At 43.4% G+C, this 576,716-nt stretch overlaps 1 protein-coding gene and 1 pseudogene across 2 annotated transcripts; one reads left to right on the top strand and one right to left on the bottom strand.

Annotated features, from left to right (window-relative positions):
- Positions 1–123,338: 123,338 nt before the first annotated feature.
- FRMD4A (FERM domain containing 4A) lies at positions 123,339–487,319 on the bottom strand. Of its 2 annotated transcripts, none has more exons than XM_070432133.1 (23): positions 487,198–487,319; positions 346,221–346,286; positions 295,492–295,586; positions 281,691–281,783; positions 269,570–269,654; positions 251,823–251,879; positions 250,787–250,809; positions 238,800–238,883; positions 233,516–233,581; positions 233,238–233,295; positions 228,983–229,069; positions 204,059–204,135; positions 198,984–199,122; positions 192,426–192,567; positions 157,485–157,618; positions 153,645–153,767; positions 151,576–151,804; positions 150,128–150,184; positions 147,500–147,740; positions 146,563–146,730; positions 143,935–144,803; positions 141,721–141,817; positions 123,339–126,673 (listed from the first exon to the last, which is right to left on the bottom strand). In XM_070432133.1, exons 1-23 carry the CDS (start codon positions 487,261–487,263, stop codon positions 126,571–126,573), a joined length of 3,159 nt encoding a protein of 1,052 aa, XP_070288234.1. In that variant the 5' UTR covers positions 487,264–487,319; the 3' UTR covers positions 123,339–126,570. The 2 variants fall into 2 exon arrangements, with proteins under 2 accessions (XP_070288234.1, XP_070288242.1); XM_070432141.1 differs by lacking the exon at positions 487,198–487,319 and adding an exon at positions 374,000–374,096.
- Positions 174,239–174,474, top strand: LOC139021681 (actin-related protein 2/3 complex subunit 4 pseudogene; annotated as a pseudogene).
- Positions 487,320–576,716: the final 89,397 nt, after the last annotated feature.

Below are 576,716 nucleotides of genomic sequence, written 5' to 3'. Positions count from 1 at the left end.
ACAATATGTACATTCTGTGGATTTTTGAGCCAGTATCCTATAGATAGAATGTAGACTATTTCTTTCCTTTCACCACAATAAGCATCACTGCAATGAATATCCTTATAAATATGTCACTTGTATAAATATAATACAGACATATGTATTATAATAAATTCACAGAGGTAGAATGCTGGGTCTTTTCAAATTGCCCTTCAACAAGATCATGCTGATTTATTTCCTGTTCCAACATTTTCCCTATAAGATTTTGAGCTGAGAAGCAAAAATGGTATCTCATTGGGTTTAATTTGCATATTTTAAAATTATAAATGTGACCGCATCTCTTTATAGTGTAAAAAGCCATTTTGATTTTTTCTTTAAGCTTTCTGTCATTTGTCCATTTCTATGACTTTTTTTGAACCATGAGCAATTATTTTTATAATAAAACTAGAGGCCCGGTGCACAAAAATTTGTGCACTCGGGGGGAGGAGGGAAGGGGTCCCCCAGACTGGCCTGTGCCCTCTCGCAGTCTGGGACCCCTCGGGAGATAACGACCTGCTGGCTTAGGCCTGCTCCCGGGTGGCAGAAGGCAGGCCCAATCCCTAAGTGCAGCCCCTGGTCAGGCTCAGAGCAGGGCAGATTGGGGAGTTGGGGTGCCGCCCTGTCATGCACAGAGCAGGGTGGATCAGGAGGTTGCGATGCCACCCTCAGTCACGCTCAGGGTAGGGCCAATTGGGGGGTTGGGGCACCGCCCCCTGTCACACTCAAGGCAGGGTCGATGGGGAGGTTGCGGCGCCACCCCCTGTCATGCACAGAGCAGGGCGGATCAGGGAGTTGGGCGCTGCCCCCTGTCACTCACAGAGCAGGGTCCATCAGGGGGGTTGGGGCTCCGTACCCTGTCACACACAGAGCAGGGTCAATCAGGCAGTTGGGGAGCTCCCCTCTGTCATGCACAGAGCAGGGCCGATCAGGGGGTTGAGGAGCTCCCCCTTGTCACTCACAGAGTAGGGCCTATAGGGGAGTTGGGGGACCGCCCCCTATCACATACAGAGCAGGGCGGATCAGGGGGTTAGGACGCTGCACCCTGTCACACTCAGGGCAGGGCCAATGGGGAGGTTATGGCTCTACCCTGTCACACACAGAGCAAGGCCCATGGAGCGGGGTTGGGGCACCACCCTCTATCACCCACAGAGCAGGGCCGATCAGGAGGTTGGGGCGCCACCACTGTCACACTCGGGGCAGGGCCGATGGAGAGGTTATGGCTCTACCCTGTCACACACAGAGCAGAGCCGATCAGGGGGTTGGTGTGCTGCACCCTGTCAAACACAGAGCCGCAAGGCAATCAGGGGATTGGGGATCTCCCCCCTATCAGGCACAGAGCAGGGCCCTTGGGGGTGGGGGGTTGGGGCACCACACCCTGTCACACACAGAGCAGGGCCAATCAGGGGGTTGGGTTGCCTTCCCCTGTCACGAACAGAGCAGGGTAGATAGGAGGTTGTGGCCCCGCCCTCTGTCACACACAAAGCTGCAGGGAAATCAGGGGGTTTGGGCGCTGTCCCCTGTCATGCTGATCCTGGTGCACGGGTAGGGGCTCTCTGGTTTGCCCTGAAGGGTGTCCTGGATCAGGGTTGGGGTCCCCACTGGGGTGCCTGGCCAGTCTGGGTGAGGGGCTGAGGGCTGTTTTCCGGCTGGAGAGTGACTAAAGCTTCCAACCGCTCTTTGTTTTCTTTTCTTTTTTTTTTAATTCTGGGCCAGCTTTAGCTCTGAGGCCTCGCTGCTGAAAACATCGATACAATGTTGCGGTCTGAGCCAGGCTGAAAGGAAGCTGGTTTCTGGGGTTTTTTTAGCTTCTTATTTGCAACATAGTACATAGTTGCTTAGAGTTGCAGCTGAGAGGCCAGCAAGTGAGGCGGGGAATGTTGGAGTCCTCCTTCACTGCAGCAAGCAAGCCTCAGGTTCGCTTCCAGTTGCCTGGCTGCCGGCTGCCATCTTGGCTGACAGTTAATTTGCATATACTCACTGATTAGCCAATGAAAAGGGTAGCAATCATACGCTAATTAACATGTTTCTCTTTTATTAGTGTAGATAGCCAATGAGGATTGTTTTTAATGCAGGGACTGAAGAGCCTTCACTCAGGTTTGTAAGAAGCTTGTGATGCCTTCAAAAAACCTTTGTGCATTGTAGCAATATCAATTTCCTGATTTTTATATTATGCTATAATTATGTAATATATTACCACTGGGGGAAACAGGGTGAAGGTGCCCAGGTGTCTATGTATTATTTTTGTATACTTCCAGTGAGTCTGTACTTATCCATATATATAAATCCCTAATATGTAAATAGATTGAACAGCAGAACAACAGAACAACCAGTTGCTATGACATGCACTGACCATCAGGGGGCACGTGCAGAACATGGTGGGCAATGGTAACAGGTGGCAGAGCATGGAACCACATGGCGGGTGTCAGCTGTGGCAAGAAGGTGGATCAGGTGAGCAGAGGCATCAGACCAAGGCTGGGTGCATGTCGCTGTCATCAGGGCAAGCCTCTGGTGGTTACTGAAAATTCTTTTCTCCAGCATGCCACAGTCCTGCCCAGTGTTCGCACCAGCTGCCAGCACTAGCCCCACTTGCACCCACTGCCAGCACTTGGTACTGATCCTGATCGCTTTGTTATGTCAGTGGGTGCAAATGGCAGCTGCCAGCCCCGATAGCCCCTGAGGGCTTTTCCACCTCCCCCTGCTCCTGAGCGGTGATTGGGACAGCAGCCGCTGCTCACACCTGCTGCTGGCACCAGACCCAATCTCTCCGTGCTGTCAGCGGGTACAAGGGGGGCCAGTGCCATCAGCCAGTGGGAGCAGTGGTGGTGGGAGCTGGGCTGCCAGCTGATAGGGGACCCAAGGACCGTGGCAGGAGGGGCCAGTCAGGGGTGTGGAGGATGGGCCGAGAACCACCTTTGTGCCCACTGCAGCCTCAAGGTCCGCATTTCTTTTCAAGGTGCACAAATTCATGCACTGGGCCCTAGTTTATAAGTAAAAAGTAAGTAAAAAAAAAGAAAAGAAAAACACTAACTAAAATGTTCTGTAAGTTTTATAGTTGTCGGGGCTGTGCACTGATCTCTCTGTTGGTGCACAGAGAGGGATGGCTTTCCGTGTCTTGGGGACAAGGCTCCCATGATCCTTGAGCTATGATGGTTCTTAGGCCTGTCAACTGACAAGTCCCACTTGTGAGATAACCACTGGGTTAGTAGATCTAGATACATCTGAAGACTTGAAACAGGGGCACATCTTTGGGGACTGGCTCTGGCTTCTTACTCTATTACTGTCACATTTTAACTCAGTGAGCACACAGAAGTCATGGGACTGATATTAGTGCTATCCACTATTTCTTTTCTTTCTTTCATTAGAGAATTTTTCTAAGAGTTTACTTGAGCCAAAACTAACAACAATACTAGGAAAGCAAGATGTTAAATGCTCCCTCCTGTATTCTACTGAATTGCAGTGTTCCATGTCCATTCATTTACATTATACCAATGATAATGCAAGGAGAGAACTCTCTCAAGGGGCCCTTTGCAAGGTAGACAAGCCCGTCCTTTCTTTCTGTTGCCATCCCCTGAACATCTTCTATCTGAACTCTGTTGCTCAAGCCATACACGATTCTCTGGAGGCCACCTTAAAAACCTTGGCACACAGCTCCCTGCATCTGGATCTGCTTCCTTTCTCTTCCAGTCTTTTTGTCTAAAGAGCTCTTAGTCTTCAAAAAAGTGTAAGCATCATCTCCTATCTCCACTAGCAAGCCTTTCTGGATCCCACACTTTCACAGCTTTCAACCCTACTCCAACAGGCAAATTTAACCGAGTCTTTTTCTGGGCATCCTACCGCAACCTCCATTAGAAAAAGCTCCATTAGCACATTTATCTCAGTATATTGTCATTATTAGCTTAAACATGGCTATTCCTTCTGGACTGAAGAACCTTTGAGAGCAGAGGTTTTTGTGATGTTCATTTTGGTATCTCAGTGCCTAAGAGCAATGACATGCTGTGAGTAATCAATAATATTTAGTGAAATAAGGACTCGGGCCAGTGACCTGCCTGCCTCCTGTGCAGTTCAGGGAATGGCAGCCCAGGTTCTTGGGTAATTCACTTCAGCCCAGAGACAGGTGTTTTGCAGAGCCTGGAGGGCTCTGGCTGCTGTCCTCAAGCTCTTGTCTCTGCTGAGGTTCCCGGTTGTGTGAATCCCTGTGTCTCAGTTTCCTTGTCTTCAATTGTGGACAATAAAAGCATCTCCTCAGGATGCTTTAGGAAGGATTACAGGAGATAACACATCAAAAGCTCTTAGCGAGTGTCTGGTAAAAGATAAACTGTAGAATGACTGAAAGAAATGACTTGAGGTTGCCTGCTCATTTATTGAGCATCTACTGTATGTCAGGATCTGCAGAGAAGCAATCGCAACACACTGGCGTGGTCTTCACACGGGTGGCAGGGAATCAGGGAAGGTTTCCTGAAAGCTGAGTATTGTTAGGGAGCAGCGCGGAAAGGCGGTGTTCTGGACAGTCAGCAGGCTCCTCTTGAAGCTGTGTGGGAGTGTGCACAGCTGGGTGAGGTGGGCCAACCACAGGAATCCAAGTTGAAGTCCAGTCCTGATTAGTTATTAGGCGCGTGACTTTGGCCAAGTGACTGAATCTCTCTGAACTCCCCCAAATGTAAAAAAGTTTGTTAAGAATACCCGCCTGCCAGGGTTCTAGAGACCATGTGGTCCTGTAGGCGAGGTGCGCTCTAGGTAGAAACTACAAAACTGCAGGGTGAGTCACTATGGAACTGCGGGGTCTCAGCTCCACTGAGGGAGTCTGGGTTTCCTCTGTGAGCATGCGCAGGGCACCCGACTGGCCCATCGGGCACTGCAACAGGCGCCCTGGGGGCTGGCAGGACCCTGGCCCCAAGTTGGGGCGCCCAGGGAAGTGGAGGCGCCTGTGTCGGAGAAGGCAATGGTGTGGTGAGGGTAGCAGCTTTGTATGCTGGGTGGATGGATAGTTGGAGGCACTTACATCCTCCAGCAGGAGGAGGAGGGGGGGGGGAGGGGGAGGGAGAGGGAAAGAGGGAGGGGGAGGGGAAGGAGGAGGAGGAGGGGGAGGGAAGGAGGTGGAGGGGTAGGAGGAGGAGGAGGAGGGGAAGGAGGGGGAGGAGTTGGACGCTCTGCAGGGCATGGCCTCTGCTGTCCTGGTGAGAAGCCTGGTGAGGCTCATTTCTTGAGCCTCTGGCAGCCCCTATCAGGTCTTTGTAGCCCCGTCCCCTAGCCCGTGTCCCAGAGGATCAGCGGCCTTTCCTGGGAGAGAAGCACTCTTCCCAAGTTCTGGGCCTGGGGGCAGGGGGTCCTCCCTCTCAGGGAGTGAGGAAGCAGGAAGATTGTCGGTGCACAGAGAGGAATGGCTTTCGGTGTCCTGGGGACAAGGCTCCCGATGCCCGTGGTGAGCCTTCTTCGGGAGGCGTTGAAATGTCTACCTGGGAGCTTACCACCAACGACTGACGCCCAGTCTCATTCCCATCCGCTGGCAGTGGCGGAGGGGACAAGGTGCTCTGGGCTGTCTCTGTCCTGGAGGAGGCGGTGCCAGAGTGTCCGCCGACAAAAGCCTCTCATTCCTATTTTGGAGGGAGGAGTCCAAACAGGTAAGCCTGGTAGAGGTTTCCGGGCCCAGGCAGAACTGAAGGCATCTTGTGATTTATCCTTTACTAGAGGCCCGGTGCAGAGATTCATGAACTTGGGATGGGGCAAGGGGGGCCCTCAGCTTGGCCTGCGCCCAACTGACAGCTTAGGAAGAAGCCCTGAGTGGTGCTCCCCCTGTGGGAGGGCACTGACCAAGAGGGGGCAACTCCTGCATTGAGCATCTGCCCCCTGGTGGTCAGGGCACATCATAGCGACGGGTCTTTCAGTCGATTTGCATATTAGATTTTTATTATATAGGATAGTATTTACAAATGCAGTAGTCATTGCTGTGTGTGGGGGGTGGATACGGGTGGGGGGAGGTGAGTGGGAGTAGGAATAAGAGATCAGAGTTTTTAAAAAGAAAGACAAACTTGGCACTTAGCCTCTTAGAGGCAGATTCAAGAATTCAGAAATGTGTACTTTAAGCTGTGTTTAAGTAGGGGGTCACCAAATTGTCTGCTTTTCTTCATTTCTGCTGCCTTCGTCTCCACTAACACTTGGTGAAAGGGTAGCTTATTGATCAGGTACGTGGTTGCAAAATAACACTAATGCAGCAGTCCCAGGACCTCCTGGCTTGGGCCCCCAGAGCATGCTCAGGTGAGATTGCTTATTTTTGGGAAAGCCTTAACACAGCTTGTGATGCAGCTCATGAGTTCAGTGGAAATACAACACAGCAGGATCAATTCTTTTTTTTTTTTTTTGGACCCTGACAGTATAGATTGAAGAGTGAAAGAGTAGGACATAAGCAATTTCAGTTAGTTTTATTTCTAGCTGGGAAGTTTCTAAATACTCCATAAAAAAGAAGTTGATGTAACTTGGGTACCCATTGGTACCAACTCCTTGACCTGTTTTTTTCATGGTGTCATTATTTGGAGCTGTATGTCCGCTGATTAAGACAGGCATGAATTTGCCTTAGACAATTAACAGTCTCTTGACATGAAGGTGATAAACCTTGGAGAACATACTGAGTTGAATATATCGGCCAAAGAAGAGTTCACGGAGGAGAAGGGTTTTGACGTAGGCAACAGGTTGTTGCTCCAAAAGAATGAGGAAGACTGCCCTGAGTTGTGGGAATCCTTTCCTCTGGATCTTGTCGGATGGAGTGGGTGCTTTTGACCGAGCAGGTGTGGCTTCTGGGACTCACAGGATTACTTCTGCATCCAGAGCCTCCAAAAGGAAACATACTCTCTGTTGTGTGGCTTCCAAAGCCTCTTCCTGGTTTCTTCTCACCACCAGCTGTGCTCTCTGCATAGGCTTTGTTCAGGTTGAGGTGTCCCTAGGAAATAATTAATTGATCTTCTTTTCCAACCAGGAAGAAGATTCCCTTCTTAACATATGCAAGGAGATTGTGGAACGATGGTCAGAAACTCAGAAAGTTGTCACCAAAGTGAAAAAAGAAGGTAGTTCTGATGTCTAGCTTGCATTGTGTTTTCCAGTAACCCAGTGGTTCTCAACCTTCCTAATGCTGCAACCCATTAATACAGTTCCATGTTGTGGTGACCCCCAATTTCACTGTTACAAATTGAACATAATTAAAGCATGGTGATTAATAACAAAAGCAATATGTAATTATATATGTGTTTTCCGATGGTCTTAGGCATCCCCTTGAAAGGGTCGTTCGACCCCCAAAGGGGTCGCGACCCACAGGTTGAGAACCGCTGCAATAACCTTTACTATTCAGCTGTCACGGAGAGAGTTTTAGTTTTCTCCTTTAAATACTCATTTTCCCTAAGATAATTTAGTCTGTCAAACACCCAACAGCTTTAACTTTTTAAGTGAATATTGGTTTCCTTTTCTCTTTTCTACTTTTTCACTTCAGCTAACCACAATAATCTTCATTGTGGTTTATGCTTTTTTTTCTTTTTAATCCTCTTTCCACTGCCCCTTGTAGATTTGCACTGCAGGGATAGGATCATCTATATTTTCCCACTTTTTGGCTTGATAAACTCTTTTCCATTTTTATTTTTATGTTTTAATTAAATCTTTATTGTTGAAAGTATTACATATGCTCCCCTTTTTTCCCCCATTGGCCATCTGGATCCGGGCTTTTGTTTGCTGGGAGCTTTTTGACTAGTGCTTCTATTTCATCAGTTCTTATTGGCTTATTCAAGTTTTCTAATTCTTTCTGATTCAGTTTTGGGAGATTGTATTTTTCTAGGAACTTGTCCATTTCATCCACATTGTCTAGCTTGTTGGCATATAGCTGTTTATAGTGTTTTCTTACAAGCCTTTGTATTTTTGTGGTGTCCATTGTGATATCATCTCTTTTGCTTCTGTTTATTTATTTGAGTCCTCTCTTTGTTTCCTGATGAGTCTGGCTAATGGGTCATCAATCTTGTTTATCTTTACAAAGAACCAGCTCATGGTTTCACTGTGGTTTTTGTTTGTTTTTTGTGTTTGTTTTGTTGTTTTTTCCTCTGTATCATCTTTCTGCTCTATTCTTTATTATTTCCTTCATTCTACTTACTCTGGGCTTTTCTTTTTCCAGTTCTTTTAAGTAGTGAGGTTAAATAGTTTATTATTAATTTTTGTTGTTTTTTGAGACAAGCCTGTAGTGCTATGAACTTCCCTTACAGGACTGCTTTTGCTGTGTCCCAAAGATTTGGGATTGTTGTGTGTTCATTTTCATTTGTTTCCAGGAAGTTTTTATTTCTTTCTTGATCTCATTGGTAAGCCAATCATTGTTTAATAACATGCTATTTGGTCTCCATGTGTTTGAATGCTTTGGGGTTTTTTTTACTGTAGTTGATTTCTAATTTCATTCCATTGTCATCTGAGAAGATGCTTGATATGATTTCAATCTTCTTGAACTAGAAACTTGTTTGTGTCCTAACATGTGGTCTGTCTTTGAGAATGTTCTATGTGCACTTGAGAAGAATGTATTTATATTCTGTAGCTATTGGGTAAAATGTTCTATAAATGTCAGTTATATCCATCTAACCCAGTGTGCCACTTAGAGTCACTATTTCTTTGTTAATTTTTTGTCTGGGAGATCTATTAGGTGAAGTCAGTGGGGTGTTAAAATCCCCTACTATGACTATATTGTTATTGATGTCTCCAATTAAAGTCCTCTAGAATTTTTTTTATATATATATTTAGGTGCTCCTGTGTTGGTTGCATGTATGTTTACCATGATTATACACTCTTGTTGGATCAATCCCTTTAGTATGATGTAGTGACCTTTGTTGTCTCTTGTGATGGCCTTCATTTTGAAGTCTATTTAGTCAGATAAGAGTATTGCCAACCCAGCTTTTTTTTTTTTGTATTCCATTTGCATGGAATATTTTTTTCCATTCCTTCACTGTCACTCTATGTGATTCTTTTGCTCTGAAATGAGTCTCTTGTAAACAGCATATAATTGGGTCATATTTCTTTATATCTATTTAGCTACCATATGTCTTTTTATTGGAACATTTAATGCAGTTACATTTAATGTTATTATTGATAGGTACTTATTTATTGCCACTTTAATTCTGTATGCCTGTTTCTCTCTTTCTTCTTATTATAACAGTCCCTTTAACATTTCCTTGCAGTGCTGGTTTGGTGGTGACAAACTCCTTTTATCTTTTTGTCTGGGAAACTCTTTATTTCACTGTCTATTTTGAATGATAGTTTTGCTGAATATAGTAATCTTGGTTTCATATCCTTGTTTTTCATTACCTTGTGTACTTTGCCATTCCCTTCTAGCCTGTAGAATTTCTGATGAAAAATCAGCTGACAGCCTTATGGGAGCTCATTTGAAGGTAACAAATTGCTTTACTCTTGCTGCCTTTAAGATTCTCTCCTGGACTTTAATTTTTGGCAATGTGTCTGGGCCTGTAATGATGATGAACCTGTTTGGGTTCTTCTTGTTTGGGAGTCTGTACCTCCTGGCCTTCTTTGACTTTTTCTTTACCAGGTTAGGGAAGTTTTCTGCCATTATTTCTTCAAACATATTCTGAATCCCTTGCTCTCTTTCTTCTACTTCTGGCACACCTATTATATGAATAATGTTACATTTCATGTTGTCCTGTAGCCCCCTTAAGCTGACCTCCTGTTTTTTAATTGTTTTTTTCATTTTGGTTCTCAGATTGAGTGATTTTTTTTTTATCCTGTCTTCTAATTCACTGATCTGATCCTTGGCTTCCCATATTTTTCTGTATATTTATTCCCTTGTGTTATTACTGCTATATCATTCTTCATAGCTACTATATGTTTTCTAATGCTTATGAGCATCTTTGCCATCATTATTAAGAACTCTATGGCTCATAAATTTCTTTTCTGCATTTCAGTTAGCTCTTTTTATAGAGAATTCTCTTGTTCTTTCATTTGGGAGTTGTTTTGTTTTTTGTCTCCATTTTGGCTTCCTATTGGGTTTGTGACTACATATTAGGTAAATCCATTACCCTTCCCAATCTCTAATGTAGGACAGTGTCAAAAGCTATTTCTGACTAATTAGAGCAGGCAAAGACTCAAAGCCTTCAGAGACCCACTTCTGCCTAGACTGATTGTATTCATTTGCAAGTAGCCTCAAGGTTCTCACCCACAGGTGGGGATGAGAGGTTTTCAACAGACTGGGGCAGAAGCAATTGCCTGGAGGCTAATTGTTATTCTCAGTCTCTTAATGGGCCTGAGAATCTCCACAGTGTGGAGGAAGGGGCTTTCTAATAGAGTGAGACAACTGCCTTCCCCCCCAGGCAAAATCCACTTGGATAGCAAAGGTCTGCCTAAGATGTTTTTAGGAGTGTGATGGAATGACTCAGCACAGGAAATCAATATGTATGCCTTCCAAGCTCTAACCCCAGAGCCCCCAACCATGGCTTCTTCTCACACAGTTCCAGTCCACTCTGCACCCACACACCAGCACCACCAGCAGGATCCCCACAATAAAAGCAGCCTTGAGGTGGCTCCCGACAACCAGCCAGAACATCAGAGAGACAAATTCCAATCCCAGGCAGCAAGGGCATCCGATTGGGTCCCAGAGGGCCTGTTGTGTCCCCAGGGGTACCTCCCCTTGGGGCCACCACAGCTCCACTGACCAGGCAGCAGAAGGGGGGCTAGGAAAATCTTTTTCCCTCCGTGGCCAGAACAGGGGACCAGCCAGGCCACTCACAAGTGAAAATTTTCAGGAGTTGTCATTGGCAGGCCCAAGATGTCCTGGGGCCACCTGTCCTCACAGCCTTCCTCCCTCCAGGGAGGACATAACAAAAACATTTTTGCAACCCAGGATCTAAAACCTAAATGAGGTGAGTACTCATGGATAATCTCATCTAATATAATAAAAGACTAATATGCAAATTGAACCAACAGCAGAACGACTGGTCCCTATGACAAATACTGAACACCAGGGGACAGACACTCAATGCAGGAGCTGCCCCCTGGTGGTCACTGCGCTCCCACAGGGTGAGCACTGCTCAGCCAGAAGCCGGACTCACATCTGGCCAGCACAACTGTGGTGGCAAGAGCCTCTCTCACCTCCCCAGCAGCAGTAAGGAGCAGCAAGCAGGTGAGTGGTAAGGAGTGAGGGGTCCCAGACTGCAAGAAGGATGTCTGACCATCAGCTTGGGGAGAGGGCCTAAGCCAGCAGTCTGATATCCCCCGAGGGGTCCCAGATTGCAAGAGGGCACCAGCCAGGCTGAGGGCCCCCACCCAAGTGCACAAATTTTGTGCACCAGGCCTCTAATCTTTTCATATCTCTCTATCTCTCTTTTCTATCTCACTTTCCTTTTCTCTGTCATTGAATTTTTTTGGGGGAGACATTGGTTCATAAAATCATATGGATTTTAAAATTAAAAAAAATACATTAAATTAAAAAAAAAAGACTGAGCCCACCTAAAGTGAAAGATTCTCCTTGCTGGCCTCATGAAGTAGGCAGCCATGTGTCTAAGCCCACATGGCCAAGAACTTTGAACGACCTTGCTATACACCAAATGCTTGTGTCCTTCCCTGCCCAAATTCATGTAAATCCTCAGGCCCAATCCTATATAATAAAAGCGTCATATGCAAATTGTCCTCTCAGGAGTTCCACCGGAGTTTCACTGGGAGTTCCACCGCTTGCTATGATGTGCACTGAACACCAGAGGGCAGCACGGAACATGGCAGCTTCTGTGATGCTGTGCTGGCAGTGAACAGCAGTGGAGGTGCTACCAGCCCCTATGGGCCCCAATGAGAGTGGAACCATGGCAGGATGGTGGAGCAGGTGAGTGGGCAGTGCCAGGCTGAGGCAAGTGCTAGTGGGGGCCCAATCGCCCCGCAGACAGCAACCAGCTCTTGCTGGTGCTGCCAATCCCACACGTGTTTTGCGATCTGTCATTGTCGATCGTGAATTTGGTTGTTTTTGTTGACATTCTGAAGCGAAAAGAAAATGGTGGTGTCACATGGAAGTAACAATGGTGATTAAATATGACCATAATAGTGATCTGGGTAGATATAATTATCCACGTGTAACCGAAGTAGCTGTCATATTCAAAAAGGAAAATGGAGGACCTCCTTTTGAAAGGGACTTGCTCATTCATTGTAAACCAGATCCTAATACTCCGAATGCCACTAAAATGAAACAAATCAGTATCCTGTTTCCTACATTAGATGTAATGATGTATCCCTTTCTTTTCCCACATGGTGAAAAAGACTGGGGAATAGATATTACATTAAGACTCATAGACGACAGTGTAATTGACAAAAATACTAGATTCAACAGATGATGCCAAAAGGAAAATTTTCCCATCAAATTTCTTAAAAGTATTACTCCTTTGGGAGTTCCGTGTCATAAATTAGAATTGAAAGTAGGTGCAATCATCATGCTACTGAGAAATCGTAGTAGTAAATGGGGTCTTTGTATTGGTACTAGATTTATTATCAAAAGATTGCAACCTAACATAATTGAAGGTGAACCATTAACAGAATCTGCGGAGGAGAGGTTGTTCTGATTCCAAGAATTGACTTGTCTCCATCTGACACTGGCCTCAGTGTTAGAATAATTTTATCAGTCATTGTTTTGGTCACTTGTTTTTATATCATGTTTTTGTTTTTTTATGTCATGTTTTTGTTGTTTTTATAACATTTCTTTGTTATTATATCATGTTGTTATTTTTTATTAATCAATTTATATATTATTTTCATATACATTTTACTAATTTTCTTTTGTCTCTTACACTTCTATTATAAAGGGCAAATAGCAATATTAAAATATTTATTCTAATTAATTTCCTTTCAATGTGCAAAGAATCCATGCACCGGGCCACTAGTGATGTTATAAATATCCAAATGGCCCTTGGCAGAACAAAGGTTCCCCACCCCTGAAACAAAGGAGCTCGCTATCTTGTGTTCTTGGCTGTCTTGGGACTTGTGAGAATCTGGGCTTGTGGGGCCCTTTTGTTCCATGTGGACTCCACACACACTGGACCAATGGACTGTGACTAACCTGTCACTGAATGGGACCCAGCTCCAACATGGAAAGGAAACTCTGGACAATGGCTTTGCTTGCCGCTCCACTGCAACCCCAGCTGTTCTCCTATGACTGGACTAGGGGAACTGGGACTTTGGAAACCCAGGGGTGTAATTCCACAGAAATAAACCTTTCTGCCATATCTCATCCTCCCCTGGGGGCCTCAAGAAATGCTTCTTCCAGCAGCACCCCAAGAACTCCACTTCCACTGATAACAATTTGTTATAGAGCAAGAGAAACAAACACACTAATAAGGGATGTCTACTTTTAAAACCCTGCTATCTACATAATTCCCGAGAGAGATTCTGTTTCTCATTTGGAATTTCGCAAGACATGATTACCCCCTTTTTAGAAACCATTCTTGCAGTGAAAAAGAAAAAGAAAATTCTAAGAACAGGAAAAGAAGAAACACAAATATCACAATTTATAGATTACTGGTACATGTCTATTCATACAGAAAATCCAAAAGAAACTGCAGATAAAACATTGACATAAGAAAAAAAGAGTTTAGCAAGGTACTGAATTCTAGCTCAAAATGCAACATAATTTTATTTCTAAAGCTGGCAAGAAAAAGAATATGGAATTTTAAAATGATATTTATACTAGGATCAAGAGTATTAAATGATTGAGAATAAATCTAAAAAACAAAGGCAACATCTCTATGGGAAATACTTTAAACATTGAGAGTTAACCAAACAGACTATTAAATAGTTTGGAAAACAGTTTTATAAATGTCTCTTCTCCACAATTTATTTATAGATACAATTCCAGTCAAAATCTTTGTGGTGTATTTGTAGTGCTTGACAAGGTGTTTATAAAAGATTTTTGGAGTCCTTCCTGCTTTCTTTCCTTCCCAAACACCCAGTTCTATGGCCTGGGGACAAAATCAGGGAGGTGTGTTGGCCCAGAGTGAGGTGTTGGAGCCTAGATGGAATGAGGAAGGTCTAAGTCTGGGAGAGGCCCCCTGCAAAGTGCTGGAGCTCAAGTCAGAGCATTCCTGAAAGGAGAACGATACAGGATGAGAAATCAAAGACTGAACAAGTTCAGGAGGCATCCAAACAGGGGCAGAAGGACAGCCCGCTTGAGTTTTCAGAGCCTGATGGGGGAAATCATCTGCAGAAAAGGTGGCACAGGGATCTGGGAAAGGATGGGTTGCAGAAGGCATACAATTGGAAGGGACTGCAGTGAAGACAACCCAATGTGGGGTGTTACAATCCAAATTTGTGATGAGGACATGTGCATAGGGGCAGGGACCACAGAGACTGGTTGCAAACAAGAAGATTGAACTATTAATCAAAGATACTGACAATGGGAGGCAGCTTACTGTCAGAATGGAAGTTAAAAATTAAAAGGGAACAACTGGAATGAACCATGTTGGATTAGATTGGAAGTATTGGTAAGTACTCTTGCTTTTCAATATATTTTGATCGAGAATTGGAGATTAATGTATGCATGTATATATGTGTATATATGTACACACATGATTCTCCACTGCTCACTGAGAGCTATGAGCAATGACAACCCCCATAGCAATATGCACACCTACCACAATTCATGCCCAGATCTTGGTTTCTAAACATCACTGGCCCCTGAAAGGAATCAGGGCTTTTATGAAAAATGGCTGATTCTAAGACTGGGGAAGAAACTACAGGATGAGCTTGGAACATCTTGTTGTCCAGAGAGGAAGGAGGTGCCGAAACAATAATGGGGACAGGTCAAAATACATGAACTCACCTTGAAATGGTACCGCTGGCCAAATCAGGAAATTAAGCACCAAAATCATAAGCTTTCCCTTCTCCCTCACTTGTTTGTTTGGCGTTAAGCATTTATCAATGCAGAAGGAATGAAATAATAAGAATATCATTTGGCAAACAACATAATAATTGATTCATGCAAGGATAATCAATGGATACTAAATCTAGAATATGTAATTTTGAGGAGTAACAAAATATTTACAGGCACTAAGAGTACCTCCACATAAGGTATTTGTGACATACAAAAGTACATAGTACCTTTATGGTGGACTAATGTGGCAGACACTTTGTAACCACATGACCACAGTCAACACTGGCAGCAATGGAGCCGAGCATGTGCCTGCAGATTTGCTGCATGGGAAGAAGTCAGCATCCCTGACATTCCTGCCCACATGGCATAATGTGAAGCTACTTGAAGAAACGTCAGACAGACATAAGTGGAAAGTCTACAAATAACTTGCCTATAATCTTCAAACTGTAAATGTCATGAAAAGCAAAGGAAGCTTAAAGAACTGTCCCAGATTAAAAAAGACTAAAGAAACAGGACAATTGCCGAAACCGGTTTGGCTCAGTGGATAGAGCGTCGGCCTGCGGACTGAAGGGTCCCGGGTTCGATTCCGGTCAAGGGCATGTACCTGGGTTGCAGGCACATCCCCAGTAGGAGATGTACAGGAGGCAGCTGATCGATGTTTCTCTCTCATCGATGTTTCTAACTCTCTATCTCTCTCCCTTCCTCTCTGTAAAAAATCAATAAAATATATTTAAAAAAAAAAAAAGAAACAAGACAATGAACATAACACATCATCTTGGATTTACTTGGACTATAAAGGATATTATTGAGACAATAGCAAATATCTGAATTAAATATTAAATATTAATACTAATACTGACCCAAGATTAAATATTAATACTGACCCAATTTTAATTCCCTGATTTTCATAATTATACTACAATTATGTAAGATCATTCCTTTTTCTTAGGAAATGCACACTAAAGTATTTATGAGTATAGCTGTATCATGTCTGCAACTTACAAATGGTTCATATATCCAACAAACCTACATTTACATTTATTTAGGCAATAGACAAGAAGAGAGAAAGGATAAAGTAAATGTAGTAAAATGTTAACCTTCAGGGAATGGTTTCCAGGAATTCTTTGTACTATTCTTGTAACTCTTCTATAAGACTGAAACTTCCAATACAGAATATTTCTAAAAGAAAAATTCTAAAAATTACTTTAACAAATTATAACCCATTAAATGAAATAAACCGTGAGTTCATATTGATAATGAATAAATCAGAAGTTTAATGAAGAAGAGATATTTACGCTGACGCTAAAAACTTCCCTGTAAAGCAGTAATTGTGAAGTTAAAAAAGAAACATTACAGAGGAGAAACCCAGCAGATACTGCCTTCACTGATCAACATTAACATTACCAAGAATGGCAAATCAAAACCGTAGGTCACATCACAGGATGCAATGAGAAGAGTATAGGACTACTTCTGTGATGCTCTTGTTAAAAATACTGGTCTAAATGTTATCATAAGGGAACATAAAAAAAATCCATATCTTAAATTGAAGGGCAGTTTACATACATTAGTAGAACTTCCTCTTCAAAAAATTCAAGGTCATGAAAGTCAAGGAAAGACTAAGGACCTGTTCCAGACTGAAGGAGAAGAATAGACACCACAGCTCAGTGTAAACTGTGGATCTGAACAGGGTCTTTATGCTCTAACAGATACTACAGAGAAGTGGTAAAAATTGAAAAGGATAAGAGGATAAAATTATGAAATGTATTAGGGTGAATTTTCTGATTGTGAAGGTGGTATGAGAGACAAATGGAATATACTAAAGGAATGAGGCATGGTGGCAGTGTCAACATTTACTCTCAAATGATTCAGGGCAAAAAAGTTCTTTGTACTAAAACCTGGAACTTTTTGTAATTTTAAAACTCTTTCTAAAAAATCAATCAATAAGTGGAAAAGTAGAAAAGCCTTAGGAAAAATTTATTTCCCCCACGAGGAAAGAGTTTTGAATCAGTGTTTAAAATTACATAAGTCCAATGGCACTATAACAATTTTAATACAGCCAATTATAAGCCATAGCAGCAGATAGCAAAATTATGTCTGTCTAAATCTTTAGGACCAAATACTGTAATAAAATTGGAATATGAAAAAAAATCTATCAACTAGCATCACTAAAGTATGAATGACAAGTTATTTGGATGTTGTTTAAACAGTTACTATTTGGGCAATTTGAGTATGTATAACTCAATAGTGCTGGCTTTCATTTAAAAATTGTGCTTAAAACTTACTTAGATGCCCCTAAATTACCCCAGTTTAAAATGCTATATAAATTCTCATCAAACATATGATAAAAAATTTTTTTCTTAATAAAAAGTTCACATCACATGTCTAATGGAAAACTAAATGTTATGTAAACAGCCCAGTAAATAATATTTTATTATTTATGTTTCAGATCATGTAATTTTTCAGCAAAAACTCTTTATATTCTTCTTGCATTTTCAAAAGTAGATCTTGACATGAACTTGACTGACTGATCCTACAGGACAAGCTCTATAGGATTCAGCTTCAAATTTAGAAGCATCTGGAAAGAAAAAGAATTGTATTCTTTAAACTACAGCTAAGTATAAGTGTTAAGAAGAATAAAGACATCTATATCTGGATACAATACACAACACAAGAATACTAGGAAACATAATTATTAATTCAGTGGTTGCACACTATATTAATTGGCATCATGGCTAAGTATTAGAGCTTCTGGTTTTCCCCATCCTTCATTCATTTATTCAACACCATGCACTAAGGTAGTATGACAAGCACTGGAGTTAGAAGATGAAGATGACACAGCCCACCCCTGAACAATCAACTATTGTAATAAAAGAGAAACATGCAAATTGACCATACCTTTGCTATGCCACAAGCCACACCCACCAGCCAATCAGAGTGACTATATGCAAATTAACCCAACCAATATGGCGGCCAGCAGCCATGGAGCTGGAGCCAGCAGGAGGCTTGGTTGCCCCGGCGATGGAGCGAGCCAAGCTTCCCACCTGCCCTGGCTGGCTCTGAGCTCAACTCAAGGCAATAAAGTTTCAATTAGAGAAGATAAATAAACCCCAGATAACTGCTTCCAGCCAGTCTCCACTGGGAGCTTTGGTGGCTAGGGGCCATGGGCAGCCTGCAAACAGCCATCAGCCCCTCACACAGGCTGGCCATGCACCCCAGGGGTGACCCCCACCCTGAAAGGGCTGTGGCCAGCCTGAAAATGGCCCTCAGCCCCTCACCCAGGCTGGCCAGGCACCCCAGTGGGGACCCCCCACCCTGAAGGGGCTGTGGCCAACCTGAAAACAGCCATCAGTGCCTCAGCCATGCTGGCCACACTCTCATGGGGTGAGGGTCCTGGCAGGGGGGATTGGCAAACCTACAAACAGCCATCAGCCACTCACCCAGACTGGCCAGGAACCCCCACCCTGAAGGGACTGTGGCCAGCCTGCAAACAGCCATCAGCTCCTCACCCAGGCTGGCCAGGCACCCTAGCAGGACCCCCCCTCCCTGAAGGAGGTGTGGCCAGCCTGAAAACAGCCCTTAGCCCCTCAAGCAGGCTGGCAAGACACTCTAGTGGGACCCCCACTCTGATTTGGGACCTACTTCAGGGCAAACCAGCCAGCCCCAACCATGCACCAGGCCTCTATCCTATATAATAAAAGGGTAATATGCAAATTGACCCTAACAGCAGAATGACTGGGAATGACTGATCACTATGACATACACTGACCACAAGGGGGCAGATGCTCAATGCAGGACCTGCCCTCTGGTGGTCAGTGCGCTCCCAAAAGGGGAGCTCTGCTCAGCCACAAGCCAGGCTGATGGCTGCCAGTACGGCAGTGGTGGTGGGAGCCTCTCCCATCTCCTCAGCAGTGCTAAGGATGTCCGACTGAAGCTTAGGCCTGCTCCCCGCTGGCAAGTGGACATTCCCCAAAGGCTCACAGGCTGCCAGAGGGATGTCTGACTGCCATCTTAGGCCCAATCCCCTGGGATGCGGGCCTAAGCCAGCAGGTGGTCATCACTGGAGGGGTCCCAGACTGCGAAAGGGCACAGGCCAGGCTGAGGGACCACCCCCCCAAGTGCACAAATTTTTGTGCACCAGGCCTCTAGTATCCTATCTAATAATAGACAAACATGGTAATTGACTGTACCTTCACTATGTCTCCCATTGGCTAATCAGCACAATATGCAAATTAACCACCAACAAAGATGGAGGCTAATTTGCATATATTGGCGCCAAGCGATGGAGCTGGCCCCAGGCAGGAGCAGCGAGTGATGGCCAGCATAGTGAGTGAAGAGCGAAGCCCTCCGCACCAGCCCCTCCCCTGGGGTCCGAGGGGCAAGCAAAGAGCTAAGCCTGCTGTGCTGGCCCCGTTCCCAGGGCCTGAGTGGTGAGCAAAGAGCAAAGAGCGAAGCCTGTCACTCCAGCCCCTCCCGGCGAAGAGCCAAGACCTGGGGTCTGGGTGCCAGAGGGAATATGGTGCCAGCAGCCAGGGTAAGGGGCCCCTGAGGGGCCTCAGACTGCAAGAGGGCACAGGCCAGGCTGAGGGACCCACCTGAGTGCACAAATTTTTGTGCACTGGGCCTCTATTATATATATAAATGCTAATACTCAAAGTGTCCCCTCAGGACTTCCACCAGGAGACTGGGAGTTCGATCACTCACTATGACTTGCGCTGACCACCAGGGACTGGTGCAGAAGGAAGTAAGGCCAAGCAGAGAGCCAGAAGGCCCCAATTGGCCTTGATCATCAGCCAGGCCTAGGGACCCTACCTATGCATGAATTTCACTCACCGGGCCTCTAGTTTACTATAAACTGAAAAAACACAACACACGAACAGGCAATTTCCACTCAGAGTCATAGATACCACCAACCAATATAAAACAAGGCTCTATTAGAGCACACAGAGCAGACATCCCAGTTTTGTGTCAATATTCTCTGATACCAGCCTGAAGGGAAAACCAGACTGGGAAGTCAGTAAATAGAGAAATCAATTAGAAATATCCTCTATATAGATGCTGAATTTAATTAACATAACATGTTCTATATATAAATATTCTTTACTTACAAGTAAAGTATTCCTTTCAAGAAGGATTCATATCATTTTATCTAAAAACACTTGCCTGCTTGGGTCTTGCTTACGTACAACCTTTGGTTATGTGGCCATAGCTAAATGAGATGGGTTCTGAAAGCTTTCATGGGAAAAACGAGGTCACATTTACTGCTACATTTGTCAAGGAGAGTAAGATAAATGATTAGACTAAGTGGGCCCCTTAGAAAAACCCTAAATCAGAGTTAGTACACAATCAGATTTGACTTTCTGACATAATCTGGTTTGCATCTGTATCTCGATTGCAGAGCTGCACAGATACTGATCACCGTATGTTGAGGGACAACAGAATAATTTGGGAGCCAAGTAGATTGACAGTCATATCATGGGTCAGCCCTTGCTAACTATGGAATCATGGGACAATTCATCCACCTCCTTGAACCACAGTTGCCTCATAAATAAAAAGTATGCTACAATAGCACAGCTACTTTGCCAAGCTACTGTGATGACTATATAAAACAGGCTAATTACATAGTATAGGGTATAGCCCACAGTAGAACACTCTAGAAATGTTTCTTTTCTCTGCTGTTAACGTATAATTTTGAAAAATCATACCTGTTTAAAGAGTCTTCATCAGGTATATCAATCACTGTTTAAACAAAAGTAAAATACATTTTAAAACAATAAAAATACATACCTTTCAAAGTACCAGTTTAATGTTTTGTTAGAAAGTGCAATTTCGGGACCACACCTGAAGACTATACTAGAGTGAACATTAATCATATTACTGGTAGCCCATTAATACATTAGGAACATTTACTTTCCTTTTTAAACATATCAAATGAAAAAATAAAAAGTTTGGGATCTATCAAAATTTGATACTTACCTGCGAACTGCTATGTACAATGTACATAATCTAACCAAACCCCATCAGCCTGACAGAAAACTGTATTGTTAGTGGAAGCAGAATCATAGACTAATCATGTCAAACTTAAATATCATGAGTTTTCTGGCTTCCTCCATAATAGAAGTTAGAAGAGAGTCTACTTATTTTCCCTAATACAATACAAACTCTACACTCCTTCAATGAAGACTAGCCAGTTTAGGAGGAAACACTCTATCATAAGGAAGCTTGGTTGTAGGCGCTACACTTTGCAGCACAGCAACACATAGGAGGCAGATTCTTTCTGGCCCTGTATCCAATAGGAAGATAAGTAGGAAAGACTTTTTTATTCCAGTTGTATAAAGTAGAACCTCTTGAGACTGTCTCCTTCCATTGCTAGAGTATCTGTTCCCATGTCATAGAACAGCATGGCACAGGTAGTAAGTGCTCTGTAGGAGTGTGTGAGGTCATTTTTCTCAACTCTACCCATTAGGTGGCAAATGCCTATAGAAATCATTCTCTTTCAGCTTGTATAAGATGTGTCACCAGACACTATGCTGATGAGCAGCAACAAAATACAACTCAGGTCAAAGACCATCTTGGATATCTACATCCAATTACCTTGGAATGTTCACTTGTTAAACATTCATAAATATACTCACTATAGGTTTCCAACTATACAACCTTCAGAAAAAGACAATTCTAGGGAGACAATAAAAAAGGTGAGTGGTTTCTAGGGGTTAGGGAGAAGGGATGGATGAAAAAGCAGAGCACAAAGGATTTTTAGGGCAGTGAGAATATTCTCTATGATAGTGTAATGGTGGGTGTGTGCCATAATAGCTTTGTCAAAACCCATAGGGTGTACACCACCAAGAGTGAACCTTAATGTAAGCTATGGACTTTGGTTGATAATCGTGTCATTGTATGTCCCCCACCATTGAAATAAATACATCTCTCATTTTCTAGATATCAAAAATGAGAGAAAGAGTGGGTTTAGGATTGTGTGGTTTACGGACACTTTCCACTCAATTTTAATGTGCACCTACAACTCCTCTAAAAAATAAAGCTTATTAATTTTTCCTTTATTTTTCATTTAAATTCTTTATTCGTTAAAGTTTTACATATGTCTCATTCCCCCCCCCCCCCCCCCGCATTGACCTCTCCCGGCCACTCCCACCTTCCAGCACATACCCTCACCTCCCTAGTTTCTGTGTCCATTGCTTATGCTTATATGCATGCATATAAGTACTTTGGTTGATCTCTTATCCCACCCTTAAAATGTATTGATTGTATCTTCTATTAGCATATAACGCTAGTAGCCCGGTGCATGAAATTTGTGCACATTAAAAGGGAATTTATTGCCCTAACTGGATTGGCTCAGTGGATAGAGCATCGGCCTGCAGACTCAAGGGTCCCGGGTTCAATTCTGGTCAAGGGCATGTACCTTGGTTGCGGGCACATCCCCAATGGGGAGTGTGCAGGAGGCAGCTATTGATGTTTCTCTCTCATCGATGTTTCTAACTCTCTATCCCTCTCCCTTCCTCTCTGTAAAAAATCAATAAAATATATTTTTTTAAAAAATGGGAATTAATTAGCAGAGATATTTTAACATTGCTATTTGCCCTTTCTCTGTAATAGAAATCTGAGAGATGAAAGGAAATTGGTAAAATGTATATGAAAATAATATATAAATTTATTAATAAATAAACAGTAACAAAAGGATATAACAACAACAGAGGCATGATATAAAAATGACAAAAACATGATATGAAAACAACAGTGATGCAAACAATGACTGATAAAGTGATTAAACTTATTCTAATATCTCCCTGTATACCACATTAGGAGTGAAAACACTTTCAGAGTGCTTGACTAATTTCCCTTGTGATGAAGTACTTAGAACTTTAACTGTAGCATCACATGCTCTTCAAACCCGAGAGAAAGCAACATATAACTGAGCATGTGCAAAAACGGGTTCAGGTAGGAACATGCCTACTCTGTCTAGAGTTTGTCATTGTGATTTATTAACAGTCATCACAAGTGCTGGCATCACGGGAAACCATTGTCGAATCAATTTAAATGGGAGGCCAGTGTCAGATGGGGACAAATTAATTCTTGGAATCAGAACAGCCTTTCCCTCTGCAGATCCTATTAATACTTCAGCTTCGATAATGTTAGGTCATAATCTTTTGATAATAAATCTGGTACCATTACAAAGACCCCATTTCCTATTGAGATTTCTCAATAGCATGATGACTGCACCCACTTTCAATTTTAATTTATGACACAGCATTCCAGAAGGAGTAATACTATTCAGAAATTCGATGGGGAAATTTTCCTTTGTTTCTTTGTTATGGGATGGGGCCACCACATTAGTAACAAAGAAACAGAATTCAAACTTTATTGTGGGGAGCCGATACAGTGTTTTGGACAGGTTCAAGCCTTGGACTGATGAGAGGGCACAGTCCTCTCATTGCCACGTGCAAGTCCCAGCTTGGAGGGCAGGGCCCTCCCAGCACAATTATAGCCAACAGCTGTAGTTGTAAGCTTGAACCTATGGTCCGAACACGTGGCCCCACGTGCCTGAGTGATGTGGGCTTGATAGAGTTCAGGTGCATGTAATTGAGTAGGATTGAAACCCAGGAGAATGTTTGTAAACATCTTGGTCATGCCCTTACTTTGCCTCGTAGCATCTGCTATAAAATAAAGGCATGGCTGTGGGCGTGGTTGCTGTCTCTCAGAGAAGCAGCGTCCCACCGAGACCCAGCTTTCATTCTCTTGTCTGTCTTTTCTAAGCCTTTCAGCCGCCCCACTCAGGTTCACCCCGTGCTGGTGCGGCACACTTTAGAAAGATCTGCCTTCACACTCCCAGGGCAGGTTCCTGCCTCAAACTCCACCCTTTCAGGAAACAGCACCGGGAAACAGCTTGGGGGAGGGTACAGCCATTGCCAAGACAAACCTTGTAGGACTGACTTCCTTCCGCTTGGTCATGGCTGTTCATCTGTATGTGATGAACACCACCCATGGTTTTTATATAAGTAGATATTAATGCTATTTTCAAGACATAGTCACCATGGTAATTAACATAAGGATCGAAGTATGAGATGATAGATATTATCCCCACAATTGAGTGAAGCCATGTGAAAAGACATAAATAAAGCAAATACTTAAATGTATACTAAGGCAAGAAAACAACTGATAAAGGTGATTAAATATCTTGAGTTATAATTATAAATAGGGATTTAGTGGAATATAAATCAGAACTGAATCATCCATATAATTAAAAGGCACTTTCTTCTAATTTTAAATCAGAAATTATTTTTCTGATTTTATCTAAAACTGATCTTAAAGCATAAATTGGATAAAAAGGAGAACTTATAATTGCCAGTCTGTTGAGACTCAGTGCCAAAGTTTTTATGGCATGCTAGTAATTTATGTATATACTGGAGACAAGATGCACGAAATTCATTCCCCTGGCTGCCAGCACCAGTGTCCCTCTGGCACCTGAAACCTAGGCTTCCCTCACAGCCCTGGCTTCATTCAGAAGGTCATCTGGAAGGATGTCTGGTTGGACGTCTGGTCTAATTAGCATAGTATGCTTTTATTATTATACATATTTGTGAAATACCAGGAGCCACAAAAGTAAACAGCATTGCAAGCAACTATGAATGATGCAAGTGAAACAAATACCATATAATATTATCACATTACTTGCTCTTAAGATAAATTTTTAGGTCAAGGCCAAAAATTCAATCAGGGCTATACCTGCTGTGCAGAAAATTTTCATGCAGCAGGCCTAAGAAAGTCCTTAGAAAGTCCTGCTTACCGGTAAATGCTACCCTTCAGTTCGATCCTGAAAATCTAAATCTGGGGAGGCTTTCCACCTTTCCCTAACTGAGAAGAGTGGCTCCCTGTGCCTACATGCTTTGTACAACCAATGGGGTTCATGCTGAACACTTGCATTCCTTCTGGGAATCTAGAACTTTGGTACATGCGATGGGGAAGATGCCTATGTGACTACTGTGCCGTAAAAACCTTGGCACTGGGTCTCACCAGACTGGTGGATGACACATTTCATGTATGTTGTCAGAATTTGACACTAGAATAATTAAGCACCTCCTGCTAACGGCACAGGGTGAGGACTCTTGGAAGGTTCTGCCTGATGTCCTCCACACTTTGTCACACACACCTTTTCTCTCTGTTGATTTTGCTTTAGTTTTTTCACTGTAAAAATCTTAGGTATGACTACAACTATATGCCGAGTACTGTAAAGTTTTCTAGTAAATAAGCAAACCTAGGGGTGGGTTTAGGAACCTCTAACCAAATTGCCTTATATGAAATTATTTTTGGATTAGTGTGTTATACATGATTACAATACGGAAGTTGATTTCGCATAATACCTGTCATTGATTTTGTTTCAGTCCATGCTTGTTTTCGAGTTTCCTCCTGATCTGTAACTATTGGAACAAAGACATGAAAGGGATAAATGAAACAATGATATCAGAAAAAATGTGAAACAAGCAACATTACTATTTAGCCACAATAGGAAATACAGAATTCTAATGATTGACAACATGTTCTATAGTATCAAAGTTCCAATAAAAAAATGAAGACATCACACTGACAATTTTCTCTAACTAAACAGGGTTTAATTCCCTTTTACAAGAGTTATGAATCAATCAAATAACTGGGCTAACTGCAAAAAAACTGTAGTTATCATATACTAGAGGCCTGGTGCATGAAATTCATGCATCGGGGGTGGGGCGTGGAAAAGGGTCCCCTCAGTCTAGCCTGCACCCTCTCCGATCTGGGACCCCACGAGGGATGTCCAACTGCTGGTTTAGGATCTGGCCCAAACCAGCAGTCAGACATTTATTTTCACAATCCAGGACCACTGGCTCCTAACTGCTCACCTGCCTGCCTGCCTGCTTGCCTGCCTCATCACCCCTAACTGGCTCCTTTGCCAGCCTGATCATCCATCCCTAACCGCCTCTGCCTGCCAACCTGATTGTCCCTAACTTCTCCCCCCCCACACCCTGTTGGCCTGGTCGCCACCAACTGCCCTCCCCCCGCCAACCTGGCTGCCCCCAACTGCCACCCCTGCCAGCCTGGTCCCCCCAAATTTCCCCCCTGCCAGCCTGGTCACCTCTCACTACTCCTCTCTGCCAGCCTGGTCACCCCTAATAGCCCCCCCTGCCGACCTTGTCGGTCCCAACTGCCCCCGCCAGCCTGGTTGCCCCTCACTGCCCCACACTGCTGGCCTGGTCACCCCTCATTGCCCCCCTCTGCCGGCCTGGTTGCCCCATGCAGCCTGCTGCTCAGTTGTTTGGTCATCCCTCACTAACCCCCATGCCGACCTTGTCACCCCACTCAGCCTGTTTGGTTGTCCATTCAGTTGTTTAGGATGTGATGGCCCCTGGCTCTTTATATATATACTAGAGGCCCGGTGCACAAAAATTTGTGCACTCGGGGGGCAGGGGGAGGGGGGTCCCCCGGCCATGCCTGTGCCCTCTCGCAGTCTGGGACCCCTCAGGAGATAACGACCTGCTGGCTTAGGCCTGCTCCCGGGGGGCAGAGGGCAGGCCCAATCCCTAAGTGCAGCCCCTGGTCAGGCTCAGAGCAGGGCCAATTGGGAAGTTGGGGCACCGCCCCATCATGCACAGAGCAGGGCGGATAGGGAGGTTGCGATGCCACCCTCAGTCACTCTCAGGGTAGGGCCGATTGGGAGTTGGGGCACCGCCCCCTGTCACACTCAAGGCAGGGTCGATGGGGAGGTTGCGGCGCCACCCCCTGTCAAGCACAAAGCAGGGCCGATCAGGGGGTTGGGGCGCTGCCCCCTGTCACACACAGAGCAGGGCTGATCAGGGGGTTGGGGCGCTGCCCCCTGTCACTCACAGAGCAGGGCCCATCAGGGGGGTTGGGGCTCCGTACTCTGTCACACACAGAGCAGGGTCGATCAGGGGGTTGAGGAGCTCCCCGCTGTCACTCACAGAGTAGGGCCGATAGGGGAGTTGGGGCACCACCATCTGTCACACACAGAGCAGGGCGGATCAGAGGGTTGCGGCGCTGCACCCTGTCACACTCAGGGCAGGGCCAATGGGGGAGGTTATGGCTCTACCCTGTCACACACAGAGCAAGGCTCGTGGAGGGGGATTGGGTCGCCACCCTCTATCACCCACAGAGCAGGGCCAATCAGGGGGTTGGGGTGCCACCACTGTCACACTCGGGGCAGGGCTGATGGAGAGGTTATGGCTCTACCCTGTCACACACAGAGCAGGGCCCGTTGCGGGGGGGGGGGGGGGAGGTTGGGGCACCACACCCTGTCACACACAGAGCAGGGCTGATCAGGGGGTTGGTGTGCCGCACCCTGTCAAACACAGAGTTGCAGGGCGATCAGGGGATTGGGGAGCTCCCCCCTATCAGGCACAGAGCAGGGCTGATCAGGGGGTTGGGGCGCCTTCCCCTGTCATGAACAGAGCAGGGTGGATAGGGAGGTTGTGGCCCCGCCCCCTGTCACACACAGAGCCGCAGGGCTATCAGGGGGTTGTGGCCCCGCCCCCTGTCACACACAGAGCCACAGGGAGATCAGGGGTTTTGGGCGCTGCCCCCTGTCACGCTGATCCCGGTGCCGGGAGCCTCGCTGCTCCGCTGATCCCGGTGCCGGGAGGCATATTACCCTTTTACTATATAGGATAGAGGCCTGGTGCATGGGTGGGGGCCGGCTGGTTTGCCCTGAAGGGTGTCCTGGATCAGAGTGGGGGTCCCCACTGGGGTGTCTGGCCAGTCTGGGTGAGGGGCTGAGGGCTGTTTTCCGGCTGGCGAGTGACTAAAGCTCCCAACCGCTCCTTGTTTTCTTTTTTTTTTTTTTATTCTGGGCCAGCTTTAGCTCTGAGGCCTCGCTGCTGAAAACATCAATACAATGTTGCTAAAGCCCGGCTGAATGAAAGCTGGTTTCTGGTGTTTTGTTTATCTTCTTATTTGCAACATAGTACATAGTTTCTTAGAGTTGTAGCTCAGAGGCCGGCTAGTGAGGCGGGGAACGTTGGAGTCTGCAGCAAGCAAGCCTCATGTTCGCTTCCAGCTGCCTGGCTGCCGGCCGCCATCTTGGCTGACAGTTAATTTGCATATTCTCACTGATTAGCCAATGAAAAGGGTAGCGGTCATACGCTAATTACCATGTTTCTCTTTTATTAGTGTAGATAGATACTAAACAAGTCTTCTAATGATTACAGAGTTCTTTTTATTTATTCCTAATTGTTTTCAAATTTCTTATTAAATTAAAATCATGGCTCACCTATTGAAGGTAGTTGTTGATAGGATAAGTCAGTAAGTAAAAGAAAGTGTATCCAAAATGTGGGGATATCCATAGATATTTCATTAAACTCAACCTGTATTGCTCTTTTCTGCTCATTGGATAAAGTCCTATTCTTCATGTCTAATCTAAATGCCAGTTAACTACCTGGAAACCTATAAATCACCTTAGAATTCTCTATCCACACTAATGCTCTACATGCAAACATCACAGGAATCTTATGAATTAGACCTTTCTACTGTCTCTGCTTTACTTTGCTACTGTCAACTGCCCTTGTCAAACATGGGCTCTTAACAGATGGCCCTCATTGGGGGAGTGGTGTGTGGTGGCAGGAGGGGGGACCACTAACTATTATTGTTCCCTCTAAAATTAATGTTATTTTTAAGAAAAACAAATGAGAGAGAAATAGACCTACAAAACACCAACACTTTAAATAGAATAAATTGAGCTTCCTGACTCATTTCAGTACAGATGAATGAAAACTTCATAATGGATTAATGACAGTCCAAGGAGGCAAAATGCTTCTTTGTATCCCAGACTCTTTGTGTGATTTCCTTCTATCTATCCGCTACATGAGAGATCAGCAAACTAAGACCCACAGGCCAAAAACAAGCTGCCATCTCGTTTTTCAAATAAAGTCTCACTGGAACACAGTTGTACCTGTTCACTTTCAGATTCTCTAGGACTGCTCTCATACTACAATGGCAGACTTGAGTATATATGACAAACCACATGGACTAAAATCAGGTCCTTTGCAGAGAAAACTTGCTGATGCTTGCTTCATACCAAAACCACAGAGCCCTTATAAGATCTAATCTTGTTCCTCTTCTGGTCAAAACTACAATGAATCCCTGCAGTAAATATTCCTGGATCCCTACCTTAGTCTTCATTCTTGCTCGACAACCACAACTCTATTTGGACATTTACTGTCCTGATACATAAAGAAGGTGGTACCTCCCTCACTCCAAACACAACGGATTATACTAAACTCCTCAGAGTCACTAGTTTACCATTAACTAATTTAGGAAGGAGCATGATATTAACCCAAGACTAAAAATGTTAGTGGAAGTCACATGCAAGCCTCCCAGGTTTCTTCCTTTTTCAAAGAAACACATAGGCCCAGCAAGTATGGTTCAGTAGGTTCAGGCCGTTGTCCCAATCACCAAGAGGTCACTGGTTATATTCCAGGTCAGGGAAGATGCCAGGGTGGCAGGCCTGATCCCCAGGAGGGAGCCTGAATGAGGCAGCTCATGGATGTGATAGTTCTCTCTCATTGATGTTTCAATCTCTCTCTCCCTTTTCTTTCCTCTCCCTGTAAAGTCAATGAAAACATATTTTTTAAAAAATTTAAGTAAACACATAATTCAACATCACTAACTAGGAAAATGCAAATGAAATCCATAAGGAAGTACATCACTCCTCTCAGAATGGCTGTCATCATCATAATAAAAGGCAAATATGCAAATGGTTGTCACGCCATGACTCCATAATGACCAATCAGCAGGGACCTGAAGCTGCATGGCACCGAGCTGCCCTGGTGCTGGGCCACCCTCGTGCCAGGCTGGGAGACCTGAGACTGCGCCCCCTTCCCCAGAGGGCTTTGACAGGGGACCTGAGGCTGTGTCCTCCACCCCAACAGGGCTTGATGGGGGACCTGAGGCTGCGTCCCCCACCCTGACAGGACTTGATGTGGAACCTGAGGCCATGCCCCCTGCACAGTGAGGCTTGACATGGGTGGGACTGGCCAGGTCTGGGTCTAACCAATGAGGGTGGGGCCAGCCAAGTCTCAGTCTGGCATGCTTTCTAGGCACACGTGGGTGGGAGGGGACATGACTCTGGGTCCCATGGTGTGCCCCAGACTCTGACAGGAGAGATATTTTTATATATATTTTACTAATTTTCTTTCATCTCTGACAATTCTATTATAGAGAAAGGACAAATAGCAATATTAAAATATTTCCTCTAATTAATGCCTTTTTAATGTGCATGAATTTTGTGCACTGGGCCACTAGTAAAAATATAACTAACAAGTGTTGGCAAGGATGTGGAGAAAAGAGGAAGCCTCATGCACTATTCATTTGATTGTACTAGTAAATGGGTACAGTCACTGTGGGACATTCCTCAAAAAATTAGAAATAGAATGGCCATTCCACTTCTGGGTTTTTATCCAACAGAAACATGAACAAGAATTTGAAAAGATATCTGCACCCCTATGTTTACTACAGCATTATTTACAATAGTGAAGATATGTAGAAGTCCTTCAATGGAAAAGTAAAGAATGAAGATGTAAAATGTATAAACACACACACACACACACACACACACACACACACACACACTGAAAAATTACTCGACATAAAGTCAACAAATTCTTGCCATTTATGGAACCATGGATTGACCAAGAGGGTCTTATACTAAGTAAAATTAGACAGAGAAAATTAAATACCATGTGATTTTATTTAGAGATGCCATCTAAAAAACAAAACAGAACAGACCACAAAGCTACAAAGAACAAATTGACGGTTGCCAGAGCATAGTTAGCTGAAGAGATAGGTGAAATAAAAGAATATGAATGAGAAGTACAAACTTCCCATTATAAAACATATAAGCCATAAGACGTAGTTGGCATTAAAGGGAATGTGTCAATATCTTAAAAACTTTGCTTGGTGATAGATACTTACTAGGCATATCATTGTGAACATATCATAAGGTATATAAATGTCAAAACCCCTGTGAAAATAATATAATGTGTGCCAACTCTACTTTAACAAAATATTATAAAAGGAAAAATAAACATCTAAGGAAAAGCAGTCCTTTTGGCCTTCACATGTTGGCATGTGAGAATAGGATGTGTTGGAGCAATTGCTAATTATTGACCAAGAAGCAGACATACCATAAGCACTGAGAATCTCACAGCTGAATAAGGTATAACAACTGGAATCCTGATATCATCAACAAATTACCTGCTTCCTATTATTTTGGTCTCTGATAATTGGGGCACCTAGTGTCTGAAACTAAAAGCATTTTGGATGATAAATTTCCCAAGACCCAGAAGATAAGATCTAGTCCTTTCTGTAGTACTAAAGACTTTCATAAGCCTGCCTTAGCTAGGCCCTCACCTCATTCCCCACCATTCCCATAGCACACATTTTGCACCTTTGAAACTCTACTGCTCATAATTCCCACAAAGTTCATGTGTACATCTTAGCCCTTGCCCTGCTGTTCCTGTGACCAAACATGTAATCTTGATAGATGTTCCCACTGCCAAATATCACCCTTCTGTCCTTTTACCTGGAAAACTTCTTTGTGGTCTGCATGCTTATTTTAAAACCCATCCGCATTTTTATTTTTAAACTTCATAAAAATTGATTAAAGATAGAGAAACAGATACAGAGAGAAAAACACTGTTATATTGTTTCACTTATTTAAGAATCCATTGTGTGAATCTGACCAGGCATCAAATCCACATCTTTGGCATATCAGGGACAATGCTTAAAGCAACTGAGATACCTGGCCAAAGATTCACCCACATTTTTAAAACACTGTTTCTCATCATGGACATAAAGTGTCTGCCACATACTAAACATCAATAATATGAATAAACTAGAGGCCCAGTCCATGAAAATTCATGCACTGGGCGGGGGGGGGGGGGGGTCTCTCAGACTGGCCTGCCCCCTCTCACAGTCTGGGAGCCCTCAGGGGTGGGAGGCAACCTGGCAATCAGGGGAAGGCAACGCCCCATCACATCTCTGCTGCTGCCACTGCTGGCAGTGCAAGCCTCAGCCGGCCCTGGTTACCTGAGCCTCGGTGCTGCTGGGTGGCTGGGCAGCTGCCATCCAAGGTTTGCCTGTGCCTTGGGATGGCCCTGGGCAGCTGGGGGTCTGAGAGGACTTGGGAACTCTGAAGACAGGTGCCCCTGAGGGGCTCAGGGGACTGGGCGCCGCCATCTTGTGGCTGTGGGTACACCATCTTTGAGGGTGTGGCAGCCAATTAGCATATTTCCACCTTATTGGCTGTGGCTGCTTTCATCTTTGAGGGTGTGGCAGTCAATTAGCATATTCCCTCCTATTGGCTGTGGGTGCCACCATCTTTGCAACAGCATGAGGGTCAATTAGCATATTCTCTCTTTATTAGATAAGACAGGGATAATTATAAGATGCTAATGAGCTCTGACACCTAGTGAGCACTAAATAAAGTATCCTAATATATAAAAGTCCAAGGTTGTAATGACAGATCACTACTGAATGCTGACCAACCCAGAAGTCCTTTAGTCAGCGCTGGGTTGCTGTGGTGACCCAGCATTGACTGCCACACTACAGCCTGGCAACCCAGCACTGACTGCCCAAGGAACTGAGACCCAAAGAGAGATGTAGGGTCTGATCCGCAGCCTCAGTGGCAGCTGTTGATCAGTACTTGCTTTTCTCTTTCTCTCCCTCTTTCTAGGCTTTGCCAGCAGCCAGGACTTTCTTTCTCTCCCAGCCTCTGCAAGGGCTGCTATTCAACCCCACCTCTCTGATCAAGCCCAGAGATTGATTCGGAGATGCTGGCTAGCATAGAAACTAACCAATCAGAACCAAATGTGGGTGCTGTGAAGAACCAATGGCTGCCTAAGAGGCAGAGCTTCTCATGCTGACTGGCATAGACACTGACCAATCAGAACCAAATCTGGGTGCAGTGGGGAGCCAGTGGCTGCCTAGGAGGTGGAGCTTTTGAGGCTGATTTGCATTGAAACCAACCAATCAAAACCAAATCTGGGTGCCGTGGGGGCCAATGGCTGCCTAGCAAGCGGAGCTTTTGATGCTGACTGGCATAGAAACCAACTACTCAGTACCAAATTGGCCAGCAGTGAAGGGCAGTTGGAGGCGAGATCAGGCCTGCATGGGAGGGCAATTGGGGGCAAGATCAGGCCGGCAGGGGAAGGCAGTTGGAGGCAACCAGGCCGGGAGAGAAGGGCTGTTAGGGGTGATCAGGCTAGCAGGCACAGGCAGTTAGGGCAATCAGGCAGGCAGGCTGGTGAGCAGTTAGGAGCCAGCAGTCCCAGATTGCAAGAGGGATGTCCGACTGCCAGTTTAGGCCTGATCCCGGCAGTCAAACATCCCCCAAGGGTCCCTAATTGGAGAGGGTGCAGGCTGGGCTGAGGAAACACCCACCTCCATCCACAAATTTCGTGATGGGACTTCTAGTAGTAAATAATAGAAATGACAATGATACTAACAAGCTCTTACAGGGCAACGACTGTTTTTAAAATGTTTCAATTCTGCAACATGAGAATAACACTTAATACCTGAAAGACACCTGAAAGTTAAACAGCAGACCATTCAGATGAAAAATGAATAACTGAATTTTGACATTTTCTTTGAAAATTCTGTTTAGCATGACAGAGAAATAAACCAGGGACACCTCTCCCATATTATGAACATCTTTAAGGTCAAAACACTATTTCATCTTTGTGTTTCCTTTCACTTGCAAAAGCAAACTACACAAGTCCTTTGATAAAGGTCTACTAAGTCCAAGGTGTCCTCATACAGTCCAGATTATACAATGAACTTGGTGCCACATCTGGCATTTTTGTTGTTGCGAAACATTTTTGTACATTTATTATAATTTAATGAGTCCCAGGTTGAACTATTTGAATATTTCTTATCATTATCTTTTGACCAATGGCAATAGAGCATCTTGTTCTAAAGAAATCCAACTGTCCTGATAATTATCAAATTAATGAAGCTAACATATCTCCTTTTGTTTTGACTTCTGAGGAATGAAGTTGATAATAGAGAGACCTTTGTGGTATAATATAAAAAATACTGGTACGCTATGCTTCTCAACAGGCATTGCCTTTCTGTCTTCAGTACTATGGGTAGATATCTTTAAAAAAACAATCTCATTGGGATACTTGCACACTGGCTAAGTGTTGTAGCTCTTATCATTTGCCATTTCTTTGTGCTACCAAGAAAGGTTTGTTGAGATCCTAGTTTATTCACTTTTTCAGTGAGACAAATCACTATGTAATAACAAGTATTCATTTACTAAATGTAATCCATTCCCAGTTAAAACTAAAGATCCATTATAGAATAAGTCCAATTTGTTATTGTGAATATAGAGGAAACATACACCATCCTAACTTAAAATATTTTTTCTCTTTTACATAAAGATCTCATGTGGGATTTTAGAGGTCAGGACTAAATAAAGGAACTTCTTTTCAAAGGAAATTGCCCTAGATTTTAAATAACCTACAATTAACTTTGTTAATCATACTAAATACTATGCTATTAAGAGATTAAGAAAAACTATACATGAAACTTCCACATTGTTTGGTATTTTTTCCCTGCTCTTTCATTATCAAAACTTCCCTACTCTTGCTTTATCTATGGTAGACCACCAAGGGAAATTCACTATCAGAAATCTCACCAGCAGTGTGACTTTCAGATTTTTGGGGTCCTTTTTCTTCAGAAGTTAGTTGTTGTTGCTTGCTGTGTACAAAAAAAAAGGGTGATAAATAATATTACTCTCTTAATATTAACAAAAAAATAGTTTATAAATACTGTAAATTCTTAGAATATTTCAGATATAAGCACTAATATTAAAACTTTATTTATACCATCTACTTTAAATTTGTGAGTTATACAACTGTTTTGTGAAGTATGTAATTTTTAAAAAAATTATAACAAGTCATGATTTGAGGACAGTATATGCAGTGAATTAATTCGAGTTGGTTTCACATTATCACAAATGTCCTGAACTCACACATCCTAGTTCTATAACCCACAGCTATTTCTTCTCAAACAAGTCACTTTTCTGTGGCTCAAGGTCCTCCTCTACAAAAGAAGAATCTTTCCACCTTATTTCAGAAGTTTGTTAGGAGGATTAAACGAGATTATATAGCAAAAGTACATGTTCAGAAAAACAGTACAACAAAGAAAAAAAAATAAACTTTATTTGTTGAAACTATTTTGGAATCCCAAATAAATTCCAATGTGAAATTTTCATGGTTTCTAACATTCGAATGTTTCAATTTTCATAAAATGTTATTAATTTTGGTTTATTACCTGTAATTACATTGTGGTTTATAATTCAGGGCATATGAGCTATTATGTAACTGGCAACTAAACGCATGTACAAATATATTACCTCATGCAGTCAGATAGCACCATGCTCCCTATTTTTTGTATTGAATCATGCCAACTTCAGAAAACTCATAGAAGCCAGGACCTGGCCTAGACTCCTACTACTCCTTCTCTACCTACTCGCACTGTGAATCAGCAAATCTTTATGAGAATGATGCTTAATCTCCCTGTCTACCCCAATTGGCTTGGAAGATGCAATCCTACTGGTCACCCATGGATACTGATGAGTCATGGATGGGCCCTTAGCAATTTTAAGAACCAATAACTTACTTTTGGTTCAGAGCTTTCTTTTGACTGGCTTCCATTAGAGGCATAATTTAAATTTTGAAACCTGAGGTAAAGTTTCATTGTTATGGCAAAGAGATCACTTGAGTGGACAACCTCAATTATGAAACCTCAGGCAAGCTGGTGCTCACTATTCTGGAAAGGCCTTATGCGACCTTCCACTCCCTAAACAAAGATGCTCCACAAGATAGAGAGTGGCCTTGGAGTACAGATCTGGTAACACAGGAGAATGGAGTGTCTGGTCTTCTGCAACCTTATTTGAATCTCTCTGGCAGCTTAGCACGGTTCCCACTGATACTCGCTTCTTCTATCTGAAGCTCTTCCTGTTTCACTGTCCCCAGCTTCAATAAATGTACTCTCCAAATAAAATTTTAGAAAGAACAAACTATTGTACCTTTTCCTCTGATCGTCTTTTGCAGCTCTGGTTTCTAATAATTCCACCATTTCATCATTGTTTGCAAGTTTAGCAAGTTCAAGTGGTGTGAGGTCACTCTGTAAAGCATCAAAAACAATTTATAATTTAAGATTATATATATCCAAATTGAATATTAAAAATTACGAACAATACTCTGAAGTTACACATATAATATAGAAAGTAAATCAAAAGTAGCCACTTTTTCCCTGGCCAGAGTTACACAATGGCTGGAGTATCAGCCTGCACATGGAAGGGTTTGGAGTTAGAGTCCCATTCAAAGGCAAGTCCCTGGGTTGCAGGTTGGATCCCCAGACCCAGAGGGGTCCCATGGTGGGGAGGGGGGCATCCATTCCATGTGTCTCTCTCACATAGATTTTTTTCTCTCTCTCACTCTCCCCCTCCCCCTCCCATCTTTTTTCTCTCTCTAAAATCAATGGGGAAAACTATCCTCTGGTGAGAATTACAAAAAGAGGATCCCCTTTCTTTTCATCCCTGTGCAGTCACTGGCTGTTCTTCCCTTTAAAATGCCCTCTACTGCCTCTTCAACAGATTAACTGCAGCATCCTTTTCCAAATCTCACTTTCAACATTTACAGTACGGGTTCCCAGAATCTGTGTTCCTATCATGGTATCCTGTTGTTATTTTGTTGCCTGTGGACTGGGGCTTCCTCTTCCCTCTTGCACTCACCCAGCTCCCCTTGCTGGGGACTAGGCCTCCTCCTCCCACCCATCCCCAGCAGCACCATTTCCTAAGCTCCTGCCAGCACAGCAGCCAGGCCCCAGCATCACTTCACTCCCCCAGGCCTTCAGCCTTAGTGGGCTCTGAGCCCATCTCCCACTCCCAGGCACTAACAGGAAGTTCTTCCTTCTGGGGTGGAAGGGAGACAGAGCTTTGCCCCTTACCGTGGACACTACATTTCCCCAACCCCCTGACTGGGCTTTGGAATTGTTTCCATGGTGACAGGGCCTGATATATTATATTCAGTATATGTATGTGAGAAAGAAAGAGTTTGTGCCCAGCTGGTGTGGCTCAGTGTTTGAGTGTAGACCCATGAACCTAGAGGACATGGTTGATGAGAGGTCAGGGCACATGCTGGATTTATGGGCTCAATCTTCAGTAGGGGATGTATAGGAGGCAGCCAATGGATGATTCTCATCATTGATGCTTCTCCCTCTTCCTCTTTCAATACAAACATTTTTTAATGCTTGTAACTAAATTAAAAACATGTGTTTATTATATTTTATAAATAATACTTGAGCTATACCTTGTTTCTCACTTCAGTATTTGCCTTGCGCGCAAGCAGCCTTTGCACGATAGCTTTATTGTGACCAAGGACAGCATAGTGCAGAGCAGTGTTGCCATTGTTGTCCATTATATTTGGATCGGGACCATAATCTAGCAGCACATTTGCACATTCCATATTCTGGTATTGTAGGGCCTGTAAGTATTATGCCAAGAAATAGATTATAAATTCTAGGAATTCAAAGGAAACATCCCACAAGTTTCACCAATGACTTTCAACTAAATGAAATGAATTCATTTGTATTCTAAGTAATTAAATCAAACCCAACTCATAGTTGGCAAGTACATACATGAATCAGAGCTGTCTTTTTCTCACTGTCACAGAGGTTCAACAGGCATGGTCTCTCTATTAGGAATTTCACCATCCTTGGATGGCCATAGGCACAGGCCACATGGAGAGCTGTCCTATGAGTCAGAGGACTAGTTAAGAAATTAGAGGACACTATCTCAAAACATAGCTTATCCATGTAATTGTAAACATTTATCCCTATGACTTCAAACAAATACTTTGTTTTCTTCGAGAAAGAGTACAATATTTATTAGTTCTTGTTACTCACCACATTAATGAAGGAGCAGCCTATTTGAATAGAGAGAGAATGACCTGGGAATTCAGCTCAACTTGGTTCTGATCCTATTTTAACTGCCACTTATTAGCTATCACTTGGCATCAATTTCCACATCAACAAAATGGAGATAAAAATAGTAATTATCTCCCAGGACACCACTGTTTTCCTAAATGAGAATCTATGCAAAGTGTTTACTATAGCCCCTAGCACACACACACAAAAGCTCAATAATTGTTAGATAATATTAGTATCATTATTACTACCACTTTATAAAGACATTTCAATTAAATAAAATATCACTATTCTTGCAGACCTGTTTAAGGATGAGAAAGAACATAGTATTTCAATGATTCTAAAATGCTTATCTTCTCACACTTCAACATCTCTGACAGTAGAATACAATTTTTAATTCAGAATGTGTTACAACTATTATTTGCAGCATTTAAAAAATTTTAGTTATACATAAAATACTGGCATCATTCCATCCATGGTGCCTTACATTAAGTGAAATAATGGTGAGTACAACAGAACTCTTGCAGTTCTAACCAATGGTTGGCATTTAAATAAATTTTAGTTCTTAAAACCTAATGGGAGAAAGAGGACTAAAAAAAAAGGATTTTTTAAAAGTAATTCTTATTTTGATTTTCAAGAAAACTTAAGCCAAAAGAAAGTCAGGTTTCAAATGAATAAGAAGACTCATTTTGTACAATATTTAGATTTATAAATTATATGGAGATCAGATGTTCCCAATGATCAATATTATTTAATACCATTACACATTTACAAAAGGGCAGGTAAAGGTTATCTTTTATAATGTCCTACCTTCAGAAGTCCTTTTGTTTGAAAGCAGGAAGAAAAAACTTCAACTCTGATTGGTTCTACTTCTTCAATTTTCAATTTCCCATTTTGCTCATATTTGGCAACATGAAGATTTTAAGGATGAAAAACGGGTCTGGGAGATAGATTGAAAGGGTCCTGGAATATGTCTGCTACATAATAGATATTTGGGATATATTTCATGTATGAATATATTGGAAAAATGGATAAACATAGTTGGAGAATTCAATATTTTCAAAGAAAACTCTTATAAGTTAAAATGATATTTCTGGAATAGGAATAATCATTTATATTTTCCATTTTTAAAAGAAATAAGCCAGTTATAGAAAGACAAATATCACATTATCTCACTTATGTGTGGACTCTAATGAACAAAATAAACTAATGATCAAAATATGTCTGTAGGTATGAATGCATGGAACAAAGTAACCGATCTCAGGCTGGGATGGGGGAACAGGAAGAGATTAACCAAAGAACATATGCACATGTATGCAAACCCATGGAAACAGAAAATAGTATGGGAAAGGCCTGTGGTGGGGTGGAGGCTGGGTTGAGGGAAGACAAAAATGGAACACATGGGACACATCTGTCATACTGTCAAAAACAAGACAAAAGAAAATTATTTAACTTAAAAAATATGTTTTTAATTGACTATAGAGAGGAAGGGAAAGGGGAGAATGAGAGAGAGAAACAGTGATGTGAGAGAGAGGCACTGATTGGTTCCCTCCTATAGGTACCCCGACCAGGGACCCCTACCAGGGATCGAACCAACAACCTAGATATGTGTCCTGAGCTGGAATGACCCTGTGCCCTTTCAGTGTACAGGAAGGATACCAGACAATACTCCAACCAACTGAGCAACACTGTCCAGGGCACTATTTTTGATTTTCATAAGTACAAAACTGAAATGATGAATCTATAATCATTTACATATTATGTGTAGTAAATCTATATAAAGTAAAACACATATGTGTGTAACTATATATATGCATACACTCTACAGGTACAGATAAAAAGCATACCAAGTGCCCATCAGTAGATGAGTAGATGAAGATGTAGTACATTTGCACCGTGGAATACTACACTGCTGTAAAAAGGAAGGGGAGCCTGTCCAAGGAGGAGCAGCTGTGTGAGCAGCCCGCTTCCCCATCCGAATAGCAGCAACCACGCGAGCAGTACGACCTGTCCGAGGAGCAGCAGCCGCACGAGAAGTCTTCCTAAGTCTGAGGAGAGACAGACTTGTGCAGCCCGCCCCCATCCGAGAAGCAGCAGCTGCGCATAGCACGCACCCTGCACTAGTCTGAGGAGCAGCAGCTGCACAAGCATCTTGCCCTCACCAAGCAGCAACAGCGCACAAGCACCCTGCCCAACCCGAGGAACAGCTGCTGTGTGAGCAGCATGCCCCCATCTGAGGAGCATCAGTTCTGCGAGAGGCCCGGCCCCATTCGAGGAGCAGAGGCAGCCCACCCCGGTCTGAGGAGCAGCAACCACACGAGCAGATCACCCACATCCAAGGAGTGGCAGATCTACGCAGCACACACCGGTCTGAGGAGCAGAGTCACAACAGCCTGCACCTGTCAAATGAGCAGTAGCTGGTCCTAGGAGCAGTAGCCCCACAAGCAGCCCACCACATCAGAGGAACAACAGCAGCCTGCATCCAGCCTCCATTCAAGGATCAGCAGCCATGTGAGCAGTTCGCCCCAGTTTAAGGAGTAGCAACTGCATGTGTAGCACACCCCCATCCAAGGAACAGCAGCCTCGTGATCAGCACATCCTATGTCTGAAGAACAGCATCTGTGAGTGAAGCCTCCCCCCACCAACCAGAGGAGCCACCACAGAGGTGAAGAGCACCCACCACAGGAGCTCCTGCCAACTGAGGAGCAGCTGCTACAACAACTGCCAGAGGAGCAACCAAAGCCCGAGGAGCCACTGCCACCCAAGGAGCAGCCCCTGAATGACTCAACATCTAGATATGTCAGTAGTATCAAACATGGGTAGACAAAAAAAAAAAAAAAAAGGAAAGAAAAGGAGGACTCACCAGAAAGGTAGCTAAGTGAAACCGAGGCATGCAGCATGACAGAAAAAGAATTCAGATTAAGGGTCCTAGAGTGCATAAACAGGATGGAGGAAAAATCAACAACTTATGCAAGAAGCAAGAAGAAACAGATGAAAAAATCAATAAATTATGTAAGAACCAAGAAGAAATGAAGAGTGATATAGCTGCAATAAAAAACACCATGGAAAGTTTCAACAGTAGACTAGGAGAAGTGGAGGACCGAATTAGCGAATTAGAAGACAGGGAAACAAAACACCCAAACTGAACTGCAATTGGAGAAAAGAATTAAAAGACAGGAAGAGAGCCTAAGGGAGCTATGGGACAACATGAAAAGAAGCAACATATGAATAATAGGGGTGCTAGAACAACAGAAAGAGGAACAAGGCTTAGAAAAATTATTGGAAGAAATAATATCAGAAAGTTCCCTGAGGTGGGGAAGGAAAAAGTCACACAAACACAGAGAGTCCAAAACAAGGTGAACCCGAAAAGACCCACAACAAGACACATCATAATTACCATGACAAATGTTCAGGACAAAGGGAATCTTAAAGGCAGCAAGAGACGGAAAGTTACATACAAGAGATCTCCCATTAGATTATCAAATGATTTCTCAACAGAAACACAACAGGCCAGAAAAGAATGGACGGAAATTTACAAAGTGATGCAAAGCAAAGGACTGAATCCAAGAATACTCTATCCAGCAAGGCTATCATTCAAAACTGAAGGGGAAATAAGAACCTTCACAGACAAAAAAAAAAGGCTAAGGGAGTTTATCACCACCAAGCCATCAATGCAAGAAATGCTAAAGGGACTGGGGTAAAAAGAAGAAATAAAAAGCTCAGAAAGAAAACAGCCACAAAAAATGGAAATGGCTACAAACAAGTACCTTTCAATAATAACTTTAAACGTAAATGGACTAAATGCTCCAATCAAAAGACATCGAGTGGCTGAATGGATAAACAAACATGACCCATATATTTGCTGTCTACAAGAGACCCACCTCAGAAGAAGGGACTCACACAGACTGAAAGTGAAAGGATGGAAAAATATGCTTCAGGCAAATGGAAATGAAAATAAAGCTGAGGTAGCAATACTTATATCAGACAAAATAGACCTCAAAGTGAAGGCCATAACAAGAGATAAGGAAGGCCACTTCATAATACTAAAGGGATCAATACAACAAGGAGATATAACCCTGATAAACATATATGCACCCAATGCAGGAGCACCCACATACATAAAAAAAAAAACCCTCCTGGAAGATATCAAGGGAGAGGTCGACAACAATACAATCATAGTAGGGGACTTGAATACACCACTGACATCACTGGATAAATCCTCTAGACAAAAAATAGGCAAAGATAAAGCATCCTAAATGACTCACTAGATCAGATGGATTTAATTGACATCTTCAGAACATTTCACCCCAAAGACACAAAATATACGTTCTTCTCAAGTGCTCATGGGATATTTCAAAAATAGACCACATATTGGTCACAAACAAAGTCTCCCCAAATTCAAGAAGATTTAAATCATACCAAGCATCTTCTCAGACCACAAAGGCATAATATTAGAAATAAACTACAATAAAAACAACTCAAAATACTCAAACACTTGGAAGCTGAATAGCATGTTATTAAATATTGATTGGGTTACAAATGACATCAAAGAAGAAATCAAAAACATCCTGGAAACTAATGATAATGAAAACACAACAATCCAAAACCCATGGGACACAATGAAAGTAGTCCTTTTAGGGAAGTTTATAGCTCTACAGGCCTATCTCAACAAACAAGAAAAAATGGTAGTAAATCATATAACTCTATGACTCAAAGAATTAGAAAGAGAGCAACCCCAGAGTGAGCAGAAGGAAGGAGATAATAAAGATTAGAGCAGAGATAAATGACATAGAGACCAAAAAATCAATACAGAAAATCAATGAAACCAAGAGCCTGTTCTTTGAAAGGATAAACAAGATTGATGAACCTCTAGCCAGGCTCACCAAGAAGCAAAGAGAGAGGACTCAAATAAACAAAATCAGAAATGATAGAGGCGAAATAACAACAGACCCCACAGAAATACAAATGATTGTTAAAAAATACTATGAACAACTCTAATCCAACAAACTAGACAACCTGGAGGAAATGGACATATTCCTAGAAAAATACAACATTCCAAAACTTAATTAGGAAGAATCTAAAAATCTCAATTGGCCAATAACTATGGAAGAAATTGAAGCAGTCATCAAAAAGCTTCCAGCAAACAAAAGCCCAGGACCAGACAGCTTCACAGGGGAGTTTTACCAATCATTCAACGAAGAACTAAAACCTATCCTCCTCAGACTACTACAAAAAATTCAAGAGGAAGGAATACTTCCAAGCTCATTCTATGAATCCAGCATCACCCTAATACCAAAACCAGGTAAAGACAACACAATGAAAGAGAATTACTGGCCAATATCCCTCATGAACATGGATGCCAAAATCCTCAACAAAATCTTAGCAAATCGGATCCAGCAGTACATCAGAAAGATCATACACCATGACCAAGTAGGATTTATCCCAGGGATGCAAGGATGGTACAATATCCACAAATCAATAAACGTGATACATCACATAAACAAATTGAAAGAAAAAAACCACATAGTCATATCAATTGATGCAGAAAAAGCATTTGACAAAATCCAACACCCGTTTTTTATAAAAACTCTCAGCAAGTGGGAATAGAAGAATTATACCTCAACATAATAAAAGCCATATATGACAAACCCACAGCCAACATTATACTTAATGGACAAAAACTAACACCATTTCACCTAAGAACAGGAACAAGACAGGGATGCCCCCTCTCACCACTCCTGTTCGACATAGTACTGGAAGTATTAGCCATTGCAATTAGACAAGAAGCAGAAATAAAAGGTATCCAAATTGGAAAAGAAGAAGTAAAACTCTCCTTATTTGCAGATGACATGATATTATACATAAAAACCCTAAAGACTCCATCAAAAAACTATTAGACTTATTAAATGAATTAGGCAATATAGCAGGATACAAAATTAACGACAAGAAATCTATGGCATTTCTATACACCAATAGTGAACTTGCAGAAAGAGAGACTAAAAAAACAATCCCATTTACCATCGCACCAAAAAAATTAAGCTACCTAGGAATAAACTTAAGTAAGGAGGTAAAAGACCTCTACTCAGGATGTTGAAAAAAAAAATAGAGGAAGGCAAAAACAGATGGAAGAACATACCATGTTCTTGGATTGGTAGAATCAACACCATTAAAATGTCCATACTACCCAAAGCAATGTATAAATTCAACACACTTCCCATTAAAAAACTAACAGCATATTTCACAGACCTAGGACGAAGTCTCCAAAAATTCATCTGGAATAAAAAAGACCCCGAATAGCTGCAGCGATCCTGAGAAAGAACAAAGTAGGTGGGATCTCAATACCAGATATCAAGCTGTATTACAAACCCACTGTTCTCAAAACTGCCTGGTACTGGCACAAGAACAGACATATAGATCAATGGAATAGAATAGAGAGCCCAGAAATCGGTCCGAACTAATATGCTCAATTAATATTTGACAAAGGAGGCGAGAATGTACAATGGAATCAAGATAGTCTCTTCAATAAATGGTGTTTGGAAAATGGGGCCGATACATGCAAGAAAATAAAACTAGACCACCAACTTACACCATACACTAAAATAAACTCAAAATGGATAAAGGACTTAAATATACAATGGGAAACCATAAAAATACTAGAAGAATCCAAAGGCAACAAAGTCTCAGAGATATGCGGAAGCAATTTCTTCACTGATACAGAACCTAGGGCATTGGAGACTAAAGAGAAAATAAACAAATGAGACTAAATCAAAATAAAAAGCTTCTGCACAGCAAAAGAAACCATCAACAAAACAACAAGAATGCCCACTGTGTGGGAAAACATATTTGCCAATGTTATCACCGATAAGGGTTTAATCTTCAACATTTATAGGGAACTCATACAACTTAACAAAAGGAAGATAAACAATCCAATAAAAAAAAATGGGCAAAGGACCTAAATAGACACCTTTCAAAAGAGGACATTCAGAAAGCCAAGAGACATATGTAAACATGCTCAAAGTCACTAATCACCCGAGAGATGCAAATCAAAACAACAATGAGGTACCATCTTACACCTGTCAGAATGGCTATCATCAACAAATCAACAAACGACAAGTGCTGGAGAGGATGTGGAGAAAAAGGAACACTCATGCACTGCTGGTGGGAATGCAGACTGGTGCAGCCACTATGGAAGACAGTATGGAGTTTCCTCAAAAAACTAAAAATGGAACTCCCATTTGACCCTGTGATCCCACTTCTAGGAATATATCCCAAGAAACCAGAAACACCAATCAGAAAGGATATGTGCACCCATATGTTCATACCAGCACAATTCACCATAGCTAAGATCTGGAAACAGCCTAAGTGCCCATCAGTAGATGAATGGATTAGAAAACTGTGGTACATCTACACGATGGAATACTATGCTGCTGTTAAAAAGAAGGAACTCTTACCATTTGCAACAGCATGGATAGATCTGGAGAGCATTATGCTAAGTGAAATAAGCCAGTCAATGAAGGAAAAACACCACATGATCTCACTCACTCATGGATAATAAAGACCATTATAAACTTATGAACAAAAATAGATACAGAGGCAGAGCTGCCTCGAACAGACTTTCCAACTACAGTGGGAATGCCGGGGAGGGTTGGGGGCAGGAGGAGGGGGTGTAAGAGATCAACTGAAGGACTTGTATGCATGCATATAAGCATAACCAATGGACATAAGACACTGGGGTAGGGGAGGCCAGGGGATTGTCAAGGGCTGGGGAAAAAAGGAGACATATGTAATACTCTTTGTAATACTTTAAGCAATAAAACAATTAAAAATTAAAATTAAAACATTAAAAAAAATAAATAATAAAAAGGAAGGAACTCTCATCCCCTTTGTGGAAAGCATGGATGGACCTGGAGATTATTATGCTGAGAAAATAAGCCAGTCAGAGAAAGACAAATACCATATGATTTCACATACATGTGGAATCTCACTAACAAAATAAACTAAAAAACAGAATAGGATGAGACCATAGATACATGGAACAGACTGACAGATCTGAGAGGGAGGGAGAGAATTGGGGGAATCTAAGAGATTATCCAAAGAACATATATGTATATTTGTATAGTCCATGGACCCAGACAACTATGATGTGAAGGCTGAAGGGGGCTGGGTGTAAAGGCACTAAGAGTAGGGAGAGGAATGTGGGACATCTGTAACAGTGTCAACAATAATAATAAACTGGATAAATCCAGTTTACTTATACTTATGCTTCTGAAGATACCAACAATCAAAAAATTTTCAAAAGTAAGCCCAAAAAACAGGAGGTTAGCAATCAATTTTATCTGTGAAAGAGTCATATTACTGCTCTTCCCCAGGATTATTTCATTCAGAATAACATTTACTAGAATTTTTGTACAAGTTCATTGCAGAAATCAGATTTTTTAAAGAAATGCTCATTTTGAGAAACCAAGATGGCAGCATAGGTAAACATCGGAAATTGCTGCCTCCCACAACCACTTCAAAAATACAATTAAAAGACAAAACTTACATCATCCAGAACCACAGGAAGGCTGGCTGAGTGGAAATTCTACAACTAGAAGGAAAGAGAAAAGCACACTGAGCCTCATAGGAGGTTTGGAAATAAAGTGCAGAGGTACGGAGGAGCACTCGGAAAGGGCTGGTGGCTGAGGACACAGCACACGTCTAAAGGGCTGGCAACTGAGGACACAGTTGTCTTTTTCAATCGGAAGGGAGTCTCAAGCTCCCGACTGCTCTGAACTCTATTTCCAGGTGAGTCTCTGGGGACCCAGACTCACATGGGGAGAAACCGGACTGTCTGGCATCGGTCAGAACCCAAAGGAAGCTTTCTCTCAGAGGTACTTGCAGAGATTACCAGACACTGAGATGCAGGGCTTCTTAGGGTAGGACTGAGGAGCATCCATAGCTGCTGGCTCGGCCCTGTTAATTCCCTGAGACCCCGCCCCACCCAAGCTGCAAGCAGAGGCTTTTGCATATGAAAGGCATGGCCCTTTGCAATCTGAAAATTACCTAAAAAACTGCAACTGGGTCAGAGAGACACAGAACTTCCAGAAGAAGGCCCAAGGACCCACAGCAGCTTGCATTGCTTCACAGCTGGGCCTCATCTGGGCACCTCCAAACCCCAAACAAAGAAGAGGAATCTGCAGATCTCTACATAGTTCCTGCTGGTTAGCCTCAGGCAGAGGTTAAATTAGCACCTCTTTAGAGATCCAAGAGCCAGTATACCCAGTAGTCAGACTGGGATCATCCAGATTACAAATCCTCAGATTCATAAGGGACACACTCAGGGGACAGACTCAGTGAGCACCAAAGCCTCACTGAAGCAAGTCTTGCCCCATAAGGGTGTCTCCAGCACAGAAGTTCTCCCACTGTAGAAACAGCTGATTCTCACAGCCAATTGGCCTTGAGGTCAATTCCTCCCAGTGATACCTACAACAATCAAGGCTTAACTACAACAAGACTGTGCACAAAGCCCACAAAGGGGTGCACGAAGAGTATCCACCTCAGGTAATTGGGGAGGCTGAGCCACTGGGCCCTATAGGACACCTAGCACAGAAAGCCACTCTATCAACACAGAAAAGCATAAAAAATTCAGAGACAAAGAAACAGATCACAAAAAACAGAAATGGAGGAAAGCAAACTACTGGATATAGAGTTCAAAACCACAGTTATTAGGTTTTTCAAGAATTTTCTAGAAACCGCCAATAAATTTAGTGAGACCCTCCAGGATATGAGAAAGGACCAACTAGAAATTAAGCATACACTGACTGAAATAAAGAATATTATACAGAGGTCCAACAGCAGACAAGAGGATCCCAAGAATAAAGTCAAAGATTTGAAATACAAAGAAGCAAAAAATACCCAACCAAAAAAGCAAAAAGAAAAAATAATCCAAAAATATCAAGAGAGTGTAAGGAGCCTCTAGGACAACTTCAAGTGTACCAACATCCAAATTATAGGGGTGCCAGAAGGAGAGAGAGAGCAAGGTATTGAAAACCTATTTGAAGAAATAATGACAGAAAACTTCCCCTACCTGGTGAAAGAAATAGACTTACAGGTCCAAGAAGCGCAGAGGACCCCAAACAAAAGGAATCCAAAGAGGACCACACCAAGACACATCATAATTAAAATGCCAAGGGCAAAAGACAAAGAGAGAATCTTAAAAGCAGCAAGAGAAAAACAGTCAGTTACCTACAAGGGAGTACTCATAAGACTGTCAGCTGATTTCTCAACAGAAACTATGCAGGCCAGAAGGGAGTGGCAAGAAATATTCAAAGTGATGAATACCAAGAACCTACAACCAATATCTGTTTACCCAGCAAAGCTATCATTCAGAATTGAAGGTCAGATAAAGAGCTTCACAGATAAGGAAAAGCTAAAGGAGTTCATCACCACCAAACCAGTATTATATGAAATGCTGAAAGGTATCCTTTAAGAAGAGGAAGAAGAAGAAAAAGGTAAAGATAAAAATTATGAACAACAAATACACATCTGTCAACAAGTGAATCTAAAAATCAAGTGAATAAATAATCTAATGAACAGAATAAACTGGTTAATAGAATCGGGGGCATAGAGAGGGAATGGACTGACTATTCTCAGAGGGAAAGGGGTGTGGGGGGTGCGGGAAGAGACTGGACAAAAATCATACACGTATGGATGAGGGCAGTGGGGGGTGTGAGGGCAAAGGGTGGGGTGGGAACCGGGTGGAGGGGAGCTATGGGGGGGGAGAGGAAAAACTATAATAATCTGAACAATAAAGATTTAATTTAAAAATATATATATTACATACAAAAAAATAAATGCTCATTTTTAATAGGAATATTCAGAAATAAATTTATCACATTTTGTACCTATTTTTGGCTAACACAAGATCATAGCCTGTTTGTATATATGTATAGCAAAACTGACCTTTTTCTTTTTAATATATTGCTATTTTAAGAAGTGCTGAATGAAACAAACTATGCAATTTGTCTAATTATTTTATAAGGATATTTAAGTATAAATAGAATTGATGGGTATAGGGAATATGTGTATATTTTTAAATGTGGTACTCAGCACCAAATTGCCTATGGCAAAAGTCAAAAGCAACTTAAACTTTAAGCAGTAGTATAAAGATAATCACTGGTCTTGTGGATGGAAGATATTATTTTACTCTTTTAACTTAAATTCCTTTTCTTACCAGGGGCACTAAATATTTTTCCTGTGTCCACTGGTCACTTATACATATGCAAAAAGTACTTAACCCACTTTCAAGTTATAGTTTTTTCTTGTTGACTTCAAAAACTTCTCTGTAAAATGAAGACATTTTTTTCTCTGATACACATACATTGAAAATATTTCACTAGTACTTTTCCTTTTACCCACCTAATATTATCTGACAGAGGGTTTGAATTTTTTATATTTCTCAATCAACCTCCAGAAATCTTGCTTTTGAAGTGTTTGTAATCATAAAAAAAGTAAAAGTATAAGTAGGGACTTGTGTTTTCTTCTGGTACTTTTCTCATTTTGTATATTTAAAATTTTTAATCTGGAACTTATTTGGAAAAGATCAAAATCTAGCTAGTTTTCTCCAAATACTCAACAGATACTTCTTCACCATTTGTCACTGACCTTTTCCTACAAACATGAAATGTCACCAGCATTAAGTTCTAAAGTCTTACATATATTTGTGTGTTTGGGCATTTTCCATTCTGTTCCAATCATTTATCCATCTTTTCAGGTATTAGTAAAGAAATACTTTTTGTTTATAGAAATATATAGCACATGTTGATATCTAAAAGGGTAAACCTGTGTCTACTATAGAAAAAATTAATCTCATTATAATGATAAAATATGTAATTAAAAAAATTAAACCATATTAATTTGGTTGTAAAATTGACACACTTAGACAGGGAGAGCACACATTGTCAGAAATTGAATCTTCCTAATCAGGACCAAGGCCATCTTCCCACTTCAAATTCCTTCTGAGGTCCCGCAATAAAGAACATAGGTGAGCCCTGATGTAGCTCGGTAGGTGAGTGTCGACCTAGGAACCAGGAGGTCATGGTTTGATTCAGGACAGGGCACAGGTCTGGGTTGTGGGCTCAATCCCCAGTGTGGGGCATGCAGGAGGCAGCTGATGAATGATTCTCAACATTGATGTTTCTATCTCTCCTTTCCTCTCTAAAATCAATAAAAGTAGTTTTTAATAAAGAACATAGGTGCACACTGATATAAGTAGTTACTGGATTTTATCCAAAGAAATTTTAGCCTAGAAATTGATCTCCCATAGGAATTATTTCTCCCGTTATGAGACTTTCTACAGTATGCAACATTATGGTATAAAAATGTGTACATCAAATATAAAATGCTGTATATACTTATTTTCATTTCAATTATTGATATGTAGTTAAATCACTTAAAAGATGTCAGTAAAGTGTTCTGTAAGAAAATAATGAGTGGGACTTTATGTTTTTGTTTTTGTTGCTCATAACGTTAGTTTGGGTGCTAGAACCCAGGTCAGGTGTCCACCAGGGAGGTGCTGCGGGGACCCAGGACAGAAGTCAGCCCAGCGCTCTGGCTGAAAGAAAGGTGTGCTCCACCTGCCGAGACCTGGAGGGGGCACCTCTCCCAGACCCACCTCCTCCTCCCAGTGGTCCCTGGGCCACCAGCCTCCCAGTCCCTATTACCTTCCCTTCTCATCTCTTTCATTCACGTCACTGAAGTTGAAAAAGAAGATTAGCATCATTTTCCACAGGCTGTCCTTGCTGGCTGCTCTGTGGATCACATTCATTTCTTTTTCTCCAAAGTTTGGCTTTCTGGCTCCCATGCAACTGCTCCCTCGGCTGGAAGGGGAGTCCATGGCCAGGCTGGTAGGGGAGGCCTTGGCCCCACTGGTAGGGGAGACCATGGTCCCACGTGTAGGGGAATCCATGGCCGAACTGGTAGGGGAGACCATGGCCCCACGTGTAGGGGAATCCATGCCCGAACTGGTAGGGGAGACCATGGCCCCACATGTAGGGGAATCCATGGCCGAACTGGTAGGGGAGACCATGGCCCCACGTGTAGGGGAATCCATGGCGGAACTGGTAGGGGAGACCATGGCCCCATGTGTAGGGGAATCCATGGCTGGGCTGGTAGGGGAGTCCATGGTCCCCATGCTGAGAGTCTTCCAGAAAAAAATATTCTTCAAGGTGGAGAGTCCAGGCTTTAGAGAAGCCTCACTTTCCTTCCGCTTATCGTGCCTCCTGAGCCCAAAACTAGCTCTCTAGACAACCGCCTCACGCCACAGCATTCAAGCAGGGCAGTTTGGCAGTTTGGCAGTTTGGAATCTCCCAGCTCAGAATCATAGGAACAAAGCAACAACCTTTGACATAACTGCCCATGTGCACAGAGCCTTGTGATCAAGGGCAGCCAGAGCCCATGCCCAAGGCCCAAGCCTCTCAAGTCCCAGGAACTGCCTGTGGGCAGGTGTGGGTTCTATTCAAACATCCCTGGGAGTTGGCTAAGTGTTTCCAGACGCTTACAAAGGTTACTCACCCCCGTTAAAAAGCAGCCTTTGCCTAAGACAAGGGTGATGTGGAACTTCAGAAGGCTCAAGGTCTGGTCCCCCAAAAAACTCTCCTTAAAAACTCTAAATCTCCTGTGCCCTAGTTTATGTCTGTTCCACATCCCCCTGGGCCCGAGCCAACCTCCAGGGATGGTAGGGGATGCAAGAACAGAAGGATATTTTCATGGTTTCAGAGATTGTGGCAATATGTGTCTGCAAGTACAAATTTGTAGAAACCAGTGCCTGTTCTCCAGATGAAATAAAACCTCTTTCTACATGCCTCTTAAACTCCCCTTTGGCCCACTTCTTACACTTATGTTTTATTTCCCTCAAATAAATGTTTAATCTATCCAAGATTTATTTTGGAGTATGATGTTAACATTTAAGAACTTTTTCCTAAAAAAGGACTATTCACCTGTCACAAACCACCTTTTCTCGCCTAGTTTAAAATGTCACTTTACTGTGCATTAAATTCTCAGGTTATGTTTTTGGTTTTGAAGTTTTCTGTTCTCATTCATTGAATGGTCTGCTCCTTTTTGCATCAGTAATAACTCTGTAATAAACACAGTTACAAATAACTAGAGAGGAGCAAAGGGAAGGCCGAATTTTATAGAGATGTCTTTTAGCAGCTTTGCCAGAAAACTGCAATTTCACACTCCCCAGGGATATTCCCCGCAGATGGCAGGGGGAAGGGACTGGACAGGGGAAGAGTACTAGTGACTGCATGCCCAGGCAAGTCTAAGTGAAATAGGGAAAGTACTTGACTGTCAGTAACACCTGGGAACAGGTCATGGGCTAGAGTAGGCATGGCCACCACAAGTGGAGAAGATTTGAGAGACTTACTTCCTAAACAAAGGAGTTCTTTCTCTTGTTAGGCCCACTCTCCTGGCCGGCGGGACTCTCATGCTCCTGACACACAATGGACTACTGGACTGCAAGTAGCCTGATGTTGTGCAGGACCCAGCTCCACCGTGGAAAGGAAACTCTGGACACTGGCTCTGCTTCACACTCTGCCGAGTCCCCAGCTGCACATTTTCTAGGCCTGGATGGAGGGAAATGGGATTTTGCAAACCCAGGGATGAGACTCCTGTGTGAGTCTCAGAAATTTCTTTTTCTTCAGATATTGTAAGGACCCAACTCCAAGCACCCAGTGGGGAAGGGGATACCCACTTCCACTGGTGGATTTCCCTCTTCCACTGATAACAGTGTATGGTTACTTTAGGTCTCTGAGTTTGTAAGGCCTGCCATGCACCTGCCATGAGCTTGTCAGCTTTAATATGTGGTCACTTTTTGTTCACACTTGACCTGCTAAATATTTGTTTATTGTCTACTTTCTCCCAACTAGAATGTACCATCCACGAGAAAAGTAATTATTTTCTTCACTATTTATTTTCATTGCTCTTAGAAGAGTGGGTGCTTAATAATTTCTCATTAAATAAATGCCTGAACTATGTAATTACCTAACTTATATATGTCTAATTTATATCTTTATGTCTCCACCTCCTCTCCACATAGAAATACTTGTATAGGGGAAGGGGAGGAAGTTACTGCAACACTATTTACCAATCGTAACTGATTTTTACTTCTGCATTTTCAAATCTCCCACATTCTCTCAGGAGACTTTCCTCCCCAAGGCCCCTGGGGTTATTCCAGTCAGTCCTTGGCTGTTAAAAATAAGAGGGACCAGAAAGACCCTGTGCATATGCATTATTCCTTTCATCACTGATTATTTGTAATACATTTCTAGAAGTGTAATCTCTGGGTCAAAGGGTAATTACATATGTAAATCAAATAGCTATTACCTAAAACCATACCCACCCCCAACCCCCAGGGCTTATACTAATACCATTTTGGATTTCCACCAGCAATGTGTGGGTTGTCTTATCACTTTCTTGATGGTATCATTTGCAGCAAACACTTTTAATATTTAATTTACATATTATTTATTTCTTTTGCTTGTGCAGTTGGAGCCAAACCTAGAATATTTTGCCTAACCCAACTTCACAAAATTTATATCTATGTTCCCCTTTCATTCTAATTCTTTTGGCCAGAATGCTTTCAGAACAACATTAACTTCTGAATAAGAAACATTTTTATTTTATTTTAAACAGTTGTTATTAATGATCATCCATTAAGCAAAGCAATAATGAGTAATTTTTATTATTTCATCTTTTTGTGAAAAACAATTGAAATGGTATCAAGTATTTATATTGACAATTTTATTTTTTTTAAATTTTTATTTTTTGCTAAAAGTATTACAAAGGGTATTACATATGTGTCCTTCCCCCCCCCCCCTGCCCTTGACAATCCCCTGCCCTTCCTTACCCCCCGCCCCCCCCGGTGTCTTATGTCCATTAGTTATGCTTATATGCATGCATACAAGTCCTTCGGTTGATCTCTTACTCCCCTCTCTCCTGCCCCCCAACCCTCCCTGGTCTTCCCACTGCAGTTTGACAATCAGTTTGAGGCAGCTCTGCCTCTGTATCTATTATTGTTCAAAAGTTTGTAATGGTCTTTATTATTCATGAATGAGTGAGATCATGTGGTATTTTTCCTTCATTGACTGGCTTGTTTCACTTAGCATAATGCTCTCCAGCATTCTGAACTCTGAATCCAGACAATTTTATTTTGTTAATTACTATACTTATGCATATTGTTGCTAGCCACTTACTGTGTTTTTTTTACAACAGCTTTGGTCGGTGTGGACAGTCAGTGTTTAGAAAAGACAGAAAAATGAATGAATGTAGAACTATGGATATTATGCTAGTTCATAGGAAAACCAGCTTCAAACTTAAGTTCCTCTAAATAAATAGTTCATGACTCCTTCTCTGACATCATCATATATTATGTATGACTAAGGGTAAACACTAGCTACTAAATGCAGTGACAATCAGCAAAATGTAGAATCTGTTATTCATTAGATCAAAGTAAAATATTCTGATTTACTGATTCAAGTAAATATAAAGGTTTTTTCACCTCATATAATTTCTTTCCAATCAAAGTAGATAGTTGTACTTTGAACTATTTTATTTGCTTACAGCTGTGAATAACCTAACATAAGGCACATTTACTAAAGGCTACCAAAATGTTAAATCCAACATATGACATAATCTTGTATGTAGAAAATCCTGTGGAACACACACACACACACACACACACACACACATACTACAAGTAATAAGAGTTCAACAAAATTATAGGATATAAGATCAAAATACAAAAATCAATTTTATTCCCATATGTTAATAATAATCAAATATGAAATTTAAAAAATAGTTTTAATCATGTGAGAGATGCAAATCAAAATGACAATGAAGTATCTCCTCACAGCTACCAGAATGGCTATCATCAACAAATCAATAAACAACTAGTGCTGGCAAAGATGTGGAGAAAAAGAAACCCTTGGACACTCTTGGTGGAAATATAGACTGATGCAACCACTGTAAAAAACAGTATGGAGTTTCCTCGAAATAGTAAAAATGGAGCTCCCATTTGACCCAATGATCCCAATTCTAGGAATATATTCAAAGAAATCAGAAACACCAATCAGAAAGGATATATGTGGCGATTCCAAGATGGTGGCTGGCAGGATGTATGTGAGGGAGAGAGTGTGAGTGAGTGAGGGAACGAAAGGGGAGTGTGTGGATGTGTGGTGTTTGTGTGTGTCTAAGTGAGGGACAGCTAGATCTTGCAGGACCTTCAGGAGATGGCAGACTGGGCTCGCATAGCTGGGCAGCCTCTGCTACTGCTGTAATCTCTCCTGGAGTGCTGGCTCTCCCACAGAGGCCATGCCATATTGAAAGGGAGAGCGGCTGTGACTAGGAGCCCAGCCTCAGCTCCACCCAGGGTGCTCTCAGACACCATCCAGAATCCTACAGCTACTCCAGCCAGGAACCTGCTGCCTCGGTTGCCGACCCACAAACCCCAGGACTCCAGCCTCCCCAACTTAGAGCTCCTGTGAAAACACTCCTCTCCCCACAGTAAGACGCCTTAGCCATGGGCACCACAACTGAACACAGGCACGCGAACAGCCAAGCCTTACCCAGCAGCCCCAGGCCCAGTGACCACGTGTACAAATAGCCAAGCCTTAAGCATCAGCCCCAGGGACCACAACTGTTCCAGCAGCCGCGGGACCAGCTGCTGCCTGTGACCACCAGAGGAGCAACCACTATCCACAATAGCACCAGAAGCAGCCACCCCACAACTGCCCCCTCAGGAACAGGGCTCAAGGAACAGCTGCCCCATACCACATGAGAAGCAGCAGTTCTGCAACCATGTGAGGAGCAGACACCACCCATGACCACCTGAGGAGCAGCAGCCATTGCCCACAATCACACAACCCATCACCAAGCCCACCACTGCAGCCACAGGCACCACACGACTCCACACCTAGATTGTTTGGTGAGAGCAGCAATGGGGAGACAGAAGAACAACCCCCTAAGGAAAGTAAATGAGGAATCTCCAGAAAAGGAACTAAATGAAATGGAGGCATGCAATATGACAGAAAAAGAATTCAGAATAAGGGTCATACAGTTCATAAACTGGATGGATGAGAAAATCAACAATGTATATAAGAATCAGGAGGAAATAAAGAGTGATATAGCTACAATAAAAAACACTATGGAAGCTTTCAACAGTAGACTAGGAGAATCGGAAGACCAAATTAGTGAATTAGAAGACAGGGAAGCAAAACACACCCAATTTGAATTTCAATTGGAGAAAAATTCAAAAAATAGGAGGAGAGCCTGGCAGAGCTTTTGTACAACATGAAACAAAGCAACATTTGTATAATAGTGGTGCCAGAAAGACAAGAAGAGGAGCAAGGATTATAAAACCTATTTGAAAAAATATCAGGAAACTTACCCAATTTGGGAAAGAAAAAAGTCACACTAGCACAGAGTCCCAACAAGATGAATACCAAAAGACGCACACCAAAACACATCATCATTACAATGGCAAAATTTAACAACAAAAATCTCAGAGAGACAGAATTTTACCTACAAGGGATCTTCCATTAGATTATCGAATGATTTCTCAACAGAAATACATCAGGCCAGAAAGGAATGGAATGAAATATACAAAGTGATGCAAAGCAAGTGACTGAATCCATGAACACTCTATCCAGAAAGTCTATCATTTAAAATTGAAGGGAAAATTAGGAGTGTCACAGACAAAAAAGGCTAAGGGAGTTTATCACTACCAAGCCAGCAATGCAAAAAACACTAAAGGGACTGTTGTAAATAGAAGAAAGAAAGGCACAAAAAAATAAAAATGGCTATGAACAAGTACTTATCAATAATAACTTTAAACATAAATGGCCTAAATGCTCCAATCAAAAGACATCGAGTGGCTGAATGTATAAGAAAACATGACCCATTTATAGGTTGTCTACAAGAGACCCACCTCAGAACAAGTGAAGGGATGGTAGAATATCTTTCAGGCAAATGGAAATGGAAAAAAAAGCTGGGGTAGCAATACTTACATCTAACAAAATAGACCTCAAAGTAAAGGCCATAACAAGAGATAAGGAAGGCCACTTCATAATACTAAAGGGATCAATAAAACAAGAGGATATAACTCTGGTAAACATATATGCACCCAATGCAGGAGCACCCAAATACATAAAAGAAAAACTTCTGGAAGTTATCAAGGGAGAAATCAAAGCAATAGTATCATAGTAGTGGACTTTAGTACCGCACTGACATCACTAGATAAGTCCTCTAGACAAAAAAATCAGCAAAGAAACAGCAATCCTAAATGACTCACTAGATCAGATGGACGTAATTTACATCTCCAGAACATTTCACCCCAAAGTGCATCTCAAGTGCACATGGGACATAGAGTACATATTGGGTCATAGGCAAAGTCTCTCCAAATTCAAGAAGATTGAAATCATACCAAGCATCTTCTTAGACCACAGTGGCATAATATTAGAAATCAACTACAAAAAAAAAAATAACAGGTGTGGAGAGACAAGATGGCGGCAGAATAGGCAGACGCATCCCAAGGCTTGTCCGGGAGCAAATAGAATGAGCAGCTGAAACAAATAACATCCACCCCAAATTGGAGAAGTATATTCAGTTTGCAGCCGGGAAGGGTAGAGTTCCCCTGGAAAGGTTAAAAACTAGGGATCTGGGCAGGAAAGTTTGCCAGATCTCTGAGCCCAGAGGGTCAGAGGGAAACCACACAGCACCCAGCTGCATCCCTTGGGACAGGCACAGCCTCTGACTGGGGAAAGGAAATCCACAGGACTGTTGGCGCTGGGGGATTTGAGATCTGGGTTCCATAATTAAGGAAGACTGAGCCGAAAAAGGCAGCCTGAAGCGCTGACCAGACCATGCAGTGCCGGTAAGAGAGAAGCTTACAGAGACTCAGTCTTCCCCGTTTCTGCTGCCGGCATTTGTTTGTTTGTTTTCACTGAACCCTGTTCATAGAACATTTTGGATACATACACTCACCCGTGCTGAGGAGTGGGAGAAGGTGTGGACGAATGGAATCTGGGGAGAGGCTGGGGAGAGAAGGGGGTCCAGGAGAGGTGGCAGCAAGTTGAGTGCTGAATCACGCCTGAGTCCTTGACGTGGACAGCCATTTTCTCCTGAGGATATAAGTCCTCCCTCCAGTCCCCAGCCAAGGAATACAGCCACACCCAGATTCCACCCTGAATGGTACGAAGGATAAAACAAATCTGACTAGTCCCTGGGAGTTAACAGGGTCTGGCCTATAGAGGGGCCTTCAGTCCCAGCAATACCAACAACAACAAAAAATCACAGACATTCCAGAGAACTGGGATCTTAAGCCAGCCAAAGAAATGACATTTCAATTTTTCATTTTTATATTATTATTATTATTTTATTAACTCTTTTTTTTTAATTTTTTCTTTGTTTTCCTTTTTTTTGTTTGTTGCTCTTTTTTGCTTTTTCCTTTGTTTGTTTTTGTTTGTTGCTTATTTTCTACTTCTTTTCACATTATTTTTTCATCATTCAATTTTATTTTATTTTTACTTGTTATTTTCTATTTTTATACCATTTTTAAAAATCAATTTTTTTGTAAATATATTATTTTGTTCCCCTTCTGTCTCTTCTTATCCACTCATCCCTTTTCTACTTCCTCTATACTGAAGAGAGGTCCTCCCCATATTTATCCAATTCTTAACCTTATTTCCTGTATATCAGCTCAGCCTCTACAGATTCTGCCCCCACCCTCTTTACTGGGTGTTTGGTGTTTGTATTTGTTTCGTTTATCTATTGGTTCTGTGGTGTTTTCTCTCTCTCTCTCTCTCTCTCTCTCTCTATATATATATATATATATATATATATATATATATTCCTTTTTCTTTTCTCTCCTATCTTTTTTTTTTCTCTCTTAGATATCATTTGTGCTCTCTTGTCTCTCCCCTAATTCTCTTTTCTCAGGTGGTCACTTATATTGGGGTTATCGGTGTCATGAGTACATTCATGCTTTGTTCCCCTTGGGTCATGTCTTATTAAGGTGAATTTTATCCTGTCTGGCTAAAGTACTAGAGAGCAAACCACATAACCAGACACTTGGAGAGAAAACTTCATTAACGAACGGATCAATTACACCCTAGACCCAGCTACAGAGGCAGGAAGAAGGCGCCAACAAGGGTGCAAAAGAGGTGTGTGTGTGTGTGTGTGTTTGTGTGTGAATGAGGCACAGTTAGACCCTGAAGGACCTTTGGGGGCAGGCTAACCAAGCTAGCCTAACTAGGCAGCCTCTGCTACCATTGCAAACAGTACCAGGAGGCCAGCTCTTCTTCAGAGGCCTCGCCTTCTCAAAGGGGAGAGCTGATGTAACTGAGAATGCAGCCTCACCTCCACCCAGGGTGCCCTCAGGTAATACCTGGGACTCTACTGCCACCCCTGCCAGGGACCTGATATCTCGGCTCTGGTCCCACGGTCTCCAGCCACCCTGGGCGCAAACTCCTGTGAGTTCTGAAGCATGCTCCCCTCTGAGCAGCCCAACACTTTAGTCCAGGGCACTACAACCATGTGAGCAGCAGACACATGAGCAGCACTATCCTGTCCAAGGAGCATCAGCCCCGTGAGCAGCTTGCCCCAGGCCTAAGAGCAGCAGCCTCATATGGCCTGCCCCAGTCCAAAGAGCAGCAGCTGTGTGAGCGGCCTGCTCCCCAGTTCAAAGAGCAGCAGCCTCCCGAGCAGTCTGCCTATGTCTGAAGAGCATCAGCCCTACACAGCCCGCCCCCATACAAGGAGCAGCAGCTGTGCACAGCCCGCATCCTGCACCAGTCCAAGGAGCAGCAGATGCGCAAGCTGTGTGAGCAGCCCGTCCCCATTCGAGGAGCAGCAGCAGCCCACCCCGGTCTGAGGAGCAGCAGCCACATGAGCAGACCGCCCACGTCCAAGGAGCGGAAGCCCTGAGCAGCATGCACCAGTCCGAGGAGCAGAGCCACACACAGCCTGCACCTGTCCAACGAGCAGCAGCTGGGTGAGTGGCCGGTCCCCATCCAAGGAGGAGCAGCCACGCATGTAGCTCACTCCCGTCCAAAGAGCAGCAGCTGTGCAAGCAGGCCACCCCCATCTGAGGAGCAGCAGACTTGCAATCAACCTGTCCAAGTCCAAGAATCAGTAGCCCCACAAGCAGCCCACCACATCAGAGGAACAACAGCAGCCTGCATCCAGCCCCTATTCAAGGAACAGCAGCCACGTGAGCAGTTTGCCCCAGTTCAAGGAGTAGCAGCTGTGTGTGTAGCCTGCCCCCATCCAAGGAACAGCAGCCTTGTGATCAGCACATCTTCTGTCTGAGGAACAGCAGCTATGTGAAAAGCCTCCCCCCACCAGGCAGAGGAGCCACCACTGCTGTAAACAGCACCCACCAGAGGAGTTGCTGCCAACTGAGGAGCAGCTGCTACCACAAATGCCCGAGGAACAACCACAGCCCGAGGAGGCACTGCCACCCAAGGAGCATCCCTAAATGACTCAACATCTAGATCTGTCGGTGAGATCAAACATGGGTAGACAAAGAAACCCCCAAAGGAAAGAAAAGGAGGACTCACCAGAAAAGCAGCCAAGTGAAACAGAAGCATGCAATATGTCAGAAAAAGAATTCAGATTAAGGGTCCTACAGTGCATAAACAGGATGGAGAAAAAATCAACAACTTATGCAAGAATCAAGAAGAGATGGATGAAAAAAATCAATAACTTATGTAAGAATCAAGAAGAAATTAAGAGTGATATAGCTGCAATAAAAAACACCATTGAAAGTTTCAACAATAGACTAGGAGCAGCAGAGGACCGATTTAGCAAATTAGAAGACAGGGAAGCAAAACACACCCAAACTGAACAGCAACTGGAGAAAAAAATTAAAAGACAGGAGGAGAGCCTAAGGGAGCTATGGGACAACATGAAACAAAGCAACATATGAATAATAGGGGTGCCAGAAAAACAGGAAGCGGAACAAGGGTTAGAAAACCTATTTGAAGAAATAATGTCAGAAAACTTCCCTGAGGCGAGGAAGAGAAAGTCACACAAACACAGAGAGTCCCAAACAAGGTGAAACCAAAAAGACCCACACCAAGACACATCATAATTACCATGGCAAATGTTCAGAACAAAGAGAGAATCTTAAAGGCTGCAAGAGAGAAACGCAAAGTTATATACAAAGGGATCTCCCATTAGATTATCAAGTGATTTCTCAACAAAAACACATCAGACCAGAAAAGAATGGATGGAAATTTACAAAGTGATGCAAAGCAAAGGACTGAATCCAAGAATACTCTATCCAGCAAGGCTATCATTCAAAATTGAAGGGGAAATAAGAAGCTTCACAGACAAAAAAAGGCTAAGGGAGTTTACCACCACCAAGCCATCAATGCAAGAAATGCTAAAGGGACTGGGGTAAAAAGAAGAAATAAAAAGCTCAGAAAGAAAACAGCCACAAAAAAATAGAAATGGCTACAAACAAGTACCTTTCAATAATAACTTTAAACGTAAATGGACTAAATGCTCCAATCAAAAGACATCGAGTGGCTGAATGGATAAACAAACATGACCCATATGTTTGCTGTCTATAAGAGACCCACCTCCGAAGAAGGGACTCACACAGACTGAAAGTGAAGGGATGGAAAAATATCTTTCAGGCGAATGGAAATGAAAAAAAACTGGGTAGCAATACTTATATCAGGCAAAATAGACCTCAAAGTGAAGGCCATAACAAGAGATAAGGAAGGCCACTTCATAATACTAAAGGGATTGATACAACAAGAGGATATAACCCTGATAAACATATATGCATCCAATGCAGGAGCACCCAAATACATAAAAAAAAAATTCCTAGAAGATATCAAAGGAGAGATTGACAAAAATGCAATCATAGTAGGGGACTTTAATACACCACTGACATCACTGGTAAATCCTCTAGACAAAAAATTAGCAAAGAAACAGCAATCCTAAATGACTCACTAGATCAGATGGACTTAATTGACATCTTCAGAACATTTCACCTCAAAGCCATGGAATATACCTTCTTCTCAAGTGCACATGGGACATTTTAAAAAATAGACCACATATTGGGTCACAAGCAAAGTCTCCCCAAATTGAAGAAGATTGAAATCATACCAAACATCTTCTCAGACCACAATGGCATAATATTAGAAATAATATTATGAGTCTGTTTTATTCAGCGAGATTATTTAAATAGAAGGAAACAACAGCTTAATTTTAAGTGAAGGAAATTGTTAGTAATTTTAAAAATAACTTCTACTGAAAAGCTCTCTGGTTCTCCTTGTTTCAAGAACCCAGACCAGAATGTGGATTTATTGGTTCTTATCAGGCAGGTAAGTGTTTTGTGTGTGTTTCTTGAATGCTCATTTATCTCCCTAATCTCTTAAGAGTGCATGATTATCACCTTGCCTCACTTATGAACCCTGCTGATGGTAGGAGCTGTTCCTCAAGCTTGCTTGTTCCAAGGATAGCTTGGTGAGGTTGTTGGAGAAGGGAGAGGAGAAAACATAGGTGTTGCTTGGATAAAAAGCGTGACCTGTTTTAGGTGTAGGAGTTGCAGTGTTAGTGGAGAATAAGGATTAGTTAGTATGATTGCAATTTGTGAGATGTTTTGTAGAAAGCACTGAACTTTTAAAAGGCAGAGTAAGAATGTAAATGGGAAGGTCTTTAGGTGGCTGGTGTGTGTTTATTTCAGTTCACTGACGTCCTTGTGGGGAGAAGAGCTTTGCTAAACCCTTTCTTGGAAACAACTGTGATCCTTTGGGAATTTGAATGTGATTGGAAGGAGGAATCTACACAAGTGACATTCCTTCTAGAAAAGTAGCTCCCACCAGTGCTGCCAGCCCTTGGGTGAGTGTGAGCATAGGAAGGTGGGTGTTTGTAAGTAGCCAAGCAGATTAAAGACTTACCTGAGTGTGGGCTTCCCAGTGCTCTCTGCACCCTTGACAACTTTAATCGAGTGAGTAAGCATTCTCACTAAGGCTTATAACTGTCCTCGGTTCCAGACTTGGGCTAGTTACCTATTTAATCTTCAAGTTTGTTTGTAATTTAAATAAGTGGAATGCTGAACTTTGTAAAATGAGTTGAATATGCAAGTGAATAGCTTAAAAGACTATTAGGCACATGGTAGGCTCTAGTCTGGTGGGTGTGTGAACATACTACTGATACTCCGGTCTTCCACCCGCTAGAAAAGGCCCCACTAGAATTAGGCAAACTTGAATATGCATAGCCTTCTACTGCTCCAGCCTGAGAACTCGTGTTCAGGGAGAAAAGAAGGCTGTTGGTCTAAATATTGCTTTGAAAAGAGCAGGAGACATAGGATGCTGTAAAGGACTGGTGTAGGTTAAGGTCAGGGACAACTTTAGCAGTTTTTGCTGTAGTATATGTGGTAAAAGCATCTGGTTAGCTTTACTCATGACAAAATATTGTCTTTGAAAGGCAGTGCCTATACTAGTATATGTTTACTGTTAGGGTTTGGTCAGTGAGGGGGACTACGAAATAATTCACAACTAAAAGAAGACATGTAGAGAAGTTCATTTTGCTTACCATTGTACTGCCAGTCAATACAAGGCAGGGAACAAAAAGCTGCTTCCACCTTTAAAGAGTAATGGCTTCTGTTGCTAGGTGACATGGAAAAGAGGATGATTTGGGGCTGAAGTTGAGAAGATAGACACCAAGGGCTGTCTTGAAAAGCTATAGTTTGCTTCCTTTCCAGGAGACAGTCCAGCAGATTACCTAGGGAAATGTCTTATCAGTATTTTCCCAAGCCTGTAAAATAGGCTTAAAGCAAAAATTGTGAAGAGTTCAAAAGAGGCTTGTTTGAAGGTGAGGGGGAAGGGAAGTTTCTGTCAACTAGGGACTCTTTGGTGAGAATTATCCCTGAGTTGTGAAAACAGCAAAGAGGAGGTGGATGCAAGAATGTAACCTTGATGCTGACTGGTCTGACTTAGTGGTTGAGTGTCTACCTATGAACCAGGTTCAATTCCCAGTCAAGCCACATGCCTGGATTTCCAGCTCAATCCCCAGTATGGGGCCTGCAGGAAGTAACAGATCAATGATTCTCTGTTATCATTGACTAGGGACCCAGTGCACATATTCATGTACCTTGAAAGGAACTGTGGGCTGCAAGGCTGTGGTGGGCATGGGGGCGGGTCCAGGCCCCTCCCACTGCTGCTACCCCCCCCCCATCCCCTTTCTTCCTGCAGCCCTGCTCCGGCCTCTGCCTCTGCCCCCGCCTCTGCTCCCACACCCTGACAGCACTGGCCCTGCTTCACCAACTGCAGGTGCAGAGCACCCTCTGAGGCTGACAGCCCAGAGCGACTGGGGCTAGTGCCTGCAACAGGTGAGAGCAGTGGCTGCTGCCCTGATTGCTCCTCAGGAGCAGGGGGATGTAAAGAAGCCCTCAGGGATGATCCAGGCCTGTGCAATTGGGACTGGCTGTGGGTGCAAATGGGGCTCCCGCAGACGATGCCCGCCATGTTCCGCGCTCTGCTGACACCTGCCGCCAATGCCTGCCATGCTCTGTGCATGCCTCCTGGTGGTCAGCACACATCATAGCGACAGGTTGTTCAGTTGTTCTGTTCAATCTCTTTGCATGGTAGAGTTTTATATATATAGATGTTTCTATCTCTCCCTTTCCCTTCCTCTCTGAAATCAATAAAAAATATATTTTTAAAAAAGTGCAGTATTCAGTATAGTCCACATTTTATATAATAGGAGTTTTATTTTTAAATTAATTTTTTACATTTTTAAAATCCATGACTTTTTAATTCATAGGTGGATGCTCAACCACTGAACCACACTGGTGGGGCTAACTAGGTAGCTTTTAAAAATCATTTTCCCCATGTACTCTAGGTTAACTGAATAATCATTCTGGGGAGTAGAATCTAGCAATTGTATTTTTAAAAACTCCTCTTGTGCTCTAGCCAAATTTGCTCAGTAGAAAGAGTGTCGTCCTTGGCTCAATTCTGGTCAAGGTCATGAACCTCAGTTGCTGGCTCAATCCCTGGCCCTGGCTGAGGTACATGGGGGAGGCAACCAATCAATTTGTCTTTCTCACATAGATATTTCTCTCTGTGTGTCTCTCCCCTTCCCTTCCATTCTCTCTAAAAACCAATGGAAAAAATATCCTTTGGTGAGGATTAACCAAAAACAACATCATAATAAAAACCTTCTCTACTGATAACCATGGTTGAAATCATGTATCAAAGATATTCACATCTTTCAAATAGAGTCTAAAATTTTTCTCCCTAGTCTTGTGCCTTAGATTAAATCCTAAATATCTCAGTTTCCATTTCTATAGTGAATGAACTTTTTTATATTTTTCCCCACCCAGTATAAGGGAATCCTATTGATATATATGCCCATATATATAGCTATAAATTAATCAGCTAATTTTTCTATATTTAATTTTTTTGGTCATGTTGAACTCTTACTGTATTTAATGACTAATTTTTTGGATGTTTTATGAAGATGATTATTTGATTTTATTTATTTTTTGAAAAGAACATTTATTGCATAAATTACAGAGGTTGGAAAAGTTATTCCTAGGAGAAATGTGTTTAGGAAACAAGTTATGGAGGAGAAGGAAGGGCCCTTGGAACTTGGGAGGGAGGAAGCTAATGGTAAAGTGCCTGGGAAGGAGGAGGGGCAGGGGGAGGGCACTGGGTCCTCCATCCTCAGGTTTTAAGGGTGGAGATTTTAGAGGAGGTCCCAGAAGATCTCAATAGAATACTCAGTAGCTTTCCAGTGTGTCCTTTCAGGGTGTGGTCTCCACTGATTGATTGGCTGGCACCAGGGCAGGGGGTCCTGACATCAGCTGCAGCTGTTTTTGCTGGGCCTGAAGCTGAAATACAACTGAGGCCTAGATGTTATCTCTAGAGAGGAAAGGTCAGGGGTCCAAACCTCGTGACCAGCACTATGCTAGGGGAGGAAACGCTACCCTGGGGGCAAGGTCCCACCCTACAATTGAGTGTCCATTGCTAGGCACCTGGGGCTTTCCATCCTGGTGACCTTCTGTGCCTGGCCCATCATTCTTGCTGTACTCGTGTCTAACTGCCTACAACATCCTCCCTCCCCCTCAAGGATCTTGGCTCTGAAATCTTTCATAGAAAAGGGGCGCATGGTCTCTTCTGTAGCTGCTTCTTACTGAAAGAGGGCAATGTTTTTCTTCAGAGCCAAGAGAGCCTTGCTTTCTGTCCCAGGGACAATGAGGCCTGGGCATGGAAGGAGGTTGTGCTCTTGTCTGGTATTCCCTGAGTGCACATTGGACTTGTCACCTGATGGAGACAAACTGTGTTAAAAAAATCTTAATATTATTGGGGCAAAAGCTAGGATAACAATAATTATGACAAATGGTCCACTGGAAAGAAAAGCGTTTTAGTACTCACTGATCCAAGTCAAAGGATGGGAGAAAATGAAACATTAGTTGGAGAATTGTAGCTAAATAATTAAGAAAACTATATAAATTCAGGATTTAGTTCAATTCCTAGGTAAAAACAACTTTTAAACAATTAAATTGGAGTCTAATGCTCACAACTGTGTATTATAGAGTCCATTGAAACATAACTTTTGCCCCTAAAATCACCCTCATTTTTATTAAAGAGCAAAATTAAGACCAATTTATTTACTGTGTTAAATCTAGTTTCAATTTGGCCTGGTTATTTGCCTTATTCTGCGTAGAATCAAAAGGTAGTTGCCCTAACTAGTTTGGCTTAGTGGATAGAGCATTCACCTGCAGACTGAAGGGTCCCAGGTTCAATTCCACAATAGGGGGCGTGTAGAAGGCAGCCAATCAATGATTCTCTCTCATCATTGATGTTTCTATCTCTCTCTCTCTCCCTCTCCCTTCCTCTCTGAAATCAATAAAAAATATAGTTTTTTAAAAAGGTGGTTAATGTCTCTCTTATAGCTGGGTTTTTCTGAACATAAAAATAATTAACTTAGTTGGTCATTTACTGAGCACCATGTGCCAGTTTGTGTTGTAAGCTCAGGAAATGAAGCTAGAGCAAGATGGACACTCAACTTTGAAGCCCCAGTGTTGAGTGGAGGCAGGTTATTTATTTCTAAAGGGATATATTAAAGCCAGCTAGCCAGCTAGACAACATTAAATATGTGATGGTCACACCCATCACTGAACTCACCAGAGAGAAAAAGGGCATTTTTCCTACTGCCATTTACTTAATAAACTTATTGAAAACCTAAAAAAAAATACAAAAACAAAGAAAAGAAACCCCTACTCCCTTCTTAGAACTTGTCTCAAAAAATGCCCTGTGGTTTGGCACTGTAATCACAGTGGACCTTTTGGTCTGACACTGACCTGTCCAATAAGCATTAATACCCTGATAGTATGGCAAACTAACACCCTTATTATTTTTTCAGAGCATCAAACCAATTAACAGTCTCATCTCAATTGACTCCCTTGGCAGAAAGAAACCTAATGCTGTGAGAAGTGAGATGACTGGAGAATTAAGAACGTGTGGAAAGAGACAGATGTCAGAGGCACTGGACCGTTTACTAAAATGTGAATATCAACACCATCGAATGCCCACTTCCTAAAAACCCGGATTAGAATGTCCTGAAGTTGGAAATGGGAGCTGTTCCACATCAAATCAGGTATAGCAATTCTTAGCATTTTTGTTTACATATGCCTTTGAGAACATAATGATAATGATGAACTCAGCCCAGGAAAAGTGTACATATTACTTACACACAAAATCCTGTTCTATAAGAACCACTATTTATAATACCCAAGCTGGAACCCTATTAGTCACAGTGTCCATACACTGTGTAATCCTGATCACTTGCCTGCCAGAGAGTGTTTCTTCTAGCTGACCTAGTTTCATTCTATAGCGTAAGCCTCTGTCCAGTGTTTCTGACCTATTTGCTTCAGAAAAGACTACTACAGAACTTCTTGTAAAAATTTTTCATATATGCAAAAGGGCTATGAAATTTTGTGATGAAAATTCCTGAAGTTGAAACTTTTCTAATCTTTCCCTACAGATGGTGGCATAGAGTGCTAGTTACTTTCCAATACCCAGTTCTCCCTTCTGTGTTAGTTATTCAGCAATAAGATTACATTTTTTGAGCCTCTCTTAGAGCTACATATGGCCATGTGACTAGTCTTTAAGCCAGTAATATGTAAGCACTGTGCTATGAGGATATTCTTTTAAAAATATTCCTTATTTTGGCCTGCTGTGTGGAATGAGGTCAAAAGATCTGAAAATCAATAGCCATCCTGAGCCATGAGTTTGAAATGTTATAGGCAATATTGTGTGTTGACCTTCTACTAGAAATAAATTTCATGAGAATAGACACCTTGTCTACCTTGGTCAAAGCAACATCACCAGCACCTAAAAGCCTGTGTGGCATGTGGGAAGGGCTCAGGTATTACATGGGTGTTTAATGAATGATTTTACACCAGACCATGTTAAACACTGATTATAAAGTCCTCCCAGGGGATATTAGCTTTCTTTTGTTCTCCCAGATTTGCTACTGTTATAGAAGGAGAAATTTTGACTAACAGTTTCATAAATGTTCACACTTTTTGCAATTACTGTACATGTCATTTTTTTCCTCTACTCTTCCCCAACAGTTGTTGCTATTTCTTTTAATTATTTGGGAGAAATAATTAACCTCCTCTTCTACTTTTATGATGGCTGGAAGCTAATTCCAGCATGTCATAAATGCAAGAATTTCATCAAAAGGTTGATGGAACTTGGGGACTCAGCAAGGGCTGAATCACATATGTTATTGCCTGTTGGAAATGGCTAAGGGCATTTCCCCAAAACTGAAAAGGATGCATAAATGATTGCTTGCTTCCAGACAGCTGAGGGCATTTCATTCTACATCTTATTGCCTCCTGCTGGCCAAACACCTGAACAGCCATAGGCAGGTTTTCCTCCAATCTGACAATTGATTCTTTAAACCAAACCTCGCCTTTAATGTGTATATCTACCTAGCCTCAGGACAATTTGTAAATTGCAAGGGGTCCTGAGACAAGGAGAACTTAGTTCCTTTATCAAAGTCTTCTATGGCTCCCCAAAATGCCTTCCAAAATTATGTTTCATCTCTGGACTCTTTAATAATTTACATGCAGCACCTTCTCCAGATTCCTGAACCCTTCTAGATGCTGGATTAAGACCCATGGCATGTGACCTACCTATTTATTGTAAAGCTCCTTTGTTTTTGTTTAAATTTCTTTTCAATTTACCAATTGATAAAATATATTATTTATTTTTAAAAATATATTGTTATTGATTTCATAGAGGGAGAGAGAGAGAAACAGCAATAATGAGAGATAATTATTGATCGGCTGCCTCCTGCACAACCTCCACGGGGATGGAGCCTGCAATCCTGGCATGTGCCCTGACCGGGAATCCAACTGTGGCCTCCTGGTTCATAGGTCAAAGCTCAAACACTGAGCCACACTAGCCAGGCTGTAGTTTAGTCTTGATTGCAAATAGCACTTCAATGGGAAGGATTTACCAAAGCTTATCAGCTGCAAGGATTGGCTGTGACCACTGACCACCGACCTCCAACCACCTCGGAGGATCGGCTGTGCAGACACACACTGCATAGAGCAGGACCTACTTCAGCAGGGCTCAGGTACCTGCTGAGTCTGCCTTTGAGAGTGTCACTTATGGAGGTGGTTGCATGGTGGTGCTTCAACATGGTCTGAAGCTGTCCACTGGATGTGCTGCCTCTGGGGCCTCCCTGGAGGTATAGGGTAAGGTCAGCCACTGCCTTTGTTCTGTCCGGGGCCACTAGGCATAAACTACAAAGCAGTAGATGACTGCTTCTTGTGCTGGACTTATAGATGCCCAGGCAAGGCCAAGTTTGGCAACCAGGGCTGGCTGCTGTTTTTGCCAGGCCTGGGGCCACTCAGCAAGCCATTTAAGCTAGGGGCTTGCTGAGGCCAGATGCTGCTCGTTTGAGAAATTTAAGGAAACTGTGAAGCATAAGCCAAGACAGGCTTTTCCTCTGATAAAGGCACTGGACACAGCTTGGGTAGGCCCCCAAAGTAGATGTGGCAGAGTCTCAGGGAACTACCAGGCTGGGGCAAACAGTGTGAGCCAAGTTTATGGAGTCTCTGGCTCTGTGGGGAAGGGCTGATCAAAGGATCAGTGGCTTCTGCCAGCACCTCTGTCCACAAGAAAACTGCCCCCTAACTCTCACCCTGATTCGAAACACTTCAGTTCCTCCCCATACATCTCTGGTGCCTTTCAAGCTGCTGTCACTGTGTTAGAGCTCAGAGGGAGTGAGTCTGAGTAATTCCATGTGTGGGCCCTTTAAAAGGAACTACTTGGGACTCCAGCAACCTCAGCCTCCCTCATCCTCAATTCTCACTGGTTTTTACAGTCACAAGTTAAGGGGCTTCTCTTCTTGGAACTAGAACCTCTCAATCTTTAGGTGTGAACCCCACAGCCAAGGTATACCTTCTCATTTTTATCCACTACACAGGGGTGTGGAACAAGACCATCCATGCCTTCACCCCTCCTACCATTCTTCATATGGCTTCTTTTTGTTGTTGTTAATCCTTATCCAAGGACATTTTTCCATTGACTTTTAGAAAGAGTGGAAGGGACGGGAAGAGACACAGAGAGAGAGACACACATCAATGTGTCTTCTGATGTGCCCCATCCAGGGAGGCCAGGGATCAAGCCTGCAACCGAGGCATGTGCCTTTGACCAGAATTGAACTGAGACCCTTTAACCCACAGGTGGATGATCTATCCCCTGAGCCAAACTAGGTCTGTAGCTTCTTCTTTAATTTCATAGTTGTAGGTCTTCCATTCAGCTCAATTTCAGGTGGTTCTGAATGATGGTTATTCTGTAGTATAATTGTAATTTTTATATCTAACTTGGGTCATTTTAATACTCTCTTGTAGTTTAGCCTTCCAGTGGGGAAGATAGGTCTTAAAAAGAAGCAGAAAGTGAATTGCCAAGAAGAGCACATAAAGGGCAGAATAGGAGACTAGGATCTTTTCAGGGATGGTTGTCAGAGGAGGCTTATGTGGAAATGACAGCTGGGTCAAAACAGCCATGGGACAGAAGAGAGAGGGTGGAGCACATGTGCAGGTGGAGGGGACAGCAAATGCAAAGTCTTTAATGTGGGAAAGAACATACATATATATGTATAAATTTAATTCATTATTGTTCAAAGTATTACATATAGAATTATATATGTCTCCTTTTTCCTCCCATTGACCTCTCCCCAGCCACCCCCACTCCCCAGCACATGCTCTCACCTCCCTAGTGACTGTCCATTGGTAATGCTTATATGCATGCATACAAGTCCTTTGGTTGATCTCTTACCCACCTTGTCCCCATTCATTATTTAATAACATGCTATTTAGCATCCAAGTGTTTGAATTTTTTTGATTGCTTTTATTGTAGTTGATTTCTAATATTATGCCATTGTGGTCTGAGAAGATGCTTGATATGATTTCAATCTTCTTGAATTTGGAGAGACTTTGCCTGTGTCTCAATATGTGGTCTATCTTTGAAAATGTCCCATGTGCACTTGAGAAGAATGTATATTCTGTAGCTTTGGGGTAAAATGTTCTGAAGATGTTGATTAAGTCTATCTTATCTAGTGAGTCATTTAGGATTGCTATTTCTTTGCTAACTTTTTGTCTAGAGGGTTTATCCAGTGATGTCAATGGGGTATTAAAGTCCCCTACTATGATTTTCTTGCTGTTGATCTCTCCCTTGATATCTTCGAGAAGTTTTTTTTCTGTATTTGGGTTCTCCTGCATTGGGTGCATATATGTTTACCAGAGTTATATCCTCTTGTTGTATCAATCCCTTTAGTATTGTGAAGTGTCCTTCCTTATCATTTGTTATGGCCTTCACTTTGAGGTCTATTTTGTCAGATATAAGTATTGTTACCCCAGAATTTTTTTCATTTCCATTAGCCTGAAAAATATTTTTCTATCCCTTCACTTTCAGTTTGTGTGAGTCCCTTGTTCTTAGGTGGGTCTAAGCATATGTACGAGTCATGTTTCCTTATCCATTTTGTCACTCTATGTATTTTGATTGAAGCATTTAGTCCTTTTACATTTAAGGTTATTTTTGATAGTTAACTTGTTTGTAGCCATTTTTATTCTTTATGCCTGTATTCCTTCTTCCCTTTCTATTTCTTCTTTTTATAACAGTCCATTTATAAAAAGTCCATTTATAACAGTCCATTTCTTGCATTGTTGGTTTGGCACTGATAAACTCACTGAGCTTTTTTTTGTCTGCAAAGTTCCTGCTTTCTCCTTCAAATTTGAATGATAACCTTGCTGGATAGTGTATTCTTGGATTCATTCCCTTGCTTTGCATCACTTAGTATACCTCCTTCCATTCCCTTCTGGCCTGATGCATTTCTGTTGAGAAATCATTTGATAATCTCATGGGAAAAGCTTTGTAGGTTACTCCCGGTCTCTCTTGCAGCCTTTAAGATTCTTTTTTTTTGTTTGTTTTTGGTCATTAACATTTGCCATTGTAATTACAATGGGTCTTGGTGTGGGTCTTTTGGGGTTTATATTGTTTGGGACTCTGTGCTTGTGTGACATTTTTATCCCCAAATCAGAGAAGTTTTCTATCATTATTTCTTCAAATAGGTTTTCTAATCCTTGTTCCTCTTCTTGTCCGTCTGTCACCCCTCTTACACATGCTACTTCATTTCATGTTGCTCCAAAGCTCCCTTAGGCTCTCCTGCTTTCTAATTTTTTTCTCCAATTACTGTTCAGATTGGGTGTCTTTTTCTGCCCTATCTTCCAACTCACTAATTCGGTCCTCTGCTTCTTCTAGTCTACTGTTGAAACATTCCATTGATTTTTTATTGTACCTATATCATTCTTGATTTCTTCTTGATTCTTACGTAGGTTGTTGATTCTCTTATCCATCAGTTTATGAACTGTATGACCCTACTCTGAATTATTTTTCTGGCATTTTGCACGCCTCTGTTTCATTTAATTCCTTTTCTGGAAATTCCTCCTTCCTTTCCTTAGGGAGTTGTTTGTCCCCCATTATTGCTGTCTCTTTATGGCCCTGGGGATCCTGCTTCAGTTTGAGAGGCTGAAGATACTATCAGGGCAATGGTCTGGAAATCATTGTTCCAGAGATTGGGTATGCCTTAAGTCTCACACTGTTATTGTCTCTGCTCTGAGTTGTATCCCCTTCTCCTACAGATCTGATCCCTCATTTGTCTGCTTCATATGCTTGTGGTGGTGGGAGCGCATGCACAGTTCCTTTGGTGTGCGACTCTCTGGGAGTACCCAGAACTCTGTGGCATGCACTTCGTTGTGTGGCCCCAGCACCTATGGCAGGGTGGCACCCTAGATCCCTCTGGCAGTGCACTTTCAGAACAGTCCTGTGGCCCATGGATGGGCACACCAGCTTGCTCCAGGTCACTCTGGAAGCGTTCTGCTTTGTCCTGGGTCTGGGGAAAAGCAAGTGCAGATTGCTCTGGGTTGCACAGTCAGAGCTCCCCTATGGCCTGAGTGGGGTGCACAGCAAGACCCTGGGCTCGGGGTGGAGTGGGCATGGGTTTCGCTAGGTCACACAGTCCTTGCTTTCTTGTAGCCTGGAGTGAGACATGCACTGGGTTGCTCCAGTTCACCCCTCCTTAGTGTGGAGTAGTGGCGGATTGCCCTAGGTCACTCAATCCATACGCTCTTGTCGCCGGGGTGACCCAGAGTGGATATTCTCCAATTTAGTTGCTTTTCTGGTCTGGCCCTAGGAGGAGGTACATGACACTGCTGCCTATTCAGCCGCCATTTTCTCCCCCCTTCCATTCATTAACTCTTTAAGGGTGTTGCCTGTTCTTATTTGATAACATGAAAATATGTTGTTGAGCCTTTTGAATGTTAAATTATTTTAACCTTTAGCTTTTAAACTTTTGGTTCACAAGTTGAGAACTTATAGCAAGAGAGGTGATAGTGGACATCAAAGGATCATAAAGGATAAAAGGTAGCAGTTAGATTAAATGGGTGCAATTCAGTGGTCAAAAGTAATGTCATTGAGACCTGGAGTGGGAAGTGGTTGCAGGAGCCTGGGACAGGGTTTGGTCATAGTGTCTACGAGGGGACAGGTGGAAAACCAGGCCTCTGGCCATAGAATGGGTGGTACAATCACTCCTGGAGTTTTCTTTTTCTGCAACCATAGCTTTTTGGCGGCCAGAAGAAATCAGCCAGCTTTGCGCCAGGAAAGCATTAAATGTTGTGATTTGGGGTTTGGTTTGACTTAGTTTCGTGTTGGTTTCAGAGAGAAATTATTTTTTTGACTAGGCCTCCTGGACGTATTTCCCCAGCTCTGGATGCTCACGCCTCAAGTGAGAGGAGCTCTGCCCTTTGGGGTCCCCACATTCCTACCTGGAACTCCAAAACAGTAGGACCTTGGAAACAAGGGGTTACTAGGGATTCCAGGTGTGGTCTGGACAAGGTATGAGGAGGGTGGGGGCCCAGACCTGCTATGGAGAGTTACCTCAGTACCCACTCCAAAGCTGCCAGCTTTTTTTCCACCAAGAAGGCCACCAGCAGCCTTCCCAAGGACAGGAAGACAGCCAGCAGTACAGAGATGTGAGTGGCAGGAGGCCTGGTGTCCTTGTATTCCATTGAGTGGGACAGGGAGAGCCCCAGACAGGTTCCATGGGTGTAACTGTGGTTCAGGAGGTCTTCAGGGCTATCTGGCAGGCCAGGCCCCTTCAACCCTGACTGTATGACTCTGCTTCCTTTAGTTAAAGTCAGGGTAGATAGGCCTGAACTAAGGAAATAAAGCCTAAAGAGAAAAATAAATCTATTGCTCCTGACAGGGTGTGCAAAAAGCCCACTTTCCCAGCGTCAGAGCTGCTGCACTACTGGATCTACCTCTTGAGGTCAAGCCTCCCATGATCCCTGGGAGCAATCTACACTAATAAAAGAGAAACATGGTAATTAGCGTACAACCGCTACCCTTTTCATTGGCTAATCAGGGCGATATGCAAATTAACTGCCAACTAAGATGGTGGTTAACTGCCAACAAAGATGGCGGTTAATTTGCATATGTAGGCACAATGCAGGGAGGCGAAAGGGAAACAGGAAGAAGCCCCTTGCTACTGACAGTGACCAGAAACCCAAGGGGGAGCTAAGAGCCGGGGGGCAGGGCAAAGGCGGCCCTGGGGGCCGCCTTTGCCCTGCCCCCCAGCCATGATCAGAGAATCAGGTGCCTTTGCTGCCCTGGCCAGTGATAGCAGGAAGTAGGGGTGGAGCCAGCTATGGGAGCTGGGCACGGGAAGTAGGGGTCCCTTGCCTGAACCTAAAACGGAGCCCGTGATCACAGGGCCGCTGCCGCTGCGGGTCCCCGCTGCCCAGGCCAGACGCTGCCACCTTTGCCCTGCCACCAGTGGGTGATCCAAGAAGCCTGGGGGGTGGGGCAGGGAAGTGGACACAGACAGCGATGCAGAAGCCAAATGCAGGGGCAGGGAAACGGCTGCTGCCAGCTTCCCAGCTTCCTTGCCCTGCACCCAGCTTCTGCGATCAGTGACCCCAGAAGCCCAGTGCAAAGGCGATCACAGAAGCCGGATGCAAGGGCAGGGAAGCAGCCGCCCCCAGAGTATCAGGCCGAGGCTTCCCAGCCCCCCACACAGCTTCTGAGATTGGAGACTGCAGAAGCTGGGTGCGCTAGCTTCCCGCCCGGCACCCGGCTTCTGCAATCTGTGACCTCAGAAACTGGGTGCGCCAGCTTCCCAGCCATAGCTTCCCAGCCCCGCACCCGGCTTCTGCAATCCATGACCTCAGAAGCTGGGTGTGGGTCAGGGAAGCGTCCGCCGCCAGCATCCTGGGCCACGGCTTCCCAGCCCCGCACCCGGCTTCTGAGATCGGAGACTGCAGAAGCTGGGTGCACCAGCTTCGCGGCCCCGAATCCGACTTCTGCGATCTGTGACCGCAGAAGCTGGGTGCAGGTCAGGGAAGAGCCAGCCGCCAGCATCCCTGGCCAGGGCTTCCCTGCCCAGCTCAGCTTCTGAGATCAGAGTCTGCGATCTGTGATCCATGACCGCAGAATCTGGGTGCGCCAGCTCCCTAGCCATGGCTTCCCTGCCCCGCACCCGGCTTCTGGGATGGGTGACCACAGAGGCCCAGTGCAGGGGCGATCACAGAAGCCAGGTGCGTGGGCAGGGAAGCAGCCTCAGCCAGCTTCTCTGGCTGGGGCTTCCCTGCCCCACACCCGGCTTCTGCAATTGGTGATGCCTATTTTTGCATGACACTTAACTGACTACCCTCCCTTGAAGCACAGAAGAAGAAGAAGCCCCCAGAAGAAGAAGCCGCCCACCTTTGGCCCTGGCGCCAGCCCAGGAGATGGACAAGCTACTGGCCAGAGGTCCCAGGCTGCAGCCACCCAGAGAAACTACCAGCCCTGTGGTCCAGGGCACCAATGCCTGTGGCCAGGGAAATAGGTTCCCTCTTCTCCTACTGTAGTCATTACTTCAATATTCCCCTTCTGAATTTCTCTCCTATGCTGCAACCCAATTCCACTTTTTATCGGAAGGATACAGAACAGAGAGAGCAGTGTTAAAAGCTTACATTTTTAAGCTGGTAAGGTTGGTACTTAAACATATAAATGGAAAACTAGAGTCCTTAAGGTAACAAAGGCTACAAAGGACAGGGACAGCGCATGACCTATTATATCCAGGAATCCATATGGGGACTGAAAACTTTACAATGATGACAATTACTGAAGATATGAATCAACTATGGTCAGTGTTGTGCTGTAAAATGTTTAATAACTGAGGGACCCCCCCTCGAGTGCACAAATTTTGTGCACCAGGCTACTAGTAATTTATACTAAACGACGAAGTTAAATAAAAAGGTAATTTTTGCCTTGACATTGGTTGTCTTTGCCCATTTCTACTTGCTCTCAAAGTCAAGTGCTACATTATACAAAGTCCATTGAGGGAATTTGCATTAACATTCACAGAAAAAAAAATCAAACCCACATCTAATCCAAGGTATTGTTTAGGATTCATTCCAAGCAACTTCATCTAATATGTCTTGCACAGAATCATGGGATGGAAAGTTTTTATTCCTGGTTCTCTCTTAAGTTTTGGAAGCATATTAATTTTTCTTTGTAACACAATATATACTTAGTGAAATTTTATTTAGTTAGAAATAAATATATTTACTTGAAGGGTAGAAAATTAATAGTGCTGGCTGGCATTTAATTATTTTATCATTTTAACCAATAATAACTTGTGCAAAACTGTCATTATAGAAACTTCTCTAGATTTTGTTTGGAGAGAAATTTTTATTTCATACACAATAGTTAGAATAAAATGGGATTGAAATGCGTTAACATGTTTAGGTACTTTAACTTCACTTTAATAGACAAAAGCTCTGCCCTAGTCAGTTTGGCTCAGTGGATAGAGCATCAGCCTTCGGACTGAAAGGCCCCGGTTTGATTTTGGTCAAAGGCTCATGCCCAGGTTGTGGGCTCGATCCCCAGTAGGGGTAGTGCAGGAGGCAGCTAATCAGTTATTCTCTCTTATCATTGTTGTTTCTATCTCTCTCCCTCTCCCTTCCTCTTTTAAATCAAAAGTATATTTTAAAAAAATAGAAGAAGGCTCTGCCTCCTCAAAGAGAGTCCTTGATGTCCCCCAACCTGCCTATCCAGTTTTTACTCCCACCCAGAAACTCAGCTACCTCCAGTTAGGGTCTTTTATACCTACTTACACATACCATGTTAATGCCTTTATTCCCCTCCCCCCAAACCTGGCATACCCTTCTCCTCAGTCTATGAATTTCAAACATCTTTCAAGGTTTTTTTCTGAAGTCTCATAGCCTCCAGTAAGCTTATATTTCCTTAGAATTTGCATTGCACTTGGTTTGTTTAATTTTATTCAACACTGCAATTCTATAATTACAGTTTTATAACTTAAATCATACTGGGTTATAGTGCGTACTTCACTCAAATCCTTCCTTGCTTTTAGTCCTCAATGCTACACCCACCCTCAAACCTCCTCAGCCCTTTACTTAATCACTAACATTGAAGCAGGTTTAGTACATTCTTTAAAAAGAAACATATATTTTTATTGATTTCAGACAGGAAGGGAGAGGGAAAGAGAGATAGAAGTACAAATGATGAGAATCATTGATGGGCTGCCTCCAGCATGCCCCACACTGAGGATCGTGCCTACAACTTGGGCATGTGCCCTGACCAGGAATGGAACCGTGTTCTTCTGGTTCATAGGTTGACACTCAACCACTGAACCACCCTGCCCAAGACAGTATATTCTCTTTGAGTGGTTTCTTTGGCTAATATCGCCAAAACCTCTATAAGGAAGAATTCCTCTACTTTCAGTGATGTCAGAAATGAGTAGGGTGCCTTGGGATTTGATACTCGCCAAGTAACATTATTTTTTAAAGTAAGTTTTGCTTCTGGGAAATATTTGGTTTTAAAATCAAATCTGTTCTACTAAGATAGATCAAGCTGACTAAAACCATGCCTACCTTGTACAATTTAACTGGGTCACATTCACATAAACTAGTTTTCCTACAGCATGCTTGCCACCCATGCTTCTCTTCTTTTGTATCTAAATTTAGCCCTGTCTTTCTTTTGCCTGCTTCCTCAAGTATATTGTTTGCTATATTACCATTTTCTGTCACATATTAAATTGCTTGTCAACTACTTTTTAAAAAAGTATTCTTATTACATTCATTTCCCCCAAATTGTCTTCATTTAATTATATTAGGCACCAAGCTATTTCCTTGAAGACTGTTTGTGAGAGCTTTCCTTTTTTTCCCTAAAAGCTCCTCAATAAAGTAATGCTTTATATTTATACTTTTAGTGTGTGTGTTTTTCCAAAGGAAAGCAAACCAATTATTTTAATTGACAACAAAAGGGTCATCCTGGTTCCAATGAATGAATTTTTGTTGTTGCTGTTAATCCTCACCCAAGGATATTTTTCCATTGATTTTTAGAGTGGAAGGGAGTGGGAGAGACAGAGAGAAACATTGATGTGAGAGAGACACATTGATTGGTTGCCTCTCACACATGCCCTGACCAGGGCCAGGGATCTAGCCTGCAACTAAGGTACTTGACCGTGACCAGAATGGAACCTGGAACTTTCAATTTGTGGGCCAAAGCTCTATCCAGTAAGCCAAAAATGGCTAGGGCATGAATGGATTTGTTTAAAAGGTGTGCTTCATTTATAGGTCTGTAGCCCGGTTTTGATCTTGAGAAACATCTTATCACAACTGAAAGTCAATATCTAAAAGAAGTCAACAGCTAAATGGCAACCTCTAAAAGAAACAGTCAGACCAATCCTGGGCTCATGACTGTTGGTTGCTTCATATTTGGCTTCACTAAATTCAAGACATTGCCCCACAGAATTCCTTTCTCTTCATTCTCAGGGAAGCACTGGCAATTAAGGAATGATTGCACTTTATGATTTAGGCCCCTTGGAAGGGATAAAGCCTGGTGGTAAGCCCGAGAACAGAAACTTTCCAAGGAAGCTTTAAATGGAAAGGAAAGCTAGCATCCTATCAGTTCCCAACAATCCCCTTTGCCCACATATGAAGCATCCTCCCACCTACCTTAAGGGAGTTCTTTGAGGACCCCACCCAGCCAGGCTGCTTAGTGTTCAGAACATGACTGACATGGTTTCTGCCAGACAGAGCAACACAGGTCCCTGCAGACAGGTCAGGCCTGTGGAGTCTTGTACATTGAATCAGGGCCTGCAAACAGGCCAGGTGCTCTCAGGTTTGCCACATCCCCACACATTCCAGTCGCCTTTCACTTGGGCCAGTTTCTACTTCTATGTTACTTTAGACTAAAACTTCTGTTTTCCTGAAAAGAAACAGGTAAATGAAAATAAAAATAATGTAAAGAGAAGATAGAACCAAGATGGCAGCATAGGTAAACACCTATACTTGCTGCCTCTCACAACCACATCAAAATTACAACTAAAAGGCAGAACAACTACCACCCAGAACTGCAGGAAAGCTGGCTGAGTAGAAGTTCCGCAACTAGAGAGGTGAAGAAAGCGCATTGAGACTAGTAAGAGGTGCAGAGGTGCGGAAAGTGCTGGCACCTGGATGTGCTGCTCTTAATCAGGAGGGAGATACAAGCTCCCACTTGCTCTGAACTTCAGTTCCGGGCAAGACTCTGGGGACCCAGATACATATGGGGAGAAACTGGACTGTCTGGCATACGGACAGGAACGTAAGGGCAGCTTTCTCTCAGAGGTGCTCACAGTGATCATTGTTCCTGCACAGGGGCGTGGGATGCAGAGACCCGGGGACCTCTCCAGTTCAGGGCTGACTGGCAGCCATTGATGTTTGTTCTGTGCCCTGTGCCCTGTGCCCTGGTGATTCCCAGAGACCTCGCCCCACCCAATTTATAACCCCACCCAAGCTGTGCACATTGGCTATTGCATATGGATGGCCTGCCTTTCTCTGCTTAAAACCTGTCAAAGTACAGCTGGGTCAGAGAGCCCCAGAGCTTCCAAAAGAAGGCTTGAGGCACAGCAGCAGCAGCCTGCCTTGCTTCAGAGTTGGGCCTTGTCTTGGCGCTTCCAAACCCCATACAAAGAGGAGGAATCTGCAGAAGTCTCTGCAGCTCCTGCTGGGCAGCCCCAGACAGCGGTAGAACTTGCACCTCCTTGGAGATCCAAGAGCCAGTGTACCCAGTGGTCAGAGTAAGACCATACCGGATTACAACTCTTCACATCCATAAGGGACACACTCAAGGGGAAGACTCAGTGAGCACCCAAGCCCCACCCCATAAGGGTGTCGCCTTCACAATAGCTCTCCCACTGTAGTTTCAGATGGTCCCCACAGCCAATTGGCCTGGAGGTCAATTCCTCCCAGTGATACCAACAGCAATCAAGGGCTAACTACAACAAGACTGTGCACACAACCCACAAAAGGGTGCAACAAGAGCATCCACCTCAGGTGACTGGGGAGGCTGAGCCACTGGGCCCTATAGGACAACTACCACACAAGGCAACTCTATCAACTCAAGGAGACTTAGCAGCTACCCAGTACATAGAAATAAACACAAGGAAGCAGCCAAAATGCGGAGACAAAGAAACAAGTCACAAATAAAAGAAATGGATGAAAGCAAACTACTGGATATAGAGTTCAAAACCACGGTTATAAGGTTACTCAAGAATCTTCTAGAAACCTCAGAGAAATTTAGTGAGACCCTCAAGGATATGAAAAAAGACCAATCAGAAATTAAGCATACACTGACTGAAATAAAGAAAAATATGCAAAGATTCAACAGCAGACTAGAAGATCCCACGAATCAAGTCAAAGATTTGAAATACAAAGAAGCAAAAAACACCTAACCAGAAAAGCAAAAAGAAAAAAGAATCCAAACATATAAAGATAGTGTAAGGAGCCTCTGGGACAACTTCAAGTGTACCAAAATCCAAATTATGGGGGTGCCAGAAGAGAGAGAGCAAGGTATTGAAAACCTATTTGAAGAAATAATGACAGAAAACTCCCCCTACCTGGTGAAAGAAATTGACTTACAAGTCCAAGAAGCGCAGAGAACCCCAAACAAGAGGAATCCAACGAGGACCACATCAAGACACATCAATTAAAATGCCAAGGGCAAAAGACAAAGAGTGAATCTTAAAAGCAGCAAGAAAAAAAACAGTTACCTACAAGGGAATACCCATACGATTGTCAGCTGATTTCTCAACAGAAACTATGCAGGCCAGAAGGGAGTGGCAAGAAATATACAAAGTGATAAATAGCAAGAACCTACAACCAAGAATACTCTACCCAGCAAAGCTATCATTTAGAATTGAAGATTAGATAAAGAGCTTCACAGACAAGAAAAAGCTAAAGGAGTTCATCACTACCAAACCAGTATTATATGAAATGCTGATGGGTATTCTCTAAGAAGAGGAAGAAGAAGAAAAAGGTAAAGAGAAAAAATTATGAACAACGAAGTGACAACAAATACATATCTATCAACAACTGAATCTAAAAATCAAATGAATAAAAAACCTGATGAACAGCACAGAGTGGTGAATGTAATAGAATCAGGGGCATGAAAAGGGAGCAGACTGACAATTCTTCGGGGGAAGGGGTTGTGGTGGGGTGTGAGAAGAGATTGGACAAAGAGCTTACACCTATGGACCAGGTCAGTGGGTGGCGGGGGGGTGGGGGGGGGGGGAGTTGACCTGGTGTGGGATGGGAACTGGGTGGAGGGGAGCTATGGGAGGAAAAAAGAGGAACATCTGTAATAATCTGAACAATAAAGATTTAAAAAAAATAATGTAAAGACATTAGGACAAAGTCCACACCTACTTCTGTCCTCCACTTTTTCCCTTTCATAGGTTCTCCCTTAAGGCATTAACACCATCCTGTTATTGAAAGTGGACTAAGAACTCATACCAAAAAAACAAAAACAAACAAACATTCCACTTTGGTAATGTTTCAATTTACAAATGAGATTAAGTAACAACTGTTTCCTCTAAAACAGGAGTGGGGAACATCTGGCCTGTGGGCCCTATGAGGCCTAAATATTATTTGGTCTGGCCCTGCCTAGGAATTAGGGGTGAGTTAATTAAATGTTTGACCAAATATTGCAGGCTAATTTTTAAGTTGATAATTTTGTATGGCCTGAAAATGATGCTAGAAATATCCAAATGGCCCTTGGCAGAAAAAAGGTTCCCCACTCCTGCAAAATAATACATATAGAAACATGACTATTAGCTGATATCTTTTCTTCTTTTAAATGCTAATAGCTATAGCACAAGGTTGATTTGGTCTTTCACATAAGGAAAAATTCCTGATAATATCCTTTATAACTGATTCTTCAATATATTGAACTTTATAAGCCAGATCTTGAATTTTTTCCTGACTATAGTACTCAGAGATTGTTGGGGGTTTTTTATATTATATAAGATCCCAAGACACAATAACTTTTTAATCCATCATCTTTAACATTTGAGTTTTACTTCTATCTTTTAGACAAACTTGTTTCCATGCATCTTGGAAAAATATTTTTCACTTTATTTTTAGATTATTGTGATATAATAGTCATAATTAACATTATCTCTTTATACTTTGAATGCAGTGCCTTGACCTTGAAAAGAGAGGAAGGAAATGGAGAACTTAGCATTAGCTTTGTCCATTAAAACACATTTTATCCTAGTCTCTTTCATTTTCTATCTTCCTTTCTTCTCTGGCTCAGGGGCAGAGATTGATGGAGATCAGTGGAGGAATTGAGTGAGGGTGGGTTTTTAGAATAATTCAGGTCAGATGTGTGTGTGTGTTGCGGCAGGGGGGTGGGGGGTGGGGGGGCGGTGGCTGTAGGAATAAGCAATTAGCATTACACAATCCAAATCTTGCTGTTGCTGATTTTCCCCATTTCAAATTCTTCTTGCATGCTTTATTTTGAATGAACATTCTAGTTATTTTCAAAATTTACATTTTTCATCTTTTTAAATCTGTGTTTGCAGCTTTTTCAACCTTCTTATGATTTTAATCTGACTGATCCTTATTGTCGACTTTTGGACAACCAATATAATAGTCTCCATGATCCACATTTAAGAGCATACCATTCACGTGAAGATATCCGGAGGAGATTAAAGAAAGGAGGCTACATCACCCGCAATAATGAAGTGGGTTGAAGAGTACTTCCTTTTAATCATTGAAGACTTCCAAGACTTGATATAAGTTGGCTTCTATACCTCACTGGGATGGGGGTGGGGTTCACCTTTAACTTGATCATGAGAGATACTTAATTAGAAATTCTATAAATTACTTATTATTTTTGGGTCAAGGGAAATCAGACAACAATTGTGTTTCTAAATGATACTACGTCTTCCACCTTTTTTGTTTATAATTTCAAAAGGTGATTACCAATAATTTGAGGATATAAAAATAATTTTCCTACTGTATCAGAGTTCTCTTTTTCTGTCTCCAATAATTTTATATGCTTGTCAAGGATTCTGTATTATGAAATTTTTAAAAACTAAAGACAAAATAGGAACACAGCAATATTAGCCTGATACAATCTTGATAGAATAAGAATAATCTTATATTCTAATTTGTGTTGAACATTATTATTACACTAGAGGCCCGGTGCACAAAATTCATGCACAGGGGGTTGGGGTCCCCTCAGCCCAGCCTGTACCCTCTCCAATCCAGGACCCCACGGGGGATGTCTGATTGCCAGTTTAGGCCCAATCCCAGGGGCAGTCAGACATCCCTCTCACAATCCAGGACCACTGGCTCCTAACTGCTCACCTACCTGCCTGCCTGATCGCCCCTAAGTGGCCCTCGTTCCAGCCTGATCACCCATAACCACCTCTGCCTGCTAACCTGATTGCCCCTAACTGCCCTCCCGTGCCAGCTTGGTTGTCCCCAATAGCCCCCCCCTGCCAACCTGGTTGCCCCCAACTGCTCCCCCTGCTGGCCTGGTCACCCCACACAGCCTGCTGTTTAGTCATTTGGTCGCCCCTCACTAACCCCCCTGCCTGTTCGGTCATCCATTCGGTTGTTTCAGATGTGATGGCCCCTGCCTCTTTATATGTATAGATTGGTATTTTACTCTAATAACTCCAATTGTGTGTACTAAATTCATAAATAGTATTTTTAAAAAGTAATGAGACTTGGATAGAAATGGCTTATTGTTTAACAATTGTAGAGATATACTACTTACAAAATGGTTAGCAATTTATTACTCTTATTACCAAAATGGTATCAAATTGTATGTTATTACTTTTTTTCCTCCATAAAGTGATTGCTATGATTTTTAAATGTTTACATTTATATTTTTTGTTATTGTTTTGGGTTTTTTTTAGGTTATATGTAACTTGAAGGAGTTTAACAAGTACAGGCAATATCTTACAAGTCTGAAATTAGACTTTGAAAGGCACTATTTAAAAGAACAAGTATGTAAAAATCCTTAAATTTGTTTTCTTACAAAAGGTTTGGAAGAAAGATTTACTTGTATGAAAAGTATTTTTTCCAAATGTAAATTTAGAGCAGCAATAAAGAATAATTTTAGGTGATTTTATTAGCCATGAAAGGGACCAGGTCATTCTACTAATGTCAGTGGTAGTTTGTGTAATTTGGTAGCTAAATTGCTCCTCCGATGTGTTTCTTCTGTCTGAGTTGGAGCCAATAGGAAAAGTCTATTGTGGCAGCAAGATCCTGAAGCTGTAACCAAAAACAGCTTGAGTAACAGGAGAGGAACCGTGTGATTAGTTATAATGTCCTATGGGTGATGCAAGAAGATGCACACTGCGTGTTTGTACCCATGCACGTGCAGCTGTGTTCATCCAGTAAAAAAGCTATATATATATAAAAGCGTAATATGCAAATCGACCAGGTGGCTGAACAACCAGTCACTATGATGCGTACTGACCACCAGGGGATGGACGCTCAATGCAGGAACTGCCCGCAGTCCCTGTCAGTCAAACTCTGGGTCCCTTCCCCATAACCCCACCCCTTGCAAGCTCCAATTGCTGGATGGGGAATGGGGAAACTTGGGTGGGTGGCGGCGGGGGGGCAGGGCCAGCTGCCAGCAGCCAGGGAAGATGGCCCTGATCACAGGCCAGGCCTAGGGACCGTGCCGTGCATGAATTTCGTGCACTGGGCCTCTAGTTATCTTACAAAGGTAAAGTGGAATGATTGGGTGTAGAGAGAGTGGGTATAAATAGTGACTTCCTTTCAAATTTTAATTTTTTATTTTTTATAAATGAATAGTTTTATTGATTTTGAGAAGGAGAGAGAAGAGAGAATCATTGATGTGAGAATTCACCATGGATTGGCTGTCTCCTGTGTGTACCCTCTTGTGATTGAGCCGGGAACCTGGGCATGTGCCCTGATTGGAAATACTCTGACTGGAATCCAACCAGCAACCTCTCAGTGCATGGGACAATGACCAAGCAACTGAGCCACACTGGCCAGGCTCCATTCAATTTCTGACTCAAAATTAGTGTGTGTGTGTGTCATGAACACGATATGTCTATGAGTGGATTTGGGTTTTAGGTTCAAGAAAGGTGTGTATATGTGTACTTTTACACATTTATGTTCTACTAGGGGCCCAGCGCACAAAATTCACGAGGGGTGGAGGGGGGCTCAGCCCAGCCTGCACCCTCTGCAATCTGGGACATCCCTCTCACAATCCAGGACCGCTGGCTACTAACTGCTCATCTGCCTGCCTGCCTGATCACCCCTAACTGCCCCCCGCCCCCCGCTGGCCTGGTTGCCCCAACTGCCTCCCCCCACAAGCCTGGTTGCCTCAAACTGCCCCCTCTGCTGGCCTGGTTGCCCCAACTGCCCCCCCTCCCCACAAGCCTGGTTGCCTCAAACTGCCCCCTCTGCTGGCCTGGTTGCCCCCAACTGTCCCCCTGCTGGCCAGGTTGGCCCTTACTGCCCCCCATGTTGGCAATGTCACCCCAACTGCCACCCTCCACTGGCCTGGTCACCCCTAACTGCACCCCATGGCCTTACTGTCCCCTCTGCTGGCCTGGTCGCCCCCACCTTCCCTTTCTGTTGGCCTGGTCACCCCATGCAGTCTGCTGCTCAGTTGTTTGGTCATCCCTCACTAATCCCCCTGCCAGCCTGGTCGCCCCATGCAGCCTGCTGTCTAGTCGTTTGGTTGTCCTTCACTAACCCTCCTGCTGGCCTGGTCGCCCCATGCAGGCTGCTAGCCTGATGTTCGGTCGTTACTATTACTGTGACGGAGTCCCGGACAGGTTGCATATTCCTCTATTATTAGTATAGATGGTTGAGAGAGTGGTATAGAAATGAGAATAAGTTACCTTTACCTTTAAGTGTTCTATATTTTCTCCAATTTCTCCCTCTGTGTCTAGAGCTTGTCCTACCCTTCTTCTATGCTTTCATTTCATATTTTCAGAATGGATGGAAATATATGGTGAGATACTTAGTTTTCATTTTCAGACAGAAATTTTAATTTGGTTCAGTTAAACAGGTCTGTAATGGATTCAAAATAGATTTAAATAAAGTTAAACAGACTTAGTTACTTAGAAAATACAGGAAGTTTACTAAACAGTAAATAAAAAAGACATATCAAAGGACGGTTTTATTTCTGTAAATTTTTAAAACATTATATATACATATGTATACATTCACATACATATATGTGCAATATATGATACACACTTTTTAAAAAAATAGGAAATGCTTGCAAAACAAATAAATAAATTTCAAGACAACTATCAACTACTTAGACTTTCTGGTGGTGCACAGTTCCAAAATTGGTTTTAATGGGAAAACATTCAATCTTTTAAGGACCAGGAGCCATTAATAAGGCCCAGGTAAGATGGAAGTGACTGCATATTTTATGTATAGATTGTAGACTCAAATAAGTTGGGAAAGTACTAGAAATATTTGGAGTTAGGAATTATTTAACATACTGGGTACTCTTTAACTCCACTCCTGCCCCCAGTATAGAGAGGATGGGAGACCAAGAGGTACAGAAATTGGGAACTTGGATGCCAAAGGAAGGAAGAGCAACTTCCGCCAGAGACGACAGTGTTTCTGGGAGTCCAAGAGTTAATCCAAACTGATAACTAAAGGGCGAATCAGATCCAAATTCCATCCTGTAGTTGTAAAGCAGTGGTTCCCAACCTTGGCTGCACATTAGAATCACCTGGGAATCTTTTTAAAATCCTGATTTCTGAGCCTCACCTTCCAGAAATTCTGTTTCTTTGTTACTAATGTTGTGGCCCTACCCCATAACAAAGAAACAGATTTCCGGAGGATGAGGCCCAGAAATCAGGATTTTCAAAAGATTCCCAGGTCATTCTAATGTGTAGCCAAGGTTGAGAACCACTGTTGTAAAGGGAGGGAAGGAATCTTTTAGCACAGGCCTCTAGGAGTAGGTTTTTATGATTCATTTTAAAGGGCTGACAGCATTAAATTTGAGGAAGTTCATACAAAGTCAGAAATGGAGATTGATTATATCTAATGCCAATATAGAGATGCATTGTCCCTAAAAGAAAAAAAATGTAAGTTCTTCAGATATTACCTGCTTATGTCCAGTGATTACCATTCTGTGGTCAAGCACATATCTTACGAAATGAAGGGATATCATAGTTTTTTCTCCTTTCCTCCTTCATCAAGGTGAGTGATTGGGCTGCACAGCCTGACTTATATTCTGTGGGCCCATTTTTTTGGTAGTTCCATAAGCATATAGACATACCAGAGACTGGGACTATAGATGGAAGATTTGTTAAAGGCTCTGTAAGTCACAGGGAGCCAGGATACATCCTTTTCTTAGAAAATTCAAATCTGGTGGTGGTTCTAGATTTGAAATCAGTTTTCACTTATTCCAGCCTTCTTTGCAACTTCATATCCCTAAACTCACTGAGTTATGAATAATTACTGTGCAAAACAGTTTTTTTGTTTGTTTTTTTGTTTTGTTAATCCTCAACCAGGGATGTTTTCTCCATTGATTTTCAGAGAGTAGAAGGAAGCGGGAGAGACAGAGAGAGAAAGATCAATGTGAGAGAGACATTGACTGGTTGCCTCCCCCACTCATCCCAACCAGGACCAGGGACTGAACCTGCAACCAAGGTATGAGCCCTTGACTGTAATCAAATTCATGCCCCTTCAGTCCTCAGGCCAATGCTCTATCCACTGAGACAAACTGGCCAGAGATGTGCAAAATGTTTTGAAAGAACTTGCTCCACATTTTACAACAGTCTTGGCCATAAGAACAGATACTAACACCGTAGGATATCTGTATGACCAAGCATGGTGAGAGCTGGCTTACAAATCCTTGAAGAGAGCTGAAAAAAAAAAAACACCTGTAAAATTCCTGTAGTTCAAGAAGTAAAAATTGAGCAAGGAGGTGGTCTGGGCATTTCAAAGCAGCTGATGACACTAGAATGGCAAGATGCAATACACCTTCACTTGCATTTGCTCTTTATTTAGATATTTGGATATGACAAGTAGGAAATTAGACCACCATGAGCGCACAGCAGAAGAGCAGCGCCTCCTCTGGATGGAAAGAGAAGAAAAATGACAGCGGGAACAAACAAGAAAACTTAACCTTCTTAGAAAATTTGAAGAGGTGAGAGATATATTTAAAATATAAAGAGGAATATTGTGTGCAGTATTTTATTCATAAATAATTTTAACATAATTAGTTGTTTAGAAAGTACAGGAATTTTACTAAACACTAAATATAAAAAGGCATATCAAAGGATAGTTTTATTTCTGTAAATTTAAAAAACATTATTTATATGTATATACACACATACAGATATATATATATATGATACATACTCTTTTTCATACTTCTTGGAAGTCATTTCAGATCTAAATAATTTACCCATGTTAATCTTTCTTCAGAGCTATGATATACAAGCTGTTACCTGAAATAATAAGGCTGACACCACAATCTAGTTATATGAGCCAATATCTGCTCTTAAAGAGATGATTGTGAAAGTTACTAGACACCATTTAACTCCATGACTGCCCTCAGTGTGAGGGGGATACCTCTTTAATTTTAGCTTTAGTGAAAAATAACCATGCCATAAATAACCATGCCTGCATTCCTAGTAGGAGTGTAGGAAGGAAAGCCAATGTTTGACTTTCCCTACAATTGATCTGATTTCTGTTAGGTTCTTAGCTTGTACTAATTTGCTTGTTGGTGGACAAAATACAAGGGGTTACTGTAAACACTAATCACAGTAACACTGTGCTCTCCAGGAATGGAAGACAAAAGAGATGTTGCTTCTGAAAGAGACTGTAGAAGATGTTAATAGAGAAGCTGGTATAAAGGAACAACTGCACAGAAGCAAAGGAAAGAGTCACAAGCAGGTAGAGTTAACTTTCATCTCTAATCTGGGCTGTTAGAGGAGAAGCTTTGCTAGTTTGAATTTTTGAAAGTACAATATACAAGATGGATCAGTTACCCCAAATGATATACATTATTCAAACCTGAAAGTTATGGAAATGTTTACTATATTTTGGGCATATTTATATCCTGACTAATATAAAAAGTGCTGCTCTATTCTTTGATATAACTACTTTTGACTTTATCTCACATCATAAACTATACTTGCAATTCTTATAGAAAAAATTAGAGGCCCGGTGCATGAAATTTGTGCACCCGGGGCAGGGGCAGTCCTTCAGCCCGGCCTGTGCCCTCTCACAATCTGGGACCGTTTGGGGGATGACTGACTGCCAGCTTAGGCTTGATCCCTGCATTTGGACATTCGGCAGTCAGACATCCCTCTCGCAATCCAGAACCACTGACTCCTAACCACTCACCTGTCTGCCTGCTCAGTGCATGTCATAACGACCAGTTGTTCCGGTCATTCCACCCTAAAGGTCGCTTAGAATTATATATATATATATATATATATATATATATATATATATATATGATTATTTTCTTAGAATTTATTGGAAAAAGTTCTCAATTTTTACTCACCAGCTTAGAGTAAGTGCTTTTAAGTTTAAATAATATATATAATATTTTATTATTTAGAGCCTAAATCTGTTTAAAGAGAAAGAAAAATCATTTGTAATCCCAGCACCACCCTATTAACTTACTAGTACACACACAGACACACATACACACACATAATATTTATATGAATGTTTATGTATTCCAATAAATAAATAAATTCATGTTATTATACCTCATGGACTGTTTTGTAGGTTGTTTTATTTTTTTTAATTCTCTTTTTTCATTCTTTACTAGGGGCCTGATGCATGAAATTCATGCACAGGGGTTGGGTCCTCAGCCTGATTTGCACCCTCTCCAATCTGGGAGCCCTCAGGGGAGCCCTCTCCAATCCAGGAGTTTCTGTCTGTCTTTGCAATCATATGAGCAAATTGTCTGAGACCCCAACCCAGTTTGGTTTTGTGCTCACAGAATAGTAGAGGTCTTTTTCTTTTCTTTGCTCCCATTGGTGGAGATTTCCTAGAAGTTGCAGGATATCTTCCTTTTAATTTTTCCTCAACACTCTAACTTTACTTATGTCTCTCACCTTTGCTTTCCCTCCATCCCCCACCCGCAACAGTAACTTGCTCCAGGCTCACTTAGCTCTAGTGCAGCGGTTCTCAATCTGTGGATCATGATCACTTAGGAGGTTGAACGACCCTTTCACAGGGGTCACCTAAGACCATCAGAAAACACATATATAATTATATATTGTTTTTGTGATTAATCACTATGCTTTAATTATGTTCAATTTGTAACAATGAAATTGGGGGTCACCACAACATGAGAAACTGTATTAAAGGGTCATGGCATTAGGAAGCTTGAGAACCATTGCCATAAGGGGACTACATCAAATATTTACTAACTTCTACTATGTCTCAGGCACAGCAGGGAATGTAGGCATATGAAAGAAGCTGGCAAGTTTGGGCTCAATACAGTATACAAGGAATATATAGTAACTGATAACAATCACAAATCATGTAATAAGTGGTATGGCTAATGTAAGCAGAGTGTGGAAGAGAGAAGAAAAACAAATCTAAATGCACCACTTCACATCATTTTTAGATTACTGAACTTTCATTTCTATATGAACTACATAAATCAATTTGTAGAAAATTAAAATACAAAAAATTTTGTAATGAAAAATGATAGCTGTACAACTAATGGAAATAACAATAAAGAACTCAGCTATATCAACATCATGGAAAAGAATCTGAAACTCAGATATAAGAACATGTAAAGAAACATTTACAAATATGCATGTGTCTAAGTAGAAGTCTAGAAGGTGATGGGGAAATTGAAACAGTGGTGGTAGCTCTGAGTAACATTCTTTTTTTTCTTTTATAAAATATTCTTGAGATTAAAATAAAATTAAATACCTTATAGAATTAAAATACTCATTATTTATTAGTTGTTTAAATATGATTTTTTAACATTAAACATCACTATTTTTCTATTTCAGTGTCATAGATTTTCAAGCATTTTTAACCACTGAAATGCTTTAAATAATGGTAAATTTAGCAATGTTAGAAAGAATGATATAAAAACGCATATTTACAAGTCCCCCTTTTTTACTATATTAAATGCATATGGGTAGGAAAGTTCTGAAGCATGAATTTCATTTTAATTTTCTGGCTTTCACAGAAGTGTTTAGTTTATCAGTTGCATAATCCCCTCACTATAGTAGATAATATAATCATATGATGTGAAAAAAATTATCAGATTCTTTTACACATTTCCAGATTTACAGTCAGATTATGTCAATTCTTTTTAGTAAAGTAAACATTAGAATAGAAAACAGAATAAATTTTAATTCTCTCACAAATATCCATTGAGTAGTTTAGGTATCCCTCCTCAAATAGTCACATTTCAAACACATTTTGGAACTGCTTAATGTTATGCTTCTATATTATGTTTTGGATAAGCTGGGAGTCCATGTGTAATTATTAATAAAACATATTAGGTAATAAATACATTGTTCTCCTGATTATCATAGCATAATAATCAATGTTTAGCTCATTAACCACAAAATGAATTAAATTATCATTGCATTTCACAGAAAATCAGATTATTAATATTTAAACAAAATAAAGTTTTTACATAGGAACAAAAGGACATTGTCTATTCTCAATGTCAATAATTTTACAAGTGAAGATCATGTTCCAAAACCCTTTTCTAGTGAATTCTTAATAAACAAGCAAAGGCTATTGTGTACATTTAAACCATGGAATACTATGCAGCCGTAAAAAAGATGGATCTCTTACCCTTTGAGACAGCATGGCTAAGTGAAATAAGCCAGTCAGAGAAAGACAGGTATCACATGATCCACTCATATATGGAATCTAAAGAACAGAATAAACTGATGAACAAAATAGATCCAGAGACACAGAAGCATGGAATAGGCTGTTGAATCTCAGAGGGAGGCAAGAGTGGGTGGGTGGGAGGGAAGAGACAAAAGAACTTATATATTCCTAACCCATGGAAACAGACAATAGTGTGGTGAAGGCCTAGGGCAGGGGGTGGGTGCGGGATAGAAGGGGTCAACGGGGAAAAAAAAGGGACATCTGTAATACTTTCAACAATAAAGATTTAAAAAAAAATAAGCAAAGGCAACAAAACCCTATAACAAGACCCTAATCAAATGTGAGATGTATAAGCAATACATTCTCATTAAATTTTGTCAAATATTAAGCATGTGATTGGAAAATAACATCTGTTATACAATAATTGTTTCTTTATATGATGACTTTAAAATATATTAATTTCACTCAAAAGACATTACTAAATACCTATTCTAGAACTTATTTTAATGTTAGTATTGAGAAATGAGAACTGTTAAAAATATGTGATTTTATCAAACAAAAAAAATGATTCAAATAAATGATATTATTTCATTATGACTGGGACTAGAAAAACAATAGTGAAATATGTAGGAAAATAGATATATGTAAAAAATACAGGTGAAAGTAGATTATTTTACAAAGAATATTTACAAAGACTTATTATAAAGATAAATATTAAATACTAAGAAAGGGTGTTAAGGAAGATTTGAAAGTTTTTCTGAATAATTTCATCAACAAAAGAGAATACCCCAAACCTAGAGAAATGGAAGCATTGTGACCAAGTGCCAACACCCTTCCCTCTTCTCTTACCTGCTGACACTTGACATAATAGACAAAACAGCAAAATATTTGACTTACAGAAACCTAAATATATGCTGAAACTAAACAATGGCGATAACCTCCTAAGGAAACCAGAAATGAATACAAGCAATGAATTAAATCATGGCCAACTAGAAATTCCAATTTCTAAAATAGCATCATAATACTCCTTAAAGTAATCCTGGGAAACTTCATTGACTAACTTGATTAGAGATGAAAAGGCCTGTTTGTGAGAAAGAACCACTTTCTACCACCCACCACATAGTTTTATAAACACACAGGACAAAAACAAAGGAGAGAGAATCGAAATACAAGGGCAATTGAATTTTGGGAGAACATTTTCTTATAATTGGGGACCAGCCACTTAAGTATTTACTCAGGGATAAAAGATATAAAAGAACATGAAAAACTGGGAAGTTCTTTATTTGGAGCTACATTTGCCACCACCATGGTTTAATAGCAAGATATTGGATAAAGACAGGCTGATCATGTTAGGCAATGGGGGGGGGGGGGGAGATAAATTGGTATCACACAATTTATACTTAAATTTATTCCCTATGCATAGCCACATGGTAAACAAAGAATGCAGTGATATCAGAGGAATGGTGGTGTAAGGGAGCAACTTTTCCTCTGCCCCAGATATTTCAACAAGTTAACCATCTATAATTCAACATAGAAATCCCTGCTTAACATAGATGCATGCCTGAGAGACCCGCACACTGAAACACATAAAGGTGGGCATCTGGAAGAAACGAGAAAACCAGCAGGGAGGAAAGGGCAGAAGGCCTGCAGACACAGCCCTGTAGGGAGCTCCTGAGCTCCTGGCTCAGCTGGCTAGGAGAAGGGAGAAAGGTGGAGGTAGCAGGCATATTCCTCTGAGCCAGAGGAACAAAGAACTGTGGGAGGTCGGGGGTGGGGGGGAAGGGGGGCAGGTGAAGCAGTCCAACAGGGAGAGTTAAGAGTGTGTGAGAGAGGGCACAGTGTCTGAGTTGTCAGGCACCGGACAAAGCACAGGGTTCTGCTATGCGGCTCCCCACTGTTGGCTGGGTGGTGGTTTTTTTCAGGCAGAAACCAAGGGTCAAGAGCCTTGCCATGGCTTGAACTCCCAAGACTCACCTCCTATTGCTTTTGGAGTCAGGTCCAGGAGCCTATCACCCATAAACCAAGAGGTGTTGCAATAGAATCACTATTTCCCTCTGTGACTGATTCCCAGGAGGGGTGCTTGGGGCGGGACCCTATGAGGTCAGGGGTTGCCATTATGATGAAGGCAAAACAAACCCCACCCTCAAGCAGGGCGGCTGTATTGTCATAGGCAACTGGGCGGCTCAAAAAAGCCTTGTGATTCAGCCCCATCTACTGGAATATAGTAGAAAGAGCTCTTCAGAGATAAATGTAAAAACAAAGGAGGACAGCAAATACCAGGAGGAACCACAGTAACAAGGATGACCAGAAAGAAAATGAAAAATCCCCAGAAAGCAGGTGCAAACTCATGGAAATGTGATGTAAATGACAGAGATTTCAAGATTGCACTTCTGAAAATACTCAACTAGATGTGAGAAAATACTGACAGGCAATTCAGTGCACTCAGAAAACAAATCAATGAACAAAAATGAGTGTTTTACCAAGGAAATTGAAATTTTAAAGAAGAACCAATCAGAAATCCTGGAAATGAAGCATGTAATTAAGGAGATTAAGAGTAAGCTACTGAGCATAGAAAACAGAACCAACCAGTTAGAGGAAAAAACTAATGATATTAAAGATAGGAATCAAGAAATGATGCAGAGGGAAGAGAGAGACCTGAGAATTAAAAAATAAAATAAAAAGGAAGAGCTCTATGAGACCTCTCTGACTCCATTAGAAAAAGCAATATTAGAATTATAGGCATTGAGAAGGAGGAAGAGAGGAATCATGGAATGGAGAATCTATTAAAAATAAATAGTGGATGAGAACATCCCAAATCTATGGAAAGAACTAGATCCTCAAATCCATCAATAAAACAAATAGAACACCTAGTTCCCTCTCCAAAGAGGCCCTCTCCAAGGCATGTGGTATTGAAGTTGTCAAAAATTAATGACAAAAAAAAAAAAAAATTCTCAAAGCAGCCAAGGAAAAGAAGGAAGTGACCTGAAAGGAAAACTCATCAGAATTTCATTTGACTTCTCAGCAGAAACTCTACAAGCTGAAGAGAGTGGAACCAAATACTCAAATGTCTGAAAAGAGGGGATTACCAGCCACAAATAATATATGCAGCAAAATTATCCTTTAAATATGAAGGAGAATTAAAGACATTCCTAGACATACAGAAGCTGGGGTATTTTATAACCAGAAAGCCTCAATTGCAGGAAATACTCATGGGAGTTATTCTATCTGAAACAAAGAACATAAGGTCATAACACTATCAGTAAGATCACCAAAAAAAAAAAAAACACTTACAGCATATATAGGGATAACTTGTGGTAACAAAAATATATAAGGGGAAGGAGGAAATGTCTGAACTGGTAAAGGAAGATGAAGATCAGATGCACACAAAAGGGAAAAAACTATGGTATATATGCACCTTCATTTTTCATAAACGTAATGGTAACTACACACAAAAATTCCCAAATCAGGACATATAGCTGAAAAGAAAAAAAAAAAGAGGAAACAGAGGAGAGATGTATGGAATACCACCAAAGAAAAACTAAAGATGGAAACATAAAGGAAAAGAACCAATGGAGGTATAGAGCTACCAGAAAATAAAAGATAAAATGGCTCTAGGAAATCCTCAGATTTCAATAATTACCCTAAATCCCTGATCAGCAAGCTGTGGCTCACAAGTCACATGTGGCTCTTTGGCCCCTTGAGTGTGGCTCTTCCACAAAATACCACATGCGTGCACGCACATAAGTGCGATTGAAACTTTGTGGCCCATGCGCAGAACATTCTCAAGGACAGACCATATGTTGGGTCACAAAACTAGCATCAACTAATTTAAAAAGATTGAAATTATACCAAGCATATTCTCTGACCATGATGCCTTGAAATTAGATATCAACGGCAAAAAGAAAGTAAAGAAACCCACAAGTATGTAGAGATTAAACAACATACTACTAAAAATGACTAGGTCAAAGAAAAAATAAAAGATGGGATCAAAAGATATATAGAGACAAATGAAATGACAATACAACATATTAAAACTTCTGGGATGCAGCGAAAGCATAATAAGAGAGAATTTTATATCATTACAGGCCTATCTCAAGAAATAAGAGCAATTCTAAGTAAACAACCTAATAGCACATCTTAAAGTACTAGAAAAAGAAGGACAAAAGCAACCCAAAGGCAGCAGAAGAAAGGAACTAATAAAAATTAGAGAAAAATTAAATGAAATAGAGAACAAAAAGACTATACAAAAAATTAATAAAACAAAGAGCTGGTTCTATGAAAAGATTAGTAAAATTGACATGCCCCTGGTTAGATTCACTAAGGAAAAAAAGGGAAAAGACCTATATAAACAAAATCAGAAATTAGCCGAAACCGGTTTGGCTCAGTGGATAGAGTGTTGGCCTGCGGACTGAAAGGTCCCAGGTTCGATTCCAGTCAAGGGCATGTACCTGGGTTGTGGGCACATCCCCAGTGGGAGATGTGCAGGAGGCAGCTGATTGATGTTTCTCTCTCATCGATGTTTCTAGCTCTCTATCTCTCTCCCTTCCTCTCTGTAAAAAATCAATAAAATATATATTTAAAAAATCAGAAATTAGAGAGAAGTCACCACAGACATCACAGATATACAAAGGATCATACTAAAATATTATGAAAGATCATATGCCACAATAAAGAACTCAATAGAAAGCATCAACAGTAGACTAGAAGAAGTGGAGGACCCCATCAGTGAGCTAGAAGACAAGGTAGGAAAAAATATCCAAGTAGAGCAGCATCCAGAAAAAAAACTTATTTCCTTCCTTCTGCTTACGCTGGGGTATTCTTATTGCTCTCTTCCTAACTCTTTGAGTTGTAGGGTGAGATAATTTATTACCATCTTTTTTTGTTTTTTGAGATAGGCCTGCAGAGCTATGAACTTCCCTCTCACGACTGCTTTCGCTGTGTCCCATACATTTTGGATTGTTGTGTTTTCATTGTCATTTGTTGCCATGGTGCTTTTTATTTCTTCTTTCATCTCTTTAGTAACCCAATCATATTTATAAGCATGTTATTTAGCCTCCAGGTGTTTGCTTTTTTTAAATTGTTTTTATGTAGTTGATTTCTAGTTTTATGCCATTGTGATCTGAGAAGATGCTTGATATGATTTCTATCTTCTATCTGTGACCCAATATATGGTCTATCTTTGAAAATGACCTATGTGCCCTTGAGAAGAATGTATATTCTGTGGCTTTGAGGTGGATGTTCTGAAGATGTCAATTAATTCCAACTGACCTAGTGAGTCATTTAGTATTGCTGATTCTTTGCTGATTTTTTGTTTAGAGGATTTGCCCAATGGTGTTAGTGGGGTATTAAAGTTCCCTACTCTGACTGTATTGCTGTCAATCTCTCCCTTCATGTCCTCCAGAAGTTTTTTATGTATTTGGGTGCTCCTATATTGGGTGCATATATGTTTACCAGAGTTATATCTTGTTGAATTGCTCCCTTTAGTATAATGAGTGGCCTTCCTTATCATTTATTATGGCCTTCACTTTGAGGTCTAATTTGTCAGATGTAAGTATTGCTACCCCAGCTTCTTTTTATTTCCATTCGCCTAAAAAACCTTTTTTCCATCCCTTCACCATTAGTCTGTGTGAGTCCTTTGTTCTAAGGTGGGTTTCCTATAGACAGCAGATATATGGGTCATGTTTTCTTATATACTCAGCTAGCTACCCTGTGTCTTTGGATTGGGGCATTTAATCCATTTACATTTAAAGTTATTATTGAGCCCTAACTGGTTTGGTTCAGCGGATAGAGCATCAGCCTGCAGACAGAAGGGTCCCAGGTATGATTTTGGTCAATGGCATGTACCGTGGTTGTGGGCACATCCCCAGTAGGGGGTGTGCAGGAGGCAGCTGATCAATGTTTCTCTCTCATTGATGTTTCTAACTCTCTATCCCTCTCCCTTCCTCTCTGTAAAAAATCAATAAAATATATTAAAAATAAAGTTATTATTGATAGGTACTTGTTTGTTGCCATTTTTATTCTTTATGCCTGTGTTCCTTCTTCCCTTCCTATTTCTTGCTCTCAAATCAATAAACGTGATACATCACATAAACAAATTGAAAGAAAAAACCACAGAGTCATATCAATTGATGCAGAAAAAGCATTTGACAAAATCCAACACCCATTTTTGATAAAAACTCTCAGCAAAGTGGGAATAGAAGGATCATACCTCAACATAATAAAAGCCATATATGACAAACCCACAGCCAACATCATACTCAATGGGTAAAACCAACTCATTTCCCCTAAAAACGGGAACAAGACAGGGATGCTCACCTTCTCCACTCCTGTTCGATATAGTACTGGAAGTGGTAGCCATAACAATCAGACAAGAAGATGAAATAAAAGGCATCCAAATTGGAAAAGAAGAAGTAAAACTATCCTTATTCACAGATGACATGATACTATACATAGAAAACCCCAAAGACTCCATAAAAAAACTACTTGACCTAATAAGTGAATTTGGCAAAGTAGCAGGATACAAAATTAACACCCAGAAATCTATGGTCTTTAATACACTAATAATAAACTTACACAAAGAGAAGCGAAAAAAACAATCCCATTTACCATTGCACCAACAAAATTAAGATACCTAGGAATAAACTTTACTAAGGACGTAAAAGACCTATACTCGAGAACTACAGATCATTTTAAAAAGAGATAGAGGAAGACATAAACAAATGGAAGAATATACTATGTTTATGGATTGGTAGAATCAACATAATTAAAATGTCCATACTACCAAAAGCAATTTATACATTCAACACAATCCCCATTAAAATACCAATGGCAAACTTCAAAGACCTAGAACAACCTCTCCAAAAATTCATCTGGAATAAAAAAACACCCCTAATAGCTGTAGCAATCTTGAGAAAGAAGAACAATGTAGGAGGGTCACAATACCAAATATCAAGAAATACTACAAAGCCACTGTTCTTAAAACTGCCTGGTACTGGTACCAGAACAGACATATAGACCATTGGAACATAACAGAGAACCCAGAAATCGACACAAACCAGTATGCTCAATTAATATTTGACAAGGGAGGCAAGAGCATACAATGGAGACAAGACAGTCTCTTCAATAAATGGTGTTGAAAAAACTGGACAAATACTTGCAAAAAAATGAAGCTAGACCAACAATTTACACCATACACAAAAACAACTCAAAATGGATAAAGGACTTAAATGTAAGATGGGAAACCATAAAAATCTTAGAAGAAGCCATAAGCAGCAAAATAGCAGACATTTGTCATAGCAATATCTTTACCGATACAGCTCCTAGTACAATGGAAACTAAAGAGAAAATAAACAAATGGGACTACATCAAAATAAAAAGCTTCTGCACAGCAAAAGAAACCATCAACAAAACAACAAGAAAGCCCACTGCATGGGAGAACATATTTGCCAATGTTATCTCCGATTAGGGTTTAATCTCCAACACCTACAGGAAACTCATATAACTTAACAAAAGGAAGATAAACAATCCAATAAAAAAAATGAGCAAAGGAACTAAATAGATACTTTTCAAAAGAGGACATTCAGAAAGCCAAGAGACATATGAAAATGTGCTCAAATTCACTAATTATCCGAGAGATGCAAATCAAAACAACAATGAATTACCATCTCACACCTGTCAGAATGACTATCATCAACAAATCAACAAAGGAGAAGTGCTCGAGAGGATGTGGAGAAAAAGGAACCCTCGTGCACTGCTGGTGGGAATGCAGACTGGTGCAGCCATTGTGGAAGACAGTATGGAGTTTCCTCAAAAATTTACAAATGGAACTCCCATTTGACCCAGTAATCCCACTTCTAGGACATATACCAAGAAATTAGAAACACCAATCAGAAAAGATATATGCACCCTTATGTTCATAGCAGCACAAGTTACCAAAGCTAAGATTTGGAAACAGCCTAAGTGCCCATCAGCAGATGAATGGATTAGAAAACTGTGGTACATCTACACAATGGAATACTATGCTGCTGTAAAAAAAGAAGGAATTCTTACCATTTGCAACAGCATGGAAGGAACTGGAGAGCATTATGCTAAGTGAAATAAGCCAGTCAATGAAAGAAAAATACCACATGATCACAATCATCCTATATAATGAAGAGGGGAATATGCAAATTGACCATCACTTCACCACTAAGGTGGCTGCACCCACAGCTGAGGCCATGTTTTCATAACGAGCCTTAAGGAGCAATCGGCAGGAACCTGAGTCTGCGCTACCCTCACTCTGTGGGGCTTGATGGGGGGCCTCAGGCTGCTCCTCCTGCCCTGGCACCAGCCAGGGGACCTGAGGCCATGCCCCCAACTCTGGCGCCATGCCAGGGGACCTCAGGCTGTTCCCCCTGCCCAGGCACCAGGCTGAAGGGACTAAGTCTGTGCCCCCTGCTCTGGTGCCAGGCTGGGGGACCTCAGGCCATGCCCCCAGCCCCAGCACCGGGTCAGGGGACCTGAGGCTGGGCCCCCCACCCAGTGGGACTTGACAGGGTACCTCAAGGTGCGTCCCCTGCCCTGGTGCTGGGCCAGGGGACCTCAGGCCATGTCCCCCACCCCAGCACCAGGGCAGGGGACTTCAGGCCGCACCCCCCACCCGACAGGGCTTGACAAGGGTGGGACCGGCCAGGTCTGTATCTAGCCCAATGATGGGGGGCCGGCCGGGTCTGAGTCTCATGCAATTTTGAGGCACACATGGGTGGGTGGGGACTTGACTCTGGGTCCTGTAGTCACCCCAGACTCTGACAGAAGGAAGATTTTCATATACATTTTACTAATTTTCTTTCATCTCTGACACTTCTATTATAGAGAAAGGGCAAATAGCAATATTAAAATATTTCCTCTAATTAATCCCCTTTTAATGTACACAAATTTTGTGTACCGGGCCACTAGTTTATGGTTAATAAAGAAAGTTATAAACTGATGAACAAAAATGGATATAGAGGCAGAGTAGCATCAAACAGACTTTCGGGCTACAGTGGGAAGGCTGGGGAAGGTTGGGGGGAGGGGGCAAGAGATCAACCGAAGGACTTGTATGCATGCATGTGAGCATGGCCAATGGACAGAAGATACTCGGGGGTAGGGGAGGCCAGGGGAAGGTCAATGGGGAAAAAAAGGAAACATATGTACTACTCTTTGTAACAGACAAACAAACAAACAAAAAACTCTTCACATCCATAAGTGACACACTCAAGGGGCAGACTCAGTGAGCCCCACTGAAGCAAGTCCTGCCCCATAAGGGTGTCTCCTGCACAGCAGCTCTCCCACTATAGTTGCAGCTGGTCCCCACAGCCAATTGGCCTGGAGGTCAATTCCTCCCAGAAATCAAGGTTTAAGACTTCCAGTTTCTTTTTAAAATAAAGGCTACAACAAGACTGTGCACACAGCCCACAAAGGGGGGCACCTAGAGATTCCATTTCAGGTGACTGGGGAAGCTGAGCCACTGGGCCCTATAGGACAACTACTACACAAGGCCACTCTATCAACTCAAGGAGACATAGCAGCTCCACCCATTACGTAGAAACAAACACAGGGAAGCAGACAAAATGTGGAGACAAAGAAATTTGTCACAAATGAAAGAAATGGAAGAAAGCAAAATACTGGATATAGAGTTAAAAAATACAGTTATGAGGTTAATCAAGAATCTTCTAGAAACCTCCAAGGAACTTAGTTAGACCTTCAAGGATCTTAGTGAGAATGCCAAAAATATGGAAAAGGACCAGCCATCAATTAAGCATACACTGACTGAAATAAATAATAATATACAGAGATTCAACAGTAGAATAGAGGATCCCAAGAATCAAGTCAATTATTTGAAATATGAGGAAGCAAAAAGCACCCAATCAGAAGAGGAAAAAAAAAAAAAAAAAAGAATCCAAAAAATATGAAGATAGTTAAGGAGCCTCTGGGACAACTTCAAGCGTGCCAAGATTCGAATTATGGGGGTGCCAGAAGAAGAGAGAGAGTAAGATTTTGAAAACCTATTTGAAGAAACAGTGACAAAAAACTTCCCCTACCTGGTGAAAGAAATTGACTTACAAGTCCAAGAAGCACAGAGAACCCCAAACAAGAGGAATCCAAAGAGGACCACATCAAGGCATATCAATTAAAATGCCAAGAGCAAAAGACAAAGAGTGAATCTTTTTTTTTTAAATATATATTTTATTGATTTTTTTTTTTTTTACAGAGTGGAAGGAAGAGGGATAGAGAATTAGAAACATCAAAGAGAGAGAAACCTCAATCAGCTGCCTCCTGCACACCCCCTACTGGGGATGTGCCCACAACCAAGGTATATGCCCTTGACCGGAATTGAACCCAGGACCCTTCAGTCCGCAGGCCGATGCTCTATCCACTGAGCCAAACCAGTTAGGGCAAAAGAGTGAATCTTAAAAGCAGCAAGAAAAAAAAGTCAGTTACCTACAAGGGGGTACCCATACAACTGTCAGCTGATTTCTCAACAGAAACTATGCAGGCCAGAAGGGCGTAGCAAGAAATATACAAAGTGATGAATAGCAAGAACCTACAACCAAGAATACTCTACCCAGCAAAGCTTTCATTTAGAATTGAAGGTCAGATAAAGAGCTTCACAGACAAGAAAAAGCTAAAGGAGTTCATCACCACCAAACCAGTATTATATGAAATGCTGAAGGGTATTCATTAAGAAGAGGAAGAAGAAGAAAAGGTAAAGATAAAAAAAATTATGAACAACAAAGTGACAACAAGTACATATCTATCAACAAGTGAATCTAAAAATCAAATGAATAAAAAAATCTGATGAACAGAATAAAATGGTGAATGGAATAGAATCAGAGGCATGGAAATGGAACAGAATGATGATTCTCAGAGGGAGGGGGTATAGGTGGGTGCAGGAAGAGATTAGTCAAAGATCTTATATGCATGTATGCAGTACCTATGAACACAGACAATAGGGTGGCAAGGGCCTGGGTGGAGTGGGAACTGGGTGAAGGGGAGCTATGGGGGGAAAAAAAGAGGGACATCTGTAATAATCTCAACAATAAAGATTTAAAAAAATGATTCTGAATCTATTGAGGAAATGAAAGGTAAATACATAGGGCATGGGAAATTATTATGAAATAGAATTTTCTCCTAGAGTGACAGCCTCTCCTTATATAGGATTACACAGGGAATGCCACTAGTGGGACATGTGCTATGTGGCCTTCATGGTTTACTTGCCTCTAGAAGGGTGCTCTTTATACTGGTAATCCCAAGGGGCACTGCAGTACTTTTCAGGGGTGGGAATGGATAATAGTTTATTTTATTTCTTTTCTTTCCTTTCCTTTTCTTTTCTTTCCTTCTCTTGCAGTTAGGTGCTTTAGTGGGAATTTTTAACTGAATTGTTGTCTCTACTGCAAAAGTAGCAAGTCCAAGTACTACTACAACAACATACTTGGGGGATTTATTAAATATCACAGCACATATAATATGATGGCTGATAATCTAGGTCAGGGGCGGGCAAGCTTTTTGTGAGTGCGTGCCAAAAGCAGCAAAATCTCTGACTCAAAATTCTTCTGCGTGCCAACCCTAATTTTTTGAGAACATGTTACACCTACTTGATATCTCTTAAGGTGTACATAAGTGAAGAACCTTGAAGAAATATTAAAATTCATTCGAGCGACAAAAACACTGCATATGATGATGAAAAATATATTTTTTTTAAATCTATACATTTACACTGATAGTCTGACAGAAAACTTTATGACTCCGTTTGATATTATCAGTGGGACTTTTGCTGCTGCATCACTGATACCAGAGATTTTACATCAGGTTTATATTTTGTGACCTTCAGAGATATGCACGAGCTACTACTTTCATCCATCAGGCTACTCCTATTATGAGACTTAACAAAATTCATCACTGAGAACAAAGATTCACAAGCGTATGTGGATGAAAACATGGAGAGTAATGCTGTTGCAAAGTTTTTTAAACAGAAAAAAATTTCTGGAATGGCATTCCAAGTCCTCAATAGTTTGTTTTTGACACTTCTCTCTGGTACTCTTGTCTCTAATGGCTTTTTTTCAATGTTTTGCAAGTCAACTCTAAGATCAATAAATTTCTGCTTCCAAATTGAGCTGCTCTGAAATTCAATCAACTACATTTCAAAGTCAGCCATGTCTATCCATGAAAACATTTGTAAGTTTTGTTCCTCCAGTTTCATGCTGTCTGGAAACCTCATGAATTTTGCTATCTCTTTCAGTTCTCTGAATTTCACAAATCTTGAGAAGAACTGCTAAAGTTGACTCAATGATGTTAAAAACAGCTTTTTAAGGCTTTGACAGTCTGTTCTGTCATCTTTTGGGAGGTCTTTGATGTGCCTCTTGAGGTTTGGGAAATATCTAAATTTCTCACCATCCACATCCTTCTTAAAGACTTCCAGTTTCTTTTAAAAAGCCTTTATGGCCGAAACCGGTTTGGCTCAGTGGATAGAGCGTCGGCCTGCGGACTGAAAGGTCCCAGGTTCAATTCCGGTCAAGGGCATGTACCTGGGTTGCGGGCACATCTCCAGTAGGAGATGTGCAGGAGGCAGCTGATTGATGTTTCTCTCTCATGGATGTTTCTGACTCTCTATCTCTCCCTTCCTCGCTGTAAAAAAATCAATAAAATATATTTTAAAAAAATAAAAATAAAAAAATAAAAAGCCTTTATGTAACCAAACATAACATCAAGTGTCTTGCCAGTTCCTTGTAATTTAACATTTAAGTCATTCAAATGTTCGCAAAAAATTGTAAATGGACGATTATAAGAGAGGATTTCGCGTGCCAGCAAAAGTTACTGGCATGCCATGTTTGGCATGCGTGCCAGGGGTTGCCCACCCCTATTCTAGGTGGTGTGAATTTTATGTAATAGAAATAAAAGTAAGTTTATTTCTATCAAATAGTTATTCATGTAATTTTGTAATTCTTTTAAGGGGAAAATGGATTATCTTTGAGCTAGGAATATATATAGAATAGGAAAGTTTGTAAATTGCCAAATGTGCTACTTCAAAAAATATGACAGAATAAGTAGGTATAGTTCATTCATTAAGTATTAGTAGATGATATTGTGATCAGTTGCGAAATTACTCTAAGGATGATAATTTACTGGTTTTTGTGTTAGGGAACTTTAAACTTGTTCAACCACTGGGTGGCACTGTAGTCTAATTTTACCAATTCTTTCAACATTTCCTTCCTGGTATTTGGGCTAAAGAATTGAATGCCCAAGACCATGTGAAATGCCCTGTACAGGGCAAACTGAACAGTGCTACTCAGAAACAGTCTGAGAGCTATCTCAGACCCCTTTACAGAAAACTATGGAAAAAGGTAAGGTTTCTAAAAAATGCTTTTATTAACTGATTTTAAAAAATAGAATATATAGCCCAGTCGGCTTAGCTCAGTGGTTGAGCTTTGACCTAAGAACCAGATCACAGTTAGATTCCCATGTTGCTCGATCCCCAGTGAGAGGTGTGCAGGAGACAGCTGATCAATAATTCTCTCTCATCAATGATGTTTCTATCTCTCTCCCTTCCTTTCTGTAATTAATAAAAAATAGAATATATAAAATTAAAATAAATGCAGTCTGTAACTACACAGTAGCTTCCAAAATTAGTTATGCATTTTTCTTTTTTTTTCTTTCTATCTTTTACTCTTTATTGTTGAGAGTATTAAAGATGTGCCCACTTTGTCCTCCACTTTGCTCTCTCCACCTGGATCCCGCTCTACCCCAGGCCTTCTCCACCCTATTTATTCTCTATGTCCATGGCTAATACATATATGTGCAAAAATTCTTTGGTTAATCTCTTCCTCTCCTTCCCCCCCTTCACCTTCCCTCTAAGATTCATCAGTCTATTTCATGTTTCCATGCCTCTAGTTACATTTAATTCATCAGTTTATTTTGTTCATTAGATTCCTTCTTCATTTATTTAATTTTTAGATTCAATTGTTGATATTTATTCATTCGTTTATTGTTAATCCTCACCCAAGAATATTTTTTCCATTTATTTGTTTTTTAGACAGAGTGGAAGGGAGGGAGGGAGAGAGAGAAAAAGAGAGAGAGGGAGAGAGGGAGAGAGAGAGAGAGAGAGAGAGAGAGAGAGAGAGAGAGAGAGAGAAACATCAGTGTGAGAGAGATACATCCATTGGTTGCCTCCTGCATGTGCCCTGACCAGGGACTGAGATTGAGCCTGCAACTGAGGTACATGTCATTGACCAGAATCGAACCTGGGACCCTTCAGTCCATAGACTCATACTCTATCCACTGAGCCAAACTGGCTAGGAAAATAGATATGTATTTATTTTGATCTTTTCTTCTCCTCCTCCTCCTTCTTATTTTTCAAGAACCTTCAACATTTAATGTAATACTAGTTTGGTGGTGGTGAACTCCTTTCGCTTTTTATTTTTGTATGTGAAGCTCTATATCTTACCTTCAATTCTAAGTGATAGCTTTTCTGGGTAGAGTAATTTTGATTGTAGGTCCTTGCTTTTCATCACTTTAAATATTTCTTGCCACTCCCTTCTAGCCTGTGAAGTTTCTGGTGAGAAATCAGCCCACAGTCATCAGCGCTCCCTTGTAGGTAACTAACTACTTTTCTCTTTCTGCTTTTGAGATTTTCTCTCTCTGTTTTTAACCTTTGGCATTTTAATTATGATGTGTCTTGGTGTGGGCCTCTTTGGGTTCATCTTGTTTTGGACTCTCTGTGCTTCCTGGACTTGTGTGTCTATTTCTTTCACCAGGTAAGGGAAGTTTTCTGTTATTATTTTTTGAAATAGGTTTTCAATTTCTTGCTAACTCTCTTCTTCTTCTGGCACCTCCATAATTTAAATATTGATATGCTTGAAATTTTTCAGAGGCTCCTTACACTATCTTGATATTTTTGTGTTCTTTTTTCTTTTTGCTGTTCTGATTGGATTTTTTGAATCATCATATTCCAAATCGCTTATTTGATTCTCAACATCCTTTACTCTACTGTTGATTCTCTGTAAGTTAACCTTCATTTAAGTTAATGTATCCTTCATTTCTAACTGGTCCTTTTTTATGTCATTGATATTCACTAAGTTCCTTGAAGTTCTCATTAAGATCCTTGAGCATCCTTATAACTATTGTTTTAAAATCTGTATCTGGTAGTTTGCTTGCTTCCATTTTATTCACCTTTTTTTCTGGAGATTTCTTCTGTTCTTTCATTTGTGACATGTTTCTTTGCCTCTGCATTTTAACTGGTTTGTTGTGCTTGATTCTATATATTAGGTAGAACTGCTATGCCTCCTGGAATTAGTAGACTGGCCTTATGTAGTAGGTGTCCTGTAGAACCCAGTGGCTCAGCCTCCCCAGTCAGCTGAGATGCGTGCTTTAGGTATGTCCTTGTGTGTGCTGTGTGCTCTGTCCTGTTGTAGTTGAGCCTTGATTGCTGTTGTCCTCATTGGGAGGGATTGACTCCCAGGCCAATTGCCTGTGTGAATCAGCTGTGACTACAACAGAAGAGTAGCTGTGCAGGAACCAATGTTATGGAGCAGGACTTGCTTCAATGGGGCTTTGGTGCTCACTGAGTCTACCCCTTGAGTGTGTTATTTATGGATGTGGTAGGGTTGTAATCTGGCATGGTCTGAAGCTGACCACCAGGTGCACTGGCTCTACAGCTTTCTGGGAAGTGCAAAGTCAGCTATTGCCTGTGCCCTACCTGGGGCCACCCAGCACAAGCTACAGAGTGATCTGCAGATGACTGTTACTTGTGTTGGGCTTGGAGGTGCCCAGGAGAGGCCAAGCTGTGAACCAAGGCAGGCTGCTGCTAGGTCACACTGAGGCCAGCTGTTGCTTGTTAAAGAGATTTTAGGAAAGTCTGAAGCCTGAGCTAGCACAGACCATTCATATGGAAAAGCCACTGCAAACAGCTTGGGCGAGGCTGGGGTCTCAGAGAGTCACCAGGGCCAGGAAAACAGTGTGAGCCAGGTTGATGGAGACTGCTTGTTGGTACTGTGGCAGGCAGGTCTCAGCAAAGACACAATGACCTCTGCCAGCACTTTTTTCTAGGATAAAGCTGCCCCTGAGTTCTTGACCGGATGCCAGACAATTTAGTTCCTCCCTGTATGTTCCTGGACCCTTTCAAGCTACTGCCCCATTAGTCAAGCTCTGAGGGATTGAGTCAAGTAAGTCCATGCATCAGCTCTTTAAGAATAACTGCCTGGGACTCCATCAATCCTCCTTGTCACTTAGCCACAATCCCTGCTGGTTTTCACAGCCCATAGTTATGGGAACTTCTCTTCCCAGCACTGGAACCCTGGCCTGAAGGGTATAGTGTGGGGCTGGGACCACTTGCTCCTCATGGGGCGACCTCTATGGCCAACATAGCCCTCCTGATTAAAAAGATGCCACATGGACCAGTCCATTCTGCACCTCAACCCCTCCTACCAGCCTCAATGTGGATTCTTCTTTAATTCTCTAGGTGTAGGGCTTCCATTTAGCCAGATTTCAAATGATTCTGAATGACAGTTGTTCTGTGGTTTAGTTGCAATTTTGATGTGGTTGTGGGAGTATGCCTGTATTTTCTTTTCTTTTTTAGAATCTTCCTGCTGATATTGAGGGATCCATAACAGATATTATTAAATTCATGTTGCAGAGAGAATATGTGAAGGAACATTACCATGTTGTGCATCAGAAGTATGGTTATTTATCTAGGTTGTTTATATAATACTAGAGGCTCGATGCATGAAATTCATGCAAGAGTAGGCTTTCCTTCCCTTGGCTGCTGACACTGGGTTCCCTCTGGCACCTGGGACCTGGGCTTTCCCCCAGCTACCGGCAGGCACCCAGGACCCAGCTTTGTTTGGAAGGATGGAAGGACTTCCAGAAGGACATCCGGTCTAATTAGCACATTACACTTTTATTATTATAGATGTTCATTTACTGTGGGAGTGTTCTACATAGGAGATTTAAGAATAAATGTGAAATGAATTAGTAGTAAAATAAAAAACACCTTTTCTTTCTGATGTTTTGTAAGTTTTATTGTTAAGCATTCAGTATTAAACTTTCAGACAATATTATATTTTTTAGTCATTTTTAAGGTAGGTGTAAAGATTATTCAGATCATGTACTGGATATAAGTAATGTTCATGTCATGAATGGGATTGAATTTCAAAATTTATAGATTGGTGGTTATATCTTAGAACAAATTTTGACATAGAAACCATGTTATGCAGGTTCCTTTTGCAGGCCAGCTATAAAAATTTAATTATTTTTTAAAAATATATATTTTTAATGCTCACTTCGGCAGCACATATACTAAAAATATATATTTTTATTGATTTCAGGCAGAAAGGGAGAGGGAGAGAGAGATAGAAACATCAATGATAAGAGAGAATCATTGATCGGCTGCCTCCTGCACATCCCACACTGGGGACCAAGCCAGCCACCCAGGCATGTGCCCTGACTGGGAATTGAACCGTGACCTCCTGGTTCATAGGTTGACGCTCAACCACTCAGCCATGCTGTCCAGGCAACTTAATTCTTAATATAATTGAACTGTTTACTAATGATGCAATGTAATTTGACTACCCTTTATACTGGTTTCTATGAGAAAATGTTCCAAGTCAGGCTGCCAGCATTTATCTCTCCCGTTTCAGGACTGAAACCATAGCAGACGCCTGGAGGGAAAGATGAGTCCCTTGTTCTAATGTCTTTCCTCCTGAATGGGCTCTTGGTGCAGGGAAAAGAGTTCTGGTGTCCAAGTGCTGCTAGGGCAGAGTTTAGAAAGGGAAGAATGGAAGGCTATCAGTTGGTGGAGTAGACCAAGAAAAGAAGGGCTTAGTCCACCAGTAATGGAGACACTGGACATGGGACACTGCTTGGTGGGCCATAAGCTTAAGGTGAGGAGGGGGCTTTGGGTGGCTGTGCCTTCCGAGAGTAGCAGGAAGAATTTCAGTGGAGCAGTTACAGTGACAGGACCAGAACAGGAGACAGGCCCTGACAGCAAAGTGGGAATGACATTGCTTATTTCTGAGCTCTGATTATCTGTATTCACAAGAAGAGGACTGCTGGCCTTCCTGGGGACTGGGTGGGCTCCATGATCTGAGCCTCAAGCTAATGAGGCTAACTATTATTTTTATTCCCTCTATAGAAGAGCAGGTTGGTTTCATCAAAGAAAATGTTTTTGTTTTATAGCTATAAACTTTATTCTTGGATAGTTCTGTTAGTTGCATGCTGCTTAGTAAGGACAGCATTGGAATGAGTGGATAGGTCACTATCACTGCAGAAAGAATCCATATCACTTGCCTTTCCTCTTGTTACATTTTTTATCCTATATAATAAAAGCCTAATATGCTAAGTGTCTGGTCGTCCAGTTGTCCGTTCAACCAATCAAAATGTAATATGCTAATGATATGCTAAGGCCACTCAACCGTGCACTGATCGCCAGGCGGCAGACAAACAACTGGTCAACCAGTCGCTATGATGTACACTGACTACCAGGGGGAAGATGCTCCAACTGTTAGGTTAGCTTGCTGCTGGAGTCCGAATGATGGGGACTGAGCGAGATGGGCTGGACACGCCCTGGAGCCCTCCCGTGTCCCTCCTGGAGCCCTGATTGTGCACTGGTGGGATCCCTCAGCCTGGCCTGTGCCCTCTCACAATCTGGGCTGAGGGGATACCCCTCCTCCCAAGTGCACAAATTTTGTGCACAGGGCTTCTAGTTCTTCTATATGAGAATCAGGTGAAAATTTATTTTGTATAAACTACAGGAAGGACCAAAAAACTTAATAACCTATTTGGACAGTTTTCTTTGGAAATTTAGGGAATTTAAATATTGGAAATGTTATCAGTAAATTTCCAGTGTTAAAATTTACATATATAGAAATATCAAAATCTGTGATAAAAATGTGTATATGCCCTTTTAAAATTAAGCTTAAAAAAATTGAGCAGAGCTATTTGTAGTACCTGCTTGTTGTTTTTTAAAAACCAGTTCTATTATCAATCACATAGGTGTTTGATTTTTTTTTTTTTTTTTTTTTGGTTAATCCTCACTCAAGGATATTTTTTCCATCTATTTTCTAGAGAGAATGGAAGGAGGGGGAGGAGAGACAAAGAGAGAGAGAAACATCGATGTGAGAGAGACACATCAACTGGTTGTCTCCTGCATGTGCCGTCACCAGGGCTGGGGATCGAGCCAGCAACTCAGGTATGTGTCTTTGACTGGAATCAAACCCATGACCCTTCAGTCCTCAGGTCGACGCTCTAACCACTGAGAAAAACAGCCAAGGCGGTGTTTGATTTTTAAATTAAAATCTTCTGAGGCCTGGCTATAGGCTTCTCTGGGACCCTGAGGGTCTTTCAGAAATTCCTTGCTTTCTACTTTGTTTTTCTTCCTCTTTTCCTTCCTCACAAGTTGCCAGGCTTGGTTTAGAAAAGGAGCCATTTGTCTTCATTGGTTTCTTTCTTTACATTTTATAGCTTTCATTTTAAGGTTCCTGGCAGGTGGAAGGTGTGGGGGGCCAAAGTGAATCGATCTCATCCTTTAGCTATTTGACTCCAGGGCCAGAAATTAATCTTGGTTCACAGATCCGCCGTGGGCTCTATGTAATAGTCCCCGTGTGCAGAGGCCCACGGCTTCAGAGGTCTGACTGCTGTTCAGGGAATGGACATGGTTTCAGGTTGGATTATGGAAAACTAGTCAGGCTCTGTCTTCTGTGTGACCACCCGGGGAGAAGACTAGGTGGAAAGGAGATCCACACTAGGATTTCTGTCAGTACATCAAATTAGCTACCAAGTAATCCCAGATCGAAATGCATTAATTTTCAGTGCACAGAGGCTGCAGAGGAATGTTTGTCTTTTTATTCACAAGGTTAGCTTTGGTTTCTGTTTTTCCATGGACTTTTGTGGTCCTGGGCAGTCTGTCATCCATATTTCAATTTATTTTATTTTATTTTTTAGTAAGGGGAATGGTAATATTTTCAACATGCTTAAAAGATGGATGAAAATTACATCATAAAGACCTGTGAAATATTTGATATCAAAATTTGGACCAATATGTGATTTCTGCCTTTCTGATCTCTCCTTAATCTTTCCTCCTAAGCTAATAATGTTTATCTCCAGATGGCCATTGGAAATGCTCCTAGGCCCATTGTTGTTACTGTCAGAACAGGTAGGGAAAAGATTTCCTCCAAGCGTGTTGCACATGTTTTAAATGATGAAACCCAGGGAAATATATTCAGGTAAGCAATTTGGAGAGGAAGACATTTTTCTGAAGAATAACATGCTCCAATTTTAACACCAAATTTTGAGAGCAAAAGAACTATAGCAAATAGGACATGGCATCATAGGATGTACTAGTAAGTCCACTCCTTAGAAATACTTGTGTTTAAGACATTTTTGCTGAATAAAATAAAAACCTTATAAGTTTCAAGTCTGATGTAAAACAGGGTGAAAGGTTGTGCTTTATTTACCTTAGCATTGAAATAAGACTATTGCAGTTTGCTTTGGGAGTTTAGTGAAGAACAGCAAATTTAGAATATTTTTCAGTAAATCTAATTTTATTACTTTCAAGGTAGATTTAACAGCTACTAGGATAAAAGGTACGAATAGTAAAAATTTAGTTTCAATGAACATAACTTTTAAGTAACATATAACAACACTTCTCTACACAAATAGGTCTGAAGTATTTTTATAGTTTATTTTCTTAGTTGTACATACCTCTTGTAAACTTGTGCATATTGTTACTGGTTAAATCTTTCTTAGTGGGGGAAAAATCAACTGTATTCTTAGCTTTTGCCAAATTGTCAAGAATCCCAGGTTGTGTCCATATAATAACTTTTGCTGGATGTTAATTCTCAAAAGTAGAGCTGCTTGAAAATGATACTCTGAAAGTTTACATAAAATTTAAAATTTACTTAAAATATTAAAAATGCTTTCAGATTTTGTGCCAGAGAACAATCATTACCATATTCATGAATTATCTATTTGTTTGTATCTCAATTCCAAGTGTTAAATGTTAATTTGTGTTATGCTTTATTCACATATATAAGTATTTTAATAAGTGATTTCAACCTGATTTTCTAGTATGAATGGTAGAGTTTATAAAGTACAAATATACTTATGGAAATTTTAGGACATTTCCTTTTTTTAAAATAACTACCAGTGACTCTATTGGAGGCAAGAAGCTTTGGTTGGCAAAAAATAAAAAAGTTGTTTGGCTTTAACAACAGAAAACAATTCCCAATGATAAAATTTGCTGTGTTCAACTATACACTGGTCAAAGATATAGTGTGTATCAAGGTTCATATAATTAATAGAAGAGCATTTCTTTTTAAAATAATGATACCTCCCCATAAACTGGTTTTCTTCTTAATAAAATGTATACCTAGTATTTATTTATAAAGCTTTCTGGTTTATATGCAAGCTGTATAGGGATGTACCCTCCTTTAGTTGTTCACCCCTTTTAACTGTTGTCATTTCATATTTTATGCATGTGTGTTTATTCTTGGGATAAACTTGAGGATCTTTTTTCCATTGTTTTTCAATGGAAGGAAAGAAAGAAGGGGGAGAGAGAAAAACAAAACAAAACACATCAATGTGAGAGAGACACATTGACTGGTTGCCTCCCGCACACACTCAGACTGGGGTCAGGAAGCGAACTGCAACCCAGGTATGTGTCCTTGACTAGGAATTGAACCCAAGATGCTTTGGTGCATGGACTGACACTCTAACCACTTAGCAACACTGGTCAGGGCTTTACATTGTTTAAAAAATGTTTTTCCCCCAAGATAATTAGCGAAAATTGATGATCATATTATATCTGAATTTTGGGAAGGTGTTTGACCTAAACACAATAATATTTTGGTGGACAGATGTAGACATAACAATACAATCAGATGACTCATAGCTTGTTGAGTGAGGGAAGCCGTGGAGCAGTGAATAATGAGTCCAGGTGTACATGGTGCATGCTAGTAACGTCTGCCATAGGTTCTTAGTGACCTCAGTACTGCCCTGTTCAACATTTTAATGACTGATTCAGATGATTATACAGAGAGGTATATTTGTCATATTTATAGACAATAAGAAACTAGAAGGGATAGGGTGTGTGCTAAGGTAGAAAAGAAACTGGCATTCTAGAAGTTCTTGACAGACTGAAGGGCAGATTCCAAAACTATAACATTTAGCAAGGATGACCATAAAAAAATTTAGATTCAGTAACCTAGTTGCTTGAGTATGTGTCTGAGCAATGTATAAGAGGAAGAATTTGGGAATGTAGTGGATTAGAAGTGTAATTAGCAATATGATATGGCCACTGGAAAGTCTAAAGATCACTTACATTACATTATTAGGCATAATTTAGTGTTGGGTCCACAAGTCACGAACATAGTTCACTCTTATAACCCCAGAGATACTTATGGAGGGTGCTCAATGAATTTTTGCTGACTGAATGAATATTCTATAGGACAAGAGAGTCCTTGAGAAAGGACTCTTGGTGGGGACATGGGAAAGAAAGTTATAGATAATGGAAGAACTTTCTGGTGGAAGAGGGATTAAACTTGTCATATATGTTTGAGGACCAATTAAGGTACAGGAAGGAAGACAGATTTCTAATTAGGGCAAGGAAATGCTATTTCTTAAAACTATTTTGAAATAAATATAGACTCATAGAGATTGCAGAAATAATACAAAGAAGCTTTTTAAGAAGCAAAATTATACAAGTGAGGAATAGGACCACTTTGGAAGATATAGGGAGAGCCCTACCACTTGCTGTTTGCAAGTTTCGAGTTAACTACTGCTTTTCCATATCTCTGATTTTTGTCTGACATTTTCCTCAAGGCCATTGCTTAAACCTGAAGTTGCAAGCTTGCATGCCCATGACAGGCAGGTAACAAGTGAGCTGAATGTCAGGAAACACCTGACTCCCCTGGCCTCTCTGTCTTTTGCTTTGGTCCTTTTCATGTAGGCACTAATAGAAGCAACATTTCCTGTCCTCCAGCTCTGCTAGAGGACAAGCAGACAGTGAGAGCACAGGCTGAAGTGTCAACCGATGCTTAGCCTCAGTGTTGCAGGAGTCACTTTAGCTCATTGTTGCCTTGTAGGAATATGGTTCCAAAGTTGCTCCTTTCTTTGTATGAACAGCCAAAATCTTGATTGTTTTTTTTTTTTAAGTATGTTTTTTATTGATTTCAGAGAGGGGAGAGGAGAAGGAGAGAGAGGTAGAAACATCAATAATGAGAGAGAATCATTGATCATTTGCCTCCTGCACGCACCCCTACTGGGGATTGAGCCTACCACCTGGGCATATGCCCTGACTGGGAATCCAACCAGCAACCTCTTGGTGCAGGGTCGATGCTCAACCACTAAGCCACACCAGCCAGGCATTGATTGTGTTTTTTTTGTATTTATTTATTTATTTATTTATTTATTTATTTATTTTAAATATATTCTATTGACCCTTTACAGAGAGGAAGGGAGAGAGATAGAGAGTTAGAAACATCGATGAGAGAGAAACATCGACCAGCTGCTTCCTGCACATCTCCTACTGGGGATGTGCCCGAAACCCAGGTACATTCCCTTGACCGGAATCGAACCTGGGACCCTTCAGTCTGCAGGCCGATGCTCTATCCACTGAGCCAAACCGGTTTCGGCTGTTTTGATTTTTTTAAAGTGGACACTCCTATTTTTTTAAATATTAACACCAAATTAAAAAAAAATAACATGTGTAAGGCCAAATAAAGTACCAGTTTGTGACCGGTGTCATTAAACCCATAGTTCTCCCAAGTAATCAAAATTCAAGGCAAAAGAATGCTGCCACCCCCCATAGCTAGAATTTTATGAAATGCTTGATTAGGGGTTAACTAATTAATTTATTGAGCTATCATAAATTTCCTTGTTACTTTGGTATTTAGGTGAGGTTGATTTGAACTATCATAAAAAGGGACAGTTTAGGTCTAGGGTCGGCAAGCCTTTTCTTAAAGGATCTTAGGTCTTCATCACAGCTACTCAACCTGCAGCTCAGTGTGGAAACAGCCTGGCTGTTCCAGTAAAACCTCACTGATAAAAGGGGCAGGTGGTCTGTGGGCCACAGTTTTCAGATCCTGGTAAATGTACAAACCAAACCTTTTCTGCTGCAAAAGTCATTTAATGGGCAATTATTTCTTTTACATTGATATAAAATATGCCCAAAATAGTGCAGTGTGCAAAGTGTACTGATCCTAATTGTAGAGCTCAGTGATTCTTGATATGTGCAATTTATATCAAGATGTTAAACAAGATCTAGATATAGAACATTTATAGCAGCACCCCAAAAGTTTTCTTCATGCCTTTTCACAGCCTGAGTCCTCCTCCTGTCAGACCAGAAAAAGTTATTAGGAAAATTTCTTAAAGTTGACATGCTAAGAATATCACATTCTTTTGCGTTTGCTTTTATAGAGCAATGTGGAATCTATGGTTTTAGTAAATGAGGCATTCAATGTAAAATAAAACTGTTAAATGAAAACATTTAAAACTGTATTATCTTTAGAGTATGCAGAGTGGGGCAACAGTAAGTTTACAATTGTTCATATGGAAAATAATACAACAATCCTATATAATAAAAGCATAATATGCTAAGTGTCTGGTGGTCCAATCAATCAATCAAAGCATAATATGCTAATGATATGCTAAAACCACTCAACCGCTCACTATGATGTGCACTGACCACAAGGGGCAGAAGCTCCAACTGGTAGGTTAGCTCGCTGCTGAGGTCCGGCCGATCGGGACTGAGTGAGAAGGACTGGACATGCCCTGGAGCCCTCCCCTGCGGGCCAATCTCCCGTGTCCCTCCCCAGCCCTGATCATGCACTGGTGGGGTTCCTCAGCCTGGCCTGTGCCCTCTTGCAATCCAGGACCCCTTAGAGGATGTCAGAGAGCCTGTTTCAGCCCGATCCCACAGACCAGGCTGAGGGACCCCAGTGATGCATGAATTCGTGCACTGGGCCTCTAGTTACTAAATAACAATACAAGAATAAACTCTGTATTTCATGTACTCAGAAATGTAAACCTACTTTTGCCCCACCCTGTATATAAAGTAATTAAAAATGGGTGATTACTTTGAGAAGCTATGAAGAAGAAGGAGAAGAAGAAAGAAGAAGACGAAGAAGAAGAAGAAGAAGAAGAAGAAGAAGAAGAAGGAGAAGGAGAAGGAGAAGGAGAAGGAGAAGGAGAAGGAGAAGGAGAAGGAGAAGGAGGAGGAGAAGGAGAAGGAGGAGAAGGAGAAGGAGGAGAAGAAGAAAGAGAAGAAGAAGAAGAGGGAGAAGAAGAAGAAGAAGAAGAAGAAGAAGAAGAAGAAGAAGAAGAAGAAGAAGAAGAAGAAGAAGAAGAAAAGAAGACTTGGAGAAAAGGGAGATTTAAGTAGCATGTAAGTAAAGCCTGCAAAGGTGAGCAGTGGAAGCAAAGAAACCTGAGTATTGTCAGGAATGCCTAATAAGTTGAGCCATATGAGATTGGGGATCGCATCTGCCTTAATTTCTGGCACTCCATATATTATTTCCTAAACATAGTCAAATGTTGTCAGGAGGTCAGGAAAGCTACAAATGCCTTTGGCGATGGCAACTGGGTGCTTGGGGATGTGCGCCTGCAGGATGGCAGGCAGTGAATGAAGAAGTGAATGGGGCGTGAGAAAGTGAAGGCAGCAACTGAAGGCTTCTCTTCCCAAACATTTGGCTGAGAAGAGAGATGTGGTCGTAGTCAGAGGGAAATACATTGTTAAGATTTTTTTTATTTTAAGATGAAAAAATGAGTATATTTATATGTTAAAGGGGAAGAGCCAAAAGAGAAAGAAAAAGTGTGAAGTTAGAGGAGAAGGGAGACTGAATGGAGCAAGACCCCCCACAGAAGCAGCAGTGGATGCCCTCCAGAGCAGGGATAGATTTGCTTTGGAAAGAGAAAAGCAAGGAGGGAGAGGGACCTGGGTGCTCACAGAAACATTCCTGGTGGAGAGACTTAGGAAGAGCTCACCTGGGGCCTCTATTATTCTTTATTTTAATAGGCTTCCCTATGGAAAGCTACTCTCGGAAGGAGAGGATACTGTGTAGAAAAGTATATACCTCAGAAAAGCTCAAAATACCTAACAAAAAAACCAAATAATTTATTTCCTAAAAGGTGGGTAGATTGAAAAGAAATTTGAGCAAAAACCAAGCAGCTCTACTATAAATATAACTATATAACTATGACTATAACTATAACTATAACTATAACTGTAACTATAACTGTATATATAAATATATAGGTCACAAAAGTAGAAGAGGAGCTAATTATTTCTCCCAAGTAATCAAAAGGAATAGCAACAACTTTTGGAGAAGAGTGAAAAAAAAATTTAAGAAGAAAATGACATGTAATTGCAAAAATATGAACATTTACAGACCTTTTAATCACATAAGGTGGAAAAAAATGACCAGAGGGAGTGTTCTCCTTTATTAGAAGGGTAGCAGGAGGGAAGGGTCACCTCAAAAATCAGGGAAGCAGAGATTATGAACAGTCAATAGTTTAAAAGGTAGAGTAATTTTGGTGAGAAGAATGAGTAATATATTAGAATGTGGAGACCAGAATGGAATGGGAGAGGATTCAATGAAGTTCAGTTTCAATAAACAGCATCTAGTTAAATCTTTAGGGCTTGGTGACTGCATTCCATGGTAACAGTAATATTGTCTAAAGTCCCTGGGATATCATCAGATAGCATTCTGGATGACTCATGTAGGCTTGAGACAATGCTTAAGAATAAGGCACCAGATAGTGCCTGTATTTAACAATAGACACACAAATAGGATGCATGGCCTTGAAAATTAAATAATTTCAAACTTGCTAAGTGAAAAAAAAACACTTGAAAGAATTATTTGGAAAATAGATTTTAAAATATTTTGTTTGAGGAGAACATTGGAGAACAGTAAGAAAAAACCTTCTCTTGTAACAGTAGCAAGTCTGGGAGAGCTAATAGGAGTAATGTGAATAGAATTAACCAAGAGTTTGATTTTGTGATGGAAACAGACTTTGCATTTGCTACCGATGGCTGAATCCTCTGGGAGGATTTTATGATCAGTGTTTTACATGGTCTGGTGTAAACTCATTCATTCATTCATTCACTCATTCAATACCCATTGGCTTGTCCTTCAGCAGTAGATTGTAGAGATCTCTCCTTGATTTAGAGCTGTTTAGTTTGACTAGGGACTTGGGATTGCTAGTTGGTTCACCAGCCAAGGTTCAGAGGTGAAGGCTAGTCCGCTGGGCCCCAGGTGCTGGTGGTGCAGCTGATCTCTCTGGGCTCTCCTGCGCCTCCTGTGCTCTGCTTGGTGACCACGGGACTCTGCAGGCCACACATTTCCTTTCCGGCTGGCTTTTTGTTAGGTGGTCCCACCAATAGTAAGCGCACGACAGACAGGAACTAGGGAAGGAAGAAGGGATTTGCTCCTCTTGTTAGCTTCTCGTCCCTAACAGTGATGGCACAGCCTGTATGACTTCATCATGCAATTCAGAGGTCAGAGCACTGTCTGCTGGTGCCCCCACTTCGGAGGTTTGAACCCGGGGTCCCACCAAGGTCCCAGGGCACAGGTGCCGGCAGAGCAGCATCCACGCCTCGGGTCTGACTCCCAGCTCCACAGGCTGCACCTACCAGCTTCTCCCTTCTAACCATCCCTTGCCTTTGTTTCCCATCCCTAAGGACGGTCGCTGCTTCCTATGCTCATCATCTCTGTGAGGTCTCAGCATCCCCCTTTTGCTTGGTCACCTCTTCGCTATCTCGTTAAGCAATTATTTTTTATCAAATCTCTGTCAATTGGTGCGGGTTTGGTCCCCCGATACAATAGGCAGCCAGAATTGTAGCTCCTGCACACAGGGAATGAGACCCAGGTGCGTGTCCCAGCAACCCCAAGCTCAGGTGACATTCACTAACCCCATCAGCCTGACATAGGAACTTTTCCATGTGACGATTATCAGATTGTGTGGTTCACTCACATGGGGATGGGAAGTTTATGGGAAAATGACTATTTATCTCCTTCTGGTCACGAAGTCCTATCCTTGCTCCCTCTCTCCTTCATTCTTCTGTTCCTGGGCCTCTTCAAGGCATCCTATTTATTCCTCTGTTTTCTACTTGATTCCTGGTTGCACTTTCTCTCTAGTCCATCTAGAAGCCATTGTCATCATTTCAGTCACCCTCTCACCAGGACCTTCTACTCACTTACCCTTTTGTCCTCCTGCCATGCCACACAGAAGAACCTAAGCCTGTGCCATTCCATCGGTCTCCTCCAGGCCCTACTAGTAAGTGCCAGGAGGGAATTCACAGCCACTGAGTGTCCAGTGGCAGCTGGGCCCTAAGTGATGCCTGGAGGACATCCTCCATCTTCATTTCCTCTTGGGCTATTTTATATTCTAATCTCTGTTACTCTGCTGCATGCTGACCATACCCTGCTATCTAGTGACCCTCTCACTGGGAGGGAGGCCTCACCTATCTTTTCTCACACCAGGTTGAATATGGAGCAAGTCCAAGGTCTCTTCCCACCTCCACACCTGCCAGCAGCTTTTCTTATCTGACTTGAAAACATTTTCCTCTTCGTGAGAGGCTAAATCTTCCACTATCCCTTATTTCTTATCACTTTCTATAATTTACTTTTTCTTTCCTCTGCCCTCCACCCCCAAATATAATATAGGTCTCTTAAATGCAGTGAATGACTTCAACTGGGGCCTGATGCCTGCTTGCTAGCCCTCATCTGTGGTTTTCTGACACCCCTCTTTTTAAAGAGAATTTTATGTCTGAGTTTGTTTTTTCTTAAACTGGTTTTGAGGAAGAGAGCAATGAAAGGTCTGGCTATTTCTAATGCTTTTACTGGAGTTTGGTGTTTCTTTTGTATTTTCTAATAACCAAATTGCCTTGTTGGCACTGTGTAAGGAGGGAGTGTGTGTGTGTGTGTGTGTGTGTGTGTGTGTGTGTGTGTGGTGAAAGGTAAGAAGGAGTGAAGAAGAAATGAAAAAGTCCCACCCTCCCATGTGCAAGGTGCTTTCGTGTGATAGAAATTAATGAGTGGCTATGAGATTTATTTCCTGAGCTGTGGTGTGTTTACATGCACAAGACTTGTGGAAGATCCCTGTTTATTTGCAATTTGTGTAGATTATCTTGAGCTACAGGGGCCCTGGTTGCTTTCCCGAGGAAAGCTTTAGGAAGTATAAAATGCTGTCTTAGTGGGCTCACTTCCAGGCATGTTTTGCATTTTCAGTGGATTGCTCTCTCTCTTTTTAAATCCTCATCCATAGAGTGAGGATATTCTTTCCATTGAGTTTTAGAGAGTGGAAAGGAGAGGCGAGAGGGAGAGAAACATCCACATGAGAGACACATCAAGTGGTTGCCTCCTGCTCGCACCCCGACTGGGGCTGGGGGTTGAACTTGCGACCGAGGTACGTGCCCTTGAACAGGAATTGAACCCATGACCCTTTGGTCTGTGGGCTGAAGCTCTAACCACTGAGAAACCGGCCAGGGTGACTGCTCTCATTTTTGGCAGGGTTTGCTGTGGTGGCAAATGCTTCAGCAAGGGTTTTCCATCTGGGGAAGACTTTCCATCCAGGGATGTTCTTGGCCGCCAGATTCCAATTTCCTGCTAAAGAAGAGGTGCATGTTGGCTTACACTAGGGGGCAGGGATTCAATGGCAGCAAATTCCTTTCTGAAGTCAGCCAGTTACCTTTATGCCCTTAAACATGAAGCTCTTTGGACCTGCAGGCCCAGTGGGCTATTGCTTTGGTGATATGACCCGGAGGATAGGGACAGAGTTTGCGCTGTGGTGTGAGCACAGCAGTGAACAGCAGTGGTAAAAAGCCTGAGCATCCTGCCTATCTCCCTGATTGGCCCTATGCATCCCACACGGGACCAGGGACCACTGGAGACTGACAAGGGCTGACCTCCAGAGCCCAGGGTCCTACAGCGTCTCTCCCACCAGGGCTGCTCTGTGTGGACAGTGCCCAGGCCTAGCACATGCTGCACATGGGTCACTCTTTATAATGGACAGTGATAAAAACACTAACCTAACATCCTGACAAAGTCTGATCTCTAATCTCATATCCTCTTATGAAGGGACAATACATAATTGGGAATATATCATCTCTAAGTAACAAAAAGAAAATAAAAATAGAATAAGAATTAGCCTCTAATAAGTGAACTGAGCTTGTCTACAACATTTAACAAGACAAAATAGCATCTGTACAATAGATGAGTGGATAAAAAAGAAGCTGTGGTACATACATACAATGAAATAGTACTCAGCCATAAAAAGAGAATGAGATCTGATGAGAGAATGGATGGACCTAGAGGGTATTATACTAAGTAAAATAAGTCAAAGACAAATACCATATGATTTCACTTATATGTGGAATATAAAGAACAAAATAAATGAATAGACAAAATAGAAACTGACACACAGATACAGAGAGCAGACTGATGGATGCCAGAGGAGAGGACTGTTGAGGGGCTAGGTAAAAAAGGAGAAGGGATTAAGTACAGATTGGTAATTACAAAACAGTCATGCGGATATGAAGTACAGCATAGGGATATAGTCAACAATATTGTAATAACTACATATGGTGCCAGGTGGGTACTGGGAATATCAGGGAAACACTTGTAAAGTATATGATTGTCTAACTGCTGTGCTGTATAACTGAAACTAATACAAAATAATGGTGAATGAAACTGTACTTAAAAGTAAAATTTAAAAAATTTAATAAAAAGAATAGCGTCTGCAAGTTGACTTTTAAAAATGAGCCTGGTGAGGACACCAGCACCGGAGTTACAGATTTCCAGAGCATCTTAAGCATTTGTCATCTAGAAACAAACAGATCGCCAAGCAGCAACTGAGAGCTCTTCATTTTGAAAATGCTTTAATAAGTGCCAACCACACTGTTTTGCAAAATGTAAAGGTACTATACAAATTCTTAATACAAAAAGAATAAATTAAAAGCAGATTTCTTTTTAATTCTGCAACTTTGTCTACAACGTACATCTTTTTCATTGATTACAGTTGAACAGAATCCAGTAAAATCATTTTACATGCTCTACAGTCAGTTTCAGGAGCAACCTAATCCTTTTCTCCCCCATTATTAAACTAGAGTCCATTTTACACAACTTGTAATAAACTATTGACATTGTGTATGAAAAATTTTACACCTAGTTAAAACTAAGCAGTAACTGGTCATCTGATAGCACCTGGATCGGGTTTGCTATGTTTAGAACTAAACTAATACTGAATGAAAACAAATTGGAATTTTAACTTCTCCAACAGTCACCTCCATATAATAAAATAAAAAATTCACCTGGCTAGCAACAGTCTGATATAGGTGTTTTCACCAGTCTTCTGGCTAAACAGGTAGTTTCTTATACATGTCCATAGAATCCAATGGGGCTTTATATCAGACCAGGCTTTATGGTCCACCTTTTGTTTTAAAGAAATAGGGATCTATAAAGAGCTTGCAAGTGCTTGTGTACAATAACTCCATTGTTTCCCACCACATTGATCATTCATTAATCATGTCAGTCTCAAAGGACTAATACTTTATGTACACTTTGTAGTAACTGAACGCAGCTAAACAGTAAAACCTGTTTTACTTAATCTCTGTCTTTACTACCAGACTATTGTGATGTTGGTCTGAATTACAATCCCTCTCCTGCTCCATTTCTTTCTGCCCCCAGAATCCAGAACCCAGGTGTTTAGAATTTTCATCTCTCATTCCCTGTAACCCAACTGGGCTAAAAGCTTGACCCGATTGACTTCAGACTTGATGCTCCATTACTGTACATGTTGTAGAACCTTGTCACCTTCTCTATTTCCCTTTTGACTGACTGCTCCTGTTGTTCATAGTCCAGTTTGATTATTCACGAATCAGTTTTGGGAGAAAGAAAAATGGCCCAATGTATAATGTTTCCAAGTGGGGAGGGAAAAAATCTGCTGTTTGTAGCTTTGACCATCAGAATAAGGGCAACGGAAATATACCCCCCCCCCATCAATCCCCAGAATCATTTTAACATTATAACCAGTTTTATGTATCCTACAGGGTTTACCCCTAAAGTGTTCTGTGAATAGTAATCCCTTCCGCAAGCTGCTATCACCAACCCAGCCGTGCACAGGGCCTCGAAGACCAGGCCTTGAATCATTCGGATGGCCCAGCGGCTGTGAATCCACGTGCTTTGCCCACTGCAGCAGAGGGTGCACCAGGTTATTTTGTTTCATGTCCATCCATACCCTCCTGGTCTGGTGGAGTCTATTGTTATTCTTGGATTACATATACATAAAGAACAAAGATTTTTCTTTTTATGCTAAAGCTAACTTCAGTCCTGTTCTCCCACAAAACTACTCCCACCCTGGCTCCTATCTCTGGCTGCCCCAATGCCTTTCCAGTAAGTCATTACAAGTGAGGAAAAAATATCCCCCCGCCCCCCCCACTTGTGCCAATAAGCACAGCATACCACCTCTGTGGAGACCGTGTTTGTGCCATTTTGAATACCCAACTAAGAGTGTGCACTTGTTATTATTATAAAAGTAGTTTTGAGGCCTTTGAAGATTGATGGCTTTCCAGTTGTGTTTTAAGCATAGCTCAAAGCACATGTAAACGTGCAGCTCCCACACCGTTTTTTGCTCTTCTTTCTTCTTTTGGTACCTGCAGACAAATGTGGTACATCAGGTGGCTGACGCTATTGTAGGCATGTGGGCCCCCTGGGAGCTGATATTTTTTTCAACCCTGCTCTGCCTTAGTAGACACATGAGTAAAATCTTTCTACCTAAGGACATAGTTGGGTTTTTGAATAAGAGACACATTGGTAACTGAAGTTGGAGCTGAGCTCTTTGTCACACAAGTGCTAACAAACATAAAATGAGCCACAACAGTTAAACACTTGAATGAACTGCAATGTGCTTTTCCCTTGGTTTCCCGTAAAAAATATAATGAAACACCTTGTGCAAAACAAAACAAAACAAAAAAAAAAAACAGGATCATTTTACTGGTTGTTTTAATGAGAGAGAACCTCTTTTGGCATCATCACCTTATGTTTCCTACAAATCCCAAAAGGAAAGCAGCTGTGTCCTGGGCTTGGGCACCGACCAGGGCTGATAGCACACTCCGCTGCTCCCCACAGGTCTGTCCTCAGCGTCCAGACTCACCGAGATCCGACTTTCGCATCACATCACTGAGTTTTCCAGGCTCTCCCGAGAGAGAAGGTGGACGTTGGGGAGAGGCATAAGAGGGGAAACAGTTTACAAATGGTTGACTTGGACTCGGGTGTTGTAGCAGTTTAGAATTTGAAAGAGATTTTCTTACACAAAGAATGTCTTCCTCTTGGCCCCTCTCATTTTTTGTGTTTTAATTTTTTAAATCTTTGGCAGCATAGAACTGATTGTGATCCTCTGATACATCTCTGATGTGTTGAGCGTCCTGTTTCATTCCTCCCCGCTCCCCCAAGAGCCACTGCCCAAGGAATATTTCAGGTGTTAAGAACCTTCCCACCAGGCAACCTGTTCCTGAAGTGCCTGGCTGGTGCCTCCTGGCGGCAGGCTGGCCACAGCTTAGCAGACTTTCTGGACCACCCGCAGTATCTCCTTCCCTGTCCTTTGTAACACTTGTCCACAGGAATTCGAGGCCAGCCAGCTTCCCTGATGATTCCTGGCCTGGGGGCTGTCATGGCAGGGGGAAGCCATCAAGGTACCATTAAGGACAGGTGCCTGGCTCTCTGTAGGCAAGAGAGCCAGGGGACACACAGTGGGACCGGAACCTTCCATAATGTCTCCTCAGTCAGGTTTTTGAGTTGTGAGGGGATGCGGAGACAGGAGGAAAAAGTGCTGAGGGCCAAAGCTGGTGCAGGGTGACGGTGTGTCTGGGTAAGGCAAATGAGAGGCAGTGAGGTGATTTCAGAATGGCGTTGAGGCGGTCAGATTGAGGCCGGCTGGTTCACACGAGGGTCCCCGGCTTGGCTTTCTCCTGGCCGTACCACTGGACATCAGCTAGTTCTGGATACAGGGGGGAATCCAGGAAACAGCTGTCACTGTAGCTCCTGCAGGGAATCCAAAGAGAGCAGACGGTGAGTGGGGAGCGGCGTTTACCAGCCTGCCTTCATAAGCGCATGCTGATTTTGCAGGGTTTCATACTTAGCAGTAGTCTGCCCTGTCCACAAGGAGCTAGGCCTGATGCAGTGCTGAGTAGACATAAAGGGGACCTAACATTCGACATCTGTGCAGGAGGATAGTGGAGCTAACGCTTACTTATGCAGTTGGCCTGCATGCTGGAGTCACCCAAGAAATCTCAAAAACCTCAGTTCTGGCTTCACCCCAGAGGTGCTGGTTTAATTGGTGTGCGGTGCACTGGGTGTGCTAGGTACGGGGGCTTTCAGAGACCCCACGTGATCCCCTGTGCAGCAAGGCGAGAGCCCCTGCAGCTGGGTTTCTCAGGTTTCCTTTCCCACAGAACAGCTGCTTTGGGTAGTCCTCCCTGGGCCCCAAGGGCTAACCAGATTTTATTGTCCTAGGAGAACATTTAAAATGTTAGATTTCCCCATAGTGAAACTGGAGTCATATTTTAAACTGAGTTTTTAAAAATGTTGAACCAATGCTTACTATTTCAAATAACATGTTTTGTGATTAGAAAAAAGGTATATTGAAAATATCTAAGAAAGTATATAGAAAACAAGAGGCTTTAAAAAAAAGTCTTTCAGGTAGGCAGCACTATGTAGGTTGAGTAGAAGGAATTTTTACATATCAAGAAACGATCACAGAGCTACGTATGTTGAAGCTGGTAATCACCACTAGGGATCATGTTCAGGAAAAAGAGCCCCTCTCTAGCTCTTTTAGGGTAAGATAAAGGTCAGACATCATCTGGGTGAAGGTGGGAATGAGCTGGAGTTTGCCCGTAGGCTCTGCCTTCTGGGCCGCAGTCCCAGATGTTGGCGTGGCTAACCTGGTGCTCTGTCCTACAGTTGTGATGTAGCCTGGAGTGGCTTGTGTGCTCATTTTTGTGTTTTTTGCTTTTATTCATAGTGTGATTTCATTTGTGCTGAATCCTGAAGAGATGAAGCCTCTAGGCCTTTGACCCCAGCCTTTAGTTTTGGAAAGAATATTCTTGTGAAGGACATTGGGCTGTGAGTTAGTAGGTCTGTGTCTTGTTAAGGCTGGATTTTCAAGTTTGACCTCCCAGGAGCATATGCCAGTGAGGGAATTGGAAGATCTCTTTAGAAACACCATCGGACTTTCCATAAATGTTAGAAGATTCTCTCCTCTGCTGCTGATCTCCCGTACCCAGTGCTGGGGTTAGGGTTGGGATGGGTGACAGCAAGAGCCCCCAATCCAATGTGGTTCAAAGAAAAGCAAGTTTAAAGAGCATCTTAAACATGGCCTCAAGAACCAGTTTATGACTGAGAATGATCAGTCATCGCCACTTTTCTGTTTGATTTGCTGACTTCTCTAGGAACAAATAGATGAAGACATTCTGGATTTTGTAAATGTTTCTCATCTGTCTGTTAAATAAACCCATGAAAGCTGGGAAATCCCAAGGCATCTATAAGCATACTGTGGATATACTGTTTTAATGAGAGTCTTGTGCCAGGAACCCCGGTTAATGCTGTTTAAATGTGGCTTCAGAAGCACAGTAACAAAGTCTCTTAATTAGGTCCTAGCCATGGATATCTTAACTAAAGAAATGGAGCATTTGCATGGTCCATGCCTGACTCCATTACAGCCTCCCTGCAAAATTCCTCTTTGCCCTGACAAAACAGACTTGTGCCATTGTGCCTGCGAATTGAGAAACTTTTTGTGGCAAAAGGTGGTTGGACCCCATAGTGGACATTGGCTGTTCCTTGGGGTGAGTGAGGAGGCTGGAGCCCTGGTGGAGTCCCTATGTACCTTTATGTGGTCCTGGTGGCGCTCTCCAGCAGGTGTCACCCCAAACCCTCACCCTAGGGTGGGTAAGTGACTCAGGTGGCCCAATGAAGAGTCCTCCAGCCACAGTCACTGGTTCACAGGTTGAAAGCTGCAAGGCCAAGCAGCTTTCACACCATGAAGATGTCAGTTTCCTCCTAAGAATGCAGTTACAGGAGCAGGATGTGGACACGGAGATGGAAAGAGAACTAGCAAGTCCTGGCTCCTCCTTTGCCCTGAGTCGTGAGCCATACCTCACTAGTTTATCAAAGAAGAGTTGGATCCAAGCCATGTTTCTGGAAGTTGTAATAAATTAAGGTTACATGCTCAGATGGCTACAACTTTTCATTAATATTTGTGGAGAAGACACTTAGGATTTCTTATTTGCTTAAATTCCGAGTAGCCTTCCCCATCTTTTTTTTTTCCTTCTGATAAGAATTACTTCCCTTAAGTTTACATTTGAAAGAAACAGCCCAGATGAGAACTCCTGGAGAAGACCAAGTAGAACATTTATATCTCAAAGGCACTGGAAAAACTGTTTTCTGAATCCACATCTTTTACAGTATCTGTAAGCCTTTTGAGATGAATAGGGGAGGTTTGGGGATTGGTAAAAAGGATAGGTGGGCTCTGAATTGCTTTGAGTGCTGCATTTCTATTCTTGTAAAGACTAGATTTGGAAGACAAGTACAGTTTTTGATTCCTCAAGAATTAGGTTGTGACTTAAATGAATAAAGCCAAAAAGATCTCAAAAATTTACTCAGTTGAATTTTGGTGTTTTTTTTTAACAGTCTGATGGGAGTGGTAGAACCCAAAGGAGGTATCTCACAGCTTCAAGGACGAGAAACACAGGCTCTGGTCCCGTGAACCTTTTCAGTTCTCTTTTCCCCCATTTCTGAGGGCCATGGGTAAGTTCCTCTGGGTCCTGAGTTCAGCTATCTTTGCGTTGAGTTATCAATCTAATTGGCTTCCCAGTACAGGCCTAATGGGTTAGTCTGGACTGACAAGAAGCTCTAACAGAACACCACTCACTAGCCCTTGGTTAGTCCACAGTTCACGCTGGTTCAGGCCACAGTTTTACTTTGGGAGCTGCTGCTGGTGCACACCTAAGGCTTTCTCTTGGCCAGTCCGCAGTACCATCTCTCTGGCTACTGGCGGTTTCTGTCAATGTGCACATGAGGTAAAGGAGTAATAGTTTTATGGTTAATGGGAATCTCAGAAGCCAAAGCCGCAAAACTGATGGGCACAAGTTGAGCACTTAAAGCTGTTAGAGGACTTCCCAACTAACTCCAAGACTCATATGAGGATAAGGTGGTCATGGAACAGGCTAGCTAGACTGACACTGGATCACCTGCCAACCTCAAGAACATGTTCAGGCATTGAGGTATTAATTTGGCTCTGAGAGACCAATGCTTAACTAAAGAAATGGAATCTTTAAGATTCTGCCAGAAACCTTATTTGTGGCCATCTGTTTTTTCTATAAACTAGTGACTTTTGTATTATCGTACTTGTCTCAAGACCAAAATTTTAAAATTAAAATTTCTGTGGCATGTTTATGTATATATATATTGCAAATAGGTAATGTTTTTCTATTTCTGGGTAGCATTACCAAAATTAGTTTGTAAATGAGCTCTATTTAACTGGCTTAAAGGAAAATAAGCACTTATCAAATTAAGTATTCAAATGCTCAGAAATATAGAAACTTAACCCAGATGTTTTTCAAAGTTTATGTAATCTAGGATAAATATTTAGTAAATAAAAGCTAGTTTAAGTGTGTTGGTTCAATTAAAATAGGTATGTATTCAGAGTTACCAGCTTTACTATAATGCAGAAATACAACTTATATCCTGGTCAAATAAGTTTGGTTATCTCTGTTACACAATTTGTCAGCAAGGAAAATAACAAGATTTGGTTCACTGTTTAATATCTTGAGAAATTTTCTTGATTAATCTAAACACAATTGTTAAAAACAAGTGAACAAATATGATCACGAGCTGGTCATGGTCTGTATGTTTGTCACTGGGTAGAAGCTTTTCCCTGTTGCTTTTTTTTGTAGCAAAGAAATTACTTGAAAACATCATCCCTCCCTGAGGCGCCCCTACTGCTTTGCACAGTGACCTCAGAACTCTTTCCTGGCCAGGCAATCCAAGAACTCTGCGGAGCCCCTTCTCTGGTCCACAGAGGCTGCATTGCCCATATCGCCCTCAGTCTTCAGGACTAGCAGAAAGGCTGAATGTGGCATCATTAAAACCCAATTATGAAAATGTTGTGAGCCTTGGAAATTCCCTGGACCAAGGTGCTATCAATGTTCTAGAGAATCTAAGGGTCCTTCCTTAACTTTTGAAAAACATAAGCTTGCTCCCTGTGAAATAGTAACCTGCAGATCCATACAGCTGCCTCATTCCCCATACTCTGACCATCAGATGCCCAATGTGATCTATTAAAATATTGATAGCTCCTGATTCTCTATTTCCAATAACATCTCTCAAAAGGTAAAGAAGGCTATGCTGAACAAGAATACAGCCTGACCTCTGATTCCTCTCATGACCTACTTCCTAGAGCAGCGGTTGCCAACCTTTCGGAACTCACGGACCATGGGTTGGTGACCACTGTCCTAGAGAATATGTCTACTGAAAAAGACATAACTTAAAGGACTCCCTCTTCCTTTGTTGGGAAGACCTTTCCTGGTACTGCTCACGAATTCCTGTGCAGCCAAATGTGAAGGCAGCCGTCCCTATTTAAGAGTCACAGGGCATGAATGGACCAGCAAAGTCAGTGATGATCTCAAACTCAAGATCTCCACGCAGCCAGCAACAGATAACACTGGATGTAGACAGCTATCCCAAAGATGGACCAGGCCAGCAGAACTTAAAGCTTACTTCCAACACTGTTTTCCTCTACAAAAGTCACAAGGGGAGAAATTAAGCAGACTATTCTAGTTTTCTGTTTTTTCTCCTATTTTCCCTTGATCTTGTCCATATATAAAATGCCCTTGCCTGTATCTCCCAGGTGATTGCCAAGTGTGATAACTTGCTAAGCTGCTGGATTTGCCACCTAAAACTTCCTCTCTCCCATGGTGGTAGAGACCCTGGTCATTCCTGTAACCAGTTTATTTTCTAGCCCTAATGCCACCATAACCAATACCCTAATTCCCTTCCTGTCAGCTACACAGTATGCTTTTGCAGCCAAGCTCCCAGTGCCTTTCTTTTCCTTTCTCTGATTATAACTATACTTTCTCAGTTAGACACAAGTACCTATGAAACTGTAACACACTTGCAACCCCCAAATTCTTGTGATTATCTATCTATATCATACCTGCCCCAATGATTACAAAATCTTACCACCAGCATCCACCTTTGCAAGGAATTTAGAACAATTTTTTATGTCAGACTAGGAGATTTATTTCCCAGATGCATCAAAACCCTAACCTACTCCTGCCTTGAATGTGCAAATGCAACAAACCATGCAGATGAATTATTAACAATGCCATTTTAGCAGGAGTGGGTTTGTGCCCTGTAGGGATTTATCTTTGTCTGTGGTGATTTTGCTCCTTGGGCCTATGAATGCCTGTGCCTAGATAGATGGCACATAACTGGCAAATGTCTCTTACTTAGGGTATATACTGCACTCCTAACTGTCTGCAACCAAACTGAGACACCTCGCTAGTCAACTCCCCTGAATTATCATCAAGTTATATAGGACTTACCAGGAGGCATTCAGGATTTACTTCTTTTGGAAGATCCCTACTTGCCTGGTTAGAAGCAAGTACAAATGAGGCTATGATCAGAAACCCTTTAAACCTTTGGGAACATTGCTGATTCTACCACAAAGGCATCAGCCACCCAACAAAAATTCCAATACTCTTTAGCTAAAGTTATCCTTGACAACTAACTGGACAGCCTTAAATATCTCTTAACAGAACAAGGACACATCTGTAGTCAACACCATTGTACTCAGATCAATACTTCTGAGAAACCTGAGGTCAAGCTCAACCTGATTGTCTTAGAATTTTGACTTATTCATCTGGTTACCAATAGGATTTGGCTCATCGGTTACAATTTGGTCTCTCTATCCTACTTGTCATTTTATTTTGTGTATTAATTTTTGAAGTATTCAGTTGTTGTCTATCTAGTCTTTGTAAAAAGTAGCAAATGTGATAGATTTTCCCAGTGTTTCAAACTGATATCTAACACCTATACCCTGGACAAAATCTCTCTGCCTTGACCTCCACTTTGATCCACTATGAGAAGTTGCTCAAATGTGGTCTTTTAGTTGCTACCAACCCTGAAAGATTCTCTCACCCTGAGGAAGATGTCTAGTCATGGCATGGTAAAGGAAAATAAACAAAATGGATGAAGTCCATGTAGAAGAAAACACCTAGCAATATATGAGTGATCAATACCCCTTAATAGGGACTTGATCAAAAAGTGGAAATGTAGACCCAAACTAAAATGGAGTCACTTATGTTATGGAAAAAAATGAAGATAGTCAACACAGGCTCATACAGGAAATTTAATCTAATCTTAGAGGAATGTATAGCCCTTCTCAAATCAGCAGAAGACACCAGCCAATCTCCAACCACCAAATCTATTCATGCCTATGTCTGGTCTTCCTTGTTACCCTGACTCAGCTGCCCTGGCCCAAATTTACAGTTTGGTTGTTGACATTTCTTGTTGTTCCAATGATGCTACTGAAATCCACTTGCCATTTCCCTCTTCTATGGTACTGGACATCTGAGGATGATCCTTTTCTGCACCAAGGGACATGTTCTCCATCTAACAATGTTTTTGATCAAGAAAAAGATACAAGAGGAAGAAAGGAAGCAACACCTAAGTAATATGGTTCATCAGTGATACTTTCTGCAAAATATCTTGATCAAGAGGGGAAATGTGAGAGCATTTCTATCTAAAATGGAACTGGAGGATAGGAAATGGAGAATGTCACACATGTGCCTTTAGAAAAACAGAACTTAAGAGCTGAGAGACCAATTTCCTGTAAATGCCTGATGAACAGATGACAGAGACTTATCTCCCAACAACTGAATATCCACCAAGAATCTCTAACCTGGAGCGAATAAACTTACTGTTTAGAGCCAGGGGTCCTCAAACTTTTTAAACGGGGGGCCAGTTCACTGTCCCTCAGACTGTTGGAGGGCTGGATTATAGTTTTAAAAAAAAACTATGAACAAATTCCTATGCACACTGCACATATCTTATTTTAAAGTAAAAAAACAAAACGGGAACAAATACCATATTTGTATTTGCATGTGGCTCGCGGGCCGTAGTTTGAGGACTCCTGGTTTAGACTCTGGTTGGACTCCACCTTGCCCATAAATACAGCCTGCCACAAACCCTCAATGGACTCACCTGTAGCTGAATATATCATGCATTTCCAGAATTGCAATTCCTTTGCTATTCCTGAATAAACTCAATTTCTGATCATTTGAGCTTGCCTCAGTTTGCCTCCTTATCTACACTAATAAAAGAGAAACATGGTAATTAGCGTACGACCGCTACCCTTTTCATTGGCTAATCAGTGAGTATATGCAAATTAACTGTCAGCCAAGATGGCGGCCGGCAGCCAGGCAGCTGGAAGCGAGCATGAGGCTTGCTTGCTGCGGACTCCAACGTTCCCCACCTCACTTGCTGGCCTCTCAACTGCAACTCTAACCAACTATGTACTATGTTGAAAATAAGAAGATAAACAAAACTCCAGAAACCAGCGGACTGAAATCCAGCCGGACCGAAACATTGTATCGGTGTTTTCAGCAGCGAGGCCTCAGAGCTAAAGCTGGCCCAGAATAAAAAAAAAAAAAGAAGAAAACAAGGAGCGGTTGGGAGCTTTAGTCACTCGCCACCTGGAAAACAGCCCTCAGCTCCTCACCCAGACTGGCCAGGCACCCCAGTGGGGACCCCCACTCTGATCCAGGACACCCTTCAGGGCAAACCAGCCGGCCCCCACCCATGCACCAGGCCTCTATTCTATATAGTAAAAGGGTAATATGCCTCCCGGCACCAGGATCAGCGGAGCAGTGAGGCTCCCGGCACCGGGATCAGTGTGACAAGGGGCAGCGCCCAAACCCCCTGATCGCCCTGCGGCTCTGTGTGTGACAGGGTGCAGTGCCCCAACCCCCTGATCGGCCCTGCTCTGTGGGTGATAGAGGGGAGCTCCCCAATCCCCTGATTGCCCTGGGGCTCTGTGCTTGACAGGGTGCAGCACACCAACCCCCTGATCGGCCCTGCTCTGTGTGTGACAGGGTGCGGCGCCCCAACCCACCCCCCCACCACGGGCCCTGCTCTGTGCCTGATAGGGGGGAGCTCCCCAATTCCCTGATCGGCCCTGCTCTGTGTGTGACAGGATGCAGTGCCCCAACACCCCCCCCGCCTCCATGGGCCTTGCTCTGTGTGTGACAGGGTAGAGCCATAACCTCCCCATTGGCCCTGCCCTGAGTGTGACAGGGTGCAGCGCCCCAACCCCGATCCGCCCTGCTCTGTGTATGACAGGGGGCGGTGCCCCAACTCCCCTATCAGCCCTACTCTGTGAGTGATAGGGGGGAGCTCCTCAACCCCCTGATCGGCCCTGCTCTGTGTGTGACAGGGGGGAGCTCCCCAACCCCCTGATGGGCCCTGCTCTGTGAGTGACAGGGGGCAGCGCCCCAACCCCCTGATTGGCCCTGCTCTGTGCATCCACAGGGGGTGGCGCTGCAACCTCCCCATTGACCCTGCCTTGAGTGTGACAGGGGGCAGTGCCCCAACCCCCCAATCAGCCCTACCCTAAGCATGACTGAGGGTGGCATCACAACCTCCCAGTCCGCCCTGCTCTGTGCATGACTGGGGGTGGCGCCCCAACTCCCCAGTCAGCCCTGCTCTGAGCCCGACCAGGGGCTGCACCTAGGGATTGGGCGTGCCCTCTGCCACCCAGGAGCAGGCCTAAGCCAGCAGGTCGTTATCTCCCGAGGGGTCCCAGACTGTGAGAGGGCACAGGCCAGGCTGAGGGACCCCCCCTCCTCCCCCACCCCCGAGTGCACAAATTTTTGTGCACCGGGCCTCTAGTATAGAATAACAGCCATTACGGGAAGTGTTACAATTAGACTAGAGCATCCATTTAAAATGTGTACTTGAAAGCCAGGGCTCCCAAATAAAACAGAATGGGGTGCCTATTTTAACTGGCATGCTAAAACCTCCAAGAGGTGCCAAGATTCCAAAATAACTTCACTTAATGATTCATTGCAAAAGGCCAATAAGAAATTAAACACACAGTGGCACCTACAACAAAGACTATAGGACTGACATGATTCCTACTACTCCCCTCCATCCTCCTTTACCTGAGTACTCTCAGTCCTCTCTCTGAACTGCCTTTCCCACTATAAAGAGACTGCAAGACCTGAACAAAAGTCTGCCAAGTCAGTGGCCTTATAGATGCCCCTATACAGGCCACTCCCAAGGTTGATGAGACTCTTAGGGATTTTCCAATAAACTGCTATCAGTTATTCCCTTAAAACAGCTGAGGAGAAACTAAAACTAAATCAGTGGAAAACCTAGCCAAATTTCTGGTGGATACCAGGGTTACATTCTCTTCTTTAAACCCCACTTGCTCTGGAACATGCAGAGTGGTTCCTGGGAAAACTGGCAGTAGCTGGTGAAGGATGAGAATCCTTCCTAGAGTTGGCTTTCCTACATCTCTGTCTATAATGCCAGGTCTATCAGTCAACATGGTTCGTGCCACACTGAAACATTTACTGTGAGGGAGAATGTTCTTCTAGAAATTATGAAGTGTAATTATAAGTTTTCCAATACACAGAATGCTAGTGTAGCAAACAGTTCACAATTGCTTACTTCTTAGTGTTCACTAGGAATTAAGGATTCTAAGGGTTAGAATTCTAATCAGTGCATCCTAGAAATTGTATGACATTCCTAGAAATCTTATATATCCTGGTATTATGAGTCATAATTCCACTTATTATCTTAAGATGTTGTATATCACAAAAATAACCAAATTTCCCTTGTCAATTCCATTACAATGAGCTCTCGCCAGATCTTTAGCAATGCGTGTACCAGGAACTCTTGACCACTGGCACCGTGGGCAAATCAGGAGGTGCCGAATCGTGGGTGCATACTTCACACTTGAAGAAGGCTCCACCTGACTTCTGGTCCTGTGCAAAAGCTGGAGACCTCACCATCAAACTGACTAGGAAAAAGGTAGCCAACATCAGAGTAGACCACTTCCCCTGATGTCAGATCAAGAATGTTTCTTTCCATTCCTCCTTCCATCTCTGACCATTTTTTCCTGCTTCTTACACAAGAGGGTCTTCATGACTCTTTTGTCTACTTGTATCTCACTCAGGCCTGGAAAGATTGTTCATGTATCTCAGACCACTGCAAAAGTTGGTAATTTAGCCTCCAAACAACTGCTGGATTTGCTGCGATGCTAGTGATTCTATAGTTCTGCTCATCCCAAACTTCTCCCTGATTTTCAATGCATCAGTTTCTCTGGGGAAAATTTAGCCTTCTCTATTGTGTCAAAGTCCCTAACCCTGGGGATCCATTTCTTTCTTTCTGGTTAACAACTCCAGATCCCGGGAGCTTTGTATCCAAAGAAAGGGACACAAGGCAAGGGTGTCAGAATAAATAAAACACCTTTGCAGTCTACAGACCCTTAGATTTTACTGGTCTGCAAGGTTGTCACCTTTTAAAGTCCTGACCCATAGACTATGCTATGACCAACACCACTTGCTGTATCTGGATTGATACTTTGGGGAAGTTGAGACAAGCCAGTTGGCTTAAAGTGACTCCTTCAACAGGGCCTTTCTTGACCTACTTGATTTTGATTGGTTTGGGTCTTGGGGACCATGGGTCCAAAGTGCACTCCCGACATTGGGAATTATCCTGTTTATAATAATCATAGTAGTTCCCCCTGGTGTGTGTTCTCTCAAAAGCTTTAATGCATAGTCACAGCCACTAACCATCAAGCAAATGATCCCCCTAAGAACAGAATGTCAGAAAAGAAACAAAGAGAAGGACCACCTGAAAGTATGTGAACCTGATGTTGTGACCAGCGAATGCCACAGAGAGACTGGGCAAAAAATCGAGAGATCTTCAGACTGGAAGCTAATGCCTCAAATTTTGACCACATCTCTCAGCTAGGCTGCGAGTCCAATCAAAGGGGGGAAATTAATAAAAAACAAGACAGTGGCTCCAAATGGAATTGCTTACCACCAAACTGAGACTTAACTACAGTTTGGGCTTTCCCATAAGTGCAACCTTAAACATGTCAATCAGGAATGGCCTGGTCAGCACTAGTGAGGTAACCTGCCTGACAGACCCCTACCATCCCCAAAGGAAAATGATTCTACAATACCTGACCTGCCTTTTCACCTCATGCAGCTGCCTTGTTCCTGCTGCCTTCTGCCTATAAAAGTCTTTCATCTGGTACAGCTCCTCAGAGCTTCTTTCTTTTTTGCCCCATCACCATTTATCCCCTCATACCCTCTTCCACCTCCACCCCTGATTACCACACTGTTATTCTTCCCTGTCCATGAGTTCTTTCTTTCTTTCTTTTTTTTTTTTTCTCAATCCCCTTAGTCCCCCTCACCAGAGCTGTCTGCCTGCTGTCTATCTATGAGTTTGTTTCTACTTTGCTTGTTAGTTCAGTTTGTTCATTAGATTCCACACATCTTTCTATCTGCTAGGTTGAATGCTATCTGATTCATGAACCAGTAAGTAAAGCAAATAAGTCTTTTAAATTTACTCAGTCAAATTTTGTTTCACACCATCTTCCTCTTAAAGGCTAAGCCCCTGTTTCCTAATCCCTCATCTGCCAACTCAGGGGACTCACAGTAAAAACTGTTCTGTGTCTCCTAATTTGCTCAGGATCTTGTCCTGCCCTACTCTTCAGGCTAAAGTCGAGCTCTTTCTCTACAGCAAACAAGACTCTGCTGTTTCCCAAACACCCTGCTTGTTTCTGCATCTGTGTTTTTGCCCTTGGAAAAGCCTCTAGGCCTCCACCTAAAGTCTCAGATCACTTTATACATAAATGCTGCACGTTTCTTACTCCCCTTGTATAGAACATCCTGATAGGTTTTCAAATTGTTGATTTGAACTTGAACTTTTAAAACTCTGGTCTCTAGCACGGTTCCTAGAATATAATCATGGTTCAATTTTTTTTTATTGAATAAATTTATCCACTTCTGAATAGTATCCTCATCTTTTTTGTTAACCCTTGAAATGCTACTTAATTTCAATGTCTCATCTCCGAGTTAGATTCTACTGGCCCAAGGACAGGACCAAGACCAGGTGCTACTGTTTTGATGCCCACTGTAGCAGTACATTTGATTCGCCCAAGGATCTTGTTTAAAATGTAGATTCAAATTGTAGGGCCAGGAGTTTAGCTTTCTAACCAGCTCCAAGATGATGGAGATGCTATTCTATGGATCACATTTGGGAAAGCAGAACACTACAGCATTTGGTAGACTACACACTGCCACTTAAGAATGCTGGGAGGATAGCATAGGAGATTTTCCATGCTTCTGCTAACTAAGTCTGCCCTTTGTGCTTTGAAACTTAAATTGCATGATGCTGTTCTTTCCATGGACAGAGGTTACTAAACTAGTAAAAGTGTCTACAAGAATCTGCATGTACATAGAGCCTGGGAAGGTCTAAAACACACTCTGGGGTCTTTTCTGGGAAGTCACATAAGAACACCTAACATCTGATATAAAAATATACATATAAACATATAGTTCCACATGTATCTAGAAATCAACATAAAACAATGGCTTCCACACCATGCAGATGTTTCCTTCTGGGGATTATGATATGGGCAAGGGCAACACATATGCAACACATCTGAGATCACACACTCCAAAGCAGTGAAGGGGGAAAGGGCTGTAAGAACAAAACATTCCCTTACGATACCTCTACTCATCAGTACTTTGGTGAGTTGGAGACTCAGACCCGTCCATAATGGGCGAGTGTTCTGTTGCTTCTCTGAACAAAGGAAAGCAGAGGAGGAAGAGAAGAGAGGTCATGTTAAAGAGAGGAACCGACACAGACATGATTTGTAGCTCATTGATACATTGGAAAGAATGGTTGACTACATGCCCAGTGTTAGTGACAAATAAGTCACACAGAACTTTCAACCCCCATGAGTGAGTCAGAAGACCTCTCTATAGTTTTGGTAGGAAGGCAGGCTTTGGCACTTTTTACCCATTTCTCATTTTCTTGTCACGTCACAGAAAATAGTTATTAATGATAATTCAACTCAATCTGATGAAAGCGTTTACTTCAAGAACCAAAATACCTTTTTGTTTCAAATTTGTCTTGAGTCCTCACTAGCTATGTGCAGTGAAACCCAGGCAGGGTTCCAGACCAGCTCATTGTGTGTGCATCTGAGGGGTGCTTATAAATTTCAGAGCTGCTGTCACTTAAATAAATACATTTGGGTCAGGTAAAATTGGATATGATGGAGAAAATCTGGGGATCCAGAGAAAGAGCCTGGAATCTGAAACTCCTTATTTAGGTGAGATGATTTACCAGTGGAGGTACCATAGATACAGAAGATGTCATTTTTTTTTATGAATTAATCTTGGAGAGACTCCAGGGTCCTAGGCCTAGCAGCTGCCAGACCACACAAGCTAGAGCTGGAGTGTGGATGGTGAATAAGGGAGTGTTTTCATGATCTGTAATAACGACAGAGGGGAAGTCACTGCTCCAAAGACAGACCAAGAAGTGGGAGTGGATACAAGAAATTTGAGTGGGCATCAGAATCCCCGCTGGAGGCTTTGTTAAAACACAGACTTCCAGACCCACCCCCAGACTTTTTGACTCAGTAGGCCGTGGGTGGGCCTGAGAACCCACACTTCTAACAAGATCCCAGGCGACAGTCATGCTGCTGGTCTGGGGACTGCACTTTAAGGACCATTGGCCTAATGGAAAGAGACAGGCCTTATGGGCTCACAGAGCACAGGGCTGGAGTGTCAGCTCCAACCAGCCATTGTGACTTTGGGCAAAGCACTTATTTTCTCTTAGCCTCATCTATAAAACGAAAAGATGTGATGTTTCCGGAGTGAGGCTGCAGTGAGAATTATATGAGTTCATATATGTTAGAAGAAGCTTCCAACCTTCGAGTACACAGCAAGCACTTAATAAACATTAGCTCTCCTACCTTCTGTTAAATGCTAAGGACCCATAAATCCTGGTTTTAAATTACTACAGATAAATTTGCAGGAACAAAATGTCTGCCAAGCATGAGAGTCAGAAATGTGGTCAGTGGAACTGATTCTGGTCCTGTTGTTTCCTGATGATTCAACTCACAGACAGCTGTCAGATTTTCCCAGACACCCCCACCGATGCTCTAGGAAATGAGAAACTGAATAGAGCTAGATAAAGAGACCCTTTACTTTTTTAACCAACAGACATTGATAGTATATAACATCCATTTAGCGGTGATGTCTTAGGAGCAACAGAAGAGGCAGGAACTGTGAGCATAGCAATCTATGTGTACCCCTCAGACTCTGCAGCAGATCAGAACATTCTATATATCCCCGAGATTATGATGTCGGTCTATGCTGGAAGCTATAAGGAGAGCTGAATTTTGGGTTATTTTGCTGTGGGCCACTTCTTAAAGGTCTCAAGGTACCTGATGCCCTTTGTGTGTTGATTAAGTGGTTGGCCAGGACAGAGATGGGATCTGAGCCTCCTGTCTTTTTCTTAAGATGCATCCTGATACCAAGACAGTGAGCACCCTGAGGAGCAGGTAAAACATGGGACCAGAGGCAGCCCAGGGTACTCACACCGGTCTCTTTCTCCCCTTCCTCCTTGGTGCCTGGCATTCTGAAGCTGTCCGGGTATAACCGGAACTTAAGTCACATGCTATCTGGAATTCTGACCAAAGCAGTGCAGTTGGACTTGTGACATTCCCCACATTCCTGGGGCCGTGGGCCAGCTTTACAAGGGAGTAGAGATAATTCCCCATCTAAAGGACAGCAATGGAAAGGAGAGGGGTAGAAGGAACAGCAGTTCATGGGCCTTCTCTGAAAAGGAAGCAGGTTCCTAGTAATGAAGAACACTCGTCATTATTTTCCTGATAAACTCTCTGTTACTAGATTCTCATATTCATTACACTCTTCCTGATGAAGAAGGCTGAGGATCATTCTAGAACCTGGAAGAGGAGGATGAAAGGTCTGATAGGAACTCACCCAGTCTGCCAGGTTAGGATGTGGTGGGGACTGCTTGGGGGCGTTGCTCCAATTTCACTCGATGGCGTCGAGCTTCTCTGGCTTTGAGGTAAGGCAGCTGTATGCAGGTGGTGCAGAAAAGACGAGTCAGACACCAGTCAAGTGAAGGAGCTTCCTTCCAGAGATGCTGGATGCGACCCCTTGCAGGGTCACAGTGGGCAAATATCCACCCCTACACCATTCATCTCCTCCAAACCATGCAGCAGCTCCATCCTCAGTTAAGTTGACCTGGGATCCTAGGTCCCCGCTTTGCCACTGGAAAGTGGCCACAGGGATGGCGTCAGCCTCCACAGTAGCAAAGGACCTGACAGCCCACAGGCCTTTGAGCAAGTCCTGGGCAGGGCTAGTGCAGAAGGGCCTATTTCTCTGGACATAGGAAACGACACCTCAGGGCATTTGTAGATGTGGCCCCAGTGTCAAAACTGTGCCTTTGTCTTGAACAGAGAACTTCCAGAAAGGTTCTCAGAGCTTGCTGCCTGCCATTTCAGGCTTATAATCTACCCCTTTGGACACTTCAAAGGGTGCTGGGCGTTTAATAGCTCATCCAAATCTGACTACAAGGAGTTTATTGACACGGACAGGGTTTTTCCAGTTGGTAAAGTTTAGTAAGAAGTAAATCCTTCTTAAATGCATCCGTTGCTTTCTTGGGAATGTAATATTTTTCATCAGGAAACCTCAGATATACTTCTTAACATTTCAGTCTAAAACATGTTCCAAAAGATTTTACCTACTCTCTCTAAATAAAGCATGTCTACTAGACAAGTGCTAACACTTTGATGGAGCATAAGCCCTCCCGGCCCTCTTCGGAGCTGCTGCTTCCAGTAGGGCAACAGGCTCAGCATGTCCATTCATTCACTCTCACGGTGCTCCGGGAAGTCGATGGCAGACTTCACTGGGCTTATTTTACAGGTGGAGGAATATGGAGATGGTTCTGGGGTTTTGAAGTCCATGGTTCTCTCATGATTGCCTGAAGCATTTTTACTATTATCTCTGGAACTTGTCATTTGACTGATGCACCATAATAAATGAGCCAACGGGGATATGAGGACAGAACCAAGGAGCCCTGTGGCCTGGCACACCTGGGAAGCCGGCAGGTCCTTCCTCTTTGCCCTGCTCTCTCGAGGCCCCCAGAATCTCCTTCAGCTCCCCAAAGATGACCTCCTATTTTCTGTCTTTACAATCACCCCTTTCCCCTCTTTCTAGGCACAAGTCCAGACTTGCAGTACCTTCCATTTGCTATTGATTCTCATTTCATTCTACTTTTAAAATCATTTTTATTACAAGTCAACATCCTCCCCCTTTCTTTTCCTACAGGCAGCATCTTGCCACTGCACAAGTTCCCCTCTCCTTATGAATGCCATGAGCATGGAAATGAGTTGGTCCATGCTAGGCCCAGAGCCCTGCCAGCACCGGTACTGAACAAGTGTTGTTATGATTGCCAGGATTCTCTCAGAGAGGGCGTGTGACTTCTTAAGGGAAAGCATGGTTTCTTCCCTTTGTTACTTAATTCCTCCTGCTCTGAGTACAAAGATAAGGTAACCCTTAATTTGATTATGAAACTCTGAAAGCTCTTTACAAAAATGACTGTGGTTATATCCTAACTCTATTGAAATGGGAGTGCAAGGAGCAGCTATCCATGTGGTCACAGTGAAGTCCAGTCATGGGTCACAGTGAAGTCAGGTGCCGCACTCCAGGTTCCATGAGCCTGCCCCACCGGGGGACACACCTGCCGAGTTTCAAGGCTCCCACAAGCCAAGGCCCTAAGCAAGCCACGCTCTGCAAGGTGCCACCCAGGTCTCTACCTTACCAGTGTCTTAGGTAAACCCCGAGAGACATCTAACTTCTTTGATTTCTGTCCTCACCAGGAGAAGTGGCTGGAGGGATGGTTTGATGCCTACTGAGGAAGCTGAAGTAGGAGTTGGCTCAATCCACTGGGGAGGATCTGATGTGCTGTCCCACCCCCTCCGAAGTCTGTCACTCTTGGCAAAACCAGGCCCAGTATGGGAGGGGTAAAGGGGTGATTGAAAACCTCAAGTCTCATACATCTCACAGCTAGGTTTCTGGAATCAACCATCTCTCATTCCTCACTGCGGACTCTAAGAAATTCTGGAAGCCCTTGAAAAGAGTCAACAATTTGCTCATTCAGGGCCAACCCCATTCTGTCCCCATTCTCACCTGATGTGGCCTTGCACATCTGGGGCATCCTGGTGACTCTGCTGTGGGCCAGGAAGGTGCTCTGGGAGGAGGTGCTGTACTGGGAGCCACTGTCAGAGGAGGTGGAGCTGGTGTGCGACAGGCGGCTGTGCTCCTTGTGCGAGGCGGTGGAGCGCTGGTACCACTGGCGCAACTCATCGGACACTGCGGTGCGCCCCGTGCCCCTGTCATGGGCGCACTCGCGGCCCAGCGATGGAGTCCCCAGGATCTGCGAGCGTGATGGCGTCAGGCGGCCGGCATCGCCCTCCTCACTGGCCCTCCAGCTCTCCCGGAACAGGCCGCCTGCTGTGTAGGAATTGGAGGTCTTGAACTGTGCCTTGACGCTGTAGTGGCCCTCCTGGTCGCTCTCCAGGCTGCGCACAACCACGGGTGTGGCGCCCCCCTCAATGTACAGCGGGTACTCCTTGATGCGGTACTGCGAGCTGGGTTGGCTCTGGCTGTGCAGGTAGACGCCAGGTGCGTTCCCGCCGCCCCCCCTCGCGGCCAGGTTGGGCATGCTGCCCGAGTTCGCTGTGCCCAGAGAGCCCGCCGCCCGCTGTCTTTGCCGCTGCCTGGCACGCGCCTTGGAGGGCGAGTCCTCCGCCAGCGTGGAGTAGTTGGCGTTCATCTGCGCTGGGTAGTAGTGCTCCGAGCTTGAGTGGCTGGTGCAGGATGAGCAGTCGTCCATGGGGTCTGAGCCATTGCTGCTACGAGTCCGCGGGGTGTAGAAGTCTGGGCTCCCTGTGTCATTCTCAGAGCCCAGGAGCTTGCCCTGGGACTCCAGGCTGGAGCTGCGGTGCCGAAAGTGCAGGGCGAGGCTGTGCAGGCGCGTGGGGCTGAGGTCCACGGACCTGCAGGGAGACGATGGGTGGTGGGTCTGTGGGCCCAGTGGAGGGTTGGGGGCTCTGCAACCTGGGACTCAGGAGAGAGGCTCCAGCAGCTGGGAAACTGAGCTGTGCTGCCCTGGGAATCCAGGTGCTTCCCATGGTTCTCAGGTGAAAAGGAGGCAGGAGAGCAAGGCTGACCCCAGGAGTCAAGCCTGGCCTCTGCTGGGATTTTGATTCCCAGTGGGAGGTAAGACTGAAGACAGCGCCCACATAAGGGTTCCCTCTGAAAAAAGTGTGCCAGCAGCCAGGGCTTTTTTTTTTTTTTTAAGTGGAAAGGAATTCTATAGATATAAAGAGAACCAAAGAAAATGCCTATTCCAGTATTATGTTAAACCAAATGAAATGCCCATTTTTGCAGGTCAAAACAGGCCCTATGGAGACATTTCATACGGTTCAACCAAATATTTTAATGAAACCCACATACACAGATTTCCATTTCCATGAAGACTCTGAAAGGCAAGGTTGGTGGAACATGGAAAATGACTGATGCAAAAACTTACCATGCCACCATTCCGTTTATAACGCATTCTGCTTATCGAAATCCAGCCTACAAATATCCATCAATATTGCAGACAATGCTAGGGCCACATGAGAAGTTCAGGGTGGCCCTGTTGGCCAATTACACGAAGATATGAGTTCAGTTCTGACTGTCACCCAGGGGAGAATGAGAAGTTCCCAGCATGTGGGCCCCTCGTCCCACACCACTCCGTCACTCTCTTCCAGCCATACTGGCCTCCTGGGAACATGCCGAGTTCAGCCCTGTGTGCAGGGCTTTAACCTGCTGTTCTCTACAGTACCCTCAGAGCTTGCTCGCCCCTCCCCCATCCATTCAGGTCTCTGCTCAAAGTTGACCTTATGAGAGAGAGCTTCTCCATGCTTCTAGTTCACTCTCTAGCCCCTTACTTGGCTCATTTTTCCTCTCAGTGCTATCACCACTTGACAGATATTTATTATGACACCTAACTGAAATGTAAGTCTGACGAGAGCAAGGGTGTGGTCTGCTTTTTTCACTGCTCTGTCCCCTAGAATCATACCTGCTACATGGAGACACGTTATAAATTTGTGGTGCATGAGCAAATAAAGGCATGAATAAAATGAAGGAGAAAATCTTGCCTGGAGTGCTCTACCTGCTATAAAATGGTTTACCATTTATGGGCGCTCACACCTTCTGTCCTTTGAGGTATGATCCCTACAGACTCAGTTTTTGATAAAATGGAATGGTGGCTTTGGTTTTGCTTCTTTTTAGAAAATGAAGGCCTGATTCATTGGAGCCTCCCTTTTGCCCATTTCCTTTTGTTCTCTAATGAACTTATACCTTGAGGCATTAAAAAGTCCAGGATAAATTAGGCCCCAGTAGAAAGCAACAGGAGGACTCTCCAGTAAAGATCACCTCATCAGGGCAAGGTGGTATGGCTCCAGCATGCTTCCCTGCTAACCTGCCGGTCTTTCCCGCCTGCATTTTGCTCAGGCTCCTTCCATTCGCACTGTCTGCCTGGGATTCTCCAGCTGCCTCCCGGTCCCAATAGGCATGGGCAGTGGGATATGATGGGTCTCTGCAAACGTGGGCAGACTGCTGCCAGCTCAGTTTTAAATCCTGCTTCATTTTAAGGAGAAACGACCTACCTAGTTCAGGCCTGACTCTAGATCACCCATTATCTGGGCCAGTTGGAGCCAGAGATGTCCAATTTACAAAGGAAGTGGCTCGAGGGCCGGGTGGACTCACCTCGTGGAATGAACGTAGTGGGGACTCCGTACACGCAGGTCTGGTGTGGACGGCATGCTGGACTGTGAGTTCCAGTGCGGGAGGCTGCGGATGGGGCTGTTCTGGAGGGAGCTGCTTCCCCCTCCTGCTTCAGCACAGCTCCCTGTGCTGGGGAAACGCTTGTGGCTGCTGCAAACCAGAGGAAGCCGTGCTGGTCACCGTCACGGTGCCGCACCTGTGCCCAGGAGCTGACTAGCCTCCAGACATCAACCTTGGTGTCGGGTGGGCTTGCTCATGATTCCCACCCCCACTCCCTCCGATCTCCGAGCGTTTCCCTGAGAATCCTTATCCCTGGCCCCTGGGTCCTGGTCAGCCTTCACTGGGACAGGGAGCATGACTGTCTGTAAAGCCACTGTCCTGAACTGCAGCTTCTATTTTCCAACAAACATTTACTTGTCTGAACAACCACTTGGAGCTTAAATGGTGTAATAAAAGGAAATGAGAAAACCAGAGAAGTCGACCAAAAATGCCTCTCCAAAACCCTCTCTCCAAGATCAGCCCAGTAATGAGCTGATAATGCACAGCTAAGATTACAGTGTTTGGCTCCAGAATTCTGTTGGCTGATGGCTTAGGGTTCTGAACCACTTGGGGATTCCTACGAGAAGGCTGTCACTTGCCATTTTGGAATAGTACTGCCCAAGACTTCCTAATTAATTTCCGTGGAATTTAACAACATTAAAGCCATCTGCCAACACGTTGGCTGTGAGCCAAAACCTCCACTTTCCCTTGGAATGACAAACCTGCACCTGGACAGGTCAGCATCCCTGTTGAAAGTCAACCCCTGGAAGAAGTTAGGTTGCTTTGGATTTTGTAATTTGTGGATGGCATTTGGGACAGCCCACCGATGCTTTCAATAGCTGTTGACCATGCCTCTTGTGGCCTTCCCCACCCAGCTCACCTGGAATGACTGTGGGAGGAACGTTTCTTGACCTTCTCATACGGCTCATCTAGCGAGGACTCACTCCACATTTTGGGCTTTAAGGGTGACTTGTCATAGTCGTTGCGGTGATAGTGCATCTGCCTGAGTCCCTCCAGGGACTGGGGAGGAGGGGGCCTGTTATGTGATGATGGTGGCCGAGGAGGAAGTCCCTTGTGAGGAGACTGTAAGGGGGACAGTGTGCTGGAGACCTGAGAGTCTTCTGCGCAAAAATGGAGAGAGAGCAACTGAGCAAGGGTCGTCCTTCCTACTGACCCCAGACAGGCCCCCACCCACCTCTGCCCCAATAGCAACACCTGGGAGCCAGGCCAGCATTTACTCTTGAAGGCGCCCATGACGCTTCCCCAGTTGCCAAACAAGTCAATCCAGAACAAACCAAACCTAAACTTTGAGCAGCATTAAATGGGAAGAGAAGGCTCAATTCTGAAGAGCTACAAATGGAATAAACCCAAATTTCATTAAATCCCATGGCTTAACACTTGCTTCACACCAAACAGCAAAATGTCCTCACCGTTGTACATTTTCTTTCAATAGACAAGACGTATGTCATTTGCTTTGGGGGATTTCAGCTCCATGAGGGTTTTGTCTAGTCTATTAACTGCTATATCCTTAGTGTCTACAATGATTATTGACATGTAGTAGGTGCTCAATAAATCATTTGTTAGAAAAAATGAATGAAAGCATATCTGTTCAGAGTAATGATCTACTGGTGGCTCTAGGTAACAACTCTGCTTTTTCCAGAACTGTGTATATTGTTTTTAACATGTTCCCATATAATATTTTCATTTTGGAACTGCCTTAGGTTCTTTGGGAAGGAGATGGGCTACAACTATTATAAATAAAGACCATGCCCTGCCCTTAGGGGAGTAACGCTCTAACACCATGGCCATAGGACTTTCGGAGGAAACGAATTCAGTTAGTCAGGCAAAGAGCTGTGGTCTGGAAGGGATTTCAGCAGTGGCCTGGCAGAGAGGAAAACAAAAGGAAGAAGCCAGGACCCGATACAGCTGGCACAGCAGCTGGTGAGGAGGATCAGAGGGTGACAGGGAGGAGCTCTGGTCAAGTGCAAGTGTAACAGACCTTCTGTGGGCACCGAGATAAGCAAGGTGCCCTACTGACAGGGGCCTTTCATTCCAGATTCAGGCATCAGGATTAGGCCTGAAAGCCAAGGAAAACTAAGCATGGATGTTAGGATGAAAGTCCCGTTTGGTCATCTGGCAGGGGTCACAAAAGGGTAGGATCCAGGAAGGGCTGGGGAGGGGTTAAGGAAGATATCCAGTGGTGAGAGCCCCCGGGAGGGCAGCACTGAGCAGAGAGAGGCAGGAAAAAATCAGTGTTCCTTGTGGAAGCCGAGGTGGGAGTTTGAGGGGAACAATACCCAGAAGAAACCTCAAACCCCATAACCATTCATGTGATCCTAAATCCACTTCCAAAGAGTGTTCTTTTCACAGCCCACTTCTCAGCCCCAAATCCTGGGCATGTGCTATGCCTCCCCTGCTCCTGCACATCTTAGATCAGTAAAGGGAAGAGCCCCTAGATGGGGTAAGCCTGCACTAGGGAGGCAGTGACACCCCCAGGTAGTCTGAGGGTCTGCAACATGGGGAAGAAGCTAATCATAAATGATGCATCAGAATTAGCCAATGGCAATATATAATGCCCCCAACTCTTTGGTTACAAAGGAATCTCATGAAATTGTTCTCATTTCCTCCCCCTGGAGAGACTGGAGTCCACAGAGGCCAAAACCAGGGCTGGATCTCTGATCTTCAAAACACAGCTCCCTGCTCCCCTACAGCCCCATTTCCTCCCCACCCACATAACCAAGTGACTGTAAGAATATTACAATGTGATTGATAATAGCAGGGCCAAGACGACTGGGTAAATAACCCACCAGCCTTTCCCCACATTAACAGTGATTATTATTATTCTTATGATTATCCGCATTAGTCTGACCTGGGTAGACCTTTCATGTTTTCCATCTAAATAGCTACGTATCACTGCCCACCTGAGTTTCCCCTAAGGGGTAAAAAATTAACTGCCACTTAATATATTTCCATTTCATTAATGTCCTGGCCTCACAAGTTTGGGGTTAAACGTGCTCAGAGATGGTTCTGGGTTGGACTTCTTTCCTATTCTATGTCAGGTGTGGACTGGGGGTCCGGGTTGGGGTCATTTCTGTTTTTCCTGTTTCCTCCAGGCTCTCCTAGCAGTTTTCAATCTTTTATTTGTGATCCAAACCAATGTCTGCCTCTTTCCTCCAGAAATTATGAATACGCTAAAGGAGACTATGTGTGGTGTAGAGATTCTCTGTTTAGGTAAAAATGTGGTTTGGCAATTAATAAAGTACGACTCATTGACTATCACCTTAAATCTGACCTTTCAGGCACAGAAAACACTACAATTCCAATAGACATGGTTTACGCAGCGCCCAGCAACTCCCAACCAACTCAGTGACTATTGGGCAGTGAGAGAATTGCAGGGTAGCTGGGGCCATCCTGGCCCAGCTCTCACCGTTACACTGGCCTGTCCCAGGCTACACAGAGCTTAACCCAGTTTAATCCAAGCCCCTTCCCAGTCCCCACAACCACCTACCATCCTCCAGAACAAGGGCATCGGAGAGGGAACTGTCTTCACTGCCAATATTTCCATCTGAGAAGACAAAGGCAAACGTCTGAGAGTTTATCACATTCTTTAGACAAAGGCCTATCTGTAAAAATCCTGTGTTTAGCATATCCTTCTCTTTCTACTCAGAGAGAATCCATGGAATACAACCCAAATGCTGCTGGGCATTTCTATGACAGCCACGGCCATGGCTCATGAGCTCACCCCCACCCCCGACACTCAATTTGCCGGTCTTTGTGCTCTTGTTAGACAGGGCACTGCTATGCTGAGTGGCTTTATATCCAACAGGCTGCCTGGCCGGGTTATGTCATACCATGGTCTTGGCCCAGTCCCAGGGCATGTTCTGACTGACCTACAGGAGGTGAACTGCTATTGATTGTACAAATGTGAAACTAGGGTGAGGAACTTGGCTTTGCTCACAGGGCAACAAATGTCTTAAGCCATTAGTGGTGGTGGTGGTGGGGAAGCTGCTAAATTCAGCTTCTATTTCTACAAAGCTTATTTTCATAGACCCCATTCAATTAACCATTAGAACATGCCAAAGAGGAAGACAGCAAGGTAATCCTCCCCCTTAAACATCTGGGGAAACTGAGGCACAGCTAGGGAGCTGGTTTGTTTGGGATTGCTCAACTCTCCTGGCAACAGGTCTTTGGATACCAAGTTTAGTGTTTCTCTTTTGAAATAAAAAAATCATGCTACCTAGCCGGTGTTGCTCAGTGGTTAAGAGTGGTCCTATGAACCAGGAGGTCATGGTGATTCCCGGGCAGGGCACATGTCCAGGTTGTGGGATTGCTGCCCTGGGTGGGGCATGCAGGAGGCAGCTGACCAATGATTCTTTCATCACTGATGTTTCTATCTCTCTCTCCTTCTCCTTTCCTCTCTGAAATTAAAAAATATATATATTTAAAAATAAACAGGCCAAGGAACTAGAAAGAATCTGAATTACTTCCCTAATTCAAATGGGCTCGTATGATGAAAACATTATTTGAAAGAGGTAGCAAAATAGAGAAGACATATTCTTGAGTTGGAGTGTCCCTGTGTGCACCAAAAGCTTGCAGGTTTGATTCCCAGTCAGGGTACACACCTAGGTTGCTGGTTCGATCCCCAGTCGGGGCGTGTATGGAAGGCAACTGATTGATGTTTGCTCTCACATCGATGTTTCTCTCTCCCTTCCTCTGTCTAAACATACCCTGGGTGAGGATGAAAAAGAAATGGCTGCAGGCTTGGATGGGTCCCGTCACAAGTTAGTACAGATGATGTCAAAATGCACTATGTCAGCATTCCTAACAGAATAGCCCTCACTGGTTAAGTAAATTGTTTAGGGCATCCCAGGAGCTGGGCTCTGGCCCACTCTCAGGCCTGGTGCCCACTCCCGGTGCAGTGGGGGCAGCCTGCTGTGGGGAGGGCTCAGCACTGACCATCAATGATGAGCGAGGCCCTCTGGGTGGGTTTCTTCCCAGACTTGATGCGGTTCTCGTTGATGGCATTCTCAATCTCCTGCAGCTTTTTCAGGGCATTCAGATAAGAGGTTTTCCTTTGTTTCTTCAGTTTTTTGCTGACATTGGGGTCGCTGGCGAGGCGGCGGGCAGCCTCCGTAATCTGGGATTGAATGGCAAACTCTCGTTCCAGGCGTTCCAGCTCAGCTTCCTGTGGGAGGGAGAGCCAGGGTTTCACCTCTGTCATTTCCGCCCCCGTCCCCCAAGGCAAGCCAGTCTTCCTTACTCCTGGGGACCACGGCACTAGGCACCCAGCAGTCCCACTGCCTAATGCAGTGATCCTGCTCCTAAAATCTCTGGCAGCCGGTGCCTTGGGCACACACACTTTTGAGACCGTGGCCCTTATCCCACTCCGGAGACAAGGTTGTCTGCACATGGGAGCATCACTGAGAAGCAAGGAGTCCCAATGCTAAGGGCCTGGGGCCTCCTGGCTTCATTCCATGGTCTCCACATGGTTCAGGAAGACCAAGCCTTCATGGAAATTCAGACCCGTTCGGTTTGAATGGGCACAGTATGCAACACTATTTTCAGAGCAGCTTTCTGTCCTGCTCTGTGGGCCTGCTGATGGGAGCTCCACTGTGCCCCTCTCCCCCACCTCTCCCCCACCCCTCTGTCTCTCAGATTTTGAGCCCTCTGTGCTGGAGACTAGAAATGAGTCAGCAGGGACAAAGGTGGAGTGAGCTGTGAGTGGGACTCCACCAGCCAGCTGTGCTGACAGCCCTGGTTCAAACACTGCTCCATGGCTTTGTGTACACCCAGGATAGTCTCACTACTTAAACTGAGCCCAGCACATGCTGGCAGCCCAGTCTGTACAGATGGCCGCCTGCTGTGAGGGAGTGGGAGGGGGAGGGTGCAAGTGCATTTCCAAGAGAAAAGGGAGTTTGTTCTTCAGAGAGCAACTCTGCAGCCTGCCAGCTAATTCTGCGTTCCTTCCTTTGAGGTAATTTCTGACCAAAATATTCAGGGACAGGTGAGGAAGACGGGGATGCACATGGAATTCTCCAGGAACTAAAGGCATATTTTGCTGACAAGTGTGAAGAAGCAGCTGGTGAGAAGGTGCGGTGAGATGGGACTGTGGGAAGGACAATGGGGCTGTGGGCGGGGCACTCACTAAGGTGAGGTCTCCTCATAAAAGTTGAGTTCTTGGTATCTGCCCAGCACAGGGGAGAGCAAGTTCCCCAGGTAATTCTGATGACAGTAGATTTGAGATATACTTGACCAGATGGTCTTCTAAATCCCACCCACCCTTGCCTCAGTTCTGACCTGATATAATTCTGCCTCTTCCACAGGCTGCACCTGTCCTATAACGTCCCCTTCTCCACCGCAAGCTACTCATGTTTATTGCTCATCAAGCCGGTGTGAAGATGCAAGTTAAACTTCCTCCATATAGTAGCTCACTTAACCCTGGATCTGGCCCAAAGAAATAAGGACTCTGCAATGCACCTCACTGTACTGAACAGGAAACTTCCAGGTGAAGATTCAGATTTGGGTGAAGCATTTGGTGCAGCCCTGCCCCCAATTCACCAGCCCCCTGCCCCCAGGACCTCCTGGTGCAGATCTCAGCAGACTGCCCCCCCCTTCTACCCGCTCTAGGACACCATGTTCCGGTGACTTTACCCGCATGCTAACCAGTGGGCTAGGGCTCTTAGTAACCAGGGATGGGAGGCCATTAAAAAGACACGCAATGGGCATTATTAGAATGTCCTCCCAAGATTAACCTCACAGCTTGCGACAGGCCTATCCTGTCAGATAAACAACACACACTAAAAGCAAAATGCTTAGGAACACTCAACTAGCCCGTCCTACCCTGGGAGCCACATACTGACCAACCTGTGAATGTAACCAGAGGTGAAGGGAAATACTGAGCTGGAAGGGGACAGGGCAGCTGGCACTGTGCGGAATGCTGCAGCTGTTACAGAAAACCTGGGAGCCCCAGCAAACAGAAAACGAGGGTGATGTGAGAGAACCCAACACTAGGAAGAAGGGCGCACCTCTCCCTTGGGCAGGATTTTCTGTTCGTCCAGCTTGAAGGCCGTCCCAATTCTTCTTCGAACAATGGGTGGTTCCTCCCCTGGGTCCAGAGGATATTCAATAGGCAGTTTACCCGTCAGCTCCTGCAAATGTGCAACAGCAGGAGGAGAGGTGGAATCAGGGGGCAGATGCTTATTTCCACCACACACACACACACACACACACACACACAACACACTCTTCAGCAATGCACACATTCAAAATAGTACCTTTAAGCAAAATGCCTAAATAAGCGTTAATAAGAGTTTTTGAAATGTGATTTCATTTCTCTAAAAATGGATGAGAGCAATCCTTTTTTACAGAACAGATGCCCTTTGAAAAGTTCTTCTGAAAGTAACTGTCACATAAACAAAGTTGCTTTAGATTTCATCATAAACCTTGCATTTCATTCATTTGTTAGTTTCCCAAGTGTTTCCTGCATGCCCACTGTGTGCCAGGCGGGGCCACACACATCTCTGATCTTTCTGGCTCCCGTGCGGTGCCCCCTGCACCCCATCCTCCCTCACTGATAGCTGAGATTAAAGTGTCTTCCACATAGTCTTTCTTAGGAAGAGTGGTGTCTATATGGAAAATCCCAGAAAAATGCATATGACAAATTAGAAACTAAATATAATAATTATTCCACTCAGGCCCACACTCAGGGAACAGGCTGAGCTTAAAAGATATTAAATGTACACAAATAAGAGTTTCAGTACAAACTGAAAATAAACCCATAATTTTGGCACATCTATTAAAACAGATCTGTTGAGTGTATATTTTGGGGCCTGAAAATCTAATTGTTGTGAGTACAATGACAGTGAGCTTAGTTGACACATGGCCATAGTGACAATGACCCTGCAAACACTAGGTCAGTGGAATGAGTCCAGATTAGAATTGGGCTCCATATGAGGGACTATGTCTGGGCTAAATAAATATCAAATCTGAATCAGCAGCTAATCCATGTGGTGGAGCCAAGGTATCAGTTGTGAGGAGTCCCTTCCAGGGAAAGAAAGTCCTGGGAGAGCCACTGTGAGCTGCCAATGGCACAGGCGGCAAAGCCCAGCCCTGGTTTCTAGCCCCAAATCAATACCTGTGCTGCACAGACTCAAGGAAGAGCTCACAGTTCAGCATCATCACGAAAAGCTATGGTGTCAGGTGGCCCAGTGCTAGTGTCCCACAGGTGGGAAGCCTGGACCAGCAGATTCCAGATGCTGATCTACCTTCTAAGACAGTAGTTCTCAACCTTCCTAATGCCGCGACCCTTTAATACAGTTCCTCATGTTGTGGTGACCCCCAATTTCATTGTTACAAATTGAACATAATTAAAGCATAGTGATTAATCACAAAAACAATATGTAATTATATATGTGTTTTCCGATGGTCTTAGGCGACCTCTGTGAAAGGGTCATTCGACCTCCAAAGGGGTCGAGACCCACAGGTTGAGAACCGCTGTTCTAAGAGGAGGAGTGGTCTGGCTTCTCCTCCCACCGTTCTCTGTGTGTGTGTGTGTGTGTGTGTGTGTGTGTGTGCTCACTGGGGTGTGGTGTGTGCAGTGGGGTGTGCGTATGGCATGTGCAATGGTGCGTGCATGTGAATGCACCTGGAGTGCACCAGCACACCTGGGCAGTGCCCCTTCCATGCTCTGCACCTGAGAATGAGCCCTAGGCCTTTTTGTCCCGTGTAAGCATTCTAGAGGACAAAGGCAAATTGTCTGAGCATGGAAGGCTCTGCAATCTTCCTTTCTGTTTCTTTCCTTTTTTATTGTGGTTCAAATGTTGCCAAAGTCCTATGTGTTTATTCTGTGACATGTTTATCTGATTCTCTCAAAGTTGGTTTATAAACAACATGCACACTGAGAATTCTATATTGTTAGGACTTTCTTTTTTCACCTGAAACTTATAAAAGGAGGGGAAAGTGGTTAACATGGCAAGTTTAAAGTATCTGTGGTTTTAAAACAAAATACTATGTTTTAAAAAACGAGACTACTGATTTTCCACCATCTGCTTGACGGTCTTTGACTCAAGGCCTCGATTCTCCACATTTAATCCGATTTCACATGTAGCCAGAGCCACATGAGGAAGGAGGATTTCACACACTGTTGTGGGGCGTGGCTTGGTTCCTCTTAAATTCTCGTATTGGTATTTCTGCCAAATGCGTCTGCTCCACCCCATTCTGGCTGCCCCGCTAGCTCCCCAGGGGACAAACTGCTCCCCGACATCCTGAGCGGAGGGACACGGTGTGTGGCACAGACAGAGGCTCTTCTGCCCAAGATTACAGAGGCGTCCAGAGACCAAAACGGGAGACGTCACAAAGCAATCTGCCCGGGGCCAGAGAGGGTATCCCTTCTGCTCAAGCTGTTTTCTGCTGTCAACATTGTAAGAAGTGAAAGCTTTGTTTTCCTGATAATTGCTTTTAGTTTTAAGAGACACAGTGAGACCTTCTTTAACACATGCTAACTCTGCCCTGACATGTTTCTCCAATTTTCTGATGCTGACTCCCTGCTGGGTTTAGGGACATTGTCTCTATTAAAAACAAAACAAGTCTTTACAAATTATTAAATGCAGACGCCCAAAGCCATACTTTTTAAATTTTTTAAGCATATTCTTTATACAAATGCTGGTGGCTGCTGCAAACCAGAGGAGGACATGCTGGTCATCACCAAAGAGCCGCACCTTTCCCTGGGAGTCTTGGGACATCAAGGAAAAGCTTGCTGGGGACCCCTCCCTCCCTCCGGGCATGTGCTTTCCTAAGATTTGCAGTGGGTTTGTGCTAATGTGGGTCTGGTTTGAGTTGGCTCCGGTTTCAATCAATCCAGTACCTAATTAAGCCAAGTGGAAATGTAATGTGATTTCATTCTAAGCCTCTGGTTTATTTGGCCTGGGGCAAGGCACTATTACTGAGGGCAGGGGAATACAGTCTGGGAGCCTCTTTACACTTCCGATTTTCAAGTGTTCACCAGTATCGCTCTGTGTAACATTATATGAACTACAATGGCTCCCTGGAGAGCTCCCGCCCTATCCTGTGCAGGTGCAAGCACATGCATACGCATGTCCATGCACACACACATGCACAGTAAGGTGTATGGCATTAAAAGTTCAATTCATCAAACATGCTAACAGAGAACTGCAGAATATACAAAAGAAGGTGGAAGTGGACATTCAAATAAATACAACAGTGGCCTGTCACAGCCTCTGAGTCCCAATGAAACCTGAGACCAGTGCAGACAGGAGCTTGAGGAATGTTGCTATGCATAAAACTTAAAGATATCACTAGGCTAAGACTTCATTTTTTTTTTTAAAAAAAGAGTGTCACATCAGATGAGTTTTAAAGGGAATTATATATCAAGTGAAATCCTGTTTCTTTATTGCTTCCCAGTGATTCTTTTCAGCATGATTTCCAAAGATATAGTATCTGAAACAGCCTCAAGAGAACAAAAGCCACAGCAATCAACTCAGACACAAAGTCTTAGAAAATGGTGGCAAACCACTCCAGTCAAGGAGGTAATAACATATGAGAAAATGCTTTATAAACTAAGTGGCACCGTGCAAACATTATTATTTACAGGTGCTACCATAACTGGTCTCTAGTGAGGTCCCACTTGAGAATCAGCTTGCACTGGTACCCTGGTGTCCCAGGAACGTCACCACTTCTGTTTCTGATGGGGCACATGACAGGGGTTGGCTATTTCCAACGTTTCTGTGTCAGAAGCTCTTGTTTGCCTCCTATGATCTCTTTGTGACCCACTCCCCTCTGTAAGTCTGTGAAGGGGATGAGGGCTCAGACAATACAGACTTCCCCAGGCAGCAACAGTAACTGCTTACGGCTTCTCGGAGGCAGAGTTTCTTGAGCTCCTCCAGCCGCTGGCGCAGCGTTTCCTCCAGCGCTTCCTGCCGGGACTTCAAGGCAGCCAGCATGTCTTTCTTGGCGGACTGAGAGCTATCCGATTCCTGAGAACCTGTCAATAAACAGTGGGGTTACTAGGCCAGCTCAGCGGGGGACATACATCTGGATCACTAAGAAATTTAACTGGAGCCTACACTGTGGACCTGGAATTTGCCCCAGGAATCAAGAAAGTGTGAAATAAAACAGGTGTTGTAAGGTTCCAAGTGTGAGGAGAGAATTCTCAGCAAGTAGTGGACTTTACAGCTGACCAGGGGCACTGGCAGGAAAATTTACACGTCTGGAAAAGAAGTTTCACTTTCTTGATTATCTTAAGATATGTCAGATACCTGTTTTAACTTCACTAGTGATGTTTAATAGACTTTGTACAATGAAGGGGAAAGTAAAATTCAAGCCAGTAATTTTAATACATAGTTTAATTTTTTTTTTCCATTCAAAAATGCTGATGGTTTGCCTTGGATGAAATTGCTCAGTGGTTAGAGCATTGGCCTGTGCATCAAAGGGTCCCAGGTTTGAATCTCCGTTGAGGGCAGGTACCGGGTTTCACAGGGTCACTGCCTCAGTCAGGGCACATGCTGGAGGCAACCAATCAGTGTTTCTCTCGCTCTCCCCCACTCTAAAAATTCAATGGAAAAAATATCCTCAGGTAAGGATTAACAAAACAGATGCTGACATATATATATACTAGTGTGTGTGTGTGTGTGTGTGTGTGTGTGTATGTATGTGTGTGTGTGTGTGTATATATATATATATATATATATAATTATTTTTGCTCAGTACAAAGAAAATGCATGTTTAACATTAACGTTTTGGAAATGCAGACATGTATCAAAATAGTCCAGAAGCTAAGCACCTAAAGATAACCACTGTCATACATTTTCTTTTAACCTGTTTATCTAAACCATACATTTAAAAAATAAAATTAGATTTTTATTGTGTTTTTTAACTTAATACTATATCATGAGCAAATCCCCTCTTAATAAGAGCTACACATAGTTTTACAATGTGGCAGAACTAGCTGAATGATGATTCAAATAGCAGACTGATAGATATGAAATCTTTGTGGAAGGCACACTGTGAACCAAACTAGAGGAAAATAAGCTGAAATGCCAACCGGAGAGATGTAGGTTAGAAGAAAGCACACTTTCTTGGCTGCAATGTTTGGATTCTGAAATTTCCTGCAGTGAAGCTATTATACCCTTTCACTTTGCTGGGGTAGGCAAGGTGCACTGGCTCCTGGAAAAGGAAAGGCTGAGTATTACTTTGCTTCTCATGCCCAGGGTGGGCAGAGTGTTAGACACGGGCAGGTAATGCTGAGTGTGCCTTCAAAGGCCTCACATGACGCCAGTTGCAACAGAATCAAACAACATCGAACACCTAGGGAGGAATCTAATGAAAAATATGCAAGATCTCGACAATGAAAATTTTTTGCCGAAAAATAAATTACAGACCTGAAATAATAGAGAGACGTAGGTAGTTGTGGATTCGAAGCTTGACACCATAAAGATGTCAGTACTTCAGGAATTAACAGAATCATTGCAATACCAATAAAAATTCGAGCAGGACTTTTGGGAAAGGGGGGGGTTAGCAACTGTATTTCCATGTAAAGCATTTTTGAACAATTCAGTGAATAACAGATATGAGAATAATCTAATCAGAATTCCTAGTCAATTGGTCAGTTTCTCCCAATGGTAAAGAAGACATCTCAGAGGGCTTCCAGTCAAGATAGATGATGGAAATGCTGTGTTCGCCTCCTCCCACAACCACATCAAAATTAAAACAAAATTCAGAACCTACATGAAGAACCACCTGAAGACTAGCTGAATCGAAGTCCTATAACTAAACATATATAGAAGAAGCCACAAAGAGATTGGTAAAAGGGGTGGAAACACAGAACAGGCAGGTCCCACACCCACTCGTGGCGATTAGGAATCGAGAGGGACATCGGCTGCAGAGGTCCTCTCTGAGGAGTGAGTGGCCCCAGGCTCCCTACTCCCAGGCACCAGTGCTGGGAAGAGGTGTCCTCACAACATCTGTCTGTGAAAAGCAGCAGGAATTGGATCCAGGTGAGATGGAGGGCTGCTGTAGACCCAAGTGTCCTCCTAAAGAGCCAGAGCACAGACTCAACTTGTTCATAAACTCACTCACTCTGGGCTCCAGTGCAGTGGCAGCATTTCAAAAAGCAACTGACGTACAGGGAGGAACTGAATTGACTAGCTTCAGGGTGAGGATGGAGGCAGGTTTTGGAGTTATGGAGACTGAAATGCTGGCAGGCACCACTGCTCCTTTGAGACCTCTCCCAATCCAGCCAACTGGTACAGGTGGGCACCAAATCTGAGCTCTTCAGTAACCTGGAGAACACTGTTTGCCCCACCCTGGTGATTCCCTGGGACGCCACCCAATTCACACACCCGGTCCCAGTGGCTTCCAGCAGATTTCCCAGAGGAGCAGCCTACCTTGGCTCACACTAAAGACTTTCTTAAAATCTCTCAAAGATTCACAAACCCCAAACAAGAAGCAGCTGGTCTCAGTGTGCCCTGTACCTCTTCCTAAGCAGCCCCAAGCCTGGCATAAGCTACGGCCAACGTAGGCCTGGAACATAACTTCAAGTAAGTGGCAGCTGGCCTCAGCTCATATTGTGGTGTCTACCAAAGGGTCCCAATCCAAACAATAGTGTCAGCTGGCCTTGGTTCACAGCATAGTCACTCCCAAGTGCCTCCAAGTCCAACACAAGAAGCAATCAACTGCAGATAACTTTGTAGCTCCCACCAGGTGGCCCTAAACCGGCCACAAATGTTGGCTAATGTAGGCCTGCACTGGAGCCTCTCCCAAGAGACTCCAGAGCAATATACCTAGTGGCTAGCTGCAGAACACAGCAAAGCACCCCTCCACCAGCTTCACAAACACACTCAAAGGGCCGATTCAGGTGGCACCAGAGCCCTGCTAAAGCAACTCCCAATCTGTGGGGTCAGCTCCACCTGAGGGTCAATACCACTGACTGATGTGCCAACAGGAATCAAAGTTCAACTACAACAGGAGACCACACAAGGGACACTCCTGGAGCACCTAGTTCAGGTGCACAGGAAAATTGTGCCACTCGGCCTCACAGGACACCTACTACATAGGTGACCATCAATTTACAATAGACTGCTGTAAACATAGCTTGGTACATATGAAGCACATGGTAACCACAAATCAGAAATCCACAAGAGAGATATACAAGAGAAAAGAAAACAAACAAAACACTATAGAAAGTCATCAACATCCAAGAGAAGAGAGCAAGAGAATAAGAAAGGAACAGAGAAGAAATAAAATAATCAGAAAACAATGAATAAAATGGCAATAACTACACACCTACCAATAATTACTTTAAGTGTATATGGATTAAATGCTTCTGTGAAAAGACACAGGGTAGCTGAATGGATAAAAAAATAAGACCTGCACATACGCTGCCTATAAGAGAGCCACTGCATACTGAAAAACACACAGAGATTAAAAGTAAAGGAACAGAAAAAGATATTTTGTGCAAACTGAAAAAATAAAGCTGGGGTAGTAATACTTATCTCAGACAAAATAGACTTTAAAACAAGAGCTGTAATAACAGACAAAGAAGGACATTTCATAATGATAAAGGTATCATTACAACAAGAGGATTTAACCCTTGTAAACATCTACACATCTAACATAGGAACGCCTAAATATATAAAGCAAATATCAACAAACATAAAGGGAGAAATCAGCAGTAATACAGTCATAATATGGGAAGACTCTGGGAGAGATTGAGTTGTGTGGCAGGGATCTTTTTCCCTCACAGAACTGTAACACCCCTTCAACATAAATGCATAGATCATTCAGACAGAAAATAAAAAGGAAACAGTGGCCTTAAGTGACACATTGGACAATTTGATATTTTTAGGACATTTAAGCCCAAAGCAGCAGAATATACACTTTTAAAAAGCACATGGAACATTTTCCAGATAGACCCCATATTATGCCACAAGACAAGTCTCATTAAATTTAAGAATACCGAAATCACATCAAGTGGTTAAAAAAGACGGCAGTGGAGTAGGCAGAAGTTACACCCACCTCCTCCCAGGTCCAAATTGGAATTATAACTAAATTATAGAACAATCAACCTGAATAACCAACTGAAGAGTAACTGAATAAGAAAGGAACAGAGAAGAAATAAAATAATCAGAAAACAATGAATGAAATGGCAATAACTACACTAATTATTTTTTATTTTAGAAAGAAAAAAGAAGGGAGGGACGGAGGGATGGATGGAGGGGGAGAGAGAGAGAGAGAGAGAGAGAGAGAGAGAGATTGATTGATTTGTTGTCTCACATATTTATGTAGAATTGGTTTTTTTCTTGTATGTGCCCTGACTGGGGATCAAACCCATATCCTTGGCATATCAGGACGGCACTCTAAGCAACTGAGCTATCTCGCTAGGGCCTAAAGAAAAGTTTTATAACCAAGGTTTTACAGAAGAAGACACATCGTTACTTGTAGGAAGGGAAGAGACAGGAAAAGGACTGGCCTCAAACCCAAGTGTGGTGGTTGAGAACATGGACAGATATCTCAGCTGCCAGAATCCCTCCTGAGGAGCATGGAATCTCCATCCCGCTCCAGGCTCCCCAGCCCAGAGCACCAGCCAGGAAGAGAAGTCCACATAATATCTGGCTGAGAAAATCAGTGGGGATTCTATCCCCCAAAGAGAAACAGCAGTCTTCTAGAAACCCAGATTCCTCCTTAAAGGGCCAGCAAGAGCAGAACAAAGTGAACCAGAGCTGTATAAGTACAGACTGGGTTGTGTGGCTCCAGGGTGAGAGCTGAAAGGCTAGGGCTGGGTCCCCGTGCTCAGTCCCTTCCTATACTTTCCACAGTTGCTATCTTTCCTTGGTTGAGCACGCACCTCCATACTGCTTCAGCCTGAAGGAATGCACTAAACCCACCCTCCCAATTCCCTGTCACCCAACCCGCAGAGCTCATACCCTGAGGGAGGAGTCAGCTGCTGCAGAGCCCATGGTGTAGACTTTTTTCGAGGACTCTTGAGAGAGAACTCAGGGATGTCAGAGATTGACTTCTGTGGCTCTGGAGTGGGGGCCATACCCAACCCACGTCCCACACATTATAGGCCCTGACTGTCCCCCATGGGAGATCCACCAGCCCCATGTTCGAATATTGGTGGTCCCATCCTAATGAGCTCATGACCTGCGCTGGAGAAAGCTGGCTCTGGCCAGCCTGGGCCCTTGGTGCAGACTCTGTTGGAAGGCTCACAAGGAGGCCGAGGCAGATTCGCAGGAAGACTGAGTTGTGTGGCTCTAGGGCAGGAACCATTTTTCCATAACAGGCCCCACAGGGGATGTTGTTCTTGTGCAGAGCACTCCCTTCACACTGCCAAATCTTAATTAGCTGGCCTCATCCTGACAATTCCCTGACACTCCAACCTACCACAAAAGTCTGTGGGCACCCGATTTTGGCGTACCCTGAGACTTTTGCTAAGTGACCTCAGACCCACCACTAGCACTGAGTTGGAATCTGTATGAATCTGGTGAACACCACTCACACCTACCTTGTGTGTCACTGAAAACCTACTCATGCAACTTGCCTATGGACAGAGGCTCTTTCAATGACTGAGCCTAACAGGCAGTTGGCAAGTGGAGGCGGATATCAAGGTGACTTGGACGTTTTGCTGATCTGTCCCTGGGCTCTGATCTGGTGTCAGCCTGTCTTCGTGTGTAGCTTGGCCCCTTCCACACCTACCTAGCAGAGGCAGCAACAAAACTGTGGATCACTTTGTAATTCCAAACAGGTAGCCCAGGGCCTGCAAAAGGCAATGCCTTACACTGACCTGCACTGGAGTCCCTCCAAAAAGCCCCAGAACCAATAAACACAGTAGCTGGATTCAGACCATATCAGAGCACAACCAATTAGCTCCAACAAGCAGGACATCAAAAGGAAGAGCTCAAAAGGCACTGGACCCTGCTGGGGCAAATTCCACTTTGTTGCATCAGCCCCTGCACAGCAGCTCATAAACTGTGGTCAGGATTGATTTCCACAGTCAGCCAGCCTAAGGGTCAATGCCACCCATGGATGGCCAACTGCAGTCAAGATTCAACTACCACAGGAGTTCTCACATGACCCACAAAGGGACATTCCTGATGTACTTGGCTTAGGTCAGTGATGGCGAACCTTTTGAGCTCAGTGTGCCAGCATTTTGAAAAACCCTAACTTAACTGTGGTGCCGTGTCACATATAGAATTTTTTTGATATTTGCAACCATAGTAAAACAAAGACTTATATTTTTGATATTTATTTTATGTATTTAAATGCCATTTAACAAAGAAAAATCAACCAAAACAATGAGTTCGCGTGTCAGAGGTTCGCCATCACTGGCTTGGGTGAACAGGGAGACTGTGTCACTAACTTTCACAAGATACCTACTAAATAAAACCATCTACCAAGACTGGGAGGCATAGCAGATCTACTTAATATGTGGAAACATTTACAGAAAGGCATCCAAAGTGGGCAGAAAAAGAAACACACCCCAAATGAAGGAACAGGAGAAATCCCCAGAGAAAGAACTAAATGAAATGGAAGAATCAATCTACCAGATACAGAGTTCAAAACAATGATTATAAGGATGTTCAAAAAATTTAGGGGAAGAATGGATGAATTCATTGAGAACTTAAACAAAAAGATAGTAAACATAAGAAAGGACATAGAAAAGAACCAGTCAGAAATGAAGAATACATCAGAGCGAATCAACAGTAGGTTAGATGATGCAGAGGATATAATCAGTGATTTGTAAAACAAGGTAGCAGAAAACATCCAATCAGAGCAGCAAAAAGAAAAACTATATTAAAAATGAGAACAGTTTAAGGGACTTCTGAAACAATATCAAGTGTAATAATATTCACATTATAGGGGTATCAGAAGGAGAGGGTACAGAGCAAGAAATTGAGAACACACTTAAAGAAATAATGACTGAAAACTTCTCTAACCTGGTGAAGGGAACAGACAAGTCTAAGGAGCACAGAGAGTCCCAAACAAGATGAGCCAAAAGAGCCCCACACTGAGACACATAATTAAAGTGGCAAAGGTTAAAGACAAAGAGAGAATCTTAAAAGTAGCAAGAGAAAGTAACCTATAAGGGAGTTCCCAGAAGACCGTCAGCTGATTTCTCAATAGAAACATTTCAGGTCAGAAGTGATTAGCCTGAAATGTTCAAAATGATGAAAAGCAAGGACCAATAACCAAGATTCCTCTACCCAGCAAGGTTATAATTTAAAATTGAAGGAGAAATAAAAAGCTTCCCAGACAAGAAAAAACTAAAGGAGTTTATTATCACTAACCCAGTATTACAAGAAATGTTAAAGGAAATTCTTTAAGAAGAAGAAAAAAGTTAAATAGTTATAAAGAATAAAATGGGAATAAATATGTACTTATAAAGAATAATTTTAAATGTAAATGGATTAAATATTCTAATCAAATGTCATTGGGTAACTGATTGGATAAGAAAAAAAGATCCATATATATGCTGTCATCAAACGACCCAATTCCAAATGAAAGATATACACAGAATGAAAGTAAAGGAACAGAAAAAGGTATTTCATGCAAATGGATATAATAAAAGCTGGGTAGTACTCTTATCAGACAAAATAGTCTTTAAGCCCTGGCCAGTGTGGCTCAGTGGATAGAGCATCTGCCCATGCTCTGTAGGGTCACAGGTCCGATTCCTGGTCAAGGGCACACACCTGGGTTGCAGGTTAGATTCCCAGTCCTGGTAAGGTGTGTGATGGAAGCACCCAATCTTTCATATTGATGTTCTCTCTCTTATTCTCTCTCTTTGCCCCCTCTCCATCTCTCCTTTCCACTGTCTCTTAAAAAAAAAATCTATGGAAAAAATATCTTTTGCTGAGGATTAATATAAAATAAGACATAAAGAAGGTCATTATATAATGATAAAGAGATAAATCAACAAGAGGATATAACCCTTGTAAACACTGATGCACCTAACATAGAAGCACATAAATAGCCCTGAGTGGGAGGCTCAGTTGGTTGGAGCATTGTCCAGTATACCAATAAGGTTGTGGGTTTGATTTCTGGTCAGAGCATGTACAGGAAGCATCTCATCGATGTTTCTCTCTCACATCACTATTTCTTTGTCTCTCTCTACCCCTTTCTCTCTCTCTAAAAATCAATAAAAACATGTCCTCAGGTGAGGACTAAAAAACCCACACATAAATGCTAGTATATAAAGCAAATATTGATGGATATAAAGGGAGAGATTCATGCTAATACAATCATAGAAGGGGATTTTAAACCACTTAAACATCAATGGATAGATCTTACAGACAGAAAAACAAACAAACAAACAAACAAAAAACTAAACATTTCAGGTCAGAAGTGATTAGCCTGAAATATTCAAAATGATGAAAAGCAAGGACTAATAACCAAGAAAACTAGACCTGACGCAATTAACTGATATATTCAGAGCATTTCACCCCCAAACAGCAAAATATAAATTCCTTTAAAGTGCTCATGGAACATTTTCTAGGATAGACTACATGACACAAAACAAGTATATAAATTTAAGAAAATTAAAATAATATCAACAAGAATGGTATAAAACTAGAAAGTAATTTCTTAAAGAAATCCCTGAAAAACACACAAACAGATGGACGCTACATAATATGTCAATAAACAATGAATGGGTTAAAAATTAGGCCAACCCCATACTTATGGACTACAATGAAAGCAGTCCTAAGAGGGAAATTCATAGCATTACAGGCCTACCATACATTCACAAACAACAACCATGAAAAATCTCAAATAAATAATCTAACCTTACACCTAAAGAAATGAGAAAAAGAACAACAAACAACTCCCAAAGTGAATAGAAGGAAGGAAATAATAAAGACCAGAGTGAAAATAAATGAAATAGAGTTAAGAAAAAAAATACAAAAGATCAATAAAACCAAGAGCTATTTCTTTTAAAAGATAAACAAGATTGATACACCTTTAACCAGAGAGAGAGAGAGAGAGAGAGAGAGAATCCAAACAAATAAAATCAGAAATGAAAAGAGGAAAATTAACAACATAACAGAAATACAAAAAAATTATAATAAAATATCATGAATAACTACATGCCAACAAATTGCAATCTGGTGGAAGAAATGGATAAATTTCTAAAAACATACAATCTTCCAAAATGGAAATAAGAAAAAAACAAAACAAAACAGATATTCTGAACAGACTGATTACAACGAGTAAAATCAAAGATGTAATAAAAAAAAACTCCCTGTGTCCACGAGCCATGCATATATGCATATAAGTTCCCTGTTTAATCTCCTCCCACCCCTCCCCACCCTTGCCTTCCCATGGACACAGACAGTGGTGTAGTGAAGGTATGGGAGGGCTGGATGTGGGATGGAGGAGGGGTCAATGGAAACAAAAACCAAAGTGAACATCTGTAATACTTTCAACAATACAGATGAATTTTTAAAAAAGAAAATGCCTTTTTCTTTTTAAAGCTCCCCAACAACAACAACAAAAAGTCCTAGACGTGATGGCTTCACAGGTAAATTTTACCAAATTTTCAAAGAAGAACTAATACTTCCCAAAGTTTTCAAAAAAATTCAAGAGGCATAAAGACTAACAAGCTCATTTTAAGAGGCTAGTATTATCTTCATTACAAAACCAGATGAAGAGAGTTGCAAAATGGTGGCAGGTTAAGATAGAAAAAACAACCTGAATAATTAAATGAAGACTAGCTGGAGAGAACCCTTATAACCAAGGATGTAAAGTGGAGCCCACATAGAGACTGGTAGGAAGTGCAGAGACATGTGTGGAGTGGCCTGGCTCCCACAGGCAGCAACTGAAGTGCTAGAGGGATATTTCAGCTTTGGTGGGGGGCAGGGGGGGGGAGGGGCGGGGGGGGGGGCCCACTGAAAACTCCAGGTTCTAAACCCCAAGCTGGGCTCCCAAGCCCTGAGCACCAGAACTGAAAAGGTGCCCATATAACATCTAGTTGTGAAAAAGCAGTGGGGTTGCTGTCTGTCAGGGAGAAATGCTGGAAATGCAGACCTCTTAAAAGGCCAACACACAAAACTTCCTGTGCAGCCACTCACCTTGGAGGGTTGGTAGAGTGGCCTAGAGCTGTGTGAGGAGAATTCTGTGGTTGGGGGCTCTAGAGTTAGAGCTCTGAAGGCAGCCACCAGTTTCCTGTGCTGAGACATTCCCCATGCTGCAGAGGACATCTTTCCAAGGCAGACCTTTATCATCCAGGCAGTTTTTGCCTGGGAGGGTGGGTGGTGAGGGGGGAGTAAATTGCTCCACCCTGTTGGAAAACCTCTGGCCCTACCCTGTGGAGTTTACTCCTTGCTGTGGTTGACAGTCTGAGGCTCACTGAGAGACTATGGATGATGTCCGTTCCGTCTTTTAGTTGTATTTTTGAAGTGGTTGTGCGAGGCAGCAATCTCCAGTGTTTACCTATGCCGCCATCTTGGATTCTCCCAGAGACTATGAAGAGCAATCAGCATGCAAGCAGAAGCGGATCTCTTGATACCTTGTGTCTTTGCTTGACCTGCTTCTAGAACCTGGGCTAGGAAAAGAAGACAGTGTACATCTTGGTCCTCTTCAAAGATATCGAGCCACAGCAGAGAAAGTCACAAGCTGTGGATTGCTGATAGCTCCAAAGAGGGTACACAGGGCCAGTCACAAATAGCGTCTGACCACAGAGTCCCTCCAAAAAGACTGGTAGTCATAGCAGATCTACCTAATACATAGAAACAAATATAAACAGACAGCCAAAATGGGGAGATTAAAAAAAAAAAAGCCTCAAATGGAAGAACAAGAGAATTCTCCAGAAGAAGAGGTAAGTGAAATGGAGATAAGAAAAGTATCAGATATAGAATCCAGAATAATGATCATAAGGATGCTCAACAGCATGAGAAAAAATATAGGAATTATGAAAAATGACAAGGAAATGAAGAATGACATAACACTAATAAAGAAAACACTGGAAGGAATACAAAGCAGATTAGAGAAAGCTGAGGATCAGATTCAGTGATTTAGAAGAAGGGTAGAAAAAAATCACTCAATCAGAGAACCAAAAAGAAAAAAAACAATTAAAAAAGAGGAGGACATCAAGAAATCAACAAATGACAAGTGCTGGAGAGGATGTGGAGAAAAAGGAACCCTTCACTGCTGGTGGGAATGCAGACTGGTGTAGCCACTGTGGAAGACAGTATGGAGTTTCCTCAAAAAGTTAAAAATGGAACTCCCATTTGACCCAGTAATCCCACTTCTAGGACTATATCCCAAGAAACCAGAAACACCAATCAGAAAGGATATATGCACACTTACGTTCATAGCAGCACAAGTTACCATAGCTAAGATTTGGAAAAAGCCTAAGTGCCCATCAGCAGATCAGTGGATTAAAAAACTGTAGTACATCTACACAATGAAATACTATGCCGCTATAAAAAAGAAGGAACTTTTACCATTTTCAACAGCATGGATGGAACTGGAGGGCATTATGCTAAGTGAAATAAGCCAGTTGAAGAAAGATAAATATCACATGATCTCATTCATATGTGGGATATAATGATAAACATAATTTGATGAACAAGAATAGATCCAAAGACAAATGGTAGGGAAAGCGGGGGGGGGGGGCGGTTAGAGAGCAACCAAAGGACTTGTATGCATGCATATTAGCATAACCAATGGACACAGACACTGGGGTGGTGGGGGCTTGCCTGGAGTGGGAATGGCTCGGTGGGGGTGGGGGGAGGGAGGTCAATTGGGGGAAAATGAGACATATGTAAAACTTTAGACAATAAAAAAAAATAAAGAAAGAAATAAAATAAAAGTGGATGACAGCTTAAGGGAGCCAAGGAACAACATGAAACATAACAATATTTGAATCATAGGAGTACCAGAAGTTGAAGAAAGTGAGCAAAAGTTAGAGAACTTATTTGAAGAAATAATGACAGAAAACTTCCTTAACTGGGTGAAGGAAAATGTCAAAAAAGTTCAGAAGGCACAGAGTCCCAAGCAAAAAGAACCCAAACAGGCCCATGCTCAGACATATCATAATTAAAATGCTAAAAATTAAAGACAAAGAGAGACTTTGAAAGGCAGCAAAAGAAAAGCACTTTGTTGCCTACAAAGGAGCTCACATAAGGCAGTCAGCTGATTTAACATAAGAAATTCTACAGGCCAGAAGGGAATGGCATGAAATATTCAAAGTAATGAAAAGCAAGGATCTGAAACCAAGACCATTATATCCAGCAAGACTTTCATTCAAAATAGATGATGAAATAAAGAATTTCCAAGACAAAACAAGGCTATCATCACCAAACTAGCACTTCAAGAAATGCTAAAGAGATTGCTGTAATAATAAAAAGAAATGGGGGGGGGGGGGGGCAACAACCATAGGCATACAGAATTAAAATGGCAATAAATAAGTACCTATCCATAATAATGTTAAATGTAAATGGATTAAATGATCCCATCAAAAAACACAGGTAGCAGAATGGATAAGAAAATATGACACAAATATATGTTGTCTACAAGACACCCAACCCAGAACAAAAGACTCACACAGTTTTGAGAACAGTGGTTTTGTAATATAAATTGATATTTGGTATTATGATCCCTCCACTTTTGTTCTACTTTCTCAGGATTACTGTGGCTATTTGGGGTCTTTTCTTATTCCATTCTAGAGGCTTGGTGCATGAAATTCATGCACAGGAGTGGGGGGTGGATCCCTCAGCCCGGTCTGCACTCTCTTTCAATCGGGTCCCCTTGGGGGATGTCTGATTGCCTGTTTAGGGCCCATCCCTGCAAGATAGAGCCTAAACCAGCAGTCAGACATCCCTCTCGAAATCCAGACCACTGGCTCCTAACCACTCACCTGTCTGCCTGCCTGATTGCCCCTAACCACTCTGTTTGCCTGCCTGATTGCCCCTAACTGTTCACATGCCTGCTTGCCTGATCGCCCCTAATCACTTGCCTGCCTGCCTGTGCCCCTAACTGCCTCTGCCTTGGCCCCTGCCACCACAGCTTTGTCAGGAAGGTAATCCGACGGATGTCCAGAAGGTCGTTCAGCTGTCCAGTCTAATTAGCTTTTATTATTACACTTTTATTATTATAGATGAATTTTTGGAGAGTTTCTTCTAGGTCTGTGAAATATGCTGTTGGTATCTTAATGGGGATTGCATTGAATCTATAGATTTCTTTGGGTAGTATACACATTTTAATGATGTTGATTCTACCAATCCATGAACATGGTATATTCTTCCATTTGTTTATGTCTTACTCTATCTCTTTTTTCGATGTCCTGTAATTTTCCAAGTACAGGTCTTTTACATCCTTGGTTAAGTTTTTTCCTAGGTATCTTAATTTTTTTGGTGCAATGGTAAATGGGATTTTTTTTAGTTTCTCTTTCTGTGAGTTCATTATTGGTATATAAAAAATCCATAGATTTCTGGATGTTAATTTTGTATGCTGCTATATTGTCAAATTCATTTATTAAGTCTAGTAGTTTTTTGATGGAGTGTTTAGGGTTTTCTATGTACAATATCATGTCATCTTCAAATAATGACAGTTTTATTTCTTCTTTTCCAATTTGGATACCTTTTATTACTTCTTCTTGTCTGATTGCTATGGCTAGCACTTCTAGTACTATGTGACAAAGGAGGCAAGAGCATATAATGGAGTCAAGACAATCTCTTCAATAAATGGTTTTGGAAAAATTGGATAGATACATGCAAAAAAAATGAAACTAGACTACCAACTTACACCATACACAAAAATAAACTCAAAATGGATAAAGGACTTAAACATAAGACTGGAAACCATAAAAATCTTAGAAGAATCCATAGGCAGCAAATAGCAAACATATGTCATAGCAATACTTCACCAATACAGCTCCTAAGACAATGAAAACTGAGGAGAAAATAAACAAATGGGACTACATCAAAATAAAAAGCTTCTGCACAGCAAAAGAAACCATCAACAAAACAACAAGAAAGCATGGGAAACATATTCGCCAATGTTATATCCAATAAGGGTTTAATCTCCAAAATTTACAGGGAACTCATACAAGTTAACAAAAGGAAGATAAACAATCCAATCAAAAAATGGGCAAAGGACCTAAATAGATACTTTTCAAAAGAGGACCTAATGAAGGCCCAGAGACATATGAAAACATGCTCAAAGTCACTAATCATCTGAGGGATGAAAATCAAAATGGCCATAAGGTACCATCTCATACCTATCAGAATGGCTATCATCAACTAAACAACAAAGGACAAGTCCTGGCGAGGATGTGGAGAAAAAGGAACCCTCGTGCACTGTTGGTGGGAATGCAGACTGGTGCAGCCACTATGGAAAATAATATGAAGTTTCCTCAAAAAATTAAAAATTGAACTCCAATTTGACCCAGCAATCCCACTTCTAGGAATATAGCCCAAGAAACCAGTATCACCAATCAGAAAGGATATATGCACCCCTATGTTCATAGCAGCATAATTTACCATAGCTAAGATTTGGAAACAGCTTAAGTGAACACAAAACAACCCCAAATCTATATGACACAGCAAAAGCGGTCCTGAGAGGTAATTTCATAGTACTACAAGCCTATTTCAAAAAACAAGAAAAAAATTTAATAAACTGTCTAACCCTACACTTAAAGATTTAGAAAGAAAGCTATAAGAAAAACCCTGAGTAAGTAGACGGAAGGAAATAATAAATATTAGAGCAAAAATAAATGTCATAGAGCCTAAAAAATAAAAACACAAAACAAAAAAACACACACAAAAGATCAATGAAACCAAGTGCTGGTTCTTAGAAAAAAATAAAGAGGACTGATGAACCTTTAGACAAAGTCATCAAAAAACAAAAAGAAAGGAAAAACTGATACCACAGAAATACAAAGGATTGTAAGAAAATACTATGAACAACTAACTATAGGCCAACAAGCTGGCAATGTGGACAATGTACAAATTCCTATAAAAATACAATCTTCCAAAACAGAATCAGGGAAAATCAGAAAACCTGTGTAGACCAATAACAACTGATGAAATTAAAGCAGTAATAAAAAAAAAAAAAAAAAAAAAAAAACTCCCAGAAAACAAAAGCCCTTGTCCAGACAGCTTCACAGGGAATTTTTTTACCAAAAATTCAAAGAAGAACCAACACCCATCTTCCTCAAACTATTCCAAAAAATCAAAGAGGAGGGGACACTTGCAAGTTCTTTTTATGAGGTCAGTATTATCCTAATTCCAAAACCAGATAAAGACACATACAAAGAAAGAGAATCACACGCCAATATCCCTGATGAACATAGATGCTAAAATCCTCAACAAAATATTAGCAAATCATATCCAGCAATACTTTAAAAATATCATACACCATGGCCAAGTGGGATTTATTTCTGGCATGGAAGGCTGGTACAAAATTCACAAGTCAATAAATGTGATTTATTACATAAACAAATTGATAGAAAAAAATTACATTATCATAACAATAGACGCAGGAAAAGCATTTGACAAAATCGGACACCCATTTTTGACAAAAAATCTCAGCAAAGTGGGACTAGAGGGCTCATATCTCATCATAATAAAAGCCATATATAACAAACCTACAGTCAACATCACACTCAATGGGCAAAATCTAAAACCGTTTTCCCTAAGAACAGGAACAAGACAGGGATGTCCACTTTCACCACTCTTATTCAACATCACACAAGAAGTCTTGGCCACAGCTTTCAGACAAGAAGAAAACATAAAAGGCATCCAAATTGGAAAGAGGAAAGTAAAACTGTCATTATTCGCAGATGACATGATATTGTACATAGAAAACTCTAAGGACTTCACCAAAAAGCTACTAGGTGTAATAAAAGAATTTGGCAATGTAGCAGGATACAAAATTAACAGCCAGAAACTGATGGCATTTTTATACACTAATAATGAATTCTCAGAAAGAGAAACTAAAACAAAACAAAACAAAACAAAAATACAATGCCATTTACCATTGCAAAAAAACACTAAGATACTTAGGAATACATATAATCAAAGAGTTAAAAGACCTGTACTCAGAAAACTGCAGGATGTTGAAAAAAGAGAGAGGACGATATAAACAAGCGGAAGAATATATATCATGTTCATGGATTTCTAGAATTAACATCATTAAAATGTGCATACTATCCAAAGTAATCTATAGATTCAATGTAATCCCTATTAAAATACCAACAACATATTTTATAGATCTAGAACAAATACCCGAAAAATGTATATGGAACCAAAAAAGACCCCCAGTTCAATTTCCCCAAATGGAACTACATCAAAATAAAAAGCGACTTCAGCACCTCTGCTTTCTGACCCAGCCAGTGCCCAGGATGACTGCACTCTCAGTCCTACCTGAGTGCTGTGCAGACACACTGCAGGTGGCCCTCGGCCTGGAGAACTCCTCTTCCCAGGTTGTGGAAAGACACTACAAGCCCGAGGTGGAGGTCAGGAGTAGCAAAGAGCTCCTGTTTTAGCCTGTGACCATCAGCAGGAATGAAAGGGAAAAGGTTCTGATTGAGGGCTCCATCAGCTCTGTGTAGGTCAGCATTGCTGTGAAACAGGCTGATGAGATTGAGATTTTATGCCACAAGTTCATGTGCTTCATGGTGAAGCGAGCAGAGAATTTCTTTATTCTTCCAAGGAAACCAGTGGAGGGTATGACATCAGTTTTCTGATCACCAGCTTCCACACAGAGCAGATATATAAACATAAGTTGTTGGACTTTGTAATCCACTTCATGGAAGAGATCTACAAATAGATCAGGGAGACGAAGCTGTCGGTCAACACCCATGCTGGCATTGCGGCTGAGGAGTTCCTCAAGAATTTTTAAACATCTGGCTGGATCTCATGGCCTTCCCCATAGAATCCGTGTCTCTGCGAATGCATCCCGGAGTCACTTCTCGGAGCAGCAGAGGAAGCGGAGGAGGGGACCTGGAGTGGAGTGGGCATTGGATGTGGGAGGGGGTGGACAATGCAGCAATGGACCTGCCCCAAGGCCACACGCGCCTGGTCAGGTTGGCTTCTGCTGTTCAGTCCCTGGGCTGGCACAGATTTTTTTTAAAATATCTTGAAACAAACTCTGTGCTTGTAGAAACTGTAACCTTTTTGTCTTTTTTTTTTTTTTAAACAAACAACCCACACTCCAGTGGCTGTGACGGGTCCCAGTAATTGTACCTCATTGGTCGTTGTGGGTCTGGGCAGGCCTGGAGCCAGAAGGGGACTACTGTTCCTCCCCCAAGCCACCCCACGGGATGGAGGGACGTTTCAGACTCCAGTTCATCTCCCTTGCCCTCTGATTCTCAAACCTCCTTGGGTCCAGGAGAAGTGGTGACCAGCTTCCTGAACTCTGCCTAAAAATGGCCACCCAGCACTGGATGGGGACCAGGGTTGAACCATGGCTACCAGCCATGCCTAGGAGCTAGAGCCAGGCAACCTTTGACCACAGGGGCTGCTTCAAGTCCGCCCAGCTGAGAGAGGCCACTGTTCCCCTTGCCTGTCAGTGCAGTGCCTGTGCCAGAGGTGGACAGGTGAGTCCTCTCAGACTCCTGGCTGGGTCTTCCCACCGGCTCTGGCTCCTCTGATCCCATGCTCCCTGTACCTTTTCTTATTCCGGCAGATCCTCCCTCCCCTGATTAAACTCTCTTCTTGCCCCTTTGGGCCGCATGAAAAAAATTAAAAAATAAAATAAAAAGCTTTTGCACAGCAAAAGAAACCATTAATACAATGAAAAGGAAGAAGATATTTAGCAATGATACATCTGATAAGGGGTTAACACTCCGGTGTGGGGTGAATTTCCCGCCAAAATATAAGATGGCGCGGGCAATTATTTAGGTTTCCCGCGCAAAATCAGGGATTTTTATGATACCTACTACCCCAATGGGTATGAAACGGTTCGCATACGCAGGTAGGTATCTTTGTGAACGGCAAACAAACAAATATTTGGTAATACGCAGTTACAATCGGCCCGAGTTTACACGTTTCCCGCACTCCACCGCAAATCTATATGAACCGAGTTAAGACGGCTCCCTCGGAGTACGTGCAATTCACGCGAGCCGACTTAACTCGTTTCCCCCACTCCAAGTGTTAATATCCAAAATATATAAGAAACTCATACAACTTAATAAAAGGAAGACAAACAATCCAATTAAAAAAATGGGCAAAAAACCTAAATAGACACTTTTCCAAAGGGGACACAGAGTTTCCTAAGAGACATATGAAAAAATGCTCAAAGTCACTAATCACCAGAGAGATACAAATTAAAATCACTGTGAGGTATCACCTCACACCTGTCAGAATGGCTACCATCAACACATCAACAAATGACAAGTGCTGGCGAGGATGTGGAGAAAAGGGAACCCTAGTACACTGCTGGTGGGAATGCAGACTGGTGCAGCCATTATGGAAAGCAGTATGGAGTTTCATCAAAAAATTAAAAATGGAACTGCCATTTGACCCAGTAATCCCACTTCTAGAAATATATCCTAAGAAACCCAAAACACCAATAAGAAAGAATAAATACACCCTTATGTTTATAGCAATTTATAATGGCTAAGGTCTGGAAACAGCCCATGTGCCCATCAGTAGATGAGTAGATAAAAAGCCATGGTACATTTACACCATGGAATACTATGCAGCAGTAAAAAAAGAAGGATGTCTTACCCTTTGAGACAGCATGGAAAGTATTATGCCAAGTGAAATAAGCCAGTCAGAGAGAAACAAGTATGATATGATCTACTCATATGTGGAATCTAAGGAACAAAATGAACTGATGAACAGAATAGATCCAGATATATAGAAGCATGGAAGTGACTGTGGAATCTCAGAGGGAAGATGGGGGTGGGTGGGAAGAAATTATCCAAATAACTTGTATGCACATATGTATAACCTATGGGCACAGAAAATAGTGTGGTGAAGGCCTGGGGTGGGGGTGGATGTGGGCTAGAAGGGGTCAATGGGGAACAAGGGGATATCTGTAATACTTTCAACAATAAAGATAAATTTAAAAAAAAAACAGATGAAGACACTACAAAGAAAGAAAATTATAGGCCAAATCAAGGATGAACATAGATGTAAAAATCCTTAACTAAATATTAGCAAGCTGAATTCAACAATATATTAAAAGATCATATACCATGATACCAGGATTTGTTCCTGGTATGCAAGGTTGGTACAATATTCACAAGTCAGTAAATATAATGTACCACATAAACAAAAATGACCATATCAATAGATGCAGAAAAAGTATTGACAAAATTTTACATCCATTCATGATAAAAACTCTCATCAAGGTGAAGACAGAGGGACCATAACATAATAAAGGGCACATATGACAAACCCACAGCTAACATCATACTCAATAGTGAAAAGGTGAAGGATTTTTCTTTAAGATCTTGAGCAAGACAAAGATATCTACCCTTCACCGTTTTGTTGAACATAGTATTGGAAGCCCTAGCCACAGCAATCAGACAAGAAAAAGAAATAAAAGGCATCCAAATTAGAAAGAAGTAAAACTGTCATTTGCAGATGATATGATACTATACAAAGAGAACCCTAAAGATTCCACTAAAAGACTATTAGAACTGATAAATGAATTCAGCAAGGTAGAATACATAGTTAATATTCAGAAATTGGTTGTCTTTTTATACTTCAATAATGAAGTATCAGCAAGAGAAATTAAGAAAACAATGCCATTTATAATTGCATCAAAATAAAATAAAATACCCAGGAATAAATTTAACAAGGAGGTAAAAGACCTGACCTCATAAAATTATAAGACATTGAAGAAGAAAACAAGAAGAATCAAATGAATGTAATCATATATCATGATCATGGATAGAAAGAATTAACATTGTTTAAATGTCCATACTACCCAAAGCAATTTATAGATTCAATGCAATTCCTACCAAAATATCAAAGGTATTTCTCACAGAACTAGAACAAATATTCCTAAAAGTTACATGGAACCACAAAAGACCCTGAATACTCATAGCAATCTTGAGAAAGAACAACAAAGTTGGAGGAATTATGCTACCTGATATTAAGTTATAGTACAAGGCTATAGTAATCAAAACAGCATGATACTGGCATAAAAACAGACACATAAATCAATGAAATAGAATATGAGGCTCAGAAATAAATCCACAGCCATATGGTCAGTTAATCCATGGCAAAGGAGGCAACAATATACAATGGGATAAAGATAGTGTCTCCAATAAATAGTTTTGGGAAAAATGGACAGATACATGCAAAAAAATAGACCACTTTTTTACACCATATACAAGAATAAATTCAAAATTGATTAAAAACAAATGTAAGACATGAAACCATAAAACTCCTAGAACCAAACATAGTTAGTAGAAGTTACATATTATTCTTGGTAATTGTTTTTTCAATATGTCTCTTTAGGCAAAGGAAAAAAAGGAAAAATAAACAAGTGGGACTCCATTTAACTAAAGAGTTTTTGCACAGCAAAGGTAACCATTAATAAAACAAAAAGACAGCCTACTGAATGGAAGAAGGTTTTCATCAATGATAAGGGATTGATATTGAAAATATACATACAACTCAACACAAAGAAAACAATCAGTATCAGTATATTTTGACTCCAATTTGGGCTTTTTTTCTCCCTCACCCCATTCTAGTGTGAAATAGAGAAAATATGTAACTGCAGGAGAGTATAATCTTTATGCCTCCACAGTGGCTCGTAAGTATTAACTGGAATAAACAAACAAATGTTGTCAGTCACACTTGGATGCTCTAGTCAAGTTGTACCTCATCTTGGTAAAGAAATCTAGTACCTGTAAGTCGTTTCTTTATAGTGCCTACCTTCCAAACCTTTAATCATTTTGGTACCTCTCCTTTGGATTTTGTCATGCTTCAATCACAGGTTTCCAAACTCAACAGCAATCCTGAACAAAAGTGTGCCTCTTAGGAAATCTCCATTACCTCATGGTTCTTAGACACTAAATTCACATGGTGTTATGTTCATGCAACACACAGCCAGACAGGCTCCCCTTTTTGAATGGTTCAGTTCAAGTGCTCTCCTTCCTTAAATCCATTACCCCATGCTATCAGTACTATCTCCAAGTTTACATCCATCTAATATCACATACTAAGTCACTTTGAATCTTCTCTGGTTCTTGTCGTCATAGTCACCAATTACATTTGAGAACACAGGAACTACTTATGAGGTATGCTCTGTTCTATCATCTGAAGAATTAATAAGAATGTAAAATAATACTGGAAGGAAGTCATACTTTGGACTGAAAAAACAGGCCTGGGGAAACGGGTCCAAGAAAGATGAAAGGATCTCTAGCACATGTGAAAACTTTATTGTTTTCCCCTTCTACCCCTGCCTAGCCTCTCCATAGGAAATGATGCTGGATGCAGTCAAATATAAGAATTAATCTGTTCAAGGATGGCAAAAGTCACACAACATTAAACTCTGGGAGGTAAAGCACAATGTTTTTAGATCATTCTGTCTCTAGTTGTGGGATTAGTTAAGCTTTGGTCTTGAGTTATAGGGCTCATTAGCACTACCTAAATTATTTTATTCATAATAATTAACCTAAATACCCAACCCACATAAGACAGACTAGATGTCTCAAGAGGCCCTCTTCATGTCTGGCACCACTAAGTCTAGTTCTTTTACTCCTTTATTCTGGATATTGCTTCATGAGAAATGTGGTGCAGGGCACCAAGTTAAATCTCTGCAAACTGAGCCAGCCTGGCCTGGCCATGTGGATTTCCATTTTAGCCATAACGATACCTGAGTGGAGGGTCAGACAGTTCTGAGTTTGATGAACTCTAAACCACTTACTAGATGTGTGACCTTGGGATACTGACCTGCCCTCCTTAATCTGTTGTAAAGACTAAGTGAAATAATGCATATGACACCACTGTGTGTGCCTGGAATAAATAGGTAACTCCTCAACCTTGGGTGAAGATTTAACGTGAGTGAGTGTATATATATCTCTACATGTACATCACACACATACACACACACACACACACACACACACACACACACACACACCATAGAATTAGAGAGAGAAATCATTGAGACCACCTCTTCACCATTGCTCAAGGAGATATGCGTTCAGGTTCATGTCAGATTGCATCTGAAAGAGGTTCCCAGTGCCTCTGTTTCTCTAAAGGAAAATCCCCTGCTCTTGGACAAGGGCTCTGAGTTCTCCAGGTGACTTTATTTCAGAGCTTGTGGGATCTAAGCCTGTGGGACGTTACCAGCAACCAGGCAAATATGCCAATCATGAGGAGAAGTGGCCAAGTTCCTAGCGACAATGATGCCTCAGTAACAGTTCCATAGAAAGAAACCCAAGGGCATCAGAGAAGGAGCCCCAAGTGGTCTGTGATGTTGAGGAGATTCCCACGGCATCCACAACAACCCTCTAGGCATCCCCTGAATGGCACAGCTGACATCCGAAAGGGAGGCCAGCAAGTTAGCCAGAAAGCAGGAGGCAGAGATTCCCGGCTAATTCCCTGAAGAGACAGTGATTCCAGGAGACACCCAATCAGGGAAGGGCCTCAGGGGCTCTGGTCTATGGGAATCTTAACAAACTAAAGGATTGTGACCATGTCCAAAGTGATTCTAGACACAGAAATCATTTCAAATCAGCACATAGACTTGCCTAAAGGTACAGAAACTCTCTGTTACCACGATTTATCCATTTCCACTTATTTGAACCCACACAAATAGGCAAGAACACCCCAAGGGTATAAATTTAGCCCCTCAGAAATTAAAAAGTATAAATCTAATCTTTGAAAGGGGCAGTGAAGGACAGGAAAGAGACCTGGATTTCCATCATAGACCTGCTTTTGAATGTGTAAAGCCTCAGGTTACTAACTCTGGTAGTCATGATGTTCCCTTCTAGAAATGACCAATTAACCAACCTCCAAGAGCCCTCCAAACCTGAAGAATCTATTACTTAATAAACCACTTACTTAGGCAGTTCCCTGGTGCCTCTGGCGGTGATTTTTGCAGCTTGTACAAAAGTATCCTCACATCCAGTGCCACCTTCCCTCTTTCCCTTACGATTCCCGCCTCTAGAAAAGAGAGGCACCCTGCCAACTCTGGTCCTTCCCCAGTGACTGCGACAATTTGCCTCAAATTGGAAGGGAATGTCTAATGATCAACCAGCACCTAAAGAATTTATTTCGTCATCTTATCAACAGTCCAAAGCAAATACTTGTATGCTAAACAGATTAATCGGAGCTGCCTTTGGGACTATAAAAGTAGGAAGATAGAAAACTACTGGAGTCAGGAGTGGGATCTCAAAGCTTATGAACTGACCAAACAGTGGCCAAGGTACTTCAAAAGGGCTGTCTACTCATAATGAAAGGGTCAGGAGGCAAAGAACATCAGAGGTGATTTGAATATTTTTGGAAGATATAAGTAATACATAAATACTTTCCAGTTGTTAATAGAAGTTTAGAGCAGTACCAAGTATATAGGAAGGAGTGACCTAAATATGGTTTGGAAAACATACCTTGATCCTGTGGCTTCCTGAGGCTGAAGTCCACAGTCTAGCAGTTTAGAGGGAACAGGTCTGGGCTTATGTCCCAGCTCCACGACTTACTAGCTGAAGGGCCTGGTAATGTTACATGACCTAAGTCTCAGTATCCTCTCCTGTAATATGGGAATAAAAACAGGGCTTCTTCAAAGGTTGGGAGAATTGGATAAGATAATACTTGACAGATGCTTAGAACAGAGTTCAGAACATAGGTGCTACATGAATATTCATAGTTATTTGTATTAAATAGTGTTCCTGGCTGCATACATTCAGAAAACTAGTGAGGAGAAAGGGAAAAAGCAAGTGGATTTTTAGAGAATTCCTTACAGGAGCTTCCCACATGTTCCACTTCATTTAATCGTCACAAAAACAGAGTCCCGTTTTCATAGAAGTCACCGGGAGGTAGGAAGGCAGAGCTGGGATTCCGACTGGGCTCTGTGTGGGCTATATTGCCCCTAGAATGGAAACACCACAAGGGTAGGAACTTCCTGTTTTGGTGGCTGCTGAGTCACTGTAGTAAATGGTGCAGTGTGCAGTCACACCTGCATGTCCAGCGCCGACCCCTCCCACGTGTTGTGCGGATGGACATGCAGAGAGAAGGAAGGAGGAGGTGGAACCAGGGAGGTTCTTCAGACATGCCAATGAAACATGTCTCTGGAGCACCTTCGTGTGCAGGTGGGTGGGAGACCAATAACTAGACCGGATCCCAGCTTTGAGAGCCCTGTCCTAACATGAAAAGCTGCCCACGTAGGGGAGGCAGGAGAGAAGCCCCGGAAGGAGAGAGGCAACAGCTGCCACACAGGGAAGGAACCCCCAGGCTGGTACCAATTAGACAACCTGGGAGCTGGCGGTCACCCTAGTCTGGTCTGAGCAGGTGAGGTGTTCCCTGTGTTTCACCTGCAGGAAAACTAAGCGTCGGATCAGTTCTCTAGTGAGCCCCTCCACCCCAGTTATGGCGCAGTAACTACCAATCTGAATGATACTAGGCTGAAAATATAATCTGGTGTGTGTTTTTGGCTACGTTATTATGTTTCAATCAAAATCCAAAGGATTTTATAGAAATAGGCCACCAATAATCTGGCCGGGGAAGAGGAGAAAAAGATCTGATCTCAAAGAAGGTAAGTTCTATCAAACAGGGCCAGGAAAGTCTGGGTGACATGCTCTAAGTCAGAGGTCATTTTCAGTGGGTATCTGGGAATCTTTTGAGTGAGCGCACGGTGCTGTGGAGGTTTTATTGGTGAAGATATGGTGAAACCTGTTGTGCTACCTCTGGCAGTTTCCGGAGAAACTGCCCCATCCAGCTGGGGAACTCCAGACTTCCCCCAGTGGGCAGCCAGCTCCCTGGGCAGGACGTGTGTGTGTATGTATGTGTGTGTGGTATGTGTATGGGGGGAGGGTGCACACACAAACACACAATCTCCTCTCCTCCAGGATATCCTTGTTCAGCTGTGAGGGAGAATCTGCTCCAATCTTTCAAAAGCCCCTGACTACTCAGCGCAGGATATGAGCGTGCATCCTACGAAGAGCATGTTCTCAGGAGCGTGACACTCTGTGGTCACACAGCTGGAATACTGATGACCCGCCCACTGATCTCAGAAGAAAGAAGGGGTGCTTTTTTTCTCTGAGAGGAGGGGAAATTGAAACAAACCACGCCCCAAAGAGGAAAGAAGTCTGTTGTCCTGAAAGTAAGTGAAGGAAATGACAATCTGTATAGGCCTTCAGGGAAAATAATAAAATAAAGAAGGCACATTCCCGGCAGATCTGTAAAAGTCGTCAGGACAAGTTTTGGCAGACACCCAGGAGTGAATGTGCAGGAAGGGTCTGAATTCTCCTATGTGACGAAGAGATATTTATTTGCCATACACATCCTCAATTATGAATCCCTCACTTAAAAGATGTCCTGGGAGACAGTATGAAACAATGGCACACCGCAGATTTCAAGGTACACACGTGGTCCCTGGAGATGGGTTCAGAGAATAAATGTGATTTTTAGTATGAAAACTGCATGCTTGGCACACTTGTCATCAGGGTCAGAAATTGTAAAAATAAAACAGTTCCTTTGAAACAGTAGAAATGGAAGATCTTTGAAAGGTAAGCACCTTTGATGGTAGCTAGAGTGTCTGGGATGGCTTTCTCACATGGCCAGATGCCAGGGCTCCGGGCACCTTCACCACAGGGTGAAGAGCACAACTATAATATGAGAGAGGGCAGGGAGAGAAGGGGGGAGAAGAGGCGGGGGGGGGGGGGAGGGAGAAAAAGAGAGAGAGAAGAAATTGAATAGTTGATCATAAAAATTAGCAGCAGCATCTGGTAAAATACCTAGTTGAAACTACTATTTATGAGTAACTCATACGGTTTCCATTTCTTAAACTGTGAAATGAGGGGCTTATCTTTCTGGCTCTGAGACTGTTATTCTATCGCAATACTGAGAGGGCTGGCCTACACGGGAACAAAGCAACGCCTGTGAGAGCTGATGTGGTATTTCTTTTTAAGTGTTTAAAATTTCATCATTGGAAAATCATTCATTTAGGTTACCATTCTGTTCGATTCTCTTTTTTTTTTTTAAATATATTTTATTGATTTTTTACAGAGAGGAAGGGAGAGAGATAGAGAGTTAGAAACATCGATGGGAGAGAAACATCGATCAGCTGCCTCCTGCACATCTCCCACTGGGGATGTGCCCGCAACCCAGGTACATGCCCTTGACCGGAATCGAACCTGGGACCCTTCAGTCCGCAGGCCGACGCTCTATCCACTGAGCCAAACCGGTTTCGGCTGTTCGATTCTCTTTAGTAGGCAAATACTCCTTTACTAGGAATACCTGAAGGCATAAATACATCAGTCTAAACTACTTTAATGGGTTTTATTTCCCCAATATGAGAGTAGAAAGGAACAAACATTTTATCATCTCAATTTTGACTCAGGCCTGTCCTGCTCTAACAAGTCCAGAAACATCCATCCCACAGAAAGAGATTTCACAGCCCTCACTGGTGGCACGGTCCAGCGTGAACACGCCCTTGGCTGTGGCTGCAGGGCTGTGCCCATCTACAGAGCTCGGAGGTCAGGACCAAAATGAAAGCCCTTGGTATCCTGCTGTCATTAGACCTACGGGGACAGGCAGCTGCTACATAACAGAGAATGTGGAGATGTTGGACAGAGATGCAGGAGGGGGTAAAGTGAGAACAAAAAAAGAAAGGATGAAGACAAAGAGAACAACAACACACCAAAAACCACATGACTGATACCAGCATAAGGCAGTGTGTTTTGAGCTGAACAAAGCCACGGCCATAAAGCTGGCAGGCGCCGATCAGACCACTTGTCTGTATGGAGAGATGAGATAGCTGGCATCCTCATTGTTACATTAGTTATTAATAAACTTCCTCACAATGGGAGGAAGTGCTAGCATTCAGAGAATGAGAATGTGTGAGGCGGTGAGTAATGCATGGGGACTGACCCCAGGTGAAGCGATGCCCCAGGCCTAGCACAACACGGCTTTTCCGGACGGAAAATATCAGAGCTGAGGGGTAACAGCAGACCGCAGGTTGTGTGTGTGTTTTTTAAAACCCGCATCATCACCACATTCTTTACAATCCTGCTGATCACAGTGAAGGTAACTCAACTGCCATTGCATTCCTGTTTATAGTTACAACATGTGTGATTTTGGGAGGGAATGGGTGACTTATGCCTCTACATTTCTTTTTAAAAAGGCTACCTCAGTCTTTTGTTCCATTTATTTAAGAAAGGACGCACAGACATATTTTGTGTTTGGGTGGTTATTGCAATGAGGCACATGGGCCTGCAGAACACTGGGTATTTCCTAAGCGAGTTGGTGGCTGAGAACAACAGCTTATCGCCCTTGGCGGCTGCACTCCCACTGAAATCCGAACTGTTCTGTGCCGGCAGGTCCCCGGGAACAATGCTGAGGACCATCCCACACGCGCTCTCTCCCATTTTCAGCGGAGCTATGAACAACAAATCAGTTGTCATTTTCTCTGTTTTGTTATTCCATTTTTTTCTCCTCTGTGATCCTTTTTAAGATTTCAAGAAATGGGGGTTGGAAAGAGAGGAAAACACCCATCCAAGTTCCCACAAAAAAAGGATTTCAGATACTTGAACTCTGAAAACTCCATAACCAAGTGATGTGAATTCATAGCTGTCCTCTCAAACTCTATCTAAACCACCACAAACTGGTGACCTAAAACACCGATGAGCAAAGCAATGCTCCCTCAGGGCAGAGAGAATCCAGTGGCCCTCGCTCCCCCTGCAGTGGTCAGTCAGCAGGCTTACTGAGCACCCACCTCGCCAGGCCTGTGAGGCCAAGCCAAGCCGAGCTTGTGAAGGGCAGGGGTAGGGCTCTGCCGGCCTGGCTTGGAGAAGCTGACTCAACATCCCCTCTTCCAGGGGCCGCTGGGAAGCCAGGCCATCTCTCAGCAGATGTGACCCGAGGACAGGATCCTCACACCCTTTGGAAGCCTGGCCACCTGAGTCCCTTCACACATGGATTCAGGATGTGTTTTCCATCAACTTCCTCAGCTCAGAATTCCATCCAGACCTGGACCAGGAGGTGAGGACCTCATCTCTTTTATTCTGAGACACGCCTTGCAGCTCGGACTCAGAAGGCTCTCTATGGGTCTCTACTAGGATATAGGACTCCAGGTCTCACACAGGGGGACCTAGGTATCACCACCAAAGAAGTAAGGTGTTCTGGCCCCAAGCCATAATACATCGCTTCAGCGTGGATCTTTTCTATTTGAAATCCTAGCTGCTGGCTCATGGCATGAATAACTGTGAACCTTTGACTTCTTTAATAATACCAATGAGGTCTCATCATTTCTTTAGCATCTTAGATCTCAGATGCCATGTACTGGACTTCAATAATTTTAGAGGTAATCATATGCTCTTCGTTCAAAAGGAAAATCACCTTCAAAGTCATGAATAGCTTGGAAATATTTTATCTGCATTTATCTGAACACTTTTCCTACAAAGACAGATGGCCAACAGGTACATGAAAAGATACTCAAAAATAGTATGCAAACTCTGTGAGGAGAGGAGCTATACCTTTTTGAATGCTGTGTATAGTTCCTACCAAATTTTGGGAGCTAGAAAATATGCTTGTACCAGAGAGATATTACAGTGTTACGTGGCTCAGTTATACCACAATTTGAGTGCAGACAAAGATGGAAGGATGAATGAAAGATAACAAGAATGGACATGATTTGCAGTAGGAGCCTGATCTGACAAGATTAACCTTTAAAGGTCTAATACCAGCATGACGAAAGTGACACAGTACAACTTGAGGAAAAATGTTGGCAGCAAGTATATGAGAGTTCTTGGCAGGTATATGAGAGTTCTTAGCAGGCCCAAGCTACCATATATTCTGGGAACATAGACGGTTCCTAAAATGAAGCGCATGCAGGATTCTTACTAGCACTCTTTACAATTTAATTTCTGGCTGGCCTGGCCAGGTAGCTCAGTTGGTTACAGCATTGTCCCGACACACCAAGGTTGTGGGTTTGATCCCCGGTCAGGGCACATATAATAATCAACCAATGAATGCATAGATAAATGGAACAACAAATTGATATCTCTCTCTATCTCTTTCTTCCTCTCTCAAGTCAATGAAAAAATTTTAATTTCAATAATCGTGTATGATTGACATCAGTCTTGGTGACCATGTTTTTAAATTTGACACTGAAAACAAAGGCAACAAAAGTAAAAAGCTGTACAAAATAAAAAGCTTCTGCACAGCAAAGGAAACCATCAACAAAAAGAAAAGGCAACCTACTGAATGGGAGAAATTAATTGCAAACCACATATCTGATGATGTAAACAATTCCACACCTGAGCCTAGCAGGTAACCTAGCACAGATTAACCTTTGTTTAGAGCTTACAACTTTGCCACTATTAACCTGTAACCCCACTTATCTGACTCTAAAATTTATAAAGTGAGTGTAATGCTATCTTGTAACTTGCTGGAACTTTCACAGAAAGACCAAGACTTAGATGTTTATCCATACCTACACAATCCCTAACTTTGATAATTGCTAGAACTGTTTTTCAGGAACAAGGCCAGGGTATTTTACAGAACCAGGGGGTGAACAAGCTGAAACCATCACCTGAGACCCACTGAAGCAGCTGAAGGGGCTCCAGGGACTCCTCAGGAACTGTTCTCATTATTCCCTTGTTACAGTACTAAAGTCTCCTCCCAGGGAAGGACATCTGCCACCATATTTGAACATACGATGTATGTATAACTATGTTTCCTGACTGAGCGTGTGCTGAAACATCCCTACCTATACATGCAGGAAAACAAACAATCTGATTAAAAATGGACAGAGAATCTGAACACTTTTCTAAGAAGACAGATGGCCAATAGGTACATGAAAAGATACTCAACATCATTAGTCAGTGAGAAAATGCAAATTAAAACCACAATGAGCTATCATTCACACCTGTTAGGATGGCTATTATCAAAAAGACAAGAAACAACAAGTGTTGTCAAGGATGTGGAGAAACGGGAACACTGATGCATTGCTGATGTGGGAAACAGATAAACTGGTACAGTCACTGTGGAAACATCATGGAAGTTTCTCAAGGAATTAAAAATGGAACTTCCATATGACCCAACAATTCCATTTCAGGGTATTTATCTGAAGAAAACTAAACCATCAACTTCACCCCACGTCTACAGAAGCATTCACAATAGCCAAGATATGAAAACAAGCTAAATGTCGAGCACTGAATGAATAGATAAAGAAAGAAAATGTGGTGAACACACACACACACACACACACACACACAGGAATATTATTCAACCATAAAAAATAATGAAATCTTGTCATTTGCAGCAACATGGGCATTATGCTAAGTGAACTAAAACAGAGAAAGAGAACAGATTAGTAGTTGCCAGAGAGGGTTGGTGAAAGGGGTGGGGGAGTCAAAAGGTACAAATTTCCAGTTATAATATAAATAAGTCATGAGAATATAATGCGAACAATTTTTAAAAATTGTGTATTGAGCACCTACTAGATGTCAGAAAGTGGGCTAGAAGTAGAAAATATAACCTCAAAATTCTTTTAAGAACCATCATTTTTTTTTCAAAGCATGAGGCAGTAGAAGGAAAGAAGTCAACTGATCAAATAGGATATCTATATATATATTAAACCCTAATATGCAAATAGACCAAACGGTGGGACAACCAAACAACCGAACAACCAGTCACTATGATGTCGCTGACCACCAAGGGGCGTGCGTGGAACATGGTGGGCGGCGGCAGAGCACAGAACATGGCGGGCATCAGCTGTGGTGGGATGGTGGAGCAGGTGAGCGGGGTTGCCAGACCAAGGCGGGACGCCAGTCACTGTCATTGGGGCAAGCCTCTGGTGGTTACTGAAAATTCTTTGCTCCCATGCACCGTGGTCCCGCCGGGCGCTCGCACCTGAAGCCTGCACCACAGCTGCCGCTTGCAACCGCTGCCAGTGCCTGGCACCAGCCCCGATCACCCCTGAGGGCTTCTCCACCTCCCCCTGCTCCTGAGGGGTGATCTGGGCAGCAGGTGCCAGAGGGGCTGGCACCGTCAGCGTGTGGGAGCAGCGGCAGCACGAGTGGGGCTGCCAGCAGACAGGGGACCTAGGGCCACGGCGGGAGGGGCCAGGCGGGGGCACAGAGGATGGGCCAAGACCCGCCCTTACTCCCTCCTCTGCCCCCCCCACCCCCAGCCCACAGGTCCTTTCAAGGTGCACGAATTCATGCACTGGGCCCCTAGTAGGTTATATGTATCATATTTTCTAAACAAAAGATAGAACATAGGGTCTGGCAAGTGTAATAAAAAGTGTTTAAAACCAGGGCTGTGCTGGAGGAGCAATGCCCTCTCAGTCTGTGGGAGCACATGACTAAAGGCATTTTCAACAAGCAATTAGGCAAGAGGACATGAAAGGACAAAAAGAACAGGGTGGGAGCCTCGCCTAGATTTCTGCATTGTGGGGCTTGGGAAGCAGGTGCCTTCCAAAAGGAATTTCTAAGGACTTGCCTCAAGGGAAGGCGTTTCCTCCTGGGACAAGAAAAGACAGAGAAGCAGCAACCAGCAAGCCCAGAAGGAGTGGTGACCAGATCTCCAGATTCTAGAAATTCCCTTTGTTAAGTTGAGGGATGGAAGTTTCCTGCTGGTCTCTCCCTCCATTGCCCTATTGTCTTTCCTAAGTCAAGAGAAGGGGGCCTACCCTGGGAGCCTCAGCCTCACATTCAAGGACCATTCTTCAGTCTCTAACCGCAGGGAACCGCAGGGTACCACAGGGTGAGGCAGAGTTGGAAGCGCTCCCTGGCCTGCCATGGGGCAAGGCTTACACCTCCCAGGTGACTCCTCTGCCCAGCTTTCTCCTGCTTAGCTATGCAGCAGAGTCAGTGCCTGCAAATGAAGCCACTGAAAGTGGGTAGGGCAAGGTGCCTTAGCTGACTCCATCGACTTACAACAACAGCTTAGCTTGGGGCCTCCATCACAAGTTATCAAACACATGAAAATCACTTCAGCATCTTGGAATAAAGATGCTTCTATTAGGGGTGGGGGTGGACTCAGCAGGGAGGTTTTCTTTTGCTTTACCTTCTAGATCAGTGGTTCTCAACCTTCCTAATGCCGCGACCCTTTAATACAGTTCCTCATGTTGTGGTGACCCCCAATTTCATTGTTACAAATTGAACATAATTAAAGCATAGTGATTAATCACAAAAACAATATGTAATTATATATGTTTTCCGATGGTCTTAGGCAACCCCTGTGAAAGGGTCGTTCGACCCCCAAAGGGGTCTCGACCCACAGGTTGAGAACCACTGTTCTAGATTGATGGTTAATGTCAAGGTGATGGCAGTAACAGAGAGGAACTGCTTTTCCCCTTAAAGTTGCCTGGATCTCACTTCTGATGGTTGAGTGAGGTCAGTTCCATGTCAGAAACTACTCATACCCTCACTTGTAAATGCTGTTAGGCACTGCCTTGGTATCACTGGAGTCTGCCAGAGAAAAGGCACCTGAGCAGATGGACCAGGGCACAGGTTTAAAAGAGGCGATACCTGGTCCTGAGATTCTGAGCACAACCACCTCAGGCTTTTTTCTCTCCTTCAGCCAGAAGAGTAGCTCTCCAAGTGTGGTCTGGTCACCTGACTAGCAGCATCAACATCACCTGAGGCCTTGTTAGAACTCATTAGAAATGCAAGTTCTCAGGCTCACCCTAGACCCCTGGTCAGCAAACTGTGGCTCGAGAGCCACATGCGGCTCTTTGGCCCCTTGAGTGTGGCTCTTCCACAAAATACCGACTTCTGCGCATGGGCCACGAAGTTTTAATTGCACTGTACATGCGCGCCCGCATGTGGTGTTTTGTGGAAGAGCCACACTCAAGGGGCCAAAGAGCCTCATGTGGCTCACGAGCCGCAGTTTGCCGACCACTGCCCTAGACCAAGGGAATCAAACATTCTGGATCTGGAATCCAGTTATCTGTCCGTGAACACGCCCTCCAAGTGGTTGGGAAGCACAGGGAGGTTGAGAAGCCCTGAGCTGGATGATCCATTGTCCTCCTGGGAATAACCATGCCATGTTCACAAAGGACCTAGATTCCCGAATGGATATGCAACCACAGCGGAAATGCACCCCCTCACTGAGAATGAAGATTGAGTGCGGCTCATCTGTGGCTGGATAATAAGGAGATTGGGTGGGTCAGTTCAGGCTTGGAATCTGAGACTCTGGGTCTTAGCAGGGGTCGGGAGAGTCTAGAGGACAAACACAGGGGTGGGCTCTGACCTGCCCTTGGCCATTCCCCAGGGGACTAGGAGTGGCTGCAATTCCAGGCGGGGGCTTAGGTTTTGAATGGCCTTATCTTTGATAAAAGAAGGCCACATTCTCTAAGTCTTCACTGTAAACCTCTAGGCCTCAGAAATGATTTGGCCTATTGTGTTGATAAAAAAAAAATGTTAGAAATCCTGAAGCAGGGAGGGGTTTATGGTGAACCCTACAGTGATCTGGCAGAGGCAGATCCAGGTTTTGTGAGCCTGGACTTCTGTTATTTTGGTGGCTTTATTTAGGAAAAAGAATGTGAAACGTATTATGTTCGCAGATTTGATGAAAACACATGGCCATGTGAACACATGCTGGGGTCCTCCCAGGGCCTTAGAAAGAAAGGCCTGTCCAATGCGGGGCCTCTGTAACGCTGCCTCCCAGTCCGGGAAGGGCAATCATCCTCCTCCCTGTCCTGGCTCTCGCTGGACCCCACCTGCCCAGAAGCTAACTAGATCACTTTCAGCTCTTCCTCCTCCTGTCTCTTTTCCTTTTTTTGTGTCATTCTGTTGTTGTGTGCAGCCATTAGAAAACAGTTATAGAAAGTGAAACTGAGGTCAGTCAAAGACTTCTTGCTGTATTTTCATGGCTCAGAAGCAAGGACACACTGTCCCTAAGAACAATCAGACAGACCGTGTAGCCTGGGGAGTGACCTGCATCAGTAACACTTCACTAATATTTCCAAACAATTACTGCCTCCCTCTTCCTCCATGCCCTCCTCAAGCCCATTCTTTTTCCTGCCTCACCCTTTAGTGAATGGTGCCCCTTCTCCCGAAGTCAGCTGGATCTGAACCCTCAGAGCTTTTCTGGCCCTCCCACCATCTAATGACAAAAGGCTTGTCCAGGGCCCGCAGAAACAGATGGAGGAATTGGATCCTTTGACTCTCAGTTTCAAAAGGCGCTTAATCGCTCTCCTGTACTCAGTGACAGCAAGTCCCTCCTTTCCAAATGAGCAAAGTATTTTGGACTTTTTAAAATTTCAAGAAGTTCATCTAGGAACACAATGTACCGTCACTCAGTACCACGACCCTACCTGCAGCCCTGCCTGAGTATAATTCTCCTCTAATGACGCACAGTGAGCCCCACCGCTGTCCCCGGAGCTGCCACTCCTGACACTCAGCCATCGCTGTCGCAGTCAGAGGGCACTGGAGGGCGCTCGAAGGCACTTAGATAACCAACCACCCTTCCCACACTGACTGGCTCTGCCGCTCCTCTTCCCCCACCCTTTGATACTTCTGGCACTTTTCTCAGATTCCCATTTGGCATGAAACCTGGGTCTCCAAACTAGAGCCAGCTTCTGGCGAGCCTGCCAAGCTGCCTCCCCAGCTGCTGCTGGTTCTCCGCCTTCCCTGGAGCCCTCCAGGGCCGAAGCCAGGCTTCAGCAGGAACTTCCTCCACGTTCTCAGGTGGCTCCCAACCCAAGGCGGTGCCTACCTGACGACAGGAGGCTCCCGCTGCTGCCGCTGATGATCTTCCCTTTGCTCCCCATGTTGGCCAGCTTGGAGGTCTTCAGTGTGCCCGTCTCCGTCAGGTCAATAGCGATCTCACTCAGACTTCGTGCGGCATGGATTTTAGACTAGAATGAGAAAGGCAACCAGGTCATAAAGGGGCACCTGTTCACGCTGAGACAACAGTCATCACGTGCTTGCTTGCAGACCTGAAAATCAGCAAATGGACTCATCTCCCCACCTGCAGCATTTGTTTGTGTCCCCTGGCCCCTCACCAATCACTGAAGCTCTCTGCAGGAGCAGGTGTAGCTCAGGAGCTGACATGAGTGGTGAATTTTCTAAACTTATTATTCTGTAGGCTGTACTGGACTGTCCTTGAGAGCAGGGACTTTGCAGGCAAACAGACCTTCCTCCCATTCCCTCCCCTCTTCTCTGCCTGGACCATTGCTCTCAATAAATAGTAGTGATTATAACTATTTTGTGTTCAAAGAAGGAAGGAAAATAATTTCAGCTTTATGAGTGACATAAGAGCTTTCTGAAATAAAATCATGGAATTTAAATAAATTCTTAAGTGATTTAAACCTCTTAAATTGCTAGCCATGTGACCATGGAAAGGTTGAAAGACTGGGAAGTGACAGCATTCTGTCCCTCTATACCAATGGTCGGCAAACTGTGGCCCCTTGAGTGTGGCTCTTCCACAAAATACCACGCGCGGGTGCGCATATACAGTGCTATTGAAACTTCGTAGCCACACTCAAGGGGCCAAAGAGCTGCATGTGGCTCGTGAGCCGCAGTTTGCCGACCACTGCTCTAAAACACCAAGTGTGTGCAGGTGTAAAAGCCTCTAGAACAGCTGCTCATCTGGACACCCCAGTCCCACCAATAAGTGCCTGGCACGGTGCTTTGCTTCTATTTTGACACCTAAGTGTACGAGAAAAGTCTTCAGGCTCTGGTTAACCCTCCACTCCACTTGTTACATGTATTAGCTGGTCCACTTGGCTAAAAGCCACAGCAGGTGAGAATAATCAAAGGGGTTCTGCAGTCACAATCACATTCCTAAAAGTCACCGTTTAGAGTCAAGTCATCTGCTATAGTTACCACCTTTGGTGATGCCATGGGTTAGCATTTCCTGTATATGTATTTGATGGTTGTTTTCTTTTTCTCTATTCGTCAGGAAATCTACTTTAAAAATATATTATATATATATATATATATATATATATGATTGATTTTTTACAGAGAGGAAGGGAGAGGGATAGAGAGTTAGAAACATTGATGAGAGAGAAACATTGACCAGCTGCCTCCTGCACACCCCCCACTGGGGATGTGCTCGCAACCAAGGTACATGCCCTTGACTGGAATCGAACCCGGACCCTTCAGTCCGCAGGCCGACGATCTATCCACTGAGCCAAACCAGTCAGGACAAGAAATCTACTTTTGTGATAGTGCTTAGGCAATGGGCTTTACCTATACTATGGACTTTATGAGATCAGCTGTAAATGCACATCTTTCTGTGGCCCTTGGTGATAGCATGCACGTGGATGGAACTAGGGGAGATTTTCAGTCACTTCGTGTGCATTTACACCTGGCACATGTGAAATCGCAGTCTTTCCCGCACACCAGTGGAGCTGGCAGGAAGTAGCTAAGGAAGCCACAGAGGGGAAGGTACACCCAGGCCAACTCCCACAGTGACATGCTGTGCCCAGGTGCCCCCGGCTGTCTAGCAGAGACGTCGGAACCCTGTGGTCTTGTCCTTCCCATGGCCTCCATGTTAATGCCAACATTGATGAAACACATTGATTCTGACCGATGAGAGCTTTCCCCATGTTAACAAAAGTCTGAGCAACAGAGGAAATGATGAGACTTTTTGTTCACCGGCCATGAAGTGTCTTCCTCATTCTCTCAATCCACATCTCCTTGACCTTAACCTTTGTCCCTGCCTTCAGGACCAGCTCACCTTTCAGCTCAGGGCTCCTTGTTCATCATCAGGTAATCCTGCTGCCAGGCCCTCGCAGCATTCCCACTGGCAGCAGAAGCAGGAAGGGCCTTTCATCTCAGTTGCCTCAGCTTATCAACAGCACCCATTTGGTTGACTTTTCCCTTCCACAGCACAGAAAGCACAATCTATGACTTCCTTTCTTTCAGCACTACTTTTACTAGTGCCCACGCTTTAATAAGAAGGAGCCCACACCCACAATGATGTAATAATAACTCATGAAGACACAGACCAGTTCAGCATGGTGGTGAAGGGCCCAGGCTTGGAAAGATCTGAGTTGGAATTCTGACTCTTCCTAGTCAATCACTGTTTGATCTTCGTCTTCAACCTTTGAGCCTCAGATTGCTGCTTTTAAAGTGGAGATCTTAAAACTCACATTGCAGAGTAGTGATAAGGACTAAATTAGAGAATACACATAAAGGCCAGTGGAATTGGAATAGTAATAGGCTCTAAGTCAGGGCCTGGCAGTGATTTGCTGAATGAGGTTTGATTAATGACTCAACCTGGTATTTTGGGGATCTCACTAATCACATGGAAGACCTGTGCCCACCTCATCTCCACTCCTGCTACACATCAACTTCAGGCAGAAAACAAAACATGGAAAACTGACCAATAGAGACCCTTCCTAAGGGAGACTAAATTCTTAGAAGTTGTAGGAACTGACCACGTCTCTCTAGAATGTAAATATAATGGCTGAATGAACCAGTGGAGAGAGAATGCTAAGAGGAAGTGAGTACTGATGGGGAGACTGTCTCCTTGCAAAATCAAGCCTTTGGGCCAACCCGAAAGAAACTCCACACTTCTAAGCATTTTGCTATTAGGGTCTTGCCACACAAAGTGTCATTACTGATATTCTGTCAGCAAGGTTTAATTGTCCCCCCCCCCCCATGCTTTCACTCTGCCTTTGCTCTAGATAGAATGAAGACTAGCAGACTGCCTCAGGAGAAGAGAAAAAATAGGATAGATGTTTGGATTGAAAGCCAAGGCAAGAAGTCTTCACTCTGAGTTCAGAGGAAAGGGTCTAATATCTACTCTAAATAATTTGAACTTTCAAATGTTTTCCTCTGAAGTCTACAAGACACTCCCTGGCTCTGGGCTACAGAGGTTGCGGGGATGCAGCTGACAACATTTCTGATCTTTGGGGTCAGCGCATACGAGTTACCAATTGTAATTGGTGCATGAACAGCCTCTCATTCTGAATAAGCCACAGGAAACCAAGCAATAAAGCTTACCCTTCACTCTGTCTTTGGTGGTGGTGGTGGTGTGTATATAAGACAGAGAGAGAGGGAGGGAGGGAGAGAGAAATTGATTGGTGTCCTTAAATGATTTACACAATGACCCTGAAAGGAGAAAATAACTGAGTACCAGGGAAAGAACATGAGACTTCTTGGCTACCCAACCCTGCTGACTCAACCCACTAGACCGCACTTGTATCTGGGTTTGATAGGCATCACTTGGGAGGCCTAGCTTTTCTAAAGCACTTCAAAGAAAGGAATGGTTGGCATGGCCCGATACAGTAAGTGAGTAGCAATGGATGGTTTGCCAGCCAATACTGACTGCTCAGAACTCTCTGGAAGCTCTTCATCCCAAGCCTGTCAGCCTTCACTCATCCAGAAGCCATTCTGCCCACCAAGAGGAATCACATCACAGCTACATAAAGAACAACATTCCAGAAACAAAGGGTATTGCAATGTAACTCCTACAGGGAGTTTTACCATCTCTTTTAATTTGGGGAACTTTTAAAGAATTTAAACTTTCCATAAGTGTTGGTCAGGCAATAGTGTGTTGGATTAATAACGATAATAATAAAAGATAGCATATCTCCTAAAGCAATTTCACAAACATTGTATCTTCGGACCAATCAATTTCAATTAGGAATTTCCTTTCCTGTTCTCTAATTGGGGAAAACAAAGCCATGATGAAAGACTTGCCCAGGGTTACAGAACTGGAAAACAGAGGCCTTGGACTTCCATGTGGGGGAACTTGTTCCTAATCGATCCCTGCAGGATACTGGTTCCTATGAGAAGTGCAAGGGCTCTGAAGAATCTGTGTGCATTTAAAGCCTACCAGGAAAGTTCTGCTCTGGGAGTGTATGCATTTCCTTTAGTCAGGGGTTGCTGAGAAGGAGGGCTGAAATTTTCCTAGTGCTGTGCATTTGGTTTGGCCTCTGAAAAAACCTCTTGTTCACATGTTCTTTGATCATTACTCTTTGAAGTTTACTTATTGCATCAGTTGGTTGACCAGTAAGCTTGATAAATGAGGCTTCTCTACCTGCACAAAGATCACCTTTCAGAATGTGGCTCTAGAGCCCTAGGAACAGCTTCCTGAGTTACTCAAGAGACTATCTGAACAAAACAAACAAACAAACAAACAAAAAACAGCAGGGGATCAGGAAAAGAGTTCAAACAGCTAATATATGATCCTTAGGATGAAATACTCTTTCACTTTCCCCTGTTCAAAATTGTGGTATCAGTGTGGGGGGTCTGCCTGCAGGAGGAACTAGCAGAGGGGTTCAGGAGGATTGCCAGACTCTTTATCCCTCACCCCTCAATTGCTGAACAACACAGAGGATGGAATCAGTGTTCTAAGGTTTTGATCTCCAGCTCCTACCAGTGGAGGACAAAATGATGACACCCACCCACTGACTCAAGCTAAAGCATGAGTCAAACACTTGGGTCTTGTATTTTTTTAATATACTTTTTATTGTTGATAGTATTATAGATATCTCCCTTTTTCCCCCTCTTTACCCCCTCCCCCAGCCCCTACCCACCCCCCAGGTCTTCACTACCCTATTGCCCGTGTCCATGGGCTATGCATATAAGTTTTTCAGTTTATCTCTTCTTATCCTTCTAACCCCACATGAGTCTGTTCCATGCCTCCATGCTTTGGGTCTTATTTTGTTGGTCAATTCATTCTGTTCATTAAATTCCACAAATAAGTGAGATCATGTTATATTTGTCTTCTTCAGATTAGCTTATTTCACTTAGCATAATAGTCTCCAGGTCCCTCCATGCTGTCCCAAAGGGTAAGAGATCCCTCTTTTTTACAGCTGCATAGTATTCCATTGTGTAAATTGTCCCACAACATTTTTATCCATTCATCTACTGAAGACCCTGTATCTTTTAATCTAATGGGTCCTCAAATTCCTATGCCAATGCCCGTCACCACTAGAAGAGCTGTGGAATACTCTCATGATTCCTAACAAGAAAAATGCTTTACCCTATGCCCATTCACCACAGAAAGTGAACAAAAGAGGGGTCAGGAAGAAGACTGAGTAGAGGAGAAAAGCTGTTACAAAGGAGACAATGACTGGGAAAGGCATTGGGAAAGGCATTGATCTGAAACCAAATTACACTTTAAATGATTACTTTCTTTCTTCCTGTCCTGTTTTCTTACTATCCTTCTCTTACCTCCCACTCTACCCCAGCTCTCTCCCTCCATGCATCTCCCCAAGCCAGGGAAAGAGCAACTCCATCCAGGTGGAAAATAAGGAAAAGAGGAGCCAAAAGGATCCAAAAGGACTGATCCAATGACTCTTATGCCCAGTAAGCCTAGGATCCTGCCACCTCCTCCCCTGCCAAGAACTCAAACAATGGGACAAAACCTCCCACGGGTGGTGGTACTGATTAGGCCAGAGGCCAAAGTTGGCATTGCTTGTAGCTCTGTATTCCACCCCATAGCCCTAACCCAAGGCAGCAGGATCCTGAGAAAAGTGCAGAGCTCACATCCAAATGGCTCTTCACCTGAGGGGTAATGAATGGGAGTGGTTTGCCAAGGGTGTGTGTGGGGGGTGGGTGGGGGGGATGCAAGGGGAGCAAGGCAGACACAGCTGGAAGAGGGGGCAGAGTGTTGATATAAGCTGTGTGTGAACCAAGGAGAAGTCACTCTCCCACCCACAGAATATGCACCCGTGCCCCCGGAGCGGGCGGAATCTCCCGCCGAGGATGACTGTTTACCAAGGCCTGAGGCTCCAGGTCTCCTTGAGGGAAACAGGGCTGCTGCTTTTTTTTTTTCTCTCATGTTTCCAGCTTTGCATTTTAAAAAACTGGAGTTGGCAGTTGAATAAGCCTGGAGGGTTTTCATAGCAATTATCCACAACAGTTAGGTGGTGTCTATTAATTGAGAATGGTTACTTTATTTTCCCCCTTGAAAAGAAAACAATATGCCACTGTTTAAAGACCAAAAGGGGCTTCACTGCTTGCTCCTAGAAGAGGTTCTTGAGGTTCAAAGCACGGTCAGATTCCTCAGAAGGGCCCTACCTGACTGTATTCAATGGCTTGAGTAGCGCCAACTGTGGTTGGGCCAGAGCCCCTTGATCAAGTTGCAAGGAATGTGCTGTCTTGAAGAGCTCGTCTCACTCCTCCTATAGTCTTAAAAGGCAGGTTTGTATCTGTGCACATCTCAGGGCAAGGGACACAGTGCCACCCTCAACCATCCAATCCCCAATCCCTCAGCAATGAGACCCAGACAAGGGCTCTCATTTGCCCTCAGCTTAGTGACAGTCTGTCACAGCAGAGTCTGTCTCCCAGGCCCCAGACAAGGACTTACCTTACTCTGCTTCCTGTCCAGGTAGAACTGGTGCTGGCTAATAGCCATAGCCCAAATGGACTTGATTAATGCTGGGCACGCGTACCACGTGTGCACCGCAATGCCACTGTGCCCAAACGTCCTTCTCGTCACAGAAGCTCTGGGAAAGCAAGAATCGGAAGGGGCAACATGTTTATGATGACGAACTCCACTGATGGGTCAAAACTGTTATGGAGAACCCACTGGGTCCTAAATGTCCTGCTGTAAAGGTGACAGATGAGCATGCCCATGTGCATGCTTTGGGAAACTGGTACCAAAGGCCTTATTTTTATTTTATTTTATGAATAAAGAGTGTATCTAATGTATACAACAAGATGATCTGATACACATCCCACAGGGAAATGATTACTACAGCCGAACTAATGAACATACCATAGCCTCACATAGTTACTATTTTCTATGTGATGAGAACACCTAAAATCTACCCTTGGAAAATTTCCAAGATTATACAATACAGTATTAGTAACCATAGTCACCATGCTGTCCATTACATCCCTAGACTTATTCATCCAACATAATTGTAACTTAGTACCCTTTGACCAAATCTCATTTCCCCATCTCCCCATCTCTCCTGGTAACCACAGTTCATCTTTCTGTTTCTATGAACTTCATGTCTTTAGATTCTACTTATAAGTGAGAACATGTAGTTCTTCTGTGTCTAGTTGATTGCACTTAGCATAATGTCCTTCAGGTTCACCCATGTTATTACAAACAGCAAGACCACTTCCTTTTTTAAGGCTGAATAATATTCCATTGTGTAAAAATACCACAATTCCTTTATCCATTCATCTGTCAACAGACACTTAAGTTGTTTCCATATCTTGGCTTTTGTGAATAATGCTAATCTTTTTATTTACTGGCTCCTTTGGGTTCAGAATGGGGCCAAGCCTCTGCCTTATCTGAGATAAGACGGGTCTCCTTTCTGGTCTTCAGCTCCTGGTGTTGAACCAAGACAAACTTCAGAGACAGGAAAAGCCTTCGACAATGTCCTTTATTAAGCAGGAAATGCTGCCTATGGTGAAGGATGATCAAATTCTGGTCTGATCACCACAGGCTACAGCCTATGGGAGGTGCTAAGGGGATCAGGGCTTATATTACTTTAATTCAATGGTCCTTGAAAGAGCTTGTCATTAATTTCAAATACATTCATAGGGAAGACAGGGCCTTAGAAAATCAGGAGAGGAAAGGTAGAAAGAAATGAGCCCAGCCAACCCCTTCAATATCCTGCCTCCACATGTACATGTATGGGGAAGACATGGAGTATATATACGCATGGAAATCAGACTTTAAAAATGAAAGTGGAAATACAGGTCCCAACATAACTCACCATATCAGCAGCATTGGGAGGGAGGGGGGAAGGGGGGTATATGACCATGATCCTCAGTGAAGTGTATTTTATGGTAGATTATTACAAAAGTGTTTGCATGCGTGTGTGTGTGTATGTGTGCGTGTGTGTGGGGGGGGGGGCAAGGTGATGGGACAGCGGGTGGGGTCTGTGGTTTCTGATGTGTATATGTCTGAAGAAAATGTGTGTTCTCAAGATTAAGATATCTAATTTGGAGGAAACTTGGGGTAGTCAGGACCTATGAATAATTTTTTTTCACATAGCACATTTTCCCTTGAAGAAAATTTAGAGCTGCTCTCTTCACCTTCCCTTGGGGGCGACAGCTTTAACAATAGGTCTTCTTCAGACCCATTTCTAAGGAGAAATTCAGATCTGGGGGTTAGTTGGTGATGCTGATTCCAGACAGGGTGTTTTTCTCTTTGGTTAAAAAGGGAGAGTTAAGAGAAAATGCCAGTGCATGAAAGGCAGTTCAAGATAAATTTATCCATAAACTTAAAAAGAAACTGTGGTCTATAAATGTATAAATTTAAAAAGAAATTTTTAATTTAAAAAGAAACCTGTGATCTGAACACCTATTTTGGCTTCCATAGCAATGGCCGCTCCTGGGAGTAAATACTTTTTTTTCTTTCCTAGAAAAACTGAGTTAGAAAGGAAAAGTAAATTGCTATATATTTTAGTGAAAGCAATGAGAGTTGTACCAGGCTGATCGCTTTCAGATAAGGTGAGAGAGGAAGAGTTAAGAGACCTTCTGGTCTGGGTGGTTCCAAGCTAGCCACAGAGCATCTGAATCAGACCCTCTGAGAGTTTTTCTCCTGCTTCATTATTAATTTATCTCTTCCCTGCATCTTTCCCTCCAGGCTCTTCCCACCCCACCCACTTTTCTGCCCTGCCTAAACCTTAGAAAGGGACTGTTTTCCGGGCAGAGAACAGCAGATACAATGGTGGGGGAGTCAGGACAGCGGTGCAGGAGAATTAATCCCACAGCACTTCTGTGACTGTGCCCATCACCTCCGGAATAAGCCTGTGCTCTGAGGGAATCCCTTGTTCCCCACATGCCCCATGGATGACATCTTTGTATCTTCACAACAAGATTCTCTCCAGCACTTCCATCCTATTGCTTTGGTTCTGACTCACTTCCTGGTTTGGGCGGGGGGTGGGGGTGGGGGTGTCATCCCTATGGATGTCCGGTCAGATTTGTTCTCTCTGCTCCAAACAAACAAGGCCCCAGCAGCAGGATGATCTGTTGAATTTAAGGAGCACCATGAGGCTCTGAAGAGCCCTTCCTGGCCTCTCCTGCCTCCCCTGCCCCTCCCTGCTGCCTCAGGCTGAGAGAGGCTATTTTCCTCCTGGGGACAAGACCTTGCTCTGTGCACAGGCTGCCTGGGCCCCTCACTTTCTCTCCTCTCTTCTGTCCACCTGACAGACATCTGTCCTCCTGAGGGCCCACCTCAAGTTTTACATCCTGGTCACCCTCTGAGGTTCTGTTCAGATGGGTCCTCCCTGACCAGCCTGGTTCCTGGTGACCTTGAGCATTTATGTTTTTTCCATCTGCCGCTTGGTACTGCTACCTTGTGTATAGTGTAGCAGGAAGGTGTGTGAGCGTTGGAGTCAGACTCCTGGGTTCAAAACCTGCCTCTACCCTTACTAGCTGTTTGTAACCTAGAGCAAGCTGCTTCGTTTCTCTGTGCCTCAGTTTCCCAGATGTAGAGGAGGAACACAATGGTGCCTGTTTCCTGGAGTTACAGGGAGGGCCAGATGAGATTAATGGGAACGAGTGTTGAGAAATGTGCTTGCACACAGTGAACACTCAATAAATAGCACACTTCTTCTTCTGCCTGTCTCTCCAAGTGTGCCAGAAGTTCTCTAAGGGCCGTAGACCCTGTCTTGGTACCCAAATACTGAAGCTACACAACTAATATGAGACTGATCACCTTCATTCCATAGGCTCACAGCTCACATAATAGTAACATGTGAGGTTTGGACCCTTTCCTATACCCTTAGGCTTTGGGGAATGGAATTTAGTATTGTATCACAGACAGGGCAATAGACCCAGAGAAAACACACACACATACACACACATGCACAGCATGTCCAAGGTGCCTGAGTTAGCAGGATCCCCAACAGAGCACAGGCATGAAGAGGGTCTAGTTTTATGCATGGCCCCTTAAACTACTCTTCCTTAGCTTAATTCTGTCCAGCATCCCCTTTCTGCATCTGACCCACAGTGGCAACATGCATTTCATTCCTTTTACGTAAGTTTCCCCTCCTTCCACACTCCTAAGACAGGTCTGGTCAGTTCACCTGGACAAATAACTGCGTTCCATTCTGGCTGTGCCATCATTTCCGGCATTTCCCCCTCTCCCTCACTCCAGCGGCTCAAGCAGATTCCTGCTCTGCAGAGCTGCGTCTCTGGACTCTAAGACCCCGAGAAATGCCAGACAAGTTGTTCTTCTGGCTCAATGCTACCGCCTTCACCTGGCTGTGAAAACAAGACTCTCTAAAATGTTCTCCGTTTGCTTCTTTAGTGACCGTGGGGCATGAGTAAGCTCTTGCCCTACCTGAGGGGCTGTTTCACACAGATTATGCAGCCTGGCCAGCAGCATGTCAGCCTCACCAGTTATCACGGGCCGCAGGACCCAGACGGTGCACAAGCCTCAGGCCCTGACCTGTGCCCTCTCTGCCTTGTGGCCCCAGCCCTGCAGGAGGCACAGCAGCTTTTTCAGAGGCTCAGGGGCCATGTGGGAGTGAGCTGGTGCCAGATCCTCATTCCCAGGCCAGGGCTGGGGGATCGATGGCACAGAAAACCCACATCTGCCCTCTACAGAGTCTGATCTTCCGGTCTTCCCAGGACTGCCTTCTGGCTGTAAATCCATGTTTTGGACTTACCCCAAGTGATTTACTCTTAGGTGGCAGGCTTGCTTTGGGGGAATTTTGCAGCTGCTTCTGGGCTGCCTCACCTCCAGGACTGCGGCAGAAAAAGAGGAGAAGCCGTGGGTGCCTGCTGCCCCTCACCTTCCACGCAGGCTGGCAGGGCAAACCAGGGCCCTGGTGTTTGTCATCTGACTTAGCACAGCATTTACGCTAGTGCCGCCTGGGGCACGATGTGAGGTGCAGAGAAAAGGAACTGCGTCTTCCACATCCATCCACAAGCCTGACACCCTCACACCCACAGCTCCCGGAATCCAACAGTTTGGCACAACTGCTTCACGTGCAGGTCACCCTGGGTGCGGACTTTCCTACCGGACACACCCTCAGAAGCTCTGACAAGCCATCCTTCAGATTCTCCTCTGGCAAAACTTCCTAAAAAGACTCAGTCTGCTGCCCAGTTTAATTTGGTGTTGGTTACGAAGAGCTAGGAATCTTCCCTAAAATGCCCGGCTTAGAAAGACAGCTCCACATGCATGAGCGCTAACACGTGCAGGAAATGAGATGAGCAAGAATGGCTACTTCTCTCTCTCTCTCTCTCTCTCTCTCTCTCTCACACACACACACACACACACACACACTTGAACCCACCGCATTTATCGACATACATAGAACAAAACAAAGCTTTACTGTCTGATTTCAACTGTTCTCCACGATCACCCATCCTCTCCCTGCCAAAATGAACAGCGAGGATGGCAGCACAAAAATAGGATCATTCATGCTGGTGGGCCTTGCCCTCCCAGATGAAAGGATTTTCCTAGCTTACCTGCGTGGGTCATGAACTTCCACGGAAAACTTCTTTTCTCTGAAATACAGGTTTTCCAACTGCCTCCACTGGAATATCTGGACAGAAAGCAATGCAGTTTAAGCTCAGGAGCGCTTGGTTCATGCGGCTGCAGTCCTCCCTTTGCCGCTGAACTTCTGCAGCTGGCAGTTTCCTTATCAAAGCAGAGACTGTACAGTTGTTTTCGCCTCCTCCGCCTCTTGCTTCACACACACACACATACACACACACACACTCTCTCTCTCTCCAGTTCAAAACCTGGCAACGTGGGTGTGGATTTTCCTGCAGGTTCCTGAACGAGAACAAAACAAGTTCTTTTCAAGTCATTGCCGGCTGCTCTGCCTTTGTTGAGTTCTCCAAGATAGTTCCCAGCTCCACAGAAGTTTCCCTCCACAGCGAGGGGCAGGGAGAGCAGCAGGGAGAGCAGCGCGGAGGCAGGCTGCGGGGGCTGGAGGGACGGAGGAGCAGCACAGAACTGGGAAGGAAGCAGTAGCCATCTGCGGGAGGGCTGCCTGAGGCTTCCTCCCTCCAGTGCTGAAATGGGAAGGCGCTCAAATTCCCAGCCTCCCATCGGGACTCCACTTCCTGCCCACTAATGTGTAAGAGCTCGGACTCACCCTGGTGACGAGGCAGCTCAGGAAGCCTCCTGAGGAGGGCGGGGGCTGTCTTGACCTTATTCTGGGCCAGGCAACTCAAGATAACAATGTGCGCCTGTCAAGCCCATACTTCTTTCTGCAGCACAAAGAAAGCCAAGGGTCCCGCAGCTGCCAGGACACAGCAGCCACCAGGGGGTGCGCAGGGAGGGGGAGCAGGGGAATGGAGGCAGTTCTGGAAAAGGAGAGTAAAAAGAGCTCCCCCTCAGGCCCTGGTGGGCATTTTTCCTTCCAAGGGAGCACCCCTTAACTAAGAAGCTGACTGCAATTACTGGGAATAATTAAGGCTGCAGCACTGCTGGGGGCGGGGGGTGCCTCTTATAAGATGAAAAAGAAAGTTATTTAACCCTCTGGGAAATGTCAAAAGAAGTTGGAGTCATGCACACATTACTAGTATTTATATTTGTATCTGATGCATACCGCATCCCTTCTATACTAGTAGTCTTAGAACCGGAGCTTATTTTGCTCAAAGGAGGGTAAAGCAGGAATCCTCCCGGCTCCTCCCAGGGGCATATGCTTTTCAGGGTGTCATCCTAGACCCAGACTCCTGTCGTCTGGGGCTCCTGATCCTCTCTCACTTGCTCACGGTTTCTTCTTAAAGGACTGGAATAATAAAAACGATTTCTAGGATCTTTTACCCTTTGAGACAGCAGGGATGGACCTGCAAATTATTATGCAAAGTGAAATAAGCAAATCAGAGAAAGACAAATCTCACATGATCTCACTTGTTTGGGGAACCAACAAAATAAGACCCAAAGCATGGAGGCATGGAACAGACTGATCTTGGTGTTGGGGGAGGAGGTGAGAAGAGATAAGCCAAAGAACTCATATACCTATATGCATGGCACATGGACACAGACAATAGGGTGGTGAAGGGCTGGGGGTGGGTGGGTAGGGGCTGGGCAGAGGAGGCTGGGGGAGGGGGAATAGGGACATCAGCAACACTGTCAATAATAAATATATATGTATATATATTGAAAAAATTAAAAATAAACCATAAAAACAAACAAACAAAAACGGCTTCCAGAAGGGCTGCATTCTTTTCTCTTCAGAACCTGCTGGGCAGAATTTGATGACTGTTCTATGTACCAAGGAGGAGGACCTCACTCTCCTGAATTAGAGCCACCTCCGTGGCCCACAGCTCATACAGTACATGTCACTATGAAGCCAAGGGAAGCTATAATTTCCTTCTCCTTTAGGGGAGGTTCCAAGTGGGTGCAGAGACATTTCAAGGAAAGCAAGTGACCAAAGCCCCGCACTGCCTCCGACAGCGTGTGTGGGGCACAGATGAAATGCCACCTGCGCAGAGCCTGGAGGACTCAGATGACAGGGCTGGATCTCAGGCTCCTTGCTGATGCCCTTATGCTAAATTCCTCAATGAAAACCCTCACAGCTCCTCTCTGACCCCCGCTTGTCAGCCACTTGTAGACAGTCCACTTGAACTTAGCCACAGCCAGAAAAGCACCAGAACCATCGGATCCCTGACACTGACCTCATAACCCGACAGAGCACACGGTCCAAAGTGGCCAGCACACAGGCTCTGGAGTCTGACTGCATCTTTTCGAGTCCAGGCTCTCCTACATCCAAATTATTTTGCTCTTAGGCAAGTGACAACACTTTCTTTAGCCTCAGTTTTCCCATCTGTGAAATGGCATTAATGGCTCCTTCTAGGTAATAGCTCACTGGCACAAAGTAAGCACTCAATGAGCTTAGATCTTATCATGATTCCTAATTATTCTGACTTCTCCCAAATCCTGGGACATAAACAAGAATAACTCAGAATCAAAATTATTCTTTTCTTAAATTTCTTTTTTTTTTAAAGCTGGAAATATTTTATTACATTAATAGTCCAGTATTCCTCCTCCTATGCTCACAGATGGTGTAGTATTTTCTGCGTTCAATGGGTTTCTTTCTGTATGTTTCCAAACTGTTCTGGTCTCCTGGTTAGCGGACATCAAAAAGACCAACACTAGGCTCAAACCCAATTTCTATCAAGCTCTCACACTGGGGTTTGATACAATTTGATTGTCTGCATGCTGGGAATCTCTAAGGAAGTGTACAGAATTATTCCCCGCCCTCTCTCTCTTCCCTTTCTTTTGAAGAAAAGGGTGGATGGAAGATGGCTGGTCTCTGGGGTGGCCCTCAGCCCTGTGCTGCCTCCACCATGGCCAGGACCACGGCTATCGGCCTGTGCTCAGAAGGGCCCATTTGGTTTATTGCTCTGCTGTCACCACGTTGAAATTCTCTGTAAGTTTGGATCAAGGGCCCTGCATTTTCATTTTGTGCCCAGCCTACAAACTATGTCCCTGGTCCCCATCTTTGGTCCTGGCTGGCTCTGGTGCCACAGGTACTGCCCTGGGGTAGGCAGCATTTAGGGTAAGGTGCCCACCCAGAGCCTGCAGTCCCCTCCCCATCAGGAGGAAAGAAAGTAAACCTGGTGCGAGGGTGCCTGCAAACACCTCTCTTCGGCCTTTTATTTGAACTCCCCGGACCTGGTGAGGAACCCCAGGCAATACTCAGAGTGGCTGGCTCCCTGGCAGCTCCTCCCTCCCCAACTCCTTGCAAAATAGAACAAGCCGGGCCTTCCCTTGAAGTGCTCCCCATGTAGTTGGTGTGGAGAGCCAAGCCTCTGCCAATGGCCCAACCAAACCACCCGGCTCTGCTGTGGGCCCCTTGATCCGCCGCCACTGCTGCCTCCCGGGCTCCTGTCCTGGGCGCTGCACCCTGGCTGCCTGGCTCTGGCCTCTCCCAGTGTGATGTCTGCAGACATTTTCTAACAGGAGGCAGAACCATGGCTTTGCCTCATGTCTGCTCAAGCAGGGGTTCAAAACAATTTTTTTTTTCAAAAGAAATACTAGAAAGAGAGGTGGAAGTGAGGTGACTGAATGGACAGTTTTTCAAGACAGGTTTGCTCTGGGACATTAGCAGAATCCCAGGAATCAGAGGAGATGCCCTTGTGGGCACACTGGCCTGACCCTTTCTCCTCACTTAGGGGGGGATGTGGGGCCGGGCAGCAGGGAGATGAAGGCAGCAGGATGCAGCTGTGCCGAGGGGCTGGCCACCAGATGATCACTCCTTGCTGTAAATGTACTGTCTCCTCATGGAGCACAGCTCAGAGGCCCTGCCCACTGAGGCTGGCAGGGCAAAACCAAGAAGCAAACAGACAGAGACACTTGGCCTTGCCTCCCTTTATGAACAGGCCACGCCGGGCCCCAGAGGTGCTGGTTGGGGCAGCTCCTGCTTATCTGTGTCACTTTAAGAGAGCCTTCCTGGCTCCCTGCAGCTTCTCAGCCACCAGGTAAAGACACCCATGTGCTTTGTGACTCCAACTGAAGGCCCATCAGACACACACACAATGGTCATTATGACTGTGCTAGTTCCCTTAGGATTTGGGATTTGGTGTAATCACTGTGGCCAATTATGCCCAAGGAGCTAATTAGAAGCTCAAATACATGGGTCTACAAGTAATCAAAGGATTTATTAATTAATACTTATCAAATCAAGGCCATTCTAATAAACTTCATGGGGGCATCTTTAAAAGGTCTGTAAACACCCCTTCTTTGATCTTTCAGCATCCCTGAGAAGAGTGAGTGGGAAACTTGCTTCTTGGGGAAAGTGAGGCCAGAGAAACCGCTTAAGGCCACACAGCACGTCAGTGAAGGAACCAGAAATAGGAGTCAAGGGCACCTGCCCATTACTCGAACCTCTAACATGCTCCTTCCACACGGGCCCACTAATTAGTGGGAAGAGCTCTTACTCACTAATGGCTGGTTCACTTTATGAGTGGAATGGATTTTACAAATAAGCAACAATGTGACTACAAGTAGGAAATATAAAAACCCAATCTTTTTAGTCCTATACAGCAAATTTTCTTACCTTCTAGAGACCTGGATTTCCTTCTCTTCTTAGAGACCTGGATTGCTCTGGTAGTCTACTCAGGGATGCCTTAGCTTTCAATCAAGGACTAACAGCAAAAAGCATGAGAATAAAGAACAGCCTTAGTAATTTGCTTGTCCTGGTAAGAGTATAGAGAAACCACTCGGAGGTGGTTTTGTGGAGACGAGACGGTGTCTGTCACCGCCTTTGGGATCAGGGCTGGTATTGGATGTGGAGTTGTAATTTCTGACCCAGACTTGTATTCCAAAAGGGATCACAGATCTTCCACTTCCCCCTTTTGGGATTCAATGTCCTTAAGTCTAAAATAGGAGATGAGAAGCGTTCAACCAGGAAGAGCAAAGAAACCTGGCTACTAAATACCACCTTCCAGCCGTGAGTGTGAAGGGTGCATGTACACACTTCATGGGCAGAAGTGGACACTGGTCCTATTAGCTGGGCTGCTGGATTCCCACATCCTGTGCACGGCTGGTGGTCGGGGCAGGAAGGGGCTCATATTCCCTCCCACCACCACCGGGGACAGAGAAGAGGCCTTGACTCCGTGAGACTTCCTCCCAGCAAGTGTTTACTGAGTGCCGGACAGCACGTGGGTGGCGGGTGAGTGCGAAGAATGAGGCGGAAATAGTCTTGAGAGCAAGCTCACTCTAGTGGCTCTGATTTTTGACTGGGACTTCAGGGAGTCTTGTCTTCCTCCTGTCCGTGAGGCTGAATCATCAAGCCTCTTAATGACCTCTCTCTGAGTAACTTCCTCCTTCTCCTGGAAGGACCTTTGCACAGAACGCCAGCGACCATCTGGCCCAGCTGCCTCCTTCGGCAGATTAATAAAGCCCAAGGGAGAGAGGTTAAAGGACCAGCACAGGTTAAATTAGGAACTGATGCTGGGACCCACTCTTGTGACTTCTGTCCTGGGCTTCTTCTAACTCACCAGGAAGACCCGACGATGAGTGAGGACAAAGCTGTTTCAAGCCGATGATTAAGTCAATGATCGCTTCTTCAAAGGCCCTTAGCAGTCTGCATGATGCCGAGTGCTTTCCGAACACCAGCCACGAGTTGTCTTCTAAGAACATGAGTTGACTCATGGCCAGGAATAGTCTCCGGGCCCGGAAGGAAACACATGTACTAGAAAATGTACTTCTTTATGTCACTTCTGCTCTGTTCGCTTTCTAGAAGGGCTGCCACTCACTAATCTCTGGGTATATTTAATCCTTTGTAAGCCATAAGCGTCTATAGATGCGAGCGGTGGACCTTCCCCACAAACACGCATGTCTATAGCCACAAGCCTCGCACATCAACTCTGGTCGCCCAATTTTAAAATCAGACTCACTAGGGACACCTCTGGGTTTGTAAAGAAAATTATGGCGACTTAAATTCGTAAATATTCCAGCGCATTTGGAAGAAATGGGGATGGTTTCCATTTTGGATGCATGGCAGCTCACTGGTTAAGCCTTCAGTAAATAAAAACGAGTTGCCACACACCCTGAGGGCTACAGGACAAAAGAAAGAGTGGATGGAGTTTAGTTAAAATGGAGGTGAACCACAAAGAAACTCCAACCTGTGTGCTAAGAAAACATTATCAGGTGCACCCTGACGAGGCTCTGCTATTACAGGAGAACCAATTCTAGGGAACAACAGAAGCACGTATGTGTTTTTAGTGGGCTAGCACCGTACCTCAGAGGTTTTGTATCAGTTACATAGGCATGCAATATATTTTAATTTACACTTAAAGAAGAAGCTAGGCCCTGGGATTTTAGGGAATATCTAATGCCCCATCCCCTTTCCAACCACTCAAGTAGTGGTGTCTACTTTGTATGGGCCTATGCTAGTAGGAAGAGGAAGGACTTGCTGCCTAATGCATACTTATATTGCAAGGAGCTCACAATCTAAATCTGGTTGGGAGGAGGCAACATCCGAAAAGCAGACAGTATTCATGATACATGGTAACTTAAAGTCATCTTAGTTAATTGAAAAAGACACAAAGAAATGGAAATATTCTGTGCTCATGGACTGGAAGAATTAACATTCTTCAATTGCCAATGTGTCCTAAAGCAATCTACAGCTTCAATGCAATCCCTATCAAAATCTCAAGAGCATTTTTCACAGAAAGAACAAAAAATACTAAAATTTGTATGAAACCACAAAAGAACCCAAATAGCCAAAGGAACCCTGAGGAAAAAAACAAAACCAGAGGTATCATACGCCCCAACTTCAAACTATACTACAAAACTATAGTAATCAAAACAGTGTGGTATTGATTGACAGATAAACAGACAGACCAATGGAATAGAATTAAGAGCCCAGAAATAAACCCATACATATAGGAATTTGTCTTAGTCTTCCCATCTTCGAAATACTACTACTGATAACAAGTTTCATTTTCATAGGTCTGTTGTATTAATAAATTAATACTGTAGAGATAAGTGTGTAAAAAGGTAGCCAGTATATTTACTCATTTGCACTTTGTAAGCAAATTACTATGTTCTTTCTCCTCCATTATTTACCTGCCAGTATTATTCTTAATGAAAAAATTAAGTTCTGAATACTTTGAACGTGTATCAGCCCAAAGTACAAGTTTGTGTAATTTTCTTTAAAAGATGGCTACTATGGTACCATGGGCATTTAAAAAAATGTTTTCTGTTAATTGGATTTATTACAATGCAAGCATGAGCCAAACCCAGGTTAGCATTCCCTCTGAACTGGTGTTGGAGGAACTGTCTTTGGGCTTCTTGGTCCATTCTCATCCAGCCAGGTCCTGGGTCCACTGCAATTCTGGGCTGAGTCAGCTTTGACCATTTTCCTTCTATACCTTCTAATCTCAACACCTTCACCCTGAGGAGAAAGTACCTGTTATAATACGGCTCAGTATTACATGGAATGGGCTCTACTGGGAACCAAATCAGGCCCTCCAACACGGGCCAACTATGTTCACAGGTAATTTGCTTACAAAGGGCAAATGAGTATGCCTTTCCTTACCTGCACTGAAAGGGTGGGGCGGGGGGGGGGGGGGGGGGGGAGTCCTGGCATCCGTTGTCTTCTGAGAGGGCCACAGCCCCAGCAAAGGAAACAATGGCTACTTTTCCCCACAGCCAGACCTAATGGGATCAAGATGTCCCTCTGGAGGGCTGCCTCCTCCTCACTGTCAGAGGACATAAGGTCTAAACTGATTTGGTTAATTCAGCGACAGACACCCAAGGCGCCAGGCCTTGACCCTTTCATGAATGGTCTCTTTTTAACCCGTCAAAAACCTTTCAGCTTTGGCTTGATGAGCCATTACTTCTAGAGGAAAAAGAGCAAGAGGGTCAACAACTCCTTCACAGGCCTGGAGAGAAACAGGCCCTTTTATTTCTCCCCTTTGGACTCCATTTCCTTGTCTTGTTCTCCTGGGAGGGCTTCTTCCCATATATGATTTTATTCTGTGTACGTTGGCTCTCCTTACAGAAAGACACGCCATAAAGCTTTGGCAAATGTGAAAGGTTTAAAGAGAAGCTGAAAGTATTTTTCCTTTCTCATCCTCGGCCTACTCATGTCGTGTCTATTCTCCTCAGAGTGGCTGCCGGGGAACACAGGAGGGCTAGTGCTCACAGGGAGAAGCCGGCAGTGAGTTCCCCCTCGGGGTCTAGCTTTGGGCTTTCCAGCAATGAGCACTGTGGTCAGGCGTGTGGCTTACCCTCTCTGTTCTCCAGGCTTTCCTTGAAACACCCTCCAAGGCCAACTACACCTGCTGTAACTTGTGTCAATGGGAGGCTTCAAAGAAGGAATTAGTTTGAGGCATATCTGCCACATCTGAACTATGATGGGCCATTTCACCTGAATGGCAAAGACTTCTCTCCTTTTGGCTATGGTAAGGTTTTTTGTTTTGACCACTTTAGAGGGCAGACTTTGGGGGAAGCATATGTTTTCTTTTTTGAGGGGGAAGTATATGTTTTCTCTTTTTTGGGGGGGGGGTGTTGGCAATTGTCAGTCCTCTCATGTGTGGCAGCTCTGTCCAGAGGTGTGGCGTCACAGTAAGCCCCTGATTTCCCAGGGCTCCACGGAAGGCAGGGACAGAATGGAGAATAGGTTGGCAACCGGCTCTATGTAGAAACAAAGGTTATCATATACTCATGACTAAAACCTGCATAAAAAAAAAAAAGATGAAATGCCAATATTTTACCCTAATGATATTCGTGGGAAACAAAGCTAAAAGAAATTAGTAAGCCACGAGGCTCTCTGTGCATACTGATTTAAGAGTAGCTCGTGTACACTTCAAAACAGCCAGTGCTTCGAGAGTTGGCCCCACCTGCGGGGGAGGGGAGGGCTTGCAGACGTGGCTCTGTGGGTACCCAGAGGAGGGCACTGCCTGCTGCCACAGACATCAGGTGCTGCTCAGCCTCTCTGGCTGCAAAGCCTCTCGGGGAGCGCGGAGGCCGAGTGGGCACCGGGCCAGGGCTGGCAGCTTGCTTTTCAAGTCAGGCTGCGCCGAGACACCTGTGGTCTTTCTGGCTGCTCTGCGGTGAGTGCTGGAGCCAGCAGAGGGGAGCCTGAGCCGGTCCCAACTCAGCCCTGACTTCCTGCGCTGGCTAGAGTGCCGGAGAGGCCACCTCTGCAGCTGGGGCCCTGGTTGAATTTGGAGATTTCTCTCTCAGGATCCTCTTGCTGGAGCAATTGTGTATCTGCTCCACCATTTTTCCTTCCTATAAAGAAGAGAGATGTGGGCATGTTTTCTAGAGGTGAGAATTTTAACTCTACAATCTCTGTTTCCAAGAGGACTGCTCCTGTTTGAGCTCTGATTCATTCCTGCTTCCCTGGAGGAATTCCTTCGTGAGCAGGACAACTCGAGAGCTGTGACTCTGAGGAAGGCCATGAGGGCAGAGGCGGCCGTGGTGCCTTCTACTCCCCGGGCTGCCCTAAACCACTTTCTTTTCACCATAGTTGTCCCTAACCCCCTGACTTCCCTGCCCCAATTCGTGCTAGTTCTCCCAGATATTCATATATGTCCTCTGCCAAAGCAATTATTATCCTGTGTTGCAATTCTCTATTTTATTCAAATGCCTTCTCTGCCAGACTTGGTACCTTGAAGGTATTCTCCTGGCGCCTGGCCCAATACCTGGGGCATGTTAAGCACTCAATAATTACTTGCTGAGTGAATGAATGAGTGAAGAGCTTTATGAAGTAGGTATTACCTCAACTGAAGTTCAGAGATGTTAAGTCACTTTCTTAAAGTCACACAGATGATAAATGGTGGGAGCTGGTATCTGAACCCTTCTCTGCTTGCTGGAAATTCAGGCAACTCCCATGATATGAGGAACCATCAGTGGTTGAACCTAGGCATCTTGTTAAAAATACATTTCTAGCCCTAGCCGGTGTTGCTCAATGGATAGAGCATTGGCCCTTGGAGTGAAGGGCTGGGGTTCCATTCCGGTGAAGGGCACGTATCTCAGTTATAGGCTCAATCCCTGGCCCTGGTTCGGGGTGCATGCTGGAGGCAACCAATTGAAGTGTCTCTGTCACATTGATGTTTCTCTCCCCTCCCTGCCCTTCCACTCTCTCTAAAAATCAATGGGAAAATATCCTTGGGTGAGGATTAACAACAACAAACAAGCAAAAACATTTCTAAACTGCAAGGCAAGTAGCAAGAGGGCAGCTGCCATTGAGTGCCAGCTGAAGAGCCCCAGCCGAACTGCAGCCCTTTCTCCTCCAGGTGGCTCTGTCTGAACAACACTGAGTTGCAAAGTGAATGGGGGAAGTCCAGTCTGGAGTCTTGGGGCTCCTGGACTCAAGCTGGAACCTCAGCCCTGACCTGGAGTGACTCCTCACCACTCATTTGCCTGGAGACAGCCTCCAAGCCCTCCCGGTCCCACCTGCAGGGCTGGTCCCACCTGCAGGGCTGAAGCTGAGCCCCACAGCCTGTTCACACCGACTCCTTCCTGGCTGTGTTGGGCTTTGGTGTTACACCAGTTCACACTTCCAGGAAGGTCAGTTCAGCTTGGGTTTCCCCTTTGAATCATGCAGATTTTTTTTTAAAGCTCGCAGATCTTGCTAAGTATCGCACAGCTCAGCAGAAACAAGCCGAGATCTTCCAAGACAAGTGAAGGCTGCGGGGTTCAACAAGCAGCAGTTCCCAGCCTAATGTTTCCTGCTCCTAAGAAAGACAAGGCAGCCAGATTAACCAGAACTGCTCAGCGGTCTCCGGACTCTAGAAATTCGTTCTCAATGTCATTGCTGCTAGTTCTTTGGGTCCATTTGGTTTAAGAGACAAAAAAGAAAATTAAGGAACAGTCCAGATGGACTGGTAGAGAACTCTGTATAGACTTTTCATTTTCTCATCAACAATCTTAGAGAAGCCCTCATGCTTCCCTCCTGCCTTTCCCTCCCTTGCAATGTCTCACTCTCAAACCCTTCCTTATAGGGGCTTTACCAGTTATACATTCCAATTGGGCCACTACACACATATTCGGAGATGTCCTCAACATCAGTTGTGGGTCACAACAAACTACTGGATATTCTGCCCTAACTGTTTTTATTCACTTAACAACTGTTTATTGAGTATCGACCACATGACAGGCACTAGACTAGGCAGCGGGCATACAACAGTGAAAAAAAATTACAGTGGGGCCTTGACTTACGAGTTTAATTCGTTCTGTGACGGAGCTCGTAACTCAAATTACTCGTATGTCAAATCAACAGTGAACGAGTGAGACACGTGATGCTGGGCTGATGTTGTGGCATTCACTGTGACGTTTGCTGCGCCAACTAGCGGTGGCGTATCTTAAGCTGGCTCGTAACCCGAATTTTAGCTCGAAACTCAAAGCAAAAAATCGGCCGAGAGATGGCTCGTATCTCGAAAAACTCATTAGTTGGGACACTCATAAGTCAAGGCCCCACTGTAGATAAAAACTTTTATATTTTTTGTGAGGGAAGAGGTAGGCAAATACATAAGAAAACTCTGCAGGAAGAAGGTCAGAGGATAAGAGGTTCCAAGGACAAACACAGAGGAGGCCAGGAGGGGGCTGTCCCTGTAAATAAGGTATTTGGGAAAGGCTGCACTGAAGTGACAGCTGAGTTGCTAGCAGAAGACAACTGGGGGGCAAAGCTATGCAGCTGAGTGAGGAAATATAGCGGGTGCAAAGACCCACGGCACCGCACGTGCTAGGTCATTGCAGAAAATGCTGATGTGAACATCAGAGGGCAGTGGGGTAGTACTCAGCCATAAAAAAGAAGGAAGTTCTGATTCATGCTACAACATGGGGGGGATCCTTGAAAACATCATGTTAAGTGAAACAAGCCAGATACAAAAGACCACAGATTATGTTTTCATTTATATGAAATGTCTGAAACAGGCAAGTCCAGAGAGACAGAAAAGTGGGTCTGTGGATGTGTAGGGCTTGGGGAGACACAGGAAGTGACCAGGAGCTTTCTTGTGGCCTTAACTGTTTGGACTGGTAAATCCCAGCCTGGATAAATCATGAATCATAAGACGCTCTGCAGTACAAACTCAGTAAAATGAATTACTTACAAGGAGCCGGCAGGCAGTCCCGGAAAAAACCCCCAGATCCCGTGATGCCTCTTCTTCCTAAGAAGCCTCCTCCCATATATACCACCCGACTTGTCTGAGGTCCTCCCACCAGGCCCTGTTCCCCAATCTCCATGGGGGTCTCTGCAGATGAGCCTGAAGGCTCTGGGCCCTCATAGCCAAGACAGCTCAGGGGGCTCCTCCCCTCTGACCCCGCAGCCTTTCACAGGGGCAGCTGGTGAGCTTTCTAGAGTAGTCAATCATAGAAACAGAAAATAGAGTGTGGTTGCGGGGGCAGGGGGAGGGGAAAGCGAAGAGTTGTTTAGTGGGACAGTTTAAATTTCGCAAGATGAAAAAAACCCAGGAAATTGTCTGCACAACAATGTGAATGTACTTAATACTACTTCACTGGACACAAAGATGGTTCTGATGGGAAGTTTTATATTATGTGCATTTTAAAAATGTAAAACCTTATGGTTTAGATGACTCTAAAACCCCTCACCCCCAATGGGGGGTATAAAGCGTTCAGGAAGATAGAAATTGAGGGAAAGGGGGCAAATGCCCTCTGCAAAGCTAGTGGGAGGGTGAATTCGGGTCTCCTGGAGCACCTGAGCAGCAGCTGCCGACATTGGGACAGCTAAGGCTGCTGCCTGACCCCTGCTTACTCACGGAGCTGGGTCAGATGCACTGAAGGAGGAGATGGGGAGCCTACGTGGGAGAGGGGAGACTGAAACTTTACAGCAAGCTTGGAGCTTTCTGGCTCTTGTAAATTTCTTAACACAATGTGTCTTGCTACTTAAAGTGCGGCTTTGCATTACCTGTGAGTGGTCTGAAAAGTCACGGGTCTGACTGCATTTTTATCTAGGGAGAACACATTTAAAAGAACGGTGTGAGATCCAAGCATTTTGCCTTTTGAGTCCCAGGTAGTCAGTGTTCTTGTCGGACTAGCAAAGTCTTTGGTGTTTAAGCCAGAGAAACCAACTGTGTTCCTAAGTTACTTGGTTCTTTTTGGAGGGGGTGGGGCCACTTGATGCTGAGGTCTGGGATCCAACAACACTGTTGGTTTTGATTTGCTTCCGGGGTGCATGCTGCGGGGCTCCCTGAGTGGTGGGACTCTGGGACCACCAGTGATTTAGAAGCCAGGGAGTCTCAGGGGGACTGCTGGCTTGTCCGCTGGGGTGTTATTTGCATGTTATAAATATCAAATGTATTTGACCCCGACAGTCCTCACAATCAGCATGGGTGTGTACCACGGCCTTTTCAGTGTTGTCACATGTGCCTGCTCATGCAGGGAGGCGGAGTCTGAGGCCAGGCACTGCTGTGGGAAGTGGATGAGCCCCGGGCGACTCCCCCCTCCACCCCCCCTTCCTGCCAAGGGGCAGCTGTGTCTGTCTGGGGAAGGGAGAAAAATGCCTTTTGCTCATCGAATCAAATCTAGCTTGGGCTTTGGCTGAACTGGAGAACAAAGATAGGCCTACTTGGAAATTAGCGTTTTTTCTTGCTACCACTTTCTTCGGGGAACATGCTGATTTTATTCTTCCTTTTGTTCATTAGTTCTTCCTGGTGGACAACGAGCTTGGCCCTCACTGCATTCCTCTGACTTGTTTCTACTCTCAAGATTCTCTCAGCCGCGACTCCTGGTCATCTCTCACCGCCTTGCTGATGAGGACATGGGCCAGAAAGCGACGTGCCTTGCAGAATTGGAGCTAGAACTGCTCTCCCGACTGCCAGGGCAGGTATCTTGCCACTGCAATGGACAGGGAGTCTGAGGTGGGGGCAGGAACGTGGCACCCAAAGGGGTATGCCAGAACCTGCAGCGTGACAGTCTGACACCAGCACAGCCCCTGTGGGGACAGCTTCCAAAGGAATGCAACAGGAATACAGCAGGAATACAGCAAGAATACAAGAACAATGCACGCCGGTGTCCTTGGAAGTGTGGCTTACGCAGCACCAGGCTCCGAAAAGGCCTCCACAGGAGCCCGTGGGAATTGAGGGACCCTCGGTTCCCAGGTCCAATGACCAGGGAAAAAAATTTAATCCTCTTAACAAAGAGACTTTGTTTGCTCTTCTCGGCGATTCACCTCTCCGTTCAGTGTAAAAGAGACTGTAATGATATTTGCTCTGTCAAGGGCAACAGAACTTTCATCGTGGGAACAGGAAACTCTTTGAAATGTAAACGTGTTCAAGATGAAGAAAATTAGACTGTTTCTTGTGTCTTAGAGCCTCCATTTCACAGACATAAAAAGAGAGGCACAAGAGAGGTTAAATCGGTTGTTTACCACAACTTTTTTGAATACACAGGGAGGTGAGTTAATAGCATCAGAATTCCTCGTAGGTGGAGACTCTGAGATTTACTTTGGGCCTTTGAGTGGATATGGAGGTGTAACTGCTCTAGGGAAGGATCTGATTGTAGCACAGACTAAAATATCTTCCAACAGTGACACAACAGAGTAAAATCACAGAGGAAGGGCCCAGTTTCCTGTCCCTAGAGTGTGGTCCTCACACTCTATAGCCTGTATCTGAGTCACCTCCAGGGCTCATGAGAACACAGCCTGCCTCTGAGTTTCTGAGCCCATGAGTCTCTGGTGGGGACTCGGAGTTTTTAATTCTAACATGTTGCCAGGTGATGCAGCTGCCACTGGTCCAAGGGCCGTGCTTTCAGAACCACTGCTGGCAAACGGTGCTGTGCTGACCTGCCTCGCCATTCAGGGCTGAAGGAGTCATTCTCTTTCCAGGAATTGCCACCTTACCCAAGGTCACGGCCTTTCCCCATATGGTCACCTACATCTAATGACTGCTTGATATTGAACGCAGGCTTGGTTCCCAGTCTCACGACAGTGGCTCTGAGGGTCATTCCAAATTCAGAGTCTCATTCAGATTTCATTACAGCTCAGCTCTCTCTGCGGAATCCGGCTTCCTTCCCTGTCCTCACTGGTGTTAGGTCCAGAGCACTGCCCAATGAGCTTCCAGGGTGCGAATCCAGCTCAGACTCTGCTCCCCAGGGACCCTGGCGTGCTATACTCTCAGAAGAACTTTTTTTTAAAATGTGTCTTTTATTGATTTTTAGAGAGAGAGGAAAGGGGAGGGATAGAGAGATAGAAACATTAGTGAGAGAGAAACTTCATCCATGGGCTGCCTCCTGCACACCCCCTACTGGGGATCAAGCCCAGAGCAGATCTGGCACACGACAGGCACCTGGTCATTCTCGTATGGGACCATTTTACTGGAGAGGGTTTCTTATTAACACCCTCTACTGAAGTTCTAAAGCTTCAGCTCAGTGCTGTCAGATGACTGCAATTCTTGCATGGAAGGGGAGATGGGGGTCCTAGTTCAGAGAGAGAGAATTCAGCTATGCCTATTATTGGAGAAGAGCATGTCTAATACGGTAATGATGCTTTGGGAAGGGCATGCCAATTTTCTTAGAATACGATGGCTTTTTTCTTTCTTTATTGGAGAGTTATTGTGGAGTCCCACGTTTCACACTATTTGGTAGATGGAAGACTCTCTATGTCCCCCACGCCCACCCCATGATTCCTCGGGCAGGCTGCTCTTAGCTGTGAGGCAGTACCTCCTAGGTGACCCATGGCCAGGGCCTGTCACTCACAGGCACTGAAGCCTTCCAGGTCCCTCAGCAGAATGAGATCCGAAGGACTGATAGGGAGCAACCGCTGAGGCCCTTTGATCCAACCCTGAGAAAGAGCAAAGGCTGCAAAATGCTGAAAATGCTAAAGGCATTAGTGGAGTTTTTTCTCTCTGGGGTTCATAGTGTGTGCTTTCCAAGAGGAATACAGATAATGGGATGAGGAAGGCACCCACCCAGGGCCAGCCAAGGTGGAGGACTCAGCAACCCCCAAATAAGCCAAGTGCATCCAAACAGAAGCTGAAAACTAAGTCAGCAGTGCGCTTAATGGAGTGCTTAGTACGCTGAATAATTTAGCAGGCGAACTCTGCTGGGAGTCAATTCACAGTTAATGGAATATTTCCTGTAAATATTGTTTTCTCTTCCTGTCTCATCATCTCAGACAGTTTTAAAATCTTTACTAACCTGGGGGTGACAGTAATGCATCAATTCCCTGAGCTAATACTCCTGCATCCTCAATACTCTTAGGAACCAGAGGAAGCCACATTGGCTTCTTGGGGACGGCAGCAGACCATTTAGTCTCATTCCTTCTCCTAATGCCTCAGAGGGGACCAACAGTGCTCCTAATTGTGCATCTAAGTGTACATAAAAGCGCCCCTAATTGCACATCAAATAAATAAGTAAATGCTGTCTGCTGAATGCAACAAGGACCAGCACTGCCATTCCTCTCCAGTGGAGACAGTTCATTAAATATGGGCTGGTGAGTGGGCTGCAGCCGTAAGTGATGCTTTGCAGATACTGAACATTCCTTCTAGGAGGTTTTGTGGAGTCCCAAGTTTCACACTATTTGTTCTTTAATGCTAACAGCCTCAGACACAGCCTGCAGGAGGGGCCTTTATTCTAACTCTCTTGGCGCCCCGTTCGAAAAGCATTTCTGTCGTAATTTATAACGGTTTCTGAGGATTTGATGGCTGGTCTGTTGGAAGAGTGCCAACTACAAGGACACGACAGGAAGCAGCTCAGTTTGGAACCGGTGGGGAGTTGAGTCTTAAATGTGGGAGAGGCTGACCTTCCAACACCTTTGGTCCCAATGGTGCAAAGGGGCAGGTCATCCCAAAGATCAGAGCTTTCGAAGTGTTTTAGGGCTCTGACCTAAGGAATGCAGGTCCACTTTATTTATCTCTGCCCCATGTGACCCCGGCTCTGTAAGAATTAATAAACAATGCCTCTTCAACATACATCACAAACTTTTCATTCAAATGCTCTTAAGGACGAAAAAGGGAAAAGTCCTGCTTGTACAGGCACCACTGCCTAAAGCGATGGGCATCAGTTCAAGGCATGTCACCGTGACCACTCTACACAGCTGGCATTCCCCTTCCCTTCCCTTCTCTCCCCTCTTCTTCCTTCCCTCCTTTCCCCTCCTCTCCCCCTCCCCTTCCCTTGCCTTCTTTTTTTCTTTCTGGCTTGGGTCTCTTTGCTTGGCTGTAAATGCAAACACTTCTAGTGCCCAAATGCCAATATGGCAGTTTCATTATTCCCTGAAGTTAACAGAACTGTAACGTGTGAAATAAAGGACACCCTTCTTACCCAGCATTCCAATTCTACACACATACACATGTTGAAATGGAAATTGGCAGCTAGGAGAAAATAGGGCAAAATTATCTACGCAGCTGTGAGATGTTTTCGTTTGACCACTGTGACCTTCCTTCCACCTCTCACCACTGCTCAGCCAAGCAGTTGGGCATGCAGATCCTGCCATTCCCGAATTCTAATGCCACACTCAACAACTGTGCATAAAAACCATCAAACCATAGCTATGGGAAAGAAGAGAGGCGAGCTGAGATAATCAAAAGGAAGTTCCAAAGTGTCTTATAGCATTTTAGTAAGCACAGGAGCACAGAAGTGGGGAGACAGGCTGAGTGAGAGGGAAAACATGGGTGGGTGATAAGGAGAAGCAGAAGGATTTAGTGAGAGGTGATGGGATGATACTGAATAGCTTATAGGAAATTCTGCAACCTGTCCTCGGACACTGTTTGGGGTTCTGCCTGAACTTTTTAAAGAACTCCTACATGCAAGCAAGGGCTAGTATTCTGAAGCATGTAAATATATCGTAGATTTCCTTATTTAAAATCCTACTTACTGATTGGCTTTTGCAGGGCTATTCTTCTGCACATGTAGTTCTAAACTTCTGAAGTTGACTTTGAATGACCAAATGTACACAGAAGCCAAATCACCTTATTTGGGTGTTCCTCCTTGTCTGGCTGTTCTCGATGTGTGCCCCGAGGGCGGAGAGGCTGGTTTTATTCTAACAAACATCAGCAGCTTGCATGCTGGGCTGTACTTCTGCAAGGCTGGGCGCCCATTTGTTTAGAAGGCCGAGGTAGCATATGGGGTGTGTGATTGGGAGGGGATGAAAATGCACTCTCCATTCCACCTGTGAGGCGCCCTGTGCTTGACTCCATCTCTCCCATAGTCACTATGGGCTTCAAAATGAGGATTAAGCAGTTTAGGGTAGACTCTGCGACCAGAATGGCAAACTATACCCCAACCAGGGAGCCTGGAATCAGCTACTGCCCTGCCCATTTCGGGACAGCAATTAGCCACCCATTTTTTAAGTTTGTTTTTGGTGGGCCATCAGGAACCACTTGAGTGAACTCTCACAGGAGGCTGCTGAGCTACCTGGCGTGCTCACTGCTTGCTGACACTCCTAGAGCTTTGCGTGCCAGGGGCACCAGAGGTGCCTCAAGGCCCTGAGGAGACAGGGAGCAGGCCCACCCTTGCCACGGTCTCTCTTTGAATTGTTGGCTCTTTGTTGTGGCACCATGTGGCAGTCCCAGTAAATGGGTCAAAGTGTAAGGCAGGACCTCTGCCAAAGAAGGGCCTCCAGGTGCACAGAGCTGGGCGCCACTCCAGGATTCCTGAGCATTGCTGGGGGCTCAAGACAGCTGTGCCTGGTCTGAGGAAGCCGAGTGGCACCACCTGGAGGGCCATCCTTCACAGAAACTGGCCCACCTGAGCCCTGTGCCTCGGAGCACCCCAGCTCTCCTATGCCGCACACCCTGCAGAGCCGGCTGACCCTCCCGAGGTCGAGTCTGGAAAGGAAGCACCGACAGCTGGGTGGTGGTGCTCCTGGCCAGCTCCCCATCAGAGAGATTTTCTGAACATTCAGTGGCCGGGTCAGAGAGGGGGTGAGTGGGACTGGGGGAGACGGTGGCATCTATATATTCAAAAGGTTTCATGTGATTTCTGATTTTCATCCAAGGGTAAGCATCACTGGCCTGAAGCACTGAAGGCAGCCCTTGGGCACTTTACATGTGAATCTGCATAGGTAGTTACTGCGTGCATGCCCCTCTCTGTGTTTACAGGTCTGGAGCCAGGGCACACACACTGCTTCAGGGACCCACAGGTGCCTTACATGGCCTTGTTATGATGATGAAGATGCTGATGCAAGAAGAACAAGCACCAGCATGGTTCTTCTTGCAGCTGTGACTTCTTAATTTGGCTCTGGTTTAGTCTCTCATTTTGTCTTTAAGTCTCATCCCAGGTCTTAGCAGAGGCAGGTACGCCTTGGGCTAATGAAACTTAGACGTTTCTTCCTCTTACAGGATTTCAAAGGCCTGCTCTTAATTTCATACTCAGATTGTACATTCATTTCTTAAAGAGTGTTCCCCAAATTATATCAGGTTCAGGCCATGCCACTGGACTGCCTCTGTGTCTCACAGGAAAGTCATGCTAGGGACCTGAAATCTAATCCCAGCTCCTGGTAATTTTCCCCATGTGCTGAATGCCTCTCCCTTTTTCTCTGTGCAGTCTCTGGTTCAGTTATGCATTGGAAATTCTTGATACTCTTGAGCTCCAACTGAGAATGCCCAATGTCCAGTTATCACAGCTACCCTGATGTCCCAGCAAGCCTCAAGTTCTGTATGTCCAAACTGAACTTACTGCCCCTTCTCTCATATCCATGCTTTGATTGGTCAAGAAGCCTGGCATCATTCTAGATTCCCCTTCTGCTCTGACTGCCACCCTCTCCCACCATACACTTTGGTCAACCATATGTACTTGCTAAACATCTCCCTCCATTTTCCCTTATCCATCCCATTACTGATAGCCAATCCCAGGCCCCCACGAATTCTGGCCTCCACCACTGATAAAGGCCATGCTTTGCAAGTCTTATCCTGCGTTCCTTTTACCCACCTCCTCACAGCTGCCACAGGATGCTTCCATGACAATGAAAATCAGAAATGGCCACTCCCCTGCTTCAAATGCTCAGTGGATCCCAGGGCCTTGAAGAGGAAATCCTCTTAGCAAAGCCTTCAGGGCTGGGGGAGCGGCCGCTGGGCCTCCTCAGCCCCCTCTGTAGTTGCCTCCACTCAGCCCTTGTTTCAGCCTCAATGGTGCATATCTTCCCCACCAGGCACCCAGATCTCCTTCGTGTGCCTTACCGAGCCCGTGGCTCTCAGCCCACACATCTCCCCAGCCCATCTGTCCATCTGCAAAACTTCTGCCCACACTTTAGGACCCAGCCCTGCTGTGCTGCTTATGAATATGTGTCTCTCCCCTGTAAGTCCAGGAGAGACTCTGTCCTTTAATTCACCACCAACCATCACATAGTCCTGTTATAGCACTGGTACCCGAGGCAATTGTCACACAGCCCTCTCCTGGTAGCCTGGGCAAGCTGAAGATATGACGTGTTTCTTGTTTATCTCAGCACCCTTCAGTCTGCTTGGCACAACAGCTATACAATGAACATTTAAAAATGAGTGAAGGAAAGAAAAAAACCAAGATGGCGGCATAGGTAAACACCGGAAACTGCTTCCTCGCACAACCACTTAAAAAATACAACTAAAGGACAAAAAGGACATCACCCAGAACCACAGGAAGGCTGGCTGAGTGGAAATTCTACAACTAGAAGGAAAGAGAAAAGCACACTAAGACTCAGAGGAGGTGCAGAAGTAAAGTGCAGAGATACAGAGGCACACGTGGAAAGGGCTGGCAACTGAGGACACGGTTGTCTTTTTCATTCGGGAGGGAGACACAACCTCCTGACTGCTCTGAACTCCAGTTCCAGGCGAGTCTCTGGGGACATACGGGGAGAAACTGGTCTGGCATCAGTTGGAACTCGAGAGTGGCTTTCTCTCAGAGGTGCTTGCAGCGATTACTGGGACACTGAGACCTCTTAGGGCAGGGCTGAGGATCAACCATAGCTGTTTGCTCTGCCCTGTTGATTCCCTAAGACCCTGCCCTACCCAAGCTGTGTGCAGAGGCTTTTGCATATGAATGACCTGGCCCTTTGCAATCTAAAATTACCTAACAAACTGCAGCTGGGTCAGAGACCCAGAACATCCAAAAGAAGGCCCAAGGCCCCACAGCAGCTTGCACTGCTTCACAGCTGGACCTCATCTGGGCACCTCCAAACCCCAAACAAAGAAGAGGAATCTACAGATCTTTCCATAGCTCCTGCTGGGTAGCCTCAGGAAGAGGCTAAATTAGCACCTCCTTAGAGATCCAAGAGCCAGTGTACCCAGTAGTCAGATTGGGACCATCCAGATTATAACTCCTCAGATCCATAAGGGACACATTCAGGGGGAAGACTCAGTGAGCACCAAAGCCCCACTGAAGCAAGTCTTGCCCCTAAGGGTGTCTCCAGCACAGAAGTACTCCCACTGTAGACATAGCTGACTCTCACAGCCAATTGACATGGAGGTCAATTCCTCCCAGTGATACCTACAATAATCAAGGCTTAACTACAACAAGACTGTGCACAAGGCCCACAAAGGGGTACACCAAGAGTGTCCACCTCAGGTAAGTGAGGAGGCTGAGCCACTGGGCCCTATAGGACACCTAGCACAGAAAGCCACTCTATCAACATAGGGAAGCATAAAAAATGCGGAGACAAAGAAACAGATCACAAAAAACAGAAATGGAGGAAAGCAAACTACTGGATATAGAGTTCAAAACCACACTTATAAGGTTTTTCAAGAATTTTCTAGAAACCGCCAATAAATTCAGTGAGACCCTCAAGAAATCTAGCGAGACCCTCGAGGTTATGAAAAAGGACCAACTAGAAATTAAGCATACACTGACTGAAATAAAGAATATTATACAGAGTTCCAACAGCAGACTAGAGGATCACAAGAATCAAGTCAAAGATTTGAAATATGAAGAAGCAAAAATCACCCAACCGGAAAAACAAAAAGAAAAAATAATCCAAAAATATGAAGATAGTGTAAGGAGCCTCTGGGACAACTTCAAGCATACCACCATCCGAATTATAGGGGTGCCAGAAGAAGAGAGAGAGCAAGATATTGAAAACCTATTTGAAGAAATAATGACAGAAAACTTCCCCTACATGGTGAAAGAAATAGACTTACAAGTTCAGGAAGCGCAGAGATCCCCAAACAAAAGGAATCCAAAGAGGACCACACCAAGACACATCATAATTAAAATGCCAAGAGCAAAACACAAAGAGACAATCTTAAAAGCAGCAAGAGAAAAACAGTCAGTTACCTACAAGGGAGTACCCATACGAATGTCAGCTGATTTCTCAACAGAAACTATGCAGGCCAGAAGGGAGTGGCAAGAAATATTCAAAGTGATGAATAGCAAGAACCTACAACCAAGATTACTTTACCCAGCAAAGCTATCATTCAGAATTAAAGGTCAGATAAAGAGCTTCACAGATAAGAAAAAGCTAAAGGAGTTCATCACCACCAAACCAGTATTATACGAAATGCTGAAAGGTATCCTTTAAGAAGAGGAAGAATAAGAAAAAGGTAAAGATACAAATTATGAACAACAAATACATATCTATCAACAAATGAATCTAAAAATCAAGTGAATAAATAATCTAATGAACAGAATAAACTGGTGAATATAATAGAATCAGGGGCATAGAAAGGGAGTGGACTGACTATTCTCGGGGGGGAAAGGGGTGTGGGTCTGGGGGAAGAGACTGGACAAAAATCGTACACCTATGGATAAGGACAGTGGCGGGGGGGGGGGGGCGGTAAAGTCAGAGGGTGGGTTGGGAACTGAGTGGAGGGAAGCTATGGGGGTGAAAAAGAGGAACAACTGTAATAATCTGAACAATAAAGATTTAATTTAAAAAAACTAAAAAATACAAAAAATAGTGAAAATAAACATTAAAAGTAATATAGTAAAGTATTAGAGAAATCTATTTACTGTTCAGGTGACTGGCCATGTTATACCCCTTTGCTTCAAATAAAATTTGTGTTCCTCTAAAAAAAATAAAAATAAAAAATAAAAGAAATAAAAATGAGTGAAGGAAAGAAGGAAGAAAGGAAGGAAGGAAAGAAAGAAGGAATCAGTATTGACCCTGATGGCTTGGTTGTCCCTCACTGGCAGGAGACTTGAGAATCCCAACTACTTCCTCAGAGGCTACAGAAGAATAGGCTATTTTGAGTAATAACTCAGTCTGAGTAGAGCCAATATCCTAAATAAATATATTGACCTTTTAACATTTTTGAATGTTAAATGATCTGGGCAAGCTCCACAAATGAGAGTAAAAGCTCATACTCAATTGCTGATTATTCACACCTCTGACTTCCTACTTCTTATCTTGAAACCTGTTTTAGAGTCTTAAGAGCCTCTGAATTTATCAGTTATAATTATTGAGCCCTTGGAACGTGTCATACCCAAGTGTTATCTTGTTACCTCTTCAATCTTCATTAGTACCTCGATTAGAGAAACAAAGCAAACTTAAACATATTAAGAACTTAAACTGAGAATGTATGGGTACTTGTTAACATGTCTTTCAGAATGCTCCAAGAGAGAGAGGAGGATTCAACCGCTGGATTTTAATGAACTCGACTGTGAAACTGAAGTGTCCACATTGGCCTTGGCCTTCTACCAATGTGGGCAATGAAGAGCTGGATAGAGCGTAACCAGCATTTTGATAAAGAATCTGCGATTATTTATTCTTAGTTCTTGCAAGCAGAAAAAAACCACCATGCAGGTTGAAAAGAGAGGACTGTCAGTATAAAAAGAAGGAGGGAGTGAAGAGAAAACTAGAGGAGAAAAAGCACAGGCATTTATATGGGAAAGAGGCAGAGGGGAGCAGGAAGAAAGAGACAATGTGACCAAGAAAAACAGAGGGAAAATGAAAACACAGGGTCCAATTCCTGTTTTACAGGATCCAAGTGCAAACTAGAGGGTTTTGGGAGATCCCCACAAAATAACATGCTCTGAATAGCCAGATGCCCACTGAATTGTTCCCACGACAGAATTCCTTCACATCATTTGCTCAGGATCTATTCTTAGAACTTAACTGACTTCTGATGAATTGAGTGAAAATCCTCCCCAACAGGGGCCATTTCCCCCATTCAATTATAAAGAGTTGGCTGAGAGTGGGTGTAACAGGATAGACAAGATACGCTCAGCTGTACAGTGTGCATTTCAATCCTGGGCGTGGCTAACAAAGCCTGGAGAGCAATCTGGAATGACATAATGGATCAATATTGCTTTCTCTCTCATACAGCAAGTGTGGTTTTGAGACTTTTGATATGTATTTCAGGGTTTAAACTATATACCGGCCTCTCTCCATGATCTTCTGCCAGAGGATCTGAATGACAGCTCTTGCCTCAGAGATATTTTTCCCTTATAATTTTTCAATTTGTTCCGGTCTGAAAAATGTGTGTCAATGAAAACAGAGAAAACGCAAGCACTGTGCCCCCTTCAAACATTCTTTTCTGTGTTCACAATGACTTTGCAGATCCCTCTCTGCTTTCCTTTCTTTTTGGCAAATGACCTGATTTTCTCCAGATTTTTGATCACTTCTGACCCGCCATAAAATATTTACCAGATTTGCAGGAATGCCTCTCATGTTTCATCTCTTTTTGACCTACAATCTCTTCTTTTAGCTCTCCTACACACACACACACACACACACACACACACACACACACAGGCACGCGCGCGCTTTGGGAAAATGCAGATTAGTTTCAGGATTCAAGAATGACCTTCCCTTACTTTCCTGAAGGCCAAACACCCCCAGAAATTAAGGGATAGGACAATCCCTCAGAGTCCTTTCGCCCATTTCCTCAGGGAGAGCTGAGCCAATCTCACCTTAAATAATTATAACTGCTTACTTTCCTTATTGATAGGAAAAAGCCATTTACCCAGGGAGCTCAGGCTAGATTTCTGCGCAGTAATTTGCACACACTCACAGTAGCAAGGGCGTGGTGAGCCCAGAGGCCCTCAGGCTGCTCGGCATAACATATTTTACTCACTTCTCCGCTGTTCCTCTCTGTCTCACAAAAGCGAGCACGTACCTTCCGTGGCTTCACTTTGTCGTGGTAGTCATACTGGAAGATTCCTTTGTAGCTCAGTCCCAGCCACCATGGGATCCCCTGCTTGTCCTGGGACACCAACAGGATATGTGTAAGTATGGGCCAGAGAAGATAAGCACAAACAGGGAGACCTCCTGGTTCATCTCAAGACAAGGAAATGTAAACTCCTTGAAGTGAACGGAGCCCATCTCTCCACACTTTACCTTAGCAGATGTGCCCAGTCATCAGATGATGCTCAGGGATAGGAACAGGTACCCTAGAAAGTGCCCTGGCCAAGGACCCAGCTCGGTTCCTACCCAGCAGCACAGCCATGGTCCTTCCCCCTTTATGAGTAAGTAGCAATGCCTTGTTCTTTGTTCTCCTGAGATGTTAGGCTTTCAGTGCTGGGCACCACAAGGGAAAATCTGAGGTGCTGAGCATTCTAATAAAACGGCCTTCTGAGCAGAGAAACTGTCATCAGCTCAGAGCTAGAAAGGACCAGGGGGACAGGGATGACCACTCCTCAAAAAAATAATTTTAAAAAATTTTAGAGCACTTTTACGGTCACAGTAAAATTGAAAGGGACAGAGATTTCCAGCCCACCCCCTGCCCCCACACACGCACAGTCTCCCCCACTATCAACATCCCCCCAGAGTGCTGCATTTCTTACATGACACTCCACGTCACCCCAAGTCCACTATATTAGGGTTCCCTCTAAGTGTTGTACATTCCATGGGTTTGGACAAATGCATACTGACACGTATCCACCATTATAATATCACACAGAGTATTTTCACTGTCCTAAAAATCCTCTGTGCTCCAATATTTGTCACTCCTCCACTCCCTCCCAGCTCCTGGCAACCAGTTTTCCTTTCTCAGAATGTCATAGAGTTGGAATCATACAGTAGCTTTTAAAAAAATGTTTTTATTGATTTTTAGAGAGAGAGAAAGGGAGAGGGAGAGAGAGATAGGAATGTTGATGAGAGAGGAACATCATCAATTGGCTGTCTCCTGGACAGCCCCTACTGGGGATGGAGCTCACAACCCGGGCATGTGCCCAAACAGGAACCACACTGGCAACATCTTACTTCCTGCGTCGATGCTCAACCGCTGAACCACACTGGCCAGGCCATATAGTAGCTTTTTAGATGAGCTTCTTTCACTTAGTAACTTATATTTAAGATTCCTCTAATTTTAAAGAAAAATAAACTACAGCAAAGGGTCAGTCCTGCTCTACTAGGCCCCTCCCCTCCCCCTAGGAGAGCAAGGGCGGAGAGCAGGTGCTCTCCATGCAGCCCTGCTCACCCCAAGAGGACAGCAGGGTGCCAGCAGGATTGTGTGACTCATGCTGTTGGACAAAACAGCAACACTGAAGCCTAGACGTTCTGAGGACTGAATTAGAAACACCAATTCCCTCTGTTTACTCCTTTAACAGAGACCTCTTGGCACCAGACTGTAAGCTGTAATTCTATATTCAAGTAGGATGACTGAGCTGTTAATTCAAGCTCCCAAATGCTAGGAGCTGACAGGGGGCCTATCAAGCAGCTTTTCCCCAGATTTGTCCTAATCGCCACTTCGATGAATCACCGAATACACCCCATTATAAATGTCCTGAAAACTCAAAATTGGCTTCAGGGTTTTCAAATACCAAATACTTGTGAGGCAGAGTTATTTCAAGGTGAGCACGAAGCTAAAGGGCAAAAGAAAGATATTTTGAATTTTTAGAAAAGTTTCAGGGTGTAAGATTTCTCTAAAAGTTTTTTGAAGCTATAAAACCCCGGTCCCTGCCTCTGCACTGCAGTGGTTTCAGAGAACAGGACATCAAAGAGACCCAATGCTGTGGCAATGCTAGGCTGACTAGGTAGGGGTTGTCATCACACCACAGGATATGGCATCTGCGAGGCCACCAAACAGGGAGTCTTGCTACGGTGGTTTAGGCTTGTTGGATTCCTGTTTGTTTTCCAAGAAAGCAGGAGAGCATTTGCTTACGCCTAGAGATTCCAAAATCCAAACCCACACGTGCACTTGGCACTCTGAAAGTCACAAGGCCTGCTGCTGGTTTCTAACACTGCAAAGGAGCGAGCACATTTCTGAAGTTTTATTGGAAGGCAGAAATCATAGATATCAGAGGCCACCTTTTTGTCAAGCTCCAGGGCTGATGAAGAAATGGAACATGGGTGTAATAAGCAAGTAAAAGAATAGGTGAAGCCTTATCTCAAAGACTTCCAATCTATCCATTTCAATCCATCTTCTTCATTAACATTGCATCTCTATAGTCTTTCAATAGCTAGAAGATTTTTGTGGGGGTAGTTAGAGAAACAAAATTTTTAATCTCTATTTCAATTATAAGAGATGGAGATGAGATCAAACTAAGAACAAACAGAGAATGTGGTCCTGGAATTCCTGAGTTCCTGGTTCCCATTCTTGAAAGCAGCCCCCTGGCTACCTATCCCCAAAGACTATTTCCACAAAAGAGAAAGACAGTGTGCTTTCTGTGAGATGCTTCTTGTAATGTCAGGAACTATTGTTGGATCCTTATGTTTCCTTTGTGGTAAAAAAGTGGAAATGGGCTTAGCCAGCACAGTGCATTTTGAGCCTCTTTTCATGTAAAACCCAATTGACTGCCCACTGACTTCAATGGCCACATTCCAGGGCACAGCCTTACACGGGGTAATCTCCTTAGAGAATTCATCTTTCTCTTTTGGGATCAAAGATAGCGCAAAAGATTACATCACATTCCTCATGACATGCTACAGTTTAGGCTTGAGAAGGGCAGGGATGGTTGTGATGGTTCTATGAGTTCTGTGAACGAGAAGAAGAGGGATTAAGAACTTTTGCTAGGCCCTGGCTGGGGGATGAGCTGGCTGGAGCATTGCCCTGTACACCAGAAGGTCACAGGTTCAATTCCTGGTTGGGGCACATACCTAGATTGTGGGTTTGATCCCCAGTTGGGTGATCCCCCAGGGTGTGGGAGGCAACGGGTCGATGTTTCTCTCTCTCCCTCCCCTCTCCCCCCTTTATTCTTTCTAGAAATCCATGGAGGCATATCCTCAGGTGAGAATTTAAAAAAAAAAAAAAGAGCTTCCATTGGTAGGAAGAACTATGGTAGGACATCAGGAAGAATGTAACCATTTCAGGCTTTAAGAGATCCTGAGCTGAGCTACTGGGTGGGATTAGAGTCCCTGCATATGCCTTAGAACTGGGCTCCACAAAGAGTGTTCCAATACTTGTTTCCATGATGGAAATGTATACATCCAACTACTCAATTCAATTTTCAATAAACACTCAGTAAATCCATGTGCCAGGCACTACACTGGGTTCCAAGAATAGATAACCAAATGCAACACAGTGTTTGCCATCAAATGCCTGCAGTTTACCGGATGATACAGGCAATTAAATGCATACCAAGGACATGCAAAGTATGCAAGCTGCACAGGTGACACAGATGAATAAAACATGGCGCATGTTCTAGTCTACAGAAATTAAAAATGCAGTTGGGCAGAAACAAGAGAAAAGAAACTGGTAGAAGAGCAAGAGAATCTCAGGTTGTCTGGTGAAAGTATCTTGAATTCAGAAGTGTTTCCTGCTCTTTTTTGGCCTGGAGGCAATGACTTATTAAACTTTTAATGTTGGGGTAAAGTAAGGAAGGGAAATTATGCTTTCTCATCATAGAAAAGGACACATGGGTACATCATTATCTATTATTTCAAAGAAGGGATCCCAATATGGGATATTATGAATAAAGTTAAAGAGAATTTAGAATTGGGTCCATGTCACATTGGACTTGCCATCACAATATTGAAGGAGACAGATCCTGTCTTCTTAGTCCTTCATTCCATTTGTCAGCTGACAACCCAGTCCACCTCTCAAGTTGCCTGTGTGGCATTTGACCACCAAGAAAAACACTGTTGATTCAGCTCAAAGTTCCTGTTCTCTACAGTTCCATGTATTTCGATGGAATCTTCCTACTGAGAGGCTCTGAGACCCTGATCTTCCAGGGTCCTTCTGAGAATGAAAGGAGGTAGGGATCTGTCATACCCACTTTTCAAAAGCAAAGCTGAGTGTTGGAGAGTAACCGAATGCAGTCCTACTAGCCTAGGGAAAGGTTGCTCTAATCCCTCTGAAGCTGCAATCTTCCTGACCAAGTCCTCCCCAACCTCCATGCCCCCAAAAATCTTCAAGAAACTTTTTTTAAAATGAGATTCTTTTTTAAAATTTATGACAGGCTTAACAACCATCATCAAATGAATTCACTTACCTTCACTGCATAATAGTGAACCCCGTAGGTTGGGAGAGACTCCACGATGCTCATGTAGCTGGGAAGACAACACACACACATGGGGTGGTTATTTGGCAGAACTATCATGTACATATTTGTGTGTGTATGTGTGTGCATGATAAAGTTCTTGGAGTGATTATTTACTTGGAAATTAACTTGAATCACCCCCCTTACCCCCAACCCCGGAGATATGGCTTTCTGAGAAGAACTGAACACCCTGACATAACATGATCTCAGGAGCACTGGGGGGCACTTACTTCACAATAGCTTGACCTCTGGTCTGGCCATTCAGTTTCTTGTAGTGCTCAATCACTCGGTCCTCACTGCAAGTACAAGAAAAGGGCTCTGTTATCACACTGTCAACAGCTGAGCACCTGCTGAGTACAGATGCTTCTTCTGAGCCCCAGAAGCTCCTGAGAAGCTCCAAGCAGCCAACAACTCCTGGAAAAAGGATTTGTCCTGAGTGGCATTTCCAAACTGATTTAAAAAGTCCATTTTCCACTCAGAGGATTCTCACTGTCTTTATCTTGGACTTATCGTCACAGAATTAAGATTAGAGCTCAGGTTTTGGGTCAGTTCCTTGCAAGACATGATTCCATGAGAGAAGAGGAAGAAGTGGGGAGCAGGCATCTCAGTTGGAAAGGGCAGGGGACAGGGGATGGGAAGAGGATTGACTGGCTGGGGGAGGGCAGAACACCAGAACTTCACCAGAACATCCACATCTACCTCCCCTGCATCAAATGTCAAGGTGGGGGGCTTCCATGTAGGAGGGGAAAGTTTTGGAATTAGGGCCTAGTTAACACAAAGCATGAGGCCCCGATGAAAGGCTCAGAAGGAACGCCCTTTCTATCTTCTGAACTCTTAATTCCCAAACAAGAAGAGATCAGCTCTTGCCTTGGGCGCTAATGGCTAGCCAAATATTTCTTTGACAGGGTGGAGGGCTGGAGGGGCCTCTCTGATGTCTCTGGGCCCTGCCAGGTGGGAGCTGTGGCTGCTCCCACTGTTGCCTTTGGAAGCACAGAGATAACCTTAGGAGTCTCAGGGGAGGCACATTCCACCTGCTAAGTAAGGAGTCAGGTCCAAAAGCCTAGGCCTTGTGACCAGGCATATGGCCTTAGAACCTTATGACGGACTGAGAGCCTAGGGATGGACCTTCAAGACCTCAGTGGTGGATCTTTATTATCTACTATTAACTTATCCCAGAACTGATCTGCAGCCTTTTTCACCTCTTCTTTTCCAGCTAGACCATTTCAGGGGGTAACATGTCCTATATCAGTGATGGCGAACCTATGACATGCGTGTCAGAGGTGACATGCAAACTCATTTTTGGTTGATTTTTCTTTGTTAAATGGCATTTAAATATATAAAATAAATATCAAAAATATAAGTCTTTGTTTTACTATGGTTGCAAATATCAAAAAAATTTCTATATGTGACACGGCACCAGAGTTAAGTTAGGGTTTTTCAAAATGCTGACACGCCGAGCTCAAAAGGTTTGCCATCACTGTCCTATATGTTCCTTACCTTCTACTTAGGGGTAATTTATTTACCTTCCACTTACTATTTTAATTTTTATGAATATCTCTTCACTCTAGTATTCTGAAATTTGGTGCATGTAAAGTGGTCTGACTCTTCACAAGAAATCGCCTTCATATACACCAGAAACTGGGGTTGGAGCCTCTAAGGGCCCTTCCTCTAGCTGGAGAGCTGTTTCTGTGGCATCTGGGCACCTTCTGTCCTCAAAGGGAAGATGCAGCCTATTTCTCCTCAGCGTCCACACACCATGGAGGTTCTGCATGGAGTGTGACAAAACCCTCTTCTGACAGAATTCTCTAGAAGCATCCTCTTTGGGTAGACACCAGCCTCAACAGACATGCAGAGGTGTGTCAGGACGTCCCAGGGTTGCCTTTCCAGATTCCTCCCCACCTGCCCATTGAATCCACACTGCATTGGCACGTTTCCTACCACATGATCTGGAATTTTGTGGGGTCAACTCCTAGATCCGGGGTCAAGCAAGTCAGTGTATATATGAGCCTATTTCCTTCTTATCTCTGAGAGAAAGAACCTGGCTGAGCTGGAGAGATGAAAATCCATACAGTGCTGCAGCTCTGAACACAATTGGGGCTCAGGGAAAACACCACTGAGCCAGAAACACTGCCTGAATGCCTGACCATGGGTTCTCAACGTGCCTGACAGCTGCAGGGCCTTCACCTGTCACCTCGCTCACCATATCTCTCCTGCTGTCTGAGACCATCTGTGAGGCCACAGTATCTCCCTTCTCCCTCCTCACCTTCCCCATTCCTTTTGCCCCAATTGCAACACTGTGGTCCCACGTGCCATACAGCTGACCAGGAACATATCCTGTTTCCCGCCCTGCTCTGGCTACCTCCTCCGGAAGTTACAGATGGACCAAGGGCTTTGCAGTATCCCAACTACCCCAGACTGGTGCTAGGGACTCAAGGGAATAATTATCAGCCAGAGTAAACAGAATAGCAAGACACTATTTGGAGGACAAGGCAGTTCATATAGAAAAAAAGACAAGTGACTGGAGCTGGCTGTGCCCTGGCCCTGGGCTGGGTCATGTCACTAAGTTAAAGCACCTCTGCAGAAGAGGGGTCCAGGAGACACATGGGTGATGCAAAGGCAAATCAGGTGATAGAGACACGGTTCCCTGTCTTGGAGGAGCCATGGGCCTGACATTGTCTGAAGCAAAAGAAGATGTCTCCGCCTTGTGTGGTGGGCTAGCATTCACAAACTAGGCACTGGAGAGAATCCGGGTCAGGGGCCTGATCCTAACTGGTTCTGTGGCCCTCAGCATATAACGTTATGCCCCAGATGCCTACCTGGAAGGGGAATCACGTGGAGTGAGAAGTCCCAGTTTGTTAAAGGCATGGGGAAAACTAGCAGAAACATTACTGCCCTGTTACTTAGTGTTATGATATACCTCTCACTACTTTCTAAATTGCCTTATGTAACAGTTTACTTTCTCCTTCAAGTACAGTCACATTAGGCTGGTATGGTTCATCCCATTTCCCAGGTGGGGAATCGAGGCAGTGGAGTAACTGGAGCTCCCCTCGATGCAGGGACTTGGCCGAGGTTCTAGACCCACAGCTCTGCTCACCGGGCGGCGATGCTTCCCCTCACGAGTGGGATGGAGCTCCCTATGGTTTATTTTGGCCCAAGCTTGTCCATTACATCTGCAAAGGCCAGGGAGAGCAGGAGGGCCCTGAAGAACAGCAAATGCACATCCTTCATTTCGGAATGATCAGGCAATTCGAAACTATGGGCAACTTGATGGAGACTGTAATGTGAGGCGTGAATGAAGGTCTTCTCCAGCTTTTACAAAGGGTCATGATTAAGCCTGCAGATGAGGGGTGACGCTGAGGCAGAGTGGGAAAACGTCTAATAAGCTTCGGAGGCTGGCTCTGTCTCCAGGCTACATCTATAGAAGCATGATCAGCATTTATCCCTTTCCTGGCATCTCTGCTTTTTATTTTATTTTATTGATTTTTTACAGAGAGGAAGGGAGAGAGATAGAGAGTTAGAAACATCGATGAGAGAGAAACATCGATCAGCTGCCTCCTGCACATCACCTACTGGGGATGTGCCCGCAACCCAGGTACATGCCCTTGACCGGAATCGAACCCGGGACCTTTCAGTCTGCAGGCCGACGCTCTATCCACTGAGCCAAACGGGTTTCGGCATGCTTTTTAAAAATCGAAATAGGTAGGCTGGAATGTTAAAGCCAACCACAACCAGCCAACGATAATGAAATATGGTGAAGGCCTATTTGTTAGTTGGTGTTTTTAAGCAATTCATCATCAGGATGGCCCATGCTACTGGCTTATTTGTTTATCACCTGGGCTGTGAAGCCTGAGGGCATGTCCCTCCCCGGTCCTGCATCCTCAGGTGCACTGAGATGGTGGCCAGGTGTCTGTGGGTCTAAACAGGGACCGGGGAGGTGCTGGCATGGCCACAGAAACGGAGGGGTGTTCTCAAAAGACAGTTACAGATGTGGATGGAGAAGAAGATGTCCTACTGACCAAAGAGAACCTGTGAACAGGAAGGAAGGAGTCTGTGTGTCAGAGATAGAGACAGAGACACAGAAGGGTTGGGGAGAGAAGTGTGTTAGAGGGGAGAGAGAAGTTCATAACTCTGAAATAAGCATGGGGTATAAAAAATGTTTGGAAACAAATGAATGAGGAGCTATCTGAGAAATGGATTAGGCTACAAGCAACTCTGATTCCCAAACAACCCACTAACATTAGTCCCTGCCAGCAATTCCATTTGCATTGTTAAACCCTTATGTCTCTAGTTCCTTCCCCACTGGTTTCCTGAAAAGAAACAGCTTGGGCGGGGGGTGGGGGGTGGGGGGAGCAGATAAGGCCCAGGGGCCTACGGAACTGGGGAGAGGACAATAGTGTTCCAGGAACACTGGGACGGGATGCCATCTGCTGGGGTTCACAGGTGCAGATGGCCAGGCTGGAAGTCCGGGAGCTGACACATGCAACAGATTCCATCTTTGAAACGATATAAAGCCACTAGTTATCAAAGGAAGAATGGCAATGAAAGCATTCAGAGGGATGAAATCAGGGTGCCAGCCCACGTAGCTCTCTCAGTTCCTGCCCAGCTGCCCATCCCGGGCCGCTCGGGGAGAAATGACTTGTACTGGCGTTTACTCCTGTTGTGCCCTGTGCGTCAGATCGCCCCACCCTGGCCCAGGAATCCCTTCAAGCCCCCGTGGGACTGGAAAAGTGCGAGATAAGATGAACTGTGAGGAATCTGTAAACTTTACAAAGCACGTCACAGAAGTGTTTGTAAAAGTCACGTTATAGTTTATCAGGATCGACTTGTTCTGGGATTTTAAATTGTGTTTTATAAAAGCAGTTCCGATGCTCTTTGGTAAGGAGTCAGAAGGAATACGGGGAAGCTGCACTGTGCTTTCCTAGGGACAGGGTCAGGGTCCGTGCGCCCAGCAGTATTCAACACAGGACCCAGGAATGCAAGCCCCGCTCCACTGTGACCCAACCCCCAATCTGGGCACCTTTCAGACACCCGACTCACTAGGAATCAATAGTTTCAGGCCTGACAGATGAACTACGGTTTAATGTTTCATGGCAGCTAACACAGGAGACACGAAACATTGTGGGGAAATGAAAGAATCAACCTTGCTCTTCTGTGAAGAAAAATCCCTGCAGCCCTCCCCCAACTCAAGCCCCCGCACATCCTGCCATCAAAGAGGGGCTTCCACAAGGAAACCCGAGCAGCACATGAAAGGATCTCCAAGGAGGGAAGCTTTCAACGGGAAACTCTAGAGGATTTTCTTCTTTAAAAATGAAAGAAAATGGGAAAAGGAGAGTGTCACACATACTGCGTCATTCAAATAAATGCAGAACCGGGTTTCATGGAGACCCCAGCCACTTAATATACAATTGGGGTCTGGGGTGACCCTGCGTGGCCGGGAGGGGGCTCTGGTCAGAGCCTCACACACCCCAGAAGGGCTCGCTCCTGGAGAAGACCCCTGGGAGAGAAAAGGCTTACCAGTAGGCCAGGGAAGGGTGCTCCTTCAGGGCTTGGGTGGGAAGTGCTGGCAGCTTCTTCAAGTCGCTCCTCACCACCTCATTGCTGCAAGACAGGGCGGAGACAGAGGGAATGCCAAGAAACTCACTCACCCTCCAGAGACCATGCACCAGGCCTCATGGTGAGACCTTGCATAGGTTCCCCTTTAATGAAAAGTAGTGGGAGGAAGGAGTGCTTTCCTTATATGTATTTACTTATTTACTTACTAACTTACTAGAAAGGAAAAGCACACTCAACATGCAGAGCCCAGAGCTCACACGTGGCTGTGGTTCCTTCTCAAACCTTGCACACAGACCGAGGCCCTGAGTAGCCCGAACCTGGGAGAAGGGTCACCAGTGCGCCTGCCTGGTTTGGGGAGCTGCCATGGGCTCCTGGGGCTCCAAGGAGAGGCCACCTGGTGGCTTTTCCCCAGAGAGTTACTCCTTCACTAACACACATGCCAATTTTCTTTGCTAGGATTGACCACACGTTGGAACCTGCTTTCTGGAAGATGACAAATAACTTAGAAATGGAAATTACTCTGGAAGTGTGAAGTAGACTATCTGGTATAGTCTACCATACCAGAGGAGGAGGTCAGGCCCCAGAAACTCTTTTCCCCACAGACTCGTGTGTTCTCAGGCACAGATGACACATTAACCACTCCTCGTGTAACCAGCGCACTTCAAATGCTTGGCTCCCCTCTGGACAGATTTCTGGGTGTTTTCACCCACTCTCTATCTACCTCCAGAGGCGATTAGTGGCATCCACTGGGGGAGGTTCTGTTTAAAGGGTGTTTCCCTATACCTGCCCACCAAGGCCCCTCAGAGTCCATGACGCTCACCCTGTGGCATCCTGCTTTGGACCACAGTCTAGCAGATTCCATGCTGCTCACCCCAAACAAGGCAAACACTGGCCACAGGGACCTTGGGCAGTAACATCTAACAAGAGGTGAGCTAGCAGCTCAATAAGGAAATACGAAGGAAGGAACACTACAGTCATAGATGGGAGCTCCCGAGGCATATGGACAACACCACCTCCAATAGTCGGATGGCTAACTGGAGGGCATGTCCTCCCGAGTCCCCATCCAGCTGGGAATGCTGCCCACAGCAATGGAACAGCAGTTGCCCTTCCGATACCAAGTGGCACTGGGTAAAACCATTTCAATACTTTCAGGTCATGTATGTGGTGACAAAGCAACACATGTGTGGTGGGTGGTGACGTTACAGCTGTTCCCAAAAAGGGCATTTTTCAGGTGGACTAAGAAACAATGGTAGTGGGTGTTTGCAAATTCTGGCTTTGAACAACCACCCAGAAGGAAAAGCTGAACTTGTTATTGAGTTAATAAAGCCAAGTATTGGAACTGTTTTCATCTAAGTGGGAAAGCCAGAATTTGTCAATTAATAACCAACAAGCTGGAGGCATTTCTGGAGCCCCTGCTATGTGGAAGGTATGGTTGGGGTACAAAAAAACCCCACAGAAAAACCCCAAAAACAATGAGCCAAAGTCCTCAGCTAAAAGGGGCTCACAATTTAGTGTGGTAGGCCAGAGGAAGGAATGACAAGGTAACTGACAATATGAGCAGTGTTTCATCATGTAGATTCAAACAAAACTTAAAAGTTCAGAAGAAAGAAGGAGCCCCCATGGACTCTGGTGTAGGAATAGGCTTTGGAGCAGGGTATGCAAGGAGAAAGGGGGAGGATTGTCATGGATCTCCTCAATGGAACACAGCAGAGCATGGAGGCCATGTAATCTGAACCAAAGGGATCAAATAGAGTGGATAGTATATAAGAGGCAATGAAGCTAAATAAAAAGAAGATTAGGCACAAAATTTTGAGGTCCTGCACTGTCGGGCTGATAGAATTCAAATTGATCCAGTAGACAATGTCAGCCACTGGAGGTTTCAAACAGGTAAGCTCCGGGGTCAGGAAAATTCAATTCCCAAGCAGGGTTTGCAATCTTTATTCATATGCTGTTAAGGCATAGTTAGAGCAAATATTCAGTTCACCAAACACTTGAGAGCCCACAACGATGAATTTCTGGATCTTCTCTCCCCTATTTAGCTATAATAGGGTCCCTGAGAAAGGGGAGTGGAGTCACTGATTCATCAGTGCCTAGCATGGCGCCTTAAATGTCTATCAAAAGGCACTTTTTAGGGATGAACTTTTTATTGGATGAAACTGTGAGAAAGGCAATGAGGCTGAAGTTTGAGCTTGGCTTTACTCACTCTCATCACGTCTACAGTTTATTTGGGGAAGGAAGGAGTTGAAGGAAGAAGGGATTGTCTTACCACCAAACACTAGTTTGTTGGCAAACAAATTTCCCTGATGACAGGCCCAGGTTTGACTTCCTCCCTGGAGCTTGCAGTGGGCTCTCAAGCTTTCCCCCAGGGCGAGGTTACACAGACAAATACAGCAAGAAATCACTAAGGCATGAAGCCCGTCCAAATCCATTACGTTCTGGAAGGGATCCACGGCCCTTAAACCTTCCCCAAGGACATCGATGTAGAAATGTTCTATTTGCCTTTCTGCTGTCTGTAAACATCTGGAGTAACTGAGAGGTGGCCAGTCCTGTCAGGGAGCTGGCCAAACTCTGTGGCCGCAGTACAGAAAGCTGCCCCAGCGGAAGACTGGTCACTCTATCTCCAGAGACATGAGGAGCTAAATCCTAACAAATGTGCTGAAAGCTCCCAGCTTCCTCTCTCAGGGTCCCCCACCCAGCCACCTCCCCAGAGTTCAGTGCACCTGATAAATGCCAACTTATAAAACACCCTAAACAGGGATCACTTCTTAAAGAAAGGAAAAAGGGCTATGAGACAGTCGTTTGCTAAACCGGGAATAAAACCGAAGTCTTCTTATTTTTAATATTAACCAGATTTTATCCCAAACATCTGGGTAGTTATTAGTGCTGCCAGCAAAAATGTGGTCTCTCCGTGTCTTTGATAGAGGGGGTTGATGCTGCATCTTTTCTACTGCCTGCACTGCTCATAAAACACACAGAGTTCCCAAGATCTACAGCAGATAACACTAAGATTTCTATCAATACATCAAATAGGAATTTACCACAAATAAGAGCAACAACAAATTTCACTGAGCCATCATAAAGTGAAGAAATAAAAAAGTTAAATTTGATAGGAGGATTGCAAAATCCACAATGTGTTTGTTTTCCTACAAAGGACGAGGAAATGCTGTTCAGAAGATTCCCTTCAGATCCAATGAGATTTCATAATTGGCAGGATAAACCTGGGGCACTGGGGATACGCTCACGTGGAAGAATCCTCCCTGAAACGAGTGTTTGTGGATGTGTGCACCGGAACTGACACAATAAAGAGAGCAGGCGACCCTGAAAGTTATACCAGTGTGACACGAAGGACTAACCCAGGGATGGGCAAACTTTTTGACTCGAGGGCCACAATGGGTTCTTAAACTGGACCGGAGGGCCGGAACAAAAGCATAGATGGAGTGTTTGTGTGAACTAATATAAATTCAAAGTAAACATCATTACATAAAAGGGTACGGTCTTGTTTTTTTTTTAGTTTTATTCATTTCAAACGGGCCGTAGTTTGCCCACGGCTGGACTAACCTGAAACTCAGAAACGGTAATATTGTGCTAGTGTCACATGAACACCTTCATATTTTCTGAGCGTATCATGAGGGTAAAGTTCTCCAGGGAGAGGTATTTCATAAGTAAAAAAGAGTATTACAGCTCCTCGCTATCCACAGCTCCAAAATCTGCAAAGCGCTAAGAAACAAACAACCCCCTTGGTGGCAACCTAACATGTCCCGCAGGATGACCCTTGACCTTCCTCTCTCCCATGTGGTGGTACATCTCTGCTGGTGCAGGAGCAGTAACGGGGGGGGGGGCAGCAGACAGTGCTGCCCAGCCCCTGCCGGGGGGTGGGGGGAGTGGGGGGGAGGGGGGCAGGGATAAGCAATATTGACTTTCCTGTCTAAATCCTCCGAATTTCTGAATTCAAAAACATTGGGATCCTAGTTTCAGAGATGCGCTGTGGACCTGGCTTGCTTATTTAATGGCACAATGGATGTAGAAAACGCTGAGACAGATTCATAAAGTTAATAAAAACAAACAGATTTTTTTTCCTTGATTTTTAAAAGCCACACGCAAGTATTTTCTCTCCTTTCCTTTCCCTCTCTTCTTCTTTTGTGAACCTAGAAAAAGTTCAGATTTTAGCAAAGAAAATGAGAACACCTGCCTCTCTCCGGAGACATAGTGTCTTTCAGGTGTATAGTGAGGGCTCCCTAAGCTGGTGTCTAGGGATGCTATCGGGGACGCCTCTCCTGCCACTGTGTGAACATTTGCAGACAAAAGGAAGCAGCTGGGGCCCTGAGATTTTTCTAGCATAGGGAATTTTTCTAGATTCTGGGCATGTTTTATGGATACATATGCCACACTAATTTACCAATCATAGAGGGCAAAAATTACAAACACATTGATGAACTATGAGCCTTTATTTCTGATGCTAATTACTAACTTATTTAAGGAAATATTTCCTCTTTGATCAGTAAGTTTGGTTTCTTAGGGTTTTGTGAATTTTTATGAAAATTTTTTGAATTTCTAACATAGTTTTATACTTGTAAAATTCAAAACATGTTAAAAAATTTTATAAATCTATAATTTAAGATAATAATTTTACTCAAATAGACAAGAAGAAGCAACTAATTTTCTACAACTTCACCCTTTAGATTATGAATCTTAACTCTGAAAAACTGTCATAGTATCATAGCCATCAAAATTTGATATTGATATTAAATTCTTAATAAGAAAGGCAATTTATCATAATAAAACATTTCCTCCTTATTTTATGCCTAAAATCCCATGGTATTTGAAGAATATTATCCTGCAAAGGACCCTATCTGAATACTTTTCTATACTTGAAAAATGTGAATTACACACTTGATAATCTCAGTAAAATAGAGTTTTGTGCACAAAACAAAACTTTCTGTCACAATTTGTAACTTTTCCACTGAACATTTTGTTTCAAATTTCCATCTATTCTGTTCCTTTCAAAAGGTCTGGCTGCCTTGACAGGGTCCAGCAGCTTCTCCCCCAAAGTTGTGAAGTCACTAAAAAACATCACACACCCTTTTCTTCTGTTTTTGGTAAAATAATGTATGAGAATTATATAAATTTAAACTCTTCCCACAAAAACTCTTCTTTGGGCTGATACATGTGTTTCAAGCTTAATTAATTTTTTTCTAGGAAGTTTACAATAGGGAAATTTGCAGGTTTGGTATTCAAGATATTATGAGGTTATGCAAGTTGTATTCCAAATGTTGATTACAAACACAACTATTTTTCACTAATTACTGGTATCTAAAAGTCTCAGCAAATGAATCTCTCTAAGTACTTAGTGTCAGCTGTTTTCTTTCAAGAGGCTACTTTAAAAACTGTAGTAAAATATACCCCAAATGATCAAATGGCCTACAGTAATGATTTAAAACCGAGCTTGCTTTGAGCGAGCTATAGTAGTAAAACCACTTATGTAAAAGTGCAAAGTAATGACACCAGTAGACCCGGACTTAAAGACGATAATTTATAGATGGCTGCTTTAGATTAAGCGACTTTCTTTCATGCTGTCTGTTAGCTGGGCAAGAAAAAAACGTTGGCATCTTTTTTAAAGATAGCAATCTATACAAATGTTTATGTTACTAGAGTCTTTAGAAGAAAACTAGCTCTCTGCTTTTCCTGTTGCTCTTCTAAAATTCTTCCTTGAACCTTCGACTGCCTCAATGACATCATCTAGTTTGATATAAAAGGCCTACAAACCTGGAATTTTCAGATACCAGTAAACAAAGTTTCGTTCACATTAATTCACAAACACTCTTTAAAAAGGCAGAACACATTTCAAACAAAAATAAAATATAAAAATCAAGAGGGTGTCTTTTGGTCACAGAAATTTCATTTAACTTTCCAGATTACATGGTCCAATGGTTTACAGAAGATAAAATATTAAAAGGTCTGGTTTTGTCTTCTTGGGGAAGGGTTATATTTGCCTGTTTGCTTATAACTGCTATCCCAGAGTACCAAGAACATGCAGTCTGTGAAAGAGAAAAGGAATTTTTCAGCACAAATAAATACTCCATCTCCTCTTCTGAAATGGAGGTGAAAGGCAATTTCCTTTGTTAATGAAGGACTGCTAGTCATTTCTATTGACTGAGTAATGCATTGCTCTATTTCTAAAAGCATTTTCTTTCTTTTCTTTTTTTTAAGGAATAGCATAAGAAACCTGCAGGTGGACAGATCAGAGATACAGTAAGGTTTTTTTTTTACTGACTACTGGTGCTGAGAAGCCGACTTGGACGAGCATTTAACTTTGTACAGATGTCACATACACTGACCCCTAAGTACTCAATCACAACTTTCCTTCTTCTTCTCTGGTCACTGTGCTGACTTGGAATAGAGTCTGCAGATGTAGGCCTCTCCATTGCCTCTCGTGCATAGGACAGGCCTGCTGAACAGGTAAGCAATCTTCACACGGAATTGCCTTACTATCAGCCTTTCTCAGGTGCTGTTTGCTTACAGTCCTAATAAATCTTGTGCTGGTAGAACCCTGTCTTAATGATTAGCATCAGTACATCCGGTCCCCTGTAACAAAGGCATTTCCAGATCTCAGCAGATGGCCCAGAGTAACAGAGCTGTAGTGATCTGGTTTCAATAAATCTTGTTAACAAAAAATTCTACATAACAGATGTCTTTTACTAGTCCCTGTTAATGTATGGATATATATATATATATATATATATATATATATATATCAAAGGCAGAGTGATTTGGGCATTTATTTGTGCTGTTCAGCATAAAGTATTTTTTAACCAATTCACCAATTTGGCAAAATGTTTAAAATGATATTTTTCCTTCTTTTTTGGTGGCACACTTTCAGAAGGGCTGACAGAAAGTAAAGCGAGGCGATTCTCAAAGTCAGGGTATAGAGATTGGCCACTAGGGTTTTCAGTTAAGGTCCTGTCAGGGAAAAAAACAAAAACTTAAGTTCTTGTAACACTTCACTTAATACAGTGTAGCAATGGCTTCTATTAAATTAAATTAGAATGTAGGCATATAATTTGAATGTCCTGTTCAGTTTCTTAAATGAGGTGCTTCCTGCATTTACCTTTTTAAAGAGAATTTTCTACAATAACCCGAAGTTTAAAAATTTTTTAATAGGAAATGGCAGTGCTAAGCACTCAAACTACTTCAGAGTTTGTGCTGAATAAAGTATGTGTAAGTCATAAAAAATGTAGTTGACTAATGTTCAGCAGTGATTATCGAATGAGAACATTTTGTTTTTAAACTGTGTTGACCCTTCTCAACCTAATATTTGACTATAAAACTGCCATGGTTAATAGTTTTTAGGCGTCAATTGTTTTTAAACAGACATGCCAACTCTACTGATTTCCTGATGGTTGATGGACATTCACTTTACTAGATATATACCAGGAAATGAAATACAATGACTACATACTATGCTAAGGAAAATAATACAAGAGAGAAAATATTGTTTTTAGATAAGACTATTTCCTAAACTTTTAATGATATCCTATAAATTTGTCCACCATGTGTTAGAATGTATAACATATATTTCTTCCTATTGTGGGCAATTCTTCTTATCTATCTATACCTGAGTCATTTTCTTTCAGCAACACTGAACGCAAGAATTCATTGTGAAATTCAGTAGGATAAGGAAGTGAGCATTTCCCTTAACTGGACAGAAAAGGGGGTGCTATGTAAAAATGAGGCTTCTGGGGTCTGCTGAGCTCAGAGTCCAAAAGAAGAAACAGAAGAGCTGGTGGTTTCATGAGGAAGAGGGTTCTGATTCTGGGCTGTCTTTCTGCGGTTGTTTTCTGTGCAGGCGGCTCAGCACTTCTGACTTCTCCCTTTTATAAAATAACCCTCTTCCTCTGCTGCTTCAAGGCAACTGGTCCCGTGATTTGTAGATTTTTAGTACTCATTTTCCATAAATGCACTTTGTATATATTCATATATACAATATATGTAAGATGTAAACAGAATAATAGTGTCCTGAGCGAAGGTAGCTTTTTAGGAAATTATAGATCAGGACCCTCAGGCTACAAAAGAGTTACTTTGCTTTTTTGGCGCAACCATTAGTTCAAAAGGTTATTTGATCCTTTGGGTTCTAGAATATCTTAGAATTATGCCCCGGACCATCCTATCTAATAAAAGCCTAATACGCTAAGTGCCCGGTCATCCAGTCATCCAGTCATCTGTTCAACCAATCTAAGTGTAATATGCTAATGATATGCTAAGGCCACTCAACCTCTCACTATGACATGCACTGACCACCAGGGGACAGTCAACCGGTCAACCAGTCGCTATGACGTGCACTGACCACCAGGGGGCAGATGCTCCAATTGGTAGGTTAGCTTGCTGCTGGGGCCTGGCCTATCAGGACTGAGCAAGATGGACGGGCATGCCCTGAACCCTCCCACAGTCCCTCCCCGGCTGGCCAAACTCCCACATCCCTCCCCAGCTCCAATTGTGCACCAGTGGGGTCCCTCAGCCTGCCTTGCACCCTCTCACAATACAGGACCCCTAGGGGGATGTTGGAGAGCTGGTTTCGGCCTGATCCGTAGGCCAGGCCGAGGGATCCCACTGGTGCATGAATTCATGCACTGGGCCTCTAGTGTATTATAAAAAAGCCTTATCCAATGCTCTGTGTGTTCTACACTGACATCTCATTTTATTAATGTTATTCAGGAAAACTTAATATGTTTACAGGGTAAGTATACAAGTCAAAGACATTCCATTAAATATAACTAAGGCTGTATAGTACTGTGTGAATTATTAATAGAGCAAAAATAACTTGTTTAAAACTAAATTAAGAGATCATGACATCTAAAACACCTAATTGTGCAGTCACCAAACCAAATGTGGTCACCTTCAATGTTCTGGGGAGCTTTCTGAATGTGGACGGGAAGAAGCACCAACAAGGAATTGAGAAGGACTTCTCTTATCCCCAGACTCCAGGCGCCTCAAGCCTACTCACCTGAGCCTACTCTCTATGGGCCTGCCACACAGTGGGTGTCTGCAAGGAGGCAGCCCTACACAACAGATCGCCTCCACCTCGGGAGAGGGTAGGCACTTGTGTGGGAGGGAAACTGACCTCTGGATGAGGTGCCTGACCTCTCCCTCCCCTGACAGCTACTTCTCTCCAGGGACAGCTGCTGTTCCAAACAAACTGTGAGGCTACACTCTGACAAATGAAGCCAAACCAGGATCCTCTGTTTCTCTGAAGCCCACAAGCTGGCATTCCACAGGCTCATTAGGGGGCCATGAACTACTGCCAGGCCAGGCCTGCACTTCCTCCTCCCAGCGGCCCCTGTGGTCCACGTTCCCATGCTCTGTGGGGCCAGATAATGCTGCCCCCGGTTCACATTCCATCCTGCCAGGGTGCTCTCAACAATAAATAATATTTACAGCAGAGGTCAGAGCTGGCAAATGAAAAGGGGGAGCGGGAGACCTCAACAGTAAGTAGAGCAGACAATAGAAACCACTGGGTCTGGGAACTGTGAAACCATTTCTCATGGGATTTCAGAAATCTTTGCAAGGAGATAAGAACTTACTCTTATCAAAACCTCCAAACTCCAATACCAAATGAAGGGTGTAAAAGGGTAACAAAGGAAAATCACAACAAAGTGTAGTTTTTGTATCCTAAAAATGTTTCATTCAACAAATTCAGTGAATGGTGATTGGCCACCTACAGTGTTCAAGGTCTCCTAATCCTATGTAATAAAGAGGTAATATGCAAATTGACCATCACTCCAACACAAGATGGCCGCCCCCATGTGGACACAAGATGGCCAGCAGGGGAGGGCAGTTGGGGGTGACCAGGCCTGCAGAGGAGGGCAGTTAGGGGTGACCAGGCTGTCAGGGGAGGGCAGTTAGGGGCAATCAGGCCAGCAGGGGAGCAGTTAGGCATCGATCAGGCTGGCAGGAGAGTGGTTAGGGGGTGATCAGGCTGGCAGGGGAGTGGTTGGGAGCCAGCAGTCCTGGATTGTGAGAGGGATGTCCGACTGCCCATTTAGGTCTGATCCCACCAGATCAGGCAGTCAGACAGGCAGTCGGACATCCCTCAAGGGGTCCCAGATTGGAGAGGGTGCAGGCTGGGCTGAGGGACGCCCACCCCTCCCCCCCCCAGTGTACGAATTTCATGCACCTAGGCCTCTAGTTAGACTGTAAAAAAGCCTCAGTTGAAACAAAACAAAAACATGGACTACCTCTGCCTTATGGCAAGACCTTGGAAAACCTAAATAAAAGGGGCTGGAGGTCTCCTTATGCAAATATTCAAACAGAGCTGAAGGGACTGCCTTTTTGAGTTAGAGGTCAGCACACCGCATCCCACTGGCCAGACCCAGTCCTCTGCTTTGTGAGCTAAGCGGGTTATATGTTTAAATGGTTGGGGAGGGGAATAAAAGAATAATATTTTGTAATACATGGAAATGTATAAGAAATTAAAATTTTAAAGTCTATAAAGTAAGTTTTATTGGAACACTGTTGATTGTCTGCAGCTGCTTTTGCACGTAGAGAGAGGGATGTTGAATAATTGCAACAGGACTGTATGGCCTGCAAACCCAAGATATTAACTGTCTAGCCCTTTACAGAAAACATTTGCCAATCCTTGTTTTAGGTTATCAAATACTTTTTTTGCTTTTGCTGAGATATTTGCATGAGAACATATACCTCATGTTGTGTTGGAAAGCTTTAGAAATGCACAGAAGAAAGAGAAATCAGCTAAGAGCCGAAGAACCAGTCAGCATGAACTTGACAAAGCTGGACCAGTACAGGCAGGCCACCAACTGAAGCAGTTAGTGCTGCATTTACAGATCAAATGCCCCAAAGCATGAGAAAAGTCAGAATCCTATGCCTCGATGCTCTGTTCTCTTATACATGTGGTTTGGTCTTTTTACCTCTAGACCTTGATTCCAAAGAGTTGGCTATCCTGGACTCCTCGCGGGAGTTGGATACAACAGAATCCCAGGAATAAGGTCTGTCTCTGAGCAAACAGTCTCATCGGTGGATGGCTACAACCACCTGCTCTGTGAAGGCTCCAGGAATGACCCTGACAGACTGGTGAGCGGGCGGTGCCTACGGAACAATGGCGGGATTGAAGTGTGTGCTTCTCCAGGCATATGAACGCAGCATGCAGGCTCCGCAATGGGAGGCTGTCTCTGTTGTCTCTAACATGACACATGAAGGAAGAAAAGTAAAAGGGGGGGAGGGGTATTATGTTGTAACACTTTCAGGAACACAACCCCGCTGTGGGATAACATTTTGTCCCGTGAAGGTCAGGAACTAAAACTGAGAGAGGAAAATAAAGATGTCAACTTCTGTATTAGGACTTCCAGGGTTATCTGCGGCCTTATTCACACCACAGTGGTGATTCACAGAGACACTCGGACAACTGGCAAACCTCAATTCCATGGCCATGCGTGACACAGGGTTCTCATTTCAGCCTTTTAGTAGCCTCTCGGCTTTTTATTTAGTACAGAATATCCTCGCTATCATTGTATTTTGTAGGCCTGACGTGTCAGTTTCGTGCGAGCTGGATCTCATCATAAATATTTATTATTATAAAGTATATTCCTACAAAAGGAAGAATACTGTCTTTTCTTTTAAATTTTTTTTTTCATTTCTCACCCGAAGATATTTTTCCATTGATTTTTAGAGAGAGTGGGAGAGGGAAAGACAGACAGAAATATCGATGTGAGAGAAACACATTGATTGGTTGCCTCCCGCATGAGCCTTGACCAGGGAGGGCCTGGGCCAGGAGGAGCCTGCAACTGAAGTATGTACCCTTGACCAGATCGAACCCAGGACCCTTCAGTCCACAGGCTGATGCTCTATCCATGGAGCCAAAACGGCTAGGGAAGAATACTTTCTTTTAATAGAGATGCAATGGAATGCATTTTTAAGCAAAAAAACTTTTGTAAACTTACCTAGAAAAATCTCCCTTCGCCTCCTGTGGAAGAAAAAAATTCAACAACTGTGAAACATTCCAACTCCATGTTAAATACTTTAAAATGCATTCTGTGGTCACGACAACTCCTCTACTGAGTAAGTGCAGCTTATGCTGCCATGGTCCCATCTACAGAAATATAATTAAGAAGAGGCACGTGCATTTGCCACTGAAATATAAGAATCTAAACTAAACTTCAGAAAGCTATATACAAAGAATGTGACTAATAATGACAAACTACAAGTTTCCACTGCTGGGCCCCGCTCTTACTTTTTCTACTTTAACGAGTCTCAAACAGAGTGTGTGTCTGGGCAGCACTGTCTGTGTCGCTGTGCTACTCGTGGTTTTGTCGTGTAGTGTGGCTATGTTCTGAATGTACTAAAGACTTTCAGAGCCAGGAAGGGACCGTGGAACCTTTAGTGAATCTAGAATGCCTTGAACAAAGTACTTGTTCAATAAATCTTTGTGGAAGGGATAAGCTGATGACATAATTTCTATTCATCCTGCAGTGTTGCTAATATTACCAATGTTGCTCATATTCAATACACCTCTTTTTCACATAAAATAAAGTTCTTTTCCTTGTCTTTCTAGAGAGCACTCGAAGTGACTGTCCTGGCAATTAATTCTTGCTGTTTACTTGGCGTTCTCCAGAATCGGGGAGAACGCCAAGCTGAAGAAAATGGGGTCCCAGAATGATCTGTGTCCCTCAGGCTCAGGTTACACACGTGATTTTCCTTTGTAGAGATGCTGTCTTAACATTTTGAAATACCAGAGCTCTTATTTACTGCCTTCATATAGTCCCATTAATGGATGGCTACAACCACCTGCTCCGTGAAGGCTCCAGGAATGACCCTGACAGACTGGGAGGCACTTCGCCCCACATATAGTGTCCCTAATAATTATTTTCCTGTTGTGACTAAGCTACTGGAGGCCCCGAGCTGTGGAATGGCAGCTGGCTTTGCACTAAGTCTTACTCCTCTTCTTCTGGGTGTGGTCAGGCGAGGAGGGCTACCTACCTGTAAAATGTAGGAGGCTAATTCAAACACTACCTCGCTGTCCACATCAATCAGCTCCTGCAAAGAAACAAATGACAAGGAAGGTGTGTTACTCAGTCAGCAACTTCTCCCTAAAGAAGTGCCGTCTCCCTAAAAGGAGCTTTTCCTGAGGGGCTCCCCAGAATCTCAAACACACATGAGCATCTCTGGGTCCTGAGACAACGCCTCTGAATTACTTGGCCCCAAGAGCTCCCGACATCCTTTGTACAGCTCTTGGCCAGAATGGACCCAGTGGTGCTGGGCCTGCACAGTTGTCTCTAAGGCAGGGATGGCGAACCTATGACACGCATGTCAGAGGTGACACGCGAACTCATTATTTTTGGTTGATTTTTCTTTGTTAAAAGGCATTTAAATATATAAAATAAATATCAAAAATATAAGTCTTTGTTTTCCTATGGTTGCAAATATCAAAAAATTTCTATATGTGACACGGCACCAGAGTTAAGTTAGGGTTTTTCAAAATGCTGGCACGCCAAGCTCAAAAGGTTTGCCATCACTGCTCTAAGGCGTCATCCTTTAATCTTCAGGAGAAATTAAGGAGTGGGTCAGTCCCCAGCTTGTTACAAATCTGTTCATCTGATTAGTCAATGGACTAAGGTTGCTTGATAATGAACTGCGTTTTCTTCGTAATCTCTACTTCAGAACCAACAGTAAGACTTTATTGAAGGAAACTTTATAACGGGATTGTGACTCTTTAAATTAAAATAAAAAAATAAGAATACAGTTCCTTGGTCACCACACTTATCTCCTGCACTCAGGAGTGTGAGGCAGCTGTGGGCTGCCACTGCAGCCAGTTCTATGGGTCAGCTCTTTCTGGAGTTCCAGTGTAAAAACGCTCTGGCCTACTCATCCTTTCCCCAAATATTTAAACATGATCTATGGACATGGCTTTAAAAGGACATAAAACTTTTGAAATATATATATATCTATATATATTTTCTTCTATTTAATATATATATTTTCAATGTGTATATAGTTCATATCTCCTTTCTAAACAGCTTTACCAAGGTATAATTGATACACACAACTAGCTGCGTGTGTTGAATATCTATAACTAGATTGAGTTTTGACAAATGCATACACCTGTAAAAGTAATAAGCATATCTATCATCTCCAAAATTTTCCTTGAGTCCCTTTGGGTGTATGTGGGTGTTTTTTTTTCTTCTCTTTTTTTGTGTGTGTAGTATAAACACCTAACATGACACCTACCTTCTTAAAAAATTAAAGCACACAACTCTGTATTGTTATATATAGGGTGTCCCCCCAAAATGTATACACACACTTTGAATAATTATAAAGGTAGTGTTTATTAAAATACATTTTATTTTCAAAATTGAGCTATGAACTGTTAAAGTGTGTATACATTTTTGGGGGGACACCCTGTAGTTCAGATCTTAAAGATGAAGAGAAATCTGGAGTCCATCAGCATTCTTCCTATATAATAAAGAGCTAATATGCAAATGGTCATCTCACCCTCGCACCCTCATGCCGGGGCCAGAGGACCTGAGGCTGGGCTGGGGGACCTGAGGCCACACCCCCCACTCTGTGGGGCTTGACGGGGGTGGGGCTGGCCAGGACTGGGTCTCGTGCGATTTTGAGGGGCACGCAGGTGGGTGGGGACATGATTCTGGGACCCACGGCACACCCCAGACTGACAGGAAGAAGATTTTCATATACATTTTACTAATTTTCTTTCATCTCTGACACTTCTATTATAGAGAAAGGAAAAATAGCAATATTAAAATATTTCCTCTAATTAATTCCCCTTGAATGTGCACGAATTTCGTGCACCAGGCCACTAGTGAAAGAATAATAGGAAAAGTAACCAACATGATACTTCTGTTGTCAAATTACTGTTATTTTTCTAACATCTCTAGATCCTGCAGTGAGTGACCAGAGCACAGAAAGTTAGAGTGAGGACAGACTTAGACACAGCTAGTCCAGCCCCTGCTTACACTGAGAACAGAAGTCCAAAAACTGTAAGGGACTTGCCCAAAATCAGGAGGCCTTAGTGGCAGTGATGGGGCTGGAGACAACCCCAAACTTCTTTTCCAGTGTGTGACCTTCCTGAGGGTGTGCTCCCATAAACCAATTAGGACACTGTCTTAGCCAACATATTTTCAGAAACACAGCTGTCATTAATGGTAGCTAAAACAAGAGTTACTTTTCATTTAAATTATAAACTAAACTCCAATTCATGGAGTTTTCTAATTTTTTGTGTGTGGTCCAGAATGTGCCCCTGTGCAAAACAATGCACTAAAGCAAACCTGTATCTTTTGTGGGAAGGACATGGTTCCACTTCCTTCAGGCTTAGGAATTTCAAAGATGAGTAGTAATGTTTGCTACTGAACTGCCTTAGAAGTGTGGGCTAAGGGAACTAACAAGAGTAGATGGAAGAAAGGGGACAATAATTCTATACGCTTAAACGGCTGAAGGAGCTTTAAGACTGCTGTCACTGACACAGACTGGTAGTGCTGGGATGTGGAGGAATGCCTGGAATCGAATTTCTGGGATTACCAGGTCCCATGAGAATGTAAATCACTTAACAGCATACAAATGATTTAACAGAAACACTGTCCCGGGTCTCCACAGTGGATGATTTCTACTCTATGTTCATTTCCATTCCCACCAACCAGCTTTCCAAAGTCGCTCACGTGCACCTGTTAGTGTATTGGGATGTGTACTTTTCTGTCAAACATTTACACCTACACTGCAGCCAGGGGCCAATGGTGGGCTAATATTTAACACCCAAGGTGAGGCTTAACTAACGTGTAACCCAAAGCCAACCAAGAACACAGCTTTACGTTCATTATTTGATTCATTTGCTAAATGAGAATGTCTCCACTGTGGGGAGAAGCAGGGTGCGAAAGACAGACAGAGGTCTTTTTTATTTGATTTGTATTTACACAGTCTATTGTGCAGTTCCCAGAGAAACTTCTGGACACTAATCTGTTGGTGAACATTAACTATAATGTACTATTATTCAGAGTAAAGCTACTGAAAATGCACAATTAAATGTCTGACCTGATTTACCGAAGTTCATTCTCATCATATTGGTCCTCAGGGTAAGTGGGAACTAGTAAATCTAAGTGGGTGAGTTTTCACCTTCTCTGACCTTAACCATCTTTAGTGAAGATAGGAAACACAGCAAGTATCACAATGTGGCCAGGTAGAGAAAAAAGGATTAACAAAGGGAGTGGCCCAGACATCCCACACATTTGCAAAATCTGATGGAAAAGAGAGCTGCATTATGACTTATCACTTCTACTTATCATTTCTACTTAATTTTGAATGCTTTCAAGAATCATCTAGTCCAGTGGTCGGCAAACTCATTAGTCAACAGAGCCAAATATCAACAGTACAACGACTGAAATTTCTTTTGAGCGCCAAATTTTTTAAACTTAAACTATATAGGTAGGTACATTGTTATTAACTTAATTAGGGTACTCCTAAGGCTTAGGAAGAGCCGCCCTCAAGGGGCCAAAGAGCCGAATGTGGCTTGCGAGCCACAGTTTGCTGACCATGGATCTAGTCTATGCTCAGAGAAGTCAGGATAGAGATCTACATGGTGTGTGTGTGTAAGAATCGGTCTGGGAATGGTGGGAAGACATGTTCCTAATTGTGAAGAAAATACTTCACTATCTTGCAGTCTCTGTCAGATTCCCTGATGTCTACAGTAATAAAACTTTTTCCCCTTTTACACCTGGCCCCGACACTTGATTTTATCTTTAAAATTCCACTGTGACGGCACAGAGCTCTAGACCAAGCATGCCAAACTCGCCCATAAATAAACCAGGCATGCGGCCCACTGGCCGCAAATTTGACATGCTTGCTCTAGACTTTCTGCCCACACCACACATTTCCCATTGGACTTCAAAACCTGGAAGCTGACTTCCCCGTGGAGAAGAGTAAATACAAGTTTCCAGGGATCTTCCTCTTAGATCAGTGGTTCTCAACCTTGGCTGCACATTAGAATCACCTGGGAATCTTTTTAAAATCCTGATTTCTGGGCCTCATCCTCCGGAAATTCTGTTCCTTTGTTACTAATGTTGTGGCCTCATCCCATAACAAAGAAACAGAATTTCCAGAGGATGAGGCCCAGAAATCAGGATTTTAAAAAGATTCCCAGGTGATTCTAATGTGCAGCCAAGGTTGAGAACCACTGGCTTAGATACTATATAACATGGAAAAGACGACTCTACCGTCTTCTCATCTGACTTCTCTGGCAACCAGAGGTGGCTTCTTCCACGTGTTTCTGCTCAAGCAGAGAAAATACACTGAATGGGACCAGAAAGAGTGTGTGCAAAACCCCCATACTTTCCTGGATGCTGGGTTTTTCCTTGACTGAGAACAAAATGGGAAAGAAGGAGGTGGACCAGAAGACCCTTCAGGAAAGATCCATGGGCATTTTTCACCTGGCACCACCTAGGCACCAGTGGTGTGACATCGCTCTGTGCCCCCAATGCTCTCAGAACCGCCTGAGGATGGTTGTCAGCAGGGCTTGCTGAACTGAAATCTTGCCTGGGAATCTAGGGTGCTCTGGTGGACATGTGATATTTAATCCTGGGCCTCACTGGTAAGAGGGGGGTACTGGTAGAAGGGAATGTGATGTCTGGTAGTTATTGAGGCCATTTGGTGTGCATTTGGGGGTGTCTGTTTCACGTACTACTGAATAATTTGTGCTGCTTTCTTTAATCTTTTGAAAGATGGCAGGGAAGGTCAAAGCGTGACTATCTGCAGGTGTGTGCATGTGTTCAGAGCAGGCTGGGGACGGCTTCCCTTCCTCCCAGTCAGCATGGCTTTATCCCAGGTGACTAGGCAGTTGGAAGGAAGAGGCCTGAGGTCATTTGTCAGCAGCATAATGCCTAACAATTCTCAGAAAGATTTCCACCTTGGGGTCTCCAAGTGTTCCAAACAAATAGCCCCACGAGAACCCTAAGCGGCAGGTGTTATGGGCTGTCTCCAAAAGTCCTGAGAGCTGGAGGATCTCGTCATGCTCCCCTGGCACCAAGGAACGTGGTGATGGTCTTTCCACTCAACCAAGAATCTTAATGAGAAGCATCCCTCCAGGGTCAGGAATGACAGAAATTCCAACTTTCACGTAAGATTAACGAGATAATTATAACAAAATATGATTGATGACCATATTGTAGGTTGAGAAGCTTCCAGTGAGGATGACCTTTGCCAAGTCCATTCAGAATGACGTACAGGGATGGCCCAATGGTTTTCTGAATGAATCCTACCAACTGTGACCACCTTTCTTCTCACCCATCAAACATCTAAAGAGTATCATTTCTTTCCGTCCTCCTTAAGATAATTTCTATGCTCACCTGAACATTCCAGGTTCTAGTTCTAACCCCCAAACAGCTGTGGGACTGTGAATAAATCAATGGTCTTGAGTTTCACCTTCTTCCTCAGTTGAACAGGAATAACTATTTCTTTTCCAATTATTTTACTGGAATTTGATGAGGCATAAATGTAGATGTGAGTTGGAAACTCTAAGACCCACTACAAATATCATGTCTGTACTATTTATTTTCACTCACTGGTGTTTATAGATCATCTGAACACCACAGTTTTGCCTCTGCTCTCCAGTACTTTTGGTATAGATAGAAATCTTCAATGAGCTATGTATTTTTTAAAGAGGTGGGCAGCATTGTGTGTGTGTGTATATCATCCAAGTGGGTTCTGATGCCCACATTTTGCCTCCTTGTGGCTGTGTAACTGAGTTCTTGCACAACTCATAATGACTACAAGAACTCGCCCCCAGGCAAACAGGAGCTGTGGTGCATGATAAGACTGATGTGATCTTGCACAATTCCTCTTTCTAGCCCTTTGCCAGTTTTTCATCAGTCAAGTCACTTCATGTTTGTCTAATGATCCACTGGGGTACATGCCATTCATGCTGGGCCCCAATCTCCTTTTGTAGCTCAAGGATGGCTCCTGCTGTCCACTGCACACAGACCATTTCATCTTTTAGAGGTCATGGGCAGCCACAATAATGAGTCCACATTTGTTTGTTTCTAGAGTTGAAAATGAAGGGCCTTCTCTTCCTCTCTCTGTGATATGAGCACACACTACTCCTGCAACAATCATACTAAGAGATAAGGATTAGGATACTATTAGTATAAATCTGAGACTAATCTTTATGTTGGTTCCTTTGTCCTGTGGGACTTGATTCTGGGCTGGGTTTCTCCCATCTTCAGAGGAGATGATATCATCTGTTCATTAGCAAAGCCCTTTGAAGATCTTAGATAAAGACCACTTATTTCATTCTTGTCAAGAGTGATGGTATTTAGACTAAGTGGCAAGCATTGCCCATGGCTGATTATTTAAGCTCCAGTAATATGTGAAGCTCCCAGACCAATGTGAAAATCTTGAAAAAGAAGGTTGGACAAGACTCCCTCCCCCAGCACACCTAACACAGGAATTTTAAGCCTTTTCTTTTCTGACATGATTTGCTTGCTCTCAGTGGGCACAGGTAGACACCAAACTTGATAATTTCCCAGGAAATATGTGAATCTTTGCCCCCTGGGGTTGGAAAGTAATCAATCAAAAACAATTTACTGAGCATTGACTATGTGAGTAGTTCAGTGACCAGTCATGGAAGGTGATCATAAAAATTCAAAAATTGCTCCTGCCCAATTTTCCTCCAACCCAAAGAGGCACATTTCCATTATCTTCAGATGGCGACCATGGGTCCTGTTTCTTTGGCTATCATTGTTGGATAAGGGTTGAGGTAAAGCGTAATTTACATTTGACAAATACAGTTACAGAGTGAGCAGTTGATCCCTGGAAGTCTGGACAGGGTCATACAGCTCAAACATGAGATTCATAATTACACAGTTAGTTATTTGACTAGTCCCTCACTTCACCTGAAATCACATAAGTATCAAATTACTCCTACGAGGAATTGAATGGAGACAGAAGATCTTTCAGTGTGGGAGCCAATTTTCTTGCCTCTCTGTGAAAAGTGTTGGGGGCTGGGTCTCAGATTTCCCTTATAACTTTAAGTTCTATATTCTATGGGAATCCTTTAAAGAAATTAAAGAGACACTGACATTTTATGTCCTAGCACTAATTGTTTGCAAGGCTATTGCAAATTATTGTGGTGGTTAACTTTTGACATCAATTTCACTTTGTCAGTGCAGAACTCAGAGCAGGCAGGATTTGATCCTGCAGCCTGAAGGTGGGGACAGAGCTGAGATGAGAATCCATGTCCACCCAACCACGCCCATGTAGTGTGACATGTCCACTGTCTCCTGGGAGCCTGACTGATGGGCCTCTCCTTTTGACAAGGAGGCCACATCCAAAGAGGGAGAGAACCAGATGGAAGGCTTGGCAGGAGAGCTCTGCTTTCTCGTGTCACTTCCCAAGGAACACATAACATCCCCAGGCACAATTCCCAGGGGAGTTTTCCATGGACCAGACAGATTTCTAAATGAATCTCCTCATCCTCTGGTCATAAATTTCCTTCCCGTCACCCACATGTCACCTTAGCTGAGTTAAAACACATCGGAAGTGCTGTTGGAGCGTGTGGGCATTGGTGGCCCCATTCTGTACTCCCTCCTGCTTCACTCAGACAGACAATTAAAGCCCTGCTCTCTCATTACTGGAGTCTATTTTTCTGCCACTTGGGTAGGTTAGCACTGTACTTTTCTCTCCTTTTGTAGGAAATAAGGGGGCAGGAAAGCAGGGAAAGTGAGAGAGAAACCCATTTTGGGCATGGGTCTAATTCCCCCAGGTGAAGAAAGAGTGGAAGGTAGGAAGGTGGTATTTGTAGTTTGGGAAAAATGATAAAACAAAAACCTGTTTCTCACTTCTCTGCTGTTGAAGAAACCCAAGGTTTGTTCCCTGGAGATGAACAGGAAGCTGGGATGAGGTGTACTGAAAGTCAAGGATTAAAAGGGCATCTATACCCTGAATGGAGGCCATTGCCTTCCCCAGGCAAGAAGAGGGGGAGGGTGTCTCCTCTGGACAGAATGAAGAGCCATAAAGAAAGGACACTGATATCGGGGGTTTACACTGAAAGAACCAGCTTGCCAATGGATCCCTCCACAGGGACACTCACCAGGGGGGACCACCCCCTCCTGGGCCCTGGGAGCATCAGTTAGCTTTTAAGTGCTTCTCTCATAAATGTCCACAAACAGACCAGGGTCAACAGATTATCAATATCAAGAAAGTCTCCTAATGAGAGACACAAACCACAATAAATAAACAGAAAAAAAAAGAACTAGACAGAACACGCATGATAATTAATATTATCAGAAAAATAAGAGGATTTTAGATTCAAAGACAAGAATAGAACAATATACATGCATAAAAAAGAAAAAACAGATAAAATGAAGGAAGTCTTGGAAATTAAAAACATGACAGCAAAGTTTAAAAAATCAATAAAGGAGATTAAAGATAATATTGATGAAATCTCCTAGAAGATAGAATAAAAAGACAGAGATGAAAAATAGGAGAGATGAGGTATCAAAGCAAGTGACTCTGAAACAACACTTGTGATACCATGAGAGAAATCTTCATCCTGTATGTATTTACATACCGTCAAACTATTGATCAGATATGAAGGTAGAAAACTTTTTCTGATTTGCAAGCACCGAAACATTTTCCTTCCCATATTCACTTTCTCTGGATTTCTGGAGGATGTTGTCCAGTGAAATGATGGTGTAAAACAAAACACAGGACGACTCAGGATTCAGTAAACAAACAACCCACCATACAGCTGGGGTGCAAGAGAGACGGGATGGGGAACGGACATCTTTCATGAGGTCTGTGAATGATGCCACATCCAGACTGGAGCAAGAGGACAGAGGGCTCCAAAAGGGAGGGCCCATGAAAAACAACAAAAGGCAGAAACAACCAAAACCAAACCAAAGAGAGCTGGTGAATGACCTGATGCATTTGGAAATTAATATCGGTATGCATTTAGGAACCTGTGGGAGCTTTTAGGGAAGCAATGATGGGGACATAGAAACGAAACAAGTAACAGCAAGGCAATTATCACCTTTAGGTAAAACATCTGGTTATCTAAAAAAGAATCACAAACATAGGATGCTGCTTGGATTAGTCATAATAATGTAATGCTGACAGCTATGCTTTCACCCAGACGTGCGCTACCACCACACTGGGAAAATGGGAGAGGCAGAGTGTAGAAGGTTGTATAGGAGACCTTAATCCTCACCTATCCTAAGAGGAACTCAATAAATCTAAAATGGATAAATCAAGGAATAACGCCCTGTGCCAATTATTTAGAAGCAGAGAGGCAAATAGCAGAAGAAACAGCTAAAATGGTTGAAAGTGGTAGGACTAGGGGTGGGGCTCTTTTCCATAAAAAGCCTCTTAGAACCATTCGACTTTTAAACTGTGTCATAGGTGACTCTATGAGTGAGTGATGTGCAGTGTCCTGTCAACAGCCCTGCCCAGCTCCTGCAGACTCACACCTACTCCTGCTTTTATGGAGTCAATCCATCTCATATTTATGCTTTGAAAAGTGAATGAAACAGGGACTTAGAAGAAGCAGGAATAAACAGCTTATTTTTTAAAAAAAAAACAAAAACTTTATTGTTGAGAGTATTACAGATGCCCCTCTATTTCCCCCATTGCTCCCCTCCACCTGGTTCACCACCCCATTGTCTGTGTCCATAGGTGATGCATATATGCATATAAGATCTCTGATCAATTTCTCATCTCTCCCCCACCCCCCTTCCCTTTGAGATTCGTCAGTCTGTTCCATGTTTCCATGACTCTGGTTCTATTTTATTCCAGTTTATTTCAATCATTAGCTTCCTTATTGGTTTATTTTGAATTTTATTTTTTTATTTAATTCTTTTTTTAATTGTTTTATTGCTTAAAGTATTACAAAGAGTATTACATATGTCTCCTTTTTTTCCCGCCCTTAACAATCCCCTGGCCTCCCCTACCCCTCAGTGTCTTATGTCCATTGGTTATGCTTATATGCATGCATACAAGTCCTTTGGTTGATCTCTTACCCTCCCCTCCTGCCCCCCAACCCTCCCGGCCTTCCCGCTGTAGTTTGACAGTCTGTTCGAGGCTGCTCTGCCTCTGTATCTATTTTTGTTCATAAGTTTATAATGGTCTTTATTACCCATAAATGAATGAGATCATGTGGTATTTTTCCTTCATTGACTGGCTTATTTCACTTAGCATAATGCTCTCCAGTTCCATCCATGCTGTTGCAAATGGTAAGAATTCCTTCTTTTTTAGAGCAGCATAGTATTCCATCGTGTAGATGCACCACAGTTTTCTATTTTGAATTTTAGATTCAATTGTTCATAGATATGTATTTATTGCCATTTTATTGTTTATCTTTTTATTTCTTCTTCTTCTTCTTCTTCTTCTTCTTCTTCTTCTTCCTACTTCTTCTCCTCCTCCTCCTCCTTCTCCCCTTCCTTTTAAAGAATATCCTTCAACATTTTGTGTAATGCTGATTTGGTGACGATGAACTTCTTTAGCTTTTTCTTGTCTGTGAAGCTCTTTATTGGACCTTCAATTCTAAATGACAGCTTTGCTGGGTAGAATGATCTTGGTTGTAGGTCCTTGCTATTCACCACTCTTTTCTGGCCTGCAAAGTTTCTGTTAAGAAATCAGCTGACAGATGTATGGGCACTCCCTTGTAGGTAACTAACTGCTTTTCTCTTGCTGCTCTTAAAGATTCTCTCTTTATATTTAATCCCTGGCCTTTTTATTATGATGTGTTTTGGTATGGGCCACTTTGGGTTCCTCCTGTTTGGGACTCTCTGGGCTTCATGGACTTTTAAGTTTATTTCTTTTACCAGATAGGGAAAGTTTTCTGTCAATATTTCTTCAAATAGGTTTTCAGTATCTTGCTCTCTCTCTTCTCCTTCTGGCACCCCCATAATTCAAATGTTGGTACGCTTAAAGTTGTCCCAGATGCTCCTTACACTATCTTCATCTTTTTGGATTCTTTTTTCCTTTTGCTTTTCTGATTGGGTGTTTTTTTCCCCTCATATTCCCAATTGTTGATTTAAGAAACAAACAAACGCCGGCTGGCCTCGGAAACGCTCCTCTCTTACCAGCACTGCATGATCTGGCTGCCCCCTTTAGGCTCAGTCCTCCCTAATCACAGAATCCAAATCTCATGTCCCCCCGGCGCCAGGAATCCCGAGGAACTCTTTTCCCCAGTCAGGGGCTGTGTCTGTCCCAAGAGACATGGCTGTCTGCCACGCGGTCTCCCTCCGACCCTCTGGGCTCAGAGGTCTGGCAAACTTTCCTGCACAGATCCCTGTTTTTTTTTTTTTTTTATCTTTCCAGGGGAGCTCTGCCCTTCCCGGCTGCAAACTGTCTCACCAGCTGGGTGATTTCGCCAATTCGGGGTGGATGTTATTAGTTTCAGCTGCTTACTCCATTTGCTCCGGGACAAGACCTGGGATGCATCTGCCTATATCGCCGCCATCTTCTGCCAGGCCCCAATTGTTGATTTAATTCTTGAAATCCTCTACTCTACTGTTGAATCCCTATAAATTATTCTTTATTTCAGTTAGTGTATGCTTAATTTCTGACTGGTCCTTTTTCCATGTCTTTGAAATTCTCCTTAAGATCCTTGAAAGTCTCACTAAGTCCCTTGAAGCTGTCTTTGAGTCCTTTGAAGCTCTCATTAAGATCTTTGAGCAACCTTATAACCATTGTTTTGAACTCTGTATCCAGTAGTTTGCTTGCTTCTATTTCATGGACTTGTAAGTTTATTTCTTTCACCAGATAGGGAAAGTCTTCTGTAATTATTTCTTCATATAGGTTCTGAATATCTTGCTCTCTCTCTTCTCCTTCTGGCATGCCCATAATTCAAATGTTGGTATGCTTAACGTTGTCCCAGATGCTCCTTATTTCTCCTTCTGGAGATTTCTTCTGTTCTTTCATTTGTGACATGTTTCTTCGCCTCCACATTTTAGCTGCTTCGCTGTGTTTGTTTCTATATATTAGGTAGAGTTGCTGTCTCCTGGAATTGGTAGAGTGCCCTTGTGTAGTAGGTGTCCTGTAGGGTCCAGTGGCTCAGCCTTCCCAGTCACCTGAGCTGGGCACTGGTAGGTGCACCCCTGTGTGAGCTGTGTGCACAATGGTATTTGCTATTCACCACTTGATTGCTGTTGTCATCACTGGGAGGAGTTGACCTCTAGGCCAACTGGCTGTGAGGACTAGCTGCAGCTACAGTGAAAGAGCTGCTGTGCAGGAGACACCCCTATGGAGCAGAACTTGCTTCAGTGGGGCTTTGGTGCTCACTACATCTTCCCCTTGAATGTGTTGCTTGTGGATGTGCAGAGTTGTAATCTGGTATGATCTGAATCTGTCTACCAGCTGCACTGGCTCTGAGGCCTCTGGGGAGGTGCAAAGTCAGCCACTGCCTGGGGCTACCCAGCAGGAGCTATGAAGCTATCAGCAGATGGCTGCTATTTGTAATGGGCTTGGAAATGTCCAGGTGAGGCAGGCTAGTGCTAGTGTTGGGTCTTAGGACTCTTATTGATAGGTATGGGGCATGCTGACATCAGCTGCTACTTGTTTAAGAGATTTTAGGAAAGTCTGAAGCCTGATCCAGGACAGGCCATTCATATGGAAAAGCCTCTGCAAACAGTTTGGGTGGGGCTGCAAGTTCGATGGGGCAGGGGTCTCAGGGAATCACCAAGTAGGAGCAAATAGTGTAAGCCGTGCTGATAGAAACTCAGATATGGCTGCAAGTCAGCTCTGTGACTAGGGGAGGTCCTAGCACAGGAACAATGACCCCTGTGAGCACCCCTGTCTGGGAGAAAGCCACCCCTGAGATCCTGTCCTTATGCCAAATAATCCAGTTCATCCCAGTATGTCCCTGGTTTCCCCAGTGCTGCCACCCAGAGTTGGAGCTCAGAGGGAGCGGGACCATATAAGTTTGGCCCTTTAAGAGGAACTCCCTGGGTCTCCAGCAGCTTCTGTGTCACTCAGCCCCAGTCACCACTGGTTTTTACAGCCCAAAGTTATGGGGACTTCTCTTCCAAGCTATGGAACTCTGGGCTAGGGGTGTTGTGTGAGGCTGGGACCCTACAGCCACTAAATCCTTCCCGATTATAAAAATGCCATATGTTGGACCAGTCCATTTCGCGCCTCTGTCCCTCCTATCAGTCTCTACCAGTATGCACTTTCTTCTTTACTCCTCTAGTTGTAGGACTTGCAGTTCAAGTGGTTCTGAATGATGGTTTTTCTGTATTTTAGTTGTAATTTTGATGTCGTTGTGGGAAGCAGCAAGTACCAGCATTTACCTACACAGCCATCTTGGTTCTAAACAGCTTATTTTATCGGAACGACTTGGATTCCAGCATGCTGTAGGATTCATTCCCCAAGAAACAGGAAGGGAGCTGATATTAAACCTGTGCTGTGTCAACTGAAGCCTGTGGTATCAGCATCATCTACACTACAGGTTATGTCTGGCACCACCCTCTGGCTCCAGGCAGCATGAGTGACTCAAAGAAGATCGCAGCCAAGATAAATACCTCCTTGAGCCTGCACCCAAGTGAGCACTTCTATCTCCACAGGAGCTAACAGAGTGCCTGGCGGGGTGCTATCCTCATTCATGCTTTATCTTGCTTGATTTTCTCAAGAAGGTTGCGGGTAGGTTCTTTTAATAGCCTTGCAAACCAAAGTGGAAAATTAAGCTTGGAGACACCACAGAAGGTGTCCACACTTATTGCATTTACTAAGAGGCGAAGCTGGAAAGGGAACCCAAGTCTGTCAGACACCAAACCTAAATTCCCAATCACAATCACTGTGCTACTGGAACTCCCAAGGTCTTTACATGTTTACAACTGTGCACAAGAGGTCACATCAGGCCCTTTGTTTCTGAGCAACTCCCGTAACCTCCCTGACATCAGTTTCCTTCCTCTGGAAAGTTAATGTGTCCTGCTCAACCTCACTCATGAGGCTCAAATAAAGTAATATATGTGAACATTGTAAAAATAAACTCTAACTGTCGATTTATGCAAATTAAAACTTTTTGATGACAGGGAGGGAAACAGGTCATCCATGATGCTGTTTGGTATCCTATAGAAACTGCAGAACAGCCATCCCTGGGTCATTGGCATGGCCAAGCTCTAGGACAGCTCCGAGATGAGGCAGCTGGGGTTCTGAACTGACACCCTCCCCCATGTCAGTAGGCAGACTGCTGCTGTGGGCACCGTGATCATAAATGAATGCATCATCACCTTCACTTGGGAACCTAGTATTTCGCTGGAAGGATTTATCCTATTTTTATTTCCCATGAATCCCAGAGTCTAGAAGCACTGTGGCCTTCAGCTCCAGCTCAGCATTTGTGACTAGACCAGTGATGGCGAACCTTTTGAGCTCGGCATGTCAGCATTTTGAAAAACCCTAACTTAACTCTGGTGCCGTGTCACATATAGAAATTTTTTGATATTTGCAACCATAGTAAAACAAAGACTTATATTTTTGATATTTATTTTATATATTTAAATGCCATTTAACAAAGAAAAATCAACCAAAAAAATGAGTTCGTGTGTCACCTCTGACACGCGTGTCATAGGTTCGCCATCACTGGACTAGACTGAACTGAGCAACCCCAAGAGGGAAACTTTCTCTCCCTTCACCCAGCTGCCTGAACAGTAAAAAAAAAAAATTTTTAAAGTGTGTGTGTTGTGTGTGTGTGTGTGTGTGTGTGTGTGTGTGTGTGAATGGTTATGGGTTGTTGAAATCCCCCAAAACTGGGTTTAGTCAAAATGTGAAAATATAGGCAGTGGTTTGGGGTATTTCTGTACTTGCCTGGGTTGAGTGTGATTTCATCAGGTCAGTGACTTTCCAAACATTTGCTGCCCACGTCTGCCATCTGGTGGACAGTGCTCACTTTTTATTTCTGACCATTTTCAAAGTGTGCTTACATTCATTAAACAAAAAGCAGCAGTTACTCTTACAATCTATAAGGCATGTAAATTTGGTATTAAGATTTCCACGTTATAATGAGAAAACAAGGGCTTGGAGAAAGGAAGGAACCTGCATGTTCCTGGAACTACATTTAGTGACTTTTCCCTCCATTCAGCAAAAACTCAAAATACTTTAGTCTTGAGCCACTGGGTTTGAGCCCGTCTAAGCCCTGGCTCAGTAGCTGTCACCAAGTTCGGTCCTTTCACAGAACTGAATTTGATCACTACCAGGCCCTCATTAGTTTGAATATTTGCATATGGTAAAACTATCCGGTGCAATGAAAGTGCTGAAGTACTTCCAGAAGGAAAAGTGATGGCTGACACACCATTTCAACTCTCTGTGTGTGTGTGTGTGTGTGTGTGTGTGTGTGAGAGAGAGAGAGAGAGAGAGAATGGTTATGAGTTGTTGAAATCCCCCCAAAATGGGTTTAGTCAAAATGTGAAAATATAGGCAGTGGGAATCTCCTCAGACTCCTTTGAATATAACCACTGACCATTTTATGACATGTGTACTTGGCTTTGAAGTTCTCTGGATGCAGGGGCATCTTCCACTCTGAGGAGAGTATGCCCTCCAGGGCACAGGTGACTGAGCTCAACCCCAGTTGAGACTGCCATTCAGTAGATATGTGACCTCAGGCGAATCTTACAACCTCCCTGTGCCTCATATTCCTCACAGAAAAAAAAAGAGATAAAAAGTAGTATTCCCCTCAAAGGTGTTGTGAAGATTCAGCCACACAACTTCCGGAAGGCACTCAGCACCCAGCCTGCCATGTAAGACTTGAGCGGGTATCACCTGTCTTTACGTTGCCAACAGGCACATGTGGCGTGTGTGCTGAAGGCTGCAGTAGTGAGACACAGGGTGCATGCTGGGGGCCAGCAGAGTGGCTGTTTACTTTAAAAATGTTCTCCTAGTGGTGGTTCTCAACCCAGGGGGTGCTCTGCAAGCACCTCTCCCCCGGAAGGGAAGGGGTATGCGCTGGAAATGGGTATGGGCATGTGAGTTTTCCAATGAAAGGAAACACTATTAGCATATCGGGGAACTGGGTACAGAGCAAGGGACTGTCCCACCCAATTAAGGACTGTTCTTGAATAGACATTCCTCTAAAGAAGATGTACAAATGGCCACTGAGCATATGGAAAGATGTTCAACCTTACTATTAGGGAAATGCAAATCAAAATCACAATAAGATAAGATCTCACACTATCAGGATAGCTATTATTAAAAAACAACAACACAGAAGGTAAGTGTTGGCAAGGATGCAGAGGAACTGGAACCTTTTTCCATAGTTGGTGGAAATATAAATTGGCGCAGTCGCTATGGAAATCAGTATGGCAGCTTCTCAGATTAAACATAGAATTATATGTGATCCAGCAATACCACTTCTGGGTATATACCCAAGACAACTGAAAGCAGGGACTTGTACAGATATTTATAAACCCATGTTCATAGCAGCATTATTCACAATAGCAAAAGGTGAAAGTGACCCAAGTGTCCATTGATGAAGTAATGGATAAACAGGCCGTGGTATATCCAGATAATTAAATATTATTCAGCCTTAAAAAGCAAGGGCATTTTGACACATGCTGCAACATGGATTAATCTTGAGGACATTATACTAAGTGAAATAAGTCAGTCACACAATAACAAATACCAGGCAATGCAAAAGTAGGTATATAGTTTTGAGTACATGAAACACAGAGTTTATTTTCATATTATTACAGACAGTCCTCTGGTTACGTCAGACTTGATGTATGCCATTTCATGGTTACGTCGCCATCTCCCATTTATTTATAAAAAAAAAAAAAAGTTCCGTCATTTTGATGTATCTACATATGTGCTTTATGTTTTTTATTATTTATTTACAAGTAAAGGTCAGGAATTGTTATCTTTCTTTTAAATTTTTTTTTTACTGTTTTACCTCATTACTACTGTGTATGTGCTCCATGTGAGTGAGGTAGGTGCTTATGTAGGTGGGTTCCGACTTACGGCAAAAATCGCGTTACCTCACGCTGCAGGAACAGATCTCCGACGTAACCTGAGGACCTACTGTATTTATTATTATTGTATTATTTTCCACACAAACAACTGTAAATCTGCTTTTGCCCCACCCTGTACTGTTTTATTCCACTTATATGAGGTACCTACAGCAGTGAAATTCAGAGACCAAAGGTAGAAAGGTAGTTACTAGGGTGTAGAGGGAGGAGGAATGAATTAGTGTTTAATGGGTACAGAGTTTCAGTTTTATGAGATGAAAAGAGTTCTGAAGATGGTGGTAATGATGTAAATGCACTCAGTACCAGTGAACTGTACATTTATCAATGGTTATGATAGTGAATTTTATGTGTATTTAGCACAATTAAAAACAATTTGTCCACCCTAAGTCCAATAACATCTCTTTGAGAGATGCTGCTAGAAAGTCTAAAAATGGTGAGAAATAAATGCATTTGGTTATAAGTTCATCCATGCTAGTGAGACCTAAGATGACTAGTGCATTAGTCATACTTGTCTAGGTTCCTCTTTGGACAAGTTGCCAAGTTAAGGAGGCCCCTAAGATCAGGTTAAAGAGCACCTCAAGGAGCCAAAACCACAGTGCTGGGATCAGGAGTCACACTATTACACTGGTAGCTCTAGTTTCAGGAAGTTGTCATTTATTTATAGTAATTAATTTATAAGTTATTCCTACTAAGCCTTAAAGTCACATGAGAGACAACAACTTGGGCTTTCCAGCTTCAAAAGATACTTTCAGATTTCAATGGGAAACTTACCTTGTAGATACAGGACTTAGCATTCAGGAAGAAGAGCTCAATGGTGGCATTATCCTTTAGGTATGAAATGCTTTCTATGTAGAACCTGGAAGAGAAAAACCGTAGATGAATCACTGAAGCACCGACCAAGCAGATAATATACTATTCTCCGAGCTACAGGATTTGACATGAGGACCAGTGCTCCCAGTCCTAAATGAACACAAGAAAAAGGAGTGATCAGTTATTTTCATATGATTCCATTTATAGGGCCATCAGGCCTGATAGCCCTTATCGTGGCAAAGAACTGGGCCTGCTATCAGCTTCTCAGAGTGGACTTACACTTGACCATCTACTTTCTTTTTCCTTACCTGCTTTCCATTTTTTTTAAAAAAACTATTTGTTTTCAATACAGTACTTTTTTGTCCTAATCACTGTTGAGCTGGATTTTTAAAAGATAGTTTCTTCTGCTTCATCAAAACCAGGGGCCATATTTCTCCAAGAAATGGTTATGACCTGTCTTCCCGAAGGTGGTGAAGTGTGGTCTGATTTCTGCACATGCAGAGGGCTGTGGCACGTGTAACACTGTAATATTAATGTATATTAAGCCAAACGAGAATTGAATTTTTATCCAGATGGAGCTCATGGATTTTTTTTCAGGATGAAACAAGCTGAAATTATTTAAGTTTACATTAAGTGCGCCTACACATTGACTTTGGAGTTTATTAAATCCCTTAATTAGATAAGGATCATCTGCACTAAGAGAGTAGGTGCTGTGATGAGAGGGGAAAGAGGAGATGATTGAAATGCAGAGCCTTGGAGGAGAAGAAGCTCTGAATGGGTGTGACAACTCTTGGGGGGGCCTTGGATACTTGCTGCACAGAAACTGGGGATACCAAGAGGGGACTGCAGGTGAAAAGAGAAGAAATGAATGGTATAATGTTGTAGAACAGCATTACAAGATGATGGAAAGGATCCTGGGGAAGAAGTCAAGAGGCCAGTGATCTGGTCCCAGCTCAGTGTGATTTAGGGCAAGTAACATAATCTCTCTGGGCTTCTTTCCCAGATTGTAAAAGGAGACAGCAGGACTTGGTCAGCAGTTCTATATCTAAGAAATCTACTGCTTTTAGGTACAGGAAACTAATTCAGATTAAAACAATAACAACAGCAAAAAACAACAAACCAACATTATATAAAGCAAACAAAACATGTCCATATGCTAGGTCAAGTCCACAGCCCACCAGTTAGCAATCTTTTGTCTGTACATACTGACTAAACAATGTGTTCCATCATTTTTCAAATGTGCATGGAGGCTATTGTAATACATTACAGATTCATTTAAATTTAAATTCACTTTGCCGAAACCAGTTTGGCTCAGTGGATAGAGCTTTGGCCTGCGGACTGAAAGGTCCCAGGTTCGATTCCGGTCAAGGGCATGTACCTGGGTTGCGGGCACATCCCCAGTAGGAGATGTGCAGGAGGCAGCTGATGGATGTTTCTCTCTCATCGATGTTTCTAACTCTCTATCTCTCTCCCTTCCTCTCTGTAAAAAATCAATAAAATATATTTTTTTAAAAATAAAATAAATTTAAATTCACTTAAAGTATTAGCAGATATTTCCAATCAATAGATATCAATACAATTACCATAATGTAAGAAAGAGTCTACAGAATTTTTGGAAATCACTTTATGGCCCCCATTCTTACAAAGCCTGGGAAAAAGAAGGCTGGTTAATCTCTACGACACCTCCTCCTCTGCAAAAGTAAATGAATGAGTGAATGAATGAATGACTGAATGCATCTGCCTCCCGGAGCAGGTGCCATAGGATGTGGATGCCTCCACGTAGCATCCGTGGTGGTGGTCTCAGAAGAACTGTCCAGTTGTATAACTTTCAGTTCCATAATAATGGAGACTTGCAAAGCAGTAGCAAATTCTCCATCTCAAAGAAAATAAGATTTAATTAAAATCTACATCCACTGTAAAGGGCTTTTGGAAAGGGGTAGTCAGAATAGCAAAATGAAAAAGGAAGGAAGGAAGGAAGGGGGAAACCCAGGGAAGTAAAGGGACAGGAGAGGAGGGAACCAGAGAGAAAGAGGAAAGGTGACAAGCCTTGGATCCCACTCTACGTGGTTCAGAAGAATGCCAGCTCGGCTGGGTGACTTGCAGGTGTGGCTATTACAGATGAAACTTGCTTTTTGCCTTTGTTCAAGCTATTCCTCTCACTGGCCCCCCAAACAATCCTCCACACCAGGGGTCCTCAAACTATGGTCCGCGGGCCACATGCAAATACAAATATTATATTTGTTCCCGTTTTGTTTTTTTACTTCAAAATAAGATATGTGCTGTGTGCATAGGAATTTATTCATAGTTTTTTTTTAAACAATAGTCCGGCCCTCCAATGGTCTGAGGGACAGTGAACTGGCCCCCTGTTTAAAAAGTTTGAGGACCCCTGCTCCACACCCTAACTCACTCCAGCCCTTGGCTCAGGACCACCACACATTTTATCTGATTCCACTCTCTCCCCAAAGAAGTGTTCCTTTCCCAGGACACCCTCTGCTTGTGGCACTGCCTCTGGGTCCTGTAATTTTCTGTCCCCTGGGAAGTCCCCTAAGGAGGCTGCTGTTGTTCCCTCCTGGTCCCAGTGCCTCTCCAGCACCACTACAGTGCCTGGCACAAACATGAGCTCACTACGCATCTGTGAAGGAAACTATCCTTTCATCACTGGCTGGAGTTCTACTGGACAGTGAAATGGACAATGAAGGCAATGCAGGAAGGAGAAGAAATACCTGGTTTCCCAGATGTCACAAAATTCTAGGATACAGGGCTTTATATTCCACATCCAGCCCTTGCCCCTGCCCCTCCCTCACTGTTACCATGGAAAGTTGTTCAGACAGAGCTGCTGCCCGCCTTGACTCCTAAAGCCAAACAACAGCAGAGGCGTCTTGAGTTCAACAGTGAGTGAGCTGAGCTCTGTAATAATAATTGTGAGTCTAAACCTGTTGGCTCTGAAGTAACTTCATTTTAAAGCAATGCCTTATAGCTTTATTGGATTGTTTTCATTCCTGAGAATTTAGGAGTGAAGACATTCTGTCTCCCTAGTTCCCATTTTCTCACCAGTATATTAAGGAAACAACAATTCCATTTTCAACTCTCCAATAATGGAAAACTGAAATGAGATGGCAAATTCTACCTTTTTATTTTTGCAACAACACTCATTTCCACTGAGTTCTGTGTTGTCTGGCTGTCCAAGAGGCAGGAAGGTAGAGGAAATAACAAGCATATTCTCACATGAAGAAAGCAATTCATCTCCTCTTGACACAAATTGTAAAGCAGTTTCCTGTTAACCTTTATCATCAAGAAACAGCCTGGAAAGCCCTGTGAGTTCCAGGCCTGTCATATTATTATTCTATAACCGGGGATATTCAACTCATCCTGAACTTTCCATCTGTGCTAGAGAACTAGTGAGTCATAAATGCATAGAGAGAAACAGGCCTCAGGCATCTCAGTGCACATCCCGAGGCCCAGCGCCCTCAGGAGGAGAAACTTCTGGGGAAATGGCAAATGATGGTGGTTTCAGTTCACAGTAGAGATGTTCTATTTTCTCTTTTTTAAAACAAAACAAAACAAAACAAAACACAGTTCTGATTTATTTTTCTGAGAGCCTTGTAAAAGGTACTCCTTTTCGGCAGTAGGTGGCGATGTTGATTTATTTAACTACCACCTCGTTCACAAAGAAAATTCCAGGCCTCTGGGTAAACCCCCCAAAATGAGCATTTTCTTATAGAATCAGAGAATCTGAATGGACAATGGACTAACCATGGGTTAATACCCACATCTGGGGCCTCACTAACTCTGGAGGGTCCACCCTCCCAGCATTAGCCTATTCCTAGAGATAGTAAAGGACTCACCTGGGAGCATGCCCTTCATACACAAACCAACCCATCCAGAGCCCACCCCGCTCCGGCCTCCTCCACAGGGCTCTCACACTCAGGGCCAGACCCGCCTACCCTCATCACTCCAGGGCAAGGAACCAACAACTCGGGGCAGCCTCTCAGCCCGAGTCCTCTGAAATTGTTCAAAGTAGCCAATCCTCACCCATTCCTCCCCCAGAAACAATAGAGGCTTTTGCCCTCAGTTCCCTGTCCACCTGGCCTGGTGCGTCTGTGGCTGTGGGAACTCTGAGTAGCAAACTGCCTTTTCAATGACAGCTGCCTCATGGTCTATTGGCCTCACTGTACCTGATCCATAACGAAACCTACACTTTAACAGGTTCTTCAGCAGACTGGGCAGGACTGGATCTTAGGGCTTCTTTTTGAGGCAAAGGGAACAGTGTCCCTAGCCAAGGGCACACCGGGCCAAGAATGCTCTTTGGGCTCCTTGAGCAATGTCTCACAAAACCTGGCCCAGGTGACCCCAACCAGGAATGTTTTATCACACTGTCTGAGGTAGGACTAAATATGTGCCAAGTCACGTGTTTGCACACATTACATACTCAAGAGGCCCTGAAGTCATGGGAGCCTCCGACTACAGTGGACCAAACACTGTCCAACTGATGGCATCTGCCAGGTCCCCCCTCTGGCCCCTCTCTCCTCCTCTTCCCTCTCACACCCACCCCTCACACTGGGAATCACTGAGAATTTAGAGCAAGTGTTAATTAAATGGACCAGTGATTTCATTTTGTAATGAACAGAAATGTCACATTTGGGAAGCTGACTTTTCATAGCAGAAAGGAGCAATCACAATGAGAAGGGTAAGTGAGACTGCGCCAAATGTCTGATGGTTAGAATTTCAATGGCACACACCCAGTTGGAATCTAGCGAGTTCTGGTTAGCAGGCACCTCATTTTGCACCCATGTTCCTGTGAGTGACAGGAAATAGCAATTGGTGTCTCCACCAGTCAGGAATCACCCAGTCAGGCCATGAACTGCCTCTAAAATCCCCTCCCCAGAATTAAAGCTTCCTCTTCCTTTTTTCCTAGTGCCCACTTCAGTTCATTGTTTGTGAAAGTCTACATTTGAGGAGACAAATCTCATTCCCATTTGTTTTCCTATGAACAGGGAAGATGACCAGAGCTCCAGGGACACTTGGCCGGAGAAGACACAATTAAAGGAACAGTCAGACGTGGAGGACACATTCTAAGCACAAACGTGTGTCTGTCAAAAGACAGAGAGCCCCGGATGGGTGGCTCGGTTGGTTGGAGTGTCATCCCATACAACCTCAGGGAGCGAATGGGAAGCAACCATTCAATGTTTCTCTCACATCGATGTCTCTCTCTCTCTAAATCAATTAAAAATTATCCTGGGATGAGATTTACAAAAAAACAACAACAAAAAAAACCTACAAGAGACTTCCTTAGGTGGGTTCGTAAATTTCCCTTGTTTTTTTTCTCGACCTATTTCTTAAGCCTGCCTGGTAAACACTCTCAGAGGGTCATTATTCTTCAATTTGGGGAGCCTGCCTCATGGCTCTAAACCAGTGGTTCTCAATCTTCTGGCCCTTTAAATACAGTTCCTCATGTTGTGACCCAACCATAAAATTATTTTCGTTGCTACTTCATAACTGTAATGTTGCTACTGTTATGAATCATAATGTAAATATCTGATATGTAGGATGGTCTTAGGCGACCCCTGTGAAAGGGTCGTTAGACCGCCAAAGGGGTCCCCACAGGTTGAGAACCACTGCTAAACAAAGGTCTTTCATTGAATGGGATCTCAGTCATACAGTGATCACGGGGCTGCCTATAAAGTGTGTGAGAAGTAAGGGGTGGGGAAGAGGAGGATGGACAGGCATGCAGAAGTCACATCACATCAGACGTGCCAAAGATATCCTTAGTGTGTCAATGGGAGTCCAGGAAAATTATGAGGAGAATAGATGAAATTTTTGGAAAGAGACTCCATGGGAACCTTATAGGAGAGATTGAAGGGGGGCCAAGATCAGAAGCAAAGATGAGCACAGAGATTTCAGAACCAGGAGAGGTTTGTGAAGGCACTAATTATAGCCACGGGTGTGTGCATGGAGAGTAAGGGATGGACATAAGAGCTAGTTAAGATGCAGACATAACAGGAATCAGTGACTGAGAGTAGAGAAGGGAGCAGGTGGGACAGAGCAGGTTGACATCAAGGTTGAAGCCCAAGTTTCTGGCTTGAGGGGGCTGGATGGGTGATGGTGTCAATGACAGAGACAAGGGGGGGCCACAGGAAGAAGAGTAAGTTTGGGGGCAGAAAGTTGACATCATTTGATTCAGGCAAAGGCGGGGAGAGAAGCACCTGTGGGATTGGGGTCCTAGCCTCCACTGACCGTAGGGTGATGGGACCAGAAGCTGGGCTGCCACAAAGCATGGGCTCTGTGGGATGTGGGAAGTGCAGACCCATCTTCTGGACCTTTGCTGTGAACAGAAGGGGAAGCCCAGGGTGGCAGCTGGAGGAGGATGCAAGTCAGGGGGGAGTTTTTTTCTGTTTGGGTGGAAGCGAGGTGGCCATGGGGGGAGGGATCCACGGAGAAGCAGCTGTTTAAGAAGAGAAAAGGAGAGAGGAGATGAGAGGGGGCAGGCTCTCTGAGGTGGTGAAGGGACTGGGCCTGGAGGACACGTGAACCTGCCAGCCTTGGATGATGGGACAACGGTCACTCTTCCTCTTCCTGTGTGTGGGTGCAGTAGGTGGGTGAGAAGGCCACAAAGTTGAGGCAGATACAATTAAGTTTGTGGGTAAGGGCATGGAAGGCTGATGGAGCTCACTGTACTAGCTTTTGTTTTTTCTGCAAAATCATAAAGCAATGTTACCTCCTTGAAACAAAGGGGGTGAGCTTCTGGTTTGGAGTCTGCAGCAAGAGGGAAAGAAAGCCATTGTGGGCATGCAGAGGCCCTGAGCAGGCACACGAACAGAACTGGCTAGAAAAATCAATGATCTCTGTGACTAGTCACAATCATTCATGTGCCCACATGCAGTTGTGTGACCACCACGCCCCCCCCCCCCACCCCCGGCCCCACTCCCTCATGACTACATTCAGCAGCCGAAGAGTAAAAATAAGTGTGTGATTGGTGTGTGTGTGTGTGTGTGTGTACTGCACATACATGATTATATGTGTACACACATGTATATATGTGTGCCAAGCAGCAAGGGGAGGTGAGGTCCGGGGTAAGAAAGTGGTTGCAATTGTGCATAGCTGGATTTGGACTGAATTGGCAAAGAGATGACAGTAGGCATGGCTGACTGCACCTCAGAAGTTGGGGGAAATGCATTTATGTCCCTTCTTCACTCAATGTGGAGTTTCCAACAGGCCAAAGCTTTGTGACTGTGGTCTCCCCTTTAGGGACGCTCTGCCAATGGTGTCTGAGTCTGCAGTGCTGCGGGAACGCCAGGCCTGGGGGACTGCTCTCCATGCGCCTTTCACCCAGTGCTGGGAGCACCTGTCCTCAGCACCACCTCTACCGGATGCTGGCTCCGCAGACATGGCAGGTGTGAAAAGCACAATGAGCCCCGGTCACAGATCTTGAGTCCAGTGCCTCTGGCCCTCTCTGCAAAGGGGGGAAGGGGACCATGACGGTCTCTGACAAACAGTCACAGTGTCACTGGTCACTTACAAGGCGGGCAGCATGGTGAACGAGGAAGGGCCCAAGGTCTTCTGTTCAGATCTACCTGAACAGATGCCTTAACTTACTAGTCATGATGGGGGAGAACGTACCTGATATTCCTGGGCACCCACTTCCTATCTTTAATTAGGAATAACAAATAGTACCTGCTTCAAGGGCTGTTGTGAAGATTAACAATCATCCTGAATAATGGACAGTCCCATCCTCTCTGACCTTTTTCCCTTTTAGGCAATTATTAAGACCCAGAAGCCACTGTGATCATTCCTGGTGATTTGATGGATGAGTTGGAGGGAGCAGGTCGATGAAAGTGGGGCTCTTAGACCTCCGTCCTGCAGGTCACACTGCTTGAGGCCCTCTGAGGAAGAAATCTCATTTAAAAGGCTTAACTCTGGCCTCGAGGCTCAAGCAGAATTCTCTGAGTTCAGATTCACATTATTCAATATACTCAGATCTCATTTTTCCTATTCAGTTGAATGGAGGCGGTAACTCTGCCCTCACCCTCACAGATGTTTTGTTTTTGAATATGCCTTACAGAGGAAGAGTATATAAGTGCCAAATAACAAATCAGGCTGGCATGGCAGCACAAACTTAGACCCTCGGTCACACAGGGTTAATATTTCCACTCGATGAATTCCTAAAACTTGGCTTTATGGCAGCGGCATTTTCCACGGTCTCTTTCATCAGGTGGTTTTATCCCACAAAGGCTAACTGTACACGTGTTAAACAGATGTAATGTATAGATGTTTAAACAAAAGCAGGGAAGCTCTGAGGGACTGGAGTCAGGCTGCCTCCAGGTACGCCTGTGTGATGGATGCTGGGCAGGGACTGCTCTTGTTAGAAAGGTCAGCGTCCCCACATAGGAGCACCTGCCTCCTCTCTCAGGCAAAACAAACTGTCGGCATTTGTTCCTATGCTGCTCAGCTAGCTGAAAAGTGGGGACTCAGGGTCGTGGGGGTTCTAAGAGCCAGGGTCCTCCATAGCTGGTGCCCAAGTGACACCTACCCTGGGAGGCGGGTGCAATAGATCGGGTGACAGATGAGGAGAGGGCAGGACAGAGAGATTTTGCAAGTGGCAGCAGAATGAATGCACACAAAAACTGGAGGAAGAAGGACTTCAGGATTGAAAGCCTAGATGTCTGAGTGGATAATGACATCACAGATCGGAAGGAACCACAGATTTGGGAAGTGGGAGAGGGTGGAAAGACAATGACTTTGGCTTTGGGACCTGCTGAGTTTGAAGTTCTCAGGTGGCCAAGAGGCAACTGGAAATAGGAACCTTCGGCTCTCCGGAAAGATCGGCTTTTGCGCAGAGCTGGAGAAGGAGCTCTGCCTGTGGCAGTGCTGTTAGAGGTCTGTCCCCCAGTGGGTATTTGGAGAGTTTTTCCTAAGGAGTGAGCATTCTGTGAGGGGCCTGCTGTGGCCCACCAGGAAAACGCGAGGCTGATGGCAGAAGCATTGCTGGGTCTTCGTCACCCCATCCCGGTTCTCTCTGTTGTCAACATTGGTCAGCATGGAGCGATTTGAAACCATCTGCATATTGTCAGGGACAAACCCTTCAACTGGCAACCTCATAGCACCCCAAGCTTTCCTCCAAGGCTGGGTTCCTCCAACTCACAAATAACTTGGCTCATCACAGACACTTGAAAAAGAGGCCTGACGTGCAAGCAGCCCAGCACTTCCTCTTCTTGGTGAATGTTGTTGCAGAGCCCCAGGAAGGAGGAGACAGCCTAATGCATGGCACGTGTGCTCAGCCTCCTTCCATTCTATATAATAAAAGCATAATATGCAAATCGAGTGAACGGCAGGACAACTGGTTGGCAGGGGGTGGGGCTGGCGAGCAGGGCTACCAGGCCAGCCAAGGCGTGTGCCAGCAGGCAGAGGGAGGGGATGGCAACAGGGGAGTAGGGGGGGAGGGCAGTGGCGACCAGCAGCGGTGGAAGGGTTATGGGGGGGCGGGGCCGGCTACTCGCCAGCTAGCACTGTCCCCTGATCGGTCCGCCAGTTGCCTCCTGCAAAGGGAGGCCAGACTGCAGCTTAGGCCTGCTCCCCAGAGGGAGAGGGCCTAAGCAGTCAGTCGGATATCCCCTGAGGGCTCCTGGACTGCGAGACTCCGGAGCTGAGGGACCCCCTTGAGTGTACAAATTTTCGGGCACCAGGCCTGTAGTTACTTTATGAAGTTGCTTCTCCACTTATCTGAGAAAATGTAGACGCCATTCAAGAGAACATAACATTGAGGGGACATCTGTAATACTTTCCACAATAAAGATACATTTTTTAAAAAATGAACAAATGATCTGGAGACATTTCTCCAAAGAAGACCTATAAACGGCCAATAAACATAAAAAGATGCTCAACATCATTAGTCATTAGGGAAAGGCAAATGAAAACTTCAATAAAACAACACTTCATACCCTCCAGGATGGGTATCATCAAAAGTTCAGATAACAACAAGTGCTGCCAAGGATGTGGAGAAAATGGAATCATCATCCATTACTAGTGCAGCCACCTGGTAGAACAGCTGGAAGGTTATCAAATGCTAAACACCAAGCTACCATGTGACCCAGAAATTCCACTCCTAGGTATATACCCAAGAGAACCGAAAGCATGTTCACACAATAACGTGCACATGAATGTTCAGAATAGCATTGTTCACAATAGTAAAAAAGTAGAAACAAAACATCAATTGATAAATGGAGGAATACAATGTGACATATTCATTCAATGGAATATTATTCAGCAATAAAAAGGAATAAAGTCCTGATTCATGCTACAACATGGATGAACTTCAAAAACATGCTGAGTGAAAGAAGACACAAAAGACTCCATATTATCTGATCACATTCTTATGAAATGTCCAGAATAGCCCTAATGCATAGAGATAGGAAGTTGATTTGTGATGGCCTATAGGGCTGGAGAGGTGGGGGATATGGGAGTGGCTACTAATGGGTTTCAGGGGGAGGGTGTGGGATGAAAATGTTCTAAAATTGAATGTAGTGATGGTTGTACAGCTCTGTGAATGAACTAAAAACCATTTAATTGTACACTTTAAACTGTGCAGTATGTGAATTATATCTCAGTAAAACTGCTATTTTGAAAAAGTGGGGGGAAATAAATCTGCACCAAAAAAAAGAGACCATGACATTGAAATCATACCCATCAGTAATGAAAATGGCTGAGATTAGCTCTGATATGTAAGCTGCTGTTAAATGAAAAAAGCATTCAATGCAAATTTAAGTTTACCCCACCAGCTGTGGTAAAGATACACACTCCTGCCTGTTAAATGAGGTCCTTAACTCTGATTTTAGTCCCTTCTAGTGTCTCCTGTGGTATCAGGATGGCTACGACCAATACTGCACTCTTGGGGTGCTCTTTAAGAACTGAATTGTTGCCCTGGTCAGTGTCGTTCAGTGGTTGGAGCATCAGCTTGTGCACCAAAAGGTCACAGGCTCCATTCCTGGTAAAGGGCAGGTACCTGGGTTGCAGATTTGACCCCCAGCCCCCTGGGGGGGGGGGCGGCGGGGGGGGGTGCATGCCAGAGGCAACCAATCAATGTCTACCCCCCCCCCCCGCATCCCTCCCTCCTTCCTTCCCTCTCTCTGTCTCTCTTACCTTCCCTCTCCCACTCTCTCTAAAAATCAATGGAAAAAATATCCTTGGGTGAGAATTAACAACAAAAAAAGAACTGAATTCTAAATCACATGTCCTGCTTTTGGAGTTCTGTTCACATATTTTAAAAGAGCTGGGCCCATGGAATGGGTGGAAGGGCTATTGTCCACTGGAAGACAGCCATTCACCCTAAATGTCTCTACGATTGTGTTTCAATGAAGGTTTTTGACAGAAACCTTATAGAAGGTTCTGGCTCCACCACCTGGGGCTCCGATTCTGACTTTGCTTACATCTGTACTTTGCCCCAGAACCCATGACATGACCCCTCTGGCTTCACACAACCTTTTGCAAAACAATGTGATAAGTCTGGTGGATTTCCTGAGATTGTTGCAAATATTAACTACAAGAAGCAAATCTAGTTCCCTGTAGTTACAAAATAAAACTTATAATAGATTAGTGAACAGAAAATGACCATTGTTCTGATATATTCTGCCATATACCCCATCACTGGGAACTGTACTGATCTGTGGCTTACTGCTGGGGTTCAACTACTCCTGTTTGGGATAAACTGGTAAGTTTCAAAAGGTCAAGAGGCACTTGTAATAGACGGAAATAATATACAAGCTTTTGTCATGTAGCTTCAAACAGCCACCAAAACAGAACCCAAGAGTTGGTGTTATTATAAGAGACTCAGTTTAGTTTGAGATGTATGTCCCCCGAAAAGGTAAAAAAAAGGCTCATTTCTTTATTTCACACAAGCAGCCTATGCAAGAGCACAAACACGTGTGCCACACTCACGCCCTATGTTTACATTATTGGAAATGTAGCTACTCCAGGACCTCTATTCCTGGTAATGAACCACGACAAACTTGATTTCTCTTTCTTTTGATCACTCTACCCTTCCAGACTTTTCTGAAGAAGAAAGAAAAAGAGAGACACCAGGGGTACATACCTGACACAGAAGTATAAAACCACTGGTCCTGACTTTTTGGGAAAGTCGTGTTCTAAGACTCTTCGATCTAGCTGGAGCCAGTTTAAGTGTCCCCTGAGGAAAATAGAGACAAATTGATTATGGCTTTGGATTTTATAGAAGTTTCTTGTAACAAAGGTATATGTACAGCAGAATATGCTGGATCACAGTTGAATATGGACCTTTGTCTCACTATGAAGTGTTCAATATTTGAAGAACCCAGAGGAGTGACCTAGGTAACATGCATGAGTGGGAGATACCGTGAGACACAAGGGAGGAGACTGACACCCAGAAAGTCAGGGGTCAGAGCCCTAGCTGGTTTGGCTCAGTGGATAGAACATCGGCCTGTGTACTGACGGGTCCCGGGTTCAATTCTGGTCAATGGCACATGCCTGGGTTGTGGGCTTGATCCCCAGTAGGGGGTGTGCAGGAGGCAATCAATCAGTGATTCTCTCTCATCATTGATGTTTCTGTCTCTCTTTCTCTCTCCCTTCCTCTCTGAAATAAATAAAAAAATTAAAAAAGAAAGTCAGGGGTTGGAGACCCGCCGTCCATTTCTTAGACTGCACTAAAATTAAAGGGTACTGTGCTCCCGCTCATCCTAAATTCCCTTTCTACCTGGCTGTGGGCAGCTTTTTTCCCAAAGGACTCAAAACACACTTTAGAAACATGTCAGCAACTTCACAATATCTTGCTGGAAGCAGATGGGTCGAAAAGCCAGTAACAGATAATTTCATAAGAAATTAAAGTTACATCTACCATATGAGCTAGCCATTCTTCTCCTAGGTGTTTACCCAAGAGAAATGAAAGCATTTGGCCATGCAAAGACTTTTACACACAGATGTTCAGAGACACATTATCTTTCATAGCTCAAAACTTGAACAACCCAGATGTTTATCAAGAGGAATATATAAACAAATTATGATATAATTATGTAATAGAATACTATGCAGCAATAAAGACTACTGATATACACAGCAACATATATGAATCTCAAAATAATTATGCTGAGTAAAAGAAACCAGACTAAAAAAAGAGTACAAATTCTGTAATTCCATTTATAAGAAGCTCTAGAAAGTGCAGATTAATCTACAATGACAGAAAGCATCGTGGTTGCCTGGGGAGGGAGTGAGAAGGAAGGGTTGGAGGGCATAAAGAAAAGTTTAGGAGAGTGATGGATTATGTTCATTATCTTGGTGGAGGGGGGGTTTATTGGTGCATATATGTGTCAAAACTTATCAAATTTTATATTTTAATATGTAACATTTGTTGCATGTCAGTTATACCTCATTATAGCTATTTTAAACAGTGAACCACAGATACTTGATATACAAATGGAGTGACTTGTGCATTCCTTTCTTCCTCCACTCCCTCCTTCTCTTCTTTTCATTAATGTCAACTGAACACCTTCTCTGACAAAGGGTCTGGAGAGGAAGCAGGGAGCAAAATAAACATGATCCCTTTTCCCCTCGAGCTTATATGCTTGTACAGAGGCACTCAACCACTATTTCCACAATTAATTACATACTAACTAATAGTATTAGGACTATGACTTATGAGAACATGTAAGGATCTGATCTAGTTTGGGGGGGTCTGAGAAGCACTCCTGGCGTTTGAGTGAGATTTGAAGAATGAAAAGAGTTAACTCAGCAAAGAGGAAGGGGAATCACTTTCTAAGCAGAAGGGCCAGCATATGCAAAAGCCCTGAGGTGTCATGTGAGGAGGAAGGGGTCAGGCTGGAGAGAGGCAGAGACCAGCACCTGGGGCCTTGGAGGCCATGGTGAGGACGTTGGTCTTTGAAGAGTGAGACAGAGCCATGTGACAAGTATGTGCAGAAAAATGTACCCATTTTTTTCTCCTCTCCTCACCCAACCTCAGTCCAGCATCCTGGAGCCCTATAATCACGGTTACTTCGTAAACTCAGGTTGAACAAACACAACTGATTGTACAAAATCCCTTCAGGTGCCCGGTGCTATGTGACTCCGACGTTTAGAGTGCACAGACACATGTGGAAGGCTGGCACTTATTCTGTGGAGGATGAGAAGCAAAAGCTGTCTGCATTGCCCTAGTACAATGTTTGCTCCATCAAGCACATGCTGGCCTCCAAAAAATCAAAGAAAGCACGGTAGGAGCTCCCATCTCTATTTTAAAAATTCATTTAAACTGTATCTTTCACACACACACAAAATAAATCTCTCACTTCAGCCCACACCTATGGCCTAGGGATGATGTTTGGATTTGCTCTTTTCCCCTTCTTTTGAGAATCTCCATCTGGAAATAGATTTTTTTCTATAAACTTTTTTTTTTTCATTTTTGGTTACTCTTCTCTGAATATAGTAAGTGTGAAAAATAACAGGAAAAACATTTTTTAAGCTCTGGCTGGTGTGGTGCAATGGTTGGAGTGTCAGCCCAAGCACCAAAGGGTTGCAGGTTCGATTCCAAGTCCAGGGCACATACCTGGGTTGCAGGTTCAATCCCTGGCTCTGGTCATGGTATGCGCAGGAGGCAACCAATTGATGTGTCTCTCTCACATCAATGTTTCTCTCTCCCTCTCATATCTTTCCCGCTTTCTCTCTCTATCCTTCCCTCCTTCCTTTCCACTCTCTCTAAAAAGCAATAGAAAAAAAATATCCGCTGGTGAGGATTAACAAAAAAAAAAAAAGTTTTTAAAGTAAAATGACTGAACTAACTTCTTCCATAAATGGATAATTTCCCCAGCCAACTAGAATACAGACCTGGAAAGAGAAGGCAGGAGTGCCAATTTCATTTCTGGTAATACTGAAAATGGTGACCTCTGTGCCTTAGCTCAAGTTATTCCCTCTGCCTAGAATGCCCTTCCTCTCCTTAATTACACAGCGAAGTCCGACCCATCCTTAGACCTAGCTCTCCTGTGCCTCCTCCAGAAAGTCTTCCCTGATGCACCCCCAACACCCACACCTGCCTGGGACAGGACTCTCACAGCACCCACCCTGGGCACACCTCTGCTGCGGCATTTCCCGCAGTCCACAGAACTTACTGTGTGTATGCATTCTTTTCCCCAATAGTTTTTACATCTGAAAAATAAAGCAAAATGTACCTCATAAAGTAAAAGTGTTTTTGATTAACTAACAGGGGCGCGGAACCTTTGTTCTGCCAAGGGCCATTTGGATATTTATAATATCTTTCTCGGGACATACAAGATTATCAACATAAAAATTAGCCTGCTTATATTTGGTCAAACATTTAATTAACTCACCCCTAATGCCTTGGCAGGGACAGACCAAATGATTTTGCAGGCCTTACACGGCCCACAGGCCGGACATTCCCCACCCCTGAACTAGAAGGTGTTAAGACAAATGTGAGACCTAATTATTGGGGAATAAGAAGCTCCAGCCACTCCTTTCCTGCCTCTGAAAATGTCCCAAACCTCCCAGGATCTTCTCCGTGTGCCCAGCATCCTGCACACACGCCACATGCACGCTCTGCACGAAGACTCTGATCACGCTGTTGCTCATAATTGGAACAGTCTCTCCATCCTTTTATCTGAACGATAGCCATTGTTTGAGGCTGAGCTCAGTATAGACCTTTAGTGAAGTCTGCCTTGATTGCCTAAGTCTGGGCTTTCTTTCAAACTTCTCCAGAGCTCCTGGTTTGTGTCGTCTGCAAGGCATTTATAGCACAGTCGTGTACAATTAGTTATTTTAAAAAATATGATCTTTCTCCAGATATGTCGTAAGTTTTCAACATTTAAAAAAAAAATCCCAGAACCTAGCACAAGACCTGGCAAATAGAAGCTGCTCAAAAGCCCTTGCTCTTTGATTGGATGACTACCTCCAAAAGCGATGGATCTGTGCCCAGACCTTAATTTATAAAGGGGACTGAGTGACCACATGCAGAGGTCAATGCCTTGGAAGGTAAAACTGAATCTTACTCACAGTTCCCCTAGAACAGGGGTCCTCAAACTACGGCCCACTGGCCACATGCAAATACAAATATTGTATTTGTTCCCATTTTGTTTTTTTACTTCAAAATAAGATATGTGCAGTGTGCATAGGAATTTGTTCATAGTTTTGTTTTTTTTTTAAGTAAAAGTGTTTTTGATCAACTAACAGGGGCGGGGAACCTTTGTTCTGCCAAGGGCCATTTGGATATTTATAATATCATTCTCGGGACATACAAGATTATCAACATAAAAATTAGCCTGCTTATATTTGGTCAAACATTTAATTAACTCACCCCTAATGCCTTGGCAGGGACAGACCAAATGATTTCACAGGCCTTACACGGCCCACAGGCCGGACATTCCCCACCCCTGAACTAGAAGGTGTTAAGACAAATGTGAGACCTAATTATTGGGGAATAAGTTTTACCTTCCAGGGCATTGACCTCTGCATGTGGCCCCCTGTTTAAAAAGTTTGAGGACCCCTGCCCTAGAATGACAGGCACGCCACAATGGGGCATGGCCATGAGGGGAAGCACCAGGGTTGGTCCTAAGGCAGGAGAGGAGTGAGCAGGCATAGGCAGAGCCTTTACTGGGGTTTCCATGGATGTCAAGACAAGGGGAAACTGCTCAGGTTGGCTAGTTTGAATAACTCTGGCAGCCTTAGGGGTATAGGGCTGTCCTGGCTCTCTGGTCCCTGGCCCTGGGTCAGTGATGGCGAACCTTTTGAGCTCGGAGTGTCAGCATTTTGAAAAACCCTAACTTAACTCTGGTGCCATGTCACATATAGAAATTTTTTGATATTTGCAACCAGAGTAAAACAAAGACTTATATTTTTGATATTTATTTTATATACTTAAATGCCATTTAACAAAGAAAAATCAACCAAAAAAATGAGTTCGCGTGTCACCTCTGACACGCGTGTCATAGGTTCGCCATCACTGCCCTGGGTTGATTTGGGGCAGGGGAACTATTGGCTTGTGTGTGAGACCTAGATAGAGGGAGTGGTTCCGAGTATGGGCTCTGGACAGCAGGAGAGATGTGAGCAGCTTCCACTGTGCGTTTGGCTCTGTAATTAATGGGTGCTAAATAAATACAGAATCTAAGAAAACACATAAAGGCAACCCATCCAATGGCCACATATATTTAAATGCATTCTTTTGCCTGTCAATGATTCCTGATAAATGGTCTGAGGGAAAGAACCTTTTCATGATGCTTAAGAGATAAGTCCTGCTCCCATCCCAGGGGCATAACATGCCTCGCCACACAGGCGGCTTGGAATTCCACGTGGTCTTGAGGGGCACAGTTCACTTGTTGAAGAACCTCAAAGTGGGGACACTTGCATGAGGGGATGCTGAGATAGGTACCACTCTGTTGGGTTTGCTCCTGGCCTTTCTTCTTCATCCATGTTCACGGAGGCCAAATGGAGGGGTGGATTCCCTCTCTGGATAATTTTACCCCCATACTAAACTTTTTAAAAGGATGACATTTTAGCAATGGATTTATTTAACTGGCAATTCCTTTCTCCCCAGCATATATTGGTTTATCATTTATCAAACAATAAACTGATAAGAAAGTATGAAAATGGTCAGCAAGCAGAGAGAACAAGGAGGCCAGAATCGCCCCTAAATTGAATAAGGAAATAAATTTCCTTTCCCCACTTCCTTATTTGAACTCCTCAAGCCCAGTTCTGCGGGGTTGGCATGATGTGAATACCCACAGGGCTCTGGTATCCATGCGGAGGGGGCTTCCCCACATCTGGAGTCCTGGGATCCTGAGGCAGAAGGAAGTCAGCTCCCTTCATTTCATGTCACCAAGAATCTCTCCACTGAAGGGATAAGTGACTCATCCAATGTCCCTTATGATAACTGCCCAATATTTGGGCAAAAGCTAAAAGATGGATTAAAAAGCAAACTGGAAACCCTAGCTCTGAAACCACCACTTCTGCTGCAATCAGACTTGTTAAAATGTTTCTGCTCATTGTTGGGGTTCAAAGTCGTATTTCCTACACCCAGTGGCATCAAGCATTCCTCGCTGCCCAGGACCTTTTCTTTCCTATGTGGCACCTCACAGTTCTGACATCAAGTTTCTTTCTCAAATTTTCTAAAAATGTAAGTCAAGGTGGACCAGGGTGGAACAAAGAGGTAAAAGAAGCATAGAAGCATTTGGTTTTCATTATTCTTATTGATTTTTCATTTGAGAATGCACATCAGGACATTTGCTAATAACAAAGCACAAACATAAAAAAAGGCTCCAGCAGACACTTGGTATTTGTTATTGTTTGACTGATAACTATCATTAAAGCTGCGTAAGATAACACTCATTTGGTTTATGGTGGCAATAGGTCAAACTGTTGGGTCACTAATAAATACACAATAGCTTCTGGGCAACAGAAATTAGAAGCATTTATTTAACAGATTGCTTTTAGCTTCTACATATAATACAAATATATTTCTGGTTCAAGTGTTGGCACCTTCAATAGAGATGCTTTAAGGAGAGCTTTGTTGGTAGAGAGTTACTGGAGGGTGGAAGTGTATGCTAAGACTAAGCTGAGCATTCTTGGACCCCAGGGGAGTAGGATGCTCTGTGCCTTGTAGAGGTTCTCACTGCAGACAGCTGGCCTCACATGAAATTATGGAAAGCCAGGGTAAAAGTAAGAAATTCTTACAGATGTCCCTAGATGGAGAGGTGGGTGGGAGCTCTTCAAATGAAACCATGATTGGCTTTTAGTGTTCTGACTCAGAAGTGCATGTTCTCATCAAGGACAGCTCAGGGTACTGATTTAGCTAGAAATCCTCAAACAGTGGTCTTCCAGTGTGTGAGTGTGTATGTGAGAGGGTGTGTGTGTGTCTGTGAGTATATATGAGTGAGAACATGTGAGTTTGTGTGTGTGTGTGTGTGTGTGTATGAGAGAGAGAGAGAGAGAGACTGCACCTGCACCAGACAGACGCACAGAGAAAGATTAAGATGAGTATATTGGGGAAACCAGATGACTAAAACTTGGGCTATGTGGTCCAACTGAGTTTATGGCCTTAATTTTTTTTATTTATGGAGGATTTGTCTGCTTCAATCCTTCTTTTATAGTACCTCCTACCCTATATCTTATTTACCTCCTAAACTAAAAATACAAGCCACACAAAGGGTCAAAAGTCTAGTTGTTTCTGGTGCTGAACAGTGGACGCTAAATAATTATCTGTTAAGAAACAAATAACTTCACATCAAATGACGTCAGCTTCAAATATGCCCCATAGATCAATGTTATTGTCAGCCTGGGATGGCCATTCATGTAAAGACCCAGCTCCTGTCCTAAGGAAACAATCTTCAGTGAGAATTCATTCTGCTCTTCCTCATGCAGGATCTGAGCTCCCCCGCAACACTTTCTTTAGGAAGTAAGAAGTCAAGAGAAAGCCCGGCTCCCTAAGGCCTTCTCAAATCACCTCATTCTTTCTTTCTTTATTTTGGCTACACACAGAAAGGGTTCTGCTAAATCCCTTTCTGGTCACTAAATAGAAGGTAGGGCTGTGTGCCATCCGTCTGCCAGTCTCTGAGGAGGCCATGCACGGTGAATGCCATGTTCCAGGAGCAGCTGTCACAACCCAGGCTTAGAGGTGTAGCACTGATTCTCTCTGCAGTCATGTGGTTCAGGGCATTTAATGAATGAAAATTTCAAACCTATTTCTAAATACTAGATTTCTTTCCCAGAGCTACATATGTCGTTGTTTCTTCCACAACTGGGAAACTGCTTTTCTGCTTTATTTTTAAATGGCAGATAAGCTTGAGACCGGGAGAGCTTAGACACTGTTCAGATGGCTGGCCAGTGAAACTGCTTTTCTACTTTATTTTTAAATGGCAGATAAGCTTGAGACCAGGAGAGCTTAGACACTGTTCAGATGGCTGGCCAGTGCTAGTCACAGTTCTAGCCAAGGGCACACGAGGACTCAAGGACATTGCCCTTTTGTCCTGGTATTGCGTCGAGAGGCCAATTAATTAAGAAACACTGGACCTTAATTATCAGAATAAATCAGACTCCCCAAACAGTACTAATCAATGATTCAACTAATTAAAGCATTGCATGTTATCTTAAAAAAATCCCTAATTGGTGCTTAAACTAGGATTCTAGCTTTAGAATGTCTATAACCCCTCTAAAAATCTAAGCATAAGTTATTTTATGGGTAAACTTTTGTGGAAGCAAGGGAATGTACCTTCTTAAAAAATTTCAAAGAGGTCTGTGATTAAGTAAGAGTGTAAGAGCTTCCTTAATTGGCATGTGAAATTTCTTTACTTGGTATGTGAAAATACATTCTAACTGTACCTGGCTTTTAAAATGTGCAGTGATTGCTGACCAAGTTTCTCAACTTTCTCCTTCAATTATCCAAATACTTCTTAAAGCTCTCATTACAGAGATACTCACTTACAGCATCTGACACACAATTCTCAAAATTTATGATAGGAGATTCAAATTAAAATATATTATTATAATCATTATTTCAACTTGGGGTGTGTCAGACTATTTCTGCTAAATGGTCTAAAAGTTGTTTAGTTATAGCTTTTGATGATGAGATTCTCTGTCAACAATTTCCTTTTAACTTTAAAAATTAAAAACTTGTTTATTTGCAAATGTCCAAACTGGCTAAATTGTATACATTAAATATGTGCATTTCTTTGTATATCAATTATACCTCAATAAAGGTTTTTTTTTTTTTTTAATATATATTTTATTGATTTTTTACAGAGAGGAAGGGAGAGAGATAGAGAGTTAGAAACATCGATGAGAGAGAAACATTGATCAGCTGCCTCCTGCACATCTCCCACTGGGGATGTGCCCGCAACCCAGGTACATGCCCTTGACCGGAATCGAACCTGGGACCTCTCAGTCCGCAGGCCGACGCTCTATCCACTGAGCCAAACCGGTTTCGGCAAGGTTTTTTTTTTTAAAAAAAAAAAAACCCAAATAGAGAAAACAAAATTATGATTGAGAATAAATCAGATAATTAAATATAGTGCTTTATTGATATAAATTATACAATCAGATCCATGAGCTCTGAAATTTTAAACACCTAACAATTTGGGTGCTGCAAAAAGCATTGAAAATATTTCAAAAATAAAATGCAAAAATAGGGTTCCTTAAATGATGGATGCCAATGCTTAACAGGTGGAATTCCCAGCCACACTATTTGGACTGGTGGCTAAATACTAAAGCTGAACTTCTCTGAGTTGGTTCTCACAATGTTAGGTTTCCAGAGTCTGTCTGGAGTGGAGAGAGTCTATAACTTTCAGATCCCTGGCACGTGCCATTACTGGCCCCAAATATTCAAAGTTTGAGTGAAATCAGCTTTTCTTCTTGGATCTGGAGAGAGGAAACAGAGGTAATTTATTCCACCATTCCCCTCTCTCTGGAACTGGGGTTTTCATACTTGGATGCATATCAGAAAAATCTTGCTGCTCAGTCCCCTTCCCGACCAATTAAATCACAATTTTGGAGGCAGGTGCCAGGCATTGGTATTTTATAAAATGACCTAGGTGACTCCAAAGTGCAGCAAAGGTTGAGAACCACAACTCCAGTAAAACAGAAATAATTTTTTTAGTATCAAATTAATATGAGGCTCTTCCTTTGTTTCAGAATGTTTTAAAGGTGGCTGAAATGTCATTGTTTGCTTGTATCACCACAATTTAGATCATGTACAGGTAACCATCTCTGTCTATCACAGCAGATTTATTCAAATTAAAAGAGGCTTCATATTATTGAATCTTAGAACAGAAAAGGGCATTCATGGGAAAACTGGTGACATTGGAATGAAGTCTATGGTTTAGTATCAATAATATGATAATATAATTCTAATATATAAAAAGCCAGGGGCCGTAACAACCGAAAAAACTGGACGGATGACCGAACAGCAGGCTGTGTAGGGCAATGAAGCCGTCAGGGGGGTTAGTGAGAGATGACCAAACGACTGAACAACAGGCTGCATAGGGTGACCAAGCCGGCAGGGGGGTTAGTGCAGGACAACCAAATGACTGAACAGTAGGCTGTGTGGGGTGACCAGGCCGGCAGGGGGGACAGTGAGGGGCAACCAGGTCAGTGGGGGGGGGGGGCAGTTAGAGAAAACCAGGCTGGCAGAGGGGGGCAGTTGGGGGCAATAGGTCAGCAGGGAGGCAGTAAGGGGCAATTAGGCCGGCAGAGGGGGGACAATTAGCGACGATCAGGCCAGCAGGCAGAGGCAGTTAGGGGTGATCAGGCTGGTAGGGAGGGGCAGTTAGGGGCAATCAGGCAAGCAGACAGGTGAGCAGTTAGGAGTCAGTGGTCCCAGATTGTGAGAGGGATGTCCGACTGCTGTTTTAGGCCTGATCCTGGAGACCCAAGGGGTCCCGGATTGGAGAGGGTGCAGGCTGGGCTGAGGGGACCCCTCACCCCTGTGCACAAATTTCAAGCACTGGGCCTTTAGTGGAGTAATATTAACATAGCTTGTAAAGTATCAACACATTTGGGGATGCTGGGTGAAGGGTATGTGGAACTCTGTACTACCTTTGCAATTTTTCTGTAAATCTAATTATTTCAAAATATAAAGTTTAAAAATTAAATTTAGAAAAGAGAAGGAAAAGTGGAGTTAGTACTGATGCTACAACATTGTGGATTAACTAACAATATTAAATATCTTGCACTGTGTACTTGGATACTTTATTCATAAGCACAACTTATGGGGAAGAAAAGCATAGATACACTTCCAATTTCCTGTCTGCATTCTGCTATATATATATATCTTCTCTCCAGCCCCAACTAGATCCTACAAAATGTCATCAACAGCAGTTAATACTGAAAGACTCATATATTCTACTTTAAGGAATTATAAAGCTGGTGGTAATATCTTATACTTCTACAGCATTTTACAGCTTACAACACTTTCTAAGTGTTAGTCTTGCTTGATTTTGCATGAGGAAATAGGCAATACAAAGGATATACCATGGGCTGGAATAAAGAATGAAATTTCATCTGCATTTGATTATAAAATACGGAGTGTAAGCTCCTGCAGAAACCACACACACACTCACGCAGGCATGCACACACACACATAGTACATGTCACAGTACATGTCCCAGTACAATGAACAATTTGAAAATACTGTTATTGAAAGATCTTATGTTAGTGTCCAGGGGCACATATAACGTAGCCCTTCAACCTCTAGACCAGTGGTTCTCAACCTTGGCTGCACATTAGAATCACCTAGGAATCTTTTTAAAATCCTGATTTCTGAACCTCATCCTCCGGAAATTCTGTTTCTTTGTTATGGGGCGGGGCCACAACATTAGTAACAAAGAAACAGAATTTCCGGAGGATGAGGCCCAGAAATCAGGATTTTAAAAAGATTCCCAGGTGATTCTAATGTGCAGCCAAGGTTGAGAACCACTGCTCCAGACTAAGTCACACCCACAGGCACAGCTTTCATTCTTTCCTTTCTTACCAGGAAAAGGAGAAAAGTTCAGATTATCAAAGAGGCCACCAGCCAATGTCCCTTGGCCCCAGATGTTGTCAGGCCATGACTTTGCCCTGAGTCATGGCCGTCCCCTTTGTTTCTGTCTCCTGTCCTTAATTTCCTGGGGGCCCTGACACTCACCGTTTCCCCCATGAGTCAGGTCCACCTGCCAGTTCTTTTTCAGGAACTGTCTGCAGCTGCTGCTCTTTTCCGCTAATCTACTGGCCTCTGGCTGCTCCTGCAATTGCTGAAGAAACGCTCCCAACCAGACTTGAGTGAAGGGGTGGTGGTGACCACACTTTCTCTGCACTGTGCCAGGAGATGGCTCATATCCTCTTCCTCACCACCCCCCACAGAGCCCTCCATCGGCCAATTCCACTCCAGGGTGGGGGACACCTTCCTCCGGCCTGGCCTCACACACATGCACACACAAGCTTTCCTGGCCAACCCAGGGGACCAGGGCAGCCCAGACCTGGCACCACTCGATGCGTGAGTGGTCTGTGCTGCACACCTCACTCTCCTTTCTGTGACATGTGCCTGCTCTCCCATCCAGGAGAATGGCTTTCTACCTGCAGCCCACTCCTGCAGGTGCTGTTGGGCAGTGATGTGACACACTCAGCAGGCGTAGTTCTCCCTCCTTAGCACAGCTCAACCTGCTCACTCTTAGATTCTTATTTATTCAAAAGGGAGATCTCAGTGGGACTCGTGTAGAGGTCATGGCGTCTTTGAGAAGAGTAACGGTTCTTGGGAAATGTGAATGATGGGATATAATTAATCAAAACCTCTGGGTTCCTTTTAATTAGTATGAATTAAAAGGAACAAACGTATGAATACCAATTTGGGGGGGTTACAGGAGAAAGGGCAGAAACACCTGCACTTTTGAAAGTAGCAGTTCTCAATGTGTATTTGTTTTAAAGCATTCCCACCACTAGGCTGGATCCTTCCCACCGCAGCCCTCCTTTCACGGCCGGCTTACTTGGCTCTACCCACAGGCATGGCGATCCTTCTAGACCAGGGCCACCACTCCTGCCTTCCTCTGGCCCAGTTCCTGACAGGCTCAAGGCCAGGGCTGACCTGGTTCCTCCCAGCTTTCTTGAGGAAGATGCGACTGCTCCTGCTGTCTGTACCCCGATCACCCCACCATCTGAACTGTTGCTAATTCAGAAGCAATTGGATGTCCCAGTTTGCCCAAGACAGTGCCAATTTACACCACCTTTTGTTTCCAGGGTCTGGATTTGCAGTTCCCAGGCTCAGAGTATCCAGGTGCAGACATACCTGATCACCTCTCCTCCTCCCCACTGTGGCTGCCTCCCGCCCTTGCTTTGAGCCCATCCTGCCTTGACAGCTCCATCTGGTCAATGGCTCATGGCCTCGCCTACACTGTCCTGTCCAGCCACCAACCCAACCCTGATCTATTAGTATTTTAGAGTATCATCTCTGTAATTCTAAAGATTTGCAGGAGTGTGTGTATATGTGTGTGTATACACTCAGAGGAAAGAAAAGCATTACACATTTGCTTAGAACACATTCTTACCTAGTAGTCTGTGCAGGTTTTTACCATATTCTTTTGCTAACAGTATATTAAGAAGGAAATTAGCCCGGCCTGTGCAGCTCAATGGTTGAGCGTCCACCCATGAACCAGGAGATCAAGGTTTGATTCCCTGTCAGGGAACATCCCTGGATTGTGGACTCAATCCCCAGTAGGGGGCATGCAGGAGGCAGCTGATCGATGTTTCTCTCTCATCATTGATGTTTCTATCTCTCTCTCCCTCCCCGTCTCTCTTCCTGAAATAAAAACATATTTTTTTAAAAAGAAGAAAATTGAAATTTTAGTAAAGATTTCCTAACTTGTGTTGTAAAACACCTCTTTATAGAGCCAAACTGAAAGGTCTTTAAAGCAAATGTACTTTTCATCCGATGAGTGGTTGAATTCCTGATTTTTATTTTCTCTATTTCAGCTTAGACAGTAAAACTGCACAGATACTTTTCATTTTGAATTTATCATCAAATTCACTTCCTGTTATTGTTATTCCAACACTGGAGAGAAAAGTTGACTTTCCAGAAGTTTTCATTTAACTTTAATAGAAAACAAACTCATACAAATCTACTTCAAACAAACAAACAAACAAACAAAAAAGCATTTCAGTTCTGAACACAATCTGCAATTTGATTATAGGAACTAGTTTACCTAATAATTCCACAATATGAGCATCACCCTAATTATATCCGTTGGCCATGCCGGGCATGATCACAAGGCCTTTGAAATTCAAATGATGAACTTGGACTGAACCCTGACCACAGGACCCAGTGGCCTGCAGCTGAGCTCATTCTGACAGTTGGGACAGTTGTGATTTCCAGTTTCCTGTCAAGTTTGGAGGGCTCATGGGGCACTTACGTCTCATCTGTGAAGGCTATTCCAAAATATTCCTTTTCCTTCAGATTGAAGTGAGATGCCACGAGGTCAAGCAGCTCCTTGGCCAAAAGCTTGGGCTGGAGGGAAAACAAAATGGAGAAAGGGTAAGTGATGAGAGATTACATTTCCTAAAACAGGCAATTTCCGATTTACATAATTTTTTTAAATGCAATGTCTCAAAGCCCTAGTACATCGATGCAAATGATTCTTATAAAACCCAAAGGAGTGGATAATGAAGGCACCACTGAGTAAACAGCCAGGTACAGATGGAGACCTTCTGCCTTGTTCCTAGTTTTTTCCTACTACAAACGGCACTCACTCACGGAAAGACTGTCAGCCCTGGGGCTCTCCGTCCCCACACAGGAGAACGTTTCACACTGAACAGGAAGATGCCTTACTTAAAAAAAATACATATATATAAGATAAATACACAAATTATATGTTTAACATATATCATATTTATATTTTTATAATATATGTTTTAACATATATTTAATTATATTAATATTAATATAATGAATATATTCTATATTCTATAATATACTAGAGGCTCGATGCATGAAATTCGTGCACAGGTAGGGTCCCTAGTCCTGGCCGGAGATCAGGCCAATCTGTGGGGCGACTGGCGGGACTACTGGGGAGGGGGATGGTCCCCGCTGGCACCCGCCTTGGCCAGCTTGGCACTGACTTCTTGCTGACTCTGTCCCCCACTGCCTCCCGAAGGCCAGCTTTGCCCCCTGGCTTTGCCTCCCGCTGCCTCTGGTCGCCCCCTGCTGGCACCTGCCTTGGCTGGCCTGGGGCCTACAGGCTGGGGGCAGCTCCTGTGTTGAGCATCTGCCCCCTGGTGGTCAGTGCGCACCATAGCAAGGGTCGATTTGCATACAGACAGTCCTGGGGTTATGTCGGACTCGACCTACATTTTTTCGTGGTTACGTCGCCATCTCCCATTTATTTATAAAAAAAAAAAGTTCCGTCATTTCGACATATGTACATATGTGCTTTATGTTTTTTATTATTTATTTACCACAAGTAACGGTCAGGAATTGTTATCTTTCTTTTAAATTTCTTTTTTTAAAAACATATTTTATTGATTTTTTACAGAGAGGAAGGGAGAGGGATAGAGAGTCAGAAACATCGAGGAGAGAGAAACATCGATCAGCTGCCTCCTGCACACTCCCCACTGGGGATGTGCCCTCAACCAAGGCACATGCCCTTGACCGGAATCGAACCTGGGACCCTTCAGTCCACAGGCCGATGCTCTATCCACTAAGCCAAGCCGGTTAGGGCTCTTTTAAATTTCTTTTATTGTTTCACTTCATTACTGCTGTGTATGTGCTCCATGTGAGTGATGTAGGTGCTTATGTAGGTGGGTTCCGACTTACGGCGAAAATCACGTTACGTCGTGCCGTAGGAACGGATCTCTGACGTAACCCGAGGACCTACTGTATTTGGCTTTTATTATATAGGATATTTTATGTTACATATGTAATATGTATTGTAATGTATATATATTTAAAATATATTAATATCTACTTAAAATATGTTTAATATATCATACTTATATTAATATCATAATCAATAGATTACATATTATAGACTATCTATTAATATATGTATTTAACATATACTTATACAGTATTTGCTATGGGCCAGGCCCTGCTCCAAGCACTTTACAAATACTAGTCTCCTTAAACCTCATCACAGCCCTAGAAGGTGGTTCCATCATTGTACGGGAGAAGACAGGGGCCCAAAGACTAAACATCTCTGTTTAAGTATTGGGGCGGGGATTTGAATCCTGGCTCCACCCTTGAACACGCTCTGTGCTCCCATAATTAAAAATACAAACAATGAAAGTATCTTCCTGCAAGAAATGTTAAAGCTATGGCCAAAGGGCCTTGGGAATAATGTTTACGAATAAACTGAAAATGCACCTTCCATTTGCCTTTCCAAAGGAAAAGATCAGCCTTTACCTATGAAGGTTTTTATCATAAGCTCATTCCTAAGCATCTCTGCCAATGTAAAGGAGTTCCCAGAGCTTTAGGCATGAAATCATGTAGATGCCTGCACTGTCCATACCTCATTCGCATGGGTCCATCACTGTTGACATGACCACAGCCACCAGGCTCTGTCTGATGGAGACACAGGGCTACCCGGGAAGAGTCATTTCTAAATGAGCTCCCAGGTCAGGTATATGCAATTGCATTGCCTTTACTCTATGACAACTACTCCATCCCAAGCTCACTTGCTGGATGTCTCCAAGCTCAGAGCAAAAACAGATTCCAGAAGAGAAAACGTATGCTTGTTTGTGTATGTACATGTATGTGTATTTATAGTGTTCCTGAGTGTATTTCCTCTTCTGGTGGCTACTCTGTTGCACATCTCTGTTAGGACAGTGGATAAGACATGCAAATCAAAGTCTACTTGACAGTTTTAGAATTACCATATGATCCAGCAATTCTACTTCTGGGTATTTATCCAAGGGAAACAAAAATACCCATTCAAAAAGATACACGCACCCCCATGTTCAATGGCACATTATTCATAATAGCTGAGACATGGAATCAACCTAAGTGTCCATCAATTGATGAATGGATAAAGAAGAGATGGTGAATATGTACAATGGAATATTATTCAGCTATACAAAAGAAGGAAATCCTGCCATTTGCAACAGCATGGGTGGACCTGAGGGTATTATGCTAAGAGAAATAAGTCACACAAAGATGAATTCCATTATAATCTCACTTATATGTGGAACCTTAACAAATTTAAAAATAACTCATAATACAGAGAACAGATCAGTGATTGCTGAGGAGGTGGAAGGCTGAAATGGGTGAAGGTGTTAAAAAAAAAAGAGACAGTCTGATTTCTAATTTCTTATTTTGGGCACTGCCCTGTGCTGCACTGTGTCCCCCAAGGAATTCATGTGTTATGTTGAGGCCTAACCCCGATGTGATGATCTTTGGAGACTGGGCCATTGGAAGACGATCAGGCTTAGACGAGGGCAGCCCCATGGTGGGATTAGTGTCCTTATAAGAAGAGACACCAGAGGGCTTGCTTGCGCTTTCTCTCCACCGTGAGAGGGCGCAGTGAGGAGGCACACCAGAAAGAGCCCTCCCAGGGTGGATCCTGTTCTCCCACTTCCAGCCTCCAGAACTGTGAGAAAATACATTTCTGTTGTTTAAGAAACCTAGTGTTTTGTCACAGCAGCCCCAGCAGACGAAGGCAGGTGCACTCCCTTTGGTTCAACACTGGAGTGTCTAATATAGGCAATGTACGAGCCAGCACTGCAGGAGATATAAAACGAGCAGCATGTAGCTTGCCAGTGAGGACTTATATTTTCCCAGGGGCACAAAGTAAGGGCCAATGTTCCTTTGAAAAAGCCAAAGCAGATGGTTCCCCCTTGTTGCCTGGCTCCTGGGCTCACAGGGTGCCAACCTCTAGGCCTCAACAACCTCCAGTTTACCAGTGAAACAGCAGGAAAGGACAGCAGTGGGTTTGAATTGAGGGCAGAGCTTCCTCCCCCCAGAACATGTAAATCAACTGGAGAACCCATCCTGTTAAATCAAAGCCATCTAATATTCTATACTTGCGTCCACACTAAAATTTGAAAAAGTGAAAAAGCAATCTGTGGCCAACATGGAATGCAAGGCTTTATGTAAGACCCTCCTTCATAAGTAGTGGCAACCTACCACGAGGAATGCAGTGTGGCACACGTGGCCCATCTCAGAATGTCTCTGATAAATTACAAAGTGGAATCCGAGATGAGGGGGCTCCTGAGGCTTCTAGCTGTGCTTGCTATGTGCTGCTGCCGGCACCACCTCCACCCCCCGCAGGCACCTGGCTGCCCAGATACAAAGCATTTAATGTACAGGTTGTGACTGAATATAAGGCAGCACCATGGCAGATTTTTAAATTGCATAATCTATCTGTCCAAACGATTGCCGCCCCTTTCAAAATAGTCGCAGTGTTTCCACGATGCCTGCTATTTCTTAAAACATTTGTAATAATCTTTTGGGTTTGCCTTTGAAGCTTGTGTCCCATTTATAAAAGCATCCTCACTATTAATACATTTTCTTGCTCACAGAATGAACTTGTTTTTCCAATTGGCTAATGTCACTTGAAGTCAAGTGTACTGAATGGGGACAGAGAGGGGGGAGGAGGTGAGCATGCTGAGTCAAACTGGTTTTATACAATGAGGTGTGACTGTAAAGTAATTATTGTGGGTTCTTGAGGGTCATGGTGAGGTTTCCAGCCCTGACTTAGAAACGATAGAAATAAGATTGCCTTCTCTTTGAGAGGTAAACTTTAAAGCCAACATCTCAATAGAAGTGGTTAGAGAAACATAAATTTACCCAGGAAGAGAAAGAATTACAGTCATGCACCACTTACCAATCAGGATATATTCTGAGAAATGTGCCCTTAGGTGATTTCGTTGTTGTGCAATACTGAGTGGGGCAATACACAAACCTGCACGGTACGGCCTACTACACACCCAGGCTGCACGGCATAGCCTAATGCTCCTAGGCTCCAAGCCTGTACAGCATGTTACTGTACAAAAGAACATGAGGTTAAATCAAGCACAAGAGAAAATGATGGCAATCAAGAGACAAGGTAAGCACGAGATGTTTGAGGCTGCTGCCAGCACAACATGGCATACTGTGTTACAGAAAACTGTTTAATATATATAAGCAGAAAGAGTACACTAACATAATGATAAAAAGCATAATAAATACATAAACCAGTAACATTTATTGTCAAGTATGATATACTGTACATAATTATATATATCAAGTATTATGTACTGTACATAACTGTGTGGATCACACTTTTATCTAACTGGAAGAGCAGTGGTTTGCTTACATCAGCATCACCTCAAACATGTGGGTAATGTGTTGAGACCATTGCATGGACTATGACATCACTAGGCAATAGGAATTGTTCTGCTCCATTATAATCTTATGGGCCATGTTTGTGGTCCATCACTGACTGAAACATTATGTGGAGCATGAGTGTACTCTCAGGGCTGGAACAGATATAACAGGAGTAAATACAGTGATCATTCCATGGAGAGGGCAGGGTGAATGGAAGGTGTGTGTGGGGAGGGGCTGGAGAAGCAGTTTGGAAAAGGGAGGGGAGCTGTGGTCCTTTTATGTGGTAGCAATGGGGCTACTTTAGCTGATCATATTAAACACTCAAATTACCTATTTAGCTCTCCTTCAAATAGCATCCTTCCAAAGACCTTGCTGAGGCACTGCTGTTTTAGACATGGTGCTGACCATCCTACATGCTTGTGGGACTATCCTATATAATAAAACCCTAATATGCAAATCAACCAAACAGTGAAATGACCAGTTGCTATGATGCACATTGACCACCAGGGGGCAGATGCTCAATGCAGAAGCTGGCCCCTGGTGGTCAATGCACTCCACAGAGGGAGCTTCGCTCAGCCGCAGTGGTGAAGGCAGGAGCCTCTCCCACCTCTGCAGCAACACTAAGGACCCCTCAGGGGATGTCCGACTGTGGGAAGTGGGCCTAAGCCAGCAGGCGGACATCTCCCAAGGGGTCCTGGACTGTGAGAGGGTGCAGGCCAGGCTGAGGGAATGCCCCCTCCAGTGCACGAATGTTGTGCACCGGGCCTCTAGTCTGAAATAAGAGACTGTCATTCCTTTGCCAATGAAGACTCTCATCTGGAGCTGTCAGGGGCTGGGTCACAGCAAAGCCAGGATTCCCAACGAAATCAAGCTGGTGTCAGAGATCACCATTAACCCTCTGCCATGCTGCCTCTGCTTCCTGGGTGAGCGGTCAAGGATCATGGGCTGGACTTGGGATGGGGCAGGGGGGGTGGGCATGTTTGGATGAGGCTTACAACACTCAGTGAACCCAGTACACTGGCATTCAGACATCAGTACTGACAGTTTAGAGTGTGGTACTGATTTATATGTAATCAGTACTTTGAACTTGGTTAATGTGAGTCTTCCCTGAGCCTACAGAGCTAAAAGTCCGATTCAGCACCCTGAGGAAGTCACCAGAGTACTGCAGCCACCTAGGAGCCTCTTGGAGACAGACTTTTGGCCTTTCCATGGTGACCTAACCCTATGATTTAGCCTGTTGACACAAAACTCTTTGTATTGGGATTTCTACAGTGAACAAATGAATTTTCTTGGCGACTCATAAGCTGAAGGCAACCAAAAGGATTTGAGCAACAGCATCATCGCCAGAATAAACATGATCTCACTCTTTTCAATGACTGCATCCATTTGGATGCCTATCGTTACTTAAAAAATGTTTTAAGTTAGTCCCATTGAAGGGGTTGATAACAGATCCTGGAAGATGTGGATGTTACAACTCTCAAATTTTAAGTCCCTTTGAAAGCCATACCCTATACAATTACTGCATCATGTTGTACACCTGAAGCTAATATAATGTTACATATCAATTACACCTCAATAATAATAATTTAAGAAGCCACCCTCTGTCTTTCCCTCCATCAGTGACAGCACTCCCACAAAACAGATGGACGTGTAATGTAAGTGAGAAATAAACCTTGTAAAACTGCTGAGATATTTGGGGTTGTCTGTCATCAACAACACAACCTAGGTCATCCTTACTGATCAGGCATAAAACCTTTCACTTCTCTGTACAGTTGGTTTAAGGAATCAGCCCTGTGATTTCCTGAGCTTGCAAACTCAGGAAACTCAAGGTAAGACAATACCCTACCTTGACGCGATGATGATTAATGTACTACATTGTTCCAAACTTTCCTTAAACTAATTTAGAGAAATTGCTGGGTAAGCAGAAAGCTTTATGCTCTTATGTACTTTGAAGGGATGTTTACAGAATCCTGCTGATTATAATTCGACAATTACTTGCACTATAAACATCTGTGGAGTTTGCAGGGATCCGGCTGGGAGTGAGGCCAGGGAGGCAGTAGCCCAGTCAAGTTCTACAGGACAAACTGGGCAGGGCCTCAACATGGGCCCGAGCAAGACAACCCTGGGCACTTGGGGTTAGAAGCAGCCTGTGCTGCGTCACTGGTGATGTCCTGGCCCTATGAGGTCACTACATGGTGGGACAAAAGTAGGTTTACAGTTGTGAGTATGTGAGCTTATTTCTGTGTTATTATTTATTAATTATTGCATCATTTCCAAGAACAACTGTAACCTACTTTTGCCCCACCCTGTACATTTAAGACCGACTTTCTCTCAGCCTGTAATTAACTTTATTCCCTCAATAGCGTCTGGGAGGAGGGCGGAATAACTCCTCGTCATCACTGGTCCGACTCTGCCACCCAAATCCAAGTCCCCGAGGGCTCTGGACTTTTCCAGTGGGAAACCATGCACAGATCAGCACACACGGGGCTCTGGAAAACAGGCCTGCCTACTTCTCCGCCTCCTTCTGAGACAGGATCAGACAGTAATGACAAAAGAACACTTCACACAGCGCAGGACCCTGAAGTGCTCGAGGCACACATCCGGTCCACAAGCCTTTAAGCTGATCTCTGTGAGCTGTTTGGACAAAGTCTGGGGACAGAAATCTAATGAGGTAGCACCCTGGCACCCCTCAGTCCCCCACAGAATATGTGTACCATCCCACACCCATTATACCATCACTTTGAACTTCACACGGTCACCTCCCAGACAGAGACTCTCGGACAAACTTTATCACCTCTCTGAGCCTCAGTGCTCTCGCCTGTGAAATGATGGACTAGGTCAGGGGTGGGCAAACGTTTTGACTCGAGGGCCACAATGGGTTCTTAAACTGGACCGGAGGGCCGGAACAAAAGCATGGATGGAGTGTTTGTGTGAACTAATATATATTCAAAGTAAACATCATTACATAAAAGGGTACGGTCTTTTTTTTTTTTTAGTTTTATTCATTTCAAATGGGCCGGATCTGGCCCCCGGGCCGTAGTTTGCCCACAGCTGGACTAGGTTGATGAAATGGATTCCTGCCCCAAAATATTATTCTTTTTGTTATTATTAAATGTAGCTTCTTCCTTCCCTAAAAACTGCCCAGCCTTCTCAAGGGTCTGTTTACCCACTTGAAAAAGCTTTATGACCATTCCGGATCCCACCTTGATCTCTTAAATCAGTAAATTAACATATTCCACCTTTCTTATATCATCTCAGGCAGGTCACTTAACTTCTCGGGGCCTCCGTTTTCTCAGCTGCAATAAGATGATGATTATACCATCCAGGCTGTTCTGAGGATTAAATGAGTCAATATCGATGTGCATAAGGTGCAAAGGACAGTGCCTGGCACAGAGGGAGTGCTCTATGCATCCATTATGAATTACAATAATAAGCTTGTAAATGGTATCAAATGCCAGTCTGATATTTAAGACTACCCTGAATATGGGCCCAATTTGCCTAGCCATCTCCCTTCTGCCTAATTACCTACCAAATCACTCATTTGTGCGCAATCTATTAGCATTGGACTAAAGAAAACAAACACCAATCTCATTTTTATTTCCATATCCTTGTTCACTCCATCCTCTCTCCTCCCCCTTCCCATTTACATTTTATCCTGCTCAAGGCCACTTCTTCCAGAAAGCCTTCCATGACCCTCCCACCTCCAAATGGTGTCTTTCTCCTCTGAAGTCCTCTAACATTTACCACATGTATGTACCTTATTCACCCTTGGCGTGCATGCTGTTGTGCTGAGATAAATTTAATTGAAAAAATGTTTAATTGTGGTAAAATAAACATAGCCAAAAACTGATAATCCTAACCATTTTTAAGTGTATAGTGCAGTACTGTTAAGTCTATTTGCATTGTTGTGCAACTCACCTCTAGAACTTTTTATCTTGTAAGACAGACCTCTGTCCCCATTAAACAACAACTTCCCACTCCCCCTCCCACCAGTCTCTAATAACCATTCTACTTTTTCTATGAATTTGATTACTTTAGATATGTCAGATGAGTGGAATCTTAAAATATTTATCCTTTTATGAATGGCTTACTTCACTTAGCATATGTCCTCAAGGTTCATTTATGTTGTAGCAGGTATTTGCATTTCCTTCCTTTTGAAGGGTGACTAATATTCTGTGGTATGATGAGAACACATTTTGTTTATCCCGTCATCTGTCACTAGACACTCAGGTCACTTCCCTGTTTTGGCTACTGTCAATAATGCTGCTATCAACACAGTGAGTGGATTTTGTGTAACATGACTTGTTACACCTTGTAGTTGGCCACTGGTGGCCTCCAAAATGATATGCCCACATTCTAATCCCTGGAACCTGTGAATATTACCTAACTTTACAAAGGCTGGGATTAAGATTCCTGAGAAGAGGACCTTATCCTGGATTATCCAGGTGGGCCCTGAATGCTGCAACTGGGTGGGGAGAGACAGTGGCTATTTTGACACAGACACACAAGAAAAGGCCATGTGAAGACAGAGGCAGAGTTGGGAGTGATGAAGCCACTGTCAAGCAAGGCTGGAAGCCAGGAGCAGCTAGAAGAGGCAAGGACCGGCTTTTGCCCTCCAGCCTCCAGAGAAAGCATAGCATGGCTCTGCTGACAGCCTGATTTAGACGTCTGCCTTCCAGAGCTGTGAAAGATCCCTTTTCTGTTATGTTAAGCCACCAAGTTGGTGATGATTTGTTACAGCAGCCACAGAAAACTCATACACACCCTCAGACTGAAACCCCAAAGATTTCTTAGCCCCATAGTGCAGCGGTTCTCAACCTGTGGGTCGCGACCCCTTTGGTGGTCGAACAACCCTTTCACAGGGGTCGCCTAAGACCATCCTGCATATCAGATATTACATTACTATTCATAACAGTAGCAACATTACAGTTATGAAGTAGCAATGAAAATAATTTTATGGTTGGGTCACAACATGAGGAACTGTATTTCAAAGGCCAGAGGTTGAGAACCACTGCCATAGCGCTTGGCACAGACTTCTTAATCACGGGGAATTCAGTATTTGTTGGTTTTTGAGATGTGAGTAAACTTGGATCTCAGTTGAAAGCCCGTTACTAATGCTTGGATTCTGTCTTTAGGCCACAGTGATGTGGACAAGGAAGTCACATGCAGGCGGACAGCTTTGTCTCAGAGCTGACCGGGGCAGTCTATGACACAGTGGGTTTCGCCTGGGTGAATTCTCCCCTCAAGCCCCTTTCTGTCACCCACCATTCCCTTGGGCATCTCCTAGATTCTAAATCAATGGAACTGTCACTCCTGAATTGACCATATTAAAACATTTAAAACATTGAATATTTCCCATCTCAGCTTTCAGAAACCTCTGAAGACTGACCCTGTCACCTCTCCCTCCTCCCCAAGGCTGTTTTGCACACTTTGCTTTGCACACAGTGACCTCTGGGCTGCCAGGTGACAGCTCCAGGGCTGGGCCACATCCACCTTCCCTGATGGCACTGCTGGGCCCCTGGACCCATGGAAGGTGATTCCCTGCCCTGTAAAAGTCGCTGCAACCATGGAGCAGGCAGGAACAGTCGGTTGGGTGCTGAGCATGGACAGCCTGCCCTTCCTTTCCAACTTTCCTGAAAACCTGAAGGGAGGGGAAGGGTGGCTCTGCATAAATGATGCAGGAGCAGAGATGCCTCTTTGAAGCCCTGCCCGTTATTATCTTTCCTGGAGCAGCTGAAGCCTGGCCCCTGCCCTCCCCCTGGGGCAGGGTAAAAAGCAGACAATGCTCCTTGTCTGCGCAGTATCCCCGGGGGAGGGGGCACCAGTGATGGACAGAAAGCATGAGGTCATTCTGCACACAAGGGTCTGGCTATTCTCTCACCCCCCTCTCCCCCCCACCCACCCCCACCCTCGCCACCATCCCTCCCTGATGCTCAGGCTGATTAGCTGAGAGGCTGCTCCCTTCCTGCCTCTCTGGGCAGCTCCTGGCCTCTGGGAGGCTACTTCCTTTAGGCAGGCAGATGTGGAGGACCACGGGGCCTGTGCTCTTCTGGGGAGGTTGGGGAGGTGGGGCAGGTCCTAACGCTGCATGGGTCCTGCCACCGGGAGCATCTCTCTATCTTGAAGGTCCCCATCAACCTGAACCCCAACATATGAGACGAATGCTTTATCTCCACCCAGCTTAGGAGTGACCAGCAGCAGACTGTCTCAGCAAGGCTGGTCTAAGTACGGTCAATACTAAAGTTCTGCTTACTGGGTTCGGCCTGGATTCCAGTGCTGCCCTAGGTGCTTTCCAGGAACTGATGGGGTCAATCCTCACCCAAGAAGTAGATGCCAGGATTACCCCATTTGACAGAGAAGAAGCAGAAGCAAGAGAGAAGTAACTTGCCCAAGGCACACAGCTGCTAACTGGAAGACCTTAACCCCACAGTAGGGTGGGGGGAGGTCGCCCACAAATGCTGGATTACTTGAAGAGCCAGACAGACCAGCTACCCCAACCCACTTCACTTCCGGGGGAGGAAACTAAGTCTCAGGGGTCTGAGCCTGTCCAGGGACCAGGGAGGTCAGCTCAGCTGCCAGCACAGGTGGGACCAGGACCCAAGTGCCTGCCCAGCCTTCCTGCTATTCCACTGAAGTGGGAACTGAGCAGGTCACACCAGGAAAGGCTGCAAAGCTCTGAAGCAGGAAGAAAAAAAAACACAAAACAAAGTGCATCAATGACAAGGGGGTCCTTGCAGGCAAAAAACAGTCAGTGGCACACCCTCGATGAAGGTCTAGGTTTCCTGGCCCCTCTGGCTGCAGCCGCCCCTTCCCACCAGCACAGTCATCCTGTAGAGGCCACAACACCCCCCGCCCGCCCCACCCCCCACCCCACACACACACATTCCTCCTCTGCTGGTTCTGGACTGCAAGCTTCCCTTATACTACCTCATTTAACCATCAAAGCAGCCCTGCAACATTTACTGAGAGAGACCCTGGGGCTTAGAAATGTTAGTGCTCAAGGTCACAATCCCCCCAAGGACACTGAGGGGCTTGAGTCTGGGGCCGCCTCCGAAGCTTTGGTTTTATGCACTGGGGTACAGATCCAGCAAGGAACACACAGCCCAAGCAGCAGGGGTTTGCAGACTGTAAGTTCCCAGTGGGCAGGGAGGTTTTAGCAATGCTGTAGCCCGCACCCTAGCACAGTGCCTGCCACACTGTAGACCCCGAATAAAGGCTATGTGTTGGTACAGTGGGATAGACCAAAGGCCATTGTTTGATCCATGCACCCGCCTGGCAGGGAAGCCGGCACAGGAGAGGGTGGCACCTGCACTCTCTCCAGGCTGGTCTGAAGCACAGAACTGCCAGGCAGAGGCAGTGGTGCTGCAGGGAGCTGGATGGGACCAGATGCCATATGCTCAGAGCGAGCGGCCAGGTCTCAAACCCATCATGTGCCTCCTGGCGCCCAGGAAGGAGGCCGTGATGCAAACTTAGGCAACGTTATTTGTAAACCCAGGAAAGGAGGTGCGGGGTCCCCATCCCTAACCCTGTCTCAGTGCGCCTCTTCCTCCTAACCCGCCTCCTGACGCTACCCCCAGTCACAATCGGCTCCTTTAGTCACTTTCCACCAGCTGCTCTCCATTCTCTCTCCTTTCACTGAGCTCTGTCCTTAACCCAGGATGGGGGCTCCCAGGAAACGACCTTTTGGTTTCCCAGTTGTCTCCCCTCACCCCACTCCCCCTTTACTATTCCTGGATACTATTCTTTAGGCTAGTTTATTCCCTGGTTCTTGCCCTCTTATTTACACATTGTTTCTTTCTCATTTTGCTAAGATACACGCTGTCTTGGGTTCAGAGAAGTTGGGTTGCTATCAGCCTGGGAAGCCAGTCTCCTCCACGCATTTGAATGATGCCTGACGGGAAGGCTCTGACAGGCGTACATAATTATTGCTCCTCCAGAAATGCAAAGTACCTCTGCCAGCCCGCTGGGGAGCCCCTGCATTCAGGACCCGCCCTCGGGACTCTGGGCAGCAGGCAGGTGTTCATTAGGGAGCGCCTGCTGATTAGCATAGAAATCCCCACTCCAGCCTGGCCTGCTCGGGGCAATGTCATAAGGACAGCGCATCCATGCAGCCCCCTCGCAGCGTCTCTGCATTAATGACATGATAGCTGTGTCAGTGAGGCGAAAACACAAAAGACACACAGGACTCAATGTGCCTCTCTCATGCAGAGCGGCAGGTCTGCAGCCCGAATTCAGAGATGTTTCTAGTAAATATGGGGATGCAAAGGTTCCTGGGATGCAAGCTGCATCTTTCAGTCATGCCTACCACGTCCTTTCTTTTTTCCTTTAAAAAGAACCCTGCTCTGCACACCCTGCTGTGACCCTACCTTGTCCTACAGTGAGTAATAACTGACTATTCTGGATGTAAACTGTCTGTATATTTACGAGGTGAAGTGAGTTCTCCAGGACCAAACTGGCAGCCTGGCTACCTTTCCAGGGGGGCAATTTGAACTCGAGGTCTTCATGACATTGCATACAGAAGCACTCCCGTCACTGGACGCTCAGGGGAGAGCGGAGCAGGGTGCGGTCCAGGAGCACAGGAATCGGAGCTCTGAAACAGGCTCTGTGCGGTTCACACAGAGGCCCTGAAGCCTCAGGCCAGTTTCACCCTTCCAATTGGCAGTTCTGCAGCAGCAGGAGCTGGGCGCTCTTAGGAGTTTCATCAGTAAAGGTGTGTAAGGCGATAGGGCGAAGGAAGAGTACAACAGGGCCATTTTCAGGGACAGGTAAGCTGGTTGCTGCTATGTTTCCAATGTACATAAGGGTGTGGCTCATGACACCTGCCGTCCTTTGCCTAGAGCAGTGATTCCCAAAGTGGGTGCTACCGCCCCCTGGTGGGCGCTGCAGCGATCCAGGGGGGCGGTGATGGCCACAGGTGCATTTGTTTTAACTTTTTTTGTATTACCTTTCTATTCTGAGTTCAATAAATAGTTTCATAATTTCAAACTTCAATGTTTCTAATTTACACCTTTCTTTACTATATTTTACGAAAAAGGTAGAAACATTAATACATACATCTTTCTGTTTAACTGCTATTAAAATTTTAAAAAAATTAATTTCCAGGGGGCGCTGAGTAATATTTTTTTCTGGAAAGGGGGCAGTAGGCCAAATAAGTTTGGGAACCACTGGCCTAGAGTGTTCAAACAACGTGGCTTGCCTTCTAGTGTGATGGCGGTGACAGTGGAGAGGTGCAAGGGGGTGAAATAAAAATATACACACACATACATTTACACACCCACTAAGAGTGTGTGTGTGTGTGTGTGTGTGTGTGTACATACATACTAGCACTGCTGTGATTGGTTTTTAAATGTAAGTGCCCCTTCCATCCAATCTAGGCAGTGAGTGGATTTGTGGTCAGACCACAGGGCTTGAAAACCCAATTCTATCCGATGTGTAAAGTGGTCAGCATTTCTTTTCACTCTGAAACAGCAGAAGGATAATATCTGCCTCACAGGGTTGTTGCATGGATTCCAAAAATGATCATTTATAAAGTACCTGGTACAAGGAAGGTGCTCAGTAAAGGCAGGTTCCCTTCTCCTTCAATCGGTAACTGAATCCCCATAGAAATTACTTATCCCCTCATCACGTGACAAGGACCTACTCTGACCAGAACCTAAATCCTCTTTTGAGTGAACTGTCTTATCCTTTACCTCAGGAAGCATGAGTAACGCGCCACCGCACAGTAAGGAGAACAGAAAGCAGACACTTCCCTCGGAACGGAACGTACTGAGGCAGACTCACCCCGAGTGGCACACCTTCCCCACTCCCAGTGTCCCACACACACCGGTCCCTGCCTATTGCTTCTTTGGGGTTAAAATGGCCTTTACTGGCTAAAGAAAGAAGAGAAAGAAGTCTCCCGCTTCAGTGATACGTGGAGACACGGCACTGGCTTTCCCATGTTTGTCAGCATTTTCACTTGGAAGTTCCCCACATCTCCTCCCTGTGGGTCCCTTCCCCGTGGCTCTTGCAAATTGCTGGCAGGTACTTGCTGGAGAGATGCACCATGCTCCACCGGGTGATGTCATCTTCAATATAATTAAAAAGGCACCGTCACTGGGAGGGGGATGAACACACACACGGGTACTGGTTTCCCAGGAGGGGAAGGAGAGAAGATTAACTCATGGCTGCAAAATATTTATTCCTGAAGAGCAGTTTCATTAAAGTCAGACAAGCAACAATGCCAAAGGCAGGGCAGCCCCTCCCTTGTACCGTGCTAATTAAGTGGATGCGAGCAGATGCTGTGCCTCGGGGGTCCAAAGAGAAATGGTGAGCTTATAATACCCTCATTTTCAGATCAGAAATACTATTTTACTACTTACCTGCAGCCACCAGCCCCCACTTCCAGAAGGTTTGGAGGAGGCTTACACCATTTTAAATGGTATGAAACAGGGATGAAGAGCATAAATGAGACAGAGCCCACTGAAGACAATCGGGTTACGGGATAGACCGATGCTGCCACTGGCAGAGTTTGCTAGCGTGCACAGGCAGACGGAGGAACAGGCTGGGCTTTCTCTCTCACACACACACACACACACACACGCACACACGCACGCACACACACATGCACACACACACAGCCTTTTCCTGGAAGTGCACTCAAGAAGGAATGTGTGGTGTGCTTCCACACATAAGTAAGGGACAGCAGACAGCCCATCCACCTATCCCCGGGAACACGGGAAATGCAGCTCGCAGGCACTGTCTGAGGTCAGCCCCAGTGGCGCCCGGTACAGGAGCTCTGTGCACCCCTCCTCACAGGGCAGATGGTAAAACAGTCTCCTGAACTCTGAGGGGATGTTGTGGGAGAGACCCTATGTTAGATATTTATGTAAGTGAACCCGGCCAGGAATTTTGGAGGCAATATTTTATTAGGTTTTTAACACATGCTAAAGGCGGCCATTAGGCAGCTTGGCATTGATATTCTGTCTTGGTTCCGAAGCCAAGTCACATAAGGAATATGAAGTCAGCCCCAATTCAGCCAAAGCAAAACAGCCCTCTGCGGCCTGATAAGACGAAAAGAAGGAATCACATCCAAAAAATCACATTCAAGAAAGCGAAAGCAGGTGAACTGGGCCAAGGACTCTTGGATCTGAGTGGAATGGATCAGAGGTGTGGCACAGTCAGCCAGGAGGCAGGGAGTGGCCTGGACCCGCATTTCCTCCTGGGTAGGTCTGCAAGTCCTCCCTAGGAGACGGGCATCGGGCAGCCCGCACACTCAAGGGTGTGTGAGACAGCAGGAGGGAGAAGGGGGTGGGTCCCTCTGCTCCTATTTGCTTCTTGAGGAGCCCTGCTCTTTACTGGGGCTCCACCACTGCATGTCTGCTCCCATCACCACCATGTCCCTCTCTCTCTGCTGCCCAAACTACCTCTTATTCAAAAGTCTATGAGGTAAGCGTCTGCAGGGAGAGCTGTCTGATCTCACACCCTCTCTCCGGCTTCCACCCTGGCCGACCTAGCGGCTGGATGGCTGACTCCCCGCTCAGAGAGGACCGTCAGCCTTTCCTGATGCACTCAGCCCACAGCAGTTTCATCTTAGTCAGAGTCTATTTCTTTCCAAGAATGACCCCGTCGTGGGAGCAGAAATGGTGTCCTATGTATCTTTTGTTTCCACAAAGCCTGGTCCAAATGTTCACTGTTAGAAGACTGCATTATGGGTGGGTGGGTGAATGGATGAAGAGGTAAAGATAGGATTTGAGCAAGAGAAGCCTTCATACTGATAAAAACCAGTGTCCCCTGAGTTCCATTCGAAGGTCAAGGCCCTTCTCAATTTTCACACGGGCCTTGGGGGAGCTCACTCTACTCCTGGTTCTAACTCCACCAAATTACAATGCCTCCTAAAGCCGGCAGAGACTTCTTCCTCAGTAAGCACCAGGCAGACATCTTCAACTGCTGGGATCCCTGTCTGTTCACCAGGACTCTCCTGGAAAAGGGCCACCTTGGGGCCAATGCTTCTCTCCGTGGATTCCCCAGTGAACCCCAACCACCCTTAATAAGTGGAGCTGAGGAAGTGGGGAGCGGGGTCTGTCAGTGGGAATAAAGAAATCCAAGATGAAGGTGCACATCCCCGTCTGTGCTCTTGTCCCCTGCCTGTCTCTTTGTGTCAAAACAGTTTCATCAAAATACATCAGGGGCCTGGCAGGGCCATCTGCAACATTTAGCTGGAAGGCTTTCAGTGAGAAGATCCACCCCCTGACCCCTCCTGTCCCTTGTTAGCGCCCAGCGACGGTCCATGGGGGGTCAGACCGTGAACTTTCCCATCCTGCCCTTGCTCACTCTCTTTAAGGCCTTACATTTTCCTTTCCAGAGTAGCAGCAATACTCTTTACATTCATAATAGTGTGTCAATCTGCAGAGAGAGAAATCACCACAGGCTGTGACCCCGTGGCAGCAAGTGTCACTGGTTGCTAGGCAGACTGACCTCTGGGCAGGAAGCTGCGACTCCTCGCCCCCTTTTCCTTCACTTCCACAAGGAAGGGTCAGCCTACAGCCCAGGTCGCAAGCATAAAGGAGATTCTGTTGTCTGTGCTGCTGCCTTTCAAAACCTCTCTGAAAGGCTCCTATCAAAGAAGTCAGGGATTCAAGACAGCACCAGCATCAGAATGAGACAGTGAAGAAATAATGAAAATATGACATCTCTTCCTCCCAGAGCTTCTCCAAACTCATGGTGCAGGAGAGAGAACCCGGGGCCAAGATCAGAGATGCAGGTGCTGTCCTGACATGCTGGCCACAGCGTTCTGTGGTACCAGGAGCAGAGAGGCTGTAATACACAGTCAACTTCTAACTGCTTCATTTCGCCTAGTCCCACCCCTGCAGAACCAGCACGAAGCTGCATTGAACCCCAGTACTGCTGGCTAACACTTTATAAGAGGCTGAAAGGGAAGCTTGATCCTGTAAGTTCTTGTTGAGAGAGAGAGAGAGAGAGAGAGAGAGAGAGAATGAGAATATACATAAACACATATCCACTTAATACTGTAACTTGTAATTTTTAAAATTATTCCTGACCTACATCTTTGCACAGGACACTTCTCAGCTGGACAAGGAAGCACAAAGAAAAGTGGGCCCCTCACTTCCACAGTCCCTACTGGGTTTTTAGACCAAATGTGACCTCTGATCTCCCAGTAGAGCTCCCCTGGATAATACTGATCCCACGAGCTGCGACCTGGAGACCTGGGCACCAAATCAAGGATCACTGTTAGAACACAGGAGCGTTTTGGAGTCAGAGACCTGAACTGGAATCATGACTCATGGCCCAGCAGTTTAATCCAGAGCTCAGTTTCTTTTCCAAATGCATATAATGCTACCAACCTTATGCATGTTGTGAAGATGAAATAAGACTACATACAAAACGGAATCCAGTTCTCAACATGTGCTTATTACTGAATGCTTGTTAATTCCACCTACACTGTCTCTATGGACTTAGGTCTACACCCAACCCACATCCTCATTCCACGTTGCTTTCTTCGGGCAGCGGTTCCCCCAGTTGTCATCACTGGGGAACAGCCTGGCATTCACTGGGGAGAGGCCGAGTTACTGTGCCATGGTGCTCAGGCATTGATGGGCTCGTGCCTCTATTAGAATTCATCAAACCCAGAAGCTCAGGACCTATATAGCTGAGCCAGAAAAACATCTCCTCCTGGCACATCATCTTTAAGACTTTCACTTTCTTAGAGAGTAGAGGAAAAAATAAACAGACAGAAAACAAAACCCAAACCCTGCCCTGACTTGCATTCTAATGCATGTGAGGTGGGTTTTGGTGATAAAATTTGACCAGGAGAATTGGTTCTCCCCATTCGGGTCCCTGATGCACTTCCTGGTGCTCTGACTCTTTTTTTTTTAAATATATTATTGATTTTTTTACAGACAGGAAGGGAGAGGGATAGAGAGAGTCAGAAACATCGATGAGAGAGAAACATCGATGAGCTGCCCTCCTACACACTGGGTATGTGCCCGCAACCAAGGTACATGCCCTTGACCGGAATCGAACCTGAGACCCTTGAGTCTGCATGCCGATGCTCTATCCACGGAGCCAAACCGGTCAGGGCGATGCTCTGACTCTTGCAGCATCTCTTCACAGGTACATCCTAAGCCCTGGCTGGGTTGTTCAGTTGGTTAGAGCGTCGTCCCGATAATGCCAAGTTGTGTGTTCGATCCCGGCCAGGACACATACAAGAATCTACCAATGAATGCATAAATAAGTGAAACAACAAATTCACCTCACCTCTCTTTCTCTCTCTCTCTCTCTCTCTCTCTCTCCCCCCCTCCCCCTAAAAATCAATAAAAATTTTTCAAAAAGATACATCCAAGGCTGTGCTTTCAACTACTTTAATAAAGTGCCCTCCTGGTGCACCAACAGCAGTAACGAAGTCCAGGACTGTACACTGTCCTCTAAAAGCTGTTTCTCCAAATGTGCCTGGTGCTCAGTGCAGAGCTGGAGGTTCCAGACGGCAGGCAGGATTCTGGGCAGAGTGTCACCGGGATGTTCTAAATTAGTGAGTCCCAGCCTTGGCTGCACAGGAGGGTCACCTGGGAAGCTGCCCGAGGCCCACCTCGAGAGGGTCTGGCTTAGTCTATGAGGGGCCCAGGGATCAGTGGATTCTAATGTTCAGTTGGATTGAGATTCTGCTCCAAGGATGTGGTAGAGCTGGGCTTCAAACCCGGGGAGTCTGACTCCAATCCTGTACACATGACGATGAGGAAGCCACACTCCTGCTTCTGCTGCTGCTTGTGGGGAAGAGAGAATTAAAAAACAACAAAGCCCTGCTGGTGGTTAGAGCACTGACCCACGCACTGAAGGTTCGATTCCTAGTCAAGGGCATGTACCTGGGTTGTAGGTTCGATCCCCAGTCCCAGGCCGAGGTGTATGCAAGAGGCAACCAGTACATGTGTCTTTCTCACATCGATGATTCTCTCTCTCTCTTTCCCTCCCTTCTACTCTCCCTCCCTCCCTCTCTCCCTCCCTTCCACTTCTTCTAAAAATCAATGGAAAAAATATCCTTGAGTGAGAATTAACAACAACAAAATACCAACAAAAACCCACCAAATTCAGCAAAACAGGTGAGAACTGTTATATAATCAGGCCTGCATGAGTCAGTGACTCAATAAAACCTGGGTGGATAAATGATCATTTGGGCATAGACCTATAAAGGAAAATATCAGATCTCTGAGCCCTGTCCAAAGTTGGGACCTGATTCTAAGGTTTGGGAGGGGGTATGACCAGATGTAACCATTACAATGATCAGAGACTCAATAAAAATATAAATACACCCATTTTCTGTCTAGAGAGACTGAAGCACCAAGACTAGACAGAGCACCCCACCTCAGGTCACAGAACTAGCAAGGGGTAGATTCCACATTCCAACCTGGCCGACCGACTGCTGCATCCCCTTAGGCATGTGCCCTACCACTTCCTGTTCATGGGACATGTTTAAGACACTTCCACTTCCATTCCAAAGAGAAGGTGCCATGTAATGCCCTTCAGGTACCCCAGATGTCCTAGCATGCTTTTGGGTGACCGGTCGGCTGGGAGGTACCCCACAGCCAAGGTCTATGCTTTTAGCCAGGAGTAAAACATTCCAGAAAGCCAGAGATGTGACCCTGGAGTCTGGGCAGAGGAGGCAGAGGAGGCAGAGGAGGGAGCAGCCTCTGAGCACGCATGGACCTCCGTGGGCCCCCACCTTTCTGGAAGCTCCTCCTGGCAACTCTCCTTCCCCAGGCGCTGGGCAGCAGCAGGCATGACTCTGCCCTCACTGGGATTTCCCGTCATTCTCCAAGGAGCTCCCTCGGGGCAGGGGCCACGTCTAGAGGAACGATGGTCTGCACTCTAACCGTGGGGTCTTAGGGCCGTGAGGAGCCATCATCTCTTCTCTTTCTGAGTTTCAGGTGGGGCAGGGAGCAGGAGGCAGGGTTACACGTTAAGCCTGACTGTGCTTATGAGAGTGCATTTTACAGGTGGGATTAAGCGCTTTTTTTTTCTTCCCCCTAAAGAGGCTATGGTGTGAAATTCTATGAGGACAGACTTAACATAGAAGTTAAAAATTTCCTACCAAAATGCTTTCTAAGGCTGCAAGGTATCAAGGACATTTTTGAAAACTGTACTAAAATATACATTACATGAAATTAACCATCTTAACCATTTTAAGTAGCATTGCATACATTCATGTTGTTGTGCAACTGATTTCCAGAACTTTCTTCATTTTGAAAAACTGGGATTCTATACTCATTAAACAAGATATCAAGTATACTGTGAAGAAATGTTGTTAAATTGGTGCTATTTTCAAAATTGAGAGGGTGTACCCTCAAGGACGGGGGAGATAAAGTGCACAGACATACAGGTCTTTCAACACCATTCATTCAGAATTCCATCATCTATTCCAGTTCTACTGCTGATCTTTCACCCCAGTGCTTCATGAATACAACATGTTAAAAAATGTAAGAAATAAAGATTCTCAATAAATATGAAGGTCCAGCTGTGCAGAAAACACACTAACTCCTCAAGAAACTGACCTTGATATCACCTTTTTTGTTTGTAGCCCACCAACACTTTAAGAACAATTGTCACATTTTATGCTGTTTAAAGTGCATCTGAAAACTGGATTTTTAAGAAATCTTAGTGAACTGAGACTCTAGTCACCTTCTCTCCCGGCCTGACCTGGGGTAAGAGTCCTACTCGCGTCACTGGAAGCGGCATGCCCGGCTCTTCGTGCTCACCAGGCGTTGTTTGTTTGTCAACTTTAATTGGCACAGGACTGCGCAAGAGGTCTGTCAATTCATCTCTGCCCCTTGCTTTCTGAATAAGTCACAGCCCTGGCACTGACCAGCGTGTCTCAGGAAGAGTTGCGCTTAGAATGTGCAGAGTGAGGACCTACCGTCACCGGCACAGGAAGGGCACCCGGCGCGATACTCATTCCAACGGGTGAGACACAGGATTGGGGTTAAGCTTGTTTACAAAGTCACAGGATGCAAATGAAGCTGTACAGACAGTTCACGCACAGTGCACAAACCACCAAGAAAGGGGTCCATGCTGGCCAGTGCGGGGCTGGCTCGATGCACTTGGATCTAAGGCAGCGGTTCTCAACCTGTGGGTCGCGACCCCTTTGGTGGTCGAACGACCCCTTTCACAGGGGTCGCCTAAGACCATCCTGCATATCAGATATGTACATTACGATTCATAACAGTAGCAACATTACAGTTATGAAGTAGCAACGAAAATAATTTTATGGTTGTGTCACAACATGAAAAGCTGTATTTAAAGGGCCAGAACGTTGAGAACCACTGATCTAAGGTATGGGAGTCAGAGACATAAATCAGACAGGTATGCTTAAAAACTTCTATAACTCAACACTTTAAAAGTAACAGAACCCTGGCAATCTTTATTTATTTTGGGTTCTTGAGTATACAGCTAGGATGGCAACAGGAGCTTGCTCACGAGTTAAAAGTCTGTGAAGCATTTAACGAATTAAGAGAAAGAGACGAAAAGTGGAGGGGCCACGGAACAACCTGGCAAGCACAGCAGGCCGATTCCTGCACTGACATTTGCTCTGGTGTCCACCAATGCCCACCCCGCCCCATGCCGCCTGTGCCCTCCTTTAGCGTTTATTTTAGGTTCTTTCCTGTCGAAATGCTCCGCTTCTGGGACTCTTTCTGCCCAGCTTCCTGTCTTGGTGCCGATGCAGAAGTGAAACCCTCCACCCATGCTGACTGTGCCCAGAACCAGTACACAGGGAACCACACTTCACTTCTCACCTCGCCACCCCCGTAAGCTTTTCAAGGCCAGACAGAGTCCCGGGCTATGTTCATGACCCTGACCACCCCAGCAGAGTGTCTGGGGGTAGAACCGTGGAGAAGGAAAAATGCTTGCCTTCCCTTCACAGGGCCCCTAAAAACTCCTAATGTGGTTTCCAGAGAGCCCACAGGCACCCTGTGACAATCTGCCAGCCAGGCCAACCAGGGACCGCATTGTGGGGTCTCATGACCAGCAGCTTCATCAAAAAGGAATACTGGCCCTACCTGGTTGCTCAGTGGTTAGAGCATCGGCCCTCAGACTGAAGGGTCATGGTTGATTCCCACTCAAGGGCATATACTTCGGTTGCAGGCTCAATCCCCAGCCCGGATCAGGGCTCATGCAAGAGGAAACCAATCAATGTATCTCTCTCACATCAATGTTTTTTTTTCTCTCTCTCTCTTTCTCTCTCTCTCCCCCCCTCTCTCTTTCCTTTCCTCCCTCCCTTCCACATTTTCTAAAAATCAATGGAAAAATATCCTCAGGTAGGTGAGGATTTAAAAAAGGAATACTGAGTGTCTGGGGGTCTCTGGTGGGCTCGGTGGAAATACACTTTTTTGGCTATGGTTACTGAAGTAGCTAGACTTCTTGATGATTTCATAGCTGTAGACACACAACAAAACTATCCCATTAAATATGTGCAGTTTGACATATGCCAATTATGCCCCAATGAGCTGTTAAAGATACTTAGAAACTTAAAAGAAAAAAAAAACATAAAGATGACACATAATGATTCTTCTGTAATAAACCTAGCTATGAATAACTGGAAAGGAGCAGAGAGAAGGCTAAATAGTATAAGCATGTCATTTGTGCAGCTTTGCCAGGAAGCTGAAGTTTAACACTCCCCAGGTCTATTCCCCAGATTGCTGGCAGAATAGACGCATGCCCAGTCAAGTCTGGGTGACGCAGGGAGGGTAGTTGTCTGTCAGTCACACTGGGAACAGGTCATTGGCCAAAGTAGGCGAGGCCACTGCAAGCACAGGAAGATTTGAGGTTTTTAATCTTCTAAACAAAGGAGTTCACTCCCTTGTGCTCTTGGGACTCTTGTTGCTGGGACACGCTCTCTTGGACTGGATGAAGGGACATGGGACTTTAGAAAGACAGAGACGTAATTCCACGCAAGTAAAATTCACTCATCCTCTCATTCTAGTCTCAGAAAATTATTTTTCTCGAGATATTGTAGGGACCCCACCCCCCAGTACCCAGTGGGGAAGGGGATACCTCACTTTCACCCATAACAATACAAACAGTAACAGGTATCCACAGTGAAAAGTACAGAAAATCACCCGGCCCCAAGCCCCCACCAGACAGATGCTCTGGTCACACACAGAAGCGGCTCTCAGTATTTACAAGTCATGCCCAAAGTGGGCACATTAGGTAGAAGTTCTCTCCCCTGAGGATGTGTAAGTCAGTTTGAAAAATACCGAATAACGAGGCAGCAGAGGCAGTTGGTTCTCTTAAGGAATCAGTCTCTGGACACAAATTAGTTCAGTCTTCCCTAAAATATAACTCTGCATGCAGACTGAGCTCAATCCCCTCTTCTCTTTTCCGGGAAGAAGAAAAATGGGGAGGAATCAATCCCCTTACTCCTGAGGCTCCTTTTAGCTCCCCAAGTATTAATTTTTGAATAATCAAAGGTTACCAGAATTTGAAAGCCTGATGTTAGAAAGAAAACTTTTAAAGAGACTGACTCCATCCCCCAGGGCATAGGGAAGACTAAATTGATGTGGCTGAAATTTCTGAGAGTAGTCTGCAGGGTTACAGAGAACATCAATAGAAAAAGGAATGGGGTCTGCAGGAGGTGAACAGGGAACAGAGGCAGGCCCATGGTAACATACAACATACTTCTAGGAAGGCTATTAAGAGGGATGATTTAAATGAGTTTGAGAGAGCGCCAAATGGCTTTTTAAGCCAACAGGGTAACGTTTCTCCTCTCGACTAAACAGACCTCACTCTTTCCTCTGAAGTTCTTCTCTGTTCAGCTTTTTTCTTTAGTCCCACTTCGGTAAATGGACTCTCAGACAATCAGATAATTCCCTGTGGTGGCCATGTGCACACAGCACCTATTAGCACAGCATCATCGGTCTAAGACCAAAGAATCAGGTTGCCAAGGGAAAGCCTGAGACAGAGGTCATTAGAATGGACTAGAAAGAAATATACTTCTTTTCCTTTTCAAAATGCATTCATTCAGCACAGCAACAAACATGATAGTTAAGAGTGAGCGCAGTTCCTTCACTCCTGGAGCTGGGTGACCTTCAGCATTTACTTAACTCTTTGTGACACAGTTCCCTCAACAGTAGAATGGAGGTAAGAACAGTTTCCCTCAGAGTTCTAATGAAGAACCAATGAAAAATACAATGAACCTAGAAGGTACTACGCTAAGTGAAATAAGTCAGAGAAAGACAAATACCACACAATTTCACTGAATATGTGAAATCTAGAACACAAAACAAATGCATAAACGAAACAAAAAATAAACAGACCCATAAAGACAGAGAAGAAGCTGATGGTTGCCAAAGGGTAGAGGGGTAGAGAGGTAGGGGAATGGGAATAAAATAGAAAAAATGTATAACATTTTTAAACCTTATAATAAATGTTATTGCAATTAAAAAAAGAAAACATACTACTAATCTATTTCAGTAGTAATTTTTATGTTGTTATATACTTTTTACATAATCATATACTCTTTATCTACTGTTATTTTAATTCATTGATTCAATAAATATCCAGAGAGTGTCTGTGATGGGCTTGGTACTAGGCAGCTCAGTTCAGAATTTTCTTTAAGGAACGACCATCAGACTTTCTTGGAAGGAACTCTTATCACATTCATCTAACATCTTGGTGATACCATCTTCCTAAAGAGCTCAGAACATTTTTTTTTGTTATTTCCTTGATGTTGGTAGCTTTCCTGGGAAGGAAAAAAAACACCACCTCTATAGAAAGCAACACATTTTGTTGGGAAAACTGAGGCACAGAAAGGTCAAATGGCTTGCTTCCCCAGAGCCACCCCATTAGCCTCTGGGGGAGCTAACGCAGGACATGTGCCTTGGCACCGAGTCAGAGGTAGCATTTCCCAGAGCGTTGTGACATAGAGCCCTGATCCCACGGGACCTTAACAAGCTGGACCACCCAAAAGGAATGTTTGGCATTTTCTTGGGTAGGGAGGGCTGGGAAGACTGACTAAGCAGGTACCTTCCTTGCAGGCCTCCTCAATGGTTTTAACAGGCAAATGTGCACATATCTCTGATGGGAACATACTGTGAGGCATTTTCCAAACTCACTTAGCACAGGACCCTCCCCTCATGGAGCCCCTTCTGGGCCTCGTGTTCCACGGAGCACATTTTGGGGACGCTGGTTCAGGAAACGGTTTCCTCAGAAGATGACCCTTTGAGATGACTGTCCGAAGTTAGAAATACAAGTTTAAACCAACTGAAATACCTCCTTTCTCTCTCCCTTAATATGGTCACTGAGTTGGAATGAAACTTCTCCCAAAGCACACTGGGCTGAGCCGGGCAAGGCTCAAGGGCCCTGGCACTCGTGTTCCACAGTCCCAACTGGGTTCTGAATCACTGCTTCTCCTGTGAAAAGCATCGAGAAGCCAAGAACTCCAGCCAAGATTCCTGCCCTGTTTCACCAAACTGTTCAGAGCTTTCCGGTGGGTCAGGAACTCAGCAGCAGGGAACGTACGGCCGTTACAAAGGATCAGAGGGCCATGTTTTCAGCCACCGTGCTTTTCCCAACAGTCAGTCAGAATGGGCAGCTTCTGATTTTTTATCCTCTTGGGCAATATTATTCTTCAAAGTCAATCTCACCTCTTGGTTTGCATAATATTTATGTGCACATAGTGCTCGACTCTGAGAGTCTAACCCTGCCCTCACCATTAAGAAATGCATGGTGTGGTGCCCTCATGACTTCCTGCTTTCTTCCCATCAAATCCCAATTCTACTCCTGCCCAGCAAGGTGCTCTATCGATCCATACGGCTCTGGTTACACAGAACTACTGGGCATCTTCTGTTCGCTTTCTCACACTCTTCCTTCCGCTTCACGCTCTGACCACACCAGTGCCATCAGGTTTCTGTCTTTGGCCTCTATTGTACCCTACCTACACAGGGAGCATCTTAACGAAGATATAGGGGAAAATAGGCTTAACTCCACCAGAAATCGTCTTTCCATGAAAGACAGGGCTTTTCTCTTCCAGTTACTCCCCTATTCAGAAACATCACACTATTTACAGTCTACTTTCATCAACCCATCTTGGTCTGTTGCCTTGTTTCCCGTCTGGATTTTTTTTCTGTATTTCTCACTGTACTGACATTATATTCTTTAGATGATAAATTTCTGGGGCATGGAGACATGCCTGTTTTCCTTTATTGTACAGTCTAACAAACTGACCAGGACCATGAGATGGAATAAAATCCATCTGATGATGATCAAGATAAACACAATGGCCCTGGTCGGTGGTCGCTCAGTGGTGAGAGCATTGACTGGGGAACTGAAGGGTCACGGGTTCAACTACAGTCAAGGGCATGTACCTGGGTTGTAGGTGGCCTGCCCCAGTTGGGGCATGAGTGGAAGGCAAACCAATTGATGTGGCTCTCTCATATTGAAGTTTCTCTCTTTCTCCTCTCTCCCCCTCCCCCTTCCCTTCTACTCTCTCTAAAATCAATGGAAAAAATATCCTCCAGTGAGGATTAACCAAAAAAAAAAAAAGAAAGAAAAGAAAGAAAAACACAGTGATTAACATAATTTTAGGGCTTGGCTGGAAGAATCACCATTTCTAGACATTTGAGGTGGTCACCATTTATTCAGTCATCCATCTGGACTAAAGACTAAGGAAATTATATTATGAGAAAATACTTTTTAAATGACCCTCTGCAGTGGTAATCTCCGCCAACAGGATTCCTAATATGCTCCGAGGAAGTCTGTGGATGTAGATGTAAAGCTCTAAGGTTTTCGGTGAGGTCCCAGTTAATTTGGCTTTGGGCATGATTGCATTCTTCTCTCTTTTCTTTCTCCTTTAAGTTTATTGAACACCAAGAGCTTAAGATTCAGACTCATGTGCTTTTCCTAACTGCCGCATGGTCCTGTCAACACAGAGGCTTGATGGTCATCAAGCCCAGGCCTGCATCACAGCTCACTGCACACAGTCTCCTGGCTCTGGAGGAGAAAGGAGCCTTACAAGCTCTCACCCATATTTTATTATTTTACTAGAGGCCCAGTGCACAGGATTCATGCACTGGTGGGGGGTGTAGCCTGCAGGGATCACCTGCTATAGAAGTGCTGCTCAGCCTGGTCAGCCGAGCGCCTCCTGCACTGAGTGTCTGCCCCCTGGTGGTCAGTGTGTGTCATAGCGACTGGTCAACCAGTCTTTCTGGTCATTCCGCCATTCGGTCTCTGAGCTTTTATTATATAGAATTTTATTTATGCACTTATTTATTTTGAGAGAGACAGACAGAGAGAGAAACATCAATCAGTTGCCTAAACCGGGGACCAAACCCACAACTTGGGCATGTGCCCTGACCGGGAATGGAACCAGTGACCTTTTAGTATATGGGAGGACTCTCAAACAACTTAGCCACACCAGACAGGGCCATCACCCATATTTTACAGTGATGAAGGTTAGGGAGTAGCGGACACCTATAGCCCCAGTGATAACTCAGATCTGAGCTGGCATGTGCTGACCCAGCTCGGACCCCCTCTGTGAAACCCCATGTCTGAGAACCAGCCCCATGAAACACTCACTTCCCAGGAGAGAATCCTGAGGCTGACCCTGGCAGCACAGCAGGTGTCCCTGTAGAGCTCATGGCATGAGGCCCGCCGGCTGCCCTCAGGATGTCAATGATGGGCAGCTTTACACACACTGCTAAACTTATGCCTCACAACTACCCTTCAAAGAATGCATTGTTGTCCACATTTATGTTCTGTTACTTAGTTTCTTTAAAAAAAAAGATTTAGATTCTAAGGCTTAAAGTGGTCATTTGCTCAAGATTACTGTGATAGTCTGAATTATATGTTCCCCACCCTAAATTCTGTGTTAAAGTCCAGTGTGACTGTGTTTGGAGAGGTAATGATGTAGGTTACATAGGGTGGGACCCCAATCCAAAAGGACCAGTGCCCTCACAAGAAGAGGAAGAGACATTGGCAAGGGGGAATGCCTGCATAGGACAAGGCCATGTGAAGACAGTGAGAAGGTGGCCATCTGCAAGCCAAGGAGGGAGACATCACAAGAAACAAAGAAACAGAACCTGCTGACACCTTGATTTTGGACTTCTAGATCCCAGAACTGTGAGAAAATAAATTTCTGTTCTGTTAGCCTCCCAATCTGTGGTATTTCATTATGACAGCCGAGCTAACAGAGTCACAGTTAAAAAATGTTATGATGTCAAAGTTCATGCTTGGGGCAGTAGCGACTTCTTACATTAACTTTGGTCTTGTTTCAACAATCGCAGGTCATGCCTTAAGATTTCAAATGCCTGCATCATTGGCTATTATTGTATAGTAAAGAATTTGATTGGCTTTTGGCCCTGGTTCCTGGGAGGAAGACTGAATCCTTGGAATTTCCTCAGTAACAAAAGCATTTTACATATTATCATTATCTCTAATGCCCGTCACAATCCTGCAAGGTAGTTGTTATATCTCCCATTTTAGCAACAACAAAGCTAAGGGTCATGAAGGCAAATATTTCCCAAGGATACACACCATCTACACAGGAAGAGAGAACCAGGATTCAAACTCGGGTCTGACTTTATCCAAAATGTGAGCTTTTCACATCAATGCTTCCTCAGCCTTGGTACATTTTTCCATGGGCCAGTGTTGAAACAAGAAAAATAAGTTTAATGAGTGTCAACTTCTTCATAAAGCTAAATGTATTCTATTTAAGAGACTGTTCTTTATTCTGTTTTCATATCCTGTTCGATGTGCTTACTTTTTTATTACATAAGTGCAAGTTACAGTAGTCAGCAATATTTTTAATACCTTTACTTGGCAAAAAAAAAAGCAAACATTCCAGCCCCACTTTTATCGTTAAATGTTCTGGTCCCTTAAATCCAGAAGTCTGGGAATGCCTGCATCACACTGAGTAGAAAGGCCTGCGGCCCAGTGCTCTCCTCTGCCTTCCGTCATTCCTGCCTCCAGATGACGTGCCTGGGAAGCACACAGGCTCCAGGGCACACTGCCCTGGGGCAGACTCTGTCTCTGGCCGGATGGAGCCCGAGAACTCACATTTCTCACATGCTCCCGAATGACAGTGATGCTGACAACCCAGGACCACACTTTGAGAACCACTGGGTGAAGCCCATCACATTAATCATGTCTCCTGGCAGTTGGCTCAGATATGGAAATAGGAACCTGGTACGGTCTGGGGTGCCGCAGGGAAGTGAGGGTGGGAAGGTGCTTCCTCCGGGACAAAAGAGTTAACAAGGGGAGAAACTCCCTTTCCTGTGTGTGACACTGTGGAAGATGTGGTGCTTGGGGCCACTGCCACCTGCATGTGACCAGTCTCCCCGTGCTCAAAGTGAAGATGAACGAAAAGCCTACTATTTTTTCATGCTTGTAAATGCAATCTGGTGAGAACACTGTTGTTGAACTAAAGGTTACATGCCAGCGCTACCCCCTAAGATTTATGCATGTATGCTTCTGACTGAACCAACTTAATGTGGAAGGCATTTGGCTATCACAGTATCGTTAGTTTATACAGGCATACCTTGTTTTATTGTGCTTTACTTTATTGCCTCTTTTTTTTTTTTTTTTTTACAAATTGAAGGTTTATGACAAACCAGCATTGAGCAAGTCTCTCAGCGTCAACAATTTTAAAAGAAGGTATGTATGGGTTTTTTTTTTTAGTTATAATGCTATTGCATACTTAATAGACAACAGTATAGTGTAAACATAATTTGTATATGCACTGGGAAACCAAAAATTCATGGGACTCACATTCTTGTAATACTTGCTTTATTGTAATGATATGGAACCGAAATCCACTTAATCTCTGAAAGGTGGGTGAGAAGGCATTTACCCACCTCTCTGACTCTGTTAAGGATATGTGATGAAATGAGATGGAGAACTAAGGTAATTTGGAGGATTATTATAGTTCTAACATACCTTTGTATGAGTCTAGTTACACTTTGTTTTTTTAAATCACTGACACTATTATAAGAGTAAGGAAGGCTAATAAAGGCTTTTTATAATACTAACAGATGGCTCACTTTAAACTATTAAAAATATCTTAAGATCTATCAACAATTTCGCCGAGACCGGTTTGGCTCAGTGGATAGAGCGTCGGCCTGCGGACTGAAAGGTCCCAGGTTCGATTCCGGTCAAGGGCATGTACCTGGGTTGCGGGCACATCCCCAGTGGGAGATGTGCAGGAGGCAGCTGGTCGATGTTTCTCTCTCATCGATGTCTCTAGCTCTCTATCTCTCTCTCCCTTCCTCTCTGTAAAAAATCAATAAAATATATTTAAAAAAAAAAAAGATCTATCAACAATTTAAAATGTAAGCATCATTGTACTGATCTACTGCCACCCTCAGAGGACTTGCATCAGATTTTAAAATCTTCTTCCTTCAAAAACACACACACAAAAAGAACTGGCCAGTTTTGAACCAGCAGTTAGGCATTTTCAGAGCTATGGGATTCTCCCAGGAATCTTCAGATTGCTGAGATCCAGCAGGCAGGTGTTCCTCTGAGCCTTGCAGAGTCACATAAAACACACCTGAATGCCCCAAAACATCCATCCCACTCGGTGCTACAAGATCTGGCTAGCGCACCTCAACCCCTCTGTCCCAGGATACAGCCCTGAATGGGAAACAAGCTACCATGTGAAGTTGTGAGAACTTGAGTTTGTGAGGAATGGGCTGGGAAACCATTGTTAACCAGGTATAAGGGATGGTGTTTGTCCTCAGTTTTTACCCTCCCTTCTGTCCCACTAATATGACCCATTTGTATATAACTGTACTACAAAATCATTTTAATGTAAAGCATAATGAACAGGGTTATTTTTAAGATACTGGGCTGAATCCATCAGTCATTTTTTTTTTCTATTTCATCCCCAAGAATGACAAGGAGTGATTAGCATGCTTTGACATAATTGGAGGTCAAACTAAATTCACTTATCTGGATGGTTATCAGTACTCTGCATTAATACATGTCCTTGTATGACCTTGTCATAGGAGTTGTATATGACACTGGAAGGATCAGCAGTTCATTAAAAGATGAGGAGATGATGTGCTGGGAAGCCCAGAAGATTCAACAATTAAGACATTTTTGACAGACAGTCAACCCATCACTTGTCAAGTGAGCTTACACTGAACTCTAAAAATACTCCATAAAGCCTTATACAGAGTCATAATAAAAACCAAATTACTGGGAATAATAACTCAGCAAGTTTTGTAGCAGTTCTCCAAAAGGCTAAGGTAGTTTTTCCCATTTTATAGATAGGTAGCAAAGGCACACGGCTTGCCCAGGTTCCCATAGCTATCAAGTGGTCCAACTTGGGCATCTGATTCTAGCTAAGAGAGTGACATGAGGTGCCAGGAAGTCTTCTGAGCACTTCACATGTTCTAACTCATTGAATCCTGATCACAACTCTATAAGGCAGGTACTAGTATCAACTTACAGATAAAATTACATCAGGCAGACTGGAGGCAGTTATCATTCCAAGGTTACAGATAAAGAAACTGAAGCTTAAAGAGGCTGTGCAACTGGACAAGGTCACGGAGCTACTAAGTGTGGGAGTTGGAAGCTCTGTGACCGTGGCCAGTTTTGAACGTGGGCCAGGTGTTGAAGCCAGGCCGTCTGGCCCCAAAGCCTGTGCTCTCAGCACATGGGTCACAAGCTGCTCTCACTCTGGAGCCAGACAGCCTGAGTTTGAATCAGGCCTCCACATTTACCAGCCGTACAACTCTGAACAAGCTACTGACTCCTCTGTGTCTGAATTTCCTCGTTTGAAAAATGAGGACAATAACAATCACCTACCTCGTAGCATTGTGCAGCTGATCACCAGCTGAGATTTAGCACACACAAAGCCCTTAGAACAGTCTGGTACTAACGTGATGATTAATCACCAAGTTATAAAATTTCCCAACGCATTTAAAAGATGGTTTATATAATTAAAACTCAATTTACATTGAACTGTTCAGGAATGTGTTGGTTTGCATAAAGTGAAGGATATGTGCTTTTCTATCATCTGGTTTCTACTTCGAATAGTGATTTCCAAACCCTGTGGGGTCCGCTGTGGCCCCTCGGGCAAGTCCCTGTTCGTGGGTGGGACAAGCTGGTGGGGTTTGGAATTCCTCATTTATGTGAAATTGAACAAAGGATTCTGGAAGTGAAAGAAGTCTGAGAGTCAGGGTCACATGGCTAATCTGTCCGTCACTATCAATACAATTCCCTGTAATCATAAAGTTCAGGACCCAGCTATGACACCTGGGGCACATCCAGAGAGGAGGCAGTTAGGGGCAGAACTGCCTTCTTCACCTCTTTAATATTCTGCTCCTATAACAAGGACAGGGTCACATTACACAGTGACGTGACAGTCCAACAGAAGAATCCAAACAGGATGAACTACTAAAGGCGCCGAGCAGAGACATGTCATAAAGCAGCAGTGAAGGAAGAAGAACCCACTTGTGTTGTGTAGGACGGACTGAGCTGTTCAGAGTGTGGAAAGGTCGAGGTCGGCGACGAGGCCATTACAGGACGCCAAGCAAACAGAGCAGGGGTGCTGAGGGTACTGAGAATGCCAAGCCCAGGTGGCAAATGTCTACACAAGGTGATGGCGGGACTGGAGAAGGGAGACCATTTTCCTTACGAGGGGAAAAACTGGCAAGACTTGAAGATGGAGATAGAACTGAGGAATCAGTCAAAAAGGAGTCTGTGTTCTTAAGCTTGGTTGCCTTGGTGGGCTCACCTTCAAAGCAGGTGCAAGAAAAACATGCCCTGGGTTTCATGAGAAGTGGGGACAACAGGCTTGAGTTGGGTATGTGGAGTGAAAAGCTGCCACCTCAGCCGTCACAAATACCTAGCAGGCACCCGAACATGTGGGACTGGGGCTTAGCCAAATCTGGAATCTTCTGAGTTGCTTTAACAGCTAAATTGTTAGTTCAATGCTAGGCGAGGGAGGAAAGAGGAAAGCAGAGAGATTCAAGGGTTAGGAAGGCCCATGTGGGTGAGAGTCCAGGAAAAATATCGAGCAGCCAAGATTCCCTCAGACCTTTCGATTCCTTCCTCCTCCACCTGATATTGGACAACTCCTTATTTCTCAGGAGAGGATCTCCCTCCCTTCTTTCCCTTTATTCCCTTCCTCCGTCCCTGCTCTCCCTCCCTCTCTTCCTTCCTTCTTTCCCAAGAGCGAGACAAGCAGCAGCAGAAGCTGCCAGATAAATAGATCTCCACTCCCCCAAATCCTCCTGAACCCCATCCTTACAGGGAAGGACAGGGTGCAGTGGGAGAAGGGAGGTCATTGAAGGAACAAAAGAATACTCATCCCTGGATTTGTATAAGTCATACTAAAAACCTGAACAATCATTTCTCGTCTCTAGACATGACTTCTTGCCCCCACGGGGAGCACACTTAGATCTGCATAGCACAGTGGCAGACAAACAATAAAGATTTACCAAATGAGCAAGTGTTTGAATTGAGCAATGTGACAAAAATCAATCTGTGAATTATGGATAAAAAACAAAAACACCCAGATTAATGTCCAGATTCCTGTGACACCATCCTTTCTAGACGTCCAGCTTCCTCTTAATTTTCCACCCTCTTCTTGGGGGTGTGTGTCTGTGCATGTGTGTTTTATGTGTCTTTCCCCTATAAGCATAATTATTCACATTTCGCTGAAGTGCATTGTGTGTTAAATTTGTTTAATCCCCCCTCTTATCCTCTTGATAAGGGAAACAAAAATTAGGAGCCCACAGTTTACAGGCATCGCCTGAGTTTCCTTACCTGCAAACATTCCCATCGGGCTACCTTAGAGAACATGTGGAAATGATTTTGTAAAGGGTTTAAAGAAACGCAGCAGTAACAAAACTAAAAGCAAAACCATAAGAGAGAAAAAAAATGGCGGAGGCATAGATGGACTTGTTGGTGCTTTGTCCCGGAGCAGATAAGGGCGAGCAGCTGAAACGGGTAACAATTAGCCCGAACAAACAGGAGATTCAGCTGAGAGACAGTCTGCAGCCAGGAAAGACAGAGAACTCCTAGAAAATGGGGATGGTTAGAGATTGAGGCTGAAACCTCCCCCTGGGTGCCAGCTCAGCGCAAGACCGCGCCATCTTGAGTAGCTGTTATCCGCATCCAGAGATCCGCTACTAACCCGGAGGCAACGGCTCTCAAGCAGCGCGACTACATGAACTCAGAGGAGACCTGCTTCCCTCCTCGGAAAGGTTAGACCTCCCCCAAAGGTGCGGTTTGCAATTCAGGTTGGAGCGAGGAACGCACGCGCGTGTGCGGGGGGCAATCTTCACCCCCCAAAATCCGCGCCCATAGAGGCCAGCGTGACCCGCAAGTGGGGAGGGCTCCTGCAGGGCTGCTGGCAGAAGGTAACACTATAAATAAGCCCATAGTTGGACTGGATGCAAAGAGGCAACCTCAGATTCTCCTAGGTGGCCAGCTACTTGGTGCCAGGGGTCAGAGCGCGCGCAGAGACTCCGCGCAGTTCTGGAAGGTGGAGCCCTGCGAGTTCGCACAGCTTCCCAGGCTCTTGTTTACAGACTTCCTCTTAAATCTGTGAGTTTGATTGTTGATCCCAGTGCATGTGATTGCCCAGGTGGGATCACTAGCGGAGCTTGTAGGGGAAGATCGTTTTTGGGGAGCCTGGGAAACAGAGCTGGGAGTGGCGCCTGGGGAACCAGCTCTGGGCGGAGCTGGTTCAGGTACAATAGAGAACTCCTGGTCAGAGAGAACTTATAGCCTCGGAGGTCAATCCAGACACACTGCCACCCAGAGGCAGAGCCACGAACTGACTCTTCTGTAAATACAGATAAGGCAATAAGGGGATTTTACGGCCTGCCTTAAAATCAGGACTGTGGCTTACAACACAGAGGAACAGTGTATCAGAGGGAAATTCAACATTCTCCTGAATTCCGGGCATGCCAAAAAGAAAAGTAGAAGATCTGAAGCACCTGCATTACTGCACATTTTTATTTTTTTAAATTACTTTTTCACCTCTTAACTAAGAAAACATTTTTTTTCCTTTTTTTTTCCCCATCACCTGATTTTACCCTTTCAACTACTGTATTTTTATTTTTAACTAGTATTATTACCACTACCATTTTACCATTTTTTAAAGTGTCATTTTATTTTGTCTTTATTTTATTTTGGGACTAATGTTCTCCATTCTATTTTCATCGTTCCTTTAGCAACATTTTTCTCTACCTCAACTTGCCTCTGTGCTAAACCCTCTTCCCCACTTTTTCCCTTTTGTTGTCCTGTTTCTCTTACCCTAATCCAGCTTTAGATTTTCCCTATTCTTTCTACCCCCTGTCTAAATTTCACCCTACTTATATATTCTATGTCCAATCCCCTGCTCTAAATCTTTATACACCTTTCCCCTATCTTCCTTCACTATCCAAATTTTTTTTTCTTCTTCTTCTTTTCTCTCTCTATTGTTTTATTGTTGTTTGCTTGATTGACGAGTATATTGGGGGTTTTTTAGGATTGTTGGTGAGGTTAGTCTGCTTATTCTTTTTATATTCCTGCCCCTCCCCCCCGCTTATTTCTGTGCTTCTGCTTTCCCTTGTGTCGCCTGATATTATTGGTTGTTTGTAGTTTATATTCATCTCCAGGAATCTGTTGCTGTAATTTGTTGGTATTAGTGGCGAATCTATAGGAGTTTTCTCCTCATAGAAATAGTCTCTTCCCCTTTTATACTTCATTCTCTTTTCTCTCTTACTTTTTTTTTCCTCTTCTTTTTTCCCCTCCCTTTTTCCAATTTCATTTTTGCACTCCTTTTTTTTTCTTTTTTTCTTTCTTTCTTTCTTTTTTCTCTTCTACCTTTTTCTCTTCTTTCCTCCTTATCTCCTAACTCTCTTAGCTCGGGTGGCCCCATTTATTTGGGGTTAGTAATATTGTAAATACATTCGTGTTCAGTGCCTGGTACGTTGTGCCTTGTTGTGTTGTATTTTGTGCCTTTAAATCAACGCAGCAGACTCAAGCAACAGCGGCCTCCTGATCACCACACGCTCTGTCTGGGGAACAGTTGCTGTGTGTGAAGCCTCCCTCCACCAGCCAGAAGAGCCACCACAGCTGTGAACAGCACCCACCAGAGGCCCTGCTATCAACGGAGGAGCCGCTGCTAACACAACCGCCCAAGGAGCAACCACAGCCCGAGGAGCCACTGCCACCCAGGGAGCAGCCACTGCCACCCAGGGAGCAGCCACTGAACGACTCAACAACTAGATATGTCAGTAAGATCAAACATGGGTAGACAAAGAAATGCCCAAAGGAAAGAGAAGGAGGACTCGCCAGAAAAGCATCTAAGTGAGACAGAGATATGCAACATGACGGAAAAAGAATTCAGAATAAGGGTTCTAGGGTACATGCACCAGATGTGCAAGAAGCAAGAAGAAACAGATGAAAAAATCAACTACTTATGCAAGAAGCTAGAAGAAACAGATGAAAAAATCAACAACTTAAGTAAGTCCCAAGAAGCAATGAAGAGAGACATAGCTGCAATAAAAAACACCATTGAAAGTATCAACAGTAGACTGGGAGAAGCGGAGGACCGAATTAGTGAATTAGAAGACAAGGAAGCAAAACACACTCAAACTGTACTGCAAATGGAGAAAAAAATTAAAAGACAGGAGGAGAGCCTAAGGGAGCTTTGGGACAATATGAAACGAAACAACATACGAATAATAGGGGTGCCAGAGCAACAGAAAGATGAATATGGATTAGAAAACCTATTCGAAGAAACAATATCAGAAAACTTCCCTGAAGTGGGGAAGAAAAAAGTCACACAAGCCCAGAGAGTCCCAAACAAGGTGAATCCGAAAAGATCCACACCAAGACACATCATAATTACCATGGCAAATGTTCAGGACAAAGAGAGAATCTTACAGGCTGCAAGAGAGAGACGGAAAGTTACATACAAGGGATCTCCCATTAGATTATCAAATGATTTCTCAACAGAAACACATCAGGCCAGAAAAGAATGGATGGAAATCTACAAAGTGATGCATAGCAAAGGACTGCATCCAAGAATACTATATCCAGCAAGGCTATCATTCAAAATTGAAGGGGAAATAAGAAGCTTCACAGACAAAAAAAGGCTAAGGGAGTTCATCACCACCAAGCCAGCCATGCAAGAAATGCTAAAGGGACTGGTGTAAAAAGAAGAAATAACCATCTCAGAAAGAAAACAGCCACACACACAAAAAGGAATGGCTACAAACAAGTACCTTTCAATAATAACTTTAAATGTAAATGGACTAAATGCTCCAACCAAAAGACATCGAGTGGCTGAATGGATAAAAAAACATGACCCATACATCTGCTGTCTACAAGAGACCCACCTCATTAGAAGGGACTCACACAGACTGAAAGTGAAGGGATGGAAAAATATCTTTCACGCAAATGGAAAGGAAAAGAAAGCTGGGGTAGCAATACTTATATCAGACAAAATACATCTCAAAGTGAAGGCCATAACCAGAGATAAGGAAGGCCACTTCATAATACTAAAGGGATCAATACAACAAGAAGATATAACCCTGGTAAACATATATGCACCCAATGCAGGAGCACCCAAATTCATAAAAAAAAACTCCTGGAAGATATCAAAGGAGAGATCGACAACAATATAATCATAATAGAGGACTTTAATACACCACTGACATCACTGGATAAGTCCACTAGACAAACAATCAGCAAAGAAACAGCAATCCTAAATGACTCACTAGATCAGATGGACTTAAGTGACATCTTCAGAACACTTCACCCCAAAGCCATGGAATATACATTCCTCTCAGGTGCTCATGGGACATATTCAAAAATAGACCACATATTGGGTCACAAGCAAAGTCTCCACAAATTTAAGAAGATTGAAATCATAAAAAGCTTCTTCTCAGATGACGATGGCATAATGTTATAGATAAACTACAATAAAAACAACCCAAAATACTCAAACACTTGGAAGCTGAATAGCATGTTATTAAATATTGATTGGGTTACCAATGACATCAAAGAAGAAATTAAAAGCATCCTGGACACTAATGACAATGAAAACACAACAATCCAAAACCTATGGGACACAATGGAAGCAGTCCTGAGAGGGAAGTTTATAGCTCTGCAGGCCTATCTCAAAAAACAAGAAAAAATGGTAGTAAATCATCTAACTCTTCAACTCAAAGAATTAGAAAGAGAGCAACAAGAAAACGCCAGAGTGAGCAGAAGGAAGGAGATAATAAGGATTAGAGCAGAAATAAATGACATAGAGACCAAAAAAACAATACAGAAAACCAATGAAACCAAGAGCTGGTTTTTGAAAGGATAAACAAGATTGACAAACCCCTAGCCAGGCTCACCAAGAAGCAAAGAGAGAGGTCCCAAATAAACCAAATCAGAAATGATAGAGGCGAAATAACAACAGACCCCACAGAAATACAAATGAGTGTTAAACAATACTACGGGCAACTCTACTCCAACAAACTAGACAACCTGGAGGAAATGGACAAATTCCTAGAAAAATACAACATTCCAAAACTCAATCAGGAAGAATCTAAAAATCTCAATAGGCCAATAACTATGGAAGAAATTGAAGCAGTCATCAAAAAGCTCCCAGCAAACAAAAGCCCAGGACCAGATGGCTTCTCAGGGGAGTTTTACCAAACTTTCAAGGAAGAACTAAAACCTATCCTCCTCAGACTACTACAAAAAATTCAAGAGGAAGGAACACTTCCAAGCTCATTCTATGAAGCCAGCATCACCCTAATACCAAAACCAGGTAAAGACAACACAATGAAAAAGAATTACAGGCCAATATCCCTCATGAACACAGATGCCAAAATCCTCAACAAAATCTTAGCAAATCGGATCCAACAGTACATCAGAAGGATCATACACCATGACCAAGTAGGATTTATCCCAGGAATGCAAGGATGGTACAACATCCGTAAATCAATAAACGTAATACATCACATAAACAAATTGAAAGAAAAAAACCACATGGTCATATCAATTGATGCAGAAAAAGCATTCGACAAAATCCAACACCCATTTTTGATAAAAACTCTCAGCAAGGTGGGAATAGAAGGATCATACCTCAACATAATAAAAGCCATATATGACAGGCCCACAGCCAACATCATACTCAATGGACAAAAACTAACACCATTTCCCCTAAGAACAGGAACAAGACAGGGATGCCCACTCTCAACACTCCTGTTCAACATAGTACTGGAAGTATTAGCCATTGCAATTAGACAAGAAGAAGAAATAAAAGGCATCCAAATTCGAAAAGAGGAAGTAAAACTGTCCTGATTTGCAGACGACATGATATTATACATACAAAACCCTAGACACTCCATCAAAAAACTACTAGACTTAATACATGAATTTTGCAATGTAGCAGGATTCAAAATTAACCCCAAGGATTCTGAGGCATTTCTATACACCAATAGTGAACTTTCAGAAAGAGAGATTATAAAAACAATCCCATTTACCATCGCACCAAAAAAATTAATATACCTAGGAATAAACTTAACTAAAGAGGTAAAAGATCTCTACTCAGAAAACTACAGGATGTTAAAAAAAGAGACAGAGGAAGACATAAAGAGATGGAAGAACATACCATGTTCTTGGATTGGTAGAATCAACATCATCAAAATGTCCATACTACCCAAAGCAATCTATAAATTCAACGCACTTCCCATTAAAATACCAATGGCCTTCTTCAAAGATCTAGAAGGAACTCTCCAAAAATTCATCTGGAATAAAAAAAGAGCCTGAATAGCTGCGGCGATCCTGAGAAAGAACAAAGTAGGTGGGATCTCAATGCCAGATATCAAGCTGTATTACAAAGCCACTGTTCTCAAAACTGCCTGGTGCTGGCACAAGAACAGACATATAGATCAGTGGAATAGAATAGAGAGTCCAGAAATTAGCCCAAACCAATATGCTCAATTAATATTTGACAAAGGAGGCAAGAACATACAATGGAGCCAAGATAGTCTCTTCAATAAATGGTGTTGGGAAAATTGGACAGATATATGCAAGAAAATGAAACCAGACCACCAACTTACACCATACACAAGAATAAACTCAAAATGGATAAAGGACTTAAATGTACGACAGGAAACCATAAAAATTCTAGAAGAATCCAAAGGCAACAAAATCTCAGACATATGCCAAAGCAATTTCTTCACTGATACATCTCCTAGGGCAGTTGAAACTAAACAGAAAATGAACAAATGAGACTACATCAAAATAAAAAACTTCTGCACAGCAAAAGAAACCATCAACAAAACAACAAGAAAACCCACTGCGTGGGAAAACATATTTGCCAACGTCGTATCTGATAAGGGCCTAATCTCCAAAATTTATAGGGAACTCATACAACTTAACAAAAAGAAGATAAACAATCCAATCAAAAAATGGGAAAAGGATCTAAATAGACACCTTTCAAAAGAGGACATTCAGAAAGCCAAGAGACATATGAAAACATGCTCAAAGTCACTAATCATCCAAGAGATGCAAATCAAAACAACAATGAGGTACCATCTCACACCTGTCAGACTGGCTATCATCAACAAATCAACAAACGACAAGTGCTGGAGAGGATGTGGAGAAAAAGGAACACTTGTGCACTGCTGGTGGGAATGCAGACTGGTGCAGCCACTATGGAAGACAGTATGGAGTTTCCTAAAAAGCTGGAAATGGAACTCCCATTTGACCCTGTGATCCCACTTCTAGGAATATATCCCAAGAAACCAGAAACATCAATCAGAAAGGATATGTGCACCCATATGTTCATAGCAGCACAATTCACCATAGCTAAGATCTGGAAACGGCCTAAGTGCCCATCAGTAGATGAATGGATTAGAAAACTTTGGTACATCTACACGATGGAATACTATGCTGCTGTAAAAAAGAAGGAACTCTTACCATTTGCAAGAGCATGGATGGAACTGGAGAGCATTATGCTAAGTGAAATAAGCCAGTCAATGAAGGAAGAATACCACATGATCTCACTCATTCATGGATAATAAAGACCATTACAAACTTTTGAACAATAATAGATACAGAGGCAGAGCTGCCTCAAACTGATTGTCAAACTGCAGTGGGAAGGCCAGAGAGGGTTGGGGGGCAGAAGGGAGGGGAGTAAGAGATCAACCGAAGGACTTGTATTCATGCATATAAGCATAACTAATGGACATAAGACACTGGGGAGTAAGGGAGGGCAGGGGATTGTCAAGGGGGGGTGTGGGGTAAGGACACATATGTAATACCCTTTGTAATACTTATTATAATATTTTTTTAAATATGAATTAAAAAAATTTATAACAATGAAAATTAAAAAAATAAAAATAAAATAAATAAATAAAAGCAAAACCATAAAATCCACTTTCTGGGGGTCCTTCCTGGAAGGACCTCTTTCCCCCTTCCCTTTCTCTCCCTTTACATTCAGTGGGAACCAAATGAAACTGTCCTTTCAGTAGGAAGTCAGCCAAATATTGGCCATTTTAAATGGTTCCAAGGAATCCATTTTAAAACAGGTTAAAATTAGCCTCAGGGAGAATGGGGTGGGGAGGGGGTGAGAAAGCAGGGTAAGGTGGGGGAGGGGAGCAAAAATGGGATTATTGCTAAGCAACCAGAGCTTGGACCTGAGAGCCCAGAGAGATGGTCTCCTCTCCTCAGCCTCTGCCAGGCTGAGCTGTCTTGTCCGAGATGCATGTATAACTGAGTGTGAGTGTGAGTGTGAGTGCATGTGCGTGTGCGTGTATGTTGGTGGTCCCCTAAATGACTGAATCAGTCTGCTACATCCTGACACTCCTCCCTCTATCACAGCCCCACAGGGAGACAGGGATTGTCTTTTGTTCCCAACCAGCACAGTGCTCACTTCTTTTCCATCAAGGCCCTTGCTGCAGAAAGAAGATGTACGGGTCCCTCCCTCCTTGCCAAAGGGGAAACTCCTTAGCTGCTTGTGTCACCCAAGGGTATACTTTATGGACTATTTCTGATTCCTCCAAGGCACTAAACGAACTTTTGATTAGGGTTGTCATTATGTTTATCTGTCTCTAATCTATACCTTAACATCTATTAGCTTCACCATGTGCCTTTAAAATGTAAATATTGTCAGCCATCCCCAGGGGCTAGAAAGACATCTGTTTGGCTCATTGGTGTAGCTTTGCAGCAAGAAGCCTAATAAATGAAGATGGCAATTGTGGTGAAGTTTGAGGTCAGCCCAAAGCAGTGCTGCCTGACACCCGCTTGGCTCTTCCTTTATGAGGTGGCCTGACTGCCTGGGAGGTCCCGGACAGAAGGGTCGCAACACCGAGGCCCTTGATCCGCGCCCAGCTCCTGCACATGGCTCCCCACCCCTGGCTGACACTGGGCCTCCTGGTGAATTTAGAACAGACAGGAGCAGATGGCAGACCTGGCTCACTCATCAGCAGACAGGCCAGCAAGCAAATTGAGCCACCCTTCTCAGTTAGGAAGATAGGGAGTCAACTTATTTTTTTTTTCCCCTTGGCAATATGTACTTTGCGGGGAATTCCTGTTTTACTTGGATTTGCATCCAAGTAAATCCCTTATATTTTTTCAGAAGAACATTATTGTTATGCCCAGATTTCAGGATCCCCAAGAAACCAACAGGGAGCCAGCAGTCCGATGCAAAAGCATAAGAGTCTGTATTTCAAGCTAGCTTGAGCTCCCCGTCCACCAGACTCACCAACACATCGGCTAGCCAAGTGGCCAAGAGAGAGAACCCCGCCTAGAGAAGGGTTTTAAAGGGGGAGTTGGAGTAAGGGGAGGAGAAAGGACTGTGCTCTGCCGACTGGCCAGGCGCAAGTCGATGTCTTGTTCCTGGGTGTGGCTAGCAGAGTCTTAGACTTCCGGGAAGAAGCTCCTTGCCAAGCACGTGGCCAAGGTAAGATGGAGGACGTAGCCCTTACCCTGGGGCAAGATGGAGGGCGTAGCCTTTACCCTGGGGCAAGGTGGAGGGCCTAGCCCTCGCCCTTTCAATTATAAGCCACGGAAGTAGCTGAGGATGGGGTATGAGAGGGGTGTGTGCACACATGTAGAGAACCCAGGCCTGTTCATTTATTCTATGTGGCATGATTAGGGTTCCAGATTTTTTTTAAAGTCATATGCATTGTCTGTGTTTTTTTTAGCCCTTTATAGGCCAGAATATTTACTTTGCCTTCAACACTGCTTTACTCAAAGCCCATATTAACATACTTATTAACCTTTAAGAAAGTGTCACTGGCACCGTTGTCAGACAGAGATGAGAAGGCAACATCTGCTTATTTAATCTTCTTCCACACCTGATACCCTCAGGCTTGTCTACATGATGTGAAAATCCTTCATAATCATGTGGCACATGTTTAAATTTTCACTGAGTAGATTAGAAACTGAGTTTGAAGAAACGGAATGACCTGGGTAAGCTCATCTTCAGTTCTCAACCTGAGATGAGGTTTAAAGTCTTTAATTCCAGTCACTTACAATGCTGGTTAGAGGCTAGCACAGCTGCCACATTACAGGTGAACCACATCATATCCTAGGTTTCACGGTACATACGTTTTATGGTGCAGGGAAAACAGACAAGACCTATGTTCAAGCTGTGTGTACTGCTATGCGGCCTTGAGCATGTTACTTATTCTATCTCAATTTGCCTCCTTATCTGAAAGAGCACCTACGTATTGACACAGTTAATGTGATGATTAAATAAGATAAACTTCATAGAAACTCTATAAAGAACCGTAAAGTGTAGTCATTACTGTGGAAGATATCCAGGATTACATTTGGGTAACCCTAAACAATTCTATTATGTCCATAACCGTTTCTCTTGTTTATATGATCTTCTCTCTATTCTTCAGAGATAGCTTTCCAACAGAGATGTAATGTGAGCCACAAATGTGTGCCCAATATGAAATTAAAAATTTTTAGTTGCGCCGAACCGGTTTGGCTCAGTGGATAGAGCGTCGGCCTGCTGACTCAAGGGTCCCAGGTTCGATTCCGATCAAGGGCATGTACCTTGGTTGCGGGCACATCCCCACTGGGGGGCATGCAGGAGGCAGCTGATCGATCTCTCTTCGATATTTCTAACTCTCTATCCCTCTCCCTTCTTCTCTGCAAAAAATCAATAAAATATATATATAAAAAAAATTTTTAGTTGCCATATTAAATAAGGGAAAAGACATCAGTGAGATTAATTTTAATTACATATATATTTTAACCTAATATACCCAAAACATCATTTCATGGAATCATCAAGACTATTTTAGTTGTTTTTTTTTTCAAATGAAGTCTTCAAACTCTGGTGCATATTTTATACAGACAGCACCGCAGTGTGGACTGGTCACATTTCAAGTGCTCCAACCATCCTACCCAGAGCAGCTCTAAATCTTCCCTCATGTTTCTGTCTCACTGGTTTTCTCAGGATCAGGGATACCATGTCATGTACAGAAAAATCCAGCTACTATCTTTAATTTTCTTGAAAAACACTGAAGTTGGTTCCATGTCTCCGAATCCCCGGGCACTTGGTTCCTCTATTTTAACAGAAGTAGGTGTTTTTACTTGTGCTGACAATGGCTATGAGAGAGGGGGTCAAAGGGGCAACACTGTAATCCTAGAAAACTGCCTCCTCAACAGGGCAGTTTCCTCAACAAAACAAGAAGTGGGGTTCAACTAATACGAAAAGACATATGCACCTCTATGTTGATTCCAGCATTATGTACAATAGCCAAGATATGGAAGCAACCTAAGTGTCCATCAATAGACAAATGAATAAATATTTGTATACATATATACAATGGAATATTACTTGACTATAATTAGAATGAAATCTTGTCATTTATGACAACATGGATGGACCTAGCTGTGCTGAGCAAAGTAAGTCAGACAGAGAAAGACAAATACCATATGATTATACTTATATGTGGAATCTAAAAAAACAATCTAAACAAACAAACAAAACAGAAACAAACTTGTAAATACAGAGAACAAAAACTGATGGTCACCAGAGGGAGGTGGGGGGTGGACATAAAAGATGAAAGAGATTAAGAAGTAAAATAGCCAGTTATAAAAATAGTCATGGGGATGTCAAGTTCAGCATAAGGACTGTCTATATACATAAAAGCCTAATATGCTAAGTGTCCAACTGCTCGACCATTCGACCAGTCGCTATGACATGCACTGACCACCAGGGGGTAGATGCTCTGACTGGTAGGTTAGCTTGCTGCTGGGGTCCAGCTGATCAGGACTGGGCGAGATGGGCCAGACACGCCCTGGAGCCCTCCCATGATCCCTCCCCGGCCCCGATCGTGCACTGGTGGGGCCTCTCAGCCTGGCCTGCGCCCTCTCACAATCAGGGACCCCTCAGGGGATGTCGGTTTCAGTCGATCCCCGCAGGCCAGGCTGAGGGACCCTCCCCCCCCCCCCCCCCCAGCCGCCCCGGGCCTCTATAATCTCAATAATATTGTAAAACTGTGTAAGGTACCAGACGGATACTAGACTTAACAGGATGATCACTTCCTAAGGTATATCAGTGTCTAGCCACTAGCTGTACACCTGACAATAATACAATATTTTATGTCAATTGTAACTAAAAATAAATTTAATAATAAAGAAGCGGAGTTCATTGCCGCCGAGTTGGGGGATGGCAAGGACTCATCTGAAGTGCGGGGAACGCCCTGACACCAGGTGCCTCTGGAGCAGAAGGCCCGGGGCTGTTTCCCGCCCTGGCCTGTCTTCCTGTAGGACAGGGGACCACACAGCAGCACAGCCTCAGAGAGCCTAATAAGGAAGGGCTAGCTACCCCTCGGCCATTCCAAACTAATGAAAACCTATCCCTTTTTTAAGATTCCCAGGAGAAAGAGCCCGAACCTTCCCTGTTCATGGCTTCTACCTTAAGACCCTCACTGTCAGGAAATTCTTCTCTGTCTTAGTTACCTTTTCTAACTAAGGCTGAACCACGTTTCCTTTTCTCCGCTTTCAAAATGCTCCCCCAAATCTGCATTCAGATCAGAGAAAAATGAAGAAAGTCATTTTAAAGGAATAACCATATGAAGCCAAGACTTGTAAAGCTCAATGCAAAACTTGCAGGCACCCTCTGGTCTGGCTACGGAAGCTTCAGGCAGAGGCTGACTGAGAGACACCCATGATGGCGGCCTCTCTCGTTCTGACACAGGCTTTTCGAGTATGTTTCTAGTTGGTTGAAACAATTTTGGATGACAAAGCAAAAGACACTGTCTCCGGATTGGATGGGAGGGTGATCTGGCTGGACCACCTGCCCCACATGTATGACTGAGGTTAACTTGTTACTGAATGCTCACATCACCATTGCAGCTGTCCTCAAGAGGAATCCAACGATTGAAAAAGTCGCATGGCAATGTCCTGGTGACAAGGGCCTGCCTGTGGATTTAGGGATGAGCCTTTCGAATATGAAATCCCAGTATGTTCACTCTTAACCTTCCCTTCCCTCCATATGAGTGATGCAAAATTACTCAGGGCAGTCAGGGGTCTGGAAGCAGATTTCACTCAGAAATCTCAAAGGGTTTTAGAAAAAGCATTACATTTGGGGATTATGGCCATTTTACTCTGTAGTCCAGAGAAGGGAAATGCTACCAGTACAGTGACCAGGTCTACACCACTACAGAAAACTGTCCCTGTGGTAGACTGCTTAACAGCATCCTCCTGGTGGGAAGCAATTGTTAGTTGCTGACTCTGTCAGCTCAGTCTTTTCCTGCTTCTGAAGGTCTGAGGTGTAGCCTTTGATGTGTCTCTTACCTAATAATTAATGATCGAAAAACTAGACCTCCCACCTCTGTGCTACTTAAGCATGTCAGTCAGTCACCCTGGTGTACACCCCTGTGCTTCTCCATGGGAAATAACCATTTCCTACAATCCCCAAACCCCACTTTCTGTCTTATAAACCTTGTCAGGTAAACACGGAAACATTGAAAGGCGTTGCTTAGTCTAAGGCTTCTTACAAATATTCTGAAATCGTTCAACAATAACAACAAAACCTTTAGCAATAATGGATCTCATCACTTTGTGAATTTAAAATATAAAAAAGAAGGGTATGAAGTCATAATGTTTTATGCTGCTAAAAACCCTGAGATGACTCAAAGAGCTGGAGAATAGGGATTCCCTTTAGAAATGATTCTGTCAAAAGAACATAATCCTGAACAACAAAACTTTGTAGATGACAAAGAAAAGTCCTATTTTAAGTTGGCTTTTGTCAAATAACTTTAACCTTGTTTCCCAAAGTTTTTCAGAATTGTTCCTTATTTATTTATTTGTTTATTTACTTATTTTTATATTTTTTATTGATTTCAGAGAGAAAGGGAGAGGGAGAAAGAGATAGAAACATCAATGATATGAGAGAATCATTGATCGGATGCCTCCTGAACTACCCACACTGGAGATGAGCCTGCAATCGGGGCAAAGGCCCCAACCTTGGAATTGAACTGTAATCTCCTCGTTTTTAGGTTGATGCTCAACCACTGAGCAACACTGGCTGGGCTTTATTTATTTAGTTATTTATTATTTATTTATTTTGCACTAACCTAAGTAAATCCCCTGCCAAGCAATGGTTCTATGGCAAGAAGTAAGTCATTTGGGGAAGTAACACTAGAGAACCTTAGGATTCACTCTTTTCTTTATTTTTGTTTTTTACTGACATGTGTGCCAGACATGGGCTGGGTACTGGGGATACAGTGATCAAAAAACAGACCCAGTCCTTAATTTGTTGGTGGCTCTGGGAAATGCTGACAAGTAAACAGGCAATGACAGTGAATGTGACAATGAGTTATGACAGTGCTGTAAGAGGGAAGCGGCGGGGGGCAGCTAAGACCCAGCTATGGAGGGGCAGAGGGTAGGGCCAGGGAAAGCCTTGGGGTGGCGGGGAATGCATTTTCTAAGCTGTGGTCTGAAAGCTTAACAGAAACCAGCCAGGTACAGGGACGGGTGGGAAAGAGTGTTCTAGGAAGAGGGAATCACATGAAGTATTTTCTAAAAAGAGATGGGAGGAATATGAATTCTTGCTTGGTCTAATTCAACATTTTCTTGATAGTTAAGGGCTGAAGATGGCCTTTCTAAAATTGTGCCCATCCAGTAATAAAATATCTTTTCTGTGACTCGAGTGAGTCCATTTCAGATGCCTCCATTCAGTCTTCCCAGGGCAGGCTGGCCAAGAGAAGGTGCCTTCACTGTCATGGAGGCCTCACTTCCTGTTTCAGAGGCGGGCTGCTATCTAAACCTCCAAGCCTTGCTACAAAAAAAGCATCTAGGGCACTGCAGACCACTCACCTGTGAAGGGCTCACACTGATTCTTAACAACTTAAAGCTCCAATCACTTTGTTAGTCCTGATCCTGCTTACTGAAGAGATCTTGCTCCTTTATAGTCCCCTCTACCCACTCACACCCCAACCCATATCACAAGTTTGACTCTTCATAAGACTGGAGACCTTGCAATCTAGCCTAATAAAGACATAATCCAAAATGTGGGAGAACTCTATATATGTGGATAAATTAATCACAGCATTTCCTTGTCATAGCGGAAAAAATTACAAAACAACAAAAGATCCTTAAATGTACTCAAAAGGGTGAATGATTAGCTAATAATGGTATATCCTTTTCTAGAATTTATGCAGCCATTAACAAAGATGACAATTGATAATAACCTGAAAAATGCTAGTGAAGGACAATGTTAAGTGGAAAAAAATATATAGAATTATACATACATTACGATCACAACCACGTAAGGAATATAAATATAAATATAAGATGTGCCAAAATGAGAAGAGTAGTTGAATTAGTGTGCTATGATTATGAGCTGTTTCCTATTTTCTCTGTTTCCTACATTGTGTTTATAATGTCTTTATAACTTATTTCCTATTAAAAGTATTAACTTTTTAAATTAGCAGCTGGAACACTTTGAAATCCATGTGGCATGTACAAGGGAACATGAAAGAAGAGTACTTCTATGTGACTCTCCACCCTGGCGCAGTGTGGTTCCCCAGGGAGGGAGCACGCGGGTGTCATTGCAACTGACTGATGAACTGTAGCTTCTTCCCAGCAAACTGTCATGCATAAGGAGCAGTGCCCTATGAATTTGATAGACATCTGAGAATATCAAGCAAATACAGTTACAAAAGTTGGAGCTGAGCAACAGATTTGGAATTAAGTTATTTAAATCAAGTTTGGAAACTTCGCCACTCTTTAAAGCTCTGGGTAAAACAATGGTTTTTTCAAGAGTAAGTTGAGCAAGACCAGGGTCTTTGAGCCTAATTACTTTTTGGACTTCCCTGACACTGATGTGTTCTTAGCTCGGAGACACACTGATTGATTTCCTCTGTCATTTTCTCCAGATGTTCAAGGGAGATGGCAATGTTGACGCACAGGATGGCATCAGGTGCTTACTCAGCTCTTAAAGGGGAGACAGAGCCAAGAGATTTCTTCCCTTTCTTCATCGCTATGAAAGCTTAACTTGAAATAATGAACTGTGTTTTAGACAATTAAACCAGTTTTAGCTGCAGCAAGAGTTATTTAGGTTATATTATAATTAACTTCTTCCAAGCATAAAGAATAGCTAATGGCAGTTGTGGGATTTCCTTTTCTAGAGATTTGAAAAAATAGGTTAGATATACATCTGACCTTGAATGCCTTAGGCGTGGTGTGCAAAGAAACAGAATGAACAAAAATAGCAATCACACACAAAAATACTAGGGTGTGCCCTAATCTTCTCTCAGAGATTTGTACAGATTTAGGCTGAAAAATAGTTTACACTGTTGCCCATCCCTCAGCTGAATCCAAGTGTGAGCCAACCACATCAGTCACAGAGGAAACTTAGAAAGTGGACCCAAAGTCATTTACCTGTACTAGGAGTTCCAGCTTCCTGTCATCAAGAAGATGTACTTGACATCGACGGCCCTCCGTCATCTGAGAAGAAAGAGAAATGATGGTCACCTAGGGTCTAGCAGTCTGGAAAACAGTGAGAGGATCCCTGTGCTGGCCTCCACCGGGCACATTCCTCTAGGCCAGTGGTTCTCAATCTTGGCTGCACATTAGAATCACCTGAGAATCTTTTTAAAATCCTGATTTCTGGGCCTCATCCTCTGGAAATTCTGTTTCTTTGTTACTAATGTTGTGGCCCCACCCCATAACAAAGAAACAGAATGTCCAGAGGATGAGGCGCAGAAATCAAGATTTTAAAAAGATTCCCAGGTGATTCTAATGTGCAGCCAAGGTTGAGAACCACTGCTCTAGGCAAAACTTCCCCCGGGGATTTGGGCTATGTAATGCCAACCATGAGCAGCATTGTTCATTCATTCAAAAATATTTATGAGCACTTTCTATGTGCCAGGCACTATTCTGGGAGCAGGGTGTACAGCGGCGTGCAAGACAAGGTTCCTACCCTCATGGAGCTTACAATCCTATGGGGAAATTTATAATAAAAAAGCAAATACATACATAACACAATATCAGATGGTGATAAAAGTTGCTCATTCTTTAGTCATTCTTCCATTCAATAACTTTATCACCACAAACCAGGGGTCCTCAAACTATGGCCTGCGGGCCACATGCAAATACAAATATTGTATTTGTTCCCGTTTTGTTTTTTTACCTCAAAATAAGGTATGTGCAGTGTGCATAGGAATTTGTTCATAGTTTTTTTTTAAACTATAGTCCGGCCCTCCAATGGTCTGAGGGACAGTGAACTGGCCCCCTGTTTAAAAAGTTTGAGGACCCCTGCCACAAACTACAGACAGAGTTCAGTATCCAGTCTCTGTCACCTCCCACCTCAAAACTTGTCCCACTTATGATCACTAGGGAGCGGATGACCACCCCTCTGGCAGCTGCATTTGATTTGTGTCAATCCTCCCTTCTGCTCGTTTATGACCCTAGTCCCACAGCACTTTCACCTGTGAGAGAGGATCCCAGGAGAGGGTGCTAAGCTGACCCTAACCCAGGTGCTTGTCACTACTAATACCTCTGTGCAATGTAACAGAAAGAGCCCCTCGACAGGCACCAGGAGACCCAAGTTGAGTCTTGGTCCCACAAGGTACTTGGCTGCAGGACTTTGGACAAGCCCCTGTTCCTCTCCCTGCTCCAGTCTCACACATACAAATGAGTGGGCTGGGCCCAGTGGGTGCTAGTGAATATTTAGTAACTGTCTTTCTGAATTTAAAAAAAGGCATTTGTTTGTAGCACTTGCTGGAGCCCTGACATCACCCTCAAAGGAAATCCCATGAAGAACAAGCCTTCCCACACATGTCTGCTGGCTAGCACTCACCAAGCACTGTCTCACTGTGCTCTACATGTCTTCACCATGTCTGCCTTCAAGCTACTGTCACAACAACACCAACAGTATTTCCAACAGATGCAATAGACATAAGTAACCTCAAGAATGTAAGTGATAGTAAAGTATAGTAAACTAATTAGGAAGTGATGGATCTTAGTATTTATTATCTTTGTTTTTAATGTAATTTATTTAATGCTATTTTATATAATTTTAATAATGGCTATATTTTACAACTGACATGCAAAATTCCTGAAAATGTAACAACTACTACTAATATGAGCTGGCTTCAAAACCACTGTCTGGACCTGAAGCCACATCAGGTTCCTCCAGCCTTTGAATTTTTATTTGACTCTGTAACCCTAACTGAAGCTACATTTTGCACCAGCTACGAGCAGATCCTGGTCTCACCTAATTTTACGGCCATCGGGGTCAGTCCCTTCTCCCGAGTAGTTTCTCCATGAAACATAGAAATGATATCTTCTTCTCTTCTTGTTTAACAGGGCTTATTCTCTAACCATCAGCATGTGCACAGCTGGCATGCACTCCCATAAGAAAATTCTCTGAGTCTTTCCTCAAAAGAAGCCAACCCATCATCCTCCCTGGAGTCAGACTTCCCTACTGATGGGATCTACATGAAAGCAGCACGTCCTGTGTGAGAGGGGCGAAAACAGTCTCCGGAATCTGAGTTCTAGTGACTCAGCAGTCCCCAGCTCTAAGACAAGTCATCAAGAAAAGTTTCACATGCTCATAAGCACTCTAACAGAGGTTGAAATAGAGTAAAAATCTGAGGAAAAACTTCAGTCCAAAGACTTGCTATTTTGCACATCTAAGCCAAAGCAGGCAGCTGTGGATATGAGATGGGCCCATGCAATGTCTTTATTCACTCTCTGAAGTCTTAACTTCAGGTGTTAATTGTCTTAGCCACAACCTTACAAACAGTAATCACCCTAGCCAAATGACTTAATTTAAAAATTCATCAGCTTCAAAAAATAAACAAGTGAGACTACATCAAACTAAAAAGCTTCTGCACAGCAAAGGAAGCCATCAACAAAATGAAAAGGAAACCCACCAAATAGGAGAAAATATTTGCAAATCATATACCTAAAAAGGGGTTAATATTTAAAATACAGAAAAATAATCATATAACTCAATAGCAAACAAAAAAATCCGATTAAAAATAGGGAGAGGCCTGGCTAGTGAGCCTCAGTGGTTGAGCATTGACCTATGACTAGGAGGTCACAGTTCAATTACTAGTAGGGGGCGTGTAGAAGGCATCATCATTGATGTTTCTCTCTTTCCCTCTCCCTGCCTCTCTGAAATCAATAAAAATATATTTAAAATAATAATAATAATATTAATAAATAGGCAGAGAATCTGAATAGACATTTTTCCAACGAGAGTATATGGATGGCCCACAGATACATGAAAAGGTGCCCAACATCACTAATCATCAGGGAAATACAAATGAAAACCACAAGGAGCTATCACCCCATTGTAGTGTAAAAGGTTAAGGATATAAACACGTTCTTGTGTTCCTTATTCACATTCTAATACATTTTTATGAAAACAAAGAAATATCGGTATCTGAAAGACATTACTGTATCAAATAAAGTTTTTGTTGTTTTTGTTTCGTTATCCTTACCCAAAGATATGTTCATTGATTTTAGAGAAAGGAAGAGAGAGATAGACAGACAGACACATGGATCAGCTGCCTCTAGTAAGCACCCTGACTGAGAATTGAACCCGCAACCTAGGTATGTACCCTGACCAGGAATCGAACTGTGGTAGGCAGTTAGACAGATAGGAGCAGAGCAAGGATGATGGGCCAGGTACAGAAGGTCACCAGGGTGGAAAGCTCTGGATGCCTACCAAAGGACAATTGTAGGGTGGGGCCTAGCCCTCAGGGTGACTTTTCTTCCCCTAGCATATCACTGGTCATGTGGTACAGACCCCCTGATCTTTCCTCCCTAGAGATAACTTCTAGGCCTCAATTGTATTTCCAGGTCTAGAAAAGCAGCAAAACCAGACAAGCAACACCAAGGCTGACCTCAGGCCCAGTGCATTGGATAATGACCCCCTGCATTGGCGCCAACCAATCAGTGAAGACCTATGGAAAGCTGTTGAAGAGTCTATTGAGATCTTCCCCTGGGACCTCCCCTAAAGTCTCCACCCTTAAAACCCTTAGGACTGGGGACCCAGTGCACTCTCCCTCCCAGGAGCACACCTGTGCCTTTCCTTTCCCCCTTCCTTCTCCCCTTACCCTTGGCACATTACCGTTAGCTTCCTCACTCCCAAGCTCCTAGGGCCCTTCCTTCACCTCTATAACTTATTTCCTAAGTCCATTTCTTCTACAAATTACTTCTTCTACCTCTGTGATTTTATAAATAAACTAGGACGGGGTCCCTCACCCTGGCCAGTGGGGATTGGGCTGAAACTGGCTCTCCCAACATCCACTGAGGGGTCCTGGATTGTGAGAGGGCACAGGCCAGACCGAGGGACCCCACCAGTACATAAATCCATGCACCGGGCCCCTACCCCCGGCCAGCCAGCCCCGTTCTGTGCATGAATTCATGCACTGGGTCTCTGGTATGCATATCAGATCTTTGGTTAATCTCTTCCCACCCTCTTCCTCCCCCTTTCCCTCTGAGATTCATCAGTCTGTTCCATGTTCCCATGCCTGTGGTTTCCACTCCTACGTTGAGCGTCTGCCCCCTGGTGGTCAGTGCATGTCATAGCTACTGGTCAGATGGTCAGACAGTCACATAGGCTTTTATATATATAGATGTTCTCTTATAGTTTGTGTCTTGGCTTTGAATTCTTTCCTATCTAGAATCCAAGTACCAAGGTTGCTAAACCCAGGTCTGGTCTGACCACAAGGGTCTAGTACCTGGTGCTGTTCCTGCTGCCTATAACAGAACCTGCAACCTTTCAGCGTATGGGACACTCCAACCAATCAATCCACCTGACCAGGCCTCAAATAAAGTTTTAATCACAGTATTAAGAGATAGTACTTACTTTCCTCAAAATACTTCAAAACATGCCAAGTGTGACATGACACTGAGTTCACACCCATGTCTAGAAGTTTGCCCTGAGGTTCTCATTTTCATCGGAAAGATAACATTTTAATTACAGTAATCTCACCTTATCTGCTCAGCACTTTAAGGAAGTAATATGCATTGAGATTTATTGAGATTTTGAGATCCACCCAAGGTCTTCCCAGTTCATTTATCTCTTCAACAAAGTCCCATAGCTCAGTCTGGTGATTTATAAGCACACTCCCATTTCAATTGGGAATTTGTAAGTCACCTCCCTTTTGGAAGACAATATGTTGCTGAAAAGTCAGCCCAGAAATGTGAATCTAAACAGAAACTCAACTTGGAATCATCACGTGTTTGAAAGTACAACTATCTTTTGAGAGGACTGCAGTAGTTTTTCCTCAAAAGGAGTACCTGTGCTTTTTTCATACTGAAGTGAGATGGGAGTATCCTGTTATCAGTTCAGAAAAGGCTTACCATTCTGGGTGTGTACAGACAAAGAGTGGACATCTGTAGCTTTGTCTGGCTCACCAGGGACACTGAAATTTCCTTTTGAATACTAACAATTGTGAAGCAATATTGCTTTCCTTGTTTTCCTTTTCAGCTGTGCAGGCACAATTGGGGCACTGGCATCACCCTCCAAGGAAATCCTTTTGAGAACAAGGCTTCTCATAGATGTCAGCTAGCTGGCTACCACTCCAACCATAAATCGTCTGGCTACATACACTTCTATGCCAAGCAAAGGCTTGCCAAGTGCGCTGTGATGTAAAGAATGTAAAGAAAATTATTATTTTGAAGGTAGGGTGTCTACCCCATTTATCCAACTTTTCTGTTAAGATGTACACTGAATCATGAAGACTATGCAGAAACATGGATTTGGGATACAAGCTTCAGTAAGCACAGCAGAATATAATGATATGTGAACTCTAAGGTCAGGCAATAAAATTGTTGGGCAGATGGACAGGAATTAGGAGGCATAAATAAACAGCTGATGTGCTAAGGTAGTAGGCTTACGGGTGCTTCCCCCCATCCAAATATCACTCAAAAGGTTGTGTTTTGGTGTGTTTTTTTTTTCCCCAGTTAGAATAATGTAATAAAGAAACCTGATCTAGAAAAATGAATGAGAGTGTGTGAGTCCAGCCATCAGAAATGGAGCCTGAGAAGCTTCTTTCTGGGCAAATTTGTTTTAGATGGCCTGTGTTTTTAACATATTAAATCAAATTAATTAATTTACCAATGAGAACTACAACTGTCACATAGGTCAGAAATCTGAAGATTGAAAGTCTGACACATTCTCTCCCTGCAGGCAGAATTAATAGGAAGCCAACTGTGACCAGAAGCGGTTCAGGAAACCCAGCATCTCAAAGGGGGAATTATAAATATCTCCATTTGAGAGCATCCGTCTACAGTAGCTTAATTTATTACTGATGGTAGGAAGCACTGCTGTCCAAATGTGGCAGGGGAGTCCCCCTCATCAGGGCATCAACTAAGAAACAAATAATAACTAACTAACCAGCAATGACAACTCCCAAATGGCCATTTGGGGTTACTTTACATGGAAAGTTCAGCATGTGAAAATATGCTTTATTAAGAATATTTTGTCTTCAAATTCAAAATTAAGTAAAACCCATTATACTATGCCTCTTACTATCACTTTTTCTCTACAATGTCCCCAAAAAATGTAAACAAACAATGTCTGTAGATTCTATTAATTTTGAAAATGAAATGTACTTTAATAAACACTGCCTTTATAATTATTCAAAGTGTGTATACATTTTTTGGGACACCCTGTGTATCACCTCTTTCCCTTTCTCTTTCTGCCACTTCTTGGATGTCTTCTTCCTCATTTTTTCTTTCCCCCTGCCAAATAATTTATACACTGTGGTACATATCTGTGGAGGAAGTGCTCTGAAGAAACAACCCTAGCTCCACTGTTTAGAACGTCGTCCTAGAAATCTAATGCAGCTGTGTGAATGCCTATAGGGTAAGAGATCCTGAACTTAGAAGAAAAAACAAATGGTTTATAAAAACAAAAACTAAAATTATTCAATTAACACATTATCATTGCATTTCCTAATGCTAATCTGTACTGAAATTATTATCTCTAAGATGCAGGGCAGTGGGGGGAGAAGAGGTGGGTGGGCAGGAGGAGACCTGGTAGGCAGTGTTCCCAGCCCTGCAACAGCACTTTTCACCTAGTTACCACATGCCTATTTGTTTACATCCCTGTGCACAGTAAATTTCCAAGTTATGATTCACATTCATTTTAGAGACAATACCTTTATGAGACAATAAGATAAAAATTATTGAAGACTCCACTAGAGTTGTAGAAAAGGAAGAATTAACATTTCCCAAACATGCTTCATTTAGGAAAACTATCCCTGTTCCCCCAAACAACCTGAAATCCTATCTTCAAAGTTTTATCATCATGTGTTTGAAAGTATGACTTTCAAACTTTGGTTTACTTAAGTGCAGTTAAGTATGACTTCAGATTTCAGGAGCATGCTAGCCAAGGCCCAAACAGCGACGAGTCTTCCAGCACGCCCTCCGCAAGCACGTTCCTTAAGGCAGGGCACTTCAAGGAATCCGGATGTATTACAGCAGCACCTCACAGGCGCCCTTTGACCCAGACCATTTCGAGGCTCAGAAGGAAATTCCAGACACATGACTACAACTTCCCAGTGCAACTCTCTGTGGGAGCATCTGCTCTCGGGGTCAACTCACCATGAACCCTCCCTTGTTCCACTTCAGTTTCCTCTGCAGACAAATGAGGCCTTACCACCCATCTGGGTCCCAAAACATCACAAGATCACAAATTCTCAGTAATCCAAAACCTGTCACATCCAGAAAAGGAATGAATGTGATACGATCACAGTGGCCTCAAGAAACTCAAACAGCAAATACATATGTAGAAAGGATTTCAGGCAAATAAAAATTTGTGAAAAATATTCACCCATTTGCTGCCCACACTTATCCCATACCATGAAAATACCAGATATAATCACAGTTATTATAATGTAATATCATATTGTAATGTGATAACAGAACATAAGGGGTCTCTGCTCATAACCGTTAAATGTTAAAGATATAGTGTCCATTTTTATCTTTATTTTTCCCTCTCTCTGATTTATCTCAAGCTTATCTTTTTTTGTCTTTAAGTGACATATAAGATGATAATGGAAGGAAAGGAGACACAAGATGCTAGACACCAGAAATCCAATGCAGAGAAAGACCTTGCCCCTACTTTGCTCCATGACCTCTGGCAAATTATCCCACCTCTGTCTTTCCCATGAGTCTCCTGGATTTAAAAGAAGGCTCCAGGCCTGTCCTTGAAGCTCTTTGCTCCTCAATACAGTTGTAACTTATAAAACCCAGATGAAAGTGATTTAAGTGAGTGCCTCTGTTAGAAACAAATTCACATGCCAATGTACTGTAATATAAAACTTCAAATAGCCTTGCATTCCTCAAAGCTCATCCCTCTGCAAGTTTGCATTTGATGAGGTCATAAGTGAGGCCAGTGTTTTACTAGAGGATCTTTGTAAAGCATATTTTAGTGTTGCTGCTGCTCCCCCTCTTCTTCCCCCTCTCCTTCTCTTCTTCCCTTTCCCTCACTCCCTATAGCAAAAAGAAATGGGGCTTTCTCTGGTAATAAAGGAAGAAAAGTCGTGGCATTGGGTGCACTAAGGGCTTGGGGACAGGGTAGGGCTGCTGTGTCTGGATTTAGACCATGACTCTGCGGCCCTGAAGACCACTGCTGTGAGATGGAGCCACAAATCCTACAGGACAATCCATCTCAATCCTCTCAGATGGTACAACAGGGCAAGGACACCCAGGAGCTCCAGTGATGGTCTTCCGTGATCCCAGGGAAGAGGAACTCCAACCCAAAGCTAAGCTGCAGGATGTGGGAAGCAAGGGCACTCTTTTCACCTTCCAATGGGACATTGCACAATATTTGAGGACAAGCTGTTGACATGGAGGTTGGACAGATGGGTCTCAGATATGGAAGGCCAAAGTCCGGCTGGTGCATTTCAGGTCGAGTGTTACAGACAATCACGCTCCTCTGTGTGAGAGACAACCCTCTGAGGAAATGGTCAGGAGAAAATGGACACTGAGAGACCCGAGTGCACGGGCTCCGGAGTCAGGTTATGCATCACTGGCACCAACTCGATGAGCACAGAGCAGTAAGCTCTCTTGGGTTAAGTGCTGTTAAGGCTCCAGGGAGGCGTCGGCGCTTTCTGCACTACACTTAGCCAACTGGGCACCGAAAGAACAGTAACTTGACTGTCACAGTTGGGTTCTGCCACTGCTAGAGTATCTTCTGACAGGATTTTCTTTTACCTCCAGTTCAAATATATCATTAAATCCACTTATAAACACATATTCACACAATCTGCAGGCTTTTGCTTTCTACTCAGGCTTAGAATCCCAGACAACTTTGGTTCTGTGATTGGAGCAATGGAGTCTCTGAAGATATAGAGACTTAATTCTCCTCCTCCTCTTCCTCCTCCTCCTTCTCCTTCAGAGATGGGTCAGAGATGGGAAGAGTGCCTACTCCTTGTAAGGGAAAGGGAGTTGGGCATTTCCTCCCAAGGGAAAGGGAGTCCTGTGCAATCGGAATGGAGGGTGAGGGGTAACAGAAGGTGAAAACAGTGTAGAGAGCAGAGTCCTCAAGGCCTGAGGAGGAGATTTCTGAGGTTGTTGCAAAACATCTTTGCCTCATTATGCGCGGTCCTATCATCTCTTTGTGAGAGATGGATATCTTCATACTGAATAACACGTCCTTCGAGATCTGGCCTCACCTAACCTCATCTCTGTTTATTTTTAAATGCTCTCCTTCCCTGTCCCCTCAGTCCCAAGAGCCAGCCATCCTGGACTTCATAATTCTTTTCCCCAAGGACCACGCTCTCCCATGCATCAGGGCCTGGCCCATGCTGTCTCCTTTGCCTGGAAAACACTTTTTTTTCACTCATGTCCTTAAAGGACCACCCCTGTCTGTCTACTCTACGCCACGTGCTGAGCCAAGTGCTGGAGACACAGAGGTGATCAAAGAAACCACATCCCACTTCTTAGAAGCACTGGCTTGAGGAGCACATTGTGCAGACTCAGCTGTACTGACACACCCTTTCTCCTCTCCATGAGCGTCTCCATCCCATCTGGCAGCTTCCCGCCATAGCACCGGATGCCAGGCTCTGCCCCTCCCAGCGGCCCCTCCCAGGCCATGCACTGTGGCCCACAGAGCATGGGGGTCGGGCTGTGGGTTCTGATGCTGGGTCTGTTTTATCCTGGCTTCACCAGGGGGAGCAGTATGTGACCCTCCATAAGTCACTGCACCCACTGTGCCTCAATCCCTAGTCTAGGAAATGGAGACCATACTAGTGCCAACCTTCAGGGGCAGCTGTGAGGAATAACTAATGCACATAAGAATGTGGAACTCTGCTTGGAGTACAGTGGGCTCTCAATCAGTATCACCTTCAGAAGTCTAGTCAGGGCATGCGAGGTGCCTCCAGGCAGGAGTGTCAGAAAGTGTACTCATCCCAATGTACCCCGACCCTTCTCACACCCTCCATCAGGATGGCGAGTGAGGCTGCAGCTCTCTGTCCCTCACACCAGATTTTCTGCTACTATGGCAGGGAGGGAGAGGAGGCTGGTCAGGACAGGCTCCCCCTGGGTGGATGTTCCTAGTGCTGAGCAAGCACATGACCTTCACAGACGGAGCTCTGTGGGGCCCTGGTCCTATATAGAGAGGGGCACCTCATCCAACAGGGCGCCTGGAGGTCCCGCCTTCTCCTCAGGGTCATTGTGGGCTAGCTGGCAGTCATCAAGACAGAGGGCTGATATAAGGTTCACTGGAGCTGGCCTAGGAATGGGGGTTTAGGAGAGTCAGTGAGTGACATGTGGGGTAATACCTCCAAGGACAACAAGGACTGCCAGGCCACAGACTGCCCTCTAACAAAGGAGAAGAAGACCTCTTGCTAATGTGGAGGCTGTGCCTGTTTCCCTGGGCGGGTTCAGAGCGTTATTCTTACACACACACTGTTCACAGCACAGCATCCATGCAGACATCCTTTAAAGGTGGCTGAGTGAGGCATAAACCCCAAAGAAACAAAACATGCAAAGGAGCAACAAGAACTATACTCCCTTCTAACACCCACCATTCTCCTTAGAGTGAGGAAAGATGAGGGCAAACACCTGGTCTCTGCCATGTGGAGTCCTAGCTTCACTATCTTAGTGACAGACTGTTTGGGGTGAAACAAGAATGAGTTTTTCCAAAGGAAAAGGAGAATAGGTATCCTTTTTGGGGTTTTGATGACTGCACTTGGAATTTTTATAGTTGAAAAGGAGACCTGATGGGTTATTCAGATGGGGACCACAGACTCAAAGAAAACAGTTTTTAAAATTCCATATAAAAAGATAAGGTTGTCTTTATGCACCTAAAAGAATATCATGTGTATGAGGGGAAGACATTGAAAGTAAAAATTTGATAACAGTAAAAATAAAATTGAGTGAAAAAGTGAAGATTGAGATGCTCAATGAACACAACGTATCTGCATGGAGAACTCCCAAAGGAGACTAGATTTCAGCCTTACAGATACGATGTGTCAAGGGCCCAGCACATTATATATATTCCGTCCACAGATGAGGAGTGTCAGAAACTTATAGGGACAGAGGTAGAAAACCAAACAGAAATTTAAAACAAGGAAAGTCTAAGGACAATAAAAGAACCTTTAAAGATATGTTCAAAGCAAAAAGATGAAAGAAAAGAATGTTTTCATTATTTGGAGCCAATGAATTTCTGTTAAAAGATGAACCGCTGAACTATTCAGTTGTTGTTTTGTTTCAATCTTCTCAACCAAGACAGGAAATGGTAGGACTAACTACTAAATAATATAAACCAACTGCACCTCGTTCCCCCAAATAAATTCCAGGTGGTTCATAAAGTCATATATTAAAAATACACAGGTGCCCAGCCAGTGTGGCTCAGTGGTTGAGCATTGACCTATGGACCAGGAGGTCACTGGTTCAATTCCTCATCAGGGCACAAGACAGGGCTGCAGTCTCTATCCCCAGTATGGGGAGTGCGGGAAGCAGCCCATCGATGATTCTCTCTCATCGTTGATATTTCCACCTCTCTCCTTCTCCCTTCCTCTCTGAAATCAATAAAAATATATTTTTTAAAAAATAGATAGGCTATTATTTATTAGACCTTTCTAAGCATAAAAGCAATGGATGAGCCAATAGAGAAAAAAAATTAAGGACTGCACTACATTAAAAATAATTTTACTCCACAGGCACAGTAAGCAAAAGGAAAAAAAACCAACAAATATAACTTTGGAGAGGATGACAACAACTATAAGGAGGGGTTAATATGTTAAAGATAACATTTTTTAATTAGTGTATAATTACATATTTATTGGAAGACTACTAGTACCCTACAGGAAATAAAACTAAAATGCAAATGACTTTCATATTCTTTGACTCAGTACTATCTCTTCTAGAGAAGAGATCTATCTCTCTAGTAATCAAGAGAGTAATCTATCCTAACAAACTAGGAGAAAAGGGTTAATAATTATATGTAATAATGGCCACTACAGTGTGTTCATTCAGTAAGTGTTTATGATACATTCAAAATGTGCCAGGCATCTTATTAAACACTAGAGGCTCAGTGCAAGAAATTCATGCACGGGGGCTGGGGGGGAGAAGAAAGGGAGGAGAGGGTCCCTCAGCTCGGCCTGCACCCTTGCAATCCAGGACCCCTCAGGGGATGTCTGACTGCCAATTTAGGGATTCCTGCGGGATCGGGCCTAAACTGGCAGTCGGACATCCCTCCTGCAATCTGGAACTGCTGGCTCCTAACTGCTCACCTGCTTGCCTAATCGCTCCTAAACACTCTGCCTGCCTGCCTGATCACCCCTAACCACCTCTGCCTACCTGCCTGATCGCCCCAACCACTCGCCTGCCTGCCTCATTGCCCCTAACCACTCTGTCTGCCTGCCTGATCACCCCTAACTGCTTGCCTGCCTGCCTCATTGCCCCCAACCACTTCGCCTGCTTGCCTGATCACCACTAAGTGCTCGCCTGCCTGCCTGATTGCCCCTAACTGCCTCTGCCTTGGCCCCTGCCATGGCAGCTTCATCCAGAAGGACGTCCGGAAGGTCGTTCAGCTGTCAGGTCTAATTAGCATATTACACTTTTATTATTATAGATAATGATGGATGCAATTTTTTTCCCCTACGTAAGGAACTTCTATGTACACTAGAGAAACTACCCAAATAAACAGGTGGTTACAGTGTAATTCATGTGGGTGTAAGATGCTAAGGGGCAAAGGAGGGTCCCTAACTCACACCTGGTGAATTGGTCAATACTCAGATGAAGAAATGGTATCTGCAGAGCAGGACGTCTGGCAGAGGCAACCTGACATAAGAAGGCCTGGAATGGGAGAGAACATGGCATATTCTGGAAACATGAGCCACACAGTAGAGCTGGAGCAAAGTGGTGGGTTGGTGACAAACAGTGAGGAATAGAGTGGGAGAGCCTTATTTACAGTAACAGTAATAAGGAGGCGCAATCATACATCTAAGGGTCTGAGGATGACAAAATCACCGATGAAATAATAGGTAGCCACTGACCATTGTTTCCAATCAACTTAATTCTCACTGATGCAGAAAGGGGTGTTTGGAAAGAGGGCTCATTGCCTAAGAAGATAGACTAGCACTTGGAAAACTGTGAAGAGATACTAAAACATAAGCTCTCTTTCTCAGTGTGTATCATCCCCCAACGATTTATAAACAGTCATGGAGAGTGCGCTGATCTAGTTTACAGTTGACAAAGAGGTTTAGATGGTAGTTTCAATTTTTTTCAATTGGGATCACGTTGTTTACAGTTTTGTGTCCTATTCTTAGTTCATATGCCAGAAGCATAGTATTCTGAATAATGAAAATAAGTGGACTCCACTCGAATATGGTTAAACCATTTCTGGAAATCTGTGTTCAATTCTGGGTACCATCTTTTATGTAGGAAATGAAAGAATCTGGAGCAAGGCCAAAGTAGAGTAATCAGACTGGGCAAAGCTGTGGAGGCCATGTCTCCTTAGGACTGATGGGAAAAGTGCCTACTAGCCTAAATAGCAAAGACTCCTGGGTAGGGTGCCCTATAATTTACTGTCCATGCCAACATGCTTTTGTGAGTGAAAGGGAGCTATTATTGATTCTTTGGAGATAACAGGTATAAACTGGACTGTCCTCGGCATGCCTGGATGTGGAGACTTGCCAATTTGATGATTTTATGCTAATTTGATGACTAAATTGGATGATGGAGAACATTGTTTTGGTGGGCAGAAATGGAATCAGTGAGTAGAAGTTCCAGAAGACACATCTGAATTCAACAGAAGGAAGAACTGTCAAACAGGCATCATTGTTCAAAATGGAAAGTGTTGCCCCATCATCACTTTAGTAATCAGGACTGGACAGAAGATCATTAACCAGGGCTCTTGTAGAAAGGATTTCTAAACTCTGGGGGAAGGTGGGCCAGACATTCTCTAAGCCATGGACACATGTGCACACCTACAGACAAGAATTCCAAGAAAATACATTCATTCTAATAACTCAGATATTTACTTATAATGTTTCCTGTTACACTATTACATGTAGTTTGATAAAACAAACATCCACATCATCTATTTACTGCTTCAGAAGACTTTTTTTTTAATTTCACACTACAGACCGGTAGGCACAAACACATTTTCTACCTTATTTTCCTACCAATTTCCTTTGTATAAATGTACAATCAAATGTCCTCTATTTAAATGCAATGTTGTATGAAATGACTGTGTATCTGCTGCTGGTTTAGCATTTGTGTATTTGATAACCAATAACTCCATCACATTTTCTTGGTAACATGAATTTACATATTTGGCTCCAATATCAAATTCAATGTGTTATTTTAAATTAATTTGTAATTTTTTTGCTTATGTTTGATTAGTAGGGTGAGAAAACACTATTTACAACTATAGGTCTTACTAAGCAATAAGTTATCACATTTAAAAAAATGTTTTTTTTTAAATTATTGATTTTTAGAGACAGAGGAAGAGAGAGAGAGTAAAACATCGATGTGAGAGGGTACCATGGATAGGCTGCTTCTTGCACACCCCCTACTGGGGATCGAGCCCACAACCCAGGATGGAACCAAAGACCTCTCAGTGCATGGGGCAATGCTCAACCAACTGAGCCACACTGGCCAGGCCTATCACATTTCCATTGTAAATATTTTGTTGACATTAAAATGATATACTAGATATGTGACTGAAACAAAATGAAACATAATAGGCACTCTATAATATTTACATGAATTAATATATATTAAAATAACATAGCCTTATATATCAATTCCAAAATATAGTACTATCAACTTAATTTGCATTCAGTGAGATGTGACTTAATTTGCCTATTCTATGGAAATACACCCCTAAATACAGGCTCAGGAACATGCACATTCTCTGTAGTTTATATTATCCACATGGCCACATGCGGAATGAGCAGAATTGACATTGATCTGCCATTAGTAGGAGCTAGAGGTCTTGTCACAGAGATAAGAATTTAGGAATGGGTTTTCATTCCCATAAACAACTCTTTGTGTATCACTACAGTCAAACTCTCCATTAGCCCTGGGATCTATGTGCTGGGGATGGGAAGAGCCGATGGGGACTGAAACAGTATTCTAGACCATCTGGAAGCCACTGGAATTCCATCATTAGGTCTCCGGGGACTCTTAAAACATAGTGGGAGAACAGCCACGATGAAAGTGGGGCGGCCCTCCAGGCCACCTGCTTTCACAGAACCTGCATGGGACAGGAAGCAGCCACTTGTGCCCTAAATCCAGGGGCCCTGTGCCCAGATGTCAAGTGCTCCAGGCTTCCAAGGAAGCACTTCACGATTGCTGATCCTCATGAACTCATGCTTAATTCGGACCAAATTCCCAGTGTCATCACAGCAGAGAAGATCCGAGGAACAGGGGTATTCCAGATCTGGAGAGCCACCAGTCCTGCAGGGTGGTCCCAGCTCCAGAAGGTTCAGCAAACCATTGCCCCTCCCCGACCCAACACCCTAATAAAAGGTGCAGGGAGAGCCTGGGAGCCTGCAGTGCTTACATTAGGAACGTTTTTTACAGCTACCTTTGATGTCTGTATGGGGCAGTCCATCTGGGCTGGAGCCTGCATGTTTATATCCCGAGTTCTCTGGGAAGGACTCTACTGGAGCCTCGCTGGCAGGGACTTCTCCCGCTTACTCAAGCTGCTCTGGCAGTTTTTTCCCTCCATTCATCTTGTCTGAGGTTTCAACACTGGCCAGCTGCCCATGAACCACCCAGACGCCTCCCAGGGACCTGCTCCTGCTGCCCCAGCTCCAGGCACAGGACAAGTTTCCAGAGCAGATGCATTTGTTCCCCCAAAACAGTTAAAATGGGGGTGGGGCATGAGGCTGGGAGAGGAAAGGAGATGGAGATGGGTGAGGGGGGAGGAAGAAGATTCTGGAACCAAAGGAGGTTCCTTCCTTTCACCCCATTCTCTGATATAAATGCTGTCACAGAAAATCATGGAGTGCCTTCTAATGCAATGGACATTGCAAATGGGAGTTCTAAGGCTATCCAGGGCGCTTGTCATTAGTGAGCAGTTGCAGCAATAAAGATGTTATGTGGTATCTATTAGGCAAATCAAAAATTCTAATTGGACACAGAACAATTGCTCAAAGCTTTGGCAGGAGATAATTACTGTGTTGACTACAGATAGTGAAAAAGGATGAGACTGAGCCTACTGTTTGGGCTGTTTCCACAAAAGAAGGTAGGAGGAATATGTTTTTCCTATATCCGAACTGATTAACAGATGGCAGGGTTCCTAATCTTTCCTCTTTCCTAGTGTCTAAGGGTGTACGTGTGTATTTTCAAACACTTTGGTAACCAAACTTGAGTGTATTTTCAGCATGTGCTTCAGAAAAGCCCTGGAAATAAGTTTGTGATTAGATCACTGGATAAGGAAAGCCAAAATTTTAAATCAGTAAAAATCCATGAGGCAGGGGTAGTGATTGCATCTGACATCCTTTAGTGTCTAGCATGGAGCTTTAAACACAAAAGTCTTAGTAAATATGACTGATTGAAAGCATGAAGTTATAATTCTTAATGGCAGAGATGGTTTCACAGGTGTAGACATTTGTCAAGATTTATCAAACTGGATATGTACTTTCAATATGTGCAGTTTATTATACATCAACTAGAGGCCCGGTGCACAAAATTCATGCACTGCGGGGGAGCGGGGGTCCCTCAGCCCAGCCTGCACCCTCTCCAATCTGGAACCCCTCAGGGGATGTCCGACTGCCAGTTTAAGCCCTATCCCACAATCCAGGACTGCTGGCTCCCAACTGTTTGCCTGCCTGCCTGCCTGCCTGCCTGCCGGATTGCCCCTAACCGCTTCTGCCTGCCAGCCTGATCACCCCCTAACCACTCCCCTGCCAGCCTGATTGACGCCTAACTGCTCCCCTGCCAGCTTGGTCACCCCCAACTGCCCTCCCCTGCTGGCCCGGTCGCCCCCAACTGCTCTCCCCTGCTGGCTTGGTCACCCCCAACTGCCCTCCCCTGCCAGCCTGATCGCCCACAACTAACCTCCCCCGCTGGCCATCTTGTGACCACATGGGGCGGCCATCTTGTGCGAGGGCATGATGGTCAATTTGCATATTACCTCTTTATTATATAGGATGATACATCAATAAACTCATTTAAAACATGTGAGTCAGAGATGTTCCCTTCACATATCAAAAAAGAGACATTGCCCTGGCCTGGTGGCTCAGTTGATTGGAGCATCTTCCTGTACACCAGAAGGTGATGGTTCGATTCCCAGTCAGGGCACATATCTAGGTGGCAGTTTAGATCCACGGTTGGGGCACATATGGGAGGTAGCCAATCGATGTTTCTCTCTCTCTTTCTTTCTCCCCCCACTCTCTCTCTTCCTTCTCCTCTCTAAAATCAATAAAAAATTAAATTAAATTTTAAAAAAGAGACAGACCACCAGGATGACAAGGAGATTTCAATTTGCGCAAAAGCACATCTCTTGGGGTTCTTCACATTTCCAGGTATTACCTCCTTTTTTACATCGTATGTTCTTTTTATTTGAAGTTTGGTAATTACAATTTTTCTCAGATGTGTCAAATTCAAGACTGAGCCATGGAGACTTTAATATCACCTCTACATGGCTGAGACCCACTTTATATCTCCACTCAGACTTTCTCCTTTCCCAGGCTTGTATGAGTGCATACAAACTGCCCACTCAGCACCTCCATCTGTATATCCCTCAACATCCCAAACTCTCTGTCCTAAACAGAATTCCTGACTTGTATTCTCCCCAAACCACCTCAGCCACAGCTTTCACCTCTTACATAATACCAACCTTCTATGCCCATGTACTGTTCTTTAGGCCCCAAAATGTTGGACTTCTCTCTTCATCTCACATCTTACAACAACCCACCAGAAAATCTTATTGGTTCTCTTAAAATATCCATACCCTGAACACTTTTCATCATCATCATCATTTCATCACTTTCTGGATTCTTACAATGGCCACCCACCTGGCCACCCTGCTGTTACCTCTGCCTGCCTTGTAGTCTGGTTCCCCCATAGCACCCTTCCCATCCCTGTGCGGCCCAAGTGCTATCAGGGTGCTCCCCAGACCCACACTCTGCAGTGGTCCCATGCCTCCGTGCAGAGTCTTCAAGGCCTCATGGAGTCCTACCTCTGTGCTCCCTTGCTTGGTGTGTTCTTCCACACTCATCTCCTTGCTGTTCCCTACTCTGTGCCTTGCTTACTCATCTGTTCACACCCTTTATTTTTTTTTAATATATTTTATTGATTTTCTTACAGAGAGGAAGGGAGAGGGATAGAGAGCTAGAAACATCGATGAGAAAGAAACATCGATCAGCTGCCTCTTGTACACTCCCTAGTGGGGATGTGCCCGCAACCAAGGTACATGCCCTTGACCGGAATCGAACCTGGGACCCTTCAGTCCGCAGGCCGATGCTCTATCCACTGAGCCAAATGGCCAGGGCATGTTCACACCCTTTAAAGCTTTGCTCAATTATCATCTTTCCATAGTATTTCATCTGACTCCTGTATCTAAAACAGCAACCTTGCTGTACTTCCCATTCTCTGCTTTATTTTTCTTCACAACAATTACCACCTTCTAACACACTATATAATTTACTTATTTAAGTCTTTCACCTGTCTCTTCCCCTTAGAATGCAATCTCCCTGAGGGAAAGAATTTTTGTCAGTTTTGTTCACTGACACATTCCTGAAACACAGAGGCATACCAAGTGTGTGTTGACTGACTAACCATATGAATGAATGAGTTGTGGTGTTCAGATACTTTCTGTTATTTTGCCAGCTGGGGTTTGCAAGGCTATATCCATGTAAAGGATAACTGTGCTGCATCTTTATTCTCTTATCTTTGATAAGAAATGTGCAGAGAGAGTAGTCTGAGCTGAAAAATAGGGAGGGAAGGACAGGTAAGAACACTTGGCCTAGGCAGGGAGAAAATCATTGTAGCTATGTGCAAACAAAAACTGAGAAACACAATATACGTGAAATTATTACTCAATTTTGAGCACCTACCAAACAAGAGGCATACTATTAGGTGCTGTGACTCAGAGACAAATGAGGCATGGTCCTTCCCTTAGAAAGGCATGGGGAGAGCCCAGGCAGGTAGCTTTGTCAGTTAGAGTGCTGTTCTGTTATGTTCCAAGGTTTCAGGTTCGATCCCCGGACAGGGCATATACAAGAAGTAAACAACTAATGCATAAATAAGTGGAACAACAAATCTATACTTCTCTCTCTCTCTCTCTCTCTCTCTCTCTCTCTCTCTCACACACACACACACACATACACACACACACACAATCAATAAATAAATTTTTAAAAATTTTTTTAAAAATAAAGTTATGAAGAGATATATGTACAAAGATCATTGCAACAGATATCTGAGGATGCTTTGGGAGAATACAGGAGGAAGACTTGTTCTGCTTGGAGGAACAGGAGAGGCAGCAGACAGTTGGAATTACGGAATGAGCAGGAGTATCTTGCAGAGAAGGATCAGAGGGGCCTCTTGATCTGAAGGACAAGCATTTGCAAGAGGCTGATGTCCAGAAAAGATCAAATGTGCTTGAGAAAGGCAACGGTGTGTGTGTGTGTGTGTGTGTGTGTGTGTGTGTGTGTGTGAGAGAGAGAGAGAGAGAGAGAGAGAAACAGAGAGAGAGAGAGAGAGAGATGGTAAAGGGGGGAGGCCTGAACTATGATGGTGGCAGTGGACACCTCGCCCCAAAAGAATTTGGGAAGGCAACATGAACAAGGCATTAGAGAAATGTATTGTAAAAGGCCAGAAGAGTTAAATTCTAGTAATGCAGCAAATAAGTCATTGTCATGGGACAATGATTTTTAAGCACTAGGAGGAAGAGAAACAGGAGTATTCAAAACCCATTGGTGGAGCTCCAAGAACAAAGGGGAACTCAGGACTCAGGAGAGCATTTGCTCACTCTGGTATACCTCAGAGGGAGGCTCCTCTGGGGAATTATATTTAGGAAAAGTTGATAAATAGCCAAAGAATCAGCTGTTGCAAAGCCCATCTGACTGGCAAACTCCCCCAGTGAGGGTCTGATGAAAAGGGGTGAATTATGCTTTGTGTTGGTTTCATCCTCCCCTTCAGGGCTACAGGGATGGCTATGTAACTCACCATCCTTGCTCGCACCTTTCTTACCTACAACAAGCAACTATGCTCACATAACAACTTTTTTCTATTTCCACTATCAAACCAAAAACCACTGTATAAAACTTACAGTTTATGGAATTGTTCCATTGGGTTTTGTCAGTTCTCTAGGAACGTGACCAATTCTATCCACAAGAAGAAAAGAAGACTCTAGCTGTATACAACACAGAGGATTGGCCCTGGACAGTAGCTCAGGTGGCCAGAGCATCAACCAGCTATGCCTAGGTTTCGGGTTCGCTCCCAGTCACGGCACATACAAGAATCAACCAATGAATGCATAAATAAGTGGAACAACAAACCTCTCTCTTCCACCCCTCTTCCTCTCTCTCAAATCAATAAAATTTTTACAAAATTAAAAAATACAAAAGACTGTGGTTTGGGGTTTTATTCTCTAAGTGTTGGATATCTTTCCAAGTGGGAAGTTCGTGATCTCTGTCTCTAAAAAGCATACAACCTTAGGAACTGGATGGCAGAAGAACCAAACTGTGGTGGGTGACAGAAACCATATTTTCCACAATAAAGAAAAAAGGAACCACAAACAAATTCCAGGTTATGATTTCTCCCTAAGATGACAGACACACTCCACCCTGTCAAGGCAAATGATGCCCACAAGCTGTCTCTGAGGCTTCACCTAAAATATACCCTTGTCCTGGATGTAGCCATAATGTTCTATAAATACTTACCCTGTTTTTATACTTGTGTGATGCTCTGATTCTGCTGCCTATGTGTGCCTGTTAAATCCATCTCCAGAAGATAGACCACCTATGATTTTGATTTATTTTATCCAACACCCAGGAGGCTATTAAGTGCATGAATAATTTTTGATGCCTATTATGTAAGTTGATTTCTCATGCTATAAGGAAACTCCCAGTATGTGCGTGGTCAGGTGTTGGGTGCAACGGGGAACAAAACTCCCATGGGCATCCAAGCCACTCTCTGTCCGAAGCTTATTTCTGTCATTAACTTGCTGCACTAATTACTTGGGTGAAAGATACATAAGAAAACAGGAGTTGAAAATATTTCTACTTAATGGCAATGAATGGAAGTAACTAAAGAATTGTAAACAATATTTGGATTTTTGCCTTTGTTTCTAGGGAAAGAAATGTCAATGCCACTGATTAACAAACCATGGGTAATTCTTTTTTTCTATTCTCAAATGTTTTCAAGTTAAAGCCCTAAGAGCTTTCTGATGATTTTTGAAGATTGAAGACTTTCAGAAGGCAGGGTGATGGGATCCATTAGTACAAAGGCAAAAGCATATTTCTTCCTCCCCCGCCCGAAACTGGCCCTCTCCTATTGATGTTCCAGGACTCACTGGGGACTCCCGTGAGGTCTCCCGTGCTAAGGAGGCCTTCTCTGTCCCAATAAGATAAGGAACACTAGGGTGATGCCTTTATCTGCAAATTCCTTCCTGGAAGGCCAGGTGACATTTATGAAATATCAGAGCTAAGGGTCGTTCCCCTTAATGCAACTTTCTCTTTATAAAATTCACATCAGGATTGTAGGTAAGGAGGTAACATTTATTTCAGAAGTATCTCCATTTCAATGCCGACTGGCCTTCTTACACCCCAATGTGTTCCAATTTCGCCCCCTTCCCCCCGCCACCAAGTTAGCATTGTTAGCCATGTGACAAAAGCAAGCCAAACTCAAAGTACAGAATACAAAGACAAATTTCTTATTTTAAGAGTCTCCCATATTTTTTTGTGATAGGTGCTTCACAGATATTATCTCACTGGCTCCTCTGACTATAACTTTTCTTAGAAATAAAAAACAAACAAACTGAGACTCAGAGATTCAGTAATTCACCCAAGGCCTCATAGCTACTAAGGGGCAGAGCCAGAAATCAACCCAGGCTCAATGACACCACAGCTCCACTCAATCTGCCATACCGGGCTGCATCACATAAATCCTGTCAGGCGGCAGGAACTCTAGTCTTGGCACTGCAACTAAGACCCTGGCAAGGTCCCCAAACATCTGTAAGCAGCTCCTCATTTGCAAAAATGATCTATATATCTACCTTTAATTGTAAGACTCCATCCATCTGAAATGTTTGACTTGACTGATAACCCCCAAATATCGTCTGTGCATGCTTCGTACACAACACTGCACATCTGGTGTGACTTCAGCCCCTGCTACTCTGCTGTATTCGAGGCCTCAGCTCTCCTGCCAAGACCTACAGGCTACATCTGTGCTACTGGTCACTCTGTAGTTACTCTGTTACAAAACACTCAGCCATCCCAATAAAAGGGGATTGAGAAGGCAGAACACTGCCCTCCATTGTGTTCAGCTCCAGTCTGGTTCTTATCCTCACCACCCTCCCGCCTTTCTTCTCTCTCTCTCTCTCTCTCTCTCTCTCTCTCCCTCCCTCTCCTTCTCTCCCTCTCTCCCTCTTTCCCTCTTTCCCTCTCTCCCTACCCTCCCCCAAGAAAGAGAAAGAAATCTCCAATATTTATTGGGGGTAACCAGTGGGAGCAGAGAAATGGGTAAGCCCACACTGCACTTCCCAGCTCAGTTTGTAGGTATATCGCCCAGCTCCAGATGGCTCCACACTATTTGGTCTCCTAGTTCGCGTTTGTCACATCTATAATACTTGTTCACAGGCATGTGGTGAGAGTATAATTGTGCATTTTATGGTTATGAATGGCACAGCCTGGCAACTCTCCGATTATTATTTCCATTCGCTGTCATGCATTATCAATCTAATTCCCCATTACACGCCATTTTTTTCATGCATTCCTCACCCAGCAAGGACAAAGAAAGGCAAAAGCCCTGTGAAGAAGACTGCATCACCAGAAGAACAGGCTGATTTTGATAAAAATTAGGAAGTTATAGCCTCAAATTTGGGGGACAGCTTTGGGCTAATTCGAAGTGAAAGTTACAGTTAATTGTTTAGTATTGTGCATCAGTACCGAGACTTCTGGCCCCGAGGTTGGCAAGGTATTGCTAACTGTGAAAAAGGGGCCCTACCACAAGATGGACTAGGAAAAGGTCAGACACAGGAGGACCTAACAGATGACATTTCACTTTAGATCACTGGGATTTCCAGATTCTAAAGACACCTAAATATATTGATGTTGGAATGTGGGCTGAAAGGTTCACTTAGTGCTTGACTTACTCCTACAAAATCTATTGAGTGTCCAACATGAGCAGAGGATTCAATGCTGTGAGCATTAAGTGAACAGCAAGTATGTGGTAACCATGAATTGGCAAACAACTGCTAATAAGCTAGGATAGCCATAAGATGCATGAGGATATAGTCAGAGTTTGGGGAGAAAGGTGTACAAGTACAAATGTTCTTGACCATGGACAGTTAGTTTCTTCTTGTGATACATCATGGAGTAATTGGAGCTCCAATTTTAAAACAAAAACACCCCAAACACCACAGATAGAGATCTGGCTTCCTAACAAGCAGGATCCTACACGCTACATTTCTGAATTAGACTAAGCTTTGCTTGAATATTTGCACAGGGGTTATTCACTCAGTTCAAATGGAGGCTACCAGCTCACTGCTTCTTGATTATTTGGTAGTAATAAGACCATTGAACTAAACCAAAGCTCTCAAATTCCCTATAACAATCTTGGCCTTTATACTTAGCAGTAATTTATACCTGTAGTTCAAGAAGAATATCTTTTCTCTTTGGGGAGAAAATACCTAATTTCCACGGAATCAATTAAGAATTGATTCAGCACCCTAGAGAAGCATGAATGCAATCCACTGAACAGTAGAAACAGCTCTGATCATCTTCTGACAAAGGCGTAATGATAGATATTTTTAGGAAAACACTATTAGCGGTGGAACAGGCTGCCTCAAGTGTAAGGGTGTGCCTAAATCATTCCTTATAAGAGAAAGACATGCTGATCCCATGGGACAGGGGAAGGGTGTCAGCTGACGGATTTAGGGAACCAAAAGGAAACTGCTGCGGAGAGACTTTTTGATAAGCCAGTTTATGCTGATTCAGAAAGCTTCTTCCAGAAGAGAGTAGTGACACCAGCAAGCCTTTGTGTGCAGTGGCAACCCTGCAGCCCAGGGGAGCTTGTGAACCAGCCCTTGAGATTACATGGCCTGGGAGAAGCAATCAAATAAATGTAAGCCACTACCAAGGTGATTCAGGCTGATGATGGCTGCAATGAACACCTTCCCCAACAAGTTCGGTTTTTAGTGGCCACTTTCCCCAGATTCATTTACTCTTTGAGCTTATTGTAGGAAAAGTTCAAGTATCTATGTATCCTACATAGCCGATGGAATGATCTCTTCTCTTCCTTTTCTATTTCAACTCCTGCCTTTTAGGAAACACCCAATGTCTTCTTTTGTTGCTTTAAGTCCATGTGCAGAGAGTACTGCACAGCAAAGAATCAGAAAGGGACGTGGTGGAGTGAACAGATAGCCAGCGTCCTTGGAGTTCAACAAGAAATGTGGCCTGAGGCACCTGCTGATCCTGTCCAGGTAAAGCAGCTCCTCTTTTCACCTCTTTTAGCTCAAGAAGAATACAGTTTTTAGAATTTAGGTCAAATAATCATTGGAAGGTCTTTATTCCATGGTTTTTCTTCCTATGAAGTCTCAGAAACAATTTTTAATTGAAATGCTGGAATTTTCCACAATTAATACACCTAAATAGAGATTTTCTGCCACAGATTTTGACACATCAAGTGCTATCCAAAATATAAAGTTATTAGTTAAAGTCATTGATGAGTCCAGACTTATACACCCTCATACTTTATAGAGTGGTTTAAAATTATTCCATGAGCTATTTAACTGTTAGCATGTCTGTTTCTCATTTTGAAATATTTAAATGGAAGTTCTCCAGAAGCTATACTGTCCTTTTTTAAAAAAAAAAAAAAATGTATTTACATATGCAGTATCTTTAAGAAGAATGCTTTAGATTTGAAAGTGCTCCTTCATCTTTTCAGTCATTCAATTTGTCAGACTAAATGCAACTCTTGTAACAAATAAGTATATGGCATGTGAATAGAACTATAAGTATTTTACTTTACACACATAGAGGCATCAATAATGTGACCACAAATGACATATTTACGCAGTAAGGTCAGTAAAGCTCTTCCTTGGACGAGGTCTCACGCTACCCCACACTTACTAAAAGACAAAGGTAGCCCAACAGGTCCCCTCAATACCCAAGTCTCTGGATCTTTCATCTCATCACTGTCTTTCCCATCACAAATAGGCCACACTTGTTTCTTCAGCTCATCAGGGCTGACTGAAGGGCCCTTCCTTCACACCTCTGGAATACATTCTATTCCACAGAGCTTTTTCCAAGTTCTAGAACCCAAGCAAGGCCTCATACGTGGCTTTGCCTTTGACCTCAGACTGTAAAATTTGCTATTATGATAAAATGGAGAACTGTACACATCTGTAACACAGTTCTCATGGACTATTAAATCAGCAACTCACTGAACCTCAAGGGGTCTTGGTTTCCCCAACAACAAGATCATGCTAATGGTAGAAGCCACCTGCCAGGCTACCAGGGGACTTGGCACCAATGCCTACAAATGACACAGAGGCCCTGTGCCGTAAACAACAAGTCTTATTAATAAAATCAGGTGAAGATGAGAGCCAGAAAGAGTATAGCAGTAGCAGGGGCAGATCATATTGGTCAAAACAAAAGAGAGTAGAGAGATTTTCTGATCCTCATTTCTACAGATACGGTTCCCCTTTAATACAAGAAGAGTTTAAGGCTATTATTGTTGTTTATTCTAAAAAGTTACTTCTACCCACACAACTTGACGCGTTAGGTGTTACTTCATTTCAAGTTATCTGAAGGCAACATTCTACTCATTGACCAGACAATATAGTGTTGATTTCAAAGCATGTCCAAATATTGCTTCCAATTAAATTGTGCTATTTAACCTCTCAGGACCAAATGGATTCTGACCTATGTGCATCAGGACCCCAATTCCTCTTGTGCTTTAACTAAACCCAAATTTCATTTGCACCAGTATGGATCTCTCAGCCAACAGACATGGTTCATCCCCTGAAACTCCAGATTTCAAGAGACAAGTGATACTAGTACTTCAAGGATCAAAATCAGATTTCTGCTGATCTGGATGTCTGCTTTTCTGGCCTTGCCTAAATCAGACTCCAATGAAACAGGAGGAAATTTTATGAATGAACTTGAAGCAATTTGAAGACCAAAAACAAAACAATGAAATGTGTCCTCCCATGCTCTCCCTCAAACCCCACTTTGTAGCACATTTTAAGGAGGGCACACAGTTCTGTAAGAGCAAGGGATAGACTTTTGCATCCAGCTCCTGAGGTACTTTCCCCAGGATCAGGGGTGGCTTCCCTGGGTGAAGTCAGAAGTTGGCTCCTGGCTCTCTGGTGCTTTCCCACAAGTCAGAGTCATGCTTTTGGAAAACATGAGACTTATGGATGCTGAAGTGGCAGGGGTTACGAGCAGGTGTTCTCAACTCAATCAGGTAAATGCAGACCAAGTCGCCCAGGCCAGGAGTCTAAATACAGTCAAGGCGACTCCAAAACCGAACAGGCTGCGCAACCTGAACGGCTGGGATTCAGAAACATGCCTTTCTAAGGTGTTCTGAGAATGCCTTCCATTCAAACTGAAAGAAGCCAGAACAGCAGCAGCAGCAGCCTCTGCTGGGATGTTCCATTCATAGGGGAGAGAGAGCTTCCTCCATTCACGGTGGGGTCAGGAAGTCCTTTCCAGCACGGGATGGCCTTTCTCAGCCAGCTGAGCTTCCGGGGACTGGGCATGGCTGCATCCTTCAGAATGAGTATGTCTATTAAGTAGCTATAGCCAGAGTTATTAGTACAGAAATCCCTTGGAAATCCCACAGAATTTGCTTGAATCTCCTGAGCAGTTACTCTGCGAGCAAGGCATCAGAGAAAGGCAGTTCCTGATTACACACGGGCAGCCCACACAGCTTTCAAAGTGCAGGGCTGGTTAATCTTGTCTAAATGCAATATGTACCAACGTTTGGGCAGCTGCCTGCAATACAGAAGCACTGCGTGGGGTCATTTTTAAATGACCACGTACTAACGGGGGTTTCCTCCTCTTCTCCTCCCCTTTCTGCACCAAACTTGCTGCAGCCATTTGGAATGTAAAGAGCAGTCCATTTTGGCAGTCCCGGCAGCCAGCGGTCGGCTGCCAGTCTCCTGCCAGTCTCCTGCCACCCTGGTCTGAAATGCTCCCTCCTGCATCCAAAGGGCAGAACTCCCCTGACATTTCCATAAAAATGTTTTTTTAAAAAAACCCCACCTGGTCGGCATACAGCAATGTCCTTCCCTTTCTCCCTGGGTAAATTCAGAGAGTTCGGTGCCAAAGCAAAGTGCCTGTAGGGGAGGAGGGGGGTAGCAGAACGGAGTATACTGCGGGTCACACGTGGGGTTTGCACTGAAAAATGTCACATCCGCGACATTATATATTCTACGCCCTGCGCTAAGAAATGTCATGTCCCTTTCTCCGGCCCAGCATTTAAAAATGGACACAGAAGTACTACACAGTCCATCGCCTCCCTGCGATCACGGCTGGGAAACAAAGACACATTACCTTTTATTTGTTGCGCGTCCCAGGGAGCCAAGGAACTTCACGTTTGCAGCGGCGGATCCACGGGAACCGGCGTCCCATCCGCCTGGGAGCGCAGGCCGTGGCCTACCCCGTGGCATCCGCGCCCGGCGCCGCTGCCTCCGCCGCCGCCGCACCCGCAGCCGCCCCGCCGCTGCCGCTGCCGGTCCCGCTGCCCCCGCCCAGCGCAGCCGGCCCTCCGTCAGGCCATCGCCCGCTCGCGTCTCTCCCGCCGAGCCTGGCCGCACGCCCGGGCGCCCCGCCGCCGGCCCGCCCCTCTCCCGCCGCGCCCGGCCCGCGGCACGGTGCGGGCGCCTCCGCCCCTCGGCCCGCGCCACGCCCCCGCGCACACTGCGCGCTCCCCGGCGCCGGCGGGGGCTGCAGGGTCCCGCGCGGGGTGGGCGAGGCGGGTCCCCAACCCGCGCCTGGAGCACCGGACAACAATGAGCCCGCCCGCGCTAGGCCGGCCGCGGCCTCCCAGAGCCCGGAATCCGGCCACTCCGGGCTGGCGGCACACGCGAGTGGGGACAAAGTTAGGTCCTGAAGGAGGCTGCGGGCCTGGAGAGGCTGTGCGGGAGGAAGAGAAGGGGCTCTAACACGGGAGAGAGAGAGAGAGAGAGAGAGAGAGAGAGAGAGAGAGAGAGAGACCAAAAACATACAGAAAAACCCCACCCCGTGAGCGGGAGGAAGAGGCGACTTTGGCTGCGCTTGGCTGAAGGTGTAGCGCCCCTGAGCTAGTCCAATTTTATTGATTTTTTAATCTTCCTCCAACTCTTTGGGAATAGAAGTTCCTGTGAGGTAACTATTGTCAGGGATTCGCAACAATTACTGGAGAAAGAAGACTTCCATTTCCGGGCCCCGGGGGAGGACAACCTGACAAGTAGGCTTTGCAAAAAAAAAAGAAACAAACTGGGAGAATATCCCTACCAAGAACAATAACTCAATTCACAGGGCAAGCCTAAATGTTTATTGCTTCAGTAGCTCAATTTGCCCCAGACACATTTTTCCCCCCATGAATTGTCAAAACACAGTTGACAAAATAAAGGGCGAAGTAGACAGGGGCACCGCTTAGGAAAGGGGCAAAAGCTAGCTTGTTTCAGGGGTAAAATTTTTAGAGTTCATACATGGCTGAATTTCCCAGCATCCGTCCATTCATCATCCATCCACTATTCAAGGGTGAGATAGGTTCTCCTCTCACCGTAGCTGAAGGAGAGAGCCTGGCCAGTCTAGCACCATGATTTCCAGGGCACTGGCAGGAGTGAAAACTTACAAACTTTGTAATAATAAGAAATCTCGCAATCCTATCTCCCAGAGCACACCCACTGCGTGTTCTTCTCTAAAGATCTCTGAAGAAAAATTTTGAGAGGTCAAGAGATCTCACAGTCAATAAAGAGAAACTCCGAGTACAGTCAGTGTTGGAGGTGAAGGTGAACACGTGGGTTAGAACTGCCTGTCTTAGTTCAAGCTGTCTTGATCACATGCTGGTGACTGGGGACTCCACATGATTCTCGGGATCTGAGTCAGGGGAAGCTGTTTGCACGGGATGTGTCTGCGTTTTTTGGAGCCCTTGAGGACTGTGCCAATGCTAAGTCCAGTTCTTTCAAAAGGCAATTGAAGCCCATTTCCACCTGTCCTGAGGCCCTCAGGGGAGTGTCATTTCTTTGGATGCAGACTGTTTCCAGTGCTGGTTTGTTGTGACTGCAACACTTAGTAGAGGGTGATTGGGGAAATGTTCAAACCTACCATTTCTCTTCAGATATTTAGTTCCCATCTTTAGGAGAGTCACTGGCTTCCATTCACCTGCTGCTTTTCCACTTGGCCACTGGAAGTCTCAATATGTACTAAACTGAACCTGTCCCACCGGAAGTCCAGGTGTCCTATCTCACTACGGAGCATCTGTCCAACCCCCACAAGCCAGGGATGGAGGGGTCTTTTATCACCTTCCGTTCACGCATTCCCCATGTTCAGATGGTCACCAAACATTCCTCATAAATAGCTCTGGAAAGTTCGTTAAGAGCAGCCCCTTTTCTGACTTGCTCCAACAGCACCTGGGTTGGTTAACCTATGTAGATGAGCAACCCCTGTCCTAGCCTTCTGTGCACATCACCTTGCAACAGTCCCAGCAGCTTCCCGACTAGGTCTTGTCTCTGAAGCGCTTTCTCCACGCTGGCTGGAGTAACTCCCCTAAAACTCAGATCTGGTCATAGAACTTCTTCACTTAAACCTGTTCTGGACTTCCCTGGCTCTTAAAAATAAAGGTTATCTAGGAGGCAGCCTTTGAGCAAAACAGCTGAAGGATGACAAGGAGCTAGCTATCCAGAGAGTGGGGTGTGAGGGTGGAAGGGCATTCAGGCCACTTCTTCAGATGGCAGAATGGCCTGAGCACCAAACCTCCCTTATCCATCCAGCCTTATCTTTTGCCATCTGGCCCCAACAGGGTCCACTCACCTTCTGTGCCCAGCTCCCTTTCCAGATCCCTGTATCCCAGGTTCTCACTCATCTCCTTGCTACCCAGCAGCCAGTGACTTTGGAAACAACGCAGATCATGTCCCTGCACAACTTAACCATTGTCGATGGCTTTTCATTGCTCTTGAAGCATCCTCTCCATCTTCCTCATGTGTTAATCTCCCTGTCCCTCTACACTTTGCCACACAGGCCACCTTTCTGCCCTTGCACAACTCTTCTCTTTGCTTTTGTATTTCTCATTCTTCCTGGCCTGAATGCCCTTCCACCCTCACACCCCACTCTCTGGATAGCTAGCTCCTTGTCATCCTTCAGCTTTTTTGCTCAAAGGCTGCCTCCTAGATAACCTTCCCTGCTCAACACCTGGGAAAAGGCCTCCCCAAGGTACTCTTTGTATCATCATTTATTTCCTTCCCAACACTTCCCCACAATGGGTATTCATAGCCCCATGATAAGGTCACAGACCGATTTCAGACTGCCTGGGCTTGCATATTGCCTGGGCCACCTGCTACCTGTGCAACCTTGGGCAAGTTTCTCTGTGCCTCACTTTTCTTACCTAGGAAACAGGGATAAGAACACCGTCTACCTCATAGGGTTGCTATGAGGATTAAGGGAATCAGTATATGTGAATCATTTAGAACAGGGCCTGGCTGAATATGCTAAAGCCCTGTGAGGGCCCTTATGTGTTTTATTCTCACTGTTTCCCTGTGAGACTTGGGTTAGTATATGGCACAGGATCTTTTTACCCCCTAAGCCAGTGGTTCTCAACCTTCCTAATGCCACGACCCTTTAATCCAGTTCCTCAAGTTATGGTGACCCCCAACCATAAAATTATTTTCGTTGCTACTTCATAACTGTAATTTTGCTACTGTTATGAATCGTAATGTAAATATCTGATATGCAGGATGTGTTTTCATTGTTACAAATTGAACATAATTAAAGCATAGTGATTAATCACAAAAACAATATGTAATTATATATGTGTTTTCCGATGGTCTTAGGTGCCCCCTGTGAAAGGGTCGTTCAACCCCCAAAAGGGTCGCGACCCACAGGTTGAGAACCGCTGCCCTAAGGCTTTTGTGTTTGGCGACAAGACAGAGAATGACTAAAAATTCCGGGAAGAAAAACCTTATTTGTAGAATTTAAGTACTAAGAGAAATAGGCCACGGTAAAACTTGATGAATAAGATAAAATTCAAACTTAATTTATTTGGAAGTTAATGAAAATATAGAGAAAATATGTTCTCTGTTTCAACAGTTGTGATCCTTGGAGTTGATGGATGACAAGCTTTGTGGGTCAGAAGTCTGTAACGGTCTGCTTTCCGCAGAGCAGCCAATGTGGCCACAGGGAATGCAGGCAGTTACTTGTAAAGGCATAAAGAATCAAAGGATCTTTGCAAAGTGTTAGTCCATCTGCCCGCTCTAACATGCAGTTGTGATGAAAGAAGATAGTGTTTCCATTTTCAGCTCCAGTTTGATACTTTTTGAAGAGTCTAACTGAAAACAACAACAAGACAAAAACCAACACACACAAAAACAAATGGCAGGCTGGTTTCTGGACATTCACCTTTGTGTTTTGCTTTCATGGCTGGAGAAGTTTCAGAAAGAAAGAAAAATACTTTTCCTTTTGCTCTTGCAGAAGGCAAGCAGGATTTGAGACCTGAATACCTGGAGTTCTCCTTGCCTCTCTCACACAATTAGGGATCTTTGTTTTGAAAAGAGCTGAACTCTCAAAGACAGGAGAGGTGGTCTGTGGCTTGAGAGTGGGGTCTAAAAAGGGACCGGGAAAGGCCATAGCAGCCCCCAGAAGAAGGGAAGGGGTGACAACTGTTTACACGCCTCAAGAAGGCACCTGTCAGCAGATGGGCCAGCATGTGGACGCTGGATGAGGGTACTAAGTTCTAAAAGGTGTGTCTTAGGCAAAGGATCTTGGGGTTCGGCCAGGAGGGATGGGGTCTTTGGCTTTAAATGGACCTCAAATTCTTGGATACTGAGCATCTCAGTGGCAACTAGTCTGGATTGATGACAAGAGACCCTTTTCTTGTCTTGAGGTACAATGTGAGCTAGGGAAGAGGAAAGAATGAGTGAATTCCTACCTCCTTGGTGGGCAAGGATGTAATCAAGATTTAAGTGGGTTTAGAGAAGTAAATTAATGTGATTTTTTTATGCTCAAAGTTGGATAGCAAAAATTATGCACTCTATCAATAAAAGTACTAAGTTCTTAACTCTGAGATCTGAAGTCATAGCTTACTTGACAAACTCTGGGCAGTATGTGGGGCAATTAAGAGGAGATTCCTCAGCTCAAATCTTCACCAGAATGCCACTGTGGGTTGGGAAAAAAATGGCTCTCACTTGTGCCTTTGAGTATCTGCCTTGCTGAGGACAGGTGCCATCAGGAGCACGGATCTGAGCCTGGACTGCATAATCCCTTCCTAGGAGACAGTAACCAGGCCCTGCTCTGAACGCCCCATGTGACCTTCAGTCTCTTGACTTTGGGGTACCCATTTCTTCACCTTTAAAATGGGCCTGGTAATAATATCTTTCTTCAGCCTTATGAAAACTATGAATTCAACACATTATTCCCCAAACAATACAACTGATAACAACTCATAACTAACATTATTTGAGTATATAATCTGGACTAGGCATAGTCCTAAGAACTTTCCAAACATTAGTTAACTGGATCAGTACAAGATGTTCTTGAGGTAGACACTATTTTTATTCCTTTCTACAGATGAGGAACCTGGGATTTAAAAAAGGAAGCAATGTACTGAGACAACAATCACATTTGAACCCAGAGTCATTCTTTTGAGATCCTGAGCATTACCTTCCATGGTTGGACTACCACATGGTATGTATGTATGTATGTGTATGTATATACATATATTGCAGGCACTCACAGTGAGAATGGCCACAAAGTTCCTTTACATACTACTATTAATTACAGAGTGAATGAAGCGCAGTGGAGTTCGACAGTAAGCTATATTGTTCCTTGGTTCCTAAACTGCACCATATGGACAAAGATTTACATCCTATTTCCTATCTTTCTAGAGAATAACACTGGCATCTTTTCCCTCCACACTCCACCAGTTTTAAGAATAGCTTGGCCGGTGTGGCTCAGTGGATGAGCATGGGATCAATGACGCTCTCATTTTTTAAAAATATTTTTATTGATTTCAGAGAGGAAGGAAGAGGGAGAGAGAGATAGAAACATCAATGATGAGAGAGAATCACCGATTGGCCGCCTCCTGCATGCCCCCCACTGGGGACCGAGCCCGCAACGCAAGCATGTGCCCTTGACCGGAATCAAACCTGGGACCCTTCAGTCCGCAGGCCGATGCTCTATCCACTGAGCCAAACCGGCCAGGGCAACTCTCTCATTTTTGATGTTTCTATCTGTCCCTCTCCCTTCCTCTCTGAAATCAATAAAAATACATTTTTTATAAAAGAATAAACAAAGATCCTTTGGGGCAGGTTATAGTGCTTGACTGGTGTTAAGTGACTCCTATTCCATTTTTTAAAATATATTTTATTGATTTTTTACAGAGAGGAAGGGAGAGAGAGTTAGAAACATCGATGAGAGAGAAACATCCATCAGCTGCCTCCTGCACATCTCCTATTGGGGATATGCCCGCAACCAAGGTACATGCCCTTGACCGGAATCAAACCTGGGACCTTTCAGTCCGCAGGCTGCCGCTCTATCCACTGAGCAAAACTGGTTTCGGCTCCTATTCCATTTTTATACCCAATCTTTTTTCTCCTTCTCCCAGGTTAATGAAAGACCAATGATGAACCACTTCAATCAAAAAGGGAGACTTTTAGCTTCCATTATGGCCTGAATAAGTACTTGAAACCATGGTCCTTGGGGTATATGAAGAACTCATTTAATAGCTGTGCTTTATTTTGTTATTTTTATAATAGCAATGTCATTTTAATAGCTATGTTTTATAATCTTGTTATGTTCTCATTATATTAGGTTATTGCTTATTATTCTTTCCTGGTTGGGAATCATGGTTCAGACCGCCTCAACTCATGGCAACAAAAACCCAGGGCAAGTCTTTCTGAAACACAGAGAAGGATCAATCAAAACATCACAAGCTAATTAATGTAATTTGGAGCCCCTGGGAGCAGTTTTATTATAGTGAGCACCATAGTATAAAATTGATATACATTACAGATACACTCAAGTACATAGGTTCCCTCTCTCACCAAACCTTTTCTGTTTATTTACTAGTTAACACTTGGCACTTACTAAGTGCCAGATACTGATTATGTGCTTTACATATAATATCTGATTTGATCTTCTCAGCAGCCCCATAAGGCTGTACTCTTAGTAACCCCATTTGCGGGGAGAGAATGGAAGCACGGGGAGAGATTTATAGCCCACCTAAGGTTCTACAGATGATAAGTAGGCAACAGCTAGTTGCCAAACTTGGGCAGTCTGACTTCAGAGCCTGCATTGCTAATCCTCACTCATCTTCCAATTGTCCAGTATTTGGAGGCCTCACATCCCTTATAGTGCCTAGCACAGTGTCTCTCAGCTGGAACTCAATACTTGTTATTTATTTGTTGGCCTTTTGCCCCATTACAAAAGGAGGCTAAGACAGAAATAGTTGTGAAATTGAATGAAAATATTTTCAGCAAATGTTTCTTTTTCAGTTGTAACTATGAAAAGTGTGAAATATTATGTACAGGTGACATCAATCAATCAATCTCTCAAGGAAGCAACAAGAATGTATTAAAATGATGAGTCAGCGAGGGAGGAACAGCCCCAGGATTTGACAGACACAGGCCACTGTGCCGTAGGAAGAAAAGGCAAGTCAGTCTCGTGGAGATGAGATGGGGCTGGAAGCTATCATGGAGTGATGTGATAATTTCTCCTGCAACCAAGTACAAATCACTCCTACCCCCAAATTATAACAGCAAGGAATACATTCTAGTCCATGGTACAAACTAGAGTTCTGTGTAGCACATTTCTAGGGTTCTGACTTCACCAATAGGAAGCTGGCTAGGGTACTTGCTGAGATGGGATTGGATACACAAGATTAGAACTCACAAAGAAATATCTGGGTGGAAAATTTTAAACTTTGGGAATGTCTAGTAGCAGGCTGCTCCCAAATATGCCAAAGTGGCATACTGATTATTTCAAATTAAAATTTCTTAAGAAGCAGCTGGTACAAGAAGGGCACTCTGACCCTCCTCTGTCCCTCTGAGAACGGGAAATAAATCTTTCATGTGAAAGGTACCCTCCCTGCACCAGGAGGAGAGACATCCTTACGACCAGAGATAGAGAATGCAGGACAGAGAAGCCTGAACACAAACCTTGTTGCCTTTTACTAATTTACTATCCCAAGAGAAAACTCTCTTACTAATTAAGCACCCAAACCTACATTTCTTTGCCCATCAAATGCCCACAAATTCATTGTTTCTTTGCATAAAAAGTATAAAAGTTGCTTGCTTTGGACATTTTCTTTAAGGCTCCATTTATATGAGTCCTCCCGATCTCCTGTTACTGTCTCACGGCCATTGAACTCTTAAACCAGCCTGAAGAACCTGGAGGGTAGAATAAAACTTCTTCCTCCCCAACACTACACACAGAAGGCGTCTGTGCCTATGGAAAGTGATGAGATCACCTAGAAGAGGTGCTCTAGGTGGAAAGGAGATCTTGGGACCTAGTTCTAAGACAGTGATTCCCAGATATAAGCCAGCAGCAGGATCACCTGGAAGATTCTGGGTCTCACCCTCTCAGGCCTCCCTGGAGTTTCTGATTTGAACATAGCTCTGGATTAGGAGTGTAAGAATTTTCATTTCTTACAAGTTCAGGTGATGTTCCTGCTGCTGGTGGATTAGTACCACTGTTCTACCTTCATTTTGCTCCAGGCATTCTGCCCTCCCAGCTCTCCTCCCAACAGCTAGGCTTGCTCTAGCCCCAGAGCCTTTGCATTTCCCCACATATCAGCAGAAATCAAGGGCCCTTTCCAGGTCTATGATCAAATGTTACTTTACTAGTGAGATCTTATCTGACCATCTCACTTTCATCCTTGTTTATCTTTTCAGCAGAGAGAAATGGAGCTAAGTTTTATTTATTTTTCATAGCTGTCCCTCAATTTTTTAAATGCCAAAAATCACAGTGACCTATGATCATTTTTCTTAAAAAATAGCAACTCCTCTGGCTTGCCCTTCTGTTGCTGCCCTCTCCCTAATCCCTTCCCTGTTTTATTTTTCTCTATTGTCCTTACCACCTTCTAACAGACTATGCAACTGTATTTTATTTATGTGTTTGTTTGTTACCTGGAGAGCAAGGATTTATGTCTGTTTATTTCTGATTCTTCTGAATCTAGTCAGTCATCTGCACCTAGTGAATATTCAATACATATTAATTAAAAGAATAAATAAGACCTGGCCAGGTAGCTTAATTGGTTAGAGCATCATCCTGATAGGCCAAGGTTGCAGCTTTGAACCACAATCAGGATATGTACGTACAAGAAGCAACCAATGAATGCATAAATAAGTAGAACAACAAATTGATGTTTTTCTCTCTCAAATAAGTAAGTATTTAAGGGTAAGTAAAATGAATAAATGAACATCTTCACATGTAGAGTTGTGGTTTTAAGAAGTTAATTCTGATGGAAACCCTTCCTATCTGGAGATCTCCATATAAAAACTAAGATATAACCATGTTGCTCCATTTTGAAAAATACTCTCCTCTTGCATCTGGGGTAAGGTCAAAGGACTTGGCAGGTATTCATCCGAAGGCACTGGTTAGGGCAGGGGGCTGACAAAGAGCAGACTCTGCATGGTCCCTGGCTCCTTTTGTTTACTACCTGGTTATAAACAGGGCCCTCCTGCTGATTCACTCACTCTTCCCTGCTGGCATGTCATCCCCAGCCAATGAGAAACTCATGCAAGTCCTTGTTGCTTCTTGCTTCTGCTCACACTCTAGCTCTGGGCAGAAGACCTTCCTCCCCTCCCCTTCCCTTCACCCGGCCAACTCCCTTCACTCTTCACACTCATCTTCCTGGCTGCCATCCCAGAGGTCCTCTCTAGTGCTCTAAAACAGCCCATGCCTATCTCTATACATAGCACTTTATTATAACCATTTCTGCACATGTCTGTATTCCTTACCCCACTGGGGATTTCTCATGAGCAGAAATCAGTGAAACCTTTGCTTATTTTTATTTGGAGAATTTTATTTTATTCTAAGTGCTCAAAATTTGTTGATTTGTACACTGTGTATTTAATTTTGCTTTACCACTTTCTTTGGGCCAAGCATGATGATAATTACCCAATAGATTTTTATAATGAAATCCATCCAGCTAATAAATAAAAAACAGGAGAAGCATCTGTGATGGAAGAGAACAGCGTCTGACCAGTGTTTATATGCAATTCCATGTAATTGTCTCATAAAGGCGGCCTAAATTACAGTCCGTCTGCAACTGCAGGCAGGCTCTGTCTCTGCTAGGAGAGCTGGGATCAGGCGCCATGCTACACTGCAAACATCAAAGCCCCGTTTGGGGAATCCCTGCATGTGCTCTGAAGACTCCTAGAAGCACTCACTGAGGCCTAACGAAAGCACTTAATAATCCAGCAGGTGTAATTTCTAGATGCCTTTTTCATCTCTTCTCTTAGTCCCTACTAGTAAACTCTAAATTGTTTGGATGTTTGCTTTGGGAGATCGAAGGTGCTTCCTTCATTTATCTTCTTCTAACTTCTCTCATGTGGTCTGGAGAAGATCTTCCAAGTCCCTCTTCTTATCTCACCCCCCTTTTCACTCCCTCAAAAATTCAAAACAAGGCAAATCAGCAGTGTGGTCTGAAGTGGAGCCTAAGCAAAGGCCCGGGTGGCTGGGGACCATTTCAGTCTGTGATTTCAGTAGAAGAGGGCATTTACAGGGGAGAGGAGGGGAAGTATCTTCAGAATCTCCAGGGAAAGCCTCCTGTACTCTTTACAAAGGAAAATTGCCTTTGATAATGGTTAAATCGCTATCAGATAATAATAATAATAATAATAATGATCATAATAATAGCTGTTGTGCATTATCTATAATCCTTGCAGCAACACTACACAACAGGAATTATGGTCATGAGCTGCATAGCAACTTTTTGGTCAATGACAGTTGTATATCATAGCCCAGCTGTGTAGTAGGCTATATCATCTAGGTTTGTGTAAGTGCACCCAATGATGTCCCCATAATGATGAAATCACTTAAGGACTCATTTCTTAGAATATATCCTTGTTGTTAAGTGGAGCATGACTGTATTAAGATCCAGAAATTGAGGCCCAGAAATATTAAGTAACTTGCCAAAAGTCCAAACCCAGAAAGATATTTGAACCCAAGTCTGTCCCCCAGGCCTTCAAAGTATGTTCTTTTCACTGAGGCTTAATTTTGAGCAAAAGCAGAAACCTGTCAATCAAGGGCTCACAGCGGAAAGAGTCTCAGGACTGCTTTCTGGTGAGGGAGAGCACAAGGGAGCTCCAAAGGTAATGTTCATCTAGGTGACACTTTTGCTGAGTGCTGCTCCCAGCTGCCCTCAAAACCATTCCCACCCCTAGCTGAGCTCTGCAGACACACGGAGGTGTTCTCCAGCAGCGCCAAGTTCAATGACAGGCCACCGCTGGGTCATTGCTGGCCCCAATTTGCCAACCTGGCATAATCCTTGGTTATACTTTTGAAGCAGTTATTGGAGGATTCTCTCTATTTTCACCCTAATCCTCGTGGTGATCACAGTCACATCTCTGATTCTCCTCCTCATCCCTGACGGGCATTGAAAGAGTCAATCTGAGACTTGGGCAGCACCTCCCTTATCTGTCTACACAGCACACTGAAACTGGTGTTATAATTCAGTTTCCTGCTCAAAGACGCTAAGAAAATAATTTTAGTGGTTAGGAGTTTATACCTGGGTTTAAACCACAGAGCAGCAGCCGTTGTATAGCCATAGGCTAACGAGTTCTAACCTTCTCTCCGTCTCACTTTCCTACGAACAAGTTTGCCATGAGGATTGCATTGCATAAAATTTTGGGCACAGAGCATGTGTTTAATAAAACACATGCTATTAATATTCTTATTTGTATTATCTCCATCAACTAATGACATAAAATCTGATAGCTTTTGTCTATATATGATACCCTCTTCCCCACTACTAGATGTTGATTCTTGGTTTAAGCCTAAGTGCTGTGAGCTTTAATGAGATCCAGATGAGTTAAGTACAGTAAATAGGCAAGGATATTTCTTTGCTCTAAATAATTGTGTCCTGAATTCCATCCCTTTCCTCTGAGTGCACCCTCTCCTTGCAGAGATGTTCACCCTGCTCATCTGTGATTAATTTAAGAGTGGTGCAAGTCCAGTTAAGTAGCCCTCAACACCTTGTTCAGCCATTGAGGCTATGTTGTTTGCGTTAAAAGGATGCCCCCTAGAATAGACAACCAGTCACAGCATGTACCCCTAAAGGGTCACTCGGTCCCATCCTCACATGTGTGGTGCAGAGTGTCAGTACCCACATGTGAACTTCTGGTTAGATGCTTGTAGCCCCAGATCATTCAGCAAGTCAACAGCAACACCAGCGAAGTGGAGGCTGGACCCCAGTGTTTCACTGCATTTCTTAGGAGTCTAAAGTAACTTCCATTTCTCTACAAGAAAAAAATCAGTAGAGGAAAATGGGAAATGAGCCTGGCTTTTATAAGTTTGTTCAATCTCCAGTTCAGTGGGAAATCTAATCCAGATTAGACAAACAAATGAGGACAAAGCAGGTTGGGCACATACAGTCCTGCATAACTATGGTCTGAACCATTCATGTGGCGCTCTGTGGGGGAAGGCTTGTGTGAGTGCCTCTTCTGAACAGGCAAGGAAATGAGTTCTGAGTGGTTCCTGGCCCACCCAAGGGCTCCCAATGAATATGGGGGACATTCAGAATTAGAATAGACAGCTTCTCACCCTGGGTCAAGAGCCCTGCTCACCAGAGTCTGTCACCTACCAGAACCTGCACAGGTTGTTGCTAGGTCAAATATGAATATTCTCCTAAGTTGTATGTTGTGAGTTCCTCCTAATACAAAAGTACCTAATTTCTTTTACATTTATTTTTCCTTCTTTAAAAAGTATCCTATCTAATAAAGAGGGACTATGCTAATTGATCCTCACAAGGATGCCATCACAAAGATGGTGGTGCCCACAGCCAATAAGGAGGGAATATGCTAATTGACTGCCCCACCTTCAAAGATGGCAGTGCCCACAGCCAATAAGGAGGGAATATGCTAATTGACTGCCCCGCCCTCAAAGATGGTGGTGCCCACAGTCACAGGATGGCAGTGCCCAGTCCCCTTGGGCCAGCCTGAGGTGCAGGCAAGCCTCGATTGGCGACTGCCCAGCCGCCCAGGGCCGCCCGAGGCTCAGGTAACCAGGGCCGCCCGAGGCTTGCGTTGCCGGCAGTGGCAGCAGCAGAGGTGTGATGGGGGCGTCACCTTCCCCTGATCGCCAGGTCGCCTCCCGCTCCTGAGGGCTCCCGGACTGTGAGAGGGGGCAGGCCGGGCTGAGGGACCCTCCCTCCAGTGCATGAACTTTCATGCACCGGGCCTCTAGTTTTGAATAATGAAACATTACAAACATTCAGAAAATATATTAGACTACTGGATAACTACCATTCAGATTGGATAGTTTGCCTTATTTGCTTTTGATTACTCTTCTTATTTTTTTGAAATATAATTGAAGTATAACACTGTGGAAGTTTAATGGGTATAATGTGTTGGTTGGATACATTTATATACTGCACTATGATTATCACCCTAACACCTCTATCAAATCACATAACTGCTATTTCTTTTTTTGTGGTGAGAACAATGAAGATCTAGTCTCCAAACAACTTTGAAGTTTATAATACCTTTCTGTTGATTATAATCACTGAGCTTTGCATTAGATCATCAGGACTTATCTACTGGTTGCAAGTTTGCACCCGTTGACTAATATCTCATCAATCCCCCATCCTCCAGCCCCTAGTGAGTACCATTCTATTTTCTGTTTCTGAGTACAGCTTTTTCAGATTCCACCTGTAAGTGAGACCGTACAGGATTTGTCTTTCTCTGTTTGACTGTCTCATTTATCTGTTCTCCCATTGAAAGACAAGTCACTTCGAAGTTTTCACAATTATAATCAGCCAGGGCCTTTGCTCTTACAGTTTCCTCTGCATGGTGCACTCACCTCCCAGTTATTCATTCATTCAACAACATTCTCATATTGTCCACTTAATTCGCTCCTTTATTCCTTCAGGGTTTTACTCAATTGTCACTGGGATAGCCAGGTAACATATAGGATGTCCAAATAAATTTGAATTTCAGATAAACAACAAGTAGTAAAAGAATGTCCCAAATATTACATGGAACATGCTAATACTTAGTCACTGATTACCTGAAATTAAATTGGGATCTTGCATTTTTACTTGTTAAATCTAACAAACCCAAATGTCACTTTCTCAATGAGGCTGCCCCTTGTCCATCCTATTAAAGTGTTTAATCCCCTCTCCAACACTTCCTATTCTCTTTCTCTGTTTCAGTTTTCTTTACAGCACTAGTCACCCATTTACCTGCCATATATTTTCCTTATTCATCTTTCTTATTTTCTGTAATCTTCTTGTAGAAAGCAAGCTCCTAGAAGGCAGGATTTTTGTTTGTTTTGTCCCTTGCTATATAGTAACACCTGAAATAGTATTTAAGACATGGTATGTGCTCAGTAAGTACTTGATGAAGAATGAATACATGAATGAAAGAATGCAAAGATTATCTCCTTAGTACATGCATGAGAATTTTTTCTCTAGGATAAACACCTGGAAATGGAATTGCTTGCAGTAAATGTATGTATTTAATTGACGTTGCCCCTTTGCTCTTCAAAATGATTAAACTGATTTCTGTTCCCATTAACTTTGTATAAAAGTTCCATCTCCCCACATTCACAGTGTCTTTCTTTCTTTACCTTTGAAAATATAGTAATATTATTAACTATATAGTAAAATATAGTTGAAACCAGAATGAAAACAGAAGATTCCCACTAGTAAATTACAACTAGTGAATTCATAATAAAGAATAATTGTTTATCCAAAAAGTGTCAGATGTCATTGGGTGCTCATTTAAATGACTGGTTAAATTATTATGGATGTGCAAACAGTCTTAAGCCATGGTTTCTCTTGTGTAAGAAAACAAACAAAAATTGCATAAACCCATCACTATTGCAGTGACATGATAAAGGCCATTATACAAATTTTGAATAAAAGCCAACTGATTATTACTATTTTCAACTAAAAAGGAGGAAGTCTTGGCTCAAGACCATAAAATGAAAACATGCACATAAAATTGCATGGCATGCTGTTTAAGATCATATTCAAAATTGTCACAAACATGAAATTCATATTAAAAGAGAAAATTTGATAAAGTCCTTTGTTATAGAAATGGTCAATCTCTTTTAGGTCTAAAAGATTAACTCAAGCTATATATAAAAAGTGCAGTGTGATCAAAGGATGCAACAAAATGACACATTTAAATATGTCCTTAGTACATTCTTTTTAAAAAAATATGTTCTATTGATTTCAGAGAGAGGGAGAGGGAGATAGAAACATCAATGATGAGAGAAAATCATGTATAAGCTGCCTCCTGCACACCCCCTACTGGTGATTGAGTTCCAAACCTGGGCATGTCCTTGACCAGTAATCAAACTGTGACCTCCTGGTTCATGGGTTGATGCTCAACCACTGAGCCATACTGGCTAGACAATACATTCTTGAATAGTCATAAAATAGGCTGTTGTTTTTGCAGAAATGGTCACAATCCCTTACTTCTCTCTGTATCCAGGCTCCTGGTCATGTGACTGAAGTGATATAGAGAGGTGAAGTCTATTATTCTTCCTCTTGAAACTGGATCAGGCTTCTGACTTATCTTGGCCAATAAAAGGCAGAAAAAATGACAATGCTTAGAATTTAGCCCTAAAAGATCTCTCATGCTTCTACTTTATCTACTTAGCTGCCATATAAGAAAGGCGAGGCTAGTCTGCTTGAAGACACAAGACCAAATGGATCAAAGCTGAGTCAGGCCCCTAAGAGATAACAGAGCCCAGCCAAGGTCAGCAAAGCTACCTGCTAGACTTCTAGCTGGCCACAGATGCATGAGGGAGACTGGAAGAACTGCCCTGCTGAGCCCAACCTAAATTGCCAACAAACAAAATCATAACCTGGATAAATACTGGTTGTTTTAAGCCACTGAATTTTGTGAGGATTTGTTACACAGCAATGGTTAACCGATATACAGACTAACTTGGGTCTTCATCCTAAAGAAAGCAGAGCTGTAAATGTCTTCAGTTTCTTTTCTTTTGCTATATTTGTGCTGATAAAATTGGCGAATATATCTTGCTTTGAAAAGAGCTGATAATTTTTAAAACAAAATCTGCAAATGCAACTGGAACCAATAAACAATTGTGTGCACATCTGGGCAGCCATCTGTGACAGGCACACAGGGGCATTACACCACTTCACCCCATGCGTGTACCATCAGCCACGACAGCATTCACCAAAAACACTGTACTTTTAAACTTCTGGGAGTTTCCTGACAAAAATCAAGTGATTTGAAAATTTGTCTTTTAAAGGAAATTTGTAAGAAAATAACAAGTGCCGCTGAAATTTGACTTTTTAAAAATAGAATTCTGAGCATATCCTATTTCCTCAGCCAGGAGAAGTTACTGGCTGGAGTTTTCAAACTCAGAAATGAATTGTTAGTTTTATTCATGGAAAGCAAATGGAAAACAAACAAAAACCCCAACTACAGCTTTTAAAAACCCCAAAAAATAACATTAATAATGAGGAAGAGTAGTTCACAAAGCTTGTTCAAGACTACACTTTCACGATTAATCAGTACTAAGCAAAGCTATGAATGTTTTTCCTACATGTGGGAAGATCACGTTTGTAAAAAGAAAGTTCTACGAATTAATGCAGAGTGTTGGAGGGAAACAGTAAGTCTTTTGTAATTCCAAGCTTGTTTCATGTTATGAAAACTAACATATTGGGGACAAAACAAAGAAAGACACCCTCAGTCATCTTACTTCACCTAACAAGTGTTAGATCCTCAAGAATTTAAAAGAGATTGACTAGTGGACCAGAGACTATTTGATTAGCCACACACACGAAGATGCATTTTGTGACATTTCTATCTGCAGAAGTCTAAAAATGCTCCCTAGACTGGTAGTATCTCAGGGAGTTTCTGGCACAGCATGTAAAGCAGGGGGAGAGAAACATTGCTCTTTCTACCCACATATTTATGGGCACCCAAGTCCTTAAAATGCTGAGACACCAAAACAGAAAAAAGAAACTCTCTCTAAAAAAGCTCATAGACACAGACAGCAGTCTGGTTTTCCTTCGGGATGATGAAAAGTTCTGAAGTTGATTGTGGTGACATTTGCATTACTCTCCAAATACGCTAAAAAATCACTGAATTGTACCACAGGTGACTTGCATGGCATGTGGACCATAAGCATCCTCCTTCCATGAGGCCACTGTCCCTAGCCTCTGGTGCACACCTTTGCTCTTCTCTGCCATTAGGGTGCTTGGTGCTGGAGGAATGCTATAATCATAAACACAAAGTCAGGAGACACTTAAATAGAGGTCTAAATTCCCTCAATCACAATCCCCATTTTTAATTTAATAAATATTTATTGAGATCCTACAATGGTTCAGGCACTATTCTTAGTACAAAGGATACAGTTAATGGATAGAATAAACCCCCCAAAAGTTCTTGTCCTTGAACTCATGAGGCTGACATTCCAGTGAGGGGATCAGACAATAAACAAATCCTATATAATAAAAGCCTAATATGCTAAGTGTCCAGTGGTCCTGTCAGCCGTTCAACCAATCAAAGCATAATATGCTAATGATATGCTAAGGCTGCTCAACCGCATGCTATGATGTGCATTGACCACCAGGGGGCAGACAGTTGACCAGTCACTATTGTGTGCAATGACCACCAGGGGGCAGATGCTCCAACCTTTAGGTCAGCTTGCTGCTGGGGTCCGGCTGATGTGGACTGAGCATGATGGGCTGGACATGCCCTGGAGCCCTCCCACGTTCCCTCCCTGGCTGGCCAACCTCCCACATCCTTCCCCAGCCCCAATCATGCACCGGCGGGATCCCTCAGCCTGGCCTGTGCCCTCTCACAACCTGGGAACCCTTGGGGGATGTCAAAGAGCCAGTTACAGCCAGAACCCGCAGGGCAAGCCGAGGGACCCCACTGGTGCACGAATTTGTGCCCTGGGCCTCTAGTAAGTAAATAAGTACAGAGTGTGTGAGATGAAAACGCAGGTTAGCGAATGAAGCACAGTTGGAGTTGGATGGCACTGGGGAGGTGACAGTAAGCTATATTTTTCCATTAATTCCTAACCTGCACCATATGGATAAAGATTTACATCATATTTCCTATATTTCAAGAGAATAACACTGGTATCTTTTCCCTCCATACTCAACCAGTTACAAGAATAGCCTGGCAGGTGGGGCTCAGTGGTTGAGCATCAACCTATGAACATGGATTCTTGATCATGGCACATGTCAGGGTTGTAGGCTCCATCCCCAGTGTGGGATCAATGATTCTTTCTCATCATTGATGTTTCTATCTCTCTCTCCCTCTCCCTTCCTCTCTGAAATATAGAAATAAAGAAAATGAACACTTGGTGTTTGAAAAAATTGCTTTGAGGTTTTATACTTGGATATTCTAAGTAGGAAAAAAATCATCTTTGTGGGTCTACTAAAGCTTTGGTTCTCAAGACTTAAATTATTAATGAAATTTAAAAATTGTCACCACTGTATAGCAGGGAGGGGTGAGTTGCACTTCCTAATAAAGGTACTCCTCACCAAGAAGTGGCTTTAGTTTGATGAATGAGTCAGGGGATGGCCCAGAGGACACGCATGTGCAGCACTACATGAGGGAGAGCAGCTCTGAGCTGGCTCAGAACTCAAGATTTCCAAGTGAAGGATGGACAAGGAGGGTTTCACCCCAGATTGTCAGGAGAGTTTTCCATTTTACCCAATTCTTCTCTCTTGTTTCTTAATAGTCTTCACAGATTTTATTGTAATAAACACACACTGTACTCTTATTCCTCCTGGGGAGAAAAGGAACCCCACAACCTGTAAATGTCCATGAAACAGCAACTCTGAACAGAACACAAACACACCATCACAAGCTTCCCTGGTCTCCTGTTGGCAGGAGTGACACAGATGGGCCTGCTCTTCACATTGCCAGGCAGAGGAGAGAGGAGAGTGGGTCAGCCCTGGGCACAAGCACTCTGTGTCTGTAAGGTGTTGGCCACGCTGTTTAATCAGTTTCTGATCCTCAATTTTATCGTCAATAACATGGGGATATGGAGACCTCTGAGGGCTGCAAATGAGGAGGCATGTGAGAGTGCACAGTGAGCTATAAAGCACTCTCCTCAGAGTGATCACTACTACTTTAGTCCATAGACCCTTTCCAATGGGAGAATTCAACTGACCTGCTTTTGGAAAGGAGATTCCTTATGTAAAATTGCCCAAACACATTTCCATTACTGATTTGTTTTTCTCCTTTTACGTATTTACTAACATAATACATGTTTTATTTGTCAGTTGTCTGTTTCCCTATATTCGATAATTTCAATGAAAACACGTTTTCACCCATGAAGGTTTTGTTCTCTATTGCATCCCAGAACCTTGAACAGTACACAACATAGGCGAGGCTGATGCAGGCCAAAAGATATTTCTAGTTTACATAACTCCCATCCTAACACCCAGCTCTAATATCATGAATAAGCAGTCACAAAAACATAGTTTCAGGAACTTGAGTTTCGGAAGTGGGATTTAAGTGGGTGTATTCACTCACTTAACAGGTATTTCTTGAGTATTTACCATGAGGAAAGCTCTGGGCTAGGCAATGAATGAAGCAGGGAAGCATGGACCATAAATATCAATCAAAAGTACTGTAACACATAACAAAATGGGCTTTGTAGAAAAAAGGTTTCAAATGTGTATTTAAATGGCAGGATCCCTCTAATTCTGAGAAATCATTCTATTTGGTGCCTTTACAGCTCATAGAAAGACATTTTGGCTTCTGGTGGCTCCTTATTAGGTGTAAGAGGTTTGTTGTAATTCCTAAAGTGACATCTGGTTGGATGCCGAGGGGAAGATACTGTGCTCTCTGGTTTCTTCCGCACTTGCTTCTAAAATAGTAACAATTACTGTAGATATGTGGTTTTAAACAATAACACTAATGAGTTCAGTTAATGTGAGAAAAGTCCCCTAGCAGGAAAGGTTAAAAAGAAAATCCTTGTTCTAACGTGATGACTTGTCTGTGACTCTGTTTATACTACAATTAAGTATTATTTTTCTCAGGAAGTTGTTCATTCATCATTGTACTAATCTACACTAATAAAAGAGAAACATGCAAATTGGTGTCACTTCACTATGCCCACCAGCCAATCAGGAAGAGTATGCAAATTAACCCAAAGACGGCAGTTAATTTGCATATGCAGGCGCGGAGGGAAGACTGAAGACTGAAGACAACTGAAGATTGAAGAGGCTTGCCTTCTCTGCTGCAGCCAGAGCAGAGAAGCCTCCAGGCTTGGTTTCTCTGCTGCAGCCAGAGTGAAGGTCTGGGTCCCGGATGTCGGCAGAAAACCGGTGCCGGAAGCCAGGGGAAAGAAGGCCTATTGCATGAATCTCTAGTGAATTAATAAGTATCTAGACATCTATTTTTCCAATTATGTACTCACTTTATTTCTGGGAAGTAACAGCATGAACAGCTTGAAAGGAAGCATCGAGAGAGAAAGAAAACTTATAAATAGCTCAGAACCTTTAGAAATTCATGTGTGGCCTGCATATCTCATCACTGAGAGTTCAGAAAATGCTTCACAGTGAACTACTGATACCAAAAAAAGCACCAATAAATTTAAAAGTGGCAATTAAGTGGAAGGATGCCTGTTTTGAAATCCTAAGTATTTTTTTCAAACTTTGACAAAAATATATGGATTGAAACTCTGCCCCTGCATGAACATCTGGCTGGGCATAGTAGTGATCATCAAAGAAGCCAAGGAAAACACTGGAAGTTATCCCTCCACATTCCCAAACTTCCATGAGAAGGAGAACAGGATTTTGAAAGTAGTCAATCATCTGCACCAACTGAAGAAATCCCTAAAGTGTAAGCAGTCATCGAGCTGCACCCAATCTTTATAAAACCAGGTAGATGAAGGGGAGAGTCAGACATTTCAGCATTCCTCTAGCATTGAGGCATTTTTTGATGAAAGCAAACTGGTAGCTACTGATTCAATGCTATCCCTTTCATCCAAAGCTTCTGGCCTGGTTAGGATGCTATTGAAACATTGCCCTTTAACAGAACACCTGGGATGCCTCACTCACACCCTGCTTGCCCTCCTACTCCTAACCCATTATGGAGAGAATATATTAAACTAATTGAGGCAGAGTGCAGACTTTGGAGACGATTATAGAAATTCTTCCTGGGAGGTAAGAACATGGAATACAATATATTCTTTAGTTGCATCTAAAATTGGGCACATTCACAGAACCTGAATTCTAACACTGTACATGTATTTTGGGAAACCATACTACCTGAAGAGTGTTCCGCCGACATTGCTAGGAGGTCAGAGGTTAAACACTGGGTTCTCCTGGATGGTACCTTCCTTATTATTCCAAAATCTTTAACACATGCCGTGTTTGTTTGGCCCTGGGAACCAACTATTCTATTCAATACTTTGCTTTATTTTTTATATTTTAATCCTCCTGTAGCTCTTAGAATGGGATCAGCTATGTACAGGTGCTTCAATAGCAGAGTAGGAGCAAGCATCCTATCTAATAAAGAGGGAATATGCTAACTAACTGCCATGCCCTCAAAGATGGCAGTGCCCAGTCCCAAGATGGCAGCACCCAGTCCCCTCAGCCCTGCTGGGGTGGCAGGCATGCCTACCTTTGGAGTCCCCCAGTCCCCTCAGCCTCCCAGCCTCCCAGGGCTTCCCAAGGCTCAGGTAACCAGGGCTGGCTGAGGCTTGCGCTGCTGGCAGTGGCAGCAGCAGAGGTGTGATGGGGGTGTCGCCTTCCCCTGATTGCTGGGTCACCTCCCACCCCTGAGGGCTCCCAGACTGTGAGAGGGGGCAGGCCGGGCTGAGGGACCCACCCCCTCCAGTGTATGAATTTTCATGCACCTGGCCTCTAGTTTAATGAATAAGTAAAATAAAGTGCCAAACCAAACACTTTACCTCTCTTCATTAACTTTATCCTGTAACATCCCAATTTTACAGAAAAAAGAACAGTCACAGAGTTAGTTAGTGGTAGAAGTGAAGTTTAAACTTAGTGTGGCTTCAGTGCCCTTGCATTTTTCTGCATTGTTTCTTTGCTTCCTTATATATTAAGCATTCAGACATTTTGTATGGTCACAGCTATAGACTGAATTGTGTTCCTCCAAACTTCCTTTGATGTGATTAGGAGATAGGGGCATTTGGGAGATAATTGGGTTAAATGAGGTAATGAGGATGGGTCCCCAGGATGGGATTAATGCCCTTATAAGAAGAGATTCCTCTCTGCCATGTGAGGACACAGAGGGAAGGTGGCCATCTGCAAGGCATAAAGAGAGCTCCCACCAAGAACCAACCTGCCAGCACCTTAGTCTCAGACTTCCCAAACTCCAGAACTGTGAGAAATAAATGTCTGTTGTTTTATCCACCCAGTCTTGTATTTGTTATATTGTCCAAGTTCACTAAGACAGTGACAATTCATCCATCTATCTGTCCATCCCTGATATTGGTGCTATGCAGTGAAGAATTAAAAGCTAAAGTGCTATGAAAGTAAGCAGGTGGTCAGTGGTCTTCAAGAACAATGTCCATACATGTATCATAATAAAGATGAAAGAATTCTACAGAGTCAGCAAATGTGTTTGACTCCTTTATTTTATAGAAAAAAGTGGAATCCAGGGAGGGTAAAGTGACTTACTATACAGAAGTCAGTATAAGGAGTAGACTGTTGGCTGTTTATTTTGTAGGATTAGAAAAGATTGGTTTCTATCTCTAAGGTAAGTGGACTGTGTTCTAAAAATGAAAAGCTCTCATTCTCCTCAAAGTTTGACTTAAAGTAGAAAGTAAAATTTCTCTCTTATCTTTCGAATGACATAATCACACTGCTTCTGACTTGAAAAGCCAAAATATGAGATACAATTAGAATCAGATGGTCCAGTTAAAAATCATGTAGAAACCAACAAGTTCAGTCCTTTGTGACTTTTCTCTCTCTCTCTCCAGGACACAGTTGTAGAATTGAATCATTACAATGAGCCATGTGACAGGAATGTTGACTATTTCTGCCATGTCTGTTTATGACTTCTTCAGACTCCAGTAATTTTCAGTAATAAATGGGCTGCATTCAAACAGTAGGACTGGATTACTACTCAGTATTATAACCAACTATGAGTAGTTCATTCTTTGGTTAAGTTGTGCTTGTAAAAGGTGAGAAAATGGAATGGGAACAATGCATTCCATCCACAATGATAAGCTGGAGTAGTCAAGTATTTTCATGAAAGAAATAAGGAATGCACCCCTTGGGCACAGAATAATTAGTGCCCCGGAGGCCTATGTGAGTGAGGCTTTCCAGGGTGCAACTTTATAAAAAATATACATCTGTTTGCCTTTTAGAAGCTTCCATACATGTTTCCTTGAAGTGATATTTAACTAAATCAGGACTTCCCTTTCATGTTAGGGGATTTTACAGGGCACATCTTCAGGTGTTAGCAAACCCCAAGGCCAAGTTAAAATGTCAAAGAAGGCAATGCACCAGCCACTAGACAGGTGTGCCTGGGCATGGACTTTTCTGAGTCCAAAGTTCAGGTATCACAACCTCAGACTTAGGCTCTGCCTAAATCTATTTCTGGTGAAATATAAGATTGTGTTGTTTCTGCTCACACAGGCATATACCCGCACACATACGGAAATCCAAACCAGGTGTCCAACATCATGTGTTCCTCATAGTGCTTTTCATCTGATCAGCAAATGGCCCAACTTGCTTAGATCTTAAGACTTCATTAACTTACTATATATTTTTAAAGTAGTTATATCCCATGCATGCCTCATACTAAGTTCAAGGTCTGCTAAATACCAGACTTTTTAAAACCTAAACTATTGGAAAGGTGGGCCTCATCTAACTTATGCACAAGCAGTTGAATTTTACTATATTTCATCATATTGGTGCAAACCAGTCCTAACAGATCTCTAGCTAATTCACTGACTCAAGTAAATTTTATTAAATCTCTACTGTGTGCCAGTCTGAGGAATGGGGAGGTGAGTAAGCTACCTTCTTATTTTTAAGTGGGATGCACTGTTGAGGGGGGAGAAATGAATAAACCCACAAGTTCTAGAGCAACATGATGTGGGAAGTATATGCCAACATTAAGGGAGCATTGCTGGGGAGTGTCTAACCATGGGGAAGCAGTGGGGTATAGCAAGGGAGGGGCACGGAAGGCTTCCCAGGGGAGGCTGCTATTTAGCTGGGTTTTAAAAGTAAAGAATCTTTTTAGATCTTGGCTCTGTTATTTTTCCTATTTTGTATTATTTTCAAGTCTTAAGAACATACTTCCTACAATGGCCAGCCAGGGGATGATGAAAACCAACTTGAGCTATTGAGTTTGGCCTCTGATAGTATATGGCCCAGGTAGCTGTCAGAGAAAGCCTTTGAACCCATAAGCAAGATCACATTATGCCTCAGCTAAGATTTCTTCAAGGCACCATATCTAATTGGGAGTAATGTGCAAATTGCATATACCAGCCCCCCACCCCCGCAAACAACATTATGTGAAATACCTTCTTCCTACTCCAACTCATCTCCTCCCACTTTCTTTTTTCCTCCCTCCTTTTATTCCAGTCACTGGAAAAGCCATGCTCCCACCTCTAGGCCATTGTACTTGCCATTCCCTTGGCCTGAAACTCTCTTCCCTCAGATACAGTCTCTTAATTCATATAGGACTTCTCTCAAAGAGAAGCCTTCCCTGATCACCCAACCTAAACAACGTCCTGCCCCCTGCTATCATTCTCTGTCCTGACTGCTTTATTTTCTTTACGGCATTGCCCTCCATCTGACACAGTACAGATTTGTTTATTTTCTGTCTCCCCGGTCCTTTCAAAATGGAACTTCCATGAGAGTGGGCATGCTCATTCTCTGTTCTATTCCCCAGTGTTTAGAGGAGTATCTGGCATATAATGGGTTCTCAACAGCCATTTGTTGAAGGAATGCCTTAATACAGAATGTAATTTGAGTATTTCTTTATGTAATACTAGAGGCCCGATACACGAAATTCATGCAAGAGTAGGCCTTCCTTCCCCCAGCTGCCGGCACAGGCTTCCCTCTGGCACCTGGGACCAGGGCTTCCCTTCGGCCACCGGCAGGCACCTGGGACCTGGGCAGCCCTGGCTTCATCCAGAAGGTCATCCAGAAGGACGTCTGGTCTAATTAGCATATTACACTTTTATTATATAGATAGGCATTGTACACAATGGGCGAGACTCTGAGGTCACTTGGAGAGGTCGTGGGGATGGTTGGGACTGATTTCACCATTGGACAGGATTCAGACTCAATCGCTGCCCCAATGATAAGGCTTAAACTTGACCACTGGGCAAGGGAGATAGAGAAAAATAGACATAATGTGAAGAATTTCCTCTAATCACAATTTTTACAGTCAACCACAAGCTAACTATATGTTTATTTTTGTGTACAAATGTTCAACCTCACTGATTTGATCATTTCCCACTCTCCACTCTTGTTTATCCAGACCATTTTTCTAGGAAAGTTAATTTGTGCCAGAGGAAAAATGCCAAAGCTCTTTAATTTTAGCTTCTCTCTTTACTAAAATCAATTTTCAGTATAACACTATGAAATGTTCCATTGCAGTGGAAGTTATTTTTTTCTTTTCTTTTTTTAGTATAAAGTTTCCTTTTACATAAATAATTTCATGTTACCAATCAGTAAATTTATTTGATTGATCAAATACAGTGCATGGGAAATAATGGTTGCTCACAGAAATCAACTTTGCATTTCCTCCCTTTAGGTGTCTGGTTCAAAGAAGACATTCTCGGCTACAGATATTTGAAAACTACAGTGAAGGAATATATTCAGTTTTGACCCGTGCCTGCTTTTGCACATTAACTAAGAGTTATGCAAAGAAATAGAGGAGACAGGGGGGCTATATACTGGGAAACATTTCTCAACCTGCCCTGGCAAATGGTGAACACAGATCCCCAGAGAATCAGTGAAAAGCTTCTTGTTGGGGTCATTGGCAGCCAGACTGGTCCTGACACTTGGGATTTTCACTGTAGGGAATAATCCTGTCTGGATCCTCTCAAGGCATAGGGGAAGGGAGGCGAAGATGATGTAATAGGCTATTCCCTTTTGTAATGGGTATTGATTAATGCCAAGGCAATAACCAAAGCAATTCCAGTCCATAGAAAAAAAGCAACACAATAGTAGTGCCAATAATCAGCCAGCAATTTTCAAGTCAAAGCTAACGATTAAAAGCTGGGACATTTATTTTTAAGCTTCTTAATGCCATCTCCCCCAGACACGGGCGTAAAGCACAATATTTCCTTTGTGACCCACCAATTGTGACCCACTGTAGCAGTAAGAGAGGAGTTTGCCTCACTCCGAGCTCCCCAAGCTTGGCTATCTTCACGTCTTCACGTGTCTTCTTCTACTTAGGCAATTTCCTTACACAGACAAATAAGAGCAACATGCTCGAGGTGAGAATGGACAAGGATGCATAGAATGAAGGGAATAAAGACATGCAGAGGCACCACCGAGCACCAGATGCTTTTAGAACAACCACCACAGGGTCACTTTGGGAGGCAATGTCCATCTTTATTCTTACTTATAGAATCCCCCACCTTTGCAAAGAAGATGCATGGTTAAGTTCTTCCAAGTCAAAAGAGTTCAATGTAAAACTCTATTTACAATGTCTATTTACAATGAAGCCCAAATACCATTGTTCTCTCCCCCAGCACACAAAACCATCCACTCAGAAAGACTGATTCTGTGCCATTGGAAATGTTTCCTAGAACCTAGATGTCTTAGTCTGTTTGTGCTGCTATAATAAAATACCAAAAGCTGGGCAGCTTATAAACAATAGAAATTTATTTCTCAAAGTCCTGAAGGCTGGAAGTCTAAGATCAGGGTGCCAGCGTGGTTGGATTCTGGTGAGGACCCTTTTCCAGGTTGCAGGTGGCTGACTTCTTCCTGTGTCCTCACATGGTGGAGGGGTCAGGGAGCTCTCAGGGGCCTCTTTTATAAGGGCACTAATCCCATTCAGGAGGGCTCAACCCTCTTGACCTACACACCTGCCAAAGGCCCCAGCTCACTTCGGGCATTAGGTTTCAACATATGAATTTTGTGAGGAAACAAACATTCATACCATGACTGTAGACTTACCCTAATTTCATGTATGAATTTCTTTGCAAAGATTAATTTTCAGAGTTTTCTGAATCGTATATTGATATCTGATTTTTATCACACTACTCAAGAAGTAAAAATGTTCAATTTCAATTGGGTTTAGTTGGTTTCTTCCTTTGACCTGGACACAAGTTTTACAAAGATTATCAAGATAATTTTTAAATAGCCAAGAAATATCCTCTCCAGGAAGAAAGGATCAGGAAAAGAGTCAAGTTATTTCCATGAGGCTATCTTCTTTTAAAAGGAAGGCCAACATGATCATGAATGCAAAGACCCTATACATTCCATCCATGTGGAGAGATTATCAGCACAGAAGGGAAGACTGGTGTTTCATAGCAACATAGGGAAAGCGAACATAATTAGATCTCTAAATTCTAAGGTGTTGGCAGTGTTGGATGTTCAAGATATTTAAGTTTTTTTGGAACATGTAAGTTAAGCTGGTGATCATAAGAAATAAAATTGATTTTTTCCTAGTATCATTTTTAGAGTTCATTTTCAGAATTCCAGTGAGTTGTATTTAGGATTTATAATTATAGCTTAAGGATCTATTTTAAAAAGTAGAAGTTCAGCCAGAGTAAAAGAAAAAGTCCTGCACTGTGAATTGTAATCATGAAGATCAAACTACCCGCACAACTATTTGTATTGGCATTTATTATCTTAGGCTGATCCAGGTGCACTTTTTTTTTTTATACCTGTGGAATTAAAAAATACACTCGTTCTAGAATACTAGCCATTGTTTTTATTTTATTTTTATATTAAAGACTCCATTTCATTTCTTTTTACATTCAGTGATAAACGGAGATTATATATTATCCTTGATAGTCTGTTTTGTGATTTCTCACAGTGCTCTGTGGACTGTGGCTGGGCAAGGGATGGGGATCTGCCCGGAATTCCTCCCCACCCCATTCAAGCCACCTCAGGGCCAGCTGGACACACTCAGCCACTCCAAAGGCCCAGTGGCTGTAAGTCATGGAGGACTTTCTCCATCTCCCTTTCCTCATCCTTCCACCTTTACATACGTGACAGAACAATGAGAAACAGGATGTCTAGTTAAAATAAAATTACATGGAACTTTTAATTTAGAAGGACCTCCAGTTTGCTCCAAACGTGATTTAGCATTTGGTGGTATATTACAACTTGCTCCCAACCCCCTCCCCACCCCTGGCCCCCCCCCAAACCCACAAAAAGAAATTGGTCCCAAAGTAACTGGACATGGTTGGGATCCTTGTCTTCCTGTGCCAAGCCATGTTGTTATTCTCACATGTTATTTCCTTATTATTTGTAGAAGTGTTTGGCTGCACACAAGCTACAAGTTATTTGTGGGATAGCAGCCAGCAGCAATTTTTTTATTTTTAAATCAAATTACCACTTGACATACAAAATGTAAATTTTCCATGACCATAGAGTAACTGTGACAGCCCCATGTTTCACAATCTGTCCTGTCCTTTCTCTTTCCATGTGGAATGGCTGGCAGACGGTCTGGAGGACTTCCTGCGGGGCCTTCCAGGTAAGCTCTCGCTACAGACTACCCTGAGCTGCAGCAGAGGTGACCTTCCTAGACATCCCCTGGGAAAGCTAGCCTGGAGACGTGGCCCTCTGGCCTCCATCGGCCCGTGTCTAGGTCACCAGTAAGGCTCCACAGGAGTGATGCACCTTGATCAGTGTTTCTCAAACTTCTGGCCCTTTAAATACAGTTCCTCATGTTGTGACCCAACCATAAAATTATTTTCGTTGCTACTTCATAACTGTAATGTTGCTACTGTTATGAATTGTAATGTAAATATCTGATATGTAGGATGGTCTTAGGCGACCCCTGTGAAAAGGTCATTAGACCGCCAAAGGGGTTGCGACCCACAGGTTGAGAACCGCTGACCTTGATGGTTTTCAGTGGTAAAGTTTGGAGAGAAGTGTTATCACTTTAAGGTGAAAAGCAGTTTATGAAGATGAGAACTTAATGATGGAAGGAGAACCCAGAACAATTGGAGTAACAGCTGGCGCTTAGCCTAGTTTTGTCACCTGAATAAAAAGAGGGGAGGGGAACAGAGCTCCCCAAAGCTGAAGGCCTAGTTTCTGATATTGGCTGTAAGGCATTCTAAATGTGAGCTTACGCCAACTTTTATAACCTTTGGTTTTTAAATTCTCAGCAGGGATATGGCAGCAAGACAGAGTGGCAAAGAGGCAGGGTCTGAGGGCAGCCTCTGTGGGTTTGAGTCTTGGCCATGCTACTTACTAGCTCTATGATGAGGCAAAATTAAGTTAAATCTTCTGTGCCTCAGTTTCCTCATCTATTAAATAGGGACAACATCTGCCTCATAAAGTTCTTGTGGGAATTAAATAAGATATTTCATGAAAGCCACACAAGCCAGGGCCCTGTCTATAATAAGCATTTAATAAATATTAGCACATTGTATACGGGAAACGTATTTATACGTTTTACGTTGACTGGTAAACACAATTTCCAGTGAGTTTTCCAGTATTTGTCTGTTTAAAATTTAAGAAAAATAATTCAGTATACATTTTATAGTAAATCACAAAAAGTTTCATTGAAAAAAAAATATGTAAAACTAAAGTTATCGTAATTTTACTGAACGTTGCCATTTGCACAAAAAATTAGCAAAACTGCCCGCATACAATGTGTTAGCTAAAATTATAATAATTAAATTATTATTATTTCATGTCAGGATATAGAGTAAGAATTAATAATTTTCTCCAAAAGATACTTTGAATTTCCAGAAAAAAGAGATAGGCAATGATAATGCAGCATTTCCTTAATGAGGAGACAGAGATGACTTTATGAATGCACGAAATTAGGTGTGTGTGGAGCGCTTGCAGCTACATTCCAACAGCCCAGGTCAGGTGTTCAGCGGGCTGGATCCGATGCCGCCTCCCTTAGCGTCACAGCCTGCTTTCATCAGAGACATGCTCTGCATCTGGGGGCTTGTGTGGCTCTGTTTGAGATCTACAATCAAGAGCTGACGAGTGACAGGAGTGTAGGCTCCTGCCACTGTCTGACTTCCCCTTTAAGTGTTTGATAATGCTGGTCTCTGCTGGATAAGCCGCAAGGGTTACTTGCCCTGTGAGAGTCTTCCTAGGACTCAGAAAGGAAGCCCTCAGCGCCACAGCCAGTCATGCTGCAGAGGCAGTTAGGGTGGCCTGCTAGTGTGAGCGCACTTTGTTTCTAGGGTATAGATGACTCTCTAATCTGTAAAATCCAGTCACAAGCCAAAAGCATCAGTGCTAGCCACTCCCCAAAGCACTGGGGGAAGGAGACAGGTAAAGGGTCTCAGCTTTAGAGGAGAATGTTGTTTGAACGATAGAACACTTGCGTGGGGACATCAGAGTGTGGAGTTAAGAATAACGGTAAATGGGCCTTTAATTACCATAGAATCCCTGAGCTGGGGTCCTTTACCTAGAATCTAGGGTCCTCATCCCAGTCCTGGCGAACGTCCTAAAATATTAACTTTGGACATGAGGGAGCCTGTAGAGGTAAGAGGGGAGAAGAGGTTCGAGATAATCCAGTGCATCAGCTGGCTGCCGGGAAAAGCTCTGAGTCCAGAGAGACGAGTGAGCTGCTCAAGCCCCACAGCAGCACTAGAGCCCAGGTCCCTGACCTCACACTTGGCCTTTTGTAAAACTCCACATTTCCTTAGCACAGGGACCACTCCGGTCACCTGGGAGCCCAACCCTAGGACTGACCAAATCCACGCTCCCGCCCCACACGCGGTTGCACTGCTGAGGACCCTTCACAGCGATGCTGGGTACTGATGACTTCCTCTGGACCCCCGACCACAGCGCTCCGAGTCCATCGCACCATCCAGTCAGCAGACAGGGCCTTTCCCGACCCCAGTGCTGGCTGAATGCTTTTCCCTGTGGGTCTAAAACCCACTGTGCACCCCATCACCAAGCGACTCACAATGGGGTGTACATGCCTGTTCTAGAGAAAGAAATAAAGCAGTTAATCAGGAGCATAAAGATCCAGAATTAAGAAACAATAAGGCAAACCCTTGTATACTGTTGGTGGAAAATGTAAATTGGTGCAGCCACTTTGGAAATCAGTATGGAAGTTTTTCAAAAAGTTAAAAATAGAACTACTATGTGACCAAACCATTCCATTTCTGGGTATTTATCCAAAGAAAGTGAAAACACTAATTAAAAAATATATGCACACTCCCACATTTATTGCAGCATTATTTACAATAGCTAAGCTATGGAAACAACCTATGTGTCTATCAATGGATGAATGGATAAAAAAACTGTGACACACACACACACACACACACCCACACACACACAGGAATATTATTCAGCCATAAAAAGAATAAAATATTGCCACCTGAGACAGCATGAATGGACCTTGAGGATATTATGCTAAGTGAAATAAGTCAGCCAGAGAAAGACAAATACTGTATGAATTCACTTATATGTGGAACCTTTAAATAAATAAATAACCAAACACATACCTACAGAGAACAGATTGGTGGTTGCCAGAGGCAGGGTTAGGGGTTGGGTGAAAGGGGTAAAGGGGGTCAAAAGGTACAAACTTCCAGTTATAAATAAATAAGCCAAGGGGATATAATGCACAGCATGGTGACTGCAGCTAATAACACTGTATTGCAGTGATTTTCAACCTTTTCCATCTCATGGCACACAAACTAATTACTAAAATTCTGCGGCCCACCAAAAATTATAATTTTTGTTGATCTGACAAAAATAGGTATAATTTTGATTCTTTCACCCTGGATGGCAATAGTAATGTTGGCTGTTGTCATTTTGTTATTTGACAATCTAAGGCAGTGATGGCGAACCTTTTGAGCTCGGCGTGTCACCATTTTGAAAAACCCTAACTTAACTCTGGTGCCGTGTCACATATAGAAATTTTTTTATCTTTGCAACCATAGTAAAACAAAGACATATTTTTTTATATTTATTTTATATATTTAAATGCCATTTAACAAAGAAAAATCAACCAAAAAAATGAGTTTGCGTGTCACCTCTGATACGCTTGTCATAGGTTCGCCATCACTGATCTAAGAGGAAAGAGGTCAGTGCTCCTGCCTAAATATTCAGGTATTGCACGATTTAAAAATTTTTATGACACAAGTTTGCCACAGTACACAGATTGAAAATCACTGCTGTATTGCATATTTGAAAGCTGTATGAGAGTAGGTCTTAAAAGTCTCATCACAAGAAAAAAAGTGTATACCTCTGTGTGGTAATCGGTGTTAACTAGACTTATTGTGGTGACTATTTCACTATTATATGCAAATATCAAATCATTATGCTGTACACCTGAAACTAATATAATGTTATATGTCAATTATATCTCAATAATAAGAAATTGAAACAATTAGGCAAATGGCTTCGTTTCCCTAAAGAATTATAACGAAGTAGCTCCTAACCCAAACTATATTGTCCCCTAGGAAGCCCTTTTTGTCTAGCCCCCGTGCCCCACTAACTCTAAGTCTGCAAAAGCAGCACTGGCCCTTGTCCTTTGCTCTTGGTGTCTCTTCCTGGCACAGGAAGCTGCTCAACAAATGTTGTTTAATAACAGTTGAATAAATGTATTAATTTTAACTGATTAAGAATCGACATTATCCTCCTTATATCTTTTTTTTTTTTCCTTCAAGGTAAATATCTTGACCTCTTTGTGTTTCTCCTAAGACATGGCTTCCAGAATTTTCATCAACTAAAAGCCTCTTTGGGCCAACTACAGGTTCTCAAACTTCTGGTTAGCTGGGACCCTGCAGAGGCTGCAGCTCACCCAGCTGGAGCAGGTTGACCAGCTGGCTGCCTTCCTCCCACATGCTGGTCCCCATGTTTCTACGAATGAGGCTTCAGATTGGGTTGCCTCCCTTAACCTCTGGGCACCATTCTTGGCTCGTGTTGAACTTAGACTCATCCCAGACCACCATCGATTTCTAGGAGGACTACTTTCAAGGAACTTAATAGTCTTTGGAAGAAATGAAGAACACTGCATAAAATAATAGGGGATGACACATTGTAATATACAGGGGTGCGAATACTCAAACAAGTAATTGATCTGATTCACTGTAATTAAGAAATCATTTCTGACTACATTTAGAAGAGTGAAGGATTTCTAAATTATATACACAATAGAAGTCACACTCTAAATTAGGAGGCACCCAGAGGGAACCAGACATGTTTTAAACACAGAGTTATCTACATTGAAAATTTCCTTCTCGGTTTTTCAGTGTAAGCAGAAGTTTCATGTTTTTTGTTGATATTTTGGGTAATCGTGGTCAATGTGTGTTGCCTATGCCCTGTATCTAGTTCCCTGGGGATCCCCCCAGGCGCAGAAAGAAAGGACCTGTCATTCCCAAAGATTTGGGCATCAGATGAATTGGCCAAAGAGGGATGGACAGGTGGAGCAGACAAGGAGGGGAAGCTCATTTTACCATCAGCCAAGCCCAACCCTGGGAGTAACAGCACATATACTAGTAGAAATACCACCAGTGTAGCTGCTGGGAAACAGTCTCCATGGCAGCTTCATAGTTATTATGAAGAAAGTAGCAATACCCAGAAGCATCCAAGGTTGTAAAAAAAACTTTAAAGCTGTTATGAATGAAGGTCCAGAAGACATGATTTAAAAAAAAAAGTGCTACAGGATTTGCCAAGCACCTGTAGGTGGGGTTAATTAAATGCTCACACTTTGGAAGGAAATATATGAATCATATGTCTAAACAAACATTGATGATGACAGATTGAGGATGGTAAGAAATGTGGACAGGAGCCTAGAAGAGGGATAGAAAGAGCAGAGTTTGGGGGACATACTTATCTTATTTTTTTTTTATTATATCTGAGTAAAATGACAGCTAGATCAAGGGACAGATTCTAGGAAGGTATAGGCAATCTAGCTTCTAATTGTGCTAGCCAGCCAGAGAAAATTATTCATCACAGGAGGATATTAGCTTAGAGAAAAGTCTGAATTCTTTTCCTCACTAAATAGCTAGGGATCCACTTTACTCATTTAGTTCCTGGATAGAAAGTCTAATTTTATAGCTGGAAAAATAGGATTATAAAAGTATCTTTGTGCCCAAGCCAGTTTGGCTCAATCGAACCACAGACTGAAGAGTCCTAGGTTAGATTCCAGTCAAGGACACAGACCTCGGTTGCAGGCTCGATCCCTGGCCTGGCCGCATATGGGAGGCAACCAATTGATGTGTCTCTCTCACATCAATGTTTCTCTCTCTCTCTGTTTCTCCCCCTCCCTTCCACTCTCTCTAAAAATCAATGGAAAAATATCCTCAAGTGACGATTAATAAAAAAAAAAAAACGGAAGACGAAGACAAAGGAGGAGGAGGAGGAGAAGGCGGAGGAGGAGGAGGAGAAAAAGAAGAAGAAGAAGAAGAAGAAAAGAAAAATGTGCCCTTGCTTTTAAAAATAGGAGAAGTCGCCATCTTTTAATGTTCATTGACCAAAGAACAGAGAGAAACACACTCTGCCAGGTAATCCCACTTGCATCTCTGCTGGTAAGTACAGAAGCTTCTTCAGAGTATAAGCATTTTACTACACATTTGCTGATATAGAACAGCCAGTCCCTTTGCAATCCCTTGCAGAACATTTTTACATGTATAGCACTAGATAAGAATTCTAAGGAGGTTTTCTTCCATTTAAACTAAAAGTAGACCACATAACTACCTTGCAAAAAACCTGGTATCAGATTATGAAGAGAACAGTGTAAATTCAAGACTGAAGCAGCAGCCCTCATTCTAGAAGTTGAGGGATGATATTCCAGAAAGCCCCAGGATAATCCGCATGCACCGTGTTCAGTGAAAGTATTTTTATATCCAGTGTGTCATATTTTCCAGAGAATGGGCAAAAATAAGTTGGTCATCTCTAATATTTATTTTTCAGTGGTGAAGGAAAGCAAAGACCAGCTGATAGAGAAAAACTCCCTTCCCTGAGCGCCCCCTACCTGCCAGTTGGTATGTCACGCTCTTGCCACTTATCACCCCAATGCATTCATTCATTCTCAAACTTGTCATGCCACTTTGATTACTGCACCCTCCATCTTACACACAGGAAACTGAGGCTTAGAAAGGTACACAAATTCCCTAAAGAAATCTATCTTTTGAGTGGAAAATCGTAAGTCGAGCCAAATTCTATCCACCTGTAGAGTCCATGGGCTTTCCATGCTTTTTGGTCAACAGCAAACGGCATATATGATGGTGGTCTCCTAAGATTATAATGAAGCTAAAAATTCCTATTGCCTAATGTCATAGCACAATGCGTCACCCACGTGTCTGTGGTCATGGTGGCATGAACAAACCTATTGCGAAAGCATAGCATATACAACTACCTACAGTGCATGTACTTGATAATGATAAAGAAACCTATGTTACTTGTTTATGTACTACTAGAGGCCCAGAGCACAAAATTGGTGCACTCGGGTGGGCAGGGTACCTCAGCCCGGCCTGCATCCACCCGCAGTCCGGGAGCCCTCGGGGGATGTCCGACTGATGGCTCAGGCCATCAGTCAGATATCCTTAGCCCTGCAGCGGAGGCGGGAGAGGCTCCCCCCACCGCTGCTGTGCTTGCCAGCCGTGAGCCCAACTCAGGTCATCTGGCTGAGTGGTGCTCCCTCTGTGGGAGCACACTGACCATCAGGGGGCAGTTCCTGCATTGAACATCTGCCCCCTAATGGTCAGTGCATGCCATAGCAACCGGTTGTTCTGCTTGTCAATTTGCATATTAGCCTTTAATTATATAGGATACTCTTTCTTTATCATTGTTTTAGAGTGTACTCCCTCTATATGTAAAAAATTTGCTGTAAAATAGTGTGTTATGTCAGCAGCAGCCTCATGCATCTCATGTCTACTGTGTCTCTTGGTTGCATCATTTTCTCTTGTGCTTGATTTAATTTCATGTTCTTTTGTACAATAACATGTTGTACAGGCTTGTAGCCTGGGAGCAATAAGCTACAGTATCAAGCAGCCTGGGTGTGTAGTAGGCTTTATCATCTAGGTTTGTGTACGTGCATTCCATGATATTAGCACAATGATGAAATCACCCTAACGTCACATTTCTCAGAACATATCTCTGTAATTAAGTGGCGCATGAGCTTAGAGAAATGTCAATAGCTTCAGCTGGACTCCTTGTTTTAAGGAGGACAGTAGTCATCATTTAAATCACCAATGTGTGGTGGAGTGGCGAGAATGATGGAGCTAGAGTCTGAGCTCCCAACTGGGTTCCTTGGCCCAGTCACCCGTGCACATTGAGCAGACTGAGAACGGTTTTCATTGTAAATGAGGAGTGAAGCAAGGATGTTTGGGCTGCTTTGAATCTCAAAGATCTCTAGGGTCTATGTTCCACTTTGATTTTAAAAAAAAAGCTTTCTCATGTTGTCACACTTTCATCACTTATGCAGCAAACTCATGTGTTAACTGAGCTTTTTCCTTTAAGTAAACCGTTTTGACATTTCTTGGTGCTGCACCTGACCCACTTAATAAATGCTGCCCATGACTAGACAGGCACCAATAGCAGTTTGGCTGCACTGGTCACAGGAGCCTTCAGCTCTCCGTGAAGTGGAAAAACTCCTGACAGCACATCCGGGGTGGATACAGTCCTCTCGGTGACATTTTTGCAAACCTTTTGATGAGCAACCTTCTCTACCCCTGGAAAGCATCAAGTGCTTGCCATCCCCAGCAAATGCGTGTCTTTGGAGGGAGGAAAGAACCTCACTCACTTTTTTGTTTATTTGTGGGGTTTTTTAAAAATATATTTTTATTGATTTCAGAGAGGAAGGGAGAGGGACAGAGAGAAACCTCAATGATGAGAGAGAACCATTGATCGGCTGCCTCCTGCACGCCCCCTACTAGGGATCGAGCCTGCAACTCTGGCATGTGTCCTTGACCAGAATCAAACCCGGGACCGTTCAGTCTGCAGGCCGATGCTCTAACCACTGAGCAAACCAGGTAGGGCCTCACTCATTTTGATAGCAGCAAACCTTGAGGGTTTGTGGGGAAGCTCCTTCTCTCTGGACTCAAAGGTGCTTCCACAAGAGCTGAAATAGCTGACCCCAGTGAGAATGGACTTAATGAAGCAGAAAGGGACACAGGAAAACTGCAGTTAGCAGGTAAACAAAACAACTTAAGGTTCACTCCATAAATAATGAAATCCCTAATTGCAACGCCTCCCCAGCACCCAGGGTCAAGCCTTTCAATGCCCTACTTATATTTAGGGTGCTATTCTTTTGAATGTGGCCACGGATGAGGAACAGTGTCTTTTAGGTTAGATCTGCTTCAAATTGAGGAACAAATTGTCAGTTCTTCTACACTCACGCAGCTTTTTGGTTAAATGTGGTAGTGATATTCATTAGCCTTTGTGAGACAGTACACTAAGGCCCTTTGGACATTGGTGCTCATAAATTAATATTTATGATGAAGATTAATAAAACTGAAATGAAAAAAGAACTTAAAATTAAAAATTAAAAGGCTCTTCAATCAGTAAATCCATTTGCAGTGAGAAGGGTGGAAGAGTAGTTAGTACTATGCGTGTTCTGAAACATTTATCAGTAGGCAAATCTCTTAATTGTAACCATTATATTATTCTATGAATGATCCACTAATCTCTCAATTTCATTCTCCACTGTTTCTCATATAAGCATATTCTTGTTTCCCCCCTCCTCTGGATGCCTAGTTCTTTCAAATACCTCTTGTGAAATAAGTTATTTTTCTTTGTATTCCTGTATACTTACATGCCTTTCTATATAACCTTTTTGTTAAAAATAAAAAACAAACAAAAAGTTGGAAAAAGGACTTTAAAGAAATTCTATTTTATGTATGTGCTCTTACCTAAACCTCCTACTACAGATAATCTTCTAATCTAACTTTTAAAGGCCTTCAAAGAGTGGCACTGAATATACATCATTACTAACCACTTTAATATTAAAAAAGTTTTTCTTGTGCTCATAAATCACTCCTTTTATGGTTTCAAGGTACTGATTTTTGCTCCATTCTTAAACAGTCTCAATAGGTCATAACAACATATATTTACACAGCACAACTTCAGGTTAATTCTTGGCAAAGCTTCGTACTGGGCACAGAGAGGTTAACAAAGTGGTTTGAAACAGAGGGTGACTTTACTTTCCCACCCAGGGGACATTTGGCAACATCTGAAGACATTTTTAAAATACTGTATGTTTTTATTAATTTGAGAGAGAGAGGAAGGGAGAGGGGGAGAGAAAAACATCAACCAGATGCCTCCTGCACGCCCCCTACTTGGGATCAAGCCCACAACCCAGACATGTTCCCTGACAGGAATTGAGCCAGCTCTGGACACGTGTTTAATTGCTACAACTTGAGAGGTATGCTGGCATCTGGTGGTAGGGGCCAGGGATGCTGCTAAACATCCTCAAATGCACAGGACAGTGCCCATGACACAAAATTATCTGGACCAAAATGTCACTATGCCAGGGTTGAGAAACCGTGGGGTAGGTGGGGGTGGTGGTGGTGGTGGTGACTACATGGGAAGGGGAGCCCCCAGAAGCAGCTGGAGGGATTTCACTCTGGTACTGACCGTGCAGTTCAAGTTGTTCGGTCTCGTGGGACTAATCAACATACAGTGAGATTAGGAAGAGAAACCAGCCTAGAGATCATTTGGGGTCTTGAAAATTATTAACCATATGATTTTAGTTACATTTTGGATCTACTTCTTATTTTAGAATGTGATTACCAACCCACTTTGCCTGTATTTTTTAATCAGGTAAAAGGTAATTCATTATTTGGGGATTCTAATTTTTCAGGAAATGGTTTAGCTTGGCCAGTTTAACTGTCAGCCTCTTGACATGCTTCCCTGGCATAAAGAGTGGGATTTATTTGTAATATAAACTTCTGGCGGGTTAGTCCCTGGCTCCAACTTTAGAAACTGCCACATTTTTTGGGGGTAGGGAAGTTGTACTTTCCCAACGTTAATGTGAGAACTTGAATGTTATTTTTTCCCTCCAGAAAAATGTCTATGTGTCAAATGTCAATGATATAAAAGTATTCCTGATTTCGTAGCAAGCATGACTAAATATAGAGTGGAACAAACCCTTAAATGACTCTGTGGAGCCAACAACAACAATAATTATCTTTGGTGCTGCAGTGACCGTCTTGCCTGACAGCCTCTCAATGTGCCACGTCTTTCAGCAGGACAGACACAGAGGAAGCTGCTGGAGAGCCCAGGTTAAGTCAGGCTTCCCAGCCTGGCAGCAGGAAGGGTTTTCCATCTCATCACCTTGGCTGTCAAATAAAGCTCAGTGTCCTGACAGACAGTTAGAAACTGCAGAGGGATACACACTTGGAAGGCTTGTTAAGGTATTAACAGGCAGTGTTTCTGGCAAAACAAACAGCACAGCTCTTTGATGGAAATAAATATGAGAAAACAACTTGATACCTGTTGAAGTTCTGTCCACCATGAGCCATTTGGCCCTGAGTTAGAGAGAATTTCTACCACCACCCGTGTTTTGCTTGGTAAACCTGAAGTAGTCTGTGCAATATCCTTCCTCCTCTGGGGTCTGATGCTGTTTTACTCAGAGCAGTGTCAGCTGAGGCCAAGGTCAGGGGTTAACACCTCCCACAGGCAGTCAGCTTCTCCAAGTCCTGTGACCAAAGCCAGGCTCCCTAGTCGTCTCCAGCTGCCCATTCAAGAATATATGAACTGCCCTGGCCAGTGTGCTCAGTGGTTAGAGTGTCACCCCACGTATCGAAGGGTCTCAGGTTCTATTCCCGGTCAAAGGCCTGTACCTGGGTTGCAGTTTTGATCCCCGAGCCTGGTTGGGGCACGTGCAGGAGGCAACCAGTCAATGTGTCTCTCTCACATCTTTCTTTCTTTCTTTCTTTCTTTCTTTCTTTCTTTCTTTCTTTCTTTCTTTCTTTCTTTCTTTCTTTCTTTCTTCCTTCCTTCCTTCCTTTCTTTCTTTCTTTCTTTCTTTCTTTCTTTCTTTCTTTCTTTCTTTCTTTCTTTCTTTTCTTTTCCTTCCTTCCTTCCTTCCTTCCTTCCTTCCTTCCTTCCTTCCTTCCTTCCTTTCTTTCTTTCTTTCTTTCTTTCTTTCTTTCTTTCTTTCTTTCTTTCTTTCTTTCTTTCTTTCTTTCTTTCCCTTCCTTCCTTCCTTCCTTCCTTCCTTCCTTCCTTCCTTTCTTTTTCTTTCTCTCTCTCTCTCTCTCTCTCTCTCTCTCTCTCTCTCTCCTCCCTAACCCTCGCTTCCACTGTCTCTGAACATAAATGGAAAAATTATCCTTGGGTGAGGATTAACAACAAAAGGAAGAATATGTGAACTACTGTAGTTGGAAGGGGCAAGAATGTGGGATCACTCCTGCTGGTCCACTTCCCAGAAAGGCCATCCTTCAGTATATTGTTGACGTCATATTCAAAAGACAGGACTCTTTAAATATAATATGATGCCATATATGTCATCATTTCTTTTTCCATTAGAAAATGACGTTCTTGTGTTTCTGCATAATGTCCATCTATTGGCCTGCTAACATTTCTTTTTCTCAGTCTTGATGCTGCAAGTCTGGAGCAGGGATGGCCCTATCCCTGCTTCTTCACACCATTTTACCATCTTTCCTGGTGGATTCTGAAGGGATTGAGGAATGGAGAACGACCCAGGCAGTGAGGGGAAGAGCATGCCCACAGGGGAAAGGTCTGGGTGCTGCCTTGGGAGAACAGCTTCATGATGGGGCTTATCCATTTTGCCTCTCCATTCAACATGACCCTCTTGCCTTATCCATAGACTCCTGGAAGTTTGGGGCTCAGAAGTGTCCTTCGGCTGTCCAGTCCAGGCCACATGTAAACTCTAGGGCAGAGTGGTTAAGCCTGCTCATGGCTACCCAGTCATGTGGCCAGTTGGGATTACTCCTTAATCCTGCGGTGCCACTAACTGCAAAGGAAGGAAGCAGACCCGAGGGAAGCCAAGTGGCAGAGAAAGCATAATGCCAGAAAAGGGTTCAGGTCTTCCCGAGCCATAAGTCTAGCTTGCTCCTCAGGGCTGTCCCCTGTAAAGAGCAGACCCTGTTCTGGGCCTATTTATAGCCCCTGCACCTGATATCCAGACCAGTGGGGTCATGGGAAAGGGCAGATCAGGGTCCCAGCATGCCCAGCACCCTGAGCTCCTTGTTCAGGTGACCTCTGACAGGTGCGGCCAATGGAGCCTGCAGAGGCAAAGGCAGGTGCTGCAATTTCTAGGCCACCGTGTCACCTCCATTCTGGGTGGCATTGCATTTTCATTGTGGTCTCTCTGAGACGGAGGAGCCCGAGCCTTTCTAATGTTGCGTACCCACTCCGAAAATGGCTCTGTGACAGGGTAAATGACTCAGAAAGTTTGTGATTCAGACACAAATGAAACTGGGGAAGGCTCATTAAAGGTACTAATGAGCTCCCTCTCCTCCTCGGTGCTACCCTGATTTCTCCAATATTGTCACTGCAATGCTGGGACCTGTGTTCTTTATGGGAGAGCAGGAAGGGCTGACAGACTGAAGTTGAACTCTATGAACAAAATGTAAAACAAGACTGAAAGGCAAGTTCATCTTGTAGACACTTGAGAGAGATCATGGAACTGGGGTCCCAAGGCTTCACCAGGGAAGGAGTGAGGTGGCTGAGGGCCTGCCTAGATTTTAGTCATTAGAGCAGTGTGAGGGACGTATGGAGCCATAAACTGAACGACTGTGTCTCCTCCAATTCATACTTAGATACCGAATCCCCAATGTGATGGTGTTTGGAGGTTTGGGGAGGAACCCTTATAAGTGGATTCGTGTCCTTATAAAAGAGACCCCACAACCCCAGCTGGGTGGCTCAGTTGGTTGGAGCGTCCTATTGTACACCAAAAAGCTTGCAGGTTCGACCCCCCGTCGAGGCAACCAATGGATGTTTCTCTCTTATATCAATGTTTCTCTCTCTGTCTCTCAAATCAATAAACACATCCTTGGGTTAGGGTTAAAAAATAAAAAAGACCCCCCCAGAGCTCCCTTGCCCTCTGTCATGTGAGGACAGTGAGAAGATGCTGTCTCTGAAGCAGGAAGCAGGTCCTCACCAGGCACTGAACCTGCTGGCTCCTTCATCATGGACTCCCCAACCACTAGAACTGTGAGAAATAAATTTCTCTTGCCATTAAGCCACTCAGTCCATAGTACTTTGTTACAGCAATCCAAACAATCGAAAACCTATGGCTTAAATTTTTATTGACCAAGATGCCTGGAAAGGTATGAATAAGTTGTTTCACACCAAGTTTATAAAGATCTATGAATTTTGTGCAAAAACAGAAATTCTTCTTCCCTGGTACCAAAGAAAGAGTTAAAAAAAAAAAGCTGTGCTCTGCTTTTATTTTTCTTGAGAGAAACAAGATGTGTTGTGGTTTATGTTATAAAATGTCTGATCATACAAAGAGTAGGGGATTGCATGAATTATAAAATGCTGTGAAGTGATTCTAAAATTATGAGTTATATGTTTCATATTGAAAATTCCAGATATTTGTGAGGGGCTGTGCTTTTCCATATGGCAAATTGTCCAAAACAAGGACATAAAAGCCAACCACAATTCTTGATCAAATAGATACTTTGATAAAAAATATACCTAAATCAACAGTAATGTATAATTCTCATTTTTTTTATTATTAAACTAGAGGCCCGGTGTCCCTCAGCCTGGCCTGTCCCCTCTCACAGTCCTGGAGCCCTCAGGGGATGTCCTACTGACAGCTTAGGCCCGCTCAGGGAGCGGGCCTAAGCCGCAGTCTGGTCTCCCTCTGTGGGAGGCGAGCAGACTGATCAGGGGAAGGCGCCACCACCATCATCTCACTGCTAGTGCCACTGCTAGCCCTGGGCCCTCACTTCTTAATGCTGGCCTGGCCCACCCCCTACCCCAGCCCACTGGTGGATGGTGGCGATCTGGGGCCAGGCCAGCTGGGGGAGGAGCTGTGTGAGGTTGAGGCACAGCAGGTCACACCCAATCCATCCTCTTTGGAGGCGTGGTGCCAGGACATGGCCGTGTGGCTGCCTCTGTGGGACCAGGACCTCGCAGCCCCCTCTCCCACTGCCTCTGCGAAAGGGGCCATGGTGCAGCGCTGAGGCTTCTCCTGGCGGCAGTGGTGGTGCCTCTCCCGTGGCCACTGTAAAAGGGGCCACAGTGCTGGACCTGCCCGCGCCACCTTATTAGTATAGATTTGTATTTATTTATTTATTTATATTAATTTTAGAGAAAAGGGAGAGAGAGAGAGAGCAGGAGAGAGAAACATTAATTTGTTGTTCCACTTATAGATGAATTCATTGGTTGATTCTTGTATGTGCCCTGACCTAAGATTGAACCGGAAATTGAGACAACACTAACCAACTGAGCTACCCGGCCAGGGCTTCTCATTCACTTTAGATGATACCAAAACTAAACATCTATTATGTCTTTAAAAATATCTGATATGGAAGTAGGTTGGCGGTTATGGGTTAGATTGCTGTTAAAACTTTGATTCGAAGTGGGCTGGAGCAGGGGTCCTGCTAAGGTGGTCAGAATGGCATGGCAGTGTAAGGGTCAGACCCTAAATAAGGTGAGCATCAGTGAGGACACGCAAACGTTTCTTCCACCCAGAGAGGGCAGAGTTAAAGTGTCAGGGGAACCACAAGAAGCCACCTGTCCAGTACCTCCCTCCCGGCAGGTGAATGCTGAAACCATCAGACCGTCTGCTTACTTCTTGGGGATCTTTCATGAGATGGAGACCACACATCCATTAGCAGGTGTGACAGAGCATGACACTGTTTGGTCTGCTGAACGTTCAATGTGTCTGCCCTGGCATTAGACAGAAAACTCCCCTATTTATATGTTCGGAGTTAATTTTTGGAGACAGATGCTGCCTCGAAGGCTGACTGTTCTGGAAGCTTCTTTTGTAACATGAGAAGGCTTAGTGTATGCATACTGATGACGTGCCTTCACTGCCTGGGCACACAGGGACAAATGGAAGGCAGCCCCACCCTCAGTGAAGCACACTGACTCTGTCTTTTCGAGACCCGGCCTGATGAGGACAGTCCTGCGGTGTGGCCCTCATCCTGGGGAGGTCAGCATGTCAGGTGGGGCCATGTGTAGGAGAGGTCACGTGAACAGGTATTAGCACTGGCTTTACTCAGTTACCTCTGCTATTACATGGCCCCTCCGTGCCTCTCCACCAGCAACGGTGCAGGGGGAGGAACGGGAAATGCATCCCAGCTGGTGGGAAGCTGGGCAGACGCCAAGCTGCCCAGGCTGATGCCAAACCCAGACCCGACAGGCAAGGCGTAGAGTAAGTAGATGAGGGGATAAAAGAAAGGCATTTCTCGGGTAGGTCTGGTGAAAACTGCCAGTCTGTGTCTTAAATATTTTCTCTCCAGTAAAATTTTAATCTGTTACCTTGGCATGAGGTCTGTGTGGTTAGTCTCTTTCTGAACATGGGTCCAACAGCTTGGTTTAGTCATATGATTTTTTAAAAAGTGCAATGGTGAATTTTTAATAAGTTCCTTTCTTCTCTTTCCCTTCTATAACAGGCCTGGAAAGGGAGTTTAAACCAGAATGCTATCAAATCCTTTATGAAACATTTGGGGTTAATTACCCCTGCTGGAAGTCTCAAGATTTTTTCCGCTTGCATCTCTCTCTCTCCCTCTTCTCTCTCTCTCTCTCTCTCTCTCTCTCTCTCTCTCTCTCTCTCTCTCTCTCCATTTTAATGGAACACAGTGCAAGTCTTATAAATGCTTAAATATGTAGTCATAAAGTTTGAGATGTCTCATGGGCACCGCTGTCTGAAAATCTGCCAGGCAGGGCTCCGTGGAGGTTCAGATGCGGCTGGTTTCCGCCTCTGGAGCAGCGTGTCATATGAACCGGCCGGGAGACTTTACGTGCTCCATGCGGCCAGTCATTTAATCAAGCTCCTCAATTACATATCCAGGTCACCCCTGGAAGTCTTGCCACCTCCACATTTACACGGTGTGGGGCACTCTGCATTTCGCTGGTGTAACTCTCTCTCCTTAGCCAGTTATCACCAGCAACCAAATCCTTCATTTCCTTGCTCATTAATTACTCCTGGCTTCGGAGTAATTAATGAGTGAGGCCAGAGTCAGATGCCTCAGTTTCACCTTCATTTGGCTGAAACCAAACCTGTAAATCAGGGCCCAGCCATTACTCACACACACTCTAGGGCAGGGGTACTCAAACTACGGCCCGTGGGCCACATGCAAATACAAATATTGTATTTGTTCCCATTTTGTTTTTTTACTTCAAAATAAGATATGTGCAGTGTGCATAGGAATTTGTTCATAGTTTTTTTTTTTAAACTATAGTCCGGCCCTCCAACGGTCTGAGGGACAGTGAACTGGCCCCCTGTTTAAAAAGTTTGAGGACCCCTGCCCTAGGGTTTGCCTTCCCCTCTCTCAGAGAGATACACCAACGGGTTCCGGGAGGTTAAAAAATACGACTGCCGGGTGAGAAATAACATTGGGCCCCACAGCTATACATTGGGATCCAAAAAGGGTCAAGGAAGGGATCTGATCTTCGTTGAACTGTTTGCATATAGTCCTGTCCTGACCCAGCAGGCCCGGCCACCGGAATGGAGGGGCCGGGCCAGCCAGTGAAGTCACAGGTGCAGGCGAATGCTTCCTGAACCTCAGATCTAGAAGAGCAAACTCAGCTGGACTTTCTAGGCAGGCCCTTTCCTGAGTCAAGGAACATGCCTGAGGCTGGAAACATGTGCTAGTTACCCAGAATCCCCTGCTCAACCTCTTCAATCTTGTCAGTGTTGGTCAATGCCAGAGGCTTCTCAGGAGAGGAGAGCAGTTTTCTTATCATAACAGAACTGTCAGGTGTATTAGTCCCTTGTTTATTTACCTAATATAATGTCCCCAAGTCACACACAGGTGTCTGTTATTCACTGAACACAGTCCATTTCCCTTGGGTCACTCTACAAACTCCAGAGGCTACTGACTCTCGTTTTAGCCTCACCATGGGAACAGAATCCGGTGTTTCTTTTTTCTTGTCTTTTTGTTTTGTTTTGCACCCTCTAATTTCCACTTCTTTTCTCCTAGTACCTTTTCCTGGCTAAGCAATAAGGTGGCCAATCAGTTAGAAAAGCAGCATGGACAACCTGTAATGGTTATATGAAAAGAATGGGCAAGCAAAGCTAGGGAGACAAGGAAGAGGTCAGTGGTCACGGGGGTGGGAAAGATGAACAGGCAGAGCAAAGAGGGCTTTTAGGGCGTTGAAAGTACTCTGCACGGTATGATCATGAAGGATCCATGTCATACTTTTTCTAAATACCAAGAGTGAACCCGTAGGCTTTGGGTGATTGTGATGTATCAATGTGGGTTGATCCTTGTGAGTAAATGTTCCACTCCAGTGAGTGATGTTGCTAGTAGGGGAGGCTGTGCATGTGTGGGGGCAGAGGGTGGATGGGAAATGTCTATGCTTTCCTTTCAATATTGTTCTAAACCTAAAAGTGCTCTAAAAATAAAGTCTTTTTAAATACTGCACATGAAAGAACTGGTGAAGTGGAGTATGTGTTAAATGAGTAATGTGTTGAATCAGTCGATCTGTCTGACGAGGCACCTTGGGTTTGTGAAATTTTCGCAGATGCCTGGTTGGGTCATTATTCTCCGTCATCAAGAGTCAACCAGAGTCATTCTGTCTTGGCCTTTTCAAACATTCAGGCCTGCACATGTCCACTCACATAAAAAACACATATCAGAGTGTTCTAGCATTTTCTTGGTATTGTGCAACCAAGTATAATTCCCATTGAATGGTCTTGTAATAAGCAAATTTTATTGATTTGAGAGAGAGAGAGAAACATTGACTTGTTGTTCCACTTATTTATACATTCATTGGTTGCTCCTTGTATGTGTGCTGACCGGGTATCTAATCTGCAACCTTGGCATATTGAGACAACACTCTAACTGACTGAGCTACCCAGCCAGGGCATAATACCCAAATTTTATAGGTTCATGCTGTTAAAATGTCATTCTTCAAATCTATTTTATATATTTGGAGTTTAACATATGATTCCACATTTTTAAAAGTGTTTTCCTGTTAAAATGTTTGGTCCTGAAAGACAATCAAGAACCATAAAAGCTATTGATAATTTAGCAGACAAGTGACTTACCCAGTGATGGGTAAAATGAACTGAAGGGAAAGATGGTAGGATAAAGAAGGAGGAAGGAGTTAGAGGCAGTGAGTGGCAGCTCAAAGGTACAGGATGGGCAAAACGGGTTTGAACAAGAGAGCAGGTGGTGGAGATGGGGAGAAGGCACCAGCAGAAGTGATAAGCTGGAAAGGGAAAAGATTTTTGAAAGTTAAAATACATATAATTTTTTGATTGTTCAAACACTTTTGACATTTGCACTAGATCAATGATTTCAACCAGTGTACCACAAAATTTTTAAAACATGCAATACCTGACTATTTAGTCAGGGTCACTGACCTCTTTTTCCTTAGATTATAAAGATAAAAATTACCACAGCAACAGAACAATCGCTATCTGGTATGAATGAATCAAAATTATACCTAGGTTTTGTCAGATAGGCAAAAAATATAATGTATTTTTTGGTGTGCACAGAATTTTAGTAGTTAGGTTATGTGTGCCATGAGATGAAAAAGGCTGAAAATTGATGCACTAGCTGCTACCCTAAAGTATAACTATTTGCTGGGGGTTGGGATCTGGAACTCACTCGTTTTCAATACTAATTAAATCTTTCGTTGAATATATCTATAGTTCAAAACACGAAATCAAATGGTCATTCATCACTATGTATCCACTTTTAAAGACCTTTCACTTTCAAGATACATTAACTCAATGGAGGCAGGTCTGACTGACGCCCAAGGTAAAAATAGGTGTAGATCCTGGTATGGGGGAATTTTAGAGAGGAGCTGGTGTCATGTTCCAAGCAAGAGGTCTTCTGCTTGCATTTTCTAAAACTTAATTGTTTAGGTACAACTTTGCTTACTTCCACAGCAATCAAGCTCACTTGGGAATGAGTGCATGACTTCAAGTAAGTTTTCTTTGTGCATTCATCAGCCCAATTTGGGAACTAGGAATTCACACCCAGGGCCAGACTTAATCAAGGGAACTCTGGGAATATCCTGTTCTTGCAGCTCCACATAAAGAAGACCAGAATTGATGCTGCCAAGATTTTCCGAAAGCTTCAAACATACCTTAATTTTGTAAGATCTTGTTTGACTGACAAATCAATTTCACAAACTGGTGATCTTACATCAACTCTATTGGACCAATTTTATAAATCTCTGTTTTGTAGATAAGGACACTGAGGCCCAGAGTGGGTATATGGAAGTTAATAAATGCTACCTCACTAATACCAGAACCTTGTGTGATTTGTAATAAGGAATTTGTAATAACAAATATAATATTTAGTCTTCATCCCTGTTCCTGGCACAGAGCTCCTAAAACCCTCTGAATTTCATTTCCTGGATGAAAAGAGTGATGAAGGTGTTTATGTTAATGGGATGACTTTTGGAAAGTCCCTAAGGAGGAATGGGGCTGGCTGCCAGGGGAAATAACTGTGTGATTAGAGATTGGCACTTCCAGTCCCAACCGTGATTTCCAGAGAGGGAAGAGGGGCTGCTGGTTGACTCAGTCACCAGTAGTCAGTGTTTTAATCAATCATACCTAAGCAATGAAACCTCACTAAAACCCAAAAGTCTGGGGTTTGGAGAGTTTCTGGGTGGGAGAACATATGGAGGTCTGGAGAGAGTGGTGCTTTGGGAGAGGGTGATGCTCCACACCCCTTCCCCAAACCTTGCCCCATAATTCTCTTCCATCTGGCTGTTCCTGGGTTATATACTTTTATAATAAAACGTGAGGCCCAATGCATGAAAATTTGTGCAAGAGTAGGCCTTCCTTTCCCCAGCTGCCAGCACCGGCTTCCCTCTGGCACCCGGGACCCAGGCTGCATCACCTGCTTCCCTCCGGCACCCAGGACCCGGGCATCCCTCCTCTGGCCGCTGGCAGGCACCCGGGACCCGGGCTGGCTTCCCTTGCCGGCCCCAGCTTCATCAGGAAGGATATCCAGAAGACATCTGGTCTAATTAGCATATTACCCTTTTATTATTATAGTGATCCAGTCAGTAAAATGTTTCTCTGAGCTGCTGTAGCAAATTAATGGAAGCCAAGGAGTGGGTGGTGGGGACCTCCCATCTACTGTGGGCAGAAGCACAGGTGAAAAACTGGACCTGGGACCTCTGAAAGGAGGTGGGGGCAGGGGCAGTCTTGTGGGGCTGAACCCTGAACTTGTGGGATCAGACCCCATCTCCAGGTAAATAGTATCAGAACTTAGTTAAATGACACCAGGCTGGTCACAGAATAGCTCGATGTGTGGAAAACTCGCTCATGGTGTCGGCAGTGAAGTGGTGGTGTAGCGGGCTGAGAGTAGATAAAAAAACATAAAAGTGTTTTCCCTTTACAGTGCTTTTCTGACTCCGAGCTGCACCCTGAACTACTGAGATTTCTTAGCGCCTTGTTTCAGAAGCAATGGATATGAAGGGCAGACATTCACATCTGTGTGTTTTTCTGTTTGGAATGCATGAAATAAGATGCTAATCATTCTCCATGTCATCAAGAGTCAACACTTCTTATGACAGAACACAGCACCTCAGAAAATGCTTCTTTAATTAGCAGGGTTACTGGCTTTGCAGCATGTAGAGATTTCCCCAGGAGAGAGTCCTCTCCGTTAATTCTGGGTGACCTATCCTGTGTCAGGAATTCTCCTCCACCCACGGCTGGCCCCGGGGAGATGGAAAACATGCACACACCCTGAAACCCTGTCCCAGATGAGCGGCTTGGGGGATGCTGAGTTCCCAGTCAGGAGGAGGCAAAAAAGAAAGGGACACTTGGCTTAGTTGTTCTGGCTAAATTTTACTGATGTTTCAGTGTGATGTTATTTCTGGCATCATGCTGATTAGTGACAAAAGGCCAGTTTTAACTTGGGGTAAGTCTGGATCTTAACAGATTTCATTCCTGTCTTATCCCCACTGAAATGCAACTAATTTAATAATTTGTTGATCTAGTGCTGGAAGGAATAAAAAACAAGTAAGATCTCATTTTTTCCCTCGAGATGGCTGTAGTAGGAGATACAAATAATGCCATTACCAGGTAAAATGATAACAAAAGAATTACCAAGGATTGTAGTAATTTAACATTTCATGGAGGAGTCAACCTTTCCATTTGCCCTTTCTTCCACTCTCCCCTTTGCTCACCAGGCTCTAGCCATGCTGTCTTCTTCTTCCTCTGCCTAGAAAAGGCCACCTGTGTTTCTATCTCAGGACCTTTGCATTTGCTCTGCCCTCTGCCCTTTCTTCCACTAGAACTTTGCTGCCTAGATCTTTTTCATCATCTGTGTCTTGCTCAGATGTCATGATGTCAGGAAGTCCTTCCTGATGACCCTTTCCTGCTTGTTTGTTTAGTTATCATCTCTCTTGCGCAATAGAACGTAACCTTCCCATATGTATATTTTGGAGTTGTGGATAAACTATGCCATGAACATGTAGTACACAAGAAATACTGATATTCAAAGAGCGTATATATACAGAGAGAAGAAAACAAGACTGAGAATTGACCTTTGGGTTTAGGTGGGATGTGGAGCAAGAGAAATTGGCAATGGAAGCTGAGAAGAAAGAGAAGGGAGATAGAAGCCAAGGGTGCTGAGCACCTCCAAAAAGGCGATCAAAGCCACAAAAACACTGACGACGGTGGGAAATGGGCATTGAGGGAACAAGTGAATGGTCACTGGTGATCTTGTGGGAAGCAGGATGGTAGAGACAGAGGCCAAGACTGTAGGGGCTTAAGGAATGGGTGGTGAGGAGGCAGTGGTGACATTCAGTACAGAAGGAAGGGGAGCATTAGTGTGCATCCAGGGGCTACAGCAGCTGGAGAGAAGTTGTTTTTTGGGACAGACAGGAAGATAGAAGCCTGAGTGCAGACTGAGAGGAAACCATAGAAGGAAACACCAAGCATGAATGAGACCGAGGGGAGCTTACAGAGAAAGCTACGGAGAGAAGTAAGAGAAGAAGGGAAAAAAGCACAAATGAAGGGAGTCAGCTGACCAAGTTTGGGGATGGGCAATGTCATCCTAATCACTAGGAAAAACGTTAAGGGCGATCAGATATGATTTAAAATTTTACAGAGAAGTGATAGGTGAGAATATCTGTTTTCCGCTTTCCCCAGTTTTGGAGTTATTAGGATGTTCTTTCAGATTTCCTTCTTAAATTAGAAGTGGCTTGTTTTAGAGGTAATTAAATCTGGTTTGATTTAACATCTCCTTCTATGAAGCAAGTGTGATTGCTTTTCACAAAGTTATATGTTTTTCCCCCTCTAATAAATGCTTTTTGTTCTCTGATTTTTTTTCAGGTAATATATGTTCATTGTAAAACAACAACAACAACAACAACACAAACTTGAAAAACAGAAAAGTTAAAGGAAGTTAAAATATGTCTGTAATTATACTACCCAGAAATAAGTGCTATGTTATAGCCTAGTGGCAAAAAAGCTTGAATTCTAGAAGCATCTGCCGTGGTTCAGAATTGGCCATGCCACTTCTTACTGTGTCCACTGCCTATAGGGCTGCTGTGAGGATTAAATTAGATGCATCTCCAGGGCACATAGCCTGATCCCTGGCATGTGGCAAGTCCTCATACTCCTCTTTTAGGACAATGCTGTTCTCCACCTGACTCCTCCACAGATGCTCTTTCCCTTGTGAAATGGGGATTGCTTTGTATGAACAGTTGTGTATCCTGCTTTTGTTCCCTCACACAATTAACTTGTGAACCTTTTCCTGTAACATTTACAACATTTCCTTTGGTATTCTAAAGTGAGTGAGGGCAGGACTCGCCCAAGAGCTGCTTATTGGTTTTGCACTATCAACTATTTTTACTGTTTGTAAAATGTAAGAACTTGGCCTGCCATAATCACACAAGAGGTTCCGTCTATTTATTTATTTATTTATTTATTTAATAGATTTTTTTAAAATTGATTTCAGAGAGGAAGGGAAAAGGAAAGAGAGAGAAACATCAATGATGAGAGAGAATCATCAATCGGCTGCTTTCTGCACTCCCCCTACTGGGGATTGAGCCCGCAACCCGGGCATGTGCCCTTGACCAGAATCGAACCTGGGTCCCTTCAGTCCACAAGCCAATGCTCTATCCACTGAGCCAAACCGGCTAGGGGCAGTTTATTTATTTATTTAAAATGCAGATTCAGACTTGGCAGGTCTGGGGTGGAGCCTGGAATTCTGCATTTCCTTTTCTTAAAAAGATTTTTAAAATTTATTTATTTAGAGAAGAGAGAGGAGAGAGAGAGAGAGAGAGAGAGAGAGAGAGAGAGAGAGAGAACCACTGATGTGAGAGAGAAATACTGACTGATCGGCTGCCTCCTGCATGCCCCCCAACCAGGGTTCAAGCCCATAACCAGGGCAGGTGCCCCAACCAGGAATCAAACCTGCAACCTTTTGGATGCATGGGATGGCGGCCAACCAACTGAGCCACCACAGCCAGGGGTTCACTTTACAAAGAGTCTCCACAGAGCAGCAGCTGGTCTTTACTCCTTCGTTAGGGAAACAGAAGAGGAACAGCGATGAATGGTCCATGCTGTGCTAGGACAGCTGGGCAGAAACAGACCCAAATGTGCCAATTTTTCAGTTCTCCACTGTCTTTGCTGCTTCTCTTCAGATTGGGCTGCTTGTGCAGACATAAATAAAAAGAGAGGCCTCTTCCTGCTCAGAGATTCCTACGGTGCTCAGTGGCTCTAGCTGTTCAAGTAATAGGAAAGGTCGCCAAATGAGAAGAAACATGGCCTTAGTGTCACCAGAACCCTCAAGACACCAGGTCCACCGTCCCATGGCAATATTTCCCATCCCTCCCGTGGCGGCATGTGTGACTGTTGGGGTCATTGCCAAAGTTCCTCCAAGGTGGGAAGACTCACAGGCCTGGGTCCAGCACCCTGCCCCAACCCTCCCAGCATGCCGTGTGAAATGCAGGGCCCCCACGCAAACCTGACTATCGCTCTCCTTTTAATCTGTGATAGCTTAGATTGCAGGTGGGCTAGAAATAACCAGCAAATTGTCTTTAAAAGCAATTTGAATTTTTCTTCTGAGAATGAGCATTGACTTCAATTCTTTTAGCCATATACTCAATTTTCTTTCTTAGACAGCTCCCATTTTTCAAATGTCATAGGATCGTAACAAAGCATACATCATATTCAATTGGGCGAGGTAGTCATCTAACTCGATGTTAATAATTCTGCTCTTAAATGCCATTTAATGGGTTATCCATTGTACTTCTAACCCAAGTTACTGAGGTGTCAGTGCTCCAAGAAGCATATGGCTGGTGAGGGTGACAATAAGAGCAGGGTGGAGAGGTTCTCTCTGGCTCCAGGTACTGCCATTCTGCAGTGGGAAGATCAGCAGCTATTGCACAGGGCCAGGAGCTAACCTTTGAAGTCTGGGTTGCAATTCACTCCTTAAGTGAAAACACATTGTAATACCTGAGGTGGCGCCTGATGGCAGCTGATTTGTCAACGTGGAGCCCGTGCTCTGCCAGGGCCTGCTTTGTTTAGGAATTTCTAGTATTAAAGGCCCCGCAGAGAAACTGCACTCCATATGTGGAGATACTCACCCTTCAAGAAAGCACAGTTCAAGGGGATGGGGACTGATTAGCAGTCCATGCTGGGAGAGGGACACGGAATTGTTCTTAGACATAAAGCAGGATGTATGAAGATTATTTCTATGTTTTCCAGGCTCTTCCACTCTTGGTTTGAATTGGCAATGTATGTGGAAAATATCAAGGTGATTGATCTTTATTTTAAGCCCTTTCAAACTCATCTCTAATGCTGCTGCAAAGGGCCTTCCTATCAAAACTAGATTCCCAGGCGTGCTTAAATGATGAATAAAGGGTTAACAATGAAACTGCTACCGTTTATTGAGCACCTTGGACATGCTATACAATATGCTGAATGCTTTAGGTAGAATATCTTATCCTTAAAACAATCTTATAAGAAAATGATTCCCATCCCATTTACAGAAGAGAAAACAGGCTCATCACAACTGAGTAACTTGCCAAGTTCATGCAACAGGTAGACGGTGGACCTGTATTTGGTGGAGACAGGTAATGGACCTGTATCAGACTGACACCAAAGTCTCTGCTATCTCACACCATGATGCAAAATCGAAAGTTACTAGCTGCACCCTGTGTTCCCTGCAAAGTTGTGATTAGCAGAGGGAAGGGTTGGGGGAGGGGATCAAAAGGTACACATTCCAGTTATAAGATAAACAAGTACTATGAATGTAATACACAACATGATGACTACAGTTAATACTACTGTATGATTCATAGTAAAGTTATTAAGAGTAAATCTCAAGAGTTCTCATTGCAAAGAAAAAAACATTTTTTTCTTTTTTTTTTGTATATATATATATGATGGATGTTAACTAAACTTATTGTGGCAATCATTTTACAACATTATGTAAATCAAATCATTATGCAGTACACCTTAAACTTACACAATGAGGTATGTCAGTTATATCGCAATAGCCGAAACCGGTTTGGCTCAGTGGATAGAGCGTCAGCCTGCGGACTGAAAGGTCCCAGGTTCGATTCCGGTCAAGGGCATGTACCTGGGTTGCAGGCACATCCCCAGTAGGAGATGTGCAGGAGGCGGCTGATCGATGTTTCTCTCTCATCGATGTTTCTAACTCTATCTCTCTCCCTTCCTCTCTGTAAAAAATCAATAAAATGTATTTTAAAAAAAAAGTTATATCGCAATAAAAATGGGGAAAAGGTAAAATTACTAGTTGAGGAAAAATAAAATTATTGTGGCTGTATAGAATTGTATTTGTCCCCATGGTAGAGAAAACTATAAATTGATTTAGCAGTAAGTTTTAAGATTCAAGTGACTTGACTAGAATTTCTGAGCAGCATTGACAATTTGGACAACAGCACAAGTCTGGGTAAGAAAACAAACAGGCTACTCCCACGTCTTGGCCCTCTGCAAGTGTCTGGGAAGGGCCAGGAGCAGGAGATTGTGAGCACTTTTGAAAACTGAGGTTCACAGTGAGCTCCACAGTCAGTTCGGATCCTCCCTGCAGCCTCCATCCTGGGCACTTCCTCAGGCCTGAGAGCTGAGTGTCTGCTTGTCCAGACATTGTTGATAAGTAACTGGCTTAGAAAATCGTGAGAAGAGTCACAGTCTCTGAACCAAAAGCTAACCCAAACAGTTATTAATGACAGGATCAGCCTTCTCTCTGGTAGGTGGATGACTCTGACTCTGTACAGACGTGTGTGGGAAGGAGAGTCTGTCTGAAGTAGAAAGATAATCAAATAGGCAGGGCCTTTGAGAGGCTATACTGCCCAACTGCATGTTTATGATTCTCACCACTTCTTTTGGTGGATATTTTACCATAAGCAGAGTCCAAACACAAAGGAGGTAGTGTAAACCCTCCCTTCCTGGGGAAAGCACAGTATCTCATATTGAGAATCTAGTGGGAATTGGGAATCCTTGGTGCCATTTCTGGCTGCAATATTAATTCACGGGGTTGAGCAAATCACTAGCTTTTTTCTGCCTTCAGTTCCCCATTCTGTTTATTCTTAGTTGTGTCCTTGTGTCTCTTTGGCCCCCAAATATCTCTCTCTCCCTCTGTACTGTCAGCTACTTAGAAAGGTGATCAATCATATATGGTAACTGAACACATGACTAAGATGAGAGAGGTGGGGGGAGGGAAATGGAGAAAAGGAGAGAGAGAGGGACAGAGAGAGAGAGAGAGAGAGAGAGAGAGAGAGAGAATATACTCAGATGGCTGTCAGAGCCCAGGATGGGCACCAGAAAGGGTGTCCGGCTGGTAGATGGTTCTATAAACCCAGCGATGAGGAGCCAGCCTAACTCTGGCCTGTGTGACCTTGGGCGGGGTGATCTCACCTCCATTTTCTTAGCTGTAAAATGAGTAATCATAGTCGCTACCTCATAGGCTCATTGGGAGAATTAATATATATATGTAAAATACTCGAAACAGAACTAAATAAACATCTTCAATGTGTTTTACTTTTTATAGTTATAACCAATCTAGGCAAGTGATTTCCTTGGTGTTTGAGATGTAGCCTTGACTGAAGAGAAGGATTACCCTAGATTCAGTTCACAGGACTCCCAGCCACTTGGAATATTTTACTCTGTAAATATGGAGTCTTATTAGACAGCATTGGCTGGAATTCCCAGCACCCCTTCTTCTCAGCAGCCCCTCCGCACCCAATGGTTATCAAATAATGTCTATACACATTCAAAAGCTGTGACTTTGTTGTTGTTGCTAAGATTTCATGTCATCAGGTGATATGCTCCAAATATCCCGTGGACCTTGTAAAGGAAGGCCAGGTTGTGTCACATCAGCTGAGCCAATTGTTCCCAAGGCTTTATCTAAAGCTTCATGGGCATAGGAGGTAAGCTAAGTATAATAGCAGTTGTTAAAGGAGGCCACACCAACCATAAGTACCCTGTTCCTCTATCACCTCCAGAGTGCACAGGGAGAGCTGGCACTTCATGCCTTTCTGCCGCCTGGCCTGGATCTGAGCCCTTTAAGGAGATGTCAGCTGCAATTTGCCCCCCAGAGCTGAATATCAACAAGCACCTCCTCTTGCTCAGAAAATGCTCAAGGGTGCCCTGCGCTCGCTCTTGACTTGGCCAAGAGAGAAAACAAAGTGCGGGTTATTTGGCCCAGACCAGTGGACGCTGTGGAAAAGCCAGAGTGGCTGCCCCAGAATAGGGACATTATAAACAAAACGCTCACTCTGGGAAGCAGAGACAGAGCCACACGGTGTGGGAGAGGCAGCCCCCGCTCCTGGACCCAGGCTCACGGGGGGAGAGAACAGAGCACCCTTCAGATTTCTAGGAACCGCCAGCCTGGGTGACTTTCAGCTGGGAGTCCCCAGCGGCTGCCACCTAAGGCACCAAATTTGCCCACTTGACTCTTGGGTCGCAGCTTGCTCATTTCCTGACAAAACTGTCTATGAAAAGACTTTCTTAAATTTCCCCTGGAAATGTAAAGGAGGCTCAGGAAGAATAATCTTCCTCAAATTTGGATATTCAAGAGCTTTTTTCCTTCTGAGATGAGATAATACAAAGAGATTACATTTTCTTTCACTTTTTTAGCGAATGAATACATTGATAATAAAAGCATAACATTTGTTGAGCATGTACTGTTTATCGGGCTTGGTCTAAGTGTTTTACATGCAATGCCTCATTCAATCCTAAAGATAACACTATGTGGTAAACAGAGTTGCTATTTCCATTTTATAGGTGACAAGATCTGGTCTGGGAATTGGGACTTATGTCAATTCACTGACTCCAGGGCACATGTCCTTACCCCAGGCGAAGCTGACCCTTTGTGATAGGTGAGCCAGCTGCACACCCACCTGCTCTTCCTGGCATCCCTGGCGGTTGGGAGTGGCCATGAGCATTCTGGCCAATGGGATGTGAGTAGAAGGGAAGACCCATAAAAACATTCGTGGGTGTTTCCCTTCTCTGTCTTCCTTTGTTCAATGAGAACTTAGAGGAGGATAGAGTCATAAGATGACCCTGAATGATCCTGTGGAAAGCGTCTACCAATAGAACATTGCTGGACTTACATAATTTGTCCTGTTAAGTCACTGAGATTTCCAAGGTATCACTGTGGAAGCTCAACTTACTTTAATTGATGCAGCCTGTGATAAAAATGAATCAATTCTCCAGTTCAAAAGTGATTGTTAGTGGATCCTTATTCCAGAATTGGCACCTCGTTCTGAACTGCACATTTTCTCTCCATCTGCAGGGTGTGCAGACGTCCTCCTCTAACTTAGAAAGATGAAGGAGACCCCATACCCCATTTCCATCTTCCAAAGGGAATCAGCATGACATGAAAATAATCAGATTGCACAATCATCCTTTATTGGGAACCCATCTGGTGTGGTAATGAGCTCACACCCTTGGGAATGAAGACAATTTCTAGCTGAGGCTGGGGTTTCCAAAATAGGCCAGCTGGTTTTCACAAGGTCCAATGTGGGGTTAGGACAGTGATGGCGAACCTATGACACACATGTCAGAGGTAACACGTGAACTCATTTTTTTGGTTGATTTTTCTTTGTTAAATGGCATTTAAATATATAAAATAAATATCAAAAATATAAGTCTTTGTTTTACTATGGTTGCAAATATCAAAAAAATTTTATATGTGACACAACACCAGAGTTAAGTTAGGTTTTTTCAAAATGCTGACACGCCGAGCTCAAAAGGTTCGCCATCACTGGGTTAGGACAATGCTTAATACAGAGCATCCAGTAGTCTAGCAGGATGGTCACCATTATTGGAAATGATATAAAACACATTGTATTTATTAAATAAGGACACATGATTGTTAGGCCTAACCAGCTCAGTATTCTTGTCTTCCTGTCTGCTGCAGCAACTTTGGGTTGGCATATAGTATTGTTCCTGCCCATGCCTTAGGCCCCCTTTGCCTAGTTAACTCTCACTTGTCTTTAAGACCTCTGCTCATATATTGCCTCTTCAGGAAGCCTTTCCTGATATCTCAAAATGGGTAAGTTCCCATCTTATACCCTGTTAGGTCACCATGTACCTTGTCCTCAAAGCACTGACTTCCAATTTTAATTTACCTGACCTTGTTTGGTATTGTATTGGCGCTGCTGAGTAAATGAGTGATTGTTGGGTTTCTACCATTGGAATGCAACCTCTATAAGAATATGAAATCCTATTTGGCTTTGCTCACCCTCTCATCTCCAGAACCTAGCACAATATCTGGTACATACCAGGTGTTTGTTCATTATTTGTTAAATGAACAAAATATAAATGAACAAATAAGTGAATGAATCAATCTTAATTTAATTCATGGGGAAGCTGAGGCAGAAATATGCCATACCTTAATTAATTGTAAAAGCTAGAAATATAATTTAGAATACTTGACTTTAGCATCCACTGCTAGCCATCTTCTTCCAAATGACTGTTGAAGAGGGCTACTCCAAATCTGCTGGCCTTCCTGGGTGATCATTACCCCAGAACAGATGTTGGTAGTATAGCTGCTGAGATCCTCCCCACAGGAGGCCAGCCACCAACTTCTCTGAGCCCAGTGCAGTGCCCTTGTTTATTTTTTTAATTTCTTTATTGGTTAAGGTATTACAAATGTGTCCTCATCCCCCCATTAACCCCCAACCTTTCCCCCACCCCCACTCATGTTCTCATCCCCCTGTTGTCCATGTCCATTGGTTTGGCTTATATGCATGCATACAAGTCCTTTGGTTGATCTCTTCCCCTTACCCCCACCCTCCCCTACTTTCTCTCTGGGGATTGATAGTCTGATCGCTGTTTCTCTGTCTTTGGATCTGTCCCTGTTCATCAGTCTATGATGTCACAAATGAGTGAGATCATGTGATATTTATCTTTCTCTGACTGGCTAATTTCACTTAGCATAATGCTCTCAAGTTCCATCCATGCTGTTGCAAATGGCAAGAGGTCCTTCTTTTTTACCGCAGCGTAGTATTCCATTGTGTAGATGTACCACAGTTTTTTAATCCACTCATCTGCTAATGGAGTGCCCTTGTTTATAATACCTCCCAGTGGTATTGAGAATCAAAAATAACAGAATGCACTTGGAACTACTCTGTAAACTCTAAAAAGAGAAACCATGCAAATATGTTTTTTGAGTTTTTTTGAAGTTAGGATGTGTGGAAAATTCTCTTTCAATTGATGGGCCTCTGAAAAGACACGAGTTTGTGAATAGGACTTTTTGAGGTTATTAGGCAAAAACTCTCCATTTAGTTAAATGTCTTTTTTTCAAGGCAATGACAGAGAAATTAGGCCCCCTATATTCTCCATCAGCCCCACTTCAAGATATCCCCAAGTAAACATACAATTTAAGTAAAAACTGGCTACACCCCTTTCAGTGGCATTACTCCAGACCCCGCCTAAGTAGAATTTTCAAAGCCCTCACTATTCAAATGTAGCCTGATGTTGGTCAAAAGTTAAATACAGAGTTGATTTCCACAATGTTTTGAAAGTAGATGAGCATATATTGGGAGGAACTGACCCAATGTGAGAGATGATTGAGATAACGGACAGAGAATGTTAAAACTCCAAAAGTATTATTTTCTCACCTGAACCAGGAAAGTGCTTTCAAGGAAAATGAAAACATACCCTATGTCAGACTCAAAAATATTTTATGAACAGGATAAAAGCAGAGCTCTGACATTGTTTGCAAATATTGTCCACATCAAAGAGGAGAAATTAGCAAATTCAAGAATGAGAATTTTGCTTCCAATCTCATTACAAAGACGTGATCCCGAGTTAATGTAAGAAAATACTGTTGCAGGAGACAGTCTGAGTGACATTCCAGCATATTGGCAGGAATGCAAACACACCATCTTTTACTGACAGGTGTCAACAGCCCAAATGACTGTCAGAAAGGTTAAAACAAATGCACAGACTTGGGAAAAGTTACCAACAAACCTCATAAATTTGCTAATTGTTCTTCTTTGTGCAAGCCTTTTTTCCCTCCTTTAACCATAACATATGTTATAGATCACTGGAGAAAAAGCTAAGCCCCACTCCATATGCAGGCATTAAATAATACAAAGGGCACAGCCCTTTGAAAACATACATCGCCATAACGAAATGATGAAAGGGGAACAGCAAAAACAGCAAATTGAGAATCAAAGCCTAACTTTCCACATGTGGAAACGTTTGTTTGAATCATGGCGTAATCCATGGGCCCCAAACTGGTTGTACTAGTTGTTTAAGAAGATACAAATGAATTACTGAAAACCCAATCTCATTTTAGAGAACTGCTTGTTATTAGAATTTACCACTGACATCACCATAATTAATCATGTATATAACTGATAAAGTTCCATTTTCAAAACAGTTCATGTTTCTATAACCTCTCAGTACAGAAATGTGATTTCTACTAAGAAGAAAACACAAATAATTCTCTGTGATGACAAACCCCCGCCCAGGGTGATAAGGCGATCTCATATATTAGCTCACTTGTTGTCCTGTTTTTCTTACTCTGCTTGCAGGAAATGTGGTATATACAGGTCATTGCAGCCTGACCTGTGGGCCACAGATCTGATGCTGGAGCATTGGGTTAGGACCAGGATATATAAGCTTAAAAAAGGACTCTACCCAAATTCTGACAGTTGGATGGTTACTCTAGCCACTGGTCCATATTTCTAGAAGCAGCAGAGACGGGTGAACCATGGATGATTTTAAAACCATGTAACAAACCACACTTATTAAAGGAAGGTGGTAGTGTCCCTTAGGACACTGTCCCTCTCCTAGTTTCTATGATACACCTTACATCCTATAACCAGAAAGACCAGGTATATTGCCTCTTGTGCTTTGTCCAGTAGCTATTAGAAAAAAACAACAACACAGAAACAAAGTGGACAACTCTAATGAAGGACACAGTTTCTACAATAGACCAAAAATAAAAAAAAATAACTAATGGCATCCAACTTAAAAAATAATAATCTAAAACAGGCTTACATATGCCATACATATGTTCTACATCTTTGAGGCCAGAAGCAATTTACAGCACGGCAGTAATTCAGGTTGTTAGTCTCATTTATTTTATTTTTCCTATAGTTTGTACTGCACAACCCGGGATGACGGGGGCTGGGAGGTGAAGGTACAGAGGTGGATTCATCATGAAGCTAATCAAGCTTACACTTCACTTGTGACTAATGTCTCTTTGCACAATAACCTCCCCCTCTGTTAAACTTTCCCTCTTGATCAGGTGGCATCAGAATGGCCATCAGATTTTTTTTGGAATTCAGCTAAAGGAAAGTCAAGTTGGGATGCATGTAGTTTGGGTTAAGGGGGATGTGTTGATGAAGTTCACAGTCACTTCCATCTATGAAAAGAAAAAAAAATGAGCAGTACTAGTGTAGGCATGGCTTCCAGCCATACTCCTCACCCAAAAGTTGTATATGAAGGTATGGGGCCAGATCTTAGCCAGGTATTACTGTATCTCACATCACCTGGCTACGCAGGAATGTGGCTTCCACACAGGAGACAGTTTAAAAAGCTAGGAGCCAGAAAATAGTCAGTGGGGAAATCTTCTAATTATCAGACATTAAAATTGTAAGTAGAGAGTACAGTTCTCATAATCCCCAGTCAAAAGCAGAAGCTTGTTCCCTATCAAGGGACAATATAATATACAACATACACCATTACAAAAGCACCACATAATGTTTTCTATTAATTGCATTCATAGAATACAACTGAATATTTCCAGAATTCAGTGTTTAAAGGGTACACACCTGTACTTTTACTACAAACAATAAGTTTGTTTGATAATAGATTATATATAAAAAAAAACTTGAGAGAAAGCTCTCCAAATTTGACAACAGTTTTTAAAATTTGAATATGTCCAATAACAAGTTGTAAATCTGAAAGAAATGTTTCTAAACTAATGACAACAAAAGGAAAGATTTTGATCAGTCATGCTACATGAAAGTCCAGTTTATCTTCCTCTTCTGTCTTTACAGAAGTATTACAAAACTAGAGGCCCAGTGCATGAATTCATGCACCAGTGGGGTCCCTCGGCCTGGCCTGCAGGATTGGGCCAAAACTGGCTTTCTGACATCCCCTGAGGGGTCCTGGATTGCAAGAGGGCACAGGCCAGGCCAAGGGACCCCACCGTTGCACGATCAGGGCTGGGAAGGGATGAGGGAGGTTGGCCAGCCAGGGAGGGACCTCAGGAGGGCTCCAGGGCATGTCCAGCCTGTCTCGCTCAGTCCCTATTGGCCGGATCCCAGCAGCAAGTTAACCTACTTGTCAGAGTGTCTGCCCCCTGGTGGTCAGTGCACATCATAGCAAGCGGTTGAGCGGCCTTAGCATATCATTAGCATATTACACTTTGATTGGTTGAATGGCTGACCAGACGACCAGACACTTAGCATATTAGGCTTTTATTATATAGGCTCATTTGAAGAGATCAAAGAGTAGGCAATCAAACATGGAACATTTTCAAGAATAGACCACATGTTAGGCCACAAAACAAGTCTTCATAAATGTAACACTGAAATCATATCAAGCATCTTCTCCAACCACAATGGTATGAAATTAGAAATCAATTACAAGAAAACTGGAAAACACACAAACACATGGAGTCTAAATAACATGCTACTAAACAATGAATAGTTTAACAAGAAAGTCAAGGAAGAAATCAAAAGATATCTTGAGACAAATAAAAATGAAAACACAATGACCCCCAAATCTATGGGACACAGCAAACACAGTTCTAAGGGGGAAATTCATAGCAATGCAGATCTACCTTAAGAAACAAACAAACAAAAAATATCAAATAAGGAACTAAGGAAAGAACAATAAACAAAGGAACTAAGAAAAAAATCTCAAATAAGAAAATAAGGAAAAAGTAAGGTTAGGAGATTAAAAATGGTTCCATAGTAAATGGATGCTACATGGACATGCTCCCAGAAACAAACTGCTATTACAACTAAAATACAGAAAAACTTCCTGAATAATCAACGGAAAACTTGCAGGAGAGAACCCTGACACCCGAGGACCAAAAGTGGAGACTGTATAGAGACTGGATGTAACATTATTATACTGAAATAGCTTTTCTTGAAATATTAATGTTTATTGCATGTAAAAATTAAATACAAAAAAGAAAATAAGGAAAGAACAATAAACAAAGCCCATAAGTAGTAAAAAGAAGGAAATAATTGAAATAAGGAGAGCAGAAATGGAGTCTAAAAAAATACAAGAGATCAATGAAATCAAGAGCTAATTCTTTGAGAATACAAACAAAATTGATAAACCTTTAACCAGTCTAATCAAAAATAAAAGAGAGAGGACCCAAATAGATGAAATCATAAATGAAAGAGGAGAAGTGACAACTGACACCACAGAAATACAAAGAATTATAAGAAAATCTTACCAACAATTATTTGCCAATAAATTGAACAGTCTGGAAGAAATGGATAAATTCCTAGAAACATATAATTTCCAAGACTGAGTAAAAAAGAAATAGAACATTTAAACAAACCAGTAACTACTAATAAAATCAAATCAGTGATCAAAAAACTCCCAACAAACAAGAGTTATAGCTTCACAGGTGAGTTCTATTAAACATTCAAAATAGAATTAACACCTATCTTTCTCGAACTATTCCAAAAAATTTAAGAGGAGAAAAGGTTACCAAGCTCATTTTATGAGGCCAGTATTATCCTGATTCTAAAACATGACAAAAGCACCACAAAGGAAGAAAACTATAGGCCAATATGCATGATGATCAAAAATGCAAAAATCCTTAACATAATATTAGCAAACCAAATTCAGGAATGCATTAAAAATAACATATAGCACCATAAAGTGGGATTTATTTATGGGATGCAATGTTGGTATAGTATCAACAAATCAGTTAACATGATATACCATACAAACAAAAGTTTTATCAAAAGATACAGAAAATTTGTTGACAAAATCCAGCATCCATTTATGATAAACTCACAGCAAAGTGGGAATAGAAAGAACATACTGCGACATAATAAAAGCCATCTATGACAAACCCACAGCTAACATCACACCCATTGATGAGAAGCTTAAAGCATTTTCCTTAAGATCAGGAACAAGACCAGGATATCCACATTCACTACTTTTATTCAACATAGTATTGAAAGTCCTAGCCACAGCAATCAAATAAGAATAAAAGGCATTCAATTTGGAAAGGAAGAAGTAAAACTGTCATTATTTGCAGATGACATATCCTATAAAATAAAAGGGTAACATGCAAATGGACCCTAACAGCAGAACGACTGGTCACTATGACACACACTGACCACCAGGGGCAGACGCTCAATGCAGGAGCTGCCCCCTGGTGGTCAGTGAACTCCCACAGGGGAGCTCTGCTCAGCCACAAGCCAGGCTGCCAGCTGCCAGCACAGTGGTGGTGGCGGGAGCCTCTCCTGCCTCCTCAGCAGTGCTAAGGATGTCCAACTGGCAGCTTAGGCCCGCTCCCCACTGGCAAGTGGACATCCCCCAAGGGCTCCAGGACAGCCAGAGGGATGTCTGACTGCCAGCTTAGGCCGGATCCCCCGGGGAGCGGGTCTAAGCCAGCAGGTGGACATCCCCCGAGGGGTCCCAGACTTCGAGAGGGCAAAGGCCAGGCTGAAGGACCCCCCCAAGTGCACAAATTTTTGTGCATCAGGCCTCTAGTATTATATATAAAGAATCCTAAAGTTTCCACACACAAAAACTTACTAGAGCCCTAGCTGGTTTGGCTCAATGGATAGAGCGTTGGCCTGCAGACTGAGGGGTCCCAGGTTTGATTCCAGCCAAGGGCACATGCCTGGGTTGTGGGCTCGATCCCCTCCCCACACCCCTACACCCCAGTAGGGGACGTGCAGGAGGCAGCCACTCAATGATTCTCTCTCATCATTGATGTTTCTCTCTCTCCCTCTCCTTTCCTCTCTGAAATCAATAAAATATATTTTAAAAAAACTACTAGAGCTGATAAATGAATTTAGTAAAGTAGCAGGATAAAATTAATATACAAAAATCAGTTACAGTTTTATATACCAGTAACAAACTCTCAGAAAATAATAGACCTGCACTCTGAAAATTATAAGACATTGAAGAAATAAATTGAAGAAGATACAAATAAATGAAAGCATATTCCATGCTCATGGATAGGAAGAAATAACATCGTTAAAATGTCCTTACTACATAAAGCAATCTACAGATTCAATGCAATAATGCATTTTTTTTCAGAACTAGAACAAATAATCCTAAATTTTATATGGAACCACAAAAGACCCCAAATAGCCACAGCACTCTTGGAAAAACAAACAAACAAACAAACAAACAAACACAACAAAGTTGGAGGTATCATGCTACCTGATCTCAAACTGTACTAGATGGCGATAATAATCAGAATGACATGGTACTGGCATAAAAACAGACACGTAGATTAATAGAACAGATTAGAGAGAGCTCAGAAATAAACCCATATTTATATAGTCAATAATCTATGACACAGAAGGCAATAATATACAATGGGGTAAAAACAGTCTATTCAATAAATGGTGTTGGGAAAATTGGACAGAGTTTTTCCTAGACAATCACCTAAACAAAATACATAAAATGGCCATTAGTCACCTTACCGCTAAAAAATAAAGACACTTTTGGTGAACTTTTCTCAAGATAAAAACAGTAAGAATACAGTATACTAAGAAACAACATTTCCCATGGGCATGCACTTGGTGTTGCCTCACACTTCAACACATGCCTTTACTTAATTCTTACAGGGCTGTGGAGCCGTCGCCCCCACTCCATACAGGAGAGCGAAGGCAGACACAGAGCTGCTGCCCCGTGCCTGACAAACTGAATGGAGGTTGAGCAGGAACAATTTATTTTTTCCCCCAAACCTGGCAGCCAATAAATTTCAATATACTTTTCAGAGCACTTATAACATTAAGGGAAGTCCTGGAAAAGCCCCTTGAAGAGGGGCTTCCTTGATTTAGAATTTTGGTGGTAAAACTTTCTGAGAAGGCAAACAGGAGGTACAAAGAAGGTGGGGGATGGAGGTAGGAAGCCAGGCCCTTAAATTCACTCACAAGCACAGCAACAGCTAAGACAGAATTTCCTTGACTAAGAAATCACCCCCAAACTCCAAGCTGTTTGAGATTTGACTCTAAACGAAAAAAATCTTCAAGTGGACAAACCAACCATGTGATTAATCAGGGAGACTTTTTTCCAGGTTTCTTTCAGATTTGCAAATCACTGGAAATATTGTGTAAATTTTTTAGATTGTTTTGAACTTGTAAGACTCACATTTCATTTATATAAGGCTGGTTATGGGCATATTTGTTATTATTAGTAAAACAATACACACACACCCTTCAAACACAATTATTCTGGGGAAAAGTCTTGTTTCCAGAAACCATCTGAATGGTCTTCAGTCTGACTGCCAATGGGCAGAAGCGGAGAAGTGGGAGGAGTGGTCCTGGGAGGGCGTGCTCCCCTGTAAAATCAACCCAGGCTCCTGGCCACCTCTTCCAAGGAGCTGTCGCTTCCATGCATCCAGACGTTCCTCAAGGAGGGGAGGGAGGGAGGGTGGCTACATGGTCCTGCCCTGTTTAGTCATTACAGTTCATTAAGGGATTTGCACCACCAAATTATGCCTAAAAATACAAAGACCAGCTGTGCCTGCTTGGTTCCCAGCATGCGGTGAGCCAGCTAACAAGGAGAGGGGGCCAAAACCAGGCAAGTTGACTTAGTGAAGTAAACTGGGTTACAAAACACCACTGTCAACTGGGGAAGAGCTGGTGACACCCCCTACGACACCAGGTAGTCTGGCCCCTTCCTCTGGGCTGGGCTGTGGGGACTGAAATGACAGCAGTCTGAGCGGATGAACAGGGGACAGAGACACTCCTGTCTCCCCCTTTGGAGGGCTCTGCACCTCCAGCCAGTTGACTCAGGACTACCTTCCTGCAGAAAATGTTCTCTTTTTCTTACACTTGAGAAGAAGTGTGTGTGAATATCTGACTTCAGGGGCCACTATGTAAACCACCAAAGGGACGAGGAAGTGAGAAGAAAGACTTCTTATTGTTGCTCAGCATTTCTCCCTCCTGGCCTCCTGTCTCCACAGCCACAGGCCCCTTCCCAGCGTGTCACCACCCCAACACGCACTTTGAGAAAACAAAGTCTCTTGTAAGAGGAGTATGAACTCATGGAAGGAGCATCCTTATCTTTGTATCCAGAAAACCTTTGGTTTAAATTGCAGGGCTCTGCCATTTACCAGCTGGGTGACTTTGAGTAACTTAAGTCCTTCTCTGAGTTTCAATAACCTCATCTCCAAAATGGTGACATAACACCTACTTTATCTGGTCTTTTGGAAAACAGAATTAGATACTGCTTACAAGGCACCTCTCACAGTGCCTGGTACCTTGAAGAGGATGCTCAATTAATGTTAACCACGCCCCCCACATTTATTATAACACACTCCATAATCCCAAACATGTGACAATCATTTCTGCCCTTCCCCCACCATTCCCCATATTTCTCATGCTGCAAAGCAACGTAAAGAGGAGCTGCAGGTCCCACCTGGTAGACAGCCCTGGAGAAGCACCATAGTTTCTGCATCAGCTGCAGGACACAAAGGCTCTCCCCTCCGCACGTCCTCAGCGCCCGGCAAGTCAGGTCCCACACCAGCTGGTCCCAGCCACAGAGCAGGTCCTCAGCGCCAAGCAACCAGCAGCCAAGCCAGCTCCAGGCCCCGCCTTTACCCTCTGGTCCCAGGCCCCACATTCAGAGCTCGGTTCTTTTAGTGCCGCAAAGTTCAAATGTCACTAGATTTAATCAGGCGAGGAAAAAATGCAGGCAAAATAACTGTTTCCTCTTGCTCACTCCTCTCCCTTACCTTCCCTCACCACCCCACTACCCTTCAGGTCCTGTTTTCCAGCAAGGATTAGCCAATGGCTCCTAATTCAAATGTTTTCTCCCTGTGTCTGGGAACTCTCCAGGAACACGGTGAAAACAAGACTCACCCTGCAGAAAATTGCACATCCCTCCCTCTCCAGTGCATAGAGGCAGCTTTTGGGGCAGAACTAAGGGAAGAGCATGAACCCAGAGTCATCACTGAGTTCTCCTGGTTCCCGGAGTTCGTCCAGGGTGAGAAGCAGAGAGGAGAGAGCTGCGGCCTCCCTGCCAACATTCCCGAGGCATTCCATCTTTCCTCTTAACTCTTTCAAACTTAGAGAGCAACAAGTGTCTGCATGGCGAAGCAAAAAGGCCCGTCTTATATCAACCCGGGAGAAATTGCTATTTCTGTGGCCAATTTATAAAAACACAGGCATTTTCTTTGGAAATTTTCCAAGTTGAGATTAGGATTAAAAAGGCTGTAAGAAAGCTTATCTGAGAGATTTCATATCAACATCCTCAATTTGGGAGGAAAGCAGATAAAGGAGGTAAAGGCAAAATATTCCACATTTCCGCACGATGGGGCACTTTCTCCAAAGCTCTTACAACTTTACTATGTATTGGATCAGCTCTTTGTGAATCTCAGTCCAAGGAAAGACACCCAGCTGAATAGGACAAGACTGAAAACTCCCATTTGAGTTTGATTATTTTAAACCATGTTTCGTAAGGGCATCTGCATCCTAATTTAATAGAATCCAGATCAGCAAGGAGAGGCAACAGGTAGGAGAGGTTCAGACACAACACAATCTGGACAGTTAAGAGAAGGGGCATGTTTAGTCTCAATAGCATTTTGGTTGGATAGCCCTGAAAAACCATAGTAGTCACTGAGGGGTGTTTGCCATGTGCACATTTTCCCCATTCAGTCATCCATCCATCCATCCATCCATCCACCCACATCTCTTCAACTTGGACCTTTAATAGCATCAGAATGGTAGCACAGTACTGGAATGTCCTGAAGTCCGACATACCTCAGGTTAAATTTGGCCCAACCACCTACTGTGTGACCTCAAATTAACTTCTCTGACATATTTCCTTATCTGTAAGATAGAAATCATACCAACCTCATAGGGTTGTTATGAGGATTAAATGAGACAATATACTTAAAGTGAACTACATTGAGCATGGCATTTACCTGATTTTATTTATTTTTGGAGCACTTACCATGATCAGGTAATTCAAGGACATTACCTACTATTGATTACATGAAGCTCTTGAGATCTTTTCAAAATTTGGTTCTCTACATCATCTTCTCTTAATCTCTTTTTTTCTTCTTCCATGAGTTGATACATTAATCCTATATAATAAAAGGCTAATATGCAAATTGTCCCCTTGACCGGAGTTCGACCAAGAGTTCAACCGGGAATTCGACCAGGGGGTAGGGCTGGCCAGCCAACCGCCCATGGCTTCTCTCTCCGGCTGGCCTGGCCCGATTGGCCCCAATTGGGGTGGGCCAGCCAGACCCCACCTGTGCAAGAATTCATGCACCAGGCCTCTAGTTAATTTAATAAATATGTGAAGCCCATTTTCATTTAACTCTGCTTTGATGAATTTTAATCATTTTCCCATGAGTGATGGCTCTGAGGTAAGACATTATGCCTGTATGTTATTCCTTTATTTCCACACACCCTGCAATAAAAGGGGGGTACTAAGGAATCTTACCTTCCTAGAAACACCCCATCAGCAGAGATAGCTTTATTTAAGGAAGAAATAAAGAAAGATATGTGAAAGAATGATTAAAAAAGAAAACTAAGTTAAAAAAACAAATGGTATGGGGAAAATGACTGTCCCATTAACATTACCTAACCACCTTGGTACTTTCAAGAAAAAACAAAGACCAGCTACATCACAGTTAGCTTTTGCCTGTGTCTCGAGCTCATGCTGTCCATCCTCTGGGGATTCTGGCTGGGAACTAGGTTCTTGTCCGAAGTGTGTAAATTATGGAATAGATAGGGACAGTTTTAAAGATACTGATTACTCTCTGAGTAAATAATGTGACTTTAATTTTTTTAAAGTTAAATATATATTTAGCTTATGGTCTGGGAATCTTTTAAGTCCAAAGGTGCCATAGGCTTTTTAAAAACATGCCTGGATACCAACATATTAATTCCTGAGAACCGTGAGATCTACTTAAGCTGTTCTGAAGTCTTTACCACTCATGGGGACAGGGACATCCAACATGGAGACTTGCTCTGCACCTGCAATCTGATCCTGGGATTATCAGCCTTCGCAAGCACGGGAGAGAGAAACTGGTTATGCCCCAGTGCTGTGGAGGATGCTGCCCAGCATCACTGGCCCAGTCTCTTCAATCACAGCTCTGATTCTGCTGTAGACTCTGTGCTGCCAATTCAGACTTTCACAGGGCAGCTGCCCCAGTGGTGTCTGACAGGCTGTGCATGTAAATAGTATGCTACCATTGAACATGATTCCCTTGCTTTTAAAGGGATTTATAATGCTCAGAGCAATTAGACATAGATGTGTGTGTATGTGTGTCTCTGTGTATATGTGTCTCTGTGTGCCTGTCTGTGTTTGTATATGCATGTGTGTCTGTTTGCATGTCTGTGGATGTGTATATATGTATCTGTATACCATGTGTGTGTCTGTGTGCGTGTACACCTTCATTCCACAGAGGAGGAAATCATAGTGCAGAGGGTCAGAGTAGCATTCCAGACCACATGGATATTGTGATGGAGCTGGGACCTGACACCAGGGCTCATCAGGCAAATAAATGACCTAGACTTGTCTTACTAACTCCCAGCTCCTTTTAATCACTTTCTATCCTCAAAAATCATGGAAAATTGAGCTTTTTATGTAGCTTACTACTTAGTCAATTGATCACAAAACAAAGAATAATGAATAAATATCTCATGGTGTCTAAAAGGTAAGCAACATCATTGAGGTACCAGGAAGACATAATTAAAAGCAATCACCGTTATCACCCGTCTTTTCATGAACTCTTTTGCTAATGTTTGGGGTGAAAGAGTCCAAGTATTAATTATGTGGCAGGATTGGGTCAGTTGTGTACATTTGCCTATCATATGCCCTGGGGGGAGGGGCATTACAAGTAGAATGGAAGTGTTGGTCCTGTGGTTCCTTGGGAAGGGACCAAGGCTGAGGACTCTGAATCTGGTGCTGACCCTGGAGGGAGGCAGGCACCGTGAAGCCAGGAGTTCCTGCCCAGGACAAAGGAGAGGCGGTGGGACTGGGCAAGGCACCCAGGGCCATGAGGGCACTGCCCTGCACTTCTAGTGCCACTGCTCTCCTAGCCACTGCCACTCTGTCCAGCTGCTCATCTTCTGCCCTGTCTCCATCTGCACGCCTCCGTGGTTTCTGCCCCTGCTCCCAGACTCTAGGTTGCTGTTTTAGTAAAGATGGAGAAACATGTTTTTTAAAACCATAAATGCCTTTGCCTGATTCTAGGGATTTTCAGACATAAATACCACCTTGAGAAGAACTCAAAAACTCTAAGTTGAAGGTAATGTGAACAAAATTATGAACAGAATTTTCAAATACAGGAAGACACAGGAAATCACACACACACACACACACACACACACACACACACACACATGAGCAAGTATATGTATAGCAACGAGAGAGATAGATTCAGAAATGCAATCTAAGGTAACCATGTTAATTATTTGGTGATTATTTACTGACACATATTTCAGAAAATGCCAGCCCTAAGACTGAGTGGAGAACTTCTACACTCCATGTCAGGTCAGCTACCAGGAGAAACAAATAGTATTTTTTAAAACGTATTTTTATTGATTTCAGAGAGAAAGGGAGAGGGAGAGAGAGAGATAGAAACATCAGGGAATCGAACCCTGATCTCTTGGTTCATAGGTTCACACTCAACCACTAAGCCACACTGGCTGGGCACAGATAGTATTTTTAAAAAGTTTCTCTTAGTTAGGTTTTGTTATCTTTTACTGATAGAATCTATAGGTAAAGGGCAGTTTCTCCAACATCAAAGCCCAGTTCAGTTGAGACCCAAAATACCCAGACATTCCAACCCAAATTAATAAGCCACATCTGTTCTCTTGGGAGAACTAATGAGGATCGATAGGCAACTAATTCCAAAGTGAGCCTGAGAAGGTGCTGGAGAAGAAATAAATCCACAACAGCAAGGGGAGAGCAGGGTGTTGTCAGAAACAGTTGTCGGCCATATTTTCAGCTTTTTAGGAAGCTGATTCCTCATGGGTTTTGTGTGCAGCTAACTTTTCTGTGCCACACAGGGATCCTTTCAGCTCTTCACTACAGATTCACATTTTAATTCTGCATCCCCTCCTGACTTCCAACACAGGACTCAAACTTAGGTTGAAATCTATTGCACATTTTGGTTTTTCCATCCACTGAATGCTTTTGTTGTTAAATCTCCCCGTGTAACCAAAATGCTGGTCTGGGGCAGAGCTGGGCGCTTATTCATTAAATGAAGGAAGCCCATAGCTCTTTGTTAGTGTTCTTTAAAAAAAATCCACTTTACTGAGATATAAAGTATATACAGAACATTTTCTCCATTCAAAGTGTATGTTCAGTGGTTTTTCAGTGTATTCACAGGTTGTACAGCCACCACCACAATCTAAATTTAGGCCATTTTCATCACCCCAAAAGAAACTCTGTACCCATTAGCTGGCAGCCCCCCCTTCCCCAGACACTGGCAACCACTAATTTACTTCCTGTTTCCATAGATAGGCTTATTCTGGACATTTTATATAAACTAGAGGCCCGATGCATGAAATTCATGCAAGGGTAGGCCTTCCTTTCCCTGACTGCAGGCACCAGCTTCCCTCTGGCACCCGGGACCCGGGCTTCTCTTGCAGCCCTAGCTTCGTCCTGAAGGTAGTCAGGAAGGACGTTCAGTTTAAATAGCATATTACACTTTTATTATTATAGATGTGACTTGGGGGACTGGCTTCTTTCCCTAAGCATAATGTTTTGAAAGTTCATTCATGTAGCAAGTATCAGTACTTCACTCCTTTTGCTTGCTGAATAAAAATCCATTGTATGGATGAACTATGTTTTGTTTATGCATTCATCCGTGGTAGGCATTTGGGTTGTCCTCGCTTTGGGGGCTATTATGAATAATGTTACTGTGGATATTTGCATACACATTTTGGGAGGATGTACATTTTTCATTTCTCTTGGGTGGACACCTAAGAGTGGCATTGCTGGTAACTCTGTGTTTAACCTTTTCAGGAACTTCCCAGCTGTCTCCCACAGTGACTACACCATTTTACATTCCCACCATCAATGTCTGAGGGTTCTAATTTTCCCACATCCTCACCCACCTTGTTACTGCCTGTCTTTTTGACGTTAGCCATCCTAGTGGATATAAAGTGGTAGCATTCCTGCTTTCCTAAATGAATTCTATGGCATGGCCATTGCAAAGGGTGGGTGTGAGCAGCAAGCAAAAAGGGCTGGCTGTAGGGTGCTGGCCTCTTGCTCCCTGGCTTAGCTCCAAGCCTCTGCTGCAGACAGATAGGTGGGGAGTGCAGAAGAGCCCAGCAATTTCTCTTTCTTTATCATCAGCTTCCCTCCACCCCCTCCTCCTGCTGCTCTTGACACTCTCACGCCCACCATCTGGGGCCGAAGTCCAAATAGTTTTGGAAGTTCTCCTTTGTCACTTTAAAATCCCAGTGCCAGCTCTTTGGGGAAAGAATTTTAGAAATAGCACTTGTATGGTAAAGTGAGTGGGTGACGTGAAAAACCCAAACCCAAACAAGCTTTTGAATTCTGAGGCATTTCAGGACTGCTCACTCACACAGTTAATCCCATATTTGGGTCTGGACAATGTCCCAGCTCTGACAGTCATCATTGCGTCATCAGGCCTCAACCTGAGAACCCGGGAGAGACATTTATATAAATGCGAGGGAGCTTGCTCTGTTCATCTGGGGGGGAAGGAGAATGCTTTTTGAAAAATGCTTGGCTGTGTATATAAAATATTTTGGGTCCCTGGGAAAGTAGTTTGGGGAGGCAGGAGCTGCCCTCTGGCTTAAGTGCTCCAGAGTTGCATGCCAAGAGCTATGTTTAGAAATATTTCCCCCAAGCTTCACAAGCCATTATACAAGTGGTCTTAAGGCCATAAAAGTGATGTCATCCTATCAATTACCCGGGTTACGAAAGTCAGTTCACATATACATGCCAGACCCCAACAGAAATAAAACCGGGCTGTCTGAATTAAATCCGTCCAGGCCCTGAATGAGAAATTAAATGCCCCAGCTCTTTTCTCATTCTCTGGGTATTTGGTTTCCATGGAGCTCAGTGGCAGATGATGATTTTTGAGTATATATTTTACGGCATGTATTTATGTGATCACAGCCTTATGTGAAAACCTATAAGCCTTGTTTTATTTAGGAGTTACATACACTTGGAAGGGCCCTGGTCTGGGGCCTGTTGATAAATGGGAATGGAATGGCCTATTCACAAGGGAGGGCCCGCCTGCCTGAGAAGTGGGTCTCCACTGAGACAGGCAAGAGCTTGCGAACCACTCCCTTCTCAGGGGACAAGGTGGAGATGAGTTAATGTCCACAGGAGAGTTGCTGAAAGAGAATTAACACTTTCTCTCCTAGTGGGAACCTCGAAGACCTTCGTAAATTTGTGTCTAGAAGCTGTGAAGGTAACACTTCTCTTCCAACTCAAAGGAAAGCAAGTGGAATTTATAAGAGGTAAACAGGGATAAAAGCCCCCTGGGTTTTCACCTATAACTTAAGTTCCATTTAACTCTTGACCCAACTGCAGGTATAGTAAGTAAGTCTTCACTTAACGTCTTCAATAGGTTCTGCAACTTTAAGAAAAATGACATATAATGAAACCACTTTTATCATAGGCTAATCTATATAAACAAGAGCTTATCAATGTTATAATGAAATGACATTGAACTAAACAATGTTATTTGAAGACCTACTGTAGTATGCTGTTTATAATATACTAGAGGCCCGGTGCATGAAATTCGTGCATGGGTGGGATCCATAGGCCTGGCCTGCAATCAGGGCTGATCAGGTTCCCTGTCTCCCGCCTCCTCCTTCCCTTGCAGCCCACGTTTGCCATCACTCAACCCTGGCTCCCCATCCCAGTCCGGGGCCCGGCCCCGATCAGGCGATCACGGCCTGCCGGCCAGGGGGAGGGACTGGGGTGTTGGATGACTGGGGGGAGGGGCTGCAGGAGCTTGCGGGGCAGCCAATTGGGGCCCCAATCAGGCTGGTTAGCCACCACAGTGCACATCATAGTGACCAGTCATTCCGATTATTCCATCAATCTGGTCGCTTGGCTTTTATATATATAGATTAGAGGGTTTTACTTAAAAATGCTGTTCACTTGTAGTAAAGCCTCTTTCTTCTCTAAAACTCTGCCTTCTGTTTTAGCAATCCTTTTTTTTTTTTTTTTGGCATCACTGGTGTCTTGGACTTAATAGGAATGTCATGAGTACTGAATGAATGAAATTGTCTATTTTATATAAAAGTGTAGGCTGTGACTTTTCCTGCTGCTCTTGGGTGACACATCTTCAAAACATCTACCCTGGAGGAGCTTAAAGTCCTTAACAGGAGGTAGGTACCATTTTTAAAAGAGCCTGAGTTTTAGTGTTAGCCCTAAGTCCCCCTTTCTATTCAGCAATGAAGACTTGACACTCCGTGACAATGACAACGCAAGAGGTTGATGAATGGGAATGGAATGGCCTCGCTAATGTAGGTGGGGTCAGTGTGGCTTCTGTGGGTCAGATGCAATTTGGATGAGCTAATGACTTCTGGAAGCCATTTTCTAGGCTATATTTTTGTGTCTATTTCTTAAGATGCTTTTCTCAAGGGGAGAGAGAACACAGAGATGTAAAAGCTGTCTGGCCATCTGAAGAGCCCAGCTGGGAGACTGTCCTCTGACCAGCACGTTGTTCCACCCAGTGCTCTGCGTCCTTAGCATCACTAAGTCTAAGGGTAAGGACCCAAACCAGCCCACAGTTAGGCCTGGTTCTGGAGACTGTATTCCAACGTGGCTGTGGCAAAAAATCTATTTTATTCTAGTCTAGCACATTTCTTACACTTAACAAAAAGTCTTCTCAGGATGCAACACCCATAACAACAAAAACAGAAAACCCCAAAACACACAAAACAAAACAAAAAGCAACCGTGAGTTTTGTATATTGAGCTGGTCAGTGGGGATGGGGTTAGCTGATGAACTGAACTTCTGTATTACAAAACTAGTGGTGTTTTAGGATAAGCTTCTTAATTTTTTGCGTTGCCTAGACTACCACTGAAGAATTTTAATACTGTGCTTTCTCATTAAGATCTCATAGATAAAATTATTTGGAGTTCTGTTTTCTGGAACTATTTAAATTATAGGTAGCATAGTCTGTTTGGATCATGGCTGACCAAGGAGAGTAGGAATGGCTTAGGATTTAGCAACAGTGCTTGGAAAACCAAGAACAATGTTGGGGTTGGAGATCTAGGCAAATTATGGTTAGATAATCAGGACAGTCATCACAGATATCCAGGGTCATCCAGAATTTCAAGATAAATCAACAAGTTCAAAGCCAGCAACCAAAATATTTGTGAATAATGACTCCAGAGGTCCTGTTGACCAGGAGGCCAGAAACTAGGTGGACTAAGAGCAAACATATGAAAGATATGTAACAAAGCAAGCCTAGTGGTCATGGTTGGCTGAAGACTGAAGGGAAAGCAAAGCAGACCAGACTCTGTACCGTCTGCCAGGAGATTTATACCCTTCCCATTAGGGCAGAGGCAAGTTCCCAGTGGGACACCAGTGCCCTGCAGGTGGAAGCAGGTGAATCGGGACCTGCCACAGGGCAAGTGTGCGGAGGAGGAGGAAGAGGTATGGTCCTGCCAGGTTACTTTGATCAGCCACAGAGATTCCCTCTACCATCAAGCGCTGCATATGTGACAGTGGCCCCGGAAGATTATAACAGAGCTGCAATGTTTCTGTTTCCTGGTGACATCCTAGCTGCCTTAATGCTGTTACAATGTGCTTCTGTTTTAAGCTAAGTGTTAGCTTAAAAGAGTTGAAAAGTTAAAAAATATTTAAAAAGATTATAAAGTTAATAAGTTGTAGTAAGCTAAGGTTAATTTGCTATTAAAGAAAAATACAGGGTGTACCAAAAAATGTATACACACTGTAAGAGCTGATAGCTCAATTTTGAAAATGAAATGTATTTTAATAAACACTGCCTTTGTAATTATTCAAAGTGTATGTATACATTATTTGGGGACATCCTATATATTTTTAAATAAAGTTAGTGTAGCTTAATTGTACACTGTTTATAAGGCTACACTAGTGTACAATAATATCACTCACTGACTCACCCAGAACAACTTCCAGTCTTGAAAGTTCCATTGATGGGAAGTGCGCTATACAAGTGTACCATTTCTTATCTTTTATACTGTACCTTTTCTGTGTTTGGATATGTTTAGATAAATACCACTGTATTGCAATTGCCTGAACTATTCCATAGAGTAACATCTTGTACAGGTTTGTAGTGTAGAAGTAATAGGCTTACCTGATAGTCTAGGTGTGCAGTAAGCTATACCACAGGTTTGAGTAAGTACCTGCGCTCTATCACGTTAGAACAAATTGTCTAAGGATGCATTTCTCAGAATGTATCCTTGTGGTTAAGCGATGCATGACTATATTTGGATCTTCTCTAAGTCCTGCCAATTTCTGACAGACACTAAGCAGCCCATACAAGTGAAACATTTACTTAACCCAAGGCTCAGTGTGTGCCTGAATTTGCATGAGGTCCTTTTTATTGTTAATCTTCACCCAGAGATATTTTTTCCATTGATTTTTTAGAGAGAGTGGAAGAAATGGAGAGTGAGGGAAGAGAGAGAGAGAGAGAGAGAGAGAGAGAGAGAGAAACATGGATATGAGACACATCCATTGGTTGCCTCCCGCACTTGCCCTAACTACCCAGGTACGTGCCCTTGACTGCGAATTGAACCTGCAACCCTTCGGACTCAGGGCCGATGCTCTAGCCACTGAGTGAGTAGCATCAGTCAGTGCTTTTCCACAATTGGCAACCCAAAAATTAGAGGGTCAGGAAGGCCAGGGAAATAAACTAAGGACAGAATTCCCTGTAACAACTTAAGAGGAAAAACATAATTATACCTATATAGGCCATGAAGGCATCTGAAAATCTATAAGAAAAACCAGCTTAAACTTTATTGTTTGATTTGTCATGAAAAACAGAATGTAATGAATTTTTTGTTTTTAAAAAAGTCTCTGTTTGGTACAATTTGAGGTAAATTTCCACTAGAGTAGAAGGAAATTGGATCAGGGTGTTGGTTATTTCCCCCTTGAAACAAAGGTGATGATTTAAGATTCTCCTTTGAGGAGCAGCTTAGGAGCTAAGTGCCTTCTGTTGGTGTCTCTTAATAAACCTGGGACAATGGCTTCATTGTAGCACAGCTGTGGCCAGACTTCTGTTAATTAAGCACCAGTAACTGGCAGGTCTGCATCCCCTTCCTGGGTTTGACCACAATAAGGACTGAGGCACTCCCTCAAGGGAGCACCCGTCCTCCTCTACCAAATCAGGATGCATTTCAAAATGTGAAGCCAGAGCAGCACAGGGGGCAGGGGTATCAGGAAATTAAGTGTGTATTTACAGCCCAGGCCCAGGTCCTGTGTGACACATGGAAGCATTTACCTGTCGGGTTTCACACCCCACTACCTTCTGGGTTTCAGGTATTGATTTTTTTAAATTGTGGTAAGAGAGACAGAACATACAATGTACCATTCACATTGTTGTGCAACTGTCTCCACCATCCGTTCCAGAATCCAAGACTGAAACCCTGTGCCCGTTAAACAACTCCCCCAGCCTCAGCAACACCATTCTACTTCCCATCTAAAGTCCATGAATTAGACTATTCTAGGTGACTCGTGTAAGTGGAATCATCCAGTATTTGTCTTCAAGGTTCACCTATGTTGTAGCATGTGTCAGAATATGCTTTTTTAAAGGCTGAATAATATTTCATCCTATGTTTGTCCTTCTAGCCATTGACGGACAGTTGGGTTGTTTCTACCTTCTGGTTGCTATGAACATGGACATAGAAATAACTGTCTGAGTCTCTGCTTTCCTTTCCCAGAACTGGAATTGCTGGGTCACGTGGTGATTTCAGTTTTTGAGGAAGTGCCATGGCATTGGATACTAATCTTTTCACCTACTGCTTCTGCCCTCTTTGCTCTGAGGCAGGCTGGGCCTTTGCCCACAGACAAACAAGAAGTACTGATACTTAGTATTTGTTTGCCCCAATGCGTCCTGCTCTGTGGCCCTGGGTGAACAGTGCTCCTTAGTGCGCATGAGCCTCAGGGGCCCCTACCCTTTACGACATCTCCTTAACCTGCGTTCTCATTCCTAGGCCAGATCTGAGTCCAGCTCTGACGTCCAGCTCACACACTTGGGGCCAAGGCACCCTTCATGGCCCTCCCCCTGGACATTCAGCACTGACCACTCTGCTGGTAATGACTGTGGGCCCCAGGGGAAGGCAGGCTGGTTCCTCTGCTGAGGGCCAAGGGCAAGGGAAGGAGATTGGGCATGAGTGGTGCCCATTGAGGCTGAGACTGTGGTCCCATTTAAATTACCCTGAACATAGGCTAGTAGGTGTGAGTTAGGGTCAGGCACCAGGACGTGGAAAGCCACCAGAGAGGGATTAGGGTTCTTTCTGACCTGAAAAAAGGCTCCCTCCTAGAAGCAGGGCTAGCAAGAGTGGAGCAGGGTGTCAGGACTGCAGCCCTAGCAGCTCCAGCCTCCACTGCAAAGCAGATCCAGAGCAGGGTCAAGGGCACTAGCCCACTGACTTGGCCTGGGTTAGGAGGAAACAACCAAAACTGGGACATGCGGGTCCCTGGCACCCCCTCAGTCATTGGCTGTCAGGTGTCTGGGCAACATCTCTGCCTCCTGGGCTCTGCCGGACACGACCGGTGCAGAGTCAGGTGCAGTGTTGGCAGCTGTCACACCTATAGCTGGACAGGACTAGCCAGGAGGGGTCTGACACCTGCCAGCTGGCTCTAAATGAGGCCCCTCCCACCCCCGTTGTGCCCAATGATGACAGTGAGACCACCAGTGGCTTCTGGTGTCTCTATTCCTTCAAAGACAAGTTTGCAGGGCCTCCCTGGCCCTGCACTAAGGGCTACCAGCTCCCTTTCCCAGGTATCAGCAACCCTCCCCCACCTGGCCCATCCTTTCCCATTGACCAATGGTTATCAACCCTGGCTGCCTATCTGGGAAGCTTTTACAAAATGCTTTCACCCGAGGCCACCTCTAGAGACTGAAAGTTTATGTTTGGGGAAGAAGTTGGTATTACTATTTTTAACAAGCAGCCTAGGGCCGTGGTCGGCAAACTGCAGCTCGCAAGCCACATGCGGCTCTTTGGCCCCTTGAGTGTGGCTCTTCCTAAGGCTTAGGACAGTGATGGCGAACCTATGACACGTGTGTCAGAGGTGACACGCAAACTCATTTTTTTTGGTTGATTTTTCTTTGTTAAATGGCATTTAAATATATAAAATAAATATCAAAAATATAAATCTTTGTTTTACTATGAATTTTTATTTGATATTTGCACTGAGCGAATATCAAAAAATTTCTATATGTGACACAGCACCAGAGTTAAGTTAGGGTTTTTCAAAATGCTGACACGCCGAACTCAAAAGGTTTGCCATCACTGCCTTAGGAGTACCCTAATTAAGTTAATAACAATGTACCTACCTATATAGTTTAAGTTTAAAAAATTTGGCTCTCAAAAGAAATTTCAATCGTTGTACTGTTGATACTTGGCTCTGTTGACTAATGAATTTGCCGACCACTGGCCTAGGGGTTCGAATGTGCAGCTAAGGAAAAGAGCCACTGCCATCGTTTGGCACTGAGGTCAGTGTCTGCAGATGAGTTCCTGTAACTGGAGATGATACCTAAGAATCCAGATCAGAGGTGCGTGCGGGTCAGCCTGCATTGGATTCCCCCAGAGTGTAAGGCCCAGCATTGGCATTTCTCACATGTTCTCAGGTGAGGCTGACACTCTGGCCAAGCAACCACACTGAGAACCTCTGACGTAGGCCCAGGACAGCCCTTAGTTCTTGCATTCAGGGTGGTGACAGAAATGGCAGTAAGAAGTACAGTGTCACTCCCTGTATTCACTGTTTAGTTTCATTCTTTGACACCCTCATCTCAAGAGTGACATGGAAGAAACACTAGCAGGGCAGCCAGCCCGGTAGGGGCTAATCAAGGACCCCTGCTCCGTATGCAGAATGGAAAGGTGCACTTAGGACCTTCCACCCAACTCTTCCTTGCTCCCTCATCTGAAAAAATACTTAAATAGTTAAAAGAAACATTTTTTTTAAAGGAATTGAGTTTTTCTTCCCACCAAGAGGACCCAATTATTGATTTGAAAACCCTGAATATAAGCAACACACATTTATTTCTAAATTAAAATGGTTTCTTAGGATGTGATACTTTAGTGCTGGAGTCCCCCAAAGGCAGCAATCAAGCAGCCACACAGAGACCCTGAATCACTCACCCCCTTGTCCCCGTGGCCCAGAGTCCAGAACATTCAGAGGCTACAATCTGCCCTCAACAAAGAGCGTTTAGATTCTTGTTTTGGAAATTAGTGACTCATCTTTGGGTTATTTTCTTGTCTATCTCCCTTCTCTCTCCCCTCTTCCCCCACCCCAGGAAACTGCAGGCAACACACATACTCTTCTTTATCTCAATGCACAAAAAACACAAATGTTGCTGATCTCAGAACCTGACTTCCTGTTATTAAGGAGGACATGCTACAATTTAAGGGAGCAAGATTTCTAAGCAAAGCAGAAAGTCCAATGATTTCAGAGTTTGCTTCCCACCTACAATTAACTAGGTCACAGCTGTAAGGGAAGAGAAACAACAAATTTAAATGTCTTCAAGGCAGGAGCACTTGGTATCATCTGTAGCCAAAATATGAACAATATTTCTTTTTTTAAAAGGAGGAGCTCTAACTCTTACAGAAACAAATAAATTTGAGATATGATAGAAGATGGAAAAAAAATGTGATCAGACAATAGACACAGTGTCTCAGGCTACTTATTTTATTTAATATTCGTTCAAAACAGAGAGACAACCGGAAATGATCTCCTTCATAACTAAAGGCTATGAGCTGCCTTTAACCCATGCAGAGGTCTTCTTTAGTGTTATGCACAATGCATAAAGATTCCCACCTGCTCATACAAGGATTCCAGATTTTTTAAGGCCCAGGACTGTTTCAGATCTATAGGAAGTCCAAATTTGGCAAATGTAAAATACTCATAGTTGATTATTTGACCTTGGTAGGACATCAAGGAGGGAGAGACTATTTAAGAGTGGGTTATATTTTTAAGATCCACAGTATCCAAGGAAAGCATGCTTTTCAGAAGGAATATGTCAGTGTGCTACATTCCTTTCTCTCTTATGACCCCCTGCACTAAAGGGATTTCATTTCTCATTAAATGGCCTGGACTTTCACATTGATCTTGCCCAAATGTTTGTATAAAGTAGGCATGGTAAAGATGATAGATAGATAATAGATAGATAGATAGATAGATAGAGAAATAGGTAAATAGATAGATGGTATAGATATATAGATACACAGAGATTTAGATATAGACAGATGGTAGATATAAAAATAAATACCCAGAGATCCAGATAGGTGTATGATAGGTAGATGATAGAAGATATCGGAAACAAAGATGAGAAGAACAATAATCTCTGTCCATGTACCAGTTAGGACACTGAGAGCCTTGCTGCTCAGAGGCCTCACGGACTGCAGCGTCAGTATGACTTGGAGCTGGTCAGAAATGTAGACTCTCAGGCCCTGCCCTGGACCTGCTGGATCCAAGCCTGCATTTGACAAGGTCCCCAGGTGTCTCTGTGCACATTGACATTCACGATGCACGGCTTTAGAACATAACAGCCTGGAACAGTGATTGTCAATAATTCTGTATTCAGCAATGGAAATCTTCACCCAAATGAGATCTGAGATAGAAATACAAGAAATATCTCAGAAGCAGAACCCCTCTGATGGAGGCAGGGGTGAGAGTCTGTCTTCCCAGCCCCTTGGCGGCATGTCCTACCCTCACCACCTCTTTGTGGCAGTTGCTTCTGCTTCTATGGGGGCAGCAAGGATTCCTAGAGCATGTATCCTGACAATTACTGGCCTAGAGGACACCAGCTTCTGCTCTGAGTCTCTGAACAACATCTAAGAACTGCCATATTTGGGGCAGTCAAGCAATACGAGATGATGATGAACAAATGATTTTTAAGCAAGATTGTGTGCAGGAGTAGAGCTCAGAAGTTCCTAGAAGGCCACAGGAGGAGGAACCAGAGAGAGCAGGGGGACAGCTCATTCACAGGAGAGGAAGGCAGCAAAAATGATGGAGAAAGGGCAATGGCCCTCTGATTAGGGCTCCAGACACACAGTACAATTTGAATTTCAGACAAACAACATCAGACATACTTATATTAAAGGACTATTTGTTGTTTATCTGAAATTCAAATTTACTTGGGCATCCTGTGTTTTCGTTTGCTGAATCTGGCAACCCTAGTTCCTCTCTCAAGGGTACTTTCCTCAGCAACTTAGGCCCCAGGGGCTTCCCTCCAGTTTAGAGCTCAGCCAGATTCCCTCTGGAGAGTAAAGTGAAGCACAGTGCCCTGCACCCCCAGGAGCTCACTGAATAAATGTACTTCACATTGTTAGTGATCAGGCCAAGGCCTCCTCGGTCTCAGCAACTTCCTATCTGTCTGAATTTGCTCCTGGTCATTTTCCTGGGACCTTCGATCAATCTGGAGAGGGAAGTGGAAGGAGAAGGGGACGTGATGCCTGAAAAACCAGACAAGGAGGAGCTTTCCCCTCTTTCGGGGGCCCTGGCCCGGCATGTCCACCGGTCAGTGCATTTCCTTCCTCCCGCCCCCTGAGGGCCCTGTCTGTGAATGAGCTAGGGAAGGAGGGAGGAAAACCTGACACTGGATATTTGCTCCTTAGCTGACCTGGTTAATTCACTCCCAGATGGAAGGAAGCACGTGCAGACCTTCCTTTGCCAGAGCTTCTTGGCCTTTCCGACTTAGTGATGGGGAGGGAGCGAGTTCCTGCTTCCTTGACCTTAGCTGAGCAACAGGAGTTGCCATAGCCTGGCAAGGGAGACACGCCTAGGACAGTGACATCTCACATCTCAAGGTCAGAAATTCTCAGAAAGCGGCTAAGTACAGGAGTAGGCGTTTGGGAATGTGTGATTTCTTCTTCCTGGTGTAAACCTGACCCACCATTGAAGCCTCCTTGACTGCCAGCTTTTGTTCCCATCTTTCTTTTCATGAACTCCAAGATCAGAGACTAGATTCTGGCAATGGTCTGTCCTTAAACATTAAACAAAAAAAATAATAAGAAAACCAAGGTATCTGGGAGGGGGTGGGGCTCCAAGTTCCCTCGGAGGAGACACCGGAGCCAGCTTCCATGGTGGGTACCCAGCCAGAGTCTCTAATGGAATTGGACGATTACCCTGAAACTGCACTCTGAATGCTGCGGCAGTCCTGGCTTCACCCGCCTCTTGGCACCGACCCATTGCCCGCAGCAGCAGCTCTTTCCCAGGAAGCTATTGTTATTTGTGCACAGATAGTTTACAGCACAGCGCACTGACAGCAGCATTTAGAAAGGAAGAGAGAAAGAGCTGCAGGTGAAGAGGGCAAAGCGCAGGCTTTCAGCATTCCAGGGACACTCTTCTCAGGCGGCTGGGCCCGCAGCAGCGAGTTAGGGCTCCATGGGATGGAAGAGTCGCCCCTGGGCACCATGCAGCCTTACGGAAGGTGGCCTCAGACTCAGCGGGTCAGAATGAGACTATGTACCGCTGACCTCCCCTGGGGATCCCCCTCTGTAGTGTATTCTCTGTTCCTCCCAGGAATACCTTTCAGCTGCCACCAGGAGCTGCACTATGTCGTGGGGTACACATGGCACGCACAATGGGGTAAATGCAGTGGCTCTGTGTTATCAGCACCGTCAGTTCCCAGTACATTCATTCTCGTCTGGGAAAAAGCGCTGCCTTGTTCAGAGCATGATGTTCCCATGTCTCAGCTTACGGGGAAGCATTTCTGATATACTGTACCTGTCGGAGCATTAGTTCTGCCGAGAGAGGGGGGTGTCACACCCTTTGTTCTATGTTTTTACTCTCAGTGAACTGTTCCCGTTGTGTTGGTTTCCCTCTAGAAACTAACACAAGCAGGAGAGAAGTGGCAGGATGTCATGCTGCCTGGCAGGGGTGCAAAGTATATGCACGTACATACACACTTGGATAATAAAGGTAAACTAGGAAGTTAAGGATACCATAACATAGAAAAAAGAAAAGAGCTACTTTAAAAGGATGAGATGAATACAAAAAGGTTATCTAGAATGAGCCAGTTGGACCCCAAATGTAGCTCTGAGTTTTCTACAGCAAAGTTAAAAAAAAGTACACATATTGAACCACATATTTTTTTATCATTTCCTAAAAGGAATCAACAGGGTGAAATTTATATAAGGGATATTGCAAAAACAAAACAAAACAAAACAAAACAAAACAAAACAAAACAAAAAAACATAAGGAACAGTACCTATAACTGTGATTTTTAAAAAGACTCAGAAGTGTTTTTAAGGATGTTTCTTTGGTCCAGGCACCTCTGCAGCTATGTAAATGGTTCATGGACTCCTCAAGACTCTCCCTTCTACCTTCTGCTTTGAATCTACTCACTGATGTCTCTGGTCTCCATCTGGCTGTGTCATTCCAGATTTTTCCAACTTCATCTAACACTTTCAGACTGAGGACCTATCCACCTGTCTGGGGGCTTGTTTTAGCAATCCTGCCACCAGCCATCTCCCACATCGTGCCTGGGTTTCATATTCTGAAAATCCTGACCACCCGACTCCATGTCCTGCCCAAGACCTGGGTCACTTGGCCCCAGTCTGGGCCCAGAATAGGTTGCTGCATGTCTAAAAGAAGATACTGAACATCATCCCTCAATAAAGATGAATTAAATCTTAACTCAATAAAATAATCTCAGCAGAGAGTTGAGAAAAAACTGTGCAGGTATATTGATATTTGATTATTTAACTTCAAAGGGACATAGTATAAAAGGGGCAGAGTAATGAATCGTTAACATATCCATTGATCTGCTTTTCCTTGTGTCAGATGTCCCTGGGAGGTCTTTGACTAAGTGCTGGAAGGCAGTAAAGTCAGTTGCCTTTTCCTGAAAGAAGCAGAAGTGGAGATAATCTGAGATTAAAAGTGGAGATATATCTGTGTGTGGCTCTGCCAGGTGCTGGCCGAGATGCAGGAGTCGCTGAGAGGTGACTTGTGCCCAGGTGGAGCACCATTTCACCTGACAGTCTGGAAAGAGCAGGAGCTCCTAAGGGTAGAACCAAAGTTTTCATCAGAAAAAGAGCTGTGAATCTTTTCAAGTTCTTGCTCAAGGACTTGGCTGAGACCCCAGAATTCTCCTCCATCAAGTGAGAAAGAGATGATTTAGAATGAAAAGGATTTAGTTCAGCTGTTACCAGCCAACCACCTTGATCATAAACGGACCTCATTTTGGCTCTCCTGCTGCCTCTGGCTTTGAATAGGACCACATGCTGCCAGTTTGTAAATCTGAGTTAGCAGCAAACTAGACCTCTAGGTGGTAGACTGATTGCTTCATTAGATGGAATTGTTCACTATAGTCCACTTTAACAGTGGAGAACACCTGCCCAGAGCAAAACAGTGTGGCTGATGCTCAGCTGCCCTGTCAGGAGAAGGTTAGACTGTAGGTTCAGTTGTTTCTTGAGTTCTATTCCTATTGCTTGGTGCCGGAAGCCAATTCCAGCATGTCAGCAAGGGCTGAATCATCTGGAGTGGCTAGGGCATTTCCCCAAACCTGAAAAGGAATGGTTGCTTGCTGCCAGACAGCTCAGGGCATCCTAATCTACATGTTATTGCCTCCTACTGGCCAAACAAGGGAACAGCCATAGGCGAACTCCCCAATCTGACAATGGATTCTGTACGAAACCCTACCCTTTGAAGTGTCTATCTCCTCCTTGCCTTAGGACAAATTGTGTTAATAAAAAGCAAGGGGTCCTGAGATGAAGAGAACTTAGTTCCTTTTAGCTAACCCCCTGACCTCCTCTGACCCCCAAATGTCTTTCAAAATGATATTTCGTCTCTGGACTCTTTATTAAGTTACACACAGCCCTTCTCCAAATTGCTGAACCCTTCTAGATGCTGGAACAAGAACCCTAGCACTAGGTAATAAAACCGTGCTCTAAGCAGAGAGGATGCTGTCTTCCTATTTCCCATAGCTGGAAGGCATGCATTCAATTCATTTAAATGTAATTTAGAATTTGCACGTGACCTGTCAAAAAAGATTTTTAAAAATTCTGATTTAGCAATAGAATGATGATGCCAGTTGGAGGGCCTGAGGATCTATTCAAAATTAGTTTTTTGTATAGAGATAGCTCCTCATGAAATTTAAAACTTGGGAAATGGGTCTACAATAAAGATATTTGTGGTGGGATGGCACTCATTTTATTGTAGAAGTTGAAAAATGGCATCTTGTGGGCCAAATATGTGCTGTACATGTGCTCTGTTTGCTATGCAATGTTTTTCTTTAAGCTTGGAATAGAAGACAGGATACAGATATTGAGATATTTTGACTCTCTCATATATAGATTATTACTAGAGACCCAGCACATGAAAATTTGTGCACTTGGGGGGGGGGGGTGTCCCTCAGCCCAGCCTGTGCCCTCTAGCAGTCTGGGGCCCCTCAGGGGATGTCCACCTGCTGGCTTAGGCTCAATCGCCTGGCTGGCAGTCAGACATCCTTAGTGCTGCAGAAGAGGCTGGAGACACTTCCACCACTGCCACTGTGCTTGCAGCTGTCAGCCCGGCTTGTGGCTGAGCAGAGCTCCCCCTGTGGGAGCGCACTGACCACCAGGGGGCAGCTCCTGCATTGAGCGTCTGCCCCCTGGTGGTCAGTGTGCGTCATAGTGACCGGTTTTTCCTGGTCATTCTGCCGTTAGGGTCAATTTGCATATTATCCTTTTATTATATAGGACTTAGAGGCCTGGTGCACGAAATTCTTGCACTGGAAAGGGGGGTGTCCCTCAGCCTGGCCTGCACCCTCTCACAGTCTTGGAGCCCCGCGGAGGGAGGCCCCACCCACCCGCTGCAGCCCACCAGTTGATGGCCTGGGCCACTCTCTTTGCGGCAATCGTGGAGCCCCCCGATTGATCACCCTGCCAGTTGGTGGCCTGGGCCTCCCTCTGGAGGGTGGTCATGGGGCAATGGCCAGGCCCCCAATCAATTGCATTGCACCTGCCTTGGTTGGCCTGGCACCAGTGGGTGTCATAGCATGGTTATCCAGACGGTCATTCTGCTGTTTGGCATTTAGTCGATTTGCATATTATGCTTTTATTATTATAGATGAGAAAACTGCACATGATTTTCTTTAGAAAGTCATAGTTTCCAGGAACACCAGCCCATTTCCTGGTGGCAGGGCTGGGAGCGGCTGGTGTTAGTTGCTAGGGCACGAGTGCTCCAGTCTGCAATGTGCCTCTTTCCTCATTGTCCTACATGTATTTGGCCTGCCTGGCTCCTAAACGCATTTGAGTTATAATGCCTGTACGGGGCCTATGCTACAGGATGAATCGAATGGACTAAGGTGAAGGATTAGGTCCTCAGGGTACTATAGGAGATAGATATAAGTTATTTTTAAAAAATTGCTTGTTTCTAGTTGGTCGGTCTCAGAAGGAGCAAGAAAAAGTCTTTCCCTGCATAGACCCTATTTTAATACACATGACACATGTTTTTCTCATGCCACCTTAAGGCCATTTAACTGAAAGAAAAATGAAGTCGTAGTATCCTAAAGATACTTTTGTTTGCTGTTAGGCATGTTGGTCTACTATTACCCAGAGGGGACTACTGAACACATGTCCAGGGATTTTACCAGAAATAAAGGAAAACTAAGATGATCTGCAAATGGTTTCTGTGGCTGAACTAAATGCCACCAGGATATGGGTATTGCCCCTGGAAGTGATGTTGAATGGGCAGGAGGTGTCCCTCAGCCCAGCCTGTGCCCTCTCATAGTCCGGGAGGATTTTTTCCAGAGGATTTATTTTTTCTTTGGTAGCTTGTCTCCCTACATGCTCTGCTACTTGAAAACCCAGAGCTGGGGCCCAACAGAATGAGGGGGTTCCCTCTCCTCTCCCTCACCTTAAGTACTGGGTTGACATCTTAATGAGAGGAGTTCCAGAACCCCTGTATGCACCCACACTGCTGCCCACCTGATGGACCTGGCAGTGTAAATGCAAGGGTGGTCCTGCACACGTGCAGAAGCAGAGCTTTCTCAGGGCACTGATGGCGAGACTTATCCACACCTAGGCACACTGGTTCTGCTGCCGTGGTGTAAATCCCCCCACAGGGCCCATTCCAGGCTACCCACGAGTCATCACTGAGTGTGAGTTGTGAAGGGACGCACGTGGTCAGCTCTTGAGCCTGGAGAAGCTGGTTCCAGCACCCCCAGTAACCCCACATTCATATCTCCAGTCCAGGCCTCTCATCTAAACACGAAACTTACATTTTTAACATCCTCCATTTGAATTTTTCATCATCATCATCCCAAGTTTAACATATCCAAACATAGCTTTTACTCTCCCCTGGCCCTGGCGTCATCACCAACCTGCTCTCCCTACAGCATTCCCATCTTAGTAAGTGTCCACCCCTGTCCACAGCTGCTCAGGAGTCATCTTGACTCCTCTCTTCCCCGCTCACTCCCCACCCAACCCACCACCCAATCCTGTCATTCTTCTCTCCACTCATTTCCTACTACCTTCAGAGTATCATCTGGTCTAGGCCATCATCATTTCTCATTCTGATTCTTATACTAATGGCCTAATAAGTCACCCTGCTTTTACCCATTTCTGTCAGCTTAGTGGCCACAGTGACTTCTTTAAAAAAAAATGTCAACTAATATCATCCTTTTGCCCCCAAACCACTGGTCTTGTCTTACTCAGAGTAATACCCCAAAGTCTTTATCATGGCCCACACAGCCCCCTGGCATCTGGGCTCCTAACACTTCTCTGACTGCCACTCCTCACCCTGTACTCCATGCCCTTCTCACTGCCCAGCTCTGGCTCCCCCCTTGCTATTCCTCACACCCCTCAAGTGTGCTCTAGCATCACACCTTTTGCAGTTTCCTCCGTTTAGAGAGTTCTTTCCCAGATGACTACCTGGCTTATTCCCTTATTCCTTCAGGTTTTTCCTCAAACATCACCTTAACAAAGAGCCACCTTATATAAAAGTGTGGCACACGCATCTCCCCTCACTCCTTTTCCTGCTATATTTTTCTTTAGAGACCTTATCACCTCTTAACATAAAAGCAAACACTTCACTCTACTGTATTTCTTGGGCCTAGAACACTGCCTGCATGTAGTAGGTACTAAATAAAAAGTAATTAAAAGTAATGGAATTAATAAATAGGGTATTCGGTTCCAGATATTACAGTCCCCGTGGTATTTATTTTCTGAGTTTGTTTGATTGAACTCAAAACCACAATTTCCAGAAATAATCAATATACTTGCAAGCCTTATTGGTTTTCCCAATTAATGTTCCAATTGAGGGACTGAAGTGATCACTTGAAAGTAGTCTATCCATGTGAAAATGAGACCCTGGCATTTTTGAGAAAAGTCAGTGAGTAGTGGAGGAAATGATCAGAGGCATATTCGTAGATTATCTCAAAATACCCACACACCGATTCAGACTGGGAAGGAGAAGGGCTGCTCAAGTGCTCAAAAGTGTCAATTGTGTAGGCGGATTTCAAGATATTTTTCATGACCAAGTTCTCTACAAAGAACTAGCATCCTCACGTCATAAGGTAGATAAATGGTAAATAACTATGTTGTGCACTTGAAACTAATATAATATTGTATGCTAACTTTACTTTAATAAAAAATAGAAATTAAAAAAAGAAACACTAGCATCCCCAAAATAAGTCACTTTGTTAAGACTGATCATGACCCAAATATTCATCTAAATAAGAAAAGCAGATACTTGGCAACCTTACCCTTTGGGTGATAGTTCTGTTTGATTAAAGGTTTGAGTTTATGGCCATGAAGCCCTTCTTTTTATTCATCTACTCACATTTACTCAATAAATATCTATTTGCCCTATATATATGCCAGCCACTGTTCTAGGCTCTGGGGTGGAGTAAAAAAACTGATCACATCCTTTGAAGCAGTTAGTTATTAAGTGACTGAAAAAGAAAAGAAATAAAGAATGAAAAATCCACAGATGTGGTCCATCCACTCCCAGATTAGAAAACAAAGACCTACAGCCATAGTTTCTTCTATATTGTTTCCTACACATAAAATAATATTGTTCTCAGAGGTGTATTGATGAAGCAATCCAAGTAAAAGAGGATTGTTTTCAACTATGTGTTCAAAGAAACTCTTATGTTACACAGGTGGATAGTATTCATTCTGCTAGAACAATTTATAAGAGATATGATTTCAAAACACCTATAGAAAGTGTTCTGAGAATACACAGTTGGTTTGTGAACATAGCTGCAAGATGGCAGGTTGAGAAACCTGGAGGGGGCTTTGTCCACGCTCCAATGGAGAAGAACTATGCAGGAGCTGGGTTGGGTGCTTCTGATCTCAAATTGTCTGGAAGTCCTGCACCACACTAGCTGCTCTGACTTCAGAAGGCTGGGTGTGATTATCTAGAAAGTGGCCTCAAAGTACTGGTTACCGCATAGGATGTTCCAGGAATATGGATCCAACTTGAAAGGAGCTTGAATATCTTTCCTCCTATTGGGTATGACACTTTTGAATAAAAATCCAACACAATCAACTCATTTATTTCTTGTTCATGTGAAGACACAAGAAAGAACAGGAACTAGCTAATCTCCTTAAGAGAGCATGGTACCAGTGACCTTACCTTAGGGCCGTGGTTCTCAAGGTGGCTGCACATTAGAATCATCCAGGGCCATGAAAACCACTGTGTGGGTCCCCTCTAGAGATTCTAATATACATTGGTCTGGCGGACAGCGGGGCCTTGGGAATTTTTAAAGCTCCTTGGGAGCTTCTGATGTGAAACCAAGGTTGAGAAGCACTGCTTCAGGATGAGCCATGGAATATGACCTATGACACTAGGGATAGTCCCAAGAAGGAGTCAGGACTTGGGAACAAGTACTCTAAATAGAGAAGCCACCACCTGGCTTCAAGTTCAACTTGGCCGCTACCATCTGGTGCAGGACGATGATGCTCTTGCGGGTCCTGACTGTTTGAAGAGAGATTTCCAGTCCTGCTTTCCACACCAGCATGAGGAATGAAAACTCTGGCTAGCCCTAGCCGGTTTTCTCAGTGATTAGAGCATCAGCCTGAAGACTGAAGGGTCTCAGGTTCGATTCCAGGTCAAGGGCCCTGGGTTGTATGTTTGATCCCCCAGCCCTGGTTGGGGCAAGTGAAGGAGGCAACCAATCGATGTGTCTCCCTCACATCAATGTCTTTTTCTTTTTCTCTCTCTCCACCTCCTCCATCCCTTTCACTCTCTCTGAAAATCAAAGGAAAAAATATCCTGAGGTGAGGATTAAAAACAAACAAAAAAACAACTCTGGCTAGGAACAGCCTTTCTACTACGCAGTCTCATCCTGGCCAAGATGACAAGTCATTGGCTAAACTTGACATAAATTGCTGTCAGAAACAAAATCAATGTTGGGTCACCAAACTGAGGTCAATTAAAATTCTTTGGGACAAAACAACATGGGCAAAATGGTCTCCAACGCAGCCTATGAATCAGAGGCCTGGAGCCTGAGAGTCTATGTTCTTTCTTCTCCAGAGAGGTGTGTATTTATAGAAGAAACAAAACCTCAGGCAGGATGAGGGGGTTGGATAATAATATGTGTGACTACACTGATCTGTCTGAACAGTTTCTTGGCTGTCTGCTTTCCAGGGTAATAAATATCCACTAAAAGCCGTCTGCTGTATATGTGTTTGGTAAAATCCTACACTTCCCTGCATGATCACATTCAGATTGTACAGTAGGCACCACACACTTGACTATAGAGACTCTGTTGTATTCTGAATGCTTAAGTTATGCAGCTTAGCAGCTGTGATAATGTAATGGTTTATAAAATAATAGACTAGCAATGCGTCAACCTGGAGTAACACATTGAATAGTGAATAATGTGGGTGCAAGAGGTTTAATTTATACTGTGTTAAAAATACTGCTTCCAGAAATATCACACCACTTCAGTCTTTCCGGGATAAAAAACCCCTTTCACTTAAATATTCAAATAATTGTGGTAAAAGAGAATGCTTTCTTGCTCTTCCCTACCCCCCCCCCTCCCCCCGCAACAAAAATGTCAAATTTACATTAGTCTGAAGAGACTGAGCCTCTGAGTCTGGCCATTTGTTCACACACTCACTTTGTACATCTATAAGATTTATGGTATGGTCTCAGAGTTCAGAATAAACAGGAGAGCATCTGTCTCCTCAGTCTGTGTTCACATGTTAGAGTGAACACATTTCCCACCAGCAATAATGGGGTTTATGGTAATTTAACATGAGAAGTGAGGCTGCTTCTGTTAATACCTTAATTCTGATCCTGGGCAACTCTGTCAAGGCCACACATAAATAGTTAGGGACAGTGTGGCTGCAAACCTTTCCACCCTACCTTGCTGCTCCCTGTGGCACTGAAATTGTCTTCATTACTTATACTGCTGAATCAAAGCCCTATTGTATCAACTTAGAATAGTTTCATTTATATAAACCTGTAACCTAATCTCTCCTGTTTTACCAAACATAGCACCTTATATTTCTTCTTTTAATTTTTTATTCTGCTCTGCCTGGCACAGTGATGAACTGATGGAGGTCTGTGAAAACATATGAACAAGAACTAAGCCTGACCTCCCAGCCTGAGAGAGCGTTTCTGTAATCACAACTTGACAAATATCTAGGTAGTATAGTTAAAAAGGCGCATTTCTCTTGTTTCTTTTGAGAGAGAGAGAGAAAAAAAACATATCTAGCTGTTGTTCCACTTATTTATGCATTCATTGGTTGATTCTTGTATGTGCCCTGACCGAGGATTGAACCTGCAATCTTTGCAGGTCAGGACAACATTCTAACCAACTGAGCTACCCTGCCAGGGCTCATTTCTCTTCTTTCAACTCAATTTCTAGGCAGTTGGAAAACAGAAACAATTGTTTCATCCTGGACCCATAAGGGCACAGGACTGTCAGAGCCCTAGAAATCATCACTCTCCTGGCTGTTAGCATCTCTGCCTTTGGTAAGTCTTCCATAGTCTCTTTCATGTGAAGTTCTGGTGGCAAGTTGGCTGTAACCAATTTCTCAGGGCCAGGCTGCAATTTCAAAGCTTCCCAGAGAGCAAAGGAAATGGAACACAGGCTCAATAGCAGGACCTGACTTAAGTCCTGCTTTGTCATTGACTGTGTGTCCTTGGACAGACGATTACATCTCTCCATACCTTGGATTACATCTCTTCATACCAACTCATGGAGGTAAAGCAAGGTAATGGGTAAGAAAGTGCGGTGGTGTAAAGGCATTATAGAAATGCGAGGTCTTGGCATCACTAAATATCACAAGACAATTCCAATGATTGTCACCCTCTCGGCTGCTGTTGTAACTGAGAAAGCTGCCATTGCTTTGAATTCCGGGAGCCCCTGGAACACAGCTGGTCCTCAGCGCCTGCTCTCAAGGCAGATGCCATTTCTCACCTTCCCTCCCTCCTTTTATGTAAATATATGACTCTGATCCTGAAAATTGTCATAAAATCAGCAGCAGTATAAAACAACCAATTGTAATTGACATGACTTCATGTATTCTAATTAGTCTCATTCTCCTTTGTGGTGGAGGGTGACATGGGAGGCTCATAGGAGCTCAACGGCCCCTTCCCTGTGAGTGATGTCCCTGGCGTCCCAGGCCCGCTGCTACCCATCTACCAATGGACGGTAATAGCACGTCTGATGCTCCAAGGATGGGCAAGCTGCTCTTAAGGGCCCAGAAGCTTTCAGATCAGACTCCTAAGGCCTGAGCAACACTGGCATGTGCCCAAGGGCAGAAAACAGGTCTTTGTGTTTTGGATGTAAGTATGCATCGACGCATGCAACAACTGACAGGTTTTATATGTGACACTTCATATATTGTCAGATTTTCTAAAATTGGTGAATAGTGAGTAACAGAAATGGTAACTGCATACATCTTGATTTATTAAACAAACATCCAGCTGGAGATTGTAAAGGTTAAACAGAGGTTACCAGGTTAGTATGATTTCTTGTGCCTGAACATAGGATAACTCTTCATTAATATCACCATGTGGTACAACTCCAGTGTGTGAAGTTCACATTTCTGAGCAGGTATTTGTGAACAGAACATATTAAATAATAGATCAATTACCATACAGGTCAAAACATTTTCAGAACCTAAAATCACATTCAGCATAAGCCTGAGAAATTTATGAATTTCACAGTAACTGTTGGTCCTACACTCTAAGCTCCTGGTATAACAGGGAGCACGCAGTAGGCACTGAACACATGTGAACTGATGACACATGTGACTTGAAGAAAGATGTTTCAAAGTAAAGATGTACACATAGTCAGAGCGGGGAGTGAACTTTTTTTTCATTATTACTCAAATGGCAGAAAAAAATACAACTCATCAAACGTCAAGAAATCAACCCTGCCTAGAAGTCCAGGGAGCTCTTCATATTTTAAAGCTCTAATTATTTTTTTCTGAAATTTGCAAGTCACTGAGTAGTAGTATACAAACCAGAAAAAATCATTAAATGCGGTTCCCTTTAAAAGATGTGGCAGGTTGCTATCTATCAAGACAGTGCTCGCCTTGTTGATCTCAGATTACACCTTAACCTAAGACGTCTAAATAGACCACCACAGCTCACAGAGAGGCCTGCCATGATTCAAACAGCGGCTTTGAATTGTTGCTGGGGTTCTAAGACCCACCAACGACCCCCCCGCCGTGTGGGTATAGACATTGTCCCCACACCAATGAGCCCACCATTTTGAGGATAATCAGCTTTGCATTAGCTTCAGTCACCACCCCATCATCAGTCACTCCAGAGAAGGGGAAACATTCATATTGTTTTATATGATCTTCTCTGCTAGGGGTTACTGTAAAGTGAGCAAGCATGCTTTCAGAAAATTAGCAGAGTAATATTGAGCTAAAATCCATAGTAGTAAAAAAACACACACACACACAAAAAAAAAAACACCAAAATGATAGCAAGGTATTTGAAACAATAATAACAGCAACAAAACACAGAAGGGATTTTAGTCAACTGGGTGTACAATTTAAACCCTCAAGGCATCACAGCTCCTTAACGTCATCATCACCTCCTTTGAAGACACTGTCACCCAGGGAGGAAATTTGCAGCCTGCTGCACTAATGGACCTGTTTCATTAAACATAGCAGAAAACAGGCTTTACAGCCCCCGCCGCCCGGATGCTGTTCTCCAGAAGCACACTGTCTCTCATATCCGTTACAGAGGCAGCCCCCACCCCAATCTTTCCCATTTTTCATCCATAAGGTGCCCCCCCACACACACATGCAAAGCTGACAAAAATTTGTTTCAAATTTCCCATCACTATCTATTAAGGAAAACACTGCGTATGACTTAGTATTCTACAGTCCCAGGAATTCGAATTCTTCAGTAAACAGGACTAGCAGAGGGATGCTATGTACAATGAAATCGAACATCTCCCTTTCTTTGGAGTAATTGCTGGGTGAAAACAAGCAGCCCGCCACGTCGCTTACCCTCTCCACGCTGCGTCTTCTCAGGGATCCATAAGGAATTTTCAATAAAAGTCTTTGGGGTCTATTCGGAGCCACTGCAGCCTGAACCACCATGGTGTAGAGCTGTGTGTGAGTGTGAGTGTGTGTGTGTCTGTGCGCGTGCGCAAGCGTTCCCAGCGAAGGGAGAGACAGAGGCTTCCTCTAAACAAAGTTAAGGTCTCCTGGAGGTTTCCCAACTATCAAATGACGGAGAGAGTTTTTCTTTCGACCATATGAGTCAAGAGGTGGTTTGTCGGGAGGTGGGGGGATGGGGAAGAAGAAAAATAGCCCAAGTTCTGCAAGTTGAGTGTGCTCTCAGCAGCGTAGCTTGGGCTCCCTGCTGTCGGCCCCTGCGTGTCAGCCCCACCGTGAGGTTGCGTGTCCCAGAAGCGGGCCGGCAACGCTTCTGGGGGGAGTGATCCAGAAATGTCAACTTTGTTTCTCGCGGCTACAGATGGTAACCAGGTCAGTCGTCTAATCAAAGCTCTATCAGACGTATTACTCATTCCGTCACGTGAGGCCGGAGCCCCTGGGCTGTACAGTAGGTCACGTGCTCACCTTAAGAGGACTATTTGGAACATCACCATCTGGTGCGGAGATTCCGGGGAAATTCTGCCTTCTGATTTCTCTCTTCCCAGCACAGGAATAAGTATCTGGGGACTAGTGACATAGTACATTAGGGACTTGGGGGGACGGGGTCGTCCCTGTTTACAGGCATAAATTATAGTATGACCCTGAGCAACAGACATGCATATCTGTTTTTTTTTTCCTCCTGCTTTCCAACACATAGAAAATAAAGGTAGGCATACAATGAATTATATATGTGAATGCAGCCCACAAAGAGAAAGAGTGAGAGACAGGAGGGAAAAATGTTTGTTCATGTGGTTCAGATGAATCAACTCAAATCTACTTGCATTTGGCACCTCCTCTTTAAATGTCTGTTATAGAACATTTATTGTTATGTGTGCCAGTAAACATGAAGAAGTTGTGTTTTACTTTATGAGGCTCTGAACAAAGCTGTCCAAGCTCATTCTCATCCATCACATTTGCCTATTATTTTCTAATCTTACTGTATAATTCTGTATCAGACAGTCTTCTCAGGTTGTCTGAGGGTACACATGCTCTAAAATTTTAACTTTTCTGTAATACTGTATAAGGGATATGCTGTGTACTTGCCCCTCCCCCATCGTTGCTGCCTATTTCTGTAGCAGAGAAAATGACTACAAAGAAAAGCAAGTTAGGGGCTTCCGAGGTTGGAAGTGTTTTAGTCTCCTTTTAAACGTATTTCCAAATCCACTGCTCTTCTCCGTTCTGGGTTTTAAGAAAGAGATGCCATTTCCTTTGTAATCATCCCATGCTTTTGGGTGTTAACCTGATATCACTCATATGCTTTGGGAACCAGCTTATATTTACTCTCTACAGAGCAGTTTATTGAAAACGATGGAAAAGAATGTTCTGTTTATTCAAAGAAACTAATAGGAAGTGGGGGTGGGGTGTGAAGGGAAGGAGTGGAATTTTATACCACTATAAAATGAATCAGAAAAAAGACTCTTCGAAGGGAGGGAGGGGTGGAAGAGGGGGTGGGCAGGCTGGAAATGTGGGTCTGGTCACCCAGAGCAGACACACATTAAGAGGCAGTTAAAGAAAGCATCAAGTTGATGTGGGAAATTCCAAATATATAACAATCGGGCTTTGTTGGTAATTGGTTCCATATGTGCAGCCAGAGAGTTAGTGAGAGGGTGAGAGCAGGAGAGACGGGAAAGACGGAAAGCTCTACAACAGGCCTTGCAGGCGTCTTTGGCGAGGTGGTTTAGGCTTCCATACCTTTCCTCCCATTCCTCACTTCCTCCCTGCACTGCCTGGTTTCAATAAATCTGGAATGATACCCAATTATTTGGCCAAATCAACAGAATCTCTTTCCTTTATAAAACCCCACTTCACTACATAATGGTGTTGAACAAAGGACAGGCACATTTTCAAAGCACTTATTTGTCCGGAGTCTTGGGAATTTCTTCCTCCAGCGCAGTTCGAGAGGGGGCACTGGATCAGATCAACTGTGAAGTCCCCGTCTCCTTCCTGACCCAGGGCAGGGCAAAGCCCCTGGGAGCAGACTTTATTTATATTTGACTAAATGCAACTTCCTGTTTCCCAGGGGTATTAATGAACATTTCACTGAAGAGCTTAAGGCCTCATGGCATAGTTCAAATCATAAGGGACACCTTAATGAACTAAGTGCAAATAAAACTAAAACATGTGCAATTGATTAAGGTTAAAATACATATAGAAGAGAATGTTAATGGAAACAAAAATAACCCTGGGCCAGACTCCCACACATTTGAGCCCCACACATTCCCCCTCCCCCGCTTAGGGGACGGGGAGCAGGATCATTTCTCATATCAGCACCTCCTTCCAGCTAATGGAGAGGAGAAGGTGGCCCAAAGCCCTCCCCAGTCCTCATAGAGAAATAGGAAGGCTCTCAAAGGTCAGCTTGTCCAAAACCACCTTTCTAATTGTGGGTGTTTGAGATTTGTACATTTAAAATTAATTATTGAGTCTAAAGTATTTATTTCTAGAAGGCCACTAACACAAACATGTTTCCCTGGAGGGGATATGCACCCACACCTTAGGGGATGTGACCACTTCAGCAGAGGTGAGGGGACTGATGAGTACCCAGTAGCCGCCATGCTGGAAGTAGACAACATGTTGGAAAGTTACCAAAGGTTGTCTCAACGGCAGAATTGAGTTTCATTATTCATATTGTACAGGTGGTGAAGCTGGAGCTCAGAGAGGTTTCAGAAGTCGACTAAGGTAGCACAGCTGGAACTGTCAGAGCCAAGCTGAAAACCGAAGTCAGTTATACCGCTCCCCCAGGCACAGAGGACTTGATCAGAGGACAGCAGGCTGGAAATCCAAAAAGGAGCTACATCCGTGAGCCCTCAGAAAAATGAAAAACATCTTTCGATACAGGAAATGGTGTTAGATGTAGCAGCTCTGGGGGCTCTGGAACCACGGCGTCAATGTCTGCTGGAGCTAAGCACAGGTGATGGAAGAGAAAGAAGCCCACAGGAGCTGGGGAGGCAGCCGGAAGCCAGCATAAGCCTTGGTCTGAGGAACACAGGGAGGAGATGGTCACCTGACCGAGGCTGGGGACCCCACCACTGCTGGAGTCATATGCCAGGCTGGGTGGGGGTGGGGGAGGACTGCCCTGCTTCTCCCTTCTTACCCCCTCCAATCTCCCACCAGTGCCTTTCATGCACTGAAGGCATGAAACTAGCCACCCAGGCAAGGGAGAGAAAAGGGAACAGATCTGAGGGTGAAGAGCCAAGGACCAGCACTGGGGGACCAGGGATTCATTGGAACAAAGAAATGGAAGATGGTGAATTAGGAAGAACTAAAGAGAGCAGAGTATGACTTAGAGAGAGCATGTGGTGGACAAGGGGATTCCCTGTGCACCCAGGGAACAGCATAAGGGCCATGGGACCGATGGGGAGGATGGGACCAGGATAGGGTGTCTCTGAACGCTGGGGAGATAAGGTGGAGAAGACACACATCTGTCCTAGTGTCCTTGAAGCTGCTGCTTTTGATGCCTGCTGGAACAGAGCACTCAAGGCCAGTGAAGTTTGGGGTTGCTTGTTTTGAACATTTCCTTCTAGTCTCAATTAAAATGTTTACACTCAAACTCTGGAACAAAAATCCATAGGAAACGATTGAACCACATTTCAGATACATCAATGTCTTGATACACTGAAACAAGATGTATCAAATCAAATGGGTGTTGTTGACCAGGAATAGCACTGGGGTGGAAAAGGGAGTTGGAGATGAAGGCCTGTCAGAGAGAAGGCAGTTTACAATCGGGTCCTGGGAAAGGCAGCAGCAGGAGGGGGCCAACTTCATCGGGCAGAGTGGGTGGGCACAGGGGCAATAGCTGACTCACAAGTCAGGCCCTGGCCGAGCTGGTGCCAGCTAACAAGCCGTGGGCAGGGCGGGTCCCCCTGACAGAAGCCTGGGTCATGGCGCAGATATGAGGACTGGTCTTTGCAACCTCTGGGCTCTGCTCAGTGACACACTGGACTCGGGTACTATTCCAGCTATTGGCCTAGTGCCTGAAGTGGCTGTTTGTGCAGCTGACGCTTGGCAATCTGGAGGCCCACATGTGTGCATATCTTACCTCAGTATAACTCACTAGCACTAAGCATGCTCATTTGTAATGCTTTATTTTGTTCATTTGGCAGAATACGAAAAGAATTGTCTATAGGATAGAAATTTCGGCTTGGTGGGGGGTTGGTAACTGGGGACACGGTGCACAATAGGTGCCATAATGAAGCTCCAGGGTCAGGGGACAGCCTGGGGCCACCAAGAGCTTGGGGCAGGGGGGTAAGCTGAAGTGCCCTTGGGAAAAGATGGGCAGAATCCATTCAGAAAGTGTTATGTCTTCTCTTTCTGTTCACTTGCATTCTTTCTCTGGTAAAAGGTGAAATATTGCTTATATCAAGGAAACGAAGACAATAGAAAACACACAGTGTAGATGCCTCTGTTAACGTCATTCAAGTAAATTTAAAAGGATATTACAAGGAGGCCCTCCTCACTTTTATTGGAGATCTTGAGACAATGGGTACCAACCATTATCCACTTCCACATCCACTCAGGGGCTGGAAGGAGGGACTGAGAACAGTTCTGAGCCCTAAGTTGACCTTGTCCTCCAGGCTGTTAGAGGAGAAGGGGGAGGAGGAAGAGGTGGGAACCAATGTCCCCTGGCTAAGGGCCTGATGAGAGGGGCTTTGAGGAGCATCTTGGGAGGATACAGGGAGTTTTTTTTAAAGGAAAATGGACTGACTGGAGCAGCTGTTGGCAGGAAAGGGAAGGAAGGAGTGGGATATTGGGAGTAACTTCCATCCCACTGTTTTGGGTCAGATGTGGCGGCTGAGAGAGTTGGTCTTGGTTCCTCTTAGGTACTGAGTGTGTTATGTGAAGAGCAAGCCAAGCCCCCCTGGAAGGGGCTGGGTGTGGGGCCCAGGCAAAGAGAGGAATCTTGAAGGGAAGCCTGGCTATGCCAGGGAATTGCACTGAGAAACCCCCAGCAATGGGAAAGGCAGGAAGGGTCTTCAAAGCCCCATGAAGCACACCACAGGGACAAGAGTTGGGTTTAAACACCTGTCAGTACCAGAAGGAGAGAGACTTTCCTGTCCTGGCCTCTCCCGCCCACCTCAACCCTGCACATGCTAGAGGCTGCCCAGGCAGGAGGGGCCCACACCCCTCCTTTCCCACTGCAGGCATCACCCACAGAGCTGGGGGAGGGGAAAAGCTATAGCCTTGAACGAAGTTTGCCCTTGTCAATTATTGCCAGGTAAAACAGGTAGGAGGATAAATAGGATGAGATCGACCCAAACACATACACACAAAGGAAACATAGTCCTAACCAATTTGGGTAATTCCTAGAGTAGGAAGGAGGGAAGTTTAGAAGGGGAGGCCTGTGTTTCTTCAACATCCCACACCATGTCCCTTAGCTCCTAGCTCAGCTCACCTGGTAATTCATGTCACATCTCATTAGAGGAAGCTGTGACTGAGGTTATGCAAACTGAAACACTGCCTACATCCATAATTTTCTATGTGAAAAGTGGCCAGAATTTAGGCCAAACATGAAACCTAATATCCCTAAGAACAGGACGAAGACATCAAGCAACACAGTCATCACCAGACCTCATAGCTGGGGCCTGGGAGATTATCTGCACTTCACCAGAGCAGGAGAGTTTGCCTTTCTCTCGGTTTTAACTAAGGTTTGCATAACACAGTGCACTGTTAGCATTACCATCTCTGCACATACTGTTCCTGCTCCTATGGCATTTGGAAGAAACAGTGGGTAGAACTATAGCTCACCTGGGTGGGCAGATAAATTTTTCCTTCCCTGCCTTTCCTCTCTCCCTCCTTCCTTCCTCCTTTCCTTCCTTCTTTCATTCCTTCCTCCCTTCCTTCCTTCCTTCCTTCCTTCCTTCCTTCCTTCCTTGTTTCCTTCCTCCCTTTCTTGTTTCCTCCCTCCTTTCCTTCTTTCCCTTTCCCTTGTCTACTTCGACTACATTTTGGGTTTCATTTAATAGGTCTTCATGAACAGACAGGCAAATAATAAATAAAAGAAGTTTAAACTGATTTTTTTTTTACTTCTGAATATCGTGGCTGGTAAAGGTTTGGTGTACTAGGTCAGTGCCTCTACTACTTGCTCCTGAGATTATGTTGTCTGTGTTCTTCCGGTATCTGATACTGAGCTCTATGATATTGGCCTTGCCCTTGTCTAAAACGATTTTATTTCATTTTATTGCTTATGCCACACCATTCATTCACCAATTATTTTTATGTGTCTAATAAAATAATGGCAACCCCCTTATATGGCACATTCAATTGCAGTCAATAATTTAAAGGTTTTAAAATATGTTAGTTCATTTAATTCTCACAACACTTTATCAAATAGCTGCTCTTATTTACCCTAAATGAAGTTGACAACATCGAGGCATAGAGAAGGGAAGTGACCTGCCCAGGTGATGCTGTAAGTGGCTTCAGACTCCATTAACCACTGTGCTCTCCTGTATGGCTGCTATGTATCAGGTGCCAGGCCACCAGTTCAGGATATAAGGGAACGTTTGCTTATGAGAAGAGTTTTCTTTTGTTGTTCAAACTCTGCTCCTCTCTATAGCTATGTTTGTAGTGAAGTGAAAAAAGCTTTTACCTAAGCTTGTACTTGAACACCTACCCAACAGGATAGAATGAAATAGTGTTTGTAAAAGTCCTTTGTGAATGGCATAGACACACACCCCTCGTTTTTTCCATTCTCAATTCTGCATACTATTCGCCTGTTGCCTCCACCATCACAACAGCCTCCTGGACCTCACCATGTTGTTTTGTAACGTCTGTGTTTTATCCATCTGAATTCCTTGGAGGTCATCCAGCTTAGTCACATATTTTGGGTGGTAAGCAGGCTTCTTCTTGGACCCTTCCTGTTTAGTATGTTTTATTTTAGTAGGTAGGAGAAGAGAATCAGCCCGGCATAAGACCTTCTATCTCCATCAACGCAAAAACACACATCCCATCCCAAAGGAAGCCAGACCTTCATTCTTCCAGGGTAGGAAGAAAACGCAGCATTTGCTGGATGAAAACCTCACATGCTAATTGGGCATCCCAGAATCTCACTCAATCTTGATGGCAATAGTCAAGCTGTGGAGAAAGTCAAGTGGAAAATATGAACGGCCTGTAAGAATTAGTATTCTGTCTTAGCATCCCTTGCTTCATGGACATTAAATACCAGGCTTATCAACATGCTGTCAGAATCATACAACTATTCACCTCCACATGAAGGTCTTCACATCTGGCTTTGGTATGCTTTGCCCCATCAGAACACCACTTGCCCTTCCCAGCAGGGGACTAAGTCAGGCAATCAGTGGCTGTAGCCCGGGATAAATGCTATTCTGCATGGTGGTAATGGCTTACTGCATGTGCTATTAGGAGTGATGTCATGTTCAGGTCCTGACAAATCAATGAAATTGCTAGGGTGCTTGTGTGATTAAGTAGGTAATAAGCTGACCTGTGCGGGGCTGGCTGTGTGGATTGGCTTTCAAGGCCATTTTGCAAAGCCCTTTTTCATGTGCTATCAGTTGTGGATGGATTTTTATAACCAGCATTGATTTGCCATGTTTATAAAGTTTGCACAGGGTAAACTGTTAATTGCACCTAGAATGGCAAAATAAATAATGTCCTTATCTATGGTATTGACTACCCAGGATTAGTGGAATATATATAGTACACCTTCAAATAGTCAATGAATGTCGACTTTTTATTTTTACTAGGCTTAGCCTCCAAATTTCAGGTGTCTTAGATAAGCATTGGGTGGCTAACAATCAACTTTTAAATCTAATGTCGGTGCTTCCCTTTTTTAGAAGTTTAACATGTCATTTTCTTCAATAGGAGAATGGTTCATCTTGGTTTATTTAAGTAATCTTTGTGGTGTTTCAAAGGAGGATGGCTTTCTTTGGGCTATCGGATAGCTTTCTCTCCTTTGCCAGGAACACATCCCTCCGAAGGTCAACTGCCCATTTGTCCTGGGGTCTCTGGGGTAAGCCATGTGGTCTGTATTTTCCCAAGGTGAAGAAGGAAAGCACTTGATCTGTTAGAAAGATGGGTGGTTGGAGATCTCACATCACGGGATTATGGTTTATCTTGAGTATGCACTAGAGCAGTGGTCGGCAAACTCATTAGTCAACAGAGCCAAGTATCAACAGTACAACGATTGGAATTTCTTTTGAGAGCCAAATTTTTTAAACTTAAACTATACAGGTAGGTACATTGTTATTAACTTAATTAGGGTACTCCTAAGGCTTAGGAAGAGCCACACTCAAGGGGCCAAAGAGCCACATGTGGCTCACAAGCTGCAGTTTGCCGACCACGCCAGAGGATTCCCAACATCTCAGAAGTCAAAATGCCTAGGGTTTCTCAGTAAGAGATTGTGACCAGAATGGGCAAAATCTTAGCTATTTCTTCTTTAGTGGACAGATCTTTAGATATAAATGAGGATGGGTAGGGAATTCTAATAGTTACTGCTTGCTTAGAGGTACTCCATTCTATTTGAATTTTAAACCTCTATAGTATGAACACAGATAATAGACTGTTGTAAAAATTAAATGAAATAGTAGAATCACATGTGGGAAAAAAGGCAGTAAAAAATGACAATGAGACCAGATTCCGACTTGTACAGCATATAAAAATATACTTTAGACCTTATTCTGTGAGCAAGAGGGAGTCATTAAAAGTTACTTTTGGGGGAAGAAGTAATACCATCTAGCCTAAATTTTTTGAACTTGAATGATAGAGAATGAATAGTACCATGGAGAAACAAAGTGTATTAGAGGCCAGGAGAGCAATTACAAGTTTGTTGCAAATGTCCAAATAAGCAATGATTAAGTCCAGCAGTAGGATAGTGGTGAGAGGTTGAATACAAGATATTGGGGAATCATAAATGATGGAGGGAGGTATACAGTGTTCCTCTATATTAAGGGACTAAAGCATCTGTTCTCAACCTGTGGGTCGCGACCCCTTTGGGGGTCGAACGACCCTTTCACAGGGGTCGCCTAAGACCATCGGAAAACACATATATAATTACATATTGTTTTTGTGATTAATCACTATGCTTTAATTATGTCCAGTTTGTCACAATGAAATTGGGGGTCACCACAACATGAGGAACTGTATTAAAGGGTCGCGGCATTAGGAAGGTTGAGAACCACTGGACTAGAGGAAGGATGGTCTTGTTAGTTACGCAGGAAGAGGAGAATGTTTGGGGAGATGAAAATGAGTAGCTTCAGACATACAGAGCTTCTGGTGCCTTTACATTTTGACCTGGAACTTAAGAGTCAAGCATAGAAATGCAGCTCTAGGTTTCAACAGCAGATAAGTAACCACTCAACAAGTTATTAGTTAAGTGTGAAGGCAGATATTCAAGAACAAAAAGTTCACCTTTCACTCACCCTTTCTCAGAAGTTTACTGGAAGATAGTCTCTAGCAAACGAAAGTTAGACCTACAGAGAGAAGAACGTAAGTCCCAAGAAAATAAGAACTAATCACAGGAGAGGTGAAAAGAGGAGCCTAAAAATATAGTCATACAAGAGACTTAGAAGCTAGCCCAGTTGTTGTAGGAGGACGAAGGACTCCAGGAAGAATATCTCAAAAATAAGAAAATAAAAGAGAATATGTTGATTATTTGATGAGTTTCTCAAATTGAGAGGAGATAAGTAGTTCTATTGAAGAATTTAGAGAAAAATGATTGAGGGGTAAATATTAAGAAAACAATGAAACAAGGCAATTATTAACTCCTGGAAAAACATAAAGTCATAAAATTCAGATATATAATCATAATATACAATATTTCTCAGCTGTAAGCAATATTTGGTAGAATAAAAAACTGAATTTTTATTTAAACTGTGATATAGATATATTTGAAAGAAAGAAGAGATATGTGTGTGCTTGTGGAATGTGGAGTAAGTTAAAGCCTCATCCTTTAGGGAGGCAGCATAAAAATGCCAAAAATTGAGCAATTAAGAAATCACAATATAATTATATTATTGAGAAACATAGAGTTAACTACTAGAAGCAACAGCTGAAAGGGATATCTGTGGTGGCCCTGGGGAGAGGGACTCAGAGACTGAGAGAAAGGGTCTGGGGCTGTGTTTTTTATAAGCCCTGTAATACTCTTGAACTTTAGAATGTTATTAACATTGTCATGCATGTGTATTATTTTGATAAAAGCAAGAATTAAATTACAAACTGAAGGAGCAATGTTATAGAGTTTAAGCCAGATAAAAACTGAGAGCAGTGGGTAGTAACCGGAAGGTCACAGAGGGCCTTGAGAAAGTGTGCATGGAATGCTGGAAGGGAGAGCTGGAGCTCCCCAGCCTCTTTCTGAATGAACAAACTTGAATCTAGATAGCTGGTTATTTAATGCAACAAATAGTGTTTCGGGAGACCTGCTTAATTCCCTCTGCTCTTTTTTCCTTCAGTGTATGTTACAGGGTTCTTAGTCCATGGACCTGCTGGTGACATGAAGCCTCCAAGCTGTATTTTGGACAGAAGACCCTTGAATCCTTTGAAACAAGGTGAAGATAGATAGACAAAAGGAACAAGACATCTACACCAGCCACAGCATTGCTAGTAATTCTGGAGCTAGTCATGAAGAGTCAGTCATACACTTTGACTGAGCTCACCTTTTGTGCTCTTTACTGTACTACGGTGTTGTGTGTGTGTGTGTGTGTGTGTGTGTGTGTGCGCCTGCTCATTCACACCCATGTGTGTTATTTTTGTTCATGAACCCAGCAGCATTGCAGCAACTACAGAAGCTCCAGAGTGGTGACAACTAATTATGAAACACCAGGTCTGATGTGTCCCTTTTATCTCATCTTACAGAAGCCTTGCAATCCCACAAAACCCCCCAGTGGCCTTTTGTAATCCTGGAAAGGAAGTGTCAATATGGAAACAGCTGTTCTTGAGATAGTGGGATGACATCCTAATGAGCAGCTCTGAGCTTTAAAGGAAAGCCAAGGCTAATGGCCCTCTGATGGAAATTCTCTTTCTAGACAATTAGACGCATGTGAGAAAGCCTGTCGTCCCGAGCAAGGATGAGAAGAGATACTGTCCCATGGATGTCAGTTGCCCTCATTCTTATGTGGGTTTTTAATCCTTCCAAGCCCTGTGGGATGTCAGACAGTCTCCCTGGCTCTCTCCTGGGAAATGGCTTTGGAAATGCAGCCAAAAGTCATCTTACTCAGAGTCCTCACCTCAGAAGCTGAGCTGCAGAGCAGAAGCCAAGCACAGCTCTGCCCAGGGCTCCATCCCTTGTTGGCTGCAGAGCTCAGGGCCAGGTGCCTCCTGCAATTTGGTAACAGGCAGGAGAAACAGCCACAACTGTGGTCAAAGTAAGGAGGAAACACTGTGCTTTGACAGAACCAAAACCCCTGATAATTCAAGAGGGGAGTTAGGTGATTACAGTGAGTAGAGCTTAAGAAGCAGAAGAATGGGAAACAACACTTTGTGGCCAGGGACTTAAAACAGATGCCTTTTCTAGGGGAAGACAAAGGGCAGAAGAGAGTTAACTCACCAAGTGCTTCCTTGGCATCAAGCATGGCCTTGTCAGTTGCTCTAAATTACCTCTTTCCAATCTTCATTGTGACCCTGTAAACTGTGTAGTATTAGCTACACTGTATTGATAAGGAAATCAAAGCTCAAAAAGATTCAACACTTGCAGACGGTCTCATGACTAAGGAGGGTGCTGAGCTGGGATTGAGATCCAAGTGCATGCAACTTCAAAGCTCATTCTCAATATTCTTTAGGGATGTGTACATGGAGGTATGTCAGAGCATTCTGTTCTTAACAAGGCCTGCCTTCAGGAGAAAATATTTTACCAGAAGAATTGATGCAGGGAAAGCATTTGATAAAATCCAACACCCATTCATGATAAATACCCTCACTAAACTAGGAATAGAAGGGAGCTTCCTCAACTTGAGAAATAATATCTACAAAAAGCCTACAGCTAGTATTTAATGGTGAGAAACTTGAAGCTTTCCACTAAGATCAGGAGGAAGGCAAGGATGTCCTTTTCACCACAGCTTTTCAAACTTGTATTGGAAGTCCTAGCTAATGTAACAAGAAAATGAAATACAAGGGAAAGAAAAAGTAAAACAGTCATTGTTTACAGATGACATGATTGTCTGTGTAGAAAATCTGAAAGAATTAAAAAACATACTCCTGGAGCTAGTTAACAATTATAGCAATATTACAGGATACAAGGTTAATATATAAAAATAAATTGCTTTCTTCTATACTGGCAATGAACATGGAGTTTGAAATTAAAAAAACAACAACACATTACCAATTACATTAGCACCCCAAAATAAAATATGTAGGCATAATTCTAACAAAATATAAGACCTATATGAGGAAAATGGGAAAATGCTGATAAAAGATATCAACAAAGAATTAAATAAATGGATAAATATTGCGTGTTCAGGATAGGAAACCTCAATAGTGTCAAAATGTCAGTTCTTCCCAACTAGACCTATAGATTTTACATGATCCCAATAAAAATCTCAACAAGTTGTTTTGTGGGTATCAATAAACTGATTCTAAAATTTATAGGGAAGGCAAAAGACCCAGAATTGTCACCTCAATATTGAAGGAAAAGAACCAAGTTGGAGAGCTGATATTACCCAACTTCAAGACTTAATGTAAAGCTACACAAATTAAGACAGTGTGGTATTCGTGCAAGAATAGACAACAGATTAATGGAACAGAGTAGAGAATCCAGAAATAGATCTACACAAATATAATCAACTGATTTGACAAAGGAGCAAGTATAGCATAATGGAGAAAAGATAGTCTTTTCACTAAATGGTGCTGGAATAACTGAATATCCACATGTAATAAAAAAATGACCCTAAGCAGAGACCTTATGCCCTTCACAAAAATTAATTCAAAATGGATCATAGACTTAATGTAAAACACAAAACTTTAAAACCCCTAGAAGGTAACATAGGAGAAAACCTAGGTGGCCTCAGGTATGGCCATGCCATCTTAAATATAACACCAAGAAGTGACCCATGAGAGTAATAATTGATAAGGTAGATTTCATTAAAATGAACATTTTCTGTCCTGCAAAAGACATTGTTAAAAAAATGAGAAGACAAACCATGGACTGGGAGAAAATATTTGTAAAAGATGTTTCTGAAAAATGACTGGTATCCAAAGTATACAATAAACAGTTAAAACTCAACAAACAAACAATCAGATTAAAAAATGGACAAAAGACCTGAACAGACATCTCACCAAAGAAGAGATATAGATAGCAATGAAAAAAATGCCCCATATAATATATGATTATGGAATTGCAAATTAAGACAATGATATATCACTACACACCTATTAGAATGGCTAAAATCCAAAACACTGATTTGCCACAACAATACCAAATGTTGACATGAATGTGGAGCACCAGGAACTCTCATTCACTGCTGAGGGAATGTAAAACGGTACAGCCATGGAAGACAGTTTGGCATTTTCTTGCAAAACTAAACTATTACCATATGATCAAACAATGGAGCTTCTTAGTATTTACCCAAATTAATTGAAACTTATGTCCACCTACAAACTTGCACATGGATATTTGTAACAGCTTTATTCATAATTGCTCAGCCTCTGAGGCAACCAAGTTGTCTTTCCGTTGATGAATGGATAAAAAAAATGATACATTCAGACAATGGAATATTGTTCAGTCCTAAAAAGAAATGAGTTATCAAGATATAAAACGACATGTTAGAAACGTAACTGCATTTTGCTAAGTGAAATAAGCCAATCTGAATAAATTGCATACTATATAATTCTAACATTCCGGAAAAGGCAAAACTATGAGTCAGTAAAAAGATGAGCAATTACCAGGTGTTAGAGGGGAGGGAAGGATGAACACATGTAGCATAGAGGGTTTTTAGGGCAGTGAAACTATTCTGTACATACTGCAATGAAGGATACATCATTACACATTTGAAAAGCCCATGGAGTGTACAATACCAAGAGTGGACCTAATGTAAACTATTGACTTTGAGTGGTAATGATGTGTCAATGTGGGTTCATCAATTGTAAGCACTCGTGTGTGGGATATCTACAGGGAAGGAGGTTGTGTGTGTGTGTGTTGGGGGAGGAGTACACGGGAACTCTCTGTACTTACTGCTCAATTTTGCTATGAACCTAAAACTAGTCTAAATGGTAATTTCTCATTAATTGCAAAAATAGAATGTGGGGAGTTGCTCTGGAGATGACAATGGTAGGATGAATTGAAGGAGAAATGCTGAATGCAGGAGAGTAGTTAGATGATTAGTCCAAATCAGAAGTTGTAAGGATCTCAGCTGGGGCCATGACATTATGGGTTATATTTACAGAAGAGGATGGAGTGTGTGGCTGCATTTCCTTCCAAGAGGGAGTGTATCTGGGAGCTTCCAAACAAGATCCTGGTGGTGAAGGTGTTGGGATAAATGGTGTGGGGCAGGGGCAGTTAAGGAGAAAAGGTAATACATTAATGACTTTGTGGTATTTAAATGAAATAAATCCCTGATGAATTTTTCCCCTGGAATGACCAAACTTACACCAGCCCTTTGGTATGCCACAAAATCCCCCATTGGAGACCCCACCCCCACCCCACCCCCAGTAGCCCCCACAGTGGCAGGCAGTGGAGGCTGGGCAGAGGACATCGGCTGTCAAAGCAACGCCTCCATCCTGCTGCTCATTCTCTCTTCTTACTGCTGCCCATGAACCTCCATCACTGGAAATGCAGAAGGACGCTCCCCATTCTTGACACATTTCTCCTTAAGTCACAACTTCCCGACCCTAAGTTCCAATGAATCCTGGTACCCAGCCCTGGAAAGGCTAATTCCCTCTAGGAATCCTGCCAGCAGAATGTTGCTTCAGTTTGAAGACAAATTATAAATTAATAATGAAAAAAAGCCCCAGACTCTCACATCTGCCAAAACACATCATTTCCTGAAAGGTTCCTGAGAGGGACTCCGTGATGTGCAGCCCGCCCTCGCCCTCCTCAGCCTTTTCCAGATTCCAGACGCAGACTGGCATGTCCTCGAAACGCACCGCAGCCGCCTTTCCCAGGGCAGTGCCAGTGTTGTTCTTGGAAGGAAAACACCTTTCAGCTGCATTACCACCTGCCTGTTTCTCACAGTCCATCGTTCCCTAAACCCCATCAATAATACAGAACAGACAGACCTGTCACCAACCGAAAACCCAGAGAGAAGACTAAGAATGCTTGTGGTTAGTGTGGGGGTCGAAGCGACGTTTAAGTTGCTACGGGTGCCAGGAGTTTCCAAAGATTGTTTCTAAAATCATCACAAGAACAGAAGTGTCCTTGTCACCTGCTGTTTCTTTAAAAACGAGTCACCCAAATAGCCACATCCCATAAAATCAACTCCCTAGGAAGTCTTGGTAACCTAATACCTAAGAAGTGACCAGGTCCTGGCCTGGGGCTCTGAGGAGAGTAGAGTTCTCGCTCTCTCCTGCCCTCGGTGTCTCCATCTGAAAAATGCAGAATTTTGAGCCCACTTCCCTCCTCTTTTCTGGAATGATCACTTCTCAAACAAATCTGATTCTCTCAAGGAATACCCATTGAAACTACTTTTGTCTCTTCTGGCAACTGTTTTATATTTCTTCAGCCCGTTTATTCTGACTCTGGAAGTTGCTGGATTTTAGAAGTCACTTCTCTGCTATGTAATCTGCACAGACCACCCCGCCCCCTCAGGCATTTAGAGACTTTATGGTGTTCTCCCCACAAGGCACATCAGTAAGAAATAAGGTGCTGCGGAATAGAATCAGATTCAGTAATGGGGACAGTCACAAAGACTGTGGGGGTGGCAAGGAGGGCCTATTGCACGTGGAATAAGTGAAAGTCTTTACTTACAAACACGTCCATGAGCAGATGTTCCAGCGTCACTTCAAAGTCTTCCAGTTTGGCAGCTAAAGTCATAATGAACGTTCCAATTTGTTCTTAGACTGACAGCCCAAACCTACAAACTCTCAGCTCAGTAAACACGGCTGGCATCAAATTTAGTCACCAGGCAAAATTGCCACTAATGGGGAGTGGAAACCCTTAAAAGAAAACAGAACATTGCAGACCGCACTGCTGGTGCTTTGCAGCCGGAGATCTTAAAGGGTGAAAATAAAGAGCTATATTAATGGCGCTAAGGACCAGACTGGGCACAAGGCGCTGTCACCAGGTGAAGAATCTGGCCACTGTCTGCTCTTTATAACGTAACTTCATAGTCGGAGGCACCGGGCAAAATGCAGGAACCTCAACAGACAGTGAAAGAGAGGGACAGTGAGATGGGGTGAGAAGCCAGAGTGGGGGAAATGGAATAAACTGTCTGACTCTGATATTTATAGGGCCACATGTTTTTGACTCTAGCCATTTCTCAGTTCATTTCTGACCTTTCATAAATGGCCAAACACACTGGAGTGTATTGTAGACGGGGCAGCGGGTCCCACAGAACTTGGCTGTGACCAAGGCTCGGGCAATTCACACAGACATGCCATCAATAGTCCTTTGTAAAACACGCATCAGACCTTGTTCTGTACGCGATGACAGAAAAGCACATAGTCTTGTGAAAAACAAGGAAACGAAAATTGTGGGGGTACTAAATTTTTCCTCAGAATATTATTAGATCCTTTACACACTCCCCCATCTCCACCCTCCCAACCCCTCCTCTGTAAGAGTAGATAAACATCAAGCAAAAAATTTAATCTCTTGTGTCAACTCCTCAAGCTTCTGCCAGTTAAAGAATATCCATTAAACCTTGTAAATGCCATTTCTCATTTTCTGCCTCCAAAGTATGCTTTGCTTTTTACCTTAAACATTTGAATTGTGGCCGAAACCGGTTTGGCTCAGTGGATAGAGCGTCGGCCTGCGGACTGGAGGGTCCCTGGTTCGATTCCGGTCAAGGGCATGTACCTGGGTTGCGGGCACATCCCCAGTGGGAGATGTGCAGGAGGCAGCTGGTCGATGTTTCTCTCTCATCGATGTTTCTAACTCTCTATCTCTCTCCCTTCCTCTCTGTAAAAAATCAATAAAATATATTTAAAAAAAAAAACATTTGAATTGTGGTAAAATACACATAACATAAAATTGACCATCTTCATTATGTTTAAGTGTAAAGTTCAGTATTGTTAAGTACATTCACATCGATGTGCAACCAATCTCCAGGGCTCTTTTCATCTTGTAAAAATGACTCTGAGACTCATTAAATAACAACTCCCCCTTCTCCTTGCTTTCCAGCCCCTGGCAACCAGCATTCTATTTTCTATCTCTATGGATATGAGTACTTTTGGTACCTCATAAAAATGGAATCAGACAATAGTTGTCCTTTTGTGTTTGGCTTATTTCTTTTAGTATAATGTTTTTAAGGTTCATCCATGCTGTAGCATGTGTCAGAATTTCTTTCCCTTTATGGCTGAAATTTTTTGCTTGTTTGTTTGTTAATCCTTACCTGAGAATATTTTCCCATTGATTTTTAGAGAGAATGGAAGGGATGAGGGACAGAGATAGAGAAACATTGATGTGAGAGAGACACATTGATTGGTTGCCTCCCGCATGGGTCCGACTAAGCCTGGGTGGGGATTGAGTTTGCAAACTGCAACCAAGGTACGTGCACTTGGTTGGAATTGAACCCAGGACTCTTCAGTTCGCAGGCCAGTGCTTTACCCACTGAGCCAAACCAGCTAAGGTCGTGGTCGGCAAACTGCTGCTCGCGAGCCAAATGTGGCTCTTTGGCCCCTTGAGTATGGCTCTTCCTAAGCCTTAGGAGTACCCAAATTAAGTTAATAACAATGTACCTACCTATATAGTTTAAGTTTAAAAAATTTGGCTCTCAAAGGAAATTTCAATCGTTGTATTGTTGATATTTGGCTCTATTGACTAATGAGTTTGCCGACCACTGAGCTAGGGCAAGGCTGAAATGTTATATCTTAAGAAAGACCATTGCTTTGAACAACTTTTCAGGCCTGAGAAAATCTCCCTGTCAAGCCTCTAGTCGCCATTCTTGCTGTAACTGTCCTATGAGAAATAGCCTCCGTCTGCGAGGGAGTTCTATCTTGTTCCCTAAACAATTTCCAAGCTTCAGGGCCCGTGCGAATTCCAATCTCTGACTCCAGGCAGGGTGTGACCACTTAGTAGCCAGTGTTGATGACAAAAAATAAGGTAGCCCACATGAAATTGAGAAGAAACTATGAATATAAAGTCTTTGCTTTACAATAAAATTTCCCCTTCTCTTGTCAGAGCTCTCTAAAGTGGGAACAGATGAAACTGTCCAATTTAGTATCTTTCTATGAATTTTCATTTTCCCAAAGGAGATACAAACCCACTTAATTGGGCACTTATTAAACAAAGCAACCATAAAGGACAAGGAAAATTTTTGATTAAAAAGCATCATATTATTTCTAAAGCAGATTTGGAGTCTGTGCGAATAGTTTAGCCTGACAGTCGGTCATAAATTGTACATAAGTGTTCTCTGAGTTACGGTTTGGATTCTGTTCTCAGGCCTCTAATAGAGGACATAGAGTGGGCCTCGTGATAGGCGTCCCTTGTTAGGCACAGGCCCGAGGGAGGGGGCTCAGTGTTGTGATGGATGGCTTCAATAACCAAGAATGTATAGAAAATGTATTTCCCTGATGAGCAAACTCATATTCACAGACCTTCCTATCAGCTGATGCTTTTGCCATGTCTGTACTTGATGCAAGGGCAGAGCAGGCAACGTCAAAAACAAAGTCTCAACTAGCTGCTGCCATGTGGTTGCCACATTTTTTAAAACTACAGCTGCCATCAGATACTCAACAAGCCAGGTGCCTCCTTTCACCAGGTAAGATGGGGGAACCATCAGCCATATAACCAGGAGACCAGTGGGGACGATAGGTGTTTCTTAGAGGCAGTCTTTTTCTGGTCTCCTGAAAACCTCAGGAAGGCTTTCAACACCAGGTTATTTTCTTTCCTTATGAATTACATTTGGACAAAGTATTTTGAATAGCTGGGACTTCATAAAAGACATACTTGTTTATTTCATTAATCCTCTTCTTGGGATGGATAAGGGATCAGCTGATGGAGTACAGTTAATAGTTCTCATTTAAGACAGTCTCCCAGTCCCAGCAAGGACTTTAGATGGCAATTTTCTGAGACAATTTCTTAGGCTCTAAGGGAAGTACATGGCAGTGGCTTCTTCTCTAACATAAACAGAAAAGTTCAAGGCTAAGAAACTACATAATTTGGGCAGTGTCAGTGGTTAGTATCCTTGATCTAGGCCTCTGAGGACGATGTATCAAGAACATCCTACTTTTGGGAACTAAATCACTTGAACTATTTCCAAAAGTGAAAACTTGACCAAAAGGGAGTTAATATGAAGAGAGAATGAGGAATTTGGTAGTGGGTTGTGGATGTCATCCATAAGAGACATTTAATGCCCTGGCTGGGTAGCTCAGTTGGTTAGAGCATCGTCCCAAAACACCAAGGTTGCAGGTTTGATCCCTGGTCAGGGAACATACAGAAAAGTAGGCACCCTAGAAGCAGAAGGACCACAGCAGTCTGAAGGTGGGGAAACCCTAGAAGATACGACATTATAAGGCAAGTTCACTGCCATCAGTACTTACCAATAGATGAAAATATGGTAAAGAATGGGTTAGGCAGATTGAATGGGGAATCTCTTTTAGTGACTATATTATGTCTAATTGATATGTTTTTGGTAACTATGGAGAAGTTTCGTTGGCGCTTTCATTCATCCTTTTGACCAATATTTATTCAGAAACTGGGCCAGATACTAGCACAGCTCCTTCTTCCAGATCTTACAGTCTCAAGAAGACATGGCAAGATGGGATGCAATTTTATACTGTATCTCCTCTTACCTGCGGGGGATATGTTCCAAGACCCCCATTGGATGCCTGAAACTGTGGATAGTACTGAACTCTCTCTATATGTATATTTTTTACTTTATATACATACCGATAATAAAGTTCAACTTATAAATTAGACACAGTAAGAAACAGTAACTAACAATGAAATAACAACAATTATAACCATATACTCTAATCAAAGTTATGTGAATGGTCTAGGACCATTATTAAATAAAATGAGGGTGACTGGAACACAATAATTGAGCTACTGAAAAGTTGATCTGATAGCCTGTATGGCTACTAAGTGACTAACAGGTGGGGAGTACAGTGTGGAGATGCTGGACAAAGGGATGATTCACGTCCCAATCAGGGTGGAGGGAGACAGTGCAAGACACAATTTAAAACATATAAATTCTTCATCTCTGCATTTTTCCATTTAATATTTTTGGACCATGTTTGACTGTAGGTAACTGAAACCATGGAAAGTGAATAAATGGCTAATACCGTACTATCTTTTCGGGGTAGATGAAAGAAGAGTGTACTTCTTTAATGGGGGTGCTCACTCTGGGAATTGGGGGGTGAGGGAAAGCTCACTGATAAAGGGGGACAGGAGAACAGTCCTCTCACTCCATGGGAAAAGCAATGAGCAAGAACGAGTGAGGTACAGGGCACACCTCTGAGGAAGGGGTTTGCAGCATTAAGTAACAGGAGCATGGCTGGGGGCCACAATGGATCCAAGGATTTGAGCCCAGAGATCACTGTGTTTCAGAAGGTGGCAGGCAAGGAGTCAGTAGTGGCAACCTGGAATCCTGATTCCACCCCATAGATGGCTTAAGTCACAGTTGGAAAAAAACAAAAAACTTTACCCACTGATCAAAATTAGTGACCACTAGAGAAGGATCTGATGCATACCACCAACTGAGAACAATAATCAGCAACATACCTGATATAGTAGGCAAATACTAGAATTTGTTCTGCATATTCAAACAATAACATTAATGGATTATCTATCTATCTATCTATCTATCTATCTATCTATCTATCTATCTACCTACCTACCTATCATCTATCTATATATAGATACTAGAGGCCTGGTACGTGGATTCGTCCACCAGTGGGGTCCCTCAGCCTGGCCTGCACCCTCTTGCAGTCCGACATCCCCTGAGGGATGTAGTAGTGTGCCAGGGAGGAGCCCAAGCCTGGGCCAGGCACTGCACTGCTCCCGCTCATCCTGCCCCGCTGCACCTGCCACTGCTCAGTAGCGCTGCCATGGAGGCAAGAGAGGCTCATGCTGCCGCAGCTGTGCTCACCAGCCATGAGCTCGAGGTCTGGTGCCCATTGCTAGCTGAGCAGTGCTCCCCCTGAGGGAGCCCACTGACCACCAGGGGGCAGCTCCTGCATTGAGCATCTGGCCCCTGGTGGTCAGTGCGCATCATAGCAACTGGTCGACTGGTCGTTCAGTTGTTCGGTCACTTAGGCTTTTATGTATATAGATATTGATTTCAGAGAGGAAAGGAGAGGAATAGAGAGATAGAAACATCAATGATGAGAGGGAATCATTGATCAGCTGCCACCTGCATGCCCCCTAATGGGGTTCAAGCCCGCAACCTAGATTTGTGCCCTTGACTGGAATTGAACCTTGGACCTTTCAGTCCACAGGTCAACACTCTGTCTACTGATTGAAACCTGTGAGGGCTATGGTTAGATTTTTTAATTTAGAGTTTCTTTCTGTTTGAATCTTGAGTGACCACCTCCTTCTCCCAAGTCTATGAAAAGTCTTCTGCAGCAGGCTCAACATTTTGTTGTTAGGACTCAGATAAGTTCTTGAAGGGTGGGCATTGGCTGAATTCCCTGTAGAGACAGCAAGCAAGTGTCTCCTCGGTATTCCCTGAGGAAACTGTGGGTAAACCCTTCTTCTAGAGAGAACTGTTATTCTGCAGCCCTGGAAATAAATCTCCATGTCAAAGGTATGAGTACACTGGAGAAGTGAGGTCCTTGGTTCAATGAGAGCACAGTGCCATTCATCTCAAACAATCTCTAAGTACAACAGTGTGCAAGCCTGAGCCATTGGGCAATATACAAAATGTTTTTCTGGAATGATCTCGCTGCCCACCCTAGTGCAGTGATTTTCTATTCAACAAAACCATTTATTTGAAGGTCAGGTACAAAGTAGTGATCAGACCACCATACAGTTTAATTAAATTGGTCATTAAAATAACATAGCTAACCATTTTTTGGACCTCATTTAGTGAAGCTAAGCAGAAATTTGAAGCAAAGATTAAATAATTACTGAGATCTTTTTAAAAAGCAAAATCAGTGCTTTTATTTTGATCATTCAATTATGTTCTATAGACCCAGTTTATAGTGCACTTCCCCCCCCCACACACACAATGATACATTAAAAGCGATTGATACCAATGTCTTATTGATGTCCTGTCAAGCTTCTGCCTTAACTTAAAATTAGAAAGAGAGAGGATTTTTAAAGATATGCTTGTTTAAGTAAATCAGGCTCTTTTGATGGCCCCACAGCTGCCTGTCTGTGTCTAGTTATAAAGGCTCGCCTGTTTGGTCTCGCTGTCTCTCGGAGGACAGACGATAATTTAAAGCTTGCCTCTATAGGGTCCCCCGCAGGCTGGCACTGCAGTGGGTCAGGGCAGTGGTATCAGCAGACCATGCATGGAGTGTCTGCCTCATTCTTCCCCTGTTTGTGTCAGATGGCTTATACAGCCAACCTTGTCTTCCACATGCACAATGCATTTTCAATTTTGATAGCCTCTCTGACAAGGACAAAGGCTCTATTCCTCCACATCTGTCCCACCCACCCCACTCCAGCTCTGCTTCCTACACCCTCATACCCTGCCTGCTCACAAGGACAAATTTTGAGATTTTCAAAACTAACAGGCAGTGAAATTGGTGTCAGGCACATGCGGTGGTGCTCTGGGTTTATGATGGAGAGAAACACATAATGACTTGCCTGATCTTTCAGGCTTGCCACCTGTCACTGGCTCTACCATTTGGAGAAAAGGAGACTTTAGAGATTCTGTGATGGGCACCAGCAGGGCAAACTGGGAATGTGCCAGGATAACCATGCCGGCCCTGCCACCTGAACTCGTAACAAATGCGGGCTGTGGAAGCACAGAGCCTGCCACATTCTCCCAGATCTTTTACAGACACTCTGATGGCTCTTTCTCATCTGTAAATGGTACACAGGACTTAAAGATTTCCACGCCTAACTGGGTTGTTTTGAGAATGAACACAATAATTCTAGATAAAGCACTTAGAACTGGTCTGAAATGAGAAAATATATATATATATATATATATATATATATATATACACATATATATACATATATATATACACATATATACATATATACTGAGTGGCCAGATTATTATGACCAGCCAGATTATTATGACCACCCCATCAGTACTTCACTGACACTTCCAAAAATACTGAATTTTGAATACTTCCTAAGCAAATACTCTCAAGGTTTTATTATTATTATTATTTGCATAATTAATTCACTTCATTGTACTGATGGGGTGGTCATAATAATCTGGCCACTCAGTGTATATATTATATTCCAGGCAATGAAATGCTATTTACAGTTGTAAATATGCTATTTACAGTTGTGACTATAGATAAAAACTCATTATATATATTCAGGCATAAAATTTTACCATTTGTATCATACAATATTTTATTCCTGAATACATTATATACTGTATATACTGTATACATACAGAAATATATATATATACACACACATATATATATATATATACTCTATAATGTACATATATTATATCTCACAAATGGTAGCATATTTACAATTGTAATTAGTACTTCATTTAATCTATTCCCTATTGATGGGTACTTGTTTTGTTTTTAGAAATTTAATTTTATTTATTGATTCATTTTAGAAAGAGAGTAGGGGGAGAGAGAGAGACATTGATTTGTTAGTCCACTTATTTATTCAGTCATTGATTAGTGCTTGTATGTGCCCTAATCAGGGATGGAACCCAAAAACTTGGTGTATCAGGATGATGCTTTAACCAACTGGGCAACCTGGCCAGAGCTATTGATGGGTATTTTAATGTGTCAGTAATACAAGAGAAAGTATTTTTTTATATATGTGCCAAAATATTTATAAGGTAGACTTCTAGAAATGGAATTGCTGGCTCACAGGTCATTACATTAAAAATAACTAGATATTGTGCATTGTACCAGTTTACATCCCCACAGGAAAGAGAAGGCCTGAGTCAGCCACACAGTATATGTGAGTGCCAATTTTTTAATTTGGGACAATATGATGAGTGAAAATGACATCTCATTTTTATTTCAACCTATAATCTCCTTAATAAGCAAAATATTGGTTCATAAAATTTCCTAATACATATTCCCCTTTTTAAACCAAAGCTTCATTAGATCAAAACAAGGCCAGCTGTGTCCCATAAGCATTCCAATAATGGGCATGAACTAAGATTAGCAACAAAATGTGAGATCCATCTACCCATGGAAGTCCACATTTAAAGTCAATTTAAGAGAATCTTTATTAATGGTTCCCTTATGCATATCTGTATTACCCACCCCAAACACACCTGTTAGGATGAATGGAAATTAAAACCACACTAAGCTAGAACAAAGGGTAATTCATCCAAATATTCCCCTCCAAAAAAATTTCCCTTTGGCCTTGAGAAGACATATCAAAGCCAAAAAAAAAAAAAAAAAGGTTAAATCTTGAAAGGCTTTAGACCATGACATCTAATCAGATGTGAACTGTATAAAATTGATAACATTTGTCAGCTACTCAATTTCAAATCTACCAAAGTCAGAAGGTAATCTCATAAGGGATCAACAGCATAGGCAATAAAGGTGCTTAGAATTTCCACTGTGTGTCAAGATATACGAGAGCGTCAACACCTTAAGTATGGCCGCAGGTTCCCCTGAGACTTGGTTGAGCAAAGATTGCTACCAACAACTTTCATCATCAGTAAGGCTGAACCCACTGCCTCCCTAAATTTATGGTGCGCCTCTATTTTATTCTGTTGCTAATCTCTTTATGTTTCTACTTATTCTCAAGGTCACTAGCTGTGTTTGGACATAACAATAATAGCATTGACCTTCAGGTCAACATTTCTTGAGCATTTTTGAAAGGAATAATGTAGACACTTTTATTTTCTTGGGCACATAAAAGAATCATTACAAAACAGCAGCCAACCTACTAAATAATTCAGTTAATTAATTAACTTAATTAAACATTAAACATTTACTGAGTTTGTTGTTTTCTATTGAACTTGCATTGAGGTTGTAGTGATTTTTGTCATGTACTGAAGACTCCAAGCTATTAATCCTGTGGCTGGAAATGCTCAGACTGGTGAATTATTAGAAGGCTATTTTTATGACCTGTACTTAGACCATTTACTGGTATTGTTTTTTAATAATATACGTATTGTTCACAATGGATTAGATGCTACATATTCTATACTGAGATAGGTATTTTACATCTAAGAATGTGTTATTTTTAATTTCTAAATAAGATCTTATTGATTGCACATTTGCTTATCTATCTATCTATCTATCTATCCATCCATCTATCTATCTCCCATCTAATCTTTACTTTGTGCCAGGCATTGTTCTAGATGCCTTACAAATATGAACCTATTAATCCTCATAACAGCCCAATGAGGTGGTTATTTTCTTCACTCTTCACATTTCACAGATGGGGAAACCCAGGAACAGAATGGTTAAGTCACTTACTTGCAGTCACAGGGCCAGTCCAATGGTGGAGCTGGAATAGGAGCCCATCTTCTGGCCCCAGAGTCAGTGATATAACCACTACACTGGGCTTGTGTACAGCAACCTAGTTTTGTGAACAATCACTTGTTCCCTGTGAGTGAAGGAAAATCATTCTTCTGTTGAACGAAACAGAGAGAGGTCTTGTGAGGAAGCAAAGCTGGTTAAGAAGTGTGTGTGGTGGTGGTGGTGGTGGTGGGGCTTACTGGAAAATGCCTGGTATTCATTTACAAGATAATCTTAATAGCATCTCCATAGTGTAATGGAGAGATTCAATAATGGCACTAGAGGAATTTAGTTGAAGTTAATGTTGGAGCAAAATCACAGAGTGATGCAATTCTTAAAGTTGGGAGGAGTCTGAAATTCATCTGAGATGAACTGTGTTTTGGAGATGAGGGAACAGGCCCCAGGCACTTTGGCCTCATTTGGCCTGTCTGCTGAGGGCTAGCCGGGAGCCAGTGACTGAATCCAGATGTCATATCTCCAGGTGCAGCTTCCTTCCTTCCTTCCTTCCTTCCTTCCTTCCTTCCTTCCTTCCTTCCTTCCTTCCTTCCTTCCTTCCTTCCAGTGTTAACAAAACTGCAGACTCCTCAGACCCCACAGATCAGCTCAGATGTCTCCTTGACCACTCTGCAAATTCCTTCTTCACTGGAACTGAGGCCAGGAGGAGGCAGAGTTTAACCCCTCAGTGGACACAGTGGTCAGTGTGCACTCACAAGGTGTCCATTTAATGAGGTGTTGATGGGAAGGTGAGGGAACATAAATAAGCAGGGTGTGAGGAGAAGGAATGATAAGGTGTCACACCTGCAAGCCTATATGAATGTATTTCCCGGGCTGTGAAGTAGCACACACCAGGCCTTCGGAGCAGAATAACTGCCTTACTTCCTCTTAATTAAAGGAACTATATGACTCCCTTGTGAGAAAGCAAAATGACTTATTTTATCATAATAAGCTCTGAGAACAGCAACTTGCGATACTTTGAAAAAGTCATGGAGTACTTGTCGTTACACTGGATTCTTCTGTCCTGTTTTGTGTTCCAGTTTCAGGCTGAAATCAGGCAAGTAAAACACTTCTGCTTTCTCCTAATAAAACAGAGCCCTTTCTGTCCTTGAGATTCTTCAGAGCTGCTTTTGAAGGAAGCCTAACTTGCTTTCTTCATGGCGTTTTTCAAGCCTTTCTCATGACGTTCTCTTAAAGTCCTGCTGGGCTGCAGTGTTTCCAACATTTCAACATAGTGGTTACAGATTAGCTTTCCATCATTAAAATTCTGACTAATTTAAATTCCTTTTGTCTGTTTAAAAATTAATTTGTTTTCTTCACCAAAAGGGAACTACACTATAATCTTCCTACCTGAGCTATTTTGTTAAAGAATTAAAATTGGGAAACATTTACAAGTAAGATTCATATCTAGGCATGTGTTTGTGTGAGCATCAAAGACATGCCCAGGGGTTTTCATAGCAGCATTATTCGTAATAGCTCCAAAACTGACACTATCCCAGTGCCCATCAGAGCTGGAACAGATAAATGTGGGGTTTAGTCATACCGACTAACCATATAATGGAATGAAGTATAGCAATGAAAACGACTGAACTTCTGTAACACTCAACAACATGGGTAGATCTGAAAGTATATTTTTGAGTGAAAGAAGCTAGACACAAGAGGGTGTGTATTACATGGTGATACTTATATAAAGTTTAAAAATGCATATTTTAAAGATACAGAGTTTGGATAGGATATAGGAAACGTTTTAAAAAGGATATTTTTACTTGCAACATGTTATTATGCTATCTATGTATTGACAACAATGTTTTCCTTATCAAAAATTTGAACATATAGAACATTAACATATAACATTAAAATGGCTGATGGTTGAATACAAGTATATTTCTGAAGAATTTCATTTTTAAGTGAATTTTTGTTGTTAATCCTCATCTGAGAACATTTTTTCCATTGATTTTTTTTTTTTTGAGAGAGAGAATGGGAGGGAGGGGTAGAGAGAGAGAGAAACATTGATTTGAGAGAGACATATCTACTGGGGCTGGGGATTGAGCTTGCAACTGAGGTGCGTGCCCTTGACAGAAATTGAACCTGAGACCCTTCAGTCTGAAAGTCTGATGCTCTCACCACTGAGTAAAACCAGTTAGGGCTCATGAGTAATTTTTGCTATATGTTCAATGTTATTTTATGAAGAAATCCTAAAATTTCATGTGTGCTAAATATCTACACAAAGGAAATGTCCTAGAATGCATGTTTATATTTTATAAGAGAATTAAATCATATGATTTACAAAAACAACAACAAACTCTTACAAACCTATTTTTTTCTTCCCTCTCCTGCCCTCAATCCCTGCCTACTGGCGACCTGAATTCTCCCCTTTTCATTGCCTTCTTCTCCTCTGGTGTGCAATTAAGCTGTTCTTCAAAATGCCCCCTCAATCCTTTTCATTTGTCTTCTCACAGTCCGAGATTTTGTCCACTGTTGTGATAATTTCTCTATCTTCTTTTGCTGGATTATTCCGAAATCCCCTCTGCTGCTCCAATCTCCATCCAGCACTCCAGCCCTAAATGCCTGCTGCCTGCACTTCCATGCACAGCAACATCTTTTGCTAGTTTTATGCAAAGAAACATAAAATCAAACTAATTTCTCACCAAAATAACTCTAGCTTTCTACTTTCTTACCTGGATTGGTAGCACTACCATTCACCCAGGCACCCAGCACCTTGATCTCCAGGTCATCTTTAACTTCCCCCCTGCTCGAATTAGTCACCCAACTCAACAGATTCTGCCTTTTTTGTTTCTCCTTTTCTGCCTTTTTTGTTGCTCTGGGCTTGGTCTGTTACAATGGACTCCTCACCGATGTCTCTGAGTTGCCAAACTTTCCCCATGTAAATTCTCCCTACTTTTGGCCTCTTGACCGGGTTAAATAACGGACCCTGCAATTCATGTCTACCTGGAACTTGTGAATGTGACCTTATTTGGAAATAGGATCTTTGCAGATGCAATCAAGTTAAAATGAGATCATCCTGGATTAAGGTGAGTCCTAAATCCAATATGATCGAGATCCTTATTAGAAGAGGAAAATTTGGACATGGAGACACAGACACAGGGAGAGAATGCCATGTGAAGGCAGAGGCAGAGATTGAAGTGATGCATCTACAGGCCAAGGAATGCCATGGATTGCTGGCAAACAGTGGAAGCAAAAGAGACATGGGACAGATTCTCCTCCAGCTGTCAGAGGGATCATGGCCTTGCTGACACCTTTCACACTTCCAGCATCCAGAACTGTGAGAGCTCAAATCTCTGTCTTAAAGCACCCAGGTTGCAGTACTTTGTTACAAGAGTCTTATGAAGGTAATAGAGCCACCACCATAATCTTCATATAAAACTACTTTTTTTTAATCATGGCACTTCTCTGCTCAAGGACCTGACTTGTCTATCAGATTAATTTAAGTGAATTCTTTACAGTCAGGCTATATGCTCTGATCCTTATGCTGTTATTACTTCACATGAGTTATGCTAGAGCCCAGTGAACCTCCATGCTTGATCTTCCTTTAGCATACCCCTGCCTTTCCTACCCCATGTGTGCAAAATCTGATGGGACTTCTCTCTTTGACTCCTTCCTATTGAAATTGTACTACTTTTCTAAGGTGTTCAAATGCCTGTCTTTTTGAAGTTTTCATTGATTGAGCCAGGTGTGTGGATTCCATTTTTTAATGGTTAGCACCTCTATTCTATACTGATCATAGTTTTTCTCTGTTTTATAGTGATTTATATACTTTATACAAATTTATTATGGAATATGCTTGGCATAAATATAAATAAATACTGTTTTAGTAGATTAAATCACTGAATTTACTTTCCAGTTTACTAACCAAATACAGTAGATCTTTGGGATCATCAGCTCTGATGTATTCTGTCATACACACATTCTGATTCACTTTTCTCCACACATTTGTTAAAATAATTAAGATATTTGTTCATGATATAATAAAACATTGTAATCACTACTGGTCTAAAGTGACTGTAATAATCAGGATTTGTGACACTTTTCTTTCATCATTCACTGAAAGCTTGTTAATGTACTAAGAGGAACCACTGTCTTCCTCGTCTATATTATGCTGCAGAAACATTTTAAAATATCATAAAAAGGACACATGGCAATAGGCAAAACTGCCCTGTAACTTTTTTTGAAAAAGTCTTTTCCAGATCAGCTGAGTCCACAGGGCCTAATCTGACCATATTTTAAGAAAACAAAAGGTAGAATTAATTTAATACTTGTTAATGCCAAGATGGAGGTAATTTTCAGCTTTACTCTTTCTCTGCTGGTCTGACTCCCGGACCCAGCTTTTCTGGTTCCTGATCCCATCATTTCTGTTTGTTCAGGGTGAGGACCAGGCCCGCCATTCACAGCTAGAATGCATAGATAGGCAGTGATTCAGGATCCTGCCTGGTTTTGCCCCAGACAAGCCCAAAGACAGTTAAGGTAATTAACCCTGTGTCTGCTCAAATTGATCCAAATGTGGTGATATAAAAATCCCCACCAAGTAGTCATGCTACTATTTGGAAGCATGGTCATCAGGGCTGGTTGCTGGAGATTATCTGGAGAAGGAAAAGAGCAAGGTTTTTATAAACTGTGGAGTTACACCCAGGGGCCATGCTACCATATTCCTTCTGATTTGTGGGTGGGCTTTCATCTCCAACCTCACTCTCAGGATTGTGGAATGACCCTTATGAGGCAATATAATTTTGATAGCTCTTGTGTCAAAATTTTAATTTTGTTAGATTTCTTGAGTAAAGAATATATTCTTCATAGTGGAAATATGCCAATGCAAATTGCTTTAACTTCTTTAGCCTTTGGGATTTTGCTTTACTGTTGTCCTTGCTTGGTAGAAAAGAAGAGAACAGCTCCTTGGTTCCTTAGGAGTGACAGCTGCCCACGGAGTGTGATGTGCTTTGGGTGTAGTAGGCCAGCATCTCACAGGGAAGCCACAGACAATAACACTGCCTTGGAGGTCTGGGCTCCAGGGTATCGCAGGAAAGTTCTTCATACACCCCCTGTCAGCTCTCCTGTTGTCCCCTGATGGGGAGCTCTGGAGGAACTGGCCTTTGTGAGGATTTCTAGAGTGACAGATAAATGTGTCTGGGGGAGACAAAAGGTCTAGGCCTGCAGCACAGCAGCCCACAATGGAAAGTGGCCCAGAGCTTAATGCCTGACACCTCGGGCAAAGTGGCAGACTGCTTCTGGGAGCCCAAGCCTGAGTTGTTTAACCTGGTGTTGCTTTTGCAAATGATTGAGAGGGAAAGAAGAGGGTCTTGAAGCTAGAATCACACCATGACCATGGCCTGAGCCAATGCTGATTGTCTGGTGACTTCTGGGACATCTCCTTGTAAAAATTGTTGCTTCAATGTTGGTCACCTTTACAAGGATTCTTACCTTGGGGGCCCTTGGCAAAAAGGGGGCTAGGAACCTCAAAGGTGATACACAACATGTTAAATAAATATACACATAAGGAAGAAAGAGAAGCCATTGTGTACATTTCAGTTTTTCAAACCAGAGTGGTCAGTTTCAGAGGAAGAGGTTCAATCAAGGAGGTTGATATGAACTCAAACTATCTTTATAGCATCTGCAATGAGTATCAGCTGACGGGGAAGATGATTCAAATATTTCTGTTGATTTCTCTCCCAGCTGTGTTCTGAAAACTCAAAGAAGAACCTCACTGTATTATTAGTACTGAATAATCCAGAAAACAAAACTGACAGTAACACGAAATGGGAAATTTTAGGGATGAAAAGTACTTTCCAGCTTAAAAATTTCCCCTTTGAGGGATTTCCAAGTCTGAGAAGTATGGGAGAATGTGACTCCTTCAGGCTTTAATGTCAATGAGGAACATGAAATAGAAAGGCTTGGGAGTTACACAGAGCAGAGTTAGAATCATGGTGTCGTTGCTTTCCCACTGTGGGGCCTATAGCAGACTTTTGAAGTCTAGTGTCTGCTTCCTTCTTCACCAATGGGGGAAACAGTACCAACTTCACAGAACTGTTTTAAGCATTTGATTTTAAAAAAATGTGAAGGCATTTAGCATACATCCTAGCACATAGTCACTCAATAAACAATGTACATTATTTCTATGTTGTTAATCAGTAAGATCCCAAGATAATGGGGGTAGGTGGGTGGGTTAAAGTTCTTATGGGGCAGGAGGAAATTGAGAGGAAACAGAGGAGGAATATGGTGGTGGGTGGGAAGGGGTCAGTAGCCAATGGCCCTGAATGAGGTTGAAGAATGAACCAGCCTACCAAGATATTACTAGGATGGCTGCCACAGTCCTGAAAGTCCCAGCCCAGATCGTCCCCATGGATATTCAAGCCAGAACACACAATTGCTGGGGCGGGGATGGATTTGGATGGCAAAATAGGATCTTAGGAAATTCTGAGCATCGAGCTTTGAGACTGCCTTATTGACTGTATTGACCTCTTACTAACACAATCCCCTCATTTTGCATGACTGATTTTTTCTTGAAACTCTCTACTTATTACATTATGGCAGAACTTAACAGTAATTCAAACAACAGTATTTTTTTATAAACAAATGGGGTTCTCCCTGGTTGTTATGAAGACAAACATATTTCTTTCTTCTGGCCCTGGAAGTTTCCATTCACTGACTTTACATCTAGGTCCTGATGTCTGTTCAAAAATGGACGAGAGTTGGTCTGCAACAACAAAATCTCTTACTGGCAGAATGTAGAGAACACACTTGTAGCTCAAAAAGCAGGATGCACCCTGGCCAGTGTGGCTCAGTTGGATGGAGCAGCATCCCTTACACTAAAAGGTCTGAAGTTTAATTCCCAGTTAGGGCACATTCCTACGTTACAGGTCCTATCCCTAGTCATGGCATGTATGGGAGTCAACTGATTGATGTCTCTCGCATCAATGTTTCTCTCTCTCTCTCTCTCTTCCTCTTCTCTCTCTAAATTAATAATTTTTAAAAAGCAGGATGCACAGAATGACGGTGGCCACCATAGTTCTGTGTTCAGGAATAACCTGGGGCCCACAAAATTGTGTGGAAAGAATTTGAGGAAGCCAGTCTCTCTGGGAGAGAAGTGTGACTTTGCCCAGTGCTGCATTCCTGATTCATTGGTTTAATGTGCTGGTTTAATTTGTATCTGAAACCTCTCTCATACTTTTTTCAAATAAAGTTTAAAGGTAGTAAACAGAGCAATTAAGCCCATTAGAATTACAAATGTGCAAAGGGGGAATTGAAGGGTGAGGAGATTTCTGTCCTTATAAAAGAGCAATTAATGGTGAAGCATGTAGTAGTTTCACACTAGATGGAGTATTTAAAAAAGATTGAGAACAGGAAGTTGGAGAACCCTGCTGGCAAACATTCCAGAGCTGTAAGAACAAAAGGTGGACTCAGGGGAACCCCCCCAGTGTGCTGTTGGCTCATTAGGAAAGAGGTCAGCCAAGCTGTGCCCTTCCACTCCTTATAATTCATAGTGGTTTAAAGTAAATCACTTTCCTCCCAAGTTTCTTAGGGAATATTGGATTTTATTTTATTTTTTAAAATATATTTTATTGATTTTTTTTTACAGAGAGGAAGGGAGAGGGATAGAGAGTTAGAAACATCGATGAGAGAGAAACATCGATCAGCTGCCTCCTGCACCGCCCCCCACAATGGGGATATGTCCGAAACCAAGGTACATGCCCTTGACCAGAATCGAACCTGGGACCCTTCAGTCCGCAGGTCGACACTCTATCCACTGAGCCAAACTGGTCAGGGCTGGATTTTATTTTTATTTAAAGTTGTAAGCAAAGGAGAAGAGACTCAGAGAAAGACACACAAAGAGTAGGCCCGTGATGATGGAAGTGGAGATTGGAGGGATGTACCTACAAGCCAAGTGTTATGGTAGGTAGCTAGATGTTAATAAACGAAGGGAGCAACGGAAATCAGACATTATTAAAGCATAATCAACTAGGAAGCAGACGCCTGCTTAACCAGGAAGCTGCAGCTTCACATACCAGGGCATAGCAGCATTGTCTTGACAAGGTGATGAATGCCCTTCCCCCTGCCTTATGGAGAGGAAGGACAGCTTGTCAATCTCCCAGTCCACTTGTCCAGATGATGGGGGGAGGCAAGCACTTACACATTGGGAGCCAAGATGGTGACCACAGATGCCTGTTAGTCTGGCCTGGGAGAAGGATCGGATTGGATAAGAGACACAACCCTGGAAGATCTAGGAAATAGTTTGGTTGGGGGCAGATACATCAGAAGCCCTGGAAAGCTTGGGAAATTAATTGGTGAGTTTGAAAAGAGTGGCCGGTCCTTCCCAAGTACGAGATAGTATAACCTGAGCATAACAAAGACAAGTCCCTTTCTCCCTTTCTCCTGTAACACACCCTGACCCCTTCATTGGTGTTTTCTCTCTCCATAGCAACCATGTGGTCCTAGCAGCTGGGTGCAGACACCAAACGCAGGCTCCAAGCAAGAGCCTGGATAGGGCAGCACAGCAAAGGATCACAGCTGGAAACAGCTACCTGGACAGGGACTGAGACTACTGGGCCAGAGCAATGGCACAGAACTATTGGACCTTGGCCTTTGTTTGGGGCTTGATGAAGACAAGATGGACTTTTTCCATGGCAGGACAAATGGTGCTGAGACATTGGGAACCCAGGGGCAGCCTTCCATTACACCCTGATGAATCTTACCACTAAACCTCATCCCCCAACACTTTTCTCAAGATTCCAGGAAAGAACACAATTTCCACCAGCAGCACAAGGAATGCCCAGGATTGCAGGAAACCAACAGAATCCGGGAGAGAGGCTTGGGACAGGATGCCCCTCAGAGCCTTCAGAAAGAACCAGTCCTGCCAACAACACCTTGTTTTGGATTTCCAGCCCCCAGAATTGTGAGAAGAACATTTCTGTGTTTTAAGCCATCCAGTTTGTGGTGATTTATTACAGCAGCTCTTGGAAACAAATACATACACCTTAGACATTCTCCTGGGCACTCCCAAACACACGGGGAAACATTTTGAAGGATTTCTGCAGAGATGGTGGGGTCAGAAACATATAAACACTGTTCTTTGAGTCTCTGATTTTGTGTTCTCTCCAGGCTAATAATAGCTATGAGGAAAGGAAGTCACGGAATGTGCCTCTCTCTACAGTGGCATATTAACAGAGACCCAGGACCATTGATCCATCATGGCAGAGCACGGCTGATTAGCTGCATCCAAGGAGGATCAGATCACTGTGAGCAATTCTGCTCTGGCATAAGTAAATACCTTCAAAATGTGAGGATCTTGGGGCAAGGGTGTGCAGGAAGTACGATGTGCAGCCTGGACATGATGTAAATCAGGTGGCTTTGCTATCAGCCCTAGAGATTTCCCTCAGCTGGAAGTTGGAATTACAGCAGCTATTGGAGGCTACTAGTACTAGCTGTTCTTCCTCTCCGTGTACTTATTTCCTTAGAACTCTACTTCCAATGCGCCTTTCCTATGATCCTTAGCTCACTAGCCTCACCCAATTCAGACAACTCCTTTCTTCTATATTTCCTAAGTGGCTTAGGTTGTTATAACAAAAATACCATAGAATGGGTGATTGGTAAACAACAGTAATTTATTTCTCACAGTTCTGGAGGCTGGAAGTATGAGATCAGAGTAGCAGCATGATTGCATTTTGGTGAGAGCCCTCTTCTAAGTTACAAATGGCAGCCTTCTCTTTGTATTCTCACATGGCAGAGAGCAGAAGAGGGAAGCAAGCACTCCTATTAGGGCACTAATCCCATTTATGAGGGTTCCACCCTCATGACCTCTTCTAATCCCAATTACCTCCCAAAGGCCCCACCTTCTTATACCATCACATGGTGGGACGCAGCATTCAGTCTACAGCACTGAGTACAGTAGTCCACCCTATCTGCAGGGGATTCTGAGACCCCCAGTGGATGCTGGAAACCACAGACAATACTAATCCCTCTATATTCTATGTTTTTCCTATAATACATACCCATGATAAAAGTCAATTTATAATTAGGCACAGTAAGAGATTGACAACAATAACTAATAACAAAATAGAACAATTATAGCAATGTACTGTAGTAAAAGTTATGTGAATGTAGTCTATCTTTCAAAATATCTTATTGTACGGTCACTCTTCTTTTTCTGATGTGAGGATAATACAATGCCTATGTTATGAGATGAAGTGAGGTGAATGACTAAGGATTGTAAGTAGTGTTAGGCTCCTACCAGGGTGACTTAAACACAAGCACTGTGATACTATGACAGTTGATCTGATAACTGAAGCCACTAAGAGCCTAACAGAGGTGGAAGTGGGGAGGGGTGAAACATGTACAGCCTGGAGACGCTGGACAAAGGGATGATTCACATCCCGGGCAGGATGGAGCAGGACAGTGCAAGATTTCATCACGTTACTCAGAACACTGTACAATTTAAAACTTATAAACTGTTTATTTCTTTCTGGAATTTTCCATTTAATATTTTTGAACTACAGTTGACTTTGGGTAACTGAAACCATGAAAAGAGAAATTGTGTGTAAGGGTGATGGGCTGGGGGCGGGGTGAGGCACTAATATACTTGGTTTTAGTTGTTGATTTTTCACCCTGTGACAGGAATCACCCACCTTTGATGTCTAAGTAAGGTTACACTTGCTTTTTACACTCATATGATGATGGCATCAGTCCACCTCCATCCAAAAGACCCCTGTTATTTCTGAGCACTTCTTGAGGCCAAACAGGTCTGGCCCCTCAACTCAGGCTATTTCATCTACTGCTATGTCCCTGCCCCATCCTCTGCTGCTGGTGACTCTGGAGAGATTGCCCCTCCTGACCCAGCCACTGGTACCCCAGTTCTGGTTTGGGGACAGGAGGCATTGCTCTTTCTTGCCTGCATGACTCTGTCCAAGAATGGACACAAACCTTGCCCGATTTTTCTGAACTACATCTGACAATAGGCTGATGCATTTAATAAGGATTTAGACTCATCTTAGAGTCTGGTAGAGAGCCTGCATCCCACCTGGAATCTGAACAGTGAACAAGGAAGGCCACTGGGCACCACTCCAGGCCCAGGCCTCTCCAGGCCTCGGATTCAGGAAAACTGCCTTCTTGAGTCCCAGGAGAGGAAGTTTTCCCTCCACTCCTATCGCAAGTCCATTTTGCTGGTATTTAATTTTTGCCTCTTCCCAAGAAGATGGAAAGTGAGTATACTGATTCACTCCAGAGAAAACCCCATCTCAACCACATAAGTATCACCTGGACATTTGTCCCTAGAGACTAGACTATGGTCACTTTGTTAATAAGTTAATTAATACATCAATGCATTTTTTTTCCCAAGGAGGACTCAAGGAGCTTGGATTATCAGGTTACCTTATATGAATACGCATTAGTGGATCAGTTCTTTCCAGATGCCATGTTCATCTCATTGACTTATTGACTGTATGATGTGTTCCATCTGCAAAATGAGATCTTCAGTAATAGAGACTCAGTCTTGTATTCCCTTTCTTCTGACTTCCCTGTACCCTCCATCACTGCACTGTTCCAGCTAAACACACACACGCACACACACACACACACACACACACACACACTCACTCACTCACACACATACACACACATAGACACACATACACAGAGATACATACATATTAAAGACTTAAAATTCATGAATTAGGGGTGGGAGGTAGTTGGGAAATTGACTGAAAGAAGTGAAGGGACTGAGAAGCACAAATTGGTAGTTACCAAACAGTCATGGGGAAGTGAGTAAAGCATAGGAAATAGAGTCAGTGATACTGCAATAACTATGCATGGTACCAGTTCGGTACTGGAAATATCAAGGGGCACACTATGTAAAGTAAATGATTGTCTAGCAACTAAGCTGTACACCCAAAACCAATACAAAATAAAATTGGGGGAATATGTATGCAATTACAGAGTTCTGATCAGCCACTCAATCTAATTTCATAGTCACACTGATTAAGTAGGTTTATGATGTTTAAGAAAGTTATTCATAATTATCAGCCTAATATAAATAATTTGCCATTGTAATTTTTAAAAAAGACATTTTCTTTGAATTTTTAATGATTCTCTTAAAGTTGTATTTACTAATACACATCTTTCTTAAATAAATAATACACAAAAATCACTGGGTCAAGAAAATTAAGTTAAAAAAATAAATCCATGAATTAGGTACCCAGAGCAGGCACTGAATGATCACCAGACTTGCCTGTTTTCTCACAAAGCTTCTGAAACAGCAACTGAAGGATCAAAAGGACTGTAAATAAGACCTGCCTTCATTCTAAAGGTATTTGCTCTTTTCAGTTTTAACTCACCTACTTCATTCCCTTTTAAATTGAAAAAGAAAACATTTGTAAAATATTTTTTTCATGGTATTTCTCCAGTACCAGCCTCAGTCCCAGTTCCCACTTCCCTGGCCCCCATGTGTACATGCGATTCCTGATTTTCCATTGGCTTGCTAAACTGCCACTTAAGCATTTGCCACACTATCCAAACCCAGAGGCCATCAGACCCCACCCCACCATCTGCTGGGTTCATTCACTTGCAAAGACTCAGGCATTTCAAATGCGTGGCTGAGCTCTTTGCTGTTTCTTTGTGTCCTCTAGTGAAAGGAAAGAGCTCCTCATAAGTTCAAAAGGAGAATAAAATTATTGCTATATAGGATATTTTGAAAATTCATTGTTCCTGACATCTCCCTAGGCAGCAAGTGAGTTTTCTATGGTTACATTTAGCCCTGCCAGGCCTGTCATATTATGTTTTTGTTTTTTTCTTAAAACATTTTTTATTATGGTAAAATACATGTGGCATAAAAATTACCATCTTAACTGTTTTTAGTGTAATGTTCAGTGATATTAAGTACTTCATATAGCTGAGCGACAATCACCACCATCCATCTCCAGAACTCTCTCCATCTTGCAAAACTGAAACTCTATACCCATTAAGAAATATTTTTGAGCCCTAGCCAATGTTGCTCAGTGGTTGGAGTGTTGGCTCGCACATGGAAGGGTCACGAATTCAATTATGGGCCAAGGGCATGTGCCTGGGCTGCAGGTTCCATCCCTTTCTGGAGACAACTGGTAGATGCATCTCTCCCACATGGATGTTTTTTTCTCTTTCTCTTTCTTCCTCTCCTTCCCTCCCTTCAACTTTCTCTAAAAATCAATGCAGAAAAAAATAACTTCTAGTGAGGTTTTGAAAAAAATTTTGATTTAAAGTTTTTGTGGTTGTGTGTATGTGTGTGTGTGTGTGTGTGTGTGTGTGTGTGTCTTATATTAGTATAGACACTCCTCCTGCTCTCTTTGGTTACTATTTGCATGGAATACTTTTTATTTTGCTTAAATAAAAATTTGTGACAGATTATGTTTTGTCACAAAACCTTGAAGCTTTAGCAAGTGGACAAATGTGTTCTGTGTCTCCTTTGACTTGTCATATCTGAGAATCAGTAGACAATAAAAATGCAAGAATCTTCTTCCGTCAAGCATAGGGGATGAGGCCTCAAAGAGCTTTGCAATTAAAGCATTTTGCTTTTCAGGTCAGTGAAAGTTATATAATGCAGTATTGTCAATACAGATCTTAGACTCAGTCATTTGCCTCTCAGATGAGGCAACACAAGCAGAGAACACAATGGTACCTTCCTTTTCAAATTCCAATAAATACAGCAACATTCTTAATTAAATGAAAGCAATAATAGAGGCTTTCTTCCTTCTCAGTGCAATGTGAATATATTATCTTCTTCACACACTGTCTTCACTCTATAGAGTTGGGTTTATGAGAATATGTCATGTTGACAAATAAGAAAATAATAAACACCAGGCTCCGTGTCTATTTTGCATTATTGCTTCAACTCAGGAAATTTCAGGGAAAGGGAAATATGAATCAAACAAGACAAAAGTCAATGCATGCTGCAGGCAATTTTGACACCAAAGAACCCCTTTCTCATCTACTGAGTCTATGTACTCTTGACTGTCATCTGATGCACCAGAGTCTCTTGGAACCAAGCTGTTTGCTTGTCTGTGTGGTGGATGTAATTGTGGGATTTAAACTAATAAATAAAACTTACCCCAAAATAAAAGAATGGTTTTGATCAGGGAAATAATATCTAGTTCTCTACAAATTAAACAATTCATTCATCTTTACCCAGGTCTTAAATTGAGCCTGGCACGAATGTGTTAACTTTACCGTTGCTTCAATGAGTGGAACTGGAGAAAAATGATTGCTAGTCCAGGCTCGGTTCAGGGAGGTGGTGCAGGATGGGGAGGTTTTCTTTACCAAATACAGTCCATCCCGAAATGCTAGTTTCTTGTTTTCCCAGGTCCCTTGAGGGAATTTAGCTTAATTTCATACTAAGTTCATTGATCACATAGAATTCATTTATTTATGGTCAATCTGAAGTTTTAATTAAATAACTTTTGCAGATATATGCAATTTTAAATATATACTTTTAAAATCTTCATTTCTCTTCTTAGAATCTTTTGCCCATTTATCTTTTAGGTACATTGAGTATGCATCAATAAAACACTGGCATGAAATCAAAGATTCTGAGAGAGAAGAAATGCAAAAAGTATTTTTTAACAACTATATTACTATTTCCCTGTAGGACTTTTCATTTTTTGTAGTATTGTTGAAACTAGAGAAAAAAATTGACTATGTTTCACAGGAAGGATAAATACAGACATTCACTGTTGACTGAGGACCTCATCTAGGTGAGCTCAGATGGAACTCACCTGGTCCTTTCTCTACAACTTGTGTGACCAGGTGGGATGGGCTGGTGACAACTCAGCAGGCTGTCTTCGAGGGCAGCATGCAGCCCTTAGGTGAAGGAGCATGCCACAGAGCTCTCTGCAATTAAAGGGTTTTCAGAGAATGGACTGGCTGTTCAAGTTTGTGCATAATCACCAGCTAAATTACATACCTAAATGCAGCATGCAGCACTCTGAGGCCGCATGTCGAGTTTTAGGTTGCCATAATCAGGTATAATGTCTACCCTTGGTTTAGAAGATGGGTGGGAGCAGGGGGGAAATACGGCCTGGCCAAACTAAAAATGTTTCACGTAGTGAAGGTGCTAATGATGGATTTAGATATAACTGAGGAGAAAACAAGAAACAAAATGCAAAGCATACCTAATTTATTTGATAACTTTGGTTGAAAAGCAGCTAACTGAACAACAAAGAATTTATCCCAAATCCTATCAGGATTGAAAAAGAGAGCAAACCTGGTCTAAGTCTAATTATGTTTTGTAAACATTATTGTGGAATCTAATGTTTTTGAGTAAATGAAACCAGGTGGCAGTGTTAGCTCCTATCTCCTCTGAAGTCCCAATATTACTCCAAAAAGAAAGAATAATGTAGAAGCCAGAGGTAGAATTTCTTGGAAACTATCCTTTTGCCTGTTGGGGTTTTTAATAATGGAAGGTTCCCATGGGCTCCCCCAAATCGTTGTTCTTCTTCCTTTACTCTATTGTCAAGATTCTGAAATAGTCAGGAATCAAGTGACATGATATCTCTTGGATAACAATAGCTTTTTACACATTTTGCATTTTCTAAAGTGTCTAAGCACTTTACATGTACCAATTTATTTAATAATTACAACATCATCTCCATTTTACAGATGAGATAATGGAGACATAGTACATGAGGTTAAGTAACTAACCCAAGATGATCCCACTAGTAAGTGTTGGGAGAATTCCAACCCATGCAGCCTGTTTTCAGAGGCTCTGCATTAAGCACCCCAATGCCCTCCTCTGAGTTTAAGTGACAGCTACCATCATCACACTTGCCCTCTGTGCCAGACTCTAAGCATTTTACATGAATCCATTCATTTAATTATCCTATCAATGTATGAAGTAGGTACAGTTATTATTCTACTGTTCTTTAGGAGAAGGTAAAGCACAGAAAAGTGAAATATTGTGCTTGAAGTCCTATAAGGTCATAGTCTTTGTACGTGGACAATTTGGGAATTGAACCAGTTACTCTTGGTCTGGTGCCTGCACTTTTTACTAATACTAGGCATATGCATGATTAAAGACAAACATGGGGTCTAATTTATCCCTGTTTCTACTCTCAACCATAATCAAGGTGCTTTCTACATTGCAGAAAATCAGTAAATATTGGTTGAATGCCTCATTTTTAAAACTGGTGAACACAAATTATTTTCATCTATGGGAATTAGTATGTGATGAAGATGGCATTCTCCAATTAGTGGGGAGAAGATGGGCTATTTAATGACTGTTTTCTGGGACAGGAAGCTAGCCACTTAAAAGAAGAAATATTGGAAGACAACACAGGTGAATGTTTTTTGATCTTTGGGTTTTCGTGGACTTCTAAACATAACCACAAAGTCAGAAACCATAAAGGAAAAACTGATAAATTTGACTACATAAAAATTTAAAATTCTGTATGGCAAAATTCACCATCAATAATGCTAATAGATAGATAACAAACCAGTGAGAAAATTATAATGATACCAATAAACAAATTTACTTTTTCTAATATACCCTGAGCACTTACAAGCCAATTAGAAAAAAATAAATTAGCAAGGACCAAGGATATAATCAGGCAGTTTAATAAAGAAGAGTCAAGAGCAGTCAATAAATATTTGAAAAGATACTCAATAATCTGATAAATTAATATAAAGACAAGTTATAATTATTATCTCGATAAAACAGAAATACCCCCCTAAAAAAACAACAAATTATGGTATCATTTTTTATGTAATATCAGACCAATAAAAGTTGGATAAACAGGTGCTAATAGTAAAATTGGATATAATCTTTCTGGAAAGTAGTTTGTCAATATTCTCCTTATCCCAAGAATTTTCTTAGCTCACAGATCACTGATTCCATTAGTTGTCCAGCTGATTTTGGCTAAGTGATGCAAAGGGGGAATTTGCTGGGACATTCTGGGAAATACTTATTTGTGATAAAAAGAGATGTTTAGAGGAAAAGCCTTTTTCATACCAGTATTGTTATGTGATGCCTGGAACAGTGGCAACATTGTGTGACTAGGAAGGACAAGCATGAGGACCAGGTCAATACACTGAAAATAGAGGAGCCAGAGGAAAGAGACTTTAGACTTAGTGACATGATTGAGTTGCTGACTTAACCCTAGAATGCCTCAACTTCTAAATTTCTTATGTGTCATACTTAATTCTTTATTTTTTATTTCTTCAATTAGATTTCCTATTCTTCGTAGGTGGAAGCATTCTGACAAAATGAATTGTAGCTCAAAGTGTGCATACCCAATGAACCCCAAATGTAATTTCTAGAAATTTATCCCAAGGAGCTAATCAGACAAGTACAAAGAGCTGTATATATAATGCACTATTGGTAGCAGTGAACACCTCGGAAACCACTTTAATGCCCTTCAAAAAGAAATTGATTAAATATTTTTATAGAGTCAATAAAACGATGATGCAGAGCTACATTTCCAGGCAAGAGATTTTATTTTAGATATATTGTTGGGGGGAATCAGATTATGAAAAACCATGTATCAGTAAGATTTCATTTATGTAAATTATATGTGTCTGATAAAAGAGACATGTAGATGCTATTCACCACAGTGAGGGTGCAGGCAGGTGGCTGAGCCCCAGACACAGAGGAAAGGGGACTCTCAGGGACAAACATAGGCAGGGTTTCTATGACCAATGTTCATGGGAAAGGGCGTTCCTTCTATGAGGCTCCCTTCCAGCACCGCCCCTTTTTTTTAAAGTCTTATGTCATATGCTTTAATTGTGTATCTTTAATTTAGTGATAAACTCCTTATTGATCTGTTCTGTGGAAACTCACCAGGTCCAACCAAACACTGGGCATGTAGTTATCTCTCTCTTTTTTTAAAAATATATTTTATTGATTTTTTACAGAGAGGAAGGGAGAGAGATAGAGAGTTAGAAACATCGATGAGAGAGAAACATCGATCAGCCACCTCCTGCACACCTTCTACTGGGGATGTGCCCGCAACCCAGGTACATGCCCTTGACCGGAATCGAACCTGGGAACCTTTCAGTCCGCAGGCCGACGCTCTATCCACTGAGCCAAACCGGTTTCGGCATGTAGTTATCTCTTAATAACTATCTGGCCATTGTCCAATCAAACTAGGTTAGAGCAGGGATCGCTGCTTAAAAGCACACAATTTTGTATGTGGATTTAGCAAACTCCCATTTAGTACACATTTTGAACTCCTTAGGATTTTCTGTCTGCTCTCGGTAGATAAAGACACTGTAGTCAAAACAAGAGAATTAAAGCTACTTGTTAGATGCATGCCATTAAAAAATCACCCCAGAAATTTTAAATGAACCAAAATAGAAAAGTCTGATATTAGAAAGTTTACAGCTTCCCTGAGACTTTTGAGGCCAAATGAATGGCCCCAAAGCAGCAGTATATCTACTGGGGATTTGAAAAATCAAGTCATGCTCTTCCTGCTACTTAAGTCAATACCAAGGGTAAAGATTTTGCAATCAGAATTGCACTAGCAATTTTGCCTGGAAGTGCTCAGGATGGAATGCCATTTAACACCCCGCTCCCCCCCGCCCCCCGCCCACCTCCAGCTGGATGGGAGCTGCATCCCAACAGTAGCCAAGTGTGTCGTCTTCATAAAATATGACTCAGAAGCATTCACGGAGCTGAGATATTGAGGTCCTAAAAATAGCCTATTTTTATATTGGTGTTTTCCCCAACTACAGATGCACTGAAAGAACGCATGTGTTCCCAGTTCCACTTTTCCCCTCACAGTGCTTTTAAATTACACGTCGTTATGGGCACTTCCAATAGTCCTGGAAATATTTCTGATTGTAAAACAGTGCCATGTGCAAGCTACCATCTGAGTATCTAATTCCTCCACCCAACATTGCCATGGCCACCGGAGAGGGAGGCTTTCTTTAGCCTTAGGAAACAATAAATGCTTATTCTCAGGAAATTATGATTTCTTCTGCGTGAACTTTGAAAGGCACTTTGCTGCTGCCTGTTACTGTGGCGCTCCTGGTGAAATGCAGCCGTCAGAATATTATGCTCATTTTTCACACTGAGGAAATAGATCATTCATTGAAACAGCAGCAGAGTCAATTTTAGAATGCAAAGCTGCAGTGATAATTATATATAGGTTGTCCCCAAAAATGTATATATGCACTTTGAATAAATTATAAAGGCAGTATTTATTAAAATACATTTCATTTTCAAAATTGAGCTATCAGCTGTTAAAGTGTATATACATTTTGGGGGGCACCCTGGATTATAATAAAGCCACCAACTTTTTATCATGTATCATACCATTTAAAGCATTTTCATGGTCCTATCTAATTTGAATGGATGAGTATGCCAAATCCCTATTGTTGGCACTTAGGGTCTTTGCTCACACCTATCACTGATGTTTGATCCTACCACTAACAAGAGGAGACAGATGGAGAATGGTAGCTTTCCTCTATTCGGTCAAACTTTGTTTTTCCAGTTCTCATTTGAAGTAGCATCTGAGTAGAGGCCTCAGTGCAGTCTCTCTCAATTCCTCACTGAAGTTCTTGAGTCACACAAAATGACAAGAACTCCAAGTACCCCAAACCAAAATATCAAGAAACAGAGTCAGAGAAATTTCCACTATTCGAAAGGCTATTGGGATCAGTGTTAAATAACCATGCTTCGTGTTATGAAACAAAGAAGCCCTGCCCCCCTTGAAAGGAGACAGAAGGACATGCTGTCCCTCCTTGGTATGCCCCCAGGCTCACAGACTCGGTTCTAAATAAAACATGAAAAGGGTCATAGTACTTTTTTTCTCCATGGAATGCTTTAGAGGTGACCAGAGTGCTAACCCCTAATTCTCCCTTCTAACATAATTATACTGGTGAAAGCATCTTGTGACTTTCAGAAAACAACAGAAGAGGAAACAAGAAGTGGGGAGTATGGGACATGTGTGTATGTTGGTGGGCATTGGGGTCAGTACCTCTGGGAAGTATAGCTTCTAATATGAAGCATAATGGGCAGAGGCTGCTAGAAACACACAAGGGGAGAGAATGTTCAGAAAGACTCCATTGATTCAGAGTTGCAGAAACCTGAGCAACTCAGGAGGATGGGACCCAGCCTGGTATGATAGAGCTACATGAGGAGTTGGGTGAGGAACTGTGCACTTTGATCTGCTACTCTTATTGGAGATCAGAATGGGGGACTGCCCTCCCCCATAAAGTACAATAGAGCTAACGTCCCACATCTTCCTTTGATGAAGGTGACTTGGGCCCTGCCTGAGTGCTCAGGGTATGGATGGGTACACAGCTGTTTCCTTGATTCAGTACCTTGAGGTCAGGAACCAGGCTGCTTATAGTGTAGGTATTTGTTAATGAAACAAGAGAATGATTTGAGTCTGAATAGAGAGGATGGGTGAGGAGGATAAAAATTACATGTATTTGTGTTGAAAGTGGAGAAAGGACTATAAAAAAAGGACACAGAATAATAAGGAGCAGGGATCATCCAACATTTGAAGGATTCAGAGGTGGAGCCTACATCTGTGTGCTGCACACTGAGTTCATAGCAATAAAGACTCACAAAGGGCTAAGAAGGTCAAAGCATACTGGAAAAGGATATAGAATCCCCAGTGACAATAAGTCAGGAAACTTATAACATAAACAATAACAAATAACCTAACATAAACATACATGAATAAAAGAGAAATTGAAAGGAACATTATTGTTATTGACTGATTGAACAACAAATAATAATGAAACAGTGTTAACAATCATAGGGATGTATCAATAGATGTACAATTAACCTTTAATCCTTCAGGGAATAAACTTTCTCTCTGAGCCCATACAAAAACTTGTAATATAGTAAATCACATAGAAAATACGTCTTTTACTAGTATAGACATTAATAAGAAAATATCTATATATATAAAAGGCTAATATGCAAAGTGTCTCCTTGGGAGTTCGACCAGGAGAACGGGAATTCGATTGCTCTCTATGATGTGCACTGACCACCAGGGGGCGGTGTGGAACAAAGGAAAGCCCTGGCCAGCAGCTGGAAGGCCCTAATCAGCCTGATCACCCGCCAGGCCTAGGGACCCTACCTGTGCACAAATTTTGTTCACTGGGCCTCTCGTTTAAACAATAATAACCAGTATTGAAGAGAAAAAAAGAAAATGAAAACACTATATAAAAAAACTTAAATAAAAGAAAGCTAAACTTATAAAAATCAGGCTTATTTATGACTGCAGAACTAGGAAATAACACAAACATAACAGTTTCCTGACTTGCTGCCTTATTAAGAACACTGACATGAACACACACCCATATGTATATACACAAGCAGAGTCATCTCATTGGTTGTAGTAAGCACGAGCAGAGCCAGGGCTAACTCCAAACATCAAAAATAATATTTACCATAGCAAGACTTAACTTGTGCTGGGAAAGTCTCCTTCCACTCCAAATATCTTCTCCACCTAGATGCTGTCCCATCTGAAATTCTACCACTACAAGTCCATTTTAATAAATGAAGCAATGTGCTTTCTAGCATTACCTTTTGGAGTATACATATGCCTGAGAGGAGTAAGGTATGAAGTCACTAACACGTTAGCTAGAATCCTGGTCATATCACAAAGTCAACTTTTCTAGGTTCAGGCCCTGGGATGTACGAAGGCTCAAATAGTATCAGTGGAAGGAACAGTGAGCCATTTTGCAGATTTCTTCTCTAGGTGGTGATTATACCACATATCTGAATGGGGACTTTTGTGAGAATAAAACAGTTATGACTGAAAAAGAATAATATATCTCTCTGGCCTGGTGACTAGAGCACATCAAAACGTTGTGGATTCAATTTCTGGTCAGGGCACATAGCTAGGTTGCAGTTCGATCCACAGTCAAGGTGCATACAGGAGACAACCTATGGATGCTGCTCTCTCTTTCTCTCTCTCTCTCTCTCTCTCTCTCTCTCTCTTCCTCTTTCTCATCAATAGAAACATATTCTTGGGTGAAGATTAAAAAGAAAAAAGAAGAAAGGATAATATATTCCAGACACCCAATATGTATTGCTTTCCCTGTGATTTTATCATTTAAGTGTGGTGCAGAAAAATTCTAGTTGAATAAAGGTTTGATTAATTACAATCTAGTATATTTACATATTACTATATTTTGTTCATCATGTTTGTAATTAAATCTGGCTTTGGTCTGTGCTAAGTAGCTAAGAACTCAGAGTTCTTAACCTTGAATTAAAAAGGTTCTGGGTGGGGTGGTGGTAGGAGGACAATTTGCCGCTCCTTCCCATTGAAAGTCATTAAAATGCACAGAAACAATAATACTTTACATTTGATATCACTTACTCATGTGTAAGCTTGAAGTTCTCACACATATATTTTCATAGACTGTTGGGTAGTAGCTGAACTCAGGATTTTCACATATTAGGATGCTAATTTGATTAGGGTTAATTGGAATTGTTTCCTGCCTATTCCCCCCCACCCCCCATTAAGTGAGATGAAAGAAGCTGTCTTATTTAGTCAGCTCTCTCTTTCTCTTAAAAATACACTGAATGGTTTGAGGGTGCATTATTCTCTCATGGCACAGTGCCTTGCTTTTGTTCTCTCTCCAGTGTCACTGTTTCCAATTACTCCTCCTCCCCCCACTCCCAGTCCCCACTCCTGACTCCAGGGGAGAGAGAAAGTGGATTTGCTGACTTACTTTTCTATACTTTTGTGGAAATACCATTTGTCCTCTGTGTAATATTTTAGGAGTGTTAAATAGTTTGGCTAAGTCAATGTTGAACTTAGGTCATGTGAACTTTATTCCTTGGGCTGCCACTAATTCACATAGTGATAGACTGTAAGTGACAGAACTTCCATGCCTTGGCATTCACTTCTATAAAAGTAAGATAAGATTGCAAAGCGTACCGGCCATGTTATGTTTAATTCAAATGACAGATCTCTATCAATGCAAAGGGTTCTCTGGAGCATAAGTGCTTATCTTAGAGATATACTCTCTGAAGTTCTTTGCAAAGGCTTGTGTGCACATGAGTATTTTCTTTAGAGAGGGTTTATGAATGTCATCAGAGTTCATGGGAGCCTCTATGCATTGGGCCTCCTTAAATACTGGTCTGGGGACATATGAAGAATTTTTCCTTGATCCTTGATGAAATGGGAAAAATAAGAACAGTTGTAAGGGCATTTCCACCAAAATCAAACATATTCAAATTTAGAGACTATGTTTTATTTTAAAAGTATATGTTTTCCAGTTTTTTGGTGTTCAACTTTCTATTCTGCTAGTGCTAATAGGTCAGTTACCCTCCCTCTGCCCCAGTGGCTTCCATTGGCAAAATTTAAAAGTTAGGTCCAAAAATTTTTTTTAAATTTCATGGCCTATGATACTCTGGCTGAGTACCTCTGTGTTGGAGCGATATCCTGATACACTAAGGTTGGGGGTTCAATCCCTGGCCAGGGCACATCCAAGTATCAACCAATAAATGCATCAATAAGTGGAACAAAAAATCAATGTTTCTCTCTTTCCTTTCCTCTCTCAATAAATTAAAAAGAATGCATAGCCTATGAAACCAAATATTTGGGAGTTACAGCTTTTATAGAGAATTATCCTAGCCCTTTATTTTCACCTCTAACTTTTGCTGTCTCTCTTTGGCTATTTTGAGAGTAATATTAATCAAGTATCATTGGGCTGCCTCTAGTGCCAGTCTACTCAACACAAACCAATAGCCATCAGTCTTGAAGATTGAATAGTCTTTGCTGTGGTTGTTCTTGAAGGGATGGTTCACACAACACATCACAGTCTGTTTAGACTTTCCTTCCCTTCAAATCTCTCATTGGCCAGAACTGCTCAGCTTCTGTCCCTCTGCTCTCTTACTGCCAACCTCCCCCTACATGCTCCACCTCCTCTGAAAATGGCACCATGCCGCATCCTGTGCTCCTCCCTTGCGGCCCTCCACCCAGCACAGATCCCTTTTGGGTGTAATCCAGTGTCTATTCTACCTCCTTTTCCCTGTCTCCTCCCCCAAGCAGTCCTCCTGGAATTTTGAAAGATAAAATCCTCCATCTATCTTATTAGGGAAGTTACAGTTATCCCTGCTAATCTTCAGGGGACATGTTTCAAGTGGATGCCTGAAACTGTACAAAGTACCAAGCCCTATATATGCTGTTTTTTTTCTATACATACATACATACATACATACATACACTTCATGGCTTCTCTTTGGCAGATCTGAATTTCCAGCATCACTACTGTTGCACTTTGGGGTCATTATTGAGTAAAATAAGGGTTACTTGACACATGCACTGTCATACTGAGGCAGTTGATATGTTAACAGAAATGGCCATTCAGTGACTAAGAAGCAAGGAGTGTGTACTCCATGGAGATGCTGGAAAAAGGGATGATGATTCAAGTCCCAGGCAGAATGGAGTGGGATGCTGGGAGATTTCATCATGCTACTCAGAACAATGTGCAGTTTACAACTTATCAATTGTTTATTTCTGGAATTTTCTATTTAGCATTTTTGGACTGCAGTTGACCACAGGTAACTGAAACCATGAAAAGCAAAACCACAGGTAAGAAGGTCTATTGTACAGTTCAAATAAGTGAGATTGAAAAATGGAAACTATATACATTCCTCATCTTAATCTCTCAATTAATTTGTTTTCTCCATAGTATTTTTCTTCTACCAACATTATATTAGCAATATGGTAGGACCGCCCATTGGAGAAAAATCTGATGAACGTAAATTGGTCAGGGAGGGTAAGTGTTGAAGAGAGGCAGAGACAGAAGGAGCTGGTCTTCTGTCTGAGCAGGAATGGACTTGATATGGAGCACTGTCAGTGTGGGGCTTAGGAGCACTGCACTCTCATCTACCTCTGGGCTCTGAAGCTTCCTTGGGCTGTTGTCCATGTTGTCACGTTATATCTTGGTTCATTGGTTTATTTAACAGCCATTGCATGCCTACTGTGTACTAGAGGCCGTGCTAGGCAATAAGGTGCAGAAGCGCACAAATGCAGATGTGGTTTCTGCAAATAGGCTGCTCAGACTGACACTGAATCAGCAGGATTGAGAGGGTGTGTTTCAAGATAACTGAGTCGACAGATTCATTGCCATAGGAAGTTTCCTTAACTTCTTCTAAGTAGATGCAAGAATTTCAGGCCAATATTGATGCACTAATCAAGGGAAATTGAAGGGTTATAAGACAAGATCCATACTGTGCATCTTTAGTAATTATTCTCTAGGAAAAAGGCATAAACTGAGGTGACTAATATACCAAGGCAAACACCCCTTGCCAGGGAAAGAGCCCAGCTCCGGAAACACTTGTGTCCTCTCTTTCTTGCGTTGCGTTTCTGCTGTTCCATGTGGCCATCCCATCTGTGAGGGCATTTGGATCTCCATTTCTCGGAAGTCAGTCCAGAGCAAACATAAACAGAAGGCAACTTTAGTGCCCCTGACCCCCAAAATACAAGGCAATATTCAGGAAAAAGTCCAAATTCCCCAACAGACCAAATTATATCAGGCTGTCATGTTCATTCGGCTGGGAGGAAGCTAAATCTGATGTCCTTTAAACACTGTTCATTTTAATACTGCGCACTGGGTAAACCCTGCTTTTTCAGCTGGAAGGTAAGTTTACCCTTCATACTTCATGCCTATGTTACTAAAACACAGGAGATAAATTATATAAAATTTTTTAAATGGAAAAATTTTCTTTGTAAATAATCCAGTGATTTGTTTTAATCATCTGAAAATACTTCATGTAAAAACGAACACTTTAGGGGGGAAATACCTACTTTGGATTAGAACACTTTTCTAAATCAGGAGAGGAAGATATAAGGATGGAATAGGGGGTGAAGTTAACATCCAAATTATTACTCTTCAAACTTTGTTCTTGGGAGGTGAGGAGACAGGAAGTTTGGTGCTTTTGGTGGCTTAGGATATGGGTAGAAATAGTCAGAGAAAATGACCAGACCAGTGTGTGGAAAGATGCATATACTGTGCATGTTCTCCAAGGTAAGAATTGAGTGAAGGAGATTAAGACTTGATGCAAAGACTGGGTGATGGTGGACACTGGGGTGGAAATTCGGTTGAAGTGGGAGTTGGTGGCTGGACTTAGAGGGAGAGCAAAAGAAAGAAGTATTGGGAATGATGTATTTGTATTTGCAAGGTTGTTTCTCTGAATTTTGTGGCTTTACCACAAAGCACAAAGGACTGTGATCAACATGTAATAAGTCTTTAATAAATGTTGATGTTTATACCTGAAATTCCGGCCCTTAAACATTGATTTATATTAACAACTTCCTCCTCCTTAAAATAAAAATTCTCTTGGGAAGGTTCAAGTCAATTGATCATTCATTTTTACCATGAATGTTTAATAACACCGCTTTCCTTCTGGGTATATAGTTGAGACCAGCAAAAACAATGAGAGTTTGATGGCCAACTAGATAAGAAGAGGCAACACAATTTAGGGCCAAGGAGATGCTGGGCTGAATTTGGGTGCGAATGGGGTCTTGGGAAGTCAGAAGTTTCAACTTCTTTGGGATAATGTTTTCAAATTGCCAAGCAAAGGAGATAATCTGGAGGAATAAGCCAAATACAACTGTGGCTATGCAATTTGGGGCACAATGCAGGATTCACATAACATCATTCTTCTTAGTTTAAACATTCTTTGAAAAATTAAAAATCTAAAACCTTGTTAAAATTAAAATTTTGTGAGTTGTAGTGGACTTGTTTTCAAAAGCCTAGTGTTTTCTGGGCCCCAATGGCGTTACCCCAACATGCAAGTATCCACATTTGCTGTCCAGACCTAGGAAGCTATAATTTTCAGCAAGATGTAGGCATTTGACAGCAACAGAAGCAGCACCACAACCATCGCCACAAAGGATCATTTATCAGCTATTTTTGGAAAGAGGAGGATTTTTTTAGAAGACAGGAAACTATTCTAATAAGCTTTTTGTCTGCACTCCCCACCGAGATCCCACATGAGTACATCTCAGTTTGCTATATATTTAGGCTTAAAGGAAAATGAGGTGAGATGGAGATATTTGAGTCATAAAAGTAATAAAACATGCTTCTGGAAAATAGCTTTCTATCCTCCCCGAATGCTGTACCTTCCAGTCTTGAGGTATGTTTCTTCAATTCAAGTCTTAGTAATGTATAGCTAGGGATACTGAGTACTAGAAAAATATATACATATGTTTATAATTTACATGAAGGGAAAGAAAGAGCCAAGGAACAAGAATTAAAGAAAAATAACTTATCAGAAAGAAAACAATAACAAAAGAAATAAGGACAAGGCTAATTCTATGAGGATACTCCATAACCTTTACCTATACCAGCTTCCCAGGCAACCCAGGGTGCCTCCCATCTCTTGGCTCAGATGTTACGCCAGGAAGTATCTTCTATTCATGTGCCCTCCCTTATGATCTTGCTGATTGGTGTATTGGTTACAATCCCTTTAGTACTGAACGTGGGGTGACCTGCATGTTGAGTTGTCCATGTGAGGGAAGGGATGCAAGGAGTTTGATGGGATGAATCTTGGAGGCATCTTTGTATGAAAGGAAGTGTTCTAGGTCATGAAGAACTAGACCCATTACATTAGGTTGTCAGCAAGAAATTTAACATTAAGTTCTCAGATGATTCACTAAATTTGCCCATCATCTTTGTATGGTTGGTTTTGTGGTGGTGTGGTTGAAATTAAATACCCAGGACCTTAAATAAACACTCCAAACCAAAAATATAACTGGAGCCTGAGGTCAGATATTACATGGCTGATGTCCTTGCTGGGGAAGACCTTGTATGATGGCTGATGTGGTTTGCGGTGTCTTACCTTGTCCAAGGACTGCTGTTGGGGGTTGGAGGGAGCATAAAGTGATGGACAGTTCAGGGAAAAGAGTACGCCATCTTCATGGGTTTTTCATAATCCTATTATTTATGATCACCCAAGTTGTCTCTGATAACTCAAGTGTTGGAAGTTGCCCTGTGAGAGTTGGGTCACCAAAAGTTCCCTTTAAATTTTGTGTAGAAAGTACTATAGTACCAAAAAAAAAAAAAATACTTAGGTGGTTAGTAAAATGGTAGTCAAGGTGAGTTGTAAGGGTGCAGGTTATAGAATGTGGTCTCAGGGAACAGAGCAAAATAAGAAGTAGTGGAAAGCAGGAGGGTAGAAAAATGCCACAGTCTGAATTAATGATATTACTGAATTTTTTTATAAAGATAGAAAGTGGGATTTCCCCAAGTTACAGGACTTTTTGTTGGTGCCTATTTGTTGACAAATGTTTGTACGTTGGGCAGAATTTCACCTAAAACTTGTTTTACTTGTAATAAACCACCCCCTCTAACCTCAGAAGGATACTGTACTAATATTTACCAGAAGAATCTATCCTTAGTAGGATGGCTACCTGGTGTTGGGTCTGTCTGCCACGTCTGAGCTCCTGAAAAACCGCCTCATTGCTATGAGGCCGGCGCACTGTGCATCCACCATGTGCCCCTTTCCTGTTCACCCACACAGCCTGGGTCTAATGCAGCAGCCAGCAGCTGTGTCACAAAGGCCTGTGCATGAATCCCTGCCAGTCTCTCCCAGGCCACATAGTGCTCACTAAAGACCTAGAGGTTTTGAGTATGTCTAAAGAATAAAACATGCTCAGGCTTATTTTGTCTTTCCTGTGGCCGGGTTAAAGCTGTCATTTTAAGAAGCTAAAATGTGGAAAGTTGTCAAACAAATTGCTTTTGGGTGAAAAAAAGGTACCAGCGTGGACAAAATCCACTAATTTGCTTTTTACTACACTTGTCCATATTTCTCCCTAATAATTAATTAACTAATTAATGTCTTCATTTGTTCGCTTCACACATTATACCCTGAACTGTGATGACCTGTTTAGGATACAAAGCTGACTGAGCTGTGGTCCTTGTCCTCACAGAGCTCTGCAGTAAGGGAGACAGGAGAGAACAAGGGATGGAGATTCCTTGAGCTGAGAGAGGAGGAGTGCAGATTGTGTGTGTTGAGGAGAGGGAAGAGTCTGGAGGCAAATGGAGGAGGCAGCCCTTATGGTGCCTTAAGCTTTGATCCTTTTTTTTGTTTTGTTTTGTGTGTGTTTTTGTTAGTCCTCATCAGAGAATATTTTTTCCACTGCTTTTCAGAGAGAGTGAAAGGGAGGGGAGAGAGAGAGAGAGAGAGAGAGAGAGAGAGAGAGAGACATCGATGTGAGAGACACATTGATTAGTTTCCTTCTGCATGCACCCCAACTGGGAGTGGGTATTGAACCCATAAACCAGGTATGTGCCCTTGACCAGGAATCGAACCCATGACCCTTCTGTGTGTGGGCTGACGCTCTAACCACTAGACAACCCTGGTTTTCCTCTTAATGGAGAACCTGGGTCTAAGTGAACTTTGCAGTTTCCAAAGAGCACAGCTCTGTGTCACTCAAACATTTTGGGAAGTGACGAGATGCCAGGAATCCAGGTTCTGCCACAGCACCAGGTACGGACCAATGGGACTAAAAATGCTGCTAGGGACTGAGGAACTCCATTACACAAGAAATACATGTAATAAGAATTTTACTAGGGGCCCAAACTGTTTCTATCAAAAGCTCTTCTTACTTACTGATATGCAAGGTTTGAACTTGGTCAGCTGAAATGTGGGTCCTTCTTTTGCTGCTTGATGACTGTGGAACCTTGGAACTCTGGCTTTCTCACTCATTAAGTAAGGATAATCATAAGCATAATTGTAACAATAATGCCTGCTCCAGTGACCTCTCAGGGTTGTTATGAGGCTCAGAGGGGATAATGCATGTGAAGGTGCTTTCTAAACACTAAAGTGTGCAGTCATCATTACCAGTATTGGCAAAATGTCCATTTTTTCATTCCCTTCCACTGGATGGAAAGGCTTTCCCTCGCCTGCTATTAAGAGGTCACTGGTGTCAATTCTGAGAGGCCTTTTGCAACATGGGAGTTTGATGTTGCATCTTGTGAGAAGTGATCCATTTGTAGAAGTTTTGAAGAAGGCATTAATTTTTAGAAGCAAACACAAGGGGAAGCAGATCTGTTTGAATTGAGGTCTTCAATCTAATTCTCAGAGGATCACATAATTAAATCATAGACTGCATCTTCTGAAATCCTCAGAAAGCATCCCATTCTCATATAACCTCAACATCCATCTCGGGTATTCCTGTGGCTTGTTTCTAGGAGATATCTGTGTTGCATGGCATGTGAGTGCATGTGCATACTCACCCGCATGAGTAAGGCATAGGGGGTCAGGAAAGAAGAACATGAGAAAATGTCTTATAAAATGAACCCAATTGTACAAATATACACGATAGTGAATATTTTCAGCCTCAACCAACCTGACACTCACCCTGGCCTCAAGGATTAATGACCCTTGTCATTAGATTTCTGAGGCAGAAAGCACCTCATTGCAGGGGACCATTCCCATGAATGAATCATCAGAATAAATATAAACATAATACATATAAGACAGAGGTTCATTTTCCACTCTGCTTTGCTGGATCCTGAGTGAACAACAGCTCTGGTCACAGTTCTCAGTTCATTTTTTGGAATCCCAAGGGTAGGAAGGACCAGAGTGGCTAGCAACCACTTTGATACCCCTGTGAGAACATGTTTAAGACTTTACTACCATGGCTCTCAAAAGCCTTTTTATTGTGTGTCAAATCTTACATGTATCTGACATTTCGTCAGGGCCAGACTACATCTGGGGCAATGGGACTCGTTTTTCGGGGGCACACGGAAGAAAGCTGACTTTTCTCTCTTCCAAAAGAGGCCCTAGCTCAGCTGATCTACTGCCTGAGTGGGAACGACCTCATTCAACAATCATTTATTGAGCACCTGTTATACGTGAGGTGCTCTCTGGAATATGTTGCATTTTATAGCACGTGACATCTGTTTTCTCCTGTGACCCACATGACAATTTTACATGTTAGGGTATGGTGGAGGTCGTGACCCCTATATGACGGGTGAAGAAACTGATGCTTAGAGAAGTTATGTGAACTGTCCAAAGTCCAAAAAGTTCAACTCAGGTCTTCTGGCTCTGAACACACGTGTTTCCTATTCCACTATGTCCACCTCCCTCTGCCCTGGGCCACCTTCCCTTTCTGTGGAGACAATCGCATCTGTGTTCAGCCCTTTCCAGATGGCTGTTCATATTGAGGCTCCATATGCTGGATGAGTCCTAAGAATGCCCCCCTGGAAGAGGGAAACATGACTATCGCTAGGTCCTGAAGGACTTCCCTTAGAGACAGGGACAGTCCAAGGTTTGGTCATCTCAGCGTGTTCAGGGCACCAACACACCTCATTTTCCTTCTCACTGACCCCAGCTGTCCAGTGGTGCTGCAAAGAAGAGGTCCATTGTGATGTTCTATATTCCTCTCCTTGGCATGGAGGAAGGAGCACCGGGGAGCTACAATAACCAACCCAGCTCTGTCACCAGCAAGCTAGTGACCTTAGACAAGTTCTGTGAACTTCCTCCAGGATTTTGTGATGTTCTATTTTCCTCTCCTTGGTTCTATGTTTTCTTGGTTTTATGTGTCCTTGGTTCTGTGTGTCCCCAATATTTAGCAAGGCTGTATGATAATAGCATTCAGCCACTGAGTACTCCAGCGTCCCCCAGGAGTGTCTGATAGGGTGACACTACCAAACAATCCAGTTTCTCTTTGTCCCCAGTGTGGGTGAGAAGTTGAGTCACCCAGCAGGTAGTTCAAATCCCAACTCTGCCTCCGATCACTTGTGCATGTGAACTCCCAGTTCTCCACTTTCCCCACCTACATATTGGAGATAACCACAGTGGACACTTTCCGAGGTCAGCACAGAGATTAAACATGTAATGCCACAGAAAGCACTTACCACAGGGGCCAGTACAGAGCAAGCATTCAATAACTATTAGGTATATTGATGTCTCTTAAATGAAAGAAAAGTAAATGAGATAAAAGTGATAGAAATGTTTTCTCTTATATCCATTAATGAAAATTATGATTCCTGATCCCATCTTAACCGCCAGCATCAATTTTCAGATAATCAAGCCTACATAGTGATGGTATTCAATGGAATGGGTGAAATCCACAGGGCTATTAGGCAATGAATTTACTGTGGCCAGAGAGTAACTAACGGGCTATGTAGACTTGGTTCTGTGTGTCCTTGGTTCTATATGTCTTTGGTTCCGTGTGTCCCCAATATTTAGCAAGGCTGTATAATAACAGCATTCAGCCACTGAGTACTCCATTGTCCCCCTGCACCTGGAGTGTATGATAGGGTGACATTACCAAACAATCCAGTTTCTCTGCTACTTTTCCACTTTTAAATTTGCACCTCATATACCAATGGAAGGCTTTTGTGATGTTCTTCATTCCTCTCTCCTTTCCCCAATATTTTTCCAGCCTGCAGACATTGTAACTGGCTTTCTAGCAAAGTTTAGCCTAAGAAGGGAGCCCCCACCCAGATGTCATAGCCCTTCAGTGCCTCACACCCTCTTTCTTCCAACTTTCTGGGAAGAGCAACTGGACAAGCAGGGAGTGTTCTTTGTTGGTGCCTCCTCTTCCTCATGCCACTTTGGTGCCCAGGGCCAAGATGACAAGCCTCTCCTGGGCTGGGGATTGAATGACAACAGTTTGCTGGACCAGGTGGCCTTTTGGGTCCTGGGCATGGCTCACAACTATTAAAGGACACTGCACAGCAGTCATGCAAGCCCCTCGTTTTGAAGGTAAAGAACTGAAGCCCGAAAGAGAGGATGTCCTGCCTGCAGGAGGCTGACTGGGGAAAGAAGGGTGGTCAGCACCCAGCTGGGATCTCTATCTGCTGCCTTCCTGGTCATTTGCCAGGCTTGTGTCCTCAGGGTAAGAGACTGATCTCCAGGAGATAACTGTGTCAAGGCAGGGAGAGGCCTGGAGAAAAGGAACTCAGGGTGAGGCGGGAGCGTGCTGCTGGGCGCCTAAGCCGGCTCAGACTTGAGTGGTGGGTAGTCATCATCTCTGTAAGGGGAGACAGCAAGCATCCTAACCAAATCACAGCTCTTTGCTGCTTTTATATAAAGATTACTCATTTTGTAATAATGGCCCATAAATTAATAAATGCCATTAAGTTTATGGGCTTCTCCTAGTCAGGGTCTTTTTTTAGCTATCAATTTAGTTTTAATAAACTCTCCATGACTTGTAAAACCACAGTAGTCAATTTTCGGTCTGTGCTAAAGTGACATTTCTGATCTTGACTCCCTTCTGTATGTGTGTGCAATGAAGGGGAAAGGCCAATAACAAAACAAAATCAGGCCACGAGACATTTGCTGGCAACTGGATTAATGCCAATGTGCCTCTCCCAGTCTGGGCGCCTGTAAGCAGCTAGCTGGGTGTCTCGGCTGAAAGAGGAGACAGGAAAGCCACCTCTGATTGAAATCCTCTGAAGCAAAATTGGGTGGGAATCATGGCTGATCCAGCAAGTGCTTCCTTAAAAATAATACCAGCTCTGCATAGCTCATATGGGTTATTGAGGGTAAAACAGATGAAACTGCAGGAGAAAGCTCTGTGTCATGGAAAATGTAAAGTACAATTCCATATAATAAAAGGCTAATATGCAAATAGAGAAAATGGCAGAAAAACTGAACAACCAGTTGCTATGAAGTGCGCTGACCACGAGGGGGAGTGTGTGGAACATGGTGGGCATCGGCAGCAGGTGGCAGAGTGCAGAACATGGTGGGCATTGACCGCAGCAGGAAGGTGAAGCAGGTGAGCGGGGGCGAGGGGGGACCAGACCAAGGCAGGTGACGGTTGCTGTCATAGGGGCAAGTCTCTGGTGGTTACTGAAAATTCTTTGCTCTTATGTGCTGCAGTCCTGCCAGGCACTTGCACCTGCTGCTGGCACTGGCCCTGCTTGCACCCACTGCTGGCTCCAGCCCCAATTGCTCTGTGCCGTCAGCGGGTGCAAGCAGGGCCCAGCGCCAACAGTGCATGGGAGCAGTGGTGGCGGAAGAGGGGCTGCTGGCCGGCAGACCGGGGGGGGGGGGGGGGGCCTGCTGGTGGGGGGCACAGTGGGAGGGGCCAGGTCAGGGTGTGGGGGATGGGCCAAGACCTGCCCCTGTGCCCACGGCAGCCTCTTGGCCCACAGTTCCTTTCAAGATGCACGAATTCATGCACTGGGCCCCTAGTCATATAATAATGACAACAATGACCATATACAGAGTGTCTTTTACCATGTAAGACACCATGCCAAGAACTAGACATCCATTATTATTTTTGATCCCCATGGTTCTTTTAGGAGGCAAATATCACCCTCCCAGGGCTCAGAGTGTTGGGTAACTGCTTTGAGGTGGCACAGCTTGCTTATTGTGGCAAGTTCACACTTCCAGTGCTAGTCATCGGGCTCCAATCATGGGCCAGTCATGGTCTTGTATTGCCCTAGACCCGTGGTCAGCAAACCGTGGCTCGTGAGCCACATGCGGGTCTTTGTCCCCTTGAGTGTGGCTCTTCCACAAAATACCACGTGTGGGGCGCGCACGTACAGTGCGATTGAAACTTCGTGGCCCATGCGCAGAAGTCGGTATTTTGTGGAAGAGCCACACTCAAGGGGCCAAAGAGCCGCATGTGCCCTGCGAGCCGCCGTTTGCCGAGCCACAGTTTGCTGACCACTGCCCTACACCATTCCACTTGTAATTTTTATTAAGGTGTTTCAGTCTTAAGTCAAACCATACTTTTCAAAGATTTTCTACTAATTGTTAAACCCACAGATATAACCTAGGGTTTTTTTCATTAATATTTCAGTCTTGTGTTCTGCAAAAGATATGCAGTCTTTGTTGATAAACAATGCCAGAAGCTTCATACAGAACTCAGCCTTTCTTTCCCAAGAATGACTAGAAGACACATAGACTTGGATGGGAAATGAGGGGTAGATATTGGGTATCCTAGAAACTGATTATTCAAGCGAGGCCTAGAACTCTTAATGGCATTTGGAATAGACTTCCTTTGGGCTATTAAAGTTAGAAAAGATTGTAGAGTTCTTGGAACCCCAAACCCTTATTCTACAGATGAGGGTTCAGCAGCTCATGGAGTTTGTAGTATTATGTCTAAGGTCACTAGCCAGCTGGTGACAGAACTGTGTTGGTTATTGTAGCCCCTGCTGCTCCTTCCTCCATGCTATGCTATCTCTAGGGCTGAGTGGGCTGCAGAGAGACAGGACCCAGGGTTGCAGCTGGGTGAGGAGGAGGCATCTGAGACTCAGGTGCATGTGAGTTAGTGGCTGATCTTCATGGACACTGTTAAAATGTAAACCGAATGGCACTGTTGCCCAAAGTTGACTCTATATATCATCTCTCCCATGGCATATTCAGACTCACCAATTATCGTGATAGGTAGCCATTAATTTGGATGGGTTTGAATGTGAATTATTTATAGTCCCCTGCAAAGGTCTGAAAAAGATCCAAATAAATAGATTTTTAAAGAATGTTCACTATTATTTCCCCAGCTCCTAGTAGGGTATCATATACATAGCATCACTGACAAATATTTTTTGAACAAAGTAGATGTTAATCTCAATTTATTAAAACAGCAGTTCCCAGTAGTTAAATCTAGTAAACTGTTCCATATCACACAGATCTAAGAGATAAGGCAAAATTCAAAGTTAGATTTGTCTGTCTGCAAAGCCCCTGTTTCAACCACTTTGCAGCCCTAAATTCTAAGGTGGGCTCTCATACATTAGTGGGCTGAATAGGTGTAGGAACCGGCAGGGACACAGACTCCTGGAACCTCCTCGAGAGACCTCGATTCTGTATGACCCTGGTCACGGCCCTGGAGGCGATTTTGGTGCAGGTGGAACACAGGCCACACTTGGACAAATGCTGTTCTGAAGTTCATTCATAAACAGCTGGCAGCTTTGAGTCCTTACTCTGCCCATGGAATAGTTATTTAATCCTCTCACCAACCCTGTGACATAGGTCCTATTATTATCCTTGCATTCTACAGATTAGGGATGGGGGGAGCCTGAAGCTCGAGAGGTTAGGTGACCAGCCCTGGTCACCGAGTTGGTCTGAGTCGGAAGAGGAACCAAACTGTCCCAGGCTGCCGAACCAGGAGGGTGAGGAGGGAGAGGGGGAGGAGCTGGATGGACTACTACTGTCTCTGCTCAGTTTTGTCTTGGCATAAAAGGCACTGGGTCCTCAGGTGCCTCCAGATGAAGGAAAGGCTGACTAAGGCGGCCCTCCAGGCATGGCTTCAGGCTGGGGACACACCTAAGGCAGAGCTAAGCTGTGAAGTGACAGGAGAGTTGGACAGGGTCTCTAGTTGCTCATGTTGCTGCTGCTGTTTAGTGCTCACCAGTGGATGGGAGACACTGGGAGTCAATTCTTCTCTCAGCCACAATTCCTTCATTTGTAGCAGCAGAGCAGACAGACAATTGCAAAGGACATAAATACAACAGAAAAATTTGGTATGAGCATCATATTGTTAAAAGCTAATAACATCAGTAACTTTGTTATACGTCTCTTCTTTTCCTTTGTCCGACTGAAACTTCGGTTAATGAAAACTCTGGTTGCTAAAGAAGCAGATGATCATATTTCTAAAGAAATATTTCCATGACTCAAGCAGACGAGCTAATAGACTCATTTTATGAGAGGTTACACCCAGAGAAAAAAAGTAAACGGGCCATGTTTCAGTCCTCTCAGACCGGTAAACAGCCCAGATGCACTGTGCTCCGTAGACCGTATATCGACCTGTAAAACATCCATAGCCATGACTGCTGCTCATGTTGTCACGGGGGAGAGTAAAACAGCACTTGCACAGAGGCATTTTAGGTGCCTCTTGTATTAATCATACTTTTTATTTTCTATCTTTTGTGACGTGTTGAAATCCTGGTGCCTCATGGACTGGAGGACAGACTGCTTGTCCCAGATTAACTGATTCCTAAAGGTAGCAATCAACTTGCCTGCAAGCGCAGGTTCATATGCAAACCAACCAATTCTGAGTCCACACCCCCACCACCTCCTCTCATCAGGTTCCTGCAGCCCAGGATATTGTCCCCTGCGCTACATCACCCAGGGCCAGGTGACAAGAGACCCCCTCCACAGCTCAGAGCCCACCCAAATTAGTGGAAGTGCCCAATCCTGAACCTGCTCAGCAGTTTACCCTGCCTTGCCTGTCCTTTCCCATGAAAAACCATAATAAAGGCTTTGCCCTCTGCCTCCCGAATGGCCCAGTGCTGCCCCGTGTGGCCCTGCCTGGTGTTCCCCTATTCCTGGTGATGGTAACAAACTCTCTTCCCAATGTCCTTACCATACCTGAGTGAAAACAAAACCCTGGGCACCATTTAAAGCACTTCCTTCCTAAGATGCCAAGATAAGTTCTAATTTTTACTAAGGCGCTCACTCCTCTGTCTGTTTGTAAATCAAGAGGTGTTCTTCACAAGCCCTGAAAGTCATCTTACAAGAGAGGTTACCCCGTGCCACTGCAGGACAGTGGTTAAGCGTGAGAATGCTCGTGACCAAGAAGTGGTTGAATCCTAACTATTACTCGCCGTGTGACTGTGCAGGAATTCTCTCGAAGTCTCAGCTTTCCCATCTGCAGATGACAATGGGAATGAATATCCATCTCCCACATCCCGGGCTTTACACGAGGTGGTGGATGTAAAGAACACAGCAAGCACGCTGCTTGGCTTCCAGTTAGCACTACACAAAGGGTAGCTTTTAGCTGTTACTATTTTCTCCAACAGAAGGGTTTTATGTGCCTCTTGTATTAATCATACTTTTTATTTTCTATCTTTTGCGATATGTTGAAATCCTGGTGCCTCATGGACTGGAGGACAGACTGCTTGTCCCAGATTAACTGATTCCTAAAGGTAGCAAACAACTTGCCTGCAAGCGCAGGTTCATATGCAACCTTGGTACAACCCCTGGTCAAAGCTCTGATACTTTGCAGGGAGTCTGCTCCCTGATCAGACATTCTCTCTGCAGCGGAGAGATTGAGCAGGTCTCAGAATTGCTAGCCTGTGAATTAACTCCACGCCCATGAGTATGCTGGGAAAAGAGATTGCCTTGCAGGCTAGACACTATCACATGCCAGAGAGAGCTCAGCCTGTAGGACGAGTGGGAGCTGGAGTATGTGTTTTCCCGCCTATTCATTTGCTCTCAGTATTCTGTGAAAACCTCCTCTCTGTGAAATTGGTGAAGTCATGATTTTGGGGAAGGACCATCTGTCTGGTCCCCAATGTGATTCATGAACTTGGAGGGATTTCATTAACTGTTCAGTTCAGCAGCAGGAATTATCAATTCATTTCATAGCTTTGAGAATTGGCACAGTGTTTTTGGGACTGTAGCAGGCATGCATGGCTCTGCCATTTCGATTAGTGTTGCAACCAATTTTTCTCCTTTTTGCAGAATCCTCTGCCTTCAACTTTAATATGGTTGGCAGTAAGCCTTTTGTAGCTAGATCTTTCAAGAGCCCTCTATCCTATATAATAAAAGCGTAGCCCTAGCTGGTTTGGCTCAGTGGGTAGAGCGTTGGCCTGTGGACTAAAGGGTCCCAGGTTCGATTCCAGCAAAGGACACACGCCAGTAGGGGGTGAGCAGAAGGCAGCCAATCAATGATTCTCTCATTGATGTTTCTATCTCTCTCCCTTCCTCTCTGAAATCAATAAAAATATTTTTAAAAAAGCATAGTATGGGAATTGTCCCTTCAACTGGGAGTTAGACTGGAAGTTCAACCAGGGGGTGGGGCAGGCCCGGGGAAGGAAGAGAGGCCCCGGCCGGCAGCTGGCAGCAGCTAGGGACCCTCCCAGTGAAGGAATTTTGTGCACTGTGCCTCTAGCCATATATAAAGGCATGTATTTCTACCCTGTATATATATTTCTCTAGTTAATGTATACATTTAGTATAAGTGTAAAATAAATGAAAGTGATATGCTTTTCTACTTATCTACAAAGAAATAAAACCAATTAAGTAGAATGGCATATAACAATTAATTTAATTATCTATTTAACTAAAGCCTAAACAGAAAGTTTAGTGTGATTGCCACCACTTTAACTAAAATATCTTCAAAATGTACCAGCCTATCTTTTGCCTTCGTAGACTGAACATTTTATTAATCTTTGAAAATTCAGCTTTTGACAGTGCCTCAAATTCACTAATATGAACATCAAATCTGTCAATACAAAAGATTTGAATCAATTTTCAAGTATTCTTTTTTAAATATATTTTATTGATTTTTTTTACAGAGAGGAAGGGAGAGGATAGAGAGTTAGAAACATCAATGAGAGAGAAACATTGATCAGCTGCCTCCTGCACACCCTCCCCCCCCCTACTGGGGATGTGCCCGCAACCAAGGTACATGCCCGTGACCGGAATTGAACCTAGGACCCTCAGTCCACAGGCCAATGCTCCATCCACTGAGCCAAACCGGTCAGGACCCAATTTTCAAGTATTCTAAGAGAGCATTATGCTAAGTGAAATAAGCCAGGCACTGAAAGAAAAATACCACATGATCTCACTCATTTATGGATAATAAAGAACATTATAACCTAATGAACAAAAAGATAGATACAGAGACAGAGCAGCATTGAACAGACTGTCAAATTACAGCGGGAAGGCTGGAGAGTGTTGGAGGTGGGGGGTAAGAGATCAATCAAAGGACTTATATGCATGCATATAAGCATAACCAATGGACACAAGACACTGGGGGGCGGGTGGTAGGGGCATGTGCTGGGGGGTAGGGGAGGCTGGGGGAAGGTCAATGGGGAAAAAAGGAGACATATGCACTACTATTTGTAATACTTTAAACAAGAAAATAAAATTTTAAAAGAGAAAAAAGAAAAAAAAGATTAGGAATAACTTATTTTTAAATATTCTTCATAATTTACTTATTATGATTTGCATCTCACTTCTATAAGTGGAAAATATGGCTTTTTTCCTGTTTTGAGATAATCAAGTTTGATAAACGTGCTCATTTTCAGCTCAAAGGGAAATGGCTGTTTCCAATGTTTATTTAATAGATTTACTATTCTTTCAAGGTCATTTTTGGGGGCAAAGTTTGCGGCCCTTTACCAGAGTATAGTATAACATTGCCAAGCAAGCATATGTTCACAATTTTTTATGCATAACTCCCCTGTGAGAGTTTGTTTATATAATGTATATTTTTTGAGATTTGGGGGCAATCACCATGGCATAAAGAAACATCAGCGAGTAGACTCATTCTCATTCTTCTGTCTGACTCAGGAGATCCCAGCCCTGACTCCAGTCGGATAAATGATTTCATTGCTCGCCAGCTTAGAATCCTGATTTCTTGAGTGTGTCTTAAAGTCCTTCCCAACTCCAGAATTCTGGGAATATGTGGTACCTTATGTTGGGGTGTGTGTGTGTGTGTGTGTGTGTGTGTGTGAGAGAGAGAGAGAGAGAGAGAGAGAGAGGGAGAAACAGAGAGAGAAGAGAGAAAGAAAAGAGAGAGAAAGAGACAGAGACAGGGAGAGCCAGAGAGCCAGAAAGAGCCAACCATTCTGGTGTGCCCAGAATTGAGGAGGTTTCCTGAGACTAGACTTTTCCTGGGAACACTGGGAAATTCACTGACAAACAGGGACAAGTTGTCCCATAAGTGGGGTGTGGGTGTGTGACCTCTGGTGTGTGAGAGTACAGGCTCTGATTTATGTGGTTTGTCATTAATGATATTAAACTCTGAGGGTTGGGGTGAGGATGAAAAGGACATTATACAGGTAATGTAGTTACTATGTTCTTGGCGCATAAGCATCAGGTAAATATGAGCTGCTAGCACTGTTGATGTGTTTCTACACTTGTACCTCATATTCCCAGCAATTCTGTGAGTCAGGCAGAGCACTGAGGCTCCAGAAGATGAAATGACTTAGCCAGTCCTGTGGTTCCTGGTGGAATCCAGTGCAGAAAGAGAACCTTTGACCTGAAAGGCTGGAGCAAGCACCCACACTGGTGCTCTTATCTCAGTTTACCTCTCTGGGAAATGGAGACTAAAGGTGCAAATCCATTTCACATGTTGCCACAAGTCCTAACTCAGAAGATGGCTGTGATTTAAACAGCCTATAGGCAGCATAAATGTCAAAGTAATTTGCAATTGAGAATTAATCTTAACACTACTGTGCATACCACGTTATTAAAACAGAGGAGGAAACAGAGAGGAGACCAAAAGAATTCCTTTCCAAGGCTTGCATTGCAGTGGCTTCTGTTAGGTACTAAACAGCAAATTTTAGTTAGGAATTGTTTGTCATTCACGAGAGGGGGAACCAGATTCCTTTAGCTTCATAAAGTCACCTTGATGTCTGGAAGAATAGCGAAGCCATCAGAGCTACTTAGCAGTCTAGGATGCTAATTCACTTGAAGTAGAATTAAAGACTATGCAAACCAACAGCCTGGGTGTTCAGGCCACTGACTTCTATATGCCCACACACCTCTCTCAGCTCAGAGCTCAGACCCATCTACTAGTATTTTGCCTCTAGGAAATGTGCCATAATTAGCCCTAAATCTTTCACAAATGATAGCTAAGTCCCCACTCACTTGTCTCTCCAGAGCAAGGCTAATTACTATAGACTTTTTTTTGTATTTATTTCTACTGCACCCAGTGCCCTACATCCACCCATCTATCTATCTCTTTCTTTTCAATCCTCACCCAAGGATATTTTTTTTCATTGGTTTTTAGAGAGAGTAGGAGAGGGAAAGACTGAGAGAAATATCAATGTGAGAGAAACACATTGGCTGGTTGCCTCCCTCATGTACCCTGACTGGGGCCCAGGTCAAGGAGGACCCTGAAATTGAGGTATGTGCTCTTGACTGGAATCAAACCCGGGACCCTTTGGTCCACAGGCCAATGCTCTATCCACTGAGCAAAATCGCCTAGGGTCCATCTATCTGTTTATCGATCCATCTGTCTATCCATGCATTATCTATCTCTCTACTTATCTAGCTACTTACTTACCTACCCACCTCTGCCTGCCTATTTGTCAATATGTTAATTTGTCTACCCATATATTTACTTATCTATCAATCCGACTACCAATCATCTTTTATCCATTTCTTTATTTTAAAAAAATATATATATTTGATTGATTTTTTACAGAGAGGAATGGAGAGGGATAGAGAGTTAGAAACATCGATGAGAGAGAAACATCGATCAGCTGCCTCCTGCACACTCCCTACTGGATATGTGCCCGCAACCAAGGTACATGCCCTTGACCGGAATCGAACCTGGGATCCTTGAGTCTGCAGGTCAATGCTCTGTCCACTGAGCCAAACTGGTTAGGGCTATTATCCATTTCTTATTGAGCCTTGATAAACACTATGTCTTGGAGTTGGGGGAAAGGGTCTCCCTTGCATGTCTGAATCCCCTCCACTGCTTGTCAGCACCTGCACCAATGCCCTGGGTAATGGGAAGGCCCTGTCCTGCCATCCTCTGGGAATGCAATGGTCTTGGGAGCTGTAGAGAGAAGGAAAGTTCATAAAGAACTTTCGAGCAACTTCCTCGAATCAGGCCTTCCCCTCACAGCTTCACAGCTTTCTTCACATGACAGTTCTACATGTATGTGGAGATGGACTGAACTCTTCCTGTCTGGCTAAGCACACATGGTCCCTCCAACCAACTCTGCCTGATCCAAATACAATAGTCCAGAAGTGCATGCGCCTCCTTGAGGGCAGTGATGGGAAGTGTCCATAAAACTTAGAACGGTAAGCTTGGAGTCAGATGAAACTGCTACTTGTAAAGTTCAAAAAACGACAGTTCCAAGAATAGAGCCCGTCTGTATTAACGTGTTTGATAGTTTCAGCTGTGTGTTGACTCATGGGAAGCTTATTGATAGCTGATTAAATCCTCTGTGCCTTTTCCACACAGTTTACTCTACACTGAGGACTGATGAGCTTTTCTTTCTTATGCTCATCCCACTGTTCCAGCCTGTTGTGGTCCTTCTAAGTTCTCGTTCTGTCATCAACAGAGTCCCCTCTGCTCCCAGCTTGTGTCGTCTCCCAGCGCACAACTGAGGAGTGGCGCTATGAGGGAGACAATCACTGTGGAAGTTGCCACTGAAATGAGCTTGTTTAAGAAGGTAGATTGGGCTGGCCCTGTCCCAGCACACTGGGTCAGAGGTTGGGGATAATGAGCGTGATGCTCACTGGGTGAAACTAGAAAGTTACTGAGAGTTCACTATATATTGTTCCATGTAAGCACTTTGTAGGAACCCAGCCAGTCATTTCATACTCATGTTAATGCTGTGAAATAGGAGCTCTCATCCCACAGTGTAAGGGACACCTCTGCTGGCGCCCGCTGCTGTGACTCCCTCCACCTGCATGTTCACGCAGCTCCTGTGGGCTTTGCTGCGAACAGCTCACTTGCTGCCTCCGTGAGGGCTGTGCGCAGGCTGCGGGAGCTATTGTGCTCAAACAGCAAGAGCCAGAGGTGCATGAGAACCTAAGTACCCCCCCCCCCACACCCCTACCCTGCCACCGTCCACCAAGAAGCCAGCAAGGAGGACTGCTGAGAGGGAACAGAAACTGGGTCCCTTTCCTCCAGAGGCGCAAACTCTGAGACACTCAGTTCACACCACAGAGCTGCCCTGGTTTTCCCTGGAAGCACTTCCTCAACAAATTCCTTTCACTCAGATCCTCAGTTCAGGGTCTGCTTCTGGAAGGACAGCCAAGCCAGTCAGTGTTGCCCAGGAGGGAACAGAGGCACAGGAAGGGTGAGTCACAATGCAAGATCTCACAGCTGTGAGCAGGGCTAGGGGCATGGGCCCCAAGTGTGCTAGGGACTGTGCTGCTGTCACTGCTCCTGGCTGCTCTAACAGTGAGCCTAATCCCAGCTTGTCTGCAAAGTCAAAAGCCAGGGCAGAGTGGCTGGGAGGCATTGGAAAGGCCCCGAAAGATCAGTCCCCATTTATGAGAAAGCCAGTGGGGCTCAGTCAGCTGACTCCTGGTCTCTACCACTTCAAAGCCTCTCTCTTGGAATGTCCCCAGCGCTTAGAGTCCATTTACTTTCCAGCCGATTTTACTGTCACAAAGGTTGCTCCCAACTCTACCTATTTTCCCACAGGCCCCTGGCAATGGCTCTGGGAAGGCTGTGTTTCCGTGGGGAGAGAACAGTGAACAGTGTGACTGCCATTGGCTGACCTCTCACTTATTATTCATTCTTTTCCCTCTCGGAGCCTCCAACCAGCCCCTCAAACACGTATCAGTAAGGTTCCCACAGAGGATGGGCTGGCCCTACTCTGAATTGTCACCTGTTACAAGGACAACAAAGACCCCCTCCCCCAACCTCTCAGCCAGTATGCTGGGAACAGGGCCAGCCCATTCTATGTTTTTAATAAGTTTTCAAACATGCTCATTTTGGTGGCAGCTTTTGTGATGATTATCTCATTAGGGTCTTGGCCTCAAAACACCTTATTTATTGTGGATTGAAAATGAAAGTTTACCCTCTCAAGTTTAAAAATAAAACAAAACAGGCTCAGGTTTTACTGGAAAATTTTCACTTGTGGGAAAATATCTACCTGGCCCCTTGAGAGATGCCATCACCAACAGTTTGGATTTGTTGGAGGGGCTGGAGCCGTTCCACGGAGTAGGAGCTCACAGTCCAGATGTCTAGGTAATTACCAGGCCTTGTTTTGTTTCCTCCGTCTCCTTTATGAGTCCATGGATTGAACCTCATGGGCCAACAAGCTCCTGATTGCTTTGTATAAATTGCATAGATTTTTTTAAATGAAACTAAAATAAATCTTGCTCTGTCCTGGCAGAGCAGGGCTGATATTCTTTAGGAGAGACGGGAATTGTTGCAATGTCTCTAGAAGGGATGCAGGACTATGATCGTGTAACCCAAACAGCAAGCATGAAATAGTAAAACTCTGCCGCAGGGGCAGATGGCTGCCGGGAGGATATTTATAGCGGGGGCCTGGAAATAACTGTGAAGGAAAAGCCTCTGAGTAGTAGGAGATGGGTCGCCAAGGTAACACTCAATCTGGAAGGTATTCTTGCTCCTATCTGAAGTCCCGGGGGCTCCTCGACCACTGCCACCCAGGGAAGAATATTGGTGGTACTCACAGGGTGCACAAAAATTATGCCTCCTATAGCTCTGTGCTGCACAGATCGACACACAGGGATTGGAAATGGGAGAAGTAGCAAGATTACTAGGAGCATAATTGGTGAGTTTTGCTCTGCACACTGCGGAATTGCAGACAGAGAGCCTGGGGAAACTATTATCAGCATGACAGTGGGCACCCGGGAGGGGCCACTTTGCAGGGACCTGAGCAGGGCACAGCAGGGAATGTAGAATTTGGTCTAGGAGAATGGGGTCGAATCAGGGTGCAGCAGCCAGCCACTCTGTGCTGATGGCTTCACCAACTGCCCAAGGAGTAGGGTTGTTAGTTAGTACTGGAACCATACTGCAACCAGGCCTGGGTACTATCTATAATTTTTCCCATATTTCTACCTTTATGAACTACATCAAAAGCACTTTGCAACATGGCTTCCATACTCTGCAATAATCTTTTGTCATTGTTATAAAGTCTTTCACTAAAGAGAAGTACCCAAATTAAGTACCCAAACTAACACTAAAGTCTCTACCCCCGGGTCTCCACAGCACAGACTAGCAAAACATGAAATGACACCAGGCAGATTAGAAATTTGAGGCCTGAACAAGACTTCAAGAAGGAGCAGGAAGAATGTTTAGATTCCTCGAAGGGATTTCCTTGTAAACCTAATTTCTTAAGTAATTAGGTTTATCTTTTAAAATGTATTAAAAAGCAATTAGGTGGTATGTGTGTGCATACATATGTATACAGTGGAAAAGGTATCACCCATAGAGCATTAAAAAATAAAAACAACACCATAATAAAATTTTAGAGAAAATAACTGCATAATAATTGTGCCATGTTCTTAAAGATTTTTTTTTTCTAAGAGCATCCTTTCCTGAACAGATGTTTCCACACTAGTTTCCCTATTAGGGTATTTTTTCACATCTGCCTCACTCAATGAGAGGACCAAGGCGGAGCTTGACATTTACTTACTTGCTTTGCAGCCAGTAGATCACTAAGATGTTTTATGTTATCTTTAAGTCCCCAGCTGGAATCACCAATGTTATTAACTACCCACACTGCTCACTTACAAGGTAATTAAAACAGATTCAGAAGCATAGCTTTTCTAGAAGGTACAACTGTCCACTGCATATGGATACAGCTTCAAATGATTTTATCTTCTTAGCAAGGGAGTGCTTACACTCTGCTCAATGCCACCTCAAGGGTCATCTACATAATTAAGGGAAGGCAGAGCGATTTTTTGTTCCTGACACACTGACACATTGATCTCTCTTACAGCAAATTACTCAGGATTTCACACCTCAAGCCAGGCAGATTCCTTGTGTCTGTTCTGTGTCTTTGCTTGGTGGAGGCACTGGGCCATGCAGATCCAAGAGGGCAGTGACCACCTGACAATTCAGCACTCTAGTTCCCTCCTCACGTTGAATAAAGGTAGCTCCCACCTCCCTGTGGTAGCTATAGAAAGAGTTTCACCAGAAATTGAGCAGGACGCTTTGATGACCTCAGGCACAGCCAGCCATGGCCCAGTTTGCTGCAACAGGACGAGGCCGACTGGCAGTGACTGTGGTCTAGAGAAGGAACTTCCTGCAGAGGTGGGCAGGGCTGGGAGCAGACTGCCGCTGGCCTCGGGAGAAGGTGCTGAGCTAGAACAGGGGTCTGAAGGTAAGCCGGAGCACTCTGATGACAGGAACCATGTCTCATAGCCACTGTGTCTCCACTGCCCAGCTTAAGCCTAGCACACAGTAACCCTGCATAAATGTTTGTTGAGTGCAGACATCAGGAAAGCTGGTGCTTTTAATGGTGACTCTTATTGGAATTGCATGGTATCCAGACAGCTCAGTGGAGAACACTGAGGGGGACTGAGAAGTTAGAAACAGCCATCAGTCACAGGCATGCAGTTGGGAGAGGGTCTGTCACTAGACAGGGGGGCCCCAGGGCCAGGCTGTAAAGACAGGACTTCAGACCTTAGGGAGTATCTGGCAAGAGCCAAGCCAGAGCAGAGAGGGTCAACTGGTTACTAAGACGGGGACTCAAGCCAAGGGAATAGCAGAGGCCTGGACATAGAAAAGAACCCAGAAGTCAAGAGAGCTGGAGTCTCAGATCAGGGTTAGAACAGAAACATGACTGGTGCAATAATGCCATGTGTCCAAGATGCTTGGCTAGAGACAGCTCGCTGCATCTCTTCTCATAAGGACCCAGGCCAGGGCAGGGCTGGGCTGTGGCTGGAGAGGAGGGGCGAAAGGTGCTGAAGGGACAGTGCCTGCTTTCTGGATGGTGGGGGCCGGGTCGGGGGGAGGTCACTCTCTGGAGCAGGCAAGACTCAAGTTATGGAAACCATCTTTCCAGTTGATTTACAAGTGTTTTCTTCCCATCTGAACTAAGTGCATTCAGGTTAAAAACCAGGCACAATATAAATAAACTAAGTGTATGCATTAAGATTTTAGTGTCCTTTGATAAATTTCAAGCTTTAGAGTCTTCCTTAAGCAGAGGCAATCTAAGACTCCAGGCTTTATCTGCTGAGAAAGCTGTGAGCCTGAGTGTAATATAGTGAAAGGAGGGTCCTTCTTCTTTTGTTTTTTGTTAATTCTCACTTGAAGATATTTTTTCCATTGATATTTTAGAGAGAGTGGGAGGGAGAGAGAGAGAAACATTGATTTGAGAAAGGCACATCAATTGGTCGCCTACTGCATTTGCCCAGACCCTGCCAGGGGATTGACCCTATAACCAGGAATGGAACTCTTGATGGGGAATGGAACCCTTGACCCTTCCACGTTTGGTATGATGCTCTAACCACTTAGCTCCACCTGCCAGGGCAGGAGTGTCCTTGATTGAAAAGGGAGATGTTGGTTATGTAGAGAAAGAACAGTAACACTTAAATACTTGAAGTGATCATGAAGCTCTCCTGCCTTCTAAAGAAAACACATTTATACCCACTCACACACTCACACTATAAATTTTGACTGAATGAGTAGCACCTACCTATAATCACTATTTTCTGTGAAGGGAGTATGTTTATAGGCTATAAATAAATGTCTCTGGTTTTGACAATATTATCAATACAGCCAGAATAGAAATTATAATCAAACTTCTACCAGTAAGAAGAGGTTTGACAATAAATCTTGCACTTCATCCTTTAGTAAAAACTACAGGTTGCCCTTAAAGCTGCAGTTGGTTTTGCATTGTAATGGATGCCAGAGCCCAGCTTGTGGAGGGATTCTTTGCATCCAGGGCCTGATATCTGGGACTGTAGGTCTGCACTTGCCTCAGAATGCCTTTCCCAAGCAGCCCTCCTTCTCTCACTGCTCACTGCCACCTAGTGTGCTTACTTGGGAAAGAAACTATAGCTGGGAAGGAAATGCTTTTTAAAAGGCAACAGCTTTGTGAGGGGCGGGGGTGGGGCGGGGTGGGGGGGGATGGAGGAAGTTGGGGGTCAATGGGGAAAAAAGGAGACATATGTACTACTATTTGTAATACTTTAAACAATAAAATAAAATATTTTAAAAAGGCAACAGCTTTAACCAGTGACTGCAATTGTTGATCATGAGTTCTTGGAGGAGGAAGGTGCAAGCTCCTGCCAAAAGAGCCAGAGCCATGGCGGATAATGAACTTGATCCCTCAGAGCAGACACACAAACAAAGCCACCATCCGTGGAGCTTTCTGGAAAGAGCAGCTTGGGGAAGCAATTCCTGACCGCACAGCACAGCACAGGACAGGCTGGCTCCACAGCATCGGTCTGTGTCTTTGCGCCTTGGTTGAACCCAGACGCAGGGCCCTCTGTCGCATTGCCCACCCCCTGCAGATGTTAGGGGCTTGGTATACAAAAAAGGGCGGTTGGAATGAGGGAGGCCTGTACATGTGAGGCATTAAAACTATGCTAACGAGGCCCCCTGGGGGGACGATCCCAGAAGTGAAGGCAATGTAATCCTAATGGAAATGTAATAGTGGCCAGCTTTCCTGCACCCCACCTCTGGCCAATGTCCCCTCAGTGTGAACACAAAGGCTGTAATCTCCAAATCCAGAGGAAGGGTAACCCCTACACCCCATGTGCAGGGTCGCTGGACACTGAGCGGATGCAGCTTCCTTCATCACTCCACACATAAACTGCATGAGAGTTGGGCCCAGATGCTGATTCAGTGAGCACTGTGTGGCCCAGTCTGGTCTTCCTGGGGAGATCCCATCTGCTTCTGACTCCACCTGGTCTCTCTCTGAGGATTTTGAGTCCTCAGCCTTGCCCAGGATCCATGCACATGCTGGGGAGCAGGTCGCTCAGGTTTGGGGAGTAATACCTGTGCGGCTCCCCAGAGAGGAACACTGAAGATTCGCAATGGCTACTGCAGTTTGAATGTGTGTATTTGCATGTGTGCATGTGCATGGCTGTGTATGTGTGCATATAAATATGCATGTGTGTGCACACATGTGTGTACATGTGTGAATACTAAGGGGCTAATGACATTGAGTCTCATTGTCTTATTGTACATTGTCTCCAAAGGGTGAATTTTAATGACTGATAGTTAAGGAGTTGGTAAGAAACTAAGACAAAGAACCCAATGATTTTAATAAGTAAGTGAGACCAAAATGAAACTCTAAGATTTATTTGTTCACTCAGAAGATCACTGACCATTCAACTCATGACATCTCTCCCCCAGGTATCCGCCAAGTGCAAATATTTTTCTCTCTAGGAACTAGTTCAAGTTTTAAATGATTCTGCCTGTAACTGAGTTCCTCTTGTTAGCCATCACTTTCACACTCAGAACAGATTTGCCCCTGGGAAAAAAATGATGATAGCAGCTAGCATGGGACTGTTCACTGATTTGATGCTACTTGTATTATAATTTACAATTGTCAACTGAATTGAAATGCCTGCACTCTCTGTGAGGACGTAAGCTATTGATAGAGCAAATGCATAAAGAGCATATAGTTTAAATTACTACATGGGATCACTCAGTTTAAATTACAGTATAAATGTACTTCTAAACATAATCTCAACTTTAGCACTTTGTGGCCTGTGGGCCAGTGCGGCTCACTGGCCCCATGTCTCCAAAACCATTGTTCCTGTCCTGCATGTTGGATCAAACCCTTATTCCATGTGAAGTAATGAAACGAAGACCACATGGGTAGGTGTTAGCCCATCCGTGGTGTACACAGAGTTGCACACAGTGAACATGCTTTCTGAACAATAACCAGCTCCACCAGCACTTACTTGCACTGGGCCTCTCCGCAGCTTGGCAGTCCCACCTCAGGGCAAGCTCAAAGTGCACCGACGCAAAACAACCAGAGCACTCACTTAGATGAATAAAACCAGGAGAACAACAAGAATATTTGAGGCCCTGCCAGTGTGGCTCAGTGCTTAAGCATCGACCCTTGAGCCAAGAGGTCATGGTTTGATTCCCTGTCAGAGCACATGCCAGGTTGCGGGCTCGATCCCCAGTAATGGGTGTGCAGGAGACAGTCCATCAATGATTCTCTCTTATCATTGGGGTTTCTATCTCTCTCTCTCCCCCTTCCTCTATGAAACAAATAAAAACATATTTTTAAAATTTTTTTTAAAAAAGATTTGAGAAGTAAAAATAAAAAACTAGAACATTGCAGTAAGGCTGTGAATTTAGATCATCTGTGCCCGATTGAGGGAGGCTGTAAAAATACCCTCACCATCCTGTCCCTGGGGAACACAGTGCCAAGCCTTCTTAATTAGTGCTTTCTCTGGCAGCAACTTTGTAGATTGACTCTGTGATCTGCAAATCCTACTAGATGTAGGGAGTTGACTTAACAGGTATCCTCTGGGCACCGTTGAGAAAAATTACTTCTTAACCCAACTTTGCAAATAAGTACATTTTAAAATATTAGATATTTCCCTTCAAAGTTACAAAAGATATTCACTTAAAGAAGATAAGTTTTAAGTAGCTAATTTTGTGGGTCTCACTCTGCTTGGCCATAAAAAGAGTCAGACTGACCCAGACCCTGCTGTCCAGGAGTGGACACCCAGGAAGGACACATGGGTCTGAGCCAAAGAGGCAGTGAAATTAAAAAGTTGAGAAATGTGTGGTTTTCTGTCCATCCGGTGGAGGTCATTAGCTATGTGGCTTGTTTAGCTGCATTGCATTTTAATCATTCACTAAAGAAAAAAAACGTCTATTTGTGGAAGACACCATACTACACACAATTTACCTACCCTACTGGTGCATAAGAAACATTAGAAATACAGTTTTTGAAAATTTTCACAATCCTAACATCACTTCAGTGGGTTGACTCTTTGTGTCCCTTTCAAATTCATTTGTTGAATCCTAACCCCCCAGTGTGATGGCATTAAGAGGCAGGGCCTTTGGAGGGTGGTTAGGTCAAGAGGGTGGAGCCCCTCATGAATGGAATTAGTATCCTTATAAAAGGGACCCCAGATGCTATGTGAGGATACAATGAGACGTCGGCAGTCAGTAACCTGGAAGACAGCTCTCACCAGAACCTAACCCTGCTGGCTTCCTGATCTCCTACTTCCAGCCTCCAGGACTGTGATAAACAGATGTCTGTTGTTTATAAGCCTCCCAGTCTAGGATATTTTTTTATAGCAGCTCAAACTAGCTAAGACAATAATTCTCTCAGATTTACACAGGAGGAAGCTGAATGTCAAGGTAAACCATTACTATATGACAGAACTGAGATTCAGCCTGTAGAGAGTCAGATTCCAAAGCCAGTGCCCTTAGTTGCTATGCTTATGGGTATATCATGTCTCTTATATATTCTTCCTATTCCCATTTTCCTGGCCCAGGACACTCTCAGTGAATTGTTGTGATGTTCTTCAAACTGGTCACTCCTGACTCCTGTCTCTGCTCCAACAAATTTGTCCCCAGAAGCTGCCATTTGAGTTATGTTCTTAAAATGCAAGTCAGGCCATTGCCTCCAATACCCCAACACTCTCAATGGCTCCCTTCACTTGACTGATAAATACTTCTGCATAAGGTGCTCAAGGACCCCATGACCCTGACTCATTCCTGTTATACCCCTCACATCCATTTGAACACCTTCCTTGTTCAATATTAAATAAAGTCCAAGGCTTGTTCATGCCTTGTTCCCAGTTTGGGTTGCCTTCAGGGGGCAGTCCAGCATAATGAGCATGAATACAAGCTTTGAAGTGGACTGTACTTGGTTTGGATTCCTAGCTCTGCCACCTGACAGCTGTGTGACCTTGGACTAGTTGTGTATCTTCTCTAAACCTTGTTTTCTTCGCCTGAAACATGTGTTGTTGAGAGCATGAAACAAAGCATTCCACTTAGCACAGGCATAGTGCCTGACACACAGTATTCAGTAAATGGAAGCTACTTTCATTTGTCTTGGGAAATTCATTGCCCTTTCTTAGATCTGTGTTTCAGGGGGTACCCAGGCATACAGGGCTTTCTCTGTCTCAATTGAGCTTCATACTCCATTAATGTCCAATTTAGGCCTGACTTTTGGCTTAAGCCAAAAAGTCAGCTTTCTTTTGGTCTCCCAGATGCATCCAGTAAAAATCCTTATAGTCTATATTTACAGAACAGAGTTAGCAGAGGGATGGGAAGTTCAAGAGGGTAAAAGTCCATAAGTTGTATAATAATTATTATCAAAATAGCTAATAATCATTGAATACTATGTGTGAGACCCTAGTTTAAGTGATGTATGTGAATTTGCTTAGCAAATCTTCAAAAAAAATTGGTGCAATTTTTGTTGTCCCTCTTTTATAGGTGGGGATGTTAATTGTCAGAGACTCAGCCTGATTTTTTTGTTGTTGTTAATCCTCACCTGAGGGTATTCCTTCCATTGTTCTTCAGAGAGAATAGAAGGGAGGTGGGGGTGGGGGGAGGGGGGCGGGGGGGGGCGGGGTGAGAGAAACATCAATGTGAGAGAGGCACATCAACTGATTGCTGCCCACATGTTCCCAGACCCTAGGCAGGGAGCAAAACTAAAACCAAGGTACGTGCTCTTGACAGGGAATAAGACCCGTGACCCTTCCATCCTAGGGCTGATGCTCTAAGCACTGAGCCACACCAGCTAGGGGCAGAGACAGCCTGATTTGAAGGAAGGCAATCTGGCTTTAGGTTAAGCACCTTCTCTCTCCATCCACTGTATGACTCTGCCCTAGATTCCCTGCGCCAGCCATTTATGCAAACTCTTAGGTAGAGCACAGATCTCTGATTTTCACCCTGAATATGCCAGCCTTTGCTGGTGCATCCAGTCAGCTCAGCACAGCCAGGTGCAGTATTTGGGTTGCCCTATCATCATTGTTTCCACTCTCATCTTGATTCACCTGAACTATGAAGTTAAAATCAGCATTTCACTTGTTATCACTTTTTTATTTGGAAGTAGCATCCATGCTGGTGCTTCAAAGAATTCATTAGAAACATTGAGCTGTAGCCAGAGCTTGATACTCTTGGACATTTGGGGAGAAAGGCCGAGAAAAATTCCCCCTGGCAAATATTTTTACATTATTCTATCATTATCAGCAAGGATGGGCTGGGTTTGTGTTCCGGGAAACCTGATGAGGAAGAGCTATTTCAAGAGGACTGTCCCACCATATATTTCTCCTCCCCAAAAAGCTAAGTAAATGAAATAGCTCAAACTTTCTGTATGACGTAGAATTTGATTTTATATGCTCACTGGGTCTCAGAACCAACCACACATTTGAATCCATACAAGAAAAGTCAAATCTGTCTAAGATTGTTGAAGTTAAGATTATTGAAGTTTTTTTCATGCTGGAAATATAGCATAGAATTTTTTGATTGATGGGATTTTAGGTGGATTTCATCTTTTCTCTATACTGCCTACACTTTTTAGATTTTCTAATCAGAAAAAAAATAAACATCGAAGGGAAAATCAGTCATTTGATCACTGTTGTGGGAAAGCTCTGACCTAGACATTTGGAATGTTGGATCCAAGTTGTAACTTTTCTTTCGTTTTTTTTTTTTTTATTTTTTTATTTTTTTTATTTTTTTATTTTTCGCTTAAAGTATTACAAAGGGTATTACATAAGTGTCCTTTCCCCCCCCCCCCCCCCCGCCCTTGACAAACCCCTACCTTCCCTTACCCCCCAGTGTCTTATGTCCATTAGTTATGCTTATATGCATGCATACAAGTCCTTCGGTTGATCTCTTACTCCCCTCCCTCCTGCCCCCCAACTCTCTCTGGCCTTCCCACTGCAGTTTGACAATCAGTTTGAGGCAGCTCTGCCTCTGTATCTATTATTGTTCAAAAGTTTGTAATGGTCTTTATTATCCATGAATGAGTGAGATCATGTGGTATTTTTCCTTCATTGACTGGCTTGTTTCACTTAGCATTATGCTCTCCAGTTCCATCCATGATGTTGCAAATGGTAGGAGTTCCTTCTTTTTAACAGCAGCATAGTATTCCATCGTGTAGATGTACCACAGTTTTCTAATCCATTCATCTACTGATGGGCACTTAGGCTGTTTCCAGATCTTAGCTATGGTGAATTGTGCTGCTATGAACATCTGGTTACATATATCCTTTCTGATAGGTGTTTCTGGTTTCTTGGGATATATTCCTAGTAGTGGGATCACAGGGTCAAATGGGAGTTCCATTTCCAATTTTTTGAGGAACCTCCATACTGCCTTCCATAGTGGCTGCACCAGTCTGCATTCCCACCAGCAGTGCACAAGTGTTCCTTTTTCTCCACATCCTCTCCAGCACTTGTCGTTTGTTGATTTGTTGATGATGGCCATTCTGACAGGTGTGAGATGGTACCTCATTGTTGTTTTGATTTGCATCTCTCGGATGATTAGTGACTTTGAGCATGTTTTCATATGCCTCTTGGCTTTCTGAATGTCCTCTTTTGAAAGGTGTCTATTTAGATCCTTTGCCCATTTTTTGATTGGATTGTTTATCTTCTTTTTGTTAAGTTGTATGAGTTCCCTATAAATTTTGGAGATTAAGCCCTTATCAGATATGACGTTGGCAAATATGTTTTCCCAAGAGGTGGGTTTTCTTGTTGTTTTGTTGATGGTTTCTTTTGCTGTGCAGAAGCTTTTTATTTTGATGTAGTCCCATTTGTTCAGTTTCTCTTTAGTTTCAACTGCCCTAGGAGCTGTATCAGTGAAGAAATTGTTTTGGCATAAGTCTGAGATTTTGTTGCCTTTGTATTCTTCTAGAATTTTTATGGTTTCCTGTCGTACATTTAAGTCCTTTATCCATTTTGAGTTTATTCTTGTGTATGGTGTAAGTTGGTGGTCTAGTTTCATTTTCTTGCATATATCTATCCAATTTTCCCAACACCATTTATTGAAGAGACTATCTTGGCTCCATTGTATGTTCATGCCTCCTTTGTCAAAAATTAATTGAGCATATTGGTTTGGGCTAATTTCTGGACTCTCTATTCTATTCCACTGGTCTATATGTCTGTTCTTGTGCCAGTACCAGGCAGTTTTGAGAACAGTGGCTTTGTAATACAGTTTGATATCTGGCATTGAGATCCCACCTACTTTGTTCTTTCTCAGGATCGCTGCAGCTATTCGGGGTCTTTTTTTATTCCAGATGAATTTTTGGAGAGTTCGTTCTAGATCTTTGAAGAAGGCCATTGGTATTTTAATGGGAAGTGCGTTGAATGTATAGATTGCTTTGGGTAGTATGGACATTTTAATGATGTTGATTCTACCAATCCAAGAACATGGTATGTTCTTCCATCTGTTTATGTCTTCCTCTATCTCTTTTTTCAACGTCCTGTAGTTTTCTGAGTAGAGGTCTTTAACCTCTTTAGTTAAGTTTATTCCTAGGTATCTTAATTTTTTTGGTGCGATGGTAAATGGGATTGTTTTTCTAATCTCTCTTTCTGAAAGTTCACTATTGGTGTATAGAAATGCCTCAGATTTCTTGGGGTTAATTTTGTATCCTGCTACATTGCCAAATTCATGTATTAAGTCTAGTAGCTTTTTGATGGAGTCTCTAGGGTTTTGTATGTATAATATCATGTCATCTGCAAATAAGGACAGTTTTACTTCCTCTTTTCCAATTTGGATGCCTTTTATTTCTTCTTCTTGCCTAATTGCAATGGCTAATACTTCCAGTACTATGTTGAACAGGAGTGGTGAGAGTGGGCATCCCTGTCTTGTTCCTGTTCTTAGGGGAAATGGTGTTAGTTTTTGTCCATTGAGTATGATGTTGGCTGTGGGCTTGTCATATATGGCTTTTATTATGTTGAGGTATGATCCTTCTATTCCCACCTTTCTGAGAGTTTTTATCAAAAATGGGTGTTGGATTTTGTCGAATGCTTTTTCTGCATCAATTGATATGACCATGTGGTTTTTTTCTTTCAATTTGTTTATGTGATGTATCACATTTATTGATTTACGGATGTTGTACCATCCTTGCATCTCTGGGATAAATCCTACTTGGTCATGGTGTATGATCCTTCTGATGTACTGCTGGATCCGATTTGCTAAGATTTTGTTGAGGATTTTGGCATCTATGTTCATGAGGGATATTGGCCTGTAATTCTCTTTCATTGTGATGTCTTTACCTGGTTTTGGTATTAGGGTGATGCTGGCTTCATAGAATGAGCTTGGAAGTGTTCCTTCCTCTTGAATTTTTTGTAGTAGTCTGAGGAGGGTAGGTTTTAGTTCTTCCTTGAATGTTTGGTAGAACTCCCCTGTGAAGCCGTCTGGCCCTGGGCTTTTGTTTGCTGGGAGCTTTCTGATGACTGCTTCAATTTCTTCCATAGTTATTGGCCTATTGAGGTTTTTAGATTCTTCCTGATTGAGTTTTGGAATGTTGTATTTTTCTAGGAATTTGTCCATTTCCTCCAGGTTGTCTAGTTTGTTGGAGTAGAGTTGCCCGTAGTATTGTTTAACAATCATTTGTATTTCTGTGGGGTCTGTTGTTATTTCGCCTCTATCATTTCTGATTTGGTTTATTTGGGACCTTTCTCTTTGCTTCTTGGTGAGCCTGGCGAGGGGTTTGTCAATCTTGTTTATCCTTTCAAAGAACCAGCTCTTGGTTTCATTGATTTTCTGTATTGTTTTTTTGGTCTCTATGTCATTGATTTCTGCTCTAATCTTTATTATCTCCTTCCTTCTGCTCACTCTGGGGTTTTCTTGTTGCTCTCTTTCTAATTCTTTGAGTTGTAGAGTTAGATGATTAACTACCATTTTTTCTTGTTTTTTGAGATAGGCCTGTAGAGCTATAAACTTCCCTCTCAGGACTGCTTTCATTGTGTCCCAGAGGTTTTGGATTGTTGTGTTTTCATTGTCATTAGTGTCCAGGATGTTTTTAATTTCTTCTTTGATGTCATCGGTAACCCAATCAATATTTAATAACATGCTATTCAGCTTCCAAGTGTTTGAGTATTTTGGGTTGTTTTTATTGTAGTTTATTTCTAACATTATGCCATCGTGGTCTGAGAAGATGCTTTTTATGATCTCAATCTTCTTGAATTTGTGGAGACTTTGCTTGTGACCCAATATGTGGTCTATTTTTGAATATGTCCCATGAGCACCTGAGAGGAATGTATATTCCGCAGCTGTGGGGTGTAGAGTTCTGAAGATGTCAATTAAGTCCATCTGATCTAGTGAGTCATTTAGGATTGCTGTTTCTTTGCTGATTGTTTGTCTAGCGGATTTATCCAGTGATGTCAGTGGTGTATTAAAGTCCCCTACTATGATTGTGTTATTGTCGATATCTCCCCTGATATCTTCCAGAAGTTTTCTTATGTATGTGGGTGCTCCTGCATTGGGTGCATATATGTTTACCAGGGTTATATCTTCTTGTTGTATTGATCCCTTTAGTATTATGAAGTGGCCTTCCTTATCTCTGGTTATGGCCTTCACTTTGAGATGTATTTTGTCAGATATAAGTATTGCTACCCCAGCTTTCTTTTCCTTTCCATTTGCGTGAAAGATATTTTTCCATCCCTTCACTTTCAGTCTGTGTGAGTCCTTTCCAATGAGGTGGGTCTCTTGTAGACAGCAGATGTATGGGTCATGTTTTTTTATCCATTCAGCCACTCGATGTCTTTTATTTGGAGCATTTAGTCCATTTACATTTAAAGTTATTATTGAAAGGTACTTGTTTGTAGCCATTTCTTTTTGTGTGTGTGTGTGTGGCTGATTTCTTTCTGAGCTTGATATTTCTTCTTTTACACCAGTCCCTTTAGCATTTCTTGCATGGCTGGCTTGGTGGTGATAAACTCCCTTAGCCCTTTTTTGTCTGTGAAGCTTCTTATTTCCCCTTCAATTTTGAATGATAGCCTTGCTGGATAGAGTATTCTTGGATTCAGTCCTTTGCTTTGCATCACTTTGTAGATTTCCGTCCATTCTTTTCTGGCCTGATGTGTTTCTGTTGAGAAATCATTTGATAATCGAATGGGAGATCCCTTGTATGTTACTTTCCGCCTCTCTCTTGCAGCCTGTAAGATTCTCTCTTTATCCTGAACATTTGCCATGGTAATTATGATGTGTCTTGGTGTGGGTCTTTTCGGGTTCACCTTGTTTGGGACTCTCTGGGCTTGTGTGACTTTTTTCTTCCCCACCTCAGGGAAGTTTTCTGATATTATTTCTTCGAATAGGTTTTCTAATCCATGTTCATCTTTCTGTTGTTCTGGCACCCCTATTATTCGTATGTTGCTTCGTTTCATGTTGTCCCAAAGTTCCCTTAGGCTCTCCTCCTGTCTTTTAATTTTTTTCTCCATTTGCAGTACAGTTTGAGTGTGTTTTGCTTCCTTGTCTTCTAATTCACTGATTCGGTCCTCCGCTTCTCCCAGTCTACTGTTGATACTTTCAATGGTGTTTTTTATTGCAGCTATGTCGCTCTTCATTTCTTCTTGGGACTTACTTAAGTTGTTGATTTTTTCATCTGTTTCTTCTAGCTTCTTGCATACGTAGTTGAGTTTTTCATCTGTTTCTTCTTGCTTCTTGAACATCCGGTGCATGTACTCTAGGAACCTTATTCTGAATTCTTTTTCCGTCATGTTGCATATCTCTGTCTCACTTAGCTGCTTTTCTGGCGAGTCCTCCTTTTCTTTCCTTTGGGGGTTTCTTTGTCTACCCATGTTTGATCTCACTGACATTACTTGTTGTTGAATCGTTCAGTGGCTGGACCCTGGGTGGCAGTGGCTGCTCCCTGGGTGGCAGTGGCTCCTCGGTCTGTGGTTGCTCCTTGGGCGGTTGTGGTAGCAGCGGCTCCTCTGTTGATAGCAGAGCCTCTGATGGGTGCTGTTCACAGTTGTGGTGGCTCTTCTGGCTGGTGGAGGGTGGCTTCAGACTCAGCAACTGTTCCCCAGGCAGAGCGTGTGGTGATCAGGAGGCCGCTGTTGCTTGAATCTGTTGCGTTGATTTAGAGGCACAAAATACAACACAACAAGGCACAACGTACCGGGCACTGAACACTATTGTATTTCCGATATTACTAACCCCAAATAAAGGTGGCCACCCGAGCTAAGAGAGTTGGGAGGTAAGGGGGAAAGAAGAGAAAAAGGTAGAAGAGAAAAAAGCAAGAAAGAAAAAAAGGAGTGCAAAAATGAGATTGGAAAAGGGAGGGGAAAACGAGGAGGAAAAAAAAAGAAAAAAAAAAAAAAAAAAAAAAAAAAAAAAAAAAAGAAGAGAGAAAAGAGAGTGAAGTGTAAAAGGGGGAGAGACTATTTATGTGAGGAGGAAACTCCTATAGGACCGCCACTAATACCAACAAATTGCAGCAACAGATTCCTGGAGATGAATACAAACTATAAACAACCAATATTATCAAGCTACGCAAGGGGACAGAGAAGCGCAGAAATAACCGGGGGGGGGGGGGGGGGCGGGGAGAGGGAGGGGCAGGAAAATAAAAAGAATAAGCAGTCTAACCTTACAAACAATCAAAAAAAGAAGAAGAAAAAAGAAAAAAAAAGAAAAACAATATACTCGTCAATCAGACAAACAACGATAAAACAATAGAGAGAGAAAAGAAGAAGAAGAGAGAGAGGAAAAAAAAATGGATAGTGAAGGAAGATAAGGGAAAGGTGTGTAAGGATTTAGAACAGGGGATTGGACGTAGGATATTTAAGCAGGGTTAAATTTTGACAGAGGGTAAAAAGAATAGGGAAGATCTAAAGCTGGAGTAGGGTAAGAGAAACAGGACAGCAAAAGGGAAAAAGTGGGGAAGATTGTTTAGCACAGAGGCAAATTGAGGTAGAGAAAAATGTTGCTAAAGGAACGATGAAAATAGAATGGAGAACATTAGTCCCAAAATAAAATAAAGACAAGATAAGATGACACTTTAAAAACTGGTAAAATGGTAGCGGTAATAATACTAGTTAAAAATAAAAATGTAGTAGCTGAAAGGGCAAAATCGGGTGATGGAGAAAAAGAAAAATGAAAAAAAAAAAAAAAAAAAAAAAGAAAAGAAAAAAAAAAAAAAAGAAAAATGTTTTCTTAGTTAAAAGGAGAAAAAGTAATTTAAAAAAATAAAAATAAAAATGTGCATTAATGCAGGTGCTTCAGATCTTCTACTCTTCTTATTGGCACGCCCGGAATTCAGGAGAATGTTGACTTTCTCTCTGATACACTGCTCCTCCTTGTTGCAAGCCACAGTCCTTATTGCCTTATCTGTATTTACAGAGGAGTCAGTTCGTGGCTCTGCCTCTGGGTGGCAGTGTGTCTGGGTTGACCTCCGAGGTTATAATTTCTCTCCGACCAGTTCTCTATTGTACCTGAACCAGCTCCGCCCAGAGGTGGTTCCCTCGGCGCCACTCCCAGCTCTGTTTCCCAGTCTCCCCAAAAACAATCTTCCCCTACAAGCTCTGCTAGTGACCCCAACTGGGCACTCACATGCACTGGGCTCAACAATCAAACTCACAGAAGTAAGAGGAAGTGTGCAAACTAGAGCCTGGGAAGCTGTTCGAACTCGCAGGGTTCCACCCTCCAGAACCGCGCGGAGTGTCTGCGCGCGCTCAAGCCCCTGGCATCAACAAGTAGCCGGTTATCAGGGAAACTCTGAGGCAGCCCTCATGCATCCAGTCCAACTATGGGCTCATTTATAGTGTTACCTTCTGGCAGCAGCCCTGCGGGAGCCCTCCCCCCTTGCGAGACACGCTGGCCTCTATAGGCACGGATTTTGGAGAGCGCGGATTTTGGCGGACGCAGATTTCCCCCTGCGCCTGTGCGCGCGTTCCTCGCTCCAACCTGAACTGCGAACCGCACCTTTGAGGTAAGTCTAACCTTTCCGTGGAGGGGTGCAGGTCTCCCCTTGGCTCTTGCAGTCGCGCTGTTTGCGAATCGTTGCCTCCGGGTCAGTAGCCGATCTCTGGATGCCGGTGAACGCTGCCTGAGATGGCGCGGTCTCGCCGCTGCGCTGGCGCCCAGGGGGAGGTTTCAGCCTCAATCTCTAACCATCCGCATTTTTTAGGAGTTTTCTGTCTTTCCTGGCTGCAGACTGTCTCTCAGCTGAACCTCCCCAGCTTGATCGGGCCGATTGTTACCCGTTTCAGCTGCTCGCCCCTATCTGGTCCGGGACAAAGCACCAACACGTCTGTCTAAGCCTCCGCCATTTTCTCTCTCCCCAAGTTGTAACTTTTCCATCCTGGCTGTTTAACTTTGGGCAAGTCTTTCAGCAACTCAGAGCCCAAGCCCCTAGGTTTCCACAAGGGGTGGCTTGGATGGTGCAGTGGTGTTTAGACTCCAGATCCCAAGTCTCAGGGGTGCCTGCAAGAGCCTCTGGCTTTCCCTCCCCACCCCCTTGATGCCCACCTATGTTTCTACCAAAACTGCTTTGCATTATCTGTTCCATGTTTTTATTTTAAAATAATCCACTCAGAACCAAAAGAGTTTGAAAACCTCTGGGCTAGGAAATAGCTAGGTGAAGTTAGCTTCTCTCCTGTGATTTCATGATTCTTTCATCAATCCTCCAGCTCATGAAAATGATTGGATTTCCCAGGGCTTCCTACAATTATCCTCCTTGGGGGAAATGAGCTGACAATAGAACTGACTTGCAATGGTTAACTTTGCTAAGACATTTCTCAGGCTTTTGCTCTGAAAGAGTTACTTGCTGCACAGTCAGTTTTATGAATAGGTTTTTTAAAAAGGCCTTTATGATCTGCTGCTCCAACGATGCCTCTTCACATATGCACTACTGGCTGAAATTCCAACTAAATCCATTTACACTTCATTACAATTTAGGTGTGAATTAATTTTAACGGATCTTTTTGAGACTGCGGAAGAGAAGAAAAAGTGACACTAGGAATTAAAGGGGAAAGGACAGCAGATAAAGGGCAAAATGGTGGAGAAAGGAGCTAGACAGCCAACGATACATTCTCCTGTTTCATTCCCTACCTGGACCATGTGGACACCATCACCATGTTTGGGATGTTCTGCATCCCAGTGTTAAACCTGGCTTCTCCTGCTCACAACACAACACAACACAACATAACACAACACAACACAACACATCTCTCCTTGTAAGTAATGACCATCTACTATTCACAGAGTGAATCACATTAGTAAATTGACCCTCTCCTCCTTTCCTCTTCATTTTAGCATTTCCTATTCACAGTCATCTCATCTAATTTTAGACATATCTCCACCAGATGTTGGATCACCATTATCTCTCTATCTCTCAACTATTTCTAGAAATGAAATGAGAAAATCAAGCTGCTTTTAGTGGGTTGAAGTCCAACCCATGGACTTTAGGGAATAGAAGATGCAGATTTCCTCCCAGTTAAGTATATTTTTAAAAATGATGTAAAAGAGCTCAGAAAAAGCTATGGGAAAAGAATTCAGGTGGGATTGTCCACTGATTTGGAGATTCTTTGATAAGTCAGAGAACCAACGGCCCTATACTAGCAAGATGGCTTCAGTAATATACATTCATAGCATGTAGCTTAATCTCTCTCCAGAGGCAGACTGAATAGTGCCTACTCATTTCTTTTTAACCAAGCTTTAATTACACAGTTATGTCCAAGGCATCATGACCATGGATTATCCAGACCCCACTGAACCTCACACAATGCATAGGATGTTGTTCTACTGGATTACAATCCACAATTTTAAAAGCTTTGGAAACTAAGGGACTTTTCAATGGGAAAGGATACCTATGAAAAGAGTTCCCTCAGCTATATTGCCATCTGTAAGTTTTCTAAATTTTATACACAGCAAATAGCTGAACTTCGAAGGCTTAATTAGATGGATTTGGCTTTTACTATAATGTTATTGTTAAGTCTCAAAGAGAGAAAAAGAAGTCTCGTAGAAATATATTCTTTAAAAGAGCAGGGCTTGGGTGTTTGCATTTGGCTTGTAGCCCTTAAATAGATCTGACAGCTCAATTTTCCAATGTGATATGCAGGAAATATGAAATTAGCTCTCAATTATATTCTGGTACAGTGATTATGTGCATGGGAGGTTTCACACAGGGCAACATGTCACAGCAACTTCCTGAAGCTTTATATTCTAAAATTCTAAACCAGCCCATAGGAAATCAAGAGCACCTTTAAAAACGTGGGGGGAGGAGCATGACATGACTTAGTTTTTGTTCTTGGGTGTCTTCCATATTTGCTTTCCTGACACAAGCCTCTCCTTTACACAGCTGCCTTGGACAGCAGCAGACTCCACTGCCAGGTGACGGACACTGCAGTGTCAACCCAAGCCTGCTTTATTCTACCCTTTTCTCAATCTAAAAAAATGTGCTTTAATCTGATCGGCAATGAGCCCATCTAAAAGGGGATACATATGCATTTTATGCAGATGTGTTTTGTGACTATGCTTTGCCTAATGGGATGTTGATGAAAGTCTCCTTAAACAAGAGAGTCATAGGCTTCTCCCCCTTACTCCATACTGCAGTCTGGAATGCAGATGTGATGTTTTGATCTCATGTAGCCATTTGGGGCCATGGGGTGATATGTTGAGGATGGTGGAGCCACAAAACAAGAGGCTAGGTCTGTGCTAACCACGGGGCATCCTTCCCAGCCCTGGACTGACTACCTGCAGATGTTTTTTTCCTCAGAGGGAAGTAAATACTTATCCTATTTAGACCACTTGTTATTAATCCTGGTAAGCCTTAGTTTTTCTATTATACTCAGTGGAATGTAAACCTAATTGATGAAATTCTTATCTTTCTTTTTTAATTGATTTGAGAGAGAGAGAAATTTCAATTTGTTGTTCCACTGTTTCATGCCTTCATTGGTTGATTGTTGTATGTGCCCTGACCAGGGATCAAACCTGCAACTTTGATGCAAGGGGACAATGCTCTAACAAACTGAGCAACCCAGCCAGGGCATTAGCTTTCAAATATCAGGTTAGTACACAATTAGTATTAAATTACATGATACATACATTACATAGTACATAAATTAGTATGCAATTGCTAAATTAAGACAGTGCTCTCCAGAGAGAGGGCCTTACTTTGTCTCTCCACTCCATGGGCCAGAATTTTATTTGGAATGATTAGTTGGAAAGCCACCTAGATATTTTCCTTCCTTCTTTCCTTCCTTCCTTCCTTCTTTCCTTCCTTCCTTCCTTCCTTCCCTCCTGTCATCTATCTTTCTTTCTATAATAACACCCAGAACTTTTTTAAAACTCCAAAACTCATAAAGATGATGTTGAATATTGAATTGGAAATGATGGAACTCAGTCCAAGCTGTAAAAGTTTCATACACTCAACAATTCCTGTTCAACTTAAGGCAATCAAGCATAGGTAAAGCAGGGTAGCATTCTCGTTCCTCCCTGGTGTGAAATGAAGCAAACACAGCTCCAAGAAAGGTCTTTCTCATTCTGTTTTCCATACTAAGCACCTCTCACCATTCTCATGCCAGGGAGACGTGATGCTCACTTCTCTGCCCTAGAGATAATACTAAATACACAGGCCTCAGTCTCTGCCACTAAGAATTGCTTCAAGTTGAGAACCCTCATCTGTGCCTTCAGAAGGTTTTCTCTTCTCCTTGATGGTCTGCTCCCCAGAAAGTGAAGGCGATGTCATAAGATCCCAACCACTCCTCCCTGTCACTGCGCTGCACAAGGGTCCTGCTCAGTCCCTCAGGCTCCAAGTCTGTGCTGTAATCCCAGCCTGGCCTGTGCAGAAAAGTGAGGGACATAAAGCAAGAGACTTCCCCCAACCACTCTTGTCCCCAGGGGCCAGTCCTAATACTCAAAATAATGAGGTTAGACCATGTGAAATTGCCGAGAGTCAATCAGTTTTGACCCAAGAAGCTGGCAATGTCCGGTGGTTCAACTTAGTACTATAGCTCTTCCTGCTCGAGCATCTCCTGTAAGGGGAAAAAAAACCCATCTCACACATCTTGTCAGAACAGCGGCCTTTAAAAGATTTTGAGTTCTGTGCTGTGGGAGCAGGGCTGAGATGCCATTAGAAGGCCTCTGAGGAGGGAAAATCAGGAGTATCTGTGGGCAATGGCCTCAGCCTCAGTTACACTACACTCTTCCACACTGCAGGCAGGACTGCTGGGCATGGGGTGCCCTCCCATCATTCCAGATCCTCACATGGCAAACTCCCTCTCTTCCTTACAGCCTCAGCTCAAAAGTCCCATTTACCCACCACTCGGCCCCTAACACTGAGCCTAACAGACAAGGAATGGGTTGTATTAAGAGCTAAAGGTGTTCTCATTCACCTCTTTAAAAACTTTTTCCAGCTTTATTTATAGACTAGAGGCCCAGTGCACAAAAAGTTTGTTGTCTCTGGAGGGTCCCCCAGGCCAGCCTGTGCCCTCTCGCAATCTGGGACCCCTCAGGGGATGACCACCTGCTGGCTTAGGCCCACTCCCCGGGGGATTGGGCCTAAGCTGGCAGTCAGACATCCCTCTGGAAGCCAGGGAGCCCTCAGGGGATGTCCACTTGCCAGCAGGGAGCAGGCCTAGCTGCAGTTGGACATCCTTAACGCTGCTGAGGAGGCAGGAGAGGCTCCCACCACCACTGCTGTACTGGCAGCCATCAGCCTGGCTTGTGGCTGAGCAGAGCTCCTCCTGTGGAAGCACACTGACCACCAGGGGGCAGCTCCTGCATTGAGCATCTGCCCCCTGGTGGTCAGTGTGTGTTATAGTGACCAGTGATTCCCAGTCACGCTGCTGTTAGGGTCAATTTGCATATTACCCTTTTATTATATAGGATAGAGGCCTGATGCAGGGGGGGGAGGGGCAGCTGGTTTGCCCTGAAGGGTGTCCCAGATCAGGGTAGGGGTCTCGCTGGGGTGCCTGGCCAGCCTGGGTGAGGGGCTGAGGGTTGTTTGCAGCTGGCCACACCACCTTCAGGGTTGGGGTCCCTGCTGGGGTGCTTGGCCAGCCTGGGTGAGGGGCTGAGGGCTGTTTTCAGGCTGGCCACACCCCCTTTAGGGTGGAGGGTCCTGCTGGGGTCCCTGGCCAGCCTGGATGAGGGGCTGAGGGCTGTTTGCAGGCTGGCCAAGCCCCCCAGCAGAGACCCTCACCCCATGAGGGTGTGGCCATCCTTGGTGAGGGGCTGATGGCTGTTTGCAGGCTGGCCACAGCCCCTTCAGGGTAGGGGTCCCCACTGGGGTGCCTGGCCAGGCTGGGTGAGGGGCTGATGGCTGTTTGCAGGCTGGCCACAGGCCCCAACAACCCAAGCTCCCAGTGGAGGCTGGCTGGAAGCAGGTATCTGGGATTTATTTAGCTTCTATAATTGAAACTTTATTGCCTTTTGTGGAGGCCACAGCTGGCCAGGGCAGGCGGGAAGCTTGGCTTCCTCCATCGCCGGGGCAACCAAGCCTCCGGCTTGCTCCAGCTTTGTGGCTCCCAGCCGCCATCTTGGTTGGGTTAATTTGCATATAGTTGCTCTGATTGGCTGGTGGGCGTGGCTTGGGCATAGCGAAGATATGGTCAATTAGCCTCTTTGTCTTTTATTAGTGTAGATAATTGACATTATGTAAGTTCAAGGTGCACAACTTGTATATGGCAAGTTTACCACAATAACGTTAGTTTATGCAACCTTTACCTCACATAATTACCATGTTGTTCTTGTTACAGTGAGAACATTAAAGCTCTATTGTCAAAGCAACTTTCAAATGTATGATACACTGTTGTTACTCTAGTCATCATGTGTACCTCAGATCCCTAGAACTTTCTTATCTTATAGCTGAAAGTTTGTACTCTGACCAACATCTCCCCATTTTCCCTACCGTTCACACTCTGGAAACCATCATTCTACTCTGTGTCTATGAGTTTGATATTTTTAGATTTCACCTATTAGTGAGATCATATAGTATTTATCTTTGTTTGACTTATTTCACTTGCCCTCAATGTCTTTTCATATTGTTGCAAATGGAAGAATTTCCTTCTTTCTCATTGATGAATAATATTCCATTGCATGTACATGCCACAACTTCTTGATCTATTCATCTGTCAGTACACTTAGATTGTTTCCATGTCATGGCTATTGTGAATAATGCTGCAATGAACATGAGGATGCAGATATATTTCTGAGATAGCAATTTTGTTTCCTTTGGGTAAATATCCAGAAGTAGAATTGCTGGATAATATGGTAGTTTTATTTTTAAATTTTGGGAAAACCTCCATACTGTTTTCCATAGTGGCTGCACCAATTTATATTCCCATGAAGTGCAAGGTACCTCAAGCTCCACAGCCTCCAGACTAGTAGGTATTCATGTACTTTCTGGATTGAATAACAAATAGGGGCTGGAAAAATCATGGTTTAGTAAAAGCATCTCAGAAAAATCCTCAGAGGCCATAACAATGGGTGAGATACAGTACCCTGCACAGGCTGAGAGGAACTTATTGTTTTCCACAATCAGTTGTCTAGTAGAGCAGTGTTCAGTTTGGTTCACTGTGTTCTGGAATTGACAAAGAAAGTAAAAGATCTGCAAAGAAGGAGAACTTAAAGGGTAGAAAATTAGTGTTTTAAGGAAAGGGAAACAGAATTATGCTTATTTCTTCTAAAGAAAGTAAAAGTAGGCCCTGGCTGGGTGAAGCATTGTCCCTTCACTGGTTCAATTCCTGGTCAGGGCACATACCCAGCTTGTGGGTTTGATCCCCAGTTGGGGCACCTATGTATGGGAAGCAATCAATTGATGTTTCACTCTCACACGAATGTTTCTCTTTCCCTTTCCCTTTCTCTCTTTCTCAAATTAATGAGAGTATGTCCTTGGGTGAGGAATAAAAAAATAAGAGTAAAGTAGAAGATGTCTCATTATTATTTTGGAGTACATTTAAATTTGAACATATTCTACTGTTGAAAAACAAAACACGTAAAGGTTTATGTTTCCCTTTGTGTGTAAGCTGCCAGGTAAGTTTGTACAAAATTCATTGACAACTGACACAAGCTGTTCAATGTAGGTGCCTAAACGTCTTCACTGTTTCTATTTCTTACAAGCACTGCTTTTAACTATGGAAGTATAAGGAAAAGGAGACATAATACTTTAAAATAAAGTAATACATATTACTTTGTAATACTTTAAGAAATAAAACAAAATTTAAAAAAAGAAAAGTCTGCTAAACCCTTTCAGTGTAGTGTAGAAGAAGAAATTGGTTTACAAAAATAAAAATAATTTACTTGAAAGAAAGAGAAAACCCTCTTGACCACAATGAAATATGGAAATGAGGCGCTGAAGATGTCTTTGAAAACAGCAAATGTGAGGGATTTTATAAATTGTAAGGTGGTTCATAAGACTTCCTCCTTTTTTAATACTGAAAAAGAGAATGCAGAAATAAATATTCTGGACAACTGAGATATAGGTTTTTTTGTTTGTTTGTTTGTTTGTTTGTTTTTTGAGGCAAGATTGGAGATTGTCCAAGGAAGGGCCCATTTAGTCACCTGAACTATATTCAAGCAGATATCTCAGTTATTTTGAAAAATACCTGTGAATCCCTTTGTTATGCTGATCATCAATACATAGGAAATGTTGTTTTGCCATTGTTGAAATTATTTTATTCTGCCAAACACAGCTCTCAGAAGTCTCTCATGAGCAGTTATCTTTTCCTTTTTATGGTTTTGTTTTAAAATTTAAATTGTCATAAAAAACACACAACATAAAATTTGCCATCTTAACTATTTTTAAGCTATAGTTCAGTAGTGCTAAGTACATTCACATTGTTATGCAACCAATCTTCAGAACTCTTCAAATCAGAAACTTTGTCCCCATTGAACAACCTCCCACTCCCCCTACCCCAGCCCCTGGAAACCACTGTCCTACTTTCCTTCTGTATATTTTGCTTATTCTAGGAACCTCATATAAGTGGAATCATACAGCAGTTGTCCCTTTGTGACTGGCTTTTTTTCATTTAGCACAATGCCCTCCAGGTGCATAGGCAATATTTTAACTCTTACTTATGTCTCCTTGTTAAAATCACAGTCTCTGTGCCTTTGGTGTCTCTGAAGCAGGGTCCATTGAGAATGTTGGGATAGTAGCCCAAGCTGTGATCTGGCTTACGGTTTGTTGCCATTGGATAGTTTACAAAGTGCACAGATTCTAGCTCAGGGATATTCTTCCTTACACAGTCCTTCCTTGAAGACAATGGATACTTAAGCAGTACTGTCTTCTCTTCCTGAAGGAATATCCATGCTTAAAACACTATGGTTGGGGGAGGTGTGGTGGGGGTTGGGTGGAGGTGGGCAAAAGAGGGAAAAATGGAAGACATCTGTAATCTATATATATAAAAGCCTAAGTGACTGGTCAACCAGTCAACCGTTAGCTATGATGCACATTGTCCACCAGGTGGGCAGACACTCAATGCAGGAGCTGCCCTCTGGTGGTCAGTGTGCTCCCACAGCGGGAGCACTACTCAACTGACCAATGGGCGCCAGAAGCCGGGCTCATGGCTGGTGAGTGAAGCTGTGCAGCACAGTGCGAGCCTCCTGCATACACTCCCCCTGTGTGCCCTTTCCCATCCTGACCTGGATGGGATTGGGACTGGCATCAGCATTGGGAGAGCAGGAGAGGTGCTTGGGCTCCTCCCCAGCTGCCTGCCACTTCGTGCACTACTACATCCCTCCGGGGATGTAGGATTGCCGGTTTTGGCTGATCCCCACAGGCCAGGCCAAGGGACCCCATCAGTGCATGCATCCATGCACTGGGCCTCTAGTAGTATCAATAATAAAAAATAAAAGAAAATAATACGAGGTAAAAATAATGGGAAACATAAGACAAATAAAAGCTAAAAAAATAAACCACCAAAAAATCAAAGCACTATGGTTGGGTCTACTGTGGGAAAGATCTGAGTATAGAAATCATTACTCATTAATTAACAAGATTAAGTAACAAGAAATGTTTACTAAGCATACCTACCATAAGCAAAGCATTATGTCAAGTACCAAAAAGAGTAAGTAATGATCCTTGCACTGAGAACCTTAAAATCTTATTGAGAGATGATGTAAACACATCAAAAAAATAAGTAGTATATGCTATAGACTGAATGTTTACTTCTCTCCAGAACTCATATATTGAAACCTGATCTTCAGTGTGGGCCCTGGGAGGTGATTAGGTAATGAAGGTGACAGCCTGGTGATGGGATTAGTTTGTTTATGAAAGAGATCTCAGCTTGCTCCCTAGCCCCTTCTGCCTTGTGAGGACACAGCAAGAAGACAGCTGGCTATGGACCCTAAGGGGCTCTCGCCAGACACTGCTGACATCGGCTAGCACCTCAGTCTGGGACTTTAACAATCTCTAGAACTGTGAGATATACATTTCTCACAGTATATGGTATTCTGTCTATGATATTCTGCCATAGCAGCCTGAACGGACTGAGACTGTGTACAGTAAGTATAAAGACTGTCACAGGATCCTATGGTTAACTGACAATTAATGACAAAAAATTAAGTGCTATGTGCTCTGGAGAAGGAGGACATCCTGCAGGGAGGTGGAATGGACAGTAGGGTTCACACTCAGCTCCTGATACAGGGCGGGTGCTCAATGATTAGTGAAGAAAGGAAGGAAGGTAACACTTGAAAATGCAAAGAGAATGAGGAAAGAGGTTATGGCCTGGGGAAAAGTGTGAGTGATTGCTTGGTGTTGAAAGGTCGTGAGTTATTTGGGAAACATTAGCAGACTGGTTTTCAGAAGGAAGGGGACAGGCATGGAGGTGCCTGAAGAGGGTGGTTAGCTATGAAAACGTGGGCCCTGCTGGGGAGGGCCTCAAGCAACTGACTCGGTCTTTGAATTGAATTCTCTAAGTAATGAGGAGCTATGAAGATGGGTGAGCAGGAGCAACATGATTAATGTGGCATTTTAGGAGAATTAATGTGGCAGGTATGCTCGATGGATGAGTGCAGAGAAGAGAACAGAAGACAGAGAGAGCTGTTAAGAACACTTTGTGCAGCTTCTACGTGGTGGTGTCTGCACTTTCTCTCAATTGATTTCAAAAGAATGAGATGGCCTTTAAGAGATAACAATAGCTCCACTGGGGCCTCACCATCTTCACACTTTAGGCTTTGCTTACAGGAAGGTCATGATTAAACTTTATTTCTTTTCAAATTCAAAAGGACATCCATTGTATGTTTCCACCTTCATCTTCACTTAGTGGGTGTCATTAATATAACTAAGAGACATACAAAGAGGTTATTAAATAAGGGCTCTGTTTAAGTGTATGCTAATTGTGAAATACACACCGAGAGGGCTGCCTGAAAGATTTTGGGGGTGGGAGGGAGAGGAGCTTTTGTATCTAGTTCAGATTTGTACTTAAGATCATTTTTAAATACACTAATTTTGCATAGTTTAAGAGAAAACCAGCTCAAAGAATGCTGTATAGTGTATTGATTTTCATTTCCATATGTAATCATCATTAGTGAATTACATGTTCCTTTAAAAAATATAACTATATGCAGTCAACCCATTTTTAGAAATTATTTGTTGCCCATTTCTTCAAATTTTCCAAATCAAAGCTATCAAAGCCCTAATTAGAAATGTACATATAGGTATATATACATGTATATATTTGTTTTTCCACTTCAGCAAATTTCTATTATTGAAGAGAACATCCTTGTTTCCTACTGAATCCTTTTGGAGTCAGACCTCTTGACCTCCAAGTTCAGGTTGAAAAGGTCTATTCTTCTGTACTCCATACCACCCCAGCTCATCTATCACCCAGGATGCTGAGAATGACTGGGGTTGGCCAGACTCCAGTGCTACAGTCTCATGGGTGGTTCTTTCAAAGTTCAGCATGCTTTGGAAATCTGTCTTCTCCCCAAGGCTTCTCTGAAAAGTTTCCCCTGCCCATTGCCTGATGTGCATTCAACAAAGATTTAGGGAGGATGGCTTGAGCAAGCTCTACCCAGACTTGAGGAGATCTGTTCCCTGTTCTTCCTTATTCTCTTCCTCTGGCTCTCCTCTCTATGGGCAAGCCCTAGCCTTTCCACCATCTGGGTCCTGCTTTTGGTTCTCTGTGCATATGTTTTCCAAAAACAAGCATTTGTAGGTATGGTTGGGTAGATCTGACTGCCTTGGCCACAAGCTATCTTTTTGTTGTTGTTGATCCTCACCAAAGGATATTTTTTACATTGATTTTTTTGAGAAAGTGAAAGGAGTGGGGAGGGCGAGAAAGAGAGATAAGAGAGACACATGGATTGGTTGCCTCCTACATGCACTCCAACTGGGGCTGGGGATGGAACCTGCAGCCAGGTATGTGTCCTTGATTGAGAATTGAACCCATGACCCTCTGGTGCATGGGCTGATGCTCTAGTCCAGGGGTCCTCAAACTTTTTAAACAGGGGGCCAGTTCACTGTCACTCAGACCATTGGAGGGCCAGACTATAGTTTAAAAAAAAACTATGAACAAATTCCTATGCACACAGCGGCGGCAAAAACACCCGGCGGGCCGGATAAATGTTTTCGGCAGGCCGCATGTGACCCTCGGGCCGTATTTTGAGGACCCCTGCTCTAATCCTTGAGCAACACTGGCCAGGGCCAAATGCTATCTTATCCTCACCCCAATTGCGTCTAACTTTCCAAATACTTCATTATCCTAGATATAACTTAACCTCATTTTTCAGAGCTCACTTTGCTGGTAACACCACTCACCTCAAATGCAACCAGGGACCGGTAGGAGGTGGAAGCCCTGGGGAGAGTCAGCAAATAGAGATCAAAGTCCGTGTTCCAAACCCTATGTCCATCCTTTGCAGGATGGCCCCGCACACCCTCACTCAGAACAGATTTACTCTTATTAGTATTTTTAGGCACAATTCTAAGTTTCCCGTTTTTGTTTCCTCATCCCTCATTCCTTTACAGCCTGTAATTTAGGAGAGGCAGACCCACGAAGAGCAGGGAGAAATGACCACTGAAACCTGACGATGAGGGACAGTCAGAAGAAAGACTCTAAGGAAGAAGGGCAGCCATAAAACCACTAGAGAAAAGAAAAGACGGAACACATTTTTTTTTTTGATAAACTAAAATTTTTTTAGAAATTTAAGTGGTTGGAAAGCAGGGAGGGAAAGCTGAGTATGTAGAGCTAACCGCCCCCCCCCCCCCCCTTCAGTTTCTGTATCCTACAGATCTGCTGGTAAGTGTCTCTGCTTGCAAGCCCTTATTTAAGCTGCCGGGATTAACACATGCGTGGGGGCTTTGGCACAGAATCTGGGATGGCCATCTGCCTATTGAATACCTTAGAGTCTAAGGTATTAGACCAAGTTCTGAGTAGACTTGTCAGAAGCCACAAAGTGTTGTGGATGGAGAACGAATGGGATACTAAGAGTGGGTGACAAGTGAGATATTAAATGATCACTTACTATCAGTGACAGCATTGATGTCTACTTAACTCACACTCATCCACTCAACAAACATCTTAGGTCATCTGATAAGTTCCAGAAAGTGTGTTATGTCCCAGGGACACAATATGAGAACCCCCTCCTGGAAGCTTACAGTCTAGAGCAGCCTGGTTGTGGAAATCCAGGAGTTATTTTATATCTAGAGCACCTCAGTTCAGACAAGGCACATTGCAAGCGTACACTAGCCACATGTGGAAGGGGCTATTGCATTGCAGCGTGTAGATCTTAGCATATCTAGCTATTTGTTGATCATTACTAATGCAAAGGTCCCAACCTATCTGTGGGTGGGCTATTTCTAGCTTATCTAGTATCTCTCAGGAAATCACAAACTACATAGGAAAAATAATAAATTACTCTTTTACCTAGTTAGATATACCATGACTAACTAGTCTTGCAGTCTTCCTACCATAGACTAAGGTACTGCTTATATGATAGTTCTCTCCTCTACCTTGTCCCAGAAATCAATGTAAAACTCCATTTACCTCCCTGAGCCCCAACCCCTTGTCTTTCAGCATCTCTGGTTGAACTGTATTCTCTATAAAAAGCTTACCCATAATAAACTTTTCAGTAAGTGTCTTTGAATGAATGACTGAAGAAAAATTGTGTAAATGCCACCTGCACTTATCAATTTCAAAGCACTGGGAAAATAGCACCAATATTCAGAAACACTTCAGATCGTTGTTTCTCTCCCTGGGCTCTCTCAGCTTTCATGCATGTACATAGAGGGGGTTGGTTATGAAAATTTCATGCCCTGCCTCATCACAGCATCCTATTAGGAACCAGAGCTGACACAGAAAAACAGGGACGTGTTACACTCCGGAAACGTGTGTAGCATCTATTAGAAAAACCAGAGCTTGATTTTCGCCTTGGATTCAAGTGAAGAATGCACACTGGCGGGTGGGTTTTGCATGTTTATTCCTCTGTTAATAAGAAATTGGAGCCATTGGAACAGGTAGGTTGAACAGATTTAATCAAGTGTTATGCTTCTTGTGTTTTCTGCTGAAAACAGATACTGAAAGCAGATACTGAGAATTAGCCAGAACGTGCTTATTCTGGGATCTGATATAGCAGATAAAGCCCTTTTTATGAAATGGCAGAAGGAGTGAAAGAAGGCTTCTGATGGCAGGATCAAGGTCCTGGAACTCAGCTTCTTCTTCTTTTTTTTCTTTTGTTAACACTAACCCAAGGATATCTTTCCATTGATTTTTAGAGAGAGTGGAAGGGAGGGGGAGTGACAGAGAGAGAAACATCAATGTGAGAGAGACACATTGATTGGTTGCCTCCTGTATTCATCCCAACCGGGGTTGGGGATTGAGCCTGCAACTGAAGTACATGTTCTTGACTGGAACTGATCCTGGCTGGGATCCTTCAGTCCGTGGGATGATGCTCTATCCACTGAGCCAAACCAGCTAGGGCCCTGGAACTCAGCTTCTTCACATGCAAAGACCCCATTTGCAGCAGCTTTAAAAACAAAGGCCATCTCATAAAAACATTTGCACAGTCCACCTTTCTCCATAAGTAAGAGAGCAAAGTCAAACCAGCAACTGGCATAATTGATAGACACCAGCCCTAATTTACTCCTTGCCTTTATAGGACAGGAAATAGCTAATGACAGAACAAACCTGAGCCATCTTAGGTGGATGGATATAACTCCCTCTTATGTTAGATCTGACTTTGTGCCAAAGTTTCCTCATGCTCCCTTTCTCATTCTGGTTTTGATTAAAGGCATGGCTCTGTGGCCACCGGGAGGATGCACCTGGCTGACCTCAGAGAGCAGAGGTCATAGTTGATCAAGGGCCCTCTGCTCTGTGCTGAAACCCACTGCTGTGCTGGCACTGAGGCCTGGACTCCCAGGGGCTGACCTTTGAATAGCTAGGGTTTGAACTAAGTGGGTCCGTTTATATGTGGATTTAAAAAAAAATACTGAAATGCATTTCTCTTTCTTATTATTTTCATAGAAACATTTTATTTTCTCTACCTTACTTTATTGTAAGACTAGAGGCCCAGTGCATGAAATTCGTGCACAGGTGCCGTCCTAAGGCCTGGCCAAGGATTGAAGCATGACTGTCTGGAGTGGAAGGGCAGGTCCCAGCTGACCTCTGGGTCCTGGGCAGCACCTGGGCCCCCGGGTCCCCATGCTTCCCCCTCCATCTGAGTCACAGTGCCCGAGTCCCCATGTGGAGATGTGGTGAGCACGACCTGACTGACGCCATAGGCCAGGGTGCAGTGTGGGCCTCTGGGCCACCCAGTGGTGCTGCATGGAAGCCAGCCAGGCAGCATGCTCTCTCACAGCCGGCCTCACAGACCAGCTCCTGTGGGAACCCATGGGGAGCCTAACCAGCCCCTGCAGTCCTGGCAGCTCACTGGGAAGAGGCTGCACGGGTGTGGGGCGGGCTCCTCATGGGTACCTGGCACCTGAGCATGGGGCTTCCCTGGTGCGCAAGCCCTGGAATCCCTGGGGAGGGGAGTAGGGGGAGTGAGAGTGAGCTCGGCGGACACCCCACATTCCCACCGCACCTCCGTCCCCATCACCCCCGCCCTCAGGTAGCCGGTAAGAGGTCACAGCCCCCCACCTGAGTGCCACAGGAGGTTGGTCACTGCCACCCACCCGCAGTTCCCCATCCCAGCCCAGGACCCAGCCCAGCATGGGGCCGGTCCCAGCATGGGCTCTGGCCCAGATCGGGCGATCAGAGCCTGCTGGCCGCTGGTCACCATTTGTGGGATGATCGATTGGGGCCGGGCCCCCCACCTGGCTCCCTCAGCGCCTGGGAACCGGATAGCGGCCCTGCCCTCCGCCCCCCCCCCCTTCCCCCCTCCCCGGCTGTTGTCACTGGTCACAGTCTGTGGGGTGATTAGGCCCCACACTCACACCCACCTTGTCCTGGCGCTGCCTGCTTACATGCTCCACCATCCTGCTGTGGTCCCGCTCTCATTGAGGCCCATTGGGGCCAGCAGCGCCTCCACTGCTGCCTATTGTCAGCACCACGTCGCTGATGCCCGCCATGTTCCATACTGCCCCCTGGTGATCAGTGCATGTCATAGCGAGCAATAGAACTTCCGGTGGAGGAAGTGGGATGGAGCAAGCTGCAGATATTCCATTGGCTTCCCAGGAAATTCATCAGGGACGGAGGCTGGGCCAGTGACAGTGACGTTGGCTCTGATATATTGGCAGCGTTTATGAAGCAGAGCAGGGAGCAGTGGCAAGGTTACCCCAACATTAAGCTTCAAATAAACCTGTCTCTTTTGCATTCAGAATGTCCTGTGATTAATGGGGACCCATAGCCCAACAAATGAGAGGAGGTGACATTTTGTGAACTGTTCTCTGTCCTGATTAAATTATTAATCACTCCCTAATTATGAAAGACAGAGCTTTGTGTCCTGTCCCACAGATCTTCTAAAGGACATCTTTGGGCTGACAGCCTGGTGTTAATATGGTTGCCAGCTTTTCAGAAAGCCCTGCACTACCTAAGACTAGGGGAATGTGTGAAATCTGCACATCCTTCTTCAAGTAATGAGTTCCCAGGACAAGGCAGGTGACAGCTATTCCAGGAATAAAAAGTATGGAGTAGTTTAAGGCAGCTTGCACCTCCATCCCTGCAGAATATAAAGGGCATTTTAGTGAGGAAGCTCATTGTAGCATGGGCGTGTTGTTGTTTTCTGGGTGACTACGCATAAAGGTAACATACAAGGGTGTGGTCAAAACTATTTGCCTCTTTTCCTGCCATCATGGGCCAGAGCACAGTTTCACTGTTTCCCTTCTTGCAGGAGACAGGCAACCCAGCCATTTTTAATTGTATTGCTTCATGTCCCTCACCATCCCTAATATCACCATTTAGCTGACCAACATCTCGGTTTCCCAAGTTGAGTTACTCCACAGCTTCACACATGCAGCTTGCTCAGCAGCCTTGAGTCTTCAAACTCCACTCTATGCCTTGTTCATTCCTTCCATGTGTCTAAACTTGGTTCAGTGTCACTTCCTCCAGGAAGCATTCCCTGATACCCCCTACCTGATACCCTCTCCTGTGGTCCCAAAGGAGATAGCTTATTGCTAGCCACAATTGCCAGTCACTGGGCTGTTTGTCATCTTCCCCTCTGGATGCTGGGTTCTTTGTGAGAAGAAGCAATTTTATTCACCTTGTTATTCCAAGTTGCTCCAGCCTTAACAAATGTTTGTTGAATAAACGAGTGGGTAAGTAAATGAATCTTACTCCTTATTCAATATTATGCACACATGTGTTCATTCGCTGAATAAATAAATGAGCAGTTGAGAGCTGAAGGTTTACCAGTGAACATGGTAGAGACTGCTGGCTGTTCTTGCTCCTGAGAACCATCTGAGGCCCCATTTCCCACTTTCCCTCGCAGGTAGAGGTGGCCGTAGAGTGTGAGGAGAAAGTCCTGAGCATCACTTCTCATTTGCTGGGGAGCAGAGCCCTCCCCTCTGATTTGATTTTGCACAAGTAAGAAATATCTGTTACACTGAGTCAGAGACTTTGTTCATCTGTTGCAGCAGCTGCAGCTACCTTAATTAGTACACCACCTTCTAGCGAAGGGTGTCTCCTGACTGATGTCCCTCCTGGGGACAGAGGAAAGCCGCTTCCCTCCCTCCCTGTCTCAGGAGTAGTGAGATCCGAGGGCAGTTTCCTCAGTGCAACCTCACCCTGCTATACCCTAGGTCAGAGCTTCTCCGTCTTCCAAGTGCACGCATGATACCTGGGGATCTTGTTAAAACACAGGTTCTGGTTCATAGATCTTGGTGGAGCCTGAAAGTCTGTAGTTCTAACAAGCACCCAGGGGAGGCCCATGTTGCTTGTTCACAGACCACACTTTAACCACACTTCCAGGAGCAAGAATCTGAGAAGTGGGTGTCAGCTACTCTCATGGGTTAACTGGAGAGAACACCACCTACAGGAAGGACAGGGCAAGGCCAGATCACCTGGTGCGTTGAATCTGGGGCGAGACCTGACAATCTGCATTTGTAACAAGTTTGAAGGTGATGTTGAGGCTGCGGTTCCCGGGAGCACACGCTGAGAGGCAGGGCTTCATGGCTAACAGTGTGCTCTTGGGAGCCATTCCGGCTGGCCCTACCACTCAGTGTGGCAAGTTACTTAATCTCATGGTGCCTCGTTTTCCTCATCAGTTAAATGGACATGATGCTAGTAATAATACCTACCTTATCAGGGGGGTGTAGGCATCACATGAATGTATGGAAAGTGTGTGCCTGGCACTGGCTGGCTCTGTGTTAGGGTGAGCATTACTATGATACTATTAGAGGTGTGAGTGTGGGCTTGGGTTCTAATCCTTGCTCATCTACCTCCCCACTCGGTCCCAAGGCAAATTACTTAATCTCTCTCAGTTTCATCGTCTTCATTTGGTAAATTGAAATAAAAGGACTTGTTTTGCAAGTATGTTGTGGGGATTAAATGAGAAACTGCATGTAAAGGATTACGTGACTCAAAGGCAGGGGCTGCTCAATGAGAACAAGCCCGACTTCAGGCAGATTCAGGCAGGCTCCTGTCCTCCACACGGAGACGCCATTGGCTCGAGCTGCTCTGCTCCAGTGTCTAATCTGTGGGAGGCGGTGGGTTCACGCCAGCCTGCACTGGCACCCTGTGGGCACAGGCTTGCTCATTATTCAGCTCTGCTCCTGAGTTTCCTTTGTGACAGAGTCCTCGGGTTTCTGGCCGGTTCCATGTCTTTGAACACTGGGAGGGCTATGGAAGCAAAGCTGAAACCCATGGGACGGAGCGCTCCCGGCCCGCTTCCTACGCAGGGAGACGGGCCTCTCTAGAAAGGTCAGGCTCCTCTGCAGTCTCTAGGGCCCCTCACTTGGCTCTGCCCCGCCTCCCCCATTGTTATTTCCGGCTGTGAAGGGCCCTGGGCTGGATCTGCTTTCTCACTCACACTCCACATGCAACCTGCCTTCAGTGGAAATGGCCTCTGTGTGCCAGACGTCCCGTTTACGTCTCAGAACCTTCAAGGGTTCTGATGGGCTCTGGCTCCAGTTCGAGGAGAGAGGCGCCAGGCTATTCTGGAGCTGAAGTGTCCGCTGAGATACCATCTTCATTACGCCGCTCCGTGGTCTGTGATCTCCCCGGCGCTCCGCGGTCACTTAGCCATCTGAGCG

The sequence above is a fragment of the Myotis yumanensis genome, unplaced genomic scaffold (genome assembly GCF_028538775.1).
Source record: "Myotis yumanensis isolate MYYU_CA2020_CCGP unplaced genomic scaffold, mMyoYum1.0.hap1 SCAF_1, whole genome shotgun sequence".
Classification (NCBI taxonomy): Eukaryota; Metazoa; Chordata; class Mammalia; order Chiroptera; family Vespertilionidae; genus Myotis; species Myotis yumanensis.
The sequence above is the reverse complement of the archived record's forward strand: the minus strand, read 5'-3'. Positions and strand labels throughout refer to the sequence as shown.

What these genes read in the sequence shown, in the direction of transcription:
- FRMD4A (XM_070432133.1), bottom strand. Translation starts at nt 487,263, where the DNA reads ATGACTTTAGCTGCCAAACTGGAAGACTTTGAAGTGACGCTGGAACAT. An exon ending in TTCACTATTATGCAGTGAAG is followed by an intron (nt 229,070 to 233,237) that starts GTAAGTGAATTC and finishes TTGGTGTCCCAG; the next exon opens with GACAAGCAGGGGATCCCATG. An exon ending in ACAAAGTGAAGCCACGGAAG is followed by an intron (nt 204,136 to 228,982) that starts GTACGTGCTCGC and finishes CTTTCTGTCCAG; the next exon opens with ATATTCCAGTGGAGGCAGTT.